Source organism: Vicugna pacos, chromosome 5 (assembly GCF_048564905.1).
Source record: "Vicugna pacos chromosome 5, VicPac4, whole genome shotgun sequence".
NCBI classification, from domain to species: Eukaryota; Metazoa; Chordata; class Mammalia; order Artiodactyla; family Camelidae; genus Vicugna; species Vicugna pacos.
Window position 1 is genome coordinate 46,398,014 of NC_132991.1, and position 558,752 is coordinate 46,956,765.

The 558,752-nt window shown below is 39.6% G+C and overlaps 7 protein-coding genes, 2 long non-coding RNA genes and 2 other non-coding genes across 26 annotated transcripts; 4 read left to right on the plus strand and 7 right to left on the minus strand.

The window, feature by feature from the left end:
- Window positions 1-6,316: 6,316 nt before the first annotated feature.
- LOC116280725 (U6 spliceosomal RNA) lies at window positions 6,317-6,423 on the minus strand. The gene has a single exon (XR_004190210.1). It is a non-coding gene; the product is annotated as a U6 spliceosomal RNA (small nuclear RNA).
- A 13,732-nt stretch (window positions 6,424-20,155) lies between these two features.
- Window positions 20,156-23,416, plus strand: SP9 (Sp9 transcription factor). The gene is made up of 2 exons (XM_072962102.1): window positions 20,156-20,262; window positions 21,272-23,416. Exons 1-2 carry the CDS (start codon window positions 20,242-20,244, stop codon window positions 22,706-22,708), a joined length of 1,458 nt encoding a protein of 485 aa, XP_072818203.1. The 5' UTR covers window positions 20,156-20,241; the 3' UTR covers window positions 22,709-23,416.
- A 9,574-nt stretch (window positions 23,417-32,990) lies between these two features.
- Window positions 32,991-61,830, minus strand: CIRSR (corepressor of RBPJ and splicing regulator). Its single transcript, XM_006204873.4, has 10 exons — window positions 61,661-61,830; window positions 58,652-58,746; window positions 56,797-56,870; window positions 56,126-56,136; window positions 55,972-56,036; window positions 55,565-55,613; window positions 54,591-54,708; window positions 36,369-36,475; window positions 35,198-35,283; window positions 32,991-34,007 (listed from the first exon to the last, which is right to left on the minus strand). Exons 1-10 carry the CDS (start codon window positions 61,730-61,732, stop codon window positions 33,329-33,331), a joined length of 1,356 nt encoding a protein of 451 aa, XP_006204935.3. The 5' UTR covers window positions 61,733-61,830; the 3' UTR covers window positions 32,991-33,328.
- SCRN3 (secernin 3) lies at window positions 61,773-91,538 on the plus strand. 2 transcript variants are annotated; one of them, XM_006204874.4, is made up of 8 exons: window positions 61,773-61,926; window positions 64,010-64,179; window positions 66,069-66,250; window positions 66,818-67,017; window positions 69,101-69,313; window positions 83,750-83,912; window positions 84,822-85,002; window positions 89,177-91,538. In XM_006204874.4, the coding sequence occupies exons 2-8, from the start codon at window positions 64,021-64,023 to the stop codon at window positions 89,345-89,347; spliced, it is 1,269 nt and encodes a 422-aa protein (XP_006204936.1). In that variant the 5' UTR covers window positions 61,773-61,926; window positions 64,010-64,020; the 3' UTR covers window positions 89,348-91,538. The 2 variants fall into 2 exon arrangements, with proteins under 2 accessions (XP_006204936.1, XP_072817289.1); XM_072961188.1 differs by lacking the exon at window positions 64,010-64,179 and having other exon boundaries at window positions 61,853-61,926.
- Window positions 91,539-93,693: 2,155 nt separating this feature from the next.
- On the minus strand, window positions 93,694-132,567 carry GPR155 (G protein-coupled receptor 155). 4 transcript variants are annotated; one of them, XM_015239755.3, is made up of 16 exons: window positions 132,393-132,559; window positions 127,568-128,064; window positions 120,397-120,796; window positions 118,651-118,816; window positions 117,596-117,751; window positions 116,195-116,278; window positions 115,174-115,291; window positions 111,851-111,935; window positions 111,663-111,753; window positions 110,325-110,535; window positions 106,822-106,926; window positions 104,027-104,163; window positions 102,460-102,555; window positions 99,892-99,956; window positions 98,591-98,728; window positions 93,694-95,668 (listed from the first exon to the last, which is right to left on the minus strand). In XM_015239755.3, exons 2-16 carry the CDS (start codon window positions 128,031-128,033, stop codon window positions 95,377-95,379), a joined length of 2,610 nt encoding a protein of 869 aa, XP_015095241.1. In that variant the 5' UTR covers window positions 128,034-128,064; window positions 132,393-132,559; the 3' UTR covers window positions 93,694-95,376. The 4 variants fall into 4 exon arrangements, with proteins under 4 accessions (XP_015095241.1, XP_072817287.1, XP_072817288.1 ...); XM_031678335.2 differs by having other exon boundaries at window positions 95,529-95,721; window positions 132,393-132,567; XM_072961186.1 differs by lacking the exon at window positions 127,568-128,064 and having other exon boundaries at window positions 132,393-132,567.
- A 215-nt stretch (window positions 132,568-132,782) lies between these two features.
- Window positions 132,783-207,005, plus strand: LOC107033583 (uncharacterized). 9 transcript variants are annotated; one of them, XR_012072677.1, is made up of 10 exons: window positions 134,705-135,224; window positions 139,048-139,112; window positions 142,927-143,177; window positions 151,432-151,569; window positions 159,943-160,036; window positions 192,855-192,941; window positions 195,815-195,873; window positions 200,444-200,546; window positions 203,408-203,489; window positions 206,866-207,005. It is a non-coding gene; the product is annotated as an uncharacterized lncRNA (long non-coding RNA). The 9 variants fall into 9 exon arrangements; XR_012072679.1 differs by lacking the exon at window positions 142,927-143,177 and having other exon boundaries at window positions 134,713-135,224; XR_012072674.1 differs by lacking the exons at window positions 142,927-143,177; window positions 151,432-151,569 and adding an exon at window positions 201,904-202,109 and having other exon boundaries at window positions 134,714-135,224.
- On the minus strand, window positions 180,721-298,034 carry WIPF1 (WAS/WASL interacting protein family member 1). 3 transcript variants are annotated; one of them, XM_031678333.2, is made up of 8 exons: window positions 297,898-298,034; window positions 204,317-204,409; window positions 200,437-200,566; window positions 195,331-195,501; window positions 191,889-192,662; window positions 187,933-188,142; window positions 187,080-187,193; window positions 180,721-183,781 (listed from the first exon to the last, which is right to left on the minus strand). In XM_031678333.2, the coding sequence occupies exons 2-8, from the start codon at window positions 204,365-204,367 to the stop codon at window positions 183,726-183,728; spliced, it is 1,506 nt and encodes a 501-aa protein (XP_031534193.2). In that variant the 5' UTR covers window positions 204,368-204,409; window positions 297,898-298,034; the 3' UTR covers window positions 180,721-183,725. The 3 variants fall into 3 exon arrangements, with proteins under 3 accessions (XP_031534193.2, XP_072817291.1, XP_072817290.1); XM_072961190.1 differs by lacking the exon at window positions 297,898-298,034 and adding an exon at window positions 256,096-256,131; XM_072961189.1 differs by lacking the exon at window positions 297,898-298,034 and adding an exon at window positions 214,947-216,448.
- Window positions 298,035-298,107: 73 nt separating this feature from the next.
- On the plus strand, window positions 298,108-298,926 carry LOC140696614 (uncharacterized). Its single transcript, XR_012073117.1, has 2 exons — window positions 298,108-298,239; window positions 298,424-298,926. It is a non-coding gene; the product is annotated as an uncharacterized lncRNA (long non-coding RNA).
- Window positions 298,927-301,280: 2,354 nt separating this feature from the next.
- LOC140696689 (small nucleolar RNA SNORA2/SNORA34 family) lies at window positions 301,281-301,417 on the minus strand. The gene has a single exon (XR_012073210.1). It is a non-coding gene; the product is annotated as a small nucleolar RNA SNORA2/SNORA34 family (small nucleolar RNA).
- A 24,138-nt stretch (window positions 301,418-325,555) lies between these two features.
- Window positions 325,556-340,790, minus strand: CHRNA1 (cholinergic receptor nicotinic alpha 1 subunit). Its single transcript, XM_006204878.3, has 9 exons — window positions 340,731-340,790; window positions 335,365-335,510; window positions 335,209-335,253; window positions 334,046-334,155; window positions 331,283-331,478; window positions 330,566-330,803; window positions 327,763-327,986; window positions 326,234-326,473; window positions 325,556-325,905 (listed from the first exon to the last, which is right to left on the minus strand). Exons 1-9 carry the CDS (start codon window positions 340,771-340,773, stop codon window positions 325,774-325,776), a joined length of 1,374 nt encoding a protein of 457 aa, XP_006204940.1. The 5' UTR covers window positions 340,774-340,790; the 3' UTR covers window positions 325,556-325,773.
- Window positions 340,791-371,240: 30,450 nt separating this feature from the next.
- CHN1 (chimerin 1) lies at window positions 371,241-545,387 on the minus strand. Of its 2 annotated transcripts, XM_031678330.2 has the most exons (14): window positions 545,204-545,387; window positions 544,879-545,075; window positions 500,021-500,059; window positions 495,498-495,553; window positions 478,849-478,880; window positions 476,669-476,782; window positions 439,662-439,950; window positions 413,021-413,098; window positions 392,327-392,411; window positions 382,693-382,866; window positions 381,814-381,891; window positions 380,121-380,258; window positions 373,588-373,693; window positions 371,241-372,144 (listed from the first exon to the last, which is right to left on the minus strand). In XM_031678330.2, exons 2-14 carry the CDS (start codon window positions 544,895-544,897, stop codon window positions 371,973-371,975), a joined length of 1,380 nt encoding a protein of 459 aa, XP_031534190.1. In that variant the 5' UTR covers window positions 544,898-545,075; window positions 545,204-545,387; the 3' UTR covers window positions 371,241-371,972. The 2 variants fall into 2 exon arrangements, with proteins under 2 accessions (XP_031534190.1, XP_006204943.2); XM_006204881.3 differs by lacking the exons at window positions 439,662-439,950; window positions 476,669-476,782; window positions 478,849-478,880; ... (2 more) ...; window positions 544,879-545,075; window positions 545,204-545,387 and adding an exon at window positions 437,612-437,683.
- Between the last annotated feature and the right edge of the window lie 13,365 nt (window positions 545,388-558,752).

Sequence of the window (558,752 nt, forward strand, 5' to 3'; positions counted from 1 at the left end):
GGCAGATAGCATTATTGTTCTCAATTATTCATCACACTTCCTGTAAGAGAATTATGTATCCTACACAGTTTCATGTGGCTTGCAGTCCCTTCATATAGGAGGCACGGACTTTCTTACTTTATTAACATTGAGTTTAACCATGTGATTTGCTTTGGCCAATGAAATGTGAGGTGTAATCAACATGTACCATCTAAAAAGAGACTCAAGTCCTGTTGCCTGGTTCAATTATTACACTCCCTTCCCTTCACCACAATGATGAGTGTCCTAAATAGGTGTTGTTTCTTCAGCCTGGATTCTGAAATAAACATGCATTGAACACAGCCACAGATGATATGTTCCGTGAGTGAGAAATAAACCTTTGTTGTTGTAAGCCTGAGACATCTGTGCGTGTTTCTTATTGCGGTATAAACTAGTAGAAGTTCATTCATACAATAACCAGGCAGATTAGTACAGTAGTTATCCATTAACAGCATTTGTCAACTATGCAACATATATATATATATATATATGTTTCTTATAAAGTGCTAGGGTCAAATAGATTAGGTAAAAACATGTTTCACAAAGAAATGTAATTGATGTTAATCTTCATTTTCTACGCAGGACTTTTTCACTTAACTGGAAAGTTGATAACAGGTTGTAGAGTATAATATATCCAGCTCCTCCATTTTCGTTAAAAAGATTTTCATTGTACTCAAGTCAGATTAAGACTGTTATCAACCTAATGTCTCTCCAAATAAAAACCATGTGCTGCCTTTTAAGAGAATCCCCACTTTTGGTCAAAATAGTACTAATTTCTGGAATGATTGTATAGAGTGAGAAATGAATTTATATTTTACGAGTTTGAATAAATAATTCAATTGATCTGAAGCATTCCCAGCGGTGTCAGAAGCAAAATCCTATGTCAGAACAGAGCACAAAAGCACTAGGAGCCAGACAGCATCTATGGGTTTTTATAGCTAATGAAGCTCCAGACCATAATTAGTTCCTCTCTCAGTTGTATTTTATCCTAAGAACACATTTTTTGATAATTTTTAGGCTTGATATCTTTAAGGCCAAATACTTCAACCTCAATTTTTGAAGAAAGAAATAATTCCAAGTTCTATATCTACACAATGTCAAAATAATTGAGCAAATCAATGAAAATATTAGGCAAATCGATTGTTTGATACAATGTTGGCACAAAGTAAGTCTTACTCCTGGCTTTGGCTTTATAGTTAGAAATATCTTTGTCTCCCTGTGGTTATAGATATATATACCATTTTCTTTGGGTTCTTATACTGGGGGTCAAATAAGAAGAGTTAGGGAAGAGCACCTAGGCCCGTGTAGGGGGCGGCTACCTACCCATTAGCTTCTTGGAGAGGCAGCACCACGAAGCCAGGTGGGGCTTTGCCATCTGAGTGTTCACATAGCTGTGTCCCTCTCGATTGCGGAGGGCCAACTTGCTGGAACCTTCCTGAACACCTGTTCCCCAATCTCAGCCTATGCTAGGCCAGGCCTGTGTGCAAAGCCTGCTGTACTGATGGCCTGGGGACCCAATGAAGGGGACACTCAAAGGGAGAATCAAACACTGACCTACATCACTGCTGAGGAAATCCATACCAAACCTGTTCAAATCAGTCTACACCTGCTTTCCTTTTCCTCAGGAAAGAAAATACTGGCTTTGAACTTACCAGTGGGAGACCTTGACTCAACCTCTAGGCCTCTACTGAGTTTAACATATTATTTAGACACAGAGCCCCTGGATCACCACCCCCCAACCCCTCACCCTGCCACTGTTGCCTCCTCTCCAAGCAAATCAGCACTTTGTCCTATTGTTGTCATGCATTTTACTTCTATATATGTTGTAAGCCGCACACTGTTATTTTATTGTTGTTTAAACAATTATCTTCCTAAAAGATTGAAATAACAAGAAAAAATGTTACACATTTATCTATATCATTACCATTTCTTTTTTTTTTGGACGTGGGGAATGCAAGGGCTGTGACTGCCTGGCCCCCTTCTCCCCCTCAATTATTACAAGTATGATTTTGCCTTATTTTTACATATATTTTATTAATAGCATATATTAATTATTATAATATACATTATTACTATATTTATTATGTTTGAGAGGATTTGGAGAACACTTCAAGCCAGCCTTTGGAACAAAGTGCTTTTTTGCTAAGTCCTGGCTTGGTGTCAACTTCTCTATGACAAATCTGGCTGGCCACCTGTTTTGTAAAGTTTTGCTGGCACACAGCCACACTCATTCATTTACATACGGAGTTGAGAGTTGTAACAGAAACACTATGACCCACAAACCTAAAATATTTACTATCTGGTCTTTTGCAGAAAAAGTCTGTTGGCCTCTGCTTTACAATATGATACCAACCTGCTTTAACATATTTACTGCAAATGAAAATTCAGTTACTTTTTTTAACTTAAGATAGTTAGGGTTTTCTGTACCCCCAAATGTACAATGCCATTTGTAGGGGTGGAGGGAACTTCTTCATTTGGGGGAGACTGAATAGCACAGTGTTCAACATCTCCCACTGGCCTTGATGTCAGAGTGGGCTGGGTTTGAACCTGTGCTTTCTCACTTATAGCTGAGAGACCTTGATCAAGCTGACAAAGCTTCCTAAACTTTAACTTTTCCTAAGCCTCAGTTATCTCACCCATAAAATAAGAATAATAATATCTTATATGGTAGGTGTAAGAATTAAATGACCTGCTATATGTAAACAGCTTAAAACCCAGAACACAGAAATTCATGTTGTTATTGGGCACCAGCAAACTTTGGAAAGCATAGAAAAATTAGATCTATGCCTGTTTTTATAACCTTCTAAATAATGTCCATTATCTGTTGCCAGCCTGCCCAGCTTAAAGCTTCTCTCCACTAAGTCCAATGAAATTCTCTTTTTCCTACTCAAGAGGTAAAAACACTTTGAAGACTGTGTGTTTGACTAGTTGGGGACACTCCAAGGGGAAATCTCACTGAGGTATCCCTAGCAAAGTCTCATCCTTATTTTGCTAGACAGATTGCAAAAATAGCCTCAATTCTCTTCCAGGTGTTCATGCCTCTTATTATGTGACTTTGCATCTCATCTAGAGGTGGAATCTATTTTCCCTGCCTTCGAATCTCTACTGGCCTCATTACTTGCAGTAGAATGTAGCAGAAGTAAATGTGCCGGTTCTGGGCTGAGGCCTCAAGAAGCATTACATGCTTCTGCTTGCTCTTTTGAACCCTGCCTTCACCACGATGACAAGACAGAATAGCCTGCTGGAGGTCAAGCATGCAGAGATGAGTCATCTCTTCCCAGGCCATCCTACTTCAATCAGCTCCCAGCTGACCTGCCAGCTGATCACAGACTCAAGTGGACCCAGCTGAGAGCAACCAAGCACAGCTCAGATCAGAACTACCTAACCAACTTACAGATTCATGAGCAAAAATACTTATTTATTGTATGCCAAAGTAAATTAATATTTGATCATTTCTGTCATTGTAATCTTGGCTGCTGAATGGCTGCTCTCTGCTACTGTTTGCTTGGGGAGTGCTCAGCATACATATCTCACTTACCAAAGTACAGTGATCATCTGAAAATATGGTCCTAACTCGACTGGACATTGCTGAAATGATTGATCCAGATGTATACTCAGGTAGAGAATTTCCCGTACAAGACTTGGGCAAAATTCACAGCTCTTGGCTACATATATCAGGTTAACAGTAGTACTATGAGAACTCTTAAAGAAAACATTGTAAACAGTCATTCCATCTATGACACCAATTCTCATAGTAGGGACCATTAGAACCGAAATGTTTGCATGTCAAAGGACTTTTGAGTTCGCACTGGTTAGCCTTCTATTGGAAATAGTAGTTGACAGGACAGAACTCAGTATGGCTAGAAAATGCACTGTTCCTTGAGACTGGGACAAGAAGTGACATGATTATATTATGGGCATGTTTTTCCCCAGGTAGTTAAAAAGGGAAAAACATTCTTTTTGGGTCTCTGGTGTTTCCCTTGTGATTTTCAGGATGGCTATGCCCTTGCCTTTCCACTGTACTGACACTCTGCTACCCTGTGTCATTTTAAGCCAGTTATTTAACTACTCTGGGCCTCAGTTTCCTCATATGTACTATGAAGTTATTGGTTAATTTCTCAGGTCTCTTCTATCCCATGTCAGTTGCAGACAGAAATTGTTTGCTTACCAAATTGTTCTCACCTATCAAACATTTATTTCATATGTATTATGTGCCAGGCATTTTACTAGTCACTAGAGATGTGGCAGTGAATAATGAGACATAGCCTCTGCCCTCACATTAATAATGATAACAAAAATGACAGCAAGCTTATCATTAACAATAACTGATACCATACTACATTATAGGTTCTGAAACACTTTCACTGGCATTTTTATATTTGACCTTCACTGCAGCGCTGTTAAATGGTGAGGACAAGTTGTTATCATCTGCATTTTACATATGAAGAAACTGAGATTCAAACATTAAGTAACTTGGCCATGGCTACAAGGAACTCAAATTATCATTAGGGTTTAGAAATTTCAATCCTGATTATTTACAAAAAAAATTAATTTAATTTGAGATGTTTCAAAACTTACTAAAAATTGTTGGATGATAAATCTCATGTACCTCTACCCTCAAATTTTGAATTAACAATATTTTGACCATACTTCCTTCCTCCCACTTTTTTCTGTTGCAGAAGTATTTTAGGCAAATCCCAGACATCATGTTATTTCATCTCTTCATACTCAACATAAATCTTTAAAAATTAAGGGACTATGTTATTGTAATTATAATGCCATTTTCACACTTAACACCAATAATACTTTGTCTCATTTTTATATCATTTTTTATGTTTACTTGGAATAGAATGAAATTTAAAAATCATTTTGCTACTCAGTCACATACTGACTAGCCCAATGCAGTACATCTTGCCTCAGCATGACAGTTTATTGGTTTCTGCATTATCCCTTCTCCCCCAACACATTTATTTTGTGGTAGAGAATACTATTTGCTCTGTAATGTCTCATTTCCCCTTTTTCCTTCATGGCCATGAGGAATAAAGACTGTATTTCCCAGGCTTCCTTGTAGCTAAATGTGGCTATGTGAGTAAATTCTACTACATGAAATGTTAAGTGAGGTGTTAAATTAAGCTCCTGGGTGATGTTCATAAAGGGAAAGAGTATGTTTTCTTTGCCTTCGCTCCTTTCTGCTGACTATAAAGTAGAATCAGTAGCTAGAACTTAACATTTTGACCTACAAGGCTGTGTTCTAAGTAAAGTAGAAGAGACATCAAGAGAGGTGTCAGATGCCTGATGATCATGGAGCCACCATATCAGTTTAGAAGTAAACTTCTGTTTTGTAAACTTTCAGCCAATGTTTTTTTATCTTGGTTATTGGTTGTTTTGACACAGTTAGCCAGACAGATCTAAACTCCTGTACATTTCTGTGTGCTGCTTTCCCATTCCTCAATTACAGAGGAGCTAGCACACAGAAAAATGGGTTAGCTCTGAGCTAACGTCTCCAGAGCTAATATAACTAATAACTGAGGTGTATTCCAGTCAACTTAATGTTTTAAAGCGACAAATTGTCAACATCAAAAACTCCAGTCCTTTTGAGCCTGTCCGTGATGTAATCAACATCTTTTCTGTCTTCTTAATTGAAAGGCTACCCAAACTTACCAATTGTTTGACTTCTTAAAAGAGGTGTTTTGTCCATAAAGTTTACAGAAAGAATTTGGAGAAAACTGGAAAAGGCCTGAACTATTGAATGAGTAACAAGCATTGAATACTGAAATCAAGCCCAGCCTGTGACCTGTCTCAGATCTCTGAAAATGCATCACCGATTTCAGAGCTAGTCTGGGTAAGCTATAGTGAGCTGTCACAGTCGATAAAGTCACTATCAGAAGATCACAGTATATGTACAGAAGATCAGCTATTGTCAACAGTTCTACATTTAAAAGATTTCTTATGTAATTTTACAGCTGTTAAATCAATCCCTGATGACAAAGTGAAATAGGACCAGTATATGAAAGCATTTAAACATGGGTTTTTAATTTGTTAACCAAACATTAGGACATTTCCTCAGTCTCTTTTCATATTAAAAAAAAAAGAATTGCAGTAACAAAGAAAAATATTAAACTTTCTTTCAAAGATGTAGGCTGTTTTCTAATATTCCAAGACTTTGCATTATGTAACAAAATAGAAGCTAATAGAAAGGAATGCACAACATAGTTCCCTATGCTATACAGAAGAAGTTTGTTTTTTACCTATTTTTATATATAGTGGCTAACATTTGCAAATCTCAAACTCCCAAGTTAAAAATATGGAACACTTCATGAATTTGCATGTCATTTTTGCACAGGGGCCATGCTAATCTTCTCTGTATTGTTCCAATTTTAATATATGTGCTGCTGAAGTGAGCACTATCACATTTTATTTTAAAGAGATATGAATGATCAAGTTATTAGATCAATACCTTCATTGCAGTGTCTTGAGCCAAAAGAGCAACTCCAGTAGATACTGAAATTCTGGACTTGATATTGTTCATTTGCTGACAGGAAGTTTAAAGAATTGTAATGTACTTGCCCATTGTGCATATGAGAGCAAAATGTTAATCAAAACGCTGCAAACTTTACACTTGCAAGAAATTAGTGGGAAATAATTCTTAATAAAGAAAATGTAGGAAATATGTAAAATCCTGCTTTAAATCCCAGACTGACTTTATTACTTTTTAATGGATCACACAAAATATTTATTTCTCACTTCTATGAATTCCAAAATGGGTGTTCATTTTTGGTGGGCGGCTGCAGAGGAAAGACTTTAATTTTCAACTGTCACAGACAGTGAAAAATAGCTCTCAGATGTCATCTCTCTGCACTCTATTAGGGAGCTCTCTTTACATGTATATACATATATTATTGCAGACAGTATTTTCCAAAAGAGACTGAAACAGCATCTCATATCCTGAGTGTTCTTTTTACAATGTGATCTTAACATTCCTCCCTTGGGGAGTTTATGTTCTTTCTCCTCAAACCTGGGTGAATATTTGTGACTGCTCCAATCAAGAGATCACAAAACTACCATGCTGTTTCATCTTGCTCCCTTGAGACACTTGGTCTAAGAATTCGCATGCATGCTGTCAGAAAGTCCAAACTAGCCCACGTGGAGAGACCATGGGGAGAAACCACATATATATGTTCTGCCCAGCATCCACTGCCAGACATGTAAATGAAGACTCATCAAGATGATTCCAGCCCCTGATGGTTGAGTCACCCCCAGCCTTTGAGTCTTCTCAACTGAGGCTTCAAATACAGTGGAGTGGAGACAAGTCATCCATACCCACTGTACTCTATCTGAATTCCTGACTGGCTGGGTAGGGGAGAAGTTAGATGTTGGTTAAAAGATATAAACTTCTAAGTCATAAAGTGAATCAGTTCTGGGGATCTAATGATACACAGCATGGTGACTATAGTTAACAATACTGTATTGTATACTTGAATGTTGCTAAAAGAGTAAATCTTAAATGTTCTTACCATTACCACCACTACAATAATGAAGATGGTAATTATGTGATGTGATGGATGTGTTATCTAACCTTATTGTGGTAATCATTTCAAAATATATATGGGTATCAAATCATCATGTTGTATACCTTACATTTATGTAATGTGTCAATTATATCTCTAAAAAGCTGGGGGCGGGGTGCAGGGAAGAAGCAGTAGATTCCTTTAAAGATTCAGGTAGTTAAGAAAATGCCCGGACCGATACTGCTGTTTCTGCCTTTTTTTTTTTTTTCTATTTTGACTTAGAGAGGAATGCAAATATGTTTGCAAAATTTTTTGTTCAGGGCAGATCTACTACAGAGAAATTACATTTTCTGCAAATAGAAGCAACATTCTCTTTCTTTTTTAACTTCTCACCCTGGCTCAAAATGTAATTCCTCAAGTTAAAATATTTTACCTAGGTAGGGCAATCTGAAATAAAATGGAAGGACTGGAACCTTCATTTTATTGACCCATTATATTGCAAAGGAGGACTTCCTGGACCAGGAGACTCATAAAAAGAGGCATCTTGCCAACAGGAGTAGAACTGCCCAGCACTTCTTTTGCTAAACCTTTTGATTTATCCACACAATAACCCCAGGTCTTGAAACCAATCTCCCTTCTACTCAAAAGAAAGGGTTTGGATATTCGTAACTTATCAAGTCAGTTTGTTTTCTGTTTGTTTTTTTTTGTAAAGGAAAGGAATCTAGAGCTTTGTGCACAACAATATTTGTGACTGCCCCATTCAAGAGATCACAAAAATATCATGCTCTTTCATCTTACTTTCTTGGGACACTTGCTTTGCAAGAGGAGGTGAATTGCAAGGGGAATTTTATTTAAAAGCATGTGAATATTCTCACAGATGCTCAGAGTTTTGTTGCTCCAAAGATACAGCCTTTTTCCTTGCTGATTCTTCCCTGCTTCACTTCCTTGAAATGCTAACACATGTCTTATCAAATCTGTAAAACTCAATGCTATGTGCATCATCCCCTCCCTTATTCTCTCATCTAACATCATTGCCCGCTTCGGCAACTGCCTACCTACCAGTTGTTTTCAGAAAGATTCTATAGTAGACCATTGGCTCTTCTACTCACTTTTTTTTTTTCCCTCTTGCTAACTCTCAAGAGATTGATCTAATGCCCTTTAACCATCCCCCCTCTTTTTCTTTGTTGTTGTTTTTTGTTTGTTTGTTTTAATAAATGAAGCCTTTAGATTTGTTTTAGTGCTTTTTCTCACCTAGAAACTCCACTGGCAGGTTGAGGCCCTTGTATGGTTTCCAGTGATAGACGCAGAATCCCATCCTTACTGGTATTTGCTCCTTGGAGGTGAAAAAATAAATGTTTTATAAAGCTCAAATTGGCCTTATCAAACAAAACATCTGCTAGATCAGTGAATGACTGGTGACAGCAGGAGACAGCAATGCTGGCCTCTCCAACAGAAGTCACTGCAGTTAATGGAGGCTATTATGGGAAAATTCTGGCAAGAAGTTTTCTTTTTTTTTTTTCTCCTCCAGACAGCTAAAATTTTTTAAAAGAAAAAATGTACTCAGTTGCTAGGGTAACTGTGGTTTCAAAACTACCGTAACAAAAGCCAGATATCACATATCAAACTACCAAATTGTTAATTTGACTGGTATTTTAAAATAACTACTTAAAAGAGATGTTTTCTCCTTATCTAACTATGGAGAACAGAGACAAGAGGGAAATAGAAGGAAAAAAAGGAAGAGAAGAGAGGAAAAGGAAACTGGTAGATTTGTCTAAGAAATGTTTTTGCTTTGCTAAATATTTGCTGGAAATAAAAATCTCTTCGCCATGTTATAGATACATTGGCATGCAGGAAGTATTTAGTCAGATCCAAAACATAAGGAGGATACTGGGGGCATGGGGGGAGGGGATCCTGTTTTCAATTTCTCTTCCCAAATTCAAACTCTGCCTAGGTTTCAAGTGAATGGTTTTCTGTGAGCATTTACTTAGAGGAGTCATGCATGTTCTGAAATCTTCTATGGGTGAGTGTGTTTTTCCTGTGTCTTGCTTTTCATCACTTGGTTTAAAGGGAATATAATAAAGTCATTAAGCACTTGGACTCCGGAGTCAGACATAGCTAGGAATGAATACTTTTTCCATCTCTTACCTAAATTCCTTTATCCTCTCTGAGCTGGTTTCATCATTTATAAAAAGGATATGAGGACAAATGACTAGGTTACTTCAATAAATAAATTGCAAGGAAAGAAAAAGAGGGAGAGGGACCTTGATTAAGAGACTAAATGTGTGGATATTGCTTAGATCTGATTTGGAAAAAAAGATTGTAAAAAATCATTTATGAGGTAACTGGAGAAACTTGAACACTGACTAGATGTTTGAGAATATTAAGGAATTATTTTAAATATATTTAGGTATTATAATAACATTGTATTGTGGTGTAGTTTTTTTATAGAGTTATTGTCTTTTGATATTTAGATAATACTGGAATGTTTACAAATAAAATGATATTATGTCTGAAGTTTGCTTTAAGATAAGGGATGAGGAAGTTAATGGGGTAGGAGTTAAACAAATTTGGCTATGAGCTGACAATTATTGATGCTGGGTGATCAACATAGAGGGGTTCATTATACTATTCTCTTCACTTTTATACATATATTTGAGATTTTCCATAATAAAAATTTTAAAAGAGAGATGTCAATAATATTCATAATACTCACCCAATAAGATTATCATGTGGACTAAATGAGATGCCGTGTGTGTAAAGAATTTGGCAGCATGCCTGGTGTATAATAAGCGCTCAATAAATGTTAGCTACTATTGTTAGAGACATCTCCTCTTTCCCATGTGTGGACCTGTGAAAGCCAGACCACAAAATGCATTGCTGACTGGAGCAGCTAACCTCACTCCTTCCGGCAGCTGCTAGTGGTTGTTGTATTCATCCTCACCCAACCTGATTTTGTACTAGGCCCTGTGCTTTCTACACACACTCAAATTCTGTGTTATAAAAGCTGTTGATTTTGTCTTGAGTTCCACAGTAAGTTTTAGCTGGGAATTTCAGTGGAAAATGGAAGGAAATTTAATAAGTATTGAGCACATTACTAGCAATTTCCCTATACGGATTTATTTAGCCTTTTCAACAATATTTCAAAGTCGAAAATATTAGCTTCATTTTAGGGAGGAGGAAACTGAGAAGTTTCCTGGCTCGCCCAAGGTCACAGCATTAAGTGATGGACCTTAACTCACATCCAGCTCCTGAGAGCCCCAAAGGGCTATGCTCATCCAAGAGCTCTGACTATCACCCACTTGCCTTTCTTTTCCTTGTCGTAGCTTAAAAACAAGCACAATCTAGAAAATGTTAGATTGACATCCCCAATCAAAGGAGTCTGATATAGTATCTATCTGTCCCGTGTACTGACTGGCAGGCTGGTTTGCAGCAGGGTGTTAAAAGATCCGCATATCTGATAAGGAGATTCACAGACTTGGGTGGGAGCTTGAGGCTGGCAGAGGCGAGTCTCAGGAAGAAGTATTAGAAAGAAAAAGGACTTCAGGATTGCACTGACATTTGTGTTTAATTTTCCTCTTGTTCTAAATGCTGTTCAACTTTTATGGGAAGGAGAAACCAGAGAGAGATACCTTATACCAGAGCTGTTCAATTCCAAAAATGAAAACCAGCCAGCTACCAACCAGTACCCAGAGCCCCAATTCAAGGCCCAGCTGTCATTTAGTTAGGTGTTTGTGCCGACACCCTAAACTTGCAAATCATCAGTTGACTTTAGAATCCAGCGTGCTGAATGCGGGGAAATTCCAGGCAAGGCGAGTATCTGATTACAACTGGAGTTATTGGTTGTTTCTATCGAACTTTCCCGGGAATGGAGCGGAGAAAGAGCCACCACGAGAAATAGAAACTCACAGGAACGAAATGCCCAAGGAGAGCGTATTAGTGCCACAAACTGTAGGGTCAGCCTCCTGGGCCCCACTCCAGGCGTCGGGAAGGGTTGGGTTTTTCCAAAAGCCTCCAGGAAGAGTCCCAGCTAATTGACCCTTTCCCTGCCGGGGCCAGAGGCCTTCACTCTAAGGCCATTCTGCAGCCACGCTGCAGTAAGGAACCGACGCCACCCCTTGCCAGAGCGGACCGCCCACTTCCCCAGGCCTGCCCACTCCCTGCTGCGAATCCCATATGCTCTCCCTTGCGTTGGGCTAAGGTCCCCTTAATTAGGAAACAATAGCTGTTTAGGAAGAAGAGCAAATACCCCGAGCTCTGCGCGCTCAAGCGTGGCGTTCTTCAGAGTTCCCGCGGGGCAGGGAATCCGGCTGCTGTGAGCAGAGGGAGAGGGAAAGAGGGAGCCCGCTTGGGGAGGCTGGGGCATCGGCAGCAGCCCGACCCGCCTCCCGGGGCCCCGCCCTCAGCCTTCCCGCCCCTCAGGGACCTGCTGGGTGGAGACCCACCCTCTTCACCGCTGCAGATTAGGAGGGGAGGGGTCCAGAAACCCTCTGGGAGACGACGCGGAGCGCGAGATTTAGCCGCTCGGAAGTCCGGGCGGTCCCCAGTGCAACCTCGGGCCCCGGCGCCTCGCGCTCAGTGTCTCAGCCACGAAGTCCTTTTCTTCCCGGAAGGGAGCCAGCAGAAGGGTGGAGATTCCTCACGCTCCCTCTCGCTCCCCGGGGTTGGAGGAGAGATGTGGGATTAGACTGGGGTGAATATTCCGTGTGCTCTGTAATTACGCACACACTGAAATCTTCACCGTTGACTTAAGTTACTTGGCGCTGCGAGGACTGGGGCCCCGCGTATTGATTAAACACAGCCTGTATTTACCTAAACAATAAATGTAGAGATTAGCAACGTTCACTTGATCACAATAATGGGGTTGACAATTAAGGGGCAATGCATCCCAGATGTAACCGAGCCTGTGGAGGCGGGTGGGCCGCAAGCTTCTCCCGGACAGGCACTCAGGGGCTGCGGCGGTGGAGGTGCGGAGCCGGACGCAAAGCAAGGGGCCGCTCCGGGAGCGCGGCACCAGGAGGCGGATGGGAGGCCCAGCCGCTATGAGGCCGGCGGCCAGAGGGCCAGAAAGGCCCGCAGCTGGCTTTGGGGGACCTGAACATCCTTACTTCCAGAATGGCATCTGGAGCGCGGAGCCTGCCTCCCCGCGGCGATGTCACCTGCCTCAAGGCCGTCTCGCCCGCTGCCGCCTGGCTGGGAAGGAGAACCGACGCCGCTGGCTCGAGCCTGAGTGAGTGTATCTGTGTCATCAGCGTGCATTCTGACTGCGGCAGCAGGGAGAGGGGGAAGGGGGTGGGCAGGAGGAGGCGCACGTGTCTAATGTGTGCGGAGCTTCCCTCTGCCCCTACGTGTACCCAGCTCTCCACACTTCAAGAGGCGAGTCAGGGTGGAGGTGCCAGTCTGGCCTCGCGATCGGGGTGGGTATGAGGACTCTAGAGTGGCTGAAATCCAGAAAGCACAAAAGTGTCAGCCCAGGACAGGCCTATTCTCGAGGATGTTACAGGAGTGCCTGAGTGCTTGGTGGGACTCTTAACCGACCTTCTTTCTCGGTCTCACTGAGCCGTAGAGCCCTGAGAAGTCCTAGGAAGGAAGAGATTGAAAGGAAATAACTCAGGGAAGAAGTCAGGAGAGTAAGATATGGGATAACAAAGGACAGATGAGAGCAGTTGGTGGTGGGGGGAGGGGTGCGTATGTGAGATCACGATCCACCTAGAGAAGTTTTCATTTCCTGGGTTCCCATCGCATATTGGCTGCAAAAGATACAGGTGGCAACTCTCCCAATGCACGTAGTTTCTGTGCTTCTCCCCTCTTCCCTCTGTGCCCCATTATCAACCCAGAATGCTTCCCATTCCACATATAGACACAAACAAAAGGATTTGTCCCAGACACCCATGAACAAGCCAGGACGAAGCCCTTTTCCGCCAAACCACTAAGTCCGAGAAATAAACAACTCCTGCCCAGGCTCTTGGCCCGGGAGCCGGGGAGAAAACTTGAGTGGTAAGAGGATCTAGAGAATTGGAAAAAGGGAGGGAGAAAGAAAGAGAGAAGATTGGGAAAGAGAAGAAGAGAGGGGAGGAAGGTGGGAGGGAACTTACAGGGGCAGAGTTGGACGTGGACTTCAATTACGATCGCCCCCCTCAGCGCCCAGGGTCTTTCGGCCGGCTGCTTGTTCCCCATTTCAGAAATGAGGACTGAGGGAGGGGGAGATAAGACAAAGGGAATTCTCCTTCCCTGGGAAGTGTGAAGTACGTCTGTCCTCTCCTTGCAGGCTCTGGAAAAACTGGCAGGAATTTCATTGTCGTGAGAAGACCAACGAGTGTCTGCAGCAGAGGAGACAACTACAAACAGACTTTGGGGAGGGAAGGAAGGTGGGAGGAGGGGGCTGGCAGGGGCCAGTTTCGATCGCCTCAGCTCTGTTGTAATTTTGTGTTCGCCAGTTAGATTAGCTGAAATAGTCAGCCCTAGTGAGGAGTTCCGTTCTGAAGAGTCCCCTCCCTCCCTACCACCCTCTCCCCCGCCTCCTGTGCACGCGGGGAGCTGGGTCGCCGCTCCTCCCGGAGTCGCGCCTGAAACTTCAAGGGCTAATGGTTTTGTGTTCCTGCCTTAATTAGGAGGATACACAGCTCCCTAACACTCCGTTAAAACAAGTATGTAAGTCATCCTCCCCCTCTCCGGGGACAGACCAGGAAAAGCAGGCAGCTGGGACTGCTCCAGGCGGTGTCCTCCGCTGGGGGAGTGGCGTTTCTGGGAACCCCGGCTGCTCCTCCCGGCCTCGGTCTTTCTAAGCTCTTCCTTAGAGAGAAGAAAAAGGGGCAAGGAATGAGCACCTCGCCATTCACCGAACGAGCCAGGCGAGCCTGTGTCTTTGCTTGAAAAGTTTTCTAAATAAATCGCTCTGGTGGTTCCAAGCAGTGATGAAGAGGCTGGGCCCCGGTCTTCTACAGAACAGTGCGACAATGTAAAGGATATGGAGTCGTCCCCCACCCCCTTTTCTTTTTCTTCTCCATATAAATCAGCCATATAAATCATTTGCATTGTTTAAGGTACATTGATCAATCTAATGGCTTGTAATAGGCTCCTAATTGCCAGTTGCAGAGTTCTGCAGGCTCCTGTTTGAGTAAGAATGGTTCTCTATTCCAGCGGAAGTCCACCTTAATCTTGAGACTGGTTGATTACAGACCCAGGAAGAGTACCACGATGACCAGGTCACTGAAGTCTCAGTGCCTCAGGGAAGGGAGGAAGTGGGGCTTACTAGGGATATTTGCTGGGGGTTTTTTTCTTTTCAAATTTCACTGATGAGTAAAAGCCCAGGTTGTGATTATTTATCAGTACAGATTGAGGATGATTTTGCTTTTATCAGACAAGAAACCTTCCTTATTTGTATTCCCTGTGTATGTGTATACAGTAAAAATTTCCTTAGGTACAAACCAGTGTGCTCTTAGCCATACCTTTTCTTTTTACTTATTTCTAACTTAATTCCCATCATGAATTGTGGATAAGAAATAATATTGGGGGAGGAGGTGGCATTCTTAAAGAAAGGAAGAAAAAGCAAACTTTCTCCAGTATGGTGTCCTGGAGATATGCCTAAACTCTTGCTTCACAACTTGTAGTTGTGCCTCCTCCAAGACCTGAGGAAAGTGGTACTCTGGCTGGGGGAAGCTGATGAATGACCAGAACTCCCTAGCCTTTGGCTTTTAAAACAAACCAGAAAAAAGCTCAGGATCTGTGTGAAAAGATTGCTTTAATGTCTCCAAAGATTGTTCCATTAGAGTTGCTGAGACAACAAATGTGCTCCATTTTGGTAGAAATGATCTAAGAAAGAAGAAGCAGCCAACACTGAATGGTACATTTGCTTAGGTGGAAGACCCCTCCGTGGTAGTTGGTGAGCAAGGGAGGGAAGAAGGTTAAACCCCAAGCTGAATAGGCCCCCCAGAGTTTCCAAGTAAGGCAGTAAACAAATCTATGATGCTTGTTGAATAATCTTCCAATAATTGCAGTCATTAAAATCATCACACAGTCTACAGTCACCTTCCTTCCTTTGACACACCAGAGTCTTTCCTTTAATTGTTCATGCATTTTTGGCTTAGATAAACAGATCAAGGCAGGCTTAAAATATATGGCCCAAATACATCTAGCAGCAGAAAATTAGTTGTGTAGCAAATGTTAGGCTTGTACTTAATAGACTAAGGGTTTTCAGTTTCTTTAGTAGACCTTACACACAAAAAGGGTTTGTATCTCCTGCTACCTCTAAATAGCAGTAACACTTCTGAGATAGAGAAAAGATGAAAGTTCCAAGACCTACTGTTCCTTCCTGGCTCTTTTATTTGCAAGGGTTGAGCTGGAATGAGGGCATTATAGAACAAATATTAAATGAAAACCCAATGGAAATTGTAAGAGAGTTCCTCAATTTTCAATTAATGTTCTCTATCCATTTGATCTCAAGCCTGGAGCTTTAAAAAAATATGGATATGTGTTAACTATAAACGAGTCCCTTCTAATCAAAAGCTGCATTTCATTTTCATCCACAACTGACAAACTCCAACTGAGAAAAAGACTCATTGGACTCAACAGGCAATATGGTCCGTACTGGCTTCCTTAGCCCTTGTTCATGGCAGATGACTATGGTACACAAGGGCAGCTTTCCATGTGTGTTTTTTTTTCTTTTGTTTTTAATTCAGGTTATTAATGTATCTCCCCAACTCCCACACCGTGCTGACCTGATAATCACTGCTGTAGTGTAGATCATACAAATGAAAAACACAAGCAATTGTGCAAATTATTCAGAAACGGAGCTCTGTGGCTAAGCAAATAAATAAAGGCATGCAGGAGGAGTACAGGTCAGATAAACACTTTCTACAGGCTCCTCTCTGCCCTCTCCTCTTCTCGCCCTGGGGCATCCTGGTCCTGGTGGTCGAGGCTTTGGCAGCAACAGGCAGGGCCCAGACAAGAACCTTCAGTTCCTCCTCCCTCAACGCCTCCCCTCCATCCCATATCCTCGAGTCTCCCCAACTTCACCTCATCCCACTCCTTCATGCTGTATGCAGCCGCTAAACTCTGCAACTGGCCAGAGCTCCTGGGATAATGTGCAGCCACCTCAAATTTCGAGTTGTTCAGAAGACAACTGGTTCTCTCCATCTGTCTGTGCATCAGGGAGAAGCATTTTTTTCTGTGGCGTAGGAGCTCCAATCCTTCGGATCCCCGCTAATGACGGAATTGTTTCCTCGGCTTTGCCTCCTAAAAGCAGGAACTTGAGCAGTTGCTCAGATCAAAGCTCTCAGGAGAGGCAAGATGGGGGAGACAATATTTGTTCAAAGGAAGTGAACTCTTCCCTTTAATTACCCTATTCTTCTTTATTAGGATTCCTATTGAATTTTTTTGCAAAAAAATTATGTTGATTTAACCATAGTGTATTTACGATGTAAATATATTCCAAGATGAAAACGTCACGGATCAATTGTAAAGGACCCGGATACATAATTTTAAAAAATCAGTTTCAGTGTATATGAGGTTCTCACCCCACTTTCGCTGCTCAGTCAGATTTGTTTATGCAGAATCGACATTTAATAGTGCTAATTGCACTCCAGTTAAATTGCCCTGATTGCAGAAAGGGAAGCAATTTTCGTGCTCTCTGTCTGGGTTTGGAAGAAATTGTTTTATATTCACCTCTTTATAAAGAAGTGGAGATAAGGCACCGGGGCCTTTGCACAAATTGCACTTAGGGGCTGACTGGCAGCATTCAGGCGCTATAATAGAGCATTATTTGGCCGTTTTGAATAATGTAAAGCGTTTGCTGAAAGCTATTCTCCTGAAAATTGCTTTAACTTTTAAAAGGGTGATGATTCACTCCAAACCAGGCCTTTGTTGCATTGTCATTATTTCCCCAAATGTTTTAACAGTCAGCTCAACACTTTAGCATAACACATTGATCTTTGTTTAAAAACTAGATTTTTTAGAGGGTGAAAAAAAATCTGTCACACACACACGCACACACAAAACAACTGGACTTCTTCGGAAGTATTTCCTTGGGGGCCCCACCTTAGAGTTGAAGTGCCTAGGGCGCCTGCCTGCGATCGTTTGGAAGATTTCCTAACTTTTATTGTGATCCGGTGGTGTGTATCTAAAGGAATATCCGAGTGCCCACGTAGAGAGTCTGACAGCTGGACCTACATTGAAAACGAAGGGAGGGGGAGGGGAGGAAGAGGAGAAGAGGAAGGCAACTAGGGCTCCGGGAGCCGGAGGCGCCAGCGTGAACTGTTTTAAATGGTTGACTTGAAAATGTCACCAGTGCTAAGTGGCTTTTCGGACTGTCTTATTTATTACTTTGTCAGGTTTCCTTAAGGAGAGGGTGTGTTGGGGGTGGGGGAGGAGGTTGATGGGGGAAACCTCCGCGCTTCTCCTCCTGGGGCTGCACTGGGTGAGTCGGAAACGCCTCGCTGCCACTTAACAATCCCTCTATTAGTAAATCGACGCGAAGTCTCTACAGGGAGCCGAGCACCAGTCTGCCCTTCCAGGGCAGAAGTCACCTGTTGGGAACGGCTCCCGGGTCCCCCTGCCGGGCTTTCTGTCTCTTCCGAGCTGCCTAGATTCCCCCTCACTCTTCCACCTCAAGTCCCCCGGGGGCTTTTCACACCTTTCCCTCCTCCCCCTGCCGACTTCAACTGCAATCCCTAGGGCACAAAGCTTCACTGTAGCTGCGCGGATCTTCATACTCTCTCCCCTCCTCTTTCTCTTTCTCTGACACACTTTCCTCGGTTTTCGCCACCTTAGACCAAAGGGAGGAGGGGAGCATTTTAAGCAAAGATAATTTAACGAAAAGCAAAGAAAGCAACTCATATAGCTTTTCCCACCTACGGAGGCACGAGGATGCACTCAAGCTCCATGTTAGTGCCTAGAGAAGAGCCTCGGTGGTCGCACTTTTGGGCGAAGGGTTATTGCAAAAGAGGAAAGGAAACGCTGGGGGCACAGTTCCACGTCCTCCTCGCTTGCTACCCCTCCGCAACGACTCGTCTTTTGCACCCAAGCATTTGAGGCTCGTAGTTAAAAAATGTCTTTTAAAGCAGGATATGGGTTTGGAAGGGAATGTGGTACATTCAAACTAGTACCCAGGTCTGTCGAGGGCACTGGTATTTCTGGTTCAAAAGCTGCTTTTAGCTGCCCTGAAGAGGAAAGAGAAAGCAAGATCCAGAAAGAAGAAAAACAAACAGTTCAGCGGGTGCTGAGGGGCTCCAGGACGTGCGGTTGTGTGTCTGAGGACGTGTCTTCACATCGACAGCCCGGAGAGGACTTCAGGATGCTTGCAGCCTGCAAAATGCGGAGTTACCCACGTGTGGCTTCGTCCCCCTCACTTGCAGATGGAGGTCGGGAGAGAGGCTCCCTGAGCACGTCCACGAAAGCCGGGGGGCTAGGGAGGAGCCCACCTCTCAACCGGGCGCCCTCGCCCTGCAGAGAAGACTTTAGGCCCAGGCGGTCTGGAGTGGGAGTGGGTTGGAGCTGGGGCAAGAAAACTCGTCTCCAGGCTGAACAGTGACATGCAAATCTTCACCGAGTTAAACAAACAGCCGAGCAAGCTGCAGTTTCATCGGGGGTGGCGGTGGGGGCGGACGCGGCTAGCGCTGGTCTCTGTTTCCAAAGTTGTTACAATGTGAAAATAAGAGGCTTCGTGCAGCATGTTGTATGGGCTGATGCCTCCCACCCCCACGCCAGCCCCCAGCGAAACCCGGCAGATAATCAGCACGTCCCACTGTTTAGTCATATTTGACAACTGGGTTAACCTGGTATCTAGGCGCTGGCGAAACGGTACAAAGGATGCCCTCAATTACCACTAGAAGCTTCTGGTGTGACTGGCACTTGTATTACCCCCCGGGTCAGAGGCCAGAGCGACAATTAGGAAGTCACTTGGACCGCTAGGGGAAATGGCGGGATGCAGCAGGCTCCAAGCCCTCCCAACAAGTCTGTGGGTAAAGACCTGGATGGAGAGGCCTATTTGTCTCCTCTCGGAGGAAACATCCCTTCGCCCCTTCTCCTCAATGTGACTGAGAGTAAAACTGAATCCAGTGGAAATAAGAAACTGGGTGGACAAACCGCAATGATAAAATTGCGAGCGAGAATGATGGATTCCAGCTGAAGTTGTGCTCCGCAGTTGAGAGCCTGGACACACAAAGTGAGCGTTGACATTCCCGTCTCCACTTGGGCCTTGGTGCGGCCTCCGCCTCGGCGCCCCCTCCCCTCCTACCTCCTTTCCCACAAGTGGAGAGCCGATTAGGACTGTCAGTCCTAACTTGCCTCATCTCGGGGAGGTTCGGGGGACTTCTGACTTGGTCTCAACGGTATTTAAACCTGGCTTGGTGCGTGTGTGTAAATTTTTAATTGCACTGTAATTTCTTCAGCCCTAGCCCGCGACCCCCCCCCCCCCAATCTCGCTAGCCGCGGTGACTGGCACGCGCCGGGAGCCCGGGCTTGGGCTCCTCGGCGCGTCTGATTGGCTGCGGGGCAGCTCCCGTCTGCTCTGCCTGCGCCCTCATTGGGTGAGAGGCGCAGCCAGCGGCACTTCAAAGCGGGTGCTCCTCGCACTTAGGCTGAGTTTAGCCGGCGGGAGCCCGGAGTCCGCTCAGCGCGAGCGCGGGGACGCGGGAGCCGCGCGGAACCAGAGCAGTTTTCCCGAACAAGCCGCCAGACTCAGCCCCGCTCCCGGCCCCGCCGCGCCGCCCAGGGACCTGATATGGCCACGTCTATACTTGGGGTAAGTCAGAAGTGCAGCATTTGCTTCTTTTAACTGGAGTAATTTTTCGTTATGGCTTTTCTGAGTGCAAGGCTCCGGAGAAAGTGTTGCTGCCCAGCTGCAGCTTCAGCTTCTTTTAGCACTTTCCACATTTCCGGAACTGATTCTCTCCAAGTTCTTGCAACCCAGGAGGTGCCTTTGTAAGAAAAGGATTTGTTAAGCAAGTTCTTTTATTAGTCGGTTTTAAAGAAAACCTAGAGGTTTCTTTTCTTCCCTCGTGATTTATAACCCATCCCCCTTGCTTTGGGGATTGTGGCAATTACGCGACAGCGGTGTTTCCAGAAAACAGCCTTAATTGTTTTGCAGTCCATGTAGTCACGTTAACAAACATTTACACTTCCGCGGCTTCCTAGTTCATCTGTGACTTTGAAATCCCTTGCGGGGTCACTTTCCCTTGGATTCTTGTTTTCATAATCGTGTGTGTGTGTGTGTGTGTGTGTGTGTGTGTGTGTGTGTGTGTAAACATTTAAAATATTTTCCATTGAAAAGAAAAGTCGTGTCCTAGCCACCCTTGGGAGGAATGCCCAAGTTTCCCCCCGACCCTACGCTGCTGTTTCAGCCGCCTTTGGCCTCACCTGGTGTTTGTTGTAGATGTGTTTACCTCCGTGTTCATCCCAAAAGGGCGATTTGTGGGCTTCTGTGAGAGCAGCAGGATTACGGCGAGCGGAAGGCGAGAGACTCGAATCCGGTTTGGGGCAGGGGTTTCACCCACAGAGACATCTTTGATTTGTAGCCTCACCGAAGAACAATTTTCCAGCGTCGAGACTCTCGTCCTTGTGATCGCCTCTGCCCCGCTCGGGGCGCGGCGCATCCTCGGCGTGCGCGCGGGGAGAAGGCGCAAGCTGGGGAGCCACGACCCCCGGGACCAGCTGCAGGGGGACGAGGCTGCTCACGGGTGCACTATGTGTCTTCCTCCCACTTCTTCCTGCCCTCCTCCTTCTTGCTCCCTCCCCCACCCCACCCATTCTAGGAAGAGCCGCGCTTCGGAACGACCCCGTTGGCCATGCTGGCGGCGACCTGCAACAAGATCGGCAACACCAGCCCGCTGACGACGCTGCCGGAGTCGAGCGCCTTCGCCAAGGGCGGCTTCCACCCCTGGAAGCGCTCCTCGTCCAGCTGCAACCTTGGCTCCAGCCTCTCGGGCTTCGCGGTGGCCACCGGCGGCCGCGGCTCGGGCGGCCTGGCGGGCGGCTCGGGCGCAGCCAACAGCGCCTTCTGCTTGGCCTCCACGTCCCCCACGTCGTCCGCTTTCAGCAGCGACTACGGCGGCCTCTTCTCCAACTCCGCGGCGGCCGCGGCCGCGGCGGCCGGGGTGTCCCCGCAGGAGGCGGGCGGCCAGTCGGCCTTCATCTCCAAGGTGCACACGACGGCGGCCGACGGTCTGTACCCGCGCGTGGGCATGGCGCACCCGTACGAGTCATGGTACAAGTCAGGCTTCCACTCGACGCTGGCGGCGGGCGAGGTGACCAACGGCGCGGCGTCGTCTTGGTGGGACGTGCACAGCAGCCCGGGCTCGTGGCTGGAGGTGCAGAACCCCGCTGGGGGGCTCCAGAGCTCGCTGCACTCGGGCGCCCCCCAGGCCTCGCTGCACTCGCAGCTCGGCACCTACAACCCCGACTTCAGCTCGCTCACGCACTCGGCCTTCAGCTCCACCGGCCTCGGCTCCTCGGCCGCCGCCGCCTCGCACTTGCTCTCCACCAGCCAGCACCTGCTGGCCCAGGACGGCTTCAAGCCGGTGCTGCCCTCCTACTCGGACTCCAGCGCCGCCGTGGCGGCCGCCGCAGCCAGCGCCATGATCTCGGGCGCCGCGGCCGCCGCCGCCGGGGGGAGCTCCGCGCGCTCGGCCCGCCGCTACTCTGGCCGTGCCACCTGCGACTGCCCCAACTGCCAGGAGGCCGAGCGGCTGGGCCCAGCCGGGGCGAGCCTGCGGCGCAAGGGCCTGCACAGCTGCCACATCCCGGGCTGTGGCAAGGTGTACGGCAAGACGTCGCACCTGAAGGCGCACCTGCGCTGGCACACGGGCGAGCGGCCCTTCGTGTGCAACTGGCTCTTCTGCGGCAAGCGCTTCACGCGTTCGGACGAGCTGCAGCGGCACCTGCGGACTCACACGGGCGAGAAGCGCTTCGCCTGTCCGGTGTGCAACAAGCGCTTCATGCGCAGCGACCATCTGAGCAAACACATTAAGACGCACAACGGGGGCGGCGGGGGCAAAAAGGGCAGCGACAGTGACACGGACGCCAGCAACCTGGAGACGCCCCGTTCCGAGTCCCCCGACCTCATCCTGCACGACTCCGGCGTCAGTGCCGCCCGGGCGGCGGCAGCGGCGGCGGCGGCTGCTGCGGCGGCGGCCGCTGCGGCGGCCTCGGCGGGAGGCAAGGAAGCCGCGTCTGGCCCCAGCGACTCTTAGAGGCTGGGCGAGAGGCGCGAGCGGGCAAGCAAGTAGAGACGACGAGAGCGAGCTAGAGGTTCGGAGGGCCAGCGAGCAGGGGACGGAAGGGCTGGGGCTCCAGGGACGCCCCGGGCCGGCGCGAGGTGGAGCGGCGTCCGGCTCCCGGGCCACTGCTCGCCGGCCACGCGAGGAGCTACCCTCTGCTGCCCGAGCCCAGATGAGAATCGAACGCGTGGTCCAGGAACAAAAGCGAACCATCTTCCGACACAAACAACACTTTAAAAAACTGCACATACAGACACACACACACACAAACACACAACACCGGAGACCTACGACCACAAGCACGCACACGCAAGCGCGCGCACACACACTCAAACTCAACACAAACTTCTCGAGCGAAGAGCAATACATAGAAGCGCTCCCTCCTCCCCCACCGCCCACCCTCTTCCACTACCCTTCTCTTTCCTTTTCTCCAAAAACAAGCCACCACCCTGCAAAGGACTGTCAGAACATTTGAAAACAAACGGGACCTATAAAAACAGACCCCTTTGTGTGGATTATATTATATATAAAATGCTCCAAGTCCTGCTTGATATCTACTTACAATGAGACTTTTTTTTTTCCTGTAAAAGGAAGCATCAAAAAAGGCCGAAGGTGAGAAATTAAACTGGAAGTCTAGTGACAGTTTCTCTGTATTTCATAACATCTGTATAAATAGGGTTCAAAAGATTGTGTTCTCTTTTATTTTCTTGTAAATGTTCATTCGAATAGAGTTTTTTTTTTTTTGGTGAATTCCTGAAATTCAGGGAGTTTTTTTTTTAATTTTCTGATGCACTTTGTGAAAGTCAGTATATATGTAAAAGATATTTAAAATGTTGAGTTATCATTTCACTCACAACACGTAAGTTAAGGTCATCTAAAGAAATTAAATGCGTTTATCTGTATGAAGAAAATCTTGACATATTTTCATTTTGGTATTATTAAAGGACTCTGAACAATACATTTTCTTTTTTTTTTTTTAATCCTGTTACCACCTCAATAACCTTTACGTGGGTCGACTTTTTTTGTTGGGAAAAATTCCCTTAATGTTAGTTTTAGGTAATGTAAGGTTTATGTGAGCTATAAAAGCCATAATACATATACGTCTTTGAGAAGTCAAAATTATTTATTTGTATATCAACAGCGTAAATTAGATTGGGCTATAAGAATGTGTAGTTGTATTACTTAAGAGAGCTCTCAAAAGGTGACGTTTTAAAACTCTGAAGCACCTGCGAAAAAGTAAAGGTCCTTGGCAGCTTTAACTGGGAGGTGCCTACTCCTCCCGGAGGGGTCAGACAAAACTCCAGTGGGTTTGTTTGTTTTTTAAAAGCGATTTAAAAACAATCTGTGAAAGGAAAAGCTTTTTAAAAGAAGTCTTTTCGCTCCCAAGACCCTCTACGTTGGGAGGCCACTCAGGGGAATAAATCGCTAGAGTCAATACCCCGGAAAAGACATTTCATGCCTAAGTGAAAATCTTGTTAAATGTTATTAATTTTGACTTAGAGCACACAGCAGCCCCCTGTGCCTTGTATTCCCTTATTAGGGATTCATGTCTTATCAAATATCTAATTAATCTCCTAGACATCATTTGTTCTGGCCAACTTTATCTCAGCTGGTCCACGGGGAAAACTCCAAATATTCTCTGTGACAAAGCTCCCTTGAAGATCTTTTTAATTGTCTAAATTAACTGCACCAAATTTGCATGTCAAACGGTAAAGGGCAACCTGAGATAAAATGTAAACGTTTTAAAAGCCCCCAAACTAAGCACTTGATTTGATAACTAGGCTTTTTAATGTTATGGAAGACAACTGCTCCTTTCCTTTTCAAAGACGACTGATCTATGCAAATAGTGAATTGGAAATGCCTAGGTCCCCGCGCCGTCAAATGGCCCTCGCAGGTTATTTGAATATCAGTGGCGCTGCTTCTGAAAAGGTTCAAGGATGCTCTCTGACTTCTTTGTGATTACTCAGTGCGGCGTCTTATTCTGAAGAAAAAAACTCGGGAATAATTAAAGGCTGGGATCAGGCCTGGGAACACATTTGGGACAGGAATCTCATTTAGACAGTCTCTTTCAAAATAAGGCACAGTTAAATTGACCAGAAGGCAATTATTGAAATGAAAATTATTTTCACTCTCTTTGTCTTCTGACCACCAACTTAACAGGCCCAGTTTAAAGGAGAGGAAGAAGAGAGGGAGAGACGAAAATAAAATTAGTAAATGAGATAATTTCACAATTTAAAAAATGTTAATTTTGAAATAAAGTACATATTTACAGAATAAAAATATTTCTAAAAGGCTCCCCACACAATAGGAAATACAAGCAAAGTCAGCGCCAGTGGGGGGGGGATTTTTTTTTATTACTGTCTTGGGAACTTGAATGAATGTTTTGATTTTTAGGAGAAAAAATAAATTGTTTTCAACAGTCAACAAAATGTTTTCTCGAAAACTCTGCTCTGAAAATCCAAGTAGCAAAGTAGCGATAAAATGTAGAGCGAAGGTCCCCAGAGGGGCGTTTGCAGCGTGAAGTTGGGTGGTTTCTTCCCAATCCATGTTCTGACGGTCCCCGCAGCCTCAGCTGCCCTGCTCTTCCTCGAGTGTTTTTCTTTGGCCATTTTCTCCCCCGGCTCAGACAGTTCATCACCGTGCCCCTAGCCCAAGCCCCGGGTGCCCTCTGGTCCAGGTCTGGCCGTCTGGAGAAGCTGGCGGGGTGCGTAAGCCCTGGGAGCTTGGGGCCCAGGTGCTGGAAGCCGATAGGATGCCCGGCGCGCTTGGGGGCTACTGGCAGGCGGCGCGGAGGTGAGGGCGTGGTGGGGTTTCCTGAGGAATAAGGGCGCCGGGGCTTCTGTCCCAGGAAGCTTTGTTTCTTGTGGATAATAAAGGCAGATCAAAGGGCCTGGCCTGCAGGTTCCGCTCGCCGCGCGGCTCCCTCCGCAGCCCAGTGATCAAGGCCTCTGCGCGCTGCCTCTGCCCCGCGGGTCAGCCGACGTCCATCACCCCTGCTCCCCCGAGCCGCGGGCGGCGGCCGGGCCCGAGCGTCCCTCCGGGAGAGCAGAGCTCTCGAAACTTGCACGCAGAGGGAGTAGGCCCCTGCCCCCAGCCGAAACCAGCTGTCAAGACAGACCCCCGCCCTCCTACCCAACCCTCAGCCCCAGGGAGCCCTGGGGGCGCGGGGACACCTTCACTGGAGAGGGCGGCGACCCGCTTGGTTGGGGCCGAGCAAATTGGAGACAGCGTGCGTGGAAGGAGAGAGCCCACGAACCGGGAGACGAGGGCTGTCTCCACCCAAGGTGGGGCCGCGTCTCTCCAGGGCCACCCCCGTACTCCCGCGCCCTGGGCTTCTCTGGCTCCGGGGCCCGGGAAAAACGGGAGGCGGGGCCAGGTGTCCGGGCCTAGGAGGCCAGCGTGGGGCAGGGGCTCAGGCCCGGGTGAGGGGAAATGCGATTTCGTTTCAGCCGGTTTCACCCACTGTTTTCGTGGTGTAGCTTCCTGCGTAGCAGAGGAATGAAGACCAAGTTTTCCTCGGCCCTGCGCCCACCCAGCCCCAATCTCCCCCCTTCCGCCGGCGGTTTCCTTTCTGGCTTGATATTTTTTTCCCTTGGAATGAATAGGATCTTACCTGATGAGGCGGGGGTGGGGGGAGGAGAAGTCAAGAGACAGATTTTTCTCTCCTCAAGGAGGGAAAATATTATTTTGACGAGATTAGATAATGCACCTGAGCGGCTTGTCTGGACATTCCGTCAAATCGTTATAAATCGTGGAAAATTGAATTTCTTTTTATTCACATGGAAACTTTATTTATTTTAACTCTAATCTTATTTGCATCTATTATCTGTATTCACCAAGGCTCTCTCCCACTACAAAAATGCAGATGAAGTAAATCTTACATAAATCCCGCCCATTTGTGTAATTGGTATACTAAGTGTTTATTTTAAGTGAGAATAATTTAGCTACAAATTTTCTTAAGGAATAACATTCTTAACACATTAAAAAAACTGAAAACTCTGATTTGCTTTTATGTTTGACAGTCGCTCTTGATTCCCTTTAAGAGGAGCTTGGCGAGTGCGGCTCGCTGGCGCCATCTAGAGCTGCGGGCCGGAAAGGCCGCGCTGTCCGCCCTGCTCGCGGCTAAGAGCGTGGGGAGACCGGCGTTTACTTCCAGCTGCAACAACCCGGCTAATCGAGCAAGGAAAAGCGAGGTTTTGTGTTCCAGGGTTGGTGGGGAGACGAGCCCTACTACTGGGGGGCACTGCTTAGTAATGGCTAGTATTACTGCTCCTAGGGAAGGAGATATTTTCTGGAACGTACTAACTGATAATCCAAACAAAACAGAATAACGCCTTTCTTGGCCCTAGTCTTAGAAGTGGCGCATTTATCAACCCTTTCAAGGCAACTTTAGGGTCTTTCAACTCGGAGTTGAGCATGCCGGGCGCTGTCGGCGGCGACGTGGATCCGGCTTGGGGACCCAGCCGTGGGTGCGGTTCCCCCCGCCCCCCACCCCTTCCACGCTCTCTTCGGCCAGCGACCCCGGATCCGAGGACTCCCTGTCAGCGGGGCCCAAGTGGACTATCCAGGACCGACTGAACCAAGCAGATTAAACCAGGCAACCAGACCGTCCCACGTCCCTAGGCCCTCCCTGCCCCCGCTCCCCGAGAAGGGGAAGGAAGCGAGGGAACCGCAACTTTCTCCAGCCCCGACCCGGGGTGGCCGAAGCAGCCTCCTGCCTCGCCTCCATCCTCCAGGCGCCGTCCTGCCCGAGTCGGGGGCTGGGGCTGCAGGGCAGGCTGGAGCCCGGAGGGGCAAGCAGGGCCGCTGTGGGCTGCCAGAAGCCCCGAAACCCCTCTTCCCAGCTCCTCCCGAAGGGTCTGCACTCCCTGCGGGCGCAGACAGACCCCTTTTACCCCCACCTTTCCCCTTTGAAACCCAAATCTAAAATTGGATAACAGTTGGGGGGCGTTGACCAATTTTCTCTCCTCTCAGTGCCTCGCCCTTCCCCCCGCCGCCCCATCCCTCCTCTTTCTAGTCCACTACCCCACCTCTAGTCTTCAGACGTCGCGCAGTGGCTTCTTCCCCTCCTTTCTTGTCCCTCACCCCTCCCCCGCACGTTTATTGTATTGTAATCTTTTTTTTTATTGTATTGTAATCTTAAAAGCTACACCTCCAAATCCCGTGCCCGAGGCCTCGGAGGCGCCGGAACCCGCAGCAGCTAGAGCTGGCCGAGGCCCCGGGGCGCGGGACGCCCTGATCTCGCGCGGGGGAAACGCCGTGTGTTTCAGGAACTCGCTGCCACCTTTGCAGCGGGTAACTCGGCTGGGTTTGTATTTGCTGTTTTAATACAAACCCCGCCGCACTGCCTATTTCAAAGATGTACTAATTACTACTTGGATAGCAGGGCGCAAAGTCCTTGTCCATTTCCCAGTACAAAGTAGGTTGCTAGAAAATTTGAAATTGCCTTTCAGCCTAAAGCTGCCTTACCTGAATGTCATAATTACAGTAATTATGTACATCCAAATTACATGCTAATTAAATTAGAATCAAATCGTTCTAAATCGAAATCAAATGAGGTAGTGAAGAATTAATCAATGACAACATAAATAGAGAGCTTCCTTCAGAGATATTTATTGTAACGATCCAAGGAGGAATTTGATCTGAAAAAGTCACCTGTTTATTTACTTTCAAATTAGTAATCAGTTATTATCCCTTCTCCATAATTTTAACCGTTCAGTGTTACTTACCCCCACCCTTTCCAGACGCTGGAGTTTATAGAGATATGTATGAGGTAAATACATACAGACATGCCTACCCTATATGTTATTGATATAAATAGAGTGTTTGGAACTCGGGTTAAACGGAAGGTTTCAGCAGGTCCGTATAAACATATTCCTCCAGGGCCTGTTCTCAGGTACCCAGGAAAGAAAAGCAAGTTTTTTAAGGTTATCCAAGACGGTTGCACTCTCTTCCTTTGGAATTCGTACCAGAGATTTTGCATTGTTTTGCAAATATCTAACCATTTCTGGGTAATTCATTTATAAAGAAATGCAAAATGATAGGGTGTCTCCCCCAACCCTCCCTTCAGTTTTCTGCTTGTAGATTGCTGGCAAGAGCCGACATTTTCATTATTTGCCCCAGGAGAGAGAGATTAGCATCGGCGTCAAAAGCGCCGTCTTCACCTGTGGAGCCTAAGAAACGCGAGAAATTCGTTCGCTTTCTTAACTACTGAAGGCGAGTCCGTCCTCCGACCTGCACAGGCGAAACGCGCTGGAGGCCGGGCGAGCTTAGGCGGGAACTGGCAGGCGAGGGCGCGCGGCCGCTGGCGCGCTGGTTCCTAGGGCGCAGCTCCGGTGGCCCGCAGCCCGGAATTTCTTCTGAGTGGGCTACCGGCGGGGGGCGGGGGGAGGGGGCCGGTGCTGCGAGCTAGCCTGGATCCTTTCCCCTTACATTTTTTCAGTGGGTAGTCCAGCGGCCTCCTCGCGCGGGAGGTGCATCTGCCAGGAGAGAGATGCGCCCCCTAATTCTCAGGCTTTCATCTGGGTTTGAGGATGTTCAGAAGGTTGCCAGACGCGTGTCTGGAAGGAAAGCACACACAGTACGCAGGGATGGCGTAGCCTCTAGGGAAGGGAATGGGCAAGCCAGACTGGAACTCAGTCCATCACCCGATCCAGCTCCCTTCGGGCCTCTTTTGGGTCTAGGGCGAGGTACTTGGAAGCCCCGCTCTGGCCAGCACCCAAGCCGCCGACCTCCACTTCTGCCCACCCCCTCGGGAAGAGCTTCAAGCTGAAAGGACTGGAGTTTTCCGAGTCTAGGAGTCGGGAAGGCGACTCACGGGCAGTTTGGGCCACAGCGCGCGTTTCTTTACATTACAAGCCGCTCCTGCTTTTCATCCCGCACCTCGCTTCATTATTACTGTTACATTCATGTGTGGCGTGAAGAGAGGAGAAAAGGGGAAGGTGATCAGGGTTTGCTTTCCTTTTGGTCTGCAGGAACGGCGTTTGCTCTTATTAGCTCTCAGCTGCTATTACATTTCCCAGACCTTAGTTCCCTCGGTCTTGTTTGTTCCTCACAACTTTTAAAAAGCATTTCCCCTTTTTGATTACCCCCCCCCCAAAACCTGCATCCAAGGCCTGCAGCTATTGCATGCCTTTCTCCATCTCTTTTCAAGAAGTGGTAACTATCAAGGTTTTCTTTTCAGAAAACCGACGTAAGATTTCTTAATATCCTTACGCTCCTGAAGCTAAAACGCAGCTTTCTCCCTGATCACAGGATGTGGAGAACGCGGCCTTAACGGAGCGGCCTCCACCAGCGCCTTGGCCCAAGGGTCTTTTAGGTAAGGAGGAGAGTGAAATGGCTCAGGTGGATTTTGAAATCTTTGAGATTCAGTGCTACAACATATTACGTGTTCGGTGATTAAAACTGGGAAACGCCGATCTCCCAACAGCGTGGACTGTTCTGATTCACTATCAGCAAGCCATCTCAAGGAATAACACAAGAAAGGTCTCTCATAAGGCTCTCAGATAAAAAGCTTTCTTCAGATTAAAACTGTAAGATACAAAAGAAGATCTCCATATCTCATTGCAAGGTAAGCAGACCTTACCGCTATGCTGCGGCAACCTTTGTCTTGGCACATTTATTAAATGAAATTATGACTGACTTATCACATTCAGATAAATAAACAAGTCCTAACCTAGTAAACTGATAGTGCCTGGCCATTTGTAAATCGACAGCACCTCCTACAGGAATTAATTTGCTAGTGTTAAATTATGCTAAATGTTTTGTCAGGGAAAAGGGGAGGAGAGTGCCCAATAACCTCTAAGTTGGCTGTGCAGTGCCAGGCCCCTGAACAAATTAAGAAATGTCACGAGGCGTACCCAGATTTCTTTAAAAGAATCCCTCTATTAAGGGTAGGAAGAGTGACAAATATCACCAGACTTTTCCTGTAGTTCTCTTAAGAAAAAAAAAAGCTGCTGTTGAGGACTTTTGTTCTTGAATAATATTTGTTAAATTTGGAGGATTCTTTTTTGGATCTCAGTACTTAGGAGAACCTCTACACATACAGCTAGATATCTTTTTTTTTTTTAGATATCCTTTTTCTTATGAGATTTATCTCTTTTTTTTTACTTTTTCAAAAGCAAAAGTATTAAGATGCTGAACATTTTATTTTAAAAAAATCACTTTAAATTCCTTTAACCATTACCATTAGGGTATGCAAAACAAGTAAGCTGAACCTCTTTAAAGGTATTTTTTTTTTTTTTACCATGTGGTGATTGTCGGTGAAAATGCCTCCCTTCAGTTTTTTAGTTTGCCAAGTTGGAATGCTAGTCCACTGGTTCTGTCTAGCACATTTGGGTGACCTAGTCTGAAAACCAAACAGCAAACCAACATTTCCTATAACTGTATGGGAATTTTTAATCACTGTTGGATGGGTAAGAATATTAGGGCTAGTGGCAGTACTTCATAGTTTCTCAGTCTTAACTATGAAGGACAATTAAACCAGAGATTTAAAAATACTTGCAGCCAGACATAAAGTTAAAAGTGGACCACACCTTCGTGAAAGTCAAAGTGTAACAAATAATAATGTATTTTTTAAATTCATTTTTAATTACAGGATGCATTTCAACATTTCTCTTCACAAACACTCTGTTGGTTCAGAAACCCTTTAAGGCAGTAAGTATTGCGTAGGTTTTGACATTATAAAAATTATAAAGTCTAAAAAGGCATAAGATAGAAAATAATCAGTGCAACACTGATGAACTCAAAAGTGTAAATGAGCAGTCTATCAATTTTAAATGCATGCTTTTTTTTAAATGAAGAGGGAAAGGGATCTTTGAGATAACGCTGTAAGTTACTGAAATTTGTAGAAGAAATTCAAGTTCTCCACTCCCAACTGTCTTAAAAATATACATAACCAAAGGGTTGCATATGCCTTTAGTTTAGCTGCTTGTAAATCAGAGGACATTTGTGTGCCTATACAAGACAAAGATAAATATATACATACGCACACACACATATTTGTATCAGACTACATGGTACGGTTTTACTTAATTCTTCTTTCAAACTTTCTTACAGAATTTATGAAATTATCACCGCAAAACCTCAAAACCATCCAAACTAATCACTATTTGTATTGTATTAAATAAGAAGTGTTTTTAAATGTGGAACCCTGACAAAAATACATGTGTCCATGATGTTTAGTATATATTTTTTGAAGTTGCATGTTACTTGTAATTTGAACTAAATAATTTTTTTCTGTGGTCTTCCTTTACCATGTCCTTTGAAACACAAGGGGAAATTTGCCAGCTAAATTTAAATATGCCTTATATACCTATGCTCATGAAATACATCTAAATAGTTTACACTTGTTCATTTGTGACATCATATAAATGCTTTACCTTTAGAAATAAAAGCTGTGATAACTGAATGGCAGTAGTAGAAAGGCCATCTGTGCTAGGTAGAATAATGGTTCCTTAAAGACATACGCATCCTAATTCCTGGAACCTATGAAGATGTTAGGTTACATAGCAAAGGGGAATTAAGATTGCAGATAGAATTAAGGTTGCTACTCAGCTGATTTTGAAATAGGGAGATTCTCCTGTACTTCCCTGCTGGGCCCCATATAGTCCCAAAGGTCCTTGAGAATGGAAAAGAATGCAGAATGTCAAAGTGTTAGAGTGATTAGATGTGAGGACTTGACGAGACTTTGTTAGCTCTTAAGAAGGAAGAAGGGGCCCAGAAGCCAAGGAATGCAGGCAGCCTCTAGAAGCTGGAACAGACAAGCAGATTGCCCCCTAAATCCCCCAGAGTACCAACCCTGCTAACACCTTGATTTTAGCCTAGTGAGACCCATTTCAGACTTCTGATCTCCAGAACTGTATTTGTGTGAAGACTGAGGTAATTTGTTACGGCAGTATAGAAAATTAATACATTATCCAAATGTAAATAGCTTATTAACCTGTAGAGCAAACACCTGAAAGGAGTTTGTCTTAAAGAAATATTGACCAGTGTATTATTTAATTCATTCTAGTGAATTTCAACAATGATTACACTTTGCTTCAAGTAAATTCAAATCTTAAAAGTAATATATCTGAATTGAAAAAAATACACATTATAAGCTGACTATATACTATAATAAAAATTTTAATTTAAAAAAAATTTTAAATTAATGAAAAAAACTTAGTATATGGTGCCCTTCAAAATTCAACTCAATGAAGTATCTTTGAAATGCCAAAAAAAAACCCCACCAAAAACAATAATTAAATTATACCCATTCAATGTACTGTTATTCTTTTAATGATGCTTCAGAACAAAGAAAATGTCACAGAGTTATATGGAGTTTCTTTTTATCTTAGTATAGGGCACAAGAAACATTTAGCAACAGAAAATATTTTTATAGCCCCAAAATAGATCACTTACAAATGTTTGCAAAGTTCATTCTTATGGTATGCATGTAGTTTTGTACTTGATATGACAGTTTACAGAAATGGAAACTTAAAATAGAGCTTTTTTTATTAAAAAGACAATAGTACATAATTTAGCCCTTGCTAAAGGTATTCAAGAAGTAAGTGGAGATGTATTTATTCCCAGGTAATTGTCACGTACAAGTCTCTATTCTCTACTTCTGCTTCGTTCTCTTTGTGTCACTCTAGTGTGCTTATCTCCCGAGTGCTCTCTGTGCATCTTCCCTCCTCGGTGTGTATCTGTGCCATGGCTCCTGGTGTCATCTTTTCTGTTCCGCTCTCCACTGGGACTTCGCCGTGGCTGTTTTCTTATCTCTCGTGGCTTGTAACCACCGTGACTTCTGCTTCGGCTTCTCCTACTCCTCTCGTCCCTGCTCTGGCTCCGGCTGCTCTTCTCATTCCTAACAGATCCTCTCTTCTCTGGACTCTGGTTATGGCTTCTGGGCTTTCTGTCAGAATCAGAATGGCTCCATTTGCTATTCTCCCCAGAACTCTCCTGTCTTACAAACCTAGGCTTTTCCTTCTTACTGTGACTGTTAAAACGTTCTTCATCAAGTTTTCTCTTCTTAGACTTGTCCTTCTCTTCAGAAACACTGTTGTTATTCCCCGAATGCTTATTTTTCTTTCTTCTCTTCTTTTGTATGTTTTTTTCTTTGTTGTCACTCTCACTGCTGCTTTCTGAAGTCTCACTAGAGGAGGAGGAAGAAGAGGAGGACGAGGAGGATTTGTTTTTATGTTTTTTGTGTTTACTTCTGCTCTTCTGAAGCTTTTTCTGTTTTCTATCCTTTTTCTTTTTCTTTTTTTTCTTCTCAAGTCGATCCAGTTTCCTGTTATTGGGGAAAAAATAGTAATAGACTATGTAGAAACAGTCCTTTCATCGACAAATATAAAATTCTGAATAGACAATATAGTTTCTTAGAAGCTATTAAAAGTGGTATTCAAATACAAACACGTTCTTTACTTTTATTACATGACAAATCATTTTCTTTTAAATTATTCAAGTTACATATACACTGTTTAAATTAATTAAAAAATGCATCAAGCTAACTGTTTCATTATACTTTCCTCAATAGTAATGACTATTAAAAAATGCTTACTAAATCAGAATTTGAAGTTATATAGTACTCTAGCTAAATGGCCACCCTGGCATAAAGAAATGTTTGTAACATTAGTTGGGCTAACTGCAAATTCAAATGTAAAGGTTTCATCAGATGAAAAATTAATTTTATGTATGTGCTATTTTAAAATATGGAAATACTAATCAACATTAACTATCAAAATTCAAGAACATATTCACCAGAAATTCTGAATAACAATACACTTTACAATTTTTGATTCTCTTTTTTAGTTATATAAAATAAAATAATCACATACTAGTTTTCAATAATTGTTTATATTTGTAATTAATTAGGACAACTCATTTAAGGCATTCTGAATTTCTAAAGAAGAGTAATTTGTTTATATATGTCGGAGTTACTATGAAATAAAAATGTCTTCCCTGGGTTCTATCCAGCCATTCTGAAAACTCCACATATTGAAACATCATGAGCTCCCTCTATTGGACTCAGCAGACATTTCTTGGATTCTTTAATCCAGAGGTAGTCTGTTTAACAATATTCATATTTACCTTAAATTTAAGCATTTTCTCAGCTTTCCTCATAAAATCTTACAAAATGTAAAAAGAGTAATATACGGCCCACATATATTCTAAGAACGAACTATATGCAAAGATGTATACAAATCTAATGCGAAAAGACCTACAAGTAAATCTATTCCCAAAGTAAATGCGCTGAAAAGTGCAGTGACTGTCATATAAACTGAGTACATAATCTTACATTCATTTTCATGTTACTGAAGGACAGACAAGATTATATTACCATAGCTGAAGAATAAATCAATCAATAAATGTGATACATGGTTTCAGTACCTTAAACTTAGGATCAGAGTTGACTATGATACTAAGATAAAAAATAAGAAAAATGTAGTTTAATTTATTAAGTAGATACTTTTAAATCACCTGAGAAGTTTCTGTTTTTGTCTGGTTGTTAGTGACTTTAAAAATTCCACTTCTGGATCTTCTTCGCCCTCGCTTGCAACATATTCCTGAGTCAACAAAGACTTCGTTAAATTTCTAGATCACAAGACAAGTTAGTTAGCAGACAGGAAAGGAAACATAAACAAATGAGAAATTTTGTATTAGGGACATAATGCAGATGAGTATGACATTGTGGACTGGAAAATGGAATTAAAAAATTTTTGTAATCTACCTGCCAAGGAGAATCATAATGCACTGAGTGGTTAAGATGACTGCTTTGCCACCATTAACAAGTGTTATCAGGAGAGGATGACAGAGAAACATAGATAAAATGTTTATAGCATGACATCCACCCTCTTGAGTTTGAATATAAACACTTGAGGATTTAAATATTTTATTTTTAATTTAATGAAACATTAAAACCAGGAAGATCATGAACTTTACAGATCAAAACATCCACAATTTTTGCCTTTATAATTTCAACAGTACAGTATCAAATATATCAAACAATACAAATATAGGATTATACAGGTTATATGTAGAATCCCCAGCAAAGTTTGAGAAGGAACACGTCTCTTTTCAGAACAGCACAAGTTTACGCCAGTGGGAGTCTCGGTTTTAGTCTCAGCTCTGTCTCTAAAGATCCACGTGACCTTAGGGAACTCACTTCTTTGAGCTCTGGTTTCCTCATTAAATGAAATAGATGGTTTATATTAGAACATCTACAGCCTTTTAAACTCAACTATTTTCTGGATCTATGTGTAGTTTAATCAAGTAACTGTTTAAAGTATTTTCCATAATTATTTGGGGTTTGCTTTTATGTACTTCTTCCCATTGGTTCTGTTTAATGTCACTTTAGGGGTTAAGTTAGCAGGAAGGAAAAAGTAACCACCTTATCACTAGTTCAGTTAGATATTTTATCCACATAAACCCAGAGAAGCAGTTTCATTTATTAAAATATATGTTTAAAAACACTTTCTCATTTAGGTTAAAATAATAAAGAAGCAAAATCAAAATACATTTTAGGCATTTTCTTTGCTCTATCTTGTTTTCCTATGGATATATGCATATTGGAAAACATTAAGTAGCAATTCACAAGCAATCACATTTAGATTTATAGACATTTTCAGCTTACTGATAAAAAGATCATTACCTGTGATGGATCATTTGCGGTCAAGTTTCTCCCCAGTACATTTCGTTTCAGTGCAAACCCACTGTTTCTCATCTCCGCTATTAGCTCCGAGGGGTGCATCGATGGCCCTGTTCACAAAAATCACAGTTTGAATGTATCATTTATATCTCTCTACCTTTTTCGGACTCCACAGTAGGAATGCAGTTGAAGCTTTGTTAAGTAAAATCACAGCTAAATCAACTCAATAATCTTCTGCTGAGCAAATAATCAGATATGATTTTCTAAAACAGCAGTCTGGAGATTCAGAATAGAAAATAATTGCATTTTTCTTTACGTGCTAGGGGATTCTCTTCTTATGTGACTTTGTCATATTGAAAAAGATACATTTAGGTGTTATCTGCTTGGTGGTTTTTAGTATAAAATCAAAGCAAAATGATAAAAGACTGCAATTAAACTTTTAATAGTTATTCTCTCAATAAGAATACAACTTAAAAGAAGTACTTTTAAAGTTACATGAGCAATTTATTATTCTAGTTTCCAATTCAAAATTCCTTACCCTTATTTATCAAATACCAATATTGAATACACTGCCATGTGGTTGCTAATTATCAACAATACACACACAACACACACATGCAAACACATATGCTATGGTGTAACCATCAAGTACTTTAGTTAATCTTGTACATATTCATAACCACAGTTTGAAACTGTAATTCATTAAATTGAGGTTGGTGACAAACAATTTTAGGCGGGCTATAGGTGTGTATATGTTATATATTTTCTACAAGCTGTTTCCACTTTCACAAAATCCCAAACTTTTTGAAAAGTGAGCTTGTTTTGGTCACATTTATGCTCTAAAGACAAATAATATGGACTGAAAAATAGACACAAGTTAAAAAAAATTTTTTAAAACACCTGCACCCTTCCCTCAAACATTATTAGGTTTACGTAAGATAGTAGAGACTCTTTCCTATTTCTTTTGTATATTCCAGTTTCATTTTGTTTTCCCTGCAGGTAGCAAATAATGACATTTTGTGAAAGTTTTTAAAAGTTTCTGGCCTACATCATTACACTGGCTTAGATGAACTACACTGAGTGATGTATCTGGAATATAAGGAAGAGTAAGACAATTCAGGTGGGGGATAGAGAAACATTCAGAAACTGATTCTCTAGTTTGTTGATTATGTATGTTATCTAACTTCTTTACCTTTTTACTGATTTGTCTTTTTACTACTTATTTACACACTCACTTACATGTTACTGTAAAAAAACAAAAAGCAGTAAGCAATAAAACTCAAATCTGTTCACTTGTCAGCAGCATCTTTGGTAAAACGTTTGGTCAGACAAGTTCACGTGTAGGTTAGTACAAGTGACTCTGGGCTTTACCATTCTACTCCTATTACCAAAACAACTGAAAGCTGGCTCTAGGAATGAGGGAGATAATAAGGGAAAAACTGCCTATTACTGGAGTATGGGAAGTTATTAACAGTATGATGCTTTACTTTACTAGGGAAAAAAGCCTTATTTAATTGAAAACAAAACAAAAACATCATAAAGCAGCATCTTTATTTCATTGATATTATTTTAAAACAACATCAGTTTTTTTCTTTTATACAATTAATTTAATTCCTATGGATTACTTTAATGATTTTAGAAAGACCTTAAGGAAAAATTAAATTTTAACTATTAGTACTGATTGCTTCTAAATGGCATTAAAGTACTAATTAACAGCTTTAAATTAATTATAAAGTGGTCACTGGTGGCTTCTCAAATTTCACATGTAGGAACATAATTTTATAAAGTAGAAAATGTCTTCTGAAATGTCAAAACTACATTTCTTTGTCAACAACTTTTTTAGATGTTAAATGAATTCAGAAAGCAAACATGCCAAAAATTAGGATAAAAACCACTCCAGTAAAGGGCCAAAGAGCTTGGCTATTATGCTGAGAGGTTATTCATTTCATCAGTTTTCATAAAAAGATGGGAAATTTTAATAAGATGTTTTAGAAAACATGCTTTTAAAATTTTCATTACCATACTTCCAACTACTTCAAGAAAATGCTCTCTCTTTCCCAGGCTGACATAGATTATACAGATTATGAAACAAACATTACTCTTTGATCACTTATATTCCTCCAAAATCTCAACTATGATTTTGTAGTACATATGCTTAGCACACATACCTACCCTGTAAGACTACATTGTCTAGTGAAGTACCTGACAAATAGTACTTAATAAATAGTAATAATTATTTTCGTCAGTAGCTATAAAACTTTTATGATTATTTTATGATATATTTTTCACAAAAAAATGCTCTTAATAGTAACATTTTTCAAACCCAGTCTTATTCACTTCTTTTTGTACTTAAACCTTCTTCTATCATCACAAGTTCTGGGTTTAGAAGATGTGACAAGTCAGGTTTAATTAAGATATATTTAGCAAGATACCTTTATACTTTCATGTTATTGTGACAATGGCTATGTAGAGTTGAACTGACAGAAATGACTCCAGCTCTCTGAGAACTCAAAATTTAATTGATATAATAGATTATATAGATATGTTGAAAAAAATAGGTTTTACAAATATGTTCAAATGCAAAATGACTACGTTTATGTATGATGCCTTAATAATTTAAATTACAGATGGAGCTGGGGCTCAGTAAAGTTTGGTTTGCTCTTAAATTTGCTATGGCAGAATAATTCTAGAGAATCCAGTAAAAGGGCATTTATTTTAAAATGTGGATTTGTGAGGGTTCCTTTCTAGGTCATTTCAGCCAGGCTGGGTTAAGCCTCCATAGCACAAAAACCAATGTTCCAACTTAGAAAAGCATATCCACTGAAGAAACTTTTCAACATTCATTAATTTTGCCAACTTTCTTTGCTGTGATATGTGGATAAGTACCAAAATCCTGATTGTGAGTGTGGTATTCAGTTCTAAGTCCTGATCAGACCTCACTGTTTTGTACTAGAAAAATACCATGAAGTCAGTGTCACAGAAAAAAAAAAATCCCAGAAGGCAAATTACATTGTACAAAATTATGTTTATAAAAGGTTTAATCTATTTGTTAAGAGCATTCGTTTTTATAGAACTAAACAAAAGCAACAGAAGGTGAAAAACATTCCGTAGTAAAACATATTCTATCAGAGAATAATATAGGAGTCAAAAGCACTGGCTATGAGTAAGGCTGTATCGCTGACTGCAGTTAAACGAGAGTAGTCCCAGGTGAACCCCACAAACCGCACAGCAGGAAGACTGATGCTGACGGCAGAGGTACTTGTGTTTCACCGCTAGCTCAGGTCCTTCTGCTCTTCCCAAGGACAGAGGTATCTTCCATTCAAAGTTCATCATTCCTTTCAAACGAAGCATTATCTTCTACAATGTTACAGTACTCAGTGGGCGAAGGGAGGGCACTGAGTTGTGGGTTAGGTAAGGCTATATTAGAAATACTTTCCCTTTCTTCCCCCAAATTTAACACACCGCTACTGTTTGCTGAAACTAAAATGCTCTTCCTAGAGTGAACGTAGTTTTGTTTGCTATGACAGTGGTGATCAATTTTTTTCCTTCTCATTGTGTGTGTGTGTATTTTAACTTTGTACAACGGAAAATTTCAAACCTAGAGAGAATAATATAAAGAACTCATCACACAGCTTCAACAATTATCAGTATTTTGCCATTCTTGTTTTATCTATTTCCTCTAAATTTTTGTTTCTTTTTTGAGAGAGTATTTTAAATAAAATTTCAGATATCACTTTGGTATATAAACCACTAACAAATAACGGCTATTTCTTAAAAATAAAACCCTAACACTTTTATTACACTTATCAGTAGACAGTTTTAAAATGTCATCTAATGTCCAGTAAACATTCAGATTTCCCCAACTGCCTCAAAAGTATTTTTTTTGTAATTGGTTTGCTCAGATTAGGATCCAAACAAAGTTCCACACATTGCATTTTGTTCATATATCTCTTAAGTCTTTCTCTTTTTGAGGTATAAATGACACATACCTTAAATCTTTTAATCCAAAAAAATTTAGCCACTTTCCCTCTACTCCCCGCCCATTGCTATTCATTTGTTGAAAAAACTGGGTCATTTGTTCTGTAGAATTTCCCCTATTCTGGGTAGTGATGTCACTTAATATGTTCTTCTAGCCCCTGTATTTCCTGTAAATTAGTAGATAGATTTAGAAGCTTATTATTTAGTTATTTTAATATTTTATACTACATACTAGAAATATATGTTAAGTTTCCTAAAGTTTGGATTCAGGAAAATGACATATGAAAACAAACACATTTTTGCTAACGAACTAGAACTAAAGAAAGGCTGAAACTCCAACCTGGTATGTTCTTGCTTTCACCATGTATTTACTGTAGTCATAGTAACAGTGATATAACCTTCGAAATGTGTGTTTAAAATTAACTCCCAAACACCAGCACTAATAATGATTCTCATTTCCATGAAAAGTAGGACATTTATTCCTTTTTCTTTCCTAAAGTTAAAGTGACTATATATAGTGAAAAAAGCCACTCCCTGACACTAAATGTAAAAAGGACACTTAGAGACACTAGTTACAGTACACGATCGAGAAGGAGAATTATCAAGAATTATCTTACACTTTACATTTGATTCCTAATATTACCTAACCTTTTGCTTTAAGGAAAGCTCATAGAAAGTTATCTTAAAAAAAGACTGAAAAGGGGGGCACAGTAGGAGCGTGCAGCATAAGCCCCAGGGAAAAAGTGAACAAAGCTATTAATAAAATATGTGGGTGATTTTTATTTATATAGATGAGAATGTTTTATGTATGATTTTCTAAAGGTTATGCAAGAACCAATTGTACTGAATTGTAATAAAACTGCTCCATACTAGGAATTTTCCTGACACACCGCCAGTTCATCTCAGTGGAGGCTGGAAACAATAGGGTTTCTTATTGCCCTTATCCCGAGTTCATATTGAAGACAGCTAATCTGATCTCTATTAAAACAACAATGTAAAGGAAAAATTAAACATTTCATTTTTGTCTATGTGTCTGGAAAACACAAAAGCAAGGAAAGATGAAACTGCCCTTATTGTATGCTAGTAAAAAATACTGTTTATTAAAAACCACCTTGCCTTGACTTGATAATGTTAAAGATATTTGAGTTTTATTTGATTATGTCTTTAAACTTACGTTTTCAACTTAATTTACATGCAGGTATTTTAGTGATGATGTATCTATCACTAAATAATAAAGTAAATTCATAGTCCAGGGGACTAAGAAAAATCATTGTGTTGTGATAAACATGAAGTATTAGAAGTTAGCACTATGTTTTAAAGAAGTTATGAAAATATGAATGCTCTTGAGAAGTTATGCATCCATGAACCTCAGAAATACTATGTTGAGTCAAAGAAGTCATATACAAAAGAATACATACTGCATGACTGCATTTATATGAAGTTCATAAACAGGTAAAAGTAACACATGGGATTAGAAATTAGAATAGTGGTTAGAGGTGGAAAAGGTCAACTGGAAAGGGGCAGAAAGGTATTTACTGGGATGTGGGTGATGCTCTATGCTCTGTATCTTGTCAGAGACATTGGTTACCTGAGTGCATACATTTGTCAAACTCAAACTCTACATTTAAGACTGGTGCACTTTACTTTAAAAAGTTACACAAGATATTTAAAATCAGTCAACAGTAATTAGTGAATAACTAAGTCACTGCAGATTCTCACTACATTTCTATATTATATCTCTCTCAAACTATGGAAAGAGCCCTGCATAAGGAATTTCAACTTATTTGTCCCTGGTATATAACACAGAAAGTGATTTTACAAATCAGTATGTATTACTGAGGGCTTTTTATTTTAACTCACTAAGTACTTCAGAAATAAAGAATAAAGCACTTACTTTTTGCCTTCAAGCTTATAAACTTCTTGGGTAAATTAGTTCATGTAAAAGAACAGGAAACATATAAATTGTAAATTTGTGTCTTAAGATATATTCAGGGAATAAGATGATAACAATGGTGTTTAGAATAGTTATTTAGCAAAGCCTTTTCATACAGTTACTCACTAAGCTATTTACCAAGCATATACATTGTGCAAGGCATTGGGAATACATAGAAGAATAAGATACAGTCTCTATTTCAGAAAAGCCTATACTTTCTAGGGAAGAACTAGAAATTGAGCTTGATTTTCAAACTCCCATAGGATATAGGAAAAGGTAAAAAGTATGGCATTCTAAATGAAGGGAACATGATGAAGGTTCATGTTAAGTTTGACTTGGGTAGAAGAATTAATATTTACTAGGTAGACTACATTTCATTCATTCTCTTTTTCCCAGGTAGTCACTAGCTAATTTCCTTTACTTGAAGCTGGCAGACCTTGAATAGGTGGTATTATAGTAGTAGGAAGAATCGTGTAAAAGAGAGTTATGACTGTGATTTGTGAATCATAATATCCCTTTGAGATTATGGGAGGTGTAGCCTCCAGTAGCCCCACGCATGTCTTTAACACAGAGCAATGCCATTTACTCACAGAACAGGACTGTAATTAATTTGTTAATGTCAGTGGAATTTCAAGGCACAGCCACTCAAACAACAAATTTATCACTGAATTATAATGGTGCTTATAAATAGTTCAAAATGAGTAACCATTGGAAGTCACTTAAAATAGCCAAAATTTAAAGTACTAATCAAGAGCATCAATTTGACCTTTGAAACACTATGAACTGACAAGTTTTACTGAATAATCTCTTTAATAGGTCAATATTTCTTTTCAGTGAATTAGCTTCCTCATGCATGGAAAAAAAAAGATATAAATATATATATTCCTGACTGATCAACTACATATTAAAGGAGAGAAGAAATGGTTCCTAACTTCATTTCTTTATTTTGAGGTCAATCCTTTAATTATCAGTTTTAATATCTTACTATTTGAGGAGTTTAGCTTTAATGAGATTCTGGTAACACAAGTACTTTTCTTGCAGTAGAATTATGTTGAAAGGATTAAAAGCAATTCTGCCATCAGATGTAGGGCTATCTTGGTAGCTATGGGAGGAGGATTCAACTTCTTCAAGGAGTTACTTAAAAGAACTCTGTTACAGATACAGGTGGGATTTGTCAGCAGGCAACTGAGTTTATCATCTGTCTAAAGAAAGTCCCTCCAGTATGCTCCTAGGTGTCTTTATAGTACAAGCTTATGATGTTTAATTTCCCAAACATGTTCTCAAGCAACAAAAATTCCTTCAACGTGAAAGGCTGACGGAAAGATGGAGGAGCAGCATGTGGAGCATTTCTGTTGCAGAAAACTTCTATCAGTGCTATGGCTTAGTGTAAGATTCTCCAAGAAAAATTAAGAATTATGGAAAGGGGAGGGTATAGCTCAAGTGGTATAGTGCATGCTTAGCATACACAAGGTCCTGGGTTCAATCCCTGGTACCTTCTCCAAAAATAAATAAACAAACCTAATTACCTCCCTCTCCTCACAAAAAGAAATTTTTTAAAAAAGTGTTATGGAAAATTAGGTAAGGAAAAGACACTGTAGATGCAAACAAATGTTTGTAGTAAGTATAAAACAATACTTTACTCAATTTAAGCTACTTACTCATTTTCATATTGTTTAAACATACTGAGAACTTTGGTGTAAACAAGACTGGATAGAGCTACTTTAAACATTAAGTATCAATCATCAATCTTAGCCATTAATGGTGTGGCTAGATCTCAGACTTAGGCATTATAAAGAAAAAGAAATTTTGTATATTTCAATAATATCCAGTGACATTTTAAAGTTAAAATTTACTTTTATATAAAAATATGAAATTTGCTGTATTATCATAGAGTCAGTTCCATATATTCTTAAAATTATAGCTAAGTTAAAAAAGATGGCAAAGTAACTTTAAATATATAGCAATTTAAACCTAAAAAATCAAAAGTCAAATAATTAGTACAATATGAAACTTAACAAATTTGGACTCAATATTTATTCACTTTTATGTTGCTTTTACAATGTTTGGGTTTCAGTCCAATACATAAAGAGCTTGAAAATCCTCCCATCCTCATAATAAGAAAAAAGCTGAAAAAACAAAATCAACAGATCTTATATCTATCAGACAGAGAATTGAGGTCACAGGGCAAATCACTGCCCCCAAAATGAGACAGGTGATTCAGAGACTAGTTTACTAGGACCAGAAACTACCAATAGAGCCAGCAACTAGTAGAAAGACTTACAGGGTAACTGACTATTGTTGGAGTCTGAGCAAGGACTAGCTTGAGAGATGAAAACTCCTGAGGGCCCAACCTTAAAAGAGGCCCCTGCACTTTTGTGAGTTTTATTCCAGGAGCCCCACCAGGTTCTCATCGTGAACATCAAAGGGCAATCCCCTTGTACTTCTGTTCCAACAGTAGGAAGGGAAAAGTAACCATCTTGAAATATGCTCAGAGCATTCTGTTGTCCTGAACAGATGTTTACCCTCAAAGGAAGCTATTTTGCCAGAGCTTAACCTATGTGCAGAATAAAAAAGCTGAGAAGTAGGGGTGGGTGGGGGGAGCTGTGAAAGTTATAGTCCAGGGGCAAAGCCTCACTAAAAGAGTGAGACCTAGTCACAGGATTATAGAATGCTTCCCCTCCCCTCGTGTCAGCAGAGCTCCTGTATAATAAAAGATTACGACTGAAGCCTCTATTAAGAGTCTTAAGGGAAACCCAAAGATAACAGAGGAGACAACAAGGACACTAAGGGAATTTTAACCTCTAACATCTACAGCTTCAGCAAACAGTAAACACAACCTAACTCCTAGCCACATAAACATAAAACTTCACACTAGAGGCCTATTTACCTCAGTTCTGTCTACCTGATACATCATGTCTGGCTTTCAACAAAAAAAATTACACGTATGCTAAGAGGCAAAAAACCACAGTCTGAAAAGACAAAGCAAGTATCAGAATCAAACTCAGCTATAATGGAGATTCTGGAATGATGAGATTAGGAATCTAAAATAAGGCTCATATGCTAAGGGCTTTAGTGGAAAAACTGGACAACATGCAAAACAGATGCATAATGTAAGCAGAGAGATGGAAACTCTGAGAAAGAATCTAATGGAAATGCTAGAAATTAAAAACACTAATGGAAATGAAGAGTGCCTTTGATGAGCTCACCAGTATACGAGTCATGACTGAGGAAAGAAACGGTGAGCTTTTAAGATAGGTCAATAGAAACTTCCTAAACTGAAAAGAAAATGAAAAAAAAAAAAAAAAAAAAGAAGTCACACTATCCCAAAACTGTAGGACAATTGCAATTACAAAGGGTGTAACATATGTACAACAGGAATACCAGAAGAAGAGAGGAAAAAACAGAAAGAATATATAAAATAATAATGGCTGAGATTTCTGAAGACTAATAATAGATACCAAACCACAAATCCAGGAAGCTCAGAGAACACCAAGCAGGATAAATATAAAAAAATCTACACCTATATATATCATATTCAAACTGCAGAAAATCAAAGATGAAGAGAAAATCCAGAAAGACGCCAGAGGGGGGAAAAACCCTTACCTAGAAAGGAACAAGGATAAGAATTATATCAGACTTCTCTTAAGAAACCACGCAAGCAAGAGGAGAGTGGAGTGAAATATTTAAATATTGAAAGAAAAAACTCACCAACACAGAAATGATCCAGTATCCAGTAAAATTATCCTTCAAAAGTGAAGAAGAAATAGACTGTCTCAAACAAAAATTGAGGAATATGTTACCAGTAGACTTGTCTTTCAAGAAATATTAAAAGAAGTTCTTTAGAAGGAATAAAATGACAGATTAGAAACTCAAATCTACATAAAGAAAGGAAGAGCATTTGAGAAAGTATAAATAAAAGAAAATATTTTTCTTATTCTTAACTGGTCTAATAGATGATATTTTATTCAAAATGATAATTACAGCTATATATTGGATGCAGTATAACTTATGGATAACTGAAATGTATGACAGTAATGTTATAAGGGACAGGAGGAAGGGACTGCATTCCATTAACAGAAATTGGTTTACTGTTATAAGGTACTGGCACTACTTGTGAAGAGGTATAGTGTTATTTGTAAGTAGACTTAGATTAGTTGTAAATGTATACTGCAAATTCTAGGGCAACCATTAAGCTTTTTTAAAAAATTAAGTATAACTGATATGCTAAGACAGGAGAGAAAATAGAATCACAATAAATACTCAATTAAAACCAGAGAAAGCAGAAAGAGAGTGGAAGACAAAAATGAAAAGAAAAGAACAAGGGCAACAAATAGAAAATAATAAATATGGTAGATCTAAATCCATGTATATCAATAGTAGATTAAAAAAGATCAACTTATGTTGTCTACAAGTAGCCCATTTTAAATATAAAGACAGGAGATTAAAAGTAAAGCTATGGAGAAAGATATACCATGCTAACACTAATAAAATAAAGCTGGAGTATTATATTATTTTCAGAAAAAGCAGATTTCAGACCAAGGAAATTTATCAAGGATAAAGAGAGACCATTATACAATGGAAAAACAAGACATAACAAGACAAGACATAACAATTCCAAATATGTATGCAACCAACAACAGAGCATTAAAATATGTGAGGCAAAAACGAATATAAATGTTTGTTTAAAAAGACAAATCTACTATTACAGTTGGAGATTTTAATGCTCCTTTATCAGATGTACAGATCCAGCAGAAAATCAGCAGGATATGAATTGAACTGAACAGCAACATCTATCAACTGGATCTAGCTGACATTTATAGACTACTTCAACAATAGAATGCACATTATTCTCAAGCTCATATGGAACATTCACCAACACGGACCACAATCCGAGCCATAACTTTAACATACACCTTAACATATGTAAAAGAAATCATACAAAGAATGCTCTCAGATCAAAACAGAATTAAACTAGAAGCCAATAACAGAATGATAGCCAGAAAATCCTGAAATATTTGGAGATTAAATAACACACTTCTAAATTAAACACATGGGTAGAAGACGAAGTCTCAAGAAAAACTTAAACATATTTTGAACTAAATGAAAATGAAAATACAACTCCTATATCATAAAGAACTTGGAGGCTTTTGTCCCCAGCTCCTAGGAGGGAGCCTCTAAATCTTCACGATTTTCTGAATGATAGGAGTGCTTTTGTTAGTCACAGTGAGCCCCTAGATAGATTATGGTAAGATGACTCAGGATGGGGCTGGCCACACCAGAAAGGCCCACCGTGTGATTAGAGGGTTGGGAGCTTTGGGCCACATGATGTTAGCCTGACCTCTGGGGGAAGGGAAAGGGACTAGAGATTGAGTTTAGCTACATGGCCAATGATTCAGTCAATCAAGCCTATGTAAATAAACTGTAATAAAAACTCTGGACACCTTGGGTGAGCTTCCCTGGTTAACAACACTCCCTGTGCATTGGTGTACACTGATGTGTAAGGCAGATGACATGTCCAGGCTCCATGGAGGACACTGGAAGCTACATTTCTGGGGTAAGGAGGGACAAGGCAATTTTGTGTTAAAGTTTAAAACTTAAAGACAAAGAAAGTGATATTAAAACCATTTTTTAAAAACTACATATTGTACAAGTCCATTCATATGAAATGTCCAGAAAAGGCAATCTAAAAAAAGGTAGAAAGTAAATTAGTAGTTGCCTAGGTCTGAGGGAGACTGGAGGCTAGAAGTAAGGGCTGAAGGGTTTCATTTTGTGGAAATGAAAATCTTCTAAAATTGACCATGGTAATGGATGTACAACTCTGTGAATATACAAATTCAAAGCCATTGAGTTGTATACTTTAAATGGGTAAACTGTATGGTATGTAAATCATAACTCAACAAAGCTGTTAAAAAAAAAAACCACTTGATCAAGGAAATGAAAAGACAAGCCACACACTTGAAGAAAATATTAGAAGAAAACATATCTGACAGTGTACTATTACCCAAAATACATGAAGAACTCTTAAAATTCAACAATAAGGAAACAAGTAACTCAATTTTAAAAAATGGGCCAAAGGCTTTAACAGACACCTCACCAAGAAGATATACAGATGGCAAATAAGTATATGAAAAAATATGCTGCATAATAAATGTTACCAGAGAAATCAAAATAAAATGAGACCACTACATACCTATTAGAATGACCAAAATTTGTAACACTGACAATGCCAAATGCTCGTGAGGATGTGGAGCAACAGGAACTCTCATTTACTGTTGGTGGGAATGCAAAATGGTGCATCTACTTTGGAAGTTTCTTATAAAACGAAACATACTCTTACCACATGATCTAGCAATCACATCCCTTTGTATTTATTCAAACGAGTTGAAAATTATGCCCACACAAAAACCTGCACACAGATGTTTAGAGCAAGCTTATTTGTAACTGCCAAAACATAGAAGCAACCAAGATGTCCATCAGCAGGTGTATGGATCAATAAACTGTGGTATGTCCAGACAATGGACTACTATTCAGCACTAAAAAGATGTGAGCTATCAAGTCATGAAAAGACAGACATGGAAGAATCTTAAATGTATATTAATAAGTCAAAGAAGCCAATATGACAAGGCTACAGACTGTAGATTCTAACTGTATGATCTTCAGGAAAAGGTGAAACTATGGAGACAGTAAAAAGATCAGTGGCTGACAGGGGTTAGAGGGGAGGGAGGGATATATACCAGGAACACAATGAAACTACTCTGTATGATACTATAATGGTGGGTACATATCATTACACATTTGTCCAAACCCATGGAATGTACACCACCAAGAGTGAGCCCTAGGTAATCTATGGACTTTGGGTGATAATGATGTGTTGGTGTAGGTTCATCAAATGTACTATTCTTTTAGGAGATACTGATAATGGGGGGAGGCTATAGATTTGTATGGGGAATCTCTGTATTTTTCTCTCAATTTTGCTATGAACCTAAAACTGCTCTCAAAAATAGTATATTTAGAAAAAATACAAACAAGATTGAAACAAACAAAAAGATTAAGCAGCAGACATATATGTGACTATAAAATCTATTAGGAAAGCCAAAACAAAAACAAAAACAAAAAAAACCCAAAACAAAAAACCCCACCTGCTTTGTTGAAAACCTCCATTGTTGATCTAAAAAATGATGGTTAATTTCAATATACACTGAAAACATAAGTAACAGAAGGTAAAAGGCAATGATAAGATTAAGGGCTATAGACTATAAACAAAAGGCAGGTGGGCAGGCCATTTAATTACATTGTCATATAAAAATATTTTATAAAAACTCAGTCACCACTAAAGCTTGCAAGTTTTATATAATTTTGGTGTATCTAGAGTGGACAAAAACTTATAAAGTTAAGATGATCTTATCAGTAGAAAAGATATTCTAAACCAGCTTAGCCAAAAGAAGCATTTTGATTGCCTAATTTAACTTTGTAAAGGAGAAGTAAATCTTATAGCTGGTCTCTGTAAACCTCACAGCTGGAACATTCTAACAGCACCTTGCAGTTTCCAGTGATCAAAGTAAGTTACTTTATGTACTAAACTAAGAATTTTATAATAGAAATAATGCAACACCAGGGGGTGCAGTTATCATGAAATAATTACACTCCTAGGAGATTACAGGCACAAGGCTGTACCCCAGGGGTGTGATTATCCCATGATAACCACATCCACTGAAATTGCCTTATTGCAAAAATAATCTCTATTCACTGGTGAGACATTATTCAATAGGTGATTTTTTAAATGAAAAGATTTTTTAGCTCAAATCAGCAAGTGGATTAGGAAATTGGCCAGTTTATTTTTCATTGCATTCAAATTCAGAATACATCATTATTTGCTTTCCTATTTGATATAGTAGAGTATTTTTGATCTTGTTTTTGAGAAACCTTTAGGAGTTTCTATTAGTGTAAGTTAAGTGGTACTGATAAATTCAGGTCAAACTTTAAAGGTATTAACTGAGCAATACAATTTTGAATAATTTATTTCTATATATAATTTTTAATTCTTCTAAAATAATATTCATTTAAAAATTATAAATATACAGCCACTGTTAATATTTTAGTCTACCTCCTGCCAGGCATTTTTATTTTTCTAAAAGTACCTCTCTATATGTCTACCTAAAGATGTAAAGAGAAACATGAGTGGAATCCACATAACTACTTTGTTTTATAATCTGCTTTTTCATTTGCCCAAATGTTGTAAACAACATCCATTTATTAAGAAATCTTCCTATCATTCTTAATAGTTGTATAGTATAGTATTCCCTAGTAACAGTATCCCATAATAATTCATGTAGTATCCTTTCATTAGATATTTAGGTTCTCTCCCTGTCTTACTATTATACACAGTGCTTTGCAACAAAATCTTCGGACATACCCATGATTATTCCCTTAGGATAAATTCATGACTGTGATATGTTAGTAAAACATAATCTAAACAAACAAACAAAAAAGGTACTGTTGTCCAAATCTTCAGTTATTCTTACATAGTAATGAAGCTGTGGTTCTCAAGTTTGACAGTGCATCAGAAATAGATCAGTAACTTTTGTCATCTTATGTGGTATCATAGATGGGGAAAGCTACTGATCTATTTTTACCATAATTTTATCACAGAGTTCAGTGCTTTGAGGTATTCTTAGAAAGGTAAGACACAGGATTTAAGAAATTAAAAATACCCTGTGTATTTACCAGTATTTGTTCTCACACTTATACTTTGTCAGTTTGAAAGGAAAAATTAGAAATGGAAATTTACCTGACACCTTTTTCTGTAAAGACTGGGACAAGAATTAATTCAGTCTGATAGTTATTTCTCACCATGAACATACCCTTAACAGCACACACCATTTTTTTGAGAGTCATTCAAATCTGGTTCTATTCATTCAAAGTCATTTAAGATAAATCTTCTGTGTTTGTTTTTCTTCTGGTCTTTCTTTTTGGTTAACTTTTCTTTCTACCTACCTAAATCTTAGTAATTCTTCACAAGTCATTATAATCTCACCTCTATTAACTACTATAATTTAACACTCATCTGTTCTATATTAAATAGATCCTTATTTAATGCTCTAGTTTTGTTTTCCTGACTAGACTGTAAACTGAGAGTTAATCTCTGTGTCTTATCAGATTGTGAACTAGGAGTAGAGCCCATAGGTACGAGCTTGAAACACAGAAGTTCAAACAGTAAAACTTAAGGCTGGTATGCAGGATGTCAAATACATAGTTGCCAAACAATTCTCTCATGGAGTGAAAAAGAAACTTTAGTTTCAAGAATCAATTTTCATATAAGGCTCTTAATTCAGTGAGCCATCCTTTTACCATCAAAGGCAGAGCCTCTAAAATTTTAAAGATTTAAAAATATCCTGGTATATCCTCATATGTCAACATAGGTCTATAGCTCTAGTCTCTTATTTGTCTCTAATGGCTATATGATATTCCATTTTGGGGGGATGCACCATAATTTTTTTTCTTAACATACTAATAAAGTGCTTACTATGTGCCAGGCACTATGCCAAGCACTCCACATGTATTAGCTCATGTAGTTCTCATAACCACCTTATGAGGTAGGGACTAGTATAGTATCTATTTTACAGACATGGCAAACCAAGGCACAGAATAGTTAAGCAGTTTGTGTTAAGTCACATGGCTACTAAGTAGCAGATCAGGTTCCAAATCAGGCATCTATTTGCTCCATACCTCCACCATCTGTGCTCTTATCCACTAAGAACACTGCTTTTCAGAATTTATGGTTCCCTCCATGTGGAAGGCTGTTCCTTCTACCTGAGATGCTAAATGCTCCTCCCCCAGATCCAGCACCGTTGCATTTGCCCTGTCATCTAGGTCTCAGCCTAACATCACTTCCTCAGAGGCGCCCTTCCTGACCACTGCACTTAGTTAATTCCCCTTTTATTCTTATCACAGTATCCAATGTAATTTTCATCATAGAGTTTATAAATACCTAGTTTTTATTATTTATTAGTTTATTTTGTGTCATTCTGAATAGAAAGAAAGGACCCTGGGGGGAGGGTATAGCTCAGGAGTAGTGTGCCTGCCTAGCATATGCGAGGTCCTGTGTTCAATCCCCACTACCTCCATTAAAATAAATAAAAATAAGTAAATCTAATAACCTCCTTCCACCCAAGTAAGTAAATAAGTAAATAAATAAATAAATAAATAAATAAATAAAGGAAAGAAAGTAAGGACCTTTTCTGTCTTGCTGTTGTGTTCCTAGAGCCTAGAAAAATGCCTGGCACAGAGTAAGTGCCCCATGCATAACTGTTGAATAAGTGAGTTTACTTTACCAACCGCTTACTGATGGACATTTAGGGTTATTTCTGATCTTTCACTATTGTAAACCTTTGAGCATGTACCTTGCCACTTTCTTATTATAAATTTCTGGAAGTTGAAATTCCTAATAAAACAATAGGCATGTTTTTAAGGCTTTTGATACATATAATCAAATAACTCTTCAAAAAGGCTGCTCCAATTTATCAACAGTGGATTAGAATGTTCATTTTACCATACCTGCTCCAGCAGTGGATGTGTCGTTCTTCTAAATCTTTAGCATGAGTCCTTCTGGTTGTTGTTAGTAAACTTTCTAACATAAAGTCAAGAGGAAGCAGGCCTATTGGTGACTAAATGAAGGGCTATCCTAATCTCTAGTCTCCATCCTAGGCTCCCTGTGCCCCAGAATCTGTCCTCCTCACTCTCAGAAGCAGGATCAAAGTAAGATCAGGCTGAGGAACCAAGGTGGCAGCTACCACTGCCTGCCCTAGCCAACACAGGAGTCACGCAGCTGGACGGGCACCATGAGGCTGGAGTGAAGGAAAAGATGAGAAAGATGCAACCCCTTCTAGAAAACAGAATATACCTTTCAGACTTAACAACAGATCCCCATGACCACTAAGAGCAGTGGTCAGAGATATTTGTGCCAATGGGTTTTTCATCCCACTCCACTCTCACTTTTTAGGGGACTTTATTTCTTTGGGGGCTTCTCTCCCTTCTTTCACCAGTTGGGTGAGGGCGGGGGAAGGGAGCACAGTGTGTGCGTTTTAAGAGCACCTGCACTGTGGCATCAGCGGGATGTTCTTTTGTCAGACATTGCCAGACTAAGGTCTGTATCAATAATCTCTCATCACTAAGCAAACAGTTTTCCTTCTACTTAAAATGTGTTTTTCTAAACTTTTATTCTTACAGCAGTAAGGATTTATAAAAATCAGTTGTAATAGTCTGTCTGTGTACTTCCTCTACCCATTCTGACATCCACAACACCATCAATGAAATAGTGTCAAACTTGATAATGGATCAAATTCCTAAACTCCTAATATGAGAACTGGCACCTTGAATTCTACAGCCTGCATCTGTTGGAAAGAAATCCAATCTCCAGCTATAGAGGAGAGGCTGAAGGTCATATGCTGATTGAGGGTGAAACCTGGGCTCAGAGGTGGCGGTGGAAGCCACAAAGAGTCTAAAGAGGTGCATTACAGGCCTAGATTAGCTGAGATGGAGCTTTGTGCCCAGAATATATGCTTCAATAGAGCAGCTTTGTTTTCTATGTTTTATATACTGGGGTTGCATGTAAGATTTACTTACAAAATTTTTTTTAAAAAAGTTTTATAGCTGTTTAAAAAATGCTGAAAATCTCTTGAATTATACTATCATCCTTAATTTAAAATGAAGATCTGAAACTCATAAAAGTGAAATGACTTAAGGTTACAGGGTTAAGTATGTTATTTCTATTATGACTCATTATGAGTTATTGTTGGATTAGTGTGGCTGTCTGAATAACATACTAACAAGACACTGATAAATTGTAAGTTAAAACTTCTTAGTTTTAATATCTTTTTATAAAAAGAACCCAAATTAGACCAATTTTTTTTAAGTAGACAATAATATGCAGGAAGGTATAAAAAGGCGACTGCTGAGGCTTCTAGTCCAACCCAGGTCTACATCTCGGGAGAACATGAATATGAGAAAGAACCATGTCTCCCTTCTATTTTTAGGTTACCAACCTGATAAACTATGTTTAATACATCTGTTACTCTTAAAATCAAGTTCATAGGACTCTTGGCTAGAAAAATAAATTTAATTCTAGTACACAGCATTTCAGATTCAAAACATATGATCTGAGTTTCCCATTGACCATCGAATTTGGGAATGTGACCTAACTCCAGAAAACCAAACCAAAGCAAAACCTAGAGAGGCTAAAGAGAAATGTTATTTTTGCATTCCTTGTTTGTCCTCAATACATATTCTAAAACAAATAAATTATGTCTAGTGCCTACCTGAGCCATCAGTGGGAACTGAACTTGCATTAATTCCAGAAAGACCAAATAAAGGACATTCTCGATCTGTGTTGACATGACCCCATTTGTGACATTTAATGCATCTCACATTTCGAACCTGAAAAACAGTGAACGTTAATTATTTTGGTTATTAAAGTACTAAGAAACTAACCAGTGTTCAACTCCCTACTTCTTAGTAGAGTTTAAGTTAAATTAATCTTGTTTCTAAAAGATCTCCAGGGAAAGAGACTCCATAACTATATTTGGTAGTGTAATTCAGACACTAAAATCTTTTATTATAAATTGTGCCTAGAAGCTAAGTTGAATCCTATTTCTTTTTGAGTATTACCTGTTGGCAATAAAACAATGTCATCCAAAAAGAAATGGTAAAGTACCAAAAAAGAATTATGTCATGGCTTAATCTTAAAAATTCCAATTTTTAAAAGTTAACCTTTGAGGTTTCAATTTCCCAAGCCAGGGGCTGGCAAACTTTTTCTATAAAGAGCCAGATAGTAAATATTTTAGGCTTTATGGGCCAAAGGTCTCTGTTGCAACTATTCAACTCTGCCAAGATAGTAGGAAAGAAGCCGCAGAAAATATGTAAATGAATAAGCAAGGCAGTGTTCCAAAAAATGTTATTTATAACATTTATAGCAAGGACCTGGTCCTCTGGTGATAGTTCATCCTGTTTCTAAACAAATAGTTTTATATTTTTCTTGACCTTGAGCTAATTCTCCAAATGTCATGAAAACTGCAGAGACCACTATCATTATAACCCTCACTATAAAATTTTGGATCCTACCTTTTATCAGTCTACTGAATTTATGTTTTTACCCCTTCTAGTCCTTCTATTATCTGACACAAATAGAAACCACAGAGCCCTGTTTCAGCTTAAATACCTTTTGGACAACAATATAAAGGAGTGTTTACTTAAAAAAAAAATTACTCTTACAGAATAAATATGTGTCACTTGCCTGAATACCAAAGGGCTGATCTCTGATGTTCATGTCATCTTTGGCATATCTATTAAGTAGAGAAAATGTACAAACACACTATTAAGAATAATTTAATAAATTAAAAAGTCTCATAATTCTAGGTAAATTATGAAATGTACAACTTCAATAAATATATAGAACCATAAAATCCATTTAGTATTGCTAAACACCACTTCATTAAGTATCCAGCCTGATGATCTGCGATTTAAAAAAACTGGAAAAAAAAAAGACTATGATCAAGCTAATAAATTAGTTGCATAAGACAAATCATTAAAAATAACTTTTCACATTAGTTGCTTCTCTAATGAATATAAAGGCAACATAAGACAGGATATCAGATAAATTTAATGCTACATATTTTATCTTAAAAGAAAACCAGTTCTTACTTTTCTCGTGGGGCTCCTTTCTGCCATTCAAATTTGTATTCAGTCTCTCCTTCTGCTTCTTCTTTCTAAAAATATTCATTAAAGTCTTTCAATTTTTTTCCATCAAATTTCAATCTATTGCAAGCAAATCCAAACATAGAAAACAGTACTTTACCTCTTTGTTTTCTTGATTGTGAATCAAAAATATGGGAGAAAAAAAGGTAGGCCAAGTTAAAAACTTCAACATAAAAGTCTGTTATATACTACACTGTGACACCATAGTATTTAATTGTAATTTGTAAGAATGTATTGGTTTGACTTTTTTTCTTCTTTCACAAGATAAAATTCAAATCACTGAAGGATAAAAAACAGTACCAAATAAGACCTAGTATTTAATAAGCATGTTAATTTCTAATCTTTAAACTTTTATATTTTTCACTGACAGTGAATATTACACTTTCTATTTACAAGTATACTCAGGAAGAAGGACTAAAGACACAAATTATAAAAGAATAAATGTACTTCTGGTGATGTTGAGATTTTTTTCCTCCCCAAAGGACAAGTCATGAAATATTACTAGACTAGACAAACATTTTTATTATTTATTCTACTATATTGATTACAGTATTTTTAAAAATTATTGTACAGAATAATAGCAATTTTAAAAGATTAAGAGCAACTTTTTAAAAAGTCTGTCATTTGTGCTGTACACCAGAAACTGACACATTGTAACTGACTGAACTTCAATTTAAAAAAAGAAAGAAAAAAAAAAGTCTGTCATAACAGTTCCCAATCTCTAGTTGTAAACACATCAAAGGCTAAAAAATAAGGAAATGAGGCAAGTACCTTTTTTAGCTCCCGGTGGGGCCTCATACATGAAATTAAGGCCATTCTTTACACGTTCATCTCCCATAAGCAATCTAAAAGAAACAGTCAGAATAACAAATGTGACTATCATCTTTAATAAAAGTATGTAAAGATCAATATCCACAAACATTATCTCCAGGAAAAGGAACCAAGTTGATTCCAGTGCTGGAGCAGAGAAATATGAAAGACCAGTTTGGGATGATCCTGTAGTGCCAGAAAGTGGTTTAAAAAAAAAAAAAAGGATGGGGGTACGTTAAATGGACATAGAAGCCAAGCTGATAGAACAGGCAAAGTCTAAACCTGGAACATTTTGAGCAACAAAATTAAATATCTGAGTCCATACTGATAGAAATAAATGATTAAATAAGTAACTAAATGAGGGAAAGGGAAAATCCTTCTTTCCAGAAAAATTCAAATTAAAAAATGTAAAGGATACGAGAGAAATAGAAAATCACTATTAAAACACCATAATAATAATTGATGCTGGCAAGATCTCTCAATGGACACTAAAATTAGTGGGCAAAGTTCAGGGAGAAACAGGATATTTGCATAGCTTCAGATAGTTCCACCTTTACTATCTTTTTATTGGTCTAACTCAACCATACTGTTTCTTGAACACCCTCTTCACCTTCCCACTGTGCTCATCTTTAACAAGCTTTTACATATGTAAATCAGAGTTTCTCAACAGCGATGCTACTGATGTTTTGGACTTGATCATTGTGTGCACCGTAGGCTGTTTTGCAGCATCCCCAGAATCCTCCCACTAGGTGCTGATATCACCCAACCCCTGAGTTGCCGCAATCAAAAATGTGTCCATACATTGCCACATGTCTCCTGGGGGCAACAACAGCCCTCAGTTGAGAACCACAGACCTAAACCCTTGCCATCCTTGTTATCCCAAATGGATTATTCTGATTTATGTTAGCATACCACGTCTTTAAAGCAGCGTATCTTCAATCAGCTATTATCAGCCTTGGACTATAAGTACATGTTTCTTACTAGATTTTCTTAAGGGTAGAGAGAAACTATGCATCACAGTTTTATAGGTCCCTGCAACACCATCTGCTGTCCTGCATGAAGCAGGTACTCAATAAAAGTTAATCAGATTAAATAAAATGAGTGAGAAAAGTACTTAGCTGAACTAAACATTTTCTTTCTTTAATTTTGCTCTTGATATACTATATTATATTTTAAAGAGAGTGTTTAATAATAGTTTAGTATAACTTTGCTTAAGTTCCATATTTGATGAAAAACAGGACTTAGTGGAAGAGAGAGAATGGTCGATGTAACTAAAGCACCACTGTTCACTTGGTTGATTAATCAAAGAGACATAAGCTTCAGAGTTAAACCTGCAAATACAAACATGAAATGACAATAGCTAAAGTGGGTACTGCACTAGAAGAAACCAATGAAGAACTCTAGCCATGATCCTGCCATTAACAGAACAACACCACGCAGGTTAAGTAGAGACACTGCACGTTACTTCTTGAAGCTGTCCTGTGCATCTTTTCATTTTAGTGTATGTTAAAGAAATATCTTTGTAAGAGGTCTCAGTGGTTTAAGTATATATTTTTAGTGTTCTAAGTTTTGTGTAACTTGGAACTTCCTCATAAACTGTATATGGAGTCACATCAATCTATATTTTATGTGAATTACGGGTAAGGCTGGAAAAAGTGGCCATCTACAGATATAAGAGTAAAGATAGTTGACAGGGACTACAATCCTATTACTGGGGCATTCAATTCAAAACAGCTCATGTAATATGTGATTCAGTAAGGGATCATTCTCCTGCAACTGACTGTTCTAAAAACACCAGCATAGTGGAATTTCTTACCTATTATCATATGATTCTTGTTCTTTAAGATATTGTTGCATCAATTCTTCTTGTTTCTTCTTATCATATGATATTTTCTGTTCTGCCATCCATACCTAAATTAGTAAAATAAAACACTTAAACAGGAAGTTTGCTTTCTTTTATAATAAAACATGAAATGTTATTGTATATAGTTTACAACATAATCTATTATGGTCATAATATCATCATCACAAAATAACAGTTGAAAAATCTGATTTGTGCCTTGATACAAGTCCTTAAACACAGTCATTCAAAATAGCTAAACCTTCAGGCAAAAATGTCAAATTTGAGAACCACTCTGAGCACTTGGGGTACAAGAGCTTCTTGCACTTAGTCCCTGTGTTATTTCAGAGATAAGAATGACCATCTCCCTACATGGAATGTATCTAGTCCAGAAAACACACAGGGCATAACCAGTAAGGTTAAACAGTGCTCCCGGATGCCAATGGGTGTCACTGACACCCCAAGAAAAAAGAAATGGAAGACAAGGAGAAAAAAGGACAGGAGATGAAAGGTAGATGTAGAAAAAGGGGAAGAGACAAGAGAGGAAACAAAGAGATAAGACAGAGGTGCATCTGATGCCCTGCAATTGCTCAAGGGCACCAACACTACTGGCTGAATGTGTCCCTATGTGAAATTCTGAGTCATAAAAGTGGTGAAGGTAAAAAGCCCACACAACTCATGCAAGGATATTTAATTATGTTACTTCCAGGTTTAAAAGGTATCAGTGCCTTTCTACTTCCCTTAAAGCAAAAGGACAAGGGTAATAGCTCAGGGGAAGAGCGCATGTGTAGCATGAACGAGGTCCTGGGTTCAATCCCTAGCACCTCAACTAAAAAAAAGTAAAAAGTGTTTGGTAGCCAACATAAACAGCAAGTCCAAACTCTCTCTCTAAACATGCTAAGTTTCAAGAAGGTAAACTCCAGGACAAATAATTACATTGATAAAATTATAATTATTAACTGTAGGTGGGGGCAGATACGGAAGAAGAATGGGGGACAAGACTGCCATTATTCAATTTTAGATGCCAAACCGGGGGAGTTATTAGGATTTTAGCAGTGCTGAGAAAGGAAGGTTCTATGGGGACCACAGTTTGAGATGTAGACAAGAAGGATTAATGTGGAGATAAAAGCAAAACTAGAAATGAAAGAGAACACTTGAGAGAGAGAATATACAAGAAATTTATTTTAGTATAAGATCCTGAAAGTTTCTTCCATTGACTTCATAACTATAAGTTATAGAAAGGAATGTAATACTGATTCATCTACAAGATGAATTTTGAAAACATGGTGCTAAGTAAAAGAAGACAGTTACAAAAAAAATCACACATTGCATGATTCCATTTATATGAAATGCCCAGCATAGGCAAATCCACAGAAATAGAAAGCAGATTAGTGATTGCCTAGGACTGGGAAGGGGTAGGATTAAGGACAATTAAGGAGTGGCTGCTAACAGATATGGGTTTTTTGGTGGGTGATGAAATGTTTTAAAACTGTTATGGTGATGACAAAATTTATAAATATGCTAAAAACTTTGGTATTGTATACCTTAAATGGGTGATTGTATGGTATGTGAATTACACCTCAATAAAACCACTAGTTTAAAAAAATTATTCTAGAGAATGGATCTGAGAGGGGTCAAAACTGGCAGCAGAAAAACCAGTCAGGAAATACATTGGTCTAGGTGAAAAATGATGAGAATCTAACCTAAGATACAGGCAGTAGTGACAAAGAGGAGAGATGGATTCAAGAGATATTCTGGAGGTAAGACCAATAGAATTTATTAGCTAACTAGATAAAGGGGTGATGGGAAAGGATGAATCTAGAATTTCTGGCTTGGGTGACTGGGTAAAGGATTGTGTTAGTACCTATATTTCCCACCGATATGAGAATAGGAAGTAAAAAGAAGAGCAGATTTAGGATAAAAGATAAGTTACATTTCAAGTATGTTGAGTTTGAGCTACCTGAAGGATATCACGATGAAATTGTCTAGTATATAGTTGTCTTCAGGTGCCTCCAGCTAGGGGGAAAGATCTGGCACTGTAGATTTGAGAGTCAGGAGTAAAGAAGGGGTAGTTAAAACCATGAAATTGGACGTGATTGCTTGGGAAAGCATATAAAGTAAGCAAGACATAGGCCAAGGATGAAACTCTCGTTACCACTTGTATTTTGGGAGCAGGCTAAGAATAAGGATGTGTGTAGGGGCAATTAACATTTTATAGAGCACTCCCTCTATGTGGTAGGGAGAGTGCTATATGGTACTTGTTTCAAAGCCTTTACCTACACCATCTTATTTAGTCTTCATAAAAATTTTGCAAGTCAAGGCAATTGATACTGATCATTCTTAACTTATGTATTAGGAGACCGAGAATCCTAATATTTTGCACTTAGTCTTAGGGCTAAAAGTGATGTGATGTAATAACAAAATCTAGGTCTAGTTTCAATGCTCAGAATCTTCTTACTTCACCATTCTGCGTTCCACTGCTATAATATTCAGCACAGTTTTTCTGTACTGCACCTAGTGGACCTGTTAGTGGTTCTTTAAAAAGCCAAAGTTCAATGCAGTCGTCAAAGTGACGCTACATTATCCGGTGGGATAAAAAGAGGAAGCAAGCGGTGACTTTATTTCCCTTTTAAGGTATATCTTAAATAGATAGGGAGTCTTCTTTGTACAGGATAGCAGAGCTCAGAAGCCGTGATCTCCGGGATCCGAAAAGGCAAAACCAGAAACTCAGTCTTCACATCTTAAAGATTTACATTTTGGCTGACAGAGCCGACAGAGCAGAGAAGAGCCGCCTGCCCCCCGGCTGATGTAAAACGAACGTCAAGGGCCAGCTTTGTCAGTGAGCTTCTCGGCGAAGGGACAAGAATGCCAGGGCTTTAGGCACGGAGAAGAGGCGACTGTCCCCGGGATCCCAGAGACACTACTACTCTCACTTTCAGGAGCCCCTGGGAGCCCAGGCGCCAAGGGCCTGCTCCCCGTACTTACTTTTTTGATGTTGGATTTGGAGGCAGGATGAAAGTCCTTCTTGCACATGAAATTGGCGAAGGATTTTCCCATTTCGGAGCCAGAGGTGGGGAAGGCAACCGCTAGGTCGGTAATCAACGTAAACAAACTCTGCCGCCTAACCGGAATCGCTCCTCCAGTGGCAGCGGAAACTTCCGGGGTCAAAGGGGACAACTTCCGGCAACTATTCCCTCAGCCTACCCCTCCTCGCCCCTTCGTTCTGTCACTTTGAGTAGCTCGGACGCCAGGTGAGGGGCGTGCACGGGGAGGGGCAAACATAGTTGATAAGAACTAGGAACTCGGAAACTGCGGTGCTGCGGGACGAGGGAGTTCTCGGGAGGGGCTCCTGGGAAGGCCCCCCTTGGGAGGGGCTGCGGAAAGAGGGCCCAAGTCGCTGTGGTTTGAGCGCCGCCGGCTGGAGCGCGCAGTGCGGCGGTGCGGCGACTCTCTGGCGGAGGTGCTAGAAGTTCGAGCTCTTTACTCTGTGAACTCTGACTCGAGTTACATAAACTTTTCTGCACCAAGTTTTCTTATCTGTGTTATTAAGGTAGTAATTCTTGCCCAATCCTCATCGTTTGTGAGGCTCAAACGATGTAATGTTTCTGAAAACGCTTGGTGAACTAAAGCATATAAAATAGAATGTCACCAACACAACAACTAAGAGTCTTGTTTTGCTACCAGCTGTACGGTGCCTGGTGCAGAAAGATGTTCATAAACATTTGTTAAATGATAAATACGTCCTAAGAGTTAATAAGGGCTCTCAAGGCTTCCCTAAATGGGCTAGATGTCTTCTAACTAGGCAGTGAGTTTCCTTAGCTTTCCTCACGACCCTGGTTAGCTCAGATCACCTAATGCAGCTTGATGGCCCTTGCGACTCCAGGGTTTTGAGTGGACGTGCCTGCTACTGCTGTAGAGGATCCACCAACTAAGTCCTCTCGTGGGAAGCAGTGGGGTATGACGTCACCCCCCTTTTGAGGGGGTGGGGGGTATAGCTTAGTGGTAGAGTGCATGCTTAGCATGCATGAGGTCCTGGGTTCAATCCCCAGTACCTCTATTAAAAAAAAAAAAGCCTTTTGCAAGAAACTTACACTTCTGGTAAATAATAACAGTAACAGCTTTCATTTAAGTGTCTAATATGTTCTATGCACTGTGCAAAACGCTTTACTCACTGTCTTATAAATTCTCATAACAACCCCCTGACAGATTTACCCACGAGGCAGAAGGTTTAGAGATTAAATAATCTGCCAGTTAGGCAGTGGTGGAACTAACTGTAACACAAATAGAAGACGATCTAGGAGATAAAGGTGGAAATTCACACAGAGAAGAACAGAAGCAATGGTGACCTCTTCTCTGTCATTGAGGAAATAAGAAAAACCATTAGGAGTTTCAGACTGAAGTTGTTTCTTTCTTACTTGAGTCACTTTGTTTTCTTATGAATGAAACATTAATTAGATTTAAATCAAATTGCTAGTATCTGTGTAAAACCATTCTAAGGTTTGAGTATTATAAAACAATGGAAAGAAAGAAACTAAAACAAAGTGTCATTCTGGAAGCAAACATGTTCTACTAAAATTGAGGATTTAGATTTTTTGAAATTACAAATGAAGACATGATCTTGCTATTAAATTATACAATCAGAATGTACAAGTTATGAATGTGAAAATCTTCCTGGAAATAGCAACAATTTGAAATTTTATTGACATGTTTTTGTGTTTGATTCAGTGAGTCTTTTTCAAAATTTAAGTCTTATCACTATTGTAATCTGTGTGTACTCTTCTCTAGTTTAAAAGAGACCCTTTCTTCCTTCCTTTGAGGAAATACTGGGTACATAATACTGGGACTTTTCCATAAGATAAGTTCAAGTGATGAGAATACAAAGAGTAATAAGACATACTCTCAAAAAGAAAAAAAAAGACATACTCTCAGACCTCAAGGATCTCACTGTCCTACAGTAAAAAGACTCATATGTATACACAAATATGGTCTTTTTAATAGTAGAGCTAGGTACATGGGTTCCCAGATATGGAAAATAGTGAAAGGAGATTAAGGGAGGACTTCAGGAGAGAAAGAGTTTAGAGGGTAAATTTAACCTATAAACTAGAAGAAGGTACCTGTCATTCCTATTTTCTTGTTGATTCTTGTAGTACTAGATTCATTCCCTACTCATTTTCTTATAGATTTTTAAAGTACTGTATATTAAATTTAAAACTTTAATGAACACCCTTTGTTAGATATGGCAGTAACATCCCCTGGTCATCAAGTAAAACTCTGTTTTATATATACTGAAAATATTTTTCTCTTTTTATTTTGAATCTTCCATATGATTTTTAGTTTTAAAAAAAATGGAACCTTGTTCTTGTGACACTTTTGTGGCATTACCTCCAGCAACAGTTGATAATAGGATTATTTTTGGAAAAAATTCAGATAGACCCTGTGATGAAGTACAGGAGATAGTTTTTTTTCCTGCTGCAGTTCATGACAACCTGAAAGAACTTCTTAAGGTAGGTGAAATACATGTTTTATTAGCAATATTTTTCTTTAAAAATGTGAAAAACAGGGTTAGTTTATTTTTTAAAAAAATCATTAGCTAGCTATTTGTAGAAGTTGAAAATTCAGGAATTTAAATTTGAAAAAGAATTTGAATCAGAACTAGATTTCTGGTCTTTTATTTCAGTGATTTGGAGGAAACTGAAATAACAGTAACAGGAACTGTTAATTCTTTTTTTATGCTCAACATATGTATTTCTTTATTTCTGCCTGTAATTGTTAATTCTTTGATCAAATATTTGAATACTTACCATATGCAAGCATGTTGAATAGGACAAAGGGATTTAAAGCCTACTGTCAAGATTAGTTCTGTCTTCTAGGAGCTTAGAGTCTAGCTGAGGAATAGGATGTATATGTAACTAGCACCGTTATAAAGAAGGCTAGTGTAAATGCTGAATTTAACTAAGAGCAGCAAGCTGTGACAGCAGTGGAGAAGCAATTAATTCAGACTAGGAATCAAGGGAGGCCTCACCAGGAGTTGAGGTTTCAGCTAGAGTTTGATGGGCAAAAAGGATTCTGATTGTTGGGGAACAGGAAAACTCATTCCAGACTCTGGAAATAACAGTTTTATCATCAAAGAAGGTTATTTGGATCCAGTGATAACACTGTCGATGCTATATACTTTATGCAGTCATTTGATAGTGTACATGCTAATTAAAGGATCCTTTAAAAATTTTATTAAAAATTCCTTTTAGCACGGAACTTTAAGTAAAATTTTCGCATCATGCTTTTATTTCTAAGTTATGTATTTTTTAGATTTCATTTTATTGATATTCTAATACCAAAATATATAGGTATTTTATGCATACAGTTGTTTCTCCATATGTGCAAGGGATTGGTTCCAGAACCACCTCAGATACCAAAATCCATTGATACTCAAGTCCCTTATATAAAATGGTATATAAATGCATATAACCTATGCATATCCTCCTGTATATTTTAAATTATCTCTAGATTACTTATAACACAATATGGATGGTATGTAAATAGTTGTAAATACTATGTGAATAGTTACCAGCAAGTGGCAAATTCAGGGTTTGCTTTTGGGAATTTTCTGGAATTTTTTTTTCCCAAATATTTTCAATCTATTATATTTGGTTGAATCTGTGGATATGGAACCCGTGGCATGGAAGGCTGACTGTACTAGGCCATTTTTCCTTTTGCTGAGACTATTTATTCATCTTGGATCCATTTCTACCTTGTCTCTTCGTGTTTAAGTCTCATCTATCCTGTAAACCAGCAGTTCTCATTCTTTTCACTGCTGTGAACATACCCGATGGGTGACTTCCACATGTGACATGGGCTTCTATGGCAATCACATGTATTTAAGGGCTACCATATATGGAACTTACATCACTAAATGGAAGAAACATTGCACATTGAATTTGAGATCTGCTTCCTTATGCTTCAACTCATATACATCTTCCTCTACAAAATATTTCAAGATTTTACAACTAGAAACTATCCCTTCTCCTGAGCTTCTGCTAGCACCACATCTTCACTTTTCTTCATGACCCTTATACTTTATATTTCATTATATTTTAGTTAATGTACAAGTCTTCATTTCTTGAAAGTAAGATCTGTATCTGATTCATCTTTGTAAGTAACTTATCTCTTTGTAGAGTGCTTTATTGTAGGAGATGCTTAGCAAATACCTGAATGAATAAATGTTCTAGGGTCAGTTCTGAATGTTTTAAGGGTAATGTCTTTATTATTGAAAATTTCAATTTATAATTATTTATCTCTGTCATAATGGTCATGTATTCTGATTGATTTTAATATTCTAGATAATGATAACTTTTCTTTTTTGGTTTTATGCTTGTTGCTATGACTTTCTTTACAGTGTACTTACATAGAAATTGATCAAGTTCCTGAAACATATGCCGTTGTCCTTAGTCGCCCAGCTTGGTTATGGGGGGCAGAAATGGGAGCCAATGAGCATGGAGTATGCATTGGGAATGAAGCCATATGGGGAAGAGAAGAAGTCTGTGATGAAGAGGCACTACTAGGCATGGACCTTGTCAGGTTATTTTTTTTGTTATATTTTTGCACTATAGAATTTGTCTAAATTTTAAATTTTGGTGTAAGTCTTAACATCTTTTATCTTCCATTTTTTCATTTTTTGGACTTTGATACTTTACAGTTTGTGTTTAAAAATGCTTCAGAATATAGATAGGCAATTTCAAGACTCTCAATTAATATGATTAATTGGGAGACGGGAATGAGTTGAAAATTATGATTCACTGGAAGTTCCTAACAGACTTTATCAGACTGTAGCTAATTCTCATAGTCACCTTATTAGGTATTATTATTATCCTAATTTTACAGATGAGCTACTTGAGGTTCAGAGATAAAGCAACTTGCCAATAAGTTACCAAGTTGGAATTTGAACATTGATCTTTTTGACTCCAAAAACTTTGTTTTCATGATTCTAAGCTGACTTCAGAAGGAATAGTTTAGAATTGGATTTCAGTGTATCTGTTAACTTGAAAGAATTTTTACTTTGAATATGAACATAAAATCTCATGTATGAAATTATTTAAGAAAATAGAAATTTATTTTAATCTGAGAACTTTAATGTTTTCATTTTAGACTTGGCCTTGAAAGAGCTGATACAGCGGAAAAAGCCCTCAATGTCATTGTTGATTTATTAGAAAAATATGGCCAGGGTGGAAACTGTGCAGAGGGTAGGATGGTATTTAGCTATCACAACAGTTTCCTGATAGCTGATAGGAATGAAGCCTGGATTCTGGAGACAGCAGGGAAGTACTGGGCAGCAGAAAAAGTACAAGGTATGGACAACTTTTCATGATTTAATTTGTTTTATAATTAATAAATACCCCTTAATTGCAGACATTTCCTTTCATTATTTTTCAGAATTTATAATGCAGTGTAATGAAGGGTTGTACTGCAGGGGAAATGAAACAATTTGAAAGAACATCCAGTGAAAGAGCATTATAAAGAACTTTCCTGAAAAAGAGGAAAAGATGGTGTTATCTCTTTTTCATATATATGATATTAATTTCATATAACCTGTATACATTTTCTGTGCAGTAGCTAATGGCTGTTTTATAGTACTTTTTCACTTTTTAATAAAATGAAACCATTTCTTTATCATTTTTTCCTCTTTTAACTTTGGGATGAACTCCAGAATTTTATCACGTGTGGGGATAGAGGTGAGGAAAGGGGAATGTTGTTGGGGACTGGTGACTGTGGGTTAGTGATTAGAAAAAATATGTTGATACAGTAATAAAGTGTAAAAATTTGATGTCATTGAGTAAATAATACAATTGATTGTTTTAGAATGCTTTGCCTTTTTTTCTTGATTTCTTTGTGACCATATATTTCTCTAATTTTTAAAATGAGCAGGTCCAGAGATGTGAAGTGATTTACTGAAGGCAGTGAATAAAAGATTTAGAATTTAAATCTTTTTATCTTGATTCTCAGTTCAGTATTTTTTCACTAGAGTACTGCCTTTTGCTCAAGCATGATCACATACTTCTTGTGGACTTACCTGCTGGATCTCACAGTTTTACAGGGACGATAAGATGCGCCTGTGAAAATGCTAAATGGTGTATGAATGATACATACATTTTAAATCTGTTTTAAAACATTATCAATTTTCATTTATCATTATGATCTGTAAAGAACAAGCTTTTATTATTACTTCTATTTTGTATTTTAGTTGAAAATTTTGTTATAACTTAGCATCATGATATTTTTAGAAGCCTTATATTTCTGTTCTAAACTTGCTTATGACTATTTTTTCTAAAGTAGCCATATAAAAGACTAATATCCAGAATATGTAAAGAACTCTCAAAGCCCAACAGTAAAAAGACAATCCAACTAGAAAAAAGGGCAAAAGACATGAAGAGACATTTCACCAAAAGGGATATAAAGATGTCAAAACAGTACATGAAATGATGTTCAGTATCATTAGCCACTAGGGAAATGCAAACTAAAACCACAATGAGATATCACCACACCTCTATCTGAATGGTTAAAAATTTTAAAATAACACTACTGAGTGCTGGTGAGAATGTGGAGAATGGATCACTGATACATTGCTAGTAAGAATCTATAGCCACTCTGGAAAATAGTTTGGGAGCTTAAAAAAAAAAAACTAATATGCAACTACTATTGCATATTGCAATCTTATGCATTTATCCCAGAGAAATAAAATTTTAATTTACACAAAAGAACTGTACATGAATATTTATAGCAGCTTTTTCCACGATAACCAAAAACTGGAAACAATTCAGATGTCCTTTAACTTGTGAATGTTTAAACTGTGGTACATCCATACGACGGAGTACTACTCAGCAATAAAAAGGAATGAAAAACTGTTGATACATACAATAACCTAGATTCATCTTTGGAGAATCAAACTGAGTAAAAAAAAGCCAACAGGTTATATATTGTATGATTTCATTTATATAATATTCTTGGAATGACAATTATAGAAGTGGATAACAGATAGTTGCCTGAGGTTAATGAGGGAGTAGGCATGGGAGATGAGTGTGGCTGTGAAAGGGCAACATGAGTGATCTTTGTGATATTCTGTATCTTGACTATATGAGTACCAGAATTTTGGTTGTGGTATTATACAAGACATTACCATTGGGAGAGACAGTATAAAGGTATATCGGATCTCTCTATTACTTCTTACAGCTGCATGTGAATCTATAGTTACCTCAAAGTAAAAAGCTTAATTTAAAAAAAGTAATTCACTTATCTTTTTGGGTTTGTAGTAGATGCACGTGGTACAACATGTAGAAGTCTATATTTACGTTGAAATATTGATAAAGGATCATAATGTATAGATAGGTACATTAAATGTGAATTTTCTTTTCCTTTCCCTTCTTTTTTGAATAGAGGGAGTTCGTAATATTTCTAATCAGCTTTCTATAACGACCAAGATTGATCAGGAACACCCAGATGTGAGAAACTATGCTAAGCAGAAAGGTTGGTGGGATGGTAAAAAGGAGTTTGATTTTGCTGCAGCATATTCTTACCTTGACACAGCCAAGATGATGATTTCACCAGGCAGATACTGTGAAGGCTACAAGCTTCTGAATAAACACAAAGGTAATTTTATCATTGAAATAATACAGAATGAAAGATTGTATTTTGTGTAGATATAATGTGGGTATGATAAAATCTCACTTTTTGAGGAATTACTTTAAGTAAAGATACAATTTTATTAAAACTGAAAACATTGTGATATTGTAAGCTGTTTTTTGAGATGAGTAAAGTGCTGTATAATTGTGAGAGAGTAATGATTCTTTTTGATGGACAGGTTCAGATTTATAATCCTCAGACCCTTTCTTTAGTTCTTACTAGCATTCTGAAAACCAAATTGGGATTACTTTTCCTCTCAGAGTTCATTGGAACATGGAGACAATCGTCTTTTGACTATTGCTGCTGCTTCTTTCATTTATCTTTTGATAGTACCCTTGTTGGTTATTTTCTAACCAAAGAAGTTATATCTGGAACTGATCAAGAAGACAAACTGAGCAGATGTAAGAATTCCCCCTTTCCACTCCTAAACTCTAGAAATGTTGAATAAAGTATTTAAACATTAAGGACATGTATAGCTAGGTTCAAACACAAGAAGAGAAAATCACTAGGTACCAAAAATAGAGAACCCATAGTGTCAGCAAGATTAGAGATGTCTCTTCCTCATGCAGTCCTCCTCTTCTTTGTGTCAAAGGGAGGACTGTGGACCAGATATATGCCTTAGAGGCTAGTTTTAACATCCATGAGGATGTAGGTGCCTAGGTGAAAGACCTATTTGGGGATAAGGAACTGGACCACTTACCAGATTACTATTCTGCTCCTTGCTCAGAGTCCTATCCTGGATTTGAGCTGTCTGCTGTCCCAGGTATTGGTCAGTATACTCTCTTGTGAGAGACTGAACTCTGAGCTACATATATTTTGTAGGCTCAGCTGGGGCTACCTGTGCTGTGCTGAGAAACAAACTGGTTGGGAACAAGTAAGCCATATGGAATCCCAACATATCTGTGTCTCTATACCCACTATGTGAATATTTAATATGACAGGTATTCAGATTTTACTCTAATCTCCCATCTAGATGAGAAATCTGCTATAATGAATCTGCATGTTACTGCCACTGAAAATACTTAAGTTACATCGACATTCAGATGAAAGGATGTAGTTTCTACATTTGCTTCGGACAGTTTCTATTGCTGTGTCCTCAAATTCACTGATCATTTTGTCTGTAGTATCTAATATGCTGTTAATCTCATCTAGTGATATTTTCATTTCAGATGTTATGTTTTTCATCTCTATATGTTCCACTTGGTTCTTATTCTAAATAATATCATGGATTGTTTAGAAGTGTGTTATTAATTTCCAAATATCTGGGAGTTTCCTAGATATCTTATTATTTTTTATTTCTAATTCAAAATCATTAAACTCAGATTACATACTCTTTAGGATTTCAGTCCTTTTAAATTTGCTGAGACTTATTTTATGGTTTAGCATATGGTCTATTTTGATGTACAAAATATACATCTTGGAATTGTCAGGTGTAGTATTTTTATAAATATCAGTTAGATCAATTAGGTCAAGATGGTTATTGCGATCATCTGTGTCTTTAGTGATTTTTTTTCTTGTTGTGTATATTACTTTGAGAAGAGTGCAAAAATCTCCAATTATGTTTATGGAATTGTGTGTTTCTTCCTTTAATTCTCTCAGTTTTTGCTTAATGTATTTTAAAGCTCTGTTATTATGTATATACACATTTATAATTGTTTTTTCTTTCTGGTGAATTGGCCCTTTTACCTTCATGAAATGTTATTTCTCACTGTTAATACTCTGTCTTGAAGTCAATTTTAGCCTAGTCTTCCTCTGCTTTTGTTTACATGACATATATTCACCTATCCATCTGCTTTCAAACTATCTGTATCTTTATATTTAAAGCACATTTCTTGCAAAAAAAATATAGTTTTATCTTTTAAAAATCCATTCTGATAAGTTTTGCCTTATAATTAGAATCTATAGTTCATTAGCATTTCATGTAGAGTGGTTCTGGTTCCAGATAAGTGGTATAAATACACTCCACCCTATCTCTCTTTCTGACTGTAACCAAATACCTGGGGGCAGCTTTCTGAGGATTCTTAAATGTAAAAAGGAGCAGGCAATATGAGAAAGAAACTAGAACTCAACAAGTATGAATTGATCCAGCAGTGAGTTTTATGGTTTTTTCCTTCCATTATCACCTTGCCTGGTTTCAAGTAGTACGAATCCTGAAATTATGACAGTGTAGAGAGAAAGTAAACCCAAAGTCTCATAACATAATGTTATAATCCAAATGATACAATCCAAGATTACCCAATATGTGAAAACCACGAAAATCTCATCAACTTGGAAGGGAAGAGGCAATCAACAGATACCAACCACAAGATGATACAGATGTTGGGATTATCAGATGAAGACTTACAGCTGCTACTTTAAGTGTGACTATTCCTGATATGAATGGAAGGGTAAAACATCTTGACAGAGAAACAGAAGCTATAAAAAAGAACTAAGTGGAAATTTTACAATTGAAAAACACAGTAACTGGAGTAAAGAATTCATTTGATGGGCTCAATAGCAGAATGGCTATGACAGAGGAAAGAGAGACCTTAAAAATAAATCTGCAGAAATTATCCAGTGTGAACAACAGAGAGAAAAAAGATTAAAACAAACAGAACAGAGCCTTAGGGATTGTGGGATAATACCTAGACATCTAGTATTTGTATCATTAGAGTCTCAGGAGAGAAGTGTATGATGTGGAAAAGTTTTGTAATAAATAATGGCTGAAAACTTCTCAATATGGCAAAAGCCTTAAGTTTAGAGAGTCAGGGTAGTGAGCAAACCTCAAACATTATAGACTCAAAGAAATTTATGACTAAGTGCACAAACTGCTGAAAACCAAAGACAAAAATAAAAAATCTTAAAAGTGGCTAAAGAAAAACACATTATATATAGGTAAAAAATGATTTCTGAGAGTTTTTCATTATAAACTATCGATGTGTAAAGGCAGTGAAACAACATTTGTAAAGCTCTGAAAGAAAAAATCTGTCAAGCCAGAATTCTATATTCAGCTAAAATATTCTTCAGAAATGAAGGGGAGGTAAAAACATCCTGACATCTAGGAAAACTAAGAGACTTTGTTGCCAGTAGCCCTGCTCTAAATGAAGTGCTAAAGGGAGTTTTTTAGATAAAAGAGAAGTAATACTACAGGGAAACAAGGAAATTCAGCAGTGAAGGAGGAGCCACAGAAATGGTAAATATAATACTGTTTCCCTTCTTAAGACCTTAAAATATGTCTGACAGTTATAAGCTAAAATTATATCCCTATAATGCAGTGATAATCACACTATCAAGAGGGGAGTGCATATGGTGGTCAGATTTCTGCATCGTACTTGAAGTTGTAAAATATTGGTTCTTGTAAATAGAAAATATAGTTATATATATTGTAACCCTAGAGCAACTATTTAAAAAGCTACACAATAAGAAATAGAAAAAACCCAACACACAAATTAAAATGGAATACTAAGAAAATATTAAAAAAGAAGGCAGGAAAGGGGAAATTTTGTTCCAAGTTTATAATTATCTGAGGGAGGGCTGGTCTGATAGGAGCTTACTCAGCCTAAATGAAAGCAGAACTCCTTCCCATGTTATTTAATATTCTATGATGTTATTTTACTTATAAAAATAAATATATTCAGATCATTCAAAGTTCAGAGATACAGAAGGGTATACAGTGAAGTTGCTCCCTTTTACCCTATCCTTGGATATTCAGTTCTTCTTCCTAAGGGCAATTTCTTATATATTCTTTCAGGGATGATGTATGCCTAATGAAACACATATTCTTTGTTCTCTTTTGTTACAGAAACAGTAGCATGCCATACACAACTTTCTGCATATAACTTTTCTTTGGTTAGCAATATATAATGTAGATCATTCTATTTTAATATATACAGAAACTTTTCATTTTTTTTAGCAGATGCATAGTATTCTATTATTTTGGTATCTTATTTATTTCCATATGGCTGTATCTTATGATTATATAGTAAAGATTGATTGTATGAATCATTACTTAGTTGACAAATTCCCTGTTATTTAGGCTATTTTTAGTTTTTCATTACAGAAAATTACACAACATGCGTATAGCTTACTTATTTTCACATCCATGATTATTTTCCTAGAATAACTTTCTAGATAGAAGTAGAATGTGGAGGTCAAAGCATGTGAATGTTTTAAGGCTTCTGAAAGACGCTGCCAAAATGACCACTAGAAAAGTTGCATCAATTTAAATTTCTACCAGCAATATCTGAGTGCTGATTTTCTAAGATATTTACTAAAATGGGATATTATTTTTGTTCACCTTGAGAAATTTTGGAGGCAAAAATGGCATGTTGGTATTTTAAATTATATTTCTCTTATTAATGAGATTAGACATATTTTTATATTTATTGAAAATTTATGATTTTAAAATAAATTGCCTATTTATTAATGTATTTTTCCCATTTTTATACTTGGTTACTACTAACCCTTAAAAATAACTTGTACCTTTGTCTGTTTGCCTCCAAATAATTCCAGAAAAATAACTTTTATTTACAAGCTTATTGATTGGAAGATAACTTTTAAAAGGGTCATTTCACTAATAAAAATATGTGGCTGATATATCCTCCTTCACTTAAAGGATAAAATGGTCTTAAATCAATCAGAAATTGACTACTAAGAGATAGAGCAGTCAATGATTGAAATTTGCTTCTCAGGTGTTCATTAAACAAATTAATTATATTTATGACAAAAAAGTTTGTGACAATGTTTTCAGAATGCCTTAACATCATTGTTTTCGAAGTATTTAATAGCTTATATTTTAATTTCCAGGAGAAGGTCATATCATTTGAAAAGTTTTCTATAAAATTTCTTAATGTTAGTTTGTCATTTTTTAAGTAGGTTATTTAAATGACCTTTTTTCAGGTAGATAGACATGCAGAAAATGCTAAAATATGTTATTCTAAGGATTTTGATTTTAGATTTATTATGATTGTAAAAGTAGAGACAGAATACTGGTTGCAGCAACACCAACTCCCATTTATTTAAAAAGTAGATAAATGCAGACACTGTGCTAAGTGATTACATTATTTCCTTTAAGCAACATGTGAAGTATGCATTCATTTTATAAACGAGGAAACTGTGCTCTTCAATTATCACCTTATGAAATTGAAAAAAATAGACTCTTATTTGTCTTTGTATTTCTCTCAGCACCTAATGCAGTGTCTTGCACTTGTAAGTGTGTGCTTAGTATGTTTTTGATCAAATTAACAAAGAATTGTTAGTTGAATTAAATTGTAATTTGCAGGTAGTTTAACAAACATCATTGTTGTATCTTTTTTTTTTCCTGGCAATAAACCTAAAGGCTCAGGACATCAAATTAGCAGGTGTTCTTAAAAAATGAAGAATAGCAACACATAATTAAGGTGGAGAGGAAAATGTCAAGAATCATAAACTTTAGGGTGATTGGACAAAAGGAAGAAAAAGTAGGTAGAAATAATTATAAATTAATTAGCCACTGCATCATAATAATTAGTTCTATTATATTTAACTACAGAATAACTGAATTATAGGTTTGAAATGCATATATGATTATAGTAATAGATGCATCTGACATGAAACTTATTTTTCCCCCAAGTATAAAGCACAGTGCATCCAGCTTTCTGTGCTTTCCCAAAGAATAAATGTCTTCGCAGTACTTTTATAGAAAATTGTCCACTACTACATTATGTCTAATTTTTCCTATGATTTTTCTAGATGGAACAGCCTATCTATCTTCTTTCCAACTATTCCTATTTGATAGCTATTAACTGTGTTGTATGTACACCCAAATTGTATCTATATTCACTCATGTATTTTAAATAACTAGTTTAAATTGCAGTGAAATTGTACCCCATGTTTTGCATTCATTTTACTGAACCCTACCACTGCAGTCTCAGTACTTATTCAATGCTTGCTAGTGGATTACTTACAGCTATCCTACTCAAGTGATCATGTAAATCCTTGTTTCATTTTGAGAATTGTAGGCTTTGAATATAGAAAACATTTTCATGATACCTCTGTTATCGCAGTGTTACGGTTCTGACACTGTTTTCATTAAAATTTGCCATTTATAGGAATTTATATTTGAATTATTCTAAAATCTCACTAGGTGTGGAAGCTGTGTGTCTGATAGGTAGGTATGGATAGCTTTTGCTTTATTGTTTAGTTTTAATTTTAAGGGCTATTTGGGGGTATATCCTCTTTTTTCTTGCTGCATTTTCCCAAAAATAGCAGAAAGATATTTCTCCCATAACAAGTTATCTATACACTATTTTTCTTGAATTTGAAGTTATGGCTATATTATGGAGAAACTGAAAATTTGCTATTAACGCAAAACACTAGGTAGCATAAAACATAACATAAAACAAACTTACATGATTAACTGAGGGTGGAACATTAGATTGTTTTATATGGAAATCAATTTTATTTTAATTTGAAATGTCACAAAATCACAGTTTGGGTGCAGGCTTGATGTATGGTTTTTTCTTTTAATTATTCCCATATATCATGGGAATTAGGGGGAAATTCTTGCTTTTCATGCTTTCTTTGTTAGTATTTTCATTTTTTTCCCTTTACTGTCATTGTAGTTGGGTTTGGGGAGAGAGAAAACAAATACCTGTGCTCAGCCAACTGTTTTAAATGGAAGTTATTTCTTTCTTTAGAAATAATTTTAATGAAATAATCAAACATTTCCATATAAAGTATCTGAAAATATATTATCTGATGGCAGGGAACTATATGTTTTGTGTTTTTTAAACTGTACTTGTTACATTATGGGTCTACCACATTCATTACCATTATTAAGAAATTGATACTATTTGAGGGTAAAAAGAGACTGATGTATTTAATAAATGGGAGGCATAAAAGTGGAGTGGTTAAAAGCACAAAGCTGGACGTCTGCTTCTGGTTAACAAGGAGTAGCTAGTATTAGACTAACCTCCCCCCAAGAATAAAAAGCTGGAAAAAAAAAAAGCTGGAAGAATAAAATTCACTGTTTGAAGACATGGGTGAACTCCCAAAACAGGACCTGAGAGGCCTAGATCCAGGAGATTGAGAAAAGACTGTCTACATTCTGAGAAGAGCCTGACCTTCTATGTTGCAGTTTCTCCTTAAAGCAGTTGTTGTCTTCTAAGCAGCTTCTTTTAAAAAATTTTTTTTAATTGAAGTATAATCAGTTTACAATGTTGTGTCAATTTCTGGTGTACAGCACAATGCTTCAGTCATACATGAATATACATATATTTGTTTTCAGATTCTTTTTCACTGTAAGCTACTGCAAGATATTGAATATAGTTTCCTGTGCTATACAGTATAAACTTGTTTACCTATTTTGTATGTACAAGTCAATATCTATAAATCTCGAACTCCCAGTTTATCCGTCCCCTCACCCTTCCCCCCGATAACCATAAATTTGTTTTCTATGTCTGTGAGTCTGTTTCTGTTTTGTAAATAATTTTGTTTGTCTTTTTTTTTTAGATTTCTCATATGAGTGATATTGTATGGTATTTTTCTTTCTTTTTCTGGCTTAATTCACTTAGAACGACATTCCCCAGGGCCATCCATGTTGCTGCAAATGGCATTATTTCATCGTTTTTTATGGCTGAGTAGTATTCCATTGTATAAATATACCACAACTTCTTTATCCAGTCATCTGTCAGTGAACATTTAGGTGGCTTCTGTGTCTTGGCTATTGTAAATAGTGCTGCTGTGAACATTGGAGTGCATGTATCTTTTTTGGATTAGATTTTCCTTTGGATATGTGCCAAAGAGTTGTATTACTGGATCATATGGTAAGTCTACTTTTAGTCTTTTGAGGCATTTCCATTCTGTTTTCCATACTGAAATCAAGAGAAAGCAGACAGTGGAAACTGACCCACTGGGTTTCTACAAATTAGCTACAAATTGGATACAGACTTAAAAATTAGTGTGTTTTATATGTTCAAGAAAATTAGATGAAAAGTTGGAGAACTTCACCAGAAAACTGAGATCGATAAAAGAGAACCAAATGGAAATAATAGAACTGTAAATTTATAAAAACTGAAATTATGAGTTCAGTAGAGTAGTTTAACAACAGATTAGATATAGCAGAAGAAAAAAATAGATAAATTGGAAGATCACTAGAAAATTTCCTGATTGAAACAGAGATAAAAATTCAGAAAATATAGACAAGAGTGTGACAGCCATATAGGACTCATTGAAAGGTTCTCATATATATGTGATTGGAGTTCTAGCAGGAAAGAAGAGAGAGAATATGGAGAGGCAAAAGCAAGATTTGAGAAGATACTGGCCAAGAATTTTCCCAAACTAATAAAAGGCATCAAGCCACAGCTTCAAGAAGCTCTAAAAATCCCAAGAATAAATAAAAAGAAACCAAACCTGAGCACATCATAGTAAGATTGTTAAAGGGGGAAAATAAACAGAAAATGAAATCTTAAAAGCAGTCAGAGAGAAACTATGTTATCTTCAAAGGAGCAAATATAAGACTGACTTAACTTTTCAACAGAAGGGAAAGAATCTAGAAGACTGTAAAATGACACCTTCAGAGTGATGGAGAAAAATGATGACTACCAATTTAGAACTCCATACCCAGTGAAAATATCCTCCAAAAATGAAATTGAAATAAAATGAAGAGAATTCGTCACTAGCAATTGGCACTAAAAGAAATACTAAGGGTCATTATTCTTCAGGCAGAAAAAAATATTTCAGTTAGAAGCAAGGTAAACAGGAGTGAATGAAGAGAGCAATAGAAACAATAAATACGTGGGTAAAACTAAATGAATATTGTCTATTTAAAATACTAATAATTTTTTGACCGAAGACCTTAGCTGCAGTGCTCAGATTCTGTCGTGCATTGATTTCATGCAGTACAAGGGCTGTGGTTCACCCAGGCTGCTCCTGGCCAGTGACTGAAAATGGTAGGGAGATTAAGGCAGGCCCACTCCTGTGGTCACTGGACTCTTCTGATGCCTGACTTTGAGTCAAGGACTCCCTGAGGGCCTTGCACAGCTTTCTTTAAATGGCGTGGCGATCTGGGTCACTTTTACCCAACAGCTCTTCCCTCTTTACTGAACCCTGGTTTGGACTTCTGTCCCCGTCTGGCTTCCTTCCCGTTTTCTTTCACAGGCTTTTTCCCTCATAAAATCTTTGTACATTTAATCCCATTTTGTGGCATCTACTCCTCAGAAGACCTGCATGAACACAGTAGAATTAAATGTAGGAGAATAGCACAAAAGACAGGAGGCAGTAATTGGAGTTAAAGAATTATAAGGAGGTCCTTGCGTTAACTGATAAGTGGTGAAGAACTAATCTAAGTCAGCCTGTAATAAGTCAAGAGAAACTAATAAAATAATAAAAGAATGTATAAATAATAAGCCAACAGAGGAGAAATAGAATAATAAATGCTTGAAAAATTAAAAAGAGGGCAAGAAAGGAGAAAAGGCAGGAAAGAACTGTTGGCATAAATAGAAAACTAATAATAAAATGACTGATTTTGTCCCATGCTGAATTTTTCTTACTTTTTTTAGCATTGATGTCATGCTTTTAGAAGGGCCGTTTTCACTGTACCAGAAATGGTTTTCTGCATCTTATATTTAAAGTTTTATTTTTTTAATTTAGATTATAATTCTTCTGGAATTATTCTAAAATAAAGTATGAATTGGGACTCTAGCTTTTTTCTCACTTCTCAAATGATTACCCAGTGATCCCAGCACCACTTTTTAAATGAATTACCTTTTCTATACTGATTTGAAATGCCAACCAATTTTATCAAATATTAAATCCCTAAGTAAACCCAAGTATAAATTAGATTATTGTATTTGTCCAGTTTTGTTTAGAACAGCATCAAGGATACAGAATAAGTGTTCAAACCTTGCTTTGTAAGACAAAGGACAATATAAGTGAATTTACAATATTGGGTTTTTTTAATGTACCTCCTCATTATTCTGCTTTTTCAGAATTTTCCTGACATTTCTTGACTGTTCATTTTTCAAGGGGAATTTTACCAGCTTCTCCCATATCATTTTTTCCAGCTTCTTCCAAAAGATGCTTTTTGAGGTTTGACTCGAACTGAATTAAAACTATAGATTATTTTAGGGGGGGAATTGACATCTAATAATGTTGCCTTCCTATTCAAGAATAAGAGATGGTTGTCCCTTTATTGAATGTTTCTTTTGTGTTCCTAAGTACACTTTTATAATTTTATTTATCTGGGTTTTCCACAGTGACATTTTGTTGTTGCTGTTAAATCTTTTGTGAACACAGCTCTGTGCTAGGCATGGGGCCACATAGTGGCAGGCATGATACATGTGACCTTATGGAACATAGTAACTGGCAGAGGGGAGGACACAGGCAAGTAACAAATGATACTGTTCACTATTTGATTGTTTTCCATTTTTTTACCATTGTAAATCATGTTGCAGTGAGCCTCTTATTTATTATGTTTTGTCTGCATTTCAAAATAATTTCTTTAGGATAGATTATATAAGGGAAGTTGAACCTACAAAATTTGCAATCTCAACCTAAACAGGAAAACTATTTGTTGTTCTCTTCTGTAGTGTCTAAACAAATTGTTCCTTAATGAGAACTTTGTTTCAAAATTTCAAATTGTTTTAAATTATTTTTTCATATGTTGATCTTGTATTCTGTGACTTTGGTAAGCTAACTTACTAGTTCTAGGAGGTTTTTAGGGTTTGGGGGGGGTTTGTTTTGGTTTTACTTTTGATTAGACTCCTTGGAATTTTCTACTATAGACTACCATGTCATTTGCAAATAGGGGCAGTTTTAGTTCTTCTGTTCCAATCTGTATGTTTTTTTAATTTCCTCTTCTTGCCTTATTGTGCTGCCTAGGACTTGAGTATTGTATTGAATGAATGGTGAGAGCAGACATCCTTGTCTTGTTCCCAGTCTTAGGGGGAAAGCATTTAGTTGTTTACCATTAACTATATAGTATTAGTTATAGCTTTTTGTATATGTATTGTGTCAAATTTATCAAGTTGAGGTAGTTTTCCTCTATTCCTTGTATGCTAAGTTTTTTTTATCATGAATAAATATTGGGGTTTGTCAAATGCTTTTTCTGTGTCAATTGATATGATTCTCTTTTTCCTTTAGCCTGGTGGTACGGTAGGTTACACTGATCTTCTAATATTAAACAAAGCTTGTATCTTTGGAATAAACCCAGCTTGGTCATTGTATATAATTCTTTTTATATATTGCTGGGTTCTATTGGCTAATATTTTTGTTGAGGGTTTTTGCATCTATATTCAGGAGAGATACTGGTCTGTAGTGTTTTGTTTGTACTGTCTTTGCCTGGTTTTGGTATCAGGGTAATATTTGCCTCATTAAATGAGTCAGGAAGTTTTCCCTCCATTTTATTTTCTAGAAGAGATTGTATAGATTTGGAGTTAATTCTTCCTTAACTGTTTGATAGAATTCTCCAGTGAAACCATCTGGGCCTGAAGATTTCTTTTCTGGGAGTTTTTAAATGACAAAGTCAATTTCTTTGAGAGATATAGGGCTATTCAAATTATCTATTTCATATTGAGTGAGTTTTGGTAATATGTGCTTTTCAAATAATTTCTTCTAAGTTTATAGTTTTTGTGGATAGAATTGTTTGTAGTATTCTCTTATTATGCTTTTAATGTCTGCAGAATCTGTCATGATACCCCTGTTCATTTTTGATGTTGGTAATTTTGTAATTTGTGTCTTCATTCTTTGCTGTGGGTCTATCTAGAGGTTTGCCAGTTTTATTGATCTTTTCAAAGAACTACTTTTTGTTTCATTGACTTTTCTCTGTTGTTTTTCTGCTTTCATTTTTATTGATTTTTAAAAAATTTCTTTGGCCTCAGTATCTTTATTTTTTATTTTATTTTTTCCTTTATTGAAGTATAGTCAGTTTACAATGTTGTGTTAATTTCTGGTGTACAGCATCCATTTCATTCATTTTTGCTCTTATCTTTATAGTTTCCTTCCTGCTTACTTTGGGTTTATTTTGCTCTTCTTTTTCTAGTTTGTTAAGGTGGAAGCCTAGATTACTGATTTCCACTTGACTTTTAAGTTTTTTTCTGAACATTTTGTATTTTTTGCTGGTACTATGGATGGAATATTTTTGTATTATGTTTGTTAATTGGTTGTTTTTGATCTATAAGAAAACTGTTGAGTGTTTTTATTTATTTAATGGGACATCTCACTGATATTCTATTGTTTTTATAGTTTTAAAATCTATTCTCTTGGGTTTTTAGGTAGGTAATTATATACTTGTGATCCTATTTTAATTTTCTAGTGGAATTGTACTTTTGGAAACGTAAGCTTTATGCAAGCATGTAAAATTAGGAGGTCATATAAGAAAATTGGGGAGATGTAGGTACTTTAAAAAGTGACCTCATTTTAGTCACATATCAGCTGGTTAATGAAGAAAAGATCACAGAAAACTGTGATGTATGGTAGGAGGGATGCCCATTTTATCTGAATTTTCAGTCTGATGCCCTAAAGTTACAAGGTTTGCACAGGGAAGTAAAAGAGTCTTAAACACAATCACTGATGAAATGTCTATTTGTAAAATTAGTCCTCATTCAAACACCTTTCCTGACTTAGCACTATCTTTTCTCTTCTTTGCTGTCAGCATTTTTGTTGATGTCTCGATTATTATTAAATACTCAGCAACACAGTACAAATAAAATACAAACTGAAAGTCTTATAAAAGATGCAAGATTTTAAGAAGTCCATGAAATTAACATTGGATAACTAAGTCAATACAAAGTCATTGACAAAAAAGGGCAGAGTTAGACCTGTTGACAACTGAAGAAAAACGGAGGATAACACAACAAAGTGCTTCATAGGAAAATGATTTGAATATTAAAGACTTAAGAGAGGGACTTGATGAAGTCCTCATGTATTTCTACAGACATTATATTTATGATCATGCTGCAATACTCAAAGTCAAATTCTCTTACCATTTTTTTGGAAAAATTACTCTTGATTCATTTTTTGTTCTAAGACAGCATATTAAGACTTTAATCTAAATTTTGTTAACTATAAGCTTATTTAAATTTATTTTTGTATTTTAATTTTATTTTAAAGACCTAATCAGTCCTTTTCCTCCACTATTTGCCATGAAGTTTTGATCCATATTTTAAATGCGTCGCTTTAAGTGGCTATTTTCTGGTACCAATTTTCTTCTTTTAATGAGAATTTCTTACATTTATTCGAAGAAAAGTTTTTAAAACTGTTCTGAAACTCTTCAGAAAAAATCCTTTTTGAATTGTTAACTGTGGTTACCTAAATTGAAATTGGATCAGGGGACTTTCACTTTATAGTCACAGCTATATATCCATGTGTAAATATATCAGTTATCTATCTGTCTGTCTGTTTGTGTATCTTCTCTCTATTGCCTAGGACAGTGCCTGACATTAACAAGTTTTCAATAAATATTTGTTGAATGACTGAGAAGTAAACAGAGAAAATTCCATTCTTGTCTTTAGAGATTTTATAATCTAATGGCACAGATGGGACCATTAAAGACAAAAGATGGACATATTCAGACAAAATTTATGACTGTCAATTCCCCCTTAATCACATTAAAACTCCAAATTAAAACCGACTACTAAGCCTAACTGAAATAACCTTTTCTTCTCCATCCATCTTTTGTCCATAACTATTGGCTTATTTAAATCAGTTTTTGTATTTTAATTTTATTTTAAAGACCTACTCAGTCCTTTTCCTCCACTATTTACCATGAAGTTTTGATCCATATTTTAAATCTGTTGCTTTAAGTAGCTATTTTCTGGTACCAATTTTCTTCTGATAAAGACATTGAAATTTTTAAAGTAGTCCAGCAAAACTATGTGCATACAAATTCCATTAGCCAATTATGTCTTTTGCCTCCTGCATTCCCACTCAGGTTACAATTCATTCTTTCATATAAGAGTATTGATGTCAGGCATGGAAATTATTACAGAAAAAATAATTTGTTACTTTGTAAAGAACATCTTGTATAATATTGGAAACTAAGCACAGTATTCACTTAATATTTGGTTCCCAGAATGGATAGACTCAGTTGATAGTTATAGATATTGTTAGTTAATTGCTAACCACAGACAAAAAAGTTCATAGGGCAGTGAGATTGAATGTATTTTGTATTATTTATTTCTTCTTCTTAGAAATGACAGATTTTACCTGTTATAATAGTTTTGAGACTTTATATATTTTATATTTAAAAAAAATATTCCTTGCAACAGTGGAGTAACTGAATCATAACAGTTATGATGCAAGGTTTATTTATAGTCAATCTTATTTAATTTACACCTAGACCAGTATCTCATATTATGTATTATCAGTAGAGAAAGCAGTTCATAATTGCAGGATACCAGCCTGCAAATACTATGTATTCGATGGTCTTAAAATTTATTTCCCTAGGGAACATAACTTTTAAAACAATGATGGAAATTCTCCGAGATAAACCAAGCGGTATTAATATGGAGGGAGAATTCCTGACCACTGCAAGCATGGTTTCTATTTTACCTCAAGACTCCAACCTTCCTTGCATTCACTTCTTTACAGGGACTCCTGATCCTGAGAGGTAAGTCACAAAATAACTGTATACCAGGCAGGGGGTCAGGGAGTAGGGTAAGTCATTAGTCTGTTGATGATTTTGTCTGGCTAAATTTTTGTTACACAAGTACAAGAATGATTTCTGGATGCATTTTCTATTCAGGTTTTAGTTTGCCATTTCTATGGGTGTATAACTACCACAACTATCCTCATTCTTATGGGATGAAAATGTTCATAGTTTCTGGTATACAGTTATCTTACTCCCTCTTTTCCCAAATACATTTAAAATTTTCAAGAACAGTAGATAGGTTTTATTATGCAGATTTCAGTATTGTAATATTAGATGATTAGTAAGGGTAAAAAGGTTAACTGACCTAGAAAATACATACATGTAAAATTTAAAATATCAATAGTTCAAGTTATATCATAAGTAGGATATAAACAGACTATCTTGATTTAAATCATTAGTATCTCTTTTGCACATTACATTTAGAAATGATCTTATATTCACTACCTCTTAGTGTTATTTAAGATATTTTCAAGAAAATGGAATGAAACTTGTGCACCCCTTATTAATACTGCTGCTTATTTTCGTCCCAAATCCTAATCCTCAACCTATTACATTGAGGATTGTTCTTACTTTCTAGCTGTGTAGTTTGCAGTAGAAAATGATGAATTACAATTTTGTTTGACACTATTTATATGCCAGGCCCTTTGATAGGTTCATGGGAATACAAGGCTAAATAAAGCATAGTCTCCTGCCCCTAAAGGACATCCCAGTGTACCAGGGAATACAAGCATGGATATAACCAGTGTGACAGGAAAAATTAGTTTGTTATAAATTAATAGAAACTAAAGAGAGTCTTAGAAGATTTAGAATAATGCTGAATATTTTTATATCCCCACATACCAACTTAATAAATACTTTTTCTTCTAGATCTGTTTTTAAGCCTTTCATATTTGTGCCGAATATTTCGCAACTCTTGGACACAAGTTCACCCACGTTTGAACTTGAAGATTCAGTTAAAAAGAAGCCACATTTTAACGTTAAGCCTGACAGAAGACACCCACTCTACCAAAAACATCAACAAGCATTGAAAATATTAAATAATAAGGAGGTATGATTAGATTATATTCTTTGCTTTATCATTAAGAATAACTTAAAATACAATTTAGTCCATATTTTGAACTTTGGGCTTTCAACTTTCTTTTCTTTATATAAAAATAAGTTTAAAAATGGTTTAGCTCATACAACTCAATAACAAACAAACAAACAAAAACCCCAAACAAACAACCCAATCAAATGGGCAGAAGACCTAAATAGACATTTCTCCAAAGAAGACATACAGATGGCCAATAGGCACATGGAAAGATGCTCAACATAAATAGTTATTAGAGAAATGCAAATCAAACTACAGTGAGGTACCACCTCACACCAGTCAGAATCACCATCATTAAAAAGTCCCCAAACAATAAATACTGAGGAGAGTGTAGAGAAAAGGGAACCCTCCTACACTGTTGGTGGGAATGTAGTTTGGTGTAATCATTGCAGAAAACGGTATGGGGATTCCTTAAAAAACTAAAAATAGAATTACCATATGATCTAGCAATCCCACTACTGGGCATATATCTGGAGAAAACTCTAATTCAAAAAGATACATGCACCCAGTGTTCACAGCAGCACTATTTACAGTAGCCAAGACACGGAAGCAATCTAAATATCCATCAACAGATGATTGGTGGGGAGGATATACCTCAGTGGTAGAGCACATGCTTAGCATGCACAAGGTCATGGGTTCAATCCCCAGTTCCTCCATTAAAAAAATAATTAAAAAAAAAACTAAACCTAATCACCCCCCCAAACCCCAGATGATTGGATAAAGATGTGGTATATTTTATATATATACACACACACACACAATGGAATACTACTTAGCCACAACAAAGAATGAAATGATGCCTTTTACAGCAATGTGGATAGACCTAGAGAGTACTTTACTAAGTGAAGTAAGTCAGACAGAGAAAAATAAATATCATATGATATCACTTGTATGTGGAATCTAAAAAAAAAATACAAATGAACTTATTTACAGAACAGTAAGAGACTTACAAACATAGAAAACAAACATATGGTTACCAAAGGGGAAAGAAGGACAGGGGAGGGATAAATTAGGACTTTGGGATTGGCAGATACAAACTACTTTATATAAAATAAACAGCAAGTCCTAATGTATGACAAGAAACTACATCCTTATAATATCTTGAATAACCTATAATGAAAAAGGAGGCAATAACCGATAATGACAAAGGAGATAGATACACACACACACACGAATCACTATGCTGTGCACCAGAAACTAACATAGTATCATAAATCAACTATAATTCAATTTAAAAAGTTTAGATGCTTAGTCTGTAGTAGAGCTATATTATTTTTGACTTTTGGTTAAAAATAATGGTTAAGAATGTATTGTGAATTTTTTAGAGAAATTTAGTATATTAAATATAATAACAATATCTAACATTTATTGAGCACTTACTATATACCAAGCATAATGGTACTGTTACATGAGCTATTTCATTTAATCTTCATGGCTACTTTATGGGGTAGGTACTATTATTATCTAATAAGGTACTATTCTTACCTTTACTCATAAGGAATCCGAGACTTGGAGAGTTCAAGTAGCTTACTTTATATATATCTCACACCAAAAATTGCAAAGCCACTATAGGGGATAACTCCCTGGTCTCTTACGTAATGTTCTTAATCATATACCCTCAGATTAATTTTAACTGAAAGTGACTTGACACCCCATGGACTTAAAATAATAATTATTATAATGAATTGGAGTTAAAAAATGATTAACACTTATTATTTTTAAATGTAAGCATTTTAGAATATTAACATATCACCCAAAATCTCATCTTCAGAAATAAGTAGTTATATTTTGGGGAGGGAGGGAGATAGATAGGTAGACAAATAATTTTATAATATCCATGAGTCTTCAGCCTTCCTGTCCTTTTCCCTCTCTGCCCAGAGGTAAAAAAATAGATTAGAAGGAAATAGAAGGGCTACTAAAGGCTTTTCACAGAACTATCAGCTGATTCCCAGAAATGAAGGAAAGATTACCCATCTTATATCTTTTCTCACCTGCTACTACCAGCTTCTGATTTGTATTGCATATAATTATTTTACTTTGTCAAGATGTATACGTTTACATTCTTTCTAAATTAAATGAATTAAATGAATTTTCCTCCCACACAATTATTTATTTACACTTATCTGTGGTATGTTTACATAGTTACCATGCTTTCCTGCCCCTGCCCCTGCCCTCGGCCTTGCTTATGCTTAAAGCAGAGAGCTCTGTCCGGATCCTCTATTTGTTATGGATTCTTGACAGGACTCTTGGCTTTTTCTGAGACCAGTTTGTTTTCACTTTTGACCTACAGTGTAACCCTTTTTTGTAGCCTAGTGGCTTGGAGTGAGAGGCAAGTGTTTTGTTCTAACAGCCCATTAAGGGTGCTGACCAGGGCCCAAACCACCAGGCCAGGAGTGTCATCCACTCCTTGGGCTTGGCTCATCCCTCAGACTCAGCACAGCACTGTGAAAAATGATGAGCCTTCTGGTTCTTCTTGCCTTTGCTCAAATCCCTCAGTGATGTTTCAAGAATGTCTCCTCTGGAGGGCTTTTCTCACTTCTCCCTGAGCAGCCTGTGCACTGCCCTGATTGCTTGTGATAGTTCTCAAGAGTTGTCAGCTCCCTTTCACCTTCAGTAGTGCTGCTGGGAGGTGGGTTTTACAGACGTACTACTAAATGCCTGTTAAACTAAATTTAATTGCCGATGGACATTTTTCTAAGTAATATTGAAATAAAAATTTAAAAGCAGTTACTATTTTAGGCTTTATTTAATAGGCATTAAATGCTGATTGACAACATAAAGCAGTGAAAAGACAATGGAATTTAACAGAGTTGGGTTCTAGTCCTAGCTCTGTAAGTAACTCCTTTTGTGTTTTAGGGAGCGTCAATCCTACTGGTAGTTTTATTTAACATTTCTTGATAGCTAATGAGGTTGAAAATCTCATGTATTTATTGGCCTTTGGTATTTCCTCTTAAATGACTTGCTCATTATTTTCCTTAAACTGTTTTTCAGATGATTCTTTGTTGTTTTTGTCTCAAAGAGTCAAAAATACGTGAATATTAAGTCTTTGTTATTTTGCAAATTTTTAATCTGCTTATTTAACTTTTTTGTCAGACAAAAGTTTATAATGTAATCAATTGCATTTGTTAATCTTTTCCTTTAAAGCATCTTGATCTCACGCTTCAAAAGGCCTGCTTCATCTCAAAATAAATATAAATTCTGTATTTTCTTCCTGTATTTATGTGTGTATTTGAAAAAAATTTAATTCTTTAAATTATCTGGAATTTATTTTTGTGGATGTTATGAAGTAGGGATATAACTTTGTTTTCTAAAGAGATGACAAATTATTCCAATACCACTTACAGACAAAATACATTTTTTTTCCACTAATGTGAAATGCAGTGTTTCTTTAGAAAAAAAATTGCATACAATTTCATATTGAAGTACATGTCAAGGTTAGGAATCCTTGTTTTCTGGGATTCTGCTCTGTAATCGTTCAAATTTTTAAAATTATGCTCACTTTCTAGTAACTCTCTTCTTACATACTTTTTCTATCAGTATCTACCCTCTAAGTGATCATGTTAATTCATTAATAACTTAAAAATTGCTCCTTTCTGTAAGAATCATGTTCTCTTTTCCTCATTGTTGAGACAGGGAGGAATCATAGAGAAAATGTCTTGTCTTTGAGTTGTTCTTTCCCTTAAATGTCACTGTTCTGTTTCCTTTGTTTAATCAGATAATACTAGTTTTAAATGTAGAAGATCTAAAGTCATAAAAAATATCTCAGCCTCAGTTTTCAGCAGCCTTCCCCATACATAATATCAGATTTTCAATTGACCTGTTATTTGTCTTTTCTATTTCTTGCTTATAGGCTAATCCTACATAATTATTATTGTCTTTTCTACTAAAAATAACTAATAATTTGGGGTTAATACATTAACTCAATCTAGAACAGTAATTTTTTTTCCCCAAAGAATTTCATTCCTTTATTATCTGTAGAATAGGAGAAGGGAACTGAACCAGAAGTAGAAACTGGATGAACAAAAATTTCTGTAAAGTGGTTTGGAATTTGGTTAGACTTGTGTGTGTGCATGAGTGCACATGCACATGTGTGTATGTGTGTGTTTATTCACTTTTATTTTTAATTGTTCAGGAAAAAGCCAAAGCAATGTTGGACAACATGAGGAAACTGGAGAAAGAACTGTTCAAAGAGATGGAATCAGTCCTTCAGAACAAGCATCTTGATGTGGATAAAATTGTTAATCTTTTCCCTCAGTGTACAAAGGATGAAATTAGAATTTATAAGTCAAATATTAGTTCTTAGTGATCCATAAATGGTTAGCAATCTTCCTCAAAGTTAGAATCTATTACCTTGGTAAATAATATAAGTTTGAGCAGATCTGATTGTTCTTTACTAGCACTCAAGCGATAGCTTGGCTTCTAAAACTGCATATAGCCTTGATGAAATACTAAGAAAATAACATTAGATTTGGACACATATATCATGGATAGCCAAGTGTTACTTGAGGTATCGACTTGTATCATTATTATTTTTATCTAAAATACCTTTGTAAAAGTCACAATAATTAAATATTCAATTCTGTGTAAAACATGAAACATTAAAATAATACATGCATTTATGTTTATTATAATTATGTATTGGCCTCAAATAATTTTCTCAGCTACAACAAGAAAGCATATTTTTCTTTAATAATGGAAAATACTGTCTCAGCTAATGAGTTTTTGTGCTTTAGGCAAGTATTAACCAGCTCTAGCAAAATTTTCTAGATTTATACATTGTCTTATTACAGTGTTTTAATTCTGAAGAGGTACTTTTATTAAACTCAGATGTGCGCTCTGTTAAGACTTAGCTGACCAGTGAGCTTTTAGCTCTAATTATCTAGCATTTTTTGGTCTGTGCCACTTAATAGGCTTTTAGCTTAATGTTTTTAGAAGAGCTTTCCTAGGAGATTAGGAAATGGAATAAGGGAGTCAAGATCTTAGGAGATACTGTTTTGGTGTCTCAGATCTCTCCCATCTTTTACTTCTGTTCATTCAGTGAAAATAGGAACAGGAATGAGATAGTAGTGATGAAATACAAATATTAGTGTATTATGAACATTAAGAATATTATAATGTATAATGTATTATGAACATTGTAAATGAGTAATAATATCTTCCCAAAGTTTATAAAACTTTGTTTAAGTTACATAGAGATTACCAAATAAGACTCTAAGCTACAAATACAAACAAGAAAAATCCAACTCAAAAATAATACTATATATTTATTGTTTCTAGAAATTTCTATTTTAGGTATTGGATCACTTTATCATATTTATTGGTCGCTATCATTGCAATTAGGAATATTACTAAAGTAGTGGATTATTATATTTAAAGAATGCTCAGGAAATTTTTTTTTAGTTCTCTCATAAAAATCATAATCTGCCTGATCCTGCTCTTGTCTAATGCAGGGCTGCCATTACAAAAGATACCTGTCTCAAGAACTAAGTTAATTCTGATTTGCCTTATATATCCCTCAGTGATAGGTTCTTCCTAAATCATGAAGACCCTTGGCCAATCCCCACACACCTCCCCTCTCTCTCTTTTTTAATATATGAGGGAGCTGAGGGTAAGCAGTTCATTGATTTGTTTAGGCACACAAACGTGAGTCTTATTTCTCTGTTTAGGCCCTGCATGTTTTCACTGTTTCCTTTGACACCACGCTAGACCAAACTAGCACCAGGCTCTCACCTGGACCACAGTAGTTAAGTTCTTCTACACCCATTTTTTCCCTTTATCTTTATCCACATGGGTCACTGCAGCCAGAATAATCTATTAAATTTTTTAATGTGATCATGAATTTCTCTCCTAAAACTTCTTTTAAAAATAGACTTTATTTTTTAGAGCAGTTTTAGGTTTAAACAAAATTGAGCAGAAAATACAGAGTTCACATATACCCCCTTTTCCTCTACCCGCCTCTCCTCCACTCCCCTTACCATCAGCATACCACACCAGAGTAGTACATCTGTTACAATTGATGAACCAACACTGACACATCATTATCACCCCAAATTCACAGTTTACATTAGGGTTCACTCATTGTACATTCTGTGGGTTTGGACAAATGTATAATAATGTGTCCACAATTATAGTATCATACAGGTCAGTTTCAGTGCTCTAATGTCCTCTGTGCTCCACCTGTTCTTGCCTCTCTACCACTAACCTCTGGCAATCACTCATCTTTTTATTCTCTCCATAATTTTGCCTTTTCCAGAATATTATATAGATGGAATCATACAGTACATATCCTTTTCAGATGGGCTCTTTAACTTAGTAATATGCATTTAAGTTTCCTCTATGTCTTTTCATGGTTTGATAGCTCATTTCCTTTTAGTGCTGAATAATGTTGCATTGTCTGGATAACCTGGTTGCTGATATCCACTACTGAAGGACATCTTGTTTTTTTCCATGTTTTGGCAATTTATGAATAAAACTGCTGTGAACATGTGTGTGCAGGTTTTTGTGTAGATGAAAGTTTTCAACTCATTTGGAAAATACCCAGGAGCATGAGTGTTGGATGGTATGGCAAGAGTATGTTTAGTTTTATAAAAAAGTGCCAGACTGTCTTTTAAAGTGACTACTGTACCATTTTACATTCCTGCCAGCAATGAATGAGAGTTCCTGTTGCTCCACATCCTCGTCTGCATTTGGTGTTGTCAGTGTTCTGGATTTTGGCCATTCTAATAGGTATGTAGTAGTATCTTACTGTTTCAGTTTGCATTTCCCTAATGACATGTGATGCAAAACATCTTTTAATATGCTTATTTGCCATCTGTATATCTTCTTTGGTGAGATATCTGTTCAGATCTTTTGCTCATTTTTAAAAATCAAGTTGTTCATTTTCTTTTAGAATCTAAAACTCTTTTAAAGAGTCATTGAGATAAGTCCCAGTCCTTAACAACTATCAGCAAGATCCTGCCGATTTGCCCCCATCTATATCTCATTATGCTTTCGTCATTGTTTTTTTAAAGTTTTGATTCTGCTCTTTCAGTACCTTGAATGTACCCAGTTTCTTCATCATGGCTGTACCTTCTGCTGGCACCACTCATCTTATGTGCTCTTTATATAAGTAGTTCTTTCTATCCTTTAGAGTTTTGCTGAAACATGACCCTAAGGGACGTTTTCCCCACACCACAAGATCAGATCTCTTGTTACATACTCTCAGAGCCACATGTGATCCTGATCACAAGTGTAATTAAATGTTTAACATCATAGAAGAATAGAAGCTTTATGAGAATAGGAACCATATTTTTTCCCACTGTTGTGTGCTCAGTGTTCAACATTATGTCTGGCACAAGCTAGATGCTCAATAAACATTTGTTAAATTAACATTCAAGTACTGATGGAAAGAATTTATAGTCTTCTTCTCTGCCTGTAAAGATGAGAAAATTAGCTAGACAATCTACCTGTACAACTTGGTAGCCTTTTATAAGTCTGAGGTCAACCTGTTGCCTTTTTCCACATTCAAAATGGGAATACGAACTCCCTGGATAAAGACAAGTGTTATTTTATTTACATAACAGATAATTAATTTATAAAATTGTTTGGGAGATTTTACTGTATAAATCAAGTATGGTATTTGGGCTTTAGTACTTAATGCCTTGTGGTATATTTTAGAAAACTTAAGGTTTTCTTAAATTTCATGTGTTAAGGATAAAAAATAGAGTAGCTGAAATTAAGGAGTTTTTTTGGTCAACCTATAAATGATGTGGTTTATTATTTACCACTACATAATAAACCAAGGAGATAATCTAATAAATTGTATATATTTTAGACAAAGCTAGTTTGATCTTTGATGAAATCATGAATTTATATATTAATTTTAATAAAAATTTGCCCTAGAAATAATTATGCAGCCTAGAATTTTGGAAATCTAATTTCTGTTTATAAAATTTGCCCCAAAAATAGGTTCTACAGAGTAAATGTTTCTTAAATTAACTACTTCAGGCTTTTAGCATAACCATTGTAGAAATTTATCATCCCATCTTCTCCTGAAAAATGTGGTAACATTTCTGATTCTGAACTGTGTTTCCAGTCATCACTCATCACTTGACCACATGTTCAGTGGTCTAAAATAATTTAATATCTTACATGATATGAGGTAAGATGGGGAAAAAACTAAGAGCTGTATTCTGCCGCATAGTAAACATGTAAAATAATAGTTTACATTATTTTTTGCTTTTAGAAACTTACTGATCATTAATTATTCTTAAAATGCCAAGCACACTTTATCTTATTTTAAAAATATTGAAGTTTAAACATAAGCCAGTCTTGGAATTACTCAGTGAGAACAAAGAAAAGAACAGTTGACCATGCTGAAGATTAGTATAAAAGGGGTAGATTTTAAATCACAATTGTATCAGATAATTTTCTCTGTGATCCTGAATATTAAAAATTGTGAAATATGTGATAACGACTCTAATGTCATATTGGCTTATTCATAAAAAGTGTTTACCAAGTGCATAATTGGGCAAGGCCCTGTGCACAGGTAACCGTAGGGTCACCAACAATCCCAGGTGACTCACTTAAGGAAACATTGAAAACCTATGGAAGAGACCTCTCTGATGGCTTCTGCATTATTCGGATTATTCAAAGAAAAGACGTTGGCAATGCAAGTTAAAATAGGTATTTTATTGTGAAACTTGCTTTGTCAGTGAGTAAAAGTTACAAATATTTTCATTTAATAAAATTAGCACATCCTTAATTCTAAAAACATCTCTTAAAAGCCTTCATTACCTGAAACTGCAGATCATTCTGAGTCAGGGTTTTCTTTTAGTGTCTCCCATGGAAAAAGATGCTGCCAATTCCCTTCATGCAAATAACAGAACATGTGTAGTATGACTTGTTCACAAGCAAAACAAGTTCCCCACTTGAGTCTGAGTTGCCTGCATGCATATGAATTAACTTCTTTATTGCCGTAACTATAAAAGTCTCCTGGTACAGCAATGAGGCTTTACTCCTGAGCATTCTGAGAACTATAATGTGGTGATACTGTTTTTAAAAAAAGTTATGCAGCAAGACAGTTCTGCTGAAAAACACCCCCATTCTCTAATTATAACTTAAAATTGGTATTGGTTAATACTACACACTAATGTATAAATTACTTGTTAAATACACTAGGCTTCCATGCAGGGTCATTTTTTTTTTAATTACATATTTGTTGTATTGAAAGGGCAATGATTTAATTCTATAAATGATTTTCTAAATGGCTTTTACATATGATGCTAAAAGTATGAGACAAATAAATATTTGAAACAGTTTTAAATAAGTTAAACCAACACTGACACCTAATAATTAAATAGAGGTTCAAAGGTCATATGAATAGACGTCTCTTTAATTTACTGAAGATAAAGCTTATCTGAGGGCAACATTTAGTAATTTTCAAATTTATAGATTTTTATACATAGATACTGAAAAAAACTAAATTGTAAATGTAAAAGTAGGATGTTAGGCATAGAATTTTTAAATCTTGGCTTGAATTATATAGTTTTTTTCATCTTTTTAACTGCAGGGAATAAGGTAACAGGGCTATACTTCTGCACTGGGATGCTTTGTGCAAACACCAGAAATGCTACATCACATGGCAATAATTTTGTTCAGAAATTTAAATGGATCTGCTGAACTTACTACTTTTAGTACAAAAGTTAAAGATTAAACTATACTTCTGTTGATGAGTTTTAGAGAGAATAATATATATGGAGGTTCTTATTCCCCTCCGAATGGCACAGATTAGTACTTTGGATAGAAAAGCAAGAGAATATAAACCTTAAAAAAATAGTGCTTCTAGTTTTTAATGAGTACTATTTGTCAAGGAAATGGGAAAAATAGAATAGGAAGGCCTCTTATTAGAATCATTAAAATTCTTTTTTAGGAGACGCTATCAATAAGTACAAAGTTGTCATAATTTAAGGTCCATTTCCTGCCAGCAGCATCCCTGCCAGATTTGGCAATTTTAAAGAATAATAAATTGGATGTTGACTTTGAAATTATAGCAAATAGCTGCAGGAAGAATGTTTAAAAATGTTGGCGTAATTAGTTTATAGTAATTATTATATTCATTGTCAGAACTTTAAAATTTGATTTGGTTCTCTTTTTCCTAAGTCAGTTTTCTGTGTATTTTACATACACATGAACTCACAGAATGTTAGCATGGGGTGGGAACATGTCTTGTCAAATTTTACAGAAGAGGCAACTGAGACTCAGAAAGGTTGGGTTTGCCCATGGTCTCGCAGCTAATAAGTAATAGATCTGGGGCTAGAATAGGACTCCATGTGGGGTTGTCTGTTTCATAATTTAAGTCTTAGGAGATGGGGATGAATGCTCAGTTTCTTTATATCTTTCCTGTTGGGGAATGTGTGCATTAATAGCAGGAGGACTCTGTTCAGGACTCTTCTGAAGAAACCTGTAAAACAGGTACTCATCCCGAAATTCATATTCATTGGTGATATGTTGGATGACTCCCCCTTGCACCAGTCTGTCTCCATATATCACAGCTTCACCACGGTCAGAGGCAAGGCCGACTTCAATTAGCCAGTTCACCAGGTCACAGCCACAGAAGGTCCCAGCAGAAGTCTTTGCACCACACCTGCATGTCAAAGGAATGATTCACCCATATGTTCTGTAAATCTGGTATCAGCACTGCATGATGGAGGACAAGCAAGGAAAAACAGAAGGAGACAGGGAAAGACAGCGCGATAGTTACAAGGTGGCAGGAATGAAATTATTCTGAATAAAAAGGGTTTATTAACTCACTTGACCCTAGAAAGACCCACCAGAGAAAAATAAAATATGCCAATAATGCTTGTGAAAACAGAAATACTGAAACAAAACAATGACTTAGATAATGTAAATGCATCAACAAAGAAATGTTCTTTTTATAGTAGGTGGCCTTTTATGATCAGATCCATTCTGTAGACAGCTGACTATTATATAAGTTGCACTCTTAGTTATAATAAATAATTTAATTGTTTCAGGAATGTTAAATCATATTTTTGCAAGCTCTTAAGAAGTGACAATTTTTACTAAATTACTTAAATCAAATTTTATATTTTCTGCTTATCACAATGCCCACAAATAGCCTTTCTTCTTGCCCTGAGCAAGGAAATCATACTGATATGTTTACATGTTAGGAATTTGCTGAATTAGGAAGCAGGGAAAGAATAAGTGAGATTTATCTTGCTACAAATCTAAGAGTTTTTCCTTCATAGTGTTGACTGTATTCCCCACACTGTACATTTCATCCTTGTGATTCATTTATTTTGTAAAGGTAAGTTTGTACCTCTTAATCTCCCTCACCTATTTATTTCTTTTCTTCCCGCACCCCCCTCCCTTCTGGCAACCACCTGTTTAGTCTCTGTATCTGAGTCTGTTTCTGTTTTGTTATGTTTGTTCATTTGTTTTGTTTCTTTAGACTCCACAAATAAGTGAAATCATACAATATTTGTTTTTCTCTGTCTGACTTATTTCACTAAGCATAATATACTCTGGGTTGATCCACGTTGTTGCAAATGGCACAATTTCATTCTTTTTTATGGCTGAGTAATCGATATCTATATCTATATCTATATCCCACATCATCTTTGTCCATTCATCTATTGATGGACACTTAGGTTTCTTCTATATCTTGGCTATTGTAAATAATGCTTCAGTGAACAAAGGGGTACATATATCTTTTTATCAGTGTTTTAATTTTCTTTGGATAAATATCTGGGAGTGGAATTGCTGGATCATATGGTAGTTCTGTTTTTCATTTTTGGAGGCATTTCCATAAGATTCCTTAGGTTTTTTAAATTTTTGATTATGAATCTACTTCTTAATTATTTAAAATTTGCCTTCCTAATGCAAATATGGGGTGCCTCAGGTATGAGGGAAAGAGAAATGTAAAAAAAACCAATTAAGTGAATTCTGTTCATTTTTATACAAATATGCAATAGACAACAGGAATCTGTCCACAAGCATTAGTCAAGTTGTAAAACCTAAAGTGCTTGACAACAGGAAACAGTAGATGAAAATCAAAATGAAATGAGAAATAGGTGACAAAATTTTAACACATTTAACCACAAATGAATGTACATTAGCATTTCATACAGAAATTAGAAAAGAGGTTAATATACATGAAACATTTCTCAAATACATAAAATCACAATATTGTAACATCAGTATTTTACTTATTAATAAGATATCTTAATTTATGCTTGGCAACTACAAACATCACTTTGAACAAGGCTTACATGTTACACCCTGAGTCTGAGCCTTCTTCCTGCTTGTTGATTTTAAATATATAACCCAACACCTCCTAATCCACACATGAACTGATTAATATTTGCTTCCTGATGACAGAGCTGTGCAGGGTGGCAGAGGATGTGCCACTGGCAGGAAGCAGAGCAGTACCACTGCTAGCCTGTGCCCGTTCACCGTCTGGGATGGAGGCAGCCAGGCATGTTGCAGATGGCAAGAGCTGTGCTTCCTGACAGTCAGCACACAGTGGGCCTGGCAGAGCTAACATGGAGTTCCCTTTTTTAATCTTAAAAAGCAGTTTCAAATTGTAGAAACTATCCCTAGATCATACTTTGCAATTATTGTCTTTGGCTCTTTAAGGGTGGGAAACTAATTTTTCTTCATAGTTTACCATTTCTAAAAACTGGGCTAGGCCCATCATATAGGCTTTGTTATCTAATGCAAACAACTTTGAGAGCTAGCTGTTTTAAAGAAGAGGAAAACTAAGGTTTGGAGAATTGAGCTTGCCCATTGTCACACAGCTGAAAGTGGCAGATCCAGGAGTTAAGTTCTAGTATTAGGCCCCACCCAGGGAGTCCCCTTTCCAGGCTACCTTCTGGCTATAAAGAAATATAATGGCCTAATATATACAAATAAATTATCCTGAATGATAATTTTCATAAATTTTCAATTTTTCAGTTGTAGACATTAAAGTATTTGTTTCTTTATGTTTTGTTTTCTCTCTTTTATGACAACCAAAAATATTGGCACTGTAACATTTGTTTATTCATTTCCTGCTATATACTCCATACCGTGAAGATTAGAAAAATATATATGATGAAGATTAGGACTTGAGGTGAAAAATAAGCAGCAGAAATAAGAGACAGAAATTTCATTTCATTTTCTTGACAATATCATTAGTGATATGAAATAACATACCACTAGGAGATAGGGAATATAAAATCACCTCTAAATATAGTGTATCTCAGAGTTTTGTGAAAGATACTAATGGCCAATGTGAAGTGAATGTTAATATTCTACTACATTTTGATTCATTCTTAAGTTTTCATATTTTATATGGAAACTGAAAATTATATGCCATTAAAAAATGTAAAAATCAAAATGATATGACTCATATATGCTGTTTCCTAAATTGATAAGAGCTGTTTTAACTTTTACATGTATATGTGTTATTGATTAACAATCATGAAGTTAGTCACAAGCACATTACTTAGCATATTACAAACTAAGATTAATTATCTAAAATATAATTATCTGAACCTGTACTTACCTTCTTTCCTTGACAATGTTTTGGATGCAGAGGTCACGGTGATAATGGATAAATTGTTGACAGGTCATTTTTATTTCCTCGGGAACAGGAGAATTCTTGCTTTCTGCTGTTTCTTTATTGTTCCATAAGAATTCAAGTCTAAAAACCAAAATTTAAGGAGGTGATTTTTAAGGAGAAAAACAGCCCGGAGAGAGCACCCCTTCTTGTTTATCACCCCGTCTGTATGGCTCTTCCAAGGCTGCCGTTCACCACAGCTGTCATCTATAACACCCAGACATCCTTAGTCTCGGAAGCAGAAACATATTTCTCCTGCACTCAGTTTCCTGTTCAGAGCAGGTTATAAACCCTCCAGATACGTTTGACCCATTTCAGTTTCCACCAAAAAATGAAGTTCCTTACTCATTCTATTATTTTAAAATGCAAAAATAACATACAGAGAGCAAGTATTCTGTTTAATCATTCTCCAATTTCAGTACCAGAGAGACAAATACTAGGATCTGGAGTATAGAACAATTGTGTTTTGCCAGCCCAGACAATGGATCTGTTGACTCTTTTAACTATTCAACGTAATGAAGCTGATAATCAAGTTCAATGACTTTCCTATTATGCTTTTCTTCAACTACATTTTAATTGTGATGATGAAAAAAGGGATAAGAAAGAACAGGGACCATTTACTGGGCACTTTTTATGTAGCTGGTAGGATAAGTTTCATTAGCACTTCTGGTTTCTACTAATTTTGACTTTGAAAACAAATGAGGAAGTAGAAGGATTCGCCCCTCCACCCCCAACCACTTACTCCCATCCCGAAGCTGGAGTGTTCCCACTTCATTATTTTTCATAAGAAAAAAAAATCCTGATCTGAATTCAAAGAAACTCTTCACGAAGTTAATTGAAAAAACTGAAATTTAAGAAAGAAGAAAACTCGATTTTTCTATAAATTGTCAGCTTGATAGAGAAATCCTGTTATCAAAGGAGAAAGACAATCAAACATAGACCTTTGGGGGCACATCACCTACTACTTCCATTTCTAAATACGTTTTCAAGTTTCATTTTACTTTATGTAGTTAATGGCATAGATAGAAGTCAGCTTCCATGAACTCTTCTTAAAATGCAAATTACAATGTTGGATTAATGACAGTTCTTCCCGTATTTCCTCTGCAGTTATTTACAACAAATATGTGAATCAACATATAACCTTTCTGTGGTCTCCTAGAAGTTATGAAAGGTTTAAAAATATCAGTATCTTAATAGAATGGCTTTGTCATCATCTATACAGTTACAGATTTTAAAACTAAATTTACCTTCTTTTGAAAGGTAGGATGATTAAATGTTTGTCCAGTCCAAAGATGCCGAAGGAAATAAATCCCTATGGAAGAAAAAAAATATTTTATGAGTTCTACAATAAAATTTTAAGACAGAGAAAAGATGGAAGCCAAAAAATTTAGTGCTTCGGAAGTAAACCTCTAATGACTAGAGCAACGTTTTAAACAGAACACACAGGCAGGCCCTCTAAAGTTCAGTGCCTGAAGGCAGGTATCGTCAGTCCTCTGTATCACAGGCTGTATCTGTGGATTCAACCAACGGTGGATTGAAAATATTTGGGAAAAAATTCCACAAAGTTCCAAAAAAGCAAAACTTGAATTTGCCACATACCGGCAACTATTTACATATCATTTACATTGTATTAGGTATTATAGGTAATGTAGAGATGATTTAAAGTATATGGTGAGGGGGGTAATATATAGCTCAGTGGTAGAGTGTGTGCTTAGCATGCATGAAGTCCTGGGTTCAATTCCCAGTACCTCCACTGAAAAATAAAGTAAGTAAAATAAATAAACCTAATTACCTACCCCCACCAAAAAAACCACAAAAGTATATGGGAGGATGTACATAGGTTACATGCAAATACTGTGCCATTTTATATAGGGGACTTGAGCATCCATGAATTTTGGTATCTGAGGGGCATCCTGGAACCATTCCCCCTCAGATACTGAGGGACAACTGTATGGTGCTTGGCTGCCTTTTCCCAATCATCTTTCCTGCTAATTATGAGGGGTGATATAAGTTAGTGCTGAGCAACCACACTTGCATGCTAGCTTACTGAAGAAAAATGAAAACATTTAAGTGCCCTATGTCTTTTTTTGCCCTTTCTAAAAAGAAAATACAATAGCTCCCATTAGGCTCAAGTACTTCTTTATTATTTTTCTGTTAAAACTTAAGAAATTATAGAATTATTAAGTACTGTAGTATCTGATTATAATGAAATAACTGAACAAAATTTATGTGAAATGAAGTTGGCTAGTGCTTAGGGAAAGGGTTTGAAGAATTTGAGGGTGATAAGGCAAACTGGCACCAGATAACAGCCACATATCAGGATGATCAGGACTGCCTGGGGAGATGCGAGGCTGGGAACTGCCATCTGTCAGGCACAGTGGGGTAAGGATCTAGGTGCAGGTTGGTGAGGGTGGGATGGAGAATGCAATAACATGAAGGACCTACCTGTCTTCACCTCAAATTACAAATCACCAAAAGGGAATAATCTTACTACTGCACCTCCTCAGGAGGAAAACGGGATGGGAGTGGGCTTTGTATCTCCTTCCTTTGAAGCACTTCAGCCATAAGCTGTGGGGGCAGCATTTCAAACGCAACATTCCTGGCATTAGCTTCTATTTGTGAAGCTTTGTCAGTCCCAGTCCTAGGATGCCTCAGCTTGCAGTGGGCTTTCTGGACATAAAATGCGGGTGAGACTCTGATTTGTCGACTTACTATTTTATAGTTCTTGGGTACAAAGTCAAATCTTGAAAATTATCACAAAGTCAGGTGAGCATCACGTGGCCCTTAGGATGCTCATGTCTGTCTATAATAAACTGATACGTCACTTGTCTGTCTAAATAGAGCCATTTCTACTCCCACAATAAAGGCAAAACAAACTGGAAATATTTCAAGGAATTAATGTTAGGGAAAAACTGGCAGGAGCATTTACTGATAAATGTTCACTAACTAATATGGCCAATTATTTCAGGTGTAATAGGCAAACCCAGTGATTTCAAGTACTGTATTTTTTTCAACCTGATACTTAATCTGGGGATTGATATTCTCTAAAATGTAAGAGATTGAAGGCAGAATACATTTTATAATTTGCACATAAAAATATTTTCCCAGTAGGTAAAATATCATTTATCCTTAAATATCCATTTTAATAGTGACATAAACAAAGACAACAGCACCTGTCGTATTAGTTCTTCATGGAATTTTAGTGTCTAATTTTTAAATTGGGGGTGATAAGTCTACTTTGCAGATATTGTGATGTTTAAATGAAACTGTTAATGTAAAATATTTTTAAATGTTTGGCATATAGTAGACTTTCAAGGTAACTTCTTTCCTTGGCCAAATTTTATTTATATACCGTATGATTTTTTAAAAAGGTTTAAGTACCTATAATATAGTTCAAGAAACATCAAATGTAAATGAAGTGATGTGCATTAAATTAAGTGGCTAAACTAAAGGTGCAGAGAAGTTAAGTCATCTTCGCAAAGCAACTTATTAAGGCCACAACAAAGTTTAAAAAGAACCCGGAACATCTTGTCCCTGCTTAAATTATCATTCTTTATCTCAAAACCAAAGCAGAAAACTATCTGGTATTTCTGATTGAAACACTCAGTGTGCATTCTGATGACTTTAACCAATATAATAATTCATCTCTACTAAGAGATACGCAGCAGCTGTCAGCTGTCACGAACACCAGCAGCTGGCAAACAAACTAAACCCTCTTGATTTTAAAGAAAACAACAACATCCGCACCCCCCCCCCCGCCCAATCAACACATCCAGGAAAACAACAATCCCTCAGAGTTCTCGGTAAACAAATACCTGGCCAAAGTTAAACACAGCACAGAAAAACTGTAACTCAACATACAGTCTTCCAGGCTCTTGGTTGAATAGCCACCATAAACAACTGGAAAGATTCTGTAGAGGAAGGAGAAAATAGTACTTTAAAATGAAGCAAGCTGATCATTTGTCTATATCCAGAACACAGTACAATAACTTACCTACTTAATAATTAGGAAGAAAAGGACTAAGGGGAAAAACACAGAGAATATAGAGGCTTTGTCTTTCAAACAACAGGTTTCAACCTCTCTTCTCGACAGATGTCATTCAAACAGCATCTATTCTGATCAGATTTGAAGAAGACATGAGCCATAATACAGAAGCTTACATAATACGTCAGGACTTCAACTAGCCTAAGACAGGTCTGATTTTAAAATTAGTTCTACACAGTGAAAACACATCACTGAGCAGCAATTCCTGGCAGCATTTCTTACTTTTTGATTTTGATTCTTAAATAGCAGTTAAAATGGTGCTGATTCTATGTAATGAGCATCCCAGTGTGAAAAGGGTAAGAAGGTTTCTTCATGGGTTATAATGATCCATCTCCCATCGCTAGGCAAGTTAACGCTTGAACTATCTCAAAGAATTATATAATAACTGGTAATTCACAAAAGAAGACATAGAACTAATTTTTAAAAACCTTTTAGTAATCAAAGAAATGCATTTTAAAGATGAAGTGCTATATTTCACTTATAAAATTATCAAATTAAAAAAATTGTAACAGTCAAAGTTGGTGAGAATACAAATCTATACTATTTCTTTGGAAAACTAAACTTAGGAGAATGTATCCCAAGGCACAGAAATATTTATATTCTTTGATCCAGGTTTCCCAACTTTGAGAATCTGTCATAAGGAAATATACTGCATGGAGATGTTTATTAGAGCATTCTGAAAAACTAGGAACACTCCATAAGAAAGTGGTTGAGTAAATTATAATGCATCTCTTTTATGGTTTATTGAGGAGTCATTTAAAGTAAAGGTTATGAACACTTTGTAGCAACATGACATAAGTCACAAAGCAGGAGATAAATCTGTATGTATCATTAGAACCACGAAAAATGTATTAAAAAATAGAAGGCAATAGTATGATGGATATTTTTTCTCTTTTCTCTATTTTGTAAGTGTCCATTGTATGAGGTGGTTATGTTATTTTCATAATGTAAAATTATTTTAAAAGTTTATTTATCTGAGGAATATCTTCTGAGAGACCATGTAGGCATTTATCCATTGAAGTCAGTCAAACAGTATGTTAGGAGTGAGTGGTCTGCACACATCATGGAGATAGGTGGTTTTACCAAATTCTAGGTTCAAAGCATAGGATGAGTGAGTATTCCAAGCAAAATAAGCTATCGGAGCACTTAGGCAACAGGGTAACGTGAATTATTTGTTCTCCCCTGCCCCAAAACATTTAGCTCAAGATTAGGATTCAGATGGCCCAGCTGCCACCCCCCTGGGAAGTAACAACAAAGTTTCTGCCAGATGCCTGAATAAAACCTTTGCCAAACATTTAAAGAAACGGCCCCCTAACAAAATGAGAAGAAACATTTACAGCAAACAGGCCAATAATGAGAAGTAAACACAGCAACACATGTCGAGTCAGTTGCTGGTCTCCACTCTGGAGATACTGCTCCTCTTCCTGTGCTAACATGCAGCTCTGGGAGTTACAGCGACTCACACAATGTTCATCTATAAAACAGTAAGTACAACAATTTGTAATCAGAGCTTTTTATTTCAGTGCATTTTAAATTCATAATGACTTCCTAAACAAACCACCACATATGCACATTCAGCTCAGAACCAGTATATTATTTTAGATGAAATCTGAGGAAGGCTCCTTCATGTTGTTTTAGGAGAATTCTACTTGTAGAGTGTTTTTATCCAAAAAAATTTGAGTAGGACGCAATAGTTCCTTTCTGCAGTATTCAACAATGTAACACACACATACTTTTTTAAGGCTAAAATAATTCAGTTTTCACATGTGATAAATCTGTATCTTGGTCACAAATACCCTATTTTGGCTAAGAGCAAAACAAATTTACTACTACCACCTGCCTTTCATTAAAGAGTTTAAACTTTGCCATAGAAAAGACTTTCAAGGAGCCAAATAAAAAACATTATGCACTTTGTTCTTTACATATGGAAGCAAGTCCAGATCACAAGCATAACTTCTTTTTTGGCCTAAAAGAGGTGTGGGGCCTTTCACAAGAAAAGTTTATTCTCCCATGTCAGCGCCACTAATACCTATGGCATCAAAAGCAGGGGAAAACATTTTTCCAAAATAGATGGTAGTCTAACATACAGTCTTTACAGAAAGTCAGGAATTAAAAACACAACTTCACAGCTCTTACCTGCAAGCTAACAATAAAAATTTGTATTTCCCAAAGCCTCTTTTTATTTTTATTTTATTCCATTCAAATTTTTTTTTAAATTGAAGTTTAGTCAGTTTACAATGTTGTGTTAGTTTCTGGTATACAGCATGTTTCAGTTACACACATATATAAACATATTTTCATATTCTTTTTCATTATAGGTTATTACAAGATAGCAAATATAGTTCCCTGTGCTATACAGTAGAACTTTATTGTTTATCTATTTTACATATAGTAGTTAGTACCTGCAAATCCTGAACTCCCAATTTATCCTAAAGCCTCTTTTCAGAAGAGGACTTATACAACCATTAAATGTAGTCTGGCATAACAGCTAATGGCATGAGTGAAAGTTCATAGTGTGAACTAAGCAAAAACAAAGTAGGCCACCAAACTGTCTCTGTAGTATGACCCTATCTTATAACAATTATTTGTGTATATCTTGGTGTAAAATAATTCTAGCAGTATATATAAAATAATCCTGGTCTTAAAATATTACATGCAAATATAAAAATGGATAAAAATAAATTTTGCTATCTTTCATTTGCCTTTTTCACTTGCCCTTGTCCTGTGGCACTGTTTTGAGGATGAGGAACTAATTGTATTGTTAAACTCTAAAAATTCTCATTTGTCCATGGTTTGACTCCCTTTAGACCTTCTTTATTTCAGGCGTAGGAATGATATTAAATTATATCAGCAGATGAAGCCCATATATGATGGCTCTCATTCTATCATTTTTTGTAAAATATGATCAGAAAATCTAAGAAGCCCTTATAACTGAAAAGATTTTTCAGGGATCAGCATTATTAATGGAGAAATGACAGATAAGCAAATTGTAAGGAGATTCTGAGAAACAAAACAAACAAACAAAAAGCTGTTCAACCAAATCACATATTGAGTTTGTTAATGGACTTTACTATTAAGTGTATTGTGTAGGGAGGAAAAGGTATGGAGGAAAACCGTGGGAATTCTAATGTAAAGAAATACTAGCTTTGGAAAAGGAGCACACAGTTAAAATCTGAAACACATGTAACTGAATCCCAAGAGAGGTTTCTTACTGCAAATCAGTGAAGTCCCAACCCAACATCTGATGTATTTTTACTTCTTTCAAGGGAATTGTGAATTCTACTATTTAAGATTCATTCCTAGCCAGCAGATAGCAGCCAAGTAAAATCCTGCCTGAATAATAACTACTACTACGATGTTACTATGTTTAATGAGCATTTAGTTTGTACACCACTCCCTGTGCTTAGTGATTTGCATATATCAGTTCTTATAATCCGCACATTTCTCATATAAAAACATAATGCCTTTGGCAACAATACAGCTGACATGGTACATCATAAAGAGGACTTTTTAGGGTTTCCCTTTCTACTTTGATTAAAGATAAGCATAATCAACTGAAAGTACATTGTGATTTCATGCAATTGTGTTTAGTTGTTTTAAGTAATTTGAAATTCAGACCACTAATGTGATTCAGTCTTACTTGAAATGCCAAAAGGTTATTACTTTTAAGGATTTTTCTTATTTTATAAGAAAGGACATATTTAAAGTATATGGATTCAAAATGTAATTAAGCACTAATTAATTAGTCCTAGCCCTGGGGGAATGGAGTCGGGGAAAGTCCCAGCTTCTAAATCAAGAAAAGAGGCCAAAAAAAAAAGATGGCCTTTAATGCAAACTTCTCAAAATTATCACTTGGGTTAAATTTATTGGAAAACTTGCACACACACATGCATACATGTATGTGTATGTATGTATAATACTACCTATTACTACTTTATAAAAACTTTAATTTTTAAAAAAATGAGTATTCAGTATATGCATGATTATTATACTATTTGCACTTTCCTGCATCTCATTTGAGAATATTCTCAAACAGTGTAGCTTCCATAGCTTCTATGTAGAGTTCTTTTAAGGCATAAGAATAAGGAATCTTTTGTTCCTCAGGCCCATCCTTATAGCCCAGAGCACTTACTTTTCTCAAACGAAGGAGTCACAGGCCTACTGGTGCTTATGTTTGCTACTGGCTCTGTGGATGCGCAGCGTAATTCACCATTTCCCATGGAGCAGGAGCAGCAACCTAACAGAAAAAATAACGTGAGGGTAGAGTCCAACCACAACAGTAATGAACAACTTAAAGAGATGCCAAATAAGACAAACCAAAACCAAGAAAAACAAAACACCAACTCCAAACCCATTCATACACACTTATAAATTTTCCATACAAACATTTCAATGGAAATGTTTTCACGTAGTATCTATCAAAAAGTATTCAGACGTGTTATACAGAAGTTAATACTTAAAGAGCGGCAGACAGAGGATCAGCTCCTTTACACACATTGTCTCCTCTTTGCATGAGACAAGGAAAAGGTTTTTGTTTTTTTGTTTCTTCTCCACCTGATACCTTTTTTAAAAATTAATTTTTTAGGGAAAATGTTTTTATCCATGCTGCTTTATTAACTTCCACTGTGCTTTGGGAAATTAGAATTTGAACACTTTCCTAAAATACAGCTTTGATTTTATCACTCCTTGAAAACATGCACAAACGCTCTATTGCTTACTGCAGTTAATTCAAACTCCTTAGCCTGAATTTGAAAGCTCTCTAGGACTTGGCCCCTCTCCATATGCAACCACTCCTACTATTCAGCAAAAGCCCTTGCTTTCTTTCTGGACAGTTCTTAGTGTCCTTCACAAGTCCCATGCTTATTCAGGTCTCCAGGCATTAAGTCTGGCATGGAATTCATCCAAACCCTCTCCTCCTCTAAGTTTAGCTCAAAACTCACTTTTTTCAAGAATGTGTCTCTTCTAGTTTAGAAGATTCAGTAAAAGCGGTTATATTCTTTTTTATTTTTAAGTATTTACTGCTGAAAATCTCTTGCTGGTTTATAGGTAGATTGGTTTACAGAAGTCACACTGAGATGTCTGCTACAGAGCTGTAATTTTACCCCGATATAGTCAGAAAACTGCATGCAGTGTCTCTTAAAACATTTCACACATAGAGGGACATGGCACTCCTTGACATGGATTATAATAGAGTAACTTCAGTGATAAACTGTATTAAAATTTAATGTATGAAAAAGGAGTAATTTATTACCTAAACATTTGATTTCATATTAAAATAGGCTAGTCTTACATTCAATTATAATTCCACACTTATATGCAAATCATGTATCTCTGACAAATGTGTAGCGAGTGGCAGAGGTGAGTGAGTTATTTTGGATTATTGAGGTTTGGTGAGGCAAGAATGGACATCTGATGTGTTATGTGTTAATATTCCTAGCAAAGCAGAAGAGAGGAGGCTTTAGGGAAGGAAAACAACCAGACAGGTTTATAAACCTTTTCCCTAGGAACACGGGTGAAGAGGCAAATAAAAAGTGCTTTGCCACAGCAGTTTTCAGGGTAGCTTCACAAAATCATGGCATATCTTATCGACCTATCCATCTATCCATCCATTTAACAAATATTACTAAACATGTACAGGAAGCCTGATACCGTGCTAGGTTCTGAGGCGACAATGATGGGCGTGTCAGTCACAGCACTTAGCAGTCTAGTGGGTTATACTGATAATTTAAAAAGCAGTTATGAAGCAGTGAGATAGGAGGGGAAAGTATAAACATTGCAGAAGGTTTCCTAGGAGATAAGCTACAGCTGTCTTCTGGCTCTCCCTTTACTTATATGAAAGGTGCAAACTAGTTTTCCTGCTGGAGATGATGATGAGAGGATTTAAAGAACATCCATGGTACTGTTTGCCATTTTCAAAGGACAGGTAAAGACGTAGCAGAAAAAGTCTCTGGGCTTAAGACACTTAGTTTAGGACTCTCCACACACCTTTGCAGGCCTTTGGGGGCCAGTTCTAAAACACTCATGGGAGAAGACAGAGAGAGCCAGCCGGAAGTGGTGGTCTTTAAGCCCTGTCTGAAACATACAGGATAAACATACAGTCCACAAAGAAAGTGAGGAAGGAAAGGATCCTGGGCGTGATCAGAAGAGTACTGTGGACTTAGGAAAGGTGGCTTTTAAATTTTAGTGAAAACATACACGTCATCCATGAACTTCTGTTTTAAAAGGGAAAATGATCAAGAGGACTCAAAAGAATCAAAACTGATGATATAATCACAATGGATTTAGCAAAGAAATTAGTGAGGACCAAAAAAATGAACTAAAGGAGGCCTGACTGAAGCAGGGTTAACGGAAGTCCCTAGTTGGCAAACTACAGTCCTATGTAGCAGGACCCCACAGTCCTATGTAGTAGGTGTTATTGGCATCAGATATGGAAACCAAGGTACTTGCCCAAGATCAAATAATAGTAAATTGTAGGGTCAGGATTTGAACCCAGGCAAAATGGCTCCAGATCTCCGTTTTTAACCCTGTGCTATCTACTCCCAGTTTGGGAAGAAGAAAGGGAGAGCGGGAGAAGGAAGGCAATGTAAGATGGTAAGATTTGTGGGATTTTCTTCCTTTTAAGATAAAGATAGTTTAAAAACTTTTTTTTAATCTTTTCCTTTCATACCTTCTTATTCTTACTTATATTTACAATACTTTTAAGATTTATCATCTCTCTACTCCACAAACTCTCTAAATAAAATAAACACCAACATTTGTACTTCCTAGCACAATGTTTTATGTCTATAAAATCTCCACGTGTACCAGTGAATCCAGAATGCATACTCTATTGCTGACTCCCCTTCTCCTGAACTGAAGCAAATCCCGTAAGAGTTAACACTTATTAACAAAGTCACTGTTTAGGGTCATATTCTCACTTACACCAAGGATTACCAAACATTTTCTATAAAGGGCCAGATGATAAATATTTTAGGCTTTACAGTCCACGAGGTCTCTGTTGAATGACTCAGCTCTACCAATATAGTGTGAAAGCATCCACAGACAATACAAATGAGCATGCCTGTGTTCCAATAACATGCGACAGACACTGAAATTTAAATTTCATATAACTTTCAAGTGTCACAAAATATTTGTCTTTTAAAATTTTGTCTTCAACCCTTTAAAAATGTAAAAGTTATTCTTTGCTCTTGGGCCATACAAAAACAGGTGGCAGACCAGATTTGACTTGCAGGCTGTAGTTTGCCAGCTCCTAATTTACACATCAACCCAGCTTCAATCAAGCCTCTTTGGTTCATTTTATTGATGGTGCTTGTCAGATATAACACTGTTAAATTAACAAACATAGGTGTTTAGTTTCTTAGAAAGGACCTTCCTTCAGTTGTTACTTTTTTCTAAACTCTCAGGCCCAAGGAAGTCTTAAAATTTAACAAAAGATTACCCTTATAAAAGATTTATAAAGAGAATCTAATGAATGAACTTGCAAGCTCTTTCTGTTATTGACTATGATTCAAGTTCCTCATTTCACAAAGACCTGTGATATTCAAGATAGCTCAAGGAAGTTCCCTTCAACAAAACATTCAGGATACAGAGTATATATAGGCATGTAAGAGTTTCTTCATATTTTAAGGATCATACTTGTTTCTGGGATAGAACTTGTAAAAGGTTCAGGTTCATTTATTGGTTCTGGACTCTCCTCGAAAGCAGTGTTTCCAGGCTCTGCTGCTTTGTGGTCCTGAGACTGGTCGAAACCTTCATAGTGTCCTGCTTGGGAGGTGCGGTTCATGCACATGAGTGAGACGCCGGCTATCACAATACTGCAGAACAGGGTGACTGCCGTGATGATCATCTGCCAACGTACGGAAGGAATGTAAGTCAGTTGCAGAAAAATTAGGGTTTGCTTGTAATCAAATAAGATTTCTAGATGCTTCTTTCACTATACATCATGTCATTAATTTCTTCTACAAGTAATCTAAATGATGGCTGATACTTCACTTCACAGTTTTTGCTTGCTTTAATACGTAGTTCAAATGTACTTTAACTGGAGACTCTGTTATGATGATGATACTAAAAATAATGATAGCTAATACTTACTGAGTTCTAATCGTATGCTAGCACTGGTATAAGTCCTTTACATATATAATATTATTTATTCTCACAACAATCCAATAAAATTCAAAATTACAAAACAGAAAAAAAGGATAAGAAATCAAAATCATTTTAGGAAGGTTTTTTATTTTTAAAAAATACACATCCTTGGGAGGGACAAGGTAGGGGAATGAGATTAAGAGATACAAACTCCCATGCATAAAATAGATAAGAAACAAGGGCATACTGTACAGCACAGGGAAATGTGGCCATTATTTTGTAATAACTTTAAATGGAGTATAATCTATAAAAATATTGAATCACTATGTTGTACCCCTGAAACTAATGTAATACTATAAATCAACTACACATCAGTTAAAACACACACACACACATCCTTGGGAAATTCTGATTCAGCAGGTCCCACAAGCCTCCTACTCAATAGCTTTTCAAGTATACTTTTTCCCCAGATGCTTTTTGTTCCGAAATTTATATTTATGATAGCATTAAAAATCAAGAACTTGGCTTTTATTACTATTGCTTACTTCCTAAATGGATTTAAATTAATCACTCTTTCCTCCAATAGAAGAAACATAATTCACAAGTACATTTAAGAAGACCAAGTAAGTTTCAAATATTTGGAAATTCTCAGCTAAAAACAGATTTAGTCATGTAAAATCTTTCAAAATTTCATTTTCCTTTTTATAGACATGTAAAATCTTTACCACACTTTGAAATATGACTTAACAAAGTGACGTAGGATCACCAGTGTGATAGGCAATAAATTGGAACAGATTTTCAAAATTAATTTTAATGTCTGTGCAAAACATGTTAAGAAGCTGAAAAGAGACATTCTAAAGAACAGAACTGCCTATAAACTCTTCCCACCTGCTCTTTTCCATAAAAGAAGGCTGAGTCAATGCTTTCTCCATTGTGTTTTCCAGTTATCAAAAGAACACCAACAAGGAGAGCAGGGATCCTGTAATAACAAGGGTTTAGAGAGAGGGGAAAAAGACAGGATGAATACTAGCTGCATATGTGGGAACATGTAAGCAAACAGAAAGCTACCAACTTACCCCCAGCCAGATATGATGATGATTCCAACAGGAATTTGTACCCTTTCTCTCTTTTTCAAAAGAAACAAAGAAATTGCTAGAAGGCCTACGAATAAGAAATAGAGATTGAAAGATAGGTAGTTACTCTTGATGTTGATCAGACTTCATGGAACTTTAACCAAGCTTATTTCAATAGTAGTCTGTAGTTCCTGCCCTAGAATTTACTCCTTCTAGATAAATGCTCTCCCAAATATTTTGAAGCAAGTTTTCTTAAAATCATTCATGTTTTCCCTCCTATATTGTTACTTTACTCAAATCTTCTTATTTTATACATAAGGATTTTTTTTTTCAGAAAGCCCAAATCATTTTGTTCTTTTGACTGATGTGTCTGGAGTCAAAGTATATTTGGGGAAAAAAAATTTTAACTGGATACAGAACAGTTCTAAAAATAAAAACACCCCCACTCTGCTGATGCTAAGAAAGTAAAGGCAATTCTTATATAGGTTCTGTTTTTGGAAAATTCACCAAGTCTAAATGATGGACCTTAATACAAATATAACATAGACGTAATACAAAAACAAATGTTTTAAAGTCCTTGAGCTTTCCTTCTACCTTTTACCCAATTATTTATAGAAGTAACATCTTATTTAATAAATTCTGCATAGCTATAGAATCTTAGAACTTTAGGGTTGGAAGGGACCACTGTTTTAAATTAACACCTTCATTTTATAGATAAATAAACAAGGCTTTGCCCAGGCCACACAGCCAGCAGGGGGCAGAGTAAGACTAGAAACCCAGCCTTCCGACAGACGGTAAAGTCTTTCAACTCTGTCAGTGTTTCTAAAACTCAGATCCATGGACCCCTAGGGATTTGAAAATTTCTATGAGAAATGTTAAGTCTTTTTGGTTTATTTGCAATGATAATCTCTGGATGACCACCTTATAACTAAAGTACAGTCTCATTATTTCAGGGATTATATCTGGTTTTATACGAAGTTTAAGCCAAGCGAAGGCTAAATGTTGATATCCCATGACACAGTCTAAATGAACGTTCCATAGTAGACCGAAGAGAGAAAAGCAGGGAGATAACCAGGTCATAAACCCACACATCAAAGTAAAGGCAGGTCAAACTGAAAAAACCCTACCCGGAGAAGTGTGTTCCATTTTACATTTCACACTGTGATTCAGATTAGCAAAACAAGATCCTTTATCATGTTAATTAATGTTGCTAATTAGAATTACCGAGTTTGTACTTTTGTTTGAATCTAATCTGTGGATTTGCTTTGGCTTTAAATTGTATATTAGCTGTATACAAGGAATTCACACCTAGATTTAAGATTATACAGATTAAATGACACTGTGCTAGAAATAATACAAATCAACACCGAGATCTTTGAGAATTGTTTTTCTTTGTAGGGGACCCACACATTATTCAAGTTCAAGAGATACTATAACACCACTACTCCTCCCAGTACACTTGTACACTCTATTGTTTCAGGTTTTCAAAGTGCCAGGGAAACAAGTAACCAATCACAAAAGAGTGCCAATTGTGTTACAATAGCAAGGGCACTCTTTAAAATTCTACTGTTCATCATTCCATTCCTGCCTTGTGAAAATATTGACATGCCATGAACAGGCCCAGTAAGCCTGGATCGCTCACTGATGAAGTGTGAGAGCTTTTGTCTGAATCAATTAAACTCTTTGGGCCTTATTTTCTTTATGTGCAAAATGAGAGATTTAAACTCAACCAGTATTTCCAAAAGTGTAGAGACTCTAGGTGACACAGGGTGAACATTTTGGGGACTAATTATGTGTTTATTTTAACATATGCTTGAGAAATTTTTAACTAACACATGAAATCTGGGATTTTACTGAGATAAAGTTAAATTCAGTAAAGTAAAAAAAAAAAAGAGTCAATTTTGGTGGGAGAGGAGGATAAGTGATATACAGATATGGCAAAATTCATGAGGATGGTTTGCAAATGAGTAAAACTGAAAATGGCTGAACAGGATGATTTTAAATGACATTTTAGGTCTAAAACTATGTTAAATCATAATAATCCCAAGGTTAAAGGGCACCTTCATCAGAGTCAGGGAATTCAGAGCAGCTTCTTTGAAGCGATTTTGGTATGCATGCTTGAAGAGGATTTCAGAGAAACTTGGGGCTTTTTGACAAATTGATCTATTTACTGCTCTTTTATTCCTGTTACAAATTTAGCCTTAGTAACCTAAGTATTAGAGATCAAGTTCATTCATCTGTATTTGGAAATAAAGCCTTTATCTCTTTTAACTTGACATCTCATGAAAACTCTTATGCCATGCAAAGTGTACTTGCCTTTAAAAAAACACAAACCTCTCCTATCTGCACTGAATTCATCCTGTAATTCTTCACCGCATTGTTGCTTCACTTCAAAAACCTGTTGACTTAGATGGGTCCTGCTTTTGATCCTGAAGGCATGAAATCAAAGGCCTGTCCCTCCCAGCCACATCCTGACACCTGCCTCCCAACAGTGGCTAAAACCAGCGCTAGCTACCGTTCTACAGTTTCCTTTTATGTGCCATCTTATAGGTTTGCATTTGTCATATGAATACAAATCAGCCAGATAGAAATGTTTTGCAAACACACCAGAATGTACACATGCAAATAAATGTTGTACTTCAAAACTGCAATGTGCTAAAATTTTTTGAATATCCTTTTTGGAGCCAGTGGAAATGAAAAATAGTTTTTCTTACTGAGTATTCTTCTATTTACATACCCTTTTATTCCCTTATTTTTCTTGTTCTCGTATTACCACTTTTCCCTCTACTTAATAATATAGTTGCATGTCTTGAGTGCCTGCCACATACCAGGCATAAACACCCATAGTTCAGTTAATTCTCAAAATAACTCTGTAAGGTGCAGTAACCCAGGCTTACAGATGAGGAAACTTTAAGTTAAGGTAGTTATGTCAGTTGCTTAAGGCAGAACCAGAATTTTTCATTCAGTTCAGTTGGATTCTAACGGTGAGCTCTGGACCCACCTCACACAACTCATCCCTCTCTGCCTATTCCTTCCTTAACTACCTGCCACCAGCGTCTGCCCCCTTGATGTCTCCAAAGGAGAGCTGTGCTGACCGTGGTCTAGAACTCAAGACCCTGAGGAAAAAGACACGTGACTGGAAACCACCAGAGTTCAGGCAGAAATAGAGTGATCAGGAAACAGAACTCAGCCTATGTTAGTGGGCATACCTTCCCAAGCGAATGCCTAATCCTGTACTACTAGACTTTGAATAGATCACTAGAAGCTGGGGCCTACAGTGATGGAGGAGAGGGGGGACCTAACTTTCGATTGATGACACAACTTACCTGTCCATAAGTAGGTGCTATAGAGGGAGCTGTACAATAAAACAAACACCAGAATTTGTCCAACAAAATTTTTTTCTTTAACAAAATTCCATATCATCATTCCAGCACAGACAATAGACTGAAGAAAGAATTATTAACAAAACAAAGTCAGTCCTACTCATATGAGTCATACTCATGTGTTTTATTCACAGCAACTATAGTATAATTATTCATTTAAAACTATTGCTGAGTAGTTAACTATTGCACACTAGTTATACTAAAATATCAAGTTTGATGATTAAAAAACTCTTTATACAGAGCCTTTAACCATGTACATATTCATCTGAAACAGATAATGACAACATTCTAAATACTAACTTTATATTTAGGTTTACATAGAAAATGCTAAACTTCTATCCGTTATAATTTGAGAAATGCAAAGCTTTAACTACAAAAATAAGATTATGAGAGAGTTCAAATTTTAATGATTCAATTATTTCTATTAAAAATGCAAAATTTTCATCAAATGCCATTGGTTCTGGAACCCCTCCTCCCATGGATACCAAAATCCTAGGATACTTAAGTTCCTTATATAAAATTGTGCAGTATTTGTATATTACCTATGCACATCTTCCTATATACTTTAAATCATCTCTAGATTGCTAAAAATACCTAATACAATATAAATGCTATAGAAATAGTTGTCAGCATTTGGCAAATTCAGGTTTTGCTTTTTGGAACTTTCTGTAATTATTTTTTTTCTGAACATATTCAGTCCGTGGTTGGTGGAATCTGAGGATGTGGAACCCATGGATATGGAGGGCCAACTGGATTCGTCTCAACTTTATATAGTTCAAGACCCATTGCAATGTTTAATAAATTAGGCATAAATGAATTGTAATCAAATTGTAATTGATTGTATTCGGTAAAAAAAAATACTTTCGACTTTATAACTATAAAAACTCAACAAAGCAATTTTCTCCTCAATCATAATGTAAACAATGAGAAGAACATAGCTCTAATTATCTGTAAGCTTACTAACCTGAGCAATGAGTAAATTAGTTGTAAGCATATGAGGAAGCTGTTTATATTTCTTGCTCAGAAGAAGAATAGCCAAAGACCAGATCTGAAAGACAAAAGTTCAAAATTTATTCAGGTTTCTTAATCTTCATAATTACTTTTTAAATAATTCATTGACTAGCCTCTTTAAAGAACTCTTTTTATCCCGGTTCAGAAGGGTATTTTATTTACTTTAACTTGTCTAGTTCCCAGAAGGGTATTAAGATAAACTACTATATCCAAAGTAAAATAAAAAGCATGGAGATATCCTATGGTAAATTAACTCCAAAAATGACAGAGTCTTTAAGAACTAATGCCTGGACCAGGGTCATGTTCTAACTTTCCCTATCTTTGGTGGCTGGGATGGGACATAGGTTCACAGCCAACTATTCAGAAAAAGAGCTTTCCTGGGAGATGCAGTTACAATGTACCATCCTAAATTTTCCCTTTCTGATTCCACCATATTGGCTCATGAGGTATCTAAATTCCAGGCTATCTTACTTCAAACAACACACATCACCCACCTTAAGATTAATTTTCCTGCATTCTTTATATTTAAAAGGATACACAGTGTCCAGCTATGTATCCTGGTTTGAGTTCCTTCTTTCTTCTCACCTCACTGTCAATCAAAATTTATACTGTCTCTCCCCCTAGACTTTCCTCTTATCAATGAGCATAGATTTTAGGAATATGTAACAAAAGGAAAATTTCCTAAAAATTACATTAATCATATATTTATTTGTTGCCAGTATACATATTCACCCTTACCTCCTTTCTTTTAACAGCGAAGTTGTCTTTTTTTTTTTCAGCCAGAATACTGTTTGATTTAATAGGCAATTCAGTTTATAAGATATTCTGGTTGCCGTTTAGATATTTAATTTGCATTAGATATATCCAAAAAGTGTTATTAACATTAAATAGGTGTTTGGTCTTGATCCCAAAGATTCCTTCCAACAACACAATTCTACAACAGCTAGTATTTATATAATGATTTGCCATTTGCAGAATGCTTTTCACATATATTGTCTCATGTGATCCTTAAAACAAACCATGGAAATGGGTGAAATTATTACCTCTATTTTATAGTTGAGAAAACTGAAGCTTACAGAGGTTATAGTAACTTCACAGAGAAATACAGGTAGTTTGTGATAGGGCCAGGAGTCAAAGCCAGGTCTGGCTAAATCTCATGCCTTGTCTGTTATACAATTCTAACTCCCAACTAGAAAGACAAAACTCAGAAGGCTAATATTATATTTTATGGGCAGGCTTTAGCTTTCTCTGTTGCATAGGAAATTAGATTTTTAAATCTCTAACTTTCTGTTACCAAACTATTCTCAAATTCATTCTGTGGTCTTCATTCATTTTTACACTGAAACGTACTTACCAAGGAGACCAGGCTGATGATACTTATATCAAAACTAACATTCTGGATGGCATATTCCAGTGGCTTAGGGTCCATGGTGGGGAAAGTCAGTAACCAGGCCGAAACGTACATGATCGGCGCAGACACAAATGTGCTTATCACCATCCCTGAGGTTATCTGCAAAAATGAAATCAAACTGAGGAAAGAGTCACAGACTGACTTAAACAATTACCCTAAACTTTAACTAGCCACAGCACACTAGGGCATTCCAAAAAGCAAGAGTCAGTAAAAAGACATCACAGAATCCAGCATATTATCTACTCTAATAGAGTCCTTAAAAGAAAACAAGGTAAACTCTCTTGGCCCCTCTTCCAATCTATGCTCAATTTATATTTCCATATAACAAATGCTAGAAGTCCCACAGCTGGTGGTTATCTTTAATCCCACAGCTGGTAGTTAGATTCTAGAAAGTAAACCATATTAATGGTCTAATTAAACTGATGACCAGTTTCCTTCCATAATATTTCATAAAATATAGGGCAATAAAAGCAATTTCGAAAAGAGAAAAATTACCATGCAGACATTTTACTGATTAAATAATGGAACTGACCTTTGCGAAACAATTTAGTTCCTTCATGTTATATTTCAAAAAACATCTATTCTAGTGCCATAGATAACATGTACAATATGTTTTAGACACTTAAAATTTGGTGTTAATTGATTTTAGCTGCACTTGATTATGTGGGTTTTTGCATCTGGTGTTTGGACTGTCAATGAATAAAACAGATTTTTTTTCCTTAAATTTTAAGTTACCCTTCTGTAAATAACCTTTAGGCTTAAGTATAAATACAGCATTAAAATACTTGTAACTAAAAAAGACTAGTGAAAAAAGTAATAGTTGGGTAAAGACCCCAGATTAAGTAACTTTATTGTTAGATGATGTTACATGATGCCTCCTTATTTACAATGAGGCAGTTTACAGACATCAAATTCTCATAAAAGAATGCAGATTTCTGTTTTAAAAATTCATTTTCTACTAACCAAACAATCAAACTTAGAAAAGAGTATTTACATACAATCTCTACTTCCATGTTGAATTGTGTTGCAAAGATAGCCACTCCTGGTGCTACAGGAAAGACACCATACAAAAATGCATAATTTGACAAACTCGTATGGTTCACTCCACTGTCACCCTTGTCCAAGAGTTCCACCATTTCTCTGCACAGAAGTGGCAGCACCAGGCTGAAGAAACAGGAAATGCATCATTCACCTAATATCAAAGCATGCTGGTCCCCTAGTAGTAAACTGCTCTAGTGAACTTGGCATTGGGTTATTCTTCCCCTGCCCAGAATATCTGCATGCACATTGTCTCTGCATGACTACTTATGGGCACTTCACTGAAAGAATCAAAAATTCAACTTGGAGCCATTTAACGTGAAACAACATTCTAGAAATACTTCAGACATCAGGAATTAGGAGGGAAAAAAATCAGATTTTTTGTTTGTTCTGCAAATAATTTTCTTGCAAAAAATTTGTAAAAGTTGCAATTATAACTGCTGTTTCTTGCTTCCCCTATTAGTTCATTGACATGTTAAAAGAAAAAGACTGACAATTTGAGTAAACTTTTTTCAAGAAAATTACTAAACTCATTTTGGAAAGAAAAAAAAGAGCTGACCTTTAATATGACTAAGGGTTTAAATGGTTCAGGTAATGCTAACAATGCTCTGCTCAATTAGATTAAAAAAAAAACAGTAGAAAAATAGGCATCTTACAATGAGCTCTTTATCTTTGTAAAGAAAAAAGGCTTAGCAAAGGGAACTTAAATAACTGAAGTAGAGCAAAAAAGCTAGTGAAATACATATCTGGTGAAGGGTCGGTTATTAAACAAATCCTCTAGGATTCCACAGAAAGAACATATTAACGGTAAACCGTGGCGAAGCTTTCCTTTAGAAAGAACAAAACCAAGGTTGATAATATTGTCATTAGCAGCACCTACACAGATGGTCTCGGATGGAGTAAAGAACTACTCTTATATGTATTTTTTTAATTAAAAGAAGAAGAAAACATGTAATAGGGATCAAAGAACCAGAAAAAAAGATTTTTAAAATGAGAATACTTAAATACATATAAGTAACAGTTGATTACTATTATTGTTAGAACCATACTTATTACTGAGGCAATACTAATTAATATCTTATTTCCAAGAGCATAACACCACTGTAAATAATTTTCAGAATTTTTATTCATTTTGATTATTTTGAAAATATAGATATTTCATATTGCACTGGTCTCACAAATTTAATTGTCTGTGCAAGAGCTGAATCCAATAAAGTACGCCCCAAGTGCCTTGGGATAACCTTGTAGTAAAATGATGTCACCTGCACCAGGAAGTATAACTCCATGCCTAAGGAGCTAAAGAAGCTGCAGAACTATTCTCTAAGGAGCTAAGGCTGGGATCAGAAGGTTGATACTAATCATTCACATTGATTTAACCTACACTTAGAAAGTTCACTCACCCACAGAATTGTAGAATATTTTTCCCCAGGTTCATGAGTAAAAGTTTATATTCAAAATTACTGTTTTCATCATGGCTAATAGGATTTTAATAGATTTAGAAAACTCAGAAATCCTGCAAAATTCCTTTAAAAATATGATCAAACTGAGACACTGAGGCGTTTCCTTTAAATTATAACTACTCAGTTAGGAGGGATTACTACCATGAAACTATTTAAGGGAGAAAACAGTTACAGACATATCCCAAATAACTGGCTAAATAAGGCTTTCACAAAGTATAATTCCCAAGTTAAATAAGTCCAACTTACAGTTTAGCTGTGATGAGAAGAATTAGTACGACAAATGCTGACTTCGTCAGTTTCTTTATTTTTCCTACCATTGTAAGACCAAGATAAAATAGAGCTGATCCAGAAAAAGAATTTGCAAGTCCATCAAGAAAATTTTCCATATATACAGGCACCTTTTGATCAAGAATAAAATTGAAGGCAATGCCAATGAAGACCATAAATACTATTGGGTTCTGTAATACACGCAGAAGTCCAAGTCCCACAATTTTCACTTTGTTTTGAGAAGCATTTGGAGTGTCTTTCCATTTCTGGATTTCACAGAAGATAAACCCTATAGGGTTTAACATCATAAGAGATATTGGCGCCACCAAGTAAATGTACTGGAGATATTCTGGGTATGTAGTTTGATATAAAGCTTCCACTGTAAAATATGAATTAAAATTGATTTAAAAATGATTACCACAGAAATATATTAATAAATTATGTACATATTTTCCATGCTTAATTATAACATATTATACATTAATCTAAATAGTGTAGAATGACCTCATTAGCCTAGTTTTGGAAAAATACATTTTAGTAATAAAGCTGAAAAGGAAGAAAAACATACTATATTAAATGATATCTAGCTTATAATCAACTTTTAAAAATTATTTAGTAAAACCCATTAATTTTCACTGTGTAGAGGCTAAGACTGGTCTCAAAAAAAGGGGCAGAATTGTAGAATTCTTAAAAGAAACAACTCAAAGTAAAAATCTACTAATAAAATGTTTAAGTAGTAATAGCAACAAGGTGGTTGTTGGTTCCCTCGAGAGAGAAGTTTCGTTGGAGTGGTGAGGCAAAAATCAGAGCACAGATGACAGAGGAGGAGGCAGTAGACTGAAAAACTGAGCACAGAAGTGATGCAGTCCACGCTATCCAGGAAAATAAATGAAGATGGGAGATAGCTACAGATAGAAAGCAGAGGGTTTAGAAACTGGAGGTCCCTATGAAGTCCAAGAAGTATGGATAGTTGGAAGTTTAGGAGTTCACAGTAAGTCAGACAGTGAGCTACTGACTTAAATATTCCCAGATGACTAGGTCCAGGATGTGGCCATGGGAGTTGGTGGCTGAAATGGAGTAGAGGAAAACATCACTGGAGATGAGGAGGTCAAGGAACTGAGAGAATTTGGTGGGCAGTTCACATGAATGCTGAAGTCAAACAAGATAATGGCAAAACTTGGGAGTAGAGAAGATGACAGTGCCAAATATTAGTTGTCAATGAATGAGGAGGAATGATGAGAATGAGGTCAGCAGATGACAGCTATGAGAATGAGCGGCCTAAGCCAGGCAGCATGAACTTCAGAGAAGCAGTTTTTATTGACAAAGAGCAGAGAATAATGGCTTACTCATGGAATAACGTACCCAGTGGCTATGAGGATGCCGTCCTGCCTACCCACTGCTCATGCAGCATGCCAGAGACGAGAAATGAGCAGCCTTCATCTGAGAGGAATGAATACCTTCAGGAAGGAAGACCAGTGAAGATGCTGAAGAATTAGGGATAGAAAGATGGAGCTAAGAAATGTTTGGGAGGGGAATACAGTGACGTTATGTCAATGCACATTTAACTAATGCAAATTCAATTACACTCTGTTAGGAAAACAAAAGCTTCATTTTTTTTCATAAAGTTCCCAAGTGCAAACTAATTACTTGTTCACTGAAGAACAATGATGCTTGAGAAAGAATCTGGCAGTTAGACTTAAGAGAAATGGTACAGTATACAAAGTATGTGTGCTGTATTTGGAGGGTGACTTGAGGGATTTTTCAAGGGTCCAAGTGTACATGATGACTGTAGAATCTCACCACTGTATAAGGTGAGTCTCCTTGGAAGAGGGTGGGTTGGATGAGACTTCTAATAGTTTCATGGTTCATGTGGGCGTTGGTGACCTGGTTTCCAGGCACATTCTGAGTGATGAGTTCTGAAATTATTCAACCTAATATATACAAAGGCTGATTCATAAATGATTTCAAGTTGAGAAAGATAAAAAAGAACAGCCACAATCACTCACAATCACTTGCTTCACATGAGAGGCAATTGTGAGAAAAAATGTAAAAGATTAGGTTTCTCAATTTACATTGAGATAAAGTGACACGGTAGGAAAATGTATTTGTTTACTTACTCAGGATATATAAGTTCAGTTCATGTCCTGCACATGTCCCATTGAAGTTATGTAATGGATTATATAACCTTCAGAAGTTCACCTTGTTCTCATTAGCTAAAACCTACTTTTTATAAGATTCAATACCCTTTTTTTCAGCTAAGCACATACAGAGGTCTCTAATACCTCTGAAACGCAGAGGTTAAACAAAACATATTTGATTACATGAAATTTCACAAATTCTTTCCACTGATTTCCAGATTAGATATACTAGCTCTATAACTCAGTGGTTTCCTTTCATGTTTCATCTTTAAGAAAAAGCAGCCTTTTTGGTAACTATTTCTAGATAGCTACACTTCTGATTAGATATTCTAGCTCTAAGAGAAAGGTGTCCTTACCTGCCCACCCCTCAATTTTTAAAAGAGGGTATATTTTGGAAAAGTCTTGTGTTTTCAATTTGAGCCCAAGAATTTCCCCAAGTGGCCAAAATAAAATGCACACAATATTTCCTTTGACAACTTACAGCACACAAAGCCCCTTAAGTTAATGCCTTTTTCCAGAAATGTATAGTAGCACTGAATCACCATCACATAATGGACTTCAGATTGCTTTAAAAGCTCAATGTAAATTTGAGTGAGTCTTTATAACCTAGGGCTAGCCAACTGCCAAGTACTTTCTTCTTTTGCACCATCTTTTGTATTTGATTCCTACTTGGAATCTTGATTCCTACTACTCCCACTAGTCAAAAATCTCAAAACGTGGTTACTTACTGTGTTTGCCAACCTATATGCTTCTGGTTTTTCTTGATCGTCCCCTTCATTCCTTTTATTTGCTACCAACAATATCATCTAAATCTTAACTTTCAAAAATTAAGATTTTTCCCACAGCTCTCACCACCCACAAGACCACGTATAAAATCTTTCTTTTGACATTCACAGTCCAGTCACCACACTTTGTTCCTGATTTATCTAGCTCATCTCTTGCTATTCCTTAGTGCAAAGCCTCTATCAGCTAGTTTAGTATCATAGTTACACTGGACAAACACAGGTTCATAATTACTAGTTCTACATGCTGATCATCATCCCCTAACTTCTTGAAATCCCTCCTTTCTTATCTAAGTCTTGCCTATTATTCAAAGCCTGTCTCGGGTACCATTTCTTCCACCAAGTCTTCAGTCTGCATCATGGGTCTCTCCTTCCCTGGATGGCTCTGGGACTTTGTTTCATATCAGTGCCACTTCAACAAATTCTAAGTTCATTAAAGGCATCATTTTATAACTCCCAGTCTCAGCAGAGTGCTGAGCAAACCTGAAAATATTGGCTGGATGGAATTAACACATCAGTGAATGTCAAAGGTTTCAGACACACTAAAAATGTATTTTACAACACAGCAATTTATATCTAATTGTTATCCGTGAACCCATTTCTTTTTATATCCAATTTTTTCTTTTTTTATATTCTGAATATATATAAAGCAGTTCCTATTGGGGTATTTTAAGTCAGTCAAACAGGTATATGAGAAAGCAAAAGAAATACAGTCTAGTAGAAAAGCAAAAAATTGGGAATAAATACTAGTTAAATTACTAGAATAGGGTTCAATATGGGAATTTCAGTCCATGCTGCCATTCATTTGCATAATTACTTAGCATTAGGTCTTCATCTATAAATAGGCAGCACTATTCTTTTGTTACCAATCTGAATATAGTTTTTAAAATCTGAAAAAAATGAAAGCAGTGACCCATATTAACAAATTAGATTTACAATCATATCAACTATTAAGTTCTAATTAATTAATACTTATAAATAAAGCTCTTGGGGGGAGGGGAGAATCCCACTATGAGGAATTATTATATAGCTTTGAAGAACTAAGACAAAATTAGCCACCCACTGTGGCTCCTACTTTGATTCCGGCAGGGTTTCAATCCCTGGAAAATAACACAAAGACTCAGACAAGATCATTCTATTATTTAATGGCATATAGTTAAATGCTTCATTTCCTTTCTGTTTACAGCTCAAGCACTAGAGCATAATTATGATTAGTCAGGGTACTTATGCTATCAGCATTGTTTGAAGAATAAATTATAGGACTTACTATGCCCTATTAGTATCTTTTAATGACAGAGGCAGGGAACCGTTCTGATTTACTGAAATCAACATTTCATCTCATAGATTCCTGGCTTCTTCTCATACTCTGATTTCTTAAAGTACCTTTGAAAAGAATTGTTTTTTAAAATTACCAGCTTCTTTTTTCAGTTTGCAATAATGCACTGTAGTATTCTGTCACTCGAGTATAGATAAACCATTTTAATGCAATTTCATAGACTGTTATAACTGTCATAGTATAGAGAGAAAGGAAACATGTCCTTTTCCTTTAATCATTAGCTTATCTGCCTTCTCCTGAGTCACCTGTAATTGGATCGACATAGAACAAATGCAGTCTTAAAAAGGACATTTCCTAAGAGTTACAATGCTTATCTGTGAACAAGAGAGTGGCATTTCCTGGGAGAAGCCACGTAACAAACATGTCTCTAGAGACACAGTCTTCTCTGTTCAACCTGAGCAAGTCCAGAAGGCGTATGGACATGGATGGCAATACATAACCCCACTGGAGCAGACACATGGCCCTACAGCTCTGTACCACACCTGCCAATTTGCAGATATATGAGAAAGCACTTCTATCTATACTATTGGTTTCTGGTAAAGTTATTGTCAATCACCTAATGTTACAAGAGCTCTTATATTATTTGTGATTTAAAAACAAAAAAATAAAAACAAAATTACAACTCAAAATCTGCAAGCATAATCGTCAGGGACATTGGGCTAGCACACTGCTGGGAACGTGATTATTACCAGAGTCACTGATTTAATGTGGGACATCAGCAGTGAAAATGGCTGGCTATATTTTTTATTTGGAGAGTATGCCTTAATATGAAAATGGCCAAACTCATCTAGTAGGTCTTTTTCCACTGCTATTCATTTTGTGAATTTTTTTGAATAATGTAAAGATTTAAAAAAGACTTTGATTCTTCCTGAAAATAATGTATTACCAGGGCTAGTCAGGTCTTCTGATGATTAAATGGGCATGCTGGGGTATGGTATAGCTCAGTGGTAGAGTACACACTTAGCATGCAGGAGATCCTGGGTTCAATCCCCAGCACCTCCATTAAAAAATTAATTAATTAAAATAAATAAATTTAAAAATAAATAAATGGGCATGCCTTATAACTGTGTGGCATAAGAGAATGCCCAGGATTTAAGACCTAGGATTGGGTCTCAGTCACCTGTTAGCTGTGTGACCTTGTATAAGACAAATCTCTGTTAAGTCTGTTTCCTTATTTAAAAATGAGGGTAATAATATCTGCCCTACTTCAAATGAGGTAAGTATATAAGAAAGTATTCTATAAAGCTATAAATGTTAGTTCTATTTAGTTATGGGCTTACTGGTCTATGAGAGCATGAAACTTATAGTTCATGTCTAAATTAAGATATAGCCCCATTTATTAACTATTTAACACTGAGATACTGAGCCACTTCTCAGGTCCTTATACCATAAATACCTTGACAAATGTACATTATTATTAATGCTCCTGAAGAGATGGACATTAACTACTTGCTCTGTTATTTCCAAAGTCTGTATTTAAATGCTTCATTCATCCTTAATTTGAAAATTCAGTAATCTTAAAAGAACACCTATCTAGTTTCTGATTGTTATCTGTGCCTAGTTTTAACTCTCTCATAAATCTCCTGCCTTATTCATAGCTATTTAATTTCTTGGGTGTATCTCTATTTCTGGTAAGTGAGGTGGACGAGGGTCAAAGGAGGAGAGTGACTGAAAGTACAGTCCACTAGAATCCTTTTGGTGCCAGTAGTGAAATAATTTTGGGGAGAGCGTAGTTAAAAGATAAGAAATCTGGGAGTTAATGGCAGATTTCAATTGTCCACTTCATTAAGTTTCATCCAGTCTCTGCTCAGAAGATACATCATCAGAGAGGCCTTCACTGACTGCCCCACCCCAACCCCACCTCAAATACCGCCTCCTCATAAAATAACATTACTTTCTTTCTTTTTATGGCCCTTGTCATTATGTAATGTTATTTTTATTTTTATTTAATTTTTATCATTAAAATGTAAGTTCAGTATAAACAAGAATCATGTTTACAAGTGTATTCCCAGCAGCTAGGCACAAGTATGTAACAGGTTCCTATGAATGAATGAAGGAATGGAATGAATGACTAGACCCGTAATAGTCAGGTCTCTACATTATGATGCATGATCAAAGCACAATATAAACTTCAACCGAAAAAAGTAGTTATTAAGTATACATTTTCTTAGTGGCAGGATATTATGGAAAATAGAATATGTTTCCAAGATATCTCAACATCCCCAACTGGTATGTTTACTGTCTCATCAGGAAAACATACACACATAAAAACATAAAATTAGGCTGTTTAAAGAGCTGAAAAGTTAAAGAAGGAAAAGTTGGAAAGGTAAAAAAAGGCCTCACCATTTTTGTTCTTAAACAAGAAATTAACTTCAGAGTACACTGACATTTTGAATAACAAGCTCAAAAACAAGCATTAATGTAAATTAATACATATTCTAGATGGTAAGAAAAATAAGGGGGGGAAAAAGTCACTTATAAATTTCCACTGCTAACATTTAGTAATGGCTGTTTTTAAACAGATGTATAGCTATCTTTTTTACATAATTTAAATCAGAATCTGAGCTCTTCTGGAAATTAAACTTCTTTCATATGTGATTATTGAGAAAAAAAAAGAATACTATTAGAAAGATGATTCTCAAAGTTTATTTGGACATGACCATTTATTTTAGATAGATGTTTGAAGGTGCCTCAAACTCTGAAGTTAAGGAAAAAATATAATTCATACTAACTTGAAATATTTAAGAAAAAAATATGAAAGATTTCTTAGATATAAGAGTAAGTATAAATCACTAACAAATGCTTATTTAAAAGACTAACAATGAAGGTTTAAATTTGTTACCTTCTAAAACACCTGAAATCTTTTTAAGCTTAAAAAATAAAAACTTACTTACCTATAGGATATCCCAATGCAAAGTCATTACTCTGTGTAGCAAAAATAGGGAATAGTCCGGCTTTGCTAAATCGGCTATCAGGCCTGGCAACCAATAAGGTTAATACACATACAATGAAAAATACAGACGCTTTGGCAATTAAGATACTATACAGAAAAGACCAATCCACATTGGAAAAATTAAGTACAACCATGTTTTTGAATAATAAAGCTGGAAGTGCAAATCTGGAGACAAAATTTCCCAGTCCTTTGGCCTGTGTTGATGTTATAAGATTGGCCCTTCCTGCTATGTAGCCACAAAGGACTATGCCAAAGCATTCTAGTAAGGCTGGGAAAAGCCTTGTTATTGACATTGAAGGTGGGTCATTAGTGGAATTAAATCCATGTGTTACTGTTGAGGACACAGTCTTGGTCACGTTGACTGCAATGGTTAAGTTCTTGGCAGATGAATCAGAAAGAGAATTCATTTTCTTTCACTCTCCAACTCCAACCAGATCTCTGGAAAGAAAGAAAGAATGAAAAGAAAGAAAAGAAAGAAAAGAAAGAAAGAGAGGAAGAGAGGAAGGGAGGAAGGGAGGGAGGGAGGGAGGGAGGAAGGAAGGAAGAAAGAAAGAAAGAAAGGGAGAGGGAGAGAGAAAGAAAGAAAGAAAGAAAGAAAGAAAGAAAGAAAGAAAGAAAGAAAGAAAGAAAGAAAGAAAGAAAGAAAGAAAGAAAGAAAGAAAGAAAGAAAGAAAAAGAAAGAAAGAGGAAGGAAGGAAGGAAGAAAGAAAGGAAGGAAGGAAGGAAGGAAGGAAGAAAGGAAGAAAGGAAGGAAGAAAGGAAGAAAGGAGGGAAGGAGGAAGAAAGGAAGAAAGAAAGAAAGAAAGAGAAGGAAAGAAGGAAGAAAGGAAGAAAGATTCAGTGTAAAATCAAAAAGAATTCTAGTTGAAAGGATATACTGGCAAACCTAAATTTATTAAATGGCCAATAAATATGCAAACTTTTTTCAACTATCAGAGAAAAATACAATGAAAAGATGGGAGTGTGTGCTAACAATAACCTCTTTACTTGCAAAGGTTGGTCAGCTCAAAATATTTATGTTGCTGTCCTATGTTCAGTATCAGACATGAATAAAATAAGATCCACAAATAGTACAGCTGCAGTGATGCCCTGTAGTCCTCTCCAGTGATCCACACTCCAGCCACCTAGCGGATGAGAGCATGGGGACCACAGAGTCTCTGCTGTTGTCCACCTGCATCCAAAATTCTCTGGAAATTTCAAGGTCTCAGGGCTACATCAAGGAGTCACCCTGGACAGGAGGGTCCTTTCCAGCCTGTGTTCAGACTTGAGTATAGGATAGGAAGAAGAGTATAATAGCACTGATCAACTTTGAACCAGTAACTTATACTTTTCTGGGCCTAACTTTCCTCATCTGTGAAATGGCAATGGTACCTACCTCACAGGAACTTGAGATTATTCCAGTGAAGTCCTTATAAATACATCTGGCACAAACTAATCACTTAACAAAAGTTAAATATAACCTTTGGTGGCATGTAAGAGAGAGAATGAAAGTGAAAATGATGGCATTCCACCAACCTACTCTTAGTTCCTTTTACACCAGCCACACATACTGGATGTCTTGAATGCCCCATAGTCCCTTTCTGCCACAGGAACTTTGCACAGGCAGTTCACTCTAAAATGTTCTCTTCCCTACCCACCAACCACTCTCTACATAGTAATACCTACTCATCCTCCGACTTATATCCAAATCAATTCAGGAGTCATTTTTATCAGGTAAGGCTTCTCTAAAACCATGGCCAGGCCAGGAGTCTTTCTCAAGTAGAATCATCTTCCTTAACTTTAGGCCACTTTCCTCAGTTTACAATTATATTATGTATTAGAGTGACTCTCTGATTTATCTCTCCTTCACTAGACTTTAAGTGCCAAAGAAGCAGGGATTGTACATGCTTTTGCTCACTTTTGTGTCCCTAGTGCCTAACACAGTGCCTGGAGCACACAGGAGATTTGAGACTAAAATAATTACTTGCTCTTAAATAAACATTTCATCCTTTAGTGGATCAATGTTCTCTTTTAGGAACTATCTACTTCAAGTTATCTACTTTAGATTTTTTTTTTTAATGTTAAGTTTTCTAAGTTTTTCACTCTAGCAGCAGGCCCAAGACCACAAAATATGTTCTAAAATGTTCTAAAGCTGTTCATAAAATGTTAAAGAACACAAAATGTCTTATAAAATGTTCTAAAGATGTTCAGAAAATGCCAAAGCAAGGAAAACTTTATGTTAATATGACAATACTTATCAGACTCCCATCTTGCTGCCAGGGACACAATGAACGTTAGGTTTGAACAACTCTGCAACTAATCAGCTTTTATTAGTAGCTTGAAATTAACATGGTGACAACTGCCAATTCCCAGATTATTCTCAGTTAACCATCTAAAGTGGCCTTATATAAGGTAGAAAGTTAAAAAAAAAAAAAGCTCATGCTTCCTGAAATGTACAATGCCCAGGCTAAGTTCTCAAACACCCACATCACATTAAGGACTCAAATGGCAGGCCAGAGACAAGCAACAACTGATACACGGGGGTGTGGATGAGATAATTTTCTCTGTGCTACCCTGGTACAAACTGAACTACTTAAAAACATTACATTTAATCTGGATTAGGACAAGTATTTTCCTACTAGCATTAGATAGGAGTGGTCAATACACACAAAACCTGTAATACTCACATACTTGATGTTTACCAAATAAGCATCAAATTATATCCTGGGAAAACTACTGGTTGGTATGGGTACCCATAATTGAAGTAGGAGCTGGTAAACAAGTGAGCAAAGGTGTTAAACATTTGGAGCCCCTGAGAGATATGGACTTGAAAAGGCAGTGCTAAAGATTAAGGTGATAAACTAGTCCAGTCTTCTGTTATTTTTCTTAAGTTCCCTATACTTTTTTGCCTAGAGTATTAGAACTTAACACTCCTCACTACCTCTTATTTGTATCACACCTGCATATCAATGTATCCCAATAATTTTTAAACCAACAGTTTTAACTAAACTTGCAGATGTTCAGTGAAAAGAGTCAATCAGACCTGAACCCAATTTTGGACTTATCACTTATCAACTCTTACTTAGCTTCTCTGCACCTCAGCTTCTTCAACTGTAAAATGAGAGTAGAAACCTCCTCAGAAAGATATTGTGAGGATTGGAGATTTTATACACAGCTCATTACAGTGTTTATCACAAAGTAGGCCTTAAAGAAATGGTAGCAATTGCTATTAGGAGTTGTGTGTCCTAATAATAAGAATGGTAGTAAATATAATTCATTGTCCTGTGTCAGTTCATCAAACATTCTTGGTATTAAAGAGCCTCCAACTAAAATAGAGGGATGGGATGTGTTGTAAGATTATCAGTTTTTCTTTTATACCAAACAACTAAGAGGAATTCAGTTTAATTTAGTTTGATTTTAATTGTTAGGAGGGAAGGGAGAGCTTTTCATTTCCCTCAAGGTGATGGTCAAATAGTTGTAGCAATGCCCAGGTTTAACTTTCAGTTAGTTGAAAATTAAGAGAAAAACTTTGGAAAGTAACCTATCTGCCCCTTCCCATGATGCTTCTTTTAATGTTCCTTGATATTACGAAAGCAATACTTGTTAGTCGAGGGACAGTCAAAATAACCAAAAAGGACTTACAAAGTTTTTTTTCATCTTAATTTTTTCCCCAATGGGAAGAGAATGTATTTCCTAAAGCATTCTTTTAAAATAAACAGGAGACACAGAAACTTTTTTTAAAATTGCATCCAGTCTTTTCATCTCATTAAAAACAAGGCTTATTACAGAACAAAAAAGTTGACCTGTCACAGTAAAAGACCACTCATTGTGGTGGGAGTGGAGAAATGCTACACATCAACCACTTCTGGCTGCTCATATTTGGTTTAGATAACATGAAGAAATCCCTGAAATTATAAATAACTGCTACTAAGTGAAAATGGGAATGAGGGTTCTGATTAGTTTCAAAGAGAAAGCTTTAAACTCTTAGGTTATTTCTCAAACACTCAATATCCTTCCTTTATCCTGTGGGAAAAGCATAATACAGTGTAGTATTATTAAAACATTCTTCTACAACCACAGTCACACCATCCACCCACTCCACCAACTTGCAGGGGACCAAATGTCCTCCCTGGAGACCAGGGTGGGGAGTGCTGAACACTGCCTCATCCCTTGCCGGTAGGGACAGACTTCGGCCCTCTAAGATAAGGATGTGGAGAGTCCGTAATCAAATAGGCCACCCAGAGAACAGCTGCCACCCAAAGCCTGGGCAGGCAGCAGTGGAAGTGGAAAGGCAGCTAGGGTTCTGTGCCTGCGATAAAAAGTTGGTCGCTCAGCTTCTCCACGGCATGGGAGTCACAACGTATGGTAACTGAAATGCTCCCAAAAGGGGTAAGGGAGAAAATTTGGAGCAATCCTCCAGGTACCTGGGCAGAAGCTCCCAGGATGAAACTGAGACTACCCCTCGGGATAAAAGGGAACAGTCTGAGAATGACAGAGTGAACGCACGTACAATGAGGCGCTCCTCAAACTGGGGAATGGTATCTTTGTCACCAAGAGGGACATGCTGCCCCTTTCCCTACATAAGTCTTCCCGGGTGGCTCCACACGTCCAAAAGGCGGGCGCCGCGGGGCAGAGGCGGTTAGGCGCAGGCAGTGGACTGCGGGCCTGGGGGCCAAAGGCGGGGTGCTGCCTACCTGCCCAAACCCGAGGGGTGAGGGCGGGAACACCAGGGGCCCGCAAGACCGAGCCAAGACCCAGCAGGTCGGCGCCCCAGGGACCCATCTCACCTGCTATGTCTGCAGCCCCAGGGCCGCGGAGGAAGAGAATCGATGCTCGAGATGGGCCAAGCAGGGAGGAAATAACTGTCATCTCCCACCCTCAGCCCTCCTAGCCGAGAGCTGCCGGCTGCCAGCTGCTGGATGCAGCAGCCCAGTCACGTTCCGAGAAAGTGAGGCGCCTGTAAGCTGGGACCGGGTCAGCTCCTCCCCGCGGCGCCCCGCCCGGCCTTCAGGCCCCGCCCCGGCCGGGGAACCCCTGAGCCTCGCTGCCGCGGGCCCCGCCTTCAGGCCCCGCCTCCCGCCGCGAAGCCCCTGGCCTCACGGCCCTGGCCCCGCCCCCGGCCCCGCCCCGGACCGCCCAGGCGCGGAGGCGCACAGGCCTCCTCTGCGCTCCGTAGACTGCGAACGGCCACGGCGCTAGACTCTGGCGGCGGGACTTCCGGCCGCTCGGCTCCCGCAAAATGGCGGCCGCAGCGGGCCTTTGCGGCTTCTTTTTCCTCTCCCTAAATTCAGGTGCAGATGTCTCTTATCTTTCCGCCTAACCCTAGCCTCGTGTGGTCCGCCAATTCCTCTCTTGATTAGCCTAGTCGTTTTTGTAGCACAGTTTTAAAATGTCGTAGAGCTAGGATCCTGGGTCAGAATCTTGGCGTTCCACCTTTCCCAAGGCAGCGTGACCTTGACCTTCCTAAATCAGAGACGAAAATGCCTGTAAAGCTTTAGCACTCAGCTTAATTTAGAACAAGCACACAGTTCCTGACTGCTTGTGGATCTGTTGTGGGGGAAATGACATGCATATCCCGTCAGTATACTGGAAGGAAATTGCTTGTATTGGTGGAAAAGTTACAGAGCAGAAACTGAAACTATGGAAAAGTGAATTCTCCTTTCTCCTCACTTTACCCTTGTTCTCTATCTTTTAAGCCCTTCCTTGTTGCCCTTGCACCTAGCTACTTAAAAAAAATCTCCTGACTGTATCTCAAAACTAAAAGGATTTGTCTTTAGAAAGTATGGAAATTAATTCAATTAAATGAATACTTACTGAGCTTTGACTTTTAGTAGACTACTGGAAGATAGGCGAGGGAAGGTAAGTTAGGGTGAAACTCTAGGAGTTTCCTTAGGTTAGCCCTAGATTTTGGACTTTATCGTCTGACCGGAGTAAAACCATTTAGTTTTTTTCTTTTCATGAGAACATGTTGTAATGATCACACTGTTTTCAGATACGCAGTCTGGAAGCTTTCCCAGGACTAGTTGAAAGACTGAATGCCAAAAAAACACATGACTTTGGGAAAAACCAAGACAGGAGGAAATAAAGATTTACTGTGGGATGATGATAATGAAAAGAATAGAAGAGGCCTGAGAGATATTACAGAAGGAGAACTGATGGGACTGGATAACTGATAGGGCTAATTGCTCATCCATTACTGTAAAGGAAGAGGAATTGAGCTAGGTAACCCCTACATCCTTACTAGTTCTAAAGTTCTACTATTTCCAATCATTCTGTTATCTGAAGATGAAAGGAAGAAATCTTTCAAGTGAAGGAAGTGGTTACAAGAAGATAATGAATTTGATTTTAGGCCTCAAGAAATTTAGTTCAGTCTTCTCTCTTGAAGAAGTTACCATCTTTTTCATCTGAGGGCCTAGAGATTAAGCTGTTGATCTAAGATAGCTGGCAAGAGAATGGGAATCTAAGTGCTCACTGTCCTGTGAACTAACTGCTCATGAAGGTATCAGCACATGTAAGTAGAGATTTCCGGTAGACACGTAGGGAGAAAACAGAAGCTAGCTCAAGAGAGAGAAAGAACAGAGCCAAAGATGTGGTTTGGAGATAACTGTGTGGAGTGGGTGAGTTTTCTGATGAGAGCAGCTTGGGGGTGGGCGTGAGGTGGGGGGACTCTAGGAACAAAGTGTATACAGAGATGAAGGACTTCATTAAAAAGTCATCCTTAGATAAGCAATTACTGATGAATGCCATAGGTAATACTTTGATTCCACTATCATGTCTGCTAATCATTCTGTGAAATGCCAACCTGTGTGTACTATTAACTAAAAAAAAAAGAAGTGAAAAGGACAACACTTAATTTCTGTTAACCTTTTACTATATATGTATCATTTTTTCCTCTATGTATATAAATCAGTTAAGAAAAATAGTGTCTTACAATCACATTATTTTTCACACATGTGATTTTTAGTAACTTTTTCCATTTAACATTTTTATTCATAAATATAGATCTATAGTTTCTTTTTAATATTTATTGAATATTCCCTATTGAAATTTTGAGGATGATCTTCCTTGAAAAAGTGAGACTCCAGGCCATTCATTAAAGTCTAATTAAAGATGAATAAAGAAGAGGAAGATAAAATAGTACAGATATTTAGACTGACTTAAAATGTGTTGTTTGAATATGTCTAATATGATTTCAGATTTCTTAACAATATTTAGTTTCTTTAAAACTCCTTCCCCCCTTCCCAATGGCACCAGTTTCTCCTTAGAGATACATATGATTCCAGAGAAGCTGACCTCACTCCACCTTCAGAGGTGATGTAATGAAGCTAGGCTATCCAATCAGTGCAGTCCATCTCTTTGGAATCAATAATTGAGTCACAATAGGCATTGGCACTAGGGTAGTTTGATAGAATGGGTCTTAGGACTTTTGCTGAGAATGTTCTACTAGACAAGAAGAAGATGTGGCAGGCATCTTGGGACCCTGAAAGGAGCCGGTCTTAGAATGATGCAGACATCAAGGAAGGTACAGCAGAGAGAAGGAAATAAACGGGTTCTTGACACAGTAAGCTGTAGAGTCAAGCCTCATTTGAAGCCAGTCAGCCTGTGGACTTCTCACTCATGTGAGCCAATCAGTTTTCTTTATTGTTTAAACAAGTTTGAGTTGGGTTTTCTGTTACCTGAAATCAAAATATATGGGAAAAAATTCTAGAAGAAATGCTAACAGTAATTATCTCTGAGTGGTAAAAATACACATGATTTTTATTTTTTCCATGTAGAAAAGTTCCCAAAATTTCTACCCTCAAAAATATGTATTAATTTTGTCAGGAAAATGAAATAAGTCATAAAGAGGATATTTTGTCTATATGGAAATGATGAACAATACCTAAAAGTAAATATTTTTCTGAAACAAATTTAAGAGTCACTACTAAGTATTAAACCAGGTAAGTACACAAAATCCACCTATAAAATAGAATCAGTTAAGGGCACTGATACAGTGCAATATATGAACTTGCACAAGGCTAAGATCTTGTTTTTGTAATCTTTGTATCCCTAGCATTTATAATAATGTTTTCCTTGACATGCGGTAGATGTTCCCTAAACGGTTTTTGAATGATTGAATAGTACATAGCTGCCTACCAGCTATCCAAGATGTTAAGGTGTACTTCCTTCTATTCATTGGGAATGGTGGGGCTTGGGGCAGGCTGTTCTCAAACATTCCAAGGTGGCATATTGATTATTTTGATTTAAAGTTACTTGAGAAACAGTGGGTAGAGGAAGAACACTGACCCTCCTTTGTTCCCCTGAAAGCAGGAAGCAAAGCTCCCATAGGAAGATATCCTCCCTATGCCTTGAGGATGGAGAGCATTGAGACAGGGAATTTGAGGCCAAGAAAGCTGTATTAACTTTGTTACTCCTTCATTAATTTGCTACCACAAGCAAAAACCCCTTTGTTTTGTCAAGTGATTTCTTCACAAGTGATTGATTCTTTGTCTAAAAAGGGATATAAACAGCCTGCTTTGGTCTCTTCTTAAGTTTGTATGAAATTAAATCTGTTTGTTTTTCTCTTGTTAATCTTTCTTATGTTAATTTAATTAGTAGACCAGCCAAAGGAAACTAGAAGGATAAAGGAAAAATTTTCTTCCCCTACATGGAACTATTTGATATAAGCAGCTGTGGTAAAGCTCTTTTATAGTAGCTGGATTTCTTATTTTATCCAGCTTTTCACTTGGCCCAGGTTTAGATATTTATTTAGGCTTTCTCCAAAATTGTGGCTTTTTGTTATTTTAAATGCAGTAATTAAATCATTATTTCTAATCTACCAAGATAAAACCCTGAAAATTATCTTTAATTTAATACTGTGTTTTTTATAAATACGTAACAGCTTCTCCCACCCCACTTTCAGTTTGCTATTAAAATACCCTTATTTCTGGGTTGGTAGGCACATGGAGGTGCCTGGAGAGTGGCTCCTCCAGAGAGGGCATGGAAGCTCCGTGCCCCTTCCCACATACCTTCCATCTGGATGTTCATTTGTATCCTTTATCATATCCTTTTGTAATAAACTGGTAAATATATATATATAATATTTGTAATAATAACATATATAATGATAGTATATATAATACATCTATCCTCACAAAAGCAATGAGGGAAAGTAGAATCTAAACATCTCACCTTGTTATTTACCTTATGGACCTCAGGTAAGGCTCAAATGTAGTTAAATGGGCAAGGGCTTTTGTCTGGGCCAGCACTTAAGTTTTAAGCAGAAAAATAATGAAACCAAACTTAGATTATGAACCTGAAAGTTAAATCAATGATTTAGGTAAGACAGGGTGTAGAAACCATACAATAGCAACATGATGACTTTGTCTCAGGATTTAGCTTCTTGATACTTGTGCTTATGTTTTGACTTTTTTTTTTTTTTTTGGTAAAGGGGATAGAAATCAGGAAGCTGGAGATGAAAAAATAAAACAAAACAAAAAAACTCCTGTTTTTACTACCAGTTTTTTCACTTAAAAATGTGCTCCCAGATAAACTTATGTAATAGTCAATCATTAAACAAAGAATCTTATAAATGTGTAGAACATTTTGTAACTTGAATAATCTCTAAGGTGAAAAACTGTAAAACTAACCAACTTTGTATAATATAAAGAGGAAGTGACAAAAACCTCAGATTTAGTTTTTACTTTGGAGCAAGAAAGTCTTCAGCTGATTCTAGTTAAAATCTGGGTGGAACTTTTGAGTAAATAACTAGTTCAAAAAAAGGCTATCATATCTTTAGTACAACAATTAAGCACAGACCTCAGAAACATTCTTCCAATAGAGTATGTATTTCAGGAGTTCCACTCTACCTCCCTCCTTGAAAGGGGAGGCACTCTACCTGTGTTTATTTCCGTGGTATCCTTAGTATCTGGAACAGTGCTTGGCACGTAGTAGGCACTTGATAAATATTAGTTAACCTAATAACTCTTGGAACGCCAGCTAAACATGTTAATGAAGTTTCTGTATCTGGAGAACTTAAAACGGAAACACCTGCTCACTCTTATGCTGTTTTTTTTTTCAACTAAGAACAAAAGTAACTGAAGTAGAAGTATGGGAGTTCAAGTCTCTATGTGGCAGTAGAGGAACCAGATGGTTTTGTGACTGACAATAGCTGAAAAAAAAGGCAAATCATGAGGAATTATCATTGGTTGTCACATAGACTAAATATGATAGTGTCCCAAGAATTAATTCTACAAAGATTTTAATGTCCCTATGATGTCCAAAGTTATTTAGACTTTCCTTTTACCTTAACTTCTATGCAAGCTTTCTCTTAAGCCATTCCAAAAAATTGAAACAGGAAAGAGAGCTTAAGACTTTTGAACTACAAGAGCATTATTCAGACCAAGTCAGATGGAGGCCTGGGCACTAGGTTTGGAGAAGGCTGTTCTCAGAAAATAAAATTGATAAAAGTAAGTTTCTCAGTGCAGCGTTAATTGGCATCTAGGCTTCTATAGCGTACAGCTAATGGCACGATTAACCGTATCCTGAAGTCTGACTTATTACTAGTTGTAATAGCCTAACTCAAGCTTCACATGGATATACATAAACATTTTGGAGACAAGAGTTTATAGTAATACCAACATTTGATAAAATTCCTAGAAGATCCTTAGAAATTTCATTTCATATGTTGCCTTGGTAATTGGTCAAGGATTTTTTTTCTAATATGGTTGTCAAATCAAGAGCTGGTGTTAAAAGTTTAAGCGCAGTGTTTACCATGTGGATATAATTGTTTATTTTAGAGGCAAAAGGAGATTATCCCTGAGGGCAATTGAAACAGTATTTAGAAATCATCAAACCCAGGCAGTGATCCCAGTGAAATTCAGAAACATCCTCCTGAATCTTTTCAACCATTTTAATCTCACTCATCCAACCATGCGTGTCAAAAATTAGAGTATAAAAGAAATGACCATTTTTCTTGTTTGTCCAGAATTCCTCTGCTAACTTTGGAAGGTAGTAGGCAGGAAAGGAGGATGACCTCTGTTACAGGGAGTTTAGCCAGTGTGGAGAGGTTGCAGAGGAAAAGCCTTCATGGCTTTTCCTAGCAGCTATTTCAAAAAATGTAGAGCGTTCATGGAAGTAATTACAGAGTAACCTGAAGAAGAGAAATGTCTCCTCCACTCTTGGAAAGGGAAATGAGAGAAGCTTTGTATGAGTCCCTCTGTGGGGAGGTGACCAATGGGAAGTTGTCGCTAAGCAGCCAGCTGGTGCAGGGATTATGCTGTAGGTAATGTTCTGTAAAAGGATAGAAGGAGGAGGGTTAGAGACTAGCCATTTCCTCCAATTTGATAAGAGCTGTTCCATTATTTCTTCTTTTAGGCCTCAGTCTTGATGTGCTTTCAAGTGCTCTGTCACTTTTTCTCTTTCTCAGCATGTTCTCATCATCTCATTTCACTATTATTACAGGTATACTTTGAAGATGCTGTGGGTTCAGTTCCAGGCCACCACAGTAGAATGAATACTGCAATAAAGTGAGTCACATGAATTTTGGGGTTTCCCAGTACCTATAAAAGTTATTTTTATATTGTAGTCTGTCAAGTGTGCAATACCATTATGTCTAAAAAACAATGTACATACCTTAATTAAAAAATACTTTATTGCTAAAAAATGCTGACCATCATTGGACAACACAGGATGGCCACAAACCTTCAATTTGTAAAAAGTGCAATTATCTGTGAAGTGCAATAAAGCCAAGTGTAGTAAAATGAGGTATGCCTGTACATGCTAGTGATTTGGTGCTAACAGGCTACCTGCTTCCTCCACACATTATTTGTTCAATAGGATTTGCATTTATAGGTTACTGATCAAGGGCCTAGGAGAATCATGTGAGCAAATAGACAGAATAACGTGGGACTGGGATCAGTTATAAGGATTGAGGTACAGTGGAATAAAAAGCAGAATGTGTAATCATAGTCAGTAGTCCAAAGGTCTGTCATGGAATTGCTCCATCAGCCTTCCACTAGCCTTACACTTGGGGAATAGAATTGCTTTATACTGAGGTATAACTGACATACATTATATTAACTTCAAGTGTACAACATAATGATTTGACATTTGTGTGTACTGTAAAACGTTCACTTGGGAAATATAATTTTTCAAAATACAGATGCCAGGGCACCAGTCAGACTTACTAAATCAGCATCACTGGAATTGGGTCCAAGATCTCTTATTTTTTTCCCCCTATATTCTGCAGATGATTCTAATAATTCTCAAATTCCTAATTGAGAGCTCCTCATTTAGGGAATAGCTAGAAATTATAAATCTGTGTCAAGGGCAGGCAGGAATTTTGGTCTTAGAGGAGGGAAGAAATTTTTTCCAGAGTCTTTTTACTTTATGGGGAGAAATGTGTTCTTATTGTAGGGAAAACGTCCCACTGAGTCTGGCAGCTTCCTTTCGAAATCCTCTCATTAACTGTTTTCCTATCAGGACATTGCTCCTCCTGTGAAACCCGTTTCTTTTTGGTCTGTGGACAAAAGCAAAACAAAACTGATCATTGTCTTCATTTTTTGTATGTATACACCATGTCCTCACTATCGTGCCACTATCAAATTCCAGTCAGAAAGTTCATGTTATGGGCAAAACTGGGTGAAGTAATTTTATGGCACATTCAATAACTAAACCAATACATTTATTGTATTGTGGATTATGTAGCAAAACCCCAGTGCAGTCATCTCACCATCTCTTAAAACTTCAGTTTTTGAGAAACAATCATGATTCCTCTTATCTTTCTTCTGAGATATTATTTTCTAAAACATGGCTTTTTACTAATCTTTTCTTTTATAGTTTGTGTGTTTGGTGTCTCTTTTAAGAAATGCTCACCTGCATCAAGGTCACCAACATTCTCTTCTAAAAGTTAAATGTCTCTTAAAATTGTTATTCTTTGTACCATTTTCCAAATTCTCATTTATTGTTAGAGCCCCACTCTAGATTCAAAGTGTAGAAAGTTCCTGCCCAACACAGAGAAGAATACTTCTGTAGCTCCTGCTACAGAGTCTAGTTCCAGAAACCTTTAATACAGAATAAAATAAAGTAGGAATGTACAGCAATAAAAATCTATACAATATGGTAAAAGAAGATAGCAGAGTAGTATCAGCTAATGGAAATATAAGTGATCTGAAAGTCAATGTATATTTCCCCTGGAGATACGGAAGGGGTGAGACCTTAAGCCTTGAGAAGAGTGAGCAAACGCAGGGCGTGTGGGCTGATGGCTGGTAATCATGCTGTGGTTATGCTTATTGCATGTTTGTCAGGTGTCTAGCCAGTGTATATTTATCATGTGTTTGTCAAATGTCTACCAGAGGTATGTTTATCATATGTCTGTCAAATGTCTAGCAGGGCCTTTAAGATGTCTTTGAGTAAAAGTTACTGTACAGCTCCAGTATCTCTGGGATGGCTTGATCAGTCCTACCCTTTCTAATAAGAGTTTCCCAATCTGTCATCCAGTCACCCCACCCTGTACCTTTTGGTTCTTAATCCTAGCCCTCCTCCATTCCAAGAAATTACCCAGAAGTTCTCACTAGTTTATCTTATTTTCACAGATGTTTATTCTTTTTCCCTTTTACCATACTTATGGTTTTGCACACTGAGTTATGGCCCTGGTTGTATGTTTTGTGATGAGCACTTTATGTTATAAATACTTGTTGCCTTACATCTGTTGTTGCTGGGATGATATCTGTTGCACTATGATTGGGCTGATTCTTCAAATAAATGTCTCTTTCATCTTTGACTCTCCAATTCTCTTATGTTTTACACGTATTTCCTTGGGAGTGGGCTTAAACTTCTCACTCCCTATATTCCCTAAATTTTTCCCCTTAGCCTTTTATTCAATGTAGTAATTCTGGCTGTATTGATACAGATTAGCCTCACATATCAATTCTCTCTTTTCAATGACTCTTCTCGCTGCTGCCTTGTGCCTTACACTTCATGCCTAGTCTCCTACCTGGTCTAACTCCTGTGTCTTGCCACTCTGTATTATGTTTTCTATGACTGTGGAATACTTTTAATCTCAAGTACCAGAAAACTCTACTCATACAGACTTAAACAACAACCTAAAAAGCCCAGATGGGATAGGCTTCAGGGTTGATTTGATTTGAGTTCAACCATGTCTTCAAAGACCTGGTTTCTTCATCTTTTTCTGCTTTGCCTTGTCAGCATTGTTCCAAACCTGACTTCTCTCAGAGTGGCAAAGTGAATCCAGAAATTCAAGTTTTATATCTGTATGCAGCTCCACCCAGAAAGGGAAAAAATGTCCAATCTGGTGGCTCTTCCATAGAAGTGAGAAGGCGTCTTTCCTAGAAGCCCACTACTGTAACTGATGCATTGCGTGTTACTGGACAAAATTAGTCCAGATACCCTTCCTATACTGACATCTGTGCCTGAGAAATGGCATGCACTGTGTGGCCTACATGTGGTTTACATGAACCAATCATTGTGGAAAGAGGAATGATATGACCTGATGAATTTAGGCCAATCTGAGACCACTCCTAGAGCTGGGAGTTCACTCAACTTCTCTCTAAACATAACAAAGAAGTTCACATCTAACTCAAAGTCTGGAAATTCCAAGGAAGGAAGAATGGGGAAATGGATATTGAGTAACTAAGAAATGCCCTGAAGATCCCTTCTGTGGTGACTTCAAAAATTGATAAAACACAACTTTTATTTCATTGTTTTGGTTCTCTAGTTCAAGACCAAAATCTGGTCCACCACGTGTTTTTATGAAGTTTTATTGAAACAGCTGCACTCACTTAAAAAGTGTTGTTCCCAGCTTCTTTCATACCACAGAGGAGACTTGAGGAGTTGGGACAGAGAGTCTATGATATGAAGACCTTAAGCATTTATTATTTGGCCCATTCAAAAAATAATGTTTGCTGACCCTTGGCCTAGAAGTTTATGTTATTTTCTTTTTTTTTTTTTGCATTTTTTATTGAGTAATAGTCATTTTACAATGTTGTGTCAAATTCTATTGTAGAGCACAATTTTTCAGTTATACATGAACATATGTATTTTCATTGTCACATTTTTTTCATTATGAGGTATCACAAGATCTTGTATATATTTCCCTGTGCTATACAGTATAATCTTGTTTATCTATTCTGCATTTTAAAATCCCAGTGTGTCCCTTCCCACTCCCCCTCCCCGGCAACCACAAGTTTGTATTCTATGTCTATGAGTCTGTTTCTGTTTTATATTTCTGGGGGGTTTTTTGTTTTTTGTTTTTTTTTAGATTCCTCATATGAGCAATCTCATATGGTATTTTTCTTTCTCTTTCTGGCTTACTTCACCTAGAATGACACTCTGCAGGAACATCCATGTTGCTGCAAATGGCGTTATGTTGTCAGTTTTTGTGGCTGAATAGTATTCCATCATACAAATATACCACATCTTCTTCATCCAGTCATCTATTGATGGACATCTAGGCTGTTTCCATGTCTTGGCTATTGTATATAGTGCTGCTATGAACATTGGGGTGCAGATGTCATTTTGAAGTAGAGTTCCTTCTGGACACATGCCCAGGAGCAGGATTCCTGGGTCATATGGTAAGTCTATTTCTAGTCTTTTGAGGAATCTCCATACTGTTTTCCACAGTGGCTTTCCTTGCTTCCCTCTCCCACTCTTGATGATTTAGATGTCTTCTTTTACAATTTTATGTTTATTCTTTTTGTAATTCATGGCAGTTATCTCCTTTCCAGTTATGAGTTTCTCATTTTTGTAGCATCCTGCTTCTTTTCTATTTAGAGTAGATCTGTCAATATTTCTTTTAGCATGGGTTTAGTGTTGCTAAACTCTTTTAGGTTTTGCTTGACTGTGAAGTTCTTTATCTCTCCTTCTATTTTAAAGGATAGCCTTGTTGGATAGAGTATCCTGGGCTGCATCTTTTTTCTCATTCAGGACTTTGAATATATCTTGCCACTCCCTTCTGGCCTGTAGTGTTTGTGTAGAGAAATCAGCTGAAAGCCTTATGGGGGTTCCCTTGTAACTCACTCTTTGTTTTTCTCTTGCTGCCTTTAGGATCATTTCTTTATCCTTGACTCTGGCCATCTTGATTATGATATGTCTTGGTGTGGGTCTGTTTGGGTTCTTCCTGTTTGGGACCCTCTGAGCCTCCTGTACTTGGATATCTGATTCCTTTAGGTTTGGGAAGTTTTCAGTCATGATTTCTTCAAATATCTTTTCAATCCCCTTTGTTCTTTCTTACCCTTCTGGAACCCCTATTATGCATAGATTGGCACACTTTATATTATCCCATAGGTCCCTTATATTGTTTTCATTGTTTTTTATTTGCTTTTCTCTCAGCTCTTCTGATTAGGTGTTTTCTGTTGTCCTATCTTCTAGGTCACTTATTCGTTTCTCTGCATTATCTAGCCTGCTTTGTACAGCCTTTAGGTCAGCTCTCATCTCAGCAAATGAGTTTACTAATTCTACTTGGTTCTTCTTTATAGCTTCTATTTCATTTTTGACATATTTTTTATCTCTAAACAGTATTTCTTTTAGTTCGTTCAGTACTTTGATCACTCCTTTTTTGAAATCTTGATCTAGTAGGCCATCAATGTCTTTTTCCTTGATCGTGCTTTCAGGGGATTTCTCTTGATCTTTTAATTGGGAGTGGTTCCTCTGCTTCTTCGTCTTGCTCATATCTCTCTGTGGCTTAAGGAGTATCAATTATCTAGTTCTCCTGGAGATGTGTGCTCTTAGTGATTTTATTGAGAGGTCTTTGTGTGTTCGCCCTGTTTCGCGTACTCAGCTTGCTGTTTCCAGAGGCCCTCTGTTGGCGCCCTCGTCTGTGCTGCTCCCAGTGGCTGTCGGCTAGCAGATCGCGCCCCCCCCAACACTGGGTCAGGTGCTAAGCTCTTTCCCGGTGGGCGGGCGGGTCTCTCCCTCTCCCAATGTTGCAGTCAGATGCTGGGCTCGGGGAGGCAGGTGGGCTGATTGCGCCCCTTCCCAGCACCCTGGTCAGGTGCTGCGCTCCTGCCAGGTAGGCGGGGGACCACCCGCCCTCTCCCGGCGCCGGTCGTTCCGCTGCTCTGTGCAGCCGCCTGCTCCCTCCTGTCGGTGCTCGGAAGGCAGGCTCGGGGAAGACCATGGAACCACCCTGCCCCTGCTCTGTGCCAAATCTCAGCTCCTTGTTTGTTTTGGTGGTGCGAGTTCTTTAAGGGACCAGGGCAGAAAGATCCTATCTGCCTCGAGTTGTAAACAAGTCTCAGTCCTGCCTAGGAGGTTGCGGTGCCCCCAGGTGTGGATTCAGGTCTCGGCCCCGCCCGGTTGCTGCGCACAGAATATGGCAGCTGTGGCTGAGCCCCGCCTCTCTTCTCCTGAGGTGCGCCAGTAATGGTGGCGCAGGTCTGAGGAGACAAAGGCTATGGTGCCTCTCTCCCCAGGGCACACCAGCTGTGTTGCTTTGCTTTTTTTTTTGCAGTTTATGGGGACCGAGGTGGTTCTTCTCCGTATCCCCTCCCAGCCATGGCGCGCAACCACTTGTAGTCCCCTAGGGCTGCCTCAGTGCAGCCGCCCCAGCCCTCCGCCTGGCTTGGGTGGCCTGTCCCAGCCCCCAGCTGCCGGCTTGCATCTTGGGCTGGGTGTCACAGAGACCCTTTGTGCCCATTTAACTCAGTTCTGCTGTTCAAGGGGTGCCCGGGGCAGATCTGAGCCTCGGAAGCTCCCCTTCCATCCTGCTGGCCTCTCCGTTGGAGGGGGAGTACCCAGCAAACGAGGGCCAGTCCTCCTTTGCCGCTCCCTCCCCGTGGGATCGGTCCTGCACCGTTTTGTTTTTTTTCTTTCTTTCTTTTTTCCTTTTCTCCTACCAGATTTTTGGCGTCTTTGTCTTTCGAAGAGGGCGATGTTCTGTCAGAGTTCTGCAGGTGCTCTGGTTGGCTAAGTAGGTCCGTAGATGTGAGTTTTGGTGTATTTGTGGGAGAGGGTAAGCTACAAGCATCCTTCTACTTTGCCATCTTGCTTCTCTCTAGAAGTTTAAATCTAAACTCACCTTGCATTTCAAAGCCTTCTATCATCTATCATCACTTTATTGATCTAATTTAATTGGTATTATTCACTGTATACAAACTCTCTAATACAATCAGATTAGTTTTTTCAGCTACCCCAAACATTACATATTTATTCTCCACTTTTCTCTTTTATTGCTGGCTTATCCAACTTCAAAGTATCTTCAAAGGCCCATCTCACAGTCGTGACGTTTTCCTTGTTACCTTTACCCACACAGGAGCCTTCTTTCCTACATTTATTGCCTCTATTACACTCTGAGGCATTCTGAGTCTATATGTTTTATAAATATATCATACAAATACACATCTGTCCAGTTAAATGCAAAACTCCTGGATATTAGAGTCTGGGTAACATAATATTTTTTGTGTCTTTTATAGACGTTCAAGCAATCCTGGACCAAGAGAAGACACTTAACTAATACTTACTAGTCCTGTCAGACTCTGCCTCACACATACCTGGAATTAGTCCACTTCTCTACACCCCCTCTACCACCCTAATCTGAGCTCCACCTCCTCTCATCTGGCTGCAGTCTCTAAGGTGCACCCTGCTCCTACTGGCCCCTATGATCTTTTCCCCACACAGCAAACAGACTGACTTTAAATGTTTAAATCAGATGATGTTACTCTACTACTTAAATCCTCCACTTCTGTGACATATCGTAGAAGAGAAGGTGTGATCTATCTCTGCCTAAATCTCCCCATTCACCCTCTTTCATTTCTCAGTGGTCACTCAGCCCTGGGTTCTCTCATTCCCCCTTGCCTAGAATATTTTCCCCCCAGGTCACGAATGTCTGGCTTTCCAGAATTCAGGTCTCATCTCTCTCCTCCTTGCCTGACCACCCAGTCTGAACTGACTCCCCACTTCCTGTATGTCATTCTAGATCACAGCATCCAATTTCACTTTCTTCTTTACCTTAATCTTGATAAAATACATCTCATTTACTTGTTTAACTGTTTCCCCTCTAAATGCAGCTCCATGAGCTTGCCTGATTTGTTCACTGCTGTATTTCCAGCCCCTTGAACAGTGCCTGGTGCATAAGAGGTATTCAGTTGCTCTTTGTGGAAGAAATAAACAAAACTATTCATAGATTTATTTTCTCTTGAAATTGAAAGAGAGAACTTTTATTCATTCTCATTAAAATTCATTTACTAAGCACCTACTTTGATGGTATTACCACTTAGGGTTTTGCACAAAGAAACTATTCTTGGGGGTTATGTTCAATTTTCTTGAGATGCCATAACAAATTACCATGAACTGAATGGCTTAAGTAACAGAACTTTATTCTCTCACCATTCAGGAGGCCAGAAGTTGGCAGGGTGATTCCTTTTGGAGGCTGAAGGAGGATCCATCCATCCCATGCCTCTTTCCTAGCTTCTGGTGATTGCTGGCAATCCTTGACATTCTGTGACTCATACTATAGGTGCATCACTCCAATCTCTCCTTACATCTTTGCATCACCTTTCCTCTGGGAGGCCTCTTCTGTCTCTTATAAGGACACTCTCACTGGATTTAGGGGCCACTTTAATACAGTAAGGTCTCATCTTGGCCCTTAGCTAATTACATCTGCAGTTACCCTATTTCCAGATAAGATCACATTCTGAGGTTCTGCATAAACATGAATTTGGGGGGGACACTATTCAACCCATTATAGGGGTTTACAATACAACACAGGAACTAACAATCTACTCTTCCTGTAGTTTAGTGCCCCTAGATAGTTTTGGGGGGGCCAGCAATCATCTCCCTTCCTAGGAACACCCCAATTTATTATTGGGGAATTATTTCTCCCCTTTGTGGACAATCTTGGTTGGGATGTAAATCAATATTTCTCATCCCAGGGTAACCAAGGAGCCACATGTGACCAAAGAAAGACAGCTGGACTCCTGGGATTTTCATTTTTACAAATTTATATTTCTTTATATTTTTGTCAACCTTTCAAGACAGAGTTTTTATTCCATGCTAAATTTTCCATGATTGTAGCACTAGAAATCTATGAATGAACAGAACACATTAAACAATCTGGACTCTTAGAACTTTGAGTCTTGAGTAGGGACACACAAGGATGGCAAAGGGTGAGTGTACATTGGAGCAGCAGCACCTTGACAAGATCTGTAAGTTTTTCTTGCTGCTTAGACTCCAGGAGCTGTCCTCATTCATGTCTTGTGTCCAGGCCTGGCCCTCCAACCTCCTGTCCATCCCATGAGTTCCTGGCTAGTACTCTGTTAAAGTCCCTTTTTGCTTAAGTTAGCCAGAATCCATCCCTATCATATGCAACCAAAGAAACTCATCTGTTACACTGAGATCTGAGATTTGTTCAGTACTGGTGCGGTTTTGCATATTTATCTCTGAGTTCTGACATGCTAAGTTTACTACTACATGAGATACTACCTTCAAAATGTCAATTTCATCTCAAACCTACAAATTAGAGCAATTACAAGGCAGCGCATTAGCATTATTATTAATTTATTTATAACCCATCTTGTTCCAAAAAGACGGCATTGTGTTAAATTACCCTGTAAAGGTACATCAAGGAAAAGTACATTTAAAATAAGAAACAAAAATGAGACAAGGGGAGAATAAGGATAGAGAAGTGAGATGGAGCTGCGAGTGAACCTAATCCATAAAATGGTTACCGCAAAGCCCTCCACAAGAAGCAGAGAAAAGATGCAATAACGTGAGAGGGTCTACAGGCTACTATTGTTGCCATGGTACTTGGCAACCGTATTTTCCATTTGAAATAATACCTTCTCAACCCACATTTCTGTTCAAAGAACTTGAAATCTCTCTGCAGTAAAGTGGGACCATAATTAAGCAACTTAGCCAAATAGGAACTGCCAAACCAAATATGAGAAAAGACAATGAATTTGCTTAAACTCATTATGTCATTACTTTAAAGATGGTTTAAAAAAAAAAAAAGGTCCTGAAACATCAACATCAGCTTTAAATTTTTTTTTTTTGGTTAATCTTACTCAAAAAAACTTTAAGCTGTAGTGCCTTATTTTAAATTGATGATAAATTATTTTGCTTTACACAATAGATGGATCTTGGAAACCTTATTTTATAATCTTTTGTTACAAATTACAATATTTTAAATACAGTAGAGAAACTGTTTGAAAGAACACCTATAGTCAGTCTTTGCAAATCAAATATTACACCCTTATTTATTATTTTAGTGATACGGGGTTTTCACGTATTGTAGAGATGCTGGATCCTCTCTTGCTGTTTTTTATAAAGGAAGCAAAGCCCAGATTTTAAATCCAAAAACTGCATAAAGATATTGCTCATACATAGTAACATAGTAAACACAATCATAAGACCTGATCCTCATTATTGTAATGAAGATTTTCCCATTTTAATATTTATTACATTTTTTTCCTACCAAACCTTTTCCAAAAAGGATCTGAGGCAACTATTGAATACATCACAAGTGCCACCTAGTGCTTGCATTGAAAATAACATTTTTTAAAAATATGAAACGAAAACAAGATGTGAAAGGCCCATACTCCCAGGGCAGAATTGTTTAAATAGCTCTACTTCCTAAAGAAGAGTCTGTTTGTTTTCAGCCAAAAAAGGATATGAAAGAAGAATTTAGAAGTAAGTTTAACTGTAGACAGGTCCTCCAATACTGCTTGGTTTTATTTCTACTTAGATACAGATTTTCCTGCTATCCAAAAGTAGAGTGTTCCTGTGAAACCTTCTGTAGGCTGAAATGACGTAAAGTGAAAAGGCCATTACCTTCGGACACATCTTGCTGAAGAATGCACAGAATAAATCGAGATAAAGCACAGATGCTCACAGACACCGTCCAAAGCTAGGGAGCCTTGATGTGAGATGCTGAGCATAGTTCCAGGGGAAGGAGGTTGGGGTGTCACTGTACTGCTCAGGGTGTGCGCTGCCTCTCTGACGGGCTCTCTGCAAAACAAGCACTGAATGATATTTTTACTTTTTTGCCTTGCTTTATAGAAGTGAAATCTTTTTCAGATTTCTTTCAGTTAGTAAAACAGGCATTAATGTCAGTCTTTTGTAAAAGCAAAGTGGCATAGAGGAAACTTTGGAAAAGTGGGGGATCCCTGTATAGATGGAGTTAAGCAAAGGTTCCTAAAGAAAGGAAAAATGAAGGCATTTCACTACAGGAAGTAACAGCAGTATTTTCAAAAGCATTTTCTTCCAACTCCCGTTAGGAGCTGATATCTCATGGAAGCTCAGATTTTACCATTGAAACATCATTGTTGTCATCATCACCATCAGCAGCAACATCAGCACCACCACCACCCAAAGTCACAGTCACAAGCACCAGCTGAGTGACTCTTGTAGGACCCAGAGCTTGTGTCAAGGAAACAAATACAGGATTTAGTCTCTGCCATCCAGGAGCTTAATGTCAACTTGGAAAGAGGAATAGGAGAAGGAGGGAGAGGAGAAAGAGAAATTGTAATAATAAAACAGCAATGCTAAATAAAAACCTTCACTATTTTCCCAGCTCACAGACCGAAATCACTGAAACCATCCCACCCTTTACTCACTTCTGGTATCTGAGTCCTTGTCTGAAATGCCTTTCTGGTGTGTTCGCTTTTCTTTCTCTATTGTCTGTTTATTCCTCCACTTCATGCCTGGAAATTTGCGACAGACTTATCCCTTGGCTCTCTGCCACTCCTGCTGTCAGGCTAATGTCATTACAGTCCTGCCTTTAACTTGTTATTCTCTTTCTCAAGAACCAGTATGGTTCTCTGTGCTTATCACACCGTGGGCACAAATTACTGAGTCCAGCTTTGAAGGCCTTCCATAATTTACATGGACTTTATCCATTCAGTTTGATGGGCCACTACATTCCAACACTAAACTTTTATCCTTAAGGGCAGGGCTCTCTTTACTTTGAAACCAAGGGTCACACTATGCTTTCATTTCCTTTTTTAAATTGTATGAGTTTTTTTCCACTGGTATTTATACTTGCCTTTTTTGGGAGGGGTCTCTTGTGCCATTTGTCTAGTTGTCAGTTTTCCCCAGTTATTTCATTATATTGTTATACTATCACTTATTACCATTCCCTTCTCCCACCCATCATTTTTTCCCCCTAGTGTCCTCCCTCCTGGGCATCGCATTCTCCTCCAATCTCTCCAGTTGCACCATAGCAAAGCATCTGGGAACTTCCCTTTCCTGCTCTTTGGATTTGTTGTGTGGTTTCCTGGGTCACTGGTCTTTCCCTTTTTTTATCCTTGTTTTGCTGCAGAGTATTTTCAAGCAACTTCCCCAAAATGAACATGTCAAGAGGTAAATGTTCTAAGTTCTTGCATGTCTGAAAATGTCTTCATTCTACCTTCACACTTAATTGTGTTTGGGTACAGTATTTTTTTTTAATTGAAATATAGTCAGTTATAGTGTGTCAATTTCTGGTGTACAGCATAATGTCCCAGTCATGCATATATATACATATATTCATTTTCATGTTCTTTTTCATTAAAGGTTATTACAAGATATTGAATGTAGTTCCCTGTGCAATACAGAAGAATTGGTTTTTATTGATTTTTATATGTAGTGGTTAACCTTTGTCTGGGTACAGTATACTAGTTTATAATCATGTCACCAAAGAACTTGGAAGCTGTTAGCTCATTGTGTGTCAGTATCTGTGTTTCTGATAAAGAAGTCTGATGTCAGTAAGACTCTTGTTCTTCTGTAATGTGGAAGATGAATTGCTCCTATTTTACTACTGTCAAGTCAAATCGTAACAATTCACTTTTCCACTTTAAAGCTGAGCTCCACAGGTCTGCCTTCTCCTTTTAATGCTAACTTACGACATTTCAGAGCCCGACTTTGAAAATACAGAACTTCATAATTTAACAAGTCTAGTAAAGGGATGAAAAAGATGTTTCTTCTCTACTGCAGCTACAGAGGGAGAGGCATTCTTCCTCATCTTAAGACTTGGTCAAAGGATCCGATGAGGTAAGGTGTTACACATGAACTCTCACAAGAGCACCAGTCTTGTTTCCTATGCCATATGAAGTCTTGCACAAATATTTATAACTGCTAGCAGCTCGTTCTGTTCCCTCTAATATAAATCTGTCATTGGAATTATTATTTGAACAAAGGACTCTTGTAGATGCTAGAGATTTTAGAAATTATTGCCATTGTCATGTGGACATAACCTTCCATGACACCTGTAATTTGATCTTACTTGTTAAGGCTTGTTAAGAGTCTTATTTGTTACCCTGGGGATAATGTTGTAGTTGACGCCTATGTTTCCAAGTAGTATCAATATTACCAGCGTTATTTCATCAAGTCAGAAGAGGGTCCTTGGCACTCTCCTCTTCTTATTTGCATAATGGACAAGTAAGTCTACTCTGCTAGAGTCCTTCACATGACAGAGTTTGTCTTGTCTGTTTACATTTCCACACGGAATATATTCAGTTGCTTCAGCACTATGGAACATAGCAACAGTTTCTCAAACCAAGAGTTGGTTTTATAAGCTACTTCACTTCTAATACCTGAGTGCTATTCACATCATGTTGCCTTTTCAGTACTATTTGCAGCATTTCTGTATCATTTCGATGTCCTTCAGGAACTTTTGGAGGGGAAAAGAAAATTGACAATATAAAAAGGCAAAGTGGCAGTTCCTTTAATTTAAAAAATTTCACTTCCCCTCCAGACATATACCATGGAGGACAATGTCCTAGAATATTCTTCTAAATATGGTAAAAATCTTCCTACCAAAACCAAAAGTATTCTCTGTGTTACCATAGTATTAAATCTTTACTAAATCTATTGTGCTATGGAGTAATCAGTTCTAGGACATAGAAAATAGAAAAAAAACTATATTGTGGAAAAGAAACTTCCCTCAGATTCATATGAACCTCTATATCATCATTGAAAGTAATCAGACAATAGACAGAACAGAGTCCAGAAAAAGGCCCATACATAGAGGATCACTTGATTTATCACACAGGTGCCAGTGAAGATTTATGGGGAAAGGAGAGGCTTTTTAATATATGGTACTGGTTCAAAGGATATTTGCATTTTAAAATTGGATAGATATTATCAAAGTATTTACCACAAAGCTAACTCTAATTTATACTCTCACCATCATGATTGAAGACTACTTCATGGCCTATTTATGTAAATGTTCAAGAGTGTTTGCAAAGAATGGATATTCTGTTTATTGAAAACAAAGTACTCTTTCTTTGGGTGTATATAATGCAGTGCATTCATTATTCAAGCTACAAGTATTTACTGGATGCCTTATACATTGTAGGTATAGCTCTAGGCCCTGGGGAATTGGCTAAAGGCAAAGTGCCTACTTTCTTGGAGCTTACATTCTTGTGGGGGGAAAACAAATAATAAACAGACAGAAAAAATATAATTTTATAGGGCTCTATGTTGTATGAGGGAAAAACCCACAGGGCAAGGGGTTAGAGATACTAGAGGGTGATGGCTTTGGTTCAGATAGGAGAGTTAGGGAAGGCCTTTCTGCAGAGGTGCCTGCATAAGAAAGAGGAGGCCAGGTAAAGTTTAAAGGGAAGGTGTGTGCCCAGGAGAAGCTCAGGGAGTGGAAAGGCCCTCAGTCAGGAAGGTGCTTGGTGTGGGAGAGACTCAGAGAGAGGCCAGTGTAGCTGGAGAGTGGAGGAGAGATGCTCACAGAGGTGGGCAGGGGCTGGATCGTGCTGACTCTGTTGGCCATAACAAGATGTTTAGATTTTATTCCAGTGTAACAGGAAGCCATTGAAGGATCTTCAGCACTGATGTGGCATGATCTGATTTATACTCAGAAAAAGTGATTTCCATTGCTGTGGGGAAGTGAATTGGAAAGGGAGGAAAGGAAGCAAAAACACCTTAGTTGTGGCCACAGGGACAGTAGCTTGGACTAGTTGGTAGCTGGGAAGTGGTGAAATGTGACCAAGATCAGGACATTTCTGGATGTTGTAACAGTTAGGACTTGCTGATGTTTTGGATGTCAAGGGTGAGGTGGGACCGGGGGAGGAGAGGAATCAAGGATGACTCCTAAGTTTTGGGCCTAAATAACTGAGGGAGAGATGATTGAGGATGGTGACTGTTGGGGCACCAGAAGAAAAACCTTCATGTATATGAGTGGAACAACCCAATGACCATCAATAGATGAATGGATGAACAAAATGTAGTGTAACTATACAATGAAATATTATTCATCTATGAAAAGAAATGACATACTAACACATGCTACAGCATGACTGAACCTTGAAAACATGATGTTAAGTGAAAAGAAGCCAGACACAAAAGAATATATGTTTCATCATTCCATTCACATGAAATATCCAGAATAAGCAAATCTACAGAGTCAGAAAAATAGATTAGTGTTTGCCAGGGGCTCAAGATGGGGAGGAGGAAGTTGAGAGTGACTGCTTAATGGAGGTTTCCTTTTGGGGTGATGAAAAAGTTCTGGAGCTAGACAGTAGAGGTGATTGCACAACACTGTGGAAGAACTAACCACGCATGGAACTGTATACTTTAAAATTGGTTACAGTGGTTAATGTTGCATTATATGTATTTTGCCACAATAAAAAAATCTGAGACAATAGCAAAAATTTCAGGATGTATGTGGAGTAACTCGAGTTTAGTTTGGGACATGTTAAATTTGAGATGCCAATTAGGTATTCAAATAGAGCTGGATAAAGGAATCTGAAGTTCAGGGGAACATTCAGGACTGGAAAAGTAAATCTGGGAGTCATTAGCATAGGGATGTCATTTAAAGATTTAAAGACTGAGAACTGTGTGAGATCATCTAGGAAGGCAGTGTAGAGAGAGAAGAAAGGGAGGACTGAGTCCTGGGCTACCTTGATACTGGTCCGGAATAGGAAGAGGAGCCAACAAAGCAGAGTAGGCACACTGGCTCCACAAAAGTGGTAGGAAAGTTAGGAGAGTGTGGCATCTCTGGAGCTCAGGTAGAGAGCATTTTGGGGAGAGAGAGCACCACAAGTATCAATTACTGCTGAGAGATGGAGTAAGACAAAGACAGTTGGATTTTATTCCTTGGAGATCCCTGTGATTTTTACAAAGTTGTTTGTAGTTCCAAATGGTTAATGCATTACTCAAATATACTTGCTTAAAAAATTGTTTTTTGGTCTATCAGTTTCTTAAATAGATATATGAAAGTTTTCCTCTGCCATTAGAGATTGATCAATTTTTCTTTCTTCTTGTGTTTCTAGTGGCTTTTGCTTATTGAATTTTTAAGCTCTGTATTAAGAGAATAAAGTTCTTAACTCTCAAGTCTTGTTAGTGAATTGTGATTTTTATCATTCGGAAAATAGCCTTTCCTCCTTTTAATTGTAGTGGCATATAGCTGGACTTTTTTTATTCCAAATCAAAACTTGGTTTTTTAATATGGGAACTTAACTCACTTACATTTTTTATTGTTAATATGTTTAAATATAATCGTGTTATCTTGACTTACATTTTCTTTTCAGGTGGTTTTTTGCTGTTTCTTCTTGCTGTCTTTTGTTAAATTGATCAGGTTTTCTTTATTCCATTTGTCTTTCAAGGATTGGCAAAGTTATACATTCAGTTTCAGTTACTTACATAATTAACTTAAAATTTGAACTCTCATGGTTATACATTTTTTAAATCAGCATCTAGAATTAATCCATCTTTATATCTTCCCATTAAATAGGAAATGTTTACTCTGACTGCCTCCTTCCTCCACTGTTACCTCTACAAGTGTGAACAGTTTTACCAAATCAGTTTTGTTTTACTTAAGTTTTACTGTTTGTTCTGGCTCAGTTTTTTTTCTTTTATCCTACATCATCTTTTTCTTTGGGTTACCTTTGGTCATTGTTGTTTTTGTTCAAGTGCATTTTTGAGTACTGTAATTATTTTAGAGATAGTGCGTTTGTCGCAAAACTTCTGAGTCCTTGTATGTTAAAAATGTCCCCAGTTTGCTCTCACACTTCATTGTAAGTTCGCCTTGGTATAAATTTCTAGGTACAAAATCATTTTTCCTTCAGAATTTGGAAGATATTACTCTGTGTCTTTAGCACCCAGAGTTGCTGATGAGAAGTCTGATGCTAATCTGCTTCTTGTTCCTTTGTAGATTTTATTTATGTAGGTTTTTTTAGAATCATATTATCTCTCTGTGGATTTCTTAAATTTCTCAACGATTTGTCAGTGGGCCCTTTAAATCTGTAATTTGTGCTTGCTTCAGCTCCGGAAGTTTTTGGTTTTTTCCCCGAAAATAATCTCCTTTCATTGTTTCTGTACCTTTCTTCTGGAGCACCTATTAAATCTATTTCAGACTGCCTGCATTCGTTCTCTGTATCACTTAACTTCTTTCTCACATTTTCTGCTTACTTGGTCGTTTTTATTTCAAATTTTGGGAGACTTTTCTACCTTTATCTTTCAGGTCACTAATTTGACTTTTCAGTGTTTAAGTTCCATCAATCATTCACAACAAATATTTAATGAATTCTTACTGTGTACCAGGAATTATTTTAAGTGCTGAGATTCAGTGGTGAATGAAGTCCTCCAGCTGGATTTTTATTTTCCAATAACTCTTACTGTCTGAATGCTCTTGTTGTATATAAGCAAAATATTCTCAAATATTGTGGAATACACCAAATGTACTATTTTTTAAGGTGACAATTTTATCCTGATCTCTTTTTCTTCCATGTCAAGTCTGTTTTTCCTATTCATCCATTTGACTCTCATGCTGTTGGTTTTCTTTAATGTCTGGTGATCCTGAATTATCCTTTACTTTTGCAAATGAAAAACTAGGCTTATTACTGTACGTAAGTGGCATGAGTTCTATCTGCTTTTGTGTGAGTGTGCTATCTGACAAATCTCTCCTCTCGATGTCAGATCTGATCTCAGTTCTACGTGGGTAGGTGGAGAATGGCCCCAGGAAGCGTTTACTTAAGGATAAATGAGTGTGGAGCAGGCAGGTAGGATATTATGTATCAGTCAGAATTCTTGATTATTAGTAACAGAAGCTGGCTCTAGCTAATTTGTGCAGAAAAATAATTAATTGGCAGAATATTGGGTAACTCACAGAATTGCCCAGAAGGCTGAAAATCAGGCTTGGAAAACTAGCAGGAACCAAGGGGCCACACCCAAGGATACTCTGTAGGAACAACCTGGTTAGGTCATTGCTGCCAGCCTTTGTGGGTATCACTCCAGGTCCTGGGTGGAGCAGCTGACACTTCAATTGCCAAACCAGAAAGTGGGGTTATCTGCCAGGACCCCAGTAACCACATGTGATAGGCAGAATAATGGCCCCAAAGATGTCCACAGCCTAATCCTGGGAACCTATGAACATGTTCCCTTAAATGGCAAAAGGGACTTTGCAGATGTGATTAAGTTAAACAGTTTGAGAGAGAGTAAGTAGCCTGGGTTATCCAGGTGGGCCCAATTACATGATTCCTTGAAAGTAGAGAAGCTTTCCCAGCTGTGATCAGAGGGAGACGTGACTAATGCAGAAGGGTCAGAGAGCTGCAACCTTGCTGTCTTTGAGGATGGAGAAGGAGGGGCATGAGCTAAGGTAGGTGGTAGCCATTGGTAGCTGGAAAATGCAAAAAACAAATTCTTTCCTAGTCTCCAGAAAGGAATGCTGACACTTTGATTTTAGCCCTAGACTACTGACCTACAGGAGAAATACATCTGTGCTGCTTTAAGTTTTAATCCACTAAGTTTGTAGAAATTTGGTATGGCAGTGATAGAAAATGAATACACCACAAATTTACGGTATTCCTCTGTCATGACGCTCAAGTAAGGAAGTCCTCACTCTGGCAGCAGGCTGTGAGCACTCTGTTCCCTGCTAGAGCTACCTTGTCATCTCCTAACACCTCCTCCTGTATGCATACCTCCCACTGCCTCTGGCCCTCTGGCCCTCTGAAAACGCTACTGATGTTTTCTTTCTGCTAGTTTAGGGTCAGGGGAAGGCCAGTGGGCCCCATTTTCTGGATACAGTTCTTTAACAGATTATCCCGATGGTTGGTTCAGAGACTTCTGAATGTGGAACTCCAGATTTGCTCTTTCCATTATTTGAATCACTTTTTGGATTTGTTTTCTGCAGCCAGTTTGGGGATGTGATTTTTCTTCACTCTTATCAATGTTGATTTCCTTTAACTTCTATCTTTCAAATATTTCTGATTTTTCTCATGATAGTGCCTTTTCTTGTTTATCAGTGCTATATGGATTTCCTCTTTAAAAACCCTTTCCACCTATCATTGTAAGAAAATTTTGGTGGAAGGGGACGTGATCTTATGAGCTCAACTCACCGTCTTGATCCAATTGTTGCCTATTACTTAGGTTGACTGTTTGGAGCCTGGGGCTCAGATTGAATCTGAAGGGCTAGAAAGTCCCCTGAAGAGTAGGCTGTATGGCCCAGCCTCAGCAGCAGGCCTGTTCATGGTGGGTTAGCACTGCGGAGGTCCAGGAGGGAGCAGAAGACTCAGGTGGGCGCCAGGGAAGCCCCTTAATAGGAAACGGCAGGACAAACCTGAGGTCAGACCCCAATTTTGCACCTTGGCGACTGTGTAACCTTAGGCAAGTTTAGTCTCTGAGCTTCAGTTTTCACTTTAAAATGGGGATAACACGATCTATTGGATAAGGTTGCTATAAGGATCAAAGACAAGATCAGGAAAATGCTTGTCATAGGCTTGGCATATAATAGCACTGGGTATTTACTGAGTGCTTTTACATGGATTAATCTTGTTTAATCCTGATTTTTAAGCCTATTACACAGATCAGGAAATTGAGGAATAGAGAACTTAAGTAAACAGCTTAAGGCTGTAATCATTAAGTGGGATTTGAACCTGGTCAGTCTGGCTGTCATCTCTGCACACAGACATCATGCTGCAGATTACCCCATGCATGGGTGAGGGCTGTTGGGCTGAGTGCTCTTCTCTGGCTTCTAAAATTTCCTGTGCAGTTTTGGTGGAGGGAGTCAGATTAATTTTAGGAATTGGAAAGGGACTGAGTCATCAAGAAGGGACTAAGTGGCCCCAGAAATAGGCAAGTTGGAGCTGGTAGATCATTGCAGGTTATTGTTTAGTACTTGTGTTTGTTGACTTACTTGCTTTTATTATGTATTTGTTTTGTGGGGGTGACGTTTACATAACAGTAAAGTGCACATATCTTAAATGCATGGTTTAATGAATTTTCACAAGTGTTTACACCTGTGTAATTACCATCCACCTCCAGCTGTAGAACATTTCTAGCCCCCCTAGACAGCTCCCTTATGCCCCTCCCAGTCAATACTGGGCCAAAGGTAACTGTCGAACCAACCTCTATCATCATGGGTCAGTTTAGTCTGTTTTTGAAGTTCATGTAATGGAACATACGGTTTTTGCTCTCGTGTCTGGTTTCTTTCACTCAACTTGTTTTTTATTCTAATAACAAACCAGATGCTATGAATCTGTGAGCAGATGACTACATTCTGTGAGCAGATAGCTTAAGTCTTCTGAGCGTGATGCCAAGGGCTCTGTACACAGGTACGGCCTTTTATGCATCTCAGTAGCCAGCTCTGGGGATGGGAAAGAGAAGGAAAACTTGCCCAGGCAAGGCTGCCATTAGCTCCACACCTGAAGGCTCTCGGGACACCCTGAACCCGAGGATACACGTTCTCGATACACTACAGGTGTGAGGTGAATGTTAGTTTCTTTTCTCTTTCTGGGATTCCCCATGAGTCAGGTTTTAGGATGGACAGCTTCCTATGTTTGGTTGAGGGTGGCATGTGCCATCTTGCAGTTGTGGTGCAGTGGAAAACTCTGAATTGCTCTACATACTTGGATGCGAGAAATGTCCACACCTTCCTCCAGCCTCTGGGAACCCATCTTCTCAGGGTACGGCCATAGCTCTCTTCCCGTGAAACATTACCTTCCATCTCCTCCTTTTTTTACGATAATTTCAGCTTTATTTCTTGAAGAGCCAAGAATTCTCAAAGTCCTGGTTGGGGCTTTTTCCAGATCTTAAACACAAAGAAGCTCTTAAGGCTCTTACACCTCAGCATAAGTGGGTCCTGAGCCGCAGAACAAAAAGCCAGGTTTCCTTCCAGAGAAGAAAAGAAAGGGAAAATCACCTTTCCCTTCTATCACATAAGTCCCCAGCAGAAGTAGGAACGGGGCACAAATGGCTGTGTCAGTAATCCCTCCTGCACCGCAGCACTGGGTTGCAAATCTGCCCTCGGTGGGATGGGGAAAACTAGCAAAAATCACACTCCAGTCTTCTCAGGTCTTTTCAACTAACATGGGGCTGACACCAACCTTACAAAGACGTTGTCATTGGTAAATTAGCTATCGTAAGATTCATACTTAGGATCCCAATAAGTATGTTTTGTTTTCTTTTTTTCTGCAGGAGGAATCACCTGCTTGCATGGAAGGAGGAATATGTGAAGTGAGTGGCCCGGATTACAGGGCTCTGAGAACAGAGAAACGATGCACTTTGCCAGGTAGGTGGGGAGCAGCCTGTGGCTCAGATAGGCTTTTCTCCCTTTTTCTGGCTCCGAGCAGATAAGTGGTCTGACTCCGGAGGTACTGGGAGGCAGTCCTGAGCTCTCAGCATAGTCCTCAAACCTGACTGATCACTAGAATTTCACGGAGAGTTTAAAAAGATCCCCACTCCAGCTGCTTACATTCTCCTACCCTGGCTGAGAACCGAATTTCATCTGGCTGTGCAGATGGGAAAAAAAATTACCCAGGTGATTCTGATGACTAGTAAGGTTTAGAGACTTATTCTAAAATATATTTTAGAAAGTCATGAAAGTCCAATGGTTTAAAATATTTCCTTGTTATCTCAGTGGGGGGTGGGGCATAAAAATAGTAGGACTGGGGTGGTCATGAGTCACCTTGACTATCCCAAAGGAAAAACTTTTGCAGAACTAGATTACATGAACCTTGTCATATACATTGTAAAGCCTAAGTCTTGATTTCTGTGACAAAATTTTCATTAAGGTAGAAGAACAAAGCCTACCAGTACCTTGTTCAAGTAATTGGTGGGACTCTCATTCCCAAACACTAACTAAACTATACCTTTAATTGGGAATTTTTATTATATTCAAGTAAGTCAGAATGATCAAGCATGCTTTTCTCTTCTTTGTAGCCCCTCCTTAACTTCTGTTACTGACAGCACATTAATACCTCCCTCTCTAGATGCAAACTTTGAGCCTTCTGATAAGAATGTGAGAATGGTAGGCCCTTAGGACTGTGGGCTGGTAGCTGAGAATGTCTGTTAGAAGTAGTCAGAATCCTAACTGCTAGCTCAGGTCAGCACATGGAGAGAATGGGAATTAGCCTTCCGATGGAAGACGTCTTGGGGGGATCGAACAAATCTAAAATTCTAGTAATGTTTTATTATATATTGCTGTGATTGAAGCCTTAATTTGGGAATTTGTAATTGAATTTGGGAGCATTGAAAATTTAGGGAGAGGGCAGAAATGAGAAAAGCTCCGGGAAGCTGGAGGACGTGAGCACAGTCTAAGCCCAGGTCGGGGACGAAGAGGGATGGAGCCAGAAAGTAAGAAGACTGTGAAGGTAGAACGGTATCAAAAATATTCTTTCCTTGCTAGGTAATCCCCATCCCAGCTTTCCCGTACATCTTGTTACTATTTCTTCCTGGTAAAAAGCAGAACCAAACTAGTTTCTTGAGGTAGTCTCAAAATGCTTAAGGTGGAAGCCTGGGAGATGCTGAGCTACAGACAGGAAAACACCTAGATGTATCAGGTCCCAGTTCTGTCCTGTGTTGGTTAGATGCCATACTGGGGGCCTTGCTCATGGCACTTTTGCAAACAATGTGGTGCTTGGAGGGTGTCTTCATCACTCATATTTTTGAGAAAATTTGAATACTCTCTGCCTGGGCTGTTTATGTGTTTTGTTTTGTTTCGTTTGAGAGGGTTGGGGTAATGAAGTTTGACTGGAGTAAAACTGGCTTATTGCTGTTAAGAGGTTTGATTTTTGGTTTTGCTGCATTTATAGCAAGCAAATGAAGTCTAAAAATTAAGATTCTTGGTTCTAAGTGCATCAGATTTATACCTTCTCAAAATGAACAGAGGCTTTACTGAAAGTGAATAAATGACTACAAATCTTCATAGCCTGTCATTCCCCCTCACTTTCATCTCTACCCCTGTTCCCACTGGGTTATTTTGATGCATTTGAAGTAAATCTCATGTCATATCATTTCTGCTATAAGTATTTCAGCATATGTCTCTAAAAGATATGAACTAAAAAAAAAAACTGCACATTCAGATTAAGTGACTCTAGCAAAATAAAGAGGTGTACTCTCAAAACAAAACATAACCACAGTGTCTTTATAACTCCCAGAAATGTTGATAAAAATTCCTTAATATCATTAAATACCCAGTTAGGTTTAAATTTCCTCCATCATTTCTAGATTTTGCTGATTACTTCACTGAGATGTTGCTTAACAAATTCCTCTGTTCCTTGTACTTCCTGTAAACTGAGTGTTAGATCTAGAGGTTTAATCTGACTTGGCTTGGCTTTTTTGGCAAGAATACTTCATAGGTGGCATTGTATAATTCCACAGGAAAGCATATGATGTTAGCAGGTGATAATTATCATTGACTAGAAGATTTTTCATTTTTGACCACCCCTCAACTCAACCTGATATCAAACTATATACCTGTTAGACACACCTCATGTATACCCTCTCCTTCGTATTGTTTTAGCTGATTAGAAAATGGTTACTTGGTTGTAAGCTCATCTTGCACACAGAATGTCCTTGGAAAATAATCAGAGGGCTCCATTAACCCTCAATATGTGAAAATAAAATTTTTCTCAGTTCCCACCTATGGTGATATTTTTGGTTGGTTGTCTGTTCAACTGCCAGCCCTCTCACCCTTTTTGTGTGCTACAGAGTCCACTTCCCACTTAAAAGGCTGCCCCAGCTATTCACTTTCCAAAGTACCTGGTTTCTGGGAAACTTTTTCTTTCCTTCTTAATGAGGATATTGTCATCTTTGGTTCTTCACTTGAGGTGTGAGGTTGTTATTTGGAGCTGCTCTGGCCATCTTTTGATCATAGGGAGAAAGCTTGAGTATTAACACCAGTGTGCCCAGGACGGTGGGATGGAAATGGGGGAAGAGTCCAGGTCCTCAGGGAGTCATTGAGCCACTGAAATAGCCAACCTTGCAAATACCATACCTCAAGACTTATGTGAGATTGTAAAGATGGTGGACTTAACCCACTCTTAGTTGGTCTTTTGCAGCTATAAACAACCTAACTAACACACCAGGAATATTCCAATAAATTTCTCTTTTGTTTCTGCTTACTATTTAAAGCTCTGATATTTAAAAAAAAACTCTATAGATCTTGACCTTGAGTTTCTTATAAAATCAATGTCTTTCTTAACTACTCTAAAAGAGCTAAAATGATGATACAGATAGCATAAACCATTGAATCATCAAAATTAACTCATTTTGATGTCATATTTTAAATAAAGTCAGTTTTTGATAAGATACAAGTTGAAAAAGCACACAGCAACTTCAAAGTGGAGATAGAGGTTTAGAAACTTCTACGTTGGTGATATAAATTGGAGTTGAAATATTTTCCAAAGATCATTCTCAAAGCACATAACTAAGAGTTGATTCTGAGTGTTGGCAACAAAGGGAAGCTTTTCTCCTATTACATTATGCTGGACATAACAATCATATTAAGTAGGAGAATTGGAATTTCTGAGTCTCCTCCTTTGCAACAAAACAATTCCCAGGTTTCAAATTGAGTGCACAAGATTAGCAGGAAGAGTGATGAAGATTTAATTTAAAAAAATAGTATAATATTTGAAATCTGAGAAACAGCTGTAGAACCAAAAAGTAAGAGAGTTGATGATCTGTCCTGTGCTTGCTCCTGTTTTTTTTTTTAATTGAAATATAATTGACATTATGCTCCTGCTTGTATTTTGCATTCCCAGACTGTGTTTTTTGGACGCAAAGCTTCATTGTTGTTTGGTCAGTAGATTGTACCTTTGTCCTTTGAGACAAGGTGTTGACAGCAAGTGATTTCAGAAAACCCTTGGTTACAAACCTTCTCTGTGCTGTGTAAGGAAGCCCTGGCTCATAAATGGATGACATCAGCAGGCTTCCCACCCACTCCTCTGGATCCTTCCGCGTAGAGATTCATTGTTAATGACTTTGACTCTGAACAGCTGCTGGCCCTCACTGGCTTCATTCACTGTGAAGATGGTAATCATACATCCCAGATTTCAAATAATCTGTCCTGTTTTCAGACCATGTGTCAGACCATCTGCTTTGGTGTCTTACTAGGAAAATATCACCTTAAGTATGGCACAACTCTGTCCAACTTGTCTGCCCACTTGGAGGTTTTCCCCACATCTCCTTGTTTTGGATGCCTCTTCAGGTGGTGTCCCTTCTTTGCTAAATAAGCAAAATTACACATGTGTCTTCAGTGGAAATATCTCCTTAAGGATCCTGCCTAGAAGGGATTTCAACATAGCCAATGCTAAAATTAGACACTGTAAAAAAACTTTTAAATAAAAACATAAAATTAGGCACAGTAAGACAGAGCCTACCTCCCTATGAAAAGCTACTTGATCAGAATTCTGAGTGAGTTTAATGTCCACTATCACAATAAAATTCAAAACCTTTAATGAGTCATAGGGTGATACATTTGAGCAGGTGAAATAACTTATCTGGGAAAAGCCACTGAAAGGAAGAAGGCAGGGTTAGGGTTCAGCTTTGGAGATGAGGTAAGAACAAAGAGTAGCTTCAAAGCCCACTGAGGGCAGACATGCTGTCTAGTGGTGGGTCAGGCAGTGGGCTCACTGCTTACTCTGACACTGTGGCTTGGAGAACATACCAGAATCTCTGCTATCTTTTGTGTACTTAATGCAGTGAACCAGGCACATGAAAGGTGATTAAGAGATAACTTGCTGAATTACATTGACAAATAACTTTTACTTGGATCTACTGTGTTTGCTTCACCAGTTAAATGATTTGCAACCATCTTTCTGGTTCAGAGTATCAAAGCTTGCCTGAAATGCTGTAAAGAATGTTTGTACTTACAGATAGTTTTTCATGGAGGTAAGACTTTGATTTTCTGAATTTTTTTTTTTACCTGACTATGTAGCCATAATATTAGAAATGAAATTTAGGAGAGGGCAGACAATCCTTGAGTGTAAGGAGGTTGGTAATGCCTTGGGACAGCTGAATAAATATATGTAGCTGGTTCCATGGGCCTTACCCAAGCCTTTTTATAACTATTTTACAACTACCAGGTGTCTTATAGACATTTTTCCTGTGAAGTAGTCAAGCTGTAAACAGAGTGAATCCTTACTGATAGTCATAAAAAAAAAGAAAGAAAGAAGAAAAGAGCAGCACTACCATTATTCTCCTGATGGAAACATCTTTTGTTTTTGGAAGCACAGAACCAAGGGTGTGAGGGCAGATCTGGGCTGTGGACCATCACGGGGCCTTTGCTCTACTTTCAGCTCTTCCTGATCATGGGCTTCCTGTAGGTCTGTCCCTCACATGTAACCATGGCGCTCTGAGAGGAAACCCTGCCCCCTGCACCCCAAGCACAATCCCACAGTTGTGTACAAAGAATGGTAGGTGCTCAGTAAGTGTTTGATGGATAAATAAAACATCAAGTGTTATTTAGCAATATTGGTGAACAGTGTAACTTCTTCATGTTCATAAGTTCCTTGGGCCAAGGATTAAATCTTCCACAGCCAATTGTCTCTTCATATACAAATGTACACACTCAGTAATACAAATGTATACACTCAGTAAGTGTTTGTGTCTGAGCAGAGCAAGGGCCACATTCATGACTACCAGGGGAGCCTGCGATGTGACCTTCTGGGCCATATTAGCATCAGAAATGTTCTCCCTCTTTCTTCCAAGGTCTCACCGACTCATGGTAAGAGGTAGGAAAGGACCTCAGAGATTTTTAAGCCAAACTCTTCATTTTATAAATGAAAAAAATTAGGTCTGAAAGAGTTGGAGCAACTTACCCAAGATCATTTATAGCTAGTGTTTGGCAAAACCAAGAAAACATTCGAGTCTCCTTGAAAGTCATTTATCTTCCTGAAATTTTTACAGTTTTATGTAAAAAATCTTCATTCTATTGCTATGTGTGTGTGTGTGTGTATATATATTTATATGTGTGTGTGTGTGTATATATATATATATATGCCCTTAAATGGTTATCAATTACTCCTCAAGGAAACTTGCAAAGTTTTTAGCTATTTATTTCCCATGTGACACATTTCAGGATGTCAAATAAGTTCTCACTGAGACATCAAGATAAAATAGATGACAAGCCAAAGAGAAGAGCTGTAAAAAGCTAGAAATCTTCAAAGGGGTTATCCCCCAAAAATGGTAGCATGACAAATCCTTTTGGGTATATTCAAGGTAAAAAGATATTGGGGCTCTGAGTAGGGCTTAATAAGTAGCACCTGTCTGTCCCACCCAGGTTCTGAACAAATTGAGAAGCAACAGGAAAGATTGGAGATGGAGGACAAAATATCACCTTCATTACTGAAAGAGGCTGAGCCAGGCAGGACTTAGTGTGGCAGCCAAATTGGCTGTTAACTGAACCCCAGATTTAGGACAACCTTCTAAGCAGAACAAGTACATGACAGGGCAGGACCATTGCCAAAAGGAAGAAGAGGGGCCAGGCTAAGCTTTCGCGGCAAGTGAATAGTGTCTGTAAGTGGTGCCAGGAAAATTCCAAAGTGTTACAACTAGTTTAGGATTCTCTACCAGAGCAGGGAACAGCCATTCCCATAACAAAAAGGGGGGTAAAGATTGGAAGGGAAGATGTGTGAAGAGGGTTTCTCTGGAGGAAGATAATCTGAAAGGCCCTCCCATCCCAAAGTGCTTTCTCATGGAAAAGGCTTCATTCAGAGAATTTTTACACACACCTGCAGCTTTGAGGATGCTGGCGACTGGAGTTTGGCTCCCACCTGGAAACTAAAAGGAAAGCGTTCTAACAGTGGGAGCAAAGGAGAGGTGGCAGGACTGGGTGGGCTGGTGTTGGGAGAGAGAAGGAGAGAAGTGGAGATGGGGAGGGCGGGTAGGAGGAGAAAGAAGAAGGGGAGAGCGGGAGAGACTGAGAAAAGAGACTTTGTTCTTGTCCAACAGGGCCACCTAGAGGGGCTCTTAGGCTTTGTGAGGCATAAACTGGAGTTTTGACGCAGAGCTGAGGAAGTTTTAGCTGATCTGGGGAACTTCCGTGAGAGGTCCCCAGTGATGGGGGATGGTGCATGTCTGAAGAGCCGTGAGAACACCCCACACCAGGAAGAGGCAGCTTTCAATTCTAGCTTAGCCCAGAAAGAGAAAAGACAGTCAATTAAGAACTTTTCTCTCTTCCCTGGCTTACTTCTCCTTCTTCCTGCTTGATCCTGAAATGTTTAGTGAAATGGGGGCAGAGTTGTAAACAGGTGGAGGAGAGGAAGAGATGGCCCCTGCCCCCATCCCTGGCTTCTTGGCTGCACAAGACCCCACAGGAATAAAGGGGAAAGTTTCACCTTTAAATATGATACCCAGAGTTGATTATGACACAACATTGACTCTTCTAACTTCTTAATTGAGGCTGTGTTGGAGAATTAAAGTGGCTGGAGGACTCCTTATTCCCTAGGAATGATTAATAACAAGTCATAGGATTATGGAGTTTTATCCAGGGGCAGGGAAAAACATTCCCTCACTGGATCATTTTAAAAGAGACAGTGGGAATCAAACACAAAGTTGTTTTTTTGGTTTGAGTAGATAAGTTTCTTCTTCGAATTGAACAGCCTGTTAACTTTATTTTGTTGGTTTTTATTTCTCTGGCCCACCACCATGGGATTGTGCTGTCTCTATGTTTATTAAGCATGCTGCCTAAACCAGCATTTGGGACATTAAGAACACTGGAAACGCCAACTAACCAAGGGCCCCAACCCACTGATGACTTGCTGAACTTTCCCCAGGTGGCAGGGCGCATGCGCAGCAAATCTGGGGCTACTTCTCCAGCAAGCTATGAGCTCAAGAAGGACAGTGATAAATGCATTCTAGTCAGTAGCAGTGGTTCCACGATCTCTTTCTTTTCAAAGTACTCTCCTAGCAAATAACACTGCTGATTAAACCTATTGGTGAGTAAACCTAATGAAATATGTTAAAAGGCTCCGTCTAGTCCTGCCCAAAGCCAGGCAAAGGAGACCAATTTGAGTTCTCACCACTGTCTCCCAACACCCTTTGTTTCCCTCTGTAAGACATGAATGATTCCTAGGGCTGCTTTAAAAAGTTTCTTTATCATACGTGAAGTGATTGAAAACTGCCAATCATGAATCTGGCAATCCCCTCTCATGAGCTTAAAGACTGTTCTGATTACGATAATTACATTTTTATGAATATCCTACCTAGAGAGTAACAATTTTGCTATGTCAGACTACACTGCACAAAGATGCATCAATTTCATCAGCAATGAAAAATAGAGCCTAATAGCTCAGTTATATTTATATGATAGTCAGACATCAAGATGCAACATAAGTACTTCAACTGAAAGAATTCTGATCATTATTTAACCTTGAGATGATGATTAAGGGTGAAGGCTTGTCAGCTTTCATGAATTTTTTTTTCATGTTTTTAAAACTCCATAATTAACACTTAAGAACATTTGGATTCCATCCCACCCCCCATGATATGTGGACAAGGCAACAACAATAGATTAGTAGATATGATTAATGGTCAAAGGGAATATTAGGTAATTATAGGACATAATTATGTTTCAGGTACCACAGTGCCATGCCAACTGGTTTTCCTCTTGGCTAAGTTTCTTCAATCACGAGGCAAATCAGGGAAATGGTATTTAGGTTTGATGCTATTAATACATATTAGCTTAATGCAAAGAAAACTGTTCCATTATTACAGATAGTGATCAGTGCCAGTCAGCAAGTGTGTTCTGAGAACCAGTGACATCAAGCATCACCTAGAAGCCTGTTAGAAATGCAAATTCTTAAGCCCCCACCTCAGACTTGCTGAGTCAGAATCTCTGGCAGTGGGACCCAGGACTTTGTCTTAACAAGACCTCTGGGTGATTCTCTGAGGTTTGAGAACCACTGCTCTAGCATCTTGTAACTATTTCCTTTGGCTGCAGTGAAACATTGCCAGGTGTGGAGACAGCGATCCTAGCAACACTGTAGGTATTCCCTGTTAACTGCCACCGTGTGCCTTCCAGGGGAGCTTAAGTGAACAGGCTGTTTTGATCAAATCCCTGAGTCCAGAGGTTCCTCTTAAGGGGATTTTTTCTCTTCTTTTTAAATCCCCAGATGTCACAAGCCATATTTTCTTCCCATTACCCGTCATAATTGTTAGTCCATCCTCCCTGGTGGAGGGATGTTTGATACCCCTTCCTAATGTCCAGAGGTTCCCACCACCTTGAATCCCTGCTGACCCTTTCCCTTTGTTACAGCTACTTCCCTAAAGTCACTCTGAGTTACTTTAAAAATGTTAGCATCCACTCTGATGCTCTTTATATTTCTATGGCGGTACCTGCACTGTCATCTTTTGATAGCACTCTGAGTCAAAATTATTACCAGAACTTACCAGAAAACAACATGGTAAGAGGCTACACATTGCACTTAACTGAAGAAAACACAACAGAACATACACTTAGTACGAATGCTGATGCTCACTCCCTAGGACTGGGCAGTGCTGTCACTAACCCAGTTTTTCTTTGGCTGAGAGGTTAAGTGTATCACAGAGTTTGATAATAGACAGATGAAAGAGAGAATTTTTTAATGAAAATATTTTAGAGGCAAATAGCATTCTAATGAATCAGCATGCATGGGGCAGTGTTAGATTGAGTGAGTATGACAAAAAATCAGTGCCGTCCTATGATTTAAACTTCATTTTACTTTATATATTTTATATGAACATATTCTTTGAAAGGCCCAGATGAAAGGGTAGGACCTTAGAACAATGATTCTGAATCTTGAATATGCATCAGAATGACCTTGAGCCTTGTTAAAAGTACATATTCCCATGCTTGCTTTGGCAGCGCACATACTGAAATTCAAGCGATAAAGAAAATTAGCACGGTACATGAAAATTCGTAAAGCATTTTTTTTTAATATCCTGTGTTCCAAGAGATTATTTTGGTAGATCTAAGGTGAGCCTAGAAATCTGTGTGTAACAAGCACTCCAGGTAATTCTGGTGCAGGTGGTTCTTAACTTTCATTTTGAGAAACACTGCAAATCTCCTTCAGAAAGAAAAGGGAAACACATGTGAATGTGAGGCAGTAAGGCTCAACCAGTTTCACAGGAGGTGTGCCTTTGGATCCCCATGATGCATTAAATCAAGCTTTTGAATAGCATATGTATTCTGCCTAGTTCTAAAGTTATTTGTGTACTTGCCTCCACCCTCAAAAGAGTGTAAGCTCTCTGAAACACGCAAATTATGTGGTATACTGATATTCATACCTTCAGCTAGACTCACTCCATGCCTTCTTCTTTAGAAGGTACTCAGTACTATTTGTTAAATGAATGAGGACAATAAAGGTAAAAATGCAACTCAAAGAGTGTGAGTGAAACAGAGAGGGGTTTCATCTTGGCTGCCTTTCACGTACCAGCTGTGAGATCATAGAGTCAACTTCATCACCTAGTATCTCAGCCCTGTGTTTGTTAACATGGGAGATCAGTTTCTTCTTCATAGGCCTGCAAAAGTAATATAATGTATGTGAAAATGCTTTGAAACTGCAGAGACACTTATTTTCAATTTTTAAGAATATGACTGTTTTTTTTCCTCTAACCTCATTTTTCCTATGAATGAGTGCAAGTTTGTATGACTGAGGCAAAGAACACAACATTCACTTCTGGCCATTGTGGGAAAGCAAATCCTATCATTTGGAATTTAAAAGAACCACATGACTTACCAACTTCAAGGGGAGTAAAAAATAAATTCAATACTAAAAATTTATAATATGAGGAATAAATTCCCCACAGATAATGAGGTAGTACCAAGGAAGGGAGAAACACAGGGGAGCAAATTAACTATTCACATTGATGCTTGACTCTAAAATAGGGGCTTTCAGGTATCTGTGTTTAATGAAATGATGTCTGAATTTTAGGGGCTCTCCTAAGATCACCTTAAAACATAGCAGGTGTCTGATAAGATGAACTGAAAAATATAGGTGTATAGCATCTCTTTAAAAACCTCAAGGTGAAGATCACTCCTCAAGCTGTAAAGAACCAAAGAATCGAAAGAAACTAGGTGACTTACAAGAGGTGGTGCACCCTGGGTGGTAAATGCTGATCCAGGACTAGAGCCTATCCATAGCCCAATGAGGAAAATAAAGACAATGTAGTGAATTTTTCATGAAGCTATATTTATTCAATTGAGAGTACTATCATTTATCTATGTATATATTTGTTTATAACTTTTAAAAATTGAAGTATTGTTGACTTACAATATTATATTAGTTTCAGGTGTACAGCATAGTGATTCAGTATTTTTGCAGATTTTAGTCCATTATAGATTATTACAAGATAATGGCTATAATTGCCTGAGCTATACAGTAAATCCTTGTTGTTTGTTTTATACATAGTAGTTTTTATCTGTTAATCCCATACCGCTAATTTGTCCCTCCTCTCTCCCTATCCCCTTTGGTAACTACAAGTTTGTTTTCTAAATCTGTAAGTCTGTTTCTGTGTTGCATATATAAATTTGATTCTTTTTTAATGGCTGAGTAATATTCTTGTGTGTGTGTGTGTGTGTGTGTGTGTATCACATCTTCTAAATCCAGTCGTCTGTTGATGGGGCATTTGAATTGTTTCCATGTGTTGGCTATTATAAATAGTGCTGCTGTGAACTCTGGGATACACATATCTCTTTGAATTAGTGTTTTCATTTTTTTCTGGCTGTATTCCCAGGAGTGGAATTGCTAGATCATATGGTAGTTCTATTTTAAGTTTTTTGAGAAACCTTCGTACTGTTTTCCATAGTGGCTGCGCCAATTTACATTCCCGCCAACAGGGTACAAGGATTCTCTCCTACATTTGTTATTTGTAGACTTTTTGATAGTGTCCGTTCTGACAGATACCTCATTGTGGTTTTAATTTGTATTTCTCTAATAAGTAGCCATTTTGAGCATCTTTTCATATGCTTGTTAGGCATCTGTATGGCTTCTTTGGAAAAATGTCCATTCAGGTCTTCTGTCCATCTTTTGATTGGATTGTTTATATTTCTGATATTGAATTGTATGGGGCTGTTTGTATATTTTGAATATTAACTCCTTGTCAGTCAAATCATTTGCAAATATTTTCTCCTATTCTGTAGGTTGTATTTTTGTTTTGTTTATGGTTTCCTTTGCTGTGCAAAAGCTTTTAAGTTTAACTAGATCCCATTTGTTTATTTTTGCTTTAATTTCTTTTGCCTTAGGAAACTGATCAAAAACAATATTGCTATGTTTTATGTCAAAGAGTGTTCTGCCAATGTTCTCTTTTAGAAGTTTTATGGTTTCCATTATTACATTTAGATCTTTAAACCATTTTGAGCTTAGAACATTCCTTTACACCGTGTAAAAAATATATATAGTCTCATTGTTTTAATCTTATTGGTGGTTGTCCAGTTTTCCCAGCACCATTTGAAGATTTGTTTTTTCTCCATTATATATTCTTACCTCCTTTGTTGTGGATTAACTGACCCTAGGTTCATGTGTTTATTTCTGGGCTTTATTCTGTTTTGTTGATCTATGTGCCTGTTTTTGTGCCAGTACCATACTTTTTTTGATTACTCTAGCAATGTATTATAGTTTGAAATCTGGGAGGGTTATTCCTGAGGTATGTTCTTTTTTCCTTAAGATTGCTTTGGCAATTCCTTTTGTGGTTCCATATGAATTTTAGGATTATTCCAGTTCTATGAACAATGTCATGCATATTTTGATAGGGATTGCATTAAATCTGTAAATTGCTTTGGGTAGTATGGCCATTTTAACAATATTAATTCTTCCAATCAAAGAGTGTGGGATATCATTCCATTTCTTGTATCTTAAATTTCTTTCATCAAAATTTTTATAGTTTTCAGAGTATAGGTCTTTCACCTCCTTGGTTAAGTTTACTCCTAGCTATTTTATTCTTTTTGTGTGATTTTAAACTGGATTTTTTTTTTACTTCTCTTTCTGATATTTTATTGTTAGTGTATAGAAATGCAATAGATTTCTGTATATTATTATATACATATATTTCTGTATATATAATATATATATTGTGTCCTGTGATCTTGCTGAATTCACTTATTCTAATAGTTTTGGAATGAAAACTTAAGGTTTTTTCTGTATAAAGAATCATGCCATCTGCAAATAACAACAGTTTTACCTCTTCCCTTCCAATTTGGATACATTTTATTTCTTTTTCTTATCTGATTGCTGTGGTTAGGACTTCCAATATTATATTAAATAGCAGTCACCAGAGTGGGCATCTTTGTCTTGTTCCTGAATTTAATGGGAAGTCTTTCAGCATTTCACTGTTGTGTGTGATGTTGATTGTGGGTTTGTCATAAATTGCCTTTCTTATGTCCTGCTATACCTACTTTGATGAGAGTTTTTTGTATCATGAATGGATGTCGAATTTTGTCAAATGATTGTTCTGTGTCTGTTGAGATGATCATATGATTTTTATCCTTTTTGTTAATTTAGTGTATCACATTGATTCATTTTGCAAATAGTGACCCTGGAATAAATCCACCTTGATCATGGTATATAATCCTATTTATATATTGTTGGATTTAGTTTTCTGATACTTTGTTGAGGATTTTTGCATCTATATTCATCAAAGATATTGATCTGTAATTTTCTTTTTTGTAGTGTATTTGGTTCTGGTATCAGGGTAATAGTCGTTTTGTAGAATGAATTTGGTAGTGTTGCCTCCTCTTCAATTTTTTGGAAGAGTTTGAGAAGGATGCGTATTAGTTCTTCTTTATACGTTTGATAGATTTACCCTGTGATGCTATCCAGTCCTGGACTTTTGTTTGCTGGGAGTTTTAAATTTACAAATTCAATGTCACGTCTAGTGATCAGTCTGTTCAAATGTCTGTTTCTTCTTGATTCAGTGTTGACAAGCTATGCATTTCTAGAAATGTGTTCATTTCTTCTAGGCTGTCCAGTTTGTTGGCGAACAGCTCATTCATAGTATTCCCTTGTGATTTTTTGTATCTCTGTGGTATTGGTTGTTATTTCTCCTCTTTCATTTCTTATTTTGTTTATTCAGATCCTTTCTCATACTTGTGAGCCTGGCTAAAGGTTTATCAGTTTTGTTTATCTTTTAAAATATCAACTCTTGGTTTCATTGATCTTTTCTATTGGTTTTTTAATCTGTTTTATTTATTTCCTCTCTGATCTTTATTATTTCTTTCTTTCTTCTGACTTGGGTTTGGTTTGTCCTTTTTCTAATTCTTTTAGGTGGTATGCTAGGTTGTTTATTTGAGATTTTTCTTGATTCTTGAGGAAGACCTGTATTACCGTAAACTTCTCTCTTAGAACTGCTTTTGCTGTAGCTATAGATTTTGAAAACTTGTGTTTCCATTTTCATTTGTTCTGAGGTATTTTCAGATTTTTCCTTTGATTGCATCACTGACCCCTTGGATTTTTTAGTAGCATGTTCTGTAGTCTCCATATGTTTGTTCTTTTCCCATTTTTCTTTCTGTAGTTGATTTCTAGTTTCATACCATTGTAGTTGAAAAAAATGCTTAATATCATTTCTGTCCTCTTAAATTTGTTGAGGCTTGTTTTGTGGCCTAGTATGTGATCTATCCTGGAGAACAGTCCATGTGTACTTGAAAAAAATGTGTATTCTGCTGTTTTTGAATGTAATGTCCTGTCGATGGCTATTAAATCCAACTGGTCTGTTTTGTTATTTAAGAACACTGTTGCCTTACTGATTTCCTGTCTGGATGATCTGTCCATTGAGGTGAGTTGGGTGTTAACGTCCCCTACTATTATTGTATTATTGTCAGTTTCCTCCTTTATGTCTGTCAGTATTTGCTTTATATATTTATGTGCTCTTATATTATGTAGGTATATATATGTTAATGAGTATAATATCCTTGTCTTGTATTAATCCCTTTAATGTTATATAACACCTGTCTTTCTTTTGTTATAGCCTTTGTTTTAAAGTCTATTTTGTCTAATATGAGTGCTGCTACCCCCACTTTCTTGTCATTTTTGTTTGCATGATATGTCTTTCCATCCCCTCGCTTCCAGTCTGTGTGTGTCTTTAGCCCTAAAGTGAGTCTCTTGTAGGCATCACGTTGAAGGGCCTTTTTTTTTTAATCCTATCAGCCACCTTATGTCTTTTGATCAGAGCATTTAGTCCAATGATATTTAAAGTAATTATTGATAGATATGTATGTATTGCCATTTTATTACTTGTTTTTGAGTTGTTTTTGTAGTTCTATGTTCATTTGTTCTCTTTGTTTCTTCCCTTGTGGTTTGATGATTTTCTTTAGTAGTATGCTTATGTTCCTTTCTTTTTGATTTTTTTATCTGTTATAGGGTAATGATTTGTGGTTACCCTGGGGTTCATATATGTTGAACCATAATGATATCTATTTGATTTTAACTGATAGTCATCTAAGTTCAAACATGTTCTAAAAAAATCTACATTTTTTTTTACTTCCCTTCCCCACACATTTTGTGGTTGTGATGTCATATTTTACATCTTCATGTTTATCCCTTAACTGTTTATTATAGTTGCTTTTTATAATTTTTTGTCTTTTTATCTATATACTGGGTTATTTAAGTAATCTTCAATCCTTACTATAATATCTGCCTTTCCAAGTGGAATTTACCCTTTCCAATAGATTCTTACCATTTAGAGAAGACCCTTCAACATTTTTTTAGGGTAGGCTTAGTATTGCTGAATTCTTTTAGTGTTTGCTTGTCTGAGAAGTTCTTTATCACTCCTGTTCTAAATGATAATCCTGCTGGGTAGAGTATCCTAGATTTCAGAAGTTTTTTCCCCTTTCAGCACTTTCCATGTATCATGCCACTCCCTTCTGGCCTGCAAAGTTTCTGCAGAGAAATCTGATCTTCTCTTACTGCCTTTAGAATTCTCCCTTTAACTTTTGCCATTTTAATTATGATATATCTTGGTGTGGGTCTGTTTGGGATCATCTTGTTTGGGATCCTCTGTGTTACCTGTACCTAGATACGTGTTTCCTTCTTTAGGTTTGATAAATTTTCAGATACATTTTGATACCCTTCTCTCTCTCTTCACTTTCTGAAACCCCTATAATAAATGCAAATGTTGGCATGTTTAGTGTTTCCCAGAGATCTCATATGTTGCTTTCATTTTTTTTTCATTCATCTGATATTCTGATTTGGTGATTTCCATTATTCTATCTTCCAGATCACTTATGCATTCTTATGTCATTTGGTCTGCTGTTTATTGCTTTTAGTGTGTGTTTTATTTCAGATATTGAATTATCTATTTTTGATTGGGTCTTCTTAATATCTTCTAGTTGTGTGTTAAAATGACCTGTGTTTAGATCAATTCTCTTCTCTAATTTAGTTAACATTTTTATTTCTAACATTTTGAATTCTTTATCTGGTAAATTGTTTATTTCTGTTTCATTATTTTTTCAGGTTTTTTTTTTTAAATTTGTCTTTCAATTGAGAGTAGTACCTCTGCCTTTTCATTTAACTTACCTTTCTCTGTCTCTATGAATTTAGGTGAACCAATTAGCTATTGTGGTCTTAAAGGGATGTTCTTATGTGGGAGCATCCCTGTGTGGACTGCATGTGCCCAGTATCTTGGTGGTAGGACTGGATTTGATGTGGATGCCAGTTGTGTCTTTCCCTAGGGTATGCTGACTGCTATCACCTTGGTAGGGGTTGTTATCATTCTGTCAGGGGTGGGGTCTGATCCCTAGTTGCTGGAGTGGAAGCCCTGAGGACTGGGCTTGAGCTGGCTCTGTTCCCTTTAAGTGTGTGTTTCCTTCTTCCTGCACTGGGACCTTTGCCCAAAATTGGAGAGTGTTGAAGCAAATGGGGCTTGTGAGCTTACAGAGGTCTGATGCATTGCCTGTGTAGGAGTCTGCATCTCTGCTCATATGCAGCCCATGGTCGCATCTTTTCCCTGGTCTTAACCACCCCAGATCTAGTGTGGCGTGGAGAGAGTGGGGCCAGACAGTTTGCTCAGCTTGGGTGTGCAATGAGGCAGTTGCAGAAAATCCAGACAGGCTCACTGCCATCAGAAGACTGGGCTGTTTCTGGGACACTGCTTTGACTTGGTTTGAGGACTAACCTTGGCAGCTGCCACCCACCTGGGCTACACCCTGAGCTGCCTCTGATTCCCTATGTCGTGTCTTTTCCCAGGTGCTGGCCATCCTAGATCCAGTGCCACAATGTGGCAAGGAGTGAGTGGGGTCTGGATATTTGCTTGAGCCTGTCTTGTATTCTAAGACTAGGTCTTCCCTTGTTTTGGCTTGTTAAAATGTCCTTGCCTTTACAAAATATCAGTATTTTAAAAAACTGGCAAAGTAAAAGTTGACAATGATAGTATGGATCCCTGCTGAAATGAACTTACTCAACCTTGAGTTTGAATTTGGGATGTGGCTGCAGGCAGATTTCTAATCCACTCAGTCTCAATTTCACCACAGTTTAAAGTCACAAAGATTAATAATAACATATGCAATATTTGCAAAGACCTTAGCACAATTTGTAGTACATAGTAGGTGATCAATAATTGATGGTAGTTATATGAAAAATAAGGACAACATGTAAGTGTTGTCATCTAGATAAGTAAATTAGGAAGAGTGTCTTGATGGTATAAACTTAGCATGTTTACGCTACTGTGTTAGATATGTTTTTCCATTTTTTTCCATGGTGGCCTCATTTGGGACCTGTCCATGCGTTTGCTCCAAGAGTAAGTCTAAGCAGCAAGCACCAAGGGGGAATTTCCCTTTTACGCACACAGCCACCCAAACAGCCTGTGTTGATGGTGAGGAGCATTCCAGAACCAGTGGTAGAGTGAGGTTGTGCCTACTGGCTGAAGTTCTTGTTGGATCTAGAATTTAAACTTGCGCCCTTGGTTCTAGGACTATTACTTCCTATTGTATAATGCACACCTCTGTGTTTCCAATGCTTAATAAATTGTAGTTACTTAATCGATATTGATGATTTGAATGAATAAATGTAAAAATGAATCTCAGGGAGTACAATAGCTCTGTAAAGCATTAGGGTTATCTAAATTATCTGCTGCTATTTGTTTCAGGGACCTATCTGAAACAGATAGTGTTTTTGACAGGCGACCTTTAACTTACTACCTTGCTAATAAGAAAGACGGAAAACAGGAAAAGGATGGGAGTTCCTCATGACTAAAACACATTTGTGTTAGATCCATGGTCGGTATTCTAGGTGTTCCAACAGGCATTCCTGGTCAAGATTTAAGTTAAGTTTGAGCTCACTGTCTAATAACATCCAGACTTATTTCCCAGGCATCTCAAAGGTTGAACATTTATTCCTAGATGGGTCACATTGTGGGGCCTTTAACTGACTCTAATACAATGTGGGCAGTGCAACGACTGAATTATTTTAGAAATATCTACAGGCCACTCTATGAGTACAGAGGAGGCAAACACTTGCTGTCTCATATTTGTCTGGGAGTCCCATGTCACTTTTATGGAAAGCTGGTGGCTTAAGAAAGTTTTCAAGATACTCAGTTTATTAAAGTTCTGCATCAGAAGCTGGGGAGGGCAATAATGCAAGGACAAATCCAGGTTTTGTGGGGCCTGAAGCTTTAGACAATTTTAGGGTGCTCTGTTTTTTAAAAAATAACATAAAATCATAAATTTAAACATTTATAGTATAATATTTAATGTATAAAACTAAATTATATAGTAAATATACAAATATGATATAAAAGTGAGTACTTAATCAGAAGGGATCCTTGCAAGTGAAAGTCTCAAAGCTGGAGTTTGATTAGCTTCCTATAAATGTGCCTCTGTAATACTGGAAGCAGCATTTTAAGACAAAGGAATTTGTGATAGAATGTTGATGAACAGGACATTCAGAACATTTACCATTAAGAGAAACACGTATGTGCTAAATGTAGCTCCAGAGATAGACATTAAGTGCCAAGTGCTCAGAGTGGAGGGAAACAGGGCTGTAGGGAAGGGAGCAGAGAAGGAGCCACTCTAAATTATGCATCTAGGAAGCCTTCAGTTAATTGGATTCCTTAGGGAACTGGGAATCCTTGAGTTGACTTTTCAAATTAATCAAAAGCAAACAAACAAAAAAAATCATTGATTGGCCATCAAAACTTTCTAAATAAAGTCCTTTTCTCTTTTCCAATTTTCCTGTAGTTTTAAAAAAATCAATGTAATTCACCTACGGAGCTTAAGGAGAAAAGAAACCAGATAATTACTTAAAGGGGAGAAATAATAAAATATTCCCTTCCCTCTTTAATAGAAGGCCCTCTCTGTTCCTTGGGTGACTGAAGTAGGACCCATGCCTTGTGGAAATAGGGGTGCTGGCCTCTGCACTGCCATTCAGAGATCATTTGAGTTGTGGTGGGGACATTGGTTTGATTGTGGTGAAGCTGTAAGTGCTCAATAAAAATTTACTGAATGAATGAGCCAAATGAATGATTCCAATTTGCATAAATGAGGCCAGTTTTGAAAGCATTTTTTATTCTTAAGAATTCTGTGATTAAATTTTAGCACTCTTTTGAATGAATTGTAACTTCTCCCCTAAATATGGCCTAAGTTTAACAGCAAAAGGATTAGGAAATGGAATGAACTTTTACTGAGTGCCTGACATACGCCAGATATTTTGCTGATGTTTGTATATTTATTTAAGCTTTGTAACCATTTTGCAGTGGAGGAAATTAGAGTTCAGGGCTTAAGTAACTTGTCAGTGGCTTTAAGGGGAGCAAGTGGCAGAGCTGGGATTCAGGTCCAGGTTTATGTGTCCAAGGTCCATTCTCTGACTCTGTAACTTGGCATTTGACCCTTTCTTGCCAGCAAATGTGAAAGACACATGAAACAGACTTTAGCTAGAGGTAGGAAGGATTCTAAAGAAGGGGGTGTGGTATGGCACAGGCATACTGCTTGTCCCTCAGTAGTATGTGATTTGGGGTCTTGAATTACCCATCTCTAAGATTGGAGGGTTGGAGTCGATGACATCTGAGTGGCGTGACCACATAGCGCAGTTTGCCAGGGAAGCCCTGATATATACCTGTTGTACAAGGCAACTATTACTAGTACCCCCTTCCACTTTTCTAAAGTGTTCCACTGTGGATCGTAAATTCTAAGACTGCCCTATATATGACATTCTTCCCAAGTCTTAATTTCTGTGATTTTAAGTTGAATCTCATAATTTCTTTGATTACTGAAGCAACAGGGATTTTCATTTTCCAGGCCTGTGAGCTATAACGGACTAATAGCACACAAAGTGACCTTTGTCTAGAGTTTGTTTTGCATTTCTGATACAGATTTTTATCTGCCATTGTCCCTTTCCTTTAAAGGTACACTAGTTAATCCCCTTCTGGTTAACTTGGTTCCAGTTAATTTGAGGTCATTATATAAACATTTATTTCTACTAATAGTGGTTACCACTTAAATTGAGTGCTTAGAATAAGTCAGGCTAAGTGCTGAGTGCATTGTCTCATTTAATGCACTTATTAATACTATAAGATAGTCTCTCACGTTCTAGATAAGGAAACTGAGGCACAGAGTAATTAAGTGACTTCTAAGGAAGAGATGAAAGCAGGTCTTCCTAATCTCTTAACCATTCTACTATATTAAGATATGTATACACACACATACAGAGCAGATAATTTTTTAAAAGTATCAGGCCTCCTAAATTCCCATTGACCTTTCCTATATTTATCAGTGTCAGTCATAATCTTTGTAAATTATGTCTTCCTTTGCTTCCACCATCCATCTTTTACCTCAGAGTAGAAGCATTTGCCTCAAGTAAACAGACAACAGATTTTGACTAAGATGCAAGTTCTCAGGAAAAACAAGAAAGAATACTTCCTTATTCTACGGACCTTCTTCTTCTTCTTCTTTTTTTTTTTTTTTTTGAATTTGTCTTTCTATACCAGAGTATAAAGCAGAAAACAGACACTTGCTTTTTCATTTATATTTACACAGATGATACTTAGAATAAAAACCACCAATTGACACTCTTACCGTTCTGCTCTTATTTATTGTCTGGCTAACTTTCAAAAGACACAGATGTCTAGAGTAGACCCTATCCCACCATTTAAACCATCCTGATGACATAAGTACCAAAATGTGCATGTTTACATAGTGCAGTGGTATGAAAAACATTTTCTTCCTTTACAGTCCATGACTATAAACAGGGAAAATCAATTTCATGCCAAAAATTTTTGGGCACTTTAACAGTCATCACATTTCTGCTAATAAAATAACAAAATTGGTATTACAAGTTAAAATGTAAAGGCCTAACAGTTTTTACAAATATGCAAATAATCTGCTACTTAGACATAAAAAGTCAAGTTCTTTCAAATCACCAAGTAAGGCACCATTGGATTAAACATTTCTCTTGGTTTTTACTAAGTAAAATGCATACTGAAATAAATACTGAACACTGAATTTTAATACTGTAATACATTTCAATAAAAAGTGATATGTGAATATTAAAATACTGTATTCCACCTTGAATACATTTGTCTGAAGTTTTTATGGGGAAGAAAACATGTAAGCTCTGGTTTCAGGAAAGAAAATATTAATTTTTGTGATCTGCCACAATTGATTTTAGCATACAACTTACTCACAGTTTTGGATGTGATTAGGTTTCTAACTTTCAAAAAAAAAGATGTACATGTATTAATGGAATATTCACTTTAAAAATGAATTCTAAAACACCTCTATCCTGGATGAACAGCAACTTTGAGCTGTGACCCTGTTTCAAACTTAGGATGGCACCTGCAAAGTTGGAATATACAAAGAAATTGGCCATTCTTACTAAACCTTACAAAAATTCAGACCCATTTTCTTCAGGTTAGACTATCCTCTGCCATATTAGCTAGGAAAGCCCAACTCTATCTTTTCTGAAGTGGGTCACTAGGCTTTATTTTATCGTAGGGGTTTTTATCAACTATTGATACCCAATCAAAGAATTCAAAATAAAATGATGCTGCTATATTGCCAAAATATTAGAGATTAAAAAATTTTTAAATACTTTGCCAAGCTTGTTAACACCTTTTTATTTCTTGATTCTCTTTGTGTAAAGGGCCCCAAGTGAATGTATGAAAGACAAAGGGTAGGGGAGAGAGGGGAAAAAACCCACGTTCTCTAACGTACTAATAAGCCTAGGAGTGTGGCAAGGAAAGTTATAAAAATACAATATATTCAAATGGGCAACTTCATAATTTATTAGACATCCCATTTATTAGAACTCTAAGTTCTTCTGCTTTTATATAAATGAAAGAATTATTCTATAAATAGGAATGCTTCTTTCAAAAATTTTCTTTGGACTGATTCTTGTTAGCGCCTACCAGTAATACTTGAATACACAGAAACCATGATACAAAGTTTAGGTAGATATACATATACATATATAGCCGTGTGCTTTTAAAAAATAAGTAATGGTAATTTTAAACATAATCAACCATATAAAACATCTAAATGGAAATCTTTTTTTCTAACTCTATAGCTAGATTTAAAAGTCCCAATAAGGTTTTGTAAACAAAATCATACAAAAAAGGCAAGGCTGGTTCACCACTATGGTCCTTTGGGGGAGCTTTATATGCATAGCTCCAAGGCAAATGATTCTCCCAGGCAGATTCAAAACAAATTCCCTCCCATTTCCAGCAGCAATCTCTTTCTCTCTACCGCACAAGCATCAGATTTAGATTTTTAGCGTTTTGCCCATCAACTCAAATCTGCTCCCTTCTTCCACGTATCTGGTTTGCTACCTTCCCCTGACTTCCCCCCACAACTATGGAGTCTATGAGCTTCTCCGCCCTAAGGAGCAAGATGGGCTGGAGAGGAATGAAGTCACTTCAAATGCATAAGGCAGAAGGCCAACCAACAGGTGAGCTCAGACAGCTGGTTCTGAGCCCCAGAGCCCGACTGGCTTTCAGTCTCTTTCCAATGGCTTTTATTCCACTTGGCTGTAAAGCCTATTAAAACCTGACCTTGGTACTGTGAAGCAACACTTGTATACAGATTTCAAGGGAAGAGGGGAAAATAAGGCAGCAAAATCCTAGGTCAAGCTGCCAAACAAGGTGTTGGGTCCTAACTTTATTTTTAGTTACCTCTTGAATTGCTAAAGCTTAACTTGCCTTTTTTGGTTTTTAAACAAGAAGTTTTTGCACTAGCCTCTATCTTCTAGACCTGCGCTGTCCGATATGGTAACCACCAACCATGTGTAGCTACTGAGCACTTGAAATGTGATAAGCCCGAATGGAAATGTGTTCTAAGTGAAAAATACACACTGGATTTTGAAGACTTAGTACCAAAAAAAAAGAATGTAAAATATTTCGTTAAAAATGTTATATTGATTGCAGGTTGAAATGATATTTTGGATGTTAGGGTTAAATAAAATATATTAAAATTAATTTCACCTATTTCTTTTCCTTTTTCAATGTGGCTGCTTTCTGAAATTTATAAATTGTGTATGTGGCTCACATTATATTTCTATTGGACAGCTCTGTCCTAGAGCTTACCTCAGACCGCCAAGGACTGGACATCCTGTAACCGCAAACATTTTACGTGAGCAATTTGCTTAGGTGGTCTGTGGTTCAGGGAAACAGACAGGAGGCCAAGCATGCAAAAAAGGCATGGAAGCAAACAGCTCTCAGGAACTTTAATATTGTAGTCTGTAGCAAATAAGCAGTGAATGTTTGAATTTGGTTTGTTCAAAGTTGGGACACAATTTATTTCTGCCTACTTGCTACAAAAGCCTATAGACCCCCAAGAAGCCAACACCAGCAGGCTGTAGCTAAAGCAAGCGAGAGCTTTGAGAATGTACACAATATAAAAAGCGAAGTGCATTTCTTTACTGCATTCCTACCCTGCACACACGTATTCCCGTGTCACTTCCCTTCTTCCCCAATGCCAGTGTGCAGGGGACAAGGGAAGACAAGGGGAGGAGGCTGTGCGCCTCTTGGACAGCAACAACAGAATAAGCTCTTGGGCTTGGGTGGAGAAGAGCAGGTGAGGATCACCTCGGGATGGGAGGAAGGGGTGGGGCACCCCTTTCTCTTCGGTTGGATCCACCTTGATGAAAAAAATAGACAAAACATAGATTTTAGTTAGAAAGTTTATGTTCTCACTGTAAAAATTCAAGGATGATTGCAAAAGTACCCACTACACCTTCCTGCCCCCACCATGACCAAGGCTGTAAATAACTAGCACATGTGCATGAGAAATGGAGGGAAGAATCAAGTAAGGATCTGAACAAACTTTACGAGAGAAGATGACCCACCACTGACTACTGAGTACTTGTGCAAAGTTAAGAAGGTTTTTAAAAAATTACTGTTTTCTCATCACAAACATAGTATCTGGTTATTATAGATAGAGAAAATATGTAGGTAAGCAAAGCAAAACTTCACCAATGCTTGTCCCACCAGAGATAACCAATAACATAATGTGTACATTTTCCATTTATTTTCTGTATATAAACAGTTCTTTTTTCTTCCAAAAATAGGATCATACATAGTCCATTTCAACACTTTTCAAAGTCACTACTCTTTACAAATGTATTAATGATACATTGTGTTCTATTATATAAGTCTACTATAGTTTACTTATCTAATCAATCCCCTTTTGTTGGGCATTTGGGTATCTTCTAATTTCTAAACAATGCTTTTTTTGATAAGAGCTATCCTAATAGGTATAAAGTGGTATTTCACTGTAGTTTTGTTTGCATTTCCCTAATGATCAGTGATGTCAAACATATTTTCATGTCCTTATTGGCCATCTGTATATCTTCTTCTGAGAAATGTCTATTTGAGGATTCAACTCATTAAAAATTGGGTTATTTAGTTGTTGAATAGTAGGAATTCTTTATATATTCTAGATACTAATCTTTTATCAGATATATAATTTGCAAATATTTTATCTCATTTCATAGGTTTTTCTCTTCACTCTGTTGATAAACACGTGTTCTTTTAAAAACTATGTGTATTGGTGAGCTATCAGCACACCATAGCCAGGTTTAAAATCTATTCATAATTTTAAAATTCATTTGTCTCATGCCCATCTTTTGAAGATCTAACAGGTCGAAATGAAGCCAGGTGCTCAGATGCCATGAGCAGGTCTACCAGGGGCTTGTGTCAAGTGTCAGTCGAGTAGGTCTGCCATGGCCACTGCTCTGAGACTCAGGAGGGCTGGCACTGACACATTCCTCAGCAGGCAGCTGCTTCCCTGACCAAAGTAGCCCACTAAGGGATTTCCGAGACAGAACACATCCCTAAGCAAGGGGAGGAGTTAAGAGGAAAATACTGGCAGTCTGTTACTTTGCCTCTTCCTTTTTTCATCCCAACCAAATCTTTTCTTGGACATGCACCCGGTTTACATCTGGATGTAAACCAGCCATGTGTCATGGAGTCTTGACTATCAACTGACACACCACAAATGGTTAGCAGCCTTGTGCAAAGCTGCAATTAAGTGGCACTGTTCAAGGTTGTCTGGGTACAGGAACAAAATAAGACCACTCCATTGTATTTTAACCATTATCATTATAAAATGTTAAAGATGCCTAATGCTAGAAATATTTTTAAAATCTACAAAACCATTTTGGGGAGCAGTGGAAATTAATTCACCGATTTAAGAAATATTTTTAAATGCCTAGTATATTTTAAGCTCTGTGCTGCTTGAAGAAGACACAATAGTGAGCAGGACACAGTTCAGTCCTCAGGTTGCAGACAGTCTTACAGACAGGAGGCTGGGGGAGGGAATGTGTTCTGCTATTAAATTCAAAATCCAGAGAGGTTGGGAAGGATGGTCCAGTTACTGACTTAACCATACAAATAGCCCAGAGAGGGTCGAGGGGCAGAGAGAGAATGCAAGGATATCTGTCCCATGTGAAGACTTATTTTTCACCAAAAAATTTCAACCACCAACTCCTGTATGATAACTTTATCATAGTTATGCCTCTTTTATTAGGTACCGTCTAGAATGCTGTATTTCACATAAATAAGTTTTTCTAGGAATTAAACTTTTCCTTTCAAGCAGTGATTATTGCTTACTTCTGGCTTTTTTTTTTTTCAGGGAAATATTTTCTAATTCTTTGAATTCTTCAACAGCAGCACAAAGCACAATTTTACTTGTTCTTAATACTCCTACAGAAACATCTGGTATTGTCCAGTGCTGTCATACCTAGCACAACTCTGTGTCCCTGGCTCCTCCTTTGACCCAAGACTGCCATCTATCTCTTCTCCCTGAAGTCAGTGATTTTGCTTCCAACCAACCTTAACTTCAGCCAATATTAATCTGCTCTAAGGGTGGGAACTAACCAGCCAAAAATCAAGACTTGTATGGTGAGAAAGAGTCCGTAGGCTCAGAGTATGTGAAGGAACTCTGCTAGGGAGTGAGAACGTGGCTAGGGACATCGTGACAGTGGTCTGACATGCTCAAACACTTCTTCTCCACACCTCTCTGGCTTGGGAGTTTGGTTCTGAACCTAAGGCTGTTACAAGACCGAGCCTCATCAGTGATACATATACATTTCGTGCTAATTCTTTCTTAGTTGTATACATTTATTGTTGTGAAATATCAGTTTTTCTATTTCCTCCTCTTCACATTTTTCCCCCTACTGGGGGAAAAGTGATTCACTTCTTTATGGTAGCATTACATCTACAAGCAGAAAACCCAGAAACAATCCAAATGTCCAATAATGGTGAACTAAATTATCATATGCTGACTTGATAGAATCCTATAAAATAAAAACCATGTGATAAAATAGGGAAGTGTTTACTCAGCAATGTTATATAAACCTCACCACCAAAAAAGCCATACTCTATAATTATAACGATATAAATTAATCAGAATTAGATGAATAAAAATTAGAAGATAACCTGGTAAAATGAAAATATCTGTTATGTGGAGAGATTATGGGTTACTTAAAATTTTCAGGTGATGCTCTATAAAGCTGTAATTAAAAGATCAATGCAGTTACAGTGAGTTTTGTTCTAATTAATTAACGAGATATTTTGCCAGTCTCAAAACTAGTAGGAATAGAAGATTTCTCTAATTGTACCATCTTAGGAAGATCAAAATGGGGAAACATTGTCCAAACAAGCAAAATAATAAAATGTAATGTACAAGCAAACTAAAGCTTAAAATGACACATTAAAATAATAATTTCTCATATGCATTCTGGATATTTCCATTTCCCTCACTGAGTGTAGAAGGGGAGTGTACTAGAATTCAGATAGCTCCAAATTCAGGAGTGATTTCTCTGAAATCTCTTCACTCTAGGCAAGCGGCCTGGATTTCCTATAAAACCCCTCAGCTGTGTATAATTCAGGCTCTCAAGTATGAAGCCACCCAAAGCCCTTGTAGAAATACTCACTCCGGCTTTCATTTCTTGCCAGTTTACTGGGATAAGTTTTGGTTGTTGGTACATATGGCTCTGGAGGTGGCAAATCCGAAATGGGATGGAAGTAGAATCTGCTTTCCCACTCATCTGGGAGAGAGAAACAAACAGTACCTTCAGTAACAGACAACCTGCTCTGAAGATTTATGTACTGAAGGGCGCAGAATGAAATACAGAGAGAACTGCAGAGATCACTTCTAGTTTTATGCCCAGAAGTTTAGAGAGAAGCTGACAGTGCTACAAATGTTACTGATGAGCACGCTGATAAAACAGCGTGCTCTGCAAATCAAACCAAAGACAGATCCAAGTGATCTTAATTAGAGTGACTAGGACTCAGCCAGTCCCTCTCAGGGGCTGGAAGCTAAGATTTGGGACACCTTTCTTAATTATTCCTCCACCAGTGGAAGGAATAACTAGGACATTCTGACAACAATGGCAGAGATAAGCCAGTTAAATCTGCAAGCCACTGAGCTCTTACCTACAGCAAAGTCTTCAGGAAAGTAGGTAATAAGAAAGTAAGCTATAAAAATGGTTCTTTTCAGAATTCTGGAATCTCTGGAAAATTAACCAAAATGAGACTCAAACAAGGAACAGGGAAAAATGATCTGCTTTTTGGGGGAGTGGAGGAAGGGAGACTACTATTTTTCATTTGAAATCATGGTGGGCCCTGGAATGGTTAGATAGATTAGTGGTGTGCAGTATGATTAACAGTGAGGGTCATACAAACAAGAAATGTTAATACAAACAACAAACACAAACACATCTGCGATTCAGTTGTTGTCCTGTTATATAGCTTGCATGTTTCCAAGGGGCTGGGACCATACCGCACCTTCACATGAAGAGTCTTGAAAGCCATTTCTAATTGTGGATGGTGGGGGTGGGGGAGGTGCCCCAGCACCAGGCCTGTCAGGAGGAAGAGGAGGCCGGGGCCCTCCTCGGGGACTATCTATTCCACTCCTGGACGGCAACTGAGGGGTGGCAGGCAGGGCCCGAGACGTGCTGCCATTTCTGTTTATTGGAGGAGGTGGTGGGAGAGGACCTGGAGCAAAAGAAAAATGAGGTTTAGTGCTGTAGCTTACATCCTACATTACTGTTATCACAGTCATCATCAACATGCAGTTAATGAGCGCCTGCTGGAGACATGCCCTTTTACTAGAGAATACGGAGAAATGGTGGAGACTTCCTAGGAGAGTTAGCCAAGAAATGAGAAGGCACATATAAACACAGAAAGGTACAGATGTACACACACTGGATCAAGTGCACACCGATAGCTAAATGGCTGTTTGGCTTTGCATTGCATTAGTATTGACATTGGAGATGATACAGTTCTATTTATACTGACTGTATACTTTAAAAAAAATTTAAATTCCTTTTAAATAGGTATTGAACTAATCACTGTGACGTACTTATTAAGTAAATGCTTTTTTAAAAAAGAATTTTTAAAAAGAATAAGATAGTTATGAAGTTATTTTAGGTCTTCAGAGGGACTAAGTTCTTTAAATGCATAGTATTATTGCTAATTATACAAGCATGTTTCTGTGGTGCAGACGATCTATTTCCAGGCAGAAGCAGGATCAAGAAACCAAATATCAGCCATCCTGAGACCAGCAGGAGTTCCTTCTTGGTTCCTCCTCACTGGGGAGGCAGATTATCACAAACAAACAGCTAATTGATGTGCCTGCTTATAAATGCTGGTGCAAGATCCTGGGCCCAAGCAAACTGGTTATCCTATGAAACTTGATTTCCTGTCTACAAAAGAGCACCTTTCTCACAGCACTGTTGCCAGAAATAATTAGTGAAGAAGCAAAATAAAGAATCCTATATAAGTATTTGGAACCATTTTGTAAAAAAATGCAGTAGTGTGGTATAATCAGAAAAGCATAAGTTCTTAGAAAATTGAAGTAAATTATTCTTTTTGATAGTACAAAGGAACATATCTTGCTTTCCCCATCCTCCAAATGCAGAGGCTATTTGGATTATGAATACATTAAAAAGAAAAAAAGAACCTGAGCATTTCTCATACAAATCAAAATGGCCTTAGTAATTACCCTGATCTTCAGCAGTGCGATCCACTAGCAAGATGCTGACATTTTATTTATTTTATGTATATCTTATGGTGTTATAAATACCTCTTAGTAACTACAGATTCAGAATCCAACTAGAGGATCTCAACAACCCATCCAAGATATCCCTTCCTAAAAGTCTTTGCTCAGATCCTTGATGCAGGTGGGATGCATGTACAGCCCGGGTTCGTCTCTCAAGGAGTCTTTTGTACCTCAGCTGGTTGGGTTTATTTATTGCCCCATCTGCTTCTGATTGCTGGAGTCCCAGTCAGTATGAGTAGATTTATCAGAGGGAGAAGTGGCTCACATGCTGTGGGCCTAACATCAGTGGTTGTACCACCAGGTAACTGTCACTAACTGCAAACTAGACCTCCAATACTTTGTAACCTGATCACTTGCTCTCTTTCAAAGTAACTGTTCATATTCTGAACTCTCACCCTCTAGCCCCCTGCTCCAAACCTACGCAAACATAATAGAAAACAGACTTCTGTTTCCTGTTGGTGGCATGGTAATAAAAGTGATCATTTACTGAATGCTGCTCCATGCGGGGAAATTAGCTAACCATTATACACACTTGTCTCATTTAATTCTTACAACAACCCTGAGGAGTACCGGGACAGCAGGCAAGGTCTCAGAAGTGTTGGAAGGTTAAAGAGCCCCAAGTCAGGATGCTAAAAGTGGAAGATAGGATTTGACTCCAAATCTGTCAACTTCTAGAGCACTCCCCTAGTAATGAAGCCAAGCCACCTCTCAAAATACAGATGGCCCTTGATGACCTCTCACATGTTCCTTGTGGAACTATAAATTGGTAGGAATTTTCCAGTGGCCAATTTGGCAGTATCTATGAAATCCATAGTTTACTATGTACATGCATTGACCTAGAAATTCCAATTCTAGGAATTCATTCAAAGGAAATGCATAGAGATGTGCATAGATATCTAGCAGAAGGGCTGTATCCCTACATTATCTGCAACAGCAAATCTAGAGATGGCCTGTATGACCAAGTGACTTATAAATAAGCCAAGGTACTTTTGTAGGATTTACTGTTAAGCAACCAGGAAAAGTCAGGTTGTAGAAGAATAATCATATCAGAAAATGTTAATGAGATATTGTTAAATAAAAACCAAATTGCCAACAGTATATGTAGTGTGATACTGATTTTGCAAACATGTATATATATGCATTTTTAAAAGACTGAAAGGGTATATATAAACAATGTTATATCTGGATGGTGGTGGTGAAAAGATTGTAAGTGATTTTTTTTTCTTTATACTTTTCTGTATTTTCTATAATAAACAAGTGTGACTTATGTAATGTCAGAAACAATGACCATTTTAACTATATGTCACTGCCTGTCCTGTTTGGGGGAATAGTTAATCTGTTGATTCATACATTTGGTAGAGCCATGCAGACAGCTCCTCAGCCACTTTGGGGGAAAATCCACAGCTGTTGGATAAGAAGAAAATGTTGCATTTCATTCATCTGACTACTTGTTTTTATTTAAGAATACTTGATGACATGCCACAATGTCTAGAGGATTGGATTGAACTGACTAGTAACTTTTTATATTTGTAGCTGACTCTCCCTGGCAAAGCCATTTGAAGGAGTGGTTCTCAAACTTTGCCACACATTACAGTCACTGGGGAGCTTCTAATTATCCTGATGCCCAGTCTGCAGCCCAGTCTGCAACCCAGACCAGTGAAACCAGAAGCCTTGGGATAGGGACCCAGGCACTGCGGCCTTTAAAGCTCCCCAGGTGATTCAGTATCTGATCAAGTTTGAGGACTACTGGTTTTAAAAATGGTGTTCATTAGGTTCCTGAAGTCACAGGGTCAAAGGTCAGTTAGCTTTTCATACATCAAAAAATACCCCATTTCCAGACATCTTGTATGTATGATAAGGTTAAACTTAAAAAGTAGAGAGTTCTTCAGAATCCATCAACAACCAAAAAAAAAAAAAAAAAAACCCAAAAAAGCGCCTAATACAAGTAGGAGAGAGAGTACAAGCTCCTTACATTTCATTTCACAGGAAGAACTCTGAAAGTTCTTCCTTAGACCCATGTTGCTCAGCCCTGAGTTGGGGCACAGATGGGCTCGGCAGGTCCTTCAATCCATGAAACAGCAGGCAAAATTTGAGCTTATGGTTATGAGCTTTTTTATGGAAAGGCCTTATACCTTTATCTGATTCTCTGAGGGAATCTATGTGCCAGAGATGTGAACAAACAGCAATATGGACTCTACTATGTGTCTTAAACCAGCAGGGAAGTGGCCTCAAAGCATGACTGATGAAGAGAGAAGTACAGGAGACATTCAGTAGCCCTAAATAACGGCCCTTCTGGTTGGAATAATGGGCCCTCCTGCAGGAGATGGGAAATTTAGTTCCCAGTTGAGACAGCAAAAGTTCACTTTAGGGACACAGAGGAGTGGAGTGATGAGATGGATGGTGAAAGTTCTAGCCTCTTCTTTATTAACGTGGCTTGGGATCTTTTAACCTTACTGGTTACTCAGTCTCCTCACCTCTGAAACATGGACAGAAAAACTGGTCCCCCTCTCCTCTGAGGTTCACGTGAGGTCAAGAGGAAATCTTATGGGTTCTGTGTCATTTAAAAGGTCAAAGCAGCCTCAGAGTTCCCTTAAAGTTTCGGTGGACTCGATTCACGTCACTGGTGACTCGGGGGCCGGCGGGGATGTAGGGGGACGGCCCACCGCACGCCCTGCCATACCTGATCGTCCCGGCGGGTCCCTCACTGGAGGAGGGGGTCTCTCGCTGGGCGGGGGAGGAAGAGGGCCCGACCGTCCTGGTGAAGGCAAGGGAGGCGCGGACGACGAAGACGAGAGGGACAAATTGCGCTGCGGGAGCCTCGGGATTTCGTCGCCCCCAGCGGAGCCCGGGGGCAGCGGGGGAGGGCCCGGCCTGCTGGGCGGCGGCGGCGGCGGGGCCTGCGAGGCGGCGGGCGGCCGCGGGGTGGAGGGCACCGGCGGCTTGCTGTTCTGAGGGGGCGGCGGCGGGGCGGCCTCCCTGTGGATGGAGGGCCGGCTGCCCACCGGAGGGGGCGGAGGAGGGGGTTTGTCCTCCAAGGCCCGGCTCGGCGTGGGGGGTAGGGGCGGCCTGTTGGAGAAAGGCGAGGAGGAGCCTGAGGGGGTCTGACGTACGGAGCCGCCTCCGAAAGCAGCACCTCGGTTTCCGGGGAAAGGCGGGGGAGTCGGCCCAGGGCTGGGCTGCCTGGGGGCCCCGGGCACTGGGGGGGACCCCCGGTTGTGCAGACTCGACTGAATGGGTCTTGGCGTGTTGGGTACCGGAGGGGGAATGTTATCAGGCTTTGCGCCCACGTCGGGCCTGGGGGGAGGCATTCGGTTCCTCTGAGGCTCCGGGTGTCCGCTTCTGAGGCCCGGAGAAGGCACAGGGAACCTCCCTGGGCCACTTGGGGGTGAGAAAGGTTTGGCAGCCGTGGCTCTTCCTCCTGGTGGCAAAATTGGGGGTCGGCTTCCTCCGGAATCTGAAGAACAAGGGGGAAAAATCAGAAAATTAGGAGACTCGGAAATCAGGGAACTAGAGTATATTGCCAGCTACTGGAAGCCCTCTCTTGGATGATATAAAGTATAGGTAACTATTATTTCTAGGAATTAGGTTTCGTGTGGTCCTTTCTGGAGACGGAGGAGTAGATCACAGCTCTCTGTTTCTCTTCTAGTCCCAGATTCTACAACCCACGAGCTTCCAAAGTGATTCTGGTGAGATCTCTTGGCATTATGTATGGACAAGAACCAGGATGAAGTTGGTAAGTTCTGGAGAGATCCCTGTTCATTACCAGAGGACAAGAACAGGATGGCACTGGCACATGAGAGTTCTGCTAATGATTTTCTCTTCTCCCGGTCACCCTCCCTGTCCCCTCGCCCTGCACCTCTCAGGTTTGAAAAATAATTTAGCCATCTTAGGTGAAGAAATTAGTTATCCCAATATAACTTTCTATATGGGAGGGCTTACCTAGTCCCTTTGAAGAGAAGTTTCCAAGAGAAGATGGAAAAATATAAAGGAAGAGTTATGATTGAAATAAAAAAACTGTCAAAGGAAAAAGAAACTGTCAAAGTTTAAGTGAAAGAGTTGACATCAGTGGATTCTCTTGATCTGCAAACAAGTAGGCAGCTATACGACTTTTCTCCCTACTAAGCTCAGCTTCCACCTCAATACTGACAGGACGGAACAATGCTACTACATACTTAATATTCAGTTGCTTTGGTTCAACAAAGGGAAGAACTAAAGAGGAATCAAAGTTAGGGAAAAACTGAAACCACCACCCCAGAATCTCTTAGAACCCAAGCTAATTCTCAAAAAATGCTTAGCTTGAAAACTAGTTCAACCGTGAGCTAATTAATGTACCAAGTATTTATTGAGTACCTGCTATACTATACGTCAGCCATTCTAGATGTTCTTCGAGATGGAGGAGTAAACAAAATAGAAAAGATCCAGCTCTCTTGTAGTTTACATTCTAGTGGGGAAGATAAACAATAAACCAGGAAACATACAAACACTTTCAGATCATTGTAAGTACTAAAAAGAAACCAAAATAGGGTCAATGAAGAGTGCCCAGAGAGGCCAGGATAGCTGGGGTGGGTGTGGATGGCTCTTCTGAGGGTATGACATTTGAGCTGAGGCCAACCATTGAAAGAGGAGGAAAAGATGTGCTTTAGTCTGAGGGCCAGCAAGTGCAAAGGCCCTGAGTTGGAAATGAGCTTCGGGTTACAAGACCAAGGTTTACGTGCCTGGGGCACAGTGAGCATGGAGGAGAACCCTATGAAATGTAGCCTGAGTAGCCAGCAGGAGCCAGGTCATAAAGAGCCTTGTAGGCCAGAAGGAATTTAGATTTTATCCAGGGCACAATGAGAGACATTTGGCTGGATTTATACAGTGGAGCAACATGAACTCTAGAGAGAATTTTTTATTTTGACATTAGTACTAGAAAAAGCTGTAAGTTACTTGACTGTGCAGTATATTTCTATGTCATCCACTTGTGATGTTATATCTTCCAAGTTTGGATTAAAGGTACAGCAACTACCCACATATACATTACACAGACAGGATCTAATAGGTGGATGCTATACTATGAACGCGTATACTTCTGGTACACCATTTTGTGTGCTAACTTAAATTCCATATGCATTTTATCATTTCATTTCCTGTTGCCTTTTGCCTGAATTTCTTCACCTATTGTTAAAGTACTGAACATATGCATTTGTCAGCTGCCTCAGATCCTTTTGGTTTTAAATAAATAAATAAATTTAAATTTAAATGCAGATCTGGCAAGATAGGATCCCTCATATTATTAAGTCTCTTTCTAGATTTTTGACCATCCAAAGTTAAAACAGTCAGAGCTAAATAATCCCTGAGGATTCAGTAACTTTATCTTCATATGAATATGAGAATTTTATACTTTCCCGGTGGACATTTTAAAAGACCATAGAATTAGAAATAAAATTCTTCTAACACAATAAACATTAAAAAATAAAGTTTCATGATAAAGTTTCTTGAGCTACTGTCACAGTCAGGGGAGAGAGCCTCATGCACTTTGTGAGGTTTTTCATTTAGGCATGACCAGGTTCAACTTTTCTCTGCCATCATGTTCACAGACAGTCCTGTAGGACTCATTTCCATGGCTTTCTGCAGAGAATACTTAGAATCACTGGCCCCCAATTGCCAAATGTCTGTCATACAAAACACCTTTTTTAGATTTAGTGAGATATGTAATTCTATTCCATGTGACATGCTCCACCATGTGTTTGACAAGAGACTCACAAGTATTTACTATACTAGACAGCTGGGTCAGACTATCTCACAAAGAAAGCTGAATCTGCCAAGGCACCAGACAGTTTCCAGGGGTGGCAAGGTCCATTTGCTCCTTTATTTTCTTCCTACTCTAGCTCACCCTTTAGAAAAGTACAAGTTACCCCAAGGACATTGGGCAAACATTTAATAGCTGGATGGAGCTGTCTGATCCTGATTTAAAAAAAAAAAAAGATGCTAAATAGAGTCCCTCTTATAAAACAGTGTTAACATTTCAAGAAATCTAAAATGTTTTAAAGGGCGCAGTGCCTTGGAGGAGGTGCCAGGCCTCAAAACCACCAGACTCCGCCTTGTCTTCAGTTCCTAAGAGAGAAGGAAACTCTCCTTACCATTCTCCCTATTGGCTGTGGATCTCAACTTAGGCATTCCAGCCTGGAACAGTCCTCCCAAACCGGGTGGTCCACCCCCTCCAAAACTGCCACTGCCGCCACCACCACCACCACTGCTGCCACCTCCTCCACCAAAGCCGCCGCCGCCACCACCACCAGCTCCTTTAGGTTCTGTGGAAGGAAGAAAACACAATCATTTTATGATGGTGTATGAAGACACCACCAGAGAACATCACCAGTCCTCACCCAAGTAAACAACAGTGACACAACGGGGAGCTGGCTGAGCCCAGGCCCATGGTGGCCAACTGGGATTTCATTAAAGTGCAGGATTTTAAGGATTCACCCCCAGTCAGAAAAGCAGGGGCTTCTTTCCACTTCAGGGCAGGCACAAACCCAGTGGTGGAAGAATCAGTAATAGATAATGACTTTGCCCTACTTGGCTAGCTGCCATATGAGTTAATATCTATTTGTTCTATATTATAAGGTTTGGCAAATAGATGTATCTTCAAAGAAGTCTCAAGGGAAGAGGAGATGCAATAAAAGGTGAGAAGGGAAGAGTAAAAATAAAGAGAAAAAAAATCCTGTAATTTTGTTCCATGGAAATATCTATTGTTTTGATGTATGTTTCTCTGCCAATTTTTTTTTCATTTTATATATATTTTTCTTCAAATTAAGACCAAATTCACTACATAGTTTTTAGCCTGCTTTTTTCACCTGACACTTTATTGTTAGCATTTCCCATGTCATTAAATGTTCTTTGAAAACATGAGTTTAAAGGATTGCATTGTATTTTAGAACATGAATTTACTGTAATTTATTTAACCATCTACTTATCTGATGGCCTTTCAGGTTGATTTCAACTTTTTAAGATCGTAAAGCCCAATAGTAGACTTTAACATTAAAAAAAACTCTTGTTTTATTTTGCATTTGTTGCTAGAAAATTGTGAAAGATTTTGAAATGGGCAAACAAGCAACAAAAAAAGAAAAGGAAGAAGATGAAAAAGATTACTAAGCATTCAGCCTAGCCTTCTGGGTTATTTCGCATTGCTTTTGAGCTAGTTTACAACTCTGTAAGTTGTAAAAAACTGATAATATCGCAAATGACATTTGTCCTTAAAAATGCAAATTGGTGTGTTTGGTGTAAGGCAATTGATTATTGACCCATTTTGCACCTATTTCTAAGTTCATTTCAACACTTACCTGCCTATATATGTGTGGTACTTTGAATCCTCCTTTGAATTGATATTATATTGATTCCCTCTAATAGCTAAATAAAATCTTTGATATGTTTATTTTATGTCTCTATGAAAGCCATGGTTATACTCTCTTTAAAAAAATGTCTCTTAACAATTTATGTGTGTATGTATTATGAGGTTAAAAATTATTTAAAATTCTACTCCTGGAAAACCTTGTTGAGTCTTTGATGAGTATTACATGAGATCTACAAATTAATCTGGGAGAACTGACACTTTTATGATATTTAGACTTTATAGAAACATGGTATATTTTCCCATATCTTCTCATTTATTCAGTAAAGTTTTGTAACTTTTATGATATGGGTCACCTATGCTTCTTCAGGGTCACTTCAAATACATTTGTGCTTGTTGAAATTATAAAAGGGGTATTTTTCCTACTATATTTTGAATTTGGTTATTAATTGGCATCAGGAAATTTCATTTGATATCTAATAAATCACTTTGCTGTATTTTCTAAATTTTATTTTAAAAATTTTACCTTGGAATTTCTAGTAGACATACGGTCTGCAAATAATAAAGGTTTTACCCCCTCTTTATAATGTTTTATTAATTTAAAAAATTATTTTAAGTAATCATAAAGAATATATATACATTTATATATTTATTTTTTAAATTGTTATTAGTATTAACTTTAAAAATAAAGAAAATCATATCTTGATTTTAATGAGAATACCTCTGATATTTCAAGTTATATATCAACTATTGGTTTGAAATCTTTTATTTTCTTCTTTCTAAATATTCGTGGTTAGCAAGGATCTTTCCACTTGGGATTTTAAGACTTTCTTATGGCATGGAATTTTATCAAATGCTATATCAGGAGCTGCTAAGAGCATTATATAGTTTTCCTTATTTAATATGTTGGATATATAGACTTCCTAACATTAAAAAATGGGAGATTAAAAAAAAATGGGATAAACCCTGATCTTGGTAAAGCATTTTTTTAAAATATACTATTGAATTAGAGTTTTTGTTTTTTTAGTTAGTATCTTCTCATCTGTGATCATACGTCGTCTATAGTAGGGTTCATAGCCTTGGAACTACTGACATTTTGAGTGAGATATTTTGTTGTTGTGGGAGGCTGTCTTGTTCTGTGTAGAATGTTTACAGCATCCTTAACCTCTATTGGTTGATGTCAGTAGGAACCCCTCCCTCATCAAGCTGTGATAACTAAAAATGCCTCAGGCATTTCCACATGTCCTCTGAGACACTGATACACAAGCTTTCTTTTTGGATATAAGCTGCCTTTGTCATGTTTTGATATTATGATCATGCCAGTTTCATTACACCTATCAGATAGCTTTTCATGTCTTCCTATATTTAGGAATGATTTTATACAGTGTTTGAATTAGCTGTTTCTTAAAATCTGAAATAATTTACTGATAAAATCATCTGGCTCTAAAGCTTTTTAGAGAAGAAGTCATTTGATAAAGTTTTCAACTTTTTCCTTGTTCACTGAGGCTTCATGAGTGAATTTTGGAAAATTTGGTAAATTAGTGCTTTTCTTAATTTCTTTAAGAGTTCAGAATGTTTTAGCATATAATTTTATTGTAGAATCCTTCATTTTTAAAAATTTGCTTTGAAGTTTTTATTTAATCTGCTTTCCAAGTTCTATTTTATTCATTTGTGTTTTCTTTTTTTCTGGGTTGGATTTATCATAAATCTGTCAGCTCTGTATCTTTTCTAGGTATGGAACTTTCTGGGATATTTATGGGAGCTCTGTTGATAGAAAAAACAATCTGATAATGAGCTCACAAGAATTACTCAACCTAGTAAGACATATCAAATTAGAAAAACAATTTCTGGAAGTATATGCAAAATTGCTTCCATATAAAATTTAAAATTTTTACTAATTTTAATTATTGCCAATAATATTAGTAATGCCCTTGTCATTCCAATATTATTCATTGTTGAATGATACATTTTGGAATACTGCATTTCATAGGACACCTTTAGATGGTATTGAACATTAAAAGAGATAGATGTACTGTTCTATCAGGCATCCATTAATTAGTGTTCTTGGAACATCTGTGTATCTTTCAGATGGAGAAGCTAAAGTAGTTGAGGATAGCTAACTGGCTCCAGGTCACTTTGTTAGCAATTAAATTGCAGGACAAGGCTGACCTCAAGAGTTATATCATGCATAACCATGGTCAACATTTTGACAGAGTCCAGGGAGATTTCACCTGCGAATACAAAACCATGGATGGACTTTGCCACTCGAAAAGAGCCTGTGATAACAGTACTGGTGTCCAATGAAGTGCACGGACAATAAGGGCATGCATTGGATTGTATCTTGCATCCACCAACCAAAGTGCATTCTTAAACATCACTGAACAGCTGGAAGGAAGAACTAACACTTATCTCCATTTAATGAGAGAAGTGTATCTTGAAGAATATAATGAATTTCCACTAGTGGACTCAGGACTAGGCCCCAGACTGTCCTTTCTCCTTCAACATCTAGGGAAGTCACATCCACCTCTCCAGAGCCTAGGCTCCCTGTCATAATGGAGAGAACTGCTGGGCTCTGTCCTAGAGGCAGGCAGTTTGTGGAGCTCCTCTGGCCCCATACCAGGTACCACACCTCAATGGTTGTTAAACCAAGGCTCCCCAGATACAAGTGAAATTGCTGGGCTCCCCTAGGGAGAATCTTGTGACACAGATCAGAAGGACTAAGGGATTCATTATACAAAAACCACATCAGTTTTGTGGGCATTCTGACCCAGAGGTAAGACTTTGGCAAGAATCAAAGACCCCATAGTTCCACTGAGGTGTGTGCATTCTCGTCTGCACCACCCTGCCTGGTAACAGAGCAACACTCAAAGGCCTTTGTCTTGGTTTTCCTCTTTCTCCATCTTCCTCCCACACCAACGTTCTCACCTAACTCTGATCTTCCTCTTCTACTCATTAGGCACTTTTCCTAGAAATTCCTAAGCACTTCTAACCCTCCACTTGGCTATAATCCTGCATCGTTATTTATTTGTCTACAAAGCTCCCTCTGGTGATTTAGGACAGTCAGTCTATTTCCCATTGAGTCCAAATGGGATCTGTGGTCTAGGATGAATTCTGGGGACATCTGACTGGCAGTGGAAATGTCTACGAGTGGGAGGAGATAGTCTTGAGACCTGATTATTAACTTCCAGTAGATTCTAGTCATGTATAATGTTTCATTCTTTGGAAATATTAGGAAGTAGCCCTGTATGTGAGTACTTGGTTTGTTTATACATACCATGACTTGTTCCAGAAAGTACCTCAGATTTAAGATGGGCAGATAAGCAAAATTGTGATCGCATTTCCTCTTTCTCCCAGCTCCCAATAATCATATCTAACACTTGAATTACACATTCCAGACACACAGGAGCATTGTCTCATTTGATGCACACAACAAACTTGTGAGGGCAATAGAACAGGTTTTTCCCTATTTTAGAAACGAAGACAAAGGGTTGGAGATGGTCAGGGCTCGAACCCACATTCTCTGATTCCAAGACTACGGCTTTTTCCATATTTCATGCTGCCTTTTGATCTGTGGTAAGATAAGCAAAGGGTTAATTTCCAGAATGTGTTGTAAAGTGTTGTGAATAATTCAGAGAATCGCTGCTGTGTGTGTCTTGGACAAAGAATTATTATACTGGCTCCCCGCAGCATTAGAGGGAACCCAAGCCAGAGCCATGGTCTACAATGAGTGATACAGTCCCTTATTCTGCTAGCTTTGCAGCTGTTGTTAACAAAAAAAAAAAAAAAAAAAAAGAAAGAAAGAAAAAAGAAAAAAATTGGGGGGGTGGTGGAAAGGATAGGGTTGATTGTTAGGCCATAAGCCATTTATCTCCAGGGAAAATAACCTTTTTTCACTTACTGTCCAGTATCGGTGCACTTCTGTCATTGGTGACTGTCTTCTTTAGTTTCTTCCCTTTGTTGATGTCGGAGAGAAGAGCATTTCTCCCAGCCTGCTCTGACTTATTCAAGGTAGGCTTTTCTATATTGGCCTGAAAGGAAGCCATGCAAACTTGTATTCATCTTTTGAATTAAAATCGTGTACTACAACATTCAGTCGGGACAGCTAAGAGTACGGGAAGCTTGTTATTAAGGTTCTCGGCGATAGGCTATAAGTATTCCACAAGTTTTAGACCCGATGTCATTCTTTTTAAGACCCAGACATTTGGGAGCAGATGCAGCAATAAATCACATTCATTTTTAATGTAGGAGGAGTCAGTCCCTGATAAAAGTCAGCGAAAATTCAGACCACAATCTGGCTGTAACTGAAAAAGCCAGGGTTGGATGGCTAGAAACGAGAAGGGAATTTTAAGTCTAAGAGGAATCTGCAGAATACTACGAGGCTTCACTCTCTAGAATGTTCTCTAGAGAACAGCTTCTCTTTCCTGTCTTTTGGAGCTAATCTGGTGCAAGAGGAAAAGTATCTTTAGCAAAAAGTGTTGGCTGTATTTTTTTAAATCCACCAAAATTTTAGAAAATAATTCCCTCTGCTTACGTTGCCAAAGATTTTTTTCTTTTTACTTTAAGGCCAATTCAAAGTATAATTTACATATAGTAAAATCACCCTTTTAGTGTATAGTCCGATGAGTTTTGACAAACGTATACAGTCGTGCAGCCACCACCACAATCAAGATATACAACATTTCCATTATCCTCCAAACTCCTTTCACTCCCTCTGGTCTAAGGTGTTTCTGGTGTTTAATCCTTTTGAAAGTTTAGCCCACAGAGACTGCACAGTGGACAAAAGTGCTGCTTTCAAACCTCTGAGTATTTTATAATTTCAGAATTCCTGAGAAAGAGCCTTACTGTGCAGTTGGAATCTTGTTTCTTCAGAGTTACTTTGGGGAGTGGGGACACTAGGAGCCCGGCAGCTGGACTTGGAAGTAGGCGCATACCTGCGTCTGTCACACTGGAAACTGGCTTGTCTGGCCCAGTCCCAGGGAGAGTGGTCTTCCCCAAGCCCAGAGGTGCTTCTGGTAGACATGAGAGTCCTTCTAGGCTGGGCTGGCCCTTCTGAAAGCCCTTCTGATTTCAGAGGTGCTGGTGAGGGCCACAGTGAGCAAACCTGGGCAGGCTCAACTGGATACTTGGCCCAGCTATTCGTTAGAGGCAGAGGGAAAGCTAAGAAAAACCCAGAAGCAGGCTGCACAGAATCTGTGTGTGTTAAGCTGAAAGGGTCTTAAAATAATTAAATTATTAACTATTGCTCACCACCACAGCAGCTAACGTTCAGACAGCTTTTGCTATGGTCAGGCACCATTTTCAGCATTTTATGTACATTAATTCATTTAGTCCTCATCAACCCTGTGAGTTATTATTTCCATTTTAGAGCCAAGGAAACTAAGGCACAGAGAAGTTAAATCATCACCCCAGTCACCCAGCTACGGAGAGGAGGAGCTCAGATTCAAGGCCTGGCAGTCTGACTCCAGGGCCTCCCCTATAACCTGGCAGAAGGACAAATGTGAGGTCTTGAATGCCCCTTCCCCGAATTGGGCAGATGTGGTTAAAGAGTACAGATCTGCAACTAAAAGATGAGTAAGTTCTGGAGATCCAATGACCAGCATAGTGATTATAGTTAACAATGTTTTATTATACACTTCAAAGTTGTTAAGAGACCAGAACTTAACTAATCTCACAAAAAGAAATGATCGTTGTGATGTGACAGAGGTGTTAGCTAAAAGTATGGTGGTAATTATATTGTAATATATAAATGTATCAAATCAGGATGCTATACACCTTAAACTTACAAAATGTTATATGTCAATTATATCTCAGTTGGAAAACTTAATACATAAAATGCCCCTTCCCCACTGGCCTCAACCCCTCTCTGAAACAAGCCCCTTAAGAGCCCCCTGGAAGTCAGTTCCAGAAAGGCTCTTTGCATATACAGTTGCCTTTTGCTAATGGGGCTCTCCTCTACTGCTCTAAAACTTGTTTTTATAACTTAACATGCCATGCGCATCTTGGAAAGAACTTTTCAAATTACCTATTGTCTTCATTTTAAGGACAAAAACCCTGAAGCCCAGCAAGGTTAAGTGACCTGTCCATATTGGTTCTCTTAATGGTTTGAGGTCAGCAACTGTCCCTGGCCTCCTGTTCTGCCTCAAAATTTATTTTGACATCTGACCCCCGCTGGGTGCTGACTTCTCTCACGTGGCCAGTACCCTTAGCTGGGCTGTTCCACTGGATGATGTCCCTTGGTGGCCACCAACCTCCTTCCCCTTTCCTCACTTCTGTCTCCTATGTCTCTAGGATCTTGCTTTTAGTCAAAGAATAATGGACAGAAATGAGTTGATAGGATAAGCCAGGGTTTCCCAAACTTCAATCATTCTGGTATAATTTTCATGGTTTTTATCATCTTCTCGTGCTACCTGTGTTATTATTTAATATTTTCCTTAGGTCAGTTCACTATATTATTTACTACACTATTTCTCAGTGAATATTTTCTTTAAAATTAACTCGCTATTAAACCCTGGGTGTGTTATCACTTTTAGAATATACATTAAACACATGAGCATTAAAATTAAAAAAAAATCAAGGTATGTGCCACCCAGCAGTGGTACACAACCTATACTTTTGGGGAAATATAAACTAATCCTACGTTAGCCAGATCTGAGCTTTTCAAACTTATCTAAGTGAAGGACCAATTTCTAAGAAAAAAATTTCCTATCCATTATGGACCAATATGTTGTAAAATAACAATGATTAGAAAAATGAGTTAGTTTAAAAAAGACACACAAGATACATTCCTGGAAACAACAGCTGTAGCCCCACTATCAGGTTGCTGCGTTTCTAAGTGCTTACTCTAAACTTCCGTACTTCTCTCTAACCAGGACTTGGAAGATCACACTTTGAAGAGCAATGAGCTAATCAGTGGTCTGTTCTTCCACCCAGGTCCAACCTGAGATGGGCTGTGTAAGTGTGTCCCATGGAAGCCCGGGCCAGACTCTTCCTCTCTGAGCTTCAGGCTCCCCAAGTGAAAAGTGAAGGGCCCATCACTGGGAGGCTCCTTAGCAGCGAAGGCTTCACATGCTGAGGGGGCTGGGGTGGGCTTTGCATGGGGGTGTGCCTGGGAGCTTTTCTGTACCACCATATGGAGGGCTGCCAGCTTCCTGGAAGGGAGTGCATTACACTTCTGAGGACAGGTCTATCAGGGAGCCAGGATGAGCCAAGAAAAGAAATTCCTTCAGAAAGTAGACATGGACAAATTAAAAGGGGGAAGTAAGTATGTGGGAGAGGTGGGGGGGGAGGCGGGGGATAGCTGTGAACAACAGAGAGTGGGAAGAAATGGGGGGAAAGGGAGAGGGGGGAAAAAACAGGAGTGAGTCCGGAGGACACTTTAATGGCTGCATTTTCAGACAGAGAGACTTGGGTTTTTGGACTATCCTGCCCAGAAGTTAAAGGCTAGAAGCTGAGTCCCTTTGAATGAAAACATGCAGGCTGGGCAGAAATGCTCCTGTGAGCCTGTGTTGGGCCAGCACGTTTGAATGAACATGACATGTCTCCCCGGATGGACTCGGCGGAGGAAACCTAGTTAATCCACATCCCATGTGTGTTCTCTGTGTCACACAAGACCTTAGACTACAAAATGTTTTTGTGTTGTATCTTACTCCAGCACCTGGAAACCTTGCCATATCACGTTTAAGCCACAATGCAAACACACTGAACACAAACAGGTGTTCTGGGTTCGAGGTGGTTGAGCTTGCTTCATGCATGGATCATGGACAGCGAGAGCCACTCACCAGAGCAAACGTGGGCGGCGGCGGGGGTGCTGGAGGGGGCGGGACGGGCATCCTGGCCACTTAGTTAGGCTTTCAACAGTCTGGCTGATAAATCTGTAAAAACAAAACAAAGAAACAAAACACGGTCATGGACGACACCCTTTAGTAATACTCTGTCCTGATCTTTCCTTCTCTTTTCCCATCAAAGTGACAGCTATTCACATAGACCCACTTTTATAAGAGTGGAATTCCTTCACAACATTGCTAAGATGTTACTGTTCTTGAAGGACCCAGGCAGGGGAGGCTTTTCAGCCACATTGCCTGAAGATACTGGAAGCAAAATCCAGCACCTCACACCGCTCAATTCCACCACCCGCCAAAGCGGGTCAGGGGAAGGACCCTGCCCCATGGCCTGAGAAAGTTGGGAGGTTATCAGGAAACTGCTAGAAATGTGTCCCGGCCAAGTCCCATGTTCAAGTGGCAGCTCTGCCTCATTCATCTCTGCAACTGGATCCTTTCTCGCTCTCCCAGTCCCACCCACTCCATGTCTGCTGCTCTACTTGTTGGTCAGAGATCCCCAACAGACATCCATTTGAGTCCCATAGCACCAGAGGAATGCAAAGATGAATCCCCTGTTCTTGCCCTCACCTTACAGTCCTCTAGGGAAAGAAGACAGGGATAAGGTAAGGCAGGTAAGATGGCCAAGGAGGCTGGATTCCTACCTTTGTGCTACTTGGCATTTCCTTACAAGATCCAAATGGGGAAAAAAAGAGGAGGTGGGATCAAACTTCTGACTCGGCTCTTTGCCAGAAACAGGCTTCCTTAGGAAGGCTTTCTGCAGAGGGTGACTGCTCTGGGGACAAAGTGGGGGCTGGACTCTGCGGCTGTGGGAGAGCACAGGGAAGCCCTAGTGGGCAGCAGCGGAGAAGGGGGCAGCCTGGCAAACATCAGGGGCTGAAGAAACGATGGTGAAGACTTGCCCCAGGAGTTATGTCAGCCACAAACGCCATCTCTCTTCCCCTAATCCTTGGGGTCCCATCCCTGGGTCTCAGCAGAAGCCCCAGGGCCCAGCCCCCACCCTCTTTCTCACCCCTAAGTCTCCAAGCTTCTCCCACCCAGACCTCACTACTCCCGGATCAGCAGTGGTCCTGGATCAGCAGTGGGCATCATCCATGGCTGTTAGAAATGTCAAATCTCAGCCCCTCTGCCCACACTGAATTCCTTTCAGCGTTTTAACAAGACCCCTGGGAGAGTCACATGCACCAAGGTCTGAGAAGCCTGGTTGTAGTCTGAGCCTTAAACCAAGTGAGCAGCCTGGGACACTGACCACCTGAAAAACAGTTTCTATGGAACTTGTGTCCTGAATTTCAAACAGTAGAATTATCTTTAATTTTCAAGTCTCTTAACTATAAAAAATAATTTCTTAGAATTCAAAGTATTAATTTAGTTCAACCACTAAAAGTTAATGTGGAAAACTTACACCTTGAAACACATACAACTGACCCTTGAACAATGGGTTTGAATTGCACGGGTCCACTTAGATGTGATGTTTTTTCACCAGTAAATATTACAGTACTACACTGTCCATGGTTGGTTGAATCCGGGGATGCAGAGCGGGGTAGAGGGGTCCTGCAGTACAGGGGGCTGACTGTGTGCAGAGGGTCGGTGCCCCTAACCTCTGTTGTTCAGGGGTCAGCTGTACTTTCTACTAAAGTTTTGCTGGATGGCTGGACTTCTGTGAACAGAAATGGAATGGAGACGCTAAGAGGACATGGCCGGACTCATCAAAGCTTCTGGAAGACAGGAATTAGGACAGTCTGGAACAGTTCTGTTCCGAGTGCCGTCCTAGAAAATGAAATTTGGAAAACTCAAGAGTAGCAACAGCTGCTCTCATTTATTGACAGTAAGATAATAAACAGTGCTTTCTTTCCATCGTCTCTAACGCTTACGATGACATTGCAAACTAGCAATGATTCCACTCATTTTACAGAGGACACTGGGACGCAGAGAAATTAATAACTCACCCAGAGACCCGTGAGGGTCATTCACATCAAGTCCTTTTGATTCCTGCTCTTTTTAGATAAGCATTTTTAAGCAGATTAAGGGCTAACTAGTACCGCAGTTCACCTGTAAACTAGGTCAGAATTGGTTTTCAGTAAGAGTCTGTCTCAGAGAGAGACTCTTTTAAGATGTGTTCCTGACATGGCTCTTTTCTGCGTGACACCAATCAGTTGCCCGTGGGCCGTGTGAACAGTGCAAGCAGGGCCGGGGGCCTGTGTCTGGAGGCCTATGAAGGGGGTGAACCAGCTGCAGGGGCACCTTCAGGGGCCTCGGAGTTGCGTCCTAGCACCAGGAGAAAGGACGGGGTCGGAAATCAGATTCAGGCCCAACTGTCAAAGATGCTGCAGCCAAAGCAATGGTGTGAAAAGAGCTGGAGGACGGGGCTTACCTAGAAGAGGGTGGCCGGGTCCGCCCAGAGCCCGAGGGACACGCTCTACAGGACAGATCATCTGCGTGCTTGGTGGACGGAAGTTTCCTTTAATGCTCTGACTCACTGTTTCGGATTCTAGGCTCACCAACTAACCTGCCATCCTGCTGTCCTAATACTGAGGAAGGAGTGGATTCTAATCAACTGCCAGGAACCTGTTCTGGGTTTGGTTCTCATGAATCAGTCTCTGGTTGCAAACATTAAACTGAACTGTCCTGTACACTTTTGGGGCCAAGCTACGGAACAGGGATGCTTTGGGAGGACTGTCACCCCGCAAGCCCTCTTTAACTACTTTACAGTGTTCAGCTGTTGCTATTTCGGTCCTCTCTGGGCATCCACGGACTTACAAAAAACCTCCGGACCACAAGGGCTGGGCCTTCCTCAGATAAACAACAGGGAGAGGATAAGCGCGTGAGCGCCCTTGCCTTCCTGAGGCTAAGTTCTCCTTTCTCTCCACTGCTGCTGCTCCCCTGCCCCCTTCTCGCTCTCCTCCAGATAAACTACTCCCACCCCCACCTCCATGCTGAAAGGTGATCCAGAGGCTTCGACTGCCTCTTGGCTCCTTGCTAGCGGAACAGCTGCTGGTCTGGACTTGTCCAAGCTGGGCCTTCGAGGAAGTTTGTGAGAAACCCCAGACTCCAATCCTGCCCCACGGGTCAAAGAAGACCAATCTCATGTTCCCCAGGCCAGGCCCCCACCAGGCCCCCTTCTTGGCTGTCTTCCCACCAGACGGTGAACTCACCAGGTCTCCCCAAGACCTGGCACAAAGCAGGGTTCTCACTAAGTGTGTGGGAGGGAAAGAGTGAGGTATCCCACAAACAAGCCACGTGCCGGCCACTGGAAGGGCTCCCAGCATCAGCCCTGTGCCTTCCGAGGCCTGGGTAAATAATCAGTCCTACGTCAGAGGGGCTGGCTAGCTTTAGGTCTGGGCGTCTGCCTTCTTGACTTCGCCAGGGAAGTACAGCCCAAGGCCCTGGGACAGCTGGGGCTCCCCTGTCTCCTGGAGGTGATGGCCCGTGTCAGAAGCAGGACCAAGCCTTCCTGAAGGGCCTCCAGAGATGCTGACGGACCAGGCCTCCCTGACCCGGACCTGCACGTCCACAGCGTCTGTGGACAGAGCTCAGGGCTTCATTAACTTGGAGGAAAAAAAGGACTTTTTATTTCCCTTAAACTCTTAACTACAATCTAGCATTTCCTTCAATGATGAATGTAGGCACAAGTCACACCTGAAACCTTTTCACCAGCAGTTTCCCGCATGCTACTTTCCCATCGTGTTCTCACATATTCTAATTGCTGCAGAATCTCTTTTGAAACTGTGGCAATGTTCAGATCTGCTGCTCCATCCTGTACTGATGTCACTCTAAGTAGCTTCCCTGGTAATCCTGCATTTTGCTTTATGCATTTAACCACAGTTAGAGGAGGAGTCCTTTGGGTCTCATTAGACACCAGTGTGGCGAACAAAAGAGGTTAGAATCCCTGTGGGGACATGAGACCTGAGTCAGGAGAATGTGATTTTGAACCTCTGTTCTTCTACCCAATAACCTAAGATAAGACTAAGCTCTCTGAGCACCCTCTTACCCATCTGTTAAGTCGGGGTGTGGGGAGGATGAAAAGAAAACGGTGCAGCAGGGCCGGGTAGGGTAAGCAATCAACAGAGGGGTCCAGAGCTGTGGTCCCTGAGGTGAGCATGGGTCCTGCTGGTAGGAGTGCCGCTGGAGCAGCCGACAGTGGGCCACCCGGCCCAGCGACTGAGCTGAGGCCCTGGCTTTGCCCAGAGTCCTGTGTGGGCGGAGCTGCCTCTGACAGAGTGAGGCAGCCGGAGGGTTTGGCCTCCTGCCCTCAGTGCTTCCCTTGGGAGAGGAAGCAGCAGGGGAGGCAGCTCTGTACCTGGGTGGGAAGGGCCTAGAAGAAGGGAAAGGATGACTAGGGCAGGGGCTCCCAAAGTGTGGGCCGTCACCTCCTGCACGGGACCCAGGCTCCCTGAAGCTGGAGGATCACAGCCCTGCCCATTTTCTGATCCCTGCCCTCCCACCCTGCCCCACCCCAGGCACCGCACCTCTAACAATATACACTCTTGAGAATTAACTGATTTTAGAGAATCATTTCACTTTTTAAATAACTTTCATCACAGAGAGAAAAGCCAGACTATACTAAAATGTTCATCTTGTGTGCTGAGTTTTACATGCACAAAGAAAACTACACGGATGGGAATGGGTTTTTTGTCTTCACACAAAGTGTCATGGGTTGAATTTATATGTTGAAGCTCTAACTCATATGACCTCAGAATGTGGCCTTTAAAGAGGTGATTAAGTTAAAGTGAGGCCATTAGGGTGGGGCCCTAATCCAGCAGACAGGGTCCTTGTGAGAGACAGCAGGATGCACAGGCATGAAGAAAAGGCCGCGCGAGGACCCGGGAGAAGGCGGCGGTCCGTAAGCCAAGAAGAGAGGCCTTGAGAGAAACCAAACCTGCCCACACCGTGGTCTTGGACGTCCAGCCTCCAGAGACACTCTGCTGCTCGAGCCTCCCAGCCCGAGGTACTTTGTTACGGCAGCCCCAGCAAACAGGTAATACATGTTGTCTCTCATGTCTGTTATCCATTGTGGAAATTATAAGTTAATGGCTTTTGGATGAAATAGCCATCAATTGATTTCTCACCCAAGCTATCTCTGGATGGTCAGACACTGAAGAAATTAAAAATCAATTTGAACCCTAGGGTATGTGAGTGATTACCAAAGTTTTACTTAATAACTGAGTCACTAAAAACTCAACAAATTTTAGATGAAAACTGTTGAAGTGAGGGGAAGGATCTACCAAGAAACCTTTTATAAAGGAATTGATTCTATGGATTAAGAGAACAAAGTAGAATATTTTGCATTAATGACTTAAAAAAATCCACTAATTGGCTCTTCTTTGTCTCTGACACATACACATACGTACATATATACACACAATATACATCAATACTTAGAAATTGTAGAGTTTTCTAGTTCTGTGAGAGGGATGGGTGACTTTGATGGTTTTTCTATAGTTCTACTAGGTCAGCATGATGGTTTAAACTCACAGTGGACAGCATCGCTCACTGACCAGAGGCCAACCAGGGAAGCTCGTGGTCCTGAGCCACTGGCTAAATGTGTAATATTGGTTATGAGGGACACCTTGTGAGAAAGAGTGAGTTGCTCCCCACCCTACAATGGACAAATCTCCCCAACAGCACAGGCAACTAGACACTTAACCAAAGCCCACAGTTCAGTCCAGCACTGCCCCAGGAAACGTATGCTGTCTTCTTCAATGTGCTCATCTAAGAAAGCAGAATTATCTCTGAATGTAAAATGATCCACCTCTTTAGGATCAAGAGAACTGGCGAGTTATTTAAATAAACTGTTTCTTAGAGCCAATTCAAAATTCATTCTCGATTATGCTGTGTGAGGCCCACACTACAGAATGACACGAAGAGGGGAGAGATTTCCAGCACTGTCCAATGAAAACATCTGATAATCCTCAGAAGGCCCGCCTATAATTGAAGAGGGAGGGGAGTGAATCAGTCAAGTTCTAGTAGGGACGACAAGAAGCAGGTTTATCCAGTTATGTTTTATCACCATTTTGGACTATTCAATGATATAAAGCATTTTGCTATAAAAATCTTGCCAAAAGTCACTCTTAAATACTACTTTACCTAAAATGAATGGGAGAAGAGTAAACTTTTTTTCAAAAAGGTTGAATTCATTTGCTCTGTGTGTGGCGAGGGGCTGTGGGGGACAGGGAGTGGGTATAACAGAAATAATATAACCGAAAGATCCAAAGGTCTGGATGCTCTCTTGCCCTCATTACTTTCTGTTCTACATCTTATTTTTATTTACATTGATTGATATTTTACTCTCTATATAATGTTCTTAACTCATGTTCATGTATGTATTTCTTGTGTGCTCTTGGCTTCTTCAGGTTGGATTTTTTTGAGATTTTTTTTTCTGCTTCCAAAAGTAGCATACATTTGTTTAGAAAACAATAGACAATACAAAAATACAAAGATGAAAATAAAACATGATTGTATTTAACCACTGAAGGAAGCATTTGATAATAATTAAATTTAATTGAAAAGGGGTCGATTAATACCCAGAGATATTCTTGTTAACATTTTGATGTGTATCTTTCCAGCTTTTATACACATATGCACACCCCTCTCTCTGTATATATATGTACACACAGGCACGATTGTTTGACCAATAAATATTAACAGAAGGAAATTTATCATACATATAACTCAACAGTGCTTTAATAAGAAAAGGCCCTTAAATTCATAGTGAGCAATCAAAAAAAAATTGCAAAGGCAAAGGCATTCATTACAAAGGTAATGAATCCAGTCCAGGTTACACTATAAAAATAAAATCATTCAGCAAAAGCTCAAATTGCGGCTACAGTCTGTAGTTTGGGGATTCCTGTGCATGATTATTTTTGGTGCTATTCTTTGCAGGCTCCTCCATGAGGCAAACTTAGTTGGATGTGTTCAAGATTTGAAAACCATTACAACTAATTAAGATGAAGTTGGCTTTGTTTTTCAACTTCCTGTAAAAATGCTCAACAGGAAAATTGATGCTCACAGCAAACCACAGCCATCCTGTTTCTTTAGCACAATCTTTTCACAGCTGCAGTTGCCAGTAGTTTCTATTTTATGACACCAGTCATGGTGCAAAAGCTGCCTGCCCCACCCCCAAGCCCAAAACGTCGTTTGGCCATTTTAGAAACTTTTAATAGCTTTGCATAAAGTTTGCTTCTGTTATTGTGGCTCTTCCTCTCCTCAGGTCTGAGCTCAGAGGGCTGCAGGCAATGAGGCTGTCCGTACAAGAGAAGAAACAGAAAACACTGCTCAGTCCAAAGGTAGAAGCAAAGCAGCAGCCTCACCTCGTGCATTATCACTGTTATTCTCAGTCTGAGCTGCATGTGAAACACAAGGCTGGCTATACACAGGGCCCCTCACTTCTCAAAATGTACTTGCTCTTCTCTCAGCCGATCATCATTTAAGGCGCTAGCTTAAGTGAATTCTGCCTAACAGCTCTCTTCTCAGTGGTAAGGGTTAATGTCTCTGCTGTTCTTTTAGGTAAGGAGTTGGAAAACTGGGGATTGGGGGAAGGCATTTTTCAGAGAAGACATTTTGAAGCATCTACGATGTCATTACAATTAGCTGGGAGCTTGGACACAAACTCAATTTTACTGTAAGAGTAACGGCTGGGGAAATAAAGGTTGCTATGAAGTGAAGTTATTTTTTTAATACACTGTCATACATGTTTAACTGAAAAATTAGTGCAGATTCATAGACATCTAAACCCTCTTAAAAGTGAGAAAATAAAGTTTAGCTGAATGACCCACCTACCTGTCCATGTTTAACTGCAGGAAAGGGAAGGCAACTCTTTTCTACTTTACCCACTTAACTGCAAAGTACTGGTTTTCCTCCCATGACGTCCCATCTCTAACAGGTATTCTCTTTCAGGGGCTCAAATCTCAAGGCTAAAGTTTCCTGAAATCCTCAGCACCACATTTAGTTTTACTACAGGATTAAGATCTGCCCCTCCCCGTTCCCCACTAAATACACACACACACACACACATACTCACAGCATGTATGTCAACATACTCAACATATTTTATTCATTTAATCATTGAAAGTGTAGCCTTTCAATGAAATACAAGCAGGTGTGTCACCAAATTCACGTCTGAAAAGGTCAAAAGACTTAGGAACTGGTCTTACTTGAGATTATTCACTTAAAGATATTTACTGTTGTTGTGACATTTAAAACAAAGCATTTGCACAATCTCAGAGTCTCAGGACTGGAAAAGGGCATCTCCTGGCCTCTAAACCACACATAGAAAAAAGCTCTTGAGATTACATTTTATTGTTAGTGGCCTTGGGCAAACTGCTTGACCTCTCTAGGTCCACTTCCCACAGTAAATGGGGAGAATGGTACCTATTCAATAGGGTTATTTAAGAGGTAAATGAGGCAAGTGCTAAATGAGTATTAGCCATTTAAAAAAAATAAAATAAGCAAAAGTAAAGAGCCTCACATATAGTGAATGCTCTACAAATGATACTGTCTTTTCCTCTATTCAACCATGAGAAAGAGAAACCACAAACTGAATTAAACCCTAGCCCACATGTGCATACCCCTGCAGACTTCTGCATTACAAATGAATGGTGAAGGGAGGTGTGTATAGAGTACATTTTAAATTTCTCAGAAAAGAATATTAATTAAGGCATTCATTATTCCAGTATTTTTTTTCCAGTTTTAATTTTCAGGACTGAGGGTTGCAAAGTATTGACAGAGGTTATTTATGCCAGTCCAGAGGAAACGCTCTTTTCAACAGGAAGTAAATGTACAACAATTTGGACAAACAAAAATGACCTAAACCTTAACTATATTCAATTCCTTGTATTAACATATAATGGGAAACAATCTGAAAAGAAAAAAGTATTTATGTATGTGTAACTGAATCACTTTGCTGTACATCTGAAACTAACATTGTAAATCAACTACACTTCAATAAATTTTTTTTAAATGAGTCAGACCTTAAAGCAGGAATGCATCACAATTTAAAAAGCCAGAAACTCCCAAGGTAAATGACGTGTTTATGAAATGTTAAAAAGATTTCAAAAGAACATAAAACTTGAAAGGTCCAGGAATTAGGTAGCTCACTTCCTCTTACATGTTAGCTTAGGTCGGGGGAACTTCCAGCCTCTAGGGCAGATCTAGAATGTAATGTCTTCAATGATCAGAGTGAAACTGCTGCTGGACCCGAGGGGAAATTCTTCACCATGGGGAGTTCTCTGAAAGTTGCAGTTCATCCAGAGTATGTGTAATCCTTAAAAGTTTCCCTATTAGAGTAACTGAAGAGCTGTGAACAATTAACCAGTGAATGAACTTTTCAAAGAGCATTAGAAAACCTGACTGTGATTTTAGATAAATCATGTAGCCTCTTTAAACTATAAGAAGGGAGAATTTTGACTAGATGATGTTCCAGTTCAGACGCAACATAACTTTGTGAAGTTAACGCATAATACTTAGACCCACAATCCTGGTGAATAGTAAGGGTATGGTTTCCACACTAATCAACCTCAAAATCCTTTTCAGGCTTCTCATCTTCCTCTCTCATTATCCCGTCTTACTCCTTCTCCTGCTTTTCCACCTATCTTTCTACCAAGCTGTCCTATTTTTCTTAACTAGAATCTTCCTGCAGCCTTTTCCTCATTTTACCACTTGTCCATTTTCTACTGTAGATGCTAGCTATGCCACAGAATTATTTTAAAAGAACTTTTGCTTATTGACCAAAGTCATATGTGCCCTCTTAATCTTTCAAAGCTTTATTTTATATTTCTCCAGGGGGTAAAAGGAATATAAGTCAAGTTGCTTTTTTATACATGACCCCCCCAAAAAAAACATTTTTTTTTTTTGGATACAAAACTGTTCCCTTAATCCTGCTCTGGAGATCTCTGTGTACATGGCTTGAAATATAAAAATTACAATATTTTATGTTGAAATATTAATCATACTAAATGTAAATAGTTATAATGAACGCTGCAGACTTTGATCAGCAATAGTAGTTGTGCTCTGCACTGTTTGGAATGTTGAATGGAATGATTTTAAAAGACACGTGGTCTTTTTCCTAAAAGACTCTGCTTAGAAATGGTTTGGGATTTTAACTTAAATAACATGTCTGCAGCAACAGGCTGACAAGAGCTTAGTTCCACGGTACTTTCCTTTGATGTTTCCAGTGACTCCTTTTGCTTTCATAGCACTTACTGTTGGTGGCCGAAGCGCCCCTACAAAGGCAGTCATGTGGACAACTGCTCCATCCACTGAAAGGATACCATCACTGACATAAACCCCCAAAAACTGGGAGGGAAAAAAACTCCTGTGGACCCAAACATGTCCAGTGGTCAAGAAAAACTCTTACCGAAAATCTTGCTTACATTTTGGTTCAAAACACAAGTTATAAATCACCCACAATCACCACGGTGGTGAAACTAGCACCGTGTGCTCCAGGACTCAACCTACGGTCCTCTCCTGAAGAATTTAACAGCTTTATCTCAACAGACAAGGATCCATTAAAAGCCATTCTGTCCTTCCCTCTAGCTGATAAAGGAAATACATTCAGTTTGAATATAATTTTTCTTACCGTTAATAGCAGGAAGGCATGATCAGAGACACAGGCAGACAGGGAGCAAGCGAGATACGAGAGAGAAAACTGTCCCTGAAAAAGACATCATCTTCTAACGCAAATGTGGGGTCGTTTTTGGGCAGCCATTTTGGACAAGCTCTGGCCTCTTGTTAAATGTGACATACTGAGTCAGAGGCAATGTCAGAGGCAGACGTCCTTCTGCGGTTATTCGCTTCCTGTCTGATTAATTTGTTGCTTGTTCCTTCCGCCTTTTCTGCAGAAGAAGAAGCTGGATTGGTTTTACTTAAGAAGCAAGCAAGAAAAAAACCCCTAAATTTTAAAAATTAAACGTTTCTCCTTCCCACCAGGTGTCACATACCTGTTTGGCACAGTGACAAGAAGAGATCTGCACCTCCATCTAGTTAACAGCCCAACTTTATTCGAGACACTTTCACAAAAATGATTGTTCAAAGGACCTGAGATTCCTTCAGGAAAATTCTGTTTTAAAGTATGCCCCTCAATACTGATGATAACATTTAGGATTAAGGAAAAGAGTAACTCAAGCATGAAAAGCTCTAAACTACACTAATAATTAAGGTAAATGATTCTTCCTCAGCTGCAGAGTATTCAAGTGTGTATGGAGTGAGTTGTAAACGCAGGAGAAGGGAGCTGGTCGGGTGTATGAAGGCAAATGAGTCTTGAGATATGACTCTGGTGCCCAAATCAAGATAAAGGATGTGGAGGCAGCCCTCTCGTTTTACTGTGCTTCGCTTGGGTGTGCTTCACAGATACTGCTTTGCTCGCTTGCTTGCTTGCTTGCTTGCTTGCTTGCTTTCTTTCTTCCTTTCTTTCTTTCTTCCTTTCTTCCTTCCTTCCTTTCTTTCTTCCTTTCTTCCTTCCTTCCTTTCTTTCTTCCTTCCTTTCTTTCTTTCTTCCTTCCTTCCTTTCTTTCTTTCTTTCTACCTTCCTTCCTTCCTTCCTTTCCTTTCTTTCTTTCTTTCTTTCTTTCTCTCTCTCTCTTTCTTTCTCTTTCTCTCTCTCTTTCTTTCTTTTCTTTCTTTCTTTCTTTCTTTCTTTCTTTCTTTCTTTCTTTCTTTCTTTCTTTCTTTCTTTCTTTCTTTCTTTCTTTCTTTCTTTCTTTCTTTCTTTCTTTCTTTCTTTCTTTCTTTCTTTCTTTCTTTCTTTCTTTCTTTCTTTCTTTCTTTTTCTTTTTACAAATTGAAGATCTGTGGCAACCCTGAGCTGAGCAAGCCAATCAGCACCATTTTTTCAACAGCATTTGCTCACCTGTGTCTCTGTGTCACATTTTGATAACTCTCACAATATTTCAAACTCTTTCTTTATTATTATATTTGTTATGGTAATCTGCAGTCACTGACTTCTGAGGATACTACTATGACTCGCTGAAGGCTCAGATGATGGTTACCACTTTTTAGCAATAAAACTTTTTTTTAATTCAGGTATAGTTCATTTACAATGGCAATAAAGTAGCTTTAAACTAAGGTACATACATTGTTTTTTTAGACATGGTGCAGCTGCACACTTAATAGACCACAGAATAGTGTAAGCATAACTTTCATATGCACTGGGAAACCAAAGTCACGTGACTCGCTTTATGGCGATGTTCAGTTTACTGCAGTAACCTAGAACTGAATCCGTCATATCTCTGAGATATGCCTGCACAGCTCACATCAGCTGAAGATCAGAGCTTTCTATGCCAATGTTTTGTTTCTCTCCTCCATACTTAATGGCGTAACAATAACTCTCCCAGAAGATGAGTGCAGAAGGAGGAAAGTCAAATTCCTCAGTACGGAAGGACTCCAAGAGGTGGCTGGGCGATGGAATGTATGCCAAAGATATTTATACCAAAACTTTGAGAAGTGTATACAAAATGTGAAAATGCTCAGAATTTTTTTTTTTGATCTATCTGAAAGGTTCAGACTTTTATTTGCGACACACACCATGCATGTCAGGGATGTAACTCTGAGAAAACAATAGCAGTTTAAAGAATAAAAAACAGAAGCATGTTTCAGAAACCAATTTCATCGGAAAATTTGAACTTTGGGTCCTGATTCTGCTGGGTTCAGAGGAAAAAGGCATGAAAAGATCACAAGTTGCCTAGTATTCCCTTTCCAAGGGTTTAGTAACCGTGAGCCTGCTACTTCACCTGGTGCAGCTTGAAGGCATGGCCTTTGTTCTTCTTACCTAACATGGGTGGGACGCTCAGTACAAAAATAGATACATGCAGGCCTGGGGCTGGACAAAGGTGAAGGCCTGCATTTATTATCTCCTTCCCCCTCCACTAACCCCAGGGAAAACAGAAAACTTGATCAACTACCAAGTAAATGCCTGAGTGACTCTGGGGAATTCTAATCATAGTTGGGTCTAAAAGGAACATGGGCAGTATGATGATTTCTCTATGTATTTACAGAACTATTTTGAAATTCTCTAAAGGCTCCCCAAACACACACAGAGACACACACACACACACTCAGCAGACTACAGTTAGTTCACAGCTATTCCCATCCATTAGGGAAAACTCCGCTAGAAGAGGGTATGTCACTTAGCAGTCTGGAGCCCGTGAGACATGCAAGGGCACAGCTGTCTAGAGTTTGGGTCCGTTTCATCTTTAATGAGATCTTGTGAGCACGATCAACTTTGGACACACTTATGAGGTATCTACTGTGCACCACAGGACATAAATCGGATAATATTCCTCCCTGCTTAAAACTCTCCAATGCTTTCTCACTTCACTTTCAAAAAACCAAGCTCTTTCTGCCTAGGCCCACAAGGACCCACCAGATCTGCACCCCGCCCCCCTCAGCTCTCTGACCTCATGGCAGGTAAACTTTCTCAGCCCTTTCTGTTCCTTCAAAGCACCAAAGCTCATTTGCATCCTGAGCCCTGACACTTGTAAGCCTTCTCCCCTGGTACACTCATCTCCTGCTTCCTTCTCCTCCTCCAGCTGTCAGCAAAAATGCCCTCCCTCCTGTCCCATCCCCACTCCTGTTTTCTCTTACACCTAGCACACATTACCCCCTGACATTTCTTCATTTATTTGTTTATTCACTTGCACATCTCTCCCCACTAGAATTCAAGCTCCATGGGACCCTGTTTCCTGCAGTCGCCTCAGCACCTAGAACAGCGTCTGACACCTGGTGTGTGCTCAATATATATTATTTGTTGAATGAAAAAGAAAATCAGTATCTCTTAAAAATTCTCCCATAACAACATTCCTTTAAAATTCCCTAAAGCAGTGAATAAGGAATGCCAAGGCCAGACTTACGCCGTCTCCTTGAGAAGGCTTAGGTTAAAGGGAAATCTCCCAGGGAAAGGACACCACAGATCAGCAGCTCTCTAGCGGGAAGGAGCCCACCGAGCCCAAGGCTTTTCTCCCCTCCACCTTTTCTCACTCTCTCCGCTATCGCTCTATCTCTTCGGACTCGAGAAGATCCACCAAGATGACCACTCGGACATTCAAATTAAGACCACGTGGCAAGTAACTGGCAACCTGAATGGCGAGCTGAACTGCTGTAACACAGGTGCTTCATCTTTAAGAAGATTCATCGGAAGTCAACGGAAACAGTGGATTGCAGCAGCCCCACGTCAGATGACGGCTATGCGAGGATTCCAGCCCGCACCCTCAGCCCTGTGACGCAACAACAAAAGGCTGCCCTGCCCCTGGGGCCCCTAGATTAGGCATTCAGAGATTTTTACTCCCTGATACGCAGGGTCAATGCCCCTACTCAGCCCTGAAGTAGTTTCAGAAGACTGACTGTCGCCCTGTCCGCACTCCCATAAAGTTATGGGAGTAAAATCTCTGAGAGGGGAATGAGATAGGAGAGGAGGGGGCAGGGCACAGCCATTCAACGAATGATGCAGCATTAACACCAAAATGGTGGAAGGTTCAACCCCTAACAGGCCTTGAGGCTCAAGACAGTGGGAGATTTGACTTCTGATAGACTTTGAGCTTCATTATACCCTCATTGTGATATTAACATGGTAAATCACACCCCCACACGGTAAATGACACCCCACCCACAGCTGTCATGACAGCTCCGAGGCTGACCATAAGAGGTCAAAGAGTGGGCAGTGGCCCAATTCTTAGGAATCGCAGCCTCCTTCCCAAGGTAGTTGAAATGGTCTTCCCACTTGTTGGCATGTGAAGCTACCAAGACCATAAGAACTGGCAACACCGTGGTTCACGGCCACCTCTCTCCTCGTGCTCTGTCTGTGGAGTATGTTTCTACTTTTACTTGAACCTGAGCACCGAACCCCTACACCTTGTGGCCTTTCTCTCACCTTCTGAAACAGTCTACACTCTATGTAGTATCTCTCTAAATACATCTATCTTCACTCGAAGAAAAAAAAAAAAGAAGAAGAAAGGAAAGAAAAGGGAAGAAACAAAGAGAGGAAATAAGACAGAAAAAGATAGACGAAGGAGAGATCACAAGGTGGGCAGGGAGGGTTCCAAAAGCATCACTGATGGAGTGGCCTTGGAAGCCACCTTCTGCCATGGAGGCCACACAGGTAGGTGTCTGATGTAAAAGTCCTTTCTGCCCTTCCTCTGTGCCTAGCTGTTCCCAGATGAGCATCAGTTTCTTAGAATAAGGGATTTTAAGAATGAATGAGACTGCAGAGATCAGAGACCACACCATCATTACAGATGAGGAGATGGGGGTCCAGAGAGGTTAAGTGATCTGCCTGTGTCACACAGCAGGCAACAGCAGACCTGGTGCCAGAAGCCCAGTCTCCCTCTCTGTGGTCCAATGTCATTACAACCTTAAGCCTCACTTTAAGTTCAGAGGAGGATTTCACTTAATTGCTTTCTATAAGCATTAAGAAGAGGCAGAAGGAAGATGGGTAGGGAGAAGTGGTGACATGGAGGGGAGGAGCTGAGGGTAGTATTTAGATGCTATTATAATTATCATATATATCATATATATAATAAGGGCAAAGAAAAATGGACTGAAAACATGAGGCAAATAAAGACAAGGTCAAAGAGAATTTTAAATGTGTGTCTCACCCCATTCATACATAGACCAGTCCCAGCTTAATGACAGACTAAAACAATAATCAATAGTCTCCGGACCAGTCAAGAAAAGAATACTCCATATTAACCTACAGAAACAGAAAACGAAGAGTGGACAGAGATTACAGTCCAACAGCGAGCGGGGTTCTCACCAGTCTTGGAAAAGCAGTGAAGCATCATAGCCAATGACCCTCCCATGTGACCCCAAGTCAACAGGAACTGTTAGCAGCCACAGGTGTAAAATGTGAGAACATGTGTTTTTTATAACTCTGATTTTTCAAGTTGTGTTTCCACGACTGCCTGATATAGTGTAGTGTTCCCCTGGTGGTGGAAAAACGTTTTCAGAATGCTGTATTCTCTCAGTTCCAAAACACCTTCTTCAATAGCAAAATGTCCCTCATATAGCTTTTTAGGGGGAAAAAGAAACACTATCAGATTAAATTTATCCATTTATTGGAAGAGGAATTCTATTTTCAAAGTGTTAAAATATGGGAATTACATGATTTAGAAGAGTAGAAACAAAGGAATTGCCCTCTCTCCCATAAATTATCCGTGCAGTAACACAGCAGGCTGATCATTTAAAAGTAATCTTGGAAAGAGAGAAATTAAAAATAATTTTTTTACTATTTTATGTCCTGTTAATATAAATGGGTATAATTTTACTAGGGGAAACATTTGCAATAAATTTCCTTATGCTTTAGCAGCTTAGCATCTACTGACCCTACTTACTGCGATGTCCTTCAGTTTTTGTATAGAGACTCACCCCTCCCAGACCCAGCGGGTCTGAGCATTCATTCTCACTCCAGACACACGAAGAGCATGTGATTCAGGGCTGACTCATGGGAGTCTTGCACTCATTCAGTCCCACAGACTTTTTTGGCGATGGCCCGTGACCTCATCAGAACCAAGGGAACTTGTGTCCAGAGGTGAGGACATTTCCCGAGGGATGAGGCTGGAGTTGGACCTGTGAGGATGGAGGGACTAGAACTGCCACACTCATCCTCTGAGCACACAGGGTCTGAGAAAGAGACCAGCGAAGTGGGGAAGTGGGGGTGAAGAAACCCTAGCTGTTGATGGTGCTGGCTGGATCCATCAGTACCTGAAGCTAGCCCTACTTCTGGACTTTTAACCCAGCGAATAAATTGTCTATTTTGCTTAAGCTAGTGTGGTCAGGTTTTCTATCACTGGCACTACAAACATTCTTAAGGGGTGTGGAAATTGGTACTAGAAGTGAATGTTGAACATGACTAACCCCAAAGTGTGCACCTGGCTGATTTAAGACTGGGTGAAGGCTAGTGCAGGCTCTCCCCGGCTAGGAAGTTGGCCATCCTGGTTACGTGATGGCAACATTGCTGGTTATGCTGCCATCTATTGACTCCTGCGTCTAAGACCACAAGCTTACTGAAGGTATATCATTAAAGGATTTGGAGGAAAAATTTAGGATGTTGGAGTGTGTTGGCTACTTCTTGCAGCCTTCAGTGAGATCTACAGGAAAGAAATAAAGTTAGGATGAAACTGATTGGAAGCACAAAAGAGAAAAAAAAAAAGCCTTTTCCCCCTGTGATCTACAACCAAGATGGCTGAGAGTTAAATAATCTGGAGCCTTGTGGGTTGAAAAATCCAAATCCTCTATGCTGTGCTAACATTAGATGGAGCAGGCTCAGAAGGTAAGAACAGTATCAGGAAAGAAGTTTGAAATATAGGAGAAGCCCGATTCCCCACTGTCCCCCCAAAGACATCGTTATGTTCTCCCATCTGAGCAGAAGTCCGGTCGCTTTCATGGTGATATGCTGAGATCCTCCTCAGGAGTAGGAAGTAAATGATCAGTGACTCAATCACTTCAGGCCCCTTTTTCAAATTGCACCAAATCACAGGCCACGATACTGGGAGTGAAGGATGGTTCACTTGCTGGGAGACAGAAACACCCAGGCTTGGTTCCACATTCAAAGACTATGACCCAACACAATCTTGAGTTCTGGTTACTAGCCCATGAGGCTCAGGGATTAGACAATCCTATAAGTACGATAAGATAAAGTTCCCGAATGGTGGGAAACGGTTTATGATTGCTTAGACCCTAAGGAAATCCCTAGAGCCCTGAAGCCAGAAGAGGATGCAGGCTGCAGACAGGTGCAGCCCTGCTCTCAGAGATGCTCTGGAGGACCACAGAGAAGGAAGGTCCTCCCAGAGAGCAGGGGCACATGAAGCTGCTGACTGACCAGAGCGCTCATTCCATCGCCAGCAGAGGTGGAATTTGTTCGGCAGGTTATAAAATATGCTCGAGTCAAGTGACCAAAGTCCCCTCCTCTCCTTTCCCAAATGGAAGTTTAACCGGGAAATTCCTCTGCTGTTCTCCACCATTGTGTACTGGGTGTTAAACTTATCATTTAACACTGGACCATGAGACACTTATATTCAGCACTGCCTGATAACTGTAGAGAGTTTGGGCTTGGTGATGGACTTGGACTTGTATTAGCCACCTCTCTTTGGAAGGAGGGTGAGTGCAATTTATTATGTGGGGGCATTTTTGAAACTGAATGTGTGGAAAGATGTGGGTGGGATAGGTAAATAGAGTACACATGTGCTGCTTTGGGGTTGTCCAGCATCCATTCCCTTGAATTATGGTAGAGCCTCAGATGTGGGGAGAGAGGGACCCACTGATCTTCCACGCCTGCTCTTTTGGCTTCAGTTGGGCTAACTCTACCCCGGCTCTGGGAATGGAAAGTGACTAGCCCTGGCCAGTTAGAGCCTGCGGGTCCCTGGCTGCAGTGATTGGCTCAGAGATGAACACGTGACTACTTCGTACCAAGGAGATGCAATAAGACTCTTTCTAAGATGTGTGGGGCTGGGACTAGTGGTATGACAGCCACACGGTGCACATTTGGAGACCAAGAATGAAGCCAGTGCAGTGAATGAGCTGTGAGAGGAGCCTGGGACCAAGAGACACAGCCATTAGATGCAATATGTGGATGTTACTGGGATCCTGATTCAAACAAACTAAAAAATATGAGGCAATTGGAAATCTGGACAATGATTGACATTTAATAATATTAAGATTATGGCTAATTTCTAGGTGTGATAATATTATTAAGGTTATGTTGTTTTTTACAAAGAGTCCTTAAATTTTTAAAGATACATACTAAAATATTTGTGGATGGAAAGAATGACATCTGGGTTTGCTCCAACGTAAAGTGAAAAAGCAGGGAAAACTAGGTAGAGGTCTAAAGAAAACAAAATTGGCCTGAGATAATCATTCCTGAAGCTGGCAGAGGCATAGGCAGCAGTTCGTTACAACGTTCTGACTACTTTTTATATATGCTTGAAAGGTTTCCATAAATAAAAATTTTAAACAATAAAATAAAAATGACTGTGACTCACTGCCTCCTGCATCCACTAGAGGCTGTTAAAGGGGTTTAATCCCTCTGCTATCACTGTGCTCAGACCTGGTGGTTGCAGAAGTTAACCTTTTTCTCCTCCAAGTGATTTCTCTGGTTGATGGATGAAATGCGACAGAGGCTGCGGGCTCCCCTATACTGGTTCCAAACCCACGGAGTCCTTCCTAGAAAAGCTCTCAAAAGCTGAGACCCTATGAATGGCAACAAAAAAGCAAAAATCTCAGTTCCAACCAACCAACCAACCAAAGAACAGAAGAAAATAATCCTCCTTCCAGATTAGCACTGTCCAGTGGAAATACAACTTGAGCCATATGTGCAGTTCTATATTTTAAAAAATATTAAAAAGAGGGGGAAAAGTGAAATGGTAAAATATATTTCATTTAATACACTGTTTCAAGAATATTATCATTACATGTACTCCCAATAAAAAAACTTATTAATTAGGTATTCTGCACTCTTTTTTCCCTATTAAATCTTCAAAAACAGGTGTGTATTTTCATACGGGCACCATTTCAAGTGCTCAAGAGCCATTACCACAATGGACAATCCAGCTCTAGACCATGAGGGCCTCATGGGGAGGCTCCCCCTTCGACACCTGTCTTACTCATCCTTTCCCCGGGCAGGATGCCAGCGCCTCACTTAACAGGTAGTCAGTGTTGGGCCCTCCAGAGCCACCTCGGGCTAGAATTTCAGGATTAAAAAGTTTATCCTGCTGGAAGCCATCTCCTAAAACAGGGCATTAACAAGGTATTCTTGGGTTTGTGGCTAGTAGAACGAAAGACCAAAATCGGCTTCTCCATCCTGGAGTGTTAGTGCTGACAATCCTTGCTCAGGACTTGACTCCTCAGTGAGATACTGTGTGTGATATCTTCAAACTGGGGGCTCAGGGGAGACTCACTCAAAATCCTGAGTGGCTTTCCACCGTACACGAGGTAAAATCTAAAGTCTTTGCTGTGCCTAGGAAACACCCCCTCATCCCCACCGCCCCTGTGCTCTGACACTCCCCTGACTTCCCTGCTGATCCTCTACTTCACGGACCGATGCTCCTAGCCCCTCCCCCATCCCTTTGTCCTAGGGCATTTGTACTGACACCTTTCTCCTGGGTGTGTGGTTCGCTCCCCTCACTCCATCCGTATTCTGTATTATCTGTGCACAGCCTGCTCTTCTTACTTGAGAGGGAGCTCCATGAGGGCAGGGAGCTTGTCCTGTTCACTGCCGTCTCCTCAGCTGCTTAGATCAGTAGCTGATGAATCACATGGGCTTGAAAAATATTTGTAAATGGATTTTAAAATATTCCAACTCCAAGGTCAGCTTCATCCTTCATTTAACCTGGGGTTGGGTCTAGGCTGCCACACACCTGGCTCTAGGTAAGGGCGGTGCCCGGGTGGAGCAGGGATGTGTTGGATTTGTTCCTCCAGAAAGACCTGAGGAGCCTCGTGCTTCTGATGTGCGGTGACACAGGGCAGCCATTTAAAAAGACAGCATGGGGACCTGCCAACACAGTAGCCACGTCCTTCGCAAGCTGGGCTATCTGCCAGTGTCAAGGATATGACAGACTCTTTTTAGGTAGAAAGTGGTGAGGTGACTGTTTGGAAAGAAAAAAGGAGAACCACACCCAGGGAGGAAAGAAAGACAGGACTATCTAGAAAGAACACTCCCAGAATAAGGTCACACATTCACCTGCGGTCAATCTGTATTTTACCTCAAGGAGCAGACCCCGGGGCACGAGGTTCTGAGGACACAATGGAGAACTTGTGCCTCCACGCCGACAGTTCGGCAGTTTTATACTCAGCAAACAAACAACAAATGCTGGCGCTGGAACTTTACTTTCTTTCTTGGGGAAAAATGCTTTTCACCTGTAGAAAGACCATTCCTGTTTCTTTTAAAAGCACTGTCTAATCTTAGGTAATTTAATTACAATGCAAACATTTCCCAGGTGATCACCAACATCCAATACAAGTGGCCCTCAGGGGAAAACCCAGGTGAGATACAGAGAGAAGTTTCTTACAACTCAAGGGGCCAAAGGGTGGAAAGCCCCATTTTCACATCCTGCCATGTGTTTGCTTGTGTCCACACCCAGGGAGTAGCTAGGGGGCATATGGATAGATGTGGGTTCCTTTTAGCTGCTAATCCTTAGGTATGAAGCCCAGGATAGGGGTCTCTACAGTCATCGCTGGGGTGGGGACAACAGCCATGTTATTCCTCATTCAGTCTTCTCTCCAGCCATATGGTTACTCAGCTCCCGCTAGAGACCTGAATCATGTGAACAAGAAAGCCCTTCCCTGGGCTACTCAGAGGAAGCAAGCTCTGCATTTCTGGGCCTGACGTCACCCATCTGAACAAGGCAGGAAGGGCTCAGTGACCCGAGACTTCCCCTGGGGCCCCCAACCACACAGACGCCAGGCCTGGCTGGTACAGCTGTTACCTGAAGAGGCAGACCCAACCCCTCTGCATGTGGACAGGAAATGGGTGTATTTGTGGTTGTTACAGTAATGGGGAGGGCCCTCCTGGGATTCAGATCAAGGATATAGACAACCTGCAATGTACCAGACGGTCCCACTCAGTAAAGAATTCACCCACAAGGCCTTCAAAGGTCCTGTTGCACATGGACGGAGGTGAAAAACTTGTTTAGTTGTCTGAGCCTAGAACTTAACTCCATTTTACATATAATTAAAAGTAATTATTGCACTGTTTCATTAGTCCCTGAATTTTCCAGTAATGCAACTGTCATTGCTCACCTCTGCTGGAAAGTGTTTCCAAAGGCGTTGCCACTTGCAGTATGTAAGTCTCTCTTACCCCCGTTAGTCTGCAGTTGCAGCCCACCCACTTGTGATTAGCAGTGCAGATGCAAATCCCTAACCCTTCACTTTGTTTGCTTATGAGCTGTACCTCATGACTTATAAATTTTATAATAAATTACACTCCTTTTATTTCTCTTTTTAATTACAGATAAAGATTACATGGATTGGGGGGAAATGATGTGTGAGGTCAGATTATTTCCCTGATGAAGGTTCAATGAAGCTTCTGAAGGGGACACTAGGAAATACTGTTATTCAAAGTGAGCAGACAGGTGGTGCTGGGAGCCACCGCTTCTGCGCATGCCCGGACTGAGCTCCCTTTAGTCAGGAACAGCAGTTTGCTGGCTCTGCTCTCTGCTCGTCCAGCCTGGGAAGTGGAGAGAGGAGCCCACGGGGACCAGCACACCTGCTCACCTACAATCCTAGGAGGGAATCTGGCACTTTGTTTCCCGACAGTCACAGCTGCCCGTGGTGCTTCTTCCCCCTGTTTCTGTCTCTCAGTGGCTTGGCTGGAACGATCTGTTCTACTCAAATGACCTCAGATTCCATCCAATTTTGCTACTTCAAGAACCTTCTGCCTCCCATTTGGCGGCTCTGGAATCTCCAAATGATTGACTGGGAAAACAGACTGTTGTTGGAAAAACACTTCCAGGTTGTCTCTCATGGGACAGCTGCCCCATCAGCCCACTGGAAAGACAACAGAACAGACGTTGGTCCCTCAACGCCAAACATATGCGCAATAAATCAGAAGAGGTATGACCACAAGGTGATCAGCTCTACCATTTTTGTGCGTGTTTTGTTTGTTTTTGGTTTATTTGCGGTTTTGTTGTTATTTTTGCTCAGTGCTGACTAAATCACTCCTGCCCCTGCTGCATGGAACCTGCTTAATTCAGTCTTGGGTCATTTCATTTAGTTTCTGAATCATTCCAACAGAATGATCAGCTGGTGGCTTATGTAAAAACCAACTCCATGACTACATTAAATATTGACTAGTTTGAGAACAGCACACCACAAAGACTTGAGGTATAAAAGCCACAAATGGTTTATATTTTGTAAGACACCCTCAGGAGGGTAAATGGGCATAGTTAAACAAAATCAGAATGATTTCTCCCTGCCTAACCCCTGCCTACCACCATTAAAAAATAAAAAACAAAATAAGACTAAACAACAAACAGAACCCAACCCAGGTGTTTCTCCTGGCTTTGGGGTGGCAGTTGTGCACATAAGTAGCTGTCTGGGTTCCATGCTGAGGTCAAGCATAACTTGTTATAAAAGCATAACCGCCACCTGGGCCCACAGCCCCTCCCATCCCAGCCACAGCCCTTCTCCATCATCACCGCTGCCTCCTTCCAGATTTGCTTCTCCAGCTCCAGCCCCTCTGGCCCCACAATCAATCTCTCAGCCAGTTTTCTCCAGCCAAAAAGAAAAATGCACCAAGAAGATTACTTCCTAGAAGTAAAAATATCTTTTATGATCTTGTATGTGTTCACCCTGTGCACGTGCCTCTGACTGCACGGCTCGCCGGGGTCAGGGATGCTGCTTACTCCGCAAAGACTTAGTGTCTGTTGTGTGCCAAGTGCTGTTTTAGGTGGTGGGGCTACTACGGTGATCCAACAGAGGAGATTCTCCACCCTCACGGAGCTCACATTCATATCTGAGTTGACGCTGTGATGGGAGCAATTTATCCCTCCTTTTGTGCAGTGCAGGTGTTACACAGAGTAGCCTCACAAAGGTCACTGCCAGAGGAAGGGCTAATTCAGGCGGACTCCAGTGTAAACGTACTGTGCACCCAAGTCCTGGGGTATTACTCCTTTCAGTTTGAGAACCATTTCCATACAAACACTTGAGGGGATGCTGCCAGGCCAGCCCACTAAAGTCTAATTATTTCACAATGACTGAGCTGAAACTTCAGTTCCAAGTCTTCATGGGAGAGGACTTAGAGATGGTGGAGGGAAGAGGGCTTCACTACTTTCTGCTGCGCCAGCCTCAGCCTCTGACCCCGTCCCCAAGCCGGTCCTACACTTTCCCTTGACCCCACTCAGGACATAAGGGGCTCCTGTCCCTAAGTACTTCTTAGCCACTGGTCAGAATTCCCTCCACAGGGTAAGATGATCTCATCAAGATATCAGGAGGAAACCAACTTGCTGCTTTTTACTTTTAAAGATAGAGGAGTTCTTAACCCAAATGATGCTGAATTATTGGACTTTTTGTTGAGATAAAGGAACCATACAGTAGAGTCACAATCTCGGGGGTTAACTTCCTTAAGTTTCTCCCACTTTTTATAGTTTTCTTCTTTCACTTAAAATAAATAAATAAATATATATATACATACATATATATATTTCTTATTAAAAAGTCATACATGAAAAGCTTAGAAAATGTAATTTTTTAAATGACCTATTAGTACTCAGACAAAACCAGCTACCATTTTGGAATTTCCTTCTAGTATTCTTTTCTCTCTGTGTGTGCATCTGAAGTGGGATCATACTGTATATATATAGTTTTATACTCTTTCACATTTCCCCATATTATTAAATATTATCCTTGAAGGGAGGGAAATAGCTCAGTGGTGGAGCACATGCTTAGCATGCACAAGGTCCTGGGTTCAATCCCCAGTACCTCCACTAAAAAAATACATTAAAAATATTATCCTAACACAAATTTAATTGTTGCATATTTCATTTTATGGATATTCTATCACCTATGTAAATATTCTTCATTGTCAGACATTTAAATTGCATTCAATTCCTACTATGATTAATATACTTGTATCTAAATGTCTGTGGTATTTTCAGATTGCTCCCTTAGGATAAATTTATTAGAGTACAATTCCTAGAACAGAAGACATGAAGTTTTCCTTTTAAAGATCTTGATACATACTGTTACACTGTTTTCTCAGTTTAGCATTCGTATTCTCACTAACACTCATCTCATTTCTTTTCAACATGTGCTATTATTGCTTTTCAAAATCTGCTAATTTGATAGACAAATAATTGCATGTATGAGCCATTTTAACTTTCATTTCTTTGATTATTAGTGAAGTTGACAATGTTTCATATACTTATTGTCCTCTCCACTATTAGTATATCTTTCTCCATTAATTATCTGTAAACTGTTTTTTTTTAAGTTGTAGGGTATTAATCTTTTCCTTTATTTCTTCTACTTTTGATTTTAAAGATCACCTAAAAGCTCCATGACTTTTCTTAGACAAAATAAAATGTTCTAACCACTGGGGGACTGAGTGGATAGCAGTGACCATTTCTGTGTGTTTATAAAGTGAATTTCATAAATCAAGAATTGCCTCTACTCCCAACAGATACATGCTTACAAAAGAATTCCCTTAGATTGCAACTCTGGCTAATTTTGTGCAGCCTTTGAGAATTCTCACCACCTAAAAAACGTTTCCATCCCTGTTGGAAGGAAGGAACAGGACAGCGAGGCCCATCTGACCACGGTTCTTCCGGCCTCAAAGGCAGAAGCAGGAAAGCTCTGATTTATGCTATGCACATGCAGACATGTGCAAACCTCTAACGTCTGAGCACAGAAAACAACCATTAGGACCCTGAGTCACCTCATGCCATCTTTCACAAGACCAAAGTTCCCAGGAACTAAGGAGTAATTTAGGCTGACCTAATGAGCACCCAAGCTTCCTTTATCTTTGCCATCTTCATCAGCCATTCTGCAAACATTCTGGTAACAGTAAAATCTAACTTAGAGGGGTTTTTGACTGAAAAATTGATGATAAAAACCTTTCTGAGCCCAGGTCATTCAAAGTAACTACAGTTATCCATGTGATGATTCACCAGAAGACCTGGGCTGGAGTGACAGCCTCTGGTCTCCTTTCCCAGGTGCCTTCCCAAGTCAAGAGCTATTCCCTACTTCCTGCAGTTTTCTTTTCTAGATTTAGAAGATGTTCGACATGTCTAAATGAGAATGGTAGATGCTTTGGGGGGAAGTGCCCAGCACACACTAAAACATTCAATGACATCAGCTATTATTACTATTATTAAGTGAGTGAAACTTCTCCCCAGCTAGTGCTGCATGGCAAAGGGGGGACACAGCAGGTGAAGTGGCAATTTTTTTGTTTATATAGAGAGAATTTAATGCATGTAAGAAGGAAGAATTTACTCTATGTGATAGCTGAGAAAACCTGGATGTTCGCAATTTCAGAGTCTCCATTTCATATTCATTCTCCAGCTAGTTTTCAAACTTAAATAGGCCTAATTCAAAAACCTGGCATTGATCTACTCAATCTGTGCTGGTCCATTCTCACTGAAAGATGCTTCTGCATTTTTGTGCAATTTCAAATATCACTGGACTTGAGGAACACAGACTCCAAAACAAAAAACAAAAGCCCCAGAAACTTCCTAAAAATAAAGTTTATCTGACAGGCTAAGGAGAAATAGGGATTAGGAGATTGATTTTGTGTTTACTGTCTTGTTTCATTTCACCTGGAGAGAGGCTCCTTGCCAATCAGTAGGTTAAAGTTCCAGGAGGAGGATGGGGAGCCCAAATCGTTCCCTGCAGAGAGCAGGGCTTTTTTCAGTGCACTAAGAAAATGTTCAAAAGCCCTTTGGGATAGTCTCACCCAACTGGGGAATGGAAGACAGAGCTTTTTTTGCACAACGGCCTTATTCTAGTAGTTGAGGATCACAGGAAGAACGGTAATGGCCTGTGAATGTTTTCAGAGGCGGCACATAATGAACAGGAAGAAAACAGACCTTGAGACAAGATCTGATTTCTCTGAGCAAGTGAAAAAACAAAGCCACGATTCCTTATCATTATGCCCAAGTTCAGCCGCCACAAGACAAGGGACTCTGACGTAAAAGACAGTAGTGCCAAGCGTCAACCGAAGCTTCAGCAAAACCACACAGAAAACGCTTTGAGGATCCAATTCTCACTGGCAGGGAATTCACGGAAAACCAATACGAAGATCACCGAGGTGAAATTTTATTTTCCAAAGTACAAAGGCTTCTCTACAAAGAACTTTCTGTTCATCCCAGATTTACTCCGACCTTGTGCAAAAGACTCTATGGAGGCATATTTCTAATATTCTTCACTGGTGGTGTCTACTAAGTTCTCTTCTACCTCTAACTGCACAAATGTGGAGATAAGGTCCTCTTCCCTTGCTTTCTTCCCCCCCGCGCATATCTTGCAAAATAGATGAGAGTTTCTCAAAAATGCTGAGAGATACACGAAGTTGAAGTAGCCAGAGTCTTTACAGGCATAAGCAAGATGTAGAGGGTGAAGCAGTGGAGAACAGCACCACCCTGTATTCTACTCTGGACTCATTATCGATTACTGTCTGTGATGGACGTGTACATCACCAGTCTTAAAAAAAGTTTTTAAACTATAATATGAGTCTATTCTAAAATGCTCAAAACAATGCAAAAGACAGTGTACAACAGATATTACTCAGGGAAGTAGCCACTCCCTGTTACTACTTTGTTAGAATTTGGACTTTTACAAAAATAAAGTCCATGGAAGGATTGGGTTAATTCAGTGGTTATTTTCCCTAAGTGTAAATCCTCCCACTCCCTCCCCTACACAAGAGAGCAATGACATTAAAAGAATATAAAATCAGAATTGGGTGAAAGTCAAATCAGGTTTTTTAATCCATAAATCTGGGAATATTAAATCACTATGAACTTACTAGGGTTATATACTTTAACTTTCTAGTTCTATTTTCCTTAGCATAAGTATAAAAGAACTTAAAGGTGTATAATTTACTTGTAAGATACTATAAAATATTATTATCTTCACGACAAAAAGTTATGAGTTTATGAAAAGGGAATAACGTTTATAAAACATGTCAGTAAAAGCACTGTATATGTTTGCACATCAACATTTAAAAGTATTTAAAGGTCACTTATTTAAAACTATTTAAAGTATAATATTTAAAGTATAACAAAAGGAAAGGATAGCTTTACACAAATTTGCAGTTTCTCAAATTTATCAGAACCAGAGAGCCTGGAAGTATCAAAGATTAAGCAGAAATCCACATTCAAAAGAGTTCCATGGAATTCTCAGAGAGATGAGGCAAAGGGTCATCTGAGGACATCACGTTAGCCTAAACTTTGAGTATCATTCAAGCGGGGGAGCCAATGCCTGAAATTAACAAAACGCAGTTTTCTACTGGTAAGGTCAGATGACAGCCCATCCTCTCTGCCAAAATTAGTGAATGAGGAATCATTTCATGAAGTCATGGACAAACATGCAATCCACCATAAAGGTCTGCAGCCATCCCTCAACCATTGCTTTGTTTGGCTAGGCTGGTTGCCAGCAGGAATATCTCCCTCTGCAAAACTGTTTCAAAGTATGACTTGGAGGAAGTGGTGTGCTGATACCATGAAAACAAAAAAAATCCCTCAAACACAAAGATAGTTCAAAAAGCATCTGTACATGGCTCACAGGAAACAAAAAGCTCAGCTACTTTCAACTCAAAGTAAACCCAAGAGACCAGTTTACCTTGGCCATAACCACACACACATGCAGGAAGACTGAAGGTCAGCAATTATCCAGTGATTTTGCTCTGTGCCAAAGGGGATGAAAGGGAAGGGTTATCCATCTGGGGGCCAGGATAGAATAAGAGAAGATACCCCACCTCACCTGGCTCCACGCACAGATTCCCATGTAGGTAAGAGGACTTCGCACTCTTCCCTCCATGAGACCAGTGGGCCCTAGGGTCTGATGTCCCTTCCTAAAGCCAGTAATATATCTGAGCCTCTAACACACGGTCTCTCCATCACGGAAGCCCTTCTGTGGGTCTGCCTTCCACAATGGTGTCCTTACAGAGCTAAGAAAGGAGCAGGACACCTAAAACTTTTTTTTTTTTTTTGGTCTGGTTAAACTTAGGCTGAAACACATCTACAATCTTCAAATTCAAATAATGAATTTTCAACTTTTGAAAATTTAAAACTGTTCTTCAAATTAAGTAAATACATCAGCAACAAAGATCACATCATATTGGGTTTTGAAGACCACTTGTATTTTCTGTAAAAGCAGCTACATTTCTGACACAATAGGTGGCGAGTGCTGCCAAAATCTTAAAAGGATCCTTATTTTTACTTTCAGACAACTTTCATTTGAGAAGATCATCAGACATGTCAGTAAAAGTCTTCAAATTGTTTTTTCAACCCTAGTTCTGCATCACTATTTTGATGTCTTGGTTGTTAATAGGGCTAAGGAGTTTCCAAAAGCCCTCTGCTTTTGATCATTTGAGGAAATTCATCTTACAGCTGGAGACCTATTTATTTTATTTTCATTCCTGGGAGAGGAAGACAGGAAAGAGTGATTGACTTTTAATATCAGAAATGTCGGTCATTGATCATCAACTGGGTAATGAGATTTTTAGTTTAAAACGTTTAGTCCAGATCACATGTGGGGACAATTAAAATATTTTAAAGGATGCTTTCCCTTCCCTTTCATAATATTCAGGCTGGGCACAGGGAGCAGAGATTTCAACTCAGCTCAGGAGCCCACCCATAAGGGCAGCTCCAAGCTGCAGTTTTTGCCGTTTGTCTTTGTAGGTGGAACACCAGTCAACGGTCCTCTGAGCTCATAAAACCCAACATAAACTTTTGGGCTTCTCTGGAAAAAACACATGGTGTAATAAGGGATAGAATGCTTCCTGTTCAATGTTTCCAGTGCTATTCATTGGGCAGAAGAAATACCAAATCATAGTCATCTGGAAAAGAGAGATGGCCGGAAAGAACAATGGTCTTTCACAGCCTGTGAGCACTGACCCCCTCAAAGTTCGTCTCCCCATTTCCTGCTGTCTGCTTCCTACAGCGCTGTAGGCATCGGAGCAAAAAGGCATTCTATCAGACTTAATTCAAGTGCTAGGGGGCACTTAGAGGGGCAGTGGTTGACTTCCAGGGAGTGAAGTGCTTTTGTTCTGATCACCTTGAGGACACAAGGAGTGGAGAAAAGATGTGGGTCTGTGGCAGTGACAGTGAACGAAGGAAGTATGGTCCATGAGAGTGCATCCCAGGGTATGTGAACGTCCTCCCTGTGAACTTTCCCAAAGGTATCACTCAGCTATAGACAATAGTTAGATGGCCCATCAGCATCTCTGTGCGTAGTTTATACACCATACGACGCTTCCTTGCCTGGTCCAAGGCATGGAAAGGATAGAATGCAATACCAGAAAGTAGACAAGCTACAAAGTGAGCTGGTATAAAGGTGGAAAGGGCATGGCCCCAAGAGGGAGGGGTTCACATAAGGTCTCTGAGGTTTCGTTTCATTTCCACAGCTCTTTGTCACATCATTTCCTTTCTGGGTCGTAACAGTGACTAACGGACCTTAGAAAATGATTGGTGTACTGGGTGGAAAATGTCAAAAGTCACAGGGTCTCTTCAACAGTGTGAACTTCTCCTTCTTCTTATTTTTTTTTTTGACTCTTTCTTTATTCTATGAGTCCTCTTTTCAGAATAATTTAAAATTCTATAATTATAATCATTTCCTTTGTGCCTACGTTCCCCGTCTGAGGTCAACTGCAGCTCGACCCACCCGAGCCATGGCCAACTGGACCTGAGCAGGCCCCTGGCCAGCAGCGGCCAATCTTCAGGCTGCAGAGCACACCGAGCTGGCTGGGCATGAAAAACGCTACTCAAACAGGGCAGTCAGGTTTCTCCCTGTCTCAGAAGGATGAACTGGGAATCACAGAGACGGAGGGGCAGTCAGTTGGTGGCAGCAGACAAGAGACAGAAAGGAACCACCGAGCCAGTTCATCAGTGACACAAAGGAAGAGGAGATGATCCATCTCCTTGGCACATCGTGGTTTTTCAGGTACCTAAACTGCATCCTAGTCTCTGATAGTTTTAATAGTATTAATACTAACAACAATGATAATAGCTAACATCCATTGCACCCTTACTATGTGCTAAGTAAGGAGTGTTCTAGGCTCTTTTACAAGCATTAATTCAATCACTTTTCACAATAATTCTATGAAGCAGATGATGATGATGATGATGATGATGATGATGGCACTGAAGCACAGAGAAATTAAGTAACTTGACCAAGGCTGCACAGCTCTTAAGTGGTAGAGACAATATGTGAACTCACATGGCTTGGCCCCAGAGTCCATGCTTCTGACCAATATATGCCTCCCTGTGGGGCTAGTCCTGGGCTCCTAGTCTCTTTATTGCCCCTCCTACAATAAAGTCTCTCTATTAAGGAGGCCTCACAGAGGGTCTTGCTCCCCTGCTGTCTCACAATTAACATTTTTCTTGGCACCACTCATTATGAATCTCAGTAACTTACATTGTATTTATTGATTAAGAACCATTCAATGCTTACTATGGGCCAGGAACTGCTATGAGCAGTGGAAGCTGTTTCAGCTCTCAGGAACCTTATCCGTGGTAGAGAGAGACTCGGTCTGCACACCACCACATTAGAAAGGGTTTCCAGTGTTTATACTGTAGGGTCACACTTCCATGACCTTACGTGTGATATATACTATTATATCCTATCTTTGTACATATTGTGACTTCTTTTTGCATAATAATGTTTTTTATCCTCAACTCATTGATAAAATAATGTCTAAACAGCACATTTAAAAAATCACCAAAATGAAAATGTAATTTGGTTGCAGCCACTATGGAAAACAGTATGGAGATTCTTCGAAAAACTAAAAATAGAGTTACCATATGATCTAGCAAGCCTACTCCTGGGCATGTATCCAGATAAAACTCCAATTCATAAAGATACATGCACCTCAATGTTCACAGCAGCACTATTTACAATAGCCAAGACATGGAAGCAACCTAAATGTCCATCAACAGATGACTAGATAAAGAAGATATAGTGGTACACACACACACACACACACACACACACACACACACACACACACAATGGAGTACTACTCAGCTATAAAAAGGAATGAAATAATGCCTTTTGCAGTAACCTAGAGATTATCATACTAAGTGAAGTAAATCAGACAAAGACGAATACCATATAACTTACATATGGACTCTAAAAAAATGACACAAATGAACTTATTTACAAAACAGAAACAGACTCACAGACATAGAAAATAAACTTAGGGCTACCAAAGGGGAAGTGCGAGGGAGGAATAAATTACGAGTTGGGGATTAGCAGATACAAACACCTATATATAAAATAGATAAACAACAAGGTCCTACTGTATAGCACAGGGAACTATAGTCAGTAGCTTGTAATAGCCTATAATGAAAAAAGAATATGCATATGCGTTACTCAGTCACTAAGCTGTACACCAGAAGGTAACACAACATTGTAAATCAGCTATAATTTTTTAAAAAATCATCAAAACAAAACAGTGGTGATGGAGATGGCTTCTCTCCTAGGATTTCAAACTTCCTTCCTAAGTTTCGGAGGTCCTCCTTCCTAGGTAGGATTCCACGTTAGAGTGAGGCCACGGGGAAGGCAACAAGTTATGCTCACGCTGGCTGGGAATAGCTCAGAAAGAGTACGTGCCCGCAGGTGGTGCTGCAATGTTCCCCCAGACACTGTGGAGCCGTGCTGAGTGCTGATGGGCCTCTCAGAAGTATGAAGCTTGGCCTCTTCTCTGTCCTACCAGAGCCCACTGTCAGCCGCCTGTTCACGGTATGGATTCCCAACACTGTCAAACGGTGTTTGTGTATGTCTATAGCATGCCAGGTGGGTGCTCCCAGGCACTGGGCGTCACATCACCTCCTCTTTGAAGCCCTACAGCACCCACAACCCTGCTCTGCACTGACAGGCCTTTAATACATTTTAAGTGATTGTTTTCCCCAAATTACGACAACAGCACAAGTCTACTGTGGAAAATGGTGAACACAGATAAATTTAAAGAAGATAAATTACCGTGTTTAAAGAAGGTAAGTTATAATTCTACTGGGTAGAAATACACATTGTTAACTTTTTCAATTATTTCCTTCTGGTCTTTATATACGAATGTTTTAAAAGTAGAATTGTAATGTATGTTAGTTTTTTTTTTGTAATGTATGTTAGTTTTAAATCCAGTTTTTGCTATCCTTTCAGGCCACTAAATTTTCTTTGAAAAACGTGATTTTTACTGACTGTATGATATTCTACACTAAAATTTATTTAACATTCTTCTATTGCTGGTCATTTAGTTGTATCTTCCTTTGCCTTTGTAAATGTGCCAATATCAGTATCCTTAAATACAAATTCTTGTGCTCAGCCAGGATTATGCAATAGAATAAATTACAGAAACAGAAGTACTGGAGCAAACAGTTTGAACAATTTAAACTCTCTTGATACATAGTGCAAAGGGCCCACCGGAAGACTTGTACTCCCTCTGGCATCATAAAAGAATGCCCCGTTCACCATACTCTTGCCAACACCAAATACCACAGTTTTCCAAATGCTTTATCTTAATTTGACTTCTTTAATGGGTTAGAACAGAGTATATGTTTAAACTCTACGCTCTGAGTACATTTCAGAAGGGCTGCTCGTAAACAGGAGTAAAACAAGCCTAAGCTCAGCAGTCCCCAACTTCAAGCCCCTGAGGCCTTAAGATGCTTTAGAATTTTCAGGATCACTGAGTAAACTGCTTTGAATTACAAATAAGGTAACCAAAGCTCAGAGAAGTTCAGGGACCTGGGTAATGTATCGATGGAGTTAGAACTAGAATTTAGTTGTCTTGCCTCATGAGTCACTTCTTTAGAACAGGTTGACAACCTAATAGAAGCAACAAACTATTATTATCAGAGTGAAAGGATAAAGGAAAAAAGTAGCAGGCAATATCTGAAAAGGAAACCATTATTGTTCTAAATTCTATTTTATCTTTGTGACATCAAGTTAGAATAACTTGTTTTATAGACAAAAGCAAAAACTCACATCTAAGTTCTACTCTATTCTTGCTTAAACCTATAATAGATTTTCCCCCTGCAACCAGTGAAATATTCAGCATTGATGTATTATCTTCTCATCTAGCCAACAAGAAGACACTGTGGCCAGGCACTGGTCTAAGTGCTGAGGTAGCAGGGGGCAGTGTACCAAGGTAAGAAAGGACAGATGCATTCTTGGCAGGAGGTGGGCAAGCAGACATGTGAGCAAATAGTCATAATACATGTGACTGGGCAGTAACAGGGGTCCACAGTGCCGTGGGAGAAGCAGAGCAGTGGATACGGGAGGTTCACAGAGGAGCAGACCATGAGCTGTTGAAAGCAGCCTGCGAGCAGAGGAGGGAGGGAGCATCCCAGGCAGCGAGACAGCAAGGCTGCTTGTCAGATGCGACTGAAACGTGGCAGCCTGGGGAGCTAAGTGCTGGTGGGAGCTGAGGCTGGAAAGGTATTCTGGGGTCGGGTAGTGTTCAGGAACTTGGATTCCCAAACTGGAGGTGTTGGCGTCCCGTGGAAGATATTTAAGCAGCGGTGCCAAGGTCAAATGTGTGCTCACTCCAACGCAGTGAAGGGGGAGGGCTGGAGTCTTTGAAGGCAGGAGACTTATCTACACTGGTCAAGCCCACACGCTTTGAAGGTATAAGTCAGGGAGGAGGCAGAGGAAATACAAAAGAGGAGATGGATTCGAGTAATATTTAATGCTGTTTGAGAAATAACAAGACCATAGAGCTTGATTAGGCACAGGTGCCATTAATGAGAGGGGCAAGGCAGGAGAAGGTCCAGGTTTTAGACGGAAGGGGCTAGCTCTCATTGAGCTTGAGATCTGGCAAGATATCAGGTACTTCCAGGAAGCAAATGGAAATGCAATCTGGAGATCAGGAAGGGACAGCAGAGTCACAGTTCAGCACAGTCAGTATAGGGCTCACCACTCCCCCAGTCCAATACTCCCTCCCACACACGTTGGCTACTTCTCCTTGTCTGCAGGTGGGCAGAGCATATGCCAGCCATAAATGCAATTCACTGTTTTCTAGTAGACACATTAAAAAAAGTAATTGGTGAACTTAACTTTAAGAATATGTTGTATTTAACCCAGAATACTTCAAAGATCATTTCAACAGGAATCAATATAAAGATTACTAATGAGATACTTTACATTCTTTTTTTCACACCAAGTCTTCAGATCCCGCGTCTACGTCACACAGCCCAGCCCACCTCATTCCGATCAGCCACGCTTCAAGTGGTCACCACACTGGACCATGTAGGACTACATGGTGAACTACAAGGGTGATTTAGGCACCAACATGACATTTTTCTAGACCTTGGAATTTGTGGAATTAAACGGAATTTAATTTGACAGATGAGAGAACAATGAGGAGCCTATTTGGGTCCCCCAGATCACTACCCACTGCCATGTTCTGGGAGGCAGTGGCAAAGGGGCAGTGTTCCATGCTCTTGGAAGTTTGGGAGGGGTGAAGGGTAGAGACAACTCCTCCAAATCTTACTTACTAAGTTATCACGTACTCTGGAAGCTATCTGATTGAACTTAGATCCATATGAACTTGAATTGGTTCTCTCTCAATCTGAGCATGTGTCTGCTCTCCCAAAAAGTTTCCTCAGACTGTATGGTTCCCAAATTTCAAACATTTTTGAAATTGGTTTTGTGATAGTTGCATACCACCTGAACTGTATCATTGACTTAATGTTTTTATTTAATGCAACTAACCTCAAAAAAGTCCAAATACATAATTTAGTGTCATCCTAAGTGACTATATCCACGAAACCATGAATTTCATGTGTTGTTACACATCTTGCCTCGCACACATGATAACTAGGGGAGAATCTACTTCCAAGCTCACTCACATGTTGGCAGGACTCAGTTTCTTGCTGGTTTCTGGTCAAAGGCCTCTCTTGGTTCCGTGCCATGTGGGTCTCTCTATGGGGCAATTCAGAACATGGCAGCTGGCTTCTCGCAGAGCGAGCAGGAGAGTGACAGAAAATGTCTTTTCTAAGTAAATCTCAGAAGTGACATCCCATCCTCTCTCCTGCATCCTGTTCACTGTAAATGAATCACTAAATCTAGCCCACATTTAAGAGGAGGGGTTTAAATAAGAGTGTGAATTCCAGGAGGCGGGGACCACTGGGGGCCACCTTAGAAGCTGCCTACCACATAATGATGTAAAATATCAATGATGTCTATTGGTGATGACGTCACAAGTGCTGCTCAAACTACCGCAGTTTGTTGGCTACATTCATACCGGAAAGAAATGCTAGTTTTCAGTTAGAAGTGAGTGAAAATAAAGATGTACTATGTCCACAGACTTCAGGTTAAAACCCCCTATGTTAAAGGACTCAGCATATCTTGTACCACCTAAAACTCAGCCTGATGATTTGTGTATGGACACAAGGGACTCCTCACATACCCCCCAGAACCACCATGTGTGGGCATTTACTGTGTTTGTGAAAGATTCCTCTTTTTTTTTTTTTAAATCATATGATACTGCTAGTCTAACTCAGAAACAAATCGACTTTGAAAACTGTTCCCACAGCTGCAAAAAGCAAGTGTTTGGCACTAATAAATCAGGATTAGTGGAGCTTGGCTTATAATGAACCTTTTAGCTCCTCTGGGCAGGTGGTCACCAACTGATCTACAGGAGCAAACAAGCCATGTTTCAAAGTAATAACCATTTTTCTAATGACAGGTAGGACTGGAATAGAAAGCAAGTAGAGGGGAGATGTTGTATTCCTAAAAAACCCCAATCTTCTTAAACCTGGGGCCCTCTGAAAGCATGAATCAAAATTATGTTTCTAGGGGCCCTGCTTGACCCCTGCTTATTACTTTCCAGTCAGAGCCACTGCAGGATTTTCCTTCCAGATGGTGAGGAATAGCCTGCGATGTTATCAACAGGCCCGCTGCAGAGAACCAGTGAACTTGGGACACAATTATAGTCTAAATTTTGCCCTCCTGGACCCCAATCAAAATTCGTCTTCACCTGTTCACAGAAATGCCTTCAGTGTTCCATTTTGTTGGGAGTGAGACAGGAGCTACGTTGAAATATTTAACAACCAATAAGGCACAGGCACTAACCAATGAGAACAACGTCTGATGCCAGAGCAGGAGCCTGGGGTACCCCTTGCTGTGCCAGGCACTAATCTTTAGTTGTTGAATCACGAGAGAGGTCTTGGGGTGCTGGGGGTGTACCTGGGTGACAGAAGTTGGTAACCGGTCACCAACAGGTTTTGAAGCATCTCAATATTTTAGTAACCAGCATGGCTGCACCAGTGCAAACAGTCTGATTATCAGCTGCTAAGGTGGGCGCTGCTCCTTGGAAGGGTCCCCATGGAGGGTTCTGAAGTGGAAGCTGACCCTGCTGCCCTTCAGCACTCTGGCTTGCACAGAGCCAGCTCTCCTCTCTGAGCCTTGAGCTGAGGTCAGTGCCTCCAGGTCCTGGACCACTTCCAAGGCTCTCAGAACCTCAGCCCCCACCCGCTTAGGTCTCCTCATGGCCAGCTGGCCTACACCTCCCAGCTCCCAGGCGCCTTCTAGGAGCAGCCCGGGACAGCTGCCGCCAGCTGGCACCAACGGACTTCTATACAGGAGAGGGTTGTGTGTTTCCTGTAGGTTTGATGGAGGGGCATGTTCCTAATCCATAATTGCCACATCACCCAAGCAGCCCACGACCATATGGGGTAGAGGCCAAAAAAGAGACTTTTCTCATGTACTCTCTCATTTCAAGGACTGCTTTACCCAAAATTTCTGAATGGAGTCCCATGGATTCAGTTTGTCATAAAAGAGGTCATTCTGCAGTGCCTCTTGGTCTACATTATTTTACTGAAATGCTGATTGGTTCACTTTGCTCACACTTCTGGGAAGTAGAGTAGGGGAGGCATTGGATACAGGGAGTCCTGGTCTGAAATCTGGCTCTGCGGCCTGCAGTCCAGTCACTCCCCACTGAGGCAATGTCTACCTCTGTAATTGGGGCTCATATAGCACCTGCCTCCTAGGCTGGTCCAGGGTCTAATCAGACAAAGACAAAATTGATAGATGCTTTTACAAACTGAGCACAAGACTAAGAATAAAAATTTTTAGTCTCTGTTTAGGGACTGCCAATGTTATTCCAGTGTACCAATTTAGGGATTTTAAAAATAGATCCTTTTTGTTCACTCAAGCTGATGGAAAAGCAGACAAAGAGTGAATTTTGAGGTCAAAATGTAGGTTTTGCACAGACTTAGATCCAACCCATGAGAACTCAGAGTTCTCCCTACTGAATGAAGTTAACGTACCTCCTTTTCCCCAGGAATATAGCCAGCATAGATTAATTCATTAATATTCATATAACTAGCTAACACCAGTTTCCATTATAATAAATGCAATTTCAATTATCAATGTAATATTTACATACATAAGCATTAAACGATAAAAAGAACCTCATAATATTTTCTTCAATTGCCTTGACATATATGTAAAGAAAAGGTTGATCTGTGTAGTTACTGAGCACTTGAAGGAAAAAAAACCTTGCTTTTGCCAACCTTGTTAAAATTTTTTTCTCTTAAAATAAGAATTATGGAATCCCTGAGGCTTAAGCAGTTAAAAGCAAGCCCTAAAACAAAAATTCTGACCCTTCCACTCTTGTTTATTTAAGTAAACATTCTCTCTGATTTCAGTCCCAGAAATCAATCAATGCATAAGTCCTTACGCCAAATCCCATTCCATGTTTTTTATAGGAGTTTTAGAAGCTACAGATGCATTCAGGAGTAATACTGAACCATTATGACCATTAAGAAAGATTAATTTCTTCTAGGATTCCAACTCCTACATACTCAATTGCCAACTCAACATCTCTACGTGATAGCTGCCTAACAGATCTCTTGTGCTCAGCATATTCCTAGCTGAACTCTGTATATCTCTCCTCCACCACCTTGCTCTACACAACCTTCCTCATCTCAGTTTGATGGCATTTCCATTCCATTCTTCCTTTGCTTAGGCCAAAATCCTTGCAGTCTTCCTTGACTCTTCCCTTATGCTTATCATCCTTCAGTCCAACAGTTAAACTTTTTGGTTCTACCTTCAAAATAACCAGACTCTGATTACTGCTCACTACCTCTAGTGCCGCCACCCTGGTCCAAGGCACCCTCATCTCTCACTGTAGGACCGCAATAGCCTGTCTCTTCACCTCATGCTCTCCTGTATTGGATTCTCAACACAGTAGCTAGGGGCATCCTTTAAAGAGTAAAGCCAGACCATCTTCTCTCCTTGGCTTAATGTCTTCCCAAAGCTCCTTCTCACTCCTGAGTGAAAGCCAGTGTCCCACATAGGCCTACAAGGCCCTCCAAGATCTTACCCTCTACTTCCATCCTCCTTACATGCTCTGCCCTGTCACACTGGCTCCTTGTTATTCCTTGACTCTGCCAGGCTTGCTCTTGCCTCAAAGCTCCAAGTTATCTGCAAGGTGAATTCTCTCACCTCCCTCAAGTCTTTGCTCAAATGCCACCTTCTCCACGACAATCACCCTACTCACCCCACTTAAATCCACACACCCACCACTGCCCGCCTGCTCTTCCTACCCTGTTGCACTTCTTCTTCCATGGACGTTGTAACTTTCTGACCTTGTAATATACTACGTAACGTACTATTTTATTAGATTTATTGTCATTGTCCATATGGAAGGTGCTCAGTAAGTATTTCTGAGTTAAGGGGAAATGCCCCCCAAAAGGCAATAAAATAAAATTACCCATAAAACATCCAGCATCCAAAAAGGGCCTTGTAATGTCCAAAAGTATGATCCATGTATTATATTTCATTTTCTTCTTTTTATAATGTTTGTGGCATTTTGAAGAGGACTGACAGAAAAAGAAGTAGGACTGACACTGAGGATAGGCTGCTATTTGCCCAGGAAAGACCCTTAAGAGTGGCATTACCGGGAAGGGGTAGATCACTATACTTTAAACACAGGGACTTTGTCACAGAGATCCTAAAACCTCCCTTTTATCTGGGAGTCAGAGAGATCAGACTCACAATGACTGACCCACTTTACAAATTCACACGCGGCTCCTAGGTACACCAGAATTCACAAATGATGTCATTTCTTTCCAGTGACCATGCCCATTGTCCAGAATATACTCTTCTGAGAGACAATGGTACCCAGGAAGCTGATTTAATGTTTAGAAGGTGGTTCAGGGATCTTGGAATCAGGGCTAAGGATGGGTAACCCTTCTGAAGGCTACTTAATGTGGGCCATGGTGAGCCCTGATCTTCACAATGGACAACACTTCAATCCATATTCCCGGCCACAAGATTGAGGGTCTCTCTTCCTGGCCAATCCTGGGAAACCACTAGGAATTCTTCCTTTCTGGGCTGTCCTCTTCTTTATTCCATGGGGACCATCACTGTTCACTGCACACAAACTTTCTCCAGGTAGGATGGGTCAGGTACCTGCTGATAAGACTACACCCATATTGCTGTGCTGCCTTCCAGGAATTAAGTATAGAGGTCACCTAGCTGGAGTTTTGTGAACTCATAAACTACTCAGTCTCTTGGCCTACTCCCCTTAGGCATGGGTCTCACCTCTGTAGATCCCAAAGGGGTACCTGTATCCAGATTCCCAGGCCTTGGGAGCAATCAACACTGCAGCCCAGGCTGAAGTCAGGGGCCTTAGTCTATGTCCACCACTTTCACTTTAGCTATTTTGACCAAGATAAATCACCTAACCTTTCTAAGCTTCAGTTTCCAAATCTAAAAATGAGGAGCTTGAGCCCCTAAGGGTCCCTTCTCTTTCTAAAGATCCAGGATTCTATTTTTTTTTTAACCTACCACTTTAAATTTCAAATAATGACAACAGCATCTGAAACCATCTTTCCTAAACTTCTCCCAAGGCCAGATGTTCCTGGCACTGAAGCAGGAGAAAAAAATATTTTTTGAATAACCTAACATTTTTGTCTTTTAGAGCAAATGATCCTCTGGCCTTTTCAATTCCCCTTCCTCTACTGCTACCTCCTCATGAATCCTTAAAAGAATTTTTTTTAAGTAAACTGTCCACCCTTCCAGATTGGTCAGGATCTATCTTATACCAACATTATTTCCCATCAGTTATTTTTCCTATATAAAACCTCTCACTTTCATTCTGGCCACTGCACTCAACAGCCTTGATTGGTCCTTGTTTTGCAGGGAAGGTTATTAAATGCTCTGAGGATGAGGAACAAAATGAGAGACAGGGCCAGGGGATGAAGCATGCTGTCCTTGAGGGTGAGTTCTGGCCTAAATTTTCACACGGTGATGGGTTTGAAATGGCAGGAGTGAGAATAAAGCACAGAAAGAAGGGAAAATGCAGAGGAAAAGAGAAAAAGAGTGAAGGCACACATTGTTTGCTTTGAAAGCAGTTTTAGGCGAAGCCCGGGTGGCAGCTCATCAAGAATGTTCAGTTGGTTAAATGACTTCTGGAACTGGGACTTTCCTAAGAAGTCACACTGCAGTGAGAAGGCGGAGCTGGAACACCAGTTCCTGTCCTTTAACAGCTCCCTGTGCAGCCGTCTGCGTAGCAAGCTGGTGAGATATTGGGCAGCCTCTCTAATGGTCCTCCACCCAGTTTCCAGGAGTCAGGATCATTCTGCGGGTCTCAAAAGCCTTTAAGGAAGACCAAATCTTTCCATAGCCTGCCTGAAAATCAAAGAAGATGCTCTAAACTGTCATTTAATAAATCGGTGATTTACTGAAAAAATAGTAACTCACTACCCAAGCCTCCGAATGAATCTATACATATAGTACACGAGTAACTTTCTAGCCTGAAGTTAACAGCCTATCCTAAATAATTGTAGGTTCCAAGATATCATGTAATGACTTTTAATTGAGGAAGCATATACCCTAAAGAATTTCCCCCTATTAAAATATACATTTGTTTATGTGTGTATGTGTGCATGCATGTGTGTAAACATGTACCCTACTATTAAAAAAAGACTCTGTTTTTAAGTGACACCAGGATTATAGACCAAAACAATAAGTGAACCTAAAACATGACATGTTATTAAAATCCAGACATAAACAAAAGTAGAAAGCAAGCCTAGCTGGGAGACTGCCAAAATGGTGGAGTAGAAGGACACAAAGCTCACCCTCTCCCATGAATACACCAAAAATTACACCTATAGACTGAACAATTCACACAGAATACCTACTGAACTTTGGCAGAATAAAGAGAAGAAGATTCCTCACAAAAACAGGTAGTACGGAATAAAGGATAAAGGAAATTGGTGCAGGACCTGTCCTGTGGGGAGCAAGCAGCAAAAAAGGAAAAGCACACTCAGGGATGCCCCTCTCCAGCAGAGAGGTCAGCAAGGTCAGAAAGGGAGCTTCCGAGGCTCAGAGGAGAAAGCCGCAAGCCACTTGGCAGACAGAACTGAGAGAAGCCAACACAGAGAGTTCCTGTGGTCCCTAGCCTGAGACACAAGTTGGCAGGGGTGGGCCAGAACTGGCTGCTGGAGCTCAGGATTCCGTGGACAAGCCTGGGGAGAGAGCTGGGGCTGATTGTGCAGAAACTATGAAGAGGAGCCAATTAAAATCAGAAAACTCAATTGATGAGATAAAAGCTGATCAAAAGCAGACTAGATAATGCAGGAAAACAAATAAGTGATTTAGAAGACAGAATAACAGAAATCACCCAATCAGAACAGCAGACAGAAAAGCAAATGAAAACCAATGAGAGCAATATAAGGGATGTATGGGATAATATAAAGGGTGCCAATCTACATGTAATAGGTGTCCCAGAAAGAGAAGAAAGAGAAAAGAGGATTGAAAAGGTATTTGAATAAATCATGACTGGAAACTTCCCAAACCTAAAAAAGGAAACAGATATCAAAGTACAGGAAGCACAGAGGGTCCCAAACAAGAACAACCCAAACAGACCTACACCAAGACATATTTTAATTAAGATGGCCCAAGTTAAAGATAAAGGAAAGATTCTAATGGCAGCAAGAAAAAAGCAAAGAGTTAGTTACAAGGGAACCCCCATAAAGCTTTCAGGTGATTTCTCTACATAAACACAGCTGGCCAAAAGGGAGTGGCAAGATATATTCAAAGTCCTGAATGAGAAAAATCTGCAGCTTAGGATACTCTACCCAGCAAGATTATCCTTTAGAATAGAAGGAGAGATAAAAATTTCACAGACAAGCAAAAACTAAAAGAATTCAGTAATACTAAACCTATTCTAAAAGAAATATTGAAAGGTCTACTCTAAATAGAAAAGAAGCAGGAAGCTATAGAAAAAAGAAAACCATAATTGGAAATGCAATAACTACAATGTGCTGCAAGAGAATAAACATGAAGATGTAAAAGAGGACATCAAAATCTTAAAAAGTGGGAGAGGATAGCAAGACAAATGAATATTTTCTTTTTGTTCTTCTTAGGATGTGTTTGAGCCTATATGACTACCAGTCTAAAGCAAACAGATATAGCACTGGGTTAACATACTTGAAAACAGAGTAACCACAAATCAAAAGCATACAATAGAGTTGCAAAAACCAAAAAGAACCCAAGCTAATACAAAAGAAAATCACCAAACCACAAAAAGAAAAACAAAAAGGAAAAGAAAGGAACAAAGAAGAAATACCAAACAACTGGAAACCAAAGTTTAAAATAATAAACACACATCTATCAATAATTACCGTAAATGTCAATGGACTAAGTGCTCCAATCAAAAGACATAGAGTAGCAGACTGGATAATAAGACAAGAGCCTACAATACACTGCCTACAAGACATCCACTTTAGGGTGAAGGACACAGATGGATTGAAAGCGAGAGCATGGAAAAAAATGTTTCATGCAAATGGAAATGATGAGAAAGTACAGATAAGCAATACTCATATCAGACAAAACAGACTTTAAAACAAAGGCCATAAAAAAAAAGATAAAGAAGGACACTATATGATGATCAAAGGAGCAATACAAGAAGAGGATATTACACTCATTAACATATATGCACCCAATATAGGAGCACCCAAACATGTAAAACAAATGCTAACAGACAAAAAGGGAGAAATTGATGGAAACACAATAATTGTAGGAAACTTTAACACCCCACTAACATCATTGGACAGATCTTCCAGACAGAAAATCAATAAGGCAACAGAGATACTCAGTGACAATAGAATAGTTGGACTTGGTTGATATTTTTAGGACATTATACCTCCCCCAAACAGAACATTCTTTTCAAGTGCACATGGAACATTCTCTAGGATATACCACACACTCGGACACAAAAGAAGTCTCAACAAATTTAAGAGGATAGAAATTATTTCAAGCATCTTTTCTGACCACCATGTCATGAAACTAGAAATCAACCACAGGGGGAAAAAATGAGAAAAAAAAATGACTGTATGGAGACTAAATAACATGCTACTAAAAAACCAATAGTTCAGCAATGAAATCAAAGAAGAAATTAAAAAATACTTTGAGACAAACGACAATGAAAATACAACCACACACAATATCTATGGGATACAGCAAAAGCAGTCACAAGAGGGAAGTTTATAGCAATACAGGCCTTCCTCAAAAAACAAGAACAATCTGAAATAAACAACCTAACCTACCACCTAAAAGAATTAGAAAAAGAAGAATAAACAAAACCAAAGTCAACAGAAGGAAAGAAATAATAAAGATCAGAGAGGAAATGAATAAAATAGAGACTAAAAACACAACAGAAAAAAAGCAATCAAACCAATACCTGGTTTTTTGAAAGAGTAAACAAAATCAACAAACCTCGGCTAGGCCCACCAAGAAGAAAAGAAAGACAACACAAATAAACAAAATCAAAAAGGAAAATGGAGAAATTACAACCAACACCACAGAAATACAAAAAACTGTAAGAGAATACTATGAACAATTATATGGCAACAAATTGGACAACCTGGAAGAAATGGACAAGTTTCTAGAAACATATAGTCCACCAAAACTGAATAGAGAAGAAATAGATCACTTGAACAGAATGATCACTAGAAATGAAATAGAATCAACAATAAAAAACCTCCTTGCAATCAAAAGTCCACGATCAGATCGCTTCACTGTGGAATTCTACCAAACATACAAAGAACTCATACTGATCCTTCTCAAACTCTTCCAAAAGGTTGAAGAGAGGGAATATTCCCAAACTCATTCTGGGAAGCCACCATCACCCTGATACCAAAACCAGACAAAGACACTACCAAAAAAGAAAATTACAGGCCAGTATCATTGATGAACATAGATGTAAAAATCCTCAACAAAATATTAGCAAACAGAATCCAACAACACATAAAAAAGATCATGCACTATGATCAAGTTGGATTCATCCCAGGGGCACAAGGATGGTTCAACAAATGCAAATCAATCAATGTGATACACCACATCAACAAAAGAAAGGACAAAAATTACATGATCATCTCAATAGATGCAAAAAAAAGTATTTGATAATATTCAACACTCATTTATGCTAAAAACTCTTACCAAAAGTGGGTATAGAGAGAACATATCTCAACATAATAAAAACCATTTATAAGCATAATACTCAATGGTGAAACGCTGAAAGCCTTCTCATTAAAATCTGGAACAAGACAAGGATGCCCACTCTCGCCACTTCTGTTCAACATAGTGTTAGAAGTCCTAGCCATAGTAATCAGGCAAGAAACAGAAATAAAAGGGATCCAAATTGGAAGAGAAGAGGTAAAATTGTCACTATATGCAGATGACATGATACTATATATAGAAAACCCTAAAGGTGCCACACAGAAACCACTAGAGCTGATAAAAGAATTCAGCAAGGTAGCAGGATACAAGGTTAACATATAGAAATCAGTTGCATTTTGTTACACTAACAACAAAATATCAGAAAAAGAAAATAAAGAAACAATCTCTTTTAAAATCACATCCAAAACAATAACATATTTAGGAACAATAACATACTTAGGAATAAATCTGACCAAATCTGACTTATTCACAGGAAACTACAAAACATTGATTAAAGAAATTAAAGATGACTTAAAGAGATGGAAAGATACCCCATGCTCTTGTATTAGAAGAATTAATATTGTTAAAATGGCTGTACTACCCAGAGCAATCTACGGATTTAGTGTGATCTCTATTAAATTACCCAGAACACTTTTCATAGAACTAGAACAAATAATCCTAAAATTTATATGGAATCATAAAAGACCCAGAATTGCCAAAGCAATACTGAAGAAAAAGGATGAAGCTGGAGGAATAACCCTCCCAGACTTCAGACAATCCTGCAAGTAATGAAAACAGTGTGGTATTGGCACAAAAACAGATATATGGATCAATGGAACAGAACAGAGAGCCCAGAAATAAACCCGCAGACTTACAGTCAATTAATCTTCAACAAAGGAGGTAAGAATATACAATGCAGAAAAGATGGTCTCTTCAGCAAGTGGTGTTGGGAAAGCTGGACAGATGCATGTAAATCAATGAGTTAGAATACTCCCTCACACCATACACAAAAATAAACTCAAAATGGCTTTAAGAATTAATATAAGACAAAACACTATATACCTCATAGAAGAAAACATAGGCAAAACATTTTCTGACATAAATCTTAGCAATGTTCTCCTAGGGCAGTCTATCCAAGCTTTAGAAATAAAAGCAAAATTAAACAAATAGGACCTAATTAAACTTACCAGCTTTCGCACAGTAAAGGAAACCATAAGCAAAATAAAATGACAACCTATGGAATGTGAGAAAATATTTGCAAATGATGTAACTGACAAAGGCTTAATTTCCAGAATATATAAACAGCTCATACAACTTAAGAACACCACCACCAAAAATCCCAAACAACCCAATCCAAAAATACGCAGAAGACCTAAACAAGCAATTCTCCAATGAAGACATATAAATGGTCAATAGGCACATGAAAAAAAAATGCTCAATATTGCTAATTATCAAAAAATGCAAATCAAAACTATAATGAGGTATCACGTCAAACCAGTCAGAATTGACATCATTCAAAAGTTCACAAATGATAAATGCTGGAGAGGGTGTGGAGAAAAGGGAACACTCCTACACTGTTGGTGGGATGTTGTTTGGTGCAGCCATTACTTTCTAAATGGCGAAGAAATGGAGGGAAATTGAAATGGTGGAGTCAAGAATCAGTCAGGCGCACAAGCAGTCCCTTCCCCGATCATAGTGATAGTTCATTTAGAAGTCAGCACCTCCACACAGAAGCCCCTCATAGCATGTGCCCGCCTGCCAACCACAACTTCCCTACTAGTTCCTTCCTGAAAATCTGAATCTAAACAAACACTGTAGCAATGCCCCAGAAGAGTCCCACTGTTCTTGCTCCTTTTCCTGGGATAACAGCCCAAGTCCTCTTTGGGTCCTTATTCCCCAGAAGCAAAATAGAACATTCTATCTGAGGTATACATGAAGGAAAATGATAATGATCTTGTAATCTGAGGTACCTTCAAGTCTGTGGGTTTGGGGCAGAGGGGAGAAGAAGACATAATTACTGGATGATGCTCAGAAAGTATGTTTATTCCTGCACGGAGTCTAGTTTTAGTCAACAGAATTGAGGATGAGGCTCTTTCCTGAAGTTTACCCAAAAAAAGGGTAAATTATGGAAGGCATAAAAAGCTTACCCCAAGCTCTTCTCTTTCTTTTCCTTCCCTTCAACTGTGTCAGTTCTCAAACACCAAACCACTTATAAACTGAAAATAACTGAGATTTTGTGTAGCACTTCAGAGTCAAGATAAAAATATTGTTGGGAAGAAAAGAAAACCATATTATTGAAACACATGCTCTTTCCCAAGGGTATAGATCACAGGAGGCAGCTGGCTCCTAGTAGATGTTGTGAACATGAGAACCTACACATGCAATACTTAAAAAATCTATGGCTCTCTTAAAAACATAAAGACAGACAAAAAAAAAAAAAAACCTACACTGTTGGTGGGAATGTAATTTAGTGCAGCCACTATGGAAAACAGTATGGAGGTTCCTTAAAAAACTAAAAATAAACTTATCATATGATCCAGGAATCCCAGTCCTAGGCACATATCTGGGGAAAACTCTAATTTGAAAAGATACATGCACCCCAATGTTCACAGCAGCACTATTTACAATAGACAAGACATGGAAACAATCTAAATTTCCATCAACAGATGACTGGATAAAGAAGCTGTGGTATATATACACAATGGAATACTACTTGGCCATAAAAAAGAACGAAATATTGCCATTTGAAGCAACATGAATAGACCTAGACTTATTATACCAAGTGAAGTCAGACAGAGAAAGACAAATACCATATGATATCACTTACATGTGGAATCTAAAATATGACACAAAGGAACTTACTTACAAAATAGAAACAGACTCACAGACATAGAAAATAAACTTATAATTACCAAAGGGAAAGTGCAGGGGAGGGATAAATTAGGAGTTTGGGATTAACAGATACAAACTACTATATATAAACTAGACAAACAAGGTCCTACTGTATAGCAGGGAATGATACTCAATATTCTGTAACAAACCATAAAAGAAAAAATTTTGAAAAAGAATATTCCATATATGTGTAACTGAATTACTTTGCTGTACATCAGAAACTCACAAAATATTATAAAATCAACTATACCTCAATAAAAAAATAAATAAATGAAAAAGAAAAAAAATCTATGGTTTCCTAAATATATAAAATAAATAGAAAATTCCTATAACTTAGCAACTAAAAACCAAATAACCTCCTTTAAAAATGGGCAAGGGACTTGAACTGACATTTCTCCAAAGAAAATATATAAGAACCAACAGGCATTGTAAAAAGATGCTCAATATCACTAATTGTTAAAAAATGCAAATCAAAACTATGGGATATCACCTTACACCTGTTAGGATGACTGCTATGAAAAATAAAAAACAAAAAATAGCAAGTATTAGCTAGGCTGTGGAGCAACTGAAACTCTTGGGCACTGTTGATGGGAATGTAAAATGATGCAGCTCCTATGGAAAACAGTATGGCAATTCCTCGAAAAATTAAAAATAGAATTACCATATGATCCACCAATGCCACTTTTGGGTATGTATACAAAAGAAGGGAAAGCAGGGTCTCAAAGAGATATTTGTACGCCATGTTCATAGCAGCATTACTGACAACAGCCAAAGGTGGAAGAAACCCCAGTGCCATCATAGATGAATGGATGGAGAAAATGTGGTATATACATATAATGGACTATTATTCTGCCCTCAAAAGGAAGGAAATTTTTAACACATGCTACACCATGGGTGAACTTTGAGGACACTCTGCTAAGTGGAATAAAGCAGTCACAAGAATTCAAATACTGAAGGATTCCACTTAGATGAGGTACTGAGAATAGTCAAACTCACAGAAACAGAAAGTAGAATGTGGCTGCCAGGGGCTGGGGGGAGGGGAAATGGGGAGCTGTTGTTTCACGGCTATAGAGTTTCCATTTTGCAAGATGAAAAAGTTCTGGAGATTAGTTGTACAACAGTGTGAATATATTTAATACTACTAAACTACACACTTAAGAGTTAAGATGGTAAATTTTATATGTATTTCACCATAGGTTAAAAAAACAAACCTATGGCTCCCAGTATGGTGGCGATGGCAATAATATCTTACACACGCCCCAGAATTTCTCCCCAGGAAGCCCAGGGAGCTCACCTACAGACTTGCTGATGCCAACTTAAAAAGATGACCAAGGGTGAATTCGATTGTAAAGGCTGCACTCATCAGAATTTTATTTTTTATTTTCTTTTTCTGTACTAGCATGCATATATTGTCTCTCTCACCATTTCATCCCTCAGAAACCCAGACCACCCAAACATCAGTGGATGCTGATTCTGAAGTGTTACTCCGTATTATCCGGGACTCTGAGGCCTGCCTGTATGTCAGGGTCCAAGAGAAGAGGGATTTGTGAAGTCAGCACCCTTCCTCTTCTCATTCAGAGAATTCAGTAACATGCCCATGTAGTCCCTCCCCACAAAATTCAGCACTTTCTCTCCAGATAAAAGGTGACTACTCATCTCATTCTACTTTTGACCTTCACACTGAATTGGCAGGACTTCCTGTCTAAGAAGCACACAAGGGATTAATACTCCAGGTGCTCTCCACCATCTGACATGATCCACCACCTTACGCCATTCGCAGTCCTCTTTCTTTTCAGAACCACTTCCAGGTTTGGGGATCAGAGGCACTGCATAATAATAGCACTTTATAATCCTCTTCTTGTACCTCAAACACAAAGGAACACAGCGAAGCGGGGAAGCTGGAGAAATGGCTGCGGAGGGAACAGATGTCTCCAGAAGAAAGGGAAACAGCTTGGGGAAGGATGCAATTCTCAAAAAAATGTCAGATCCATCTGGAAAGCCCTTTTCTACTGTGAGCAGAACACAAAAATCCCTGAACAACAAACCTTTATGACCAATTAAAAAATCAAAACAAAACTGAAAGAAGAGATCCTTCTAGGGATGTCCAGCCACCGCTACACTTGTAAGCCTCTGTCTGGTGCTCAGGGGCACTCCTGGGGCCACGTGCCAGAGACCTGCCCACCACAGTTCCCCTCTGCGTGTCTCCTCCAGGCATTTATTTGTACAAAGGGCTCCAAATACCAATAAAGTCAAATCTCCCCTTTACCCACCCCCGGTGGAAACATGGGCTGCCTCCGTCAGAGCTAGTGCTGGGTTTCTGAAACCACTTGGGTTGAGACAGCTTCGTTGCCATCTTCTTGCACAACATGGTATTTAAAAATGAAAAAAATGTGGCGATCTGAGCACATCATCAACAATGAGTCTTCTTTTGCCTCACAGTTTTGGTTACTTTGCATTCCTGGGATATAAACAACACGTGGGTCCACTAATCCCTCACCCTCTCCTGTCGTTCTGTTTTTCAGCACAGACACTTTATAGAACACTCTGGGCTGGAACCAAGAAGACAGGAAACAAGAAACTCCCAGACCTGGGCTCCTCTCTGCTCTCTCTCCCTGCCTCTGTTCACATGAGAGCACAGCCACAGAAGGAGTCTAGTTTGTTTTCAAATCGTCCAGAAGAAAGACTCAGCGACCTCTCTGGCTAGCCTGTTCTAGTACTTAGTAACAGTCCAAGGAAGTAGTAACTTCCTTCCTCTAACTCAGATTTGAGACATTTTCCTTTTTCATTTAGGTCTGAAGGTGGCAGGTCTTTGTGTAAGAGCCTTTTAATGAAGTTCTTTCTTAAACTGTCCCTCGCGGGCCACAGGATGAATCATCCTGAGCCCTCTAGCTGTTTTAGGCTCTAATTTCCAAACGCTTTAACCATCTCTCGAGACTCTCTAGGCTCTTCTCTAGACTCTGCAAGTCTTCCTTTCTAGAGGAAGCACAGGCTACAGACACAAAGCTCTAGTGACAGTCAGACCTCATGGCTTCTTTCTGCCCTGCACATGACAGCCCCAGGCTGTGCTGGCTTCTTCAACCCTGGGAGAGGGGCAGGCAGGGGACTTCCTCAGCTCACATTCAAAGTGCTCACACCCCTCTACTCCCGTTCCCCATGTTCGTAAAAGAAGAGAAATTTTTTAAAAAGAAGGAGGAAGGAAGGAAGAGGGCAGAAAAAAAAAAAAAGAAAAGAAAAGGGAACTTGAGAATTTATAAAGATATGAGAACTTACTGTAACAGGAAATACAAGCCAAAAGATTGGTTTTGTCAGAGAAGAAGTGCATAAAAATAACAAACTTCTGTGCGTTTGTCCACACAATATTGCTGTTTCCTACCACCTTCTGAACACCCTGCATCTGGCAAACACAAGCTGCAAGGTCCCATTTAGGATTTATTCTAATAGGTAAACACAAAGAGAGGCTTAGCTGAATTCCATGAAATAGGTAATTTAATGACCATCTGAAAGTTTGTATTTTAAGGCACAGAAGTTCTGAACAGGGAAGCAAGAGATTCTGAGAATTTCATTTTCATAATAATGGCTTGATGTTTGTTCCTCTAACAGCGTGTGGCTCCCAGCTACACCCTGGCTCTTACAGTCAAAGCCAGAGACATTTCTTCACATTACAAAAAGAGTTAAAGCCAGTTTAAGGAAAGGGCATCTATCAGGTATTTTAGAGTGGCTATGAAAGATTTTTCGGAGGGGGAAAAAGCACTAACCTGTGTTGTTTTAATCCGCTGAAAACGACCAAGTTCTCAAGTTCCCCTGATGTCTTGTGGCCAGTTTCCTGTAAGTGTTGCATGTGACATTATACTTCCTCACTGCACCTTCTCTGACTCGCTCAAGGAGCGGTCAGAGGCATGTGATAAGATTGTCTCCCTGCCTGCTTCACGCTGAGCTAACCATGTGTCTGAAGAAATGGCTGTGTCTCTGCAGGGGTTTCCCAGCTGGTTTCAGGCATCCTTAGGGTGCAGGTAAAGAGGAGAGAAGCCTGGAGGTGGTGAGGGAGGAGGCAGGGGACAGTATTGCCTGAGCTCCTGGCTCTTCTGATTCCACAAGGAGGGAGGGGGAGAAAGGAAAGACAGATTCTTGAGCCCCAGGGCCGCCCATCTTGGGGCAGGGGCAGCAGCTGAGAAAGGTGGACAGCTTGCTGCAGAGCCTGGAGCTTGGGTGCTGTCCTGTCACCAGGACAGACCTGGTGCTACGACCCTTGGGGACCACTGAGGAAGGGTGGCCGTGGTGCTGTGCCCAGGGTGTCCCCAGGATCCTCTCTGGAGAGTGCCACCAGGGAGGAGCACACGAGAGCCTGGCTCCTGCAGCAACAAGGGCCACTCACCCTGAGCTTCCTGGGACAGTCTCAAGTTCACATCCAGTCTAGCCAGCCCTGCTGTCAGATGGGGTGCCCCAATGCTGGGTTGAGCAAACAAAGCCAGTCCTCTGCCTCCCAGGGCTAAATAACTGGAAGGCATCCTCCCACCCCTATCCCCATGGCCAAGCTGGTCTCCAGCCTTTTGGTTTCCCTGAAAGGGCTGACATTGTCTTCCTGTGTGCGGGCTGGTTAGGGGTTCCTGGAGGCATGTGAGCCCTGGCCGTGGGGGACTCTGATGCTGGTCTGGCTCCAGGGAGAATGGCTGACATGGCCCCTCTGTGCCCTCAACACGGGGGAGGACTGGAGAAGAACTGAGGTAGGACCTCAGAAGCAAGAAGCCCAGGGATGTCATCTCGGGCTTTCTTGTTCCTGTGGTCAGTGCCCTCCTTTTTCCTTTTGTAATTCCTCTAGCTCTCTGGGGGTCCAGCACACTGGAATCTATGGATGTAGGAACTGGTGTGTGGGAGTAAAATGATGTCCTGGATGGAAGAGAATATTCTGCAATTTGTACAACTTGACTCAGTACAGAAACCCCAAGGTTGTTTCTCTCTGGCTACCCTGGCTTAATTCTTTTTTAAAAAATGCTTTTAAAGGGATTTTTTTTGTTGTTGTTTTTTAGAAAGGTAACTGTAGACAAGCTCACTGTTCCAAGTCTTGAAAATATTACCCTATAATTCCCCAAAGAAATTTTCCATGTGAGAACACCGAGTAAGGAAATGAATCCTGAGAGTCAGAACTTTGGACAACACTAAACTCTGAAGTCTCACCACATGATTGCATTTCTGGCTTTGAAAACACGCATAACTGTTTTACCATTTTGACAGCTGATGGCTGGTTTTGTGATTGAACTGTTGAGTTAGGTTAGCCAGTTGAGTTACGATGGCTATAGGCACGGCATTCACTTTAAAATAGGCATAATGGTAAAACTTTGCCATCTTGGAAAAACAAAATACTCCCTCGGTGATAAATAATAATGAGTCCATTTGAATGTATTTAGAAGTGTCACACTCTGGGCTAAGCTGCCAGTTCCATTTTTTTCAGCTAAACAGTTACATATGTTCTACTTAAGCCATGCTCTGTGTGGAATTTTTACAGGTCTCAACAAAATGCTTTACAACTTTCCTTTAAAGCCCCTAATCTGGCCTCTTGTCCATAATTTTTTTTTTCTGTCTGGGCATTAAAAGAATTTTAGTAGACTTTATTTTTTAGAACAGTTGTAGATTTACAGAAAAACTGAGAAGATAATAGAGTTTCTACCCATTCTGCACCGTTTCCCCACTATAAAATCTTACATTTAGTATGACAGGTAAGTAACAATTGATAAGTCAATATCGATACATTATTATTAACTAAAGGTCATAGAGCATTTAGATTTCCTTAGTTTTTCCCTAGTGTCCGTTTTCTGTTCCAGGATCTCATCCAAGACACCACATTATGTTTAGTCATCAGGTCTCCTTAGGTTCCTCTTGGCTGTGGCAGTGTCTCAGACTTTCCCTGGTTTTGATTATCTTGACAATTCTCAGGAGGACTGTCAGGTATTTTGTAGTGTGTCCCACAGGGATTTGTGGGATATTTTTCTCATGATAAGACTGAGGTAATGGGTTATTTGGAGGCAGACCACCAAGAATAAGTGCCACGTGAATCACATCACATCAAGCATATATACTATCACCATAATGGAATACTGCTGATGCTGGCCCCGATCCCCTGAAAGGGTATTTGTCAGGTTTCTCACAGGAAGGGTCTCCTCACCCTCATCCATACTGCACACTTTGGAAGGTAAAGCCTGAAAATGAAGGATCTATAGAAATTACTTTGAAGTCTTCTGCACAAAAGATTGATCCCTTCGCTCCATTTAACAATTTTTTCAATCATTTATTTACATCAGTATGGCCTCACAGATATTTTACACTTTCAGTTGTAATTCAGCACAATTTTAGTCATTTTGTTGCTCAGATTGTTCTCCCTTCAGCTGATGGGAGCCCTTTCAGTTGGTTCCTGTGCTCCTTTGACATTCTCCTATCAATATTTTGGTTTTGAGGGTTTTCATTTTTGAGCTCTTCATTATTTTCTGACCCTACGAGATGCTTGGCTCACCATGGATACTAACTCCCTGTTTGTCCGTGACTTTTTCTGTCTTGACGAGAGAATGAAAGAAAACCTACGGGCCTGAGAAAACTTCTACTTGCCTTTAATTTTCACTAGTTCTGCCCCATGTATTAGTAAACATGTAAAAAATTGCTTTTATAAAATCAGTCCTATCTTCTACCAGCAAAAAACCACCAAATCACCAATTGAGTGAAATTCTGCATTTCCTTAATTCTGAGATGCATGTTTGTGTTGAGACCACTTTTTTCCTTCATATTCTAGCATTTTTGGAACCAAAATATACATTTAATATCGTGTCCTTCCCTCTACTACCTCCTTACCTGTCATAAATTTGATGGTGTACCTTATAGTTGATGGCATCTTGGGGATGGAGCAAGTAGAGCTGTCAATTAGCTCTTGTTTGGACCACAAACATCATTTAACTACTCTCACCGATTCTTCCCCCTACTGAACAAATATTGTGACTAACGTGGTTCAATGTGTAGCACCTGCTGATTTTTAACTACTCCCAGACACATCCTAACTATCCCTCAAACCACAAATCCTCAACAAGCTTTAAGTTCCTTTTCAATTTTTTTATGGGTTTACTAGCTGACTCCTTTATTGTTTTTACCACGTCTCTTTTCCAAGGTCTCAGAATTCATCATCATGCCTGAAGAGCCTAGTGCTGACACTAAAGAGGTCTAAGAATGATGTTTCACTCTTACTGATGAGAAGTAAAAGTGCTTACTGGTCAGGAGCAGACCCAGGGAAGCCATCCGACGACAGAAAGGCAAAACTGGCCATTCCTTTCCCCATGGCCAGAATTCAGGAACTGCTACTGCTTTGGGAGTGCCATGCTTTACAGATTTTTTTCTTTTAATGGAGACCTGTCACCCAATCACCATGGGTATATTTCACGAACAGTCACAGATGAAATGCCCAATCTTTTCACCCAGGTAGGTAGAACTTGGGTACTCTAAACACTATTTTCTGTCCTACTCCTGTGAAAAATGCACTAAGATACCGATGGTACCTGATCATCTAACCAGCATCCAGAAGAGACTGGAAGAGATGCCACAATGACTTTTTTTGGCAGCCCTTACCACATGCACGAAGTCATCCCTTGGTATTTGCAGGGGACTGGTTCCAGCACTAACCCCCTACACCAAAATCGGAGGACACTCAAGTCCCTTACAGTTGGCCCTGAGTATCTGTGTATCTGTGGTTCCACATTGGTGGATACAGGGGGCCTGGTATACTTTGATTTAATTCTCACAGCTATCCTATGAGGGAAGTACTGTGACTCCCAGATTAAGTAGCAAGTCAGAGAGGCTAAGTAACCTGACCAAAGGCCCTTGATAATTTGGAGCCAGAGACTCAGAGCCTAATACTACTCTTTGCTGTAGATGGTTTACTATCTATAACTCACAAATGGGCACACTGAAAACAGTCCTATTGTCTAGTTATTTTTTGCACATGCTTTTCATCTCAATCAAACCTCAGTGACAATGAGGACAGGAAGATTGTCTTCTGTCCCATTAACCCAGCTTTCCAGCCTCATTCCAGCAGCCTTTCCCATTAACTCTGCACTTTTGTCTTACTGCCAATCTAATTTTTTTCTTATTAGAAAAATTTCACAATTTAACTTAATTCATAATTTAACTTCATAATTTCCTTCCCCCTACTTTGTTGTTTTATTTTGTTTTTCATTTATTAGCTTCTTAAATTATAAGCTTATTTTATTTCTTTTCAGTCCTTTAAATGAAAGGCTTAACTTTGTATCTAACTATATTTTTAGTCCAATCCCACACTTCAATGCATTGTATTCTCATTGTGAATTTTAAAATGGTCTCCGGTTGCAGTAGTGATTTCCTGTTTGATCTAAGAATTATGTGAAAGGATCATGTTTTAGTTTCCAAGTGCTTGGATGAAGGTGGGGGCAGGAGCCATCTTGTATTAACTCTCAATGCTCTGTTACTGTTATATGTGTCCAGTGTATCTACTTTCTGGTTAGTTTAAAAGTTTCTTTGTGGTCTAGCATTTCATCAATTTTTGTAAACAAACCATGGTCTTTTTAAAAAAACTATGTATGTTTCCTATTTACTGGGTTAGGTTAATAATGATAACTATGCTACTCAGATCTTCTGTTCCTACTTTTATTTCCTTGATCAAATTCTGAAAGCATTTTGTTAGTCTCCCACTATGATTATGTAAAATTTTGTGTTTTTAAATTTTAAATTTATTTATATTTTTATTTGTATTATTTTGCTTGTGTTTTTAACAGATTTTGCTTTATCTAATTCAGTGCTAAATGTTCGGTACACAAAGTTTCTCATTAATTGAATCTTCTTGTTTGATATATATCTGTTCTTTTATGTCTCATTCAATATTTCTTTTTACATTTAATCCTATACTTTTTAGAATTAATATTACCGTCCCTATGTTTATTTTGTTCGTTAGAACTCACCAACCTATTCCTGTATTTTCTTCCTTTCTGTGTAATTTTGATATACAAAGACTCCTAAAAACAGCACTTAGCTAGATTATCTTTTTAATCAATCCAAGAGTTATTGATTTTAATAGAGGAATTTAACCTAGTCACATTTAGTGTTATATGTTTATCTTATTCCTGCTATTTTATCTGTATTCTGTTATATTGTTTTCTTCTTTTTTCTCCCCCCTTTCCTTGACCTTTGCTGATTGACCATGGTTTTTATTACTGTAGTACCCTTTACCCCTGGGTTCTGTGTGTGTTTTAATATCTAACAGTTTAGAAATCTTACCTATACTTTTTTCTAAAGATCAAATACATGTGACCTTTCTTGGTGGACATCAGAGAACTGCACAGTAGGACCCTGTTAATTGGTAAGGTCAGTCTATTACTTTGGGAAATTTAATGGCAGATTCATGTTAATAACAACAATAAATTTTGTGTGTGTATATGGAAATGACATTATAAACCTTCTAAAAGAGTATGTGGCCAAGTCTCCATTCACTTCCCTCCCTCATCTACAGTGAGGACTGGCTATAGCTCTCACAAATCATGTGGGTAAGAGTAGGGTAGTAGGGAAGTCAAGACCCTAGTGGCTGGCACATAGCCATGAACATCCTGAGGAATGTTTCTGCGAATTTTGGACTCTGAGACATGCAGGCACTCTGGAGATCTGTAGAAGTATCTGTAGAAGGGAAGCTGTCAGAGTGAGTTTCTTGCTACCTGCCTTCCCATCACTAGACGTCATCATCAGTTGAGAAATCTATTCTAGAATTAGGTAAGAGTGCAACAGTAAGATCACAAGAATGTAAACATACCCTCTAAAGAGCTGGGGAATTCAAATGAGAAAATAATGTTGCTAGACCTGCTTAGAGGCTAGAATTCCGAGTTTCTTAGTGTCTAGTTAAGAAAGCACAGTAATCAACAAGAAACCAACCTTACTTTCCCTTAAAAAGAAAGCTTCCACCTTCTTAAAGTTTTGATATCAGAGCAGGGGCAATGGGGAAAATTCTGGCCATAAAATACCTAACCACGTATTGTTCGCACGTGTTTCTATATCTGTATGTGTTTGAATAAAGGTTAACACTAAAATTTCATTTTTAATTTTTCATGGAGAATCCCAGGGTAGTGGGAAGGACGGAGTAGGGATAAAGGTGTAGTTTGAAGATCTGCCATCAACTCTCAATTTACTGGACTGAGATCCTGGTTTGGACCACAAAAAGGAGGTAATTAAATACCTTAAAAGAGTGTTTCTGTTCTGACATATTTTAAAAATTAATTTAGCCACATAAACATTTTTATGAAGTAAATCTTTTTAAAATCATTCTCATAATGCAAAAGGGCAGACTAAGGGATTCCAAGAGTGGGAGGGATTTGTTCAAACAAGTAAATAAGTGATAGAACTGGGATTTAAATCCAAAGCTTCTGACTAAGGTCCAGTGTCATTTTCAATATACACCAAAACTGTCTCAGAGAAAGCTAAACCATGCACACCACATGCATGTGGTACAGAGAGGAACGGTAGTGAGGCACACCCTTGGCAGTCAGCGCTTCACAATGTAGGTCAAACAGTCCAGTTGGACCCCAGAGCAATTGTTCCTACATTGTCCCTGGGGGATTTTTGGAGCATTATGTCATGCCAAAGACCTTCCTCATTAGCAATCATGCAAAAAGACACCATGCACCAGGTTTCTGAGCCCTTGGAACAGCTAAAAAGAAGATGAAAGGTCAAGAAAGTTCTCTTGCTGATGCACTGCACTCTGGTACATTTGTTTATGCCATTGTAATGTAATCTAAGCCAGAATCATCAGGCCCTCCGGCCAGCTTTCTCTAAAGCCAGAGCCCTACCTAGCACAGTCATTCTTCTTTGGCATCCTACAGGGCCTGATGCCGACAACCAAACTGGCCCCATCCAATCTCATGCAGTTTAATTCCAAATAACTAGGCCCCTCACTCATTTTTGCTGTTGATCAAAACATTGAAAGGATATGGCAAATTCTCTTGATCATAAAAAGACTGTCTCTGGGCACACAGAAAGCCTTGCCAATCACCCACAATGAGTTTTAAGAAGCCTCATAAATACAGAATTCCAGAGGTAGTAGACAGTATTGAGAACCAAGGTGCTCTTGCATAACTGTTGCTCCTTTCTTTTAGGCTAAATAGAGAAAAGAATACAAGGCAATGTAAACAATTCAAAAGTGAACCAAGGGCACTGGGAGAGATCATGAGCGAGCATTATGCAGACCTGTGGCTCTGACTCAGGATCTGTGTTTTCCTCACACGTATATGTAACATGGGACCAAGAGAACAGCTAGTTAAATTACCTGTTTGCACAATCTTCCTACTCAGATGCATGCCTCCTTTCCACATTTAAGAGCACACAGAACAGGGCAGAATTGGTAAACAAGCTCATGTCACTCCTAAAAGGAAGGACTCTGAAATCAAACTACCTGGGTTCAAATCCCAGATCCAGCATTTACTAGTTGCAGTGAACTACTTAATTTTGGGGAGCCCAGTTTACTGGTCTGTAACATGGCGATAATTTTCTGAGTATTGACTGTGATGCTGCATTCTAAGAGCTTAGCCAGTACAGTGCATAAATGGTGGCTACTGTTACTGTTAGTAGGTGGAAATTTTATTACTTGGAAATTCTACATTAGAATTTCTCACAAGAAATGCAATCAGAGTCAAGCAATGGGCTTTATTTCTGAGAGTGCTGGGCATGCAGGCAATAAAAGATATTCAGAAACTGGGGCAGAAGGGCTATAGGTCCTCCAGCCATCCTAGAGAGGCACGGTCCAGCTAGGAAGTAGAACAGGAAATCTGTGTGAATACTTCGAGTCTGGAAGTCGTATAGCATTTATGCTTCTAGATTTGGAAGAGCTGGATGTACTTATGTCTGATGAAAAAATAAGGAGGAAAATGGTTTGTGAATTATATCTCCATTAATTTTTTCTAAATGAGGAACGTTACACAGCCAGTGAAAAACTATGTGGATGAGAAAGACAGAGAGGTCTAGCAGTGGCCATAGGTGCAGGCAGGGGAATGGATGGCTACACAGAATTTTGAAGAAAATGTGTACATGGTGTCTAGTATAAAACCCTTAAGCCATGTCTTTTAGAAAAACTCAGATTAAAGAGATGTTACTCTTCAAGGCTTTCTAATGTTTTCTTTGAATGAGACTCCAAGCCGAATCTGGACCACGTGGGGGTCAGAGAATATTTAGGTTATAACTAGAGTGTGGGTCATATCCAGCTGAGCAAAATCAAACCCAAACACATGTGTTTATCACATATTTTCTGGATTATGATTTGGATTTTGAAGTGACTGCAGACAGGCTTAATTACATGATCCTATAAATGAGGTAAACTTTCAAAGAATCAACATCTCTCAAGATTTTATTAATTACTCACAGTTATTTTGAATGAGTAACATGACATTTTATATATCATTACCTATTATTTTCTTTGCTTTCAAGTAACTTCTAGAAATAGAGTTGGTGCTCTGGGAGGTACCTAAAATAAAACAAGGTGCTACTTGCTAAATTACTGTTGCATATCTCTCAGTGATATACTATACTTACTGCATGGACAGTAACATAACATCCACCACTTAACTTCCAAGGACAAATTTATGTACAAGAATGATGAGACATCTCTGTATCTAGTAACAGAAGTGTGCTTATTGAAATATATTCCCTGAACATTTTATATAAACTGCATTTTAACCTCCAGGGCACTGTGGGTCATTAATAACACTGATGGAAGTGGAGCAGAATGGGAGTTAATGGAATATTACAATGAACTGATTATAGGTTTTGTTTTAATAAATTATACTTCCTTTATTATTGGAAAATTACCACTGCGAACCATAAAATCCATCAAAATATGTTGGAATTTTTAGTAATTAGACTTTATAGGTGTGAAGACTTCCTAAGCAATAGGAATATGCAGGGGACTTAAGTTGTGACAAGTTGTGTGCTACTAAATGCATAACTAAATGTATAAATCCAGCTTAAAAATAATTCATCTAGCTTCATTCAAGACAAGGATTTAAGGTTACAAAAACAAAAACAAACAAAGCAAAGCACCACCACCACACCACCACCATTCTGGGTTGTCTTTAACGATAAACTGTCTTGCTATCCAATTTGCTATCCAAATTGTTAAAAAAAAAAAATCCAGAAACCCACAACCAAACTGTGCTAACATGGTGGCCGGACACATCTTGGGATTATGTTTCTCATTTGCGCAGTTGCATACCAGGCATATTTTACTTATATAAATCCAACTCTTTATGCTTGAGAGAGAAGCTAATAGGCACAGTGACAGCCACCTCACTCAACATTCTGTACAGTGAGTGTGCCCCAAAGTGTCCTGAGACAACAGACGTGAGTCTGCGGTTGTCACTGGCATGCCACACTGGGTTTAATGCCAGTCTTTACAGACACGTATTTTTCACATGCCAGGGCTCATAAATGGCAGCCAGCCATTTTATCTGGAGGTCGACTAAGGAAATAACGATCAAGAGTAATTCCAAATAGAGGCAGTTTCTACCGTAGTCACAGTTGTAAACCCTAACTTCACTGAACTGCACTGGACCAGATACGTCTTTATCTCAACATGGTTCCCCCGTCCTGACGATGGCAGCTCAGAAACTCTGCTGTTGCGGTGACTGTAAGGCTCTGTTATAAACCACCTTCCCTTCTTGGCGGTCCCACCCTCATGTTCTCTTCATGCCAAGCTGATGAAGTAAAAATCCAAGACATTTAAAATCAATCAATCACTCAATCAATCAATCAAACCCTTTCATTGTTGTCCAGTACATATGACAGTTTCATGTCTCTCTAAAGGAGACAGGAAGTCTGGAATTATTGGCCCTTTTCAAGGAAAAGAGGAGTGGGGAGGCACACCCAGAGGTGAGTGACTATCTTAACACAAGGGAATGTGCTAACGACATGCTTCCCACCAGAGTCAGCTTTACCATCCCTTACAAAAATCTGGAATAGTATGTAACAAAACAAATTACTTCCCACCTATCAGCACATCTCTGAAGTAAAGACTGACACGGCAATAAGCAGGTCAGAGAGAGGTGTTCTGTCTCCTGTGATGCCATTCTTGGCCTTGGTTCAGGGTCAGCCTCTTCCTTCCAGACCTTCCTAGTAGAGTCACGCGCCCTTGCTCCGTTGGACCAGCTTCCACTACACTACTTCTTACCAGTTCATCTGGGGAGTAGGGGAGAGAAAGTCCTTGGCACTTTGCAGGCGTTTACTAAATGAATGAAAGATTACTGCCTCCCAACAACAAAGAACAGAGGAAATTCCTCATTCTCAAATCCATAGTCTAGTTCACAGTTTTATTTTTTTTTAAAGTGGACCATACATGGCCCACCCTGTGTATGCACAAAGTATAAGAGCTTCGAAATAAAATATGCTTATTCCAATCCTAAGTTAAGCTACCTAGTAATTTATAGGCCTTAAGACAAAACTGGATATAAAACTCCCTTTGTCCTTCCTTCTACAATCTCCTGTACCAGTGTTTCTTGGCCATTCTACTTACACTGAATCATAATGCCATCTTGATGGCTCTTCTCAAAAGGATGATATCTCCTTAGCTTTTCAGTTCTGTTTGTAGGATTAAGCACAAACAGTACATCGCCCACCAATATTTTTAACAGAGAGACAGATATCCAAATAAGACAGAAAGTCTTTGACAAATAGAAAGCAACCAACCTATCTTCAGTCGTACCTGTGCTAGTGACCTTTGTTCTGGTTCAGTGGGCCCATGGGCTCTCTTCAGAAGGATGGGCAGTGAAAAATGGCCAAGCAAGTGTCCACCAGGAGAACTTGTGTGTGATGGCCACACAGTGCAGGTGAAACTACCACCATGGCGAACTTACATGTTTAGGGACAGCCTGACTGACTGGCATCGCATGTGCTATGGCTTTGCCACCCCAATCTAGGAGAAAAAAGGAGCTGACCTTCTCTGCTGCTGGCTAGGCTGAAAAGGCAGCAATTGGAAAGAATAATGACTTCTTCACACAGCCTCTCAGAAGAGATCTGCCCTATGAACTGCCATGCTCTGATTTTCAAAATTCAGACTGAACTATGTGTTCATAAAAAGACCACTAAACTGATTCCAAATGCAAGTACTAAGACTGTTATTAAATTTAGCTGCTTCTCACTAGCTACCTCAGGCCCTAATAGCCTAATTTTCCTGTATATGCTCAGATTGCTTTGTAAATGCTCTTAATAGCACAAACTATTAGCACTACCCATTAACCTAAAATAATTATGACATCAAGTGCTTATGGGTATCAACAGTGTTATCTTTTTTAAAAAAAAACACTAAGTGCTTTTTAATGCATTGCCTAATTCCTCATCATTGAAGAAAGCTGTTATTTCTCTTTTTTTAACATTTTTTATTGATTTATAATAATTTTACAATGTTGTGTCAAATTCCAGTGTAGAGCACAATTTTTCAGTTATACACGAATATATATATATTCATTGTCACATTTTTTTCTCTGTGAGCTACCATAGATCTTGTATATATTTCCCTGTGCTATACAGTATAATCTTGTTTATCTATTCTACATTTTGAAATCCCAGTCTATCCCTTCCTATCCCCTGCCCCCTTGGCAGCCACAAGTTTGTAGTCTATGTCTATGAGTCTGTTTCTGTTTTGTATTTATGTTTTGTTTATTTGTTTGTTTGTTGTTTTTTATTTTAGATTCCACATATAAGCAATCTCATATGGTAATTTTCTTTCTCTTTCTGGCTTACTTCACTTAGAATGACATTCTCCAGGAGCATCCATGTTGCTGCAAATGGCATTATGTTGTCGGTTTTTATGGCTGAATAGTATTCCATTGTATAAATATACCACAGCTTCTTTATGCAATCATCTGTTGATGGACATTTAGGCTGTTTCCATGTTTTGGCTATTGTAAACAGTGCTGCTATGAACATTGGGGTGCAGGTGTCATTTTGGAGTAGGGTTCCTTCTGGATATATGCCCAGAAGTGGGATTCCTGGGTCATAGGGTAAGTCTATTCCTAGTCTTTTGAGGAATCTCCATACTGTTTTCCACTGTGGCTGCACCAAACTACATTCCCACCAGCAGTGTAGGAGGGTTCCCTTTTCTCCCCAGCGTCTCCAGCATTTGTCATTTGTGGACTTTTGAATGATGGCCATTCTGACTGGTGTGAGGTGATACCTCATTGTAGTTTTGATTTGCATTTCTCTGATGATTAGTGATACTGAGCATTTTTTCATGGGCCTATTGATCATTTGTATGTCTTCTTGGAAAATTGCTTGTTTAGGTCTTCTGCCTATTTTTGGATTGGGTTGTTTGTTTTTTTCTTATTAAGTCGTATGAGCTGCTTATATATTCTGGAGATCAAACCTTTGTCGGTTTCATTTGTAAAAATTTTCTCCCATTCCGTAGGTTGTCTTTTTGTTTTACTTATGGTTTCCTTTGCTGTGCAGAAGCTTGTAAGTTTTATTAGGTCCCATTTGTTTATTCTTGCTTTTATTTCTATTGCTTGAGTAGACTGTTCTAGAAGAACATTTTTGAGATGTATGTCAGATAATGTTTTGCCTATATTTTCTTCTAGGAGGTTTATTGTATTTTGTCTTATGTTTAAGTCTTTGATCCATTTTGAGTTTATTTTTGTGTATGGTGTAAGGGAGTGTTCTAGCTTCATTGCTTTATATGCTGCTGTCTGGTTTTCCCAACACCATTTGCAGAAAGCTGTTATTTCTACTGTAGAGGTGGTAACATGGATTCACTGCTAAATGAAAAATGACAGTAACATACTCTTCCAAGCAAACTATAAAGTTGCAGAAGAGCTGGTGTGTCACCTATTATTGGGTCTCAGTTCAATACATATCTGTTGACTGATTAGCTAAGTCTACCATTTTTATCTTGTACAGAAAAAACTTAGCAACAATATAGTACATTTTGATGGGATCAGGTGGTTCTTACAGTCAAGATCTTATAAACACAATGATGTGACATGGTGACCACACAAGATATACAACCAGGCCACCTTGTTGGGTGAGTGCTCCAGTCATCTACTGCTGTGTAACAAAGGAGCCCAAAACTCAGCTTCATAAAACCAACATTTCATTATCCTCACAGATTCTGTGGGTCAGGTATTTGGAAATGTCATGATGGAGACAATTCTTCTCTGTTCCATAACATCTGTGGTCTTAACTGGGGTCATTGATAAACTGGGGACTAGAAGATTGGAGCTGGAGAGTCCACTTCCATAATGGTTTCTTCATTTATGTCTGATGCAAGACTGGGAAGACTAAAGGATGAGTTCGCCCAAGACTGTGGACCACAGCACTAACATCTGGCCTTTCCAGCATCTAGTCGGACTTCTTACTTGGTGGCTTGAGTCTCCAAAAGCAAGTATTCCCAAAGAATAAGGCAGAAGTATGGCCTTTTATGATCTAGTGTTGAACATTTCATGGGGCTGCTTCTGTTTTACTCTTGGTCAAAGCAGTCACAATTCCCTTCCTCCACCAGAGTCAAAGGAAGAGGACATTGACCTGCCTCTCACTGGGAGAAGTGTCAACATATTTGTAGCCATGATTTCAAATACCTACAGTGAGTTTTCAGTTTCCTGGTGTCTGGTGCATCAAGTTCAAGTTGAGCTTGAACTTTTGTTAGTAAGCATGTGTGTTTTCAGAATATCAACCATAATGGCTGCAATTATATTTCTGAATTATCAGCTTTTGAGTTGTGAGAAAGGCAATATAATGTCTACATGGTTGTTAGGTAAATATTAATTTGGAATAACAATAAAGTAAACAACTGGCAGATTTGTTGGTATGTTTTGCCTTTATTTTTATCAAAATTACTCAGTTGGGCCAAAAAAATTTTTCCCTATCTCCATTAAGGCTGTATAGAAATCAGATGCCCCAAGTTAAATTAAAACACTTAAGGAAACTTCAGGAAAACCAATTTAACTTTATAGAATTAACTATTCAGCTTGAGGTGGCAAACTCAAACTTCTGTCAGAGCTAGGCAGGTAGAGAAGTAAAAGCTGATGGCAACAGTGAGGGCTGGGGTTAACTGGAGCACATGTGCCCTTTGCCTTAAGGTATCTGAATTCAAATTTTTTAAAAATACTGCATTTTCCAGAATTGGCTCTTAGACCACATCTTTGATTTAGATTAGATGGTGGGTATTTCCTAGGTTTACATTTTTTTGTCCTGGTTCTACTGGCCTATTTTGCACTCCCCTGAGCCTGGAAAACATTCAATATATAATTATGTAGTTAATAATAACCACGTACAGTGTATTTACTGTTTTCCAGACACTGAGCTAAGAACCTGACATTTGTATCTTATTTAATGTTCAACAGGTCCTCTGGGGTATTACTGAACCCATTTTACAAACAAGAAAATTGAGCTTCAGGGAGGTTAATTCACCTGACGAAGATGATAAAGCCCGTGAGTGGTAGAGAGCGGGTTCACACCTAAGTAGATTTGACCCCGATGCCTATGCTCTTGGCCACTGCATGTTATAATATGGTGCTTTGGAGGAAGGTGGCTCCTCTCAACCATAGGTTGAATGGCCCACAACCAGGGGTCATGCCTTGGTCAACACTTCTTTGGTTAAACTCATCCTGTTTCTCTAATTTGAAATGGAAGTTTGCTTGAGGCACTGACTATGCACAGAAAGTACCTCCTACCCAGAATCCTAGAGGACTGTGTAAGAAGCAGGTCACCTTACTCCTGCACCCAGACCAAGTTTCTCTGGATACCTGGAAAGAGATCTGGAGTCTCAGCCTTCTAGAAGATGGGCAGTGCCTCCACCCCTGATTGCCTGATTGAATACCACCCATCAGCAAGGCACACACATAGTTATCAAATGAGCACAAGATATGGGATCATGGAAGTTGGCATTTCTGTGCCCTGCACCCTCACCTAGCAGACCATCATATGATTTTCCCTTTAAAAAATCTGTTTTGAAAAATCCCTTTAAAAAAAGAATCCTCCTCTATTTCCTTGAAGAGAAAATTCAGATCAAATTCTCATACATCAAACATATGACAGAGGAAGTCTTTTTAATCATTTAAATTATTTATCCTTCATGGTTTAATGCTTTATACCACTCCCCCATGCATAATTCATTACACCATTTATGTTTATTAAAAATTGATTAGGGGGACATGCTCTCTCCTTATTCTCTCAGGCTACAGATATTTCTCCGTCAGATCTCTTGAGAACAGACAACAATTTTTTTAAATGGACTTTAATGGTTTGTACACGTCCCTCTCTTTTCTTAGGGTTCCTTTTCTTCCTCAAAAGGACTAGAAGCTACCTTAAGGTATTAATTGCTCATTTCCCTTTTTTATATAACAGGAAAGCTTATCTGAAGGCCCACTGAGGCTTCTAGAAAAAAAGGTTTATTTTGTTTTTCTAACTTCTAGAATGCAGATGTAAAAAGGATGCATGAAAGAAGTCTTCTTCTAGAGTCTCCCATGACAGAGGTCACAGCCTGTGGAGTGTCTGTCTCTTTGCTTTTTCTATTCTGTTCTGTATCTCCTCCTCAGATGATTCATTTTCCTTGCCTTTATTATGCCTTCAGTCATTTCTTAACTTTCTTCTAATTGGCTTGTTTTTTTCCATTTCTTCTTTTTCCAATTTCTTCACAAATCCCCTTGCCTTTGCACTTCTCAGCCCTGTGCCCCAAGTTGCTCTCTTCCAGCTGCCAACCCCACATCCGATAACCTTCCATCACCCTTGTTTCCAACCCATGGCCCTCAAAGTGAAAGGTTCAAGATGGTGACATCTTTGGACACTCCTGCCTCAGACCTGGTCATTCTTCTTTTCCCCATGGGAGGACAGGAGAGAAGCAGAAAGCAACAAAGTGGGTGAGAGAGGTGGGGAGGGTAAGCGGACTAAAGGAATCAAACTTGGCACATTCCAGGTGGCTTTTCTTGGTCCTTCCAGCCCACCTCGACAGGATCCAACCCTGCCGCTCTTCCAGGGTTCCCTACTGGAGCAGATGAGACCACCTAAGCCAAAAACCCGAAGGTAACCTCACCTCTTCCCTCTCATTCACTCCTATAACCAATCAATCAATTACTAAGACTTTTAGATTCCACCTTCTAGTATCTCTGTAATCTGCCCCCTGAGCCGTCCACCACTCTCCTTGCCTGGCTCCAGAACAGTTTCCTGGGGTCTCTGGGCCCAGGTCCCTTCCTTCTCAGCATGATGTAGCTGTGATCTCTCTGAAAGGCAGATCTGCTTAAAATTCTCTTCCCATCACAACTGAAAGCAAGTCTCATCTTAACATGGCTTGCCTCCAGGCTCTCATATGTAAAGAGGCTCCTGCTAAATTCTCAGGCCTTTGATTTCACAAACCCAAGGTGTGACCCCTTCTCTCCCCGATCCTCAAACACCCCCATGCAGCTCTACTCTCTCCATTCCACCCTCGAGCCATAAGAACTTCTCTCAGCTCCATGGAAGAGCCATGTTTTCTCTTGTCTCTTGGCCCGGGAGCATGCTGTTCTTTTGCCAGCAACCCCATTCAGCTGTCTCCACAGGACACCTTCTCTGATTTTCCATGAAGTCCAGGCATGCTCCCAGGGCCCCGGCACTGCTCCCGTCCCAGCTCTGACCACCTGCATGGTAATTTCCTCATTCCTGATTTCCTGTGCTCCCCACAGACTACAAATTCCATAAGGGCAGGGACCATGCTTTGCCTGTTTACCACTGTATGTTCACTGCCTGGTGCGTGACATGCACTTGATAAGTACCACATGACTGAAGAATGACTGTAGGGTAGTCTTTTCCATTGGTGGCCTCCAATGAATCATGCCTCCTGGTAGTCACCCCTCCCCCTGAACTGGGCTGTACCTATGACCTGCTTTAATCAAAAGAAAGCTGCAGAAGTGACACCCTGCCAATTCCGGGTCTGAGCTTTAAGAAGGCCTGGCAGCTTCTGCTCTTATGATCCTAACGACCATGCAAAAAGTACAGCAATCCTGACCATATGGAAAGACCACACGGAGAGGCCACTTGGACGGTGGGAGGTCCTGACATGACCTGGAGAAAAAGAGAAGCCCAGCTCAGTCCTGCCCCAGCTAACCTCCATCTGAGTGCAGCCTTGGTCTGACCACAGGCAAGAATAGCAGAAGAGCTGCTCAGCTGAGTTCAGCACAGACTACAGACTTGCAAGCAAATAAATGATTGCGGTTATAAGCCACTAAGTTTTGGGGTGGTTTGCTACATACCAACACGTAACTGTAATAAACTCAATACATAAATAAAAGGAAATACAAAATTATTTCACAGAATAAATTTCACACAAAGACAAGTCAATGTTTCTAATAGGCAGATCCAAGAAAAGAGCAAGAGAACTAAAAGGATATAGAGGAAATAAAAAGAATATGAAAAGGAATATCTGTATCTAGATATAGATATAGATAAAGATACGCACAAATGAATCACTCTACTGTACACCAGAAATTAACACACTGTAAATCAACTATACTTCAATTTTTTAAAAAAAGATATAGAGGGATTCATAACACCAGCTTCCATTTACAATACATCACAATTTTCCTCTGTCATTTTCTTTGGTTTTAAGACATTTTCCAATGAAAAGATTTTCCTACTTTTTTTAAAGGATTCCTGGTCTGCATGAAAGTTAAGGAGTCCAACCAAGGAAGGGATGTGAACATTAACAATCAAATGGAAACTAGCCTGTGGCCAACCCATGCTGCTGTTCCATTTTCTCTAACTCATCAGTACTGTAGATCCAAAGCTGTGGATGAGGGCACAGGGGATGCCTTATGTTCAGGGTGGACTAGAACATTGTGGGGGCTCCTGGCTTAGCTGGACTGAGCATTAGATGTTGGGTTCAGTGTGAAAAATCACCCAAAGAACAAAATGGCCAATTCTGACAAGTAACTAAAATAGTAGAAATAAAACAAAGAGCTAATCATAACTTTCGCCAAGGCATCCAATCCATTACACACACACACACACACACACACACACACACAAAATTTTGATGCCTCATGGAGACAGCTGAGGCACTGTTACATAATCCAGGACACAGCTAGATTATTTTTAAAAACCCATGTGCAGAATGAAGAGAAAGACTGCTAAATTTATAGTGGATTGATGGAACTTCAGATTGCTACTTCTAATTACTGCTCTTTCAGAAAGAAAAGGGATCGTTACATAAGAAATATGGCTGAAGCAAAATATGTCTTTGGCAAAAATTAAAAAACAGAATGCCAAAAATATTTTCCAACAGTTTACACTGGACTAATGCTTTGCCATTTCTGAATGATCTCTCTTGTAGGTAAAATTATTAATGTATTTTTGGAATAGATCATGTCTTTTAAAACTATTTCCAATTCATAAATCTAAAGTGGTGGAGATTAAAGAAGTATATTTAAGAAAAATCTGGTGGCATGAATGTTGCATTCTTAGAAAGAGAAGGACCAGTTCCCAGTGTTTGCAAAGCTCCAGACACTAAGCAAGAGAAACAGAATCTTAAGCATAAACATAAACTGTCAGCATTTATCAAATGTCCTGTCAGTTGGAAAGACTGAGCATGAACCCCTTTTAAATACTGCTGAGAGAGGAAAAAAATCCAGACTTAAAAATTAGGAACTATTTCCCACTCTTTCTTTTTCTTCCTTGATAAGGAGGCTCTGTGAATAGATGCCACTTGGCTGATCCCTCGGATTCGGCAACCCCAGAGGATGGGAAGCTTGTTCTCTAACTTTTCCTCTTCTGCGGAGTAACTTCTGGTGGAGCCATAGACTGTGCTTTGACTACGGGGCAAGGACAGGGTAAGCAGGCAGTGAAAATGAGCCAAGCACCCCATTTTTACCTTCTAAGGAAGAGAAAAAGCTGGCATAGGAGCAACAGGGTTTTTCTAGAGAAGCAACCTGGGAGATTGTCATGGTGAAGCCAATCATCTCAGACACAAGGAAAGGAAGGAGTACCATGCTTTGTGACAGGGATGGGGACTCATTCTCCTTATGTGCTGGCTATTGGGCTAGGCCTTTCCACATGATTTTATTTACTAAATATTTAACAAGTGTTTATTGTTGGGGAAGTGAATGAATGATGAAGGCAGGCAAGTCATATCGAGAAAGAACGTACGATTCTGTGAATGGTACAGGTGGGACTGAGATTCCGCAGGGCAAGGTGGGAAAACAGGGTGGAGAGGGTCATAACTGAGCCTCGGGGGTTAAGGGAGAGGGGGAAGGAGTGAGTCAATGCCCCTAGCGAAAATCGTGTCCACGCAGCTGACACAAGCCCGAGTGTTTTACCAAGTGACTTAGAATCACAGTGAAACTTATTAAAAGCAGCAAGTTCAGGGACAACGAAATTGTGCAGAATCCCATAAGTATTCTATAGCCTTGAAAGGGGCAAAACAGTGTGAGGCAACCTGGAAAAGTGCAGGGTTGTTCAAACCATGATCAGTAGGGGCTGGGGGTTCCACAGAGCCCCTCACTGAGCACCACATAAGGCAGATAAATACACCCCATTTTATCCTAAAAAGCTTTGCTTCACTTTGAAAAAATGAGCTCTCTGTCAAGAAAATCACAAACTGAAAATTACTGGTGCAGGACAAAGTCTCCTGGAGAAGAGTCCTGCAGACGTGAATCTGAGTTGCAATCCCACCACCATCTGTGTCCTCGGACAAGCTGCTCTGTCTCCTTGAGCCTCTGTTTCAGTGTCTAGAAAACAAAGATGATACGTACCTTTACATGGACATCTTGAGGATGTAATATGATAAATTATGTGAAAACGCATATTTCAGAGACATAGGTTTTAGGAAACATAAAAGGTACACTTTTTTTTTTAAATAAAGAGAAGTTCTCAGTAAGTCAATAGGTACTTTCAATAGAGGCTGGTTTCTGTTTCCTGTGTTTGGATTGACAAAATCCATGGCTGTCTCGGAGAAAAAGCATTACTGACAGTAGATCCTCAGTGCTCGGCACAATTTCACCAACACCCTTCAAACAGGCTAAGGAGACAAGGAGATCTTGCTCTCAAAAATCTACGTCTGAGGTTTGGCAAATAACGCTAGTAGAAGAGCTGCTAAACTGACACCCAAAATGGGTTAAAATCTCCAAGTTCCATGTTCGTGGCTTCAAAGAGAGAATTTAGATCTTTGCTTCTGTCAGGAAGGCTGACATGAGATCAGAGTTTTAGAACTGGAAGAGACTTCTGGATTGCCAACCTCTACCATACAGATGAGCAAACTGTGAACTTGGGATGGGAAGTGACTCATTCAAGATCACGGTAGCAACTGTAGGACTTGACTTTACATCTAGCCCTTTTCCACTGCAAGAAGTCTAATGGCAGACTCCTAAAACCTGATTTCCCATCAATAATGCATCTGTGTAAAATTAGCTCAGCTTTCCCATAATCCACTTGAACAAAGTGTTCAGAAGGCATTCTGAGCAGTGGCATTTCTGCTGTGGCCTGGGGGGTGGGATGAACCACATCCTGGTTTGCCCAGGACAGTCCCCGTTTATGCCTGTTGTCCCAGCATAATTATTAATAGTGCTCCCCTGCCTCTGACAAGTGTCTGGATTTGGATGGAGAATTATAAAGCACTCTTTGTGCTTTTCTGGGAGGAAGAGGGGAACCCAGGGTAGAACTGCTCCCTAAGAGCATGGTGTGCTGGTTTGGAAGCAAGAGAGATGTGACAACTGTCTTCAAATATTGACAGGCCTGTCCTATGTTAATAAAACTAGACTATTCCGAGGCTACAAGCATTGGAATATGGACCACCGCATGGAAACCAGAGGGGTGGAATGCTTCTGTATAAAGAAGTGTACTCTAAATGCTCTCTGCGGCCAGCCTGCCAGGGTTCAAACCCTGATTCTACCATTTACTACCTCTGTGACCTTAAGCAGGTTGCCTAACCTCTCTGCTCCTTAGTTTTTTCATCAGTAAAATAAGAATAATAAAAAAAGAGAGCCAAGTCCATGGGAGTGCCCCATACACACCTGTTTCTACCATTCATACTGACTGTTAATTTGGCAGGTAGTGGGTGTGCTCAGAGAGGAGGCTTTCACATTTGGACTAGAAGAGGACTTCTGGGTTTATCCTGGAGGGGACAGTCAGCACTGGAATGGCTGATGTAGGAGATGTCACCCTAACTCGGTGATCTTAACAGGCCTGCTCACAGCCTGAGGCCGGGTATGTCAGCAGGGAGCATCTGGGCTGCGCACTCTGGAAAAGGACCTCGTTCAGGACTGTTGGGTGGGAAGGATCAGACATTCCCACTGCATGGGGCCATAGGGTGTAGGGACTTACAGCACGGGGCTATCAGACCGCCTGCCTTGAATCCTGGCTCACCCGCGTACTAGCTGGGGGCTCTGGAAAAGTTGCTTAACCCCTCTGTGCCTCTGCTTCCTCCACTGTAAAATGGGGATAACAGCAGTACCAGTCTCAGGAAAGTGAGAGTGATACACGTGAAGCCTGGCATAGAGCAAGTGCCTGATAAATACTGTTACTGTGATGGTGGCACAGATCACTACAGCTCACAGCCAGAGAGCACCTGAAAGAGGGAGGGGCTGAGGTCAGGAAGAAGAAGAAACTGTTCAAGGTCTCACAGCCTAGTAAGCACCTCACCCTCCTCTCTGCCCAGCACTCAGTCCCGCTCGGGGTAGACTGATTCACCCATCCTCTAAATCCCCAGGCACAGCTGATTAGCTGGTGCTGGGGCTGAATTAGTGCCCGACCTGAATTCCAGCAGCGGGCATGTGGGGCGGGCATGTGGGGCGGGGGGGGGGGGAGCGCGGGGAGGGGGGCAGGGAGAAACGGAGCACTGTAGGCGGAGCTGAGGGCACCCTGACCAACAAGCCTGTGTGAGTCAGCCCTTGAGGCTACGAGTTCAGAGCTGGGTGGAAATGGGATGCAAGCAAGAGTGATTCTATAACACGGATGGACCTAGAGATCATCATTCTAAGTGAAGTAAGCCAAAAAGAGAGAGAATAATACCATATGATATCACTCATATGTGGAATCTTAAAAAAAAAAAAAGTACCCTATGAACTCATCTACAAGACAGAAACAGACTCACAGACATAGTAAACAATCTTATGGTTACCAAGGGCAAGAGAGTGGGAAGGGATAAATATGGGAGTTTGAGATTTGCAAATGTTAGCCACTACATATATAAAAACAGATTTTAAAAACGTTTCTTCTATATAGCACAGGAAACTATGTTCAATATCTTGTAATAACTTTTAATGAAAAAGAATATGAAAACGAATATATGTATGTATATGCATGGCTGGGACATTGTGCTGTACACCAGAAACTGACAAACTGTAACTAACTGTACTTAAAAAAAAATAATTTAAAAAAAAAAGAGTGATTCTATTAAAACACTTACCAGACGATACACTCCACCAAAACCCTGTTAGAGTAAGGTGCTCACAGAGGGCGTGACCTGGTCTCTGACGTCGTCCTTCCCCTCCCCCACCAGCCTTCTTTCTTTTCCCAGGATCTGTCCGGCTTGGTCTCACCTCAGGGCCATTCCCTCTACCTGATGCACGTTTCTCCCTGATGCCTGCTCTTCCCTAGATGTGGGTGTCTGGCTCCTGGTCATTTGTATCTCAACTCTCACAGACTTCTCTCAGCCAAACTTCAGGGAGCATCCCCACCACTCCCATCCCATCATCCTGCCAGCCTCTCCACAGCCCGTATCACTACTAATTAATTCACCAAAGTAATTAACCTAAGAATTAATTATCTAAGCATTCATTTACTTATCTAAGTAGTTACTTGTTTGCTTGTTTAGTATCAGTTTCTCCCTTCTGGAACATACACTTCACAGCGACAAGGGCCCTGCCTTCAGCAAGCCTCAATAGTGAGCACTGAAGAAACGTTTGGTGAGTGAGGAGATGAAGCAAAAACAGGCTGCAGGGGAGTGAGGCGGTCTGGGGTGACCGAGGAGAGTTCATCTGTATTGGTCAGTGGGAGCCTGGGGAGTGGGGAGATGGGTGTGGCAGTGGCTGCACTGGAGACCAGGGGCAGGATGTGATGGCTGCCCTGAAGAGGAAGGAGTTCCTGGAGGGAAGGACAGGTGAAGTGAATGGTCTTCATCTTCTCACCAGAGCAGGGAGCAGCCTGACCCCACAGGGCACCTTACCTGGCCCCGAGTTAATGCTGCACATGTCCGTGGCAGGAACAGGCTTGCACTCAGTAACCCTTCTCCTGGAGCGGGGTTTCAGACCCTTAGCACCTGGTGGCCAGGAGGCAGGTGGGTTGAACTTTTCTGAATAGCACTGAAGAGAATCTAGCACAGAATTCTACAGAGATGGGGCTTATACATTCCTGATCGTGGTTCTATAGAGTGGCAATGTTTAGCAGCTTTAAAACAGGCAAGAAGCCACAGGGGGAAATCTGTGTATGTGTGGAATTACGACCACATTCATAGCCAAGCAGAGCTAATCTGAGCATCCTGAAATAGCATGGCCAGGCATGTGAGGTTCCCATGAGTGTTTGCATCTTCGTGTCACGTTTGATTTCTGGCCCTCCAGGGCAGCAACCCCAGCTGAAGCAAACCAGAGCCACAAACGCGCTCTCTCTAAAGGGTGTAAGAGGGCCGCCTCGACCAGAGGCTCTGCGCTGGAGACTCGGCAAGAACAACAACAAAGAATGTGGTCCCTGCTAAGAGGCGTTCGGCATTCACCAGCCTAATGTCTTGATTTTGAGAGTTGTTTCCAGAAAGTATCTGAAAGGGATATCCCGGGTCATTACGTGAACACTGATGCAACAGCTTGGACAAGTGTTGGTAAACATTTATAGCTCTCTCATGACTCAGATTTCATTTCTAGAAAGATTAGCTCTGGTTCACAAATCAATTTTTAAATCTTAATGTTGGTGGGGGATTAGACAGTAGAGGAGTTAGAGACAGACTAAAAGGGGAACAAAAAGCATTTCTCTGTAAACATGTCCTGTTCAGTAACCTTCTTTCCCAAGAGTAGAGGTCAAGGGTGAAGGGAAGGAAGGAGGAAATAAGGGCCTTAGGACCACTTATGGGGACCAGGGCCACAGATGAAGCTTTTGAATAAAGTCATGCTCTAGAAAAAGCCATTCTCCTGACCCAAATTTAGGAGTAAACGCCCCGTGCCTCCAGTTTACAACTTACAAGTTACCACTCCACTGCTACCAAAACCTCTGAGGATTTCAGAAGAGGCACGTCAGTAAAGGGTTGCTTGGCAGAGAAGGAACTAATAAAACGTTTTCTCCTTCAAAGCACTTGGCTAATGTTTCCCAATTCAACTTCACAGAGCAGCCCTTAACAGTCCTCATTTTAACAGGCCAGAGAGAAAGATTACAATAAATGTGGGAACAAAACTCTGGAATTTGCACTCCTCCCCAGCCGCCAGCCATAAGCTTGCAGGGGAGAAGGGCAGAGGCCTTTGGCCCCAGGGGAGAAGCAGTAAGCTCAACCCGCATTCGGTTTTTATCAGAATTTTATCTGTGGAATGCCCCAGACCCACTGGCACACTCCAAGACAGCACGGAAAGGCAGACTGCACTGGTGATTCCAGATGTGAAAGTCAGTAAGAAAACGAGCATAGGTTTGTTTTTTTTTTTCTCTTTTTCCACTTTCCGCCACGGAGCTCCTCTATTTCGGTTGAGCTCAGCAGCACAAGTGCCTTGGATAATCTAGAAATTGCTTCCATATGTGGGCACAGGAAAGCATGTTCCCATTGGCTGCCTGAGAAGGAAGCTCTGGGCAGCCTCTCTTTCCTGCCAGAAAACGTTTCTCAGGCTGCAGAGAGCCACAGGGTGTAGATTAGCGAGCATCTCCCAACCCTTACCCACTGAATTTACCAATGAGGAACCTGAGGCCCAGGGTCACAAGGATGGGGACAGAGCTGGAGTTCAAACCCGGGCTGGCCTTTCTTATTTTGAATGCTCTTTTGCATTGAGATTTCATCTTATCCAAGAATTTTTTTTATCTTAAATAGATGTAGATAACTAGAAAAACTATTAAACACAGAGTCTGCTAGGTGGGCCTATGATCCTGTGAAAGCCTCACACATCCCAGGTCCTGACGCCCACACTTAACCTCTGGAGCCAAAGAATTACCTATTCTTTGCGGCTGGATCCCAGTTCCCAGTTGTCCCCAGCTGTTTTCCCTGCGGTTGGGCCATGCAGAGCTTGGACAAATGTCTGAAAAGGATAACTATCATCTTGAGGTTAAATCCACCCACTTTAGGGGCATCTCCTTATTCTAAGCCTTCAAGTGATGTGACCTCATTTAGACGGAAACCTTACTTTTCTGAAGTCACTCGTTGTCTTTCCCTCTCCTCTCCTCACACCACTGCTTCCCTGCCTGCTCCCCATTCCCCCTCCCTTCATCCCACAATCGCTTGAAGGAAGGACCTGTAGCTAGTTCAGTGTAGCAGCAGGATGACAGGCTGGGGTCTGGACCAAAAGGCTTAGGTACTGAAGACCTGTACCTGGGGCTGGACCCTTCCAGGAAACTCAGCTCAGAGGGTGCCAAGGAGCTCCCATCACTCTGCAGTGGGATCCATGCTGGGGTCTTCACGGTCCCTGACCACTTCTCAGCCTCAATGCCCTGTCGATGCCGGCTGGTCCAGAACTTGAAACAAAGACTTCATTTAGGATCCAATAGAGAGTGGTCTATAAGCACTCTCCTCTCTACAGAAGGCTACCACCCAAAACTTTGGATGATTTAAGCCTGCATCACATCATCTTGAACTGCCTAACCCAAGTGGATGAACTCAGCGCGGTTTCAGACACGCAGGGGTGGAAATTCAGAATGTGCTCCCGCCTGTGTTCCCTAGTCGACCCGGGGCAACTCGCCCCTCACCACTTTGACTTCTGATCTCCAAGTGAAGAGCCAGAGCAACTTGTCCCAAGGTCACCTACACCTACAAGTCAAGGCAGATAAACCTCAAATTGGTAAAGGTTTGCTATGTAAAGGACCTGAAGCCCAGGTAAGATTTAGCAGTTCTGCTCTTTAACCTCAACTTTTTGGGGTCGTTCTTATCTGCCCTGTCCGTTCTTATGCTACATTATGAATCAAGTGTGTTAAAGTGCCCTTCAAAAAAATGTCTTACTAATATTACCATAATTACTAGTCTAAGTGAAAGTATTTATTAGATAACATGGTATTTCAGTGAATACTTAAGTATTGAATACTTAATCTATGTGAGACACAGAACTAGGGATGTAACACTGAACAGATCCCTCCCTATAACATGGTTCCTCCTTTTAGGGAACTCAGAACGAAGGGGTCTCAGGCTCCCTGTGTCATCCTGTTTATACATCCATATACACACATGCAACTATAAACCACGCTGGATGGTGATCAGTTCACACTCATCGACTGTGAGCGCCCGTGCACCATGAGCAGACTCTGTCCCACTTGTGCCAGGACAGTACATCGGGGACACTCAGTGTGAGCAGAACTGAACCCAGCCTCCTCTCCATCACCCACTACCTCTCCTCCCTTCCTTGGTCCTCCATCTCCATCACCACCTCACCAACTTCTAGCAACTGGAAGAGTAGAGAAATCTCTTCTAGGGCCACAAAACCGTGTTACTCCTTCTGCAGAGATCTGCCAGAGCCGCAATGAGAATGGGTTTCTACATGCCCGACACATTTCTGTTTAAAGCAGTATTTTTCAAACTGCAAGTTGCTGCCTATTCTCTGGCAGTCAAATCAATTTAGTGGGTTGCAACCAGCTGCTGCTCCTACTTCTTCTTTTTTTTTTTTAATATAACAGAAAATGTACTGCATTTGGTCAGGATGGGAATTATTTTATAGAACTCTAATTTCTATGATCCATCTATCTGTACTGCATCTCAGAGAAAAAGGCATTTCTTATTGTGGGTCATGGTCAAAAAAGGTTTCAAAACACTGATTGGGACAATGCTTCTTTATACAGAGCACTCACTGTTCACAGAGAGCCTCCTTTTCAAATATTCCCAGAAGCCGTCTCCCTTTCGCATCTAACATTCAATGAACAGGGCACTCTGAGCATGCTGCTTCTGTTGTTTTCTCAACTCTGAACCATGTGCAGTCTCTTAAATTCCCAGCCCCTAGCATCTACATAGTGCAAGCTTTCTGCCTGTGGCCTTTCTATTGGGACTGAGTTTGATTTGGGCCCTGCTGATGTGCTCTGTGGAGAGGGAAGGAGGAACTCACTGGGCTGACTTACGTAACAGGGCTAGTTACAGCACACCCTGCCCTCTAGTTCCTCCTGGCAAGCAGGCCACTGCTGGTTTCATGGGAGTTCATCAGCTTACACTGGGGCTGGGACAGTAAATTCAAGAGAAGGCGGGGCCCGCTTGTACCCGCCAGAGCCGGCCCCCAGGAGGCCCCTCCATACCCCCTGGCCAGAGGGAAAGCCAGAATCCATTTCTGCCCCATCCAGGCTCATGGAGCAGGAGGTGCAGCAGTGAGGCAGCAGCCTGCACACGCCGAGGAGACAGGACCGGAGGCTGGCTGCTGCTGGCACAGCACACACGAAGGCAGGACGTGTCACCAAAACTGTCACCTTAACCAAACACCAGAGCAGAGACCACAGACTTGGGCGCCGGAAACTTCTAAACCTAAATCTTAGCTCTGCCTCTGGTTTCATGCTTTATTCTAGAATGGTCCTGGTCACATCAGAAAAACACAGAGATCCTATGGCCCTGAGACCAGGAGCAGTGACCTGTGGACTTGAGGTTGGAAAGGCCCCACGGGGCTATGAGTAGCTCACCTCCCTGAGAACCATCCCAGATCAGATCAGACCAGGCCTGAGAATGGAGTGGGTTCTGTTTGAACTTCTGCTCTCTGGAGAGCTTTTCTAGTGTGTCTTTCCCTGGGCTTGAAAAAAAATGGCCAGATGATCCACCATCTGACAGCACCAGAGAGCCCGGGGGGGAGGGGGAGCAAAGCACCCCACCCCTTGGCAGTCCACAGGGAGGGGTTTGGGGGACTACTGGTCCAGGTTTCTGCAAGGGCTGTGGAGAATGCCCCTCAACTCCCCGCAAATGCTCTGGCTGTGGGTGGGATCACAGATCATGCTGAGATCAGCCCCAGAAATTTCCTTTGGGCTTACTTCGAGGATAGCCCAGAGGTGGGGAGAGCAGCTCTGGGTGCCATTCCGGGCCTGGGTTTCTGTCTTTATCTGCCTTCCTCTCCATTCTTGCCCGTGGGGATCCCCAGGTCATTGCTCTGCAGGTACAAAGGTGACCTGTAGCTGTCCTTGTCCGCAGACATGTCTGTGCAGCCCCATGGATCTGGCTGCAGACAGGGCAGTGCTTCCTGGCTTGCTGGGAATGCAGAGAGCTCCCAGGAGAAGGCCTCCGCAGGCTGCCCGAGCTCTTCCAGGCAGGGCTAGACGTTCTCCATCCCCGCAGTGGGGCCAGAGCCCTGCAGCGCGCAAGCCTCTCGGGCCCCAAGGCCAATATGGCCAGAGCTCGACAGAGGCCTGGCTACCGCTACCCAGCAGCAGCAAGACTTTCAGAAACGTTTTTATTTGTGGATAGGAAGTGACCATTTCCTCTGCTCCCTCATGCCCCTCACTGAACTCTGCTCGAGACCAAGTCAGTCTGATTCATTTACCTCCCAAACAACGGACTGGAGCAGAGGGTTCTCGGGACTGCCCGGAAGGCAAAGGCCCAGCTCTGCAAACCCCGTGGGAGTGGCGGCCGCGAGAGCGCGGCCTTGCCTTTCCCTCACCCGGGCTTCCTGCGTGCTGCACCTGAGGGAGCTCTCCAGCGGCCTCCCTCACATCGGGAAGGCAGTGTCTAGTAAAGAAATAGACCACTCTACATTTCACCTGTAATTGAATACGAAAATCATTGACAAAATACTTTCTGCAATCTCGGGCGGGGGCAAGACAGCCAGAATGGCACTCAGCAGGCCTGGCTTCTCATCTCAACTCTCCTAGCGACTGGCCGCTGGCCTTGGGAAAGTCACCAACTTCTCTGGGGTGCTGCTTCTAATAGGAGATTGGGCAAAATGGTCTTCGTCTTCACTTTGTTTCCTAGGTCCGACATTCTGGGATTTTACGAAAGGTTCTACATTTTAGAGTTGAACATTATCCTCCTTCCCCCGTCTGAATGTCATTCGTTTATTCTTGAGAACATAATGCGTCACCAGTCAATGATACTTGGCAGCATTTGTCACACGCTAGGAAGATTTTCTTCCTCATTAGAGACTGCTGGAGTCTTAGGGTAGTCTGGAATGTGCCATGGTGGGTGCTAGGTGTAAAAGTGTAAAGTTAACGCAGGACTCCAAACATCATACAAAGAGCAGGCCCTTTTGCTGGTAACTTGGCAGTTGGTCTTCATTTTTTCTGGCTGTCCTTTTTGCAGTGTGTTGGTGACACTAACCCAGAAGTATGTAGGAAAACAGAGAAACAAGAAGTCCAGGTTACTTCCCCAGTATCAGTGGTCAACCATCTGCATGAAGAAAGCTGGGGCCACCTAGGTCCCTTACAACTGAATGTCCTTTACTGAAGAGGCCTGGGGGCAGAGTGGACTTGAGGCCACCCGGCCTGGACTGAATCTCTACTCTGCCCAGTTAACTATGTGAACCTCAGCAAGTTGACTAACCTAAATTCCTCATCTGTAAAATGAAGATAATAGTGCCTACCTCACAGGGTTGTTATATGGATTCAGTGAGTTAATCCAGAACATTCAGAACACTATCTGGTACACACTATGCAATATCTGTGTCAGATGCTGTTATTATTACTTGAGCAAACACCATTACTAGAAATCTGAACTCATTCCTGACGTCTGTGAGTAAGCATGAGAAGGCAGGCAACCTCTTACTTCTGTTTCTGGATGACTTCTTTCCAAGGGCAGACCACAGCTTAGTCCAGCTCACCACGTTTCCCTGCATTTCCAGGGCCTCCACCCAGCAACCTCCTTGGGACAGGGAGCTTCTCACCCCTGCAGGGCAGGCTTAGGATCCTAGTCCCTTCACTCGCACTGCTGGGGCTTCCCCCTGAAGCTCAGGACCACCAGATTCTTTCCCTGCTGTCACTGCTGACCTCTGCAGTCTCTCCACCACCAGGAATCTGCTCCCTTTTCCTGTCTCCCTCTGTGTTGCCAGGGCCAGAGCTTAAGGCAACATAGGGGAAGTTTCCACTACAGCTCCATCCTCTCTTGGGTATCTGGGCTGGAACTCACAGCATCTTCTCCTGCTCACGACCTTATCTACAAACGGTGGCTGGACTCCCTTGGGCACCAGTCTTAAGGTTCAGCCTCCCTGTAAAGCAGAAAGTCCACAGGGGCACCATTTACCAGTGTGTTGGTCCGGGATCTTCCCACGCACAACTAGAGACCCTGTAATGTCAAAACCAATCTCAGGAAGCAACGGCAGTGTGTAGTTTCTCGGATGCCATCCTTGGCCTCTGAGCCAAAACAGTGTTGTTCCTCAGACCAGGAGTAAGAAATACAAACAAGAGACTCAACCAGCAATGTTCACAAGCACCAATCAACAGTCACTGCAGGACTCCCAAGGCAAAGCCCCACATGGGTATTTTTTTCCACCCCCGGGAATCCTCACCACCATTGTGAACATCCTCCAAAGCACACACTTACAGTCATCTGCACGTGGTGTTTGCTTGGAGACTAGTCAAAGCACCCCTTACAAGCAATGACCTCTGCCTTCTAGGAAGCTACAAAGGCAGATGCATATAAAACTCAGCAATACATATATTTTCCCAGCAAAATTTAGGATTGGTACTTCCTGGCTCTATCTGAAGTGCTCTTTAACTAGGGTAAGCCAATGACGTATGTGTGCATGTGTGTGTGTGCATACACTTGGACTTGTGTGTGGTAGACGGTGAGGACAGGTGGTTTCAGGGTTGTGACCAAGTGTGCACTAATACAGAATAAGGGTGAATATAATGGGAGTGTGTAGGCACATAGCGGGCTAGTGTGATTCTCCCTGGATGTAAATAAAACAAGATCTGCTGGCCAGACCTGGACTCATCTGGCTCACATTCCATGCCCACAAATAACTTTACAAGCATCTCAGGGTAATAGCTATGGGTCTTTTTTCAAGTATACAATGAGATTTAAGTATAAATGAAGAACTTGATAAACCTGCTGAAATATGATTTGATCTTTATCTATTACACATAACACAGATGCACTGTCTTAGCTAAATGAGAAATGGAATAGACATCTATTTCTCACCCTTATTTACCAAGTACTTAGTCAGAAACAGGCAAAGTAACATTTCAGACTTATCACATTTCTGACTGATAAGTTAAAATGTTAACAGCTGCATTGTTTAGACAGTGCCTTATCTGGAGGTGTCAGGTCTGTCCCATCACGGGCATTGCTGCCGTCCTGGCCTCAGCCTTCTCCCCATCCCCACAGATTCCTCTGCTCTACTTCTGCATAGTGTTTTATTGTTGTCAAGGTCACATGACCACCAGGCAAAAAAGCTGGCGTTATAATACAAGTGGTAAACCCCTAGCCTACTGCTTTTACTGCTCTTTTCTCTGTACCACTCTACCTTTAGCAGAGGATTCAGTGCAAAAGGAATTAATAAGCTAGTTGCTATCAGGTCTTAACCCAGAAGTGACTTGATTTTCAAGAGTCTATCTCTGAGGACGGATGGACATCCAAAACTAGGAGCAGAGTGAAAGCAAAGGTGGGATGTAGGGGCCCCAAGAAGATGAGTGTTTGCAAATTCCGATGTCAAAACCATGGTATGTGCCCAGTCCAGCCTGGACACCTTTTTCCCTCACTAGGCTGCTCTCTGGCTAAAACCTAATGCAGCTCCTACCAACCAGGCACCCAGAACCCAGTCCAGTCTTAAGACTCAGGCTAGTTGGGAGCCAGACCTTGTTTCTGAGTGATGGAGAGTCCAGGGTCCCACAGGACGGGGCCACGCTTGGAGACTCAGGGTCTAGAGATCTCCTCGTTCTCATCAGACCTCCCAGTTACTGCACTCAAGTCTCCTTAAGACTGACTGTGAGAACGCTATGGACATAGCTGCATCCTGCAAACCCACTCAGCTCCTGTGGACCTTTGGTTTCTACATAAAAACACACACTCTGAGGAATTCCTCTGGCCACAATGGACCAGGACTTCAGCCTCAGTATGGCCTGGGACCTGGTGTCTTCTCCCCGCGTTAGTTGGCTCCCTCCAGTCAGATACGTCTGTTTGCCCACCCAGTCTGTGGCCTTTTCCCACAGTGAGGCCCTTGGCTTGTTTCAGCCCCGACAGTTTGGCAGAATGTCCAAACTTACCTTACAAGGGACACTGATCTAAACAATGCTACCTAATTCAGGCACCCCAGCCCTCAGAGGGTACAACTCTGATGCCTTTATTTCCCCCCTCTTTAATGCCTTCTTTTTTAAACAGGACGTCCCTGTAAGAAGCTTCCTAGCCTTTAAAACACTCACATTAAAAATAGAGCAACACTTTATTATTTATTATCAAGGACTCACAGCGTTTCCTAATTTTCAGCTCCAACGTCTGCAGCCCAGACACAATCTTTTTGCCATCTGTGTCAGGTTAGTTATAAAGCACTGTTATTATTCTGGGCTACACAAAGTTGGCCCGACCTACTCGAATACAAGAAATTTTGTGGACTGATTCAGTTATTCTGTTCACATAAACAGATCCAGTTGTACAGCTGTTTCTGATTAGCCAGTGTACTGCTGGAGCTACATATAAATAATTGTATAATGAATTCAGCAACTACAAGGACAGGAGCAATGGAATCTAGTCTCACCTCCCAGAAAAACAAGCAGGAGCACTAAGGGCAGGGGCTTTCAACCGCCCTCCAGGTTTCAATTCCTATCTGCTGTGATTCACTTTTTCCTCTTGATGTAATTCAGCATCACTTATAACGAATGCTCTCAAAGAACATTTGTCTTCAGACTTCAGGATTCAAGAGGGAAACACAGTTAGCTGTTGCAAGCTTAAACTCCTTTAAAATTCCCCAACTTTGTGTTCTGTAAGTTTCTGTTTTGCTCGTTAAAACATTTACATTTCCTAAGACAATTTCTTACATAATATAATTCAGAAAGAGAAATTGTAATCAAAAGGTCTGTATTTATTTTGTTATAAGCAGATATCAAGTGTTTTGTTTTATTTCAATGCAAAACAACTAAGCTCCATGAGCTTAGGCTCAAGTTTTCCTTCTCCAGTTTTAGAAGACAAACCATATGCATATCCACTTGAATAGTTCAAATGGGTAGAACTTTAAAAAAAAAAAAAAAAGAAGAAGTAAAGAAAGAGACAAGTACTCCCTAAAGAAATCATTTGAAACAAAACAGGAAAAAGAGATTAGAAAGTTTATACTTCTAAAATGAATTATGCTGGCAAGGATATGGGGAAACAGATAGTCAAACAGTTTTAATAGGACTGTGAATTACTACAACTTTTGGAAAGTAACACCACTTTAGGGACTCTCACAGAAATCAAAGCTTCCGTATGTTAGTACATTCTGAATACACAGATGTTCACGGAAGAACTGTTCTAATACCACAAAGCTTGAAACAATCTGAATGGTTAAACTATACAATATTAATCCGCTATAATATAAATAACTTTTTATAATTTGGAAAGAATGTCTATGATGTTTTGTTATGTTAAAAAAAATCTTGTGGGTATCAAAAAAGATACCTTCACCCCCATGTTTATTGTAGCATTATTTACAATAGCCAAGATAAGAAAACAATCTAAGAGTTAGAAAACAATCTAACAATCAGTGGACGAGTGGATATAGAAAATATGACACGCACACAATGGAATATTATTATTCAGCCAAGAGAAAGAAGGAAATCCTGCCATTTGTTACAACATGGCCACTCATCTTGAGAGCATTATGCTAAATGAAATAAGTCAGAAAAAAGAAAAATACTGTATGACCTCACATATGTGGAATCTAAAAAAGCTGAACTTGTAGAAACAGAGTGAATGGTGGTTACCAGGGGCTGGAGAGAGGGGCAGTAGGAGAACCGGGAAGGTGATAGTCAAAGAGTACAAATTTGCAGTTGGAAGATGAGTAAGTTCCAGGGACCTAATGCACAGTATTGTGATTATAGTTAACAATACTGTTTTATGTACTTGAAAGTTGCTAAGAGACCAGATCTTAAATGTTCTCATCACTAAAAAGAAATATTTATATGACATAATAGACTGTTAGCTAACCTATGGTGGTAACACATTAACAAAACTTAAGTGTACCACATCAACACGTTGCATACTTTATTTTTTTTCTATTTATCTATTTTTTAATTTTTTCCTTGGGGGCGTAGGTAATTAGGTTTACTTATTTATTTTATTTTTAGAGGAGGTACTGGGGATTGAACCCAGGACCCTGTGTATGCTAAGCATGTGCTCTACCACTTGAGCTATACCCTCCCCCAACATGTTGTATACTTTAAATTTACACAATGTTATATGTCAATTTTGTTTGTCTCAAAAAAAAAATCACGTAGGCTAATGTGTATGTTTCTATCTCCAACAAAAAAAATGTGTATGTGCATATATATTTGTAGAGCTTTATAAGCAAGCAAAGAGAAAGTTGAGTACAACCTGAACTGATAATACTGATTACCTTGAGTAGTTAGATATTTGGGGGGGCTGGAGTTAATTAGGTTTATTTCTTTATTTTATTATTTTTTTTTAATGGAGGCACTGGGAATTGAACCAGGACCGCGTGCATGCTAGCACACACTCTACCGCTGAGCTATACCCTCCCTCCTTGAGTGGTCAGAATTGAGAGAGAAGAAAAATTATTAACTTTTTCTTTGTATACTTCTGTCTTTTGTGTCTTATTTATATCAAGCACATAATATTTTTGTAATCTGAACAAAGCAAAAACTATAATTTACTGTTTCAAAAGTGACAGAGCCACATTTTCAGCAAAAAACATGGAAGCAAAGACTGAATTACAAAGCCTGAGCACCTGGCCTGGTGGTTAACAAAAGCCTCTTCCTGGCTCGTCAAAGAGACATGTTTCATCACAACAGAGCAGAGACGATGTATACAAAAATTCTGTGCAGAAAGGAATGTTATAGTAAAATAATACTGTAATACCTCCTGCACAGCCTTTAACCAATTGAGAACTGTTTTCTCTTTTTCTTCTCCCATTTCTTCATCAAAGAGAGACGATTAATGGGGGGGGCTACAATGTTTAATTAATAAATTTCTAGTTCCAATATCTTTTTAAAGTATCACACAAAGTAATCCCCAGTTCTAACAATGATCTAATTTTTGAAATTGTCTCAAACAACATGTGAGACTTTTTTTTTTTTAAACAGTGCTAAAACTCTAGGGAAAAGAATAGTGTGGAATTTTACTCACAACACCTGAGATTATTTAAACTGACGCTCTGGATTATTAAACCATGCACAGCAATCAAATTCTGGCTCTGACAGATAAAAAGGCACTGCTAAAGTAAACTAGTTTACAACTTTTTAAAAAGATTTTTTAAAAGCCTTCAACTACTTTGCCTTTGTTCAGGCCCTCAAAACTTGAATTAGAAATTTCAGTTCCATCTGAAAACTTGTCTTAGTGTCCCTCAGTCTGCTTCCTGGGACCTGGGAAAGATAACTGGTTTGGTCTTCTTTTATTCTCCCTCCCTCACCCCACTTCTCTCTCAATCCATCTTCGTGGTCCTTTCTGGAAGTCCCTCTCGCAGCCCGTACATGTGCTGCTTACGGGACAGGAGCTGTTCAAGAACAGCCCATTTTTCTCCTCTTTTATCTCAGGCCAATCTGTCTCCACTATTTAAATATCCATCCCCATAACACAAGACTATTGTGGTTAAGACACTGATCTCACTGTTTACATTTCTGGGGGACAAAAAGCTAGGGTATGTGTTTTCTCAAGATCTTCTCCAAGGTCTGAAGGTTCTCCGCTTTCAAAATCAATTCTGCCTGGTGGGGGGAAGAAGGTGGGGAGTCTCAGAGTTTCCTGAAATATTATTTGATAATATGTTCAATACTTCAAAACTGCATCACTCGAAGATGTGGCCAGATTTCATTCTTGGTCCCTCCCAGACCTACATTCTTCAGTCAATAGACATAATCCTTGGCACACATCTATAGAAAAACGCTTGGGAAGTTACAGAAATGGGCTAGGTGACACACAAGTGGTTGGAAAGCAAGAAATTGAACCAACTTCCCATCTTGTCTGTGTATGCCAACTAAAGGATTACACTGATGCTGTCACTGAATTGGTTGGTGTTTGACTTGACGCAAGGGACTAGTTGTCTGGGCATCATTAGCAAGAGCTAACAGGTGGGATGATGGTCATGTATGAACACAAACCGGCATATATATCCACCCTGACCAGAATGCTACACAGCTATTAAGAACACAGTAGCAATAGGTCCAAGAAATACTAGAAAAATCAGGCAAGCAAAATGCAAACAATATCCATGTAACACAGTCTCAAATATATGGGGTGGAGGAGGGAGAATAGAGGACTGTGATCAAACTGTGTTTAGCTGTTACAATGAAGTAAGGTGTACACACTGCATGCACAGGATTTAAAGTAATCAAGTATTGCTTATGAGAGAAAAAATACTTAAATAATGAAAACAGATACAGATGTGTATTGCCTATGTGAGAAAAACAGAAAATATATAAAATTAACTTCTATTTTAAGCTGTAATCCAGCCCAGGAAACTATTTGGCCCTCAATTTCCCATTTTATTCACCATTTCCTCCCTCCTGCAGACACCTCTGACCTGAGAGAACAATTTATCCTCCAAATACAAAGGAGTCTGTGGCAGTCTGGGGAGAGGCTAGTGTCCTTCAATTTTGCTTAAACTCCTTTTTCAGGTTGTGCATCACTTCTTAGTTCAAAGAAATAGATGGAAAATTCTGGGTAGGAGAGTCCCAACCTTCACTAATGTGCATGTGAACCAGGCACAGGTGTTAGATTAGAAAATGTCACTTCTTAGGTTCCACTATAGCGAGTCCCATCTTCCCCAGAAGAATACAAAATCCCATTCCTTTATTATTAAGATCATTGTTATTGTTTAATTTGGAAGATATAATAATAAGCAGTGTTTAAAGATTATTATGTATATGATAAAAAGTAATGTCCTACACGTATCACGGTGAAGGCCCACTCTTAGGGTGAAACTTGTTTCCCAGCATCTTTAGAAACCAACATCAAGATCCACTTTGCCTTCATGAAAAATTCCCTCACCTCAAACCTCACAACCAGAGTGGCAGAAATAAACCGCCACTCAACAAACATTAATTGAGGGCTACTCTACAAGAACCTATCCTTTTTGAGAGAACCGCAAAAAAAAAAGTGTAAGTTATTGCCTTGAAAGGGTTTACAATCTAATGAGGGAGAAAAAGCACAGGCAAGTGACTCCAACACAGGACAGAGTGGATTTCCAGCCACAGGGGGTCCCAAACAAATAGCCACGGAATTAACTAAGAAGAGGGAGGAACCGGCTTCTGGAGAAGAGAGCGCTTCAGCTTTTCCTAAGAAACATATTTTTACAACGTGAACCATGTTCATCAATGCCACCAAACTAATGAAATTTGTAGGTGATCGTGTCTTCTGTTTATTTTCGCTGTGTTCTTCTTCTATCGAGTATTAGCGAAGTCAATTATTTTGACTTCTCGCCAAGTATTGCAGCCTGACCTGAAGCCCGCAGTGCTGAGCAGGCTCCCCAGGAATCAACGTTTCCTTACCACCACCCACCACGAGAGAACACCAGAGCAGTGTTGCTCCCACCCTGCGGCCTGGGTGCTTTACCTGTGACCAAAGCAGGTTGGCCTGGGGCTGGTAGTCCCCCTGGTCACCCGCACAAGGACGAGGGCCACTGTGTGACCACCACCATCACGTTACCCTGGCACTGCCTGGCGCCAAAGGGCCAGGAAAGTAGCAGGGCTCTTCTTTCCCACCCTTCATCTGCCCCAATCATCTCAGCAGAGTAGCTGGACCAGCTAAGCAGATACCTCAGGCTGGTAGCCCCCAATACCGACTTTCTCCTTGGTGACATTCCTCCTCCTCAACATTAAGAGAAGACATGAAGTAATTAGTATGAAACACTCAATAAACTACAGACAGCTGAGGGCTCATTATGTGGTTATTTTATACAAAAAGCAGTTCCTATGTTTAGGCTCCTTTTGTATTTCCACATGATAAGAGTGCACAAACTGACACTGACAATAATAATAACCCACAAATGCCAAGCAGAAGCACGGTCCTGGATAACCTGCTGTGATCCACATCCATGACTTCATCCGACTCTCACAACCACCTCTCAGGCAGAGGCAGCTCTCTGATTTTAAAGATAAAGAGACAGAAGTCACAGAATATGTAAAAGACAGAAGTGGGACTGGAGCAAGATTTGCCTGACCCCTTGGCCGGTGCTTTAACCTCTAGGGAGCTCTGTAGGTGGCAGCAGGCCAGCATCACCTGGGGGCTTTCAACAACAGATTCCTGGGCCTCACCCCGGCCTTACAGAAGCAAGCCTTTATACGCTTCCAGTCACACTCATGGCTAACGACCAGCATACTTCAATACTCGTGAAAGTTTGTTAGGCTGAATAGCATTACTCAACTAATTGAAGGTTTTCTGGGGAATTTGGTGAGCCTCAAGTTTTTATTGTTCCAAAGTACACAAGAGGCAGAGTTAATTATTTTGACCTAACCGTAATCTCTACAAGGTGAGGAACAATTGATAAATGTTGGGCTGGGCAATGGGGAAGTGTTCATTTCTTCCAGGGAGGCCAGGGAGGCAGAACCTGGACTGTTCCTCAATCGGAGCCATGAAGCTGGAACACAGTGTACAAGGGCCTATTAATCTGCCCATGCCTGGCACATGGTAGACACTTAATATGTTAGTTGGACAAAAGAGTGAAGGACTGGTTCCCTCCAGCTGGAAGTAATTTCACTCTCCTCTAAATTCCCTGCATTTGATCTGTACCATTTTTATCTTATTTACCACATTCTGCCTTGCTTTCCTGCTGTTTGAAACCATGTCTCATCTCTACCAGAAGGTAAGTGTTCAGGGGGAAACTCCATCTCCTTCTGAGCTAGGTCTCCCCTCCTACCCCTAGCACAGGGCACAGCGGTGATCCCTAACAGGGACCCTCAATGCTGTATGAGTATCTGGCCTGACTGGAAACCATATATTTGGGTCCTGGTTATTCACAGGCATGAGCCTACCAAACCTTCCAGTACTGAAGCATAAATCTGGACTGCCAGGCGGCAGTGGCAGAGAGACCTCTGTATGAAAATCATTAAGAATTTGGTAGACCTTAAGGGAGGGCAGGCTTCAGGAAGATGACAACTCTGGGCAACAGAATCCCAAATATCAGATGCTTAAAAGTGATGGGATTACAGCAACAACAACAAAAAAAACACTTTTGTTTAGTTCTGTTCTCCTCATGTGCATTGTAGAAACCATACATGTTCCTAAAATTACAACTGTAGTTAGGAACACCCTGAAATGTCTAAGACAGTGACACAGACCCAGTAACGAATACTTCCCACAAAAGCGGGCTTATTGCTGGCCAGCGCAACAGAGACAGTATGTTTAAAAGGCAAGGCATACTGCCTTCTCTTCACTGCCCCGTCCCCCTCCTTTAGCTCTTTACTGCTCTTGTGTCTTGATGCCACGCACTGCATGCTGTCTGGGTGGCCCTCTAACGTGTCGTGCTCTACTGCTTTCTGCTGTTTCACACGCCAGTATCCCACTTGATCCTCACATGGTGAGATGGAGAAAGAACAAAGGTTATTTACCCCATTTCTTGGATGAGATCAGTAAGGCTCAAGTTGCACAATATACAACAAATGCCTAAGGGCACCAGAAAGTGATTGAACACATAGACACGAAACTGGGGAAATGAACACACACATAAAAGAAGGCATCAATCTCTACAGCTGGAATTAATCTCACTGCCTCTAAACATACCAGAATCTGATCGTACCTTGCTTACAAATCTTTTTGCTCTACATCACGCACACCTAAGAGTTTGTGCTGCTTAGGGAGCCAAAGTTATGGCAGAGGTTGGGTTTGGGTAGGTCCCAAGGAAGAAGATGTTATTAAAATGTTTAATAACATCTACAGAGTCTAGTCTGCACAATTCCACTCTATAGGTGGCTGAGGTTTTGGTCCCTAAGAAACTCAGCCTTGTGGGGATGACAGGCAGGTAAAGATACACAGCAAGAGTAGAAGGCAGTGTTGTGAGCACGGTAAAAATGGATTAAGATGCAAATGCTGGTGGCCTATGCCGGGATCTCTCACCTCAAGAAGTCAAAAGGTATTTTATACAAACTGAAAATGAAAATTCTTTGGAGTTGTATTACCATTACAGAAAAAAGGGCATTTTTGAGGAGGGAAAATAAGCCAACGACTCAAAATGAAGCTACCGTATTGTTTTGGAATTGCCTTGGGAAACGCAAAAGAAAATCCACCCAGGGCGGGACTCTGCCCAGGGGCTCCGCGGCTGCACCGCCAGAAGTCTGGAAATACACGCGGCCAGCGATTGCGGGTGGGGTCCAGTAACTATCCCGGGGACAACAGTGACACGCAATTTTCAGAAAAAGGGACCAAGTCCACCCAGTCACTGCTGACAGCTTGAGAGGCTTCCTGAAGAATTGAGATAAAGCAAGGAGCCCGTGGCCCAGGAAGGAATATGTATTCCTCTAAGATTAAGCAGGACCAGAGGACCTAGCCAGGCTCGGTTCCTCAGACACACCCTTTGCTAATCTCAACGAGTTCAAGGTCTAACCACGAGTTGAAGATTTAGGTCACCCCGCCTGGGTCAGCTGGTTTCTCTTACCCTTGCAACTTTCTTTAACTTTTCTTCTTTAAAAAGAAAAATATGTTAACAGAAAAAAAAGTAAAGGGAGTGAGACTAAAGTCTGGAAAGTTCGGGAGAGGCCCCCGGAGAAAAGCGCTGACGGGGACTGGAAGTCCTCTAAGGTCATTGCACACATCTAATGCGCGCGTCTACACCGCCTGCAGCGCGAGCACCAGCCTGGGGCACCCAGCGGGAGGCGAATTTGGGAAGCCGAGTTGCAGGATGGGCACGATTCCCCAGCGAAGAAGGCGAGGCGGTTCCAGGGCAGGAACTGGATCCGGGAATGCCCAGAATTCCCAATCCGCCTGCGCTGGTGGGGAAAGACGCGGCCCCAGTACATCCAAGCGAAGCCCCTCTGCGGGTACCTACGGCAGGAGCGAGGCCAAGCCCCCCGGGCGGCCCCCGGCTCGGTGGATCCCAGCAGCGCGCCCAGCCCGGGAGGCGCCCGCATCCGGAGCCCCACGGTCCGCAGCCCTTTCCTCCCCCATTCGCCGGCCGGCAGGACCCGCGAGCCGCCGGGCCCAGTCGCGCCCCACAGGAGACCGCGCATCCCGCCCCGGCCCGCAACGGACGCAGCCCCGACGTCCCCGCGGCCCCCGCCCGTGCCCACCCGGCGCCGAGCACCGCTGCCGAGCCCCGCCGTCCAGCCCAGCCCCTCCCCGAGGTCCCCGGCGGCCGCGGGACTCTCCACGGGCGCTGCCCTGAGTCCCCGGAACCCGGTCGCGCCCTCGGCGCCGGCAGCGGCGCGTCCCTTACCGCGCAGTGGCTCCGGGCAGCTCCAGGGCCCCGCGGCGCGCCGGGCATTTTTTTCTGGGAAACTTCTCCCCTGTCCGTAGGGCTGAGCCGGTCGGGCAGGAAAAGCATTCAGCGCCGGGAGGCTGCGACCATCCGGGAACTTCGCTGGGATGTAAACCCTCCCCCTCGGCTCCCCAGCCGCCCCCACCCCCCCACCCCGCGGCCCCGCCACATGTGGACGCGCCGCGAGGCCGCCGCCGGCCCTTAGCCCTTCCCTCTGTGCGCCGCGCCCGCGCTGCCGGGTGCTGGGGCTCTGTGCCCCACGGCCTCTGGGCCCCCGAAGAGCGTGGCAGGAGTGGGACGGTAAGGATACTGGGGCTGTTGTCGCTCCGTCCCCCTCCCGTATGTTTGCCGAGGAACGGTAGCTGGAAGGGGTGTCCAACCGAGGGCCCTTTTCCCCTAAGACTGCAAGGTCTCCAGCTTCCCGATGCTGGGGCCCCAGCCCAGAGGGAAAGCCTTTTCCTATCACCTTCTCCTCTCTTCTCAGAAGAGAAGGTACAGCTTTGAGACACCTTTAACTGATGTTCATCTTAAAAATGAATTTTAAAATGGAGTGGCACCCACAGAGGCCCAAGGTCCACACACGTCTGTCTCCCTGCCCACTGGATCACTGGGTGGGCACAGCAGAGCTGCTTTTCTTGCGGAAAGATGCCGGTTCCCCCCACCAATCGGCTGGGATTCTTTAAGTAGTTTTGCTACTAGCAGGAATGGATTTATCATCAGCCACCCACGTCCTCAAACACGGCAGCATCAACAGCAAACATTTGGAGAAAGCTGAGGCTCTACTCCAGTGCCATCGCTGTTACTGACCAGCTCTGAAAGCTGCCACCTCCCGGCTCTGAAGAAAAGTTAACACTTGCTAAGACGACACGGATGTTAGAATGTGTGCCTTTGAAAAGAACAAGTTATGATCAATATAATAACTATTTAATTATATTGTTAAAATACCAAGGCTGTGTATCCCCTTGAATAAAAGCAGAAAAGGTGGAATATGTGCACTTCGGAATTGATGTCCTAGACAGAGGAAGTGGTTCCCCCTTGACTTCAGACTGTCTGCTCCTATTCCAGTTCCCACGAGCACACTTGTACCTTGATGTGGTCTTAACAGATAAAATAATTCTGGGAAAGAGATTTAGTAACATGGGTAAACTTCCCAATGACAAACTTTTGTCCCTAAATGTACCTGTCTTTTAAAGATTCATTATAAATCATAATTTCATCATTGGAAGCCTTCTTTTTCAACCATTTCTATAGTGATATGCATACGTTATGTTTTATATAAAATGAAGGCAAGTGGTTTCATATATCAGTATATTATTCCAGACTTGGAAAAAATCAGTAGCACTTATCGCAGTGTGTCATGAAAGTTAAGTCCAAGAGCTGCCTTGTATCAGCTTTCTAAGCCTCAATTTTTGCTTTAGTCAAATAGGGATAACAGTAGCTCTTACCTCTTAAGAGTGTTGTAAGGATTAAATGTGATAACCCCTCTAACAGTGAGCAGAGTAGTGGCATACAAGTAGAACAGGAATTTTTGTTTATCTTTAATTCCCCAAAGCCCTCTAGAGGTCTTGATAACTTTTAAGGAATTGATTAAATATTGGTTGGGATAAGAACTCCCTTGAGTTTACATCTTTTAAGAATTGATGTAAATTTTATATTAGCACACAGAAAAGAAAATTAGGAAGATAAAATACATGTCCCCTCCCATCATCTCATCAGTGGAAGCCAAAAATAAATGGTGTTCTGATTTGTCCACTGTTTTAAATCACCCATAAAGCCAGTGATCTGTTGTCCAGAGTGCCCTGGCTCACCCTCCTCAGACAACACTTCTCTCAATGAGCTCAAACCCTGAATAGTATTTTATCAGTGGTAATTTTCTAGTTTCAGTAAGTGGACTATGGTTATGTGAGATGTTAACATTTGGGGAAGCCCAGTGAAGGGCATATGGAAATATTTTTTACTATTTTCACCATTTAATTGTAAGTTTGATGTGATTTCAAGTTGAAAAAGTTAAATTTTTTAACTTAAAAAAGATCAAAACCTAAAATTCTCCAACAGATACCCTCTTCCCTTAGGCGAGGTCAAATTATACCTTAAAATGAAGATACTGAATGAAGTTAGTAGCAGGCAAAGGTATTATACTAAACTTTTGCAGTCATGGACACTTTGATTTGAGTGAATTAAGAAAAAATGGCTTCCTGAATGCTGCTTGAAGTCGAAGCTAGACTAGAAATATAATGATCTTGGGAAAGGAGAAGGAAGGGAGGGAGAAGGACACTGAGATTGGCAAAATTAAGACAAATTTATCAGAGCACAACATTATTAATTACATATACGTGTTTTCCATTTCATAGTTACCATTTTGGGACTCACCCTAACCTCTAAACTAGCCCTAAGGTGCCTTAGAACTTCCCCTCTAATACCAATTACTTCCTTATTGCAATTACTTAAATGCCTATCTCCTCACTGCGCCCCATGTGAAGGGAAATGATTCACCACAGTATTCCCAGCACCTAGTACATTCTTGATACTCATTACCACTGGATACTTGTGTGCCAAGCACTAGGCTAGGTCCTTTTACATATAGTATCTCATATGCAAATTGGTGAAATAGATATTTGTTCCCATTTTAGAGACGAGAAAACTGTGACTTGAAGAGCCTAGATGACCTGCCCAAGATCACTCAGCTTGTAAACATCAGAATCCAGATTATTTTAATATTAATACCCGTAGTCTGACTACTATGCATACCATCTCTTGACCTTATTTCTTGTATTTGCTCCACCTCTGAGCGTCTACCGATGTGAATGGCCTGAATTGACTAGCAACCAGCTTCCTTGGTGCCAAATAACAAAAGAAGAAAATATATTTATCTTTGAAGAGAACTGTTGGGGTTCAGGTAGATCAGGTTAAAGGCTCTATAGTAACAAGCAATTTGGGTTCTCCCTTCTGACTTAATGCAGGGAGAACATGGAATGCTATGTGGAACAAGCTAGGTCAGAGAAAGCCACTGAGAATCAGGGTGTATGTGCGGAGAAAAGAGTCTGGTTGGTTGCTTTGCACCCATATATAATGGGTTTACCCGTCTCCAGAACTGAAAAGACTAAGTTCTTTTTTTTTTTTTTTCCATTACACAGATGCACTTTTATAATTCGATAAACAACTCAGAAAGAATCATCCTATTGTTTTTGTGGAACACCTACAGCAATTTTTTGGGGGTAGTAATTGGATCCAACTGTATTATAATTCTAATGAACAAGTTAAGTCAGGGATCTCTGAATTTTGGAACCCCAATATTAATCACCTCCAAATAAGTATTAGCCCCCATCTATAACCAATGACTCAAATGTTTCTTTCTAATGAATTGACCATTACATTTCCAAAGTTCTGAAATGGCCAACAGACCATAAAAAGACTTTTCTTTAGGCTCCTGCTTGAAACCAACAGCTCCAGCAAGCTGCTGGCCTTGATTCAGGGCCAAAAGACTAAGTTCTTGAGAGCCGAATATTTTCTTTATTAGTACCACACCTGATTCAAAAAAAACCCTTTAGACAGTAGTAAATGTAAAATATGATGCATTTAAATCTTAGTCTGGGCTATCAAATTTATTAAATGTTGGCAATCTTTATCATCTTCTTTCCTTATTAAAATATATATTCTCATTCTAAACAATCCTGGTATTCCATAAGCATAGGTAGAGAAGGCTAAAGACTCCTGCAATCCCATTCTCCAGTGATAGCCACTGTAAAAGTAGGATATATAGTCTTCTCCATGTTTTTCCCTAAATATGTTTGTCCTTTTTTTAAAATCAACAAATATTTATGAAAGTCAAATAAATGGGACCATACTATGCATTTTCTTCTTTAATTTGCCTTTTTTTTCCTACTAAATAATCTGTTGCATTGGTTTCCTGTTGCTATGTAACAAACTACCATAAATTTAGCAGCTTAAAACAACATCCATTTATTAGTTCATGGTTCTGTAGGTCAGAGGTCTGGACATGGCATGTTTGGGTGCCCTGTTTAAGGCATCACAGGCTGAAATCAAGGTTTCAGCCAGGCTGAGTACTTCTCTGCAGGTTTTGTGGAAAATCCACTTCTAAGCTCATTCAGGTCATTATGAGCATAATTAAGTTCCTTTTGATAGTAGGACAGGGGTACCCATTTCGGTGCTGGCTGTCACCAAGGGGCTGCTCTCAGCTCCTAGAGGCCACCTACATTCCTCGCTATGTAGCCTCCTCCATCTTCAAAGCCACCAATGGAGAAATCGTCTCACACTGAATCCCTCTCACACTTCCAGTGTCTCTTGTCAGGAAAGGCTCAGCCCTTTTTAAAAGCTCAGCTGATTACATTAGGGCCATCGAGCATAATCTATCTTAAACTCAACTCATTTGGGGCTTTAATTACATCTACAAAATCCCTTTATAGCAGTGTCTACATCAATGCCTAACTGAACAACTTAGAAAAAAAGTATGTGTACACCCAGGGGTAGAAATCTTGGGTCCATCCTAGACTACCACTTACTAAAGACGTCTAGGTTTATCTTCCCATTTCCCTAAATATAAATCTGCCTCATTCTTTTTAATAACTACATAGTCTTTCACTATATGATGTATCATAATTCAACCAAATCCCCTATTAGTGGACATTTATGTTACTTCCAGTTATTTCCCTTTAAAGAATACACAATACATATTTGTGCTCTTAAATACTCATGCACCTATGTACATCCTAGTAAGTTAGTATCCTAGAAGTGGAATTGCAGAGTGGAAGTGTTTGCATCTTTTGATAATTACTGCCAAATTGCTCTCCAAAATGTGAGTATCAATTTATACTTCCAATGACAGTACACAAGAAATGGAAATAGCTAATCCTTATGAACAATTCAATTCCCTTCATAGACTTTCATCAGGAGACCATAAGAGTAATATTTAAGGGCATGGCCTCTCCATCAATTTGTCTCGGCTCTTTTATTTCCTAACTGCAAGACTTGGGGCAAGCGGCTCAGCCTTAGTTTCTGTGTCTCTAAAGTGAAGGTAATAATGGCAACTCTTTGTATTAGTTATCAGTGGCTGTGTAACAAATTACTTCAAAACTTAATGACTTAAAACAACACATATTTATTATCTCATCATTTCTATGGGTTAGGAATCTGGGTAAAGCTTAGCTGGGTGTTTTGGGCGTTGGGTCTCTCACAAGGTTGCAGGCAAAGTGCCAGCCAGGGCTGCAGTCATGTTAAGGCTTGATTGGAGGAGGATTCAATTTCGAGTTCACTTACTGGCTATTGGCTAAAGATAACAGTTCATTGCCACATGAGCGTCTCTACAGGACAGCCCACACCATAGCAATGGTTTTCCCTCAGTGAGTGAGCAACAGGCAGCACCCAAGATGGAAGCCACAGTCTTTTCTTGACCTAATCTTGAAGGTGACATCCCATTGCTCTGCCATATTCTGGTCAGTAGAAGCAAGTCACTAAATCCAGCCTATACTTAGGGTGAAGGTGTAATACCAGGATTTGAATTATCAGTAGGCAGGGGTCATTGGAGTCATCTTAGAGGCTACTGACCACTCTCCTCATGAAAGTGTTGTGGGGTTCAAATGAGTTAATGCTTGTAAAAGAATACACATGGTGTCTGAATCTTAGTAAGCACTCAAGAGAAGTTAATTATTATTACTGTCGTCATCATCATCATGATTACTCACACTCATTTTCCTATTTGACTCAGCATCACATCAAGAACCAAAAAGTGGCATTTACACCAAAGCTGCTGTTTGGACAGTATAGCGGGCAGTTCCCTTGAGGAATCAGAAATCTTCTCATATGAGATAACTTTGGAAAGCTTAATAAAGGAATTGTTTACAAAGGTGCTTAGGAAAAGGAACGGGGCCGGCGCCATGCTCCAGGGCAGGAAAGCAGGGAACCTAGAGGGGACAGAGTGGCAGAGGGTGGTTTCAGCTCCAGGAGAAGGCTGCTGGTAAGAGCTGTGACCTTCAAAAGAAGAATGGCGCCAAGCCATGGTGACTCCAGGGTGAGACTGGAGGAAAAAATACCCTGAATTTACTCGTCTCTTGCCAATGTCACTAGCATGTGAGCCCAGTCTGAGCCAGAGGACAAGGAAACCCACACAGGTCAGCCCCCCAGGGCCGGAGGGGCAAATGGAAAATAGCCAGCACAGGCAGGCACAGCTGTCCACTAACAGGATGTTTCCCAGGGACCTGACACCGTGGTCTCATCACATAAAAGAGGAACTGAAAGGCAGCTAATCCTGAGTTCCCAGCCTAGGGGTCAGGGAGGGGTGGTGGCGGGAGCACAATTCCAAAGGAGTTTGATCCAACTGCTGGTTTCTGGTCCCCCTACAGAAACTTCCATTGGGACCAATGAGGAGGGTACAAGGATTTAAACTCATAGCTGGCGGGCAGGTCCCTCCTGAGTAAGTGTCTCAGGAAGCTCACTTGGGCTGTAAGGTTTACTTATGTGGGGAATGGACTTAATGACATGAAAGATATTTTTTTCCCCTCCAATTTGAAAAGATACATGCACCCCAATGTACACATCAGCACTATTTACAATAGCCAAGACACGGGAGCAACCTAAATGGCCACCAACAGATGACTGGATAAAGAAGATGTGGTATATATATCTATACAAAGGCATACTACTCAGCCATTAAAAAGCATGAAATAATGCCACTGGCAGCAACATAGATAGACCTAGAGATTATCATACTAAGTGAAATAAGTCAGACAGAGAAAGACAAATATCAAATCATATGACATCACTTATATATAGAATCTAAAAAATGAGACAAATGAACTTATTTACAAAACAGAAACAGACTCACAGACATAGAAAACAAACTTATGGTTACCAAAGGGGAGGAGAGGAGGGATAAATTAGGAGTTTGGGATTAACAGACATGTAATACTGTATATAAAATAGATAAATAACAAAGTCCTGTGGTATAGCACAAGGAACTATACTCAATATCCTGTAATAACCTTTGATGAAAAAGAGTACGTATATTCATATACATGTGTGACTGAATCACTATACTGTACGCTAGGAACTAACACAACATTGTAAATCAACTATACTTCAATGAGAAAAAAAGAAAGGCATTTGTTCTGACGGCTCTGATGAATCATTAAACCTTGCTTCGTTGGTCAGGTACCAGGGCAGGTGCCTGCTGAGACTTCAAGGGCTTCCAAAGGCAAAAGGTTTTCCAAACATTTTTCTCCCATAGGATCTAGGCACCTAACTTCAGTGAAATAAGGTAGTGCCGCTGGAGGACCAGGGAGAAGTGGAACCGAACCCTAATACCATAACTGGGAAATGGGGTGAGCTCCAGGACTCCAGGGTGGGGCTTTTTCTTCCCAGTCTCAGCACTCACAGGCCATCCCCAGGGAAGCCCGGGTGGGCTGGAACAGTTGTTCTATGCTTTACACCTGTGGAAGTGGAGGATGCTCAAAGAGGGCAGGGAAGGCTGAATTTACTTGTTGAAGCAGATCGATATTTTTAAAAAATGCTTTATTGAAGATGCTGTTAAAATATGACTGATCTGGAAGGCAATCCTCTGAAAGGTGAGGAGGGCACTTGCTAAAATATACCGAGAGTATTTTGAAGAATGAGAATATGTCAGGGACCCCATATGTCAGAGACCCAGGAGAGTGATGAACTCAACCTTCTGCAGTAGAGTTTTTAAAATCACAAAAGTTAAATACATATAAAAATATAAAACATATCAAAAAAAAAGCAGTACGAAAATTAGTAAACAGAATCTATGAGATGGGATTGACTCTGAAAAGCTGTAATTTCCAAAAATTTATTATCTATGTTAAAGTATTTAAAGATGTTACTAAACTTGAAACTTGTTAAAACTTCAAACGCATATACTTTCCTTTTTCAAAAAGGTAAGTGTTCTAAATTTGCTCTTTTCTATGATGATAAATGGCTGTTAGCAGTGTGCTGCCTATTCAATTGTTTAGAAACAATAAGTTCTTTTAATCTAGCCCTTTAACGTGAAGTGACATTTTAATGGTGTGAAAGAAACGGTCTTTGAAAGAAATTTGTACTCTAGAAAGAGTATTTTTGAAAATAGGTGTTTAGAAGTATTTTAGTCATCCTGCGTTTTTTTTTAACCAAGTTTTTTATCTCTAAAAACCCTTCTATCTATTTACTTTAGAAACTTGGAGAAGAGTTTTGGATCTGTTTAAAAATCTTCCAGTCAAAGTATTTTAGAAGGAGGAGGGCATCTACGCCCTTTGTGAAAATTATAAAATGCATCAGATTCTAATAAGCTTGCAAGAATAAATTATTGATCAAAGGGAACAGAAAAATTTACCAGCTGAATTTCAATAAAGCCCTTCACAGAACAGGTGAATGAGAGTGAAAAAATTACTAATTCCCTAAAAGAGTGCCCAGTGCCTGCCTTTCTTGTCCAGAGCCACTAACTGTCCTGAGGCCTTTTCACCTGCTATACCAGACAGGTGGTTCAAAAGCAAGCAGTGAACCTAGAATTGAACCTTCGAATCCAATTTGACACAAAGAGTTAAACCAAAGTTGTAAAAAGAAAATAAATAGAGCAGTAAAAAGATTTATGGCTTCCCAGGGTGGGGGGATGGAGGAGGGATGACTAGGTGGAGCGCAGGGAGACTCTAGGGCCATAAAATTGCTGTGTATGATACTGTAATGGTGGATTCATGTCCTTAGACATTTATCAAAGTCCGTAGAATGTACAAAGAGTCCATGTGAACTATGGACTTTAGTTAATAATAAGGTATCAATATTGGCCCATCATTTTATAACAAAAGTACCACACTCATACGAGCTCTTACTAATCGGGGGCACTGGGGAAGGGAAGGTTTTGAGCGGATATATTGGAACTCTTTGTACTTTCTGCTTAATTTTTCTGTAAACCTAAAACTGCCCCTCAAAATAGTCTATTATTTTTTTTAAATGAAGCGTATTCAATTACAGTCCTCTTAGAAAATATGTTCATTGCATTTTTAAGTGAGAGCAAAAATTTTGGTACCATTAATATATAAAACATTTAAAAGGTACTATTTCTCTCTGATTTGCTTTCATTTATATTTTGTGTATGATAATGGATTATTACAGGCATATGTAATTATAATCTGTAAGTAAATCATGATCCATTTATGAGGGGGTGTTGTATCCTCAAACATTTTTACTGACACTATGCATATGCAAAATATTTGTTGCTCTCTAATGGCTTTAAGTGGCTCAGTGGGTCTCTGGCGGGAGGCGGGGCTTGAGCACTCTTTGGTAGGCAGTGCTGGAGGCTGAATTACTGAGGCGGCCCTCCTGGGGCGGGGGCGGCACCAGCCGGGTGGGCGGGCGGCCTGCAGTGAGGGCTTCTGCAGAGAAGCAGCCATGTTTACGGGCTGAGGGACTTGGCTTCTGGAGAGTAGAGAAGAACCGGAATATTCATGACCTGACCAAGTGACAGGCAGACCCGGGAGGCAGGCGTGGTGCCCTGGAAGGGCCAGGTCCTCTGGCAGGAGGGGAAGATGAGTCTGACTTAAGCGGGCTGCTAATCCAGGAGGTAAGTCTTGGTGAGCCTGGGGAGGTCCAGCAACGCTTTAAAATGGATAGATTTCATCAGCAAGGTCAGTGCTGGCAGCACCGAGGGGCCCGTCAAACCTGTAGAGCTTCGTATCAAGGGTCACTGGAGTCCTAAGTCCCTGTGGGCTGGACTTCCTCGGAGGGGCCGGTTTGGGGAGGGGTGAGGTGGCTCAGCTGCGTGGGAAGAAGGAAGCAGCTCGAATTAGGAAATGAAATGGCCACTTTCTGGCCTGGAGAGAGAGAGAGTACTTCTGGGCCATACGTCAACCAGAGAAAACCCCAAATGCAGCCTCTCCCTAATCCCCGAAGCCTTGAGTTCCTCTGAGATGGTGGCCCGTCAGGTACAGCAGTGGCGGCCCTTGTCTTTTGACCGTAGAACTCTTATATCACACAAGATTCTGCAGAACACCAAATACGGAAAGCCAACCAAGCAGAGCTGCCTGGGTGGAAGAGCAGGGGCCTGCAGGGTGGGAGCTCAGACGGCTGTCCATGTTTGGCTTCCAAAATGGACCCCGAGGTGTGATTTGAGAACCACTATCTGGAGAAGCAAGTCCAAGCTCCTTGATGTGGCATTTGGGAACTTTCTTGACATTCCTTCTACTTTATTCTCCAGTCTTGTCCTTGGCCACTCGTTGCTTTACGTATTATGCCCCTGAGTATAGAACTGCTCCCGCATGTCTGAGCTATTTCATGCCTCTGTGCTTTAGCTCATGCTCTTCCCGGTGCTTGGAATGCCTTCCCACTGGCTGCCCCATCTTCAGAATTCACCTGTGATAGCATCTCCTCTGGTAAGGTCTCTGGGCTCCCATGGTGCCTTTGAGGTGCCTACATCTGAGAAGTTACTTCTTTCTACTGAAATTCTTCCTGTATCTGTTACCCTACTAAGCTGTAACCTCCCCTAGGGCAGAAATCTTTTGAATCTCTAAATCCTCCATTCCCACTCCCAGCACCTGGCAAAACTGATAAATTGTTAAAACATTATCAGTCATCAGTTTAGAATGCAAAGGATCCTTTCATGGAAAGCAAGTTGGAAAAGAGGAGAGGGCGTAATAAAGATGGGAGGGGCACAATACTGAAAGGAGAGGGGAGCAGGGCTGAGGCATGATGGGCCCAGAGGGAAAACAACCACGACCTGTGAGTTTTGCACCAAGTCACTGAAAGTTCACATCAGGTCTTGGGCCTGACACACCTGGCACCGCTGATTAAACCTAGAGATAAGTAACCCTGGAAAGATGCCCTCTGGTCTGCAACGGGAGGGCCTTTCCAGGAGTCCTGGAGGCTTCTGATTACTTCCCTGAGATGCTGCAGACCTCCAGGGATTCTAACCAGCATAATGGACTTTGAAATGGGAGACAGCTGAGCTAGGAAAGTTCGTTCAAGTCCCTGGGGGATGATGATGGATTGGTTAAGGACTCCCTCAGATCTGTCTGAAGGAAGAATCTCTTACTGGAATTGTTTGCTCATGGTTCGGGTGGGGGAGAGGGAAAATGCACTGGATTTTGTGTTATAAGAACCAGATGGATCCCAGGCCTTGCTTTAAAACATTGAACAATCTCTTCACCTTTGTATTCTCCACATATAGAAAGGGCCAGCAAAGCTCCCCTTCCCTGCTTCCTAGGCACGCTGCAAGAACAAATGGGACCAGCACTGCCACTTGCTGGCTTTGTGACCTTGAGCAAGTTCTTTAAATTCTGCACACCTCAGTTTCCTCAAGTGTAAAATGGGACACTAATTGTATCCTACTTCATTTAAACAATTAGCTAATCCGCAGGAAGCTCTTAATACAGGGCCTGATACAGAGTAAGCACTCAACAGAAATTAGCTAAAGTTATTACTGACAGACTGAGCCATTTAGAAAAGCTTCATTGAGAGTAAAAAGGCAGCTGAACTACCAAGAAGCAGGGTAGCAGAAAGCCTTTCTACTCAAAATGTGCCCCATGGGTCAGCCGCTTTGGCATCACGTGGGAGCTGGTGAGCAATGGAAGGTTTGGGGCCAACCCCAGACCTACTGAGTGTAGACCTGCAGGCTAGCAAAATCCTCAGGTAATTCACATGCATGTTCAAGTTGGGGAAGCATGGACATAGAAGCACTGCAGTATCTACCACTCAGCTCTCCATGTCACTGTGGACAGGTTCCTCAATCTCCCTGTGCTTCTGTTGTCATCTGTAAAACCCTGGCTCACAGGGCCCAGGTGGTGGTTAAATGACGTCACATATGCCGAGTGCCTAGGGTGATGCCTGCACATGGTAAGTGTTCATCAGGATTTGCTCTCTCTGCTCTCTCACCCCTCCCGGACCCTTGCACTTGGGATCCTGGTTCAGCAGGAACCAGGCTGCCAGGTTCACGTTCTGGCACCCTGGCCTGGAGCAAGGTCTGCCTGTGCGACCTGGTTGGCCACCTTTCTGTTCCAAGTCCCAGTGTCCCCTCTATTCAAATTGGACCAAAGACTGTGCCTCACTCTTGGGGATGCTGGAGCATTGAGTTGTGCAGCCAAGGGACAGGCAGAGGCTAGCGCTCGGCTTTATCAATGGAGACATATTGATTAGCGTTTACCCTGGGGGCTCAGGTGTGTCCCTGACCCAGAGGAGCTCAAGGCCTCTTGCTGCTCAGCCAACGGTGGGGGGGGGGGGCAGGAGCTCTCTGGGCTAGAACCTGGGTACCAGGGAGGACAGGACCCAAACCCTTCCAAGGAGAGAGGGCAGGCAGGGCCAGGGGAGTAAACCAGCCTGACCCCTCCCAGGCAACTCACCTGGATTCCCCACTAGACCCTAAGCCCCGTGAGGGCAGGGCCTCCTCTCTCTAGCTCACTGGCAAGTTTGTGGAATGTCTAGCATTTTGCCTCCACATAGTGAGCACATATGCTTGGGGCACTATGTGAATAAAGGATGGAAATATACTGTAAGTATGAACATAATGACCAAAGGGGAAACCCAGCCTCATGTCTGTCTGTCCTGGGCCTGCTCACCTGAGCTGTGCCAAATGAAGGAAAGACAGCTGTGTTATCCTATCTCATTGTTGCCTCTAACACCCTATTCTCAGTTTCTCTCAGTGACTCTGGTGTCACCAAGAGAAGTGTGTCCTTTTAATGTATAAACAGTCTCCCCAAACCCCAGGTGGCTTCTCTCTGCAAAGTTAGTGGAGAACCTTTCATCTACTTCAGTTAAACTGGGGAGGAGGGAGCCCCTTGCTTGGAGAATTATGTGCAATGAAGGTGAGCACAGTTTTGATTCCATGTCCCGGAGGGGCCGTGACTGGTCAAGGAAGTGAGCCCTGTGGAAGCTGGGACTTCTGTTCGCCCTGGCTCCGCGTCCTTCCTCCTAAGAGCGGCAGCGTCTGGCCCGAGAATGGCCTTGAGTGGAGCAGACAGGGCCGGAACCCTGACACTGCTACCTCCTTGCTTCCTGTATAATGTGAAGCTAGTTATTTTGTCTTCCTGAAAATCAATTGCCTTGTCTGCAAAATGAAGGTCATAGAAACTCCTTGTGTAGGGTTGTCATGGGAATTAAAAAGGAAACATGCTTTGTAAGTATCCAAAGTGCATGACAGTGCAGATACCTGAGTGCATGAACAGGGTGCTGTGGGTAATTCCACAGGACGGCCAGCCTGGTGGCACTGTCCCTGACAAAGTGGCACATGTCTCCCTTGTTAAAGGACACATTCTAGGTGTTCAGTGAGTGGTATGTCACTGCTATTGTTACATCTGTTTAAGACGGGGTTGCCAGATTTAGCAAAGAAAGGTTAAGTCACAGTGCCCAGTGGAGGCCTGGTGAGAACCATGGGGTTGGAAATAAAGGAAACGTAGCCAATATTCCATCATGAATTACTGGGTTCATTGCATACAATGAACACACAACACAGGTTAGTCAAAATAGGGAGAAAATGAGGGTGGGTAGTGATCTACTCCTAGGAGAAGTTTGGGGAGGAGGCATTTCACCAGGGCAGTGGTCTCTGGTCCAGTAACAGGTCTTCTGACAAGTGTGAGTGGGAAGTCAACCTCTGCTCCAACAGGGCCTCAGGCATCACCCCCGGAGCAGCTCTCAGCAGCGCAGAGCCAGGGCCTCCAGCGAAGAACTTTCAAGTCACTGGACTCAGTGGTCTCATTTTCAGGATTCTGCCAGAAGGAAGTAAGGGCTGCGTCTCAGGGGGTCTTGTTTCTATAGTTGCTCCTTCTGTTCCAGTGAAGTTTTTCTGTGGACATTACCAAATAATTTCTTTATGTAAATTAACACAATTTATTTATAGCACTAAGACACTACAGTCCTATACCGGATGTTTCAAATCAACTAACATGGAAGGTCATGTTGGCCACTGTGACTCCATCTTGAATGACTTAATGTAGCATAAATCCTATGAATTTCACACTAGATGAGTAGGAATCATGACACAAAAGAAATCACATTGTAACACGGGGTCTGAAATATTGCATGGAATGTACTTATACTGAAAAGTCAGTTGTTTATCTGAAATTCAAATTTAACTGGATATACTGTATCTTGTCTAGTAACTTTAGAGCCTCGAATCACAAGAAGTTAAGTCATAAAGGTAAAACTCTGTCACAGCCAATGCCATGAAAGGGTCTTGCCTCTTAGAAATAAACTGTTGCATTGGTTCTTTCCCCCCAGTAGTCACTGGGGTTCTTTTGGGGCTGGCCTTGGGAGAAGCGGAAAGAGAGACCAAGTGAGGGTGAGGGGAATGGCAGAAGGTAATAGAAGTTCCCGGGAAACCGGAGGGAAAGATGACGAAGACCTGCTGATCTTGGAGACAACCTTGGACCCTTTCAGGGCATGGAGGTTTAAGAGATTAAGGATGGAATGAGCCCTCTGGGAGGAAGATGAAGAGGAGCTTGGAAAGCTCAGGGTGAGGTGACGAGTTGCACTTTCAGTGCCCTAAAGGTAGGGGGACGGTTACTGGTAACTGGTGTAAAGTTTTGAGTGTCTCCCTCAATCCTGATATTCTCAGCATGCTACTTATCCAGAAGGTTCAGAGTTGAAGATTAGCAGGTCTTTTTCTTCATTTGCTCTCTTTTTAGCTCAAAGCTGATTTGAGAGCTTTCTCTCTCCCATTGGTGGGAGAAAAGATCGTAAGAGAAGGAGGGAGATGAACCACAGCCATGTGCACACCAGGCCTCACATGTCTGTGCTGAGGGAGGGAGGGCTGGGGGCTGGGGAGGGGCTTCCATGGCCAAGGCCAGGGCTCCACCTTAGTTCCTGGCTGACTCAGAGGACACCTGCTTGTTGGTGGCAGGGCTCTCCCCGGACTCTGCAGAGCTGAGACCAATGTGAGCACCAAGGCTGTCATTTTTGCAGAAGAGTCCTGGGAAGGCTGGCCTCTTGGCTGGGGCCTCGCCTCGGGGGGCTATTGACCCCTTTGGCCCCTCACTGAGGGGCTCCCTGTGTGAGGTATTTAAGGCAATTGAAGGAGTGACATGAGGGATGCAAGCTATTTGAGGTCTCCAGTACTTCTCAATAGGTTTCTTTCCCACTGCTGCCCACAGACAGTGAATCTGGGTTAAGCCCCTGTACACACACACACACACACACACACACACACACACACACACACACACACACACACACACACACACACACACACAGTCTGTTGTGAGAGGAGCAACAGAGAGTCTTTTCACAGACTTTGAATCTGGATTAAGCCCCTGTACACAGACACACACACACACACAGTTGTGAGAGGAGCAACAGAGAGTCTTTTCTCTTTCTAATCTGAGTCCTGGATTGGGAGTGAGAGGGTTCCACCCTCAGGCCCTTCCGGACATCATATGGCTTGGTTTTGTGATGATCCAGTAGAATAGACTATTTGAAAGCCTTTCAAGAAGGCAAAACACAAGACAGCTGCAAGCTCTTACTCTGTGCTGTTTACCTTGTGGTCAGGAGAGAAGAGAAATGCCGTCCCAGCAAGTGGGGTCAATTCTTTCTCCTCTCTTTCCCCTTCTTCCCCGTGATCCATACAAGGCCATCCCATGCTCTCCAGAGCACCACTTGGACTAAGAAATTGGAGGAAGAGAGTGAAGGGTGGACACAGGGATACACACCTGACCCTCATCTTCTGCCCACCTTTCTCATCTATTGAATTCAGAATTCCTTTTCATTTGACAATCCCCTCATTTGGGTTTTGGAGTCAGCTGGTTTCCACTTTAGTCCTTGTTCCCCAGGGATATTTCTTGCTCATTCTCACATATGGCAAGGCAAATCTGACTGGGGAAATTATCAAATGAGAAGAAGCTCTGAAGCCGAGAGGAGAAAGGTGGGCAGAGGATGGGGGTGAGGTGTGTGGCCGCATCTCCATCCTCCACATTCTTTCTCCAATTTTTTGATCCAAGTATGTGGTCCAGAACTGGAATTAAATATATTCAATAGAAAAAACTTCTCTATTCTGAGATTATGACTGTCCTACTTTTGGTGTTAAAAATTTTTTTTTCATAAAAGGAGGGTCATAATAAATGATGATTTAAAAACTATTCATAGTTAGCAAAATCAGATATTGCCAAAAAATTTTTTTGATTAAAAAAAGATATTGGCAACCTCATGTCAGTCCCTGAAATTTTTTTCTTTAAGGTATTTTACTCTTACATGAAATCCCAAAGTCTGAGAACCACTGAGTTAAAACCTTGGCCACCCTAGGTGGCTAGGCCAAGGCAAGCACTCACATTCAGGTACCTGACGTGGTGCCCACAGGAACCCCAGGATGCACTCCTGTATCCTTTCACGACAGGCAGGAAGGTGATGGAGCAAACTCTTTCTGACACCATGGATTCTAGGGTAGAATAAATCTTACCTTCCACTGGTGTCCTTTTTTTTTTTTAACCGTTTTTTATTTATGTATTTATTTTATAATGTCATATTTTTTAAATTGCAGTATAGTTGATATACAATATTATATGTTACAGGTATACAATATGGTGATTCACAAATTTTTAAAGGTTATTCTCCATTTATAGTGACTATAAATTATTGGCTATATTCCCCATGTTGTACAATACATCCTTGTAGCTTATTTTATACCTGCTAGTTTGTGCCTGTTAATCTTCCACCTCCATCTTGCCCCTCCCTCTTCCATCTCCCCTCTGGTAGCCACTAATTCCTTCTCTAAGTCTGTGAGTCTGTCTCTTTCTGTTACATTCACTAGTTTGTTGTATTTTTTTAGATTCCCACATGTAAGTGGTATCTTACAGTATTTGTCTTTCTCTGCCTGACTTATTACACTTAGCATAATGCCCTCCAAGTCCGTCCATGCTGTACACACTTGTGTTCTTATCATTAGTACAGAAATTTATGCGAAAATCTGAACATGCATTTTGGCAGCAACAAAACCATGGCCAGCTGCTCCATTTCTGAAAGTTACGTGTACAAAGCAGCTGAAAGACATTCTCCATCAGAACCTGTTTTTAATTAGCTCTGTTGCTTTCTAATTTAGTTGGGTTAAATTGAACAGGTGTGCCTTTGAATACAGACTGGGCAGACGCGGACTGAGGGGCTGTGGGAAAACTAAGAGTGGGTCAGATCTGGACTCTGCCTTCAGAGAGGTTACAATCCAGCAGGGCGAGAAGACAAGAAAATGACTGACTGTGATAAAGAGAGGACAGGAGGGGAGTGGCAGGAGATGACAGTCTCAGGTGGGGGCTGGGGAGAAAGGGAGAAGTTGAGAGCAGGCAGAGGTCACAGCCGCAGAAACATTATGAGAAAGGTGACATCTAGGTGGGCCGAACTCTGTGAGCACCTTGGGGGCAGCAACTGTGTGATCACCCTAGTGGCTAGGTCCCCGTACTCAGTAAGTGCTTAATAAATGTTTGAAGGATTAATTAAACATTCATTGTGGTGGGTGTGCTAGTTAAAATAAAGAGTTACTAAGCATTATGTTTTTCTTGCGCTTAAAACATTTGGGGAAACCTCTTTGTTCAAGCAAGTTTTATGGTGCTCACACTCTAATTCAGTGGCTGCAGTACTTATTTTTCAGCACAAGAGGGAGCTGCTGCCTAGTTTATTTTAAATAGCATTTCTCTAGGTTTGCCCATTTTTTCTCAAATTACAGTGTAGTATGTTGTGCGGTTTAATCACCCTTTCCCAAAATAGCTCACCAACCAAAAATTTCCTATCACAATACAGTAAAATTATTATTGATGGTGCATTATTTCCTGAAAGAAATTTCTCCTAAATTAAATGATTAGTAGGAAAAAATATATGGTATTTAAAATGTTTTATAAACAAATACACGAGACCAGACTGGAATGTTCTTCAGAGCCCTAAATAAACCCAGGGTTTCTCAGTAATGGGAGCTTTGCTTATAAAAATGCCTTACGACCTCATATGTGGGCAACGAATCTGAGGTAACAGTCACTTAAAGTTCTCCAGGGTTTCATTAGGATCAAAGTCTAGTGGAGATGTTAGTTGAGTCCAGGACTTCGAACTTAGGCTGTGCAACTTCTTTTGCAAAGAGCTACAAAGTGTAGATTACAAAGCAGCCAAAATTCAAGTGTCTCTTGAAATGAATGCCTGATGTTTACGGTAGTCAGAGCTCAGAGGGAAAATTAACAAGTAATTGTGTGTACGATTTCAAAGGACTTCTTGCCTTGCTAAAGGATTCTTTACAGAATTTTTCCCATAGCAAGTTTACTAGTATATACTGTACATTAAAAAAAAAACGAATTCCTCAAATCATATCTACACACTATTTTTCAGAGACATCGTTTCTATCAAATAAAGTGTGTGCTGTTGTCTAAAAACAGCCCTCAAAATGACAGTGTATAGCTAATTTAATTATGGGAAGTGGTATTATTAAGGTAAACAGAGATCAATGTGTTCTTAACTACCTAGAATGAAATAATAGAAAGCGCTTAAAGTAAAAGACCATCTACCCAGTTCATAACCAAAGTCACCTATGTTGAGAAATCTGAATTTCATCCTAAGGAAAGGAAACAATCCCTCTGGACTTCCCAGAACTATTTCATTATTTATGATTCCTTTTGGAACAATGTCCCAGCTTTCTGCCACCACCAGCAGCCACACTCTCCCGTGTCTGAATGTCCGAGTTTCTATATCACCTTCTCCCTGTGTTGTTGTTTCATACTGTTCACTCCTGGAGGACAAGGACTAGGTCTTCTTGATTTTTGTGTCACTTACAGAGCCCAGCCCAGGGCCAGTGGTGGGTTCTTCATTCATGCTTAGGAAAAAAAAAAAAACCCACAGCCAAGGGTGACTGATAAATAAAGGAGGAAGAAAATGGGCTCTTAATGCTTCAGGGTTATGTGTTTGCTTCTTTGTGGTTGGTTGGCTGTTAAATCTTAATGCTCTGGTCTAGAGGTAGCAGGAGTTGTGAGGAGTGTGGACTCAGGTGTCTTGGGTTCAAATCTCAGCTCTGCCGTTTCTAGCCGTGTGTTCTTGGGCAAGATTCCTGTCCCCTCCATGTCTCAGTTTCTTGATCAGTAACATGGAATGATGCTGATGCCTATATGAAACCTCCCACATAGGGTTTATTCTTTATAAAGTGCCCAGAATAGTGCCTGACATATAGTAAATACTATTAGTGATTATAAAATAGAACAATTCTGTTTATTGAGAGGTAGTCAAAGTGTACTCTGATTCATTAAAAGTCAAATGTAGTGGAGATGGGGGTGATGAAAATATTCTGGAATTATGGAATGGTGATGGCTGCATAGCTCTGTGAGTGCACTAAAGCCACTGAATTGTATACTTTCAAATGGTGAATTTTATGGTAGATGAATTATATCTCAATTAAAAATGTAATGGAGAAAAAAATTCAATTCAACAAATATTTGTGGGCTTATAATAACTACTCAGCCTCCCCCGAGCTTGATGGAGACATAAAGCAGTTAGGGACATAATCTTTGCTCTGGAGGGTATTAATTTAGGAGCACTTCAGAGTGTCATTGGCACTTCCCCCATGGAGGAATGGGGAGGACGTCACTGTCCACATTTCTTACTCTGAGACTCAGAAGCGTTATGTAGTTTGTCCAAGATCCCACAGGACACACAAGTAGCAGGACCCCGACTGCCTTCTTAAGGAGGGACAGTCTTGTTGACGACAGAAGATTAATATCCATAAAGTAACAAGAGAAGCAGACATCCCGGGAGGTCTTCAGGCCCAGTATGTGGGATAAGGAAAATCAGAAAGGGTTTGAGCAGCCAGTGGTGGGGAAGGTTTTCTGGAGGCAAAGGCCACTGGGAGGGTCTCTACAGCAGGGGAAGTTTTTAGCCGTGCATGCCAGTCACAGTGGGAGTAGGTGTCTCAGGTGTGTAAGAAGTGCTCACAGACCTGGCTGTCCTAGAACTATGCCTGTCCTCAGGCTGAAAGCCTATAGTGATCGTGTTAACAAACATGGTGTGTAAGAGATTCAGATGGTACAGCTGAAGCCGTAGGCATTTGTTTAGACCGATGACATCATGATAGAGTGTCAGTGCAAGAATGAGAGGCTGTAAACACAATTTCATTTGCTTGACTGACCACCCATTTGCTTCTTCTATCATTTATTCAATACAGTTTCTTGAGCACCTACCTGGCTAATACCTGGGAATATAAACACAAATACAATCTGTGTCTTTCAGGGAGATTCCAAGCTAGGACTTGATGTCAGACAGGTGTAGAAGAAAACAAAGCAGTAAGTGCAAAGGGCTATCGAACGGGAATGAAAACACAGACTTAAAATACTGCATTAAATTGATGGTCAAAAAATAAAGATTGCTTAAGAGGTTTATTTTTCCAGCTAAAACATATACTCTTACAAATTACCTTAACAGGGCCTTCACCCGTGGATAGAGGGCTAAGAAAGACTTGGGGAGGAGGTGCCCAAGGATTGGAAAGAGACAGGAGACCCCCCCCAAGCTTGCTCACTGCTGTTCCCTCACATATGCTCCCTGGGTGGCAGGTGGCCGCTTGCCAAAAAGTGGGTTTAAATGTGAAGTGGGACAGTTTCACTGCTCTACCCTTCCTAGTGACTTCCTGAGGGGATATACGTTGGGGTTTTGTTGGAGGAGGCCCCCTTACGGTTGAGTGTAGACAGAGGGGTGATTAATCTCCCCCAAGAGGAAACTAGTTTCTCTATCCGGGTCCCATTTTCACTTAGTCCTCACTCAGAGTCTCTTTTCAAGGATGAAAAAGGAGAAGTCTGTGATTTTAAACACTTTATTGTGGTAAAATACACATAGCATAAAATTTATCATTTGAATTATTCCTAAGTGTACAATTCAGCAGTATTAAGTACATTCACAAGGTTTTGCAACCATCATTGCTCTCTGTTTCCACAAATTTTTCATCATCCAGAACTGAAACCCTGTACCCGTCAAGCAACGGCTTGGCCCTCCACTCAGCCCCTGGTAACCATTTCTACTTTCTGTCTCTATGAATTTGACTCTTCTAGGGATTGTGGGGGACACAGCAGGCCCATGTTGGGGGTGGTAAAAGAACTTACCAAAGACAAGAAAAATGTTTAAGAAACAAAGGAAGAGTTTAATAGATAGGCTGCTCCAGGCAACAGTGGGCCACACAGATGAGAGGTGCCCGTGTGAGCACCGAGGGGCAGTTGCTGGGGTCTTTTGTGGGAAGTGTTGGTGAACAGAGTGGTTGTGTGCTCAGCTCACAGGTACCTAGCTGATCACAGGTGAGGTGATGCTTGTCAGGAACTATTCTAAGTCATAGGGTTTATGACTCCAGTAAGGGCAGGAGGTATGTTGAGGCCTATCCGCCTAGGGTATTGTAAGATTAGCCATTTCTGGGGGGCGGTTAGTTCTGCTAGGGTAAACACACATCAAGGAAAGATGTTTTTATCCTGAAGAAATGCAGGCATACCTGGGTCCAGGAGTGGGGAGTGGGGGGTGCCAGTCAGCTCCAGGCACATGGAAAGCCCCGGAGTAGGGGGTTTTATGGACGTCAGAGTGGCTTCAGAGAGCACCACCCGGCTCTACAGATACCTCATTTAAGTGGCATCAGACAATGTTTGTCCTTTTTCATCTGTCTTATTTCACTTAGAATAATGTTTTCAAGGTTCATCTATGTTTTAGCATGTGTCAGAATTTCATTCCCTTTTAAGGCTTAATACAATTTCATTGTATGTATGTATCACATTTTCCTCTAACCATTCATCCTTTTCTTTTTTCTTTTTCTTTTCTTTTCTTTCTTTTTTTTTTTTTTTTTTGGCTAATGACAGTACTGGGGATTGAATCCAGGAACTCAGGCATGCTAAGCGCACATTCTACCACTGAGCTATACCCACCCCTACCCATCCATCCACTGATGGACTCTTGGCTTGTTTCCACCTTTTGACTTTTGTGAATAACACTGCAATCAACATGGGTGCACAAGTATCTGTTCAGGTATGTGCTTTGAATTCCTTTGGGTTTATGCCTTGAAATGGAATTGCTGGATCATATGGTAATTCTGTTTAGCTTTTTGGGGAGCCATCAAACTGTTTTCCAGAGTGATTACACAATTTTACTTTCTCAAAAGCAACACACAAGGGTTTCCATTTCTGCACATTCTTGTCAATAGCAATTGCAGAAAAACGTGGAAAGGATCCTGAACTTGAGTTGAAATAAGTCAAGTACTGTTTCTGGCTTTTCCTTTTTAATTCCCTCCCTTCGCGGCTCTGCTTTTTAATAGAATGTTAATTTTCGAGTGATTTTAGATGTACAGAAAATTTGCAAAGATAGTAGTTTTAATCTGCTTGGGCTGCTATAGCAAAATACCATAGACTGGGAGGCTTATAAACAACAGAAATTCATTGCTCGCAGCTCTGGAGGCTGGAGGTCCGAGATCAGGGTGCCCGTCTGGTTGCGTGCGTTCTGGTGAGAATCCTCTTTAGAGCTGCAGACTGCAGACTGCAGACTGCAGACTTCTTGCTCTGTCTTCACCTGGTGGAAGGGGCAAGCTAGCTCTCTGGAGCCTCTTTGACTAGAGAATGAATCTCTTTCACGAGAGCTCTGCCCTCATGACGAAGTACCTCCCAAAGGCCTGACTCCCTAATACCATCATACTAGGTATTAGAATTTTAACCTATGAATTAGGGGAAGACACAAACAATTAGACCATCATAATAGTACGAAGAGTTCCCACATCCCCTTCAGCCAGCTTCCCTCACTGTTTACATAGCCATGGTACCTTGTCCAAACCAAGCAATTAAGATTGGTACAGCACTGTTAAGTAAACGATAGACTTTATTCCAATTTCACCAGATTTTTTCTAAGGTCCTTTACTGTTTCAGAGTCTAGTCCAGATACCACAAAGCAATGAGCAGCTCTACTTCAATTTTTTTTAATGAGATATAGTTAACATATAACATTATGTTAGTTTCAGGTCCACAACATAATGATTCGATATTTGTATACGTTGTGAAACGATCACCACAATTCTAGGTAACATCCATCACTTTACATAGTTACAGAAAATTTTTTTCTTGTGGTGAGAACTTGTAAGATACACCCTCTTAGCAACATTAAAATATGCAATACAGCTTTATTAACTGTAGTCACCATGTGTACATTATATCCCCATGATGTTTTTTTTTTAATAGCTGTAAGTTTGTACATTTTGACTCCTGTACCCATTTCACTGCCCTCCCCCAATCCTCGCCTCTGGCGAACACAATCTGTTCTCTGTATCTATGAGCCTGGTTTGGGTTTTTTAAATTATTATTGTAGTTTAGATTCCATATCTAAATGAGATCATTCAATATTTGTCTTTATCTGTCTGACTTACTTCGCCTAGCAGAATGTCCTCAAGGTCCATCCATGTTGTCTCAAATGGCAAGATTTCATTCTTTTTTACAGCTACATAATATTTGTATGTGTGTGTGTGTATCGTATTTTCTGTATCCATTCATCCACTGATGGACATGTAGGTTGTGTCCATATCCTGGCTATTATAAATAATGCTGCAATGGAACATGGGGGTACAAATATCTTTTCCAGTTAGTGTTTTTTATTTCTTCAGATAAATTCCAAAAGTGGAACTGCTAGATCACAGGATAGTCCTATTTTTAATTCTCTGAGGTTCCTGCATACTGCTTTCCATTGTGGCTGCACCGATTCACACTCCCACCAGCGGTGCGTGAGGGTCCCCTTTTCTTCACACCCCCGGCAATGCTTGCTAGTTCCTGTCCTTTGAGGATAGCCATTCTGACAGGTGTGAGGTGACACCTTGTAGTTCTGAGTTGCATTTCTCCAGAGATGAATGATTTTGAGCATCTTTTCCTACACCTGTTGACCATCCTTATGTCTCTCTTTGGAAAAATGTCCATTCAGGTCTTCTGCCCATTTTTATATCAGGTTTTGTTTTGGGTTTTTTTGCTATTGAGTTGTATGAATTTTTTATATTTTTTGGATAGCACCCCCTTTTCAGACATGTGATTTGCAATATTTCCTCCAATTCAGTAGGCGGCCTTTTTGTTTTGTTGATGGTTTCCATGTGCAGCTGCTCAGCTTTTTGTTTGCTGAGACACTTCTGACACTCTCCTCTCTGAGCCTCAGTGTCCCCCCACTCTCCCGTCCAATGGGAACACTGATAACAGCAGCCTCCACGCTGCAGGGCACGGTGAGGACTGAGGGGAGAGAAGAGGTGAGAGCTTTCTGTGAGCTGTGGCGCTTCATGCCCAAAGGCATGAAGGATGATCACTGAAGCCCAGCCGCCAGCGGCCCTTCTGCCCTGCAGCGGGTCTTGTGCCTCTTGCTGACTCAGCTGCCAAAGGCCATTGGAAGGAGGCTCTCCCATCACCTGCCCTGGCCAGAGGAGTCCAGATGCTACAGAACTTGTGGGTTGATTACTGGGGAGCACTGACCTGACTGACTGAGGGCCCTGGCCTCCTCCCAGTGCTTCCCATGGATTTGAGCAGCTCCTCCAGGTGCTGGCAGCTCCAAGCTTTGGGGTAGGGAGAGGCCGGAGCTTATGAGCTCAGCTCTCTCCCTGGGCCTTTGAAACAATCACCTGGGATGCCGCCCGACCACAGAGGGAGGAGGAAACCATGAGTTGGCTCAGCCGCTATTCTGTTCTTTCCAGGTTGGGGTCAGGGAGGGGTGGTGGGCTGAGCGTGCAGGGGTGACCCTCCGAGTCTGTTCTGGGGGATGGCAGGAGCCAAGCCCAGCATTGTTCTCCACTCCTGGCTCCCTCTGGGGCTTCCTGGCAGCATGGGGAGTGGCTAGGGGAGTGAAGTTGAAGAACTCAAGTGGAGGAGATAGACCTCTGTGGCTGTGGCTGTTGGAGGACTGGAGTAGGGCTAGACCTCAAGTAGTAGCAGGGGGAGGTATGGCCCGGAGAACAGTGGACTGAGAACTAGGAGCAGGAGGACTTAGGCTTCAAGGCAAGTCCCAGTTGTTAGGATGTGGGGGGAGAGCTCGGGCGGCGGGCAAGGAGACAGCCTCCTGAGCTCCTCTGCCTGGTCCCCTCTACCCCAGGATTGGCATCGTGATACACAGTGACTGGAGCCCAAACCACCCACCTCCCACCTCAGCCTCAAACCTTCTCCCCATCTGATTTAATTGTTAATTATTTCCTATTTAGTAAAATCCCAGTTCTGAAAACCAGAGAAGAAAAAAAAAACATAGAGATTAGCTCTGAATAATTTTTGCTTCCATTTTCAGTCCATAATCCCACCCCCCCCAAGAAAACTTACTTGTCTCTGTTCCAGTTCAAGGATGCTCCTTATTTTCCAAGAAGTCATCCTGCTACCCTGACATACACATCAACAAAGCCACATGGGGCAGGACAGGGCTGGGCGCTCACCTCCAGGTGGGGATCCCAGCACGCTCTGCCTTCCCTCCCACTTCATCAGATCAGCCCTTAACTAGGGAAAGAGATTCCGAAGATGAAAGTCGTTAATTTGGTGACAGATTGTAGAACAGATATGTAAGGGCTGGTGGAGCTACACACTATAACACTGTTGTACCTGCTCAGGGTCACCCCACTGGCTTCCAGGACAGGCGGTGAGCAGGGAGCACGTTGGAGGGCCTGATTTTGAGGGGAAAAATGGGTTATTTGATGTAAAGGAAACAGTATGAGAGCAGGAGTTAAGAGACCTGGTTTGTCACTAGCCAGCTCTGTGACCTGAGGGAGGTCACTTCTCTGAGCCTTAGTTTCCTTAGTACAGACAAAATGATTTTAAGTTCCTTCTATGGATCAATAGTGAGTCCTGGGAGACTCAGATGAATTAGCCAAGCAGCAGATTTAGGTACTGGATCTCTCACCTTCTCTCGTTTTTCTCTAGTTGTTGTAAAATATACATAACATGAAACTTACCATTTTTTCATTTTTATTTTATTTTTAATTATGGTAAAATACGCATAAATTTTACCATCTTAGCTATTTTTAAATGTAAAATTCAGTGGCATTAATTATATTCACAATGTTGTTAACTATCACAACTATCCATTTCCAGAACTTTTTCATCATCTCAAACTGAAACTCTACCCATCAAACAATAACTCGTGCCTCCCCTACACACTGGTGACCTCTAATCTATTTTCTGTCTCTATGAATGTGACTACTCTAAGTAACTCCTGTAAGTATAATTATACAAAATTTGCCCTTTTGCATCTAGCTTGTTCAGTTAGCATCATGTTTTCAAGGTTGATCTGCATTTATCCAAATTTCATTCCTCTTTAAGGTTGAATAATCCATTGAATTTATATACATGTATTTACTATGCTTTGTTTATCTATTCATGGACACTGGGGTGGTTTCCACCTTTTAGTTATTGTGAATAATGCTGCAGTGAACATTGGTGTCCGAGTATCTGTTCAAGTCCCTGCTTTCAATTCTTTTGGATGTTTACCTAGAGTGGAATTGGTGGATCATATGATAATTCTATATTTAGCTTTTTGAGGAACCGCCAAAATATTTTCCCTTTAGTTTACTTTTAAATGAAGGCCCTCAATCCTGCCATGGGTGCGTGATGGGAAATCCCATGGAAACACAGTTTGAAACCACGTGGGTTCAGACAGGCTGTGTGGCAGTGCCGTTCCCTGCTCTCCCTGGTACTGATATGGGTGAGATGTGTTCAGGGGGTCTGGTGGCCATTGCTGAGCCCAGAGCTGCACATCGTCTAGTTCTGGGGTGAAGTGCCCTGTGGCTTGAAAGTTCCTATGGGGAAAGGACGTAATTTTCCCACCTACTGACTTGTCAAAAATTTTAGAAATGTTGGTGACATGTACACACATTTCTGATTTCATTTGTAGAACTAGAACCCCAACCAGGATTGGGGTAAGGACTGGGGGGAAAGGCAGATAGTTTAATTGGGAAGGCAGAAAGATGGTTGATACAAAGACTGCCCCTCTCAAAAACACTGACCAAGTTACAGAATGGCCCAGATGGAGCCAGGGTGGATCCAAGGAGCCAGTGAGCAGATGGACTGACCCAGCCCAGAGCTACTTTGAACCCACAATGTCTGGGTTCCAGTGTCAAGTCTACTGGCTAGTTTGGGCAATAAACTTAACCTCCCTCAAGTTCAGTTTTCTCATTTGTTAATTAGGGACATTTATGAGTGTTATGAGGATAAATGAAACCATACGTGTGAGATGATTCCCACAGTGCCCGGCCCCACGCTCTGTACCGGTCAGGACCTCTCCTCCTCGAAACCCTGAGCATCAAACACAGTGCTGTGTTAGACTGGGAAGTCCTTCCCTCACCTCCCAGTTCTAGAAATCTATTTTTTTTATTTTAATTGAAGTATACTCAGTTAACAATGTGTCAATTTCTGGCATATGGCATAATGTCCAAGCTGTGGATGTATATACATATATTTGTAGAAATTTACTTTAAAATGTGGGGTTTTGAGGCAGTTTGCATTGGGTTGGCCATTCTAGAATTTACCTATTGTCTTTCTACTGCTTTCTTTCTCTCCAAATCAAATACTTTATCTTTTGGGGTCTGGTATATGGGGTTTTTAAAGTAGATACAGAACTGATTTTTAAGCAAAGGATATATTCTGTGCTTAAAATAAAAATTAAAAAAAAAACAACAGAAAACCTCTGTTATCCTGGGCTAAATTCTTCTCTGAACTGGAATGAACACTTCTTGTAGAGATCTAGTTTCATTTACTGCAAAAGGTTCACTCTCCAGGCAGCCACAGCAGGAGTGAAGGGAGAAGCAATGTGAAAATACTTTGAGGCCTTAACCTTAGGTAAACATAAATCTTTGTCATGAATAATAAATACAGAAAATTAAATGTTTGATAACTGAGTGTATATCCAAGTGGACAAACCTCCCTGGCGCTGAGGTTCATCTCAGGTCTTTGCTCATCCTTGCTGATTTAATTCAATGAGCCGACCTGCAAACACAGCCAGGGTTCCAATGATGCACACAAGCATGAAGACTCCAAGCAGAATGTGGTCCATCACCATCGCAACATACTTCCATTCCTCGGCCGCCTGGGAGAGAGGAGTGTGTTAGAATTTCCTTAAGGGCATCACAGACTCACAATGTTCACGCTACCCATCATATGGGGGCCCTTCAATCTGTCAGTCTCAAAGCCCTCATCATCCCTCTGCTGTCATCGTGATCTTTATTTTTTGAATAGGTTATTCACAATGTGATGACTTGCTAAGATGACCTGGAAGTGGTTACCAGGTACATCTTATGTCAGTAGCTGTCCCTTAATCCCCAACCTACCCATCAAGCCAAACCCATCCATCCATTTGTGCATGAGCATTTGATCATTTAAACCCAGAGGTGCAGATTTCAAGCCACAGAGCTTACGTTATTGGACTCCTGGTCTGACTTCATGGTCTCTGCGATGTATTTGATGCCCTCGATAGCACTCTTCACCTCGGGGTGTTTGATCAGGGGAGAGTGGAAACCCATGGGCGGAGGCCCTGGCTTCCCAGAAATGTCAGAAATATCAATGTCTTCTGTGAAAATTTTCTTGTCTTGTTTTTCTCTGGATGGCCTTTTCATCGTGGAGAAGAACATGATGTTTGGTATAGTGTCGATAAAAACCTAACATAAAAAAGAAATCCATGCAGGGGAATTACTGTCAGCAGCGCAAGCGTCAGACTCAGATTTTGAATAAGCAATGCCACCTTAGTCAAATCATTCAGCTCCTCTGGGCCTCGGCCTCTTTGCCTCTAAACCAAAAGGACTGTACTAGAACCTTTCTCAAAAGTTCCTTCACGTGTATCCCGTGGCCTGTCAAGTGACTAAGGCTAACAAAGGTGATTCTGTAATGCAGGCAGATCGCCACTGGAGGGCGCCTGTGTGCACCTATCAAACGCATAAAAAACCAGTGCAGTTTAAGCTTAGGGACTTCAAAAAGGAGCCCACTTCTTTCAAGGCCAAGATGTTCTCAAGATCATAAGGTTAAAGAAAGGGCCCCTCTGGCTAAGAAATAAATAAGGTTTTGGCTCCACAAAACAGCTAGATTGTTTTCTTCTGTTTCTTGTTCCTGAAGAAATGCAACATAGGTATTGCCAGGAGTCACTTAACAGTCTTTAAAGATACATGGACTGTTTCTCCACCCAAAAGAATACGTTGCAAGCAGTAGTTTCTCTGTCAATTCATGACAGATCTTTTGCATTGTGCACAAGAGACCGGACGTTAGTGTCTCTGTGAAGATGAATAAAAGAACTGACATATTTGAAATGTTACATTTCCAAATTCAGTAATGTAAATATTTGAGCCCAAGTTCCTCACTAAAACTAACTCTTTAACAATCTCTCATCAAGCACCCCCATCTCTAGCCTTTATTCTAATCTCAGCAGATGATTCTATCAGCAAAAAGTAAGCAGTCTGTTCACAAATTGGAAGACATACAGACATCTCAAGATTTCATAGCATTTGAATAAAAAGACAGCAATTTATTCATCTCTCATCAAAGAGATTATTTTAAAAAAATTTTGGGGGGGGAGGTAATTAGGTTTTTGTGTATTTGTTTTTTAACAGAGGGACTGGGGATTGAAACCAGGACCTTGTGCATGCTAAGCAGGCACTCTACCACTGAACTATACCTTCCCCTCCACAAAGAGATTCTTTAAACTTGAGTTTGGAGTGGGTTTTGATAATTCTGGTTTTCTATCTCCCCGGGGAGGCTACGTGAGTTATTCATCCCTAGCAAGATGCCAAAGAAAGATCCTTCCTCAAATCCCCTATAGCCCAGAAGGGACTTTCAGTTCCTAAGTGCCCAGCAGGGTTAGCTGGGACGCCGCTGGCCACCCAGAAGGGGAGATCTGCAGATGTCCTTGAGGGAGGGGCTGCCCTGTGCAAAGTGAGCAGGGATCTTGCTCACTCACCTTCCGCACCCACTCGGGCATGACGTGGGTGCTGGGGGAGCGGTGGTGCGTGTTGATGACGATGACGGTGATGATGATGGACGCGATGACAAACACCATGGTGAACAGCATGTACTTCCCGATCAAGGGTACAGCACTGGAGGTGGACGGGATCAGCTCCACGATGACCAGAAGGAACACGGTTAGGGACAGCAGGACAGAGATGCTCAGGGTCATCTTCTCTCCTGGACAAAATGAAGAAAAAGCAAACACCAAAACACACCTGTTACAGGCTGCATTACCGTTTCCCCAAATTTATGTGTTGAAGCCTTAAGCCCCAGCACCTCAGGGACTGCATTTGGAGACAAGGCCTTTAAAAAGGTAATTAAATTAAAATGAGTTCTTAGGTTGTATCCTCATCCAACATGACTGGTGTCCTTATCAGAAGAGGAGATTAGGACACAGACACGCAGAAGAAGGACCACATGAGGACTCAGGGAGAAGACAGCCATCTGCAAGCCAAGGAGGGAGGCCTCCGGGGAAACCAGCCCTGCTGACACCTTGATCTTGGACTTTCAGCCTCCAGAATTGTGAGGAAATAAATTTCGGTTGTTTAAGCCACCAGTCTCTGGCCCTTTGTCTGCAGCCCTAGCAAACAAACACACCACCAAAACCCAAGGGTGAAAGGAATGTCACCAGCTTGTTCTCAAAGCCTGATTCTGGGAATTCTCAGGGTTTCCCATGAGACCTTGGCACCTTAGCTCTGCTGACGATGGCAAGTGACAGGCATTGTCATTAGAGGCTGCCAAGCAGGGAATGGCTACTTCATCTCATGTCCCAGAACTCCATTTCTTGGCAGAACCCAGGGAACAGAGAGGGGTTCTGGATGGCAAGCTAGACCCCAGGAGGCAGTTTTTCCGTCTGCAGCAGAAGGTCTTAAACCTCACAAAACAGAACCACAGCCTGGCCTACTTGTTACTCAGCAGATGGATGGGCAGCCTAGAAGCACACATATCTTTTTCTCATTGTGGGAGGAAGCTGCAAGACCAAAGCCAAGAAAGAACAAAATCAATGATTTCACACCGTGCACTTTCTCATCTTCATCCAAGAAGATGATTTATTCTTCTCTTGTTTTGATTTTTTATTTTTCATACTAAGGGACCAGGGACTCCTGTGTCCCCGGGTCTTTTCTCCAGGCCCTATCATTTCATGGGGAACAATTCCCTGATGGAGTCTTGGTTGGACAAGTAAACCAGAAAACCAGGGGCCGAATAGCAAGGGAATATTTTTGTGAGGACTGACAAGCTCAGATGCAGTAGGGAGCCTTTGGAAGGGACTCCCTTGTGCTGGTCTTGCTGTTTGTGTCCTGGGGACCCTCGTGAGGCCCTGCTCTCCAGTGTGGAGCTTTCCAGAGTTTTCCTTCCTGGATGTTTCCAGATGCTAGGGATGTATACCGGATACAGAATGGATACAAACAAGAAATTGTCAATTCTACCTAGGTGGTAGGAAAGACTTCAAAAGTGAAAAAGATGACAGAATTGTAAACATCTAAATGTTGATCAAGGTACATCAAACTTCTTGATTAATGATAATAATAATAATAGCTAACATTTATCAAGCAGTCTTACTGTTCTAAATGCTTTTCAAGCATAAATCCTTTGGTATTTATGGAAACTGATTAGTTTCCATATTTCCCTGCTTAGTGTTTTCTCTCTTCACTTTAAAAAGCTTCATTTGAGGGGGAAGAAGGGTATATATAGCTCAAGTGGTAGAGCGTATGCTCAGCACCCAAGAGGTCCCAGGTTCAATCCCCAGTACCTCATCCAAGCTGACATCAATGAAGAAACCTAATTACTTCCCCCTCAGAAAAAAGAAAAAGTTTCATTTGATTAGAAAATTGAAGAAAATATTTGTTTGTAATCATTTGGTTAAGAACACGTACAGTTCCTAGAACATACATTCTGTGGGGTGAATTCTTTCTGCCACATAGCAGTTGTTCGACAGGTATTTGTTGAATGAGTGAAAGGCATAAGCTTTCTTTTTCCTTGCTGGAAAGTTGGATTTAGACTTTTGTGGGGTTGGTGTTGTTTTTTGTTTTTGTTTTTTTTTGTCAGTTTGATAAAATTGTTAACCTGTTACAAAGCTTGAGGATTATCCTTACCATCTTGCTTTTTTCTCTCCTTGTCTGCCATAAACTGTTTAAGAGCAGTGACTTGCTGGCAGACATATGTGTTCCCTCTCCCCCTTTTTGGCAGATTGTTGGTGTTTGGTGAAATTATGTCACAGATGTGATTATTCAGTAGGAGGTAAATAAGCTGTCCAGGCTGATGTGGGAGTAAGAATTGCCGCTTGGGAAGTATGGTCTTGAGTGTAAAGATACTGCCAGCTGGAAACAGATAAGAAAAAGCTATTTTTAGGCAGCAGGCAGTGGACAAAAGAGGGAGGACCTAGATTCATCATACGAGCAAGTGACTTCACAGGGGAAGGGGCACACGGAGTGTCTGTGGTCTACGCCGTAGGCAGCGCGTTTCTGCGCCCACAGCAGGTATTCAGCAAACAGGTGTTGGTGGTGGTTCCCTTCACTAGACTGAGCTGTGTACGCGTATCTTCAGGGTCACATTCAACTCCGCCTGCCCTGTAGCCTGCTCCAGCTGTGACGTCACCACTGCTCATGGCCGCCCAGTACCCACATCTCCCCAGGGATGCTGATTTGGGTCTGTCTACCTGGATTTGTTTGTTAGCCATGGTTATTTTTGGCTTTTCCCAAAATAGCAGCACAAGAGCCTTCAGCATCAGCAGCCGCCGCCATGGCCACTGCACCCACCTGAGTCTGTGGGAAGATAGAACACCAGGCCGGTTAAGAAGGAGAAGAGCAGGCAGGGAATGATGACGTTGACGATGAAGTAGAGGGGCAGGCGCTGCATGACGAAGTGGTAGGTGATGTCCAGGTAGGGGGTGGAGGGGCAGCAGGCGTAGAACACCCAGTGCTTCCAGCCCCGGGACTCCTTGATCACCCATTCCCCACTCTCCATGAAGTTGCTCAGGTCTGGCTGGTCACTCTCCTGAGAAGAGGAATGAAACTTTGAAATCCCAGCCCCGTCACCCTGAGGAAGAGGGGCAGGGTTTCCTAACCAGCTGAGACAAGGCAACAGATTCCAGTGCTGTCATCTACCCAGGAGGGAACCTCTTATATGTTCCTTTCCTGTAAAATAAGGGGGTTTGGGCTATTGTTAGTTTCCATGTTGACTACACATTCAAGACTCCTGGGAGCTTTAAGCCATATTGCTGCCCCAGCTCCACTCCAGGCTGATTAAATCAGAATTCTAGGGACTGAGTCTGGGCACAGGGAATTATTTAAGCTCCTAGGTGGTTCTCTTGTGCAGCACATCAAGAACCTTCTCAACCAATTAAGAACCATCAGACGAGATGATCCCCAACTTTCTAATGGGTGCTGAGAGCCTATGACTGTGGAGGCGCAGAGTTGGTGACCTGAATCACGCTTTCCCTGAATCCCACCTCCTCACATGAGGTGACCACCTACCGGGTTGATGGCCACCACAGAGCCATCATAGGTCCAGGTGCCCAGCTTCATGCTGCAGTTCTGTTCGTCAAAGGGAAAGTGGGTGACGATGATCTCACAGTAGCTTTTAAAGATGGCGGGAGGTGTCCAGGTGATGTGGCCAGTGTAGTCCAGGAGCACCTTGGTGAACTTGACAATGGCAAAGTCACCATCTGCACTACAATTGGGATAAAAGAGGAACATGGCTGCAAGTGTCAAGATGAGCCTTCCGTTCTGCTTGGGGATGTTAACAGGAGACAGCTGTTAATTATTCAGGTGCTAATTATAGACGCTTGCTTTCAGGCTGCATGGCTTTTTATCTATGGGGACGTTTTCCAAATTTGTCTGATAATTAGGATCACTGGGGTGCTTGTTTAAAATGTAGATTCCTGAATCCAAAAAGTAATACAAATGAATTATATACAAAACAGAAGCAGACTCACAGACATAGAAAACAAACTTATGGTTACAAAAGGGAAGAGGGAGGAGGGGAGGGACAAATTAGGAGTATGGGATTAACAGATACAAATTACTGTATCTAAAATAGATGAGCAACAAGGATTTACTGTACAGCCCAGGGAATTATAGCCACTATCTTGTAATAAACTCTGACGGAATATAATCAGCAAAATACCTGAGTCACTATGCTGCACACCTGAAACTAACACAATATTATAAATCAACTGCACTTCAATTGAAAAAATAAAATATAGATTCCTGTGTGCTATCCAAGCACTGAATCAGGATATCTGGGGAAGAACCCGAAAATCTACAGTTTTAAAGAAATAACAGGTAACACGACTGCACGGCATCCCAGATTTTTCCTTCCCAGTCCTCACTACTGTTTGTAATGTTCCTGTCTATCTGTCCCTTCTCTGATATACTTTAAAAGTTTATTGGGGAACCCTGAGAAATTTTAAATAAAAACATGGCTAGTGACTCATTAATGTGACAAGCAGGTTAAGGAAGGGGTCTATTACCTTTTAAAGAACTCTTTTGAACTCAGTGGGGTGGGGTCTCAAATTCAGATGCCTCCAGGGCCTGGCAGGTGAGGAAGGAGGGAGGAGTGAGCCTGGCTGTGGGAGAGCCCCTCTCTGCTCTAAGGAGGGGCACCACCTAGCTCTGCCGTGGTGTCTGCGTGGCAGCGAAGTTTCAATGGTGCCTGATGTTTGATTCTTCCTCGGAAGCTGGAAATCTAAATTTTGAATCCAAGGTTCCATATTTTTGGATGTTGGATTTTTCTAGAGAGGCTGAAAATTCGGATTTGAATGTATTTCCTGATTTTCAAGTGTGGGTAATAATTTCTCATTAAAAAAAACAAAACACAACAAGGAGGAAGGGTATAGCTCAGTGGTAGAGTGCCTGCTTAGCATCCTCAAGGTCCTGGATTCAATCCCCAGTACCTCCATGAAAAAAAAACAAAAAGCTAATTACCTACCCTCCAAAAAGAAAACGAAAAAAAATCCACAACATGGTAGGTACTAAAAGATAATGAGCTACTTCTGCAGGTCTTATTCAGTGGGTGGTCTGCTCGTCCCAAAACAGCCTGTGCCCCAGGGCCTTGGCAGAGAGCAGGACACCATAATGGGTGCTGAAAAGTGGGTGGGGTCTGCCATGGTGGGCTTTCAGGGACGTGTTGTATATACTGTGCCTCACTTCATAAATCAAGAGATTTTCTTCCCATTGGTTTTTCCTTGGCACTGGGAAGAGGCTGCATCCAGAACACTATGCAGCTTTGGACACTCCCAGCAGAGAAGAGGGAGAGGATGGGCTACATCTCTCCCTATAAGCAGGTGAAACAGGATTCTCTCCCCAACAAGGGTCTTTCTGAGCGAGTTTGTCAAAAGGACCAGAGGATTTTAATTGCCTTCCTCACGTTCTAACTGAAAGAGAAAGTTAACTCTAAGAGACAGACAGTATCAGCACATTTATCCAAAAGTGCACACAAATGATTGGATACTTTGGCTCAAGCTTGAATCCAGATATAATTAGAAAATATGTAATAGAAAATCAAAGTTGGGGAGGGTTGCCTTAAAGGTATCATTTCCACTCACTAGCCCTGGCCACCTTCCCTGGTGAGTCTGCTGGAACGCACAGCCTGCTTGCCCCAGATACATGCTGGAGAGTGTCAGACCACAAATCCTCTAGGCCAGTGTTGAATGCTCCTGCCTGGGGAGGGTGCTTTTTGAAATGAACATTCCTTGACAAGTGAAGGGCATATGATAATGAAAGTGTCATTAAACCGGAGTGTCTTGAATCACATTATAATTTCACAACAAGCAGTCTGTCGCGGAGCCCAGCGGATGGGCTACAGAGGCATCCTGGGCCAGCATCAGCACGCAGCGTCTTGGGATGCTGGGAGGCTGTGATGAATAACAACCCTGGGAGGTTCAGGTCTATTGGTCGGAAGGACATTTAATTCCAAGGAACTCAATTATCTGACTTTGGGTTCCTTGGATCGTTGCCATACACCCTTCAGGAGCTCTCAGGGATTAAATGTCCCCCACCCCACAGCCCTGATTCAATTTGGCTCTGATAATTGTTTCTATTCGTAACATGAGACACCATATGGCACCCCTAGCATGTCAACTTGGCTCTTGGTTTTTCAGGGTTATTTAATGTGAACAGTGGTGAGATGCATGCTGAGAGTGGCAGCCCTGCCGCTAGGGCGCCTGGGCTCCACCTGCCCCAGGAATGTCCGCTCCCCACCCCCACCCCCACCCCCGTCCTGTCTGTTCTGCTTACTTGTTATAAAGAACGAGGTCTGGGCGCCAGATCTTTTCAGAGGGAACGTGAATTTTTTTCACGCCACCATAGTCATCTGGATTCCATTTTAAGTTGTAATCCACCCATTGCTAGAAATGAAGACATTTAGTCAATTAAAAAATGAAAAACATTTAAAAAAATCTAGGGTTATCAAGAGCTCTGATGGGCATGGTAATTCAGATATTGACAGAAATTGTGCTCCAGTAGGAAAGGTTTGAGAATTCAGCTTTCACTTTAAATAAGCAGTAAGAGCAAACACTTACGTAGCACTGACTGCATGCAGGCACCCTTCTAAGCATTTTACCCACATTCATCATTCAGGCCTCATAATGATCCCATGAAGTAAGAGTGATTATTGACCCATTTCATAGATGAGAAAACAAAGGTAGCCTCAAGTCATGCCACCAAGTGATGGCAGATCTACCATGTACACTGCCCACCTTTGGAAAGGAAAATGATCCTATTGTGAATGTTTTCCTCAAGCAGGTAGCATCATTTTTTTAAAAAGTATTATATATTTTTTTCTACATGATAAAGGCAACATATGTCCATATGCAGCCCACATGCATAACACAATGTTGAGTTGTCTTCCCCAAATAAATATGAAGCTCTAATCCCCAGTACCTCAGAATGTGACCTTATTTGGAGACAGGGCCTTTACAGAGGTAATTAAGTTAAAGTCATTAAGGTGGGCCCTGATCCAATATGACTGTGTCCTTGTAAGAAGGGGACACTTGAAGACAGATACATATTCAGGAAGAAAGTCATGTGAACATGAAGATAGCCAACTCTAAGCGAAGGAGAGGCCTGGAGCAGATTCTCCCTCACAATCCTCAGAAGGAACCAATTCTGCCAATACCTTAATTTTGGACTTCTGGCCTCAAAAACTGAGAGACAATAGATTTCTGTTGTTTACGCTGTCCAGATTGTGCCCTTGTTCCAGCAGCCCTAGCAAACTCATACACACAGAAAAAGCACTAAGTGAGAAACACCAGAACATGATCCATAGTCCCACTACCCCAGAGTACCTACTTTCACCACTTGGGTGCATATCCCTGTCACCCAAATTGATTTCCTCTGGGCCCAGGTTAAATTTCCGGGTGAATAAAAACAACATGATCGCAATTATCTAGATGGGTTACCTGTTTCAGACGAACGTTGGTTGTCACGATCTGATTTACTTCATCCTGAAAAAAAGATAAGGCCCCATCTTAGGAGGACAAGAAGGGAGCTGGGGGAGGGCGCTCAGGGGTGAGAGGCGTGGGTGCTGTGGAGAGCCTGGAGCTCCCCCGTCTCACCACGTTGATGAGCTGTATCAGCTGCAAGCCCACCGTGACCTGCACGACCTGGCGGTGGTCTTCCACGGGCCGTACCACACTGTTGTAGTCTTCGAATAGCTTTGCCACCAGACGAGTCTCATGTTCGGAGCCCAAGACGAGGCCAGCTGAGACAGCAAATGACACACTCACTGTCAGAGTCTGCCCCCCAGCCCCCGCCTCCGCTAACGTGAGTAACTGAGGCGTGGCCGGCTAATGGCAGGCACGCAGGCCCCCTGTGGAATGGTACCCAGTGCAGCTAGTGTTGCCTTGAATTCCTTTCCAAGCGCAGCTGCTGGTGTGGTCCCTTCCCAGTGGGGCATGCTGCGTTACTTGTACTTTGGACAGATGACATTCCTTAATACAGCCTCTGGCTGAATCAAGTTTACTAGGAACATGCACACACGAGGGGCAAGGTTCACACAAAGCCCGTTTTGGTATTTCAGAATCTGGTCCTGATGCCGTGAAGTCTCGGACTGGCTGGCCTCAGAGCTCATGATGCTGTGAACAGCAGCCCAAAATGGATGCTGGCTCACACCCACTAGGATGTTAACCCATAATTAACAAAATTGAAAATGACAAATACTGGTGAGGTTGTGGAGAAGCTGGAACCCTCGTATGTTGCTGATGAGAAGGTAAAATGGTACAGCCACTGTGGGAAACAGTTTGGCAGTTTCTCATACAAGTTACACACAGAGTTACCATATGACCCAGCAGTGCCATTCCTGGGTATATTCTCACAAGAGCTGTTCACACAAAAATTTGTACATGAATGTGCATGGCAGCATTATTTACAATAACTAAATTATGGAAACAACCCAAATGTCCATCAAGATAAATGGATGAACAAATTGCAGTATATCCGTGGAGTAGAATGTTATTCAACTGTGAGAAGGAATGAAGGTCTGATACACACTACCGCATGGATGACCCTTGAAACATTATGCTAAGTGAAAGAAGTCAGACACAATCATACTGTATGATTCTCTTTATATGAAATATCCAGAATAGCTAAATTCATAGAGGCAGAGAGTTGATTAGGGGTTACCAGGGACTGCGGGGACCGGGAGTGGGGAGTTTCCTTTTCGGGTGGTAAAGAAGTTCTGGGATTAGATCGTGGTGATGATTGTATAACACTGTGACTGTACCTAATGCTACTGGATTGTGCCCTTTAAAATGGTAATTTTAATGTAATGTGAATTTTATCATAATTTAAAAAATACTGCTGATGATGAATTCATATCCCAATTATGTTGTTAAGAGTGAAAACCATGTGTGTTGCTGACCTGAATTTGGGGCTCCTATTAGGAGCAGGAGTGATTCCAAGGACTCTTTGCTACGTTTTCCTTCCACATGGAGGGCAGTGGCATCGCATACTCTTGGAGCCCACAGCCTTTTTGTGTCTGGTGCTATGTGGTCCTCAGCAGCCTCGGGTGAGACATTCTCACCTGAGAGGTGGGCTAACGTGTCTGAGGTCACGTGGCTCTGGTGGAGCTCAGGGGGGAGCCCTGTCATTCTGCTCCGTGTTCTACACTAACGTTTAAGTGTGTTGTGGGCTGTCCTGGAAATGGCACCACTGCGTGTGCCATTACCCCTATGAGAAAATGTGTTCCAAATCCCAGCAAATGCCTTGTGAAGGATCTGGGTAAGTCATGCCTGCTGTGGTTTGGGGATTGCCTGCGGGGCTGGGAGGGGAAGCGCACACATAAGCCATCTGCCTGGGTTCCTGTAACCAGATCTCCCCTTGGTTATTGCCTAAACCACCACACCTTTCCCTGGGCCAAGACAGATTTAAAAATGAAATGAGCCAGATGCAGGCTGTTATTTTTCTTAATTATTTTTCTCCTCATTTCCTAAGTTTGGAAGAGTTTGTCAACAAAATAATTACACAGTAAAAAGTAATCCCCTTTTCTAGTTTTATCACTCAGTAAAGATAATAATTAACACTCTTGACTTGTTTGGTGCCAGACCCTCTTCTCCGTGCTTTATGCAGACTGACCCTTTCAAACCTCATAACTGGGTGTGGTGTGTAGTGTCACTGCCCTCTCTTTACAGATGAGGAAACTGAGGCCCAGATTGCATAAATGGTGGAGCCAGGATTCCACCCCAGAACCCAGGCTCAGCACCATTATTTCTCACCTGGAACTTTAGATCATCTTGAAATACTATGCTATACAAGGAGCTAAAACATTTTCATCCCCCCGAAAGTATGCTTTTTAATTAGTCGGTAGAGCTTTGTTAAAGGTCTTCTGTTTGTAGTATCTTCCTGAACCCTGGTAGCAATGCTGTGAGGTGAGTCTTTACTGCTGCTTTACGCGTGGGAGCACTGAGATCCGGACAGCCGAGCAGTGCGTTGGAGGTTCCCAGCTAGATGGAGGTAGGGTTGTACATGGACACAGTCCGACACCAGGACCTGTGCTCTTTACCGCCTCCCTAAAGCAAATGTACTGTGTCCATTCGGATTTTTGAAGCCTTCAGTGCAGCTTAAACATCTTCATTATGATCTTCCTGGACTCTGTGTATCAAACTCCTGACCTACTCTACCTCTTCATTTCTAGTTGTGCCCAAATTTTCTGAACCCGAAAGGGTCCATGCAGAGATTTCATGTGGCATCTCCCCAAAACCACCTGCATTTGAGGACCCTTAGAGCGGCGTGGTGCCCAAACACCTTATCTCGGCGGTCACCCCGTGGAGCTCCTGGGACACGGCAATCCTCTGTCCTCCAGGCCTTGTCTGTTGCAGGCCCCGTCCAGCCCAGCGGGGGAGCAGGGGAGACTGGCGTGGATCGCTGAGTGCCTTGCCCACTGAGTTTAAGGTGATTGCTTTGGCATTGCCTTGGGGGCTGCTTATTTTTAAGTGACAGACTACTCCAGTTTGACAGAAAGAACACACTAGAAAGCAGCAGAGCAGAGGGGCAGCATCACGTAGCAGGAAAACTATGCAGGCCAACCCTAGGTCTACTAGCAGGAGGGAGGCCTGGGGAGTCAGGCCTGGTCAGTGCTCCAGGGACACTCACTTCCTCCTCTCCCCCCTCACCAATAACAAGGGGCCTTGAGCCTTCCGTAATGAATTTCCGAGGAGGCCTGCATTTCTTAGACCATGTTCATTGGTATTCTTTCCCATTTTCCCTCCCCAAAGCAGGGCAGAGTGAAAGAAAAAAAAAAAAAACTAATAGGACTTGAAGTCAGAATTCTAAGGTTCTGTTCCCGACTCCAGTGTGATCTGGAGAGTTGGACCAGTTCTTCATGGATTCAATAAATCACAGTAAATACTTTCTTGAAAGGGCAGGATGTAAATTAACAAACACACAAACGCGTAAATAATGTCAAACTCTCCCTTTTCGGAAAAATCATGTTGATCGTCCTTATTCAGATGATGGTAACATTAACTCAGTAGCATATTTGTTGAACATTGGCTGTGTGCAAAGCTTTATTTGGAGAACTTTGAGGTATACAAACGTGAATTTGACCCAAATCCTGTCTTCCTACCTCATGGACCTTGACCCTTGTCATTTACATAAATAATTGTCAACAAGTTGGAAAGTAATGTGCCATAAGAGAGGTGGCAATGAAGTCCCTGGGACTCCTGAGAAGGAAGGGAGGAAGAGTTATAATGAAAGTGCTATATAAATAGAACAGAGATCATTAAGTGTTAAGCTAACACCGGAAGAAGTGTCCCTGATACGAATGAGAATTTTGCCCGCAGAGGACTGCGTTAAGGAGGGGAACCCAGCCACAATTTCAAAGTGTTCTTTTCAGAAGGGCTTCAAGATGGCAGGATAGGAGGACACGGAGCTCACCCTCTCCCACAAATACATCAAAAATACATCTACGTGTGAAACAGTTCTCACAGAATACCTACTAGACTCTGGCAAAGTGTTCTTTTTGTACCAGACTGGTCCAGTCTGTATTTTTGTGAGGGGAACAGCCTGCTGGTTTGGACAAAAGGAATTCTGTCTCTTTAATAATCACCTTGGGTGATTCTGTCTCACCCTGGTGCCACGTCTCTTGCTACCTTTGCAATTTCAGGCTGTATTTTCTGACTGCACATAACAGAGTCCGATCACATTACAAATATTCTAAGTTAAGTAACTTGGGCAGGGCAGCTCATGTCTTTTAGCCTCAGTTTCCCTATAATACAGAAAATTGAAGGTGTTAGATTGCCTCATCTTGCCCTAAATTTCTGTGAGCCATCCATGTGAATTGATACCAGCAAATTCTAGGTTTGATCTAAACACATATCACATACTTTAAAAAATAGCCTAACATGCATTTTTGGGAGGCCTCTGTTGTCCTAAGTGATCTCTTAAGGATTTTTATGTCATATCACTTAAAACATCACTTTAGAATTTCCACTGAGTGTAGTGTTTGCGCACACACACACACACCTCATCACCACCAGACCAGCCTTGGCTGGATCGAGTCCAAATCCCACAGGATATAATTTATCTGAGTTTAGGCTATTTCCCTCATCTCTGCTATTGAAAAACATTAATAACAAAGCTCTTAACCTCTTTTGCCCAGAAGACCTGTGTTGTCAGAGCAGTATTAGAGAAATCACAGAATGTCAGCCGCCTTGTTCTCAGTTGGGATGATATCACCAGTAAACTTTTATATGAAGCAATCAGCGAACATCTATTTCCCTCTACCGGAAGTTTGGGATTTAGGGCGGTGTTTCAGCTGCTGTGTTGTGACACATTCCAGAGCTGAATGCAGGTCAAGGGCTGTGCAAATTTTTATGCTTTCAATTCAAACCCAAACCTACATATAGTAATGTCCTTAAAAAAAAAAAAGGTAGGCAGGAATGCATTCATATGGGGTTTTTTTAACTTCAGAAGTTTAAAAAAATTACAAAATATTTCATCTCTCAAGAGAGTTTAGCTACATTTATGAATAGGTTTCTCCCTTCAGCACATGGAGCTGTCAATCAATCCTCTTCATTTTCAGAATTCTCCCAGAGCAATAAAAGGACTTGTTAACCATATTGCTTGTGGTTATAAGTCACCATTCTAAGTCCCTACAGTTGTTCACATATGGTAGCAGGTCTAGGGAAGGGGACGGGGTGCTGCGTCTGATCATGGGGTGACTCGGATGCAGGCACTGATAGAGGGAGAGACTTCATATCAACTTTGTAGCTTTGGACCAGGCAGCTCCTATTTTAACTGGATAACCCAGACTAAAAGTCCTGATACGCAAGCCCAGTCAAGCCAACAACGGTGAGAAACTGACAAAGCAGCCTCGGGCTGGGGAAGCCCCACCATTCCTTGTTCCCATCAAAGAAGCAAGACTCTGGTTTGGGGGCTTCTAATACTTCAGCCTCAAAGGAGAGCCCCTGGCCCCAGCACTTACCTGAGCAGAGGCCGAGGAGCAGGAGGAGTGCCCGGGGCTCCATGGGCTGTGGGCACTGGTGTGGGCTGGTGGTGGAGCAGTGGCCGCTGCCGTCGCTGGCACTCTCTGGCTGGACACTGGGCTGCTGAGGGGTTTGGAAAGTGAGCCGGCTCAGCAGGGCTGCTGTTTTATACCACCTGTCTGCGCAGTGACAGCTGGGCTGCCCGGAGCCCTGGAGCCGGAACTGAGGTCCTTACATTATTACAGGGTGTTCACATTACACAGTTGCTCTACTGTTGACCAGTTGAGTGTGAACTGCATTGTATTTTAAATGCACCATAAGTCGGTTTTTTTTTAAATTGAAGTATAGTCGATTTACAATGTGTTAATTTCTGGTGTACAGCCTAGTGATTCAGTTATACATATATATATATTCCTTTTCATATTCTTTCATTATAGATTATTACAAGATATTGAATACAGTTCCCTGTTCTATATGGGAGGACCTTGTTGATCTATTTTATATATCGTAGTTTGAATCTGCAAATCCTGAACTCCTAATTTATCCCTCTCCACCCTTCTTTGCCCCCTGGTAATCATAAGTTTATTTTCTATGTCTGTGAGTCTGTTTCTGTTTTGTACATAACTTCATTTGTGTCATTTTTTTAGAGTCAGATCTTAACTAGAAAAAACACACAGAGTAGGAAATGAATTATTTTGAACAGTGAGCAACCCCCTCCCTTCTGTATAAACCAGAACCTCATCTGTGGATTGATTTGATAAGGGTCACTTGGTCTGAGTGGATAGTCAGCTGTGTGTGTAAGACATTGATCATTCTAAATCACAAAAGCCCACATTCTACAAAGAGTCAAATGTATTTGCTCTGGTTCTCTCTAGGCAGAGAGTGCCTGGGGCTTCTGTGACTGAATGAATTTGAGAAGAGAGTGGCTGGTGCTGAATCAGCTACTAGAGAGAGTTCCATGTTTGATCGGGTTTGGTTTTAAACAAAGATGGCTTCTTCCGTAAAACTGGTTTTATGATGGCCCCCGGAGTGGCTGTTGCCACCTCATCTCCGTATCAGGCAATATCTAACCCACGGTGCACCATTAGCTGCAGCAGGCAGCCCACCTCCCATGTCCTGTTATTCAAGTGAAGAGTCATTAACGGGGAAAAGTGTCCCACTGCATAAGCACTGTTCCAGGTTCCTACTTCTCTCCAACATCCCTTTGCCTCCTCTCGCTCAGGGAAGCAAAGAGCAGCGTGCTTCAGCTTTTCAGTTCCTTTGTTTAAAAAAATCCTGAAAGCCAGCAGTTAGTAATTGCTTAGTCTGAGAAGTATTTCTATCAAAACGGGGAAGGGAGCAGTTCTTTAAAGATACACAGCCTGTTCCTTCCTTGCTTTCTCCCCAAATTGAATCAGGTGAGAAAGGTCCCTCACCTCGGGCCCAAGGACCGCATCCTGGCCAATTCCCCGGTTTCAGTGAGTCCAAAGGAAAAATCGGAGAAAGGGCTTAGAGGAGAGAGGGGAGAGCTTCAAGTTTGCATTATTTTTGGATTTTTTGGTTTAAATTGTAGGAGATGAGCTAACTGTCCACTAAAAAAATTAATTCTTTCCCTTCCTTAGCATAGAATGATGACTGCAAAGCCAGGAATATACCCTTCCACCCTGCGCCTTGCATCTAGATGGAGCCATGGGACTGAATTCTAGAAAATGAAGTGGGAGGGAAATTTTATGAGACTCACCATCCTCCCGCTGAAGCTCATCCATGCTCCTCTAGTCTCTGGCTGGCTGGAATGGGTATGGGATGGACATGACCCCCATGGTGACCTTGGAAATCACATGTTGGAGAGGGCTTTTCTTTTGACATCTTGAATCCTTGAATGACTTCAGGGAGGAGGCACCTCATTGGCCTGGTCACCATGCAGCTCCATTTCATGAGTCGGAACAAAACTTACTGTGTCAAGCCATCAAAACTCTTGGGTTTATTTGTACAGCTGCTAGTGTTACTATTAACAAAATTTACTCCCTTGCACTGGAGTCCTAAAATATGTGGTGTGGCAGAGGAAGGCAAGACAATTGGTGCTGAAGGCTGAAAAGATAAAGATAATAGCAGATTACTTAATAAAACTGTTGTCCTTGATTACTTGGTGAGCAAAGTGTATACCAAACCAGTGTCTCTAGGAGAAGAGGCTGGAAAACACAGTCAGTGTCGATTCTTATTGGCTTCGCTTAGTAAGTCTGTACAAGGAAGAGTCAGGCTCAGGCAACAATTGGCTGGTTCATGAACAGAAATGAAAGGGAACAGGATGAGTCCAGAAATCTGGAGTCTTCTGCTTTGAACCCTAAGGGTAAGTGATAACATGAGAAAAAGGCTTGGAGCAACAGAAGCCCATTAAGGGCATCTAAACAGATAGTCTCACCACTGTGGCAAAAATCACTTAAACATGCCCTCTTCATGCTCAAGCCCATTTCCGTTAAACTGGAGGAGAGAAGCATAGGGGTTAGGATGCAAAGTATATCTGGCTGGAGAATTATGTCTGGTAAAGAAGCCTAGATATGCAGACTGGCATGTGGAAATGACTGCAAAGAAATATTTCAGAAGCTTACTAAGTATTTGAAGGAAGTGTATGACCAAAGAGTTCTTGAACTCACACTGCAATAACTTTGGTTGCTGAAGCCTTGGAACAGTCTTTGGTTGCCCAGATATACACCTGCAAAAAGCAGGTTGCAATATCCGCAGTCTCCGCAAGAGGGCACTCTCCCCATTGCTCCCTTCGGAAGGACTAGGAAGAAGCCCGCCGTGGGCACATCTAGGAGCCGCGGAGGGTAATGGACTAGGGAGCTCCAAACAGACAGCAGTCAGAGATGAATGCAGGAATCGTTGCAGACCTTTTCAGCGCCAGCCACGTCTCCTTAGCTTTCACTTCGACTCGGAGAAATCTACTGACTGCCCACGACTCCAACCCTCTGCCTGAGGGTGTGTGTGTGTGTGTGTGTGTTTTCTGGCTGTAGGAACACGGGACACGCTGGTAGTGCAAGAGAGTTAGTGCCCCAGGAATCAGCCCTCAACCACTGTCGGGGTATAAGTTCCCCCCTCGGATGGGGTAACTGAGGCGTGCTCTGTGCATGTCTCAGAGTTCGTCCACGGGATGGAGTCACAGTTGCTCCTAGTGGAAGTTGCCTGACAGCCCTCCCCTGGTTGGCTTCCTTCTCTTCTCTGTCTCACTTTCCCCAACCTGCCATCTCTCTGATGGACCCCTTGCAGCATCGGCTTCTGGCGGAACTCACGCTGAGACAATTTCTTGCACTGTCTGGGCAGAGAGCTTCACAACGGCTCTACGGTGATGTAAGCCGATGCCTTTCCCACATTTCGACCATCTTACCCATCCTCTTTTACAGGTGAACAGCTGAAAGCATAGACTAAAAAAAATTACTAAACTGCTCTTCTCCTCAGGAATAAACCTATTTTTTTATTAATAAGTGTATTATGCAAGCAATTCAACTTTATTATAGAAAAATAAAAAAACCCAAGTGAACAAAAAGAAAAATGTTTACCCATTATCTTCTACCAGAAACCTATGACTAATGGGTTATTTTAGATGCATTGGACCCTTTCCAGGCATTTATATATGTATTTATGTATTTATTTTCACTATAGCCAAGCCCTGCTTTATGTCACTTGAAGTCAGAAGACTTCCTTTAATTTTTTGGTTTTCATGGATTAACTACTGCTGGGGAAATGCTGCTGTTAGGAGAAGATCAATCTCTTTTTTTGCAGTTTTATTGAGATATAATTGACAAATTGACAAATATAAGATACTTAAAGTGTACAAAGTGATGATTTGGTATGCATATACATTGTGAAAGGATTCTGCCCATGCATTTATTAAAAATGTTTGTCATTGGACATTGCTATGTGACAGGCACAGTTCTAGGCATTTAGAAGACATCAGTAAACAAAGCAGACAAAGTTTCTTTTCCTCAGGAAAAAGGAATTCTTGTTGGTGATGGTCAATAAAAAATGTATATAGATAATAAGTTAATTGTTTAGTAGTCTTCACAGGTGGAAATGCTATGGAGTAGAAAGCAGAGCAGAGAAAGGAGGATTGGGGCAGCTGGAGAGGGAACTGCAATTGTAAATGCGGTAGGTTGGAGGTACGGGTCATTGAGGAAGAGGCATTTGAGCAAAGACTTGAAGGAGGCAGAGAAATCTGTGGGATGAGCATTTCAGGCAGAGTGAGGAGCAATAGAGATCCCTGAGGGGAACGGGCCTGGTGTGCTGAAAATATAGCAAAGAGGCCAGCCAGGCTGGAGCAAGTGAGTGACGGGGAGACGGCTAGAGGATGAAGAGAGTGGCCAAGGGAGGGGACGCGGCACACCCTGCAGACTTTTACTGTGTGTGAGGTGCGGGGCCTCTGCAGGGATCTGAGCCGGAGTGACACGATCTGACATGTGTTATAAAAGGGCAGCTCTGGCTCCCATGGTGACAAGAGGCCGCAAGGGAGACAAGTTAGGAGCTGCGCAGTAATCCAGGCGGTAGCTGGTGGTGGATGAGACCAGAGTGGATGCAGTGAGGGCGATGGGTAGTCTGATTGAGGAACTATATTCAGACACTAGAGCTAACAGGATTTCCTGAAGGATCGGACCTGGATGCAAAAGAAAGAAAGGCTGATGATTAAAGATGATTTGCAGGGTTTGAGCTTGAGCATTAGGAAGGTTTTAGGTGCCAACAAGTGAATTAACGAAGGCTGTGGATGGAGCATGTTAAATGGGAGGAGAATCATGAGTTCTGTGAGATGTGAATATTAGAAATCTGAGTAGGCAGTTGGATTTAGGAGTCAGGAGTTTAAGGGGGAGGTCTAGTCTAGGATAAATGGTGCTTAAAACCATAACTGGACAAGATCAAAGGAATGAGTGTAGGCAGAGAAGAGAACTAACGTCAAAACCATGATGAGACGTCACCCCACACCTGTCAGAGTGGCTGTCATCAAAAAGATCACAAATAACAAGTGTTGACAAGGATGTGGAGAAAAGGGAACCCTCATACGCTATTGGCGAGAATGTAAATTGGTGCAGCCACCGTGGAAGACAGTAAGGAGGTTCCTTAAAAAACCAAAAATTGAAGTACCATATGACCATTCCACTCCTGGGTATATATCCAAAGAAAAGGAAAACACTCGATACATACACCCTAATGTTCATAGCACTATTTGCAATAGCGAAGATATGGAAGCAACCAAAGTGACCGCCAACAGATGACTGGATAAAGATATTTTATATATATAATGGAATACTACTCAGCCATAAAAAAACAAGGAAATTCGCCATTTGCAACAACATGGATGAACTTGGATGGTGTTATTCTAAGTGAAGTAAGTCAGACAGAGAAAGACAAATGCTGAAGGATATCATTTATGTGAAATCTAAAAATTACCACAAACTAGTGAATATAGAAAAAAAAGAAATGGACTCACAGATAGAGGACAAACTAGTGGTTCCCAGTGGGGAGAGGGGAGGTGGGGGGCAAGATATCAGCAGGCGATTGAGAGGTACAGACTACTGTGTATAACATAAATAAGCTATAAGGATATATTGTACAGCACAGGGAATACAGACAATACTTTCTAGTAACTATGAATGGAGTATAACTCTTCAAAACTGAGTCATTATTTTGTACACCTGAAACTTATATAATGTTGTTTTGTATAAGTTAATTTACTATACCTCGATTGAAAAAAAAAAGTTGAGGAGAAGAGGAGGCTGCAGCAGAGACTGAGAAGGAGGAAGCAATGAGACAGGGGCTCCAAGAGAGGGCAGGGTTCTAGAAGCCAGGTGAAGAGCTCCTCCGAGGGGGAGGGAGTGGCCGCTGTGCTAAATGCTGCTGATGGTGCTGGTGAGAAGAGGACAGAAATGACCATGGGGCTTAGTGCTGTGGTGGCCACTGATGACCTCGACAGATATAAAACCTGACTGGGTAGGTTTAAGAGGGGAGGAATTAGAGGAATCAAAGCATAACAAAGAAATGAGGTCATAGCTGGTGGGAGAAGTTGTCAACAGAAGTTTTTGGTTTTGTGACTTTTTTTTAGATAGGAAAGTAATAGCATGTTTGCGTGATGATCATAGGACCCAACAGTAATGATAAAAAAGAATTGATTGTTTAATAGGGAGCTGGAAGAAAACACCTATAAAGTTGTTTTCAAAAATGGGATTTACTCTATATACCTTTCTACAACTTGCAGAATATATAATAAACAGGTTCCCAGTCAAATAATGTGGCTCTACATTTTCATTTTTAATGGCTGAGGAACATTCTATTTCTAGAGTGTATGATAATTTGTTTAACTGACCCCTCAACATTGGACCTTTGGATGTTTTCCTTTTATAATTTTTTAATTTTTTTTTGCTTTTATAAACAGTCATGCAGTGAATATCCTTACAAACCAGGCCAATTTTCTGATTGTTGCCTTAGGATAAGCTCCTAAAAGTGAAAGTACTGGGGCAAAGAATAGAAAGATTTTAAATAATTTTAATAGACATCAAATAGCTCAAATCTCCGTTTTTAGAATTGATCGAAGCCATTCATGCCTTCCCTTACCCCAGTTATATTTTCTATTGCACCTATCACAATTGTGTCCTGTTCTATTTATTCGTGTGGTTATCTGATTGAGGCCTGCCTCTCCCACTAGACTGCAGACCAGTGAGTGCAGAGACAGCACCTGTTTTTGCTCACTGCGTTAGCCTCAGCTTTTGCCCCAGAGTAGGCATTTGGTTAATAGCTATTTATGATGGCATAAGTGAATGTAAAGCTTAATTCAGTGCATAGGGGAGAAGATCACACTGATCATTTAGGGGTTGACTGAGGGGTGGCAGTCTGTCGCCCCAGTGCCTCTCAGGGTACCTGGGTTTATAGCTCCGAAAGTGTGCGTAATTGACTAATTAAATAATGCATGGGTGAAGGGTACCGCTTTTATAAAAGTCCACCTTCTTGTGTGGCTTAGTGAATGGGATAATCGTGGATCCTCCCAAGGTCACTTTGGAGAAAACCCTCAGTCTGTGTTTATATTTTGGTCCGGGTCCTGGGAGCCTGGCCCATCCTTAGCCAAACGCTCCGCTTCCCAGCGCTGAGCACCTCCTTCCAGCGGCCAGCAGGTGGCAACAGTGGGTCATCGAAGTGACAGCGGCGCGCCGAGGCCCTATCCGGAGGGGGGCGCTCTCCTGGCTGGAGCGTAGCGTGGGGTCCCTAACGCCTCTGGGGCACCGTCCACCCAGAAACCTGGGGGGCAAGCCTCTCAGGTGTGTCCCCAGGGACCCGGGAGCGGTGGTCTCCCCCTCAGGAGAGACGGGAAAGAGGAGTCAGCTGTCAGCCCCTGAGAAAGTCCATTTTACAGTTTGCAGTTCCCAGGAATCCTTACGGGACAGCTCAAGGGCCAGATGAAACTCATTTGAAAATCTAGACTTCAGGCGCTGAGATTTTTATCCACCTTTCAACAACTGACCTGACTCTGTCATTGCCTCAGTCTGTCTGAGATGCTGTTTCTTCTGAGTCGCTTTTTTTTTTTTCCTTTTCAGCCAAGCTCAGTGCCAGGCAGTTCAGGCTGACAGTTCTGTGGGAATGATGGGATCTGTGATGGCTGGATGACAGAAGTGCTTCTTATGACACACAAAACAGGTTGCTGCCTGCTCACCATGGGTCCATGCTGTCTTGGTACTGTTTTTTTCCATTGTCCCCATGTATATGTGTGTATATATGTGTGTGTGTGTGTGTGTGTGTGTCTGTATATGTATTCCCTTCTGAAAGGAAAGCTTATGCAAAAGACTTTATGTACATATATTAAGTATAAGGAGAAAGAAGTTGTGAGCCTCACAGGTGTGTTGTTCTGGGGTGCATTCTGACATGACCCGTGCCTTATCATAGACTCGTACAGCGAGGCTCTAAAAAGGAAGCAGAGTGCTCAGGAACCCAAGCAAGGCCTTGGCCCCGGCTCTAACCACTGGATTAATTCAGGGAAAGCATCGATGACAGGATCCTTCTGCAGCTGTCTTCTGTTCTCTGAGACAGACAGGAATTGAGAAAAACGAATTCCATGCAAAATCGGATGTGTCTCACTCCCAGCCTCCGCCTGCAATAAAGAGGGTAGTTTTGAACTTTTCTTTGTCACGCAGAGTCTGGGGAATTGCAGTCTGAAGGAAAGCTAAAGAAGCCTTGGGAGGCCAAGCTGAATGACAAACGAAGAGCTGGGGCAGAGAAAAGAGGGAGTGGAGAGAGAAGAGCCTCAGGCTGGGTCCTGGGATCCGGGAGGGGAGACAGGTGGTCAGAGAACTGGAGACTGAGATAGACTGAGATTTGTTGGAGATTTAAAACACACTCCTACCTTTAGCATTTTCTTGAGAGACAGAAAAGATTTGAATTGTTGTCTTTCTATTTGTCTGCAGGGCTGGGTCCAAGACTGGACCAGGTAGGATCCTGGGTTTATATTGGTTACATAAGCAAGCTTCAGTCTTTGCTGTCATCTGAAAGAGTCAAAACCAGGAATGTTTTTCAGTTTCCTTTTGTCAGCTGCTTGAGCTTTTATTCTGAGAGGTGCGAACTGTTAAACATTGTTATTCACTTGTGTTCCATAAATAACTTTTAATTAGTTTTCATTTGGACGAAGAATATTCCACTGTTGACATAGTGACAGGAATTATCAAAAATAAAATTAATAATGAACTCCAGAAAAAAACTTGCACTAACTCTCAGCAGAGTCACAGATAATTTACATTTTTTAATTTTGTTTTTTTAATGATTTTCCTCAAAGCAATACAAAAACTGCATTGGTAAAGAGGTTACTTAAGCATTATTCTTCACCTCTCCAGCATCTTCCACAATGGAATTTTTTCTATTGCCTTTCAATGAAATTAATTGCATTAGTGCAAGAGATGCAATCACATTTGAAGCTTAGTGTCCAGCTGGCTAGTTACTATATTCAGTACACAGTGGAAAATGATGAGCAGTAATCCTTTCACCTAAAAAACTGCTGAAGACAAAAGCTTGTCAGGGCTCTCAGAATATGATAAAGCAGACAATACAAGAAATTACAAAATATTGTTGGAGTTTTTCAATAGAGCCCCTCCTCTCCCCTCCCCTCCCCTGTCCTTTAGGACAATGGTGTTAATTGTCTCCTAACCATTAGAGCATAATTCTAACAAAGACTCGCACATCCCTTTGGCTAAAAAGTGGCCAAATATCAAAGAGCTACTAATGTGGGGGTCAGCACTTTTTGCAAAATGAGTAAAGCCTTCTGAATCCGTCTGGGTAAAAATCTGGCAGAGATCAGAGAGAATTCAGTAAGGGCTTCTGACGCATCAGTGGAATATCCTGTGAGGATTCTGCCCACGAGACTAATCCACGCATGCTCCAGTTTAGTGCAAACACCTATAAAGTCATAAATGCGTGAATGGTTTCTTCAGTGAAAGCCTGCAACGTGCAGAGTGAATCTGCCAAACGCAGCCATCAGCTGTGATCTTGTCTACAGCCTCATCTTCATCATGTTCTTAAGTACTAGGTAATTTGGTCTTGGGACCACTTAGCTAGTTACAGATTAGGAGGATGGGGCTTGAATGTTACTGAACAACTGACAGAATTATTTAGTATTCTGCACTTCAGGGGAAAAGAGCATAGATGTGCTTGAATATTTATGGAGTCTCACCTCTTTGTGTTATAGAGATCTTACAGCAAATTAAAACATGTGTGTCAGCGTCCTAACGATTGAGCTAGACTTTTAAAGATTGGCTAGCCAAGACTGAATTTTATTCAAGCGCTATTTCGCTTGTCATATTAATGTAACTGAGTATTGGGCTCATGTCCCTGCGGTGCAGTCAGCCAAACTCTGACAGCGGGTGTTTGCAGCAAAGGAAGTGTTTATGGTGCCGAGCAAGGGAGTGGGCGACAACCTCAGATCCACTCCCACTTGGTCTTTGAGTTAGAGGTTTTCTTAAAAGGGAAGAACAAAGAACCGGGATTAATCGTCGACTTGTGATCTTTCTTAATCACAGTCTTGGGAGTTGCGGGGAGTCGAGGGCGGGTGCTGTAGGCTCACCTTGCCTTGGAGAAAACAACCCGACGTTAATGATGTTCACAATGTTATCGACAACAGCAAGTTTAGTCCTCTGATTCCGATTGATTAGTGTCCACTTAGCACAGGACTGAGGTCAGAGGGGACAAGGAAGGGAATAGTTTTGGATGGAGAGGTTAATCATAAACTCAGCAGGGAACTCAGTTCTAGGGAGACTGGGTTTCACTAATTTTAAGCGTATTAGCCTATCGGATGGCCATGATTGGTACTGTTTAAATTGCCAATGTCTGAGTGTCCCTTCTGATGCAATGCATCAGTGGCACTGGCTTAGCTTTGTCACAACTCTGGGCACACTGGCAGTCCCTGGGGGTGTCTGAAGCTCTGGATAGACAGGGTGCATCTGCCTGGAGCTTCGATTTTACTCAAAGACTTGGAGAAAACAAAAGTAATCAATTTAACCATTTAATTTATTTCTTGCCAATTCTTTATTTAATTTGCTGTGAAGCAAGCAAAATGATGCATTAACTATGTTGGGATTAAAAACTAAATATTGACCAATACTTGCAGGGAGAAAATAACAGCTTGTAAACCAAGAAGGGAGTCTGTTTAGCTGTCAGAGTTCCCACTAGAAACCAACCGGTGACACCAAGAAAAAAAATATGATGACACTGGTCCTGGGAGAGCAATGGGCCATCGTTCCACCTGGCTTCCAGGTAAGGCAGCCCAAAGCCTGTGGCGCCCATCTTCCGTCAAAGTCCTCTGTCGTTGGACAGGAACGCCAGGGACTCCTGGAAGGAAAGGAAACCTCCAATCCAAGGAAACAGGACCCATCCTGTTAGGTGAGATCCTGAAAAACCTGGACCTGCTGAGTGTGGGCAGAGCCATTAAGGAAGTTCCTTCCCACCTCAGCTAGACCTGCGCTGGGCACAAGGACATCCTCCAAGAACTGTTCCCAGTACACTCCCAGACCGGCCATAGCGCCTCCCACCTCCTGGTGCCTGAGTCCCCACCTTGGATGGGGACCACCCTCTAGCACACCCTCGCTGTTCCCCTGTCCTCACCAGCCTGCCCCACTGTGGGCAGCACAGCCTTGCTCACATCCAGTCCTTGACCCTGGTCCTAGGCTTCGAGCTCCTGTCTTCTTGTGGTCCATTCCCAGGAATAAGGACTGGGTAAACCACTGAATCATTTAAAGCCTGATTTTTCTGTGAAAACAAATATGAATGCAGAATTCACATCAAGGTCTAAGGTACAAAAGCTCAAAGAAGATGGAGCTGTTGGTGGCTCCTTTGAGTACACCCTGGGGCTGCATTCATCCTCCTCTGTCATTAGAGCGCCACCAGCAGGCGCACGTGAGAAGCATGACTCTGGGGGCCATCACTGCAAGGGGAAGGGTACAGCCCACGTGTGAGGTCCTACCCCCAGATTGGGGACCATGCTCTTCAGAGGGTGCGTGTCTTGCCGGAATCAGGGGACATTACATACACTTCCACACCGGCCTTCTAACTGAACCCCTTGCAAGGCCTTTACCCCTCCGCCCCATCTGTGCAAAATGTCAGAGGAAGAAACCAGTTCTCCTCCCTCCTGGGCTCACAAAATGGTTGTGCCCATTGTGTGCTGACTGTTCCTCTTCTCTGTTTTTCTGTAAAGTTGTCTTCAGAAGTATTTGAGGTTGCTTTGGTGGCATTCAGCTCTACATGGCTTGTTCTTGGTTTTGAGAAAGGCAAAGGCAGCTTTGGCTGGTGCTGAAGAAGCTGAGCTCAGAGAGCATGAGGTGAGGTCAGGGGCCTCTGTAGCTTCCTTGTGATGCCTTGTGCATGTGGCCTGGGCTCCATCCTCTTCCCCGCCCTTAGAAACTTCGGGGTTCCCAGGCAGGAATGCGACATCTTTCTGGGCGTGTGACTGTCACTGGATGCAGGGGTCCGAGGACGATCTGGTCCTGGACAAGTGACTGCTGTCCCTTCCCCACCTCTCCTCCCTTTTCCTGCCCTGAGGGCTTTCAGGATGCTTCTTGGGTGGGAAGAAATGCACCACAGAGGGTCACTCATTGAAGATCTGATTGTGAGAGGCTTGGGTTCCAGCCAGGCCAGTTCCATGCCCAACTGAATTAATTCTGGATTGAGGTTGAGGGTCTGACCCTTCTCAGAGAGCCCCTTGGTCTCTTAAAACATAATTTCCAAGATACTGATCTTTGGCTTGTGTTTCCTGGAGAATAACTGGCAAATCTGGAGGCTTGTACTTCTGTACTCATTTCTATTCTGGTGGCTAATTAACATGTTGGTTACGGAGGATCCTGGGCATTTATTAGAATGGTCACCTTAAGAGCATGTGTCTCCAGGGTCTGGCTCTGTGGCGTGCAACCCCCCACCCCAACACCGCCACCAGCTTGCCCTGGGCTTGCAGGTCCCTTTTTGCCCCAACTCCGAGGTCTCTTTCCTGTACTATGAGCATGAAGACTGATACTTTGCAGATGGAAAGTCATCCCTGAGATGGAGGCAGATGCTCTGCCTCCTTCCAGATGGCTTAGGAAGGGCAAAGAAAGATTCAGAGGAACTAAGCTAAGAAAGTGAGAACCAGGGAATTGGGTTGGCTTAATTCTAAGGAAGAGCAGGGAAGCAGGTTTGGGGGATGAGAGGTTCCTGGCAGAGACCCGAGGGAGACGCATCAGGGAGCTTCCTGGGCATATGGGAAAGGGACCTGGTCTCAGGGAGAAAGACCCTTAACTTCAAGGATGAGAGGCTGAAGGAGACCCTGGCTGTCTGTGAGTGGGGAGAGGGGGAAGATACGGGGTTGGGGTGAGGAGCTGGAGAGAGAGATTAGGGAGAAAGTTCAGACAAGCCAGGTAGTGCTGGCCTGAACAGGGACCTGTGATGTACTAGGGTCAAATTAAATTTTCTCACACTTCAATAAAGTAACTCTTCCACCTGGACTAGAATGGGATACGTGCATCCCATCCCCTCTCCCTGCCACCCCCAAGAAGACGATACAGGGACACTTATTTGAGGGGATAAATTCGGATATGTTTGTTTTTTTAAAAAAATCAGTTTCATCACCCCCAAGTTATGCTTGGTGCATTCGTGGTCTGCCTTGATGCTCTCTGAATTTGCCTTTTCAAAGCCAGGCTCTTCTCCAAAAATCCACTCTGGCAGGAGATCAAGGGAGGGCCTGATGTTCTCCAGCTAATGATAAAATTCCACACTGAAGCTTTCCCAGCATCACCCAGAAAGGACCCAGAATTAGCAATCTGGTTCCAACATCTGCAGCATATGTCCCCACACAGGCTGTGCGTGCACCTTGTCTCAGCAACATCCCCGTGCCCGGCCAGCAGAAGGCCTCGCTGGGCCTGGCGTGGGCAGACGGCGCCTAGAGCAGCACGCTCCCAGCCCCCAGGCTCTTCTCTATTGTCACCGCAGGCTGCTCAGCACAGCCCCCTCGGGCCCTCCGGCACCCCCGAGCCAGGGCCGGGCCTATTGCCCCAGGGACAGTGCTGCGGTTTGCTTATTTTGACGTATTTATCCCCCACACGTCAAGATGAAAGGCAGGAAATGTGCAGTTCGAGTTCCCACAGCAGGAGGGTTGGACCACACTGCATCACATCTATAGGCTGGTCGTGGGATCCCGGAGGCCAACACGGTGCAGGCTGACCTCAGGCCCGGGGCTGGTCTGGCCCGGCTCACACTGGGCGCTGCCGCGCTGCGTGGAGCCCCTTCTCACCGCGGACTGCCCGCAGCCTGCCTCACTCCCCCACCGCCTGTGACCCAAGCCACCTCCGCAGAAGGTCACTCCCACTGGGCCCCCCCCAGTCCCCAGGGGCCTGCCCCAGAGGGAGCCCACTTCCTCCCCACCACTCCTAGGCCCTGTTGGCCTGGCTGCTTCTGAGCAATTAACGTGGGGCTTGCCTTGCGAACAGGAAATTCTCCAGATCCTCAGGGCAGAGGTTTGGAAATCCCCCCCGGGGAATCTAAAACAATGGCAGAAGCTGACCCACCAAGATTCAAAGAAAAAAAAGAAAGAAAGAAAAAAAAAGGCCAATGCTTTGCTGTTTTCCCTGAGTGACTGCTGGCCCTTCCTGCCACTACCCCACTCAGCTCAATGATTCTGCTGTAAACACACCATCTTTTCCATAAGACATAAGTAAGCATCGCTTCCACCCACGTTCAGGATGTTAAAACATTGAAAGAACGATTTGTTCTGGACCAGAAAAATCCTTGTGATTTGTTCTGGACCAGAAAAAAACTATTTCTCTTCCTCCAGGTGTTGGCCGTGTGGCTGGGTGATGGGGGCCGTGGGGACTGTAAGTGCCCAGTTCCCAGCTTTGGTGCAGTTAAACCAAGCCCTCACCTACAGACCGCAGGAAGGGAGCTTGCACGTTTCATTCCCTCGGGGACGATTTTTTAAAGCACCTAATCACGCTCAGATGTGTTCCGTGGGGAGCAGGCAACTTGCAAGTGGAGTAAAGCTGGCTCGTGCAGTGCCCAGATAGAGCTCAACTTCTTGTTCAGCCGAAGCCACTAAAGACAGGTTCTCAGCGACGATAATGTCCTTTAGTGCCTTTGCCTGGGGCAGCTTATTAAGGTAGAGACCCCATCAGCGTTGACAGGAGAGCCCCTTCCTGTGTGTTCCAGGGGAACGTAATTGACTACAAAACCTTTTCTTGATGTCACCAGCGCCACATACAAACCCAATTAGCAGCCGTGAACGCCGATGAATTCTGGAAACATGGAAATCACACGTTCTACAGCTAATCAGACCCATGAAACGGTGACACATCTTCCTGTCGTCAGGAAGGTGGGATCCGGGGCCCACAGGGGGCTGGATTCTTGCAGAGCCCACACCAATTTCAGAGCCCCTCCTTTGGGGGTGGATTACACAGCCTTCGAGAATTAATCAGAGACCAGCTTCTGTCTGCTCAAGGCCTCTGAGTCTGGGAGCATCACAGTTTTATTGTGAGGCCAGAGATGTTCAAAGGAGTCATCTAGGTCTTAATTCAAGTGTGGCTCCTTGGTCCTCTCCACAACTCCCTCCCACAAATCTGGATGGATTTAAGAAACCCTTTGTTTCTTGTGATCTGATTCTTCTCCCAAGGACAAAGGAATCATATGTTCTGACTCTCCTGAGAGCTGAAGCTAACAAATAATTTCAAGGCACAGAGGATGCTCTGGCCCACCCCACCTCAGTTTAAATAGCTAACATTGGCCGGCAGGTGCTAAAGTCATGTGCAGAGAGAAAAATATTAGTGCAAAAGGGCAAGACCAAAGGAAATCCTTGCCTGGTTTTGGAATTGTTATTATGAGGGGACTGTGATGACTGTTAATCATTGCGACGTGAATCGTAAACGCTGGAAGAGGCATGCTAGGCTCCGGACGCCTTGCCGCTAGTCGTAAAAGTCCCATTTAGAAATAACCTTGTGACTAGAGCGGCTGGGCTCAAATAGACTGGTCCAGCAGCCATGCAGGAGGCTGGCACAGAAGCTTCTCTGAAGGTCACTTTATTTACCCTGATTGGTGGCCTTATTTCAGATGCCCTCCACTGCCCGTGGGACAGGCCACTCCTCCATCTACCCAGTGATTGATGGGAAAAGCCTGGGGGGTGGGATGCCTGGCTATCAGGGTAGGACAGCAGGGCTGGCACCATATTTGGAAGTGTTCTCCTTTTTATCTGATGTGTGCTGTGCTTAGTTGGTCTCTGTGGAATGGGTCTACTCTGGCCTCAGGCAGGAAGAGCATTTTCTTCTTCAGGAAGTAAATAGGGAACCTCTGGAATCAGAGCCCAGAGGTCTGGGGAATCAGCTGGAACTCTCAACAGAAGCAACGGAAGCCAACTCTGGCAGCTTTAGGCAGGAGAGGAGTGTACTGAATGGCGATGGGGTGGCCTGCGGTTACAGGAGTGGCAGAAGAGCCAGCTTGGGAAAACAGGCATGAGGGTGCAGTCACAGCCAGGCCCGCAGGCCCTCCTGACCCCAGTCTTTCCGGGACCCTGTGCCCCCTGCTGGGGAGCTCAGTGTGTCACAGGACCCCAGGCACCACTGAGGCTGGACCTGGCCACCCCGGCTGAACAGCTGCTCCCGCCCCACCGACATACGTGGGACCCCAACCCTCCACCACAGGGCTCCTTCCTGGCTCCTGCCACTGCTCTGGCTCCTCACTCAAGTCTAGAGCTGCCCCAAATGGTCCAAGCTGGCCACTTGCTTGTGCGATAAAAACCCAAACACCTGGGTTCTAATGCTGATTCTCTCACTTCTATTGTCAAGGATGTTAATGAAGATGAAAGGAGACTTCTCCTGACCCATGGAGGTCACCTCTCCTATCCCCACACCCTTTGGTCCAAGCCTGGTGTTCTACATGGTGGCTATCCACACCATTCCCTTCTCTTTCTTATATTTTCCTTAGAAACTCCGTCGGGAGTTGGGGTGGGGTGTGAGGCAAGAACGAATGTGCCAATGCTCTGCAGAAAGTTTGGGAGGAGGGGAGGAGGAACCAGTGGCCAACTAGCCGCCAGTGCAAAGGGGAGACCTGGTTAGAAAATGCTAAGCACCTGTCAGAATTCCTACCATGTAAAATAGCTTCAGCTGGGGGCCGCAGCTCCTAGGGAAGTGAGAGAACCTCCCCCAGCCAGGAGCCAGTCTTCAGATGCAGGATGGAGCGGCAGGAGCCAGGCAGAGTTCCTCCCCCGACCAGGTAGGAAGAAAACGGAGTGGGCTGGAGAACACTGGGAGGTTTTGAAAGATTATAACAAGACTTCTCTCTGTTTATCTTCTCCCAGCCAGTCTGCAGTTGGGATAAATTCAGCACAGGAGGAAAAGGCAGCATTTCCTCCCCCTCTCGCCTCCCATTTTAGGTGAGAGGGGGAGGTGGCATGGGGGATAGAGAAAGATCTGGCGAGCTCTCCAGCTGGTGCTGCGGGCTGAGCAGAGCGAGCTTGCTTTGTACCTCCACTAAAAGCGGCCCAGACAGGAAGGAGAGGTGCCTCGTCTCTTTTATCCCTTCCCCAATCTCCTTAAAATCAGGATGGTCTCAGGCATGAAGGGAGTAGGTAGCTCCCAACACAGTGTGATCCAGAGGCCCCCTCAGCCAGCATACCCCAAGTAGAGCCCCATCAACCAGCCTGGGGCCATGTAGCTTCTGGTGGGGGCCATGATTTTGGAGAACAGCGCACTCCTGTTGCCTGGAGACAGTGATGAATAAATAGCTCACCACCCCCCACTCCCAGCTGGTCACTTGGTGACTGAGGGGTGAGTTGAGGGGCAGCTCTAAGGGTGGGAAACTTGGGTGCTAGTGAAGGGGAGGAGGGAGGGCACACAGCGGCGAGTGCTCTCGGTGTAGGGATGACCTAGGCTCTTGGATAACAAGGGGCAGCAAGAAGATTAGAATGAGGAATGAGGGACTGGGGACAAGATAATCAACACAGCCTCATGGCCACTTAGACGCAGCCCCACCTCTCTGTAGCTTTGGGGAGAAGCTAGAAAGCTTTGGATCCAGCTTTCCTAAGCGCAGTTAAAGCCTCTCCCAAGAACCTGGGTCCAGACAACAGGCCCGGACGCCTCCCGGGCTGTGTATGGGCGGTGGAGGTGGTGGTGGGAGCACAGAGGCCAGCTCCCTCCGCAGGGGGGAGGTAACTCCCCAGCTGGCTCTAGGGACAGACTTAAGCAGAATTGTATTTATTGTTTCAGGGCCTTGTAGTCATGGCGATGAGATACTTGGGCTCCACTTGGCTCATCTTGTGCTTTTTTAGGAAACATAGGAGGGCCTCATCTGGGCCCACCTTGAGCTGCAGTGTCTGTACTCAGAGCCTTCGTGCAGGCTATTGCCCTGATGATAATAGTCTAGTTACGGTTTTAGTTACTACTGAAAAATTCTTCTCATTGGTCTTCTCTATAGGTCGAGCTCTGCAGCTCTGTATTCTGCTTCTCATCGTAAGTAATGGTCAGCCTTGGCTTGGTTTCGCTTCATGCGTGTGTTTCTGTTTATGGCCGAGCTGAGAAACAAAATGGCTCCGCCCACCATTCGATGAAAGAGGGCTGGTCCTTTGGGCTCCTTATTAGGAAGTGTGGTATTTGGCTATTGCTGCGCCCTGGCTGGGTGGGAGAGTCCTGAGTAGGCCAAGCCTGGGACCAGGAGGCCAGCATTGCCAGGGAGTCCTTGGCCACCTGGGCAATGTTACAACCTAAAAGGGGGCTAAGGGAGGTGGATGAGAGCGGTGTCTTGCTATGCTCCTTTGATAAACATACCCCAAGCAAGTGAGTGTTGCCTTGCATGTGGATACACATGTATGCAGATATATTGAAGTAATATTTTGGTGGTAGAATGCAGATGAATTTTTTTATGTTCTGTGATTTCCAAATTTCTGCTTTGAAAATATCTTACTACTGTAATTCGAGAAAGAAGGCAAAAATTACTAGTTTGTAAAAAGAAGGAACAAATTTTTATTTCAAATAACGTGCAGTAGGATTTTTTTCTAGAATTATACATATAACTGATGTGTGCATTCCATCCATTCATCTTTCGTTTGTCCATCCATCCATCCGTGTATTTGCACAGAAAGAAATCTGGAATGATGTTGACCAAATATTTGTGATGGTTATTTCTGGGTGGTGAGATTTCAAATGTCTTTGTGTTCTTTGTACTTAACCTCTGTTGTTTGAAATCTGTAATAATGAAGTACACTTTTTAAAAGGGTAGTACAGTATCTCTGTTCTATTCCTGGGGTGAGCCCTGATCACAGAGCCCGAGTGAGCGCTCCTAGCTGGCAAGGCCAGCGAGACTCTGACCTCAGACCCCTGCTCCCTGGTGACATTGAGGCTCCCTGCTGAGGCCCTGGTAGGGCAGGTGTGTAGCTCAGCAGGGAGGGGGCAGAGAAGAAGATTGCAAGCAACACTGGGCTCTGTTTAAACCTCTGTTTTTAGCCAGTGGTATCTTGAGCCTTTGATGTACATTTTATGACCAGCTGGCTGGGTCTGGAGTTGGTTAGGGCTCTGTGGTTCACAGCTCCAGGGTGACAGCGACAAGCCCCTGGCCTCCCCGCTCCCAAGATTCTTATTCTTGTGCCATGCCTCTCTCACCCCTGTTAGCCTGAAACTGGCATAGGGGATCCTGTGGAGGGATCTCCAAGGCTCCCTCGGTTTGGAGGTTGCCAAGGTCACGGATGTGTCTGTGGCATATTTTTAGCTCCAGTAGAAGAGCCAGGTGGCCCTCCTTGCATATGGATTTGCAGAGCATTGTCTTAGTATTGGGGAGCTGGGAGCAGTGGGCACTGTCTCACCCGGGGTGAGAATGAGAATGACAACCACTTAGGAAAAGAGGTTGGCATCGATCGCCTAGTAGAGGTGAAGATATCCAGAACCTATGACCTAGCCATCCTCCTACGTGAATGCTCTGCTTCTGGAAATGCATAAGGATGATCATTGGGGTGTTTTATGTAATATCCCCAAACTGGAAAAGCCCACTGTCCATCAGCATTTATAGCGTATATGCCCGAAATAAACTGAGCTATGTTTGTGCAGTGGAATGGTAGACATCTGTAAAGATGAACCAACTACAGCTAGGTGCAATGACATGGCTGTAACTCACAAAGTGGAGTGAATGAAGCAAATTCAAAAAGAACATATACAGCTTTATTTTATTCATGCAAAATTCAAAACCAAGCAAAACTAAACCATATTTTTAGGGATGCATGCAAAAGTGATGAACAAATGAAAAAAATCAAGAAAACATTTTTATGAAAGTTGAGATAGGGTTACCCCAGGGAAAAGGGAAAAGGCAGACTCAGCCAGTGTTTTCCAGGGTGGAGGGGGCTCCTGGGGTGCTTGACAAAGATCTCCTTCTTAACTTAGGTGCTGGTGACAAGGATGTTTGCTTTCTAACGATTCATTAAACCGTTCAATTATATTTCATGTGCTTCTTTGAATATATATTTCACCACAAAATTTTTTTTAAAAATGCAAAATGTAGCAAAGGGATCTTCCAGCCTCCATGTCGAGAAATGGCTTCCTTTCCCCAGAGGCTTCCTTTTTTCAAGGACCTCAAGAAGCATCTTTGTCCAAATCTCTGACCAGGGTCAGAAATCAGTCTGCTCTTACTTACCAAGTTCTTCGAGCTTAGCCTTGTACCAGATACTGGTGGGGGTCAGGGTGGAGAACTTGCTGCCCCTAAGAGGACAAAACATTAGAAATAATAGTGAAAACACCAGACCTGGCTCTGGAGACTTCCAATGCTGGGGAAGTTCTTAGGAGAAGGAGCTCTGTGAGGGTTTACGTGGCGCTTATCAGCTTCTGCCGGTCCTGAGGATGGGTTGGGTGGAGACAGCAGTGGGAAGGTAGGGAATGGGAGTGTGTCATGATGAAGAAAAGGATGTCATGAAAGGTAGCAGGATGTCATGGAGTGTTGGGGGAGGCCAGAGAGGCTTGTCTGACCAGGTCCCAGGTCCCCATAAGTGTGGAGGGGAGGCCAAGTATGGCTGGATTGACAGGGTGGCTCAGGCTTAAAAAACCAGGAAGATGAATTTCTGCCCTCCTCCTGCCCATCTCATTGCTCATCTAGGCCTGTGAATCAATCAATAGATCATCACCCCACTGCCCCAGGCACAGAATAGTCTAAACAATCAATAGAGAAGAACGAAACTAAGAAGACATGCAGAAATCCCCAGAGAACAATAGGGGAGTGCATATGAGAGAACAGAAAAAATAAGTACAATGATGCTCTTTGCCAAATTCCATTAGGAAACAGTTCTCACCTGCCCCAGGAAACCCGCCGACCAAAAGTCCACAGGGACCAGAAAACAGCAAGACACTTCTTCAAAAAGTTAAACAGAGAGTTACTCTAAGGTTCAGGAGTTTCATTTCTGGGTATATACCCCAAAGAATAGAAAACAGAGATGCAGATATGTACACCCATGTTTATAGCAGAATTATTCACAATAGCCAAAAGGTGGCGATAAGCAGAGTATGGATAGATGAACGGATAGACAAGGTGTGGTATATACATAAAAAAGGAATGGAGTTCTGATACATGCTGTAACATGTATGAACCTTGATCACGTGATATTTAGTGAAACAAGGCAGACACAGAAGGACAAATCTGCGTGATTCCACTTATATATCATTGTTTAATGGGTACAGGGTTTCTGTCTGGCATGGTGGGAAAAGTTCTGGAAACAGAGTGGTGATGGTTGCACCATCTTGTGAGTGTACTTAAGGCCTCTGAATTGCACACTTAAAAATGGTAAAAATGGTACATTTTGCTATGTATATTTTACCACCCACTTGAAAAAAAAAGTCTAGGGGACTTTTAAGAATTCAATATGAATTGTCTCCCCAAATTCATACGTTGACATCCTAACCGACAATGTGGTGGTATTTGGGAGGTAGGTGGGGCCTTTGGGAGGTAATTAGCGCATGAGTGGGAGTCAAGCTCTTACAGGATGAGACGAGGGAGCTTGCCTCCTCTGGCTGCTCTCAGCTATGGGAGGGTACAGGAGGGGGGCCGTCTGTCAACCAGAAAGCAGGCCTTCACCGGTACCAAATCTGCTGGCACCTTGATCATGGATTTCCGGCCTGTGAGAAACAAATGTGGGCTGTTTAAGCCACCCCGTCTGTGGTACTTTGTATTAGCAACCCAAACTAAAGAAGATGGGCTCAAAAAGTTGTATAGAGAAGAGAGACCAGGGCTGTGGACTCATTTCTGTGTAACAGGAAAGATAGAAAGCGAGGTAACACTTCCTCATGGGAAACTAAAGACCGAGAGGAAAGCACCTCCGTGTCAGGGCTCTGGAGTCCCTCCTGCAGCCCCGTCAACGTCAGAAATGACGTCAGCGACTGGCTAGATCTGGCCGTTTCTTGAAAAGCGGCCCAGCTCTCGCCTACCCGCACTCATGTCTAAACAAAGGCCGACCCCAGCTGCCCTCCAAGGGGCTGTCCCTTGGAAAAATACCTTTTAGAATTCTTCTTTCAATGTGTGAGCCTACCCTGGACGCTACTTGAAAAGGAAAATGAATCTAAAGATGCTGCAACATGTTTGCATATACACAATGGAAATTTTGCTTCTCAAACAGCTTGAGCAGAAAACCTCACATCTCCATGGCAACTGGATTCCACCGTGACCACGCATCTCTGCCGGGTCACCCACCCATTTGTAAGCCTCAGCTCTTCAGCCCCTCCTGTCAAACACATGGGGCCCAGATGACATACCAACCATTGTAGTGGTTCCATACCTCCAGGATTGCTGGTGAGGGCTTGTTCTAGTCTATAAGGGACATTCCTGAACCCATCTAACACGAGGCAGGGGACCAGCTCTTCCTGGAGCTCACTGAGAGGCAGAGGACTCTGGGGCAGGCCATCACCCGGTGGAAGCGGAAGACCCCTGCAGCCTACTCAGGGCTTCAGAGCACTGGGCTGAGGGGATTGCTGCTGACCAGAAAATCAACCCCTTGGTAATCACAGAACTGCAAGTCTTGCATTCAGTAAAAATTTAGGTGATGATTAGATCCTTAAAGGTTTATTCCGTTGAACAGAAATTATGACCCTTTCTAGGGTCTCCATGTCATCTTCCCTTTGATCTTTCAGAACAAGTACTTCTGTCAAACGTACGGTTTTGCTACCATTTTCAAATAGCATTTTGGTGTGGCTGAGGGGTGGCCGGAGGCCTGTCTTCCCCCGCAGTCACCCTTCCCTGCTGACACAAGGGAGGCTTTGCAGGGGATTGTGGGTAGGTAAGAAAGCCTGCAATTTTGGTGTTTCAGGGTCCCCAGCCCCTGATTGGCCAGCATGCCCCTCATCTCTCAGTTTTGATAATCTGCAAGTTTTGTTTTTAGATTCCGGGCCTGACTCTTTCCCACGACTTTGCAGAAAGCCTCGGGCACTCCAAGAACTGACTTGGTATGCTTGCCCTTTGGATTGTATTTGACTGGGTCAGGCTTCAGCATAAGGAAGATGTGCAGGAAAGAAAGCAACTGTTCGTGCTGTTGGTGGATCACAGGGACTTTTTTTCCTTTACTACTTTTCCTTGCCTTTGAGCAAGTACAAAGGGCCAGGGTACAGTGCTTCCTAACAGGCTGAGTTTCTCAGCATCGTAGCTAAAGCTGAGCTGGGCTAGTCCCTGCTGGGCCATCCCTGAGGCTTCTCCACACCTGCTGTAGAGGTGGGCCCTTGGCATGTGTTCCTCTGAGACATCCCCAGTTCTCCCTCAGAGTGACCTTCCAATATAGCCTTTACTTTGCTTCACCAGAAAGTTGGAAAAAGAAAAAGGAACGCTGGTTCATGAGGGGTAGGCGAGGAAAAAACCTTTGGCATCACCCATATTCAGCTCAGCAGACGTGGAGGGGTATGGGTTTTGCAGATTGGGGAGCTCTGGCTTCCTTTTGCAGACAGACAGCTATTAATTAGATAGAAGCCAGCTGTGAGATAAAGAAGAAAGCATGGAGGGGAGACAGAAGGGGAGGAAGAGAGAGAGGGGGGATCAGAGTCTCCAGGAACCCAGGCCTGACCCAGATGTTTTAGGTAACATCTGTCTCCCCTCCCCTCCCCCTCCCCTCTCCATCCCTCCCTTTCTTTCGTGACATGATGAAGTTCCTCCCTTTGGCAGCTCTGTTTCATCTGGCAGCACCGGCCAGAGCTAGAAGGATGCAAGTCTGTCTTCACAGATGTTTCCTTTTAATCACCATAATTAATATTAATGGTGATTAATTTTTAATGAGGACATACCAAGGAACACACTGGCGAAGTGCTCATTGGTAATCTGAATAACCTTGCTTTTGTGAGGTCATTGTCCTTTTGGCTTGACCACCTGTTTCACAGACAATGCTTCAGTTCCCGGAATTCTGATACTTTATTGATTTCTCCTCCTAAATCTAGGACAGAACCAGGGTGTTTCCAGAGCGGAAGCAGTAGGGAAGTGAGCAGCCCTGACTGATTCCTCCTCCCACCTCTGCGGAGGCTGTGAAGGGACTAGGTGGGGACTTCCTCTGATCTTTCAGTAGTGCCACCAGGAATAGGAATTGTTACCTTGTGAGCATTCATGGAGGAGTGGCTTTGGGAATCCAGGGCCAGAAGGCATTCTGGCCCCTTGATGAATGGATGAATGCCTTGTTCAGGGCCTCAGGGACGGGTCCTCTGCAGACAGATTGGTGGGTGCCAATGAACCCTCGCTCACTAATCGTGTAGAAACCCTTCATAATGTGCAGCCAGCCCAGCACAGAGGCGCTGGCAGTGGGTGAGGATGCTTCTGTGTGGGGAAGCCTGGTGTCTGCTCACTCCCCATTAGCTTCCGGAGGTCAGGCTTGTATCTTTTATGCCCTGGTAGTTCTTCATTTCTCTCAAATCATTCATGACTTGACCTAAATCAGTGTTTTGAAAACGGGTGTTAAGGGAAAAAGATGTTCTTAGAGAAGTTAGTAGGTTTGCAGGAAAACAAGGCTTCCCATGCATGAGTTGCCAGTTTGCTTGATCCTCAAGGTTTTGTTTGGTTTGAAATGCAGAACTTTTCAGAGTCTTTATTATGCCACCATGATTGCAATCTTCATAAACGTGGAGCTGATATACAGTTAACCCTTGAACAACGTGGAAGTTGGGCCAGTTGAAAATCTGAGTGTAACTCGGAGCTGGCCCCCCGTATCTTCGGTTCCTCCATTTTCGCGGTTCTGCTTCTCTGGATTCAACCAACCGCCCATCCTGCAGTACCAGAGTACATACTTATTGGGGAAAAAAAAATCCGTGTATAAGTGGACCCGTACAGTTCAAACTCCTGCTGTTCAAGGCTCAACTGTACAGTATTTCCCAAACTTGTTTGACTGACTGTAGGGCCTTTTACTCTTGAAGTAACCGTTGAGCTCCCCAGTGTACTAGCAGACTGCCTGCTAATAAAGCAAAACTAAGTGAATTGCAGCACAGGGCACAGAGCACCACGGCAGCTGAGCAGTGTCTCTGAAGGGGAGGTCGGAGGAGGGCCCTGCTAGGTTTTGGGGTCTCAGCTTGAGTGTTTAAGATGTGTCTTTCCAGGTGGGAGACGATAGTCATTTAAGACTGGTGAACACAGCAAGGGGCATGCTGAGGGTCCTGAGAGGTGAGCTGTTTAGTAAGCGAGCTGTTTGCCCAGGTGAGCTGTCTGTTGTCTCAGGTAAATGGATCTGCAGGAATTTCCTGAAGCAAACAATCTTATCGTCCTTGGGCAAGGGTATCTCGGAACAAAGAGCTAAGTCACGTGGACCCAGGTGGTCTCCCTTAGCTGAGCTAGGTTGATGCAAGTGCTCGTGGTTCTCAGAACAATCCCTATTTCTTGCATTTTGTGGAAAGCCAGTCTCATCAAAGGCAGTCTGGAGACATGGAATCCTTCTTGAAGTGATTTCACATGGTTCTTGTTAGAACTCATCTCCTTTTTCTGACTTAACATCTAATTTGGGTTAAGCTATGTGATTTGGAACAAAATTTGAGTCAAAAAAGAAAGTACTGAGGACAGAATCAGAAACTAGGAGGTGAGACTCTGAAGGGAAGCAGATGTAGGCAGCCGTATATAACTATGCACTTCTTATGTCATTATTATATAATTTCTTATTTTCTGTATTCTTGATGCTCTGGCATTTGAGGCCTTCATCCAGCCCCTCCCAGGGTTAGCTAACGCCTAGAGATTGCAAAGGACTCTTCTGTAAGTGCACCTTTGAGACACAAACCAACTAACCCAGAGCCCCCTCCCCAAATATCTCCCCCATCAAACTCACACACCAAACCAATATTCCCCCTGCCCTAAGTCACCCCAGGGCCAGGTCTTCGACAACTAGTGACTATCCCCTATAGTCCAGAACCCATAGAGATTTTTTAAACCATCCAACCGACACTGACTCAGGGAACTTGCCTTGTCCACTCCTTCCCAAGAGAACCCCAAGAAAGGCTCTGGGCCATGCTCTGCCCTCTCCCCTTCTGCTCCTGACTGACCCTGGTCTGTCCCCATGTAGCGCTGCGTGGTGGGTCATGCCTGTTTCTAGGGATCTGGGAGTGTAACTTCTTCCTTCATGACATGTGCATGTCTGCATGTCTAACCTTACCTGACTGAAACAAATTCTGGGCACGTTTTAACACACCAACAGAAAATGCAACAGTCTGCACACCAGGGACATTAGAATCCCCTGGGGAGCTGCCGGCCCAGGCCTTGCACACAGAGCATTGGATTTAATTGGCCGGCAGAAGGGCCTCAGGTGACTCTTGTAAGGAGCCAGGGCTGAGAAACAGAGCCAGGGCTTCTCAAAGTGTGATGGGGGGGGGGGGGGACCAGCAGGATCAGTGCCACCTGGGGGCTTGTTAGAAATGCAAATTTGGGGCCCCTACCCCAGACCTTGTAATGCAAAACCTCTGGAGCAAAGGCCTTTATCAAGTGATTCCAGGTGATTCTGAAAGATGCTTAAGTTTGAAAACCATGGCTCTGGGCAGAGCAGGGCAGAGTCAGAGAAGTGGGCCACCAGAGGGCCGAGGGCCAGGAGCCCTTACATTTATGGCTACATTTAATGCCTCTCCTGGTGCAGATCAACAGCTCCTTCTGTTCCCAGAATCTCAGTGCATCCCATAAATCGTGGTAGGTTGCATTTCCATTTTCGTTTATCTCAAGGTATTTTTTTCTCTTTTGATTTCTTCTTTGACCCATTGGTTGCTCAGTAGCATGCTGTTTAATCTCCACATAGTTGTGAATTGTCCAGTTTTCTTCTTACAATTGATTTCTAGTTTCATAGATTGTGGTTGGAAAAGATACTTGATATGATTTCAATCTTTTTAAATTTATTAAGATTTATTTTGTGGCTTAATGTAGGATCTGTCCTGGAGAATGTCCCATGTGTGCTTGAGAAGAATATGTATTCTATTGCTTTTGGGTGGAATGTTCTATGCATGTCTGTTAAATTAACCTGGTGATGCGTCCTCTGTCTAAGGCCCATGTCTCCTTATTGATTTTGTCTGGAATCTGTCCACTGATGAAAGTTAAGTATTTAAGTTCCCTACTGTTATCGTATTGCTATTTCTCCCTTCAGGTCTGTTAATATTTGCTATATATATTTAGGTGCTCTTAGATTAGGTACATAAATATTTATAAACGTTATATCCTCTTTTTAGATTGATTCTTTTACTGTTGTGTAACGGCTTTCTTTGTCTCTTATTATATATAGTCCTTGTCTTAAAGTCTATTTTATCTGATGTAAGTATAGCTACCGCAGCTTTCTTTTGGTTTCTATTTGCATGGAGTATCTTTTTCCACCCCTTCACTTTCAGTCTGTGCGTGTCCTTACTTCTGAAATGAGTCTCTTATGGGCAGCGTTATCAATGAGTTTTGTATTTTTGATCTGTTCAGCCACTTTGTTGATTGGAGAAGTTAGTCCATTTACATTTAAAGTAATTATTGATAGTTTGTGTATTCACTGCCATTTTGTTAACTTTTCTGGCTGTTTTGTGTGTCCCGTTTCTTCTCCTGCTCTCCCTGTGTGACTTGATGATTTCCCCTTTGTGTATTTACTATAGGTTTTTGCTTTGCAGTTACCATGAGGCTTACATAAAACAACTTATATTTATAACTGTCTATTTTAAGATAAGTTTTAACGCTTTCTAAAGCTGTGTATTTTCACTCCCTCCGCCTCCACGTTTTATGGTTTTGATGTCAGTGTTCCTAGAATCTTGAAACAGAGCTGGCACTGAAGTAGTTGACTTAACCTTTGTATGCCCATGCCATCTCCTCTCTCATATAATTTGGTGCAATTAAAAAAATAAAACTTGAACAAATTATTCCTATTATGAATTTTCTTTGGTAAGAATACAAATTGTCTTAGGAAGACATTCATTCCTTTGGTGAGGCATCCAAATACAAGGCCAGGCCTGATTTTCTGCATGGACAAGGCCAGCCTGTGCCCAGTTGAACCTGTAGACACACCCGAGGAAACTCGCGGGTCTGAGATGACCGATACAATGAAAACCAAAGGATTTCTGTATTTCCAGAACCCACAGCAGAGGATGGCATGATGGGGCCCTTTCATGCTCCTGTGTCCACAGCTGGTGCCAGGACCCACAGAAAATAAGATGCCTTGTGAGGAAAAGGACAGAATTCAAGTTTCCTGGGCCACGGTGACCTGTTAGGTCTCCTGAGCAGGCGGGAAACGGGTGTGGTGTGGGGTGCAGATATGCCGGGGGATGCAGGTCTGGGCATTGTTTGTTGAGAGGATGCAAGTGAGAACTAGATCTCTAAGAACCAGAGATGCTGACAGATGCTGCTGTTCTCCTCTTCGCCTCCCCCCGTGTTCCACAGTGTGTGGCAGTCACGGGTCTGAGCCGCCGGTGTCCAGTGGGGGTGTGGTGGGCAGTAATGGTGTGTGTAAAGAACACGGCCACTTCAGCTCATAAGAGGAAATGCCTCTCACTTTACACTGAGACAAGTGTGAATGCCGTACAGCTGAAACAGGCAAATCAAGTTATAAAGATGCTTAAAGAGTTTCGTAAGAAGTTATCTTCCCAATAACTAACATATGTATTTGGGAGGAGAGTTTTGGGTGTCCTGCTTTTTCCCAATGCACATTAAAAAACCCCCACTTTTGGCTATTTAAATGGACTTACCAGTAATACGTAATCAGCTTTGGGGCTATACACTCTAAAATATTTTGTTTAAAATGAATAGTGTTGGAACTCCAAGCCTAATTTTTTCAGAGGCCTTCTATCTGAACTCATCAAGTAACCTGATACATTTTGATTAATAGCCATTCTTCTACTTAGGGCTGCGTTTTTCATCTCAGTTCAGTGAAGGACTACTTTCTCTGGCCAGCTGGTATAACTGACAGGCATTAAAAACGAACAGAAAAATGTAGAAAGGGAAAATCTTTGATTTCTCAATAATTTCTTTAAAACTATATATAGAAAATTAAGACCTGGCCCTTACATTCAGGGCAGAGTATTTGTAGTGCTGCCAACTCTGGGTGGTCATGGAGGGATTTATTGGTCCCACCTCCCACTCCTGATGGGATGGAAATTCAAACCCCTGTCTCATCATAAAAGATCATGATTTAAGAAATCTCTGACTAGTCTTAGAAAGATACATCTAAAAGACTCTCGTTAATTATTAAGAGCCTCTCTAAGTGGGAACTGTTCCTTCATTTCAAGGCGTGTCTCCAACAGTCCAAGAGTGCTCACAGATGGTATAGCTCTGATTTGTATCTGCACGTCCTGAGGGAATGAACCACACATTCATGTTTCAAAACATACCCAGTGTACTTGTTCCCAAGCCTGATAAACAATAACCTTGTTTGAAGACATACTCAGAACTTTATCTGCTTCATGCTTACTTGACCATCATGCATTGTTCCTGTTCCAGACATACCTCTAATTTCATTAAGTGCCTAAAGTCAACCATATCGGTTACTTTCAGGAGAAAAATAAGGTGATTATATCTAATAAGGCATATTTCTTTACAACTAAATTCTCCTTTAAAAGGATTTTGTACAAAATAATCTTCAGCCATGAGCACACCACAGCTCAACAGATTTCCTTACCCGGGGGCAGGTCCCTGTGATTAGAGTTCTCTGACAAATGTATTTCATGAGTCAAAAGCATCGCCTTAGTGTTTAGTGTCTTTCAGTGATCTCCATTTTAAAGAAAATTTCTATGTTATACAAAACTAATCTCTGTACTTTATTAATCTACATATCGAACGTTGCTGAGTGCAGTGACATTTTTCATAGCAGACTGTGGTGGGGAAGATAGCTGTGATGGACTGAATAACCACTTTTCTGAATATAAACATTAATAAAACATACCATCAACTTCCTACTATAGCCTAAGGGTATGAATATGGAAAAACTCCGTATTTCTGTCAGTTCTCATTATCTTTGAAGATAGTCTTGAAAGCATTAAGGATTAAAATGGCAAAAATAGAAATATGTCGGGTTTTTTGGGTTGAGTTTTTTTTTTTTTTTTTGTACTTTTTAAAGCAGAACAGAACTTTAGTTCTGGAGGGGCACTCGTTTGACAGATAAGGAAACAGACTCTGGAGGGTCATTTGCTCCAAGCCATGTGGGGACTAGTGATGGGCTCAGGCCCTTCCCTGGGTTTCCTGGTGTCACGCTGCACACAGACCACCCTTCTCCAGTTGTCAGGCTGCTACCTGGGACTCATCTCTGGAGTGCTGTCAGCTCAACTGCAGGTCAACATCATGTGTATCTGACAAAGCCAATGTTTAGAACGTCAGTCTTCTTAGTTAGCCCTTTTTTCTTTTTCTGATTACTCTAGAATGAACTCTGGCCTGCCTCCCCACTTCCCTAAAAAGCTGAGAAAACATTCTAAACTTTTGCCAGAGTATGCAAGAAGAAAAATAAATCCCATGAATTGGGATTCTATTTCTAAGCAGTTTTAAATTATTTTTTTTAGGAGCGCAATGTGACTTTTAATAGTAAACAAAAGGGGTGAGAGAGCGTACTCAGTATTAAATAAATGGCCGAACACATTTTCCCAAATACTCTCTGTCTTGAGAAAAAATAAGCTATGAATATTTTTGATTTCTAGAAGCCAAATTTAATAAATTAATAAATGCATGCCAGATAAAAACACAAAATTACAACTGAAAACCAATAATAATTTAACAGAAAATGCTCTGCGTTGTACTTTTTTTATTGGTAGAGATAATTTACTAAAGTAACAAATCTGAAAACACATCTTGCTTTTGCTGGAAAGAAAGTACTATGTTAGAGGAACTCCGAGAAACCAGAAATAAAGCATTTGAGAAAAGTAGGCATCTGTTATAGTCTACGGCAATGCGGCAGCCAGAGGTGCTGTTCTATCCATTTGTGTGCATGTTTACGTAAGCATCAGAACCAATGACGTAGGACCCAAAAGCGAAGTCACGACAGATTTACTCTGCGAAACATGCTCAATTACGACCACAGGCGACCCGGGACGAAGGGGCGGTGCAGGCTTGGCGTCTCCTGTGTATGGGGTTCCCTTGCCAAACAGGGGGCTAATCATGCAATAGCTTGAGTTTCTGGTAACATAATAAACACCCGGGATTACTAGAACTGGAAAGCATGTGTTCACTGTTTTACAAGGACAGCTGAGTGGCGCTACAAAAACAATGGAAAGTTCCTTCATTTCAATCTGGTTATATGCCCAAACTTCTAACCAAGAAAGGATTCTGCTATAAGAGCCAATTAAATTACTATAAAACATTCCTTCATCTGTAAAACATTTCTTTTTTTCCTTCAAACTAAAAACTTAAAATAAGATGTCTTCATTCTTGATCAGCAGCTCTACCACCAGTCTCTGATACCGGATGTCATTCAGTGCGGCCATCGCGTCCAGCTCGGGAGATCTCATGAGGGTTGGGCCAAAAACAATTCCAAGGTTCTCTGCGTTCATCAGGTTCTCCTTTTCGTGGAGGGTCACTCTGGAAAATACAAGGGAAGGACGATGACACTGTGCAAGCCCCGGGGGGCTTCCTCGTGCTACAGCACTGACACAAAAGCAAGATTCGCACACAAAACTTCATTTGTGTCCACTGGTCGGCTCTTCTGCTAGGTTATTTCTCTGCACTTCTCCTTACCTTCCAAGTACTGACTTTCCTTAAAATCAACTGTGTTAGTAAATAATTCAAACTTCTGGTGACCACTGGAGCCTGAAGCCCGAGTTAATGCGCTGGGCTGTGTGGGGTCAGTTCTATTTGTGGATTCCCCTACCGAAGCCTGGAGCTGCAGGGGTGTGTTTGCAAACAGAGAAGGGATGGGTCATCTTGATTATTCCATCAGCCCTCCCTCCACTTCAGCGATCTTGTTTCCTTTAGAGCATTTTTGCAAGCTGAATAGTTTATTGAGTATCCAGGGAGAGCGTGGTAGCGATCTTTAACAGGAAATGGCTTGGGAAGCAACCTCGTCAGGGAACATAAGGATTTATACTCCTTTTATGGCTACAGCAAAGGCACAGAGACCATAATTTGCTAGTTATTCCTTTGTTTTAGTGTGGAATACTTACCTGCATCCACGTATAATGCAAACTTGAATTAACAAGTGAGGTTGTAAGCAAATTAAACAAAAGTTTTCACTCATGGTGCTTTTAAGGAGGGAAAACATGTAAACTCTTAAAAGCATCATGAGTTAAATATTCATTTCTTGGTAACTTGTGCCCAAAGGCATACAAAATACATGTCAGGTTCTGCTGTCTTATTTGTTTCTGATTGGTCTTATATTTGGAAACCATAAAACCACTAAAACTTGGTCATAGAATTTTAAAAACTTTGCTTCAACTGGGAGAGATCGAGGGTGACTGAGCAGGGAAGCGAAGCTACATCACCACATCAGTCACTTTAAAACATTAAACCAGAAGTAACTGAAAGATTTTATTTCCCATTCCTCTTTTTACTACATCACTTTTTACTGCAGGTTTCAGTGTTGGCAACATTAATTCAATAATCTAAAATCCCACACCTGAAGTGCCTATTTTGGGGCAAGATATAAGAAAAGGGAGCCCTCCTGCAAGTTGCTTCGCTCTTGCTTTATTATACTAACGTGAGTGTCTTTAGAGCTGCAACCTTTTCCCTTTCTGCAAAAACTAACACGTGCCCTTGGCAGATTATCGGTATTTCTAGCACATTTGCAAACATATACCGGAACTGCAAAGACATTTATGCCAGAGTCAAGTCTGCACCCAGTACTGTGGTGCAGAATAGTTTTAGCATTCCTTCTCAATGTGCGTGATCTCATGCAAAGAAGGCAAGATAGCTGTGCATTTATTCATTAATTCAACAGGTCCTTTGTCCTTTCTTTTGCCTTCACTTTCATTTGGTTCTGAACATGTGGATGTGGTACAAGCCTGAGCTTTGCAGTCTGTAACTTGCCTCTTCAGATGCGCCATGAGGTACCGGAGGGTCTCGCAGTGAGCAGGCGGCAGCAGTTTCAGTGCTTCATGGAGGGTTTCTAATTGCTCGTCAGGATCCATCATTTCTATAATAGCAAGAGGAACACCAAGCAGAGAAACTTTAACAGACAACTGGTACACATGGTCCATTTAATTCTATTCTTGGGGTGGGCTTCTGAAACGGGTAGGAAGTACTTTCTCACCTATCCTTGCCTACCACTCTGGAAAATATTTTTAAGGTTCAAGTCTCAGATTTCTAAAAGCTTAGTGTCACCGTGGCCATGCCGTTTACTTGGGCTTTTGGGGGGAGCAGCCAGTGTTTTTACTTGTGTGTCCTGATGTCTGTAACTATGAAAATTGGATACTGGATGTGTAGGATGTGACTATAAAAAAATCAGACACCTATGTCTGATAAAAACACAGATAAAAACTTACACAATGCAAGTGAGGTCATCTTAGAACATTAGAGACATATTTAAGTGATGTACTGTTCAAAATATTTTGGAAATCCCATTTTAGTACTATATATAAAGTAGGTTAACAACAAGGTCCTACTGTATAGCACAAGAACTATATTCAATATCTTGTAATAGCCTATAATGAAAAATATGAAAAGGAATGTGTGTGTGTATATATATAAAATATGTGTATGACTTAATCACTATGCTGTACACCAGAGACTAACACAACACTGTAAATTGACTATCCTTCAATTGAAAAAGAAATGAACAGAAAAGCCAAAATCTCCTTTCAGCAGTGACATACAAGCTATGGCAGCCCACGCCCCCTGCAGCCCCTACAGTCTTACCGATATTCATGCTTTCTTCTTTTTAAACCAAGAAATGTATCAGTCAACATTTCCTTCCTTTATTTATTAGACTTAGTTTTAAATTACTTTGTTATATAAAAAAGCCAATTCTACCCTCAAAGTGCAAAAATATTCTACTTCTTAGGACATTTGGAAGAATGCCATACAGACTTTGAAGGCAATTCCAAATGTTCTGAGTGATGACAGAATCCCTGAACTAAAAGTGGCTCCTATAAAGGTGTAAACTTTGAAGGGGACCATCTTTATTTGGATATTTTAGTTCTGGTATATTCTGCCAAAAAGCCACATTCCTCTGAGGTCCCAGTGCATTTAGTTCATCAATTATTTCCACATTCAGAAACAAGACATCTTTGGAATTTTGTGCTCCAAAAAAGAGGACCCTAGCAACATTCCTGCTTCTACCCACGTGTCAGGAAGATGGGGTGCCTTAATGCTGGGTTTCAGGGCAACTGGCTTTAAATGCTGGACAGATGCCTTGAAATGCTAGAAGGCCACAGCCGACCAGAATATCACATTCAAGACACCAGACCAAGAATCCCAGTCTTTCTAATTTATAGAACAAACCAACTTAAGGATAGTGCATTAGAGTCAGGTAAAAACTGATATAAGATGAATGTGAAAAGCTCCTCACGTTGGCAGAGCAGCTTCCACACATTTCAGGATGTAAAGAGTGACCGAAGCTTTTTAATTCAAAGAATCTGGCCATTTTACAATTTCTGCCCAAAGCTTCCCCAGGGTTCTTAAGTTCATTTCTTAACAATAAAGAATGTATTATTTGCCTTTTACTATGATAAATAATGTATGGTCTTTGAGCCTTGGGGCCTCTACAGAGTGCCAGTTCATAACAGCAGTAACATCTCAGATACTGAAATTCAATTATTTAATTTCTAGAATTAAAAGAAGAAAATTCCATTTACTATAAAAAACTATTACTTAGTTTTTACTTAGCTATAGTGTTTACCATTGGACAAATTAATTTGAAACTACACTATTCTGGAAATTGAAAAAGAGTAATTTAGTTTCCTTTAACTTCTACGATTAATATGTTATAAGGAGAATGTTAAGACAGTGTGAAGTTAGGGCCGTGCTGGTGGGCTAGCAGACACACAAAATTCCCCCTCAGAGCTCACTTTCCACTGGAGGGTGACTGACAATAAACAATGTTCTATGTTATAGTTCATGCTATATTAGAATGAGGGAAGCGCTATGGAAAAAAAAATCAGGATAAGAAACACTGGAAGGGTTGGGAGGCTGCAATTTTAAATAGGGTGGTAAGGACAGAGCTAGTGAGAAAGAAGGTCTTGAGTACAGACTTGGAGGGAGCAAGAGAATGAATCCTGTGGAGATCTGGGGGAAGATGGTTCCAGGCAGAGGGACAGCCGTGCAAAGGTCCTGAGGTGAGAGCATGCCTATAATGTTTGAGGAAGAGTGAAGAGCCAAAGGTGACTGCGAGACTGAGCAAAGAGGAGAGTGGAAGGGGGAGATGTCAGGAGGGACTGGGGCGTTTTAACAGGCAGGCGCTGTGGGCTGCGCTAAGAATTCAGCACTGACTGAGCGAAATGGGAAGGTTCTGCACAAGGGAGGGTCATGATCCAACATACCTTTCTCACTGTATCTCTCCTCTGGCTGCCCTGTGGGAAACAGACTACGGGAGGGTGAGAGTAAAAACAGGGAGACCCTTCTGGTAATTATTAACAAAAATCCAGGTGAAAGACACTCGTTTAGACCAGGTGGTGGCAGAGAAGGTGTTAAGAAGTTGCTGGATTGTGGGTATATTTTGAAGGTAGAGTCTAGAGGATTTCCTGACAAGGGAGGTATGAAAAAGTGAAGAATCAAGAATGAGCCAAGTTTTGGGCTTAGGACACTGGGAGGATGGAATCTCAGTTAACTGAGATGGGGAAGACTATGGATGGAGGGGGTTTGGTGGAGAAGACCAAGAGTTTGGTTTGAGATGCCTTTCCAGACATCCAGGTGAACATGCTGATCAGGGACTTATCTGGTGTTTAGGGACGAGGTCCAGACTGGAGATACAAATCTGGGAATGTATGACAAAATGCATTTGAATACACTGGTATCAAATTGACTGAGATTCTTCTCTGGAATTCATTTCCCTTTTTTTCTCCCACTTAGAAGAGTATTACCCATGATCAGTTTTTCAGAGAACACAAATCTTCAGCCCTAAGAAAACCACAGCATAATGGAAGAGGGAGACAGACCCAGTGGAATGCGCTCGGAGATGACTGGCCATCATCAGCTGTTTCAAATATGAGAAAGGCCTGCATGTGGGAGAGGCTGATAGCAGGACCACCGCCAGTGGGAGGGAGTTAAAAGCACGCAGACTGCCTTGCGCTCAGTGGACATCTGTCCACCAGCAGACAGGCTGCCTAGAGAAGCGGTGGTCTTGCAGTTACAGGGAATTTAAAAAAGAATGTGTTGTAGAAGGAGGTCCAGTAACACGACCCCTTAGGGTAGCTAAAAACTTTAAGACTCTATGGTTCTTAATATAAAATTACGTTTACTTGTGCGACAAATATTTTTGAGCCCCTTTAATGTAAACGGGCGCTGCGGGTAAACAAACATGAGCAAGAGACTCCTGCCTCTGAGCGAGATACGGTCTAGGAGGGAGGACGAGACGCGAATCTAACTCGGGCAGGAAGGAGAGGCTGGGGAAGAGGCAGGCCCAGTGCGATGGGGGCCCAGTGGGCAAAGGGGGCCGGTGGCTGGAGGTCCTGGGAAGGTCTGGGATGTCGTGGGGCCGGAAATGAGCATTCTGCACATGTGTCAGACCTAGTTACAGGCTCTTTTAAAGAATGTGTTGTCAGTTCTTTACAGAGAAGCTCAAATATGAGAAGAATAAAACTTAGGCAAGCAAAGGGGGTGAGTGAGCGGCAGAGCTGAGGGGGAACTCAGCAAGCTCCCGTTCTTGGCTTCTCCTGAGGGTGTTCTAAGATGCTGAGGACAGAGAACCCTGGGTTTTGCTTCTGAGTTTATCTGACTCACTCAAAGTTACACACTAACTTTTCTAAGATCTGGGAAGAGCTCTTAGACTCCTTGGCCAGAGGAAGGGTGCTGCATTCAGCCCGACCGGCACTTCCCTCTTCCTGGCGCTGTCTTCGCTGTGGCCGGGACGCCTCTGTGCAAGCTGGCTTACTGAGCAGGGCCTGTGGGAGGCCTCTGCCTTCTAGGCCTTTGAATTTTAGGGCACCAATTTCTTCACTGGGGGGAGAGAGTGAGGAAGAAGGGCTGGGTGGACCAAGGCTTCTAGGTGGCTCATAACGGAGTTTCCAGGGGTTTATGAAGCTCTTCCAGACTTTGGTCAGGATGCACTGGCCTCCTCCACCCTTGTATCCCCTTTTCCTGCAGCCACCCCCTTCCAGCTTCTACCCAGCAGCTTCTCCAAGGGAGGCTGCGACAGCAGAACTCAAACAGCTTTTGCTGGAGGAAGCTTTAATACAAATTCTGATTTTTTTGTTGGCCAGTAAGTCCCAGAGATACACATGAGACCTAAAGAACATGGCTCTAGTTGTTTTAGCAGCTGAGAAACAAAAAAGTTCAAGAGCAGCTGCATCGGGAAGGGTGAGCCGGTTCTGTCCTTCATTTGGAAAGAGTTCCCCTGCCCCCATCCTGTCTTCCTCCTCCATGTAAGCTGTTTGCTTCCTGTTCTGTCAGGGGAACCAGGCAGGGTGCAGAGTGCAGATAGCCAGAGATTTGAGGTTAGACAGACATGGGTTTGAATGCCAGGGCCACCTCCTCTCACGATGTGACCTTGGACAATTATACTTCTAACATCTCATTTCTTCTAAGCCAGCATCATGGATGTATAGGGGCCAGCACCACTCCTGGCACCTAGTATACGCCCTGAGTCTGAGCTCCTCTCATCTTCCTTATCTGCCTGTACAGATAAGCGAATGGCTGTATCTATGTGTATAAAGAATGAAACAGATTCTGCTACTAGAAAAGACATGTTATAAGGACACAATGTTCCACAGACTCTTTGATATCAAGATCAAACATGTACAGTCAGCGTTTGTATTGTGCATAAGTATTATGCCAGGGTTTTTGGTGTTGCACATCAAAATGGTTTCATATTATAAGGAAACAGACTTTTTTCCTTGATTTAGAGTTTCTTTCTTATGATGTGCTTTCAAGAGCTCTCTGAGGGGCTACATGGGGGCTTGCTGATTCCACACAGGAGGGCTGTTTCAGACATGAGCCCAAGAAGAGTGACAACTGGTCTGCAGGAATAATACAGAGGGGAGACTGGCCTCAGCAACTCGGGTGGATGTGGGGAAGGAAGGTGAGGTAACTTGGGGGTGTGGGGCCAAAGACCTTACCACCCGTACAGAGAGCTTAGACTTTTCTTCTAGGTGGATACAGTGGTTGTGTAGCACAGAACTGGGGTTTGAATCCTGGCCCTGTCCTCTGCTAACTGGATGCCCCTGGGGTTGCCACAGAAGACAAGTTTCAATATTACTCCCAGGCAACATGGGGGCAGGACCACCGTCCAGTGGAGCCCTCAGTGTTGTTCTCGGATCAGAGCAAACCGTGGTCTGGGCGGCCCTTCACGACACAGGTGTGTGTCAAGCGCTTTCTAGATTAGTGGCCATCAGACTCGTCTCTCTGGGGGAACCTCTGCCCGCCGAACATGAACCCGTAATCTCCCTCAGACCATCTTCCTGAGCGGCTGAATCCATCCCGAGTTCCCATGGAAGAGATCTAGAGCCTTTCAGGCTTCCAACACAAAAGTTTGTAGAAATCAGTGTAGTTCTCCCAGCTGTTCTCTACAGGAGAGCTTGAGCTGACCTGCAAGAAGTCAGGGCTCCATGGAACTCACCACAAAAATTCTCAACACAAGCTCTGAAGGGGAGACTGGAAATCAGAACAGAGAAAGTTTCTACTTCATGAAATTGCAAAGTCAAAAAGCAAATCAGCGTTACTAAGGAAGTGATGTTATTATTTAAAGATCAAGACTGCATATGGTTTTAAGAGAGGAAAGCAAACGACAGAAATAGCCTCTTTTCTATAAAATGGTAATGCCAGCACTTAAAATCTGTTAAGATTTCCTTCTTTAAAAAAACAAGTGTGAGCTGCAGGTATGATTTTTGCACTATAAATAAAATTTGGCAAATGAGCCTCTGCTTTCTCATTTTCATCTTAACTAGAACTGAAAAAATAACTTTTTGATCTAAAACAGTGCTCCTTGAAATATGATCTACAGACCAGTGCCAGTTTTCAAACTGTTCATTAATGGCCTATCACAGGAGAAGTACAGAAATTGAGAGTAAGACCTGAGAAACTTTTATAGCAATCTGACAGAGCAATCTGTATGCTTGCTGAATCTAATAATCAAACAGTTGGTCTTGCTTTTTCAATTTTATTTTTCTACTCACTTCTGTTCTATTTTACAAAAGTACTGGTCCATATCTAAGGAGAGAACTGGTACAAGCCTTACTTGGGAAAATACCGGTTAGCACATGACAAAGATGCTTCTGGTGGCAGAAGTCATAAATAACCCATGTTACAGGAGAGTTCAAGATTCTTGTGAGTATGTTAGCCATGGAGAGAGGCCAGGGGGAAATAGTTCGTAAAATGCATTTAAGATATTCAGCAGAAAAAAATAGGAGACGTGATTACCAAGAGAGGCGACTTGTTAGGTTATTTGGATTGCGCGCCATCGTACTTACTGGCAGACTCTATAAACTTAGGGTAGGCGTCATACGTGATGAGTGGGATGGGTAAATCCCTGAAGTACAGTTTCAGCGCACCCGTGATGATGTTGATGTCTTCATACATGTTCACAGAAATATCTGCTTTCTCACCATCTTTGAAGGATGTTAAGAGAAACAAAAGTAAATATCTGGATTCACAGCACTTTTAACAAATAACAGTCTTTAAAGATTAGCAATGCTTCAGTTTTTAACATCAAATTCACTGGGCTGATACATATATATATTTTTTTTTCTGTGAAAGATTAAATCTATTTTGAAATGTTTATTTTTTAAACTTTTTTTATTGAGTAATAGTCATTTTACAATGTTGTATCAATTTCTAGTGTAGAACACAATTTTTCAGTTATATATGAACATATATAATATTCATTGTCACATTTTTTTCGCTATGTGAAATTTTTATTCTTAAAAGTTATTTTTCCATGTTTAATTATGGAGAGAAGGAAGAACAAGTAGAGCACAGGGGTCTTCATGGTAGTGAAAGTTCTGTATGACACTATCATGGTGGATACGTGACATTATGCATTTGCCAAAACCCATAGGACTGTACAGCGTAAAGACTGAACTTTGATATAATGGATCAGTGTTGGTTCATCAAGTGTAACACATGTACCAATGCAAGCTGTTAACAATAGGGGAGACCGGGCAGGGGCAGGAGAAGAGGGGTTACATGGGAAATCTCCCACAGCCAGTGGCTGGGGGTGGGCATACTCAGCTGCTACCTTCCAGAGAAAAAGAGATGCCTGTTAACATTTAACCTGGTGTTGATTCAGGGTTATTTCTGATGCTGTTACTTCACTTCATCTCCTTTGATCTTATCAAATACTTGGGCTGGCCTAGATTTCCTCCTGTCGGGTTGGTAACGATATTTAATTTATTTTGTCTTATGCCTCTGTTGGCTATTAAAGAGGTTTATGCTGGGAGAGGTGTGTGATGGGACTAGAAATATATACTTGCAAAGGGAACAGGCTCTTTACGATCACAGCTCCTATTTTCTTCCACCTCCTGTATTCAAGCTTACAGTTCTTTGGTACCACATATTCCAGTACTCAAAACAAAAACAAACTGGAGAACCTGGGAACAAATCTTAACTTAAATGTTAGTTAAGAGGAAATAAGCCACACTGAGCTTTTCTTTGGCTGGTTCCCTCCTCCCACAGGAGGTCTGATGCCAGACAGTGCTCAGCTCCTCTCAGATTCTTGCCTGGACACATGAGCCAGGACTTAGGTAACATGACTGCTGGGGAAGCAGGCACGAAGGCAGGGTTAGGTGGGCCACCGCAGACCCAGGAAATCTGAGATGTGTAATGTGTAATGACTTAGATCCCTGCCCACCCCCTCGGCACCGTTTTCTCTATGGTTCTTGGTAAATGTAATTGCTCTTTATATATTTCAGTGAACATGGATCAGCCTTAGATATTCAAATATTGGTAATATAGTTAAATTTCATGCTTCTTTCTCATCCTGAAATTTAACAGTTTAATATTTACAACTAATAAAAAATAACAAAAATTATAAGCTAAGCCTTTTTATTTGGCATAATAATCATTAATGATTTAGAAAAAATGATGCAAAGAATAACATAAGAAGCTGTGCTTTTTTGGCAGAGTATTATTGTTGTAAGTTAATGAACCTGCTGGAAAACCCACCTCTGTCAAAAGCCATCTTGACATCTTCAATTAGGTCACTGAATCCTGATACTCGATATAGTCCTTCAGAATTAAGACCTGTAAAAATAAAGCAGGGGAGCTAATTAGTTTCTTCGGAATTATGCCTTTTCTTCACATTTTACCTTTTTCCCATGCTTCAGGCTGGGGAAGTAACGTGTCAGGAAGAATGATGAAATATACATGTTTAGAGACCTCTTCACACTTTTCTCCTAAAATAAAACCATTTCACTCACAGTTCTTTAACTCTGACCTACTGTCACCTGAATATCTGTAATTTGGCTCATCATTTAAGATCAAATAGATCTAATTAGATCAACTATGTTGAGTCTTAAGGGAAATAATTAATCACCCCAATTACACCATAAATTCTCTTACATAATGGAAGAATAAGATAAATTATATTAATAGGCCTGTAGCAGTTTTTCCCAAGTGGCAAAGAATAATTAGGGTGCGGTTCTGTGGTTTGGTTTGTTTTTTTCTTTGGTGTAGGAGAGTTTTAAACAGACTGGTTACACCTTGCTTTTTGGACCTAAGAAAAACATAAAAGCTAAAAAATGAATTGGTATTTACATGTCAACTTTTACAGACTGAAAGTATCATCCCTAAATATATTTTTTTTTCCCTAAATATATTTTTAAGTATATTTCTTATAGCTGGTTAAATGTACCTTCAAATTGTGCTGGTTAATTATTGGTTAAATGAATTCACTTCGGACTTTCAGATCACTTGGTATCTGAAATCGTTCCCCCTAAACTTCCAGAAGAAAACCTGGTTGTGTAGTGAGGCACCCAGAAAGGCAGTATGACTCGCATTCATGGTGAATTACGACTGCTCTGGACAGCGCTGGAAACGCCTCACCTCTGGATTCAATTTCCCTGATGCACATGTCCACCACCATGGGCCGCTTAGCGATGTGGGCTTTCACAAGTGTTGTAAGGTCACAACTGTACACCTTCTTGACGTGCTTCAAGTCTGGCTTACAGTCATTTGGGACCATCTTGGAACACTGCTTATGAACATTCAAACCGCAATCTAAAAAAAGAGTAAAGAAAGGAAAAACTCATGAATATTTTCAGTTTTGAGCCTTCGGGAGTGTTTATTTTGGCAAGACATTCCAGCCTCAATTAGGTTTAAAAGGGGACTAGCTTCCAGGCTGTGGAGTAGGGGAAACATTCTAACCATCCTTTCTTTAGAAAAAATTGATTTTAAGGTACAAGCCCAAAATTCTAGCTCATGCTCTGTCATTTACCTGCTGTATGATCTCAGGAGGAAGCCAACCCAAACCAGACAAAATCAATCAGTGTTCAATTAAATGTCTACAAGAGGTAACACTGTACCAACTAGTCAACTAAAAATATACCCATTTCTTTAAATATATATAAAAATTATGATGTGGGATATAACTGCATTTTAATACATCTGCTATGAGGTGGAACCGAACCTCCAGAAGTAAGAGTATCACAGGGCCCTCTAACACAGTGCCGCTCGCACCTGTCCACTCCTCGCCCGTCATATATATGTACAAGATAATGAATATATGATACATCTAGTGGCCAAAAATAGCTAAGGTTATTACTATTTGTTATGACTAACACTATTACAGCCAAGCACTATTCTAAGCGCTTTACATTATTTCATTTAAGTTCACAAAACTCTATTAAAACAGGTACTATTATTCTCATTTTCTAAAGCTGATGAAACCATGCACACAGGTGTTAAGTGACTTACCCACATTTGGTACACAGTGGAACTGAGATTCACGCCTACAAAGACTGCAAAGTCCACAATTTTATTAGCACCTCTGCCATACTGCTTTTACTGAAGTTATTCCTTTGCTTTGTAATTTTACTGGGTTATAACTTCTATGATGCCAGAACCCAGCTATTTCTCAGTTAATATTTTGAGACGTTTTATTTTCAATAAGAGTAAAATGGCATTTTAGAAGAAAGAGAGGAATCTAAATATTTTGCTAGATTAGACCTAAGAGACATGGACCATACCTGAATAATTTAACTAAAATAAACATCACCTTTATGTTTTTTAAAACATTACCCATTTGTTTTTAAGTTCATGAAAATTTGATGCTGACCTCTAGGAAACCCAACCCAAGGGAGGTATACACAGTTTGCAGCCAGGTCTCAATGAATCTGCAAACCACACAATGCCCTGACCACTGTCTGAGGTCCTGAGGCAAGCTTCAGTTTTGCTTGCTGTTTTGGCAGGAAGGGGGAGCACAGTACTTACCTCACAGAATTGTAATGAGAATTCATGAGCCAATGCATGCACAGTGGTTTGCATATTATAAAATGTCAGACAAATACTGATAATCGTCATCACCATTGTGACTATTGGTAAAGCTGCAGTCTAGTTATGTATGGCAGGAACAATGAACAGAGACAAGGAAAAGTAGCCAAAACTTCTCAATGGAATCATGCTTTCATTAAATACAGAGACCCTGCCAACCTGAAAAAGACCTTAAGGCTGTGGTGACTCTGAGGAATTCATATGTATTGAGCACCTACTACATGCAAAGACAGGCCAGGTGCAGAGGGAAGTTGAGTCTTTGCACGTGTGAGTGGAAGTGGACAAGCACCGGGGGTGGCATGGCCAGTGCTAATGCTGCCCCTGCATCACTCAGGAGCAACAGCTGCTTCTACAAATACAGAGAGGCTTCCAGAGCAAGGAGCGTGATCTATACTCTCTGAGGAGATCACCCAACGCTGCTCTGTATAATTAAATAACGTCCAAATAAGTACATGACCCAAACCCCAAATTCCTATTTATATCTGTTAGATATAAATAGGATTCCTGATTCAGTCATATGGCAAATCAACGGCAAAATGTCCAGTTAAGAGACCTCATTTTCCCTGAATAATGTTTTGGATAACTTCTGTAATTTAAACTTGGATCTGGAATCTATTAGTTATGTGATTTTGACTTACTTAAACTTTCTGTGCCTCAGTTATGTAAAAGGGGAACAATAATAGTATTTATCCATTTAATATTAGCTCTGTTATTAGGTTCTATTATTTATTATTAAGTTACTGTGAGGCTTTAATGTTAATATAATAGTACGTACACACAGTAAATTATAAGTGCTTACCATGACTCTGTTATTATTTAGAAGGCTGAAACAACATTTTAAGGCCTTTCCTAGGTTGTGCCCCGGGGTTCGTTATACTTTGTCATATCAGCTTAAAGTTGGGTGCTAAGCTGACCTCTAGGCGAGTTCTGTTCGTCAGATGTGAATGCCAGGTCCTGAAGAGGGGGTTACAGCTGCTTCCTTATCTTCACTGTTCTTAATGCATTTCCTTTACATAAAAGTAAGTACATCTTTTTTTTCTGACTGCTTTTACCAAATTTGGGGTTTTCAGCCACTAATTTTTCAAATATCTTTTACCCTCTCACTCACTTTATCCTTGCTTGGGTCTCCAACCACCCAAGTGCGAAATCTTTTGTTACTATCCTACAGGCCTCTAAGGCTCAGTTCACTTTTAAAAAATCTATTTTCTCTCTCATTTGAATTGGATACTTTCTACTGATCTATCTTCAGGTTCAAGGAGTCCTTCCTCTAACACATCCAGTCTGCTGCTGAGCCCATCCAGTGGTTTGTTCATAAATTTTTCAGTTTTAAAATTTCCATTTAGTTCTTTCTTATACCTTCATTTCTTTTCTGATATTTCCTATTTTTTCATTTGTTTCAAGAATGTTTATAATTGCTTCTTGGAACATTTTTATGATAGCTGCTTTCCTTGTCTGATAACTCCAACATCTTTGTTATCTCAATATTGCTGACTGTTGATTGTCTTTTTTCATCTGAGTTGAGATTTTCCTGGTACTCGGTATGAAATGTAATTTAGAACTGCATCCTGGATATTTTGAGTGCTATGAGACTCTGGTTCCTATTGAAATCTTCAATTTTAGCAGGTAGTTAACCTGTTTAGATTTAGAATGCACTTCCTGGCACGCTTTTGTAAGCTGTGTTTCAAATGTCAACCTAGTTTATAAAGCCTTTGTAGCGCTATTGTAGTGCTATTTTGCCTACCAACTCGTATGTGCTCCAAATGGCAGGACTATACCCCACATTCTGGGGAGGGAGAGGGCAACCTCCTAATTATTACTGCTAATGTAGGGATGGAAGTCAGGTTTTGCCCACAGACCGGGTTGGGGAGGAGTGCTGTGCTGCACGGAACTGCAGGGTGGGCACAGAAGACAGGGCTCCGTCCACAGACCTGGGCTGAGTGGGTGCTGCTTCTACTACAGGGTGGGGATGAGAGTCAGGGACCCACCCACAGACCCAGCTGAGGAGGGGTACCACTTTCATCCTGCAAGATGGTGATGGAAACCCAAAGACTTCTGCTGTAGCATGCACCAGGTAGGGGTAGCAGTGTGGCTTTTTCATGGTCTTTTGCTACTATTGTTGTGAGGAATAAAACAAAACATATTTATTCATCTGGGCTAGAAGCAGAAGAACTCTTACATGTTATTTTAAAAGTATAAAAGTCAGCAAAGCTTCATTACTTATAATAATGTTGATGTGCCTCATATTTTTAAGTGTGGACACAGAACTCACAGATCCAGCTGGGAAGAGCCATTGGTAACAACCTATCCCAATGTCTTCATTTCACAAAGACAAAGAAGCTCAGAGAGGCTAAATGCCTTGTTCAAGTTACTCAGCTAGAAAGTGGTAGAACTGAGATTTAAACCTTGGCTTTCTAATTCCAAGTCTGTGCTCTTCCCACTGAACGATATATATACCACTTCTCACCAGCAGTACACCATGTACGCTGAGTTACTGTTTTCAGGGTTAACGATGTATCTATTTTCAACCTCTTACTCAATAATGTATATTGTACTCATTATTTGCTGTACATACTTGAGTTTAAAAGACACTCCTGTATTTGACTGTCATAGATATCTATACATGATTTGGCAAGGACTTTTAAAAAGCAATGATAAAACCTGTCCATTATATTCTTGTTTTGTCATATGTTTTCCCTATGTATGAACTCTAAATGGAAGTCCAGTAGAAAGCGAAACAGTAAAATTCTGATGCATCCACAGGATATCGAAACATCTGGAAGGCACTAATGGTTTGATATTAATATTAACTTTATTCCTTTGACTGTTTACAGTTATCTTCCATTTTAAACATCAGCAAACACCTAACTTATTTGTGACTCAGTAAAAACTGGATAAAGTGATGACTGCGCTGATTTCATTATTTAATGAGGAGGGAAATGCTTCCTCAACTGATATTCTTTCTTCCATTTGAATAAGATTAAACTATGGGACAATATTTTATGCTCAGTTTTAGAAATAAACTTCAAAGGCCAAATATTTGGCAGGATTGGATATGAACCCCTTCAGAAGACCAAAGGATAGGGCAAAGTCATTAAAATAAAGCATCTTTATATCCTTAAGTTCACAGTGCAATATACCAGCTCCGAGCTTGCTCTGAAAATTGCTGCTTCAGGGACCAGCAGTATATCAATATTTCAGTTTGCCATTAAGACTTTATTTGGTTTTCATACTTATTTATTAAAGTCATATAACTTCTATATAGTTCCATTTCTCCGAGGGAAGCTCTACACTATAAATGAAAAAAAAAAAAAAGGTCCATAAAAGAGTATTTCATTTGTTGCATCTCATGGTCTGGTAGGTTATTTTTATGTTATAATTAAACCACACTTCCCCCTCCCTATTTTTCAAGTTAATAAGCATAGAATTAACATATGAAAGGAAGAATGAAAAATTCAGATCATATTTTATTCTGTCCTTTACTAATAAAATACTTCTATTACTTAGACTATGAACTTGAGGTTAGTCTTAGATTTTCTGGTCTTGATTTCTCTGAAAAATATGTGTGCTTTGTATTTAAAAAGCACACAAACCTATTTTTTGAAATAAATAGCTGATTATTACTTATATTCTATTGATAGGATTAAGGAGCAATGTTCATGTGTGTTCCAAAAGGAAAACTATTATTCATTCTTTTCTGAGTGTTCCTATTTTAAATAACTGCAAATAAAAGTTTTACTTTTTTAGCCATGTCTCTTAGTTGTCCCTACCTCCACCCCACCCCAACCCAGGAGGAGTGGGAATAGTCCATTTCTTTCTTTCTTTTCTTTTTTCTTTCATTGACGCATAGTTGACTTATAATGTTGTGTTAGTTTCTGGTATACAACATATTGATTCAGTTATACTTATATATTCTTTTCATATTCTTTACCATAGGTTATTACAAGATATTGAATATAGTTTCCTATGCTAAACAGTAAGACTGTTGTTTTTCTATTTTATATGCAGTAGTTTGTACTGCAGATCCCACACTAGCAATTTATTCCTCCTGCTTTCTTTCCCCTTTGGTAACCATGAGTTTGTTTTCTATGTCTCTGAGTCTGTTTCTGTTTTGTAAATAAGTTCATTTATATCATTTTTTAGATTCTACATATAAGTGATATCATATGACATTTGTCTTTCTCCGTCTGACTTACTTCACTTAGCATGATAATCTTGAGGTCCACCCACGTTGCTGCAAATGGCATAATTTCATTCTTTTTTATGGCTGAGTAGTAGGGAATAGCCACCCCGTTTCTAACATGCATCAGAAGCCATTATTTTCACGAGAAAAATTCAGAAGAATACTTTGTCCTTTGGGATATTTATGAAAGTACAATTAAAAGGAGCTACATGAAAGTCTTAAGCAAGTCTAACCAACTTCTCATTGGATTACAAGGACAAGCATAATTTTTAGGTATGATCAAAGCAGTAATTAAAATAAAGGACATTACTTCCCCTTCTCTTCTTCAACCCAAAAGTTAAGTGCTTGTACATACAAAGCAATAAATACATTTTTTTATTAGGAAAAAACTGCTGCCATTTCCTTTTGGGGGCCGACAGCAATGATAATGATACACTGGAAAAATGAAGTCACTTTCAAAATAACCAACACTAAGTTAATATGTCTGATTTACAACAATAATTATCCAGCTCAACTTCTTAGAATATTCTGGTAAGGCTAAAATGAAAACAATTCAGGAATCTTGGTGGAATAATGGTCTTCTTCATGAGAGGGATGTTTGGTGACCTCAGTGATTAAATAATAATAATAATAGATTACTTTAACCTGTAAGCTTACATTTCATAAAGAAAGGAAAAATGGTCTGGGGAAACTATCTGAACAATAGTGACCTTAACTTCTGAAGTCTACCTACTTCGCTTGTAAACATTTTAGCAGGAGGAACACCACTCCCAAGCTGCAGCTGGATGGTCCCTTGGAAGCTGAAAGAAAGCTAGAGTAAGGGAGACGTTGGTAGATGAGACGTTTAATGCTGACTGTGGAATCTTGTGTTGTGGAGTTTTGGAAAGACCATGACTCTGATGGCTGCGTTCTCATGAGTGTCCCTGCGGCTCCCTCAGTTGTCCTCGTCGGCTGTGGGGTGCTGAGCAAGCCTAGAGCTTTCAGTCATGAAGGGACAGCTTGCTTGCTATTAGCCAGATTCAGTCTGATTCCTACAGCAACGCTGCCAGCCTGGTGACTGGAACACCACCCAACACTGCATGATGTTTAAAAAAAAAAGAGGGGGTGGGGGGGATACAAAATTGCTGCTTTTGGCAAACATTCCTTTAAAAATTCCTGACAAGCTCTCTTCTGCCTTTGGTGGATTTTGAAAAAAGAAACCAGAACAAAGCAAGCTGTCTTCAGAATCAAAAGCAGATAAATACATCTCTTTTCTGACAGGCAGTAAGCCTGCCATTTTTCTTGGGAAGTAACAGCTTTAATGTTCAGTGTCTAGTGTGTTAGCTTCCTGTTGCTCCTATAACAAATGACCACAAACTCCGTGGCTTAGAACAACATAAGTTTATCATCTAACAGTTCTGGAGGTTGGAAGTCCAAAATCAGTTTCACTGGGCTGAAATCAAGATGTTAGCAGGCCCATGTTCCTTCTGGAGGTTCTAAGGAAGAATCTTTCCTTCCCTGCCTTTTCCAGCTTCCAGAGGCTGCCTGCATTCCTTGGCTCGTGGCCCCCTTCCTCCATCTTCAAAGTCAGCAGTTTAGCATCTCTGCTCTTTTCTGACCTCTGCTTCTGTCCTTACATCTTTTCTCTGACTCAGCCTCTCCTGCTTTCCTCTTATTGGGACCCTTGTGATTGTGATTACACTGGGCCCATCCTGGCAATGCACAGAAATCACTTCATCTCAAAACCCTTAACTCAATCACAGAGCCGCCTCTGCTGTGAAAGGAAACATATTCACAGGTTCTGGGGATCAGGAAGCGGACATCAGTCTTCACCATACCACAGTTAGTTTTCTCTCTCTCTTTAAATTCTTAATTCTTTGCATTCTGTTTTATACACAGCAGATGGCTCAAAGGTCAGGATGTCCACTGTCAATCCAAATGTAATTAGTTGTCATAGAGAAGAGAAGTAATTCAGATCTCAACATTCCACATTTTAAAAACTGGGTTGACTTGCTCTTACATTGCTCATTAATATGGTTCCAATGACACAGAATACAATGCTTCTGAAGGAAAGATATAACATAAGATGAAAAAGCTTTTCTTTAAATTTTTGACCTTTACTCACAATAAAAAGTGGAGGCAATTAAAGTGGGTGGCTGTGGGATGGGGTGAATCATTTTCTTTCTTCTTTTCCTTCACATTATTACTATTATAAATGTTCCCAAACATTTCTTTGAAGCATGACTGGGGACTGTAGCCTATTGCCAAAGATAATTCATATGTGTTGTACTAGTTCTCTGCTAACAGCTGACTCAATTCTCATAGACATGGCCTTCACGCTTTCAAAATGTAAATGATACACATCATTGCTCTAGTAAAAGAAAAACTTTTGAGTTAGTGACAGTCATAAAATGTTTAAGAAACTGTTGCAGTCTCAGCTGGTCAAGGTTGTGCTATAAAGGCAAACCAGGCTTACTGAGACCATCATCCCCCAAGCAAGTGATTTGTGCTTTGGAAAGGGTATTCTATTTGCCTCTGAAAAACCACAATGATGTGGATGATCTTAATTACACCATCATGTTCCTCTGTGGTCTCCTCCAGTTCTAAGGCTCAACCACAGCCTTCCTAATGATAGTTCCGCATCCTGACTCTGGGTAACCACCAGCCAGAAAGACAATGTTCTCATTTATGCTCTGGGCAGAGACTCTGCAAATGGGGCTGTCAGCCCTCTAGGCTGATGGAGGAATCAGACTGGCTCTGAGCTGAGGCTCTCCTTGATGGACACCTCTGCACAGTTCAAAGTCAAGACATGGGGAATTCTTACCCCTCCCCACGGCAGGGAGGTCCCTGAATGGATGTGGCTAGTGATATATGCCTGGAGCCTTATCATGCCTTAGTGGTGCTGAGGGAGTAATAACTGAAGGGGAGTGACTGGGAACATTCACGTGCAATGCATACTGTCCTCTGCTTTTCAAAGAAAATGCAATTTAGGAAAAAGAAAAGTTAGACCCCAGAAGCTTCTGCACATAATGGACAACAAAAATATTCCATTAAAAAATCATGCCACAAAAGAGATGTGAATTTTTAATTTTTATAGTGCTAAATTGGACAGAATTACTTCAGTTACCATTTTGAAATAATTTTCTGTTCTTATACATTTTTAGAGTCAAGCTTCATGCTAAAAGACATGTAAGAATGTATTTTTTAGTTTTACAATTTAAATAGCAGAAACTTCTATGAGCTAACATTATATATTTGAAATTTAAATAATTATTTTTAAGCCTATGCCAGAATTTAGAGCAGTTTGAATAAATGACCAGTACTCAGTACAGTTGTTCTATACAAATGAATTTCACATGATGTGGATAACTACTTATTTCATAAAGCATTTCAATAAATCCCTGAGTTGGTTATTTATGTGGAAATCTTAAAAGTTTCTAAATTTAAATCTAAAATACTAAGGTCATATTTTATAAAAAGGTTTTGATATATTCAAGATCTCAAAATGTCACAAACAAAATATTAGTGACTAAGTGCTTTTTTGGAATTTGGTAATCATCTTTGAAGATAAATTCACAGATTTTTAAAGCTTCAATTTGATTTCACAAAATTTAGTAAGGACAATCCAGCTTAAGTTATCCTTAAAATTCAGTTTCTAAGGCAACAATCACAGGTCCCTGTACGCTGCTTTAAAAACTCATTTTTGTAAATTTAGTTACTGCAACATCAAAGGCAAGACAAATATAACTGCCTTACTTTTATCTCCTTTTATTAGACTTTTTGACAGGAGGACTTCTCTCTTTTTAACGAGCCAGATCCCTAGACTGCTGCCCATTAAGTACAGGAAGGTTAAGGGCAGATAAAATACCAATTTCCAAAGTTGCTGCCTGAGAAACCAGCCTAGTGCATGTATGTTAAGGGCAAACTGGGATCCAGCCCATTGTACGGGCATAACAGCAAATATCCTCCTACCTTACTTCTCATAACTTCATTACTTATTTAATAAAACAAAAAGTGAAGAGCTCTTACCTGCACATTTCACTCCCTGAGCAATGAGCCCCCACATGAAGTTGGCACAGTATTCACACCAGTGTGGCCCTCGGAATGTGTGGACCTGAAAAAGAGCAGTGACAGAGTGGCCAGAGGGGAAACCCATGGATGAGGAGATTATTCCCACAGCAGGACTAAGACACAAGCCACGTTAGTACTGAAGAGGCACAATATGGTGACATTCAGAAAATCCTTGGTTGAGTGGAACTGACAAGCAGTTAAAACTTCTTTCAGAGCTTGATTTCCTCTGTTTCAGAAATGGTGATAAATCAAACCAATATTCTGCGATTTACTTTTAAAAACAATTTCTACAGTGGAGTTTTCCAACTGGTCCCCTCTAGCTGAAAGCCGTCTCATCTACGTGTTATACAAGCACCAGCACATTCTGAGTGCTGCGGGGGGGTGGGGGTGGTGGAGGAGGACTAAGGGGGAAACCTGTCTGGGTCCTGGAAGGATTTTGTCAGATGATCCACCTTCTGTCCTCTGTGACCACAGTTAGGGCCACCAGTGTTGAAGGTGATATTTAGTGTCTGGTCACAAGAGAATCATCAAAAACGGCCAGTTTCTGTTCAAAACCATTATGATACTTCCTATGTCAGCAAAGAAAATAAATATATTTTGGAAACTGCAGAAGCTACAGCTGATCAGAAACCCTGTTTTAGTATGGTAATTATTCACTCATCCTTCCAGCTCATAAAGGTTTTACTTCATTTTATTCTCTTATCCCACAGATAGGAACCCTCAAAGAAGAATAATTTAAATGCTAAGATACCTCTAGACTTTATGGGTAGGAAAGAGAAGCCATTCTAGCTTAACTCAGATGAAAAAATACTGGTAGAATAGAGAAGCAATAAATCCAAACCCCAAACATTAAAGTATAAAAGAAAAAATATCTTCAGTATTACCAATAACACTTTTAAGACTGCTAAGCAAATACTGGCTGAAAATACACTCAAGAAATAAGTTAAAAGAAAAGGGAGAAGGAACAAGGAAGTCACTGATCTGTATCAAATTACATTTACTTGAGGTAGTTTCTTATCTGTATGACTTCCTCCAGAAGAAAACAGTAATACAAGAGAGTGAACATCACAAAGTGTAATGATTTGATTCCAATATCAGCATTTGCCAAAACAGCTACTGCAAACAATGAAATTCACAGCTAAGATTGTCATTTTTGCTACTGTTCTACTTATGTATTGAATAGGTCTTAGAAACTAAGTAAGTGATTTTAAAAATCTATCTATCAAATGTATTTCTTCGAACTTAAGATGTTACTGAACATAAGACTTACACTGAATGTAAGACATATAATTCCATTTAGAAAAATGATGCCAATTAAATTACATGCCACTGATTTATAAGCTAAATCCCAATTTCAGAGATATTAAAATAAAAAAAAAGCACATATTAGAAACTATGAAATACGGTATATCAGAATTCAAACTACTACTACTACTGGCCAAAATGTCCATATAAGGTGGCAGTGGATAACCCAGCATTCATTCCAAGCAGGTATGTGCTTGTGACTCTGGCTGCTGCTAAGTACAAAACATTGTGTTGATCTGAAAAGAAGGCCATAGTCCCTTCTATGTCTTATATGGAACAGTGTCAGGAATGCAGGCACAGTTGCCTCTGGATTGTTAATGATGTTCAGAGCCTGTAAATTGAAAGCATTTCCTGGAGTTCCTGAAGCTGAGCCCAAGATCAACATTCAGATAGTCTGTGATGTGTTTGGTTTTTTTCCATGTTCCTCTGAGTGAACAGAACTGGATAAAGTATGCAATCTTGCTTTAATCTGAGGGGAATGAGTGAAATAGATTGCACTGACTCATATTTAGAAAGTTATATAACCATGAGATAGCTGTAAGAATTGTGAAGTTATTTTTAGGGAAAAGTCTCAGGATAATCCAGCATCACTTAACTTGGTAAGGTTAATAAATCGGACGAGAGGCGTGGAGGAAGTCCCGGATTTGGGCCTGCCGGTTATCTCGTGGTGAAGGGTGTTAAAGTTACACTGGTCCGGAAATCACTGAAACAGGAGAGCTCTTGGCAAACAGAACTGAGTACTGAGATGCTGTGACAGAACCAATTCCCTTCCTCACCTTCGCAGAAGCGGTAGTGAATGTGGGCTCTTGAATCTCTCAGGACATTTCTTCGTATTACACACGCTGAAGTGTGGGTTTCAGGATCAGGATGCGGGCAGGCCCACTGTTCTCTAATCAGAAGACCACATGATCTTTAGGAAATCGTTCTTTATACACTGCTTCTTGGACAGCTTTTTATAAAGGCACCCTGCCATTTGGGGCTGGTTTTAGTAGTGGTGTTGTATTTAATTTTGTTTTTCTGAACCGCTTGTAAGGTAGGTTATACAACTCTCCAGGAAACGGTTTTAGAAGTAGGTCTTGAAACACAAATAGAAGTTTTATTTCTATAATAGGGTTTAACTAGGTTCCCTTTTGAATTTTTGTATCTAAAGTTTCTTATTTTTTACATTTTGTTCTGTGATCTTCATGACTCCATGACACTGGGTTTTATTTGTAAACACTGAATACTGTAGCCTTTTTGTCTTTTTTATTCCCCTAGAGGTCATCAAAACAAATAGACTTCATTCATTAATCATCTATTATTCTTTCATAAACATTTATTAAGTGATGACATATACAAAGATTAAAAAAATGTTGGCTCAAGGAATTCACCATAGGTTTCTTCTGTCAAATATAGTGTGGAAAGGCTCTTCTGAAAGTGTCTCTAAAGTGTGAGGGACGCCGGGGAGGGCGCTGCTCAGGTAAGAAGAGTGAGCCGAGGCTTCTGGAATGAGCAGGTCAGCTGATCAGCACTAAATGAGGGTGTGTGTTGGAGCGGGGCACGTTAGGAAAGGCTGTTCCAACGAAACCACGGGCACACCAGGAGCAAAACAATGAGATGTTTAGAGAATTGGAAGGCAGTTCATTGTGGGTGGGGTGGGGATGACCCACATGGTGGGAGATGAGAGAGGCAGGTGGGGCCTTGTCCACATCTACAAACTGACACTTTGTTCAGTGAGCAGGGCAGGACCACTGAAGGTTTTTAAGGAAAGTGACCCAGTCAAGTGGACAAGGCTGGAGGAAGACAGACTATGTAGGGTGCTACAGCAGGAAGTCTAGGTAGCAGACGACCTGGACTCAAGCAGTGGTGGCTGAGATTACGGAATGAACGAGTTGTTCAGGAGGCAGAATCAGTGGGGCTTGTGATTAACTGAATCAGAGGCAAAGGAGAGGGGAGGAATAGGGGCTAACTCTTAGGGTTTGGGGCCTGGTGATGGGGAAAGGTTGCATTAACAGGGGAACAGAAGTAGAAGAACAGGAATGGAAGTCAGGTCGGGGGGGGGGTGGCAACGGTAGGGACAGAAAATACTGATTGAAGATTCCTAGTAAAGAGGAGGTCACTCATGGAGTAGGGTTCCTCAGGGCATCCAGTGGACATGGGATGCAGAGCAGAAGGGTTAGCTTTGAGTAAGAGAACAATCAGTCTCCCTGGGCCAAGGGGGAAAGGATGGCTGTGCAGCGCAGGAGTGATGGGGTCCTGGAGGCAGAAGGCTACAGGCGATCATATCTGATGGTCGAGTTTCTGTGTGTTAGGAAGTAAGTTCAGTTACTAAGCAAATGAAGAATTTAGAAAAAGTGGGGGAACAGGAACAGGAACTGGCCAGAAATTCACAGAAAGGCTGCTGGACTTGAAAGCAAGCTTCTTTCCTGGATGACACTACAGTCATCCTATAACTGTGTCAAGTGCAGTAAAGAGAAAGTGACACATTCTTTTTAAAAGGGTGATTGTATTACAATGGAGCTTTATCTAAATGTTTTCTGTGCAGTTTTACATTAGCAGTGATGTTCGTATCACATATTTTACCAATTCAGAAAAAGATATCTCTAACAAGTCAACTGCACACACTGTACAACTTAGGAAAGCCCTGCAGCCATGCGGCTCTAGCGCTGTGGAAACAGGGTGCTGTCCCTGCAGATGAGGCTCGGGGGCACTGACACCTGCAGACAATGCTATTTACTAGATATTGGTTGTATTTTTTGGTTACGTGTCTCAAAATGATTGAATCAAATGTAATGGGCATTCAGAATATAATAATTAAAAGAATCTTGGGGGTTCTTTCTGCTCAGGAGGATGCTAAGAAAGCGCGAGGGTGAGATCTGGGAGAGAGGAGGCTGGGATGGCTGACAAGCTGTGCGGGAGCTGGGCCGAGCCCTGGGCTATAAGAGGGCGCGACTTGTGCCTGGAATGCCCTCTAGTGCAGCAGACCCCCTCAGAGATCTGCGCAGGTCAGCATTCACGGAATCATAATGACTGCTGTCTTTACAACACAACACAACTAACAGACACTCATTAAGTGACATTTTCCGTGTGTCATTCTAAAGGGGTTTTCTATTCTAAATTGCCGAAGATTTTTATGTTTTCATAAATTTGTGTTTTAGTTTTCCTATCCCTTCTTGTTCTCCAAGGCTGTCAGCTCTTTTTCCTTCTTCCTTATCCCCTTCTCCCTTTTGCATTCACCAAATCTTACTTGTAGACGAGGAAATCTGATATGATAACTCTACCAGCACTGCATGTAAATCAAGAAAACGTGTCATCTTTCTTCCTCTTGAAGGCATTAAGAAACAAAACCAGGGGGGAGGGTATAGCTCAAGTGGTAGAGCGCTTGCTTAGCATGCATGAGGTCCTGGGTTCAAGCCCCAGTACCTCCTCTAAAAAAAAAAATAAATAAACCTAGTTATCTCCCCCCACCAAAATAAAATAAAAAAAAAAAGAAACAAAACCAAACCACCAAACTTCTGGTTCCTTGTCTGTGTTTCTCGTAGTTGAGGCTGATGGACAGCGGTCTTGTGAGAAAGGAAGTGTTAGTAGCATCTTGCCTCATTCCTTGACATTCTCTAATCTTTAGCTACTGTTTCTTATAAACAGAAGCCGCCTGCTTCTGCTGTTGACTGTTAAGTTTCATGGTGACATTGGCTTTATAAGGTGGGAAAATAACCAGTTCTTTTATAAATAGCACCATTTCTTCCTTAGAGTTATTTAAACAAATCACTTGATTAATTTATAAAAGGGATTCCTTTGGGAATGTTTTGGGAAGATAATGCAAAAGCACAAACAGCGTCAGTAAACAATAGTATTAGTGAAATCAGAGGTGGTCCTGAGCAAAGTAGCCTTCTGAGTTGGCCACAAATATTTCCTTTAGACCACCTCCAAAGCTTCTGGTACATCTTGACAAATGAAACTGACAGAGTACGTGGCATGAGTTATACCTTCATGAAAAAAGGGCACAGCAACTTTTAAAGACCTCTTCTTTTTAGCAACTGGAAAAGAGACGACTTTATTACCATGACATCTGAGACTGCTCTTCACCTATCAGTACCTCCTGTCACATCGATCACCTTAAAAACTGAGATCAAAGGCTGGATTAACTAACAGATCCCAAAAGAGTCTGCCCTAGAGAACACTGGTCAGAAGCAGGCTGAAAAGGACAGACAGGGAGGGAGATGGGTGGGCTACTGAGGGGCCCACATGGCCCTGGCCAAGGTGTGTGTCTTTGGGCACTGACCTAGGTAAAAACTGAAGCCATTCTCAATTGGGTCTATGTTATACTGACCCAAACCCTGGCTTCTATGAGGAAACCAGCACGTCTGCTTCTCATGTTTCTGATATTCACATCTCCAGTTTGATTGTCAGTAATAGGAATGGCAGAAAAGAATTCCATGCTATGGGAAGAGAAAGAAGAATTCAGCACATCTTTATTATCCCTTCCAAGCCCTAACACCACATCTAGAAATGAGCACTAAGGCAAATAGCCAGGGAGCATGCCTGCAAGGGCTGCTGCAAATGGAAACTCTGTTGGAGGCGATAAGAACATTAGGAGAGATGAATGTTGCCTGGGAAGGTGGGAATGATATTTTAGTGGCCACTCTTTATTTGGGAGGCTCTGATGAGTCAGTTCTCCAGTGTGGCATTGGGCGATGCAGGGAGAGAACAGATGATCCAGATCAAAATGAAAGGAAGGTAGATAGGCAGGCAGCTGGGCAGGAAAGGCTTTTTTCTCTTTCTCTCCCTTTTTGGTTTTTTTTTTTTCATTTTTCTCTTTAGGGAAATCAGAATATACTCTTTTGAGTAGCCAATTTTAGTCTCACCGAGATGGCTTAATTTTGATCCAAAAGATTTGGAATTTAGAATTTTGGTCCTAATTTGGCCACTTCAATTAAAGTATATTTTGATTTATACTAAGTCATGAGAAGAGAATGAAGAACACTGGCTATGATCACTAGCAACAAGTACCTAAAACTGTTTAGGGGTTGCCTGCAAAGAAAAGGGTGGGGAGGGGAAACTTAAAGTAGGAGTATCTTTACTATCAAGGCAATACCTTCTTGCCTTGTTATTTAAACTTAAAATTATTCAGAAGAAATCTGTAACAAACAGTGAGGTTTAGGTAAGGGTGAGCCGGCAGCACTGACTCGTGCTGGCCACGCCTCCCACTCTGGCCCTGATGGGATGGATGTGGAAGGCGGTACCCACAGCAGGAGAGGCAGGGGGAATGTGCTGAGGGCTTGCTGTAACATGGCTTCAGGCAATGCTTGGGGCTGGTGAGTGCTCAGAACAGGAGGGGCACAGCCTCTGGCCAACAGCAGACACAATCAACGAGGGTCTGTGTGCAGAGAGGCACTGGACAGCTGGCGAAGGGGCCCAGGTGCTCGCGGTTTCTATGACTGGCTGCTACACATGACTGTGGGGACTGAGGCACACACTTCTCCACACACTGTCAGAAGTGTCACTGTGAAAAGGATGACATCTGACAGAAAAATGAGTGATCTCATGTTTCAAGAGTGAGAAAACTATTTAAAATCTAGGGAAATATCATATAAGCCTGCTGGACATACACTGGTCGTATCAAGTCAGTGGTATCCCCTTAAATATGGAAATAACTACAGGAAAAAGCTGATGTAACACGGCCAGGCTATGACAACACTAGTCTTATTTTACCAGCAGGGCAGTTACTGGGGCAATATTAATAACTGAGTTCTGCTCCCACATTAAAAAAACATAAAAATGTTTTTTTATTAATTGGTACATGAAACAACACTTTAAGCATGTACAGAAAAAATAATGAATTATTATCAATTCTATTCACACAATCCATTCACCATAATCACCATAAACAAAGTTTGAATTTCTTTATGGCCTCCTCCGCAAATACCATCCCCATCAACACCACTCCAGTGAGGGAGAAATATCCCTAAAATTACAGCCAAGTTAACGTGGTGCACTAGACACCACAAGTATGTGAACTTGCTAAGATAAGTCAACTTGCTTAGAATCATACACAATCATATTAATGCTAGAACACACAGTTTCTGGTGTCAGTGTTCTGTTCTGAGCTGCAAGAGTGGCCCCTCTCACAGAGCCATCAATATGAAATCCAGGGGTCAGGTGGTGGAAACACCAACATACTCAAGGCATTTCTTTTATTTATTTATTTTTGATCACAAGGTACAGTGTTTATAATAAGTGCTATAAAATAAATATCACTAGTAATTAAAAAATACTTTCCATTCCAAAATGCGAGTCTTTAAAGTATTAAAAAACTTATAATTTAATGTTCAGATATTTTTCAAGTTTCAGAAGCAAATTTCTTTTAAATTTCTCTTCATAGGCCCACTCATGAAACTTTGCCTCTAAACTGAATCATGGTTAAAGATTAAAAATGTCAAATGCCATACCTAAAACACTTCTAGTTTGAAAGCCTTGTTTCATTACTTGGATAAATGTTTGCATTCAAATATCAGTAGTAAAAAATCAACATAGTGAATCAATACTTCAAAATACCAATCTCCTAAAGTTATATTATGATGGTATAATAGGAAAATAAAATAAATGAATCAATTTGGTTGTGCAATAAAAACCACTGTATGATCCACAGCTGAGTAACAGATAATTTCCATACCACATTATAGATATGTAAACTGAACACTGAGAGACAAAAGCCTCAGACTAATCCACATTATCTTATGATCCACAATTCCTTGAAGCTACGTCTGTACTAATATTAACATTTCCCCAAATCCAGGTTTCAATTTCTCTTTGGTTTGGTTGTAAAAATGTCATATAAAGAAATTTACTGTTAAAACATACTATCTTATGAATAAAGTGTTCCTCTAGTATACCAGGAAAAAGATTTGACTAAAATGTACAAAAATTATTAAACTATGTAGTTAAACCCCTTTTTAAAGTTCTAGTAAAAGAGATGCAGATTTTCTCTACTGTCTTTCCATTGGTTTAATTGGATCCTTTTTCTAGTTTCTTAAGGTGGAAGCCTAGCTAATTGATTTGATCTTTTTTTTTTTCTTTCCTAATATAAGCATTTAATGGTATAGATTTCACTGTAAGCACTACTTTAGCCACATTCCACAAATATTGCTACGTTGTATTTTTCTTTTTATTCAGCTCAGAATATTTTCTAATGTCCCTTGTGATTTCTTTAATTCATAAGTTATTTAGCAGTGAGTTAATTTTCTAAATATGTGGGAAATTTTTCAGATATCTGTTACTGATTCTGTATTTAATTCTGTTGTGGTAAGAGGACATGCTTTGTATGATTTCAGTCCTTTTACAGTTACTGACACTTGTTTTATGGCCCAGAATATTGTCTGTCTTGGTGAATCTCCCATGTTCACTTGAATAGTGTGTGCATTCTGCTGTTGCTGAGTAGAAGACTCCATAAATATGAATTAGGTCAAACTCGTCGATACTGTTGTTTATCTTCTAAATCCTTACTAATTTTCTACTTGTTCTATTTGTCCTATCACTGAGAGGAGTGTGGAATCCCATCTACAATTGTGGATTGTTTATTTCACTTTGCAGTTCAGTTTTTGCTTTACGTGTTTTTGAATTTGTTATTAGGTGCATATAAATGTTAAATTATGTCCTCTTAATGAATTTTAACCTTTTTACGCCCAGTATTTCTTGTTCTGAAAACTACCATGTTTAATATAAATATAGCCACTCTAATTTTCTTTGACTTATTGTCTATATGGGTATCTTTTCCTTTTTACCTCTCTGTGTCTTTATACTTAAAGTGGGTTTCTTGTGAATAGAATATAGTTGGATCTTACTTTTTAAATCCAATCTGACAATAACCTGTCTTTTAATAGTGTTTAGTCCATTTCCATTTAACTATTAACATAACTGGGTTTAAATCTGTCATCTTGCTTTTGTTTTCTATATATAATAATACCCTTTGTTCTTTTTTTCTTCTTGCATACTTTTTGATAAACTGCGTATTTTTTTTGTGAATCTGCTTTGTCTACACCATTAACTTATAACTATTTTTAGAGTTTGCTGTAAGGTCTACAATCTGCATCTTTAACTTATCAGTCTACCTTCAGACAACGTTACACCATTTCACGTATAGTGTGAGTATCTTATAACAGTACATTTCCACTTCCCTCACTCCATACTTGATGTTACTGTTATTTGTTTTACTTGTGCAAACTGCATGTCTGTATTTTTGCTTTAAACAGAAAATTAGTTTTTAAAAACACAAAAATGAACAAAAAACATTTCTACATGTTTACCAGCTCTGATATTCTTTATTGCTCTGTACAGATCTAAATTTCCATCTGGTATTACTTTCCTTCTGTCTGAAGATCCTCCTTTAACATTCTTATAGCATAGGTCTCCTGGTGATAAATTCAGTCAGCTTTTCTTTGTTTAAAAAACAAATATTTTTATTTTGTCTTCATTTTTGAAAGTTTTTGCTGGATAAAGAATTCTAAGTTACACTTTTTGTTGTTGTTGAATACTTTGAAAATGTCACTGTTGTCTTGCATAGTTGCTGATGAGATTTTTGCTATCATTCTTTATGCATCTGTATGCAAAATATATTCTTCTCCCCACCTCCTCAGCTGCTTTTAAAAAAAAACTTTGTAAGGTATGTGAGAGCACTAGTGACAAAGGAAAATAATCTATTTCATCTGTTGATGTATTTTTTCCCACACTGAAATAATCCTGACTTTAAAATGTTAGTAAAGAAAACAGTTGTATAAAATAATTTCTCTTCTTTAAAAAAAATGTACATTGTATTCCTATATGTGAGTATGCACATTTAAGGTTCTATAAAGCCATAAAATTATAAACACTTTATGAAACTGGAATGTGAAGAGATAGCACAAGAGAAACCAAAACACATGTTTAATTTCTACATCCTAGAGATGTCCTTTATACATTTTATCATATGTGAGGGATGAACAACTTCACCTCTCAGGCTGAGGCAGAGCACCATGTCAGGAAGAAAACTTCCTTCCCATAACCTGGTTTTCTCTTTGTGTCCCACTCTGGCTGCTCTTACAATTTTCTCTTTAACAATGGTTTTTAGCAGTTTGTTTATGATTTGCTGTGGTAGTGTTTTCATATTTTTTCTATTTGGAGTTTTTACAGCACTTCTTGGATCTGTGGGTTTTCATCAAATTTACAGAATTTTTAGTCATTATAGTTTCAAATAATTGTTCTATCCCTGGGCCTCCCACCACTGTGCCTTCTGACTCCGGTTACACTTGTTAGATCGCTTGATATTGTCCCCCTGGCCACTGATGCTGTGCTTTTTTTTTTCCTTTCCTTCATTTTGTGTATTTTTTATAATTGTTACATCTTCTGGTTCACTAATCTTATCTTCTGTGGTACCTAATATGCTATTAATACCATCTTGTATATTTTTAGTGTCAGATATGTTTTTCAAATCTCTGGATTGTTTGAAACAGCTTCCATTTCCTTCCTCCCCACAGCCTTTAGTCTACTGCTGATTTAGTCATGCTACTAAGATGCCGTCATCTTTTACACAATGCCTCATGTACTATGATATCTTTTCAGTCCTACTGGTGGGCAAAGCTGCTCTCAGCCCTGGGTGAATTCCAGGAATTACTCAACTGATTGCTTTCTGGTGGTTTTCCGATAGTTTTTTCTCATGAATATGTAGGTTAAGTACTCAAAGACTCAAAAAGAATCCAAGGCAGATCTCCAGAGCTCTTTCTGTGTACAGCTCTGTCCCCCAGGTACACTGCCCCACAAATTTTAGCTGCTTTGTCTTGCCAAACTCCAGTCTTTGTGTCCCCAACTTGGTTAGACCAGTGCGCTCTCTTTGGATTCCCCCTCCATGTGCTGTGGCCTAGAAACTGCCTCCAGGCAGTAAGTGAGTGCAGTCTTAAGGCTCATCTTGTTTGTGTTCCTTCTTTAAGTGTTACAGAACTGTAATACCTGTTGTTCAATGTCTGTCTGTTGTTTTATATACTTTTTACGGCTTAGAAATTACGTAAGATAGGATGGTATATCTACTTCTTCCATCATGGCCAAAAGTGAAAGTCCAGATTATATTCTTATTTCTAAACTTGAACCTGAGATTTCTCTGGGCTTCAGTTTCAACATGTGTCAAATGACATTAACTCAATCAGTAATTCTCAATGTCCCTTATCTAGGCTGGATTCTTCAGTTATCATGCTCTATGGAGCTCTACAAGTTCTCTCAGCAAATACACTGACGTTGTTGTATTAAGTAGGCTGCACATGAGCATCTTATACCTGGTGATTGCATTTGTCATTTAATGTTATAGCGGGCATTTCTTAATGTCTTATCTTTGGATAACAGTCCTCAATGCATGTGATTTATATGGAGCTTGACCCTGTCCCCTGCTCCAGGGGAGAGTATGTGACCTAGATCTAAGCCAATCAGCACATTCCATTCTCCTGAACCAGAGCTGCCAGTTCAGAGATGGGCATATAAGATAATTGGGCGAATGCCTGCCAGGCCTAGATCCTTTGCTCAAACAGTGTCTTTCTGCAGCTGACTAGAATCTGAGAATACACAGAGCTGGAACCTCTGCCAGTCACCTTGTCGCTAGAGGGAGCCTAAAAATGAAGACAGAGCTGGGAGACAGGGTTCTGGTGGCATTTTAAGTCCCTGGGCCAAGAGATACCTTCAGCTAACATTGGACTTTTCCCACCATGTGAGCCAATATTTCTTTTTGCCTTAGCGAGCATGGGATGGGCTTTTTGACCCTCACAATGGAAAGTCTCCCATCTGTTCCATCAAATGGTAAATATCAGTCATGGGTTCCAAATGGACTTTTGAAAAAACACACTGAAGCAATATCGTACAATCGGAGTAATGAGCTGTAATAGCAACCATCAAAGCAAAATCACATGCTTCCTAGAGATGGACCTTCTCTTTATGGGCAAGGGCACTGTGCAAGCGTGTAAGGCAGCGCCTCGCGCCGCGATCAGGGTGTGGACCATGTTAGGGCTAGGACTCCAAACGAAGGGAGTTCTACAAAAGAGAAAGAGGGAACCTGACGTTTTAGGCCTGATTCGGGCAAATCCATTCACACAGCCAAAATGCTCTCTCTACTACAATAGACTGGAGGATATCACCTAGCATGTCAAGAATCTTTTGGTTCCTAAGACCTAAAAATGAATATATTCTTTTTTTTATTTTTATGTCTAGATAACACTTTAATTTCTATTTTTGCTCCCCACAAAATACAAAAATTTAGAAACTAAGCAGTTGCTATGTTCTTCAGATGTGTAACACTGCTGGGCTAGCTCTCCTCTCCCTCCCAGCTTTCCTATTTTGCAGCCAGAAGAACCTTAAGATAATTTAAGATGAGAGATTAACAGACCTGAAAAAAAAAAGGCTATTGTTATGGTACTTATCAGGAAAATAATGTGTAGTGGTTTCTCAGATACCAGCAATGCTACGGTAAAATATTTAAGAAAGAAAAGTCAGTATTTGCATGTGTTCTCTTTACTTAAAAAAAAACAAAACAACTTTCCTAGACCTATGTTCCACTTCCTTTGGTGTACATGCAAGTCTCTCTCTTCTCTCTGCTCTGTGGGGGCTTTGATGAAGGCAGGTGATATCTTTGTGTCATACACTGTTACATACAAATAATGAATGCTGACAAATAATGACAAGTTACTGCAATATAGGGAACTAGACAATATAGACAATAACTGAGGTAAGATGTTATGATGTATGTATTCTTCAGGCACATGCTTTGACTATTTTATTAAAGTCACAAGTAAGACTTTCTTCTGAGGAATGCTGACATAGTGGGTCACAAAGAAGATGAAGTATACAGGTATAATTTTCCAATTAAACAAGGTTTTGAAAAATAGAGATATGAAATAGTACACATGTATCTCTCCTATAAACTTACAAAATAAGCAGAACAGAATTAATACTTAATCCTCAGTTAAATTTGGAAGAGGAGAATGGATGTATGATACAAGTGACTACAAAAAGTTGCCTTTAAAGTACTAACACTCCCAAATCCTTGAAGGTTAGGTATTATTTAGATACAAACTATGAAGTATGAAAAGAGAAGAGAATTCTGGAGGTTTTTTAACCTGTTGGTTTTTCCTAAGGATATATATTCTTGCTATCGTGGTGGGAGTCACATGCCAGGATGGTTCCCTACTTTGGGATAAATTTTGGAGAAACCGTATTTTCTAAAACATCAAGTCAGTAGGACAGACATACATGCTGGAAATAATACCACATTAGATGCAGTTGTCTCCAAGAGGGTCTTAAATTAGGATATGGATTGAAAATAAGAATTAGGATAGGTTCTGCTGACAGAGAACGTGTCAGGCTCCTCCTCAAGGTGTTTAAAAGTGTTAATTGTAACATCTTAATTTTAAAGGCTGGCCTGGGGTTTTAATTTCATAAAAGAAATAGTACACCTAATACTTTCCACTAACAGCCTCCTAGTGAGAAAGACAAACTTGCAAATCTCTCTCCAAATTTTAAATCATTCTCTACTATTTTTTTTTAAACTTCATTAAATAAATAGGACACCTAATAAATTCTACTAATAGTCTCCAAGTAAGAAAGACAAATTTCCAAACCTCCAAATTTTAAAGCAACAAAAGCAAAAATAGACAAGTTAGTATCTAATGCTAAATCTTCTGTGCAGCAAAAGAAAAAATCAAGAGTGAAAAGGCAACCCATTGCTGGATCATAATGCATTTTTTTTAATCATACTGTCCTTTTTTGGGGGGGATGTTTAATGGAGGCACTAGGGATTGAATCCAGGACCTCATGTATGCTAAGTACATCCTCTACCACTGAGCTACACCCACCCCCCCACCCATCATAATGTAGTTTTAATTTTCATTTTTTGAGAATGTGCCATAATATTTTCTATAATGACTGTACCAATATACATTCCCACCAACAGAGTATTAGGGTTCTCTTTCCTCCATTTCCTTGCCTACACTGGTTATCTTTTATCTTTTTAACAAGAGCCATTCTAACAGGTGTGAGGTGGTATTTCATTGTGGTTTTGATTTGCATTTCCCTGACGACTAGTGATGCTGAGCACCTTTTCATATACCTGTTGGCCATTTCTATATCATCTTTTGAGAAATGTCTATTCAGGTCCTTTGCTCATTTTTAAATTGAGGCTTTTTTTTTTTTTTTTGCTGTTGAGTTGTATGAGTTCACTATATATTTTGGCTATTAGCCCCTTATCAGATATATGACTTGCAAATATTTTCTCTCATTTCATATGTTGCCTTTTCACTCTGTTGACTTGTTTTCTGTGCAGAAGTTTTTAGTGTGATGCAGTCCTACTCATCAGTTTTTGCTTTTGTTGCCTATGCTGTTGGTGTTATATCCAAATCACTGCCCAGACCAACATCAAGAACCCTATTTTCTGCATGTTTTCATCTATTCGTTTCTTGGTTTCAGGTAGGGGCAATTTCATTCTTCTGCATGTGGACATCCATTTTTCCCAACATCATTTATTGAAGAGACTATTCACTCCCCATTAAGTGTTCTTGGAACCCTTGAGGAAGTTCACTTGATTGTAGATGTGTGGATTTGTTTCTGGGGTTTCTATTTCATTCCATTGGTCTATAGGTCTGTTTTTATGCCAGTACCACACTGTTTTGATTACTATAGCTTTGTAATATATTTTGAAATCATTACATGTAGTGCCTTCAGCTTTGTTGTTCTTGCTTAAGATAGCTTTAGCTGTTTGGGTCTTTTGTAGTTCCATATGAATTTTAGAATGGCTTTTTCTATTTCTGTAAAGAATGTCATTGGGATTTTGATAGGAATTTTACTGAATATGTAGATCACTTGGGTAGTGTGGACATTTTAGCTATATTAATTCTTCCAATCCGTGAAATGGGTTTCTCTTTTTGAGTTAAGTAGAACATTTAAAAGTCTCTAGCTCCATAAAATGGCTATGAAGAAGTATAAGCAACCATGTGCAAACCAACAAGAACTATGTGAGGTGTTTCTTTTTGGATTATTTAATGTTAGGCAGTAACCTTTCCAATGACCTTAATGATCTAGATTTGCACTCAAGGTGTCAAAACCAGTTCCCCAGCCAGCACAAACCACAAGAAGGATAGACAGGACTGAGGTCCAGAAGGTCACAATGCTGGGGGGCATGGTAGAGGCCTGGATGGAAGTGCATAATGTCTTTGTGGGCCTTCTCAACACCAGCAGGGGCAGAAGTAAAAAGCAGAGTAGTGAATGTTCATTTTTTCTGGCTTCCACAACATTTGGTAAGTACTATACAAGACAGCAACAGAAACACAGCGCCTACAGGGACTGTACGGATGATCTTGTCCCGTCTCCTATTTTCCCTCCATCACCCGCCACAAGGCTGACTGCCCTAGGCAGACAGAACTCCCGCTATGCACTGATCTTTATTTTTATCTTCCTTTAGAATCAGGAATTGTGTGGGTATACATATACATATATAGTACAGAAATTCATAATTCAATTTAATCTCCTATTTGGAGAAAAACATTATTTATTCCTCTAAAATGTTTATGTTGGACACTCCATGTTCACATCCACGGAAGAAGCAATAATGAGTGACATCCCTGCTGAAGTTTAGTGAGGAGATATTCTAGGTTACTGTTCCCGTTGTGTCACGTTGCACTTCTTTCTTACTATTAGTTCACAATGATACTCAAATTTCCAAGCACTTAAAATGTGAACACAGATTCTCTAGTCAAATGTAAGATAGTGTGATGATATTTTGGGTTTTATTTCATTTTTAAAACCAACATGAATTTGATTTCAAAACACTGTAACAATACAGGTCTTAAGGTCATTAGAAAAATCTATTTTTGGGTCAAAATTTCCTGCTGCCCGCAAAGGTAGTTTCAAAATAACAACTACTACCACCAGCACAACAAAGGTCCCCCATGTCACACTGGGTGCTCATTTACTTAGTCATTCAACAGATGCTTCCTGAGCATCTACAAATCATTTTACTAGCTCTGGGGATGGGGAAGGAGGAATGCGGGAAGAAAAGAAGGGGGAGGTGGTGGTGTGATGGTGGTGATAATGCAAAGGACGTGGTAGGCACAGTCCCTAAATGTAACATTTCACTGATTATTAACATAACGACTTAAAAAATTGTCTCAAATATAGTTTAATTCCTTTAAAAATCGACATATTAAAGTGTATTCCTGTAAAAGCCTTAATAAAGTTTTAATAATGGAAAAGAGAATAATTATATTAACAAATCAAATGCTTCCCAACATAATTTAATCAGAGGATTTTAGAGTTGTTGAAGAACTTACAGAAGGAAAGGAAAGACCACTTTCAGCAGGAGTGCTGGCCATTTCTACCTTTCAGTTTATCAAACAGCAGAACGTCTAGTCCGATAGCCAGGATTGATGGGTTAACTACTATTGTGATACCAGTAGGTCTTGAATCAGTAATCTTATTAAATATCATAAGGTTCATCTTATGTGTTAATTAAATTACGGTACCAATTAACATTTCAGGATTTATTGCTTGCACATTATCTTGGCAACATTAACTCTATTAATACAATGTCGCATCTTTCAATTATATATAGAAATTCTGCAAGTATCTGAAACTCTAAAATCACCCAGTCACCACTTTTAAGACTACGTTAAAAAAGAACTCATATTTTAAAGTATCTATAATTCTTAATGTTTTCTTTTAATTATTTAATTTGCCTAAGTAGCCAGGTTTCTATTATTATTATTATATGTAATCTTGCTTTTATTTTATAGAGCTAATTGAATTAAACATACCAAATGAAACACTGACTAATCTGAAGGGAGTGAAAGAAATACAGAGGATTTCACTGTATTCTGTGGTGCGTGAAAGTGCACTGCTCTTATGTAACATCTAGCTCTGCCTGGGAGCTAAGGAAGCAGCAATAGCTTTCTCTAGCACCACAGTCATGTTAGGGTTCTCAACTGCATCATGACCCCTGCAACTGGGCAAGAAACAGTCTTGGTAAGGATTCAGAAAATACATCCGCTTGGGGTAAACTGTAATAACAAAAACAGTGGCTACCAGGTACCTACACATACCAGGAACTCGATTTTTCTACTGTAGAACCAGAGGTATAAAGAGATGCAGTAATCTGCCCAAGGTCATACAAACCACAGCAAGAGCCTGAGGGCAAGGACTGGGTCTCGGTTATCACACCCTGTGGGGAGCCTGGCTGCAGGACAGTCACTGCTGCTGGGGTGCCTGTGTCTGACTTTTAATGGTAGGGGCTGTTTTGTTTAGTTCTTGTTTTAGTCGGCTCAAGAAATCAGCGCTTGTGTGCTCTTTCCTGCTCTGCTGTTAGGATGGGGGCAGTTCTTAAAATGACAGGTTGATCCAGGAGACAGTTTAAATTGTTTTCACTTTAAGTTATGTTGGTCAACCTATAGGGTAATTGTTTTTAAAGGATGTAGCACATTTACTTGTAAAATGATGACCTCCCTAAGAGACAACTATCTCTTGTGATAGATTCTTTATCAAAATCCTTTTAAGTAACAAATGGGGAGGGGGCGGGGGAGACCATGTTACATAACAGCAAAATGGGAAGCTTCCTGTTTCTTTCTTTCTATTAAAAACAAAAAACAACCAACCTGCCTGGATTCTGGAGTTAGGCCCGGTCGATTTTTTTTTGGATTTCACCTTGGTGAATGCTTTCACCAAAGGTACAAGACACTCATGGCTTCACCCTCTGAAATGAGACTTGGCAGCTGTTCAGCACCACAGAGCATCGTTACATAACAAGGCATTTTGAGAAGCAAAAAAGAAAACCACATTGAAATGAGGCTTTGGTGAGTGGGCTGGTGGTTGGGCACAGCGCACTTTTACCAACATAGAAAACAGTCAATTGCAAGGCCACGTGAATGACTGTCATTATGTAAATGCTCAGGATTTTTCCTACGGTAAAGCTCTGAACTAGACAGACTTACCTATCACAGACAGTGACCGCCCAAGTGAGCGTTTGTGTCGGGGAGCCCTGCTCCTGCCATGGAGTCTGAATTCTTTTGGGGATGTGCTCTAAAGTCAAGTATGGCTGCCCCCCCTTTTCTTTTTTATGCCACTGCACGGAAACCTTTTTTAAATATCAAGAGTAATGTCAGTGGAGAGTCAAATTCTGAGACTTCTGACCTTATTAGCAACTCTAAAATATATGTAATGCAACTCACTGTCTAACATAAGCTCTTCCAGCGCGTGAATACTAAACTTTTTTTAAAACAGTGAGCCCAGGCTGATTTTAATTTTTTAGCTCCAGAGAAGGAAGCCGACTTCTACTTTTTAATGTGTCTTTTTCAAAAAAGACAAGTATCTTTAAAATAGTATGGGTACAAGCTGTGAGTGACAACTGGTCCCATAAGTCAGCACTTTCTGGCCATACAAAATATGCTCATTAAAGCCATTTGAGAGATTGAGAAATTACTGGAAGACACACCAAAAAAAAAAAAAAATCAGACTGTGCTTGTTTATGCAAAGGTTGACCAGATTTACCCCTTGCTTTTTAACCAATATTGATAGAAAGCATGTACAATGAACCTGACTTAGCACTAAAATGGCATCCTTAACAGGTCAGTCTGTCCCTGCCTAACAGACCAGAAGGTACGTCTTTGGAGATACATTTTAAAATCTCAGCCATTTGTAAAGACTGTGCATAGTTTTCTGCTTGAGAACCTAAATAGCTATTTCTGTGACCAAACATGCACATAACTTTATATTTACAAAAGGAAATATTTCGGGTCATTTTCCTGATAAAAATCCTGTGAGAACAGGCTGTGTATCAAGCAGGAAGACACCGAGGCCTAGTAACCTGCATGGACTATTTAGGTTCACAAATGGAAGATGTGGTTGAGACTGGACATACACACTGAATGGTCTCAATTTCTTTTTTTTTGCCTTTTTTTCGGGGGTGGGGGTAATTAGGTTTATTTATTTTTAATGGAGGTACTAGTGACTGATCCCAGGACCTCGTGCACACTAAGCATGCACTCTACCACCGAGCTATATCCTCCCCCACAATTTCATTTTAAATCAAAGATACTGGTTGAAAGGTCAGGTCCCTAATCATATGTTTAAAGAAGGAGAAGAAAATGCTATTTGGCTTACCTTGAAATATTAGCAATCTTTACACAGTTCATCCATTTTGGAATGCATCCTTTATCCCCAAATAATTTGAAGTTCATAAAAACCTATTTTTCACTACAGAAAAAGCAGAACATATTGGGGGCTGGGTATTTAGCATTCGAGTAAAAAAAAAATGCTAGTGTTAAAAATCAGAATGAATTGCAAATTTGCAATTAAATTTCTTACTCCAGAGCCCGGTGCATTCTATCTGCTGAATAAATGGTGAATAAATTAATAAATCAATGGAAGATCAGGGTTTTCGGCTTTATCATCTTTTGAAAATAGACACCCTCTAACATCAAAACTAAAACCATTCTGTCTAGACTAACAACATTCACGTCTCCAGAACTTCATCATAAAGTTGTGTAACTACTGGGAAGTTCCTACAGAAATGCTAGTGCATCTGCCCATTAAGTGTAACCATTCACTATCCTTATGCACAGCCTCACGCTGGATGTTCTCTGAATGAGGCTGCAAAGGACTGAACTTCAAGGCCTTATATCGTGCTATAAATACAGGCGAGGGCTACACACAGCTTGAATCAACACACACACACATACCATCTTGATGGAAAATGATTCAAGTACAGTTGGTAAAACACAGTCACAATAATTAAAACCTACACACACACACACGGTGAAAGAAAATACTCAAAAAGTGAAGAGAAGCTGCTAGTGTCAGCAGCCTAACAGTCTCAGGGTAGCCATCCTCCTTTCATCATGGTCAATTCATTAGCAGAGGGGAAAAGACAGAAACTATGGGAAATGCACACCATCTGCTCAATCCAGATGCAACAGCACATGCCTTATAGCCAAAGCTTTTTACCAGAAACGAAAGGAGGTAAGATCTAATCCTCTCACGAAATTATTCAACAAAGGTAGTTAGACATATATGCATCAAAAGTAAGAATACCAAAATCATTATTAAATGAGACCTTTTAATATCAGTCAAGACTTTTACACTGAGTATACACTGTTCAAACAGAATGCTAAATCAGCACTAGAGAAAATGGGGTTGGATTCTATCACCTTTATTCAGCTATTCCTTAAAAAAAATGTTTAAAACATCTTCATTCCTTAAACAGCAAGAACATTTTAGTCCGGTCATCCTAGTTTTAAAAAGACATACTTTAATACTGTATATTTCAAGAACTGTGCATTTCCTTTCTTGTAAGAAAAGGTTAAAAACAAACATTCTTACCTTGAAATTGTGAACCTTTTCATATTTTGGAATTTGCTCGTTTTCTTTCAGAGTTGCTCTTCTAACAAGTGATGTCAACTGCGAATAAGCAAAGAGTTTCAGAGGTTGCCAGATTGTCACAGACGACTTTTGAGAACCCAGTTTCATTCCCAAGGCTGCTATCAATAAATCTTGCTGACGGCCCTCTTGTTTTGATTTGTGAACTGTAGCTTTATTAGTTTTCCTACCCGACCAAGACTCTTTGGATGGCATTTTGGAATTCACAGGAAATAAAGAAAATCTATATTGATCTATGTCTGTCGATGAACTCTGTTCAGCTAACAAATGAGCATTCTGCCAGCCAGCACAGAACCCTACCCTACAGAGAGCTGCAGAGAAACATCACGGAGAGGTGGAGGAGGATGATGAAGCACTTCTTAAAAAGAGGTCGACTAACCAGAAAAATTCTTCTTTTTTCCTTTTTTTTTTTTAAAGGGCTCTATATTTAAGCTTCTGAAAACTTAAGAGTCTGAACAAAAATAAAGAGTCGATGCTAACATACAAAACATTCAGCATTTCTCTCTCCCTTTTTAAGAGCCATGCAATTTTGACAAATGATACATCTCTAAAAGCCTTCTTCTCTATTCAGTATATTAATGTCCATTCTGAATGCAAGATGCCTACATACTGCCTGCAGTCAGTTTCCAGCAACAGACACCCTGTGAAGCCCCTGGCAGAGGTTGGGGGAGGGGAGGGATTTGACAAGGAAGGCTGGATTAGACTGGTCACCGTAAGGAAGGAGCTAACCAATGAAAATCAAGCAACAGTATTTAAGTACTGTATTCCTCAACTCACTCTGTCTCTGTTTCTCCCTCCTCTCCTGTAAAATTTTCTTGCTGGCTCAAGGCAAAAAAAAAAAAAAAAAATCAGTGGGAAGACAATGAGCGCTGAATGAGTCATGCATCATAACCAAATGGAGTTTTTTTTAACCTGTTAAAAGCAAAGAAAAATTAACATACAGCACTAGGTTTTAAAAAGAACGCACCACTGCCAGGTAAATTATGAAAGGCTGATCTATAATCTTCCTTTGTGCGCGTGAGCTGAGGTCAGTTAACTAAAACCCAATGTTATTAAAGACGAGCAAAAGCTGATGAGTATTTTGATGAAGAAAAGGAGTTTAACTAGACACCACACTATTTCCCTGTACAACAAAGAGCATGCACAGAACACTGCTAACACCCTGGAGCAGTCAGTTCCGTCTGCCTACCACGAGCAGTTCTGTTGTGGATCTATGCTGGAATAGGTCAACCATTATTTGAATTCTTAAACTCAACACACTTTATTCAAAAAGGTCCAGGCTAGGTCATGGTGTATGCCGGCTGGGAATGAGTCCTCAAGTACACAGGTCCCAGATGTAGTGTAACTGTGCGACGGGACCCTTGGCTGTTTGCGGGTGCAGCTGGATACTGGGTAAAAGGCTCAAGTCTAGCTCCATTTAAAAGCAGTACCTCTACAGTACTTTTTTTTTTTAAACTAAGGTGTTATAGGCTTAAGTTTTCTCATATTGGTTCCCTAAATTCCTCCCATCTGTTTCCTCACGCTATAGTAATTAAGTTTAACCCATTATGATTCTAAGGTTACACTGTATTTAAAGAATCTAAAACTATATTTAAACAAATTCAGTCCATTTACTTAGGTAACTGCAAAGAATGTATTTCAGATTTCATAACCTACAGGGGTTTTGAGCCCAATGCAGATTCTAGTTTAATCAGGGCATGAAGTAGTCCTTAAAACATCGTAGATATCTATAATATGGAATGATTGATTTTTTAAACATCTTCAAATTTTTTTAATTGTGTCTAGTCCTATCTTTTAAAGTGGTTTATTCTTTTGAAAACATTTCTAAGTAAAACGCAAAAGATAATATTTACATCTACAGATGTTTCATTTACACAAATTTATATCCTTATATGATTAATACAAGACAAATTTTTTTGTTGTTCCAAGAAGAAATGCAATGGAAAGAATTTTCCTTGCCTAACCTAAATTGCTCTTCAATTTAGTTTGTCATGTGATGACTGAAAATATAAAACCAGCCAACTCTCCAGTCATGTACAACCTAAAGTTCATCTCATTCTCAGGGGGCCTAGAAAAAAAACACTTCAAAGGAAAATTTAACAGTATTTTTTTTCTACACAATATTTAACACTGAATATTTAGGTTACTAAGTTGAAGAAAACCATCACCCATGTGACCCAAGTAACTTCTTTTTTTTTTTTCCTAAGCATTTCCGATCAAGGCCCTTTATTACAGATCATTCCCAGTCCTTCAGCTGTAGTAACTAAAATTCAGCCAAAGTATAAAAATATTCACGGTAGAGTTATCCAGAAACTCATTGCTGGGTAAAAGTAAACATTTTGTCACTGAAAGGCAAGGTCTGCTGTAGACTCTGTGGAGTCCTACTGTCCTTCCTGAATAACTTTTCTACCTATGCAAGAAATATGGGGTTAACTACTACTTGGGCAACTACTTAGGGGCAGTAAGGAGACAGAAAACAACACTTCAGGATGAAAAACTTCTTAGCTCCCCTCAAGTGGCTGGGGTTTGGTCACTCTTACACCTTTAATAACTGCATTTCTGCATGAATTCTGAGGAGCTCTCAAGTCAGAACTGCTAACTCTCAAATTCAGAACCAATGTCAAAGTTCTAATGTTCCAGACAAATGTAAACCCCTCTTCCTTATACTGTTCTGGCCACATCTATCTACTTAGACAGTTACAGAATCTATTCCTTATGACTGTCACTGACTGACTATTTAGGTACTTATGGTCTGAAGTGCCCAGCTAAGCACTTTATGTATAGAACCCCACTGAATCCACAGAAAAACACCTATGAGGTCTGTATTAACCTCATTTTATAGCTGGAAGAACTGAGGCCTACAGAAGTCAACATTCCAAAAATGTACAGCCAGCAGGTTAGGTGGTAAGTAGAGGCTGGGCTCTTAAACACTGTGCCATATCCACTCTAGTGAGAAAATGAGAGGAAACCGTGAAGGCTGAGGGTAGTTGCTTTTTGTCTCTGATTCTATTCATGGTTTCTCTGGTTATTCTCTCCTTTCAATTTCAAGGAGTAATAATAGATGGTTAGACATAGTAAGCAATGAGTAACAAATGGATGGTAAGAAAAATTAAACGTAACTCAGATATTTAGATCTCAAGTTCAGCACGCAGTACCTGCAGACCTCAGGCTCCATTCAGAAACCACTTTCTTCATGATGCCTTTGATGATTGGCACCAATTAGAGGTGATCTCACCCACCTATGAACCTCAGAGTTCTTCACCTGTTCATTAATTGTGAGATGTATCATGTTGTACCTCACATTACAGTTACCTGTGTAGCTGTCGATACAGAACTGGGTCTTATACATCTTAATATAGATCCTGAATCTAGAACAGAACCTTGCACAAATACAGGTTCAATAAGTATTTGGTTAAAAAAATAAAATCAAATGAAGGCAGCGATTTTCACTGGGGGGACAGTGTGTTATAATAAAAATGAGATTTGAAATCAGAGACACTGACGTTTGAACCCTGACCCTGGGAGATTTGCTTGTTGCCCTGGTTATGACCTCATTTACATACTATGGATAATAGTAAGTACCTTATAGGTTACCGGGCAGTTTAGAAGGATGATACGTAAAAGTGGAAAGAACTACAGACAGCACTCAATAAATGACAGTATTACAGGGGTGCTGTGCCAAATACCAGCCACAGGGAATGCTGTGTAGGATAGGATACAGGTTCCCATCCAAGGAGTTAGCTGATTCATCTGCTTTTGGTTTATACTATATGGACATGCCTGGAAACTCTGGCCCTCCCCTTTATACTATGGTCTCTACCAAATTCCCCAAATTCTAGCTCTCATCCTGTATTTTAAAAGGCATATAATGACATGCATGTTAGCTGAGGGAGCAGGGTAGGCACGGGGTGGAAAGGTAAGAAGATTATCATTATTTGTTAAGAAGCGAGAAACAAGGTGTGATGCTTCATATCACTGTCCTGTTTCTTGGTTGTATGTCCTGGGAGATGTTATATAATTGACAATTTATGGATGAAGAAATGCTCAGAGTGACTTGCTCAAGGTCCCAGTTAGGAAGTGGAAATTCTGTGATCTGAATCCCTGTCTTTTGTACCCAAAGCCTGGCAGTGCTTTCTGCTACTTTATAATGAGAGTAGGAGACAGACCCAAGGCGTTAGGGATACTGGGTCTATAAAATAGAAGAAAATGGCTTCACTGGCTGGGGGTCTGAACTGGCAGGGCACGAGTCCCACAAGGTCATCCCTGTTAGAAACACCAGCAGTACTTAGCTTTTTATTCTCTTTGGGAATCTGGCTTGTCTAAGACCTGACTCTGGCCATCTTTGATACCGATACCATTTCGGCAATGTCCACATGCATGAAGGTGACTGGCCTGGAAAAAGAGTTGGGGGATGAGCAGATTCCACAACCCTCTGTTTTCTGCCTGTGTCCACTCCACCTGCAGTACAGAGAAGTGGACGTGAAAACAGCGGTGGAGGGGGAGGGCATCGTGTCAGGAGTAAGGAACAGAAAGGGGAAGTAAGTGACCTGGGAAAGGAACGCATTAACTGCTTTTCAAATAGTTTCCACCACTGACCCTGCTACCCTGTTGTTTGTCTAGTAATAAAACTGTGTGCTGAGCTAGCGTCTCATCTTCACCAAGAGTAATACAACAGGATCACGGGCTCTGGAGCCAGACAGAAGTGCTGACTTCACCCCATCATCTACTGGCTGTGGCATGTCCTTGATCAAGCTACTAATTTATTTCAGTCTTTGTTTCCTTATGTGTAAAATGGATTACAAATACTTACATTATAGAAGCGTTAAGAATTAAATGAGATAATATGTGGGAAGCATTTTTCCATTATTCCTGGCAAAGAAAGTAACAAATAGAAGTTTCCCCTTCTTTCCTTGTATTCAAGAACTCATATTTCCAAGACTGGGGTTAGTATAATGTGTCACAGTGATAAACATTAAGGGCCTAAGGCCACTGTCCAAAGCAATGTGAGCTTCAGGTCGAATCTGGTGGTTTAAGGACACATCATAAGCATCACCGTTCCATAATTTCCACCTTACCCTGCCCTGGCAACCTGAAGCCCTGGGCTCAGACTCTGAGTACGTCCCTGTCCTCTCCTCCTTCCTGCCACAAACCCTGCTTACAGGGAAGGGTCTTATCAGCTCACTGACACTAAGGAGCAACTGACCGATTTCACTTCCTTTTCCATGAATATGTGGTGTTTAGTATGGGACCAAGACTAAAGCCAAAAGAATAAATCTCAAAATACTGAATGTCAAGACTCATTAATAGTAAGAGTGTTCTCAAGGAAACTGGTAGGACCTCACGCAAACAGCCACCACCACTGAAGGTCATGATGGTGCCACAGACTCATGAGCACAACACTCTAGTTAACTAAGCTAAATCAACATTCTATCCAAAAAGCACCACAAAGGAATGTTCTAGCTGGCATGGCCCAGAGGCTTGGGGAGATGAAGAGTAACTGGACTGACTATTGGGTGATTTGAGTCACTGGTTCAGGTTTAGCAACATCCTGCAATCTCTATAAAATGTTGGAATAAACAACACAGCTTTTCCACCGTCAAGATTTATAGATCCAAGCAAGTTCAGCTCACTCTAGACACACAGATTATTCATACCTTTGTCCCCTGAATTATCATTTGTAACCTAGTTTCTCTCCATTAGAGCCAAGAATAGAATCTATTCAAGGTACTTAACAATATGTCAGCTTCCACTTATTTACTGACAACTACACGGCACTATCCTACCTAGTAAATGCTTTACCATGTATGAAATAGTTTAGTTGTTAAAACAATAAGGTTCTTTTTTTCTAGGTAGGCTTTTAAAAAGTCATCGTTTATTCCTTTAAAAATGCTCGAGACTTTAAAACATCTGCAGCCTAAAGATATCCAGGTTTCAGGTGCCGACTGTTGGTCTCTCCACTGCCAAAGCCTAAACTTCAAAGTTCTCTACCTCTGTTTTATAGATAAAGAAACAGAAGCTCAGAGACTGAGCACCTTGGCCAAGGTCACCTAACTAGTATGTGGTGAGAACAGGAGTTGAACCCAGGTCTACGTGACTTAAAATTCTGTGTCTTTCTTCTAGACTCTCCTGCCCCTCATATTACCTAAACTTAACATGCAACCCTGAAAGGCTACCATTTGTAAACATTTCTGGATCATTTATATTCTCATAGCCCTCAGATCACTAGCCAAGTCAGTACTGCTTATATTTGAATTTATAGCATCTACCACATTCATCACTTCCTCAAAATTTTCAAATGCATTTTAAGTCAAACACTAGCGACTCCTAGACAGAACTCAATAAATTCCTTAAGTTATGTTGGGATAAATAACTTTTTATGTTGCACAGTGAACTCTCATATCCGGCCAGGGCTCTAAAGTTTTATATTCCTGACATCAGTCACATCATAATTCCTAACTCAGTCTTCATTACGTAGTTCCTCTAGCATGAACAGAACATCCCCCTGAACAGATAACAATAAGGTGCACCAGTGCATTCTTTTCAGTGTAAAATAAATTTAAATTACAGTATCCTAACACTCACACTACCAAACTCTGTGCACTCTAACATGCTCTCTGACAGACTTGCATGCAATAACTATAAGACATTTGAAAACACAGGGCGAACAAAAAACCCCACAGCTCTGCCTTCCTTATTCTTTCGAGAAACAACAGAAACGATCAACTTCTCCAGCGACAGTTTGAGGGAGCATTTTGCACCCCGGGCCGAGAGAGGAGGGATGGAGTGGCACACAGCCTGGTTTCCAAGCCTGGTTCTGACGGATACCAGCCAAGTCACTGAATTTTTTTCTAAGTCCCAGCTGGACTAAGCGAATACCATGGTCTTCTCTGTATTTTTAAAAGAAATTCAAAAGGAAAAAAGGAAGGGCATACACATTCAGCACACAGGGATGTAAAGACGTTAGCGTGCCCAAGTGGGAAAGGCCAGCTATGAGCCCCCTCAAGGTGGCTCTGGCTAATTTACTGCAGGCTTTTGTGTGGTACTGTTTCATAGGCTCAGAAACTTAATCTGTCAGCAAGGAGATCACATCTATTTCTCCAGGGGAGACTGACATTATAATACCAAACTCATGAAGGTGATAGGTAAAAGCAGAATGATGGCTATCTGGCAAATACTAAGATTTGAGATATAATTATAAGGTGAGTGTCCAACATGTTCTCTTTTGGGTAACATACCTACACTGGAAACAAAAAATAATTAGGAACTGATGAGAATGGAATCAGATGAGTGGAGTGAGCGAGAGGAGCTGAATATATAATGCAGAGTTAGGACATTTGATGAATCCTCCACAATCAGGGTGGCCTTGCCATAAGACTAGAACACTCAATGCCCATTCAGGGAGGGGCACCTTCATTTTAAGTCAGGCTGAGATGGACAGAAACAGCTCTACCTCTATGAGTCTCCTTTTCCCAGGAGGGAATAAATTCTTTATGATGATTTTGCATATCTCTGCTCAAATATCTTAGGTGGTGATCTTAAAGTTAATCCACAGGACACAGTCTTATTTTTTAATTTACAAATTCTTAGCAGATACTAGACTGTAGTCCTGATGTATGGATAACAATTTATATAATAAATGCTTTGGGAAGATTAAATGGAAAATGTTTTCCTGTCCTGAATCATGTAACAAGTTAGTACATTCATGTAATTATATATAAAATTACATAATCAGAGTGAAATATTCTAGCGTAATTGGTTGTATGGTGATGATCATAACAACATTCATTCTTGGTTCTTCCTAATGAAAAGCTGAAACTGGCCTCCATAGGAACGTCTCAATTTTCGCCCCTAAATGAACCTGGGGGGGCTACTTAGGGGAATGTGCCATTAACATTTTGGTTTTTGTTTTACCCCAATTTTTGACACCTATTACTTGCACGACTTAAGGAAACACTTTTACTCTTCTGTAACAATACAGATGAAATTAGAGAAGCACTGACACTTGATCAACAACTGAAGACTTTAAATTCAGTGCAAAACTCTGGGATCATAGATGTTTCCACTCAGAGAGCCTTCAGTTGCAATATACACACGGAAAGTACAACTAAAAAGCAAGCTCCGATTGACATTAGGAGTATTCCTAGCTTGTAAACTGCCATAAGAGGTTATTTCGAGTTACTGCAGTCAAGTGAACATTTCACAATCCCCCATTTAACAGAAGCAAGCCAGTGGATCAGAATAAAAACTGGGCACTGTATTTTCAGTTTTCTCATTCCTCTAGTGACTTCAATTGATTAGGTTAAGATGAAGTCTATGTGATTTGGTTATTTTAGAAAGGACCTGTTACCAAGTTTCTTAAAACTTAAGTTATAAAAGCTTATTTGCTACATGTGTAGTTTGACTAGAACATTCCAACTGTAATTTACTTTAATATTCATTTTAAGCATCAGTATAGATAAATGTGGGCTTATGGTCTGAAGTATACTTGTGAAGTTCAAACATACTTCTGAAAACCTATTTTTAATATTTGAAAATGTCAACAGTGGCCTGAAGGTAACAGATTTAACTTCCATAAATACTTTCCCTGAGAAAATGGTAGCACATGTGAATAATTCACAGATGTGTTAATTTTTCACCTTACTGCCAGATACTAATTTTTTCTTTGTAATGACATTACCACACAGCATGTTTTACATTAAGAAAATGATGTTGAAAAAGTAAACATAGCTTGCATTGGGGCCTTCCTCTAAAATAAACTTTTACATCATGTCCATAGTATTTCTTCTTCAGAAATTCCTGTCAGTTCAAAGGATCTTAATGAAATTAAGAGAGAACAACCCCTAACGTGAATGCCTCTATTTCATATAAGAGATAATTAAATTCTTTCATACACACAGACACAACACACAAACACATATACTGTGTTCCTTGGGAAACTTGACATCTTATGAATGAGTTGAGGTATGTGGACCAGGCCCACAAATGATCAGTACATTAGAAAATAAGACACAGAAAGTCACACTGCAATCAACTTCTGGGAAGAGGAAGACGAGATTAAAGGATGATTTAACATCTATTCTTTCAGTGACATTTTAATGTGTTGAGAAGGAGCCACTGTGCCGTTTTCCTCCTCCACAAAGGATAGGTTAATGGGAGATAATTTAAGGAGCAACTGAAGATCTTAGGTTGATAAGGTCAAATGTTATTTAATGCTATCTGGCCAGCTTAAGCTACAGCTTTACTACTTTTCCACCAAAATGTCCTCAACAGCAGCCAACAGAGAACAGGGATGTGCAGGGATCCAGGGGTGGTCCAAGCTCCCCCAAATACACCCATATAGAAATGTGTGATATGAAAATGCTTTCCATCAATGACTACTGAGTCAAACTGATGCTCTGGGAAGCAGTGTCACAGTTTTCTTTAGGTCTAGCATGTCCCTGCCTAGCAGCAGCACACGCATCATCCAGTTTCAGGAGAGCAGGTCTGGGTGACCGAAGGAGTCTTACAAAACCCCCTCCAGCAGCAGGCCTGATTCCATCACCAAGGTGCACGGCAAGGAGTAATCTGTGAAGTAAATGGCTTAATAATCCTGTTCTAGTCTTATTTTCCAGTGACTTTAATTACTGAATTATTCTGCCTGTTTGGTTTTAAAAAAAAATCCAGGCCTAACTCTTACACTGCCTCCAAATCAGGGAGCACTTATTTACACAGCATTTTAGATTCTAAAAAGTGTTTTATCACATGTACCATCTCATCAGATCCTCACATTCCTGTCTTTCATTACGGCAGTGCAGCAATGTTAAGGTATCAGGGGCAGAAATTGGTAAGCAAAAGAGCAACTGTGGGAACCCAGACTTTCGGACTTCACACCCTATCCTCTGCCCACTCTCCTGTGCTTCCCTGGGACCTGGAGATAAGGTCATTCTACATGTGAGGAGACCGACCCAGGGGTACAAAGACCCAGAACCAGCACAAGAAGACACATTCACAGCTGAAAACGACCATCTCCAATTCAGCTCTAAGCCCAGCAAGTAGTTTACAACATAGAGAGAAGTAAGGTCAGCCCTGGTGATTAATTTCTGGCATTTTAAAAGCCCTTTTCATTAGTTTGAATGGTAGTGGGTAAAGTGACATGATGCTTAGTTACATGCGGATCATTTGTCAAATGTATGCCAGGGCTTCAAGGAACGTTACTGAGCAGGACGCCTGTTTCTGCTTTTGCACTGGCTTTTCCTGTTTTTTAAATAAAAACAAATCAATAAAACTACCTTCCAAACCAATGAACTGAGAGGGGTCTCTGAGCAGCTAATTAAGCTGTCTTTAGAAATAGGTAATTAAGCTTTCCATTAAAATTCACCAAATACACATACATTATTTACAAGGTGGAAAGCCATTACAATCTCATAGGCAAACAATTAACTAAAGCTTATATTTATAACAGAGATTCTAGAATGGCCAATGCAATGAGTAATTAAGTAATTAAGATGCATTTTACTTTTAAAAGAATTTGGGGGTCTGAACATGTGGCCTGAAAAAGTGTAAATACTTCATATAGCCCACAAATTCATTAGAAGAAAATACAGAAATGGTCAATGTACGTATGTACAACACAGACTCTCTTAAATAATTTTCATTCAACAAATATTTTATTGAGTATCTACTATGTCCCAGGCATTAGTGAATCTGGCGAATACCAGAGAACAGGGTCCTATGCTGTTTTCAAAAGGACCAAATATTAAATGAATAGATATATATTTAATGAATTAATAATAATTGGGTTAAGTATTGTGTGGGTAATGGATTTTTAATCCCATTTTAACCCTAACAATCACATTTTCTAACAAAGGTTGAATTAATTCATGAAATTTGTCTATGCCCTCCTTCTAAGCCACTTCCTGCTTTCCTGGTCCTTCTGAGACTCTAACAGGTGACTTCTATACTCTCCATCCCAGCTCGCTCTTGCTCCCTCCTTCCAAGGTGGATGTGTCTTCCAAAGCCTATCTAGTGCCCTAACCACAGGGAACTTTCCTGAACACCTTATAGTTTTTTTTATTGGAAATAATGCACAGAGAGAGCTGCTGTTGATAAACTCTCCTCCTCTACCTGCGTAATCACCCTTTTCATAAAGAGTTTAAATAATTAAAAGAATTTTTTTAAAAACTAAAGTTCAGTGTTATTTATAGTTCAGTGGTTAAGAGTCTGGCTCCTCTGTAAAAGAATCTCAGCTCCACTTACCAGTTACAGGATCTTAGGAGAAGTCTCAGTTTCTTCATCTGTAAAATTGGAATGAGGACAGTAGCTACCTCACAGGGGTGAGATAAGGAATGGAATGTATGTACAGCACGTGCCTTCAGTACCCAGCATGCAAAGAGCTCTCAAAGCTCTCAAAGACTAGGTGGTGGTGGTAATGTTGACACTGCTGACATCATTGGTATCTGTCCTACCACCTAACACAATGCCTGGAACAAAGCAGGTTTTAATGCTGAGGGAACCAGCACACAAAGTTCATGGCACATTTGTGAGCCTTGCTAAATTCATCAGACTCAGAGATAAATGCCTGTCTGAATGGTCCCAGCTTCCTGCCCTTATGATATAGTCAGAATAGATTTAATACAAAGAAAATGGCCATTTCTTTAAATACCTTGCAGCTTGGCTTTTAAAAACGTAACAGCTGGCTAGAGGTACAAGGAAGAAGAGCATTTTAAATACTGTTTCCTCATTTGACAGGCAAAATGTATGCAAATATGAACTGAAAACATGATAAAGAGAACATGTGTGACAACATAGGTATCTTAGCAACATAGCTGACTAAAGGATGAGACTGACTGAGAACATTTGTTGTGCTAAGAGAACAGGTGCCACCTGAAATACAAAGGATGCTTGGGATTCATGAACTGCAGTTTTCAATTCTAAGGACTGTTGAATCATGGTTTAAATTAATATGCAGGACCAAAACAACTATTACTGGAGGAATAGTGCAAAGTACCATGAAAATTTATGGATGAATGAAAACCCTCTGTACTGATGAGTTCCAAGAAAATGTTAGAAGGAAAAGGGGATTTGGTAGTATTTACCATTCGTAAACCTAGTTTAAAGTTTGATTATTTTACTTCCTATGAACTCAAGCCTATAACTTGCTGAAAATTCCAAGATGAAACTATTTTCAAATGCGTGAATTAATAAGACATTAAAATAAGAAGTATGATGTTAAAAAAAAATAACTTGCCTAAAATATCTCCTCTTGCAGGATCAGCTGTAGATTTTTTTTTAAGTGGATGCTCTGGTAAAAGTTTTCACTGTTAGAAATATTAAACCATGTCATCAGTTGAATAATGCTTCTGTTGTTTTCATTTTTAAAATAATCTGGTCTTTGAGATACCAAGTACAGAATTTAATGCATTATTTTATACCAATGGTACAGCTTTTAATGAATAACAGTATATTAAATTAGTTACTGTGGGTTACATATTTAGACAGTTTCTTCCTAACTCTGTCCCCTCTGTTGTTTCTGCTCTAGATTACATTTGAAAACTCTCCAAAAGACAGAGTAAGCCTCCTATCAAATGACGTAAGAGATACCTGGGTTCCTTCTAGAGTTGATTTTCTTGAGGAAAAGTATTGTTTGACTTGCAAGCTGAGCTCTCCGCTATTCCCGTGGAATACCATTTTTTACTTAGAAGAACAACTAACATAAATTCTGGTTATTCAGACTCGGCATTTTCTTAAAAATGAACACAATGAGCCTGCCACCTCAAGGAAGACAACTGACAGTCAGTGATAAAATTCAAACTTTCAAATGAAAGTAAGAATTTTGGAAATTTTGTGTCTGCCATCCTGAACCTAACAGCTTCCTTCTACTTACATGAGTTTTCTGATATGATCAACGATGATGTTAACAGATGTGATTTTTTTTTGTATCATATAAAGAAATGTGTCAATGTTTGAAAGACCTAGGTAACTCAAGTGAACCAGTACTTCCCAAATGACCAAAGCATGATGTTACAGAATCATGGAGCTGAAAGATCTACTCAGAATTCAAGACAGACTGATGGATTTTAGTGTAACAGAATAAGAAATGCTTATATATAAGGTTTCAGATTCCACATTGCAAGCAATTTTTAAGAAACTATCGCTCATCTAGTTTTGCTGTGCTGTCAAAGATATTTTATCCAAACGACCTGAAAAGGCTGTAAGGCATTCCTCTTTACCAAACGCATATTTGTATGAGGTCAGGTTTTCTTCACGTAATGCAACCAAAATAACACATCACTCCAGACTGAATGTAGAAGCATTTACGAGAATCCAGTTTCTTAATATTAAGACATACATTAAAGAGATTTACAGAAATGTAAAATGTAAATGTAAATTTTCATAAAATATGGTTATCTTAATAATAATGCTATTATGTTAACATGTAATGGGTTTGTTATTGTTTTTAAACTGAATTAATAGGTATCTTCTAAAATCTGTTTTAATTTCCAAAGGAGTAAAAAGATAAAACCCACACAAATAAAAGCTCTTTGAGGTCTTCAGCAATTTTTTTTTCTTCAACAATTTTTAAAGTATAAAGGGGAGTTAGGAGTCCAAAAAGTCTGAGAATCACTGATCTAATCCACTAGTTGCTTTACTATGCAACAAGATCTCACACATACCACACACACATACATAGAAAGACAAATATATTATTGATAGATGTTTGGGCCCCATGTTGATTTTACTGAATTAAAATTTCTGCAGGCATCTCTACTGTATATGAAGCTTCACTGGTGAGACACTGATCTGATTTGGCACTTAATTAAAAAAAAACTATTCATGACAGCATATTTTAGAACTTTAGAAAATAAAAAAGTCTGTATTACATTAAAGCTATTTCAAATTTTTTTCTTCATTTTATTTCTTAAAAGTACTATTTTAGTAATATCTTTAATTTTCTACTTTTATAGTTCTGAAACAAATCTTTATTCATTGTTATTGGTTTCCCTGCTTCTGAGATACCATGAAAAATGATAAAACTCAAATTGTGTTAAAAAGCTGAGAGAGTTTTTTGTTTGCTTCATTTTTCTTTTTGCTTCTAAATTATAATCAACTCTCTACAGTAAGTTTTACATGTAGTCTCTAGAGTACTGATTTGAAAGACACTTCAACTGCTTTCAAAATCTTATTTATTTAGGAGGTGACTGTCAACTCAGAGGTCTTTTGTCAGTTTCAAAGACCTAAGTGAGCTTTAACTTTGACAATGAAATGCTAATGAGCACTCTGAAGGCTGAAAAGATGAAAACCCAAAGTGTTAATCTGATTTTAAGTCAACTATTGAAAATGTAAATGTGTTGACTTACCTTAAATATAATGTGACATGCTTTATTATAAATCTTAGTTACCAATATCTCATTAATACACAGATAAATTATGATAATCATTTCATGTGGTTCAGTTATAAAAGCTTTAAAGAAATTTATCCAAATCTCATTCTATTAAGTATACTGAGATTTAAAATGCTGAATTACTGACAGCTCTGCACGTTTATGTATAATTTTCACCATCACATAAGTATAAATCCTTTCTAATTTATTTGTGTTGTTCGTATGAAAAGAATAAGACTATCTGTATTTGTACATGTCTGTGGTACCTGATAAAGAAGCGAGAGCAGCATTTGACACAAACAACTGTTAGAGAACTAAGCTACACTATGGGGAAGGATGGTTTGTTTCATTTTTTTATATTTAAATTTTAAACACAGGTTTTCTTATTCTGTAAATTAGAATCTTTTTATTCTTTTAACATTTAATAGGAGTTTATTTTAAAAACTGAGCAGAAGAGTTGCAGTGACATGCCTCAATGGGTGAAGGCCCAACTGAACTATGCTTCAACTCCCAATGAACAGGCTCCAGCATTGTTCAACTTCTCCCTTTTGAGTAACCCAGTCACTCAAAATACAGGGATCCACTCAGCCTAAACACTAACACAGCCCAATGTTCAGTCTCTATGATGACACCAAGGGCCTCTGGTGGAAGGGTCTAATTGTCCTATGTGATTAGAAACAAAGGGTGTACTATTAAAACACACTCAAAGAATCCCTTGATAACTCACCATAAACCTATCAGCCCCAAAGATAACACAGGTTATCATCATACCCACCCTCAAAAGGATTGCTATAAAGACTAAAGGGGATAATCTGGTGAAGTACTTAGCAGACTTTCTTATGTAAAGAGGCTCAATAAATATTAGTTACTTCTGTTATTATTCTTAGTTTTACAACTTTTAGAGATCTATACTGGGGAGCAAGAAGAGACCTTCAATTTCCTGAAGCCAGAAAAAATTATGCAACTGGTTCAAAGACTAGTCAGCAGTGAAGTCAAGCCTATACTTAAATCTGCATGTTTTCACTCTGTTTTACCTCTTAAGGTTCTCAGAGTACAGAATCTTAAGTCTGAGAAATCTCCAGGGTTAACAAAGCAAACTGTGGTAGTGAATCATGACATCTGGAGGGAACTGAATGTCATCTATGAAGCTGGGCCCATCATTTCACAGCTGAGGCCCAAGCAGGCTGATGACATGCTTAAAATGACATCACTAATTAAAGCCATAAGATGAAGATCCCAATCTCCTGTTTCAAGGAGACGCCCAATTTAAAAAATTATTTTGGGGGTGTGTGTGGCAATGGCTGAGTAAATAGGAGATAATACGTGATGGTCAAAGCTCCTCTGGAAGTGCTTCTATTTTGAGAGCAAAGATGAATCTTTGTGGAGAACCAATCTCAAAAAATAAGGAATTAAGAGCGAAAAGGAACAGCATAAGGAGAGCATCTGAATTAGATGCTGCACACTACACCAAAGCTATGACCAACACTAGCCTATGGGGCTACAGAGTTTCTTTTACGAGCTCACACCAGATGAAATGTTAAAGATCCACTACTATGTAAGTATTCTATCCTAGAGAGAAAAAAATTCAGCTTAAAAGTTTAGAATATTTTTGTATGAAACCCAAGTGAAAAATTAAAACCACTTGTTTAAAATCCAGTATCACTATGAATTTCTAAAAAATGAAAAAAAATCAGCCCCTTTGCAATAACTATGAACACTGCTTCCAAAAAAGTATCTGTCATATTCATTAATTAAGCAATGGCTTTGGTGGTGAGGGGGGGCTTTATCTAAAAGGAAACAAACAAAATTCACTATTCACATAGAAATAAATGGTGATTAGAAAGTTATGCTCACAAGGAAGCAAAATATTTCTGGTTTAAATAATAGTTCCAGCTAAGTCCCCCTGTGCACGCTGCAGATGGAACTTATGGAAATCCTTTCCTATCGAAAAGTTTTAATTTAGAACTGGGGAACTGTAAATGGTACACGAGCTTGGCTATGATCATATAAGTAAGCAAATTTACAACTTTCTACGTTGAACAAATTCAGAAATATTTCTCTCATGTAAAAGTTTTGTATATTTTAAAGATACAGATTATTCCAAGAAAAACAATTGTATATGTTTTTAACTTAAAGTTAATTATCTTGTAAACTTAAATTTCTGGTTAGTTATCCTCATTCCTAAAAGAATAATGATTTTCAGTGCATTAAATATCCTGGAAACAAATCTTTAATTTGAAGGAAAAAAGCTATTTTGCAAGAATAAACAAAATTTTGAATTTAAAAAGTCTATTAAAATGACTCTAGCATATCCTAATCTGAACTAAGCAAAACAAACATTTTTACTTAATGTTTTTTAAAAAAGATTACTTAAGGAAGATATATGATAAAAACAGACAGCTTATAGGGAAAAGCACTGGCTGCCAATTATTTAAGAAAAAGATTTCCTAGCAAAAAGAGTTTCCATATACTCCTGTTTCATCATCATTTAAGTTGATGAGGATAATCCTTAAGTTTCTTTTTAACATTATGGGTGCACAAGACAGAAAATTAGCTTTATGATAAAGTCCATGGTTATCTTGGTCATTACTGGCCACACTAGTCCAAATTAGCTACTCAATAAATATTTATAGAATAAGCAAATAAAAAATATATTAAAGGATTGACTCAATTATTGTATATAAACACAATAGCATGTTACATAACATTAAAAATTATAAAACAGAAATACATTAATTCAAATGGAAAGATTTTTCATAACCTAATAGTAAAGCAAATTACAAGTACTTTTATGTAGAAGAAATGTGCTCTCTCTCTCCCCGCCCACCTTTCTCCTTCTCCCTCCTCCACCCACCACATAGTCTAGAAGGATAAACAGCAGAATATTATTGGTTATGTTTTCCATCAACAGTGGGATTTAGTGGGATTTTTAGGTTATTATTTTTCATTGTTTTCTTATTTTTGTAAGCAATGAACATGAATTACTTGTATAACAGAATTATAAAAGTTTAAAATAATCTATGCATAGGAAGACTAGAAATAAATCCATCAAAACATTACCATAGTTGTCTTTTGGATAGTGGGGCTATGAGTAATCTCTCTTCTTTCTTTTTTTTACTTCATATTTTCAACTTTTTAATAAAGAACATGTATTTCTTTAAGACTAGGGGAAAACACTCTTAAATTCATTAATTAGATAGATCAACACATGATCTATTTTTTAAAATTTAAGGACAGTTTTAGGTAACACAATTAGATCCATTCACAAATATCACCTCTCCCCCAGTCTTGAGAAACACTAGATCTCCGGAATGTGGCCAATAACCATGAGGGGTTCCAAGATGGCCACACGAAGAGGTCTTTGAGCCCCTGAGGGCTGCTTCTTAGGGGAAAGTCCAGATCACTAGAGGGCCTACTTTAGTCAAAGTGCATAGACATCAATGACCAAAATTAATCTGCAAATGATTTAACCGATTTTAAGCAATCAGAGTGAAGTCAAGGTTCTGCTTATATTAACATTCCCCTCATTCACTCATATTCTAATAGGCTTTTCTGAGGGAGACAGGAGAAAAGTTATAACCATTTCTCCAGCAGTTTTATAGGCCCCGGGGTCCTCCCCTGGGAGCTGGTCACACAGGAGAATGTCATTCGTCACCTGGGACTGGGTGGAAGAGAACTCTAGTCTGCGGACTCCTGAGTGGGCTACACCTGCATGATGTCAGGGATTGTAGGAAGAGAAACTAAAACGCCTTAGCGGCTCTGATAAGCCGAAAAAAGTGCACTGGTGGTGTTGCCTAGGGAATTCTGGACTCATACCACTGCCACAAAGGACGCCTTCTCTCCTTGGAGTAGATGGGGAGCAGGAAGAAGAAATGGTAGTTTTTCACACTGTGGTACCTGGAACCATGTGGGGCAGCTCACATTCAGAGAGTAGGGGACCCTCTACCTCCCCACCCCATCAACTTGACCATGACAAACACCTGTGTAGAAACTTCGCAGGCCAGAGAGGAGCAGCAGTGGGGGCAGCCAGTGGTTAAAGGAGGGCTTGCTGAGCGCTGCTGGCTCAGGTCCAAGACCCCAGCAGGGCAGAAAAGACCTTCCTCTCTCCACCTAAGAATCTGCTCTCATTAGGCACCCATATTTATCAAAGTCTTTATTACAGGTTAAAAAGTGAAGAGTCTATAATGATAGGCTGTAACTTCAACAAGTTACAGAGCCCTGCAATCACTAACACCAACAATTCCTCTGTTGCTCACATTTCCCTAAAAATACACGACCTGAGAAATTTTACATCTAAAATCAGAGATAAGGAAGATAGGTATTTAAAGATAATAAGGTGCTGTGTTGATCATAAAGACAAAGGAAAAAGATGGAGGTAAGGAGTGCTATAAATGTAGAAAACTAAAACATTAAATAGGATGTCACCAGTTTTATCAACTATTTAAAAAAAATTTCTTGTCCTGATGGAAATCTAATCAGTGGTTGCCCTAGGCAGGGGGTAGGGGTGGGATTTTCTACAAAGGGGCACTAGGGAACTTTCTGGAGTATTGAAATGTTCTATATTTGATTGAAGGTGGTGGTTTCACAAGCGCATACGTTTGTCAAAGCTCATCAAACTTACATGTAACTGTGTGATTTCACTGTATGTAAATGATACCCCACTAAAGTGCACTTATAAAAAATTCTCAGTAAACGAGCCTATAAAGAGATAATGGGCTCACTGGTAGAGTTTCCCCATTACAAGAGAAAACAGAAGCTTCTCAAGGGACAGGGCACCACAGTTTCTTCCCTCACTATGAACCTGGGCAGTAGCCCAAAGTCATTCTGAAGTTATTACGCAAACTCTACCCACAACAGGGATCCCTTCCTGTTGAGTGGGAGAAGGGATGGGAGTTGTAAATCTCTTAAAAAGGTGCTAAACAATCTGCAGCTTGTATAAAAGCTCCGCTTTTGAAGGGAAGTTTCATAGTAAAGGTGACCTTTTATCAAACATTGCTGGTAGGTAAGTACAAGCTGCAGTAACAGACATCAAGGAAGATGTTTAAGTTGTATGAGGTGCAAAATTTAATAATATAAAATAGATCCTCAGCCAGCCTACAGTAGTAGTGGATTTTCACTGGATAGTTTTAGGAGCTAAGGCAATAGAGGGTAACAGGGCTGATTTATTCAAGTTACTGAACAAACCACAGTGAAAATAATGCAGCAGCAATAAACTTAAAAGGAGACATACAAAGGAGGATACAAGTAGTAGCCATTAGAGACGTCTATATTATTGAAAGAATCTAATTACTGCAATATAATGCTCAGGTTTGTGCATTTTTGATCAGTCATGGTAACTTGAAGGAAACCTAAGAAGAGTTAAGAACTAACTTATGAGGCCATATAAAAACAATTGTTTTCATAACTGAAGGAAAGGCTTAGGGTGTGGCTATGACTTACCAGTCTCTGAGAGGTTAAGAGTTTACTAAAACTGAAGAGCTAATTCTTTTAGCACTGCCCACAGGGTTAGTTTGTGAGCAACATGGGAAGGCCAGATTACTGCCTGATAGTCTCGACTTGCTTTAGACCACAAATGCCACTACCCTCCTAAAGCCACCGGAGTTGATTTCTGTTTCATTAAGTTAAAGGATGGGGATCTTGCCACCACTGATTATTTCCCTACCAAAATGCTAAAGGCTCTGAAAGAGCAACTGTGAAAGAATTTCTAATAGCTTCCTTTTCCGACCCACAAACCAGTAATTTAAGAGTTATTTTATTTATTTAATTGGCCCATATACAGAAATCTTCCAAAACTGCAGCTGGCCTGGAAAATTACAATTTGGTCTTCCGCTGGCCTGGTTCTTTGGAGCTGGGGAACTCATGTTTATCTTCCATCTTCCTCTTTCCATCTGGTTTTTCCCTAATGGCTTTCAATTACTAATCCTTTCTGTGGGTGATAAGATGGAAGGAGAGATTCACACAAATAACTTCCTGGACCCTGTTTGAGTTTTCATTAATCATCACAAGCATGAGATGCTCTGATGGGCTCTAGGTTGTCCTGACACATGACAGCGTTGGGAGGAGAGGCCCCCACCCAAGCCCCCGCAGCTTCTTTGAGCATATCCCTAAAGATGTGCATTTACCCACCACTCTCCACAAACTATTTCATGTCACAAAGACAATTTTTCTGTAACTCAGATGCTTTAGCTGTGGAGTGAGGACTGGCCCTCCCTACCTCACAGGGACATTCTAAAGATTCTGAGTTCTTAAAGGGAAAAACAGAGTATCAAGTCAAGTGGGACTTTTCTTCTCCAGTCTTAGGACTGAATAGTAGGGCCTTGAATTTGGCTGAATTCATATAATATAGTAATTTATTTGTTTATTTAGTCAACAACAGTTTAAATAAAACTCAAGGTGGGGAGTCAGAAGTGAAAGGATACTGAGGGATTAAAGACTTGAAACTGGGGTAGATGCCAGAATATCATATTAATTTCTGATCCATGAGTCTGAAAAATTAATGTTCTTGTCTAAAAAAGTGTTCCCTGTGATCTGCTGGGCTATTACAGCAGCAAGCTCAAATCAGAGTACGTCCAACTTAATGTCTGCTGAACACCTAACACGACGCAAATTATAGGAACCCTGCCTCTTGCCATCAAGTGTCTAAGTGTTAATTAATAGGGTGGAAATAATAAAAATATTAAAATGTAAGTTCTCTGATGCAGGGCTTAAATCTTGTACATCTTTTATTATTTTCAGAGCCTACCCTGTCTCCTTACAGACAGGAGACTGATTTAAATGCAATTAATTTTGATAGGAGATGAGTCAGTTCACGAAGACCAAAGAAGACTGAGGATGACATTCTGCTGCGCTCTTAACTTGTTTAAGTTCCAAGGCAACTTTTGAGTAACAAGAAGAATTTACTTATATAGATAGCTCATGAAAGACTATTTAGAAAATAAAGTGTGAACATTCAGGCAAAGGATAGAGAGGGTTTACCCAGCTGGAGTTGAGAGAATAAGCAGACTCAGAAGTTAGGGGAAATCCGAGGGAGCCTAAGGGCCCAGCATGGAGTGCAGGCGCAGTAACAGTTCACCGCCAGGTGGAGAAGCAGGGGCCTTTCTTGTCTTACATTCAGGGAAACTGGAGTTAAAATTCTGGTCGATACTAAAATGTAGATACCACAGGAAAACAACATATTTCAGCCTTAAAAGTCATTAGCACATTATTGGGCAAAGACACATGCTCCCTGATTGACCACAATTAGAAGTATCACAGTGTTATTAAGAGATTCCACTTTTTGATGAAGCAAGTAGGAGACTTTTGATGTTATCTTGTGAACTCAGAGGGCAGCTGAAGCACTGAAAAACGGATCAGAAGAGAAACCTGAACATGCTGTTTCTCGTAAAGGCAGAGGAACAGCACTGAGACCATGAATGGGCATCCGGCTGGTGATTGCTCTGATCTAGAGTGTGGTAACACATCACAGACAAGGAAAGCCACTTTACAGAACCTCGTTAACACTCATAACCACCCGTTCAGTGGAATCCATAGTCCTTACTTTAGAGACTGAGGCAAACTGAGACTCATGGAAGTTAAGGCCTTGCTGAGACCACACAGACAAATATATACTTACATTACGTAGGTTGTTGTTTTTTTTTTTTAAACTGTACTTGATTTTTTAAGAATGATGTTGACAGACGAGGACAAACCATTGGAAGTTCTGTATGGAAGTTGTAGCCTTCCTCATAAACTACTAAATTGATTTTTTAATATAAATAAGTGAACCTCTGCACACCTGGCAGTTCTCTGAGGGCCCGTTCGCCCCTGAACAACTGATCTCAACCCTGAACAAGCCGCAGAGAGAACTCAGCATGTAAACTTGACCAGCGGTCGGGAGGGATGGATGTGGATAAAGGCAGAGGCAAGGAGGACAAGAGGAGCACAGTGTGGGGAGGAACAAGGAAGGACAAAAACACCAGGCCCAAAGACTGAGAAAGCACAAATCAAGTCAGCAAACACAGCTTCCTGAGGATTGCTTCATGCTACCTGCCCCCTAGTATCGATGCTTTTATAATGATTGAGTATAGTCTTCTTGCTGACGTCTACACTGAGATTATATGCATACAGAAAATGTGCTATATGTATTTCTAAGCAAAGTAAAAATGTTTACAAGAGTTGCTTTGTGGGAGACTAAGACAGTGAGCAGACCAGACCCCCGTGCTCCTTCTGCTTTTCCAGGGGACAAAGACCCCTGTCACTTTATGGAGGTACCCAAAGAATTCCAGTAGTTCAACACGGCTTACACTTCAACTTCAAGTTTCACAAGGCTTTTCAATATGGATGCGTCTGGTGATCCCCAAAGAGGTCTTTGAAAAATGAAATTTAAATATAAAGGAAATTCCTAAAGAATCAATTAATATGACAATATGACAAGAACTGCACTCATTCCAAAGAACAAAAAAAATATATCCACACTCAGACACATGTAGGTTATGTAGGCTGGTGAAGTTCCAGAATACCAGTAAGTTGATTCTGCCCACCCTTATCATCACAGGTCATCCTGACATGTGAAACAGGTTTGGGGCTCAGAGGGCTAAATCTGAAAATAAGGATGTTCTGGCTAGAGTCAGAGTTCTAACTCATAGTATGGTTCCTGAAATGTAAATTGTATATTTTATTTGATAGTTTATATAATTAACAATTATACGAGACATTTTCCAAAGCACAGTTTTCAAAGACAAAATTACATTACTGATCAAAAGTACCATAGAAACAAGTGCATTCTGCCCTCGGTCCAGTATCTGCCTCACCAACTGTACTATAGTCACTACTTGGAAGAAGAAAACATTCAAATACAGTTGCAAGATAAATTTTTAAAAAGTAACTAATGAAAGTTGGGCTCTTGGCCAATCTGGAGCGCTAGAGTTAAGCCGTTCTAGAAGAGAAGGAAGTCTGGCTTTTCAACATGCTACAACTTCATGATTAAATGTCTCTCGACATTTTAAAAAATATTTATTTTTAAAGTTTCTAATTGCTATCTGAGCTGAGGAAGTGACTTAAACAGTTAATGAAAAGAAATGACACAGACATCACTTGGAAAAAAATTTTCCCCCTCACCAGACGCCACCAGATTTCCTAGGGACAACAAAGAATCTTCAGGATTCACTTCCTGTGGCAAAAAGCTTTATGACCATCCTGCCAACCTCCCACAAAAGCTCAAAGGCTCAACTTACACCTTAAGAACTGAAAAACAAACAAACAAACAAAAGTGTAGAATTCTCATCCTTCAATTTTAGAACAAGGGAAGACCTTAAGAGATCACCCAGTTCAAAATTCCCTAAAGTGGGTTTAATGAAACATTATTTTCCTAAAATGTTCTGAATAGGGATGGGGTGATGCAGGTAAGTTTGGAGCATTCTTTTTTAAAATATTACTTTTATATTTATTTTGGGGGGGGATTAGGTTTATTTATTTTTTAGAGGAGGTACTGGGGATTGAACCTAGGACCTTGTGCATTGAGCTATATCCTGTCCCCCAGCAGCAATCTTGAGAGTCATAATGCATATGAGGAGTTAGCAAAGCTGAGAAGCCTAAAGAAAAGAAATGGTTAAGTTTTTTTAAATTAATTTTTATCAAAACTATTTGAGCACAGGACCCTTTTTGCAGTAAGTATTTAATAAAATCCTGTGAAATTAATGTTTTGTAGAAAACCCCGTCTTATATATGAAGAAAGTGAAGTCCAGACAGGCTAGGGGATTGCTCAAGGTCATTCAGTTGGTTAGTGGATAAGCCAAAAACAGATCTCATCTTTTCAGACCCCACTTCAGTGCTCTTTCTCGTGCTGTGTTCTCTCTCTTACAACACCTGCACTCCCTGAAGGGTCATGGACTATATAAACCAGACTCTGGAAGCCCTCCTATGAAAGGTGGGAAACAGTCTCAGAGAAGTGAAAAGGCTTGCCCAAAGTGACACATAAAATCAATGCCTGCAGGAGGACCTAGCTCTTAATTCCAATGCTAATATCCTTTCCACAACACCACTAAAGCTCCTGCAAAGCCAACACTTCTTGCCTCTGAAGAAAAGGAGTCATGGACAACAGGGGATTTAGCTATTCAGGATCCAGTGAAATGGTTATTAAAGCACACTTGTGTCAATAAGTATTTCAAATCAGTTAAACATGATTGTCTTTACTTACAAATGTCATCCACTGTGACAGGGAATCAATGTTTCAAGCTGTTGAACAGGTCATCATCCCTGTCCTGTTGGATGACACCTGTAAATAAAATAAATCTAGTTTTGAGTGAGTAGATTTTAAGCCAACTAGATTTAAGATGCATGCAGTTTAAAGCAAAGAGCGGTTTTTAAGATGACTCTTAATCAAGGTCTGCTGAAATGGACACTTTCCAGGGCCAGCTCTTTCACTCTAGGTTGCTGTCACTGGCCTTCAGCACAGAAAAGTCCAGGTAATGTAACAGGTAATGTTGCCTGAATACAAAGGGAATCACGGATCCTAGAGCTAAAAGCATCCTCTATGCTCTGTCTACCTCAGTCTCTTGCCTCTGTGAACATTATTTTCACTTTGTAAGAAGGACAACCAAGGCCCTGTCAAGCAAAAGGACTAATCCAAGGCTAAACAGTAAAATATCTTTAGCTCTAGTCCCTTCACATAGTACAGCATATATAGAACACATTAGCAAAGGTTATCACGAGGCTGATGAAATCTGAAAGACTCACAGGTACATATTTTAAGAACCTTTCATAAATGTTAACTTAGAATATTCTAGCACATCTTCATAAAATGTGATATCAGTATTAGATATTTAAATACAAGCATTACTAGAAAATGCCATGAATGAAAAAAACAAAACAAAACCAAAAGTGAGAAAATGGGAACTAGAGAGAAAAAGATAAATACAGTATGCATTTAGGATTCTAAATTCTGGTTACTTCCAAAAAAGACTTGCGGTTCCTAACAAATAAGACTATATGAAGAACCATTTGCTACAGTCTATAATTTAAAATGTTGGTTTCTCTGGAGCCACAAAATGCTACTATAAGTAAGATCTACTAGTGACTCAAATTTGGGCTGGGCAAGAACATTTGCAATTTCTATTCTGTACTAAATACTCTAAGATAACTGGAAGTATTTTAGGATGCTGCCTTGAGGTAATATGACTGTCACCAAACTCATACCACCAAACTCATGCTGAGTGCTTACTATGTGCTAAACCCTGTCTGATTATTTTATACATACTATCTCATTCAATCAATCCTCAAAAGTTGATTATTATTACAATTTTACAAATAAGAACATTGAAGTGCAGAGAATTTAAGTAAGTTGCCAAAGTTCACTCAACTGGTAAAGTGGAGGAATCTGCATATAAGTCTATTTGGTGACAGAATCAAGCTTAAACCACTATGCAATACCGTATTTCTTTAAAATAGCAACTGAAGACACTCAAAAATATGATAATTAACAAAATTACAATTAGAACACATAAAACTCTCCCTAAGTCCCACACAATATAAAACATGAGGAAATTCTCACTCTTTTTCTTGGGGGATGAGGGGGGGCCTAGGGATAATTTTCAAAGCAAAATAATCCTAATGCCAAGGAATTAAAACTTCTGATGTTAACCTTAAATATATTGCAACTAAAATATGACAGCTGGAAAACTTAAATCGTCTTTTACAATTAAAGAAAAGTAAAATTTCCTGATTCAATTACTTCTTAAATCCATAGAGATAAATCTTCTGGTTACTCATGACTGACTGGTTCTCAAAACAGTATAACAGTTATTGATAGACTAAATTTAATCAAGTGTATTTAAGAATACAGATATATATTAATTTGCTAAAGAACAGAATTTTTTATAAAGTAAATTATCTTTAAGGGAAAAGAGTTTTGATAGATAATGTGATCCCCTCAATTTTTAATGTAACATAGCTGCTATAAGTTATGCTTTGACCAAAACCCTTAAACTTTATCAACAGGGGCCATTTTTCCAGCATATTTTGAAAACTGTGAAACTGTTAAAATAGGAAATAACCAGGGATATAAAACATACCTGACATATTTTAACTGAACAAGAACTAGATATATGCAGTATCACAGAAATCAGACATCAAGGCAAACGCACATCCTTCCCAGAGCACTGTGGAGCACCAACCTCTTCTGGCAATAATGGTTTTCTCAAAAGGACCCCAAACAGAAGAAGATAAAGTGTGGTTTCATGGTAGCTTACCCTTTTCTCTGACACCCCATCCTGGCCTGTAGAATCTTTCTCATCATGTGTCTCTTTCAGGACTGGCATATGTTTTTGGTATGCTGGCTCTCTGTTTAAGGTTGTGTATCCTATGTGCTCATAAATTGGGTTTATCGTCATCTTGGCAATGTATTCTGCTGCCTTGGTTTCAATATAGAGAGTAATCAATCCATCAGTCACCAGATCGTGGATGGACTCAAAGCGCTTCTCCCCAACAAAGTGCTTTCCATCGTAGTAGAGCCTGAAGTTTCTGGTTTGACTTCCAAATCTGCCTCAATGAAATGGGAAAGATGTTTTTAAGAAAAGTAAGCAAGTGAATTCTTTCTGAAAAAAAAAAAATTTAATACTACTACTTTGTGTGTATCTTGTTTGTTTGTTTAAATAAACTGTGGCTAATCTCTGTGAATCGTCTGGAATATGGAAAATTAAACTTTTGAACATAAAGAATGAACTTGCAACAGCTAGGGATAACTATCCAAAAGCATGCCTACTGTAGAAGGAAAAATTTATTCTTATTTCTCTTTTTAAGCCACTTCATTATGCCTATAGGAAAAACAGGGGAGAATAAACCTCATATCCTGTTAAACACATTCCATATTCAACTGGTCAACTACATGACATATGAAACTTCTATATTAGCAGTTCTCTTCAAGCTGGTCAAATAAAAGTATTCAATGTATAATATATTTCAGAGCCCAGCATTCATGTCTTTTAATGGGAAATCCCCACTTAGGGCTCACCTGAGTGTGATGCCAGTAATCATTTGAAGCAGAGCCGATTCTAAAACCTGAGTCACAGAATAGGGCAGGATGGCACAGAAACACACTTTTGTTGTTTCTAGCCATGGGTCAAGGACCTGCTCTTCCCTTTTATACAGTCATTGTTCTGTCTGCTTGTTGAGTCTGGGCAAGAAGTGCTTTTGATATATACACACATATATACATATATATATATAGAGAGAGAGAGAGAGAGCATGTAAATCATGAACTATCAGACTCTAGAAATTCTGTTCTCACTTTTGAGTCATGTTTCAGTAACATTTAAAAGAAAAAACTGGAGAATGGTTTACTTTTCTGATAATTTCAGTATTTTGCTTCCTGTAGCAAACCTCAGAAATGGGTCCAAGTTGGCATGTCTAGCATCAGTGTCCTTGCAAGATGACAAAGGTAAGGACACGCACTGACTTTAATAAAAGCTGATGCCAAAAGGCACCAAGAGCCAGCATCACGGTCTCTGGAAGGCTGGCCTGCATGAGCCTAATTTAAAACTAAACAAATCAGAAAGGATATATTTAATTTCACTGTTAAAAAGACACAGAACAGAGATGAACTAAAATAATTAATAGCTGTTTAAGGTTTAAATAGGACTACAAACTTATGCAACAATACTATTCTGGTACAGTTATATTCCAGGAAGACAGGAGTTAGAAACTTAAGATTTCACTTTAAATGTACCCTTTAAAAAGGAAACAAAAAAAATTTTTATAATGGCCTGAAGTATCTCTGTTTCTGTAGTTCAAGCTGGACTTTAATAATTATTTCATCTAGAACCCAATACTCTATCCATGCTGGTCCTTCTCTTAAAATAAAATTTACCTGCCTTTTGGTTCTTTAAAGGCAATGAAATTTTGATTTATACTCAAGAGAATGATTCATACAATTCTATTTTCCCATTCTCATTTTCCTCTAATATTAAAGACATATTTCTCCCAAGTAAATTTTCATTATAATATAAGTCTAAAAAGTTGGAAGGTAAAATTTCTACACCAAAGTGAAATATAAAAGTTTTTTTCAGTTTAATATGCTGCTTTTATTATTTGCTTTTCACTAATATTCACCATCTGTTTTTGAAGAAATAAACACAGAAACCCACTTTATGATTTTTGTAAGGTTCTTACAGCAACAAACACTCTCAGCACTGTTGAACATTAAGTTCCTTTATAGGTCAGTTGTATTCAGAAGCATTTCAATAAGGTATTACACCATTTTACTCCGGCAGGGGCTTAAGATTTTACAACTGGCATTTCCACAATGGGTATGGCATTTAAAACAAAGACTAAGCAATGGTAGCAGGCATCTGTCACTCAACTGTCTTCTGAATTCTGAGACATACGGGAGCAGAGGGAAGAAGGGAAGATGGCTGAACTGGCCTCACCTGCATTGGGATAGTTAGATCCAAAGAGCAGAAATCTAAGGTTAGACTTCTTGGCACTTTACAATGGAGCTATTTCTACGCCACCCAAAGAGAAGAAGGTTTCCTGGCTACCTCTAGGTTACTGGGCGAAAAAGCCCAAGTAAGTCTGTCTGTTTCTCTTTCTCAGTGCAGTGATCGTAAGAGGCCCCAGGCATGCTGCCCAGTTCCTCCTCAGCTTGCACTTGAGCCCGAGACTTCCAGTTCAATCAAGCTTCCAGCCTTAAGGGAGCTGATCAGGTAACAAAAATGACTCTTAATTTTTGATCAAAACTTAACCTCAAAGGATAAGAAAATGATTTTCCATTTTAGAATTATGATTGAATTTTTAAGAAAAATTGCATTATTTTTACCAATGGGAGTATAAGCTCTGTTTGCCTACTCTAGATATCCCTCTTTTATTTTGGAAGCTACATAAAAAAACAGCATCATCACTCTACAGACTGACAGAGACTTCTCCGCTTTCTTGATCTGGAAGGCACGATGGAAAATCTTTGATTAAGGTGGGGACTAAGTGTGTCTGTTCTACAAAAAAGAGCCATAAAAAGGAGATCCCCAATCTAAAAGCAAAGAAAGACTCCTTCCTTATAAAAGTTTATCACTAACAGATTGTCATTTAAACAACAAACATTTAACAAGACACCCAGGAACCGTTAAATATTAGAAAGTTCCTTTTCCCTTGATAACCTCAATGGGAAATAGACAAACAAAAAAACAAGTCAATACAAAGACAAGATGAAACGTTAAATTTCAAAAAGTACACCTTTAGATTGATTTCTAAAAAAAATGATTATAATAATGTGTATAATCTTGTTCACATACAGAAAAGTCACATTTCTATACAGTGATACATGAAACCAAGTAAATCCAGTACCTCCCTCACACTATGAAAACCAAGAAACTCACTGCTTAACAACATTCGAACTTCTGCACTTAAGCCTGCATGAGAACTTAGAGCTAATGTTTATGGCCAAGTACAAAAGACCCCTGCAGTCTTGAAACAGGGTTTGGCCAGAGGCAGGCAAGTCCTTAGTCCTGTGGGTTTAGCAGGAAACCTTAGGCTTTGGCATCAGACAAATTAAGTTTAAATCCTCGATCTCCCACTTCTTAGCTGGGTGATTTGGGAAAAATCATTCTTCAGATTCTGCATCTAGGAAACAGGAATAACACTACCTTGTACAGTAATAACATTACATGTCTGTGAGGATTACATAAGAATATTTAAGTCAAAGCTAAGTACAGCTGATCCCTGAGCAACACAGGTTTAAACTGCACTGGTCCATTTAGAGATGTGGGGTATTTTCAACAATAAACACTATAGCACTACATTATCTGTGGTTGGTTGAATCCGTGGACCCAGAACAGTGGATACAGAGGGCCAATCACAGGTTACACGTGGACTTTCCACTGTACAGAGGGTAGCTGCCCCTAACTACCACACTGTTCAAGGGTCAGCTGTATGTAGTAGGTTCAATGAATAGCAGCCCCCTTTCTCCTCTGCCACCTTAGACCTCTGCAGAGAATGACAGAATGAGTTATCAAACAATAAAATAAAATACATAAGACATTCGATAAATATGCATTGAAGGCAGTTGAAGAAATAACTGGTAACACTGGTTGTACAGGAACATCTCTGTTCTGGTTGATTTTATAGTCAATGAAAGGCAAGGGGGAGTTCTTTGTGAGTTTTCCTCCTGGATGCCCCTGAGTACATTTATACCATGTGGTGAGCTGAGTGGATCTACAACAGAGCGCGCAGCGGGAGCAGAGAGGCAAGGCGAGTCCTTCCACTGGGCCTCGGGAGTTAGGTCTCTGATTCCAAAGGAGAAAGGTCAGGAAACATACTGAAGCAGGACACAGTAAATGGACCTAGCGACAACTACTGAACTCTCGATTGCAGGGTACTGATTTGTAAAAACCATTAAAGTTAAACTATTTTCCCTTCCTTTTTATAGGAAACTCTTTACATCTTTTCTTGTATTTATTATCTGCTTGTGCTCTTATTTTTTAATAGCTATTCATTTTTTGACAAACATGCTTGAAACTGTATAGGCCCAACCCACACCTAGATAGAGTTCAACAAGATGAAAATTCACTTTCTCCCCAGTGGTACTGTAGTTAACAAACAGAAAAGAAAGGCTGGAATAGTCTCCTCTGACTGCTACTATTGTACATAATTACTACTTTCTAGAAAGAATGTCTTTTTCTCCAGCGATTCCAAGTTTGGGTTTTCATGTTTTGAAAAACTGTTTAATGCTGTGCCCAGTTGCATTCAGATGAATCTCAAAATACATAATTGTAACATCTAGCTTTAAAAAGTTAACAAAACCCTTAATACCATCCTTTCTATTTTTTAGCAAGTAAATCATACTCATAAAAAATTCAGTCTAGAGGTACAAAGTGATGAAAATATGTACAGAGAAGAGTCCTTGGGATTTTACTTTACTTTTTCTAAAACCAAGGATTAGTTCTGATTTGAGGCCAAAGTATTTGGAAGTATCTCTTCAAAGGAAAGCTGCAAGCTAACAGATGTTTTCTGTTAAGAAACAGAAAACAACAGATACACAACACACTTGTCTAAGTTAACAATAAAATGTTAGAACTATTTCCAGAAACCAACATACCAAAACAATTTTCTGTATCATAACTATATACTTGTGTATTGTTTGTCAGAGTCAAAGAAGCTAATCTAGTGGTGAAATACAACTATCTCATAAATTCTTCTAATCATAAACATACCTTTTGGAAGAAGGGTTTAAAAAGAGACAAAATGATGAGGCATTCACTTAAATACGAGATATGACTTTAGACTGATTAAGAAAGGCTAAGAGAGACAGAATACAGCTATATATAATTTCAAAATACCTTCTCCATCTAAAATTCTTGTTAGGACACTACTTTTGTCTATCTTGCTATATAATTTTGGATGGCAAAATGGGTCAAAATATTACAATATGTGAACTCAAGATGATATTCCCTTGGCAAAATAAATCATCTTCAAGAAAGCAAACCAGTGTGCCTAACAAAACCTTCACAGGTGGCACCAGGCAGCTCTGGAAGGTGGAACTGATATGGAAGGAATCAGTTACAGAAGGCCTAAGAAGCAGTTAGATATTCCTCCCCCACTCCCCAATCCTGTCCCCAGTGCAACGCCTTCCTGGACTCCAGGGGAAGACTTGAGTTCTGTTATCTGGACAGTGAATCAAGGAGATTTCGGACTGAGGAACACTATCCAAGCTGAAGGCAGAGGTACCATCCTGAAAACTAAGTAAAAGTTTTCAGTACTGAAGATTGAGACTTCACCTCTCTTCACTACCAGGTTCTCAGAAGGCTTGTTTGTACTTTTCCTTACAGGAAGAGTAGAAGGTTCTTCTCTGGGAAGTCTGATAAGCCTAACTGAAATGACTTAAGTATAGAGAATTCATCCTATAATTGGGAGGCTTGCCTCAAGCTCTCAGAACCACAAGTCAGCTTTTTAGTGCCAAATAAACTTAAATATGAGCAGTCGGCCAACCATCACCTGGAATCTGAGGAAAGTTTCTCTCATGAAGGACAAAGACAGATAAACAGGCAGAATCATGGGAAGAGATGAGAATACGTTTTAATTATCAATATGCTCAAAGAAACAAAAGTAGGATATCTCCTGTTTCTATTCCTGAATATGACTTAGCAAGAAACATTAAGATGCTATAGAAATGAATATAAAATACATAGAAAAATAAGTAGAAGAAGGAAATACAGCATAAACAAAAATTTTAACGAAATGAAAGATAGTTGAGAAAATATTTAAGAGCAAAAAGACAGAAAGATGAATAACAGAGAAAAAAATTAGATGGAGAATCAACCTAGGAAGCCCCACATCTAAATAATAGGAGGTCTGAAGAAAGAGAAAAGAGAAAAGAGAAGAGGAAGAAATCTAAAATATACTTCAAGAAAATGTATCATAATTGAAGAACATAAATTTACATAACGGACAAAAATAGGCCCACATCAAAAGGCTAAAAGGTGCTCAGAGTATTGCAGTAAATACAAACTAAATCTTCAGAATGGCAAAATTTTACAAGTCTGACAATATCAGTCACTGGCAGGATATTAGAGTAGCTAATATAACCAACATATGGCATACTGTTTAAAAAAACGGTTTTAAACTATCTAGTAAAGCTGAACATATGCAAATCTATGACAGAGCAATCTTATTCCTAGGTAATATTCAGGACAATATGAGTGATTTATGTGCACTGGGATGGATGGATACACACACAAACACACACACACACACACACACACACACACACACACACACACAGAGAACAATGCAAGAGCAATGTTCAGAATGCCAAAACCTAGAAACCACATAAATTTCCAGTAGAATAAAAAAATTGTGGTACATATACTGTGATGGCTACTTTTCTATGTCAACTAGAAGGGTGTTTTCAGATGAGATTAACATTTAAATCTGTGAACTTTGAGTAAAGCAATTTGCTCACCATAATTGGGTGGGTATCATCCAATCACCTGAACACCTGAGCAGAACAAAATGACTGGCCTTCCTGAGCAGGAGGGAACTCTCTAGCAGCCTTTGGACTTTGCACCATCAGCTCTCCTAAGTCTCAGGCCTGCGGACCCATGCTGCAGATTTAGACTTGTCAGCCTCCACAATCACGTGAGCTGATTCTTTGCAGTGAATATCTTTCTATGTATACACACATCCTATTGGTTCTGTTTCTCTGGGGAACCCTAACACAATAAAATACTATATAGCAAGGAAAACAGATACATGCAACAACATGGGTGAATTTTCAAAATACAATGTTTGGAAAAAAGAACAAGTCATGAAAGAGTATACACAGTGTGGTTCAATTATACAAAACAGTCCTAAGGTAGGCAAACTCCAGCTGCATTATATAGGAATGTACATATGGATGTTAAGACCATAAAGAAAAGCATGAAAAAGATTATGTGAAGTGAGTCTAGTAGTTAACTACAGGATGGAAGGTGGAGACAAAGATAAGAAAGGGAAACATGGGGGAACTTCTGGACTACCATTAATATATCTTGACGTGGTGGTAGGGACTATATAGGTTCATATATTTAAATGTAATCTATTTTTAATACTAGACATGTAAGCTTTATACACTTTCCTGTATGTTTTATTTTATAATAGACTTGTTTAAAGAATAAAAGCAAAGAATACAGCATCCAAATGAAAGTCAAAGACCTTTGCCTGGAAGAAAAAGCAATCAGAAACAGATTCCCTATAAGTGCTTTGCACAGAATTTTAGAATATAAACTTAAAAATAGAATTCAATGATGAGTTTTTAAAAAAATGAGGTGAAAAGGGAGATTATAGAGCTAAGAGAAACAAATTGAGTATCCAATAATACTACCATAAATCTAATAAATAACCAGAAATGGTAGGGAATAGGACCAACAAGACTGAAAAAAAAAAAAAACTGGCTTGAATAAGCACACTGAATGCAGAGGAAAAATAAAAGAGTATACCAATTATAGGGTAGATAACAAACACAGAAGACCAAGACAGTATAACATAAAAAAATGCCTCTCAAGTTCAGATGCCAACAAATAGAACAGAAAAATTACTCACAAATTAATTTGGGAAATAATCCAGGAAGAAAAGAAAGAACTAAATCTCAAAAATGAAAGAGCACACTGTTTAATGGATAAGTTTATTAAAGATCTATCAACATTAAAACATATACTAGTTGAAATTACTAAATTTGAAGAATAAACAGACTTTTTCAGATAACCAGGCAGAGGAAACAGTTCATACAGGAGGAAAAACAAGACTGTTCAGATTTCTCTACATTAACAGTAAGTGTCAAAAACCAGTGGTATGATAACCACACAGTGCTGAGAGTAAGAAAAAACATAGTGAGGATACTCTATCCAGACAGGCTGTTTTAAATTAAAGACAACAGAAGGACATTCTTGATATAAAGTTATAGCTTCTTTTCAAAAAAATCTTTGTAAGTCAATGACTGATAATGTTAATTTGGGGTATTTTTATTTTTTGTTTTTGTTTTGATTTTACAGATACTGCATTTAGTAGTAGCAATTTAACATTTTAAAATATCGATCCCTTCAAGAAAGCCCTAGAATTTTACCTCCATTAACAAATGACCATCCCTAACAACAGAACTGTATGTATTAGAATTTCGCTTCCATGAAATCCAGTGGCTCTTTCCTAATTACACAGTGGTGGATGAGTTCCTTTATGTCTTTAGGATACCAGTTAACAGAACTGCCAAACCCAAGCCAAGACTTCATAAGTGGGGCCAGTCTTGATGACTGTTCCACCACACTAACCGGTCTTCAGGAGGTCCCAAAAGTCCCTTCAATTCACAGAGAAGATTATTCACTGGTAAAATCTCTTTTGTATACAATTGTAGTGATGGTATCTTGCATCTCTAAATTTGTAAAATCCCTTTCCTGTTCATCTCTTCTTCCTCTACCCACTCACTCTTGACAACCCCCAACTTCCTCATGTCTATCTCAATCTCTTAGTAACCAATGATCATTATACAGAATGCCAGGGGTAAGTCAATGGATGTCACAGTCGAAATCATGCACAAATAACAGCTTACTGCTTTCCTTTGTAACACATCAGCGATGTGTGTTTTATACTAATGATTCAGTAAGGGCTGGGGAAAGATAATTTATTTATGCAAGTATATGTCAATGTCATTCTAGAAAAGAAGGTATGTGTACCATGCAAATCTGCATCATCAAGAAACACAATCATATTTCAGTCAACCATTCAACTTGACAGCTAACTAAATTATAATGAAAGATTAAAAAAATGAGAACATGTTAAGATAATTAAATGCATATGACCCAATCAAACATATATGGAGGAAGAGTGGACGTTCTGGGACTACACTGCCTGGCAGAGCTATTAATTAATAATGTGCTTTGTTGAGCCTTACCTACAGCTACTGATTCATCTGCCAATCATGAAATGAAAATGTACGTTGAATGAGTAAGGTATAAGAATTCTGGCTTCTACTTTACAAAAACCTTTATTCTGAGAGATGAGGCTCTGGAGATAGAAGAGACCTCAGTGATTGTCTAGTCCTTTGTTAATGTTTGTTGGGAGGCCTCCAGGTCCCACCCCAGGCCTTCAGACTCAGTATCTGGACTGTTAAGAAGATCCCAAGCTGGTCCTCAGGTGGATAAAAGTTAGAGAAACACCAGTCTAGTCCAATCCCCTCACATTACAGATGAAGCAATAATGAGGTCCAAGTTCCTAAAACAGTAAATAGGTAGGCTCATAAAAACAAACCAAAAACCTCAAACAAAAATTTAAAAAACCCAATCCACTGCCTAAAATATGTTTTTTCTCTACCAGTAAGGACTGCTTTATAGTCTCTCCCTGGAAGGCCTCCTCACTCAACGTAATTTTACGTACACTGTTCTCCCCAAGCATCTCTACGCACGGCCAAATCAACAGGTCCTCAACCAAACTGAGCAATTCTCTCATCTCTTCTCCCCCTTCAGAAGACCATCCTACTTCAACATCCCTTAACAGAACCACCACCCACACAGTCAACACTGCTGAGACTTTCATAATTATCTGAGGCTCTTCAATCTCCCTCTACATTCAAGCTTTTTATTGGTTGATCTTTCTGAATCGACTCAAACTCCACCCATTCTGCCTAAGTTTATCCAAGACAGACTTTATCACATCATCTTCTGTCTTGAAAATTGTTAATGGTTCATTACTGTTGAATAGAATTAGAAAAGGCTTCATTAATACTTTCCCCTAAGTTGGCCAGCTAAATGTAACAATAAAAAGTATTCTAAAAAATACGTGTGAGTAACAGAATTGCCAAAAGATAAGCAGATTACTAGAGTTTTGTTGGGTGTAATTAAGAGAAGTGATAATTATCATGATATAGTGTTTGTCATTTAAAGAGCTGTAACGCTCTTAGTGTGCTGATCTGGGTAACATGAAACTGCCTTCCACTGACAACTGGAAGTAAATAAATGAAAAATAACCTTTCTAATGTAGTGAACCAATTATAATAACTTTTGCTATCTCTGTTTTCACTTTACTATTAAATCAGAGAAACACTATTATGTCCAGACGATAAGTAAATGTATATGTTTACTTAAAAGAAAAGTATTCCATACACATTATAATCTTGTTAAAACCGGGGTAGGTCCAGAAACAATGTATTTGTATAATAACAATAGATTTGGCTTATTCAAGAGTAGGTGATTAGTCCCACTAAAAGCTTATTAAAATCTTGTTTCCCTGAGCCTACTACTTCAGGATAAAAAGTCACATTACAAAAGAAGTTTACAAAGGCATGGAGTTATGTATGTGTGTGAGTACTTGTTGGATTCTATACATGTATATAAGTGTGTGGGGGAGTACAAACACAAACCCACATGTTCATATACGTTTTCTAGATTCCTACTATTTAATTACTTTAAACAACAAAATGCTTTTTATCATTTCTGTATAAACTACACAAGTCTAAGTATCTTATACAGACTATAATTTAATATTTTTCTTAAAGACTCAGGTTCATTATCATAAATGTACTACTAAAATTTTAGTATCTGAATACAGAAATATCCCAGAAGCTACTGTAGTGTACTGAAGTTGCTGTACCCTGATCCATACTGCCCCGAATTACTGAAACTAGTTTTTTGGGGGTTTTTTTGTAATTTTTGGAAGGAGGTAATTAGGTTTATTTATTCATTTTTAGAGGTATTGGGGATTGAACCCACAAGCTCATGCACGCTAAGTGTGTGCTCTACCACTTCAGCTATACCATCCCCCACAGTTCTTTTTTTTTTTTTTAAATTGCAGTATAGATTTACAATGTGTTAGTTTCTGGTGTACAGCATAATGATTTAGTTATACATATTCTTTTTAATTATAGGTTATTACAAGCTATTGAATATAGTTCCCTGTGCTATATAGTAGGACCTTGTTGTTTACCTATTTGTATATAGTAGTTTGTTTCTGCTAATCCAAAACTCCTACTTTATCTCTCCCTCACCAACTTTTCCTCTTTAGTAACTTTAAGTTTGTTTTCTATGTCTGTGTGTCTGTTTCCATTCTGTAGATAAGCTCATTTGTGTCATTTTTTTTGGATTCCACATATAAGTGATATCATATGATATTTGTCTTTCTCTGAATCTATAGTTCTTCAATCTAGTTTTATATTTTAAAAATCTTTGTAGGTTATCAACCACACTCATCTTTTTTTTTTTTAATTGAGGTGTGTTTATCTTCTAATTCGCTACTTTTAATCTGCAGTAGGCTTGGGGAAAAAGACAAAAGGATCTGTTAATACTGTATATAAAGCTGTATTAAATAGACTGCAGTGGGGATTACTGAGCACTCCTTTGCATGGAACATATGGACTCTGTGGCAACTAGTTAGCCACTCAAAGGCACTTCCCAGTCTCTTGGCCATATTTTGGAGACCTGAGGTTGCCACAGTCTGACCTCCAGATAAGCTGGATGTTACTGTAGATGATCAGAGGCAGGCCTAATTTTGGTTAAGTATTTACCTTTAAGTTTATTATCTACTGATCATTAACAATTAGCAAGCAGCAAATTACTACATTAAATGCATCATAAAAAGCCTCACTTAAAAAAACTATACTTTACACACAATAAACTGTATTCATTTAAAGCGCACAGTTCAAAGAGTTTTGAGACACTACCATCACAGATAAGATTCAGAACATTTGCAACACCCTCCAAAGTGTCCTCATGTCCTTTTGCAGTCTATGCCTCTGTCGCTTGGCCTATTCAACCACTTACCTGCTGTCACTGTAAGTTCCTACTATTTCATGTAAATGGAATCATACAGCATATATTCTTATGTGTCTGGATGTCTCAGATTCTAACACAAAGATCTACCTTAAACTGATGGATACAGTTCTCATCAGATTGTAAACACAACTAGACCAGGATTTCAGGCTATGGAAAAGCAATAAATTAACTGTAATTGCTACTTTGTTTATGAAGTTGTTCTTAAATAGCCTCTTATCTCCAAAAATGGCAGGGATCAGACATAATCAATCTGCTAGCTGGGAAAAAGAATTATCAACATAGCCATGGTTGTTACTTGTTGACTTTTAATGGCCAACAAGCAAATGCTTAAAATGTAATATACAATGTATCTGTGGGTGTTCATTTTAATAACATTATTTAATATTTTTTGAGTGTTATGTGGTAGGCACTATGCATGTATTAGTCCAAATAATTCTTCCAATATGTATGAGTTGTTACTATTACATCCCATTTTACAGATAAAGAAACTGAGATTTAGGGAGGTAAGTAATTTGCTCAAAGTCATACAGAAAATGCTGGAACCAGAGTTTGAAGCTAGGACTGTCTGACTGCAAAACCGTGTTCTGACCTCCGACCATATATAATGAATTAAAATCACAGGCCAAAAAGGTGGTCAAAAGCCCAATAACTGGGTTATGTATCTCTTGGAGCAACACAGCAGAGGAGTAATGAGTACCTGTCAGCTTAATGACCCCTAGATAAAAGCAATAAATGGAATGAAAAATGGATTTCTTCAGTTCCTTATTTGTGTAAAGAACTGTATCACAGGGAAGTAGTCTGACAATTATCCAATGCAGTTTTACTAAATAAAATAATTAATTAAAAATTCAAGGAAACAATGATGAAAAAGACTTGCTTCATGCCCTGGAGGATTTAAGTTCATTTGCAAAGACAGAAAGACATGCATGTAAATAGATTATTATTGTAAGTGGTACTTTGTTCCTAGGTATACTGAAGGAATATGTGTAGATCTTTTCAGAAAATAAATTAATAACCATGCGATCAATAGTACCAGGTGCAAATGTATTCGGTAGGGAGTGAAATATAATCTTGCACAATAGGTACCATTCATAAAAGTAAAAACAATTGAGCCATAAATAGACTTCTGAGTGAGCCTGAAAACCTGGCAGCAAACATCTGAGGAAAAATCTGGAAGACCTAGCAGTAGTCAACCTGTGGCTTGGAGAATGACCACAACTGAAAGCAGAAACAGAGCCAAAAGCTAACACAATTGTCTGAAATGAGCAGATGGGGAGCAGCAGGAGAGATGAACACTCACTGAGGATGATGACAAGAGCCACAGGGCAGCTATTTTAGTCGGGGGTAACATGAGATATTCATAGGAGACCTGTTCTACTCGACTCAGGGAAAACAGGACAATTTATGGAGGGTGTATAGGGGGAGGACAAACCAGAAGAAACATTCAGTATATTTAATGAGATAAGGGTCATGTGTATCAAAGATATATAAGAACAAGAGGGAGAAATAAGAATTTCCAACCTGCATTCCCCTATTGAGACATCAAATTAACAATATATGGACCAAAATTCTTTTATGAGAACTCTAGAAACCATTTAAGAAACTGCAGTACCCCAAGCAAGTACAAAGCCAAGAACAGCTCCACTGAAACAGGTAAGAAGAGCTGTTTCATTTTATCCATAATCACTGCTTCCCCAAGTCAGCACAGCTCAGCTTGGCTTATGGCTTCTCTCTGGGCATAGTGGTGGGGGTAGGGGAGTGAGAGGGAAATAAGAGTGGAACATGTTTTCCAGAGGGCTGCCCAAGGGATGGGTTACTGTCTCACGTGATTCAGAGTGCTAATGGAGCTGGCACAGTCTGGATACCTGGGGGGTGGGGGTGGGGGTAAGTGTTGAAAGCAAGAGACAGTAGAGGCAGCTTCCTACAGCAAAAGAAGGCCTGTGGATGCCCCAGACAGATGCTGGCATGGTTTGGCACAATTAGGAGAAGGTGCCCAATTGCTGCTTCTCTCTCAGGAAGGAGGAAGAAGAGTAGGGCAAGTGTCCAGTAATCCAGCTTTTCAGACTGGTATCTGTTTTGCCTGATCTGAGAAGCTTAGAGGGAGCTGGCATACTTTGGATACCTAGGGGCTACTGAAAACGAAGAGGGCAGGGCAGCTTGTTACTGTAACACCAGAGAATCTGCGGTATCACAGACAGACACCACACAGTACAAGAGATTACAAGGTCCTGAAAAAGAAACTGACAAACCTCTCAAACGGGAAATCACACAAACACAAGTGCAGAGAAGTCACATTCCCTCAAAAGGTGTCAGAGGCCCCCAGTATCTCTACCTGGACTGACTGATGACTGGCCTCCTCTATACGAAGCCAGTGTAAAGACTGGGAGAACTGGCTGTTTTCACAAACGCATAAAACCCAAGAAAAAAAAAAATCACAAATTTGGGGGAGGGTATGGGTCAGTGGTACTGTGTGTGCTTAGCATGCATGAAGTCCTGGATTCAAACCCCAGTATCTCCATTAAATAAATAAACAAACCAACCTAAATTACCTCCCCAAAATTAAAAAGTAAATTAAATTTTAAAAACCCAAATTAGATGAAGAATCAGGGAAACAAGGCACAATTAATGGAACAAAAATGAATCTCCAGAAACCAACCCCAAAGAAATACAGATCTATTAATTATCTGACAAAGAATTCAAAATAATTTCCTTAAAGAGGCTCACTGATCTAAAAGAGAACACCAACAGACAACTAAATGAAATGGGATCAGGAGAATGATACATAAACAAAATGAGAATATCGACAAAGAGACACATTATAAATGAGAACCAAACAAAAATTCTGGAGCTAAAAAGTACAGTAATTAGTAAGATTGAACAACAGAGTTGATCAAGTAGAAGAAAGATAAGTCATTTGAAATCACTGAGACTGAGGAGCAAAAAGAAAAAAGAATGAAGGAAAGTGACATTCCTAAGGTACTTATGCTGCATCATAAAGTGGCCCAATATATATATTATGGGAGTATTAGAAGGAGGACAGAGAAGGGAAGGGACAGAGAAAGAGAGAGCCTATTTGAAAAGACAGTGGCAAAATACTTCCCAAAGCAGAGGAAGTAAATGGACACACAGATTCAAGAATCTCAAAGAACTCCAAGATGAACTGAAATATAAGTTTTTTGTATACAATTGAAGTTCAGTTCTATCAGCTTAAAATATATTGTTGTAAGATGTTTCATGTAAGCCTCATGGTAACCACAAAGAAAAAATACCAACAGAACACACACAAAAGTAAATGAGAAAGGAATCAAAGCATGTTGATACAAAAAAAAAAAATCAATGAAACACAAAGGCAGGCAGGAAAGAGGGACAAAATAGCTTTAAGACAGACAGAAATCAATGAAGAACATGGCAATAGTAAGTCCTTCTTCCTCAGTAATTACTTGAAATATAAATGAGTTAAACCCCCAATCAAAAGACAATAAGTGACTAAATACATAAAAAAAGATTCAACTATATGTTGTCAACAAGATACTCACTTTAGATGGAAAGACCCATAAAGGCTGAAAGCAAAAGTATGAAAAAAGATAGTCTATGTAAATGGTAACCAAAAGAGAGAGAGGGTGGTCATACTTATATCAGACAAGATAAACTTTAAATCAAAGGCTGTCACAAGAGACGAAGAAAGACATTATAATAATGGTAGAATGGTCAATTCACCAGGAACATACAACAATTGTAAATATATATGTACTTAACATCAGAGCATTCAAATATATGAAACAAACATTCACAGAACTGAAGGGAGGAAACAGACAGTAACACAATAATAGTAGATTTCAATACCCCACTTTCAATAATGGATAGAAGTAGACGGAAGGACTTGAACAAAACTATAGACCAAATGGACCTAACAGATGTGGAGAGAACACACACCCAACAGCAGCAGAATACATGTTCTTCTCAGGCACACTAAAAACACTTTCCAGGAAATATCACATGTTAGGTCATAAAACAAGTCAATAAATTTAAGGAGACTGAATCATACCAAGTATCTTTTCTAGTCATGATGAAATGAAATTAGAGTAGTAGGAAAACTGGAAAATTCACAAATATGTGGAAATTAAACAATACACTCTTGAATAACCAATTGGTCAAAGAAGAAATCACAATGGAAATTAGAAAATATCCTGAGACAAATAAAAACAAAAACTTAAAATATTAAGAGGGCCGTTTACAGTGAAAAACCCCTACATTAAAAAGGAGATTCAAATTATGTGTAGTTTACCGTACAAGAACCATACCACAATAAAGGTGTTAAAAAAATTAAAAAAAAATTTTAAATGTTTAAAAAGTTAAAAAAATAAAAAGGAGATTCAAATCAACAACCTAACTTTACACCTCAAGGAACTAAAAAAGAACAACTAAAATCAATATTAACAGAAGGAAGGAAATAAAGATTAAAGCAGAAGTAAAATAGAGAATAGGAAAACAACAGGAAAAAAGTCAACAAAACTAACAGTTGGTTTTTTGAAAATATCAACAAAACTGACAAGCACTTAAAGACAGATATACAGACAAGTAGAACAGAAGGGAGAGGCCAGAAATAAACACTCATGTATATGGTCAAATAATCTTTGACAAGGGTACCAAGGCTACAGAGCAGGGAAAGGATGGTCTCTTCAACAAACGGTGCTGGGAAAACCGTATATCCACATGCAAGAGAATGAAGATGGATCTTTATCTCACACCATATACAAAAATTAACTCAAAATGGGTTAAAGATCTACATGTAAGACATGAAACTGTAAAACTTCTAGAAGAAAACAGGGGGAAAGCTTCATGACAATGGAATGAGCAATGATTTCTTGGATATGATACCAGGAACACAAGTAACAAAAACAAAAACATAAATGGGACTACATCAAACTTCTGCACAGCAAAAAAAAAAAAGCAATCAACAGAGTGACAAGGAACTTACAGACTGGGAGAAAGTATTTGCAAACCATTACCAGATAAGGGATTAATATCTAGAATATAAGAACTCATACATCTTAAAAAAAAAACAAACCTGATTGAAAAAAATGGGCAAAGGACTTGAATAAACAGTTCTTCAAAGAAGATATACAAATGATCAACAAGCATATGAAAAGATGTTCCATATCACAAATTATCAGGAAAATAAAACGCAAAACTATAATGAAGTGAAACCTCATACCCATTAGGATGGCTACTACCAAAAAGACAAAGTAACAAGTGCTGGGGAAGACGTGGAGAATCTGGAACCTTGTGCACTGTTGGTGGGACTGAAAATGTTGCAGCCACTACAGAAACCAGTACAGAGGTTCTTCAAAAAATTAAAACTAGAACTACCATATGATCTAGCAATCCCACTTTAGGGTATGTATCAAGAAGAACTGAAAACAGAACTTAAAGAGTTATCTGCATATCCATGTACAGTACAGCATTATTCACAATAGGAGAGATGAAACCTAAATGGCCCCTGAAGGATGAGTGGAAAAAGAAAATGTGAGCCAATTACAAAAAGAAAAATACCACGTAATTCTACTTATACGAGGTATTAAAGTAATCAAACTCATAGAAATGGAAAGGAGAATGGCAGCTGCCAGCAGTTGGTGTGGGGATGGAGAGTTGCTGTTCAGTGGCTACAGAGTTTCAGTTGTGTGAGATGAAAAAGTTTGGAGGGGAGGGTGTAGCTCAGTGGTGGAGTGCCTGCTTAGCATGCAAGAGATCCTGGGTTCAATTCCCAGTACCTCCAATAAAAAAAATAAAAAAAAAAAAGATGAAAAAGTTCTAGAGAGCTGGTGGACAACAATGTGAATAGAGTAAGCCATACTATAAACTATACTTAAAAATTATTAAGAGGGTTTAAAGATACATATATATGTAGTTCAGAAAAATGAGAGTGTAGATTAGGAGTACCAAAAGGATACTTCACAGAGACAAATTAATAACTGGTCTTCCCTCAGCAAGTCCAAACACACCTTCAACAAGACAACAGAAGTTATTATCCTTAATCCATCTGTTGTCCATGTGGCTATCTGAAAATTTATCCCTATCCATGGCACAGGAGGTTTCTGAAATCCAAAAGATTCTACTATATTTATTAATTATATATGTAAAGTTTCCATTTTCCCTCAGCTCAGTTCACAGGAACTATTTATTTTTATTGAGAGGAGAGTTGAAGGTTTATTAATATTTTCAGTCAGTAGAGGACAGACATGAATGTGATTAAAATCTAGACACTGAAACATTTCTAGTGCAAGGGGAAAATGAAAGGCTTCACCAATTAATTAAAAACAACACCTACACTGAGCTCTAAAGCCACATCCATGAATACTTACATGACATTTTATAAAGTCCTTAATTGTTTTTGGCTTCAACATTTTTTACTTACGTAAGTTGGAAAATGATAAGTCACAAAGGTTAAAGCTAAAATTAAAAAACCACAATCCTTTATATATGAGATCTATATATATTCATTACAGCCCCACGAGAGTATAAAGAGCCGATTTACATTCCTGAGATAGAACTGGACACTGCGACATAACTCATTAACTTCTCTATGTACTGGATATGACGAAGGTTAAGTTTGTAAAGGAGAAAACCACAAACCCCTGTTCTTTACATCTTCATCTGTGTTCTCTTCCCTCTTCCCAATCCTAAGAACACACTTGATTTCCTTCTGTTTTTAAGATACAATGTCACCTACCTGTCACCTCTTCCTAACCTATGTTAGTTCTTTAAAAACTAAATGCAATTAAGTCACAGTTTTCTAAAGAGCATGTGGTGGCATTTGGCTGGGGCAGGGAGGGCAGTTTAATTAGGTAGAAGCATGAATTTAATATGTATCTATTTCCAGTATCACTGTACCTAATTCTGCTTATCAATAAATCTTCAAAATTCACTTGTTGGCTGAATGCCAGGCTCAACTAGTTAAATTTTAATGTATATCATCAACCATATATATAATATGTACCTATCATACAGGGGTATAAATTTTACTTTTATCTACACTATAAATGTCACATCAACATTCAAATCATATACATGCTTTAGTGAAATGGCTTATAAATGTGAAAAAATATGGAGGGAGGAGAGAAGCAAAGAAAGAGAAGAGTTTCTTTTCTCATTTTCTATTGATATATTCTGGCAAATTCTAAAACTGGTATATTCTGAAATTCTGAAATCTGTGTGTTCTGGCAAAATCTGACTAGAAAAAGTTGGTTAATTATTTGGAACCTCATGCTTTTTCCTGTTCAAAATGGGTGTTTCAGTTTGTAAAATCCATTGAAACTTAGAGAACAAAAGATGATTTTTCCTAAAATAAGCAATATCTTAATCACTTCATACACTTACTGCATTTTTATTATTTTGTAGATTATAATCTGAGAGAAAATGCATTCACTCTTCTGTATTTTGACAGGCAGAAGTCTACCCTTGAAGAGCCAGCAGCATAAATGACAGAAGATTGATATTTCCCTTAGGATTATAACAAAACTGTCTTCAAAGAAACCTGTGTATGTGTATGTATGCGGGGTGTGTGTGTGTATGAGAGATATACATACACATATATAAATGTATTTTTTCAGACATTTCTTAGATATGTTAGCGTAGAGCTAACGTCAGAATAATTTAAAAAATTAAAACACTCCAAAGTTCAGTTCCACAGAATAAAAGTATTCCTCCTCTCCCATAATTCATAAAAACAATGCAAAGTTTCATCATCCTATCTAGTGGCTAGCTGAGGTACATATATATGTATGTACTTTTATTTTAGAAACAAAGAAACACATAACTTGATTTAAAAAACACAAAAATAATTACAATGGAACGGAAAGCTTGCTAGACGAGATAGCTCTGACAGCCTAGAGAGAACAGGCTCTCCTGAACTGACCACAAACTGTTCTCTCCTGGGACTATCAACCAACACAGGTGTGTGGTGAAAGAGGAAAAGAAAGGAAAGGAGAACCAGCCTTTCGTATTTCCCAAGATGAAAGACCTGCCTCTACGTAAGACAAAGTCTGACAGAAACCTGTCTTTTCTTCTTGCATCAGAGACTGCCGACAGTGTCCAGTGTCCATGCCCCTCGTCCTCCTCCACGCCCCACTTCCTGATTTTCTGGAGTGAGAATGGCTCCCTAAACTGAACACTACGTTCCTCAGCTTCCCCGCCTTGCTATTCGGAGTCGTTACTGAGGCCCAAGGGCAAGTACTACCAATCTTCAGCCCTTCTGTCTCTTATCACCTGGAAATGGACCTCGGTGGTCCAGCAGCCACCTGAGATAAATCTGGAAGCCACACGCAGGAAGGTAACAAGATGGCACTAATCTGGACCTACCATCTCACAGAGGGCCACACCGGCTTTGAAATACCTCAAGATTTCTCGGTGTGGGAGAAAAACAAACACTGACTTTGTATTAGGAATGGACACTTTTCCAGTAACTTTCAGTCAAATCTAATCCCAATTCTCATTCTGCACTACAAAAGAGAAATCCACTTTTGTTTCTGTTACTTGGGGATTTTCCTTTATGAGGGCATGTCTTTCTCAGTGAGTAGAAGATGAAAATTTTTTTAAGTTATTTTTTGAGGGGGAGGTAATTAGGTTTTTATTTATTTATTTTCAATGGAGGCAATGGGCATTGAACCCAGGACCTTGAACATTCTAGGCACACACTCTACCACTGAGCTATACCCTCCCGCAATATGAAATTTTTAAAAAGTGATATTATGAACAACTTTCTGCTGCCACCAGCTAGCCTGTCTAAGAGTTCTGTGACAGTAACAAAATAAGAGAGCTAAAAAATGTGCAAACCAAAAGGCCCTAAACTATTCCATTACTTGGATATTATCACCTCAAAAGATGTGTGTGTGTGTCTGTTATAACGATATAGTGAAAATCAAGGGTAGAATTTAAGTTTGATGGGGATTGTACTTGCTTGGAAAGTTCCCAGAAAATTCCAGAGCTTTAAACTTCCTAGTCTGCCAGCAGGATAGGCTCCACCGCCTCCCAGGCTTCCACACTGCATTGCCACCTTCCTCGTTTCCTTCTAAATATGCTTTTGAGCCAGTGGAGTCTTTTTGAATAAAAAGTGCTATAGGAGGGCTAACAGCAGAAAAAAACTTGGAAACTGAAGAGGTAGATGTCCTCAGGAGAGGACAGACATGCATGTACAAATTAGAAAGAGTCATCATGCTATAGATAAGTTTAAAAATCACTGATAAAAATAACAGGAATTATATTTGAATAACAGAAGCAAAATGAAGCTGTTAAAAACATTGTGCAAATATGTTCTTGCCCCTGAGGTCATGACCCAGTGTATATGCCAATGTGTAAGGAGGTCAAAGATTTGCCACATGTAGTGGCAGTAACACAGATAGTGTCCTGTATCGGGGCTGGCAAACCACAGCTTATCAGGCCACTGCCTGTTTTTAAGTGGCCAATGAGCTAAAAATGGATTTTATATTTTTCAATGGTTACATTTTAAATGGCTATATATGTACCTATATAATATAATATTCTCACTTGGTCTGCAAAGTCTTTAATATTTATTACTGGATCTTTTACAGAAAAAGTTTGCCAACATCTTGCTTGTATTGTTTGTTTTCTGAGGGGAAGGTAATTAGGTTTCTTCACTGATTTACACTTGGAGGAGGTACCAGGGATTGAACCCAGGACCTCATGTGTGCTGACCATGCGCTCTACCACTTGAGCAATAGCCTTCCCCCTGCCAAAATCTGATCTTCATGACTAACCATGTCTTTTTGACTAAGGTTTAAAGAAAAGAAAAATAAATATAACTTCAATTTTAAGAAGCTAGGCAAGTTCCACAGTTTAGTTAATAGCAGCATGATGTTAAGAACAATTCTTAACAATTAGGAAAGAAAGAACTACTCAGAATTTGAACCACTGGTTAGCAATTAGCAGATAAATCTACTTGGTATTGTGTCTTCTGGTATGAGATATTAATAAGAGCTATTTGTAGTCAAAAAGTTAGGGAAGTACTTAAAGAAAGTGGAACAAATTATTGTTTTTTAATGTGTATATGTGTGTTCATCTTGTTTCACTCTAAGACTCTCAGAGTCTTAAAATAAAAATCTCCAGAGCAGGATACAGTAGACACTAATTCCAAAATTCCTTTTACCTTTCTTCTGTGACACCTATGAATTATCTTGAAGAAAGTATTTCAAAGAATACAGTTGAGGAAATATCTACCTCATTGGACATCAAAATAAATTAGTGGGGGATTAAAAAGTTAAATGTATAAAATACATCGTAAAATCTAGAAGAGAACCAATTTAACTATCAATTTCTTGTGGAGGTGGTGCTTTCCAGGCTAAAGAAGAATGACTAAATTATTAAGAAAAAGATTCACTAAAAACATAAAATCATTTTTATCAAAACCAACAAAAACAGAAAAAGCATGCATAGTAAATATTATAAACGGTTGCATACATAATTTATAAGGAATGTACAGGGCAACAGACATGAACAGGTCACTGAGAAAAAATATAAAAAGTAACTTCTTTGAACGTGTTCACTATTGCCCTCCTTTTGCTGTTTTTCCTACTCAAATCAAGAAGAAATTCAAACTTGGGTCAAATCACAACCCAGTTTAAAACTCACCCATGTTAAAGACTTAAATATGAGACATGACACCAAAAACTCCCTAGAAGAGGACATGGGCAAAACATGCTTTGACAGAAAATCATAGCAGTATTTTCTTACATCAGTCCCCCAAAGCAAAAGAAATAAAAGCAAAAATAAATGGGACCTAATCAAACTTAAAAGCTTTTGCACAGCAAAGGAAACCATAAACAAAACAAAAAGACAACTGATGGACTGGGAGAAAATATTTGCAAATGATGCAACTGACAAGGGCTTAATTTCTAAAATATACAAACAGCTCATACAACTCAATACCAAGAAAACAAACAACCCAATCAAAAAAGGAGCAGAAGACCTAAATGAACATTTCTCCAAAGAAGACACATAGCCAACAGGGGCATAAAAATATGTTCAACATCCCCAAGTATTAGAGAAATGCAAATCAAAACTACAATGAAGTATGAACTCACATTGGTCAGAATAGCCATCATCGAAAAGTCTACAAATAATAAATGCTGGAGAGGGTGTGGAGAAAAGGGAACCCTCCTCCACTGTTGGTGGCAATGTAAACTGGTGTAGCCACTATGGAGGTTCCTTAAAAAATTAAAAAATAGAGCTGCCAAACAATCCAGCAATCCCACTCCCAGGCATATATCTGGAAAAGACGAAAACTCTAATTTGAAAAGATACATGCACCTCAATGTTCACAGCAGTACTATTTACAACAGCCAAGACATGGAAATAACCTAAATGTCCACTGACAGATAACTGGATAGAGAAGTTGTGGTATATATATACAATGGAATATTACTTGGTCATAAAAGGAATAAAATAATGCCATTTACAGCAATGTAGATGGAACTAGAGATTACCATACTAAGTGAAGTTAAGTCAGAGAAAGACAAGTATCATAGGATATCACTTACATGTGGAATTTAAAAAATAGTATGAATGAACTCATTTACAAAACAGAAACAGACTCATAGACACAGAAAACAAACTTACGGTTATCAAAGGGGAAGCAAGGGGAAGGACAAACTAGGAGCATGGGATTAATAGATACACACTACCATATATGTAACAGATGAACAACGATTTCCTATATAGCACAAGAAACTATATTCAATATCTTATAATAACCTACAATGGAAAAGAGTAAAAAAAGAATATATATGCATAACTGAATCACTTTGCTGTACACCTGAAACTAATATAGTATTTTTAATTAACTATACTTCAATTTTAAAAAATTGAAAAAAAAAAAAAAAACAAAAAAACACAACTTGGCCATGGTTCCCAAAAGAAAAAATCCTCAACATGACCCACAGGAAGCAGATGGTGCAGCCTCATCCTTTTACTCTCTGCCCCCCTGGTCACATCCTTTTAGATTAGAAATTCCTGAGGCTGCTTCAGCATTAGAGCCACTGGCACATGCTGGTCCTTCTTCTGCCCAGGTGTCTCTCTTTATCTCTCTCTCTCTCTCTCTCTCTCTCGCCCTCTCATACGTACCGTCTTCCCTTAGCTTCACTATTCAGTTCTCAAATCAGACTTTACCTTCCCAGAATAGCCTTCCCTGGCTGCAATCCCTTGGATTTCGATCAGATTCTCCTTTACACAGTCATAGCACCTGTGCTTTCCCACCACAGCACTCATATCAGTTTTTAACTCTATGTATTTGTGGGCCAGTTTCATTAAAGCCTAACCTTCTCACTACCTGAAAAAGTCCTTGAGGCCAGGGGTCTTGACTGTCCTGCTCATCCTTGTATTCCTAGCACCCAGAAAAGTATCATTATGATTTTTTAAAAACAAAGCAATAACAAAATACTTTTTAAAAATGCCAAAAATATTATTTATTTTGAGAGCAGAGAGCCTATTGGGAATATTTTTCTTTTCCAACTTTTCTGCATTTTATATATTTTCTGTAGTGTACAAGTTAATAGAAACCAAAAGTTTACAATGGACCTAAATTTAAATAAACAAATATAACAAGTAAAAATCAGAGTTAAAAAAATTACGAGGTAAAACTTGACCTTTTGAAGAATTAATTCAAGTAGCAACTTCACATGCAAAGTGCAAAATGCTCATAATATAAGCTAACTGAAAAAGTATACAATAAAATAGTATACTTGGCATGAAGCCATTTTTGTATAACTCAGGAAAGTACTAGAATTTCACAAATTACATTTTTAACAATGGTTATCACTGAGTAGTGAGATTAGAGATGATCTTTTGCTTTTCTTTCTGCTTTTCTACTTTTTTTTCCCCAATGTTTTCTGTGTTTTATATATGTTAGGAAAAAATTAATCTCTTTAAACAGCCATGTACTTTTGTGGATTTGCAATTTGATTCATTTTATAACCCATTTTTAGGAACACATCTATTTTTTTCAAATAAGTGATGCCTTCTATTAAACTACCCACTCCCTACTGTATGATACCAATTACTTTCTATAGTTTGTTTTATTAAAGCATATTTGACCTGAGGGTCCTTCATAGAAATTATTACACCAGTATTTTTTAAAGCTCATGGCACTGACAACATAGTATTACATTTTAAGGTAAATTATGCTATCCTTTTTATCAGTTTTAATTTTCTGATATTGTAGGACTACTACATTCTATTGTTGTCATGCGTTTTATCACCTACTGTTATAATGAGAAAACTTCCCCAAAAGTGATTCATACGCTTAACTAAGAGAAGCAGAAAAACATTTTTGAAAAATTATTCTGCAGAACATTATTTCCCACTTATTCCAAATAGCACAACAAGAAGGTTTGCAGGAAATGAGATGAAACCATGGTAACCAACTAAACCTATCATGAGCTATCAGATCAAAAGAACACATAGTACATTGCACATCAACGCCTACCAGCAGTATAATCTTTCCCCAGTTCCTTTTGATCCTTCTTCCTAAATGTGAAAAAAGCTTTCAACCAATTTTTGTATTTTAAAAATATGAAAGCCCCTGTACCAGTATCTACCATAATTCTCTAACGTTTCCCAGGAACTCCTTGGCTGGGTTCAGTTTAAAAGTAAACATAATGCTCTGAGATTCAACTAGGAATTGTTCTGTTTTGTTTTTTTCCAATCATTAGCAAAATTACATGTTTTACTTCAATGCATTTTATCACTTTCTAATACAATAGCAATGCTTTCTTCATGCTAAATCTTCAGAGGTGTAAAGATTAAATAATTCTCTAAGGAATTCCTCTTTAATAGACTCTCACCAGCATTCTAAACTCAAAGCCACAATAAACTAAATCACAAATGCATTTACACAATACAGGGGAGCCCATTTTATCATCTTGTTGCCCACTCTACTACCAATCATCAACCCCTACCATAGGAACTGAAGCTAAACTCACAGAATCTAGCTCAACATGTTCTTAAAATTACAAACCATCAGCTAAAACTACACAAGGTATTGATGGCTTTTTAAGGCATTAGCTATTTATTACGTAACTAGCAGACAACAGAGCAAACCTCTGGAAAGACTAGAGATGACCTCTGCTGCTGTGGTTAGCCACTACCTAGTAATTATCACTTATAATAAAATACAATGTACATACATGCCTAAAAATGTATGTATATTTCATACATGATCACTGTGAAAAAATTGACAAATAATTGTGAATGGCATTATCTCTATGGAGTAGAGATAATTTAGAAGTATGTGGTGGGAAAGTAATATAATTTATCATTATATGCAATTGTCTTATTTGAAAAAAATTCACCACATTCATGTACTGTTTTCATAATCATAACAGAGATGTGAACAAACGACAAGGATGCAAAAATGCTATTATTTTTATAATTATTATTGTTTTTCTCTGAAAAGTTACCCAAACTCACTATAAAATTATTTTCATAAGCATATATGATCACCAAATGATTTAATAATGGAATTTTAGCTTAAATAATTACATTTTATATATAACTTAATTGGGCTTTTCTCTTTTTTGGGGGGGAGGGGTAGAAAGTTAACCCTTGAGAATTAGTTGGAGTAAATCTCATCCTCAAAGGCTTCAAACAAAGGTTTATCTGTTTTATAAAAATGGTACTGTATTGATAACTTAAATTTTTTTATTAAAAATTCATTGACTTCAAAGGTCTTATGCCACACCCCTTTCCAACTTACATCACATGGATGTTCTATTATTATTTTGGATGTTGCTTTTAACAAGTTATATTTTCTTTTTCTTAGCTTTTTGTTCCTGATTGAGCAGGTCAAGCCTCAGTTTTCTTATCTGTAAAATGCAGAAAACTATAGTATCTACTTCATGGGCTTATTTTGTAGATAAAACTGAGTTTTCCAACCTGTATGCCAGGAATAGAGGTTACAAGTTACCGGGTATCAAAACTGTCAGCCCTTTCAGAGGCTGGGATGGTCGGATGCAGCTGCACTCTTGGGCTGGTCACATTTGGTCACAATCAGTCCCCTGCATTTCCCTCTCAGTGTACAATACAACAGCATAATTTTCATTGGATGCCACAATAGGAAAAAGTATTAGAAAACAACAAAAGAAAATTCACACAAGGAATTTACCATAGTGCCACAGTAAGTATCCAGTAAATGTTAACGATTATTAAATGTATAAAACTAGTAGGGCCATTAATAAAATATTTGGTTGCACCAAATCATTCATAGGGAAGAGACACATTATCAATACATTCTGGGGCTGTCTCTGGTTACCAAGAAACAGATGTTAAATTTTAAAAATCTGGTATATTCCTACTGTGCTTTAAAGTAGATATACAAATGAGATTCCATTTTCTCTTGCAGTGTAGAGAGTCAGAGAGTCAGAATCCTCTCTCTCATATTAAAGTTCCTGTAGATTAGCCAGAAAATGTACTTGAAACTCAGTTCCACCTTAAATGAAATGCTTGGTGGAATATGCCTTATGCTGTGCCTTAAAAATACAAAACCAAAAATATCCTGAAATCTGATTTGCTGATTTCTCTATGATCTGCTTTAAACCCATTGCTATGGATGCATACTTTTGAGAGGGAACTGAAGTTACAATAGACAGAATACTAGTGAATAAAAACCATGCTGTGCAAAAAAATCTGAAAAATGAAGTACCATTCCAGAACAAAGTACAAATTAAAACCACAATGAGATACCACTTCACACCCACTAGGATGTCACCCCCACTGTTTAAGTTAAAGACATAGTAACAAGTATTGGTGAGGAGTAGAGAAATTAGAACCTTCACACATGGCTGGTGGAATTATAAAATGGTAAAAATTACTTTGGAAAAAAATTTGGCAGTTCCTCAAAATTTTAAACATAGAGTTATAATATGATCCAGAAATTTCACCCCTAGGTGTATAACCAAGAGAAACAAAAACTTATATCCACCCAAAAGCCTGCATAGAGCATTATTCACAGTAGCATTATTCACAGCAGCCCAAAAGTGGAAACAACTCAAATGACCATCAACTGATGAATGGATAAACAAAATGTGATATTTATCCAAACACTGGACCATTACTCAAATATTATTCATTAATAGAAAGAAATTAAGTGGGGAGGGTATAGCTCAAGTGACAGAATGCATGCTTAGCATACACAAGGTCCTGGGTTCAATCCCCAGTATCTCTTCTATAAATAAAATAAGTAAAACCCAATTACCCCCACCCCCCCAAAAAAAGTCAGTAAAAATAAAAAATATATTAATAAATAAATTAATAATACCTAATTATCTCCCCAAAATAAAAAAAAGAAATTAAGTACTGATACATGCACCACTGTAGATGAACCTTGAAACAGGCTAAGGGAAAGAAGCCAATTCCAAAAGAATATTATACATGATTCCACTTTTTCTGAAACATCCAGGAGGTACAAATCTACAGAGACAAAAAAGTAGGTTAATGGTTCCCTGGGGCTGGGACAGTTGGGGAGAAATGGGAAGTGACTGCAAATGGGTCTGGAGTTTCTTTCTAGGGTGATTAAATGTTCTAAAATTGATTATGTTGCATAACTTTGTGAAAGCACCAAAAACCACCGAATTGTACACTTTTAAACGGATGAATTGGTATGTTATTTATAACTAAAAAAAGGAAAAGAGTTTTAAAAAAAGAGTAAGACACAATAATGTTCAAAAGCCAAGCCTGGGGATAAAGTTAGGGGGAAAAAATGCTACAATTTCATAATATATAGAAACAGTGGTTGGCTGCCACAGGGTAGATGTTTCAGAACACCCCTGGATAGGAGGTAAATCTTTTTTGGTCCAGGGAGAAAAATCAGAAAACAGGGAGAAAAAGAACTGGTGAGGCAGTTAGCTCTTACATTTTTTTTTCTTCTATCAATTCAACACTTGAACAAGAAGTCTTTTAAGTTCATTTATCAAAGAGGTGTGAAAAAAAAAAGGGGGAAAAGTTGGGGGGTTATCTATCTGAACTTACCAAACAGAAGAAACCTGGTAATATTTTTTCCTTCTTTTCTCCCCCCCACTCTCAACATTTAATTCTAATTTGTTAACCAAAAATGAGAAATAACTCAAAAGACTCTTAATAGTCAGCCTATATATTTTAAGTTCTTTTCCTCCTGTAGACGGATCATATGGGAAGTCATTAATCAGAAAGTTTCTTGGTGAACATGGAGTCCAAAGGAAGAGGAACTAAGTAAATCAAATGTTTAATAGACTATTTCTCAAAGTGTGTTTCATAGAGAGATTCCACAAAAAGAGGGTCTCATGATCAAATAAACTTGGGAAATGCAGTAGAGTTCTATTCCCAATGCTCACAGGCTCTGAGGAGTACTGCAGGAAGACACCCAACTGACTTTTTAATGACAGGGTGACTCACATGGTTCCCTGTGTGAGCATCTCCATTCTACAGACAGCATTGTCAATGCCCGCCAGGACTTCCCCTCACAGACCCTGGACTCTTGAACATGCCTCTGTGACTTCCTTTCCTATTGCCCCAAAGGCTGACCAATTCTTCTTCTGATCAGTAATTTCGATAAAGTGATACATTCCACGTAGAGTCAAATCTTCAGAGGTTTAGAAGGTACTGTCTTCCACTTTGGCCCAAGTTGCAGCTACTGTCTTTGATTTTTCTCAAAATGAAAATAGCCCTACAGATTTTTCTGTCTGATTGTAAAAAAGATACATATGGCATTGTTTTAAAGAAAAAAAATCAAGCAACTCAGAAAGGTAAAGAAAAGTAAAATTCACCTTTAAGTTCATCACTCAGAGATAACACTATTAACATTTTGGCAATCATTCTTTTAGACACCCAGCTCTAACATATATACCTTACACACACACACACACACACACACACACACACACACACACACTAGTATGATACTAAACATACTGCCCTGTACAGTGAATTTTATTTTTCAGATTAACATTAGGTATAGTTCAGAATTTATCAAATATGAAATATTTTTAAATATATAATAAATATGTCCAAACATTATGCTCTCTCAGTGTTTAAATTCTCATGTATTTTCCACTATCTAAAATTTTTCTAAATAATTCTTATCTTGATGGTCAGAAGATGAACAACAAGTGCCGAGCACTATAGGTATAAAGCCTTCTCTGGAATATGTCAAAATCTGTTCTGGAATATTCAGACACAGGATTTGGAGGTTACCAAGACTCCTGCACATGTGTCATCTTGCTCTCCTCCCAATTTAGAGGAGCTAAAATGAGTCATACTCAACAGAAATGTCTCTAGAGTTGCCAAATTTGGAGTTAACATTTCTCCTCAAAGGGAGCCCTTTACAATTTATAAAGTATCTAGAAACTCTTACAGAACAGTACACACTGCTCAAGGAAAACTGTTTTCTAAATTAGCTGAATAGTTCTGGTAAAACTTAGGTCCCACCACCCTGTCTACTCATTTATTCTTATTGCTCCCACAATGAAACTTTTTAAATTACAAATGGACCCATTACTCTCCTCTATTAAAAGTCTTCAGTGACTCCCACTCTTACAGATAAAGTCCAAATTCTTAAGCATGAAATACCAAGTTTCCCTGGCATACTTATTGCTGAAACTTCCTGCAACCCCAAGCCCCAGCAGCCTGCCATACACCAAATGTTCCATGCTGTTCTAGAGAGAGTCCTTCCTTGGCTTTTTCTTCTTCCCACAATGCTTTTTTTTTTTTTTTTTAATCACATCCTGTCTTTCTGCCTGACAGTCTTACAGTCTACCTTTCAGAGGTGGCTTAAATATGACCCATTTGGATACTACCTGGCAGAATACAAAAGCAATAAATGCTGCTGTTTTTGATGGTGCAGTTACCCGGGAGATTATATTAATGTTCCAATTTAATGATGAAGACCAAACCCCCAATTTCCATGAAAGGCCTTGACCCACATTAGTGACATCTCAGAGTTAATTATTTTAAGGTATATATTAGTCAAAAGTACTATGGGTTTCTCTGTGCTAAAATTATTAACATAATTAGGTTTTTAATATCATCTTTAAAATATTAAATTCTTTTAAAGTCAGTTTGGAAACTATTTAAAATCAACCTTTGAAAATATTATCTTTGACAAGAACATCATCAAAACAGAATTGACATAACTTTGGTGCCTGGCTTTGTCTAAATCTTTCTTTGGAACTCATACCAGATTTTCTTACTATTTACTGAAACTGGATTACTATATTAAGAAAATGTTGATGTTTAATAAGAACTTATTAGGACTAAAGATCTGAAGAAGTGCACCATAAACTGATCCTCACTATCGAACAAAGAAATGACTTTAATGAATACCTCCTGTGCTATGCTGTGTAAATGGTATCCATTTTCCTTCCTCATGCTGACCTTCTTCCTTCTTTTCAAACAGGAAAAGAAAACCAGGTTTTTGTCTTCTGTTCCCAAAGACTTATCTTCCAGAGGAAGATGATCTCATCTCCCAGATCCAAGAGCAGGCGGTGGTTAGACAAGCAATCAGTACCTGCATTTCCCTGCATATCGTTACTGGCCAGTGGACGGGAAAGAGAGACACGCACTGGCCCAATCAACTTGAAGAAATGGATGCATATGGCGTGAGAGGAGAGAGTCCCTCGCATTTTCTTACACAGGCATAAACAGGGAAGCACGCAACTCTGACTGCCCCTAACAGCCACCTTTTGACCACAAGGAAAATCAGCCTTAGACTGGAGCTGACATTGACAGTGGCCATGAATAAAACAGAAAGATCACAAGTCCTTGATGACATCGCTGGGATATTCATCATCCATGCTATTGCATTTCCGAATTTCTCATTACATGAGATATCTCCTTAAATAATTTATTGTTTAAGCCAGGAGAGTTTGTTTATTTTGAATATCAGATAATACTTAACAACTGAAGGCATCTCAATGGAGAGAGAATTTGATTCTCGAAAGTGGAATGCTGCTAATCACAGGCTTTTAAAAGGACCCTCTTGAGAAATAATGGGATTATAATCCCTATTTTACAAACAGGAAATAAACTTGGAAAGGTTAAATATATATAATAAGGTCAATCAGAACTTAGGTTTGTCAGACTCTAAAACCTATACCACAGCTTCACTTCCAAAGTTCCAAACTTGAGAGTGGGTAATTGCAACTGTTCTGTAATAGATGTTTTAAAATCTCAACTTCTTACTCTCTCTGACCTTCCTCTTCTCTTAAAAACATACTTTGCATGGAAAGATTTCCTGTTTATGTCATTGGTATCCTAAATGTTTCTTCTTCAAGCCTTCTTTTCTAGTTTTAATAAAATACATACTTTTTATGTATTTTTCTCCTCAGTAAAAATAAATTTAGCAGTTCAGGCCACTGAGAAAAAGGGGTATTTTATAACAAAGGGACCCAGCGTTGACAGGGAGCATAATAATAAGTCAAAACAATGCATAACTTTAGTCTTGATGCCATGTTAAATGTGCACTCTTACTATAGAGGTGTTTTTAATATTTCCAATGAAATTCTTGGATGAAGTCTAAGCAGGTGTGCTCCACATTAAATAGGTGGCTGAGGAAGAATAAAAGACCCTGATGGTCAGCGCTGATTCACCTATTTGCACGTTTTAGTCAAGGCAGAAAAAGTAAACAGCTATTAGAATCAAAATGTTATTTATAAATTTGAGTTAGTAAAGACCTTCTTGTATTTGCAGCAATTCCATTTTTTAAAAATATAAAATTTTCAGATAAAAATAGTGAAAAAACTAGTTTTGAATGGGCTGTAACTGAAATTATGACTCTTGTCAGGTACAGTGGTGGCAGTGAGAAAACAGATGCCAATATACAAAAGGTCATTTTATATGATCACTTACATTAGCTCTCCACTAGTCTTATCACCTTCTTATTTCACTATTTCCAAGAATTCTTAGTACAGTGCTTATGTAATTGTAACAGTTATTTATAGCAAACAATCTTTTGATAGGTTATAGTTCAAGAATATATAGGAAAAGATGGAGAAAATGCAGGAAAAGATGGAAAATTTCATCAAAGAATTAGAATCTTATTAAAAAAGGAAAAGAAAATTCTGGAGCTAAATAACACAGTATATGAAATTACAGCCGATCAAAAATAGCAGAATAAAGAACTATAGACTGGAAGACAGGTCAACAGAAAATGTCCAAATTGAAATTCAGAGATAAGTCAGGAAGTTAGAAGTTCAGAGGAAAAAAATTAGAAAAGTCAGAAATAATCTATTACGAATAAACCTACAGTTACAGTATAGTGATATTTAATAATTTTTATATTTCTTATAAGCATTCTTTTGTATATACTTAACATTTAATAAAAAGGATAATATAAAACATGCAGTCCTATCCTTTCATTTATCACTCCATATGTACAACACTGAACTCACCAATTTCTTCTTCTAGTGAAAAAAATTATAGAATGACATAAAATTTTTTTAAAGAATTAATTCTAAAACTATGGAAATCATAAAGAAAAATGTTTTCAACCAAACTTCTTCAACTATTTTAGGTCACATACAGCTGATCCTTGCCATGCTATCTCATTGAACTATAGCTAATCCAAATGTTGTCAAAATCAACACATAAAAAAATCCCAAAGTCATACGAAACACTTCATGAGATATAACCTAGTACCTGGGAGAGCATCTTACTTCAACTACATACACCAATCATGTGGACATCTGTCTAATGCTGTATAAAAGACTCTGATTGAGCAACAATCTTTTTTCCTGAACCAAGGAGTCCATATGAGCAAAGGCAGAAAAGCCAGATCAGACCCAGCCTGAAATTCAGGCTGAGATGGGATGTGGGAGATGATGGGGAAGAGGAAAGTGAAATAAAAACCACAGACCACCTTCCACGTCATGCAGTGCAAATCTCTCCTGACTGCAAAAAACTAATACTGTGACAGCACACATACAATACATCTTCCCCAAACTAACACCTCACATTATACACAAAGATCATCAGTGAAGGTTAGGCTCCCCCAGGTGCACGGGAGATGACGAAGGGAGGTGTGATCTTTGAAACCTTGTGCCCTACTCAACATCACAACTTTGCTGATCAATGCTTCAGATTTTAAGACTGATCATTTACAATTCCGTGGAAAATACATTAGCGAGGGCAAGGCTGGATACGGGAAGATTTCTTAGTTATGGAACTTGTCCAGAAAGTAGCATGATTGAAAAGGAGGGGAAAATCTGAGAAATACTTAAGAAAGAAAAGACTGTTGGGTTAGGCTTGTGAGATGAGCAAGAGAAAAAGTTCTTTTAACCATTAGATAATATAAGCACAGTCCCTTGGGCTTTCCAGTCTATGAAAAGGTATAAAATATGAAAAAAACATAACAAGAAAACTACAAAACTGAAGTTAATTTCAAAAGCAATTTATACTAAAAAAACAAACGTAATAGTAAAAAAATACTTATTTGATATGGGATACAGTGTTTGGCATGATGGAAGATGGGGACCACTAAATGAATAAGGCCAGGCCTACAAACATCTTAAAATAGAACTAGGAGAAAGGAAAAATGACATCTTGGTTTTAGTCTTGTGAACTGGCCAAATAACAGTGTCACCAGCTATTAAAGGGAATACAGATGCTATAGCACACTTGGGAGGAAAGCTGGTAAGCTCAGTTTTGGGCATACTGAGGCTGAGGTGCCTATGGAGCAACTTGAGATCAAGGATTTATTCCTAATTTTAGGGCCCTTGTTTAACACAGTAAATGCATAATGGACACTGATGGCTATCAATTCAAACTGCACCCCCACCTCAGTGGATCACGCATTATGTCAAAAACAAAACAAATTGATGTGAACTGGGAGGATCATTAGTTGAAATGGGGAGTACCTGGTAAGATTAATACAGCTTCTATTTTATATTCTGTTTAACACTTCCCTGCCACACATCTAGTTAGAAACAAGGAAAATCGTTATTTTCCTTGCATGTACATTACTCAAAACGCAAATTCACAAATTCCCTACCCCTGGGACAACCCCTTTTGCTCACTGCTATTTCTTTTCCATGTGACAATTTTATGATAATTTTCAAAAACAAAAGGAAAACTGTATGTTACCCCAGACCTATAAGTTAAAGGCTCTCTCATCAATCTCACGTTCGTCTATGTTCTTCAATTCAATTCTAGGATTTCCTGAGCCAAAGTGGATAGCGAGTGATTATAAACTTAATGTTATGAGTAGCATGAGAGAGGGTGAGAGGGTGGGAATGAGGAAGAGCTTGGAAGATTTGGGTACTTTTCTCCAAATTAAATCCTTGGCCCTAGGGCGTTTGCTGGTGTCACTCAATAAAAACTGCATGATGACCACATTATGAGAGGCAATGTAATATAATGGAAAGTACCTGAACTTTGCAATAAGGCGAAATTGAGTTCAAATTCCAGTTCTGTAACTTACTACGTGATCTCGGAGGAAAGGAAGAGAGTGTTAACAGATCTGTCTCTCCTCTCATCATACCTCCTTCTTCCTTATTTTGTCCGCTAGCCTAAACATCAAGGATTATCTACCCCAGGCACTTAGGTGACCACCTATTTGGAAATGTGGTGTTGTAGAATCCGAGAATTAGAAAATGTTACGAGAAGAAAGAAGAAGAAGGTCACTTCAAGAATTTCTGTGACTGGCTCCAAATCAATCTTCTAGTTCATTTAGCGGTAAAGTTAATAGGTATTTGAATTCCCAGCCCAGATTTTTGCCCCTATATACCACAATTTAAACCTGAAAAACAATATAATTAGTTAATTAAAGGGGGATTTACATTTCATAATTTGTCATAAAAAGTAAATTCCCATAAACTCCTATTAACAAACTCTATTCCTCAGGTATGCCGTTGATTCAGAATTCACCGTGAAGTAATACTGAATTATACCATTCTTCTTGTCAGAAAGATTAATATTAAATCTGGTGGATGGGGTTAAGAGCCGTCCCTGCTCACTCACCTAGGCACAAGTGACTGGAGAAGGAGTTACACACGGTCATATTAAGAGTCCTAAGTAGTAATAGCACTTTCCTATTCTCTCTTTGTGGCTAGCAAAAGAAATGTTATTTCTACTTCTTTGACCTCTTTCTTACGATGTTTCTACTTTTAAATATTTTCCAAAGAATAGATGAATGAATAAATGCATGAATGAACAAATAAAGGAATGAACAAAGACAGTGGATAATCATTCCAAGCCTCTGGAGAGGCAGCAATGTAGGATGATTAAGAACATAGACTCTGAAGCCAAACTGTCTGGGTTCCAATACCAGCTACATGAATTATTAAATGTATGACCTTGGCCAAGTTACTCAACCTCTTGGTCCTCAGTTTCCTTATCTGTAAAGTGGAGACAGTAACTGTATATACATCCTAGACTTGTTGTGAAGATTAAATGAGGTTAGAGGCCTGGCAGGAGGTAAGCCCAATGGATAAGCATGCTATTGTATTATTGTTCTGTTATTATTGCAGGGTTAATGGAAATATTTGTTTCTGGCCACTGTACTGTAAGCTAAGAATAGCCAAAATGCTAGGCAAAGTTCAGTGAACAGGATAGAGCCAAGAGTTCCCCAGAAAACTACTTCAACCGAAAGCCAACCATCAGCTTCAATTTTACACATTACAAAGATCTTTTCTCTTAGTTCCTTCCCTTATTCAAGAAATAGATGGGAGCTGAAACAGCAGGACAGATGGGAGAGATCCGGTAAGATGAAACAGAAGAAAGCAGCTACAATAAAAATGCTTTAAAAGTTTTTCAATTCTTAATAACTGAGTGCTACCATTCATGAGGAATTTTTTAAGAGTCTCAAAGCTATTAAAATGGTAATTAGGTCCCAAGAAAACAAGAACCAATTCAATTACATGCTGGATGCTTTTAAAATTTAAAGCCCGCTATTAAGAGGGTTTTAAAGGAAGCACAGTTCTAATTACAGGTCCAAGACCAACCTTAAAGCCAAAGTGTAGGTTCCTGGCTGACGCTGGCTCTCCCGAATGAGGTAGCTCCCCTCAGCTACACTCAGGAGCTGGTCTGCAGCTTCTCGGGAGATCATGCCGTGAAACCTAAGAAACAAAGTCAATTCAGAAACTGCATGCTTTCCATCTTTTTCAATAAAACAAGGTAAAACAACCCCCCACCTTCTTCTGTTGTTTTCTAGACAAAGTACTGCCATATAATTGAAGGGGAGCAGTTGGGTTTAACTATGCTTGTGTTTCTCTGGGCCTGGCCCCTGGCCAGCTTCTCTGTGGTGACAAGAACAGGACCAAAGCAGCAGCTCTCCAATCCATTTAACAATCACGGAATCAAAATTCACATCCGTCCATGGGAAGATCAACCACCTCTCTCAAGAGGACGATTCCCTTCTCATGTAGCCACGTGACCATATGGACATGCTAAAAAATACACAGAAATGTGTCCCACTTCTTTTCTTCACACTAGTGGCACTGCTCCAAAATTCTGGCTCAGAGTGTATGCTGGCAATTTTCCAGGGCCCTGGGTTGCCCTTAATTGGCATGATTGCCCAATAATGTGCATAATCTGCATCAGTGGGTACTCAAGCCAAAAGCAAACAACGGTAACACTTGCTTTCACTCCCTGCTAAAACCTTATTTTTGATTAACAGAGAAAAAAGGAGGAAGAAGAATAAACACGAATAACACACTCCTTATACAGACATGGTAGATTCACCTATAACATTCTGACAAAAAAAAAAAAAAACCACTGAAAAATAGAAGAGGGTTCATGTAGCACGCTTTTGGAGTTTTTCTCATGGGAAAGTTTCGATTTTGCTCAGTTTAAGTCTTGAAGCAGTTTGTGCTATCATGACAATTAGAACAAGGTTTGACGATGCGCTCCTGGAGTTTCTTATCTCTGTAAATTCCTCAATCTTTCAGAACCAGTTCCACTCTGATTCTGCTGGAGCAAGAAGATGGCAACCTAAACCCGATGATTAGATCAGCATATTGGTATATTATTTTAAGCTTACATAACATCAATTAATAAAATTAGTAAAATCTAGTATCTGCTTGTTTTTATTTTATTTTCTACTTGTTTTTTAAAAACCCACTTAATTTAAAAGAAAATGTCATTCAAAGAAACAAATCTTGGAACAAAACTTGATAGTGGTTATTTAAAGACTCTCAAAACTAATGATAACAGTTGACCCAAAATTTCCACCCCAGAAAGAGCTTTATGCACTAAAATATTTCTTATTGCGTTACTTTTAACATTACAGTTTAAAATCAACCTATATGCTGAAAGCAGAAAAATGACTAAATCACAGTACAATCACAAAGAACACCAGTGGCTCCGTCTAGCTCCTAAGTGTTATGTTCCATTCACAAGAGTTTTGAAAATTTAACCAGAATTTAGATAACTTAAAAATATTTGCGACATACATTACTGTTTATCTGATATGGTCTTAAGCCATGAAAAAAAATTATTTTATTTGGGGAAAAATGGGATTATAGGTGATTTTTATTCTTTTCCCCAAAGGGCTAAAGTTCTTTTTTTTTTTAAATAATCAGAAGAATTATGGCTTTTAAAAATTATAGTATTTTTCATAAAATAGAAAAATGCTTATTATTAATAGTAAATGGAAAAACCAGGCTACAAAATTATATGTATAATATCTCAATTTTGTAAAAACCACTAATAAGATAGATCATCAGAAGATAATACTTCAAACTGTTAACATAAGTTATTTCTAGGCAGCATGAATTTATTAACAGAAAATTTAGAAAATAAATTATAACTATAGAATAAACCACCTATACCCTACTGTATGCATATACATGTGCGTATGTATCTACATGCTTAAAATAAACATACATAGTAATATATACTTTTCTTTATATACATCTAGAATTACTTACTTATATGACTTGCATCCTTATTTTAACATTACTGCACGTACATTCTCCCATGCTATTTTCTTCTCGATACCTGACTCTATTTTCTATATTTTCATCAGTTGTGACAATTACATTTGTAATCAGAAAAATAATTTAACTCATTCAAACTCGAAAACCTCCTTCCTCTTGCTTTTATTTTTACTAAAAAACATCCATTTACCTGTCTCTGTTACATACTCCAATCTAGAAAATGTTTTCTGATAATCCATACTTACTCTCTTCCATAATACTTCGGTCTGTTTTCTACCTATTGGGAAAGAGAAAAAAGAGTATCTGTCAAAATGGAAATGTTCAAAACATAGCTCAACACTCTGAATATGTGACAAACTAAAGCATATACTAGGAAAAAAAATAAGATTAGAAAAATCAGAGGCTGGAACCCCAGTCCTCTCAGCAGACTGATCATGCCATTTGGACTGGTCACTTCAACTCACATACCTTTTTCTTATTTATGAAACACTGTATATGTAAAAAGAGTTAAACTAAATTATCTTTCACTTCTAGAAAAAATATTTATATCACTTTATCCCAAGAGTAAAATAAAACATCCAAAAATTTAATGCCCACAGTTGTGTCAGAACAGACTGAGGCTTTCTCTCCCAGCCCCTCCCTTCCTGTTCCACCATATTCTCCATTCTGTTAACATCTCCCATAATCTTGCCCTTTTGTTCTCCCATCAGCTCTTCCTCCCTACAGTTTATCTTCCCAGGCTTTTTCATGGCTGGTGTGCTCCCCATAGCTACAGAAAGGCCCAGCAGGATAGATTCTGAGGAATTTTACTGGGTAGACTTAAAATATTGGCCCTGTTCATTCAAGGAACATCTACTAAGTGGCAAGCATGTGGTAGGTATCGTCCTACCTGTATAAGACAAAAACTGTCATTACTCTTTTGATATTTACATTCTAATGATGAGAGACAGACAATTAAAAAAATTAAAGAAATCAAGCAAACATGAAAACAGGAAATAATGATAAATGGTGTAATGAAAATACAAGTGAGGAACATAACAGGGAGGACTAATGAGGTACTTAAGTTAGGTCAAGAGGAAAGGTCTCTGAGATGACATTTAAATGGGGTCCTGACAGGAATGGAATCAGCTTTCCTGAGACGCTACCTGGGTGGCACCAAGGACTATATTTATTATTGAGTTATGTGCCTTAACTGTATTTGAAGACAATTTACTCCTCACAGTGAGATGAATTATTCTACTTCATTCTCATAGGATAGTGTTATCAGTCTTGTCTTACTGATGAAGAAACTGAGAATCAAAGAGGTTAGATCACTTGTTTAAGGTGACAAAGTGGTAGAGCCCAAGCTAAAACTGGGATTGTTAGTCAGGAGTATCAAAACCCAAATGCTTTGTCTGTCTGACACTGACTCATCTGAATTAGTTAAATATGGCAGTTCCCAACTCAAAGTCTATCCTTTCTGATCTCCCTTGGCCTCTACACAGAGCCTGATGACCAAGACTGGATAACCCACTCAATGGACATCAAGGTCTGATACTGTTTTCAGCAAACTTGAGATATTTATTCATCATGTAGAAAAAAATTTTGTTTCAGTTAAAAACTATGCATGATTTATAACATACGATGATGGCTTATCTAGCCCAAATCATTGAGCTATTTTGGAACTCTCTAAGACGCAGGTAACTGATATCTATATATATATATAAACTTTTCCTGCATAGTAGTGGTTCAATTGGCTTCTTTCCAACCCCACTTCCAGGAGAAAAATAGGTCTTGTCTCTAACTGCAATTCATCTCAACATTCCTTGACTTCATATAAATATATACTATTTTGACTTTTCCTTTGAACTGATTATTAACATTTGCCTGGTTTCCTCATATCCTACAAGTAAATACATTTTAAAACATGTGTTCATCTTCATACCTGTAGGAGAGACATGATTTTACCTTTTCCTGAAAATTATATATAAATAATACTTTACCCTTAAGGAATCTTCGGTTGTCTGCTGAGGTTGCAGTGAGGTTATTTACCATCTCAAAATAAATTCCACCTGATTTGGTCCTGCTGCACAATTTCTCTTCTCATAAAATTCAGAGTGCTAAAAATATGCCAGTTGGTCTCTACAGCTACACATGACAGCTATTCTATTTTTAGGTCCAGAGTTTATTAGGGTAGGGTCATGCATCTGCTTGAAAGTAAATCTTTGCTTTTGAGATGAAGATTCAATGTTTAGGTCTTAACTTAAAGAATTAATTTAAGGTTCCACCATTTTATGATAAAATGTTATTCAGAAGAACAGTTTTACAGTGTTCACTCAAACTAAAAGTGTGCAAATCCTTGGTATTTACTGGAGAGGAAAACTGACACAGGTACACATGAAGACATAGATAAGAATTTCACAGAAACACTGTTCACAATCATTTTTAAAATGGAAATAAATATATACCAATAAGGAAATAACTAAATTGCTTTATAGTATAAATAATATACATGGTTCGAAGGAATGATGTAGTTCTACAGGGACTAACATGAAGACAAACTGTTGAACACAAATGTAAGTTACAGAATAATACTACAATATGACATTTAGGAAAATCACGTGCACCCACAATATATTTATAGCATAGAGAAAGATCTGGAAAAATATATACCAAATTCAAATAGTTACCTCTTGAAGCTGAGAGATAACTGAATTGAGGGGCCCCACAGGAAAGGCAAAAAAGGGACTTCAGTATTATCTATAACTTTTTAAATAAAGAATATCACCTTTAAAAAACAGAAACCAAGATTAACTTTTCTACGATATAATACTGGAGCCTCAGACATATTAGAATGGGGTCCCCAACATTTTGAGATGAGGAGCTCATGGCCTTTCCCTTAGATCATGACATCTTTGCAGGTGGTTGAAGGTTACTTTTATCAGGCCTATGTGACTAAGGAAATAAGAAAGTGAAGTTCTTGAACACATTCTACTCACTGACGAAAATCCTGGACACGTACAAATAAGTAATAGTGAATGCTGAGGGACTGATGGCCCCAAATGGTGTGGTAGTCCAATGGTGCTGGAACAGAGCAGGCCCTGTAGGACCCTCCAGAGCACAAGAGCCTCTTCATGTTCCCCATTTCCTGTCTGTAGAAAAAGGCTTCAGTCTCCTAGGCCTTCCCTGAGTTACAAAGAGCAGACTCAAGCAGCTACTAGTTATGGAAGTGAGGGAATACAAAAACAAAGGAAAAGCACTCAAGAAACAACAGTTCAATGATAATACAGAGTCCCAGTTCCTCCTCAGGGAAGAACCTGATACATATCTTTCAGCTGTTCTGCAGGAACTAAGACCCCCACCAGGAAGATGGTGACTACATGCTGATCCCAAGCAAGTAGATGGACCCCAGACTGATTGGAACCAGAGGTTAATGATTAAGATTCCTGAAACACCACCTGTTACCTCTCCACCAACCAATCAGAAGAAAGTCATGAACCCTGTAGCCCTCACCCCAAATGTTGCCTTTAAAAAACCCTTCCCCGAAAGCCATCAGGGAGTATGGCTCTTTTTAGCATGAGCCACCTGTTCTCCTTGCTGAGCTGTGTAATAAATGCTGTGCTTTCCTTTACTACAACCCAATGTCAGTAAACTGGCTTCATCACATGGTGGCCAAGTGGACCCAAGTTTGGTTCTGTAATAGTGTTATAATCTAAGACAAATACTATTTATTTAAGTTCATTAAGTCCCTAATATGCTTCAGCTGACTGCCTAAGTAATCTTCATAACACACTTGATTTTCGCCTTATATTGCTCAATAATTATCCTGCTTTACCCAAAAGAAATTTGAATTAAAAGAAAAAAGGTAACACTGATGATTAATACAGAACTTTTATAAGCTGTAGGTCCAAAATAAATTCACACACCAGTGACATCTTTTTCTACGTTTCTATAATGGAAATGTCAAATAAAACTTAAATTTAAAATAAGTCTTTTTTTCTCTTATCTAGATGGTGAAGGGGATCAGAAAATGCCACCCCAGAATATGCCACTTTAGCATAAGGATTATTTTGAGCTGAAGGCAATTAAGAAAGAGCAAACACAGGAGGAGCAATCTGCCCTCCCCCTTTCTGCCAAAAAGCAGGGCAGATTTAACTTCCCTTTGTGATGGTGTCCTCCTCCCCCCAAAAAAGGGGAAAGAGAACAGAATGACTCCAGAGACAATTTTTATCTCCCAAGATGACCTGAGTCTGCTAGAGAAACACACTAAAAAACTCTTATTTACTGTACATTTCCCAATCACCCTCCCACAACTTCCCACTCCTCTCAGAAGCTCCAACCTCTTTTTCCTTTTCTAGTCTCTTTTGCACACTTTATCAACATTTGTTAAAATGGTATATAAGCCCCAGGGTGTAACTAACTGCCTCTTTGGGGTTTTCATTTATCTGCTGTAAGCCCCTCCTCCCCCATGTGCACATGAAACAAATCTTTTCTCCTGTTCATCTCTCTTTTGTCAGTTTAATTTATAAGCCCCAGACACTGAACTTAAGAGGATAGAGAAGTCCCCCTCTCCACAATAGCATTTAGATGTTTTGCAGATGTCTTAAGACGTCATTATTTAAGCAGTGATCTGGAACAGTCTTTTCAAACTCACAGACAGTACAGCATTACACTGATAATCAAATGAAAGGATTAGCCATGATTTATGATAGTTAATCATAAATAATGATTATGAATGATCCCAAATCAGTTTACGTGCAAACAGATCAAACTGGGAATTTAAGTGTTATATGCAATAATAAGGTTTACGTGTATACAAACATTTGTATACTTATTTCTAAGTTTTTAAAGTTCATAATAATAGTCAAGGAACTTTGTACAGGCTAAAACTGGTTGCAGTCAATGTGACTAAGTAAAACATGATTTTAAATTAGTACTTGTGCTGAATTACATGCTTTGCTTTCTCTCATTTTCTATATTTAGCAGTTAACTTTTTTATGATGGTATGTCATGGGTAGAAAAAATGGGAAATGAGAAGAACAAAAAATTCTAACTAAAAATAAAAGGTTCTCATAAAAAGTTTTAGCTTGGTTGGCATAAATGTTTTATGTTCTGCCACCAGAGAAAGAAAACTTTAAGTTACTCTACCATTACTGAATATGATATAAAGTGCATATAGCATAAGAATTTGATAACTAAACAGATGTCATTTTAGAATATTTCAAATATCAATGGAATTCATTAAATTAACATTTATTGTAGAGTTTTGTAAGTAATGACCTATTTTCTTCATACATAAAACATTTTAATCAAATTCACCAAACCAGTCTTTCAAATTAAAGTCTTAATTCTTATATTTTATTTTCCACAAAAACAAAAGAGCGTGTTTTATATAGAAGTATTTTGCTCTCCAAAGGAAACCTTAAGACCATAAAATAAACAATAAAAGTATTATAAATGTTAATTCCCTTCCCCTCCTCCCCCACAATGTTATAGCTTCATGTTTCAGATTATTTTACTGAGGAAACCCTGTTCCATGGCTATTGCTCAAAATAGCAGTTTCAAAACACTTTTTTTCTAATTCAAATTCAATTTTAAAGAACATATACTTCTGAAGGCAATGCTACAAAAACAAAGAACTAGAACACTGCCAAAATGTTCAATGTACCTCCTTCCTAACAGTGGTACTGACCTTGTCAGAAGTCACAAGAAATCATTATCTTCTTCTTGTTCACATTGTAAAAAATAGTACAGATAGGCTGGCTCTTTAAACCTGGCCTGGAATTCTATAGGATGCTTCTTGAAAGTTAGGGTATAGGTATGCGAAATTTTAAGAAACGATATGATCTTGGCCAAACATTACTGATTTTTCAGGGAGCAATCTAGAGTACGTATATAAAGCCTACACACACACACACACAACTATTTTCAAGTGTCAAGATTTTGTTTTGCCTGGTTTTTCAAAATGGTTCACTTGTTTGGAGGCAGAGAAGAGGGATAAGGGAGAAACATACACATTTGCTGTTTGCTTCCTACAGTGGTAGATTCTGAATTAAAGGCATGTAAGTCAGTCAATATTCAAATCTAGCTTTGGATCTATTTTTTAAGTTCTGGGGAGAGAAGGAGAGGGAAGGGCTGGAAGGAAAGGGCAAGGAAGAGGAAGGGGAGAGGAACGAAGAGAAGGAGAAGGACGAGGAGGAAGGGGTGGAGGAGCTCATTTAAAACAGCTCAAAGACAAAGACTAGAATCAGATCACCCAGAAGGACGTACAGCATGTAGACAATGTAGCTTTCCACTGAAGCGCACATTTTCCACTACCTCCTACAAATTAGTTTTTCTCACTGCATTTTACACCACAGAAAATATCATGTGGATAATAGTTAAACTTCAACTAGCTCAAAAAATTAACTTCTGAAAACCTCAAGAAAAAGCAGTGCTGGCACAGTGGAAAAGTGGGTACCTGTCAAAGAATTACAGAGCTGAAAACGACTTGGAGGGAAAAGGTGACAAAAATGAGATCAGAAGTGTTATGGAACTTAGAAAGATTGTTCAACATTTTACCCTCTGCTGATAGTAAGAAAAACTTCTAGGTATGTGCCTTCCTCCTCAATTCTGTAAAAACACCCCTGTTGGTACTGTAACTGAGCAAGGGAGCAAGGGACCCAGTACCTGTGGTGCAAAGTTAAACTCTGACAAGCAGATGTTTGCAGCAAAGTAAGGGTTTACTGCGGGGCGCTCAGCAAGGGATTGAGAACCACGTCTGAGATTCACTCCCACTTTGTCTTTGAGTTAGGGTTTTTTTTTGTTTGTTTTGTTTTGTTTTTTACAGGGGAAGAACAAAGAGGCTGGGGTTAATTACCATGACATTTCTGTGATATTTCTTAATCACAGTTTCAAGAGTCAGGATGTCTCTGGTCTACAATTCTCTGGTCTGGTGGCCCATGGCTCAGGGGTCTGTTAGCTCATCTTGCCCCGGAGAAACTACCTGAGTTTGTACATTAATGATGATTTCCATAATAGCGATTTTAGGACATTAAACAATGTTAACAACAGTAATTTTAGTCAGCTGACTCTAGCTGATTAATGTTCAGTTAGCACTAGTCAGAGGCGACAAGAAAGAGAATAAAGAACTTGGTTTTAGGGGAACTCAAGATCAGTACTGAGACTGAAGTTTTAAGCATAAAGATGTTTTAGACTTTATCCAAGAAAACCATTAACCTTCAGCCTGCCAAGTAGGGTAGCTTTCTATCTGCTGTCAGATTTTAAAATTCAGTAAAGACTATTTACATTTTTTAAAGCTCTGTAATTATTATTTACTGACCTACTGAAAGCCAGTTATTCATCTTCTTGATATTACTTATTTTTTCATTAGCAGACTACATTAGGAAGGTGAATAGGTAAATTTTAAAAAAACAAACTTCTTTCCCCACTATTCTCCCACCTTAGGTTCCAGTAACTTCTAGGTAGTACGGGTGAAGAAGTGGAAAACTATCAATCTGTTTACCTAATAGTTAACTGACAAAGGGATTGTTTTTGGAACTGTAGCTGTGATCTGCAACTTCACAAATCTACTCATCCCTCGAGGTATCACAGATTCTGACATCCAAGCATCCTACTACCCAGCAGTTTATAAACAATGATTTTTAAATAAGAGTAAAATGTGGAAAAAAACAAGTTCATATTGGATAGCACAAGGAACAATATTCAAAATTTCGTAGTACTCTATAATAAAAAAATATGAAGAGGAATATATGTATGTATACGTATGACTGAAACATCATGCTGTACACCAGAAATTGACAAAACATTGTAAACTGACTATACTTCAATAAAAAAGAAAAAAAAGAGCAAAAGATGACCCTAAAAAAAGTCTCAGAAGTAAAGTAAGGTGAAAGCAGGCTTTTGAGTGGATAGGCTGATTTTAAAATAGCTGGTTTTAATAATTCAATACTACTACTCAACATTCATAAAAAATGCTTTCCAGCTGTGGCACATATTCTAAGTGTTAAATAAGGGATCAGCACAATACCCAAGAGATATATGAGCATAATAATCTTTATTTTTATAGAATCAAAAGTTGAGCTAAAGGCTGTGTCAGCACATAGAAGCAATCAGTAGTGATTCAATTAAAGTGCTTCTGTCCCACTCCTGTACCAAACTCTTATGTGCCCACCTAGGAGAACACGTCCTCTAAAACAGAGTAAACGTTAAATGAGCGCTTTGCACCTCCCATTCGTTTAACAAGGGTTTGTTAAGCACCCACTTATGTGTCAAGTACTGTTCTAGGCACCTAGGTAATACTGATGAATGAAACAGACCAAGATCTCTACCCTCATGGAGCTTATATTTGAGGAAGGGAAGAGAGAAATAAATGTAATTGATAATGAAATCATATAGTATGCTACAAAATGAAGAGTGTTCTAAAAACAAAGTAGAATAGGTAAGGATTGGAAATGCTGGGGGTGATGAAATACAATTTTAAGTACAGAGGTCAGGATGGGCCTTCACTGAGAAAGGAAAACTTGGGTAGACCTGAAGGATATGAAAAATTAGCCATGTGGGTATTAGAGAATATTCCAGGAAGAGGAGCCAGTGCAAGGGCCGAGAGAGGCACTGCTGCAGTATCTGAGGGACAAGGAGGCTGGTGTGGCCCAAGCAGCACAGGGGAGAGAGGGAGGGGCAGGGGACAGCAGGAGATGGGAACCATGAAGGGGACTGGGAGATGACACAGGGCCTTGTGAGCCATGGTAAGGGCTTGGCTTTTACTCTGCGTAAAACAGGAAGCCCGCGCACAGTTTTGAGTAGCAGCGCAACATGATCTGACTGACGTTTTAAAAGGAACATTCTATGAGGATAGACCATGAGGGGGAAGATCAGTTAAGAACTATTTCAGTTACACAACTGAGACAGTAGAATAATTTAAGGCGACTATGACTAAATCGACTAAATATATAGAATAACTAGTCACAACAGAAGTTTATTTCTTGCTTACACAGGCACACCTCTGAGACATTGTGGGTTCCATTCCAGACCACTGCAATAAAGTGAATATCGCAATAAAGTGAGTTACATATATTTTTTGGTTTCCCAGTGCATGTAAGTTATATTTACACTCCACTGTAGTCTATTAAGTGTGCAATAGCATTATGACTAAAAAAAAAAGTACACATACTTTAATTTTAAAATATTTCACTGCTAAAAAGTGCTAACTGTCTTCTGAGCCTTCAGTGAGTCACCTTTATGCTGGTGGAGGGTCTTGCCCTAGTGCTGATGGCTGCTGACTGATCAGGGTGGTGACTGGTGAAGGGTAGGGTGGCTGTGGAAATTTCTTAGAATGAAACAACAATGAAGGTTGCCTCATCAATGGACTGACTCCTTCTTTCATGAACAATTTCTCTGTAACATACAACACTATTTGATAGCATTTTACCCACAGTAGAACTTCTTTCAAAATTGGAGCCAATCCTCCAAACTCTGCTGCTGCTTTATCAACTAAGTTTATGTAATATTCTAAATCCTTGGTTGTCATTTCAACAGTCTTTACAGCATCTTCAACAGTAGCTGATTTTATCTCAAGAAACCACTTTCTTTGCTCATTCATAAGAGTAACTCCTCATCCATTAAAGTTCTATCATGAGATTGCAACAATTCAGTCACACCTTCAGGCTTCACTTCTAACTCTAGTTTTGCTGTTTCCACCACATCTGCAGTTACTTCCTCCACTGAAGTCTTGAGCCCCTCAAAGTCATCCATGAGGGCTGGAATCAACTTCTTCCAAACTCCTGTTAATGTTATTTTGACTTCTTCCCATGAGTCACAAATTTTCTTCATAGCATCTAAAATAGTGAATCCTTTCCAGAAGGTTTTCAATTGACTTTGCTCAGATCCATCAGAAGAATCACTATCTATGCCAGTTTATAGCCTTATGAAATGTATTTCTTAAATAAGACTTGAAAGTCAAAACTCCTCCTTGATCTATGGGCTGCAGAATGGATGTTATGTTAGCAGGCATAAAAACGACATTAATATCACTGCACATCTCCATCAGAGCTCTTGGGTGACCAGGAGCACTGGCAATGAGCAGTAATGTTCTGAAATGAATCTTCTTCTCCGAGTAGTAGGTCTTTCAACAGTTGGCTTAAAATATTTAGCAAACCATGTTGTAAGCAGCTGTGCTGTCATCCAGGCTTTGCTTTTCCATTTACAGGGCACAGGCAGACTAGATTTAGCATAGTTCTTAAGGGCCCTAGGACTTGGGGAGTGGTAAATGAGGACTGGCTTCAATTTAAAGTCATCAGCTACATTAGCCTCTAACAAGAGAGTCAGCCTGTCCTTTGGAGCTTTGAAGCCAGGCACTGACTTTTCCTCCCTAGTCATCAAAGTCCTAGATGGCATCTAATCTTCCAATGTAAAGCTATGAATTCCAATTTCATTCACATTGAAAACTCTGCTGTTTGGTGAAGCCACCTTCATTAATGATCTGAGCTAGATCTTCTGGAGAACCTGTTGCAGCTTCTACATCAGCACTTGCTGCTTCACCTTGCACTTTTAGGTTATGGAGATGGCTTCTTTCCTTAAGCCTCTTGAACAAATCTTTGCTGGCTTTAGACTTTTCTTCTGCAACTTCCTCACCTCTTTCAGACTTCACAGAACTGAAGAGTTAGGGTCTTGCTCTGAATTAGGCTTTGGTTTAAGAGAAGGTTATGGCTGGTTTGATCTTCTATTCAGAACTGTCATTACCTGAGACGTGGAAAGTTTGGAGAGGGGGGTCAAAGGTCAGTTCTGTTTGGGATGAGGTATAGTTGAGATGTCCATTAGATATCTGAGGGAGGATGCAGAGCAGGCAATTGAGTATTTATATAGTTTGGAATTTGGGGAGAGTGGACTGGACTGGAAATATGAGTTGTATTAAAACCTGAAACTGGAAAGATCATCAAAGAGTAAACACAGGAAGAGAAGAAATGAGGATCAAGGACCAAGCCCTGGGGCACTCCAACATGAAGCAGCCAGGGAGGAGAAGAACCAGCAAAGGACCCTGCAAAGGCAAGAGAAAACCCAAAAGACTGTAACATCCTGGAAAGAAATGAGGAAAGTCATCACCTGTGTCCAGTGCTGCCAACACAATAAGCAAGAAAAGAACCAACCACTAGATTTTAGTACGTCACTGGTGACCTTGTCTAAGCTCTCCTGCTGGAGTGTAGGAGACAAGCCGGGCTGGGCAGGGATGAGTTTCAGAGAAAATAAGAGGAGCAGGATCGGAGGCAGCAAGTACAGACAACAATTTCAAGTGTCTTCTACAAAGGGGAGCAAAGAAGTTGGGCAGGGCAGATAGAAAAAGTAGGGTCAAGAGAATTTTTTAATATGGGAGAAATAACAGGATGCTTGTGGGCTGATGACAATATTTAATAGAAAAAGAAAAACCACTGATGACAGAGGAGAGAGGGGAATTGTTAGGACTACATCCTTGAGCAGATGAGGGGAAATGGACCTAGTGGAGTGGAGAGCTGGTCATTATCCATGATACCGGCAAGAAGGCAGAACCTGTGGACCCAAATGCTGACAAGGCTGAGTCGATGTGGTGGCGGACGTCTGTGGGAGCCCTCTGCTGACTGGTTCAATTGGGAGCAAGGTAGGACGCAAGATTATGAACTGAGAATTGGGAGGTGTGAGGGGAAAGAGAGGGTGAAATGTCTCAGGGACGCACAGTATGACTAGTGGGGAGCACTAAGTGCTGACTCGAGGTTCATATATTTAATGTGAAGCCTGGTCAGAGCTCGGTTCTCTCCAGCCATATTCAGATCCTTGGGAGTATGCACAGAGTGGGGAGAGGTGGATTTAAACAGGATTGTGGTTTTACCAAGCAGGTATGACATGAGAGAAGATCACACAGGGGAAGCTGACTGGTCCCCGACATCTACGAGACCCCCTTCTCATTCAATCCCATGATGATTGGTCCCCAAGGCCTGTGGATTCCAGTGCTTTACACATTCTCCTTTCCTGCCCTTCCTGGCAAGATCTAGAACCAGCTTCTTACTGTATTCTTTATCACTTGTCGCTAGGATTATCATAACCCTTCTTACACCACTCTTTTCGTCTCTAAAATGTCCACTTCCTCCCTGGTCTATTTCCCACACTGCAGCCACAATGTGCTTTCTAAGCCTAACCCTAATCGTGTTTTTCTCCAGCTTAAAACACTTTCACTTCCTTTAGCTTTCAAGATAAAGTCCAAACTTCAAAGCTTAGAAGACAGAAGTTTTTATCCGTGATGCCTGCTTAGCACTCTGCTCTCATCTGTCACTCTCCTACAGGACTCGGCCACAGGAACTGCACACATGTAGCAAGGTGACTGCCACAATTCTGCTGAAATGCTTGGTTTACTGCTCCATTCCCCACCGAGACAGTAGCTGCTTGAGGAGAGAGGTCCTGCTTTATTTGACTTGAATCCTGAGGACTTAGAATATTGGTTGAATGAACATATACATGTCAAAGAAAGAATGGAGCCTCTCCAAGAGACACAAATATACATGCTTCTGCAAACCATATTATAAAAGCATTGTGTTGAAAAGTAAATTACACTAAGATACCTCATTCATATTATAAACATTTAACAGTCTTTATCACACACACCACTCATCACAGCCAGTTATACGTAGATATAATCTACCAGAGTGAGGCAGGTAAGGAAAGAAATGAATACAGTCAATTTTCTATAATTAGGCCTAATGGGAAACCTTTAAAGACATGTGCTAGCAACAACATAGCAAATACACACCTCCCTGGTATTGTGGCTAGAATTAGAATACAATGTCAAATGTGTCACTTTCTCTACATTTTTCATTACACTAACAGCACTGTCTTGAGTCTGGCACATTTTGGTCCAACCTCAGTCTGTTTTACCCATGTAACCTAGAAAACACAACTGCAGTTGTTACGATAATGAGGAGCTGTGTTCAAAAATGCTATCAACCTCCCTGCAATACCAAAAATGAGTCACAAAGAGAAGAGGTTTGGCTTTCTGAGTTTAAGAGTTCTAACTACATTCCCATTGTTTGGCTGCCAGAGAAAAAAAAAAAAGTGGGTCCAGTTTAAGGCTCCATGTTTAAGAATGGTCAAATACCAAACTGGTTTGAGTTATATCATATTAGTATGAATTAACTAAAAATATGGAACTTCTTTGATATCTCTAAATACATACGTATATCTCATATACTTATGTAATTTATGCTCATGTCTGTCTCTATGTATACATATACCTATGAGTCACTTAGTAGCCATCTAGGTTATCAGATCAATTGTGGCATCAAGTGCCTGGGTTCAAGTCACCCTTACTTTAGTGATGCTGGCAATTCCGATCTGCCAAAGAGAAGCCATAAAGTGCTTCCTTTAAGTGAAAAGGTGAAAGATCGCAACTTAATAAAGGAAAAAAATTGTAAGCCAAGGTTGCTAAGATCAATGGTAAGAATGAACCTTCTATCTGTGAAATTATGAAGGAGAAAGAAATTCATGCTAGTTTTGCTGTCTCACCTCAAACTATGAATTGCATCCAGTGTGCAGTAAGTATTAGCTAGGATGAAAAAGGCTTTACATTTGTACAGTAAGATACTTTGAGAGAGAGACTACATTTATATAACTTTTATTAAGTATATTGTTATAACTGTTCTATTTTTAAATTATTGCGTTTATCTTTTACTGTGCCTAATTTATACTTGATCTTAGCCAAAAGGCCAAGAAGCGATTCTGTGCCTAATTTATAAATTAATCTTTTCAAAGATGTGTATGTATAGGAAAAAACATAGTGTATATATATATATATAGGGGTTCAGTACTATCCGTGGTTTCAGTCATCCAAGGTGGGTCGTGGAATGTATCCCCTCTGGATAAGGGGTGACTAGTGTGTGTGTGTATGTGTATGTGATATTTCTCAATAATGATAACTGTGTTACTCTGGAACTTTTCACAGAACTACTGCCATTATCTCACTTTCAGCCAAAAGTTTAAAAAGTTGTGTCTGGTCAGAGTATGGAGCAAAATGGAATATTTTTATTAAATAGCATTTTTTAAGTTCTCACTACACGTCAAATTATTTCATCATCTTTGATCATGGCACAGCAGCAATGAAATGCACCACATACTCACCAAGCACCACGTTCATTCCATGCATACCTATATGCACACTGTACATCTACATATATTTAAATTGCAACAGGACATTTAAAAGATAATCTCCCAAAATCCCTGCTTGGTCCTCTTTGTGACCAATTATATACTTTCAGAGTTATTCAATGTTTTTTTTAAGCCAGATGTCACAATAACAAAATCTATTTCAACATTTTCTTAAACAATGAAGCAGTTCTTTTTAATGGTGTATGATCTAAGAAACTTATTATGATTCCACATTACCTAATATAGTCCATATTCAATTTCTCCAACTGTATCCAAAATGTGTAGCTTTATATGTGTGTGTGTGTGTGTGTATACACACACACACATATATATATGTATGTATGTATGTATATGTACACACACACACACACACACACACAGCCAGGACTCTACCAAGGTGCATGCATTACATTTGGTTGGCATGTCTCTTTAGTCTCCTTTACTTTAGAATGGTCCCACAACTGTTATTTCTTTTATGAAAAAGACATTATTTACAAGCCCAGGACAGTTGTCTTATAGAATGTATACATTCTGGATTGGCCTGACTTATACTTCATAAATAGATTAAAGTTAAACATCTTTGGCAGAAATACTATATAGGTGATGCTGTGTACGTCTCACTGCATGGCTTCAGAAGACACATGTCAGTTTGTCCCACTGCAGGGTATGCTAAATCTGACCACCTGGCTAAGATGTGACTGCTAGACCGCTCCACCTATAAAGATGTATTTTTCTCTTTGCTGATTCATAAATAATCAAGACCATGTGATTATTCTGTTCATCTACAACCTTTTACTCAATGGTTTTAATGTCCAGTGATGATTCTTGCCTGACTCAATTATTAGTGCAAATCATTATCATTCTTTCTATGTTTTTAGCTACCATTCTGCTGTAAAGAGCAACTTTACATTTTCCCCCTTTTCTTTTCCTCTTTGTATTAGGGTAGGGTTTTTAAAAAGTATAATTATAGACCTATAAATTCTCTTTCCATTCAGTGTGTTATAATTCATTACTATCATTATTCTTTCTGATGTCAAATCGTCCCAAGTTTTGCTCGTGGGAAGTCTTCAAGTGGGCTCCTACATCTTTTTGACACATCCTTATCCATTTTTGAGCCCTTCTTGCTCTTGACATACGATATTCCAGGATCTCTCCGCCCCATATTCTAGAATCAGGAATTTCTCTAAGGAGCACTGACTCCTTTCAGTAGGAAACAGTATTCAGAAATTGGAATCAAAACTTCGTTCTTAGTGGGGCATCACTGCTTCTTCACCCTTTCTATGAACTGAGATGGAAAATACATTTTAAAAAATCTATATGGTCATATTGATAGCTCCAGTTCAAATTCAGTACCACAGTGTACTTCTCAATTTCCCCCCATTCTGTATTTATATCTCCTAAAAATCTTGGTTCCCCAAAATCCAATATAATTATTTATTTGCTCTATCCGATATTACAACAAAATCATTGCAGAATTTCTATACAAGTACCATTAACAACAACAAATCTACTACCTATAGTTTAAAATCTTTTTGTAGGTTACGGATCTTCAAAAATTTCGCTCTAAGTATGTATAGACAAAATAATATATTTAAAAGTTACTTAAATTAATTTTGGGTGATTATGTTATGAATTTGTTAGGTTCATTTGTTCCTATTTATATTCAATTTTAGGGTCTTTTTATCAGTTTTATTTAATTTGGTTGTCTGAATATGTGAAACTGCATAGTTCAAAAGTCAAAGCTATGTAAGAACGTATCCTTGGAGAAGTCTCACTTCCACCCTTATCCCCTCCCCACTGCCCCTCACCCACTACTTATGGATAACTCTTTCACTGATACCTGGGTTAATTCTTCCTGTCTTTCTCTTTATTACTAAACAGGGGCCAAATTACTAGACACATATTTTGTATCTGGAAATCATTCCATAGCAGCTCGTAGAAACCTTTGTTATTCTATTTAGTATTAGAGTTTATTCAATCAATCGCCTATGAACATTTAGGTTTTTTCCAGTATTCTGCTATTACAAATAATCTGACGATAAAAAACTCTGAACATATGTTATTCCACATTTGTACAGGCAGTTCATCAGGGTGAAGCACTAGAATTTGCACAGGTAGGTCAAAGGGTAAATGCAGGTAGTTTTGTTAGATATTACAAAGTTCTCATGAACTTGTAGAATTTCACATTCCCATAAGCAATATATGAGTGCCTGTTTCTTCACAGGCTTATCAACTAAGCAGTATATTCTAAGCTTTAGAACTTTTGCCAATCTGAAAAGTGAAAATGGTCTGTGTATTTTAATTTGCATTTCTCTTATTATTAATGAAGTTGAACATCTTTTTATATACTGTCATATGTCACATCTTTTTTGGTGAACTGTCCATGACTTCTGCTCATTTTAAAATCATAATTTAAATCTTTTTTAATGGAAAAATTATTTCAGTAATGCTACAAGAATGCCTTCAAACTTTGTTTTAAAAAGTAAAATACATAAAAATGGAAGAATGTATGAATTCACTGAATGTTAACATCACTTAAAACTATACTGCTATATTCTATACTGTGTTCCAAACTGTCCATTATAAAGTGGTAGTTATTTCAAGTGAGAAGAATGTTAAGAAAAATGCATTTAAGTTACCATTTCATGATGCTAACTAGCTTTAACACAAATAGCCAAGTCACTGAGGAATGCTAAAGTTTGGGAAACAAGTGACTGAGAGACATTTCATTGTAACCTTTCATCACACCCACCTCATTAGTACAGGTAATTCTCCGAGGATGAGGGGCTTCCTGCTGCAGTTGATATACTGGGAAGGTAGAAAGTAAAAGATGTTAGTCTCCCTTAAGTAGCACATCTGAATATATTAGGAATTAAAACCTGGCTGCTTTTTATGTTCACAAGAAAACGGTGGTACAGTCCTATTGGTTATTAAATTTGTTATGAACAAAGCAAAGAAAGTAATCCAAACTAAATTTAGTGAGAGCCCAGGAGCAAACACAAATTAAAAAAATCATAATCCACAGAAGTGTCTTTTTGCCTTATAACAAATCAGTTCTGATATCTGGCTCTGTTCTTCATAATCTGGTCAATTTATTTTCCCCAGTTATTGTAGATATATTACATAAAGCATGTCTCTACTGTAAATGAATAATAGTTGTATATTTTTAAAGTACATCATTAAGTGTCAAACTTGAAACTAAAATTAGGATTTATAGGCTAGAAGTTAACAGATACGCTGTTTTTCTCCCCTATTTATATTGTGAACATCTATCTTCAAAGATAATCTCCCCTAGAAAAATTTCTGACCCAAAGTTACCACTACCTATTCAATTAGGGTAAATGTAGCAAAAGAGAGAATTCAGGAAATCAAATAACTTGCCAGAGGATAACTTTAGGGTGTCTGAAAATGCATTGGTGAAAATTCTATTGATGCCATGTCCTTCTAAGACTATGCAAAACATGATTTGCAAAAAGGTCCATTCTTCAGGTCCATTTCTCCACATTGGCAACTATATCTCCACAAGATGTGAAAATTCAGTTCACATTTCGCTTTCGACCACTAATTCTCAAAAGATCAGTTGTTTTCCTTTGTCAAGAAAATGCTTTGGAAAGTACTGTCATCTATGGAAACTTAATTATGAGAAATGAATGGTGGCCAAGAAGGATATTAAAAGTTACTAGAGAAAGTAAAATGTTGACAGCGATTCAAAGCATAAACACAAGTGTCTGGTTATCGTCAGTAATGCATGTTCCTATTCAGTAAGCAAATAGTAAGATAAGCCGGGATGGAAAAAGGAGTGATAGTATCATCACGTTAGAATCTCACCCTCCCTTTGTTTTAATCAGAGTTTCAAAAGGTATAGTTCATTTCATGGAGAGAAGTTAATTTTTAGACAAATGCCTCCTCCCTGGTTACCAATGGCTAAACTGTCTTTTAAGACTCATTTTTAATAAAATATATAAAGGCAGGGCCTTCAGATATTGTACAAGTGAATATAAGATATGAATTTTGGGAACATCTACCAAAAAGATCATTAAAAACTCATACACCATAATAAAGATGAATTAATTCAGGTCCTTCTCAATTTAGAATTTTTTGGTAATCTAAATTGGAACTCAGCTAAAATTTAAACTGCACAATCATTAAATGAGTCACCAAAAATTAACAGCTAGAACACTGGAATTTGACACAACATTGTAAAATGATTATAAATCAATAAAAAATGTTAAAAAAAATTAACAGCTAAATTCAACTTAAGAAGATAAGATTCAAGTGCTCAAGATTTAGTCACCTTAGCAGTGTCAATGCTTATGTACTTATCAATGAAATTCTCACTATCTACAGATAATACATTGTTAATCAAGTTCAGAGATCACAAGTTGGTATCCTGAGGTCAAAATTGGCTCACATGTATTTGATTTGCTACTTTCCAAACTTAAATTTGTTTTTAACATTTAAAGATTAAGAGATTTAACAACAACAACATAAGCAAAAGAGAATTCTGGCTTCTCTTGAAAACTCAGAAGATGTGACAACATGGGGCCCAGAGTTTTCGATGCCACAGTAAAGGGGGTCGAATTAGGGGCAACTCCCTACAGACAGGGCGTCCATGCTCTGCTTTCCCATAGTCCCCACCAGACTCACTCACCTCATTTATTACATGTTACATCCCTGGTTTAATTTAAGCAATATATACCAAAAGGCAAAATTTAAAAAAAAAATGCATTTGTTTCAGAGGTCCTCAACTTAGACTTACTATTATATTATTGGTTTGAATTTGTAAGGTTTTAGAATTATGTTTTCACAAGCTCAACTGAATCAAAATTGGAAAGCCCAAGAGAGGCATGGGTAAAATAAGTTTCTTATAGAATCACAGTGAAAAGCTCTTCAGAACCCACCAAGCAAAGACAAGAAAAAAAAAAAAACCCACATAACACACTGTAACTTCTGACATTAAAATGTAACTGAACCCTTCTGTGTTACAGATGTAATAATGAATAGAAGTGAACAATCAGAACATGTTGAATAGTTTCCATTCTGCTTGTATCTCCTTATGTGGACTGACATACCTGATCTTTTCAAAATCTCAAACCATTTAGACTTTATCACCATTTTGAGAATTTTTTAACTACAAAAACTGAAGTCACAATACAGAGAAGATGATGAACGCATCATGGTTTATCTGTCCCAAAGATGGTAAAATAGAATTTGTTAATTATCAGTTTTGAACAAGACATCTATAGGAATTCAAATGTCATGGCTCAATTATTAAGGGTACTGGGTGCAGCCCACTATCACAGTAACTTAAAATTTCAGCCACTATTGATGAAATAAGAGTGTCACAGGCTTGCCAGGTTAAAAAATTTTTTCTGTTAAAATGCACAGACTCCAGACTCCTGAACAGATGAACTTCTTACAGTACTATTACATTATATTAATAAATAGCTTACTGGAGATTATTTACAGCTAGCTGAATATAAAACTGTAGAACTGCCTGACTGGCAAAGGGAAAACAAATAAAAATAAAACAAAAGAACTCAATGTACATCCCAATTTTTTCTAGGATCATAATTTTGGGAAACACATTTAACAGCCTAAATGATCATCATAATAATTACTTCAATATGAGAATGTCATTTTTACATGTTTTCTTATTAGTTAAAATGTGCTCGTATATAAATTCTTAGAAGACAACATCATGATTGCATAAAGAAGTTTCACATAACCAATTTTTAAAATGGGCCTTTCCACTTGGCTTTAACAGTTTAATCATAACATTTCCTTGAAATGGAAATTGTTGCACTTGATGGTCAGAAGATAAAGTCTATTCTAATAATTTCCTCTCTGTTTCTACTATGAAAATGATGGGGGGAGGAGGTGTTCTTCAGGCACTGAAGTCACTAAAAGAAACTACAAAACAGTATTATCACCAAAAAAAGAGAAATAAGCCATTTTTAAGACAAATGGTAGCTACTCTAAGACATATGAAGATACAGAAAATACAAATTGCATATACCACATTTAGTAATCAATATTCTTCAGGGGGAAAAATCACCAGCATGATTCAATAACAGTCTGAGGTTTTATAAATGCTCTTACATTAAAATGCACAAGGCACAAGTCAGAGCAAAGGGAATAAAGATAAATTGAAAACCAGAAAACGCAGAGAAGAATTTTAAATAGGCTTCCCACCAATGAGATTATGAGACAAAATCTTTGGGAGGTAAAGAACATCAGTCATTTTTATATATTCCTTCAACTATATTCCCCAGAAACAAAAAGGAAGCAGCAGGGGTGGGGGAAAATGCATCTATGAGACAATATTTTTAAAGACTATTCATATTTTGCTTACTATAATTGGCCCGAAGTGGCAACCTATTAAAATAAAACTATCTATTGTTCTGGGAACATAAAACCAATGAGAATTTGAATTGCTGCTCCTTCAGTCAGCAAATTTCAGCAACTTACAAATATCAAAATGTAGAGTAACAACATTTACAAAAATGCTAATAATCCATATTTAAAGGACAGGTGTATTAGGCTGTTTATTCAACTCTATAGACAACAAATAAAACCTTAACAGTAACTGGTTTCTGAAATAGTATAATCATGGATTTTTTTTTAAACAACTTTGATTATATTAAATCTACTTCCATTTTTTAAAACCTGAAATAGTTTTACTTGATGCAGTAATATTCTCTGGGAAATAAGGAAGGGAAAATTAAAAACCTAGATTCTTGAAAAAATTTGTATTTTAATGCAAATTTTAAAGAGCCATATAGAATTTGAATGTCTCTCTTTTGTATTTGGGAAGGCAGTTCCTAAAGAAGAAGACCACTTTTCTTTTGCCTCTTTTTTACTCATTCTTTCTATCAAGATAGCTTCCTGACTTACCATCATTTATTTATTTCTTTTTATATAAAGAATCAGGATCTAAGAATAAGTCGATTCCTTGAATTCTTAGTTAACTTCTCCTTGCATTAGTTTTATCAGCCACTGTCAACAAGTGGTCTCAAGCTCCAAGATACGGAATTCCATGCAAGCTCAGAGGAAAGAGACACATTCCAGACATGCAAACCACGTACAGACTGTGGAAACACTCCTGTTTCTCCACACTTACTTTTTCAACGCTATTCACAAATCCTGTTGTGAATTAATTTTTCAATCATGGACACAAAAATGGAATGCATCTTCATATCTAGTGATCCTAATATTGTTATATTACTTATAAAGCACTATAACCCATCCAATTTAAATTATTTGTATACTTACAGTAAGATTTCCAAACAGGAGGTCTATATTCATCTGTATCTGAAAGAATAAACATCAATTTAACATTAATGAATATTTATATTTTAAATGAGATATTTTAATCATTAATTCAATTACAATACACATTTGTTGAGGTCTGTTTGTCCTAGGCATTGCACGAGGCACTAAAAGGCATTCAAAGGTTTTTTGGTCTTGGCCTTTTCTTCCTTGGAGTACAATTTTACAAAGATTTTTGAAGAAAGTTATTGTATTTATTTAACTGCTTATCACATGAAAACATCGAGCTTAATTTTTATTGCTGGCACTCATTTACAGTCACTGATACAATGGTTAATAATGTCTTTGGGCTGAATTCTATGTTTATTTCACTGAAAGATCTCTGAAATCATTGTAATTTTTCTATATTTCTCTTCATCACAGTTGGGGGATTCCAGCCTAATTGCTTTTTCTCCATCTGGAGCAAAGAACAGCAAGGTACAGATCTTAGACCTCATACATCCTGGACAATTAAAATCAGGAAATGAGAAACACTTCAGTGGAAGAGAGCATATCTAGGGAGTCACAAAGAACATGAGGTGAACATGTGTTCTCCAAGTTCATTTCCCCTCATTCTGACTGAATGCAGATGTAGGAGACAGTGTGAATAGGCAGTGGAAAGAGATAGAAATACAAACACATGAGGGAGATGGGAGAATAAGAGAAAGGAGAGGGGATAATGTGGTCTGCTTTCTCCTCTGTAAAGCATAGCTAAGGATCAATCCTGCCAGCACAGAGCCCTGCCCTACAAGGCCATGTAGCCAAACCAGCAGACACAGCATTTTGGTGTGGGGAGGTGTGGCCAGACACATCACCTGGCTCTGCTGGTATCTGACATAAATCCATTGAGGAATTTGATTCTAAAAATCATGGTCTCCAAGGAAGCTAGAAAATTCCGGGTAAGTTTATTGAGAAGACTGATTCTTGTATATACAGCGCGAATTAAAATGGTTGTAGGTTCAAAACATTCAGCCCCCAACTCCCAACCTTTAAAATGCAATCTCACACTTCATTTCTGACGTGTTACCATAAATTACACAAACATCTTGAGTCAGAGGACTACAGCGGGACTACTAACGATGGGCACAAGAACATAAAAGGGAAATCCTAAGTCATGTAGAAATTGCTCGGCACCCAGTAGAAGTTTCCATATATGTTTTCTCAAAGAACAAATAATTACATGAATAAATGAAGGAAGTAATGCAGCAAATACAGGTAACTCATTCTTTGCATCAGTTTATTCTACAACGTCACCACAAAACTGAATGAAGCAATAGTGAACCACTGCTCCTAAGGGAAACACAAATTGGGTTCCTGTGAGCCTCTGGTCACAATATTTTCACCAACCAATCAATACACAACCTTGTTTTCTGTGTATTTCTGTTTAAAGACACCTTATTTAGTAAATACTGTTGATTCATAAACACCGAATTACACAGCCAACAGCACTACAACTCATGCCTCAAAGAAGCTTATCTAAGATGTGTATTTTCCCCGTAAGATATATCACTGCCTTCTTGAAGTTAGGAATGCTAGACAGCATGTTGACACTATGCTTAGGGGTCATTTTAAAAAGCAAAATCACCAATAAAAAGCCACAAAAATGCAAAAAATGTGGCACTAAATAGACTATGAAAAAAAAACTTGTTTACAGTAAGTATGAGAGCTGAAACAAAGAAGGTAGGGTTGCCTTTGCTCAACCTCAGCTGGGACTGTCCATGCCATGCAACCCAAGAATTTTGCTGCTCTACAAATGTTGGCAAATGACCGTGAAAGTGTCACAAGTATTTATTTTACCGTTACAAATAAACGCTAGCAAGCAAGCAAATTTGCAATATAGAGTCAAGAATAATGAGGACTGTTGGTATATGAATGAGCAATTCTTTAGGAAAACTGCCAACTCAGGGGAACTCACCTAGCAGTGATAGAACATTAGGATGAAATATGACCCCAACACAGTGATATATACATATACAGATATTTACTTTGCTAGAGAGAGAGAGAGAGAGAGAGAGAGAGAGAGAGAGTGTGTGTGTGTGTGTGTTTGTAGGGTTAATTATACTGAGGTTGTCTTAATAATGATAATTAACTTTATTACATATTTTTAATAGTACAAAAAATTTGCCTCTGAGCATTCAAGTCATTTTATGATTTCATTGATGCCATTTGGATACTGTTATACTGCCATTCTATCCTGAGACAGTTCAGGGTTTAACAGGGGAGTATATGCTCACTCTCTTGGCACTCAGCCATATTCATGAGTGTCTTGGCCTCCTTGCCAGGATCTGATCAGCATAAGCTGCAGTGAGCATGCACCTCCTGAACCCCCATGTGGAAGACAGCACATGGCCAGGAAGAGAGAGGGCGCTCAACAAGGCTGGGACTCAGATGTGGTAAAGAATTTACCCTTGTCCTCTAGAAGAGCTCTGAATTTTAGCTCCTAGGAGGGAGGAGCCCTGGGCTAGCCAGAGAGTAACACTGTGACTTAGGATGGGGCTCTGGGTCACAGAGTGTCAGTCAACCTGGAGACTGAGATCAACCGCCGTGGGCAGTCAGTCAATCATAAAGCCCTCATAAAAGCCAGACTCCCAATACTAGGAGAGCTTCCTTGGTTGGAAACACTCTGCGCATATCATCACACATCAGTGCTGGCAGAGTATGCATTCTGACTCAACAGAGAGAGGACGAGGGAAGCTCTGCATTTTGTACTCCTGGACCCTGCCTTCTGTGCTTCTTCCTCTGGCTGATTTTAATCTGTACCCTTTCCCTGTAATAAATCATGACTCTCAAGATTTAGCGAGTGTTTAGCGAGTTCTGTGAGTCCCTCTAGAGAATTATCAAACCTGAGTGGTTTGAAGGAACCCCCTCCAACTGGCAACTAGTGTTAGAGGTGAGAGGAGTCTTTGGGATTGTGCCTTCCAGCAGTTGGCATGAACTCCTGGCAAATCTTGTGCAAAGCCTGTACCTATGAGCAGTGAGGGCCTCCTGGAGATTGCTTTCACTTTGGAGATGGTGAGAGAGAAAAGGTTAATAATCAAAGTTCTGTCTCTGGGGGATTACTTACCTAGTCCTAGACAGGGCTTCCTTAGGGGAACATCAACCTTTACTTGCTGTTGTGACTTTAGGAAATTTACTACCTCTCTAAACACTAATTTATCTATAAAATGGAGGAACAATATAATCTAAAATGGGAAGAGTAACAACAGGGGTTTGCTGTGAAGATTAAATTAGGTATCATACATAAAGCATCTTGCACTTAGGAGACCTTTAGTAATTGGTCTCCTGGCTTCACCAAAACTGAATTTAAAAACACAATGATACTACCGTAGCTGCCTCAGGCCATTGTCAATGACTTCACCTACATTTCTTTTCTTGTTATTTTGTTCTTCCCTGTACACCCACTCTACAGAAAACGTTATTCAAGATGCTACAGATCACAATTCTGTGGCCAAATGAGTATTTTGCAAATAACCAAGAAATACTGGGATTTAAGTTTGAGTTTCCTTTATATTAAAACAATTCTAATTATTAGTGATATTTAAGAACACAGTTTGGGTTCTAAAAGTCTTTTCCTAGCAGTTTATTTTTTCTAGTGGAAGTATAAAGTGGTGTAACCTCACTAGGGAACAACTGGCAATACATATCATAAACCTTTAATGCGTATTTGTTAAGGCAAAGATTAAATGAGATGCTCTTTGAAAGGAAATATTTAAAAATTATGACAGTCTTTCTTATGTTTAGGGGCTGAGACCTGAGGTCACCTTGGTGTGGACCTTTCTGTTGAGCAAGTCAGGCAAAGGGTAGACAGCACCATCCTCAGGACTCAGGGGAAAGGGATCCACTGGGAGGGGAAGTTGCACAGCTTAGAAAAACATACCTTAAACTCCTGACATGCAAAATTAATTGCTAGAGTTATGAAGACCAATTTTTCAATACCCTAAATCCTTCAGGAAGGGAAGAAACACTACCCCAATCTTTGATTCTTCAGATTCAAAGTTAAGAAGTTCAGTCATAGAAGAAACTTACAGCCCAAACCAAGTTCCATAGACAAGAAATGGTAGACACACTCCTGAAAGAAAATGACTGTGAAGATGGATTAACCGAAACAGGTGATTTAGGGTCTCACAAGGGGCTTATGGGTTTACTGGGGAGGACAGATTCTCACCCAGCATGAGGCAAAGGCCAGAAGTATCTCTGACTTCAGCCTCCCTGGCACAGGGAGTCACTGAGTGCAAGAGTATGAACCAAGAAACTGCAATCGTGACCTCTAACTGGGGTCACTGCTTCAACCTGGGCCAGGTCTGATCAAAATGGACATCCCAGTAGTAGGTAGACAAGCAACTGTCCACAAAGGGCTGGGCTTCAACACTGACAGAAAGTGCTAAGGAGGACGATAAATAGTGTACTATTTTACCACAGTTCTCTTTCTGGAATTTGGAAGAGGATGGGACCACTCTGGGACTGAGTAAGCCTCCTGAGGTTCAGATTTGGAGGAGGAGACTGCCTAAAGAGGAGATACTAGGGTTCCAGCTAATTGGGGCACTGATTCAGAGAAAAATATATGGAAGCATATTTGGCTCCTGCATTTATATCACAGGTCCTCTCAGTCCCTTCTGCACCTTTTGATCCAGCAGTTCTACTTCTAGGAATTTACTGTAAAATAATTAAGGATGTTAAGAAAACACTAATATAGAAGAATATCACTGAAATACTACTTGTAAAGCTAAAAAACTGGATTCAACCTAAAGCCTCACAACTGGAAACTGGTAGAATCAGTGATGATAGCTTCCAGTTTGAAGACCCTTCAACTACATCAAAAGGACCTCACCTTTTAATCTGTTAGAAAATCTGAGACATATCTTAAATATTTCTAATCTTTTAAACCTGTGGCTCTCAAACTTTTTGGTTTCAAAACATGGATGCTAATGAGATTTTAATATCTGTCAACATTAACATATTAGAAATTAAAACAAATTTTAAAAGTGTATTTGTTAATTTATTAAAAATAATAAACCCATCATGACAAAACATTTATGTGAAAAAAAACTTCATTTTTCAAAACAAAAAAAAATCCCTTCTATTTTATACAACTCTTTAACGTCTGGTCCAAGTGAAGACAGCTGGATTCTCCCATCTGCTTCTGTATCCAACCTGTTGTGGTATGACATGCCATGTACATTCTGGAAGATCCAACCAGCCACTTGTGGTAGAATAAGAGTGAAAAAGGTAAATAATGTATAATAATAATAATACTGGTAATTTATTTTTTATTATTATTATTATTATTATTATAATAAGTAGTTTTGACTTTATGGAAACTCTGAAAAAACTTGGAGACTTCCAGGAGTCCGCAGAACATACCCTGAGAACAAGTGCTTTAAACCATGATTTCTTTGGCATACCTAGAATATGGGGTAAGGTGGGATAATATACATTTCAATTAACAGAAGAAATACAAAAGTTGACTAAGATGGGAAAAGAGAGGAAATCATGAATTCTTTCAGCAGTTCTAAGTCCTTCAGCTTGTTCAAAGAAGTTATCAAGGGCCTTCCACCAGAGGTCTCAAGGGCTCCCACCACTTTTTTTGATTCTGTCAGAAAACCCACCCAGACCAAGCATATAAATGTGACAGGCTTCCATCACTAGAGCGTGATTGAGAATGACAGCCAGACAATCTATGACCCAGTGACAGCTTGTTTTAAAACCTCAAAAAACTCAGGGACAGCTGCTTAAAATAGTCTTAGCACAGTATGGATGAGCACTTAAATTAAGTACAGACCCATGAAATCCATTAAAAGATTCTCTCCGTTGCCTTTAAGTGTCAGTAATAGTTTTCATTCACTACACAAAAGATAATTTTATATAAATGTCAAAGTTATGCTGGCATACAGAAATGTTAAATAATCAGAAAGTTTCATTCATTCAATAAATATGGATTAAACACCTGCTATGGGTAAGAATGTCAGTTACAAGGTAGGTCCAGATGTATTTTATGTCTTCAAGAGCAGTAAGAAAAATAAGATGGATATGATTACTACCAGCAAGGTAACATAAGAGTAATACGTAAGAGTGTAAGAAGAGTAATACATAATACTCTTACACATAAGAGTTTCACAAACCACCATCTTGTCAAAATGCCTGACAGAACAGGTCCCCAGTAAGTATGTGCTGAACTGATGAAAAGATGGAAGGGAGGAAGAGATCACTTTTGGCCAGAGTGTCAGGAAAGACAAACCCGATGGTTTTTAAAGTAGAGAGGCTAAAGGAAGGAGACTGGAAATAAAAGAGAGAACAACATTCTAAACAGAGGAAACATAGTAGACAAGGGCACAGAAACAAGAAAGTGCCAAAAGTGTTTGAGGAACTGCAAATAACTCAGTGTTTGAAATGAAAGACATGAGGGAAGCTCGAGACTCAGGCACCAGGCACTGGAGGGAACCCAGGCTGTGCTGTCTAGGAGGCATCCATAATAATGCACCATGTGTTTTTCTCTGCTTTGCATATTAAATCCTCAGATGTCTAAGAGGAATGCCATGGTCAGGCCCAGGTCATGTCTCATGAGTCAGAGAAAACAAGCCAAGCAGCAGGAAGGCCAAAGGTAGAAGAAACAGCAAGTCAAACTGATGGAGCAAAGACTAGGAGGAGGAGAAAGTAATGGGCTCAAACATCACAGGTGGTAGACAAGGACTGGGAAGGTGGGGGGAAAGCCCCACATCTAATCAAGTGCGAAAGGAAGAAAGCAGGTTTTGTTTGAAACAGTCTCGTCCATGACTCTAAGCAAAAATCTAAACAAATCAATTCAGGAAAACAAAAGAAAAAAATGAGATCATTAAACTGTATGGAAAGTAAAGGCCAAGCTGATCAGTACGTACTGTGTGATCTCACTTTTTAAATGAAAGGAAAGCTGGGAATGTCTATGTAAACATATGGGGGCAGAGGGACAAGGAGAGAGAGTATGAAAGATCTAGAATGACATATGCTAATTTAAGGAACAGCAGTGATCTCTAGGTTGACCCTTCTCACCAGGCTCCCCATCTAAACCACAGAGCATGTAAAATGTTGTGAGTGACACTTTCTCAGTTCTCCCAGTGTCCTTCTAGAAGCAGGAGAGAAGTTAACTTATTACCTACAACAGATGCCCTGGGCCACTGGGCCATTATTCCTCTCCCAGAACCAGAAGGAGAAAGCTTTCCTTTGACAGTCATTTTTACTTTTCTTATATATCTATGTATTTTTAAAAACTATATAATGCACATATGACATTTGTGCTAAGGAGGAAAAAAACTACTAAAAACCAAAAGTGTAACTATTTGTAAGAAGGGGAAACATGGAAACTGATTCACAAAGAGAAAAGCCTAATTTAATAAATTCCACAGAAAATTATAATTACTCTGAGTAAGTTCTTGAAATGAATACACTACTAGAGAAATCATATTCCCAGTCTGAGAGGCTTAGAAACCAACTACAAGTTTTGTGACAAACTTCTAAATACCACCACCATCTTCTAAAGTCTTTGAACCCTCCTCAGAACCTCGGTGGAAGTCTTCATTTACCTCTTCTCCCTATTCTAATTGAAGTTGCTGAATGGCAAGCAGTCTTTATGGAAAAGAGAACAGTTTCTTAGTGATTTTTTTCACTTTTGATTAATGGCTAAAATTGTGAGTCAAGAAAATCTTATTTTTACATATTTTATCATCTTTATGAAAATGACTCCAATGTTTTCTTGCCTTTTTTAAACTCAAAGATACAGATTTTAAGCAAGATTTATTTTAAGCTTATTTTGCCTATTTCTTTTGTGCTTTTTTCTCTTAAATAGTTATGTTTTCAGGACATCCATTTTTTCTTTAAATATTAAAAATTTCAAGATACTTACCTGTACCTTTAGGTAATGATTTTAAAAACTATAGTAAAATATATCTAGGATAATATATTTCATATGACAGATTATAATTTACAATACTGGGGCTGCTGTTTGGGAGGTATTCGATGCATTCATTTATTGACTGACAAGATTAAATCTACTTATAAATACCCTAATGTTCTGAATTTTTAGATTAACTTAAAACATTGTGTGACTGAGTAAATGTTTATGCTCACTCCAATTTCATCCTATTTAGATCAAGCGTATCTACAGATGTCACTGAAAATGACTGCCCTTTGAAAACAAAAAAAAAATTATTTCATTATTTTTATTACATAGTTTTCTTTTTATTACACAGTTTTGTGCATCATTATATAGTTAAGTCTTATGAATTCTTTGGCTTGGAATAATACTCCACCAGTGCAGCTTAAGCCTGCTCAACTTTTTACTTTAAGAAATAAATAGTTCATTCTAGAATAGACTAGAATGTTAAATTTAAGCTGCTTATTGTTTTAGACTCAAAACAAAAAGGCTTTTATAATTTTTTAATAATATGATGGATTTTCTCAAAAAGGACCATGTTGCATTTTAAATGAGGTTTAGGCTCAACAAGGTCCTACTGTATAGCACAGGGAACTATATTCAATGGCTTTTAGTAACCTGTAATGAAAAAGAATATAAAATGGGGGGAGGATATAGCTCAAGTGGTAGAGTGCATGCTTAGCATACACAAGGTCCTGGGTTCAACCCCTGAGAACCTCTTCCAAAAATAAATAAATAAACAAGCCTAATTACCTCCCCTCCAAAAAGCAAAAAAATAAAAAATAAAAAGAGATAAAAAAGAATATAAAATTGAAGCACTATGCTGTACATCAGAAACTAATACAACATCGTAAATCAACTATACTTCAATTAAAAAAAGATAGAAAAATAATAAATGAGGTTTAGACTAATGACATATAAACACTCAAAAACTACGTGATTAATGTTTTTAAGCACGTTTGTTTCAGATTGCCTTTGGTTCAAAAATTAACAGTTTAGATTTCTGTAAAATGATATTTATTTATAAGAAAAAGAGCATTCTTTCCCTTGAAATGAAGACTCACCTTTGAACCTAGTGGCAAGAGACTCCCTGTCCTGCTTTAATCAGAAAATACAAGGCATTAATGATTAATCTCCACCTGTTGCTGTTCTGTTTCTTTTTTTTAATTGAAATTGTTCTGTTTCTGTAGCAAACTGTGGTGCACCAAATTCTGGCATACAAAAATAAGATGCTTATGACCAAAAAACTATTTTATAAAGCAATCTTTTTTAAAAGAACAAGGGCCTAAAATTCACAATAAATACCAAACAATTACTACTGTTAATATTTGAAAGAGTCATAAAGAAAACAACCAAACTTCTTACTCCAATATGTTTCTTGGAAAACAGAAATTCACAGTAATAATTAAAAGCCTCAAAATAACAAACACGATTCTAAACTAATGTGAAAACAAGTAAGAACTTTGCTAGGTTTCTAGGTAACTCTCATCCTGACTAAACTTCTTTCCTAGAAGTTGCTTGAAACATGGTGAGTAAGTATCTCAACTAAGATAATTAAAATTCACTTTGCAAAGTCATGGCCGAATCAGGTCAGTTAAATTCACCCTTAGAAGAAACAAAGTCATGTAAAACTGCTCCAAGTTGAAAACTGATGTGTCATGAAGCAATTCTGACAGAAATAAACTATTTTTAAAACCAAAGATAATTGTTTTTAATTCTTCAGAGAATAATGACCCAGAACTATTAATACAAGGGGGAAAATAAAACTTCTGAGGCTGTGCAACTCCAGCACTCATATTTAATTTCATCGAAGATCTCCCAAAACAAATACTCTGCAAATGCAGTGCTCAGCTCTTCACCATGGACCCGTAGCTTGGGCCAACAAAGCCTCCTAAATGAAATGTGAGCCAAACTTGGAAATTTCTTTTTAAAACTCAAGCTTGGCCTTTAATTAAAGACCTAAGCGATGTTTCCTCTAACCAACTTGGCAGACCCAGCAAACAGACAATACAAACAAAGCCTTCTGCTTACTCAAATCTTTTCACTATATAGTACTCTTGGAACAAAAAGCTATACACAGGAACTGGGTCATTCAGATCAATTCAAAGGTGAAGGCTGTTATTTAGCAACCTACTATTTCTTCTGCTAGCCAACAAGTCAAATCTCCCTGAAGTTTCCTCTTTAAAGGGCTTCATCGTAACATGTTTATCGTAACATGTTGGCATATTAACAGAAAGACCCCAGGCTCTCTCACAACAAGGTTTCTAACAGAGAACTTCAAGAAGAGATTCAGCTCCCGCCAAGCTTCTCAATAACCTCTCAACATGCTCATTTGGATTTTGTTAGGTAAGTTAAATCACCTTTGCTAACATGATACAGTTCCTAAACCTTTTATCACAAAAAACAGACTACACAAAACTCAACGACGGCAAGAAAGTATATACCCTTCTACTTGATTTCTCTGCATCTCACATGTAAAACTAACGGCAATAAATTGTTTATGAAATTCTTACAATTCATTCTTAAAAGAGTATACCATATGGTATATACATTTTACTACATACACAAAAAAGAAAACACCTGAGGAACACTTTTTCCAAATCCACCAACCAGGACTTTTCAAGAGCACTTGAATTACAGATATTAAAGTTGTGGTCTATATATACAATGGAATACTGCTCAGCCATAAAAAAAAGAATAAAATAATGCCATTGGCTGCAACATGGATGAACCTAGAGATAGTCATTCTAAGTGAAGTAAACCAGAAAGAGAACGAAAAATACCACATAATATCACTCATATGTGGAATCTGAAAAAAAGGACACAAATGAACTTACCTACAAAACAGGAACAAATTCATAGACATAGAAAACAAACTTAGGGTTATCGGGGGGAAAGAGGGTGGGAACTAAGGGATAAATTGGGAGTTTGAGATTTGCAGATACTAACTACTATATATAAAATAGAAAAACAACAAGTTTCTACTGTATAGCACAGGGAACTATATTCATATATTCAGTATCTCGTAATAACCCATAATGAAAAAGAATATAGGTGTGTATGACTGAAACATTATGCTGTATACCAGAAATTGATACAACATCATAAACTGACTATACTTCAATTTTTAAGAAAAGCACAAAATAAAATGTAATTACAGATACTAAAATGTAACCTCATGAAAACTCTGCAGATTTTACGTTTTATAAATACAAGTTCTGGAAAATAACCAACTAAAACTACACTTTTAGTGGGGATCTTCCTACTCAGTTATCTAAGAACTGTAACTCAGTTGTCTCAAAATGCCCTTGTTTCCTTCAATAGACCTCCTCCTTGCTCCTTTCTTTAAAGGAAATACTGCAAACAATGTTTTTCCTCCTTGTTATTCATCCTTTGGGACAAATTATTCCTAACCCATGCATTTCCCATTGCTACATAGCTTTGTAGCAATGACTCACTTGGATACTTGCCCTTGGAAAAGGAATCTATCACCATATTTTCAGGTTTAGGAGTGTGCAATAGTGTATGTTTATTAGAATGCATCATTTTTTGACATGGATTCATAGCATAGTTAGGATTCCCTAATGCTAGCAAGCAACCTTTCAAAGTCTTGTCCTACATCAGTGTTTCCAAGCATTATCAAAAGCACAGGTACTCAGAAAATAGGATATACTAAATGAAACCTAAATGAAACTCTATGGGGAAACGCTCCTATTACTAACACTTTGACATCACAGATTAAGTGAGATGGGAAAAGGTCACACATTCTTCATTTCATCATGATAATTTCCAAATGTGCTTCTTTCTAAACTGGACTTCTCTGGGAAAAACAATCAGAGTCTGCCTCTGTCTTTGTGTGTTTCTCTCTCGCTCTCTCCCTCTCTCTCTCGCTCTCTCCCTCTCTCTCCCTCTCCCCATCTCTCCCTCTCTCTCCCTCTCCCCATCTCTCCCTCTCTCTCCCTCTCTCTCCCTCTCCCTCCCTCTCCCTCTCTCTCTCTCACATACACACACATGCACACACAAATAGATTCTGAAGAACACAGAAAAGTTTGCTTTAGATTACAAGTTGGGGAGTCAAATGTGGAATAAGGCAGCTGTAGGGAAGAAAACAGAGTCATATATGGAAGTAATATTGAGTAAACCACAAATGAGCAGAGTTGGATAATTCTAAGCACATGCTAACTGTCCCGAGGTATAATAAAATGCTCAGCATGCTTTAATTAACTGTGCTTTGATTGCACACATGACAGTATGGGTTGCCAAGATACAAAAACCTTTTGGAAGTGGGAACTTGTGTTCCAAATTGATAGGTACCTATTTTTCTTCCTTTGAGAGCAGAACACAGGGCATGAATGATCTGGGGTTATAGTCTCGTTTGCCAACAGTTGCATCTAACAAGGCCTAAAATGAATGTGTAACGGACTTATTTGTCTTAGAGAAGTTCTTGCAGAGTGGGGACACAGGAACAACTAACTGAAAGTATAAGAGCAACAAAGACCCGCCTTTCTCAATTCTCAAACTCTGAATGCTTTGAAGAGTGAAAGTATTTTTATAACTCATTTGGCAGCAAACTCTGGTCTGCTCTGAACCTGAAAGTATTTTTACAGTTCTTTATAACTCATTTGATGGCAAAACCTCACCTTAATAGATGTGAGAATATTTGGTTGCTATTTATTCCATGGAGTGTGACTTCGTTCGTTTCACTGCAGAAATACCGTGTGATTACAGAGTGATGTGTCAGACACTGTAAGGATGTTATAAAATATAATATTATATATATATATATGAAATGTATTACTTTCTAAAATTTGAAAAAATCTGAATTCTTACATACATTTGTTACCAAGGGTTTTGGATACAAGATTACTCATTAACATTATGGCTGATCATGTTACATTAAGTCACAACATGACACTCCTGCTAGATTCTCTCCAATGGCTCCTGTGTCACTGTGGATAAGAGCCAAGCTCCTTACAATAGCCTACAAATCTGCTATTAAAGAGGACCACAGCATTGACATCACCTGGGAATCTGTTAGAAATCTGAATTTCCAGAAGCACTGACCTCTAAGACTCTGGGTGATCCGTCCTCTTACCCTGCTGAGCTCAGCTCCTACTTTTCTTCCTCTCTCACACGCTCCTCTCCAGTCTCTCTGGTTTCCTTGCCGTTCATCAGACACAGGAGAAACACTCCCACCGAGCTGTTCCCTGGGACTGGAATGTTCTCTGTGCAAGTATCTCTGTTGACTTGCTCCTTCAGTTCGTGAGGCCTTCCCTGTCTCCTTAACCAAAATGCTCAAAGCTTCCTGGCAATTGATGTTCGCTTCCGTTTTCATTAGTTGTCATTGCAGTCTTTCTCTTCAGTACATATCTCTATCTAAAATACTAACATTTTACCAAACTATGTTGCTTTCCCTTTGTCTCTTTCCACCAGGATGTACACTTCATGAAGGCAGGGATTCTTCCGTTTGTTTTTTCACACTGCTGTATCCTTCATGTCCAGAACAGCAATTCTCAGTGTGGTTTGTGGAACTCTGTGGGTCACTGAGACTTTTTCAGGGAGGTACACAAGGTCAAGACTATCTGCATAATTATACTAAGAAGTCTGCCTTTTTCTCTGCATCGGCAGCTGCACCGGCAGTGCCGAAGCCTAGGGGGGAGGACTGTTGGTGCTTCAGCAGTTCTGTGTTAACACCAGACTGTGTTAACTGCCACTGTAGCCTTCACCAACACACATTCACAGTCTTAAAATAATTCAGTTTCACTTCAAAATGTCCTTGATGAAGCAATTTGAAAAGTATTAATTTTATTAAATCTTGACCCTCAAGTACATGGCTTTGTGATAAGGTGGGAAATGTGCGTAAGGCATACCCACTGGATTCTGCATGACATTGTCTTGAGGAAAAGCACGTGTGAGATCACTGTGAGCTGAACTAGCTGCAATTTTCACAAACACTATTTCATGGGGAAAAATGACAAACTCTACTCAGGCTTGGGTTTCAGGCATCTATTTTCTTGAAAATGAACAAAGCTTGTTACTTTGAGGAAAATAACTTGAATGATTCATGAAATTCAAGCTTTCAAATTAAAGTTAGAATTTGGGGAAACTTGTATCTAAGCCTATGAGCTTGATAGTTTGTTAATATTTAAAGACTTTTCCAATGAGATCAATAGTGATATTAAAGAATGTGATTTGTTAATATACTCTATATTAAAATGTGTTAACTTTTGGAAGAGCCATATACCTCAATGAGCTAGTATTTTTTTAACATTTTTTATTGATTTATAATCATTTTACAATGTTGTGTCAAATTCCAGTGTTCAGCACAATTTTTCAGTCATTCATGGACATATACACACTCATTGTCACATTTTTTTCTCTGTGAGTTATCATAACATTTTGTGTATATTTCCCTGTGCTATACAGTGTGATCTTGTTTAGCTATTCTACAATTTTGAAATCCCAGTCTATCCCTTCCCACCCTCTACCCCCCCCCCCGGTAACCACAAGTCTGTATTCTCTGTCTGTGAGTCTATTTCTGTCCTGTATTTATGCTTTTTGTTTGTTTGTTTATTTTTGTTTTTGTTTTTTAGATTCCACATATGAGCGATCTCATAAGGTATTTTTCTTTCTCTTTCTGGCTTACTTCACTTAATGAGCTAGTATTTTTGAAAAAAACAAATCCATGGATAGGACAAAATCACGCATGCATAAAAGATCCAATCAAAGTACAAGACAGGCCAGCGGATTTTAATATAACAGACTACATAATGTTCATTGATATGGTTTCAGAGTCTACATGACAACTGACGTTTTAAGAAACTATCACCTGTCAAGTTTCACTGTCATATCAGAGAATATCCATAAGTATTTTAAAAGATTATTAAAACACTTTCCTCTTTTCCAACTACTTATCTGTATGAGGACAGACTTTCTTAACACACTCCAATCAAAACAACATATTACACCAGATGACTCCAGATGTGAGCTTTCTCCTTTTAACCTAGACATTAAAGAACTGTAAAAATGAAAAGAATGCCACTCTTCTCACTACTTTAAAAATAGTTATTTTTCATAAAATACGTTATTTATACTAACATGGAATGGTTTATTCTTATTTGTGAAATAAACTGATAATTTTTAATTTCTCAATTTTATTTTCAAATACAGTAAACAGTAATATACATAACCCACAAAAACAAATGCTCCTTAGGTCCCCGAATAATGTTTAAGAGTTTAAATGGGTCCTGAGATTAAAAGTTGGAGAACCACTGGGCTAAAACAGTAACTGGTAGATAGCAGCAATTTTTGTTGCTCTGAACACTTATAATGTGCTGGGCTCTTATTAAACACTTTTACATTTATTTCATTTATGCCTCACAACAACCTTGTAAAGTAGGTATTATTACTATCACCATTTTACAGGTAAGGAAACCAGTACCTGAAAGAGATCAATGCATTTGTTTAAAGTCACAAGCAGCAGAGCCAGCGCACCAGCTGAGGTCACGTGACTCCAGATCTCATGCTCCTAACCACTGCTGACACTATGATAAAGGCATGCCTGGTTAGAAACGGGGCAAACAGTGCAAAGCCAGGAAACAACTTAAAAAATATCAAGGCAGTAAGAAGCCACAATATAAAGCTAAACGGGCTAGGGATTGAAGAGGCAATCTAAGAAGGTTCATGTGAGCAGAAGAAAGACCAGAACAACTTCTCAGAGGCAGAATCAGATGTTTGAGGAGATATTTTCACTGCAGCTCATAAAGTTACAACTACCACTAGGCTGAAGAACAGACAATAGAAATCTTGAGATGTCTATTTAGCTTCAAGACCAGCTTCCAAGGATAGTAGAGACAAGCTGGTACCTTCTGGTCAGGTTCATTCATGATGCTGTTAAAGCCTTCTTGCTGCTGTTAGTTTCCCTGTATCTCAAGCTTGAGTACCACCTTCAGTGAAATGTTTAGGATATTCTGTGGTCCCCATGTCCAAAGAAAGCTTCCATCTCATTAAATTAAATTTATCCACTCCAAAAAGTGCCTTCTCTCAGGCCCACAGCAAGGTGATAGCCTGCAGCTTCATTATGCTGATTGGATTAGTGACAGGAAAGGCACTTAATGTCGGCATCTTATGAAGGAGTCCTATGAGTTCAAGAACAGTCATTCCTTTCCAGCTTCAAATCTTCCTAAACTAAAAATTCCTGCTAGAACATGCAGATATACTTTCTACAATCTTGACGTTTCTATATCCTGTAAAATTTAAACCATGACTCATTTTTGTTAGGGATGATTAAAAAATGAGTGATTCAGGGTTGGAATGGAAAAAGGAGACAAGTGGGTGGCAGAGCAGTAATCTTAGTTTTAGCAATGCACCGTTCACACAAATAACAGAAGTTAGGGAGATCTCAGAACCGTTCTCCTCACTCTGTTGAGAGGGAGGCCACAGGTCAGGTTAGAGAGTTCACCTATGTGTAATGTGTTCAGCGTTGAGACCGTGAGGAATTAGGTCGTAAAATCTGATCAGAGAAAAATTCTGACTCCACTATGCATACAGAAGACCAGAAATAGAAAAATATAACCCCTTGGTATGCATAATGTCTGCAGCAGTGGAAAAAAATGAATTTACAAGCATAGTCTCAAAACTTTGGATGAGGGAGATCCTGAAAAGTTCCTAATATACAAAGAATGATAAATGATCATTGATATTCTTTTTCTCTAGTCTTCTGTCTTCTTTTTGTATCAGTGAATTAAAAAGAAAGTGATGAGGGCTTTCACAGCTTCACCAGTGATCCAGAATTACCCTAATGCTATTTTTGCCTGGAACCCTTCAGTTCCTCAACCATGAATTCTTCTACATGCGGTCATTGAACTAAAAGCCCAAGTTTTAGAAAGAGAACGCTAGAGAACGATGTTCATGCTCCCTGGTACTTTCCAGAGCTGAGTGGGCTGTGGGCCAAGCACCATGCCTCCTCCCCGCCACAGCCCATGCTGACATATGGTATACAGAACTACAGTGACTCAACATTTTGCTAGATCATAAAACAGAAAACATGTATATGAAACACATTCAGTTGTGTTTCAGACTCCTCAGAGCTCTGTGGTCTTCTTGCATGACAGTAATGGACCAAATCAGGCCGCGCAAAGCCCAGTCACAAAACACAATTTTCTTAAGAAGGGCAGAAACCTGGAGCAGAAGCTGACAATATATCCTACAGGATCAAAAAATTAATGACTGAAACAATGTTCTGGGATATGTCTCTATGAACACATCAAACAAGCAAAAGAACAAGCACGCCTGAGTGTTTTACCCTTGGGTGCTCAGGAGGAAGAGGAATTACACTGTCTGCCTGGCTGGTGTGAGTTTTAGGCCTGACCACGAGGACGTGCCTCACTCCGTGCTGCCAGCTTTGGCAGTGCAGGGCCGTGGTCACAGGGGTGCGTGCGCCCTGGGGGTTCAGAAACCTGCCTTCAGAAGCACTTACTAATTGTGAGTCTGACCTTGGGCAAGTCAACTGGACAAATTAGCTCTTATCATTATTATTAGCAAAAAACATTCTAACTTGATTCCTGACATTAAAGAAAGAAGTGTAGGTATCACTGGTAAGATTCTCAGAGACATTCTTCAGAACATGTGATATGCTATAACCCAAGCCATTACAGAATGACATTCCTTTTTGTCATTCTGCAATGAGCATTCCCTAAGCTAGTAAGCATTGTAGGATGAATGGGAAACAGTTTAATGAAAGTGACTATGTGACGTGGAGTCAAAGTTGTCTAATTCGATTCCAGCCAACATTTTTCTGATAGGATTGTTGAAATCATGCCATGAACATGACAATTTTATGTATGTTTATGTAACAATACATGGCAAGCAGGGGGTGGGGCACAGTAGGAACACCGGTACAGGTTAAAGCTTTATGAAGAAATAAAATACATGAGGTAGAGCGGAACAAGGGATCTCTTACAAGAACACAGCTAGAACTCCATGAGTTCCGGCCAGTTCTAACAGGAAGAAGGACTATCAGGTAAACAGAATACCTAGAAGTCTCTCAAGATACATGCTTTAAAGAATTTTCCAAAATGTCGGTATTTAAGAGACATCAAGTCTGTTCATCCCCCAGTTCTACTTCAGGACTCAGGAAGAATGCTGTGCTGACACCTAAATACCTTTCACACAAGAAATGTTAAGAGCCCAACAGTCCCACCAAAGTGAAAAGGTGGATCATCAGTTTGCTGAAAATATCTAAATAGAGTCTTCTTTTGTTTAACTCTAGACTTGATGCAGCTTTCTAATAAGCAATGTTATTTGTTATTCAAAAAGCAGGCAGTGATTTACATCATGCAGCTGTGAACAAGCATTTCGTTTAAAGTACTGTCTGCATGCTTTACTGCACTAACATTGTTAGAATGCCCTCAAGGATGCTGAATACTATGAATTGGAGAACAAAAGGTCATTGCCACTGGAAAATGAAAAAAGACTTATCAGATTCAAACCAGAATCAAGCACAGAGAAGTGACAGCAATGGAAAAACATTTCTATGTGCCTTTATCAGTCTGTAAGAGAGAATCATTTATCTCTAATCAGACTTTTAAAATTCTTGTATCATAACAAACATAAATTAATTTTCACAGTTCACAAGTGACAATTAGATCAAATTCTGCTTTCTCATAAATTTTCAAATATTTAGTATGCTCCTGAAAGTCAATGCGAACATGCTAGCAGTAAGTGTTTACCCAGCAACCATGAACTGCTCAAAAATAAAGGTAAAGTAATATAATTTCATTCATTTCATTAATATACATACATGAGACTGATTTCTTTCATACATATAATAGACAATTTCAGAAAACTTGAGTCCTCAGTACAAAACATATGCCTGTAACTTTAGAGAAAATTCTTTTGATATTCTATGTAAACAGGCCATTAGAAACGATAAAAATGACAAAGAACATATTGACAAAGCTGGATCGCCCACTGGGGTTAACTGTTCTAACAAACTTGCCTAATACATAAGAAAAATAATTTCTGCATTTTATTGGTAAATGTAGTATTTTCTGAAAGCATGAGAAGTTTAAGAAAACCTCCGGTGGCAAACAAATGCATATTATTATATTCACTATTGTATTCCTCTATTGCTCAACAGTAAAATGCTGATACAGTCAGAAGCAAGCTAAAATAATTTAAAAAATACATATTTTTGGTGTAAATGCAAGTGCCCCTCTAAAAGGAAAGAGTACTGAAGGGGAAATGGTTCTTTTTCTCACCTATCTGGGAGCCAAATTTTCATTTCTTTGATTTTTTTCTTCCATTTTTTATTTTGAAAACTATCCAAACCTACAAAAAGGCTGAAAAAATAGTACAAGAACACAAGTGTATCTTTCATCCAGATTCACTCATTCTGAACATTTTGCCCCTTTGCTACCTCCCGCTTCTGTCCTATATACCTCCCCAAACAATTTCAGAGTAAGTTGCAGGCATTACAAAACTTCACTCATAAATAGTTCAGAGTTTACCTCCTAAAAATAAAAACATTCCCCTAACCAACCACATTACCACCACACCCAAGAAATTAACCCTCTGTGAACCAGGAAAAAAAATCAACATGATTTACTATCCAGGTCCATAAAACTTTATTTTTGTATATTTAAGTCATTTTATGAATAACTTACAGATGTAAGAATAAAACGTTGGTGGGAAACAACGTATCAGAAATTTAATAAAAAATTTAAGCATGCAAGCCCAAATTTTATTCCATGTTTTTCTGTTCTGAAGATAATATGGCCAAAAATAGGCAACGTTCTTTGCATGCAACCAACTGCTCACCAACTATCGTGCGTGAACCTGCAATGTATCTGTTTTGTGAGTACTAATTCCAGGTTTCAAAAATATCTCTAACAGATTCTAGCTTATCACTGCTCTGGTTCTTCTTGCACTCACATTGTCTAAGTGCAATAAAGATTTCATATTTCAAAACTTTTTTTTTTTAACGTTCTAGCTTATCGTTATTCCTAGTTTTTCCTCTTGCACTTACATCTTCAAAACATAACTACTGAAAACTTGGACAGCTCATACTCTTGCCAAAGGGAAGAGAGCCATTTTCTTTGTGCCATAATTGCAAAATTCTTCATATTTAGGTTTATAAAAACTAATTAAAATGACCACACCAATAAATGTGTTCACTTCTACACCACTTACTTCCTTCCTGTCACTTTTATGAACACATCTGCCTTAGGCATTTGTACACTTAAGAACTGTATCAGGCATATTTTGGCGTAAAAACATGAAAGATGAAAAAATAATGTCAATTATTTTTAAATTAGCAAAATGGGATGGTCCATTTTTGCTGCAAAACATGATGCAATGAAATCCTTCCTATTGAATGGCTAATTGAATTTAAGTACATTATTTCCTTTTTTCCTTAGATACATATTGCTCATTGTCAAGTTTTGAGGTTGAGGAAAATTCACCTAAGACATTAGTTGGTAAACTTCTTCCGTAAAGTATCAGATAGTTACGTATTTTTGGCTCTATAAGCCAAACCACCTCTCTCTCAACCACTTAACTCTGCCTTTATAGTGGTAAAGCAGCCATAGACAATATGTAAATGAGTGGGCATGGCTTTCCCAATAAAACTTCACTTACAAAAACAGGCGGTAAGCCAGATTGCTGATCCTGGACCTTGGATATCATCATCTAATGATTTATACTGAGATTTCTTCTGTATGATTAACGTAACCATCATTAAAAGTCCTGAGTGTTATTATTGTTCATCTTCCGATTTATCTATTAATTGTCATACATCTTTCTCTGTCAAAGTAAAGACATTCTGAATGCAATTAAGCCGACAAGGGCTTAATTTCTAGAATATACAAACAGCTCATACAACTTAATAACAGAAAACCAAACAACCCATTCCAAAAATAGGCAGAAGACCTAAACAAGCAATTCTCCAATGAAGACATACAAATTGTCAATAGACACATGAAAATGCTCAATATCACTAACTGTCAGAAAAATGTAAATGAAAACCACAATGAGGTATCTCTACACACCAGTCAGAATGGCCATCATTAAAAAGTCCACAAACGATAAATCTCAGGGTGTGGAGAAAAGGGAAAGAACCTCCCTACACGACTGGTGGGAATGTAAATTAGTGCAACCACTTTGGAGGACAGTATGGAGGTTCTTTAAAAAACTAAAAATAGAGTTACCATATGATCCAGCAATCCCACTTCTGAGAATATACCTGGAGGGAACTCTAATTTGAAGATACATGCACCCCAATGTTCATAGCAGCACCATTTACAGTAGCCAACATGGAAACAACCTAAATGTCCATTGACAGATGACTGGATAAAGAAGTTGTGGTATATTTATACAACAGAATACTACTCAGTCATAAAAAAGAATAAAATAATGCCATTTGTAGCAACACACATGGACCTAGAGGTTATCATACTAAGTGAAGTAAATCAGAAAAAGAAAAATACCATATGATATCACTTATATGTGGAATCTTTAAAAAAAAAAGACACAAATGAACTTATTTACAAAACAGAAGCAGACTCACAGACATAGAAAACAAACTTATGGTTACCAAGGGGGATAGAGGGTGGGAAGGGATAAATTAGGAGTTCAAGATTTGCAGAAGCTGACTACTATATATAAAATGGATAAACAAGTTTCTACTGCATAGCATAAGGAACTATATTCAATATCCTATAGTAATCTATAATGAGAAAGAATATGAAAAGTAATATATGTATGACTGAAACATTGCGCTGTATACCAGAAATTGACATAACACTGTAAAGTGACTATACTTCAATAAAAAAAAAGTAAAAAATTTTTTAAAAATCTTTGCCATTATAAGCTGAAAATAAAAAATTCTAAATTTTCAAATGTGTTCAATGAAGTACGTGCAATGAAATTTTAACCAAACACAGCTACAAAGATAGTATCTCCAAGCTTCTTTTATACCTTCTTAAAAGATTATGCAATACTGTTAACCTAACCAACTTGGGTCTGCCTGCCCACCACAAAGCAAAGCTGCTCTACAGACACCAGGTTGCAGTAAAGGAAAGTACAGTATTTACTGCAGGGCACCAAGCAAGAGCAGACAGCTCATGCTCAAAAGACCTAAACTCTCCAATGGCTTTCAGGGAAGGTTTTTAAAAGCAACATTTGGGGTGAGGATTGCTGCTTGTGGATTTTCTTCTAAATGGTTGGCGGTGAGGTAACAAGGTGATGTTTTGGGAATCTTAATCATCAACCTTCTGGTTCCAACCACTCTGGGGTCTAGTGCTTGTGGTTGGCATGTAATTACCAACCTCCACCTGGGAGGGGGTCTTAATTTCTGCAGAACTCAAAGATATGCATCAGACTGTTGTGCATATTCCTTGAGAAGGAACTAGGACTCTGCTTTTTCTTTATTTCTGCATTCCATCATTTCTCTAGTTAGTAACTGCTTAAGCCTGCTCTTTGGAACTCAGGGGAGGCCTAGTAGACTAAAGCTTTTTTCTACAAACAAGAAATGGGGGACAATGAGGGGCTTTTTGTACCCAGGAGGGCCCCATAGGGTCCTGCTCAGTTTCAACACTCTGGGTAATGCAATAGGAAAAGTGAAGGGTAACAAAATAGTGATCACGTATTTCACAACTACAGCATTCTTCTGTTTTCTTATTATTTGGAGTTATTTCTTTAAGCATAATTGGGAATGACTATAAATAACAATGAAATAATCCTAGGATGATGGAGTGGCAAAATATTTCAAGATACAGGAAAAAAAAAGAACATAAAAATCCCTTAATGTAGCTTAGACTTACAAAGAAACAGAACCACATGATGATTGCAAGATATTGTTCCATTAAAAAAAATCAGTAAATTTTCCTTTTATTCTTCAGAAGACCCCTTACAAATAGTTAGAACTGCTCAAAAAGGAAACTCAAAAATTAATACTGAGTAAGAAGGTGACTGATGGTATATCTATGTTTAAGCATGTTACCAAATATCCTCAGTTATGTGGATAATGTCCTTTTGTTTTGTTTTTTGATGTAGGATGCAACCAAGCTTCAGGCATCACATTTGGTTGCCACGTCTCCTTATCATTCTTGAACTGAGAACATTTTCTGCTCCTCTATCTTTTTAAAAATCTTTTATGACAATGACATTGAAAAAAAAAAAACAGAACCATTTATCTTATAGAATGTCGACATTCTATTTCTGTGATTATCTCCCTGTGATTCAGATCAGGACCTGCTACATAATTTTCAAGTTCCTTGTTATAGAGGTATCAGGAATTTCAACATGGCAACAGCAGAGCATTAGACCAAAAGCAAGGTTCTTCTGAGTGCAAATCCCTGTGTGACAATACAGGTCATACACCCATGAGGCCAGCCTTAATTCCGGTTAAACATTTCTGCAAACCATAGATGATGATTCATATTTCCCACTGCATCACATGAGGCGACATATCCTTTTGGTAAATACTAAATCCAGGCTTCAAACAGATCTCTCAAATGGTGCTAATTTATCAGCTTCTGGTTCTTCTTGCACTTGCATTTGTCAAAGCACAACAAAGACTCTAGATTTCAAATACATCTTGAATAAATGCTAGCTACTAGGAAATGTAGTTAATGATACATAATAATTTGACACTGTTCCCAGCATACTATCTCTTATCCTTACAGACTAGCTACAACAATAAAATGTTTTCAAAATACCCTGGAAATCAAAATAATAGCTAAACTTTTAGTGACTCCACAGATGAAAATCTTTATTACCATAGATAAAATCTCATCTATTCAATCATCCATCAAACATGTATTAAGTACCAACTATGGACAGGACCTTGGCTATATTATGTAGAAATAAGTATGAGTAAGACACTTTCTGTACTCGGGAATTCCATAGTTTAGGGTGGAAGAAAGACATTTTTTAAAAATCACAATTCAGTTGGAGAAATGTTAGAACTGAGTTGCTAATGGATACCAGGAGAGCCAATTTCAACCCCAGACTTCACCATTTACTAAATTTTACAAACACCCACAGCACATTTTACAGAGGATTCAATGGAGTTGCAATGAAGAGAAAGAGCTGTAGGAAAAAATTATGTAGAAAAATGACAGGTATTATCATTATCAACCATAATAACTTGTTCTCAATACAAAGAGTAATTATTTCATTTGACAAAATGCTCATGAGCAATGGGAGGTTTTTTGGACTATAAACTAAGTACATATGTTAAAAGAATGCTAGATCAACTTAATAACGTCACTCAAGCCAGAATCTCAGTCCTCCACTCCTTTTTCCCTGCAGTCAACCCAAGGAAACATGTCTGGGGGCAGGCTCTGGTCACCTGTAACCCAAGGGGTACAAAACAACATTCAGGATGCACACAGAATTAACATAGCACATGCTTTTAAAATGCAATTTTATGCCAAAATTTTAAATTCTGGAGTTTCTGTATTTACCAGCTGACTTGTGCTTTTCTCTAGGGTATGGGGAAGTTAAGAAAGCCCTAAGGGTAGAAATGCTTCTGTACAAAAAAAAAAAAAAAAAAACCAACCTGGAGCTGTTGACACTTTTATGTTATTAGCATTATTCTTGTTGTCAAGTCTCTGTGAACCTAAAAGCTAACGCTCTGTGGAAAAGACAGACTAGTAACACTGACCAACACCACCTCTACCCTCTCCATTTCGCCATGAAGGGGAAAGACCCAACAGCAAGATTTAAAAGGAAAAAAAGTTTTCACACTAGGAACGTATGTTTGCTTTGTTTGCTTATTTAGTTGAAACTCAGAAAAAAAAAAAAAAAAGCCCACAAACTCCTGCATGTCAGTTAAATTTTCTGCATTTGATCAGGTTTGTAAGCACTACATTTAGTTCTATTTCCCTGAAATTATGAGTCTCTATAACATAAAAATACCTGAAGTCCTGTTTTTTGTCTGTGAAATTTTACAGCCTCTATTTACTATGATTTTAAAACTGCTTTCAAATGGGAACATGCATCATTGTTAAAAAGAAAAAGGCTGAATAATGAAGCTTAAAGTACACTGGGAAGTAGAAATGATTTAAAAAAAGAAATTCACATGAGGTATACCTGGTTTCCTAATGGTGATCATCAGGATGCTATGTTTTTCCTCAACCACAACTAATGAATCAGTAATAATCAGAACAGTTACCATCTAAAAAGCATATGATGTACTTAAAGAATAATGTTTTAAATGACTAAACATGCTGTGAACTAGCAAATGAACCTAAACTTTTATATTTCTTATATAAGAAATATCTGCAACAAAATTAGCACTCTTCCGGTTATTTGTGGTCATGTAAATTTTGAAGGAAAAGCCCCAAATATATTTTGCCACTAAACCGAAAATAGATCCTGGCTGCAAACAGTGAAGTAAGAAGCTCAACCTCAAGCTAATTTGCAAACTGAAAAACTGCTTAAAGCTTCCATATGGGTCGGTTTGAGAAACCCCGTGGAATGTAAAATTTGGCCAAATTTTGTCCCTTGAATACAGACTAACCCATATATGGCAAGAGGAGGAACCCAACTGGAGAAAGGTGCAACCATCAGGTGATATCTTAACGTGCTCAGAGATCTAGTTAAGCAACTGAGTGAGAAAGCTAATCTGGTTCTTTAACTTCAAGTTGGATAAGAATTCTTTGTATATTTATAATAACATCTACGTAGACATGTCATTTTGCAAAATGACGATAGAGGAAGTTTTGAGATCAACTAAAAAATCCACAGGCATACATTCAGAGACTGGGCTAAAAAGAAGACAGGGAATATCACATGATGGTTCTCAGCATCAAGGCCTTTGAGTACTCCAGGAGACACTGTCATTCACAGGACATCTTTTGTCACTGGAAACATTCCCTTAACAAATATTTTTCCTATGTTAAAGCAAGTTAACTCTCAGCAAGGTCATAGCTATTGAAACTCTCACTAAGTGAAGCACAAAAACACTGCCCAAGCTATTCAGCATCCCTCCTATGACTGCCTGAACACATCTCCCAAAGCGATAAAAACAAATTCTTCCCACTTGTGTTAATGAGTTTACATGAGTCTGAATGCTCCTTAATTCAATGCAATTTTCCAAAAGTGACAGCTCAATTCACCATACTTGTCCATTAACTAAGGGAAGCAAAAGTAAATTTTTTTTCTGATATGGAATAACACATTAAAAATGGACAAATTACAGAGTAAAATATCAAGATTCACACTAATTTTTAATACACATCATTTAGCTCAAAGAAATGCCGTGCTAATGGTTATATCAGTTTATGACCCAGAAATGGCCCTCAGCAATCCCTAACCCCACCCACTTACTCTCCTCTGCTTTTGGTGGCAAGTAGGAAATCAAATGTGAGGTTACGTTGCTGCAGGTCCCTTTTCCTATAGGCAGCAGCACATACCTCCACTTTGTATTGGTATCTCTCAGCAATTTAACATAGACAGTTATATATCAAGAAATATCTTGTTCATTTTTAAATTTACAATTTAAAATGTATTTTAAAAATACAATTTTTTCCCCACATACACAATCCCCTGCCCCTCCATGAGATTCAGAAGCATTTTACTTGGTTCAATTGGCTTCTACTAAAGACTCTAGTATAAAAAAGCATTTCATCATCAGCACAAAAAGAAAAAAAATACTGTTAAAAAGAACACATAGGCAAAATTAAATGTATAGTGTTAGATGTCAAAACAGCGATAAACTTTGGGGAGGCAAGAGAGGATAAAGATTAGGAAGGGTTCCACCCTACTTCAAAATGACACCTGCACCCCAATGTTCATAGTAGCACTATTTACAATAGCTAAGACATGGAAACAGCCTAAATATCCATCAACGGATGACTGGATAAAGAAGATGTGGTATATTTATACAATGGAATACTATTCAGCCATGCAAACCAACAACATAACGCCATTTGCAGCAACATGGATGTCTGGAGAATATCATTCTAAGTGAAGTAAGCCAGAAAGAGAAAGAAAAATACCATATGAGATCACTCATATGTGGAATATAAAAAAAAATACAAAACTGAAACAGACTCATAGACATAGGATACAAACTTGCAGTTGCCAAGGGGGCGGGGGGTGGGAAGGGAAAGACTGGGATTTCAAAATGTAGAATAGATAAACAAGATTATACCGTACAGCAGAGGGAAATACATACAAGATCTTGTGGTAGCTCACAGAGGAAAAAAATGTGACAATGAATATATGTATGTTCATGCGTAAGTGAAAAATTGTGCTCTACACTGGAATTTGACACAACATTGTAAAATGACTATAACTGAATAAAAAAATGTTTAAAAAAAAAAGATTAGGAAGGGTTCCAAATGGGAACCGTATCTAGGATGCTGGCAATATTCTATTTATTGATCTGAGTAGTCGTTACATGAGTGTGTTCATTTTGCAATAATTCATCAAGCTTATGACATCTGTATTTTACTATCTTTATTTATTTGTATATTTTACTTAAATATGCTCGTGTATTGTGTATTTTTGTATGTGACACTTTAAAAATGGGGGGTGGAGAAACTTAAGGAATAAATAAATATGGTTCCTTACAGTTCCACTATTTTATAGGACAAGGTCAGTGGTTCTACTGATTAAGTTTGAGGAGGGTGCAATCACTATCTCAAATAGTGCTTGTGATGGGCAAAAAAAATCTCAAGGCCAAAAATCTCAAATTTAACACGCCACTTTTAGAGATCAGAAGAAGAAATGAGTAAAGTATCTCTAAGTCTAGAATCATGCTTTAGAACTCAAACATTCAGGAAAAACAAGTCAATCTATCAACCAACTGAGAAGACAAATCCTTTCCTTGACAATTACATCCAGGATGTCTACAATTTCTAAAGATCTGATGGGAAAGACACACGAACAACACATCCCAGTTTGAGCCATTTAATTTTCACTTGGTCTCAAATGTGGGCTATGAATTTAAAGACAGAGAAAAAGAGGGAATTTAATTGCTTGATTTTTTTTTCAATTTTCAAAAGTTTTTTAGAACTTAATTCTAGAAAGAAATAACTGGAAATAGGCACACTTGAAAGCACAATCTTCATTTTATCAATGGAAAAACAATCAAAGCACTTTAAAAATAAAATCCTGAGATCTCAGTATTCAAAGATGCCAATGGATGAATCAGCCCTGTGTGCTGTGTTGTGTGTACATCCCCTACATCTGCTCCCGTATCACATTTCTCTGACTGATGTTTCTCAGGAAGTTCCTTAGCTCAGAAACTCATTTAGCTTAAATGCAATGTTTACATAAATTCAATGAAAAGAACTGAACTTTAAAAAGATGGTGTTATATAAGCCTTTTGAAAGGAGACCCTGTGCAAAACAGTATGATATAAACGATGGCAACCTGAAACCCAGCACTAAAGCCCTGATACAGGAAAGGGCAAGCTGACAAAGGAATGGTCTCCATGTGCAGCTACCCACGGAACACAGCCAGCACAGATGATGAGTGCTTTAAAAAAGGAATCCTTAGTGATTCTTTCTCTATATCTAATAGATTCTTTCTTCACAAACTGTCATAGAATGGTGAAAAATGACTACTTTCCCAACCATCTAAAATATCTGATTATAAGCTTCAATTTAATTTTCCAAGTCTGCCTTCATTTTCAAAAGAACACTCCTTTTACCTTTCTTATTCTGTGATACGCCTTTGATTCTCCTGACCACTCTTTTGATTCTATTGACCACTTTTATGATGAGGCTAAGAAAAATCAGACTTATGGAATGCTATAGACCTAACCATAAACTGCTCTGAATTTTATGGGATATGCTTTCTTATCTTAGTCTTTTATGAATATAGCTCTTTTCACTGAAATTATGGACAGGATTTCATAAAACAATAAGCAAATATAAAACTTTCCTTACCAATCTTAACATAAATTCAATATAATTCCCTTCCCTAACATTAATGTAAACAGTAAACATGTAAAACAGTATTAACTGCTAAACATACAGGAGGAAAAACGAAGCCTGATGTAACCCATACTCCGACCGGGAGGATTCCTGCGGCCCTTCATTTCCAATCCACTTAATCTCATTCGTAACAAAAATTCTGATTTCTGCATTCCAACTACACCTTCCTGTTTTCAAACAGAAAACAGAACAATTATTTTACAACAATTACTAACAGCCAGGTCCTTATAAATGTCAATATTTTAAGATGTCTAGAAACTACACTTAAAGATTACATGTCTCGTAATATACTGAAGAATCACATATTCTTTAAAAGTTAAGTGTTTGAAGGAGAATGGCAAGAACGGGGGCAGCCCTCTGTGTTACACAGATCCCAGTGTGTGTTCAAAATAACCTTAAACTCTTCAGCAAAGATGCAGCTCCTACAATAGAAATGAGCACTTTTCAAAATGTTAAATTAAAGCTCATCAATTTTAAGGAGTCAAGCTTTCTGAAAATCTAAACCTTCACATTTAAAATACATAAATATTTAGATGCTCCTTCTTAAATTGTTGCCAAATTTCCTTAAGCTACGGAAAAACAGAGGAAACAGGTTGGCAACGCCATCTTGTGGACTCCCTAGAAAATGTTTTCATTCTCTTCATCAGTACAGTTTCAAAAGCAATCACTATAAATATTCAATACAATATTCTCAATATTGACTCATGGACAGAGAATACAGACTTGTGGTTACCAGGGGGGTAGAGGGTGGGAAGGGATAGACTGGGATTTCAAAATTGTAGAATAGATAAACAAGATTTACACTGTATAGCACAGGGAAATATACACAAAATGTTATGATAAATCACAGAGAAAAAAATGTGACAATGAGTGTGTATATGTCCATGAATGACTAAAAAATTGTGCTGAACACTGGAATTTGACACAACATTGTAAAATGATTATAAATCAATAAAAAATGTAAAAAAAATTCTCAATATTCAAAATGTCACTTTAATTTAAATCAAAGTACTCAGTAAAGGCTAATTTTCCAGGGTCCCAATACCAATAACTGTAATGAAGTACATGTGTGGATTTGAGGTCAGATCCTTCTTCTAAAGCACCTGGAGTATTTACAGTCAAACCATCACTCTGGATCTTTACAACATCCACAGGAGTTAGGCTGGAAAGATACATTATGCAATAATGAAGTCTGAGAATCTTATACCAAAGGAATTTAAAGCATTCAGTCAGCAGAGAAGTTAGAATGATTCTCCCAATTTTGTAGTGCAGCAAACAAAGTCTTAGTGCCTTGCAAAACAGATGCCTTTTGGTTGTTCATGAAAACTAAATCTAAATTAGAGTTAAGAATTCTAAAATTCAGTGGAACTAATAAATAGATATATACATAGGTCCACTGTGTGTTTGTGTGTATGTGTCTTACAAGCAAAAGTTTACAAGTTGAGTTAGGAGTTCTGGTAGATAGTATATGTAGATGAAAAAACAAGCCAAAACCCCTGAAAGACTAATAGGAAAAAAATGTCCCAGAGCCATGCTCATATGATTTTCTTTAGACTTTAGAAACAGTAGTTTTTTTCCATAAAATATTAAAGATAAAATATTAATATTCTAAATTTACACAGTGGCCTGCAGTTGCCTCACCACCAGCCCAAAGATACATTTTCTTTGGCTCACATAGTGGTTTTTTAAAGGCTCTAATTAATCACCAACATTCAAGATTAAGAAATTCCTCAACATTCCCTACTGTCTATGTTACCTATCTGCCCATCGAACGCATCCCAGCTGTGGACTTTGGTTTATACTTTTTGCTTGTAACTTCTTCAAGAAAGTTTCCTTTGGGTCTTTTTCCTGGTACTCTTTTTTTGGGAGGACAATGACATCCAAGTTCACCTCTTACAATGTTACGAAAAAGAGCTACCTGCTTGAGGATTCTTCCCCAATTTTCTACTTAAAGGTCCTTAATCCCAATTTCGCTATTGGTTGATGACACAACAATGCCTGGGGGTTTGCAGAACGTTCATCATTTAAAAGCTATGTTCTGAAATGCGAAACTTTGCAACAGCTTTCTGCTTTGCAAAGGGAAACCCAAGCCTACCACTGGTTGGGAGAACTGGGAAGATCTGTGTTAAGGTTTGACATTTTCTTTATGGGAGGGAAATAAAAGACTTGGGGGGAGATGGGAGAGAATACTACTTTGGCCAAGTCAAGTCGGTTTAAGATTTGATAGAATTTTTAATTTCTACAACCCCTCACACCTATTTTAATAAAATCTGCCCAGAGCATATCATTTCCCTAGTGTTACTAATGACTTTTTTCTTATTAGAACTTTATAAATGATATTTTTACAACATAACTACCATAATATTTTAGATGCCTTGTGACAATGATAGATAATATTATTTCTATAGTAGCTTTCTCAGGGGCTATGAATCTTTTAATAATAAGGCATTGAAAAATAAGACGTGAAGACTGTAAAACTTCATCTTTGGTTTGCATTCTTTAGAAAAGAGACAGTATGCAAAGTGATAATAAATAGTGTTACATATACAGTTCATCCAAGTTTTCAGCAGTAGCAATGTATTTTTGTAATCAGGAAAAAGTTTCAGACGGATATAATTTAAGGAAATAGGTTTGATATACAGAACATGAGAGTTTAAAGTGAAATGTCTTTCTCATTTCAGTTTACATTACCATTTCTAAGTCTGCCTTAAAACCGTAACGTAAGTTTTTGAAAAAATGCTAACTGAAAGTATTTATTATTAAAAGCGGCTGCATTTTCTCAATAAAAAAATTTAGATGAAATTCACCTACTGTCAGTTCTTGGTCTCTCAATATAGAGATTATTGATTAAATGCAGTTTAATTGTATTTCCATAAGTCTTCTGTTCAAATTTTTAAGTAATATAAAATAAGAATTGTACCTTGCCATCTAATTATGGCAGCTAAAAATACATAGTAAGCAACATATTAAAAGTGCACATTTATTTTAAATGTAAACTTACTAATGAAAAAAACTACCTGGGGCAGATCTTGTGCAAATTATTTAACATTAATACACGTAATATACGTTAATGTTTCATCTTGTCCTGGGAACAGAAAATAGCTTATTACAGGACCCCAAAATGTTGGACCTCTTCTGTTGAGATTTTTATCAACTTTTGATTAAGTGAAATTTATTTTTAAAAATCATTTAAAAAATTTCAAATCCTTCTGTTTTCCCTAAGGTCAAGTAAGATGGTTGAAAAACAATATGAAAGGAGAAAGGTTTGATTAGAGGAGTGACGTCAAAAGGCACCTGGAGCTGAGTGAGGTCTCACCCCAGAGGAACAAGGGACCTGCACGTGAAGTCACTGCTCCTTCCCTCCCATCCTTCCCCAAGCCGAACCGCTCAGGGGGTGTGAGAGGAAGACTGAGGAAAAAGAGCGAGCAAGAGCTCCTCTGCCTGGAGAGACCTAAGAACAGCAGCTGGGGGACAGAGGAGGGGCACACAAGAAAGAGGCTCCGGTTTCTCTGGAGAGCTGCAGAGCCATCTGTCTGGAAAACTCAGGATGACAGGCCTCCAAGTATTCCGCAAGTCTCCCCACTGTACAGCGACAACTGTTTCCTCCTTTCTTTCCATTACTGTGTTAGTAACCTATCTTGTGCCTTCTTCCTATTCTTGAGAAATAATTTATCCTTTTAACTTCAACTAAAAGAGTGAACTTGTGACAAGCCGAGAATCATTTCTCATTCAGAGAATGTAACTTAAAGTCTCTGGTTCACTTTTAAACTTTGTGATGAAGGGAAAAACACATGAATTGTGCTTCTATGGCTCTCTTCTTTAACTACATATTTTGCACACACTATAATGAGCACCTTTATAACATCCAAATCCGAGAATACTAACAAGTGCCATCCAAACACTTAAGGAGGCAGTATCACCAAAAACAACTTACAGGAGCGGCAAAGTCAATTTCATAAAAAAAATTTTCACAATCATATGAAGTATTATTGGCAACACATGAAATGTCTTATAAACCACCGACTTCAGCTTTCTTTGGGGGTTTCAGCACAATCTGAAAAACAATCATTAGGCATGAGCTTTTTTGGTCCACTGCTTAGTGACTTCTATTCAGAAACTTTAAAAACACTTAATGGGCCAGTTTTCAGGTGACAGACTAATATGCAAACATCCTGTGAACTTGGCTAACCCACCAAGGTCTGAAAAGGAGCTTGAACAAGAACGGGCTCCCTTCACCATCTTCTTGCTAATGGCCTGAGAAAGTCTGAAAGAGCAGAGAACGGGATATGAAACCAGGAGAACCCATCATTTCTCTTACCTTTAGCAGGATCTCTCCACAAGGAGATTTCTGTTTTCAGTTGAACAGTGGACCCACAGTAACATTAAAGGGACCAGCTAATCAATCCAGATTAACAAGCCCTGTGTTTGCAGATACCTGTTTAGTGCCCTTCTCCTCTGCTTTGAAAATTGAGAGAAGGATGAAGAGGATTTTTACGGGATATCAAGCAGGATAAATACAACTAGAATTTCACCAGAAACTTTTGAAAAAAGTCAAGGTAACAAAAGCAACCAATCACCAAATAAATGCTATATCTGTCCTTGACATGCATCAAAACTGTAGGAATATACGTATTTCTTCCTTTAAGGACTGAAAATTTAAGGATCATTAGGCAACAAAAACAATGTATGAGAGATATGGAGATATGCTTACTATTGTTAACTTGGTTAAAGCATTATAAAGTTACAGAAAAAACAGAGAATGCTATATATTTCTACCCTGGAAATTGTTAAACTACAGAAGTATTGTGGTTTAAGAACCATTTTTATCCACTTAAATATTTTTAGAGCACCTACTATGTGTGAAGCATGGTAAGAAGTACAGAAACGAGAACAAATAACTTCCCTTACCAGCTTAGAAAAGATATGCTAAAGATAAGACACATAACTATTGCGAAAGGAACACATTGACAGACATCACAGGAGATTCATGTTTAAAATAGTACAGAATTCAGAAGATGAAGGGATTCTTTTAGAATGGGTGGCGGGGACGGGGGGATTCAGTCCTGAAACGTAGGGCAGAGCAAGAGGTGGGAAGACAGAGAAAGGACTAGAATGGAAGCTACTGCAAAGATCAAGCTGCAAGAGTTAGCAGCTGACTGGGTACTCGAGGCAAGGGAAGAGAGGACGGAAGGACAAAGGCTAAGGATTTGGGGCTGGGAACACATGGAGCCAGAAGCGTCTGCAGGGGATCCTGACAGAGCTGTGGAGGGGACAGAAAGGCAGGGCTGGGTTCTGACAAGGGAATCGCCCACCCAGTGCTCACTGCTAAAGTCTACGTACTCCTAGGTGAGAAAGGAAAGTCTGTTCTTGAAAAGCAATGACATTTAGGAAAACAAACAAAGAGGGAACTGAAGAGCACCGAAAGGGAAGAAAAGGAATAGCGGGAGGATACAATGTTTTGAAAGACAAGCCAAAACGTTTCAAGAAGAAAGAGGCAATCAAAAATATCAAACAATGCAGAAAGATCAAACATGAGGCCTGAGGAAGAGCCACTGTGTACTGGCCATGAATCGATAAAGTACTTCCAAGCAGAAGCAGAACGTAAGACGGTAGTTGACAGGAGGCTCTTCCTGACTAAACTTCAGTCAAGCTTCTCTCAGCCCACTTCTTAAGGGCTCAACCTCAGCCCCCAGCCTTGCCAGGCCTGCAAAGCCCAGTTTTAGCAAGAATTCCAAGTCAGTTTAGAAAGAATCCACCCTCATCCTTGATATCTGATCTCTCCTGATATCTAATCAAACTCCTCCTCCCCTACCCCAGATATCTGACCACCATGGCCTGCCCTCAGCAGGAATCCTGTTGGGTCAGTTTAGCAAGAACTGCCCCGACCCTCACCTCCCCTTAGTAATTTTTCACCCACCGACCACTCCCACCCCCCACCACCAATCTGCTCCTCCTGTAAATCCCTACTTATTCTTATAGTCAGAGCTAACTCCCATCTCTCTCTCCCTCCCCTACTGGGATAGTCTTGACACCTATTGCAATAGCCTTGAAGAAAGTCTTCTTGTTGTTCTACCAAGTGTCAGAAATTTTTTTTCTTTTACAGTTGTCAATCTTTCTTTTCACTAGAGGATGAGTGACATTCACTAAGGCCTCATAACCAGTGATGATAAAACATAGTGGCCGGGGAGAGAGGGTGAAGACAAGGATTAAGGAGCGGGCATGCAGGAAGGGGAGGGGGGCACACTGAGGAATATTTCAATAAATCTTTAGTAAGAAGAGGGCCCCTAATAACTCATGACAGTGCTCAAGAGGGTTCCATCGCTGAGGGAAGGCTTTCTCACACGTACTAGGAGAGCACGGCTATAACCAGAGGGAAACGATCCAGGTTCCAGGGAAGAGGAAGAAACTAACGATACCAGACAGAAAAACGAATTCCCATGCTTATTGTTTTCAGTCCTCTTGCATTGTATCTTTTTGGAAACCATCTCAAAGTCTTTCTGGAACAATCAGAGGTATTAATAAGTAATAAATAATTTTTTAAAAATCTTCCCACTTAAAAATACGAATGCTAAAACTGTTGTTTATATCTGCTCTTCTAATGACTACAAGAAAACTAACAGCAACATTCACGTCACACACAAATTTATTATTATGAGAGAAAGATTATACTGTTTTTATTTTCAGACCTCTAAAAAGGTTAAGTCAGCCATTTTCATACTGAATTCCTATTCAATTTGATTATATTCCCCACTGCGAGGGCAAAACGTGAACAAACCAAGCTAATTTATGTGCAATTCCTTTGTACTATTGAAATGAAAAGGAACAATAGTTTAATGAAGTGGAATTTGTTATCTAATTATACCAAATAATTTAGAAACATCTGCTGGTGGTTAGTAATTCTATAGTTAAACCTCAAAGAATCTGCTCCCAGAGAGATTTCCACTTCATTCAAGCCTCTGTGAGTTTCCAGTTGGGGAATCCATATTAGAGTATGGAACCAAGGCACGATAGAATGGTACATTTACTGAATTTTTTTTTAATGAAAAGAACAAAAAATAATGAAAACCGGAGGCTGTGTGTCATACAGATTTGGGCCTTAAAATTAACTTCCAAATTTAAGAAATACAGTAGACTACTGTAACATCAAATATTCATTCAAACATTTACTGGTATGCATCAGACACCGTGGTGGTTAAGGACAGAAAGAAGAAACCCATAGCTTTCCCATTAGGGAACTTCACGCAATGGGGAAGACTGGGGAAGACAAACTAACCACTGTATCACCACCTGGTAAGTAGTAGGGTAGAGATGTGTATACAGCACAATGGATGCAGAAAAGGTGTAACTAACTCACAAAGACCACTTGGAAGAGATGAGTATTCAAGATGAGTTCTGCATGATGGGTAGAGGGGAGTGAGGCAAAGAAAGGCTTGCGAAATGATGCCAGCGTCACACTGGGTACAATCTCTTCAAACTTCAAGCCGTTCAGTATGCCTGAAGCACAGTCTCTGAGGAGGAGGTACGAGATGAGGTCAGACAGGTAAGCAATGGTCCCATCTTGACAGCCTTGCATGCAAGGCAGGGAATTTGGACTTCATCTTAATGGTGATGAGGACTCACGGGAGGATTTTAGATAAGGCAGTGAATTGTTAGACTAATAAATTTCTAAGAGGCAGGTTTGAGTTTCCAATTATAGACTCTAATAATAAGCAAGAATAACCCCCACCAAAAAAGGAGGAAAAAAGATAAATGTTTAAATTGATTCAAGGTTGTTCACAGGATAAGTACATAGAATGACAGTCCACTGTTACATTTTACTCTTCATTCATTTATTCATAAACTTGGACTGAGCACCTATTATGCGCCTGGCACTGAGCTTACAGTCCATGATGCATTGTAAGGGCCATGAGGGCTGGTGCTAGATCTGATTATATCCCAATTACCCCCCAAAGGAGAAGTAAGCATTGCCTGTTCCCTGGGTATTTTCTACACTTTCAGGGAGCAACAGAAAGCATCAAGCGCCCAGCACTATCAGAAGTCTGCGGTCTCCACTGCACATCCCTGAACCAGGTCTCTACTGGAGCACTCTCAGACCAAGTCTGCAGTGGCTCGTGGCATGTATTTAGCCAAGCACACAAACAGAAATACCGCAGAACCACTTTTTCAAATGGGTCAAAAGACTTGTGAGATAAACAAATGGAGAAATTCTGCTGATATCTTGGATCTTTGCTACAAGTTATAACAAAGATAACATGAGCGACATTATTTACTGCATGTCTTCAGCCACTGTGTACAGCCTTACATACACGGTCTCATTTACTTCTGCACCAATGGGAGAAGGGAACTAATAGCCCCTGTTTACATACAAGGAGAATGAGACTGGGACACAGAGCTGACAGCTGGCAGAGAAAGGATTAAACATAGCTCTCTTACTTCAAAATCCAAGCCCTTTCCTCTGCATTACATGCTGTGGAAGGATCCTCCACGAGCTTCCCATCTCAGTAAACCTGATGTCCTGACCGTGGTTTCTGGTCAGGGCCCTACATACTCTGTGACCCCAGCACTCCTCCCTCCCCCAGAGACCTCGCTGCCCTCACCTCCCACCCCTTCCCCCCACCCCACCCCTGCTCCTTCCACTCCAGCCACCCTCTGCCTGTTCTCAAAATTGCCCAGCACATCCTGCCCTGAAGCCTGTTCCATGAGGTGATCTGCCATTTTCACATGACTTTCTCCCTTACTTTCTTCACGTCTCTGCTCAAAACGCACCTTTGCTGTGAGGCCTTCCCTCCTCGCCCTGCTTGATTTTTCTTCACAGCATTAGCCACCATGCACATTACACATTTTTTTACTATCTGCTCTCTCCACTGCAAACAGAAGTTCCTTGAGGACAGGAAAGAATATATCCCTGCTCATATTAGGCCCTTGATTCATCAAAAACAGAAGAGTAAACAAGTCACAGAGCAGGACAACACACCCAGGCCCCAGAGCTACTCCTCAGGGAAACTATGGAAGAGGACATTTGTTTCTGCTTCTTTCCGCCTCTTCCCAGATGTCCTGAGCTTTCACACTGCTTTGCTTATCACACCGCCACCTACAACAAAGGTCCCTCTCGGTAACACCCCATCCTCCAAATAAAACCTTCTTCCACTTTTTCTTGGGTAGTAAAGCTCCCTCAGTCAAAATTCTTGTTTTACTACTTTAAGATCTTCAGTTCATAAATTACAATCATTCTTCCATGCTCTATGTAGGTAAGTAACTATGTTTAGCATGTTATTCATCCTAGGTAATATGCTAAAAATCCTGCATTAATTTTAATATAATGGCATAAAATTCATTCACCAGGAAAGGCCTACAGCGGAAATATGTCAGTCAGGCAGGTGTTTACATATCCCTCAAATGGACATCTACCCACATAACTAGTACAACTACGTCAAATCCTCAAATCATCTCTGACACAGTAAAGCCATTAAAGAGCTGAAAAAACAAAGCTCTGCCTAAAAGGTACAAGAGAGAAAGAACACACTCTGAGGGCTGAAGCTATGTGCTAACGGCAGACATGGGAAAAGCAGGGAAGATAAGCAGTTTAAAGAAGAGGACCCACTCGGTTTTTGAGATGCCAAGTTTGTGGTCATAAAAATCCAAGCAAAGATATTAAGTTTCCCGGACAACATCCTTTTGCTGCGTGCTTTACACCATGAGATATACGAGGTCCAATGAAATCCAAAGGTAAAAAGTTAGAGTGGAAAGGGAAAGGAACCACTTTCGCGCAGCTGGATGAAGCACAATGAGCTGGCAGCAGGCCTGGCCTGACTCACCTTCCCTCCTCCCACTAATGCCTCCTTTCTTGGCAGTAACTCTTTCCAAGAAGTGCTGCTTTTCTAAATTTAAAACAACCATTCAAAACAGGCGGGGGTATTTTAACCTATCAATTTTTAATTTTGTTTTTTGTTCCTCAGGGAATTAAAGGAAAAAGACTTCCTAAGAACACAGGAAGTTCTAAAGGTTCCTGGAAATAAAACTACTCTTTTAAAAGTAGTATCTTCTGTTTTTATAGTATGAGTAAAGTAAATTTTCCCTCTATTCAATCTGACTTTGTACTCTCCCGCTGTGATTTTATTAATACAATCTTATATTGAGATACACTTCACATACCATAAAATTCACCCTTTTAAAGTACCCAATGCAGTGGTTTTTAGCATATTCACAAAGTATTCATCCTGCTTTTTTTAAAAAAATATTTTGTTTGGGGTTTTTGTTCATCTTTTGGGAGTTTTGGGGGGTAATTAGGTTTATTTAGTTTTTTCAACGGAGTACTGGGGATTGAACCCAGAACCTCGTGCATGCTAAGCATGTACTCTAACCACTGAGCTATACCCTCCCACCTCGTCCTGCTTAAATATAAGGAGCTAGATTAGGAATGTACATTTGTAACTTTTTGTCAGACATGTTTTTTAATATGACTATTCAATGTAAAATATGGTCACATCATTCTACTTTCTTACTGTTTCCTATTCTGTTTTTTAAATACAGTAAAAAGTCAAAGTTTATGGGAATCATTTTCTATATAATAACGACTTATGATCGGTAATTGGTTGTAAGGCCAGGCGCAAGAATTTGTCTTGCATTTGGGTTTGCAAAGAACATTCAGTAACTTCGTTTAGTTTATATATTGCAGATAAAAAAGTTTTTTTTAAATATATAAATATGTATTTTAAGGGAGATACTGGGGATCGAACCTAGGACCTCACGCATGCTAAGCACACATTATCACCGAGTTATACCTCACTCCTCAAATTTTTCAAAGGTGCTGTTACTGATACTTATATAAGACTGAGAAAACATCAACTAACCATATCAAAGGATATTATTATCATCACTAGATGGGCTCTGAGGAAAGCTGCACACACCCCAGCCCCAGCAAGGAATTCTGTTATGGCTGCTCTCAAGATGAAGCAAACTATTAATACTTAGGTTAAACCAATCTGATGAAAAACGTGTAACTTATTATACTCTGTCAGTCCTTCAGAACTATTATTATATGATATATAAAACATGACCAAACAGTATTTTTTTTGACTAATTCTCTTTTGATTGCTTTAGCTTAATCTAAAACATGTATTCTCAATGGAGGGTAAGACTGCCCTCAAGGGAGCAAAAATTGGCTTTTGGGGATCAAAAAACTTCCTCCTTTTATGCATAAGGCATATATACATACAGTCCGTAAACAGAGTCTCTGTTATTAAAGTTTCACAGAGAGAACTAAGAAAAAACATCTAAAAGGCTTCTTATGGAGGGTGATTTTTAAAAAGGTTGAGAAATACTGATCTAAAAGAATCTGAAACCCTTCTTGACAAATACGTCAAATTTTTGTAATTACACCTATCACTATATGCTATCCTCAAAGATCAGAATGCTTATAAGATGATTATTTGCAGGGACAGATGTGACTCAGACTGCATCAGCAATACTCCTCTTACACTGTACACAGATGGTGACTAGCAGAGTTATAACAACTATAATTCTTTTATCTCTCCTACATAGTATCAAATCTCCAAACATTAAAAAAATTTTTTAAGCTTAAATACTAAGTTTTTGACACCAGTAAGAGAAGAGATATGGACAGGTATTTAAAGAAAGATGATGATTTTAATGACAGCTGAAAAGATGAAAGGAAAAGTAGCTGGGCTCTCACCATTGGACCACCCTGCTGCTTAGGTAACTCCTCATATTTTTTGATGAGCAACATCGGAAAACTAAAACTGTCAGCAGAGACTGTATTCAAGTGGGACTTTCCTACAAAATTAGCTTTTGGTCAAATAAATCATATTGAAGATACATAGTTGTCTTTTTAAAAATAAATTTTAATGCCAGGACAGTCAAGGGAAATCAGAAAATTTCCTAACTGTCTTACAAAGAACACTCCATTCCCATTTAACTGCTCCAAAGGACCTCTGCAAAGATGCCCACAGGCAGGTGTCAGGATAGTGAAAGATGCCAAATGAAGCAGCATAATGAAAGGTTTCCATGGCAGGAGAAGAGTCTGACGCAAGACAGAAAGAAATTACAGTGCAATCCTAAATATTAGAAGTGATCTATGGCAGTGATGATGGTGACTAAACAGTAATAAGAAGAAAAGGAAAAAGGGCGAGTGGGGGCAATGCCAGAGTCAATTCTACCCAGATAGAGGAGAGAGTTATTCAGGTTTAGTGAAACCAGCTGGACTGTAACTGAGTTCCCAATCTCATCAGTTGATCTGGGCTGTAACCCAGAGCTCCGTTTAGCTATCAGTGACAGCAGTTCCTGCCAAGGGCTGATGCTTTCTCACCCAGCTGTCGAGGAGGGCTCTACTGGTGTGGCCAATCAGGACACTCTGTCCAGCACACCAGCTACAAAGTCCTAAATTAAACGATCTAAGACTTTCCTTCTAGACCAGCAATTATTAGACAAGATGTGCTTCTCCACAAGAGAAGTTCTAACAAGACCTAAATGTAACTAGCTAATTAGGTGCTATAGTTCTGGAACATAAGCTTTCAAGACAGGGACCATGTTTCTTGCCCATTGCTATAGATGTTTGTTGAACAAATGAGCAAGGTAAGGTGAATAATCAAATATGAACTACATCTGGATATTTTTCAGATTTGAGGACTTTAAAACTATTTGTATTGATGCTGATGATTGATTCACCTGAAACATAAAGAAGAAAAATGCTTGCAAATTTCTGAAACTTCAACAATGCCCATTTTCAATTCCCAAATGAGACTGTAAAATCAGGAAGGACTGGGGTCTGGTTCTTCTACCAAGGAATAAAAAGGAAATTTGCATTAAGCAGTAAAGGGGATTAATAGTGAAGACAATAGATAAGGTCTTCACCCTTCAGCTTAATTTGTCAAGTATTTTATTGAGCTCCTGCAACATACTTGAGTGGAAAAAAATTAAGCATATATAAATTTTAAAAATTGTATTAGGTAATATTAGAGGCTCTCATTTTTAAGAATGAATATAAATTTCACTGACTTCCTATAAAAAGAACAATTATAAAAATCCTGGAAAGAAATCTAAAACACAGAGTAAAAAAACTAGACTCAGTTGCTGGCAACTATGCCCTGAATTGTGTCCCTCCAACAAATTCATATGTTGAAGCCCAACCTGCAATGGCATGGTACTTAGAGATGGGCCTTTGGGAGGTGCTTAGGATTAGATGAAGTCATGAGGGTGGGGTCCTCCTGATGGGATTAGTGCCCTTACCGAGAAGAGACCACCATGTGAGGACACAGCAAGAAGATGGAGGCCTGCAAGCCAGAAGTGAATCAGATGGAACCTTGGTCTTAGACTTCCCAGACTCCAAAATTGTGATAATAAATGTCTGTTGTGTAAACCGCCCAGTTTTTGGTATTTTACTATAGCAGCCCAAGTAGACTTAAGAGAAGGGCTTAACCAACTAACACACCCAAGAAACACAAGACAGGGTCCTGGCAGTGGTTACTCTGGAGAGGATTAGATAGAAACTGTATAGAGCTCTGGCTTTGATGACTGGTAAGTCACGTTTGCCTGATTTCTTGTTCGTTCCTTTTCCTTACTATTTCACAGAACTTTATCTCATTGCCCCTCTGTTCTAGGTTATTAAGCTTAAGTACAGGGGTAGAGCGTGTATTAGCATGCACAAGGTCCTGGGTTCAATCCCCATTACCTCCTTTAAAAATACATAAATAAACCTAATTACCTCTCCATCAAAAAAAAAAAAAAAGAATTATATACAAAGTACCTCATAGAGGTACTTTTAACTAATATCAACTAGTTAAACAGCATTTATATCTAAAATAAAATACATTTCTTCTAACACTTGGGGACCACTCAACATATTCAAAAAACTATTTTGAATTGGCCAATTTGAGCAAATCTAGTATTTATCTTTAATACAAGAGTTGTCAAACTTGAGTGTGCATAAGAATCAGAGGGCAGTCCCTTTAAAATCCTCTTCCCCTAGAAATGCAGTTTCTGTAAGCTTCTGGGCAAAGGAAGCTACATTTTTAACAGACACCTCAGATGACTGATGAGTGGTGTGCAACCACACTTTTGAGGTCAAGTGTGCGCTGTCATTACTGAAACAATAGTCTCTGCCCACAGATGTACTTTGCTTTATAACAGAGAAATGTTCTTTTAAAATGCAGCCGAATTGGAATTTGTAAACTAAATTCTATTTTTCCCACAAGTTGACTCTAAAATTCTAGAGATACTTGGTTTATTCTGAGGGGTGAGGATGGCTTCTCATACCTTCTTCTAGAGGTCAAATTCCATGCTCTTCCTTTCCTGACCTCCACCCTTAGCAGCTGAAGATTTAATAACTTAGGAATTCATTTAAAAGAGCCTTATCACATACTCCACTTCTCCCCAGTTAAGCTGTTTTATTCATCAAGAATGTCAGTCTTTTAGAAGTTGTGGATTTGTAAATCTTACCTTTGAAAACCTTGAAAATGCAGACTATCTCTTTAAGAAGGAAAACGAATTTAGTCAATAGCTTTAAAGAGAATTTACTTCAGTAGATCTTACTGCTATGGATAAGCTGTAACAGTATAAGATAAACACTTCTGCAAAAGAAAATACCAACTATGAGTAAGGCCTTCTATCATTTTTAACTTCTGTACCAAAAGAAGTCCACACTTAAGGAAATGCTTCGACTAAGTAATGTAGATTAGATACAAAGTATTGGAAGACAAGAGATTTTTATTATTTCTTTCAGAGAAAGAAGAAACATTTTTTTAAAGTTCTTCTGGAGAACCAACACCAAATAAGAAAGGTCATTTCTGCTACTGTGGGTATTTGGACAAAGTAAACAGCTCCAGACTGAAGACTGGCAAATTATGCTCTAGGCTGTTTTGCCACAAAAAGGCCTTGTGACCTTGGGAAATAACCTCTCTGGGTCTAAATTTAACTTGTAAAATAAGATGGCTAAATAAAAGTAACTCTGATTCCAGCAGATTAATTCACTCTGAGTATTTATATCAAAAGGCATTGTGGCATTTGATGCTTCCAACATGCTTGATTAAATGACATTATTAAAATGTAACTGGAAACTTGATATTGTGAGTAACTTACTAAGACTGCCCTTATAGCTATCAGGTACATATCACTGTATTTTCTTTGAAAAACTGAATACTTTGTACGTCTAAATTTTCACATACTGAGTTTTCTTAAAGCAAGGTACATATGTACCATAGTCTGTTTCTGTAAAAGAAAAGTATTTTTTCAGTCCTCCTTTCCAACCTATTGTCATTACAGATTTGGGGAGGGGGAAGGAACACCTTGATGTCTTAGCCACTGAAACAACAGTGTTACAGTAATCACATCACAGAAATAACATTTCTTTCCTAAAATATTCATATTCTCCTGAGGTTACTTATCTTCAATACCAACTTTCTTCTGTCTGCTCTGCTATTTGTTAGAGCAAACATTTTTCATTTTAACAAATACTAAAATAAGTTCACCACTTACTCCTGTTTTCAACGGAATATACTGAGTCCAAAAAAATTCACCCCAAATCCAACAGGAATCAACACATACATCTGGCAACTCCAGGTAGGTTGGGATGCACAGACATCTTGTTCCAAATAAATAAACTTTCCAGGGTCTTTATTTACTGACTTGGAAAACATAGATTTGGAAACAATCAGCTAACTTCGCTCCCAAGTTGGCATCTCAGAGAATCCTCCGTTTACAAGCATCCAAGACCTCAGAGCCTCCCAGCCCAGAATTGGCCAGGGTAGCACACGCCCATCGGCCCTGCCTGGAGAGGAAACAATGGGAGAGGCGCGAGGGAGCGAGACCGGCGCCCCGGGCGCCCCAACTCCGCGGCCCCGGCCCGCGCCGAACACCGCGCGCCGCGTCCCATCCCCGGGCGTCCGGGCCCCCGCCCCCCAGCCCCGGGGCGCGGCCCACCTGCGGCGGCGCCCGCAAAGCGCTGCACTTACCGAACAGGGTCAGGGCCATTGTAAAGGCGCTCGCCAACTGCTCGCCGCCGCCCGCTGGTCCACGCGCTCCTCCCAGGCCGGCGGGAGATCACCGCATCCGGCCGACGCGCTCACACCTCGGAGGGAGCGGGGAGTCGGAGGGGCGTGGTAGGGGCGCGGACGCGTGGGGAGGCTGCAGGCCGGGAGGCAGGGGGCCGCTGCAAGAAAAAGTTATTCACACGTTATTGTCAGGAGTACCCGGACAGGGGGGGGGACCCGCTAGCCCTCGGCGAGCCGGCACTTGTCGCTGCCCTGCACTACGCGGAGCGCGCGCGGGCGCCGGTACCTGCGAGGCGGGGAGGCTTGGCCACGGCGCAGTGGCAGGCGGAGAGGCGGCGCCGCAGTGGCCGTGGCGGCGGCGGGGAGAGGAGCAGCCTCGCAGAGCCCCCGGCGGGGCGCGCTCACTCCGCATCCCGCGGCCTCGCAGACGCCATCTTGCGATAGCGTCTCCCACTGGATCCGCTCCGCGCCTCCTCCCGCCTCCCCCTCGGGCGGCCGAGCCCCGTGCGTTCCCATGGCAACGGGCGCGCGCGGGGGGCGGGGGCGCGCGCCCCTCCTGCCCCGGGCCGGGAGGAGCCGCCGGGAGAGTCCCGGAGGCGGCCTCCTGGAGCCCGGCTATGGCGGGGGCGGTGTGCGTTTTAGCTGAAATCCCAGGGTTTTTCCTGAATGGGGTTTCAGGAGGTGCAGAGAGGAGAAAAACTGAGCTGTTACTCGAAAGAGGAAGAGTCACTGGAGGATGTTCCATGAATACAAGGACCCAGCCAGGGTCATCTAGGGATTGGGTTCGTTTGAGGATGTATCTCTCCCCTGGCGCCCTCGGGGTTAATAGAGTCTGGAGCCCTTGACCTGAGGCTGCAGGACTCCGGGAAGGGAGCCCGGAGTCGAACAGAGACACTGAATGTTGCTTTCCTCTCCATTTAGACTTAGGAGCCAGTAGGAGTAGTTCTGATCAGATCGTCATATGTGAGGAAACAGGAGTCGGTTAAAAAGCATCTGGGAATACCTAAAGTAATTTGTTACAAGGTCAATGCTCAAACCTAATCTTCTTTTTACTTTACACCTCTTTGATATCGTCTCAGGAAAAGTCAACACTCCTCACCGATTGGCACGTCTCCTTTACCACAAAAGATTGTTCCCCTGAGCTTTCTGCATTTATCTGATAATCACTGGCAACATCCTTCTTTCTGTGATGTTCTCTGCTCGCCTCTGCCTTTGCCTTAATTAACGAGAAGCTATATAACGCCTTGAGATTATCGGCCAAAAGATATTCTTGAAAAGCTCGGTTATGATGGGGTTTTGTCGCTTTCACTTAACGTATTCAAAAATACAGTATTCTCTAGTTGTTATATTTGTTCCCTGGTTTTTTGTTTCTTTGTTTGTTTTTTAATGCCTCCCTTTTTCTTGTTTCTCTGATTAGGGATTTGATACTATTCCAGCATCTAATCATGTAGATTTCTCCTTTGGTTCTCCTTTCTTCCTAGATGCATCTTTCCTCTTTCAATTCCTCAGATGCCCTAATGTCATTTTCCTCTTCTCTCTACTTTTCAACGAGTTATTTTAAGAATATTATATAAATACCTTATATTTATCTTAAGGATCAAAATCATTATAAAAATGAATATTACTACTTCAAATAGAACCATAGTTAATTCATCATCCTTTTACAGCAACCTCAAACGTCAGAAGGAAAAGAAAAGCCGGTTGCAAGGAGCCAGCCTTTTGTTTCACATCAGTTAACTCGAGAAAAAAGAAATAGGTAACATAATTCAACACTGATGAGCCAATATTTAAGATGCTATATGTTTGCAACGTTCTGATGTAGTAAAATGGCCCTCCTTTAGCCACTAATATCAAAATAAATCTTGAAATCCCCAGAATTTTAAATCTTTAAGGAAAAGGACTCTTGATTTTGAGCAGCCTTTCTGCTCATGAAAAATAACAAACACAGCTCACGAAGAGAGATGAAAAACTCAAGGCGGCTTTGTGGGACAGATTTTATAACCATGTAAAGATTGCGGTTGATCTGCTCACAACCAGATAAATCAGAAACTAAGACACCATTTACTCTCTCAGAGGTCTCCAACCTTTTGGGGACCTAATTTCCCTTTGAGGCTCTAATAAAAATACTGTCTCTCTTCCTGGAAAAGCGTTTATGTACATACAAACACTCACGAAAATGTTTTTGCACACTTTAAGGGGGATTGTGGATTAATCAGAGGATCTTAGGTTAGCCTCCAGATACCCTTTGTAATCTCTGAAAGTTTTTGCCTTTATAATTAAATTATTTAAAATTCCCTTTTCACACAGAAGCATGGAATTTTGAACAGAATGGGACCAAAATCCCCTAATATACAGAGAAACACTCTGAGGGTCCAGTGGTCAAAAAAGTTTCCCAAATGTGTACACCTGTATGGTGGCAGAACTAATAGGAAAATCTGAGGCATCTGGTGTTCTCCTTGACTACCTCCCCCTCTCTCCACCTGCCACCAATTTAAAGGATACATGGTTTGAATTTAAAAAGAAAAATCTGTTTAGTATTAGAAGTAGAGTTGCAAGGAGGGTATTTTGTCCTCAGTCATTTTACATGTTTGGGTCTTCTTGTAGTTTGAGAAGTTGAATTTTGTTCAAAAGAATCTTCGTTCACATGCTCTTCTACTCAGAACTATGCGCCCAATCAGCCCAAGAGAGGAAAAGTGCTTTTCTCTCCTTTGGTGAGCTCTCGTAGAGAGGTAACAGAACATCAAGGTTTTGATGCTACAATCTCAGCTTGTTGATAATTCTCTCCATCCCTTGGAGGAGAGAATCAGAGAGAAATTAACAGTCCTGTGTTCAGACTTGGGGTCAGGTGAGGACTGTCTTCCCCTCCCCTTCCTCTTCTCTGTACAAGTCTTGGCACCCCCATACCCAACACACACACACACGCGCACACACTGAAACAATACAGCTGAATATTGCCTTGTTTCCCTTTTTAAGTATCTAGCTTTCCACAAGTCATTCTTTCATTTGACTTCCTCATGGTTTGATAATCTACCAAAATGCTTTCCGTACTTGATCAAAGTGCTATCTCTTGAAAATCATTTGTATAATGTTGTATTACCCACTGAGGACTAGAGTGTATTTCTTTTCTCACTTAACTGGAAATAAAGCAATCGCCTTTTTGTTACAGATTCAATGTAAGGAAGGGCGTTAACCACCTGGGGGTGATTATGATGGGTGGTGCCTTAGATTGTTTATGAAAAAGGATGAAAAATGAATTGGCTTTTCAAAACATTTATGTCTTCATTCAAAAATTTAATTTTGTGCTTAACACATAAGCACCTAGGAGGACCAGATTTGCCTGCTCTGTTACTAAACAGTTGTTAGATTTAAAGACCAATGTTTTCCTCTTTCTCATTCTTACCTTCCTCATTCGTAAAATAAAGGGATGGGACTAAGTTATCTCTAATGTTCTTTTTAGGCTTAGCTGTCATTCCATGACATTTTAAAGTACTTAAATCAACTAGATTATGGATAAAATAGAGAAGACTTTTTAATTTGAGTATTCAGTATATTCAAAGTGTTGGTGTATCTAGTAAATCTAAGAGTCTTACATCACAGTTTCATAAATACCTAGAGCGATTAAGAAGTAATATTAGAACACTGATACCGTAATTTCATCTGTAGTATGTTATACTAACATTATATTTATTGTATAGAGAGCAACCTTTTTTTCAGGTTTAAGAGGATTAAAGTTCAAAGTATGCGTTGAACAATCCATTTCAAATTTACTAAAAACTCTTTCTCATTTTTATTTAAGTTTTGTTGACTAAACAGAACTTAGACAACACTTTGAATTGTTTTTTCTACATTTCTATCTAATGACTTTTCACAAGTGTTTTGGGTTTTCTTTCTGTTACTCATTCCCATTGGTAAACATTGATTTGTTCCTCAGTTTTGAACGAAGCAGAAATTAATGAGGCAGTTTCTGCCTCACAATAACAAGTTAAAATTATAGCACTTTATCATGTCAACACAGCTTTAAATACTAGGAATACCAGTGCTGTTAGCAAAGTTCCCAAAATAGTGCAGGTTTGCTCTTCAAGAAAAAAAATCACAGCACGTATTTCTGCTAATGTGATAGAATCTTCTATTCCTCAGTTATACTGATTAAGGTTTAAATTATTTATTTAAAATAGTCACAATATATGACATTCTCTTCTATGTTTATATTACCAGTTGAAGTATTTATTTTCATAGTGTGAATTTGTTTAGAGTGGATCTGGTCTGTTTTTGATAATGTTTTCCTTAAACACCTAATCTGGATGAGCTCCCCCACCCCGCGCCCCGGATCTGTGGCTTACCTGATGTCTGCCTGCGCTGCGTGGTTCATAAATAGCACTTTCACAGGGCAGAGCCATTTACATACAAGAAATGGAGGCAGCATTTGTCTTGAATATAAGGATTTAGACCATGAAATTTTTCAGGGGGAAAGAAAGAATATTCATGTCATAAATTGCAAAATAGGCCTTCAAGCTTAAATAATTCAAACTAAGGTTTAGGAGAATTAATTGTGTTCTACTGACCACCAGAGGGTGCCTAAATTATGTCCGTAGGAGTGATCTTGGCTCTTAGAAATGAAGTAAAATTTGAAAAGTACATAAGAATCCTTAAAAATTGAAAACGTTCTCAGTTCCCCTCAGTGTGCTTCTTCCAGTGGCAGAAGATAATCCCACCAAAATTAGGCTAAGTGGGGAGGTGGCTATTGACTGGCTGGGCACAGATTTGGAATAGCATATTACTGAGGAATTGCATATTACTAAGCAGTTTGCTTAGTCTTTATTATACCACTTTAAAGTGAAAAGAAACTGTGGAAGGGCTGTGTGTGTGTATGTGTGTGTGCAGGTATGAAAGGAGGGAAAATTGAAATTCAAAAGCAGAATGAAATGGTTTTCTATCCCTGACTCAGGATAATCGATTTCTTGTTAATTGCTCGGCTTAAGAGGAAATTTTAGTTCAGCAGGTGATGACCACAGGTATTACTATGAATCCTAGGTGAGAATCTTCGAAAAGCCACAGGTTCTATTTTTTAAATTTTGTGGTAGAATTAATTTTGACATGTCAAAATGACCACTAGTTTCAAGTGACCAGGGGAAAAAAAGGGTAAAAAAAGATCTGTTTTTAATTTGTTTTGAATACACGTTTAAAATAATACTTATTTCTTGGTAAATAGTATAGCAGATCTTTTGGAAAAATTTTATAGGTTTAAAATAAAATACATTTTCAAATACGCATTAGATAAAAGTACAGCAATTACAGCTGCTCTTAAGTAAAAGTTTCTGTTCTGAACTATAATCATAGTGTAATACTTTCAGCCAGCATTTCCACTTGTGTGTATTTTTCTGAGTTCACCAGGCTTATCTAAGCACAGTGTAGCTAAATGTCTATTTGACTTGAGCAGTTGGATTTCTGCCAGATTTTGTTTTCAAGAGGGTGTAAGAAGATTTGGCTACAAATCAAACCTCCCTAATGTGGCCATGGGTTTTCAGGTTAATGTGGGTGTCCACAATAAGATGACTTATTCAAGTTGATTACATTGTGAGTTATAAATCAACAAAATAGCTATGAACTCTGGGTGAGGATTACACAATCTCTAATGAAGTAACAAAGCTGAAAAAGAGAGAAGTGTATTTCCATGATTAAAAACACAATCTAGGCTCAAACCTTGTCTATTCCTGTGATGGATTTGTCACAAAGCTCCTTTGTATCCTCTTGTAAAATAGGACTTGTATCAGACATTTTGGATGATATACTGATTGGAATTTAGCCATCCATCCTTCATCCGGATCATCAACAAATATTTACTGAGTACCTATGATATAGCAGACGTGCTAGATTCTGGCAAAGGAGTCAAAGATATATCAAATATGTATCCAGATCTTTAAAATTTTGCAGACCCTGGGGATAAGACTTATAAAAGTAACAATGACAGGACCACCAGAGGGGTACAGATGAAATACCATGGGAGTTCAGAGAGAAAGATTCTTTCCAGCTGATGAAATGGATAAAGGCTTCATAAAGGATGGAGCTGTGCCTTGAGGTATGGACGGGAATTAGGCAACCAGAGAAAGGGAGAGGCGGGGTTTAGATAAGAGGAAGGCGGTGGGCAATGCTAAGAGAAGAGTTGCAGACGGGACAGTTTGGCGGCAGCCAGCACTCAGGGGAGAAGAGGCTGGACACGTACGTTGGGGACATAAGTAGAAAGCCAAGCTGTTGCATTGATGCTTATTATGTTATCTGAACCCTTGCAGTTCTTCAAGTACTTGAGGCAACTAGAAATTTGAATTCATTATGTAAAACTCTGGCCTCAAATTTTTAATTGCCCTGTTTTCCAGTAACAAATTGAGTACCCACCAGTATCTCTGTGTGTGTGTGCTATTGTTGTAAGCTTACAACTTAAGGCACAATAGCACAATATACCCTTAAGGTGCAGTTTTTCATTACTGATATAAATCTATATTTTAAAATCTTCCTGATAATTTCTGACTTTTTGGTCAACTTCCAGTCAGACCTTATTGTATCATCATTATTTTACTCCATAATGTGGCTGACAAAGAGCTTCCGCCAAGTGTAGGAGTCACATCAGTTCTGCCATTTCTTTCATGTTTACTTGTGCTTGTATTCTTAGTATGATTTTCAGGGCACGATTTCTTTGAAAGCATCTTTTTAAGACAGGTGTCCATTTGGTAAAGATTAGTTTAGATGAAAAGCATATAACATAACCCATAAAGCCAATTGACTTGGCTGTGTAAATAGCAGTACATTGCAATGAGCCAAATGAGAAAAGACGAGGCAACTGCATTGTTGACACCACCTCACCGTGGAACTCCCTTTCTTTCCCAGGGTAACTTGCACATAATGTGTGTGAGGTGGGGATTCCCAACATACAAACTGAGTAAGGGAATCTGTGTCAATCTGTACATAAAATACTAATAAAGCTTAATTTTCTCCTCACTTAGAAAGATTAATAACTATACACGAAGTTCTAATTTTTCTTTCCATCAGGCAATGGAAGTCTTGCATACCCTCTGGGGGGCGCACACTGTACTTTGGAGATTGCTGGAGTAGACACTGGGAAATCAGGGCAAGTATCCGTGCAGAAGAATGAACCTGATATCTGTGAGTAGAATAGGTTGAAGGGAAACTCAATGACAGTGGCTCTCAGTTCAAGCCCTATCCACCTAAATATTGTAATTGTTACCAAGTGCTAAGTATTCTGGTCTCCACTTTGAGTGAGCCTTGCTTTCAACAAGTTCCAGGAGATGTTACTCAAAACTTCAGATATCTGGGGGGAAATGAGGCTAAACTTTAGAGAGTCAAGGGTGGAGAGAGAGAATACTAGCCATAAAGAAATGAAAGACTAGCACTAGAGTGAACCCTTCCTCAACTTAGAATCCAAGCATGGTGGGAGAAAGAGGTTTTGAATATTTGTTTCCTCTTGATAGTGATGGAAACATAGCCTATAAAACATGTAGCTCATGAGCCACTGAATTTGACTAAATCCAGAGTTGAAGGCTACCTCCCTAGAAGTTCTCCAATACCACACTGCATTTTGGAAAACACTGGTCAGAAAGATCTGGCTTCAAACCTGGGCTTCACCTCTCACCATCTATGTGATTGGGGGCAGGTTTAAATATTTTAAATAATAAGGTCCTACTGTATAGCACAGGGAACTATATTCAATACCTTGTAATGGCCTATGATGAAAAAGAATATGAAAAAGAATATATATATATAACTGAATATATATATATATAACTGAACAGTATGCTGTACACCAGAAACTAACAATGTTGTAAACTGACTACATTTCAATAAAAAGAAAAATAAACAGAAATAAATAAAAAGGAACTGTAGCCTTGCATTTCACAGACTATTATAAGATATCCACCTTAAACCTCACAGGAGCGCTTCTTAAAACCCCTGTCCTCTTTTTCTGTCACAGCCCACAGCTGTTCTGGAGCCGAGCACTCTCAAATCTCCCAAATTCTCTCCCACTCCTCAGCCTGTGCTGCCTCCCTGCGCTCTCCCCATCCCTAATTTCTATGGTACAAAGTGATCTCTCTGGTTTCTGTCTACTCTCTCCTTAACCTTCAGCTGGTACTTCACTATACAGGGGATCCAGGAACTGGCCCAGCAAGCAAGAATCTTCCTCCCTGACCTCCTGCCTTTCAGTTCTAGTCTCTCTCTGCCCATTATGTTGATTTTGTACCAACACATACACACACACAAAAGCATAGAAATCTGGTCTTTTCGTTAGAAGGTGAGATGGTAAGACAAAATTCTAGTAAGTTTGTCTCCAGCTTAAAATGAGTGCCAGAAACTGTGTGAAATACTTTTGCATACATTTTCTCATTTGAACATCACAGAAACTGCGTGGGATAGATCTTAGAATCCAGGACTTCTAACTCAGAACTTCAATCCTTGGGTGACTGGTGCATACCACCTTTCTCTATAAAGAAATCTAGGCATGGACACATTATCACTGGTATATTAACATACATTGTTATAGTCTGCTCAGTGAGGACCTTTATTGTAAAAGGTGGCCCAATATCATAAATGAACGTTTTATTATTTTAAAAAAATTGAGTTTAGAGTTGATGCTCCAATTTGAATCAAGCTTAGAAATTAAACATTTCTTCATTTGATAAAACATTGATGATGATAGTGTACCAGGAGCTCAGATAGAGATGAAATCCAATTAATAAAGTGAACAACATCTATTTACAAAACATCTATTATGAACTCAGTATTTTGCCACGTGTTTTTTGATAGAAAGGTATAATGTATGTTTGGAGTAGACCAAATGAAAGAAATATTGAATCAGAGTGGGGTTAAATTTTCTAAATGCTGGGGGAGGGTCAACTTGTAGTTCTTATGCTCAAGTCTCTCTGGATATTGGTGACTGGTGGGAGATAGCTGGCCAAGCAGGAGAGAGAGGACAAGGAACGGGAAGGGGTCCTTGGAACCTGCCTGTCGTTGGGCCATCAGTGCCCCCACAGTGCTCGCCCAGGAATTGCACAGGGTCAAAGGATAATCGGTTCTTTGGCAGATGAGTGCCAGGATAAAATGTATTTTACTGATTTTAAAATTCTAACCTGAGGTAGAATAACCAATTTCCTGTTGAGTGTTTATCGTATCCATGAGTGACTTCATTAATACTCCTCATTTTCTGGGCTTCTGTTAGCCTGATTCCTAGACTTTAAAAGCATTGTCAGTGCCCAGTACCTCTTAAGCTGTGAAGGGAAACTGGCTGTCTTAGGGTATGTCTTCCTGTGTTTCCTGTGTTTCTTCTGAGGAACAATGCACACTGGAGAAAGATAACCTCCAGGGACAGGGTGAAATAAAGTGCTAGCCCTGACAAAGAGAAGAAAACATCCAGAAGGAGAAAAAGTTCTCATATCCGGTCTTCACTCACCCTGGCCCTGCCTCTGAGTTCTCCACCCCTTTCCCGTCCTCAGAGCATTAGCTTAATTGGTGCCTCCAGTTTGAACCAAGTCTCCCTTTAGTCCCAAAGGTCTTTCCCCACAACAGCGATGGGAAACGCTGGCTTTCTACCATTTAACATACATTTTTATCCCGTTACTTAATGTCACAAAATGGCTGATTGATTTCTCCAGTTGCTTTTTTTTTTTTTTAACAGTATAATCTCCTTCAGGGAAGTAGAGTTTGCTTGTTTTAGTGTCATCAGGGTCAGCCCTAGGCGTCTCTTAGAGGAAGAGAGTCAGGCTGGATCCTGGTCGTTCCACTGTCCTTCCTACTCTCCCAGACCCTCAGGGCCTTGAAACTGTACCCTTCTTTTTCCTTCCCCAAAGCTGGGAGTTAGAGTTTCACTTGACTGGAAGTATTTAAATGCCAGTCCTCCTTTAGGGCCTCCTATTAGTTTTCAAGTCTCTGTAGCCCATGGCAGTATAGGGCCATGTTAATACAGATGCTTGGTTAAAACAAAACAGAAGTATCTCTCTCTATATATAAATTGTATATGCAAATTATATATAATGATGTATGAAATATATAATAATAATATATAGTGATATATAAAGTACATGTTTAAAATATACATATAATGATGTTGTTCAACTGAGATTCCAGAATAATCATTTAAACTGAAATTTTCCATGAAGCCACCCCACCCAGAAGTAACAATCCTTTTAACTCCCAGAGAACTCTATGCTGTAAGTTCAAGTATGAGTCTAAAAACACCTTATATTTTATTATAATTATTTGAGTATATATATACAAATATATAAAACCAATGTTTGTGAATATATATACTTGTAAATAATACACAAACACACACACTCATATTCTACCTTTCTGCCCACTGGGTTCTCAGCTCACTAAGAGTAGGTTTCTGTTAGGGGTGGGAGCAATAGGTCAGGGGTAGAGCATGTGCACAAGGTCCTGGGTTCAATCCCTAGTGCCTCCATTAAGGAGAAAAAAAAAAGTATGATTCTATTGTGTTTTTCTTTACATTTCCCAGCATATAGATACTCAGCAAATATCAGTTGAATATATTAATGTCAATATAAAAGCTAGTGCAGTGATTTCAAATAGGCTGCCGACGTGCTGGACCTCCCAGCGGGAAGCACGCCAGGATATTGATAACATTCTGGGCAGTAGTTTCTATTACCCTGCTCCACCCTGAAGTTTGGCAAAAGCAAATGGAAGGTTTTGTTTAAGGTCTGCACTCAAACAGCATGGACTCATGATAAAGGATTAAGGAATACCAGGATGTAAGAAGGTTAATTGTAACTGCTGAATATTTAGCTTTTCTGTGTTTCATTTGTTTGCCGTTCCATGAAGTAAGCTTTCCAAAGTCAAGCCAGATTTCTTTTCACACCAGTTCCCAGAAAACCTTACTTTATCTGAACAATCTTTCTATACCCTATACCTAGTGGCCCTTTTTATACAGAGGCCAGAGACAGGTGCCTACTTTCTCCTTTAAAAAAAAACATTTCAATTACAAAAATATTGTTTTTCTACGTATAACCATTACAAAGATATTTATGCAAAAAGAAAAAGAGGGCAGAAAAACCACTGTTAATCCCATTAGCAAAAAACAGCCACTGTTAACATTTTAGTTTACATTCTTTGAGATTTTTTCTCTCTGACTCTATAGATGGGGCACATGTAAGCATGGCTTTGCCCCTTTCTCTGCCTCCTCAAATCCAAATGGTTACAACACATTAGTGCCGCGGGACTTTACCCTCTACCATAGTTGTTTGGTATGTCCATGGATAAACGCTGACCAAAGCAGGGTCATTCAGAATTACCTTCTCTCTGAGGATGAAGCTGTAATGTTTAAATTAGGGACTGCTGGAAATAATCTTTGACCATGTGGAATAAAAACCAGAAAACAGTTTAGTGGGAAAGAGTTGCACAAAAACAAAAAGAAAAGAGAGGCCCTGATAGCATCCAAGCATCTGGTTCCAATTATTCTAAGGCTTGGAAGAACGTAAACTTCCTTTAAGCTCTATAGGTAGAGTGGATGCTGTGGTGTGCTGCCCAGATCCTCTCCATCAGGAGTAAGGTACCCATTCCCCCAGATGCTGGGAATATCTGTTGCTCATGGCTCATAGCTGAGTCACTTCCCAGGACCTGTCTTTGGACTAAAGGAGCTGCTTGGACCAAGGTCACATGCACTCTCCACACAGGAACAGCCTACATTCAGTGACTCGTTATATGAGTATTAAGGCCTGGGCTCCTTGCCTCAATGTGGTGCAGCTCCAGAGCTCTGCATGCCATTGACTGTGGCATTGATTATAACTTTACAGTTCAACTTTGCCCTCTGCCCAGTCCTCCTTTTCTCACTCTCTTACAGATGTTGATTCAAAGAACACTGTCTGCTAACCTTTCTGCATGCAAATCCCTGTCTCCCTCTGTTTCCTGGGGAGCCTGACTTAAGACAGTGAGTGTGGCAGAGATGTCTAAATGTCCCACATAGTGCGTCTCCTTTCTCCCTTTGTAACGTGGCTTATAACATAGCCTTGTAACAAATCACTCCACCATTATTACTTGACCTAGAGCAAGTGGTTTCTTGGTTTTTGCAACCAAAAGGGTTCTAACTAATATATTATCTCCTTATGATAAATTTCTATAAGCAAAATTAATGTTTCACAATTTAAAATTTTTTTCACATTTAAAATTTTAAAAATGTTTCAGATTTTTAGACTTTTCATCTACATTGCCACATCATCCTTCAGAAATACTGCACCACTTTACATTCTCATCAATAGTGTATAAAAGCAATCATTTCCCAGACTATGCACAACACTGATCGTATTCTTTTTTTAGTTATTTATCCAACAAATGTTTATTGAGTGCTTGCTATGTGCCGGGCTGTATCCTGAAGTCTGGGGGGCAATCCCTGCCCTCATGAAGCTTGCGTTCCATGTGTGAAAAGACAACCAATTGCAAAATAAGTGAGTAAGTTGTATTGTACACCGGAAAGTGGTTAAGTGCTACAGGGACACATAAAACAGGGGGAACGGGCAGGCAGTGCAGGGGGTGAGGGTGTCCATTTTAAGTACAGTGGTCAGGGACACCATCACTGAGACGGTGACTTTTCAGCAAAGACCTGAAGGAGGTGAAGGATTGAGGCATGGGACAATCTCAGGGGAGGAGCATTTCTGCAAAGAGGCAGCAGGTTCCAGAGGCTGGATCACATCTGTGTGTTCAAACAACAACAACCAGGTCAGAGGCTGGAGCAGGGAATGGCAGGGGGCAAAGGGCAGAGTGAGAGGAGATGTGGTTAATGAGGTAATGCAGGCTACTACATGGTCCTAGGGAGTGTGGCTTTCTCTAGACAAGATGGAGAGCCACTGGAGGGATGGGAGGGCATAAGTGTTCCAGCTTTTGATTCAAAAGGCGCCCCCCTGGATAAACAACCAGGTCCTACTGTACAGCACAGGGAACTATATTCAATAGCTTGTGATAACCTATAATGAATAATAATCTGAAAAAATGTGAGTGGGTGTATATATATATGTGTGTGTGTGTGTATATATGTATATACATATATATATATAACTATATATGTGTGTGCGTATGTATATGTATATACATATATATATAACTATATATATGTGTGTGTGTATATGTATATACATATATATATATATAAAACTAAATCACTATTATGTACACCAGAAACTAACACAACATTGTAAATCAACTATACTTCAATTAAAAAAAAAAAGGCGCCCTCTGGCTGCTGTGTTAAGAAAAGACTGCAGCAGTGGCCCCATCCTCAGGGGATACATACATGCCTCAAACTGCAGATAGCACTGAACCCTATATATACTGTGTTTTCTCCTATATATACATACTTATGATAAAATTTAATTTATAAATCAGGCACATTCAGAGATTAATACTAACAATAATAAAATAGAACAATTACAACAATGTACTGTAAGAAAAGTTATGTGAATGTGGATCTGTCTCTCAAAATATCTTACTGTACAAATTTAATACTTTTTCTATCTTAACTAAGTACTTATCACGCACTGTGGCTGTAACTCTGCAGTCTGAGGTTTGACAGCAAAACTAGCAGGAATTTTTTTTCTTTGGAAACACTGTGTGAATTAGCTTCTCTTTCCCACAAGCTGAAATTGGGGCACAGAGATGCCAGTCCACATGTCAGTGGTACTGGAACTGGGGTGGCCACAGGGTGGATGAACCATTTCTCAGAGAAGAATGAAGCAGATGCTTAGAGAGAAGCAGAGGGGAGAGAGCAGGCAAGCTCAGAGAGATGGGGAAGGTGCTTTGGTTCCAGGTAAGGTTTTAGTTCCCAG

Bases quoted from the DNA above. Each gene is read 5' to 3' on its own strand.
- CHRNA1 (XM_006204878.3), bottom strand. From the start codon at position 340,773: ATGGAGCCCCGGGCACTCCTCCTGCTCCTCGGCCTCTGCTCAG. The intron at 335,254-335,364 runs GTGAGACGGGGG...TCTTTTTTTCAG, and splicing joins TGATACAGCTCATCAACGTG to GATGAAGTAAATCAGATCGT. The intron at 325,906-326,233 runs GTAAGCTCTGTG...CCTCTCTCCCAG, and splicing joins CAGACCAGGAGTCCAATAAC to GCGGCCGAGGAATGGAAGTA.
- CHN1 (XM_031678330.2), bottom strand. The intron at 478,881-495,497 runs GTGGGTGTGATG...CTTTCCCAATAG, and splicing joins GAATTACCTGTACTAATGAG to GTAGAAAACAGACCGAAGTA. The intron at 372,145-373,587 runs GCAAGTTACAGA...TGTATTTTCCAG, and splicing joins CTCATGGCGCATCTGAAGAG to AGTGACCCTCCACGAAAAGG.
- WIPF1 (XM_031678333.2), bottom strand. From the start codon at position 204,367: ATGCCCGTCCCGCCCCCTCCAGCACCCCCGCCGCCGCCCACGTTTGCT. The intron at 192,663-195,330 runs GTAAGGAGAGTT...CTTGTTCTTCAG, and splicing joins CACAGCCAATAGGGAGAATG to ATTCCGGAGGAAGCCGACCC. The intron at 187,194-187,932 runs GTGCGGTATGGT...TCTCTCTCCCAG, and splicing joins TCAAGACTCTTCATGTGAAG to ATGAGTGGGAAAGCAGATTC.
- GPR155 (XM_015239755.3), bottom strand. From the start codon at position 128,033: ATGAATTCTCTTTCTGATTCATCTGCCAAGAACTTAACCATTGCAGTC. The intron at 110,536-111,662 runs GTGGGAAGAGTT...GTACGTTGGCAG, and splicing joins TCTTTTATGGAAAAGAGCAG to ATGATCATCACGGCAGTCAC. The intron at 99,957-102,459 runs GTATTTGTTTAC...TTTCTTCCATAG, and splicing joins CTGTGTTTAACTTTGGCCAG to GGATTTATTTCCTTCGGCAT.
- SP9 (XM_072962102.1), top strand. From the start codon at position 20,242: ATGGCCACGTCTATACTTGGG. The intron at 20,263-21,271 runs GTAAGTCAGAAG...CACCCATTCTAG, and splicing joins TGGCCACGTCTATACTTGGG to GAAGAGCCGCGCTTCGGAAC.
- CIRSR (XM_006204873.4), bottom strand. From the start codon at position 61,732: ATGGGAAAATCCTTCGCCAATTTCATGTGCAAGAAGGACTTTCATCCT. The intron at 58,747-61,660 runs GTAAGTACGGGG...TTACTAATTTAG, and splicing joins CCAAATCCAACATCAAAAAA to GTATGGATGGCAGAACAGAA. The intron at 56,871-58,651 runs GTAAGAAATTCC...TGTTTCTTTTAG, and splicing joins CAAGAATCATATGATAATAG to ATTGCTTATGGGAGATGAAC.
- SCRN3 (XM_006204874.4), top strand. From the start codon at position 64,021: ATGGAACCTTGTTCTTGTGACACTTTTGTGGCATTACCTCCAGCAACA. The intron at 69,314-83,749 runs GTAATTTTATCA...TTATTTCCCTAG, and splicing joins GCTTCTGAATAAACACAAAG to GGAACATAACTTTTAAAACA. The intron at 85,003-89,176 runs GTATGATTAGAT...TTAATTGTTCAG, and splicing joins AAATATTAAATAATAAGGAG to GAAAAAGCCAAAGCAATGTT.